This window comes from Excalfactoria chinensis, chromosome 1 (genome assembly GCF_039878825.1).
Source record: "Excalfactoria chinensis isolate bCotChi1 chromosome 1, bCotChi1.hap2, whole genome shotgun sequence".
NCBI classification, from domain to species: domain Eukaryota; kingdom Metazoa; phylum Chordata; class Aves; order Galliformes; family Phasianidae; genus Excalfactoria; species Excalfactoria chinensis.
In genome coordinates, this window is record NC_092825.1 from 33,838,521 (window position 1) to 34,333,633 (window position 495,113).

The 495,113-nt window shown below is 40.0% G+C and overlaps 5 protein-coding genes across 6 annotated transcripts; 2 read left to right on the forward strand and 3 right to left on the reverse strand.

Annotated features, from left to right (window-relative positions):
* The first annotated feature begins 901 nt into the window (after window positions 1-901).
* On the forward strand, window positions 902-88,523 carry CNOT2 (CCR4-NOT transcription complex subunit 2). The gene is made up of 15 exons (XM_072332652.1): window positions 902-1,109; window positions 50,248-50,370; window positions 60,164-60,230; window positions 63,460-63,607; window positions 64,230-64,412; window positions 67,678-67,757; window positions 68,995-69,120; window positions 71,576-71,700; window positions 73,212-73,332; window positions 73,444-73,600; window positions 77,308-77,369; window positions 77,466-77,515; window positions 78,353-78,453; window positions 79,014-79,158; window positions 87,268-88,523. Exons 2-15 carry the CDS (start codon window positions 50,260-50,262, stop codon window positions 87,352-87,354), a joined length of 1,563 nt encoding a protein of 520 aa, XP_072188753.1. The 5' UTR covers window positions 902-1,109; window positions 50,248-50,259; the 3' UTR covers window positions 87,355-88,523.
* Window positions 88,524-94,606: 6,083 nt separating this feature from the next.
* On the forward strand, window positions 94,607-107,018 carry KCNMB4 (potassium calcium-activated channel subfamily M regulatory beta subunit 4). Its single transcript, XM_072356772.1, has 3 exons — window positions 94,607-95,029; window positions 101,361-101,488; window positions 106,468-107,018. The coding sequence occupies exons 1-3, from the start codon at window positions 94,691-94,693 to the stop codon at window positions 106,634-106,636; spliced, it is 636 nt and encodes a 211-aa protein (XP_072212873.1). The 5' UTR covers window positions 94,607-94,690; the 3' UTR covers window positions 106,637-107,018.
* A 7,208-nt stretch (window positions 107,019-114,226) lies between these two features.
* Window positions 114,227-174,953, reverse strand: PTPRB (protein tyrosine phosphatase receptor type B). 2 transcript variants are annotated; one of them, XM_072344512.1, is made up of 34 exons: window positions 174,884-174,953; window positions 173,292-173,684; window positions 166,295-166,536; window positions 161,450-161,726; window positions 151,979-152,257; window positions 151,204-151,461; window positions 149,592-149,855; window positions 147,617-147,886; window positions 145,617-145,877; window positions 143,315-143,581; window positions 141,775-142,038; window positions 140,554-140,817; window positions 139,338-139,601; window positions 138,325-138,588; window positions 137,298-137,567; window positions 136,411-136,674; window positions 135,307-135,570; window positions 134,569-134,850; window positions 133,118-133,396; window positions 132,045-132,194; window positions 130,791-131,034; window positions 130,035-130,141; window positions 129,406-129,505; window positions 128,140-128,223; window positions 128,006-128,023; window positions 127,830-127,911; window positions 127,457-127,547; window positions 126,679-126,755; window positions 125,730-125,864; window positions 123,762-123,884; window positions 123,373-123,536; window positions 122,539-122,674; window positions 120,278-120,398; window positions 114,227-118,936 (listed from the first exon to the last, which is right to left on the reverse strand). In XM_072344512.1, exons 1-34 carry the CDS (start codon window positions 174,936-174,938, stop codon window positions 118,914-118,916), a joined length of 6,636 nt encoding a protein of 2,211 aa, XP_072200613.1. In that variant the 5' UTR covers window positions 174,939-174,953; the 3' UTR covers window positions 114,227-118,913. The 2 variants fall into 2 exon arrangements, with proteins under 2 accessions (XP_072200613.1, XP_072200622.1); XM_072344521.1 differs by lacking the exons at window positions 166,295-166,536; window positions 173,292-173,684; window positions 174,884-174,953 and adding an exon at window positions 161,836-162,019.
* Window positions 174,954-175,647: 694 nt separating this feature from the next.
* On the reverse strand, window positions 175,648-317,846 carry PTPRR (protein tyrosine phosphatase receptor type R). Its single transcript, XM_072358460.1, is given in 15 exon segments — window positions 175,648-176,874; window positions 182,921-183,034; window positions 186,717-186,874; window positions 188,031-188,141; window positions 195,600-195,737; window positions 197,826-197,905; window positions 204,280-204,364; window positions 210,801-210,987; window positions 232,073-232,335; window positions 237,002-237,112; window positions 243,431-243,586; window positions 246,009-246,122; window positions 305,013-305,317; window positions 317,700-317,792; window positions 317,795-317,846. Coding segments are annotated over 15 exon segments (2,061 nt in total). The 3' UTR covers window positions 175,648-176,780.
* A 77,643-nt stretch (window positions 317,847-395,489) lies between these two features.
* TSPAN8 (tetraspanin 8) lies at window positions 395,490-412,675 on the reverse strand. Its single transcript, XM_072327020.1, has 8 exons — window positions 412,616-412,675; window positions 408,742-408,804; window positions 404,991-405,122; window positions 404,318-404,392; window positions 404,125-404,232; window positions 400,259-400,408; window positions 398,106-398,189; window positions 395,490-395,543 (listed from the first exon to the last, which is right to left on the reverse strand). The coding sequence occupies exons 1-8, from the start codon at window positions 412,673-412,675 to the stop codon at window positions 395,490-395,492; spliced, it is 726 nt and encodes a 241-aa protein (XP_072183121.1).
* Between the last annotated feature and the right edge of the window lie 82,438 nt (window positions 412,676-495,113).

The window sequence follows — 495,113 nt, forward strand, 5'->3', positions numbered from 1 at the left end:
ACCACAGGTACCAAGAGGACTTCAGTGAAATCCTAGTGTTATGTAACCAACTGAAGTCCCAAGTCAAACCCAACTGGTAATGAGTGTGTGGAGTTACTGAAAGATGATGACTATTCCTGGCAAAGCGTTACACGTCAGTTTTTTGTTTTCATTTTACAACTTCATCATTATTTCCCAACAAAACTAAAAAAAGAACTACCATTAATGAATGGAGAAGCTGCTGGGCAAATATCACTGGCCTCGATCTGTAAACACTCGTGTACAGGCTCAGTTTTGGTACTGTTCATTGTCTCATTGATTTCAAAGGGATTATTTGCATTATGAGCATTTTGTGCACCTGCATTTGCTGTACTGGACCCATACATGATATCATCACATATTTTCACAGTGATAAACTAAAAACTCCTGTTGTAGCATCTAGGTAACTCATCCATTTTAATCATAATGCGGGCAGAACAGCCCGTGTGTCCACCGTGACCTCGCCAACGCAGGAGATTCAGATTTTCACACACTTGCACTCATCAGGATGGTGGTTGCTGACCCAGACCCCTCTTAGGTCATCCTGCATCTCCATCAGAACCAGGACATGTCCTCTGCACTTGTTACTAGGCCGTACCAACAGGCCGGGCCGCTCCTCTGGGGGAACGTCTGCGTGACCCCCCGGCGGCTCGATCTGGAGAAGGGGCGAAGGCCGCACACCCGCGGGGCCGCCTCCGCCCTCACAAGATGCGCGCCGAGCGCGGCAGCGGCGAAGCTCCGCGTTCCCGCCTGTTGCAGGCCCCGCCGAGCGGCGGGGCAGCCCCGCGGCCTACGTGTCCCGCCGGCCCCAGGCGCAGGGCCGCGTCTCCCGCGGGAGGCGGAGGAAGCGCAGCGGAGCGGGCCGCGTTTCTCCTTCCCCCTTCTCCTCCTCCCGTCCCCGCAAGCCCGCGTCGCTCCGCAGCGCCGGGCGGCGCGGCACTCTCCCCGCCCCTCAGCGCCGCAGCGGGCCGAGCGGCGGCAGCGGCGGGGTCACGGCGGCGGCCGGGTCAGAGGGTAAAGGTTGCTCCCCCAGCATCCTCCGTGCTGGATACTCAGCCATCTTGGATCCGCGGGACAAGAAAATTCATGCGGTGAGTCCGGCCCCGGCCGCCCCCCCTCGACCCCCCGCCGCCGCCCCGATCCCCGCCGCAGCCCTCCCGCGGCCCGATGAGGGGGGGCCCGGCGTCGGCGCGGCCCGCGGCGGGGCTCTGCAGGCCCGGGGCCGTCCCGCCGGGTTTCCGTTTGCTTTTGTCTCCGAGGGGAGCGGGGGGGACGCGCGGCGCCCGAGCCCGGAGCGCAGCCGCAGGCCCGGCCCGGCCCGCCGCCCCCCGCCCTCCTCCGCGCCCGCGGCCGGCGGGGCCCGCCGGGAGCCGCTCCAGGCCCAGCCGAGGCCGAGGCCCGGACGCGCTCGGGCCCCGCATCCCCCGCGGCCGTCGCTCTGCTGCCGCGGCCCGTTTGGGACGGCTCCCGCCCGCCGTCTCTCTCCCCTGCCGGGCCCGTCCGAGGGCCGCGCGGGCTCCGTTTTCCGCCTGCGCCGCCGCCACCTCCCGCCGGGCCTGGCGCAGGGGTGGCCTGGCCTGTGCCGCCTGCCGCCGGGTGCCGCCGGGCCCCGCTGCCGGGCGGCGCCGTGCTGCCGGGGCGGCCTCGCGGCCTACGTCGCCGGGCCTCCAACGAGTCCCCGGGTGAGGAACGGGGTGAGCCGGGGATACCGTCGGCCTGCTTCCTTTTACAAATTATATATATATAGATAGATAGATTTTTTTTTTCCTTTTATTTTTTTTTTTTTTAATATATATATATATATTTTTGCGTGTGTGTGCCTTTTACACTCTCCTCCTGGTGGCGGTTAAGGTGATGTGTAAACAGGTTTTGGTATTCCCTCAGATGTGTTGGTAAAACAAACTTGAAAGGGAGTGATCCCCTGCAAGAATTTGCTTGCGTGCACGGTGTGCTCAGTCCGGCCCGGGGTGTTGGGGGGAGCATGGGGCAGTGGGTCAGGGTGGTATCCTGTAGCGTGAGGTGTAGGGCTGCAGCTGTGTCCCTGACAGAAGCAGGGGTTTGCCTGCACGTACAGCCGGTTGGAATTTCTGTGTCGTTGGTGGTGGTTTCTTTGTTTTTAATTTGTTTTCTTCAATGAAGTTGCAGATAACTTTGTTTTGGTGGTCGTCTTAATGTGAGATAGTGAAAACAAGCTGTTAGGTGTGGATCAGCTATAAGGCTGTTTTATCAGAAAACTTGTTTCCAACTTTGCACAATGTTATCCCTAAAAGATGATCAGAACTGTCTGTGTCTCACTCTTGTTCATGTGTGTGCATATGCATGTGACTCACATGGGTGAAGGCAGTGTTCCTGCTTCCCTGCACATGGGGTATCCCTGTGGTGCTGGGGGCTCTGTCAGAACCCATTGGCCTGGGGAAGGGAGGTTGAGATGCTTAAACTGCTGTCACAGCACTCTGCGGGAATCCTCACCTTTCTGGAAACTTGGATTTGTTTCAGGCTGTTAAAACTTGTAAAGACCTGCAAAAGCGGAGTAATTGTTTAGGTTTGCATTGCAAAGGCATCTCTACTTGGACCTGTATGGGTTGTTAGGTGTGCACTGGGGTGCTTGGAATTCTCTCTAGTGGAATGTGACTTGCAAGGTCCAGTTTCTTAATCTTTAAGGCTGTGTTCAGTACCTTCCTGCTGTTGATGATGACAATTCATCTGGAGTGAAAAACTTGAAGGTGTTAACTGCTTCTAATCTTAGGAAGGGATTTGAATACTTGATACCAGGATCTGACCCACCTGACTTGCAAGTGTTTCTGTTTCACTTTCAGGAAGCTGTCTATAAGAGTTTGTTAGCAGGTAAATCTGCTCTGTGCTTTTCTTCTAGAAAGTTAATATAACTCTCAGAATTATCATTATTACTGTTACCCATCTGTGGATTGATTCTACCAGCAGTGAAAGCAAAAACCCTTGGATAAGAGCTAGGAAGAAAACACCAACCATTGAAATTTATTAAAGATGATTTGAGTCCTCTTTAAAAGAGTCTAACTGTAGAGAATTGGTATTTACTGGGAAGAACAGAATGGTTAATGCGTTGTCCCCTGGCTGCATGATGGCACCTGGAAGCCTTGGTCTTCACGTCAGCCCTAAAAAGCTGGGCATTCCTCTCAGGCAATGGTAGGTTCCATGAACTATTTTTGCTATATTTTCTGTGCTGTATTTCTGGCCAGACAGAAGTTGGAGACTTTATTGCATTTTGAGTCTCCTTTGTGTGGTTTTTGTACTTCTGTGCTGGCACAAGGGCCAGGCTGTGCTGTGACCATTGCAGGATTTGTAACCTCACTGTACTTCTCAGCAAGTCGTGTGCCATAACAAGGAGGTGCAAAATATTTTCTAGCAGAGTTGTTAATGACTCCAGAAGTGAGCATAATTTAAAGTACGCTCTTAGTTAAAATAGGTGTTGTTTGTACCTGCCTTTTTGACATGATCTGGAAACTTAAGGGAACTGCTGACTTCCTTGCTTTGTTATGGGGTGCATAAGAAGTGCACCTTCGCTCCCGGTCTTGGTTCTCAGGTAGGTTCTTGTACTTAACTTCTTTGAGGTTATTTCTTCCTGTGAAGCTATAATGTGGTTGAACACAGATTTCAAAGGCACTTAATATGAAAACAAGCAAACAAAAATCTTGTTCATATATAAATAGAAATATTCTCAATTTCTTGGCAGAATCCTTGCCGTATTTGTTGTATATTTCTGCATGTTAGCTTACTGTTAGCAAACTGGCAGAAAGCTTCTATAGAAGCACAACACCATTACAACACAGTAGTATTTTGGGCTCAAATGTAAAGGATTACCCTCTAAATGTTAGTTTTAAAATTATTTTTATTATGATTGTAAATAATAAAGTTTCTACACAAATGGCAGTGCTTCTTGACAAAGGGCAGGAAACATGAGTTGGATTAACTTTGCCTCATCTGGGTTTATGAGGTGCAAGTAAGTAAATTTAAAAACAACAACAACAAAAAGTAAACATTCTTCTATGTAGCAGATCTTGAAGTTCATCCTGACATCTCAACCTGTTTCACTTGTTCTTTCCCAAAAAGGGTTGAGTGTCTTTATTTTCTTAGTTTGTTTTCTGTTGTGCTTCAGCAGCTACGTTCTGTGTTTGTGTGTTGCATTGGTCTCCTGTCCTGGGTTCCTGTAAAAACATACGAACAACTGAAACTTTGTGGGTAGTCGCATTGACTTAAAAGCACCCACTGGTGTGCTGACAGTTAACCTCTTACATCAGAGCTTTCAGGCTGGGATGTTGACAACTCAATCTACTTTTATGGAACATTGTAACAGCATAGAAAGGGTTGTGTCAAATGAAATTATTGCACAGTGGGGTGTTTGAAGTTTTCCTTATGGAAATTTGTTTTTAGAGGTGTTTGTATTCCAAACGTATGTTTCCATGCTAATCAGTAAGAGATTTCTGTATAGGAATTACAGCCTTTATGCTTTTATTTCAGCAATAACAAAAGATCATAAACTTTTCAGATTGCTTTTAGTTTGTGTTGTATCTTTCATTTATACCGTTATGCTGGAAGTCATATGGTGCTAGTTGGTATTAGCTCAGAGCTGAGCTACTTTGGGCCCCAAATCGAGATGGAGATGACACCCACCCCAGAGGAGGCTGTTGGGCCCCCCTGTGCTTCCCTCCCTCAATTTGTCTTGGTGATCAGCAGCGTTACAGGAACGTGGGCGTTACTCTTTCCTTTTGGCTTGCTCTGGTATCTGACCACTCTTTACAAAGTGTAATATGTTTAAAACTTGATTATAATCAAGAATTTTTTCAGACACATCCTTCTTGTGGTGAGTTATGTTGCAAGAGTTGTACTTATTGATGGATTTCTGATCAATGCCATAGTTTCCTTCTGCTTTCCATCATGGTGGTATTTTTAGCATCATCCTGTACCCCATCTCACAATTCTTTTTGATTGCAGTCCGTAACTTTCAAAGCATATTCGAGGCTCTACCTTCAAATTCTTTGTGCATCTGAAATCAGCGATGGGTGGACATGGAAGTCTGACCTGTAAAAAGCTACAGTTTATTTAAAATGAAAACTACTATAAACACTGCTATGTTTGTGGGAGATGAAACGGAAACTCGCGCTTGGTGTGACTCTGACTGAGCAGACAGAGCGGCGGGGGCTGAGCGGTGGAGGCAGAGAGTGCTGTCTGTCTGCTGGAGTTAGCCCCGAAGTGATGTGTGAGCAGAAAGTAATGGAACCCATTTCTAGCTGAGTTCTGGTTTGGAGCATTGGGATAATGCTTTCCCATGTTTCACTTGGTTGCTTGAAGGATTCTGTGGAGCTAGATACCAGCAGTTGTTAGTGTATGTAGTTAAAGTAATGTTTATAAACACTAAATGGTCCTATACTAAATAGCATAGGTGGCTTTTGTATTCTTTGGCCTTACACATTTCAGAATTTTATGGCAGTGACGCTTTCCATACAATGTAAAGACATGTATAATTGAAAACAAGAGGTTCCCAGGCACCAAAAAGAAGTCATATGACTAATTACATTAAAACAACTGCTACAGTTACAAATTATAAACTCTTATTGTTTAGTTTTGCAGTCAACTTCTTGGCAAACAAGTCTTTCTAAGGCTGTCTTGGTAACACTGGCAATGATAACGTAGTATCATCATACCTTATCTTTGCTTTCTAAGGATTGTCTGAAGATTCCTGTCCTGGAGCAAAATAACTCATGCTTTTGTTGGTGGGCTGTACATTTGTCATCCAGCCTATATGAATCTGTATGAGTTTTTCCTTCAGGTTTCAGTGGAATAGTATTTTTCCATCTTCAGCTTATTAAAACTTTGCTTCGTTTGAGGTGCTGATTATTCTTTGTATCTATTTTTAATTCATTTTCCGTGTTCTAATTTTGAGAACCGTTCTTGTGAAGGAAATGTTGCCCGGGAATGAAAAAGATGGGGGAAAAAAGGGAATGCCAACCTGTCTTCCATTGCCTTGGCACGTAGGGGACTCACTCAGATGGGCCTGGTGTTTTCCACTGTTCGGTAGTGATGTAAGTACTGAGAAAGTACTTGTTGCATATAAATGTTAAAGCAGAAAATGAGCTGTGAAGCAGGTTATCTTATAAATGACCAAGTAGACTAAGTGTCCAGTGTATTCAAGGCTGAAGTGGTAATGGATGATTCTGAATGTTGAATGTGTTTTGTATAATGTTGTGCTAACCTGTAGAATTCTTTGCAGTAAAAAAACCTTAAACATTTCATATGAATAGTTTATTGACTTTCTTGCGATGCCGGTACTGTTGCTGATACTTGGCTGTGTGATGTACCTTTTGCAACATGTCAAAAGCATCGTCAGAAAATACTGTCAGTATTTTGTACTGAAATCTTAATTGTTTGTATGTGGATGCGCACTTCTAGTATGCGAATTCTTCAATATCAAACTTGCTAAGGTCAGCGTTATGCACTAAAATAAGTATCTTGTTTTATTTCATGGTGAGAATTTGAAACAAATTGGGGTTTGTGTGCTGCTGTGATACGGAGCAGACATTTTGGTTTATCTGGGGGGAAATTTTTTGGCACTTTCAGACTGATGTGCTTTGGGCGATAAAGAAGGGAGTTTTATATACTGTGATTCGTGGGAGCTCTGTTATGTAGAACATACACAGTGGGTCGTCAGTGGGGATGTAAGAAGTATTCTGAATTTGTTGGGGGGGTAAGATGTAGTTGGAAGGAATTGGTATTCTTCTGAGCTCTCCTTATCTCAGGTAGGTGCGTACTGTGGCTGTCAGCTGTGTATGCTTTGATGACAAGTAGTATTTTTCATAATGATTTAATTAGGAATTTGCAAAATGTTGATGTTAAGCGTGATCCTAATCTTTTCACTTTCCTTTGAAAGATGTGTAACTCTAAAGGATGCCTCTTATGAATCTTGTTGATGTTTTGTTTTTGTGTTGTTTTTTTTTAGGGTCCTGACTGTAGGCTTGGTTCCTAATACTAAAGTAAATTTGTTTTTATAGCAATCACTTGATAAGTCTCAAACTGGGATGCTCAGGTATGGGCCTGCTTGGCAAACAGGAGTGAGCCGCTGTGAGGAGCCACCTGCAACTGTGCCTCACCATCAGTGTGTGTGCAGTCCTGCCTGCGGCAACGCTGGGCTCACACATGCCAAGGTGTACCTGCATCTGGTTCTTAAAGCGGAACCTTTTTGTGAGGTGTGCTTTAAAGCTCAGTAGATGAAGCATCATCTGCAGGCCCCATGCTATTAATGTCATTAGCAGAGAGCCTGGAGGGGAATAGTGTAGGCTACGAGCAAAGAAACAGCGGTAGTAAAATCTGTTAGTAGGATGTGCTTAATGGATTGTTTCATGACTGCCTGCAAGAAATAAGGGAGGCAATATTCAAGTGGGGTTGTTTTGAAGAACACTGTGATACGTGACCGTGAAGTTAGCTGTAATTTTACTTTATTTTTTAAATAGGTAAAAATGAGAGGACTGTTGATAACGGGAGCTGGTGAGGAAAGAAGAGCAAAGCTGGATGTAGGGAAACGCATGCTGACTTCATTCTGCAGTGTTGTGCTTTTTTAGAAAGCAAACATTGAAGAGGTTTTGATTCAGCTTTTCTCAGGTTACCTCATTTGTGGGATTGCTTCATTTGTCCTGTCCCTCCCACTCAGCAGTGTGTGCATATAAAAGTATACGCACATATGTAAAGTTCATAGTTAAAAGTTAACTCAGAAATTAAGCATTGAACTTACATACATGGAAACTTTCGTCAGAAAGAATTAGACTTCAAAGTCTGGTCCTTCAAGCCTCATAAAATTGTAACTGGGTACAGGAAACGTGTCAAAATTATTGCAGCCTCTCAGAGAAGAGCTGCTCGGAGCTGATGTGGGACTGGTTCTGCAGCCTAGGAGCACAAGCAGGTTTGCAGAGTGTCTGCACCACTGCTCTCTTCCCTGGAGCAGGAAGGAGTGAGAGAGTGACTTGGGAAGAGATGTGGAAAAACGGGAAGGAAGCTGGGGTTCATCGTGGTGTGGGAGAAATATTAAGCAACAGAGTAAGAAAGCTGCAGGAAACCAGTTTTTATGAGTTCCGTCGTTCCTAGAATATGTGTCTCTGCTTATAATCACTAGTGGTGTTTGGTGGATCCAAGCGAACTTGCTTAGTTTCAGCTTGTTGGGTGTTTTGGGGGGACTGGCAGGAGAGAAGTCCAATTGGAATCTCTTCTAATGCCGTGCTTCAGCTGAGCAGTTGTTCTTTGTGTGCGTTGATGTAACTGTCCGTGGCTCGGCAACAGATTCCAGTGCAGTACTTAATTTTGTAATGTGCTTCTAAAAATAAGCACCTAGTCTTATGTAACACCTCTTGTATTGTTAGCACCTAGAGGCTTCATCCCCACCGGCATGAACTGAAATACAATTGCATCCTACCTGATTTTTTTCAGTGTAGGTATTTACATCTGAAATATTTTCCCTGACAATAACTGTGGCTAGACGGTATTTTTGCTTGTGTTTCAGGAATACCAACAACCTGGTTTGCACAGTTGGATGAGTTACTCCCCTCCATTTGCTGTTCTGCAGTATCATTTTGGTATATCTTGAAAGAACTACCAATTTGAAGGAGCTGTACAGTACTTGAGACAGTTCTGCCTATAATTTAAAGAGGCACGGTAGATTCCTGCTCACAGGTGCACGCACTTCACAAGTTGCACTTTCTGAGGCATCTCACATAATCTGTCTCTGCATCGGGACTGCAGTGGTTATGAAAATGTGTGGATGCTACACAAGACGGTAATTATATTAATGCAACTGTGATGGCAAATGTAAAATATGCTCAGGAGTAAACCTCAGGTTTTGCTTTTTCTAAGATATGACATTATTCTGTTAGATACTTGATGCCTCTTGCTGTAGCCTTAGCTATGCTCTCTTTAATGTGACATCTATTGTACTTTTTGTGCCACTATCCCATTTTCAATTATGAATTGAATTCAGGCTACAAATAATGTGTTGTTAAATTAAATGATGGAGCGCATTATATCTTGCTGACCAGGGGGTGGCACCTGTACAGAACAGACTTGTCACATGTAAATAATTTATGGGACAGGAATTGGATGTGTCAAGAATTACAGCTTTAGCACAGCAACTTGATTCTCATTTTTCGCCACTTCTTGAAGTAGGTACTGTGTTTTTGTGTTAAGAGCTCAGCTGAACTACAGAGTGGAGGATCAAAAGTTGAATCTGAAAATATGAGGCCAAACCAGACATTTATTAGTTGTTCTGATATCGTGTTTATTAAATTTCCTATAGCGATGTTTAGGGGCGTCCCAGGTGCTGGGGGCTCTCGAGGTTCAGAGGTGAGTAAATCCAAGAGGATGTGAGGGCTGAAAGAAACTAAACTAAACATACACAGTTCCTTCAGTAGCTCCCAATTTGAAGAATAAATGGAGCTTTGTAGATGCTTTTGGTGGTCATTTCATCTGAGCAATTCAAATAATTTAGTTTCCTAGCAGTGTCTAGATCAGTGATTCAAAGTTTTGGGGCTTGCGAACGGCTGTCAGCTCTCAGGCTTCTTTGTAAACCAGAGATGTCATCTGGAAAGATTAAAAAAAAAATAATTATAATTGTAACGCATGGTATTTATTGCACCAGTGGCCTGTGCTTCGCTCTGAAGGTTACCCTTGGTGAAGTATGGATTAACTTCGTCCTTCCCAAGGCCAAACAGCATGTGTGTATATTTGGATGGATAGACACAGGGCATTTCTGAATGGATAGGCCTTATTTCTACATCAGACTCTGTTCAGCGGGAGGGTGGACAGAGGTAGTATGAGGCAGTGTGCTGCCCAGTTTGTTACCCTGTGCCTTCTCCTCTTGGCAGAGGATCTTTAGAGAACCCTGTCGTCCTCACCTGTGGGTTGGGGAAAAGCCCAGTGAACTCTGCACCCCCCTTTTGTGGAGGCCTGGGGATGCCATCCCCTCAATGCGTGGTGGGGATTCTGGGCTCCTCAAGGAGCCTTGGGGTGCAGGTGAAGGCGTTTGTTCTACACACCTCACACAACTTGCTATTTATCAAAGTTCTAGATAGTTCCACTTCCCTCTCTAAATCAGGTGATACCGTGACACACGTCAGGTTTCTTCAATGGCTGTCCTTTTGAATTACAGCCTGCAGAATGAATGGATGGTCTTCTCACTGAGTAATGTAGAGTAAGAATGAGCTCACATCCCTCTAGCGCTGCCCTTCTGTAGCACTTCATAAAATTGTGTGGGTATGTTTTGATCTTTACAGAGTGTGGATATTTGGGTTGTGAGCATGTTTTCTGTGGAAACTCTCTTAGTCATTAATAATTGTAGTGACACATTAAAATATCTCTTACTGTTCTTACTGCAAAGGGAAATATTGTAAGAGTGACAGATTTCACTTGGATTGTAAGCTTCTGAAATTGATACGCGTTAAGAGCATTTAATCATAATCCAGTTGTCAATGCTAAACGCTAACACTGAAACAGAAAAAGATGAATGGGGGTCTTGCCTATCCAGTTATCCTTATGCTTTGTAGCGTCAAAGCCAGAAAGCACCAAGTTTTGACTTGTTTAACCAGGCAAAAATCCCTCTGGTGTTGTGCTGCTTCTTTCTGAGTGCAGCTTACTGCTGTCCTGCCTGCATGATTCTTATTCGCTTGTCTTCTTCAGAAGAACCACTTGGTGTTTTTCTCTTACAAGTAACAGTCCACTACTGTCAGGGTAACTGTGCTGTCCTGGAATGAGATCGAGGGCTGCTGGTACAATGGGTTCCATGTGGATTCCAAGGCAAGTTGTTGTTTGGCACACGCCATCCATGTCCTGCTTTTGTTAGCAGTCTGACCTTTGTGGTCTCTGTAAAACTTGCAAAATAAAACTGGCAAAAGTCAGTGATACAGAAGACTAAGTGACTAATGTTAATATTTCCCTTGAGACTGGTAGTGATACTTTGTAATTATACCCGTGCTAAGAGGAGCTAAATTGGATTTGGGGTTGTTGTATGACATGTTAGTGTTAAAAGTCTACGTAGTGCTGCTGAAGTGTTCATATATCCGTTATGTATTCATTTTATAATTAATTTTTTTGGTAACTTCAAACATGCTTTGAAACTGCAGCTATTAAAGATTTGCATTTTTTGCACTTAGTGCAAGGAGCTTTAAATTGCTTTACTGAGAGAGGAAGAAGTGTGTTCCTTCAGGCGTGATGAAGGTGCTCCAAGTGCTCCATATATGCGTATGATGCTATGAGCTTAATTTGTATCTGAAGTTGAGTGTTTTAGGTCAACACCGAAGACTTCAGCTGCTCTTTTTTTTTTTTCTATCCTCAGAAGTTGTGTCCTTTTTCTGCCTTCTGGGTGGTTTTGTTGGGAGGTTGTTGTGTTGTTTTTTGTTGTTGTTTTTCTTGTCCCTCTGTGTCTCTTCCCTTTTTATCTGTTCTTTCTTTCTCTTCCATCACTTGTACAATCCTTAACTGCAATTTGAGATCGAAAAGCAATGTTTTGCATTATGCTGTTCTTCCTCATGTGTAGTCTTTGTATTGCGGTGTTGTAAGTTCATAAACTGGGAGGGATGTAGTGTACTGTTGTTTATATGAGCATTATATGAATGTTACAAACAAACCCCTCCCTCCCATTACATAAAGCTCTGCTCAAATGAACGTTAAAGTTGCAGACTCAAGGCTCTCTGATATTAAGAAATGCTGGAGTGAGGGTTTTCTATCCCATCTTGAGTCAGGTTCCATCTGCATAGTGTTACTGCAGTATTCTGACCAAATGCTGTTTTTTCCCAAGGGATTTTGGCCTCATTTGTTGGACAAGATGCACAGTGTTGGCTCACTGGGTAGATAGATTGTCAGGGTTTTAACTTCCATTATTCAGACCAGACCATCCAAAATCATAAGTAAATTCTGGATTAACATTTCCTTCCTGGAAAGGGAACTGAGATATTGGCTTAGTGGGGGTGCTTCTTAATATTGCCTAACAGAAATACCTCACCTTTCATTCACAGTTGTGAAAGGTTAATGCTTCTGCGCAGACTCTTGAAATACTTCAAGCAGAAAGCACTTGTGGAAATCTTTGTGTGGCTCTCCAAATGTTACTTGCAGTAAAAAACAAACACAGGTCTTAAGAGGCAGGCCTAAAATCAATATAGTGTGTGACATTTCAACATCTTAGCCAGACACATTGTTTTCTTTCTGTAGTCCTCTGTCTCATTAATTATAAGATAGAGGCACGTCTTGACAGTGATCCCTGGTCACTTGGCTGTACACCAGGAGGCTGAGGAAATCCAGCAATGGTGGGTACGGCTCCAGACTCTGGAGCTACACATGCTGTAGTGGCTGCATCTCTGGGGCTGCTCGCCAACCACATCTCGCACGTCTGCCTTCTAGCTGCTGTTTCTTTTTCTGTTCCCATTCTGGCTTCTTAATTCCTCTTTTAACTTTACTCCTAGCCTGCACCCTAGCCGTGTCCCTGACGGCACACACAAGGTTCTTAGGAGAATTCACCTCTCTCAGTTCTAGGATGAAGTGTCCTTAGCTGTGCTGGTTAGGTGGTGTCACAGAAGGGAGAAGTTGTGAAATCCTGTACGTCTGTCTGTGTCCTGCGTGGGCAGGGTGGGTCTGCAGCTGGGCCAGCCTTGAACAGTTCTCCCTTGTGATGTACACACCAGGACAAGGAACTGACCTCCTCTGCACTGCTGCATGGCCAGTAACAGCTGTAGTGTCCCAGCGGGTTTTAAACTGTTCTTGGCTGGGTGTGAAAGGGTGAGTGGAATATTATCCTATTTAAAAACATTCAGAAGTGATTGAGCTGTCTCAGCTGCCTTCAAGAAATAAGTTTGAGTTCAGTCTGAGAGGTGGTTAAAGGAAGTATTTGGACACGTAAGGCCCGCGCTTCCTGTAGTTGGGCAAGGTGGGTGAACATTGGGGTCTTACAAGCAGTGGCTTCTCAGTATTACTGCCTGCATGATGTAACTGCTCTTAAAGGTAAAAACCAAATCTGTATGTTGTCATAGCATCTTCTTCTGAAGCAATGCATTCAAAGGCAGTTTAAATAAGGCTCAGGAAAAAAATATGTATATTTCATATGCACGCAAGTACTGAGCAGTTCTCTGAATATGAAATATAGCAAGAGCTGGAGAAAACTTCTAGAAAATCTGTGGTTCAAAAGTGTTGCACTAACATCAAATTATGGAGTTGTTTTCAGAATTCCTAACTTTGAAACATGATACGGTTTTGAAAGCAAGTTATTTGCTCTGAAAGTGTTTCTGCTCTTTCGATGTTTTTCGTTTGCTGAAAAGAATATTCACTTGAGAAGAAAGCTTTTATTTTAGGAGCAACTTGACCTGCAGCTCTGTAGGAAGATTACTGACACTTATGAAAATGGACGGGAAAGTAGAGGGGTGGGGAGCTGTACCATCATAGGTAAGGAATGAGTGCCATTGCTACATCTAAAGAAAGCAAAACCAAATAATCCTTGCAGTCCACCATACTTTGTAGAGGTTTTGTTTTTCCCTGTTTCTGTTGCAAGTGAAGATACTTGAATTGTCAGGGCTGAGGAAGGTTATGTAAGGAGGGATAGGAGTGATGTAATTAAAAAGTGTTAGTTAGAATAGGAATGAATGTTCTCCGGTGAGGTGAATTTTACTTTTATTTGGTGTGTTCACTTGCATTGAAAACATCTTCACTGTTTTCATGATAGATGTTCAAGTAATATATGACTCATTTTCTGTTCTTCTTTGTGTTTTACAAGTGAGGCAGTTAATATCTAGACTTGGCTATAAATCTTCTGGTATCAACTTTAAATCCAGATTTATCCCACATATCTTCCAGCTCTATATTTCTTTGCTTGAGGTGAAATTTCTCTCTTCTTGCTTTAGCTGGCTATAGAAGGCATAGGACCTTCAAGACCAATGAAGGAAGAGCGAGGAAGGACTTCATGCGTATTCTTGAAAACACATGTATGCCAGAAATGAGCATCTACTCTCTGAGTGAATAAGCATAGCTGAGCAGTGTGTTTTACTGTCACGTCTTTCGCACATTATGCAGTCAGCATAACTGGTGCTGAACCCTTTTCCTCTCTTCCAGACTGCACTTGTGGCAATACAAATATAGCAAATTGGTTATGCAAATATACCACAGATAAAGAATAATCAATAATCCTCACTAGGTCGGACTTCACAGCGTTGTTCTGACGTTGTGAATTGCTGGACTGAATTGCTTTTCCTTTTTATGTTTGAGCTGTCAGGTGGAGGGATTTGTTTTCTTCTAATGCAGCCATATTTTCTGCCCATAACCCAGAGTTTTGGTTAAAATCTTCCTATGCAAACTGGTAGTAGCAGTGCTGGACTTATGCTCAGGCATAGCAGCCTGAATACATTTGCAATTGCTATAGCAGTTATGGCATAAGCTATTAACAATTGTGAAGCTTTTGAATCATCTTAAAACAAATAAATAAATGCGGTCCGCCCAACGTGTAGTCACCAGCAGTCTTATGGGATTAGCATTTTTTTGAGCACTTCCTCTGTGACTGTGAGTAGTGTTTGTTGAGATTACAAATTAGATTGTGGTTGGAATATTTTCCTGTAACGGATCAGTTCTGGATTCCTCCTTTCTTCTCCTCACTCTGTCAGGCCTGTGTTGTGGTTGTTGTCCTCCTCAGCGAAGGGCCTGCGTTGAATTAGGCTTTGTTTGCTGCTGTGCCCACCTCAGGCACAGCGCCTCTGGGATCTTTCCTCCTAAGCCTTCCTTGTCTTGGGAAACTATGGGCTGTAGTTTATAAAACTTATTTAGAGTCTTTTGGCTGAGAAGTGTAATGAAATTTTAATGTGTAACTTTATAATGGCGTGTAATGTTAGTGCATAGTTTTGTAAGCTCTGCAGACATTTAATTTGTGCTTCCCCCCTGCAGATGCATACACATATAAATCATTACCGGTTTGGGCTATAAATATTTTCAAGTTACAGTTTTGTGCTTGGGTTTAGAGAATTGAAACAGCATTAATTGGATTAAGTATAAAACGTGCAGAAGAAAAAGTTTGTGAACCATGTGATTTTTGTTCAGTAAACAATTCAGTGTACTCAGATGTGCTTATCTCTGGATTTATTGTGAAAAAGCCATCGCTGGGTCAGGACACTAAGAGCAGTAAGTTAGCCTAAGGTACTAGCCTCGGTTATAAAAATCTCCTTTAAAAATGAGGTTGAGTTCCTACCACTGACTTCAGTGTCTGAGCACAGTTCTACGTCAGGCTACCTGGTCTCTCTTCTTTTTCTTTTTCTTTTAGTTGAAGTTTCATTTGTCCATATCAAGTTCTGTGTAGCATACTCAAGAATCACAGAGCTTGAGAAGCATTTAGATTCCTTTTCATGTTTTTCATGGTGTGCGTGTGTTCTTTAAATGAGCTACTAGAATCATAGAATTGTTTGAGTTGGAAGAGACTCTTTAATAAGATCATCTAGTTCAACTCTCCTGCAATGAAAAAGGGTACCTACAGCTAGATTGGGATGCTCAGAGTGCCCCTCCCAACCCCCCCCAACCCCGACCTGACCTTGAGTGTCTACAAAAATGGGGTGTCTACCACCTCTGAGGGCAATCTGTTCCAGTGCCTCACCACCCTTATTTATAAAAAAACTTCTTCCTCGCGTCCAATCAAAGTATCCCTTCTGTTACTTTGAAACCATTTCCCCTTATCCTATTGCAACAGACCCTGCTAAAGAGACTCTTCCCTTCTTTCATAAAGGCCCTCTTAAGCTATTGACAGGCCGCTCCCAGGTCTCCCCAGAGTCTTCTTTCCTCCAAGCTGAGTAGGCCCAGCTCTCTCAGCCTGTCTTCCTAGAGAAGGTGTTCCATCCCTTGGATCATTTTTGTGGCCCTCCTCTGAACTCACTCTAACAGGTCCACATCACTCCAGTACTGAAGATTCCACATCTGGATGCAGTACTCCAGGTGAGGTTTCAGCAGTGCAGAGTCGAGGGCGGCAGGATCGTCTCCCTCAACCTGCTGACCATGCCCCTTTTGATACTACCCAGGGTATGGTTGGCTTTCTGAGCTGCAACTGGCATTGCTGGATTGCCATTGTCCAGCTTGCCATTCCCCTGTACCTCCAGGTCTGTTTGAGCAGCGTTGTGCTCTGTTGTTACATCCCCCAGCTTAGCAGGAGTTGCCACAACCCACGTACAGGACCTTGTACTTGGGTTTGTTTAACCTCATGAAGTTCTTCTGGGCCCACTGCTTTAGCATGCCTAGATCTCTCTGAGTAGCATCCTGTCCCCCAGACATGTCAACTGTACCACACAGCTTGGTGTCACCTACAAGCTTTCTGAGAATATACTTCATCCTACTGTTGGTATCGTTGATGAAGATAGTAAAGAGCACCAGTTCCAGTACTGACCCCTGAGGAACACCGCTTGTCACTGATCTCCATCCAGAGATTGAGCTGTTGGCCACCGCTCTCTCGGTACAATTTCACAACCAGTTCCTCATCCATTAAACAGTCCAGCTATCAGATGCATATCTTTCCAATTTGGGGAGAAGGATGTTAAGGGGATTGTGCCAGAGTCCAGATGAATGACATCCGTGGCTGTTCCCTTGTTTGCTGGCATAGTTGTGCCATCTTGAAAACCAACAAGGTTGGTCAGTCAAAACCTGCCCTTAAGTGTGGCCATGTTAGCTATCCTGTTTCACCTCCCTATCTCTCATGTGTCTTCTGGGAGGATCTGCTCCATTAGAATTTATGACTGTAGGAACGTGCTTAAGACTGATAGAACCCACTGCAAACTTCTATCGTAAAAACTTTTTAAAATCCAGATCAATAAGAAATATAATGGTAGAAGTCTCATTTACTGAAAAGAGGTAGATATGGAAGTGGTTAAGGGAGTCTGTATTAGTGCAGCAAAAGCATATTGCTCCCATATACTTCATGTTACTGACACATGTTAATCATGATGTACTTCAAAGGAGTAAACTACTGAAACAATTCCATTTGTTTACGCTTTTATCTTGGGATGTTTGATCATAATTTAGGAATGCTTTACTCCAAAAGAGAAGTACGAGTAGTTTAATTGAATTTAATTGAAAACTTTTACTTTAAAAACTTTTTTTTATTTATACACTGCAGCCGTTCTAAATGACATTAAATAGTAATTATGCCAATTTAAAAAGATTATAATCTTTCATGTTTGGTGGAAACTTTGAGCTTAATGTTTCAGCTGTTTTTGAGGGTTTTTGATGGGCCAGTTCTTTTTACAAGCTTGTGTTAAGCATCAGCCTCACTAGATTTCATTTGAGAACTGACGCCTCTAGTTTGTTACAGGTGATACGTTTGAAGATGGTGAGGTTTCAGAGAGAAGTCAGAGTCTTCTGGAGTGCTTCTGGTTTTTAAATTCTGCAGTGATAGTTGCACTCTTGATTTGCAAATGTGAGCAATGCCAAAGACACTCCAGAACTGACGTGACGCCATCAGGTACACATTAGAAAATCAGGCAACCATTTTATGGTATCACTCAAAACAAATGGTATATAACACAAAATTGTGGCTGTACTACAAATCTTATACTACAGTTTGTTTTCATGTTGAATTCAGTAGATAGTCCTCAAATGAATTTCTTTGTTGTATATTTATCTTACAGCAGTTCAAACTCTCCTTTTGAGAAATGTTGAATCATGCTGTAGCAGTTTAATGGTGTAAGGAACAGGCCATGGTATCCCTAGTCATGGTAGGAGGGCGTGATCCTGTCCTCAAGATCAGAGTGGCGTGTGTGGGACACAGAGAATTTAAAAGTATTATATTCTCATAAACCTATCTCTAGATTATGTCCAGACAGGAGACTGACAGGACTGCCTCTCTTTTGTTCCAGGAGGCACGTTTATGGAGCAAACACTTTGTACTATTCAGGTGCTGAAAAGTACGGGAGGCACTTTCTAAGTAATGACATCGTTAACCTTTGATCTGGCATTGTTTAGCTTTCCTTTTTTAGGACCATCCCGTAGGACCTGTCCCCTTATGTTCAGATCCAGAGGGTGTTTCCTGAAATCCTATTGAAGAGGCCTTAGGGTCTTTAAACTGTTCCTTGTTGATGTGATTTCATTTTTTGCAGCTGGTGTCTCAGATCACCATTCCATGGGGTGAGAAATAAACCTCTTAGAGTTATTTTTCCCTGTCTACCCCTCTTGGGAATGCCCATGTTGCCAGTTATAGCCTGTGAAAAGTATTTTGCATAGGAAGTTGAGAACTTTAGGTGGAGAGATTTCTTCAAAAATACCTTAGGAATAGAAGAGAAATGAAGATCTTGGATGATATGGACTGTTTGTGGAAGTGGTGTGTTCTTCTCACTTGGAAGTAAAAGAAAAAGCAGTTACGTGAGGTCCCAGCTTCCTCTAGGAAGATGGTCTACATCCAATGTACTTTACCTCTGTGGTGTTAAACTTCTGAATGAAATGTCGACCTGCAAAGCAATGGCTTTGATGCTGTCATGTTTGAACAGAAAATTTATGATCGTGGCTGCTGTAAAGTGCTTTGCTTTTTCTTCCTCTCCCCACCCCCCCATTCATAAAAGCTTCTTGGCAAGCAGTGGCCAGCCTGCGCAAGTGTATGTACGATGGGGAAATGAGCAAATAAATAAAGAGATCTTGCCAGCCTGTGAACTGGCTGCAGAGTTACTGTGAGAACAAGTGGCAAAGTTGGTTGGCAGATGCTGCTCCAATAAATCTGGGAAGTCGTTTTTTCAGTGTTCATTGCTAGACAACTGGCAAGCTTTGCCTTAGGCTCTAACAATTATCTCTGATTTCCAGCAAGGCAGTTGAAATGAAGAGAACTGCTTCGTCAGGAGGAGACGGGAACTAGTTTCTAAAGAGATCGTTCAGGTAGTTTGCTGGGCTCTTCTCCAGCATAACCTTGTGTAGGAAGCTACTGCTCTTCTAGGTCCTTCTCAGAGAATTTGATTTTTGGAATTCACAGGGCATGTCATAGATGAAGCAAGATTCTGGATCACAAACTCATTTAAAGGCGTTGAAGAGACATGTGCATCTGTTTGCAATGTGAGGAATACCTCACTGAGTGTCTGTTGGGAATTGTCTGAGTCCAGGTGAAGGAAGCCTTGTTCTGAAATTGCACAAACCATGCTTTTGCACAACATCTCCATTTCTGCATGTTTATTCTGCTTTGCTTTAAGGTGAGCACTGTGCCAGGAAAAGCAGATGGGCAGAAACGTCCCGTTGCTTTCTGTGTCACTAGTACTTTTTTAATGAGTGTGTTGATAAGCTACTAACTTAGAATAGAAAAGACGTGTTGGGACTGGTCTGCAAAATGAGCTGAGAGAAACATGAAATCTGTCCTGTCACTTTGCTCTGGACATTATCAATATACATGCCCTGTCCAAGGTTAGCCTTCTGCCTTCTTCCTAGCAGTTAAATCACTTCTCAACATATTCGAGCGAGTCTGTTTCCAGGACCTGGAGCGCGCTTCTTTCTATCAGTGGATCAGAGCTCTGGGTATTTACTGCTACAGGCTGAGCACCTATTAGCATAGGATTGTAGAACTGATGTCTCTGCAATTAACTGTTTTTATATTAAGTTGTTTTTTTTGTCTTACTTCTCAAACTTCATACAGAGAAACAGAAGCTTTGTTTCTTACATTGTATCCATAGGGAGTGAATGTAGGAGGGAAGATGTGCCTTTTGGTACACAGCAGAAACCTGGCTCTGTAGTACTGTCAGCTCTGTTTTCCCTACCTGTTGCTTCTGGTGCTTAGTAGTAGTGATTTTTCAGAAGTGAGTGAAATGAGTGAAAATGAGGATAGGGCTTGTCCACAGAACTCAAAGAGAGCCTGAAAAGCCAACTTTTATTTAGGCATCTTTGTATCTTAGTGTGAGCTTTTCCTTTATGCTTTTATTTTATTAAATAAATTATGAGACTATGTTGAGCTTCTAAAACATCTTCTTTTTCCTGTAAATTGATACCAGAATGTATTCAGAAGTTGAGATACGCACAAGATGCTGGTATAAACTCTAGTCCTTTCCAGTCAGTTTGTATTTCTTTATTTATTGTATATTGCTATAGTAACTTTTTTTTAAAGGATAAGTGCCAACAAATATGTAGCAAGATAAATTTGAATATGAAGCAGCCTGGGGATGATGCTAGTTGGGAAAAGATTTAAAATATGTATAATATTTTTATAGTTTATGAAACTAACATGTTATCCCCAACATTAGCTTGGGAGTGTTATGGGCGCTGTTTTATTGTGCAGGAATCTTTTAATTGTAATTACAAACCATCAGTTAGGATCAGCTCCAGATGCTTGTTCCTAGGAGCTTATAATTCATTCTAAGTGAAATACTGCAGGAGAAGGGAAGAGTGTGCATAGTAACATGTAATGTTGAGATTTTATGTACAGCACCAAGTGTTCTGATGTGTCCTTCCTTAGAGGAATGGCTGTTAATATATTGCAATCCAATTAGTCTTAGTATAGCTCGGTTCATAACAGTGCTTGCATGGTGGCATGGCTTTTTTAATTTAGAAGACCTTTGCTTTCAGGCTTAGAAAGTGAGCTTCTTTCTTTGCCTGCCATCTAAGTATTATCAGTGCCTCTTAAAAACTGCTGAGCAAAATGCTATTTTGATCCATCATCAAAAATAGGTGCGTGGAGTGGTATAGACTGTAAACAATAATCTGACAGCAAGCGTTCTTGCATTATCACCTGTAAAACATTTAAATAAAGGTTTGCCTTAGGAGAAGTAAATGTAGCTGTATTTTCACATGCTAAATGCAGTTAGGTTTTTGTAATCTTAGTGGATAAATATGGGTGCTCTGCAAAGACCGCTGTGTTTGGTGAAGGGTTTTAAATAAGTGTGGAAGCCGAAGAAGATTTAGTGTCCCTGACCAAAGACAGATATGCGGGTGACCATTCAATTATGAAAGAATGTGCTATATTATTTAATGTGAAAACCAGCTTTTCTTGTAATTCTTGTGTGAGAGGAATGTTATTACCAGGGGATTTTAGGCTGTGATGCTGTTCTTGTAGTTATTTTTGTTCTTTTGTTTCCCTCTGGATTTTAATTCCTTGCTATACACTTAAAACAAGAAGAAGAAAAAAAATGAAGGGAAAAGGGCTCTTTTACACTTCCCCAAAGCAACATAATCTTCAGATCTTAATTTTGGAATAGGCTCGGCTGTGCTGACATCAGTAGGATCAGTTTGTCAAAACACCCTCAAGAGATTGGCCCCAGTCCCACGCTGACCAGAGTACCAACTGCACTTATGGCATACTCGTTTGTCATTTGACTTCACAGAGGCTAACTGTGTGTATAGTGTTTTGAGCTGAGGAGTAGGTTGTAGAAAAGTAAAATAGAAAAGTGATTGAAAGGACATTATTGATTGTTTCGTGTTGATGTTTTTTAGTTAGACACTAAGTATTTTACCATGAGGCCGCCTTCTTTATTCGTATCTTTTTTTCTCTTTGCATCTCTGTTGTTGATCTCCACTTTGCTACAAAAGCTCTTTTGCAAAGATACTTTGCTTGTTTGTTCTCCTCCTTATGTCCTCTGCTGTCTGGTGACTCTTTGGGGTCGATTGTTTTTGCTCCTGGTGCTGCTGAGTGCTGCTCTCGCTTGGGGCAATTGTTGTGCCGGAGTAGGACATAGTGTGTGTGTGGGATGTGTGGGACCCGGGCAGCGCCGTTAAGAGTGAAACTAATTATCTGCAAAATGCTTTCAAACCCAATAAACAGAAATATTTAAAACATTTTCAGTAACTTTAGCTGATGATGAAGCATTTGTTTGCAGATGGAACTGGCGAGTGCACAAGTTTTGTGATTTTTTAACAAAGTCCATGACAGCTATTTATTGAAGTCATGTGTTCTTGTCTGTCTGGGGAGTATGTGTATGTGAAGGGTGGAAGCATAGCTTCCTATTCTTGCAATAAGAAGTCCTTCTGAGGTATATTGTTGTTCATCGTGAATTGCACTTCTGTGCTGTTGTTGCATTGCTGTAAAATTGCTATACCAACATCCTACAAATAAGGCCACTTCAAGATTGTCTAATATGTGTTGTGTTCTGTGGATTTAAATAGTACTGAATAAAATGCTTGAAACATTCATGGACTATTGTGCTGTGGTGTTGGTCTAAAAGAAAATGTTGGGGAGGAAGGCTACACCACCATGGGTGGGTTCTGCTAGACAAAAGGCTTGACACAAGCCAGCAGTGAGCACTTGCAGCCCTGAAGACCAACTGTATCCTGGGCTTGCATCAGAAGAGGGGAGGCCAGTAGGGTGGAGGAGGGTTGTACCCCTCCCTCTGCTCTACCTTTATGAGGCCCTGCCTGGAATACCGTGTCGAAGCCTGAGGTCCCCAGCACAAAAAAAAAAGATGCAGAGCTGTTGTGGGTCCACAGGAGGCCATGTGGGTGATGTACCATGAGGCCAGGAGGCTGGAGTACCTCTGGGAACAGGCTGAGGGAGTTGGGCTTATTCAGCCTGGAGAAGAGAGTGCTCTGCAGGGACCTCATTGTGGCCTTCTAGTACCTAAGGGGAGCTTATAAACGGGAGGGAGACTGACTTTTTACTTAGCCTGATAGTGGTAGGATGAGGGAGAACAGTTCTAGACTAGAAGAGGAGATGTATTTGAGGAAGAAATTCCTCACACAGAGGTGAGGCCCTGGCACAGGCTGCCCAGAGAAGCTGTGGTGTTTGGGACCCAGTTGGATGCAGCCCTGGGCAGCCTGAGCTGGTGGGTGATGGCCCTGCCCATGGCAGGGGGTTGGGAATTGATTATCTTTAAGATCCCTTTCAGTCCAAACCGTTTTGTGATTCCATGACCTTAATGATGGTAGCATCTGGCTGTAAAGCAAAATTACTATGCTGGTGTTTGGCTCTGCTCAGCTAGCACAGCTGTGATCTTGTAGCTCCACCTAAGCACAGTGTTTGAAACAAGGAGAAGGAAACTTGGAGCAATCCTGATCTCTTGCAGGAAGCAGAAAGAAGGAAATTTAGTTTTGGTGTAAAATTCGATGTAGTTGCAATGCTGTGTACTGAAATCCTTCAAATGAGAGCCATAAACTGTGCTACAAAGTGCCAGGAGGGGCCAGGGCCAGTGTGTCCCGAACTGCAGCCTGCAGAGCTGTGCTGTCATTTCAAGGTGGTCACGGCTCATTTCCACAGCTGCTGTGGTGCCAACGTGGCCTGTGCTGCTCAGCCTGGTTTAAGAGCGCTGCATCCAGCAGGCTGAGGGATATTTGGTTAACTTGTTCTGTTTCTGTGCAAACTTTGTATTGAATGTAATACTGGTTTAGCAATGCTGAAAAGGGTAAATTGCTTTGGTGGTTTCTTGTAACAATTCTTCTTCCTTTCAGGCACGAGCCTAGAGAGTATACTGATATTCTCATACAACCACAGCTCCTCGAACCAGGCACTACTTCTCTGTGCTTGGTGCTCAGATAGAGTATTCTTGGTGCCATCTGTATTTCAGAGTGTTCCAGCCTCAGGTACTGGTGTGACACTGGCTGTACTTTGTAGGTTATAATGCCCTGTGTATTAAATACAGAAGAAGGAAGGGAGGTGTCCCACAATCTCAAGGATTTTCTGCAGTAGTTGAGATGTTGCCTGCTCCTGTGGCCTTCATGAACACAGCTGTATTTTGCCATATACTTCTGTTGCTTTTGCTGATGAAATGAGAGCTCTGGCTTCCTGGGAGGGATTTTGGTATTGCTTTCATTTATGTCTGCCTTGATACAACAAGGGAAGTTTTGATAGTCTGAGTATAGAGGGATGGCTGTTATAAAATCACTCGTGTGCAAATACATATATGTTTGGCAAGATGCTTGTAGCTGCTGTAGCGGATCAGCCTTTTGGTAAACTCATGCAGTTTGGCCTGAAACTGATGATTGTTCATTCTATCATAGAGTCAGCTTTACAGTTCAATCACTGAACATCTTCTTTTGCCTCTTTCTTGTTGTTTCCTTCCAAGTAATACAATTTCTATGCTGCTCAAAGACTTCAGCTTTGGTTTTTCCTTAATCTCTGTTCGAACTTGCAGAAGAATATTGCCAAACTGAAAGACTTCACAAGCATTACTTTTGGTACCCATGACCCCACGTTTCTCCCTCTGGTGATATCATGTTAATCTTTTCTCTTACCTGGCTACAGTTTCCTCGTTTCACAAAGCCTTTTCTTTGTAACCTTTACCCTGTTCTTGATACATTAGCCAGGTGTCTCAACTATCCTTTTGCTGTCCTATAGGTCACCACAACCTTTCTCTTTCTGCAATCAGATTGTAGATTGTGAAATTAAAGATTGAAAGTTTAATTGCGTTGCAGAGGGAAAAGACATTGCAGAAGGAGAGAATTTTACAGCCTGTTCTGATATCAAAAAGGAGGTAGATGTTGGGGGGTTATCTTTTTCCCTTCCTTTTTCCTGTTGGCGTCGGGACTGGCTGTGCTGTAGACCAGTCAGGAAAGAAATTGATATATCTGTTAATTTCAAGCTACTGGAGTGGAAACAAGGAAGAAAGTAACACAGAGGAAGTATCTGTATTCTGTAGTGATGCAGATCTACTAATAGGTCAATCATTTTTTATTTATATTAATGATACCTGCTTTGTAATAATGAAACAGGTCTTTCAAGGGACTCAGAAAACTGTGTTTCTAAACTGTGTTACTGACTTGAAACATCTTTTTGTCTCTTCAAAACTAAGCCACGTACAAAATGCTCAGAAATCTTGTTCACATCTTGTCAGTTTAATGCAGCTACCTGAGGTGATTGCAGACACATCTGTGAAGGCTTTTATGCTGCGGTGGTTTCAAGACCATTATGTTTTGGCAGTAAAATAGTTGCCTAGTAACTAATCCTTTACATTGGGTGTCCCCTAGGACTGTCTTTGGAACTGGTTACACCTTGCAATTTGAATTGCTCTCATTTAATCTAAGATGGGATGCAAAGGTCTTGCAGTTCAGAGTTTCTCTTTCCAGGGAAGCAGAAATATCTCCTGGAACAGTCATGTAAAGACAGGTGGCTTTGGGTGGTATGGTGGTATGTGTCAATATAATATGGCGACATCAAGGAAGGAAATATTGGGAAGCCACATGCTATTAACCAGGGCCAAATAATATGTCAGGATTCAGCTTATCTTCAGTTTAATGTCTGTGTGTTATGTATACAATAGCAGAAGTCTGTGATTTAATGCATTTGGGTTAGAGTGGGAAACTGGACTGGTGTTTTAGAGGTGGACATCTACGGATAGGCCTTTGTCAGCTCTGATATTCATTCAGAGAAAAGTTCCTGCAAAGTCAGTTTCATTGATCTCGGTGCCGAGATGTTGACAGTGACGTGTGTTGGAATTTGATCTTCTCAGAGCGTGCTGCTGCAGGAGCAGTGTTGTCACCAGGCCAGGGAGAAGGCTGCTTAAGTGCTACTGGTGCTTTGGCCTCTTGTTGGGAACCCAAAAGATACTTCTGGTTTCCTGTTAGCATCAGTATTGCTTCCAAATTTTAATCTTTCTGAATTAGAATTTGGATTTAAGATTACAATTGCCTGCGGTGGATATTTTGAAATCTTGTTAATAGGAGAACCACTGGAAAAACAGCTAGAATATTTTGGGTCCTTGTAATGTCCGCGTAACAGAGCAAATCTGTGAGACCAAAGTTTGCAGCATCAACAAGAAGCTGTCATTTCATTGATATCGTAAATGTGGTCTGAAAAAACTGCCAGCGTTCATTCTTGCAGTCAGTCGCAGTCTCTTCAGAGAGAAGCCAAGTTGGTGTCTTTGGAATACCCATTTCGTGTGCTCTTGTGCTCTTAACCTTTTAAAGCCTGCCTAGAAGTTCTCCGACAATCTGAAATCTGAGTAGAGTACTTCACCATTTATAGTCATCTTTGTTTAAAGCAAATGGTCTTTCCATATGAAATTCCTAGCTCGGATCAAATTCTTAGTGGGTATACCCATCCCAGATACTGAGAAAGGTTTGTGCGCGGGTATGAGAAGTGGATGTCAAAGTCATTATCTGAGGTGCAATATGAGGAGGAATTAAAAGCGGAAGATAAAAAAGGAGTTGCCAGATCGTACAGAGTAGTGCAGAAATCAGAGCAACCTGAAAAGTATTACCAATAGTGAAAACTGTTGGCCAGAAACTGAATATCTGCTCAGGATTTGATAACTTTGAATACTTTCCATTACTCTTTTGTGGTCTTCCCAGAGGTGAGAGATAGAATCAGGAACTTAGTTACAGAAACCGTATTTATAGAGTTAATAAAAAACTTTAAGTGCTAGCTGCTCAAAAACCTTTTGAGATCTGTGGTCAGCAGGGAGGCCTTTTTTATAGAGACAGCATGTGGGCACATATCTGTGTATTGTGTCTGTGACTTTGTATGGGTTGTTGTACCTCCCTTCCCTTAACCTTGGACAAAGCAAAGTTTTCTGCTAAGATTGTTCTGCCGGCTGCTTGATGTCCATGGACAAGATTGCAGTTGTAAGGTGCCAAATAGTGAAGTTTACTTTAGTCAGGTCAGCTGGGCAGAAGGATGTTCAGAAATGTGAATGCTTTCAGATAATTTTCTTATTAATCTCTCAAAGCTATAAATTAAAACTTTCTTGTATTATTTTTCTTCCTGAAAGTCAGTTAATTTTATTTATTTATTTATTGTGCATGAAAAATGTTGCTTTATTTTAGACTATTACATGGAAGTAAAGGCAATCTTTTTAATTCCTGAAGTTGTTAAAGGGGAAGCAGCTGACAGAACAGCCATCAAGTATTTGTTTTCCCTTCTTCACTTTACCTGCATAGTAGGAAGTTCTAGGAGCCTTGCTGGGCTACTTCTGTGTTCCTGTACTCATCGTGCCTGACATTCAGGTCATGTAGGTGAACTTGTACACGAAGGAGTGGTGGTTCTGCTTTGACATCTGTCTTCTGCTGAAGATAATAGCGGCAGTGTCTATGGTGAGATATGATACAAGATGATGATTTCTTTGTGTTTAATGTTTGTTTTCTGCTGCCAAAGTTGTGCGTGTCTGAGCACTTTCTAAATCATTTTTGATTGTTTTAAGTGCAGATTGTTGGTGTCTGTTCTACTTCAGGTTTCAAGTGCTGCATCCTGATTTACTAATGGCAATTTAGAGCTGCCTTAGATGAGAATAATAAGATGCAGTTTGAAGCAGAGTATGTGAATGTGCTGCAGATGAATATAGGAAGAGGCAAATTTGGGTTTAGTTTACTGCACGTGTTTAATTGATCCCTGGTTGGTTCCAATCAGAAGGATCACAAGAAATGGGAAGTAAGCTCAGCTGGATGCAGGGAGTAAATCTGTTTTAGTTTCATTTTGTTACCAGCAAGCTTGGAATCTGGCTCACCACCTGCTTAGGCTGCCTTTGTAGTCAGTGGATAGAGATCACTGTAGAGAACGATCCCTCTCCTGATCCTGTCTGGACTGACTCTAAAACAAGCTTAAGTGTTGCTTTTGAAGGCAGGAGACTTCATGCAGCTGTCTGCTTGTGATCTTTTACATTACTGACAAAGACCTTGCGATACAGATTTGCTTGGTTTGGTGGAGTATACAAAAGCACCTCATTACCTTGAAGAAGCTGCTGTTTTTCTTTCTGTGTTAGTGCAGACTGGTGGAGAGAGATATCCTTGTAAACGATTAGTTCCTGAAAACAATCTGAAGTGGTTGGGATTAGGATGGCAGATCAGCTGGTGATTTTGTGAGTATTTAACGTCAAAGCACCATAGGAGTATCATAATTTGAAGAAAGATGCTGAAATAAGTTAGATTTTCAGTTGTAGCAATAGCAAAACAAACTTGAAAATAATGGAACTGTCAGTCATAACAGACTAATGAGTACAAGTCTGGTGACTAATGAGTATGTGACTACAGCAAAAATGCCTTTCAAAGTAATTCTTCTGTAAGGAAGAGTGCAGGCATCCTTCTCCAGTATTTAGCATGCAAATAGAGCCAGGCTGTATTTTATGAGCTTGGTGGAGAGATGTTATGCAAAATTGCTTCCCCCCCCCCCCCCCCAGGATGAACACTTTTATTAGTTTATATGGAGTTAATTTTGTCCAAGATACGTAGTTATGTTATCTAGAATTACCCAGGCTTGTTCAGCCTGGGGAAAAGAAGACTGAGGGGGGATCTGCTAAATGTTCATACATATCTGAAAGGAGGTGGGAGGCAAATGGATGAGGCCAGGCTCTTCTCGGTGGTGTGTAGCAATAGCACAAGGTGATGTGGCTTAAAACTTGAACATAGAGAGTTCTGTACTAGCATGAGGAAGAACTTCTTTGCAGTAATGGTGATGGAGCACTGGAACAGGCTGCCCAGAGAGGTTGTGGAGTGTCTTTCAGTGGCAATACTCAAGACCTGTCAGGACACCTGTGTTGTAGGGTACCTGCTTTAGCAGGGTGTTAGACTCGGTGTCTCTTGAGGTCCCTTCCAACCACTGTGATTCTGTGATTCAGACTGAGTCAATGCAGATCCTGCACAGTACTTCTGAAAATTAAAGATGGGGGAAAAAAAGGCGAGCTTATGCTTAAGAAAGTTTGAATCTTATGTGGTTCTGTCAGATTTGTTGTTAATACCCCTTTTCTCTTTTTAAACATATGATTAATTTCTCTATGACCTTTATTCTTCTGCATGAAGAATGATGGATCCTAGAGTGTGTAGCATCTGCTTTTTTTTTCCCCAAGCACTTAGCAAATCTTTTCCTCAGTTTCTTTCAGGCTTGTAGTGCTGATTGTGTTGCAGGCACCAAAGTCACTTGGTTAAGAGCTCGGAGAAACTAAAGCTATACTGTAGGCTGAATTTGACTTAGGTATAGTTCTTGAAATTTATTCTGAGGGCAATTTAGTGCAAAACAAAGCCATGTTAAAGGAATCAGGTATCTTGTGATGAAGAAGAAGATCTGAATATGGGAGTAGTAGACATTGTTTGTCTTGAGAAATGCTTTTGGCATGTGCTTGTGTGATCTGCCTGAGATCTGCCTAGGCTAAGAAAGCATGTTCTCAACAAGTTGTTCTGTGCCCAGTGCCAGGATGAGAACCAGTGGGCATAAACTGGAGCACAGGAGGTTCTCTCTGAGCAGCAGGCAGTATTTCTGTGCTGTGCAGGTGAATAAACACTGCTACAGGCCTCCCTGAGAGGTTTTGGGGTCTCCACCCTGGAGATCTGCAGAAGTCACCTGAACATGGCCCTGGGCACCCTGCCCTGGTGGTCTTGCTGGGCAGGGGGTGGAGCGGGTGGACCCAGAGGGCCTGGCCAGCCTCAGTTGCTGAGTGACACTGTGAAAACTGTCATGAGAATACTTCACTGTGAAATTATGGTGATTGCTCCTTGGTAAAGGTTTTGTATTTATGTGAAGTAGAAACGCACTTGCAGTATGTAATAAACCATTTGGATGAGCAGTGTGTTGTTAAGGGCCAGAAGGAAGCAGACATTGTTCCAGGCTGTGTGAGTGCCTGTGTAGAAGTCGTAGTGAAGTCCTAGTAGTGCTGTATTCAGAGATGTTAGGATCTCTTGTGGAGTACCGTACTTATGGAAGTACAGTAAACACTGAAAGGACTGAGGAGGAACGTGAGTTTAAAAATGATAACCCACAAGAACAGAGAGATGAACTCAAACTGTTTTTCTCTGGGAATGAGAATACAGAGGAGAGACTGCTGCAAGAGCAAAGGAAAAGGGAGAGGAAAAGCTACTCTTTTCCCACTGGGAGCAGTTAAGACAGTCGTGATGTTTGTACCAGAGGGCTTAAAGAAGTGCATTCAGCCTGGAGTAGATTCCTCCAGAAGGTTGTGTGAGGTCTCCTGTGGGCCTGGCAGCGGGTGGTTGTTACCTCCTGCACAATGGCTGCCACCTATTGCAGAAGTCAGAGCTCAGCAGGAACCAAAAGCTGCTGTCACATCTAGGAGGTGGTATCAGTTGCTGGCTTCTCTTGAATGTGAAGTATGTCTTTGAATGGGCAGAATTTCCCATTCCATGCAAAACTGGTAATCAAAGAATTAACATCTAATTTGGGGAAGAAGAATATAGCTTGATGCACAGCCCTTGGGCCAGAAGAGTTCTCATTTCGTAAAATACAGAGAACAGAAACCCATGTAATGAGGTGGAATTGCATTGATTTTAATCAGGATAGATTTTGTGTGGATATGAAATAGCTACTATTTGTATTACAAGCTTCATTCTCAATATAACTTTATGTACATATGTAACAAAACAATGAAAGTTGGCATCGTCCCATTCAAAATGTATCAGTTTTCAGTTTGTTTTGACTAGAGTTCTCTCAAGTAATGTGCTGGTACTTGAGTAAGGTCTGGTACCATGGCAGGGTTGATAAGGCTGGAGTGTTGTGGAATTTCACTGGTGCTATTTTAGTCAGCTGGTAAAATTTGTGTTATAATGGCAAGAGACATCTTTCTTCTGATGAGCCCAGAGATGCTTTTGTGTGGTTGGTTGATGCTGCCTGGAAATGAGTGGGAATCCTAAGCATAGCTACTTCTGTGGCACTGCTCAGAGAGGCTTTACAACCCTTCATGCAATGGTGGGGGGAGGAGGATTCCATTTTAAATGATAATTGTGATACTGTTTACTGATAATACCCTAAAAACACAGCTGTTTGTCATGTGACTGTAATATTGACTCAGGAAAGGAATGTAACTCTTCTTCTCTAGTTTGTTGTACATTTCTTATTCTATTTGCATGTTGGCTTTACTACCTACTCCCACCAGTAGTTTTATAGGATGCAAGAACCTTTCCACAAGCTGCAAGTCTGAATTTAACGAAATAAAGGAAACTTAGTACTGTCTGGATGATTATAGCATCAGAAAACAATATTGTCAATTGTACAGATGCTAGAACTTAAAGTGCAGATTGCAAGACAGATAAAGAAGCCAGCATTTCTGATGACAAATTGGGAGCTTAAAACAGAAGGGAGTTTGGAAACTCTGAGGTTTTGTCTAATGGTGTTAGTGCTCCCTAGGGATCTAGTTCCTTGTTAGATGGAAGGGATTTGCCTATCTGTAAGTTTTCAGTGATACGCGCTATATTTTTACTGGACAAAATAGAAGAAGTACCGAACACTCTGGATAGCCAAGAAGTTTCCTTGTTAAGGAAAGGAACTTCCTTTTTTGTCCTGTAGCTGTGATAGGCACAGCTGGTTGTGCTGGGCCTCTTCGGGGCAGTGCTCTCAGCAGTGTCAGTATGCCCTTTGGCTTCTTGGTGAGGTGAGATATAAATCTGTCTCTGTATGGGAGAACTGGTTATTTCACTAGCCCAGGGTCCTTCATGCGTAAGGCTTGGGTGATGTACCTTTTCTCTGTTGTAACTGTTCATTTCCTGGACCACTTGAAGCCAGAACAGGGAGGTTCTGAACATTCTGAAAGGTCAGAGACTCTGCCTGCCTCATTTCTTTCTTTCTTTTTTTCTTCTTCCTTCTCTCCTTCAGTGAACGGCAACTTCTGTCAGGAACTGTTTTGGTTTCCTTCCATCTCCTTCAGATTTAGAAACATGGATTCTGCTGCTTCAGTTTGTTTTTGTTTATTTTGTTTTTCCAGTCATCTCTGAAAACTGTTTGAGGTGTGAATTTGTGCTTGTTCCCATGCTGTCTCAAGGGTGGCTTGGAAGTGTCTCCCTGTTTCTTCTAAGGAGGCAAAGCTGCCTTGAAGTTGGATAATAGAAAGAGTCAGCCAGCATTCAAACATTACTGGGGTTAGCAGAAAGATGCACGCAGTTAAAAAGTAATTTGGGGGACGCTTGTGGTGTCTGATGTGGTTTTCTTATGCGACTAATTCTGTCTTATTTTTGGTATAACTTGATGGAGTCAAGGCATCTGAGCCTTTCTGTTTAGAAGTCTCTTATTTTAACCTTACATTAATTTTGGTGCACTAAGTGTATTGAAAGGGATTTTTTTTTCCCTTCGGTTTGTCAAACAATAAGAATTGTGTGAAGTTTGGAAGGTAACAGTGTCTTGTTACTAGTAATGTTTTATTAATCTAATTCATTTACAGGAAGCATTCATCAGTCAAAATTTGCTTTCCTCAGCAGAGACAAAAAATTAATGGGCAAAAGGGCAGTGTGTAGGTAGGTGGCTATTTTTAGTGCACTTACGGCTCCTTGAGGAGAACCTCATTGGAAGGGAGAGGGGAGCCATCAAAACGATTCTGCTCTTTAAAAAGGTGATGCGGTGCATGAGGAGGTATTGAAGGAAATAGGTTTGAAGTGCTGGTGACGTGTTCAGCACTCGCATAATGAGGTTTTTATTTAAAAGTGCCTGGGAATGATGCATGTTTGTGTCTATGTGCCAAGAAGAAATTGAAACAATTGTTTTTACTTTAATATGTCATTTTTAAAGTGGTGTAAATTAGTTTATTGAAGATTTACAAATGGTGTTCTTCCTGACAGCTTCCCTGTGCTTGAATGTGGCTTCAGTACCGTAAACTGTAAAGGGATTGGCATGGGTTTCTCAACGTTGTTGACTGTCAGTGCTTTGCTGCACTTAATGCATCCAAATACAGCGCAATAATTGCTACATTTCAGTGCATTCTAATACAGTATTTTCTAATCGTAGTAAAAATTATTCAGGGTTCCATGATTGTAACTTTGCAGCAGTAGGGCTGAACAGGGATAGGTGAATTCTGCATTTTGTTACATTGGCAACAATCAGCTACATTTTTCACATTAACATAGTTTGCAAATAAATGCTTACTGGAAAACCTTAGTTGTTTCTTCATTTCAAAGGGCAAAAACAGCAATAAAAAAAAAAAACAACCCTTAATTTCTTTTTTTCCACGAATTGCGTATTAAATTATTCAGGCTAGTTTAGGATGGCATTGCACTTAATTGAGTAAAGTTGTCTTTGAAGGTGGAGTGTTCAGTTTAATAGTTGTTGTTGTATCCTGACATCACAGAGTCAGGGGCTTCAGTTTCTAATGGAAGTCACAAACCTATAATGTGTTCAGGTTTTCTAGTTGCGGCTTAAAAAGCAGGGAGGGGAAAAAGTAAACATTTCTAGGCAGGTATTACACCATTTTAAAGTAAAATTTATTGCTGTGAAATTTCAACAGATTGCAGATTGTGAGCTAATTAGAGCTTACAAATTATTGGGGGAGAAAAACGTGATCTTAAAAGGCACAAAGTTTAAAAACTTTGGAGTTAGCTTCTGGGTTGTGGCAAATAGCAAGTGAGAGGAGCATGGCCGAGTTCCCAGTAACGTGTCATGACATGTTTAAAACTCATTACAGTAAGATGAGCATCGGAGGCAGTCAGCCTGGAGAACAGCTTGCTTTTGTGATTACTCTGTTTTACATTTTGGCGCTTGCACTTTTGAATTTAATGCTATAGTGCGGAAAGTCCCAGAAGTCTTTCTCAGGAGTTTCTTCTTCCCTTTGCCATGTGTTGTTTTGCTCAACCTCCCATTCCGTGGTTTGAAAATGTGTCTGCGTGCTTCCCTCCTTTGCATTCCCAGCTCCTGTCCTGGCGTTGCGGATGGGCTGGGAAAAAGTTCTGCTTAGCCCAGGTTGGTTTCTTGTGCCTGAAAATAATGTGTCCGTGTGCTGTTTTTGCTTCCAAGGCAGTCTCTGGGCTGTTTCAGCCTTCATAGAGCAAAGCCAGGTAAGCAGTTTACCTCCCCATTAGAGAGCATGCCTTCTCACAAGTAGCTTACAAGGCTTGCTTGAAAGAAGCTGAGGTCTGAGTAGCCTGTAGTGTGGGGTTCCAGTTCTGCATCTAGGTGAGGGCTCTATTATGTGAGCCACCAATTAAAGTACACTAGAACGTGCAAACTGCTAACCAGAAGTTTGAAGCTCGTAGTTTCAGGTACCCTTTTGCCAGGAAGACAGGATCCATCTTAACAGCTGTGATTAGGCAGATGGCTGACTTGCATTGTTTTTGAATTTACTTATTCTGAACCAGGCAATAGAATTCCTTCTTGAGACAAATGCAGACATCAGGGCATGGGGATTAAGGACTGGTATAGCTTGTGTGCTCCTACTCATGATTCAGGAGTGGCTGCTCAGCCCTGCTTATTTAAATTTGGGCTAGATCTGATACTTCATAAAGCAGTACCAGACAGACCTGTTTTGAAATACTGGATTCATACATGAAGTCATTCATTTATTGCATATAATCGTCAGCCCTCTTCTTTCTGTAGTGTTAAAATGGCTTTGTCTTGCAAAGGAAACCTATTTTAGGTCTGCAGTCCTCTCTTTCTGTTTTCTTTTTCATTGTCTCTTAACACGATAACAAGGAATTTTACCAAATCCTCTCATGGAAGGCTATACCTTCTGTGTATTTTCTTTCCCTAAAAGTGGGCATTTTAGAGCAGAACAGAGGGATGCTTTTACCAGAATGTTTTCCAGTGTGGGTTTTTTTTTAGTAATCAAAAAGTCTGCTGATTTGGACAAGAATGATACAGTTCTGTTTCAGAAACTGTGATGTAAGCGGTGTAGCAGTCTGTATGAGTACATACTGGAATAGAGCGAGAAACAAACCATAAACTTTCATGTAAAGGGCATGACCAATTAATTAGACAAGTTTGTAGTTCTTATGGAATGCATGTGAAGAATGTAGCAAGCTCAATGAGGAGCTGTGTGCTGTTCTCTACAAGAACAGGGCACGTGTTCGCCTTTTGATGAGAAGAAATTAGCAAGTATGAATACAGAGCAATAGATAAGAACTGCTGGGAGTCACCAGGTTCCCAACGGGGCTCATATTTTTCTTTGTATCATCATGAATTTTTAAGTTAAGCCCCTGCTTTTCTTCTCTTGAAGTTTGTTGGATTGCTTGAAATAACTGAGATGTAAGAAATGTTTTTTTCCTGAAAGTAATCAGAATAGTGGTTAGAAAAAAAACTACAAACCTGTTAGACTGGAAAACAATAACAAAAGGAGGAAAGAAGTGAATAAGGATACGCTTTCTGCTCTGAAAGTGAAAGGCTTAAGCAGCTTCATTTCAGTCTTGTCAATGAGTTGGACTGAGTGTTGCGGAAAATCCAGAAAAAGGGATGATTAAAGGATGCAGGGCGCTCTTCTAAAATTCAAGGTCATAGTATAGTAAAAAGTGTGTTGAAATGTGTTGTCTAGAGTTCATCCTTTTGATAAAGTGAATTTGGACAACTCAGGAAAACAGAGTGCTTTATTCCTTAGTGCTTTGACCTTAGTGTACAGTTTCTTGGCAGTTAAGGTAATGCCATTGTCCTAGCCCATTCCCTATGGTGTGGTGTTCTGCAATCAGTTAACAAGCCCATTCAGTGACACTTTCACTTGGTAGCCAAGAGCAGTACAATGTCAGCAGACTTGCTGTTGTGAAACCTTATGTCTCGTGGAGAATATCCTGCTCAGTGATGCAAGTGATGATTCCTGATGTAGTGAACCCCCTCAGTGTAAGAATCACTCACTGAATGTGTGGAAGACTTCTGCTACCTCAAAATCCAAGTAACTTACTATCATAGTAAGTAACCACAGACTACAGCAGATCACGAATTTGTGTTTCGCCTCACAACAGGCTTGGTATTGCTTAAAAGCTGATTTTAGAACTTCCTGAAGAACATTCCTGTTCTCAGACACCGCTTCTGAGTGAAGTAAAGTGCTTCCTCCAGCCACCAGTTGGGTAGCTGTGTTGCTGCCTTTGCTTCCAAAGCTTTCATCAGAGTCTCACTGTTGTGAGTCATTTGGACTTTCCTTTGCAGTTGTTGAACAAAATCTTGATGCAATGTTTTGTTCCTTCAAGGAATCTCTGAATTTGATAATAAGGGTTTGCCTGTAACGGTGTTTGTTTAAGAAATGTGTAAATCTGTTTTCTAAGAAATTACAAAGCTCCATTTTTTTTTGCAACGTTTCCATTTTAAATGTGGGTTATCTACCATTTTTTTCTTTGTTGATAAGCATTAGTCTTCTGATGTAATGTGCACATGCAGACAACACAAGGATTTTGTTCAGCTGTTTTATTCCAAGCAGTGTACATTGAGGATATTGCTTCTCAGTTAACTTTTTGAAGGTGAACTCCGTGCAGTGGTGAACAGAACTAGAAAAACACTTCATAACTATTAGCTGTTGGAAGCTGTAAATTCTGCACAGCGTTGCTCTATGAGCTGTTAGTGTGCTGCCTCCAGGAACGTTTTTCTTTGTAGGAATAAGCATTTTGATAGCTTCCCTTTCAGAAATGGGGGGAAGGGGTAACAAAAGGATACACAATAAACGACACAGTACAAGAGCTTATGGCACCGGAGAGATTCAGAATCACATTTTCAGAAGCGAGGACAGTGAGGAAGGGAACAAAGCCCAAAGAATGCTTCAAGTACCTGTAAGTGCTTTTGCTGCTTGTAGTTTTTGAGAGCTAGTTGTTGTGTATTCCCAGTCATTGGAAGGAGCTGTATTATGTGGGTGATGTTTTGTTTAATTTGAAAATAGCTACATCACCCATTTATGTAACTCATAACCGCTTCCACTTGTTCAGTATATAGATTTGCGACAAAATGTAGCACCTTTCATATTCTTATTAGCCTGCAGCTCAGGAAAGGCATAGCCATGCCTTTGAAGTATTAATTTGGATTTTAAGTACAAATCTTAACTTCCTTTTTCTGTGCGTTTAATACATAGATAAATTAAATACTTATCTGAAATTCATTTTAATGTCTGAAATGTGGCAAAGAAGTTGTTCTCTCTCCATCCAGTTATCTTTCCTGAACAAGATTTAGTGCTGGAACTGCGTCTCCTTTTAAAAGCAAAACTTACAAGATTCCTGCTTCAGAGCGGTGTGGGGCAGGGGGAAGGATTATGTCATTTAAGAAGCAAGAACTTCTTCCAGGACTTGGCTGACCCTGAGAAGACTTGAAAGAATTTGGCATCAGATTGTAGCATCGTGATTTAAATTCTTACATTTTTCCCATCTGCAGTACTGGGAAAATGGGTCGAAAGCACAAATGGATGGAAGTGTTTTGCTATTGCAACCCTAGGTGAAAGTGTAAGAATATTTTGAATTTTATGAAACCAGCTGTAGGGAAAGAAAAAATGAAAGTTGAGGTCTTGATTCTGCAAACACTTTATTGAAAACAAAACTTCTATTGTGAGCAAGGCTATATATCTTATCTGAAGGCTGAGCGATCCAGTTTTCGATAGAATACTTTATTGGGCGCAGAGTAACAGGCAGGTCTGTATTGTTGCTGGATTTGCCAGGCTGTTGGGGTACTGAAGATTGACATTTTGTCTTGATGCTCTGAATACTTATGACACTGTTTTCTGAGAAACTGGGAGGAAAGTAGGAGATGTAAGGGGATCATCCCATGTCTGGGACTTGGGCCAGGTCTAAGCAGCATTTGCAGCCTGAGCTTAGAGCTACCCCAAATTGGCAGTCAGTTTTATAGCGTTGTGGCATAAAGTCTGTCACTCCAAAAGAGAAATGCTTTAGGATGAAAAATGACATGTTATTATTTCAGTTTGGGGTATTTAAACAGTTTAGTGTACTCATGGAGCCAAAGTTTTACAATATGAGAATCTGACTCAAATCCACCTGCTTAAATGAGAGAGTGTAACAGCTAGTTCATTCATTTTTTGGACAACCTTAATGGTGAACAGAGTGACTGCATAGGTGTAAATTCAACATGTGGAAGATTAATAAATGTATCTATCATGTCTTTCCACTTGACTACTTTCCTAATTCTGCTTGGCACTTGCATTTGTGATGCTGTGTGAGGAACATCGCTCTTCCAGCACGGAACAGGGTCTGACTTGGAAAATTCTTTATAAAAAGCAATTAACACTTAAAAACACACACACACACACACAAAGTTTAAAAATAAATAAAAATTAAAGAATAAAAAAGTCAGTGTACAGTTGCAGTTTGGAGCATTAAGCAAGTCTGCTACTTTTTCATTATCTTTAAAGTAGATTTAGTAATGATTTTAGTTTTTAAGGCTGCATGAGTCCTTGTTCTTTACATATGATGTAAAAACATTAGAGTTGTTTTGTATGGCTGAACCCTGTATGGTTGTAATCACAATACAGCCTGGCTTTGTAGTGAGAAGCATACAAGAAACAGGCTCTGGAATACTTTAAAGAAACGTGCTTGCTAAAGCAACTTAATGTTTTCATTAAAAAGAAAAAAAAAGAAAAAGAAATGTTTCCTATCCTTTGATTAACTTCACGTTTTTGGGTCTGCCCTGAACAGCCACAGCGTCCCTTAAGTATGTTTTAGGAGGACGTGCTAAAAAGCCGTACATGCATTTAACTTTAAAGCCGCTTGTGCTCTTGGGAAACATTTCTGCCTCTGCAGAATGTACCTTCAGTGTGCTTGCAGTGTGTGGAGGAGGAGTCACTGAGAAGCAAGTATGCTGCCAGGAAGTCGTGGCAGCTCGTAAAGAGTTCTTTTGCTTCAAAAATTCAGTGTTAAACATTCTTAATGTTTTAAGTTTTCTAGCTGTATTTAGAGGTAGAGAAGCTTGATGTGTTGTATGTGCGGAGTGAGTTTTTTGGCCGGAATATTCTGAGCTGCTTCTATTTTTTTTATTATCTCTGGGGTGAAAAGAGAAAAAACAACAACAACAAAGGAAACCCAAACTAAAAGAAAACCTTTCTTGAGGTTCAGTATAACATAAAGACAGTAGCATTGCCTCTTTCTTAATGATGCTATAAAGAAATGATCTGCAGCAGCTTACCGTAATAATGTATGTGTGAATGTACTCAGTAATAAAAGAAAAACAAAACCTTACTGTTTCTGCTTATGGTCTTCATCTGACTACATAGTGCTTAACTGCAGGAAATGCTTTTGAAACCTGTGCTTAGTTCAAGTGCAGTGTTTTAGATGAATCAAAGATGAAAGTTTTGGCTGTATCTGGGAAGGAATAGGTAGCAGTAGTGCTGTCTAAAAGACTTTGTTGAATCGATTTTGAGGTTGGGGGGAATAAAAAAAAAACCCACACAACTAAATCCTACACCTGCAGTAGTCTTGAAAAGAGGAGCCTGTTCAGAATCAGCTTGGAAATGTCGTATCCTTGAGTGATGGTTACCCTTCTTGTACTGAAAGCACAGGGGAAAAAATCTGGGCTTGTTAGCAGATGGTAAGATAGCCATTTGGCTCAGATGGAATGCAAGAGACCACATCAGGCTGTAAAAGGAAAGAACATTTTTCCAGTGTCACAGAGAGGGTGCTTGATCTTGCTTGCAGGCATATGGATGCTGTCCAGCTAACTGCTCCAAAGTCTCTTAGCTGTTGTATCATCAACTACCTTCCCTTGATGGTGAGCCCCAGCTGGTTTTGAGACAAGAGGGAATAAGGGGAAAATTCTATGCCACAGTCCTTCGTCCTGTCAGGGCTGTTGCTGCTGGTGCTCTTCACTTTTATGTCCCCTGGATTCCTCTCTCAGACTTCCTGGAGCGTTGTTTTTCTCCCTGCCTACTGCTGCCTTTCTCTTGTAGGAGTTTCTGATTTGGAAAGCACAAGAAATTTAGCAAAGAATTTGAAGCAGTGGGATATATTTTACAATAGAATTAAGGAGTTTTTAATTGCACAAAACTAGTTGCATTTATAGTGTGCCACTTCCTTGTGAAGTTATGTCTTATGTTTTGGAGTCTTAAGTGTATACATTAAATGGGAGAGCATAATGAAGCTGACATTAATTTGTAGAGCAACACATCATTGTCTGTTTCAAGTTACTGAAAAGTACATGCTTTGTTTATAATGAAGTTGACCATCAAATTCGTATTTGTCTTCCACATGAGCACATAACCTTTCTCATTCTCTGTAAGTTGTAGCTTGTAGATGGTTGGCCTGTGAAACAGCCACAGACTCTGTGAAAAGTATTAGCCATTAGCATACTAGTTACAGCAGGCCTAATTCTGAAAGATGGTGACCACCTTGTTTCAATACAAGTTCCTGCTTGTCTGTGTTAGTTTTCTTACAACTTTTCGGGGGACTCACCAATATAATAAGGAGCAAAGCAGAATTGTTTGGATGAAAGCTTTATATAATTTCCCTAGTACTAGGAACAGTTGCCTGTACCTCACAGGCAGAACCCTCGTGCAGGCAGTTGTCAGACTTAGCCTGGGTTAGTAGGTGTTGTGTTTTCTGGGTTACTCTGTGTTGGTCTGTGTCTGAATTATTTGTGTTGTCATTGGAGAAAAGGTGCTGTTTAGCTAGAGTGGTACTCAGCATCAGAGATGGTAAACCGTGTTGGTACTGAAGTTGTAACTTGTTGAGCAGACGTATTTTAGCGTGGTGGGTCTCTTTCTTATGAAGCAGAAGTCCAGCTCGACATCTTACTTAACTTCCTGTTCTGGTCGCTCTTAAGAGCAACAAATGTAAAAAGCTCAGGAAGTAAAACTAAGGTTTATGAATATATCATGACTGCCAGATAGCAGTGAAGAACAAAAGCCTGGTAAAGATTTCTTAACTTAAGGCGTTCTAAACTTTATATCAAGAAACATGCTCATCCTGTTTGGGGATTCCATAAATTAAAATATTAGTTTTTAAATCTGGTGTATTGCCTATCCGATTATAGGATATGTCCTTTTATGTCCTTTGAGGTTCTTTTTGTAAATTATTTTCTATCTTATTTCTCTCCTCACCTGTATGCCCATGCACAGCCCGTGGAGTGTGTGCTAGCTAAGAGGCTGCCTGCTTTCAGTGCATCCCATCAGCGGGGGGGAATGCAGTAACCAGAGTTGGTACTGCTGATACATCAACAGTGGACTGGCATTTCCCTGTTGAAATACCCTGTTTTCAGCTGCTAATGCAATTTGCAACAGCTTTATCAAGCTGAAACTTTTTGTTCCCAGTATCTGCTTTACCTCCTTGTCTTGCAGTTGTCTTTGAGTTTTCAGCTGAAGCTACTAACATAGTTACATAACTAACTCTAAGACATATTTCATTTCGTGAGTCAGCAGCATGCCCTGCCAGCCAAGGGGGCAAGCCACATTTTGGGGTGAATTAAACCCCAAAACCCATCTGACCCAGCGTAGCCAGCTGGTCAGAGGAGGCGATTCTTCCACAGTATCGAGTGTTGCAGTCTTAACTTGAGTGTTGTGTGCAGTTCTGGACTCCATGTTATAAAAAGGACACCAGGATCCTTAGAAGCATCCAGAGAGGGGCAGCAAAGCATGTAACAGGGCTGGAAGGCATTATCTGTGAGGAGAGGCTGAGGGCACTGGGCTGCCCAGCCTGGAGGAGAGGAGGCCGAGAGGTGACCTCACTGCTTTCTGCAGCTTCTGAGGAGGGGAGGCAGAGGGAGGTGTTGGGCTCTGATCCTGGGAACTGATGGCAGAATGGGAACTGCACAGTGCTGCCAGGGGAGGGTCGGGCTGAGCAGTGGGAAACATTTCTATGCCGTGGGAGTGGTCAGACACTGGGAGAGACTTCTTAGTGAGGTGGTAGATGGCTGTCAGTGCAAAAGAGGCATTTGGACACTGCCCTCAGTAATGTGCTTTGAGTTCTGGTCAGCCCTGAAGCAGTAGGCAGTTGGGCCAGGTGATCTTTCTAGATCCCTTGCACCTGAACAGCTCCCTTCTGTTAATGGCTTCTTGGGCACACTGGCCTTTTCTTGCTTCCATGAGAAATGCATAGAATCTGTCACAGTTCCAGGCTTCTGAGGAAAGCAATTTGAAGCTTAGTATGTTGCTTTTTGTTTGTTTGTTTGTTTTTAATAGGTTCATTTTTCTAATTATCTGAATTACGTGTGCTCCACTTAACAATTTCCAACATAGAAAAATATTTTCTGAAAGTTTGCTGTTCGTGGCCACTAAAGTGAAGTCAGCTGAGAATAGAAGAAAGCAGATTAAGGATAGGTAGTGGTTTGGGATGACATAGTTTGGAAGGAAAGCTGTGAGGCAGAATGGGAGAAGCAAATTCCAGGCTGATTCCCTAAGAATAGACTGGAATATAGTGCTTAAGTGATGCTTTGAAAACTCAGTTGGCTACTAGTTTTGGGTACTGCAATTGCTAAAAGGAAAGAAAAATTGAGAATTTCCTGCTTGTTTATCCCTTTAGAGCTGGGTTTAAGCACATGTGGGCCTAAGGAATATATGCCACTGTTTTTCATTCGTGTAGCTGCAGCTGTCCCGTGGATCAATGGAGATTCTGCAGTTAAGGCTCAGAATATGTAGGGACTGTGTAAATGCCTTACTGCTGGCATTTTGCAAATCTTGAGAAAAAATAATAATTGTATTTTGGTTGTGGTTGACAGCAAAATGAATGTGAGCCAGCAGTGTGCCCTGCAGCCAAAGGGGCCAACCATGTCCTTCGGTGCACTGGGCCCAGCACAAGCAGCCTGGCAAAGGAAGAGGTTGTCCATCTGTGCTCTCTGCTGCACAGCCTCACCTTGAGCACTGTGTGCAGCTTGGGTGTCAGAGTATCAGAAGGGCATAAAGCTATTACCAGAAGAGATGTGCAGAAATGAAGAGTCTGGAGGTCAAGACCTGTGAGGAGCAGCTGAGCTCCCTGGGTGTGCTCAGCACAGAGCAGAGGAGCTGAGGGGAGGCCTGATGGCGGCTGCAGCTCCTCACAGCGGAGGGGCAGCGCTGAGCTCTGCTGTGTGACAGCAACAGGGCCTGAGGGAATGGCATGGAGCTGTGCCAGGGGAGGGGCAGCTGGGGGTGTGGGAAAAGGCCTGCACCAGGGGGTAGTGGGCATGGAACGGGCTGCACAGGGTGGTACGCACAGCCCCAAGTGCTGGAGTAGAAGAAGCAATGCTCTCAGACACTAGGTTTGATATTGTGTGGACTTGGACTCAGTGATCCTCGAGCATCCTTTCCAACTAGGGGTATTCTGTGATTAATTATCTTTGGAACCTCTTGTTCTTTAGACGGCTCCCTGTGTAATGCATACACCTTCTTACCACATTGAAACTTTTGTGCACCTTGGCATTATTCCTCAAGTCAGATGCTTCTGAAAAGTATCCTTTTAGGGAAAAACCAAAAACAAACAAACAAAAAACACACACACAAAAAAACAATATTAAAAAAAAACACCACAAAAAAAACACACTTTGGTCTGTGTAGTGACAGTGACTCAGTGACTACTGATGCAGTTTGAATTGTTGACTTTCAAGCAGTAGTGTTTTGGTTTCCTATCTGAAGGTGGGATTGCATCTTAACGTGCTGTAGCAATTGACAAATGAGTAACCTTAAGTCAAAAACTTGCTCCGAAATAGCTAAAAAGACAGGAACTGTGAGTCATCTGAGGAAGGTAAATATTATCCTGTGTTTGCACATTGTGGGTAGTGATTCTTCTACCCACACCTGTCTGAGCTCTTTGGAATTGGAACTGAAGGCTGCAGAGACCGGAAGTCTGAGGTGACTTCTGTTGTGCTGGCAACAGGCACTCACCCGTACAGAGTCTGACACTGCTGCTCTGCCACAGGACTGTCATTCATTTAGGTAGCCTATTATTTCCCTATTCACGGTTTTGTTTTAGTATTTGGATGGGGCCCTGGGCCCTAATATTAAATGTGGAGATTGGTGGTTCTGCCTGTGTTAGGAGGGTTGGAGCTTCATGATCCTTGAAGGCCCTTCCAAGCCGGGCCATTCTGTAATTCTATGATTCAGACAGATTTCACATTGTATTTACGTAGCATGAGTTTGACCATACACAGAATTTGTAGCAGCTGAATTTGCTAAATGTGGGAGCTGTGTTTTTATCTGTTTGCTGAGTATTGCAATGCTTAAGAAAATGCTGTATTCCAATTCCTTTGATGACTTAAGGAAACAATAGCGTTTGGATATTTCTAAAGAACTTAATGCTTATTTCTTCATCTTTTTTTAGTTGGGCTTTACCATTGTATGTGCTCTATTAGGGGACTCTTCAGAGTGCCTGGCTCTAGACTTTCCAAATGAGTAGAGTGTCTTTTCCTGCATTATTTTTTATTTATCCACTTATTTGAAGGCAAGTCTAATCATAAAACTGGAGGTAAAATTCAAATAGAATAGATTAAGTTGCTGAATAAGAGAATATATTTAATCTTCTATGGGAAGGTAGATTTGGACATACAGCAAAACTTGTATCTGCAGAAAAATAATCTCTGATGCAGTCTGACTAATTGAAATGTTCAATTGTGGAATCAGCTTTTAGTCAAAACTGCAAGCAGTTGTCAGCCAGTCCATTTCTGAATTACACAACCGATCGCTTCATGGTACACAATGAGGGATGAAGTTATCATTCGGATGTCTTCCAGGGAGAAGTTTTGCGTATGGCCGAGGCTCAAATTCTAGTGGAGAGGGACTTGCAGAATAAACGTTGAGTGTCTGGGAGAAGTGCCACTGTCGAACTACAGTTGTTATGAGAATATTGGAAGCAGATGTGATGATTATCTGTACAGAATTGAGTTGGGCAACGCTGTGGTTCTGTACTGTTTCGTGACCTCGTTAATTTTTCTTGTAATTTTGATTAGCACGGTTTCTTACTGTTCCTATTAAAATAAGGGATTGTTCTCGGTCTGGGTATGCTGAAAGACCTAGGTGATCTGTAAACTGAAACTGACGTGTAATTTGTGGGTTTTGTTGTTTTGTTTACAAACTTGGCAGCTAAATCTCTTCTTTCTAAGACTCCAACTGTTGTCCTTGAAGACTGATGTTTTGTTAACATGAAAGGGTGTACTGTAATCATTTGCTAGAAATTCAAGTTTGCCTATCTGTTGTTTTAAGTCCTTGTTTGTTAGGTATTATTTTGTTTTCCCTTAACAGTGTAGGTACTTAAGCAGCTTGTTTGTTTTCTGCAGTTAATTTTAATCACATTTGCTTTCTAAGCATGGTTGATTTCTTATTTATTTCTTATTTGATGGAATAGCCCCCCAGTAGTAAAAATCATTATGTGCACGTTGATGTGCAGACACACACTGTACATTGAGCTGATAATTTTCTTGATGGGTCATCAACTGTGAACATGAAGAAAGAAAGTGGGTAAATGTGCCCACATTTTGTATAGCTGGTGGAATGTAGTAGTGTGTTGTTTACTTCTTTTTTTGGTACAATGTAACACTAGCTCTATATTATTAAACAAGTATCCATTGTTCTTGATCAATGAAATCATTAAACCATTTCTTCAGCAGATGAGGGAGCTGCACATTTTGCAGTGTGTGTAGGTACACGTGCTGGTAGTCAGAACTTGGGACTTCAGTAGTATGTCTGCAGAAGGCAGCACGCTCCTGTGTCTCCTTAGGTCGCATCACTGAGGAACATAGGATGGGCCTGGCAGCTTCTTGCTTTCTCTCGATGGCCAGTCCTGATGGAGTGCTAGTTTATTTGCTCTTCTGGTCACTTATCCATGGAAGACACTCACACAGCTTAGGGAGGAACCATGTCCCCAGTCACTGTTGGTTTCTTTCATCTTCTAAATCCCAGACCTGTGATGTGTGGGTGCAGAACCTACAAGACATCTGTCCCAGGATGTGCAAGATGTCAGCCATGTCATGAAACCCATTGGAACTGTGTTTACATTCTAAATGTTCAAGTTTAGCTGTAGTGATCCTGATGAAGATTATTCTATTCTAGCAGGGTTGTTTTTTTTTTTGTTCCTCCTGTATTGTTGTATTTCAGGACAGTTTTTAAATGTTCATTTCATAACAGTTCAGCACAGCTAAAGGTCAAGGTCTTTGTCAGGGGAATTTCTGTGGCTTGTTTGATGTTAGCGACTGTTGCATTCGCACGGTTCATGTGTAGCAGAGATGTATGGTTTTAGTGAAGCTTCTCAAAGTGTTGCTATACTCCAGCAAACCCTTGGAAAACTATAGCTTGTAGGTAGCCATTCTTGAGAATATGAGTGGAGAACAGTCTGAAATAATAATTAAATGTCCTTTATTTCCTTCATGTGCTTGTATTATGTATAAAGGAAATAGAGCGTAATGGTCCTTTTTCCATGTTTATGTACACTTGTTACTACGGAGTTGTTATTTGAAAGATTACCATGCTGTAAACATGGAGGATGCCCTATTAGCATCACCTTGGAGAAACTGAATGGTTGTGATTGTGAAATTAAATGAGGGAAGAGGGGTGTCTCAGCATCAACTTCTGTTTCTCTTCCATCCTGAAAATGATACATGCATTTTTAAAATGTTGTGCTGTTGTACATTCTGTACTTTATTCTGATTTTAAGCAACTCTTCACATATTCCACCAGAGGACGAGGACTTGAGAGATCTTTTTTTGTCAAACAAGACGGTAGTTTATCTTCTATTGTGTATCAGCTCCACTTTGCCAAATTGGAATTATTTTTGACATTGAGAAGAGCGGCCATAACTGTTAGCTTTTCCTATAAATAAGATTTATGCTATCTTGTAAAAGTACCAACTGATGGAATTACCGATTCTGTTTTGACTTAAATTGCAGATTGATTTGGTGGTTACCGGTGTGTGACTTGTGATACTTAATTGAATTGACGCTTGCTTTCCACTGAAAGGCTCATTGAGACATTCTTTTGTAGGCGTTTCAAGTATCTTACCTTATTTGAAAGCGTTGATTTGTAATGGGAAATAAAAATACAGCAAATTGTTGACTTTGCTTGCTAAGAGTTAAACAGACACATCAGAAGCCCTGGGGGGCAGCTTGGCGGAAGATACGTAGCATCAGGCTGAGACTGTAACCTGGAGCTGTGCTCTCACAGTGGCAGTGTGCATGTTGGCAAGCACTGCTGTGGTTTGAGGAACAGGACAGAGGAGATGCTGCCCAAACTCCTAAAGTGGTTTGGTTTTTTTCACTTGTATTATTTCATGTAGTTTTCAGCTCTTACAATGATGAGGAGTTAAGTCAGTTGTAACTCAGTGACTGATTTTTTACTCTTTGCAAAATCAAAAACATTCATTCTCCAGGGAGATGTTACAGTGTCCTTCTAGTTTTGAGTTGCCAGTGTTGAGGTCATGAGTGAGCTGAGCCATCCTTGGGTGCTACCTATAGTATAGTACTGCAAAGCAGCTACAGAATCAGTTTCATATTTTAAAACTAAAGTATTTGCTTCAAGCTGTTCAACTGATGTAGTATGCAATCATAGCATCACTTCATCATAAGGAATTATAAAGATCTTTTTGCAGTTTAAGACAGAGATTTTAGTGATTTCTACCTTATAGGCAAATCTTGTGTCTTGGCATAACCCCTCTGTCATGCTGCAGAATTATGCACAAGGATAGGATCTCTCAGAGGCTTGCCAGCTGCTTTCTGTCACCAACTTCTGCTGGGAAGCAGGTAAACTGGCTGTTGTTGCTCACCTAAGAACTGTCTTAAGCAGTCTCTGGATGGCAGCTGCAGCTCCAGCCTTTAATCCCGCTCACTGGTCTGCAGTGGCTGCCTGGCTTGGGAGGGCTGGGTAGTGGCGGTGTGCCCCAAGAACAACTAGCAGCTCTCTTAGCTCAGGGAAACCCTGCTGAGACCCAGCAGCTGCCGACAGGACCTGCAGTGCCCGAAGCACTTCCCTCAGGCTGCTGTGAAGATGTCAGTGCTCACAGAAAGGCCCTACCCAGCTCTGGAAGGGCTTCAGAACTGCATTGCAGCTGATTACTGGTTGTGGGCAGGGTTCCTTCAGGCCTGCCCTGTCCCACCTGCAGCTGCATCCTGATAACACTTCTCTGCTCCCTGCATTTTGTCAGCCCTGTCATTTTAGTTACCGTGTAGAAATGTGGGTTCCCAATAAAAATATCACTATTTTATCCCTCTAATTATGAAAAGCTTTCTTCACTTCTTTTTAATAACCGTGCAGTTGTAAGGTTCCATATTAGTACCGGTGTGTTTTGTCAGTCCTCTGGGCATAATCTTGATTAGTTTTTGGGCCGCTTTCTCATACAATTATCACCGTAGAAAATAATCTCTTAGGCACTTCTAATTTGGAAGAAAGCGTAAGAATATCTTCCAGCTTTTCAATGCGTGGATTTCATCTTCTGGCATACCAGCATCCTTGTTTGTAGCAGCCTTAAAAGTAGTCCGAGACTCAAAGCTGTGACCTTATCCCACTGCCTCAAAAGCCTTTACTGTGGCTGTGTGTGTATGCAGCCAACCATGTGTAAATGTCTGCAGAAATGAGACCCAAAGGGTCAGAGACAGAATTGTTGTTTCCCACCTATAGTTCCTGTACTGCAGTTCTGAATAACGTATTATGTCCGTATCTTACAGTAGATGCTTTGTTGATTTGCTTTTGGTCACAAGTTTTATATTTTTATGGTATTGTGTCAACCGATGGTAGCTTAAAAAAAAGAAATTAGCCTTCTAATACATCTTTTCATTAGAATGAACGACAAAAAAAGTCATCTCTTATCCCAGGTATTGTTAGGAGTAATGAAAAATCCTTAGGGACTTGTGAGGAACTGTGTTTTTACCTTTTCAAAAGCTGTGGTCGGCTGATAAGCTGAGCTGCTAGGGGATGGCTTCACCCAAACACTTCATTATCATTTTTGCAATGGGGAAAGCCATCTACCCTTTTCTCCACACTTTATTCAGGCAGAGCAAAGGACAAGATAATCCCCTTAGCCTGTTAAATGCTCCATTCCATCTGGTAGGTGATAATTGCATTGTAAGGGGATTAGCACAGTGGGATATGCTTATAGTGTAATGAAAGCTTCACTACAAGTGTGAAAGTCAGCTGGATATGTTCGAGCACTTTGGGGCTCTACATTTGTGTTTTATGGCATTGCACATAAAAAGAGCAAGTTTCATCTGGAGAAGGCATGCGGTACCTTTACATGCCTTTATTTACCTGTAACAGATTGTTAATTTGCGGTAGACCTCGGTGGTCTGTGTAACTGATCTTTTTTTTTTCCTGAGAAAAGCATAAACTTTTGTTCAGCTGAACATTTTGGGCCGTATCTGTGATTGTAGTCGTAGTGTGTGCACCCAAAGTGCCCCGCGTATACTCAGAAGTGCTGTGACTTTGAAATTGTGGAGGTAGGTTGTTCGTAGTATGGGAGCACCTGCGTTACCAAACACTGCTTAGAAATCTTTGTCGGTAAAGGTGAAATGTGAATAAGCCACACTATGAGGAATACCAGCATAAATTTGTGTCAGTGAGGATAAGAGGGTTTTGAGCTGAAAGTAAACTCCTCTTGCAGCCGACCAGAAAAAGTGTTTTGAAATTTGGTCAGTGTCATTTTATGCCCAAGGTAGCATAAAAGGACATTTTGCTTTTCTTTTAAAGTCTGATGCTTAGCTAATGCTGTCAGCAGGGATGACAGTAAGTCTTCAGGCTCAGAGCATTTCATAAGCTAGCTGCAATTTCCCTTCCTTATCTTCAGGATGTTACAGATCCACCTGAAGCTGTGCCACAGCTCAGCTTTGATTGCCCCCTATTCATTGCCCCCTCTCCAGCCTTCTGTTCCATACAAGGAGCTGGGCCCGGAGTGTGCCATTCATCTGGTTTGAATATTAACCTGTTGGTTAGCCTGCTCTGTGCGGGCACACTGTTTTGTAGCCAGACAGACTAGAAATTTGACAGCAGTGTGTGTTTTTACATAAATAAAATAAGTCAGGTGCATGAATATGCACTATGTATGCGGTAGATCCTGTAGTGACATTGTATGACCTTACTGTGGGAGGAAATTTGTTCATGAATTAGGGTTCTGTGAACAGCTGCATGGTTGCACTTTCTTCAGTTTCAAGTTCCTGACTTAATAGCTGTGTGTGTGTGCATGAGTGCCTGGGGGGGAGTTAAGGGCAAAATAAAACCTTGTGTTTTCCTATGGATGCCTGCAATAACTTTGCCAGTCTTGATGTCACAATTGAGCATGGTTAAGCTCAACCTGCTCTTACTTCATCATGGGTCTCAGTGTGCAGGGTCAAGTAGAAAGTTGTTTTGTTTTGGGGGGCAGTTGTTGGTTTTTTCCCCCCCCAACTTGTGCTGTTGAGGCATGGTTTCCTTGTCTCCTTTTTCACTATATGCTTTTTCTTTTTCTTTTCTTTTTTCTTTTTTAAATTTGGTTGCACTCTAAGAAACATTCCCATATTTTCTTTTAATTTAATGTTTCTTCTGAGAAGGGGAAAGCTGAGAAAATTACTTGATGTCTGACATTCTGTAACTCTAAAACCTGAGTGACAGGCACATGGACATATGTTCCTCTGCAAACCAAACCTTCTAATCCTTCCCATCCTAGTGCCTTCTGGAGTAAGTATTTCTGTCTCTGAAAATCCTGGATGGACAAGTCATTACACTGGCAATATCTATACAAGATTTACAGAGGAATTTTCAGCTTTCCGGAATAACTTTTTTAACAGTCCATGCATACGTGTATTTTAAAAGTATAACATTGAAGCGTGTAGCAAGCTCAATCTTACTTATTGTTTCTTTTCTTTAGGTGACAAACAGCATGTTTGGTGCTTCAAGGAAGAAGTTTGTAGAGGGGGTTGATGGTGACTACCATGATGAAAACATGTACTACAGCCAATCATCGATGTTCCCACATCGGTCAGAAAAAGATGTAAGTTGAATAAGTTTGTTTTCCCCCTTTTAATAGTGAGGCATTTTCAAGCACGTTAAATGTATGTAAGGAAAGGCTTCATCAAGCTTTAAGCTGTGTATAACTATTTTCAATGGCAGTTGTTTTAGTTTTAGTGTTTATGCACAAAGAGCTTCAATGTTAGTCTTGACTAGGCTTTATTTTTTCATCTCTGAATGAGATGTAATAGCTGTATTTGTAACTTAAACTAGATCATTGATTATATCTAGTAGTTACTTGTTGTCTGTATTGTTTTGCTGTGTTTTTGCATTTTTCTTCTTCTGTGGTCATTTTTGACAGTGCCTTGCACAGCTTGTTTATCTGCTGTAGTAGTCTAAGTTAGGAAGCACTCCCTTTTGTAATAGAAGAAAGTTACAAAATCAGCTATTCTTAAATATTTTTCCCTTTGTAATGCATATATAACTGTTTAATACCAAAGTGAGCACGGTGTTACATACCTTGACCTGTGTAAACATAGACATTTTCTATAGGCTGTTAGTTAAATTTAATCAAAATTCTCAAGGATAGGTGGAAATAGTTTGTGTCATGGCTTCTCAAGCAAAACCATAAAATGCTTAAACAATATGTTCCACCCCTGTTTAATTAAAGATGTTTTGAAAAGCTTGATGAGGAAGTTCAGGTGAGCTAGCAAGTGATTAGAACATTTTACAATGGAAAAAAACAACATAGACTACTCTTTTCTGTGTATGTCCGTTACATACATGTGTGTACCACAGATGCACACAGGCACAGTAGAATATGTATAACATTGAACATGCTTTCTTGTCTGTGAATACCTAGAGTAGAGGTGCAGGAAAGACTCCCAGATACCACTGCTGTTACTGGTTCTCAGTAAATTCCCTCTACTACATTAGATACATTTAGGGAGAAGTCATTTAGGATGTAGTCAGAAAGGTAAAGCGAGATGCTGTGCTGCACAATCTACAGTGAAAGCTGATGCTTGGTGCGTTGTTGATATAGAGTGTTTTAGTTGCCTACTCTTTCTGTAGGCAATGTTGCAGAAGTGGATCTTAGAATGGGACTTCAAGAGAAGGAAGGTGGGTGTTCCAGTCACTAGGAATGACGAATGAGAAATCCTGAAAGCTTATGGGAGAAGTGGACAAAATGGGGAATAGAAGCTGCTGTAGTTGGCAGAGAAGAGTGATGTCATACCAACAAAAGATGGAAGAGTCATTTTTGCAAAAGCTTCTTAATGTTTTATTTCCAAATAATTGTTAAGAGATCTTTTTTGTTTTTAATGTAGCTTCGCTATTGACCATTACAACTTCCTGAGTTTATGCTTATAAAATCTTAAATTATTACGTGCTTTTGTAAGAACTTTTTACAAAGGTGGCCAAAATAAATATGTAGTGGTGATATCGATATTGTCTGGTGCACCTTTAATCGCTTATGTATAGCTAAGTGTATTGTACATATTACGTGTTGTTTTGTTGTTTCATTTGGCTCACAACAAATGAGAACGTCTGCAAAGATGGTTGTCTTGGTTTTCTTGTTGCTTTCCCACCAATTTTGCAGCTTTGGAAAACGTTTTCCAATAAAAGATAACTGTATTTAAATACTTTTTGAACTGAAATTCTACAAAAGATGTTGTTCTCTTTACGAGGACACAATAAATTTCTTGACTGTGTTTGTGTTTGGATAACACTTAGCACTGACAGACAAAAAGAAGTTTGCTCAGAATTTCCATTGAGTAAGCTAATGAGGAGTCATGTTTCAGGATCTGGATGCTGCGTTATGAACACCTGTGGGGGAAAAACTTCCAGCATTCTTGACCCTGAAATGTTTGTTAGTCTTTCTTACTTGACACTTAGATGGAAATATGGTACGCAAATGTGGAGAAAAATTATGATAGAGGATCTCTGGGGGAAAATGAGGCTACAGTCACTTATATAACTGACAATCGAAAGACTAATGCCTAGTATACACAATCTCTTTGTAACTGCAGTTCTTATTGAGAAAAACAAAATTATATAATTTTTTTTATACAGTTTACTTGTCTATACATCATGTAATTTTATGCAATGTAAATCATTCTGTGTTTTTTCATTTTCAGTTCCTTATGTCTTTACTTCAGAGTAGGTGAAGCTGTGTTTAATGTGTGGTGGGTTTTAGCTACAAGTATTTATAAAAAACAAGTTCTTTTTTTCCACTCCAACATACCATCTATGCATATGAACCTCTGATCAGTCACATGCTTCACTTATCCTTTAAAGTTCTTCAAGTTATTGCAAGCACAATATTTTGCATAGAGTTTGGAGCCTTTGCTTTACTTTTCATAAGCCAGAAACCCTCTTGTGAAGGGGCATTGTCTTCAGGTCAGATACAGTGATGTCACATACACAGTCTTACTGGGTTGAGGGTTTTTACAGGAGTTCTTCATTGTTTAACACCTAAGTTAGAGATGTGATTTTTTATTTATTTATCATATTGTGTTAAGAAATAGTTCTTCATTTGCTGGGGTTGAAAAAGCATCTAAAAGCTATCTGGAAAAGATGGGGGGGAGAGGGGGAGCGGGGAAAGCATTTTATGCCTCTTCATAAACAATTTTTATAGCCCTTACTAATTTGGTATTCTTGTGACTTGTTTCTTTGGCTGATTTTGATTTTTTTTTTTTACCTGAAGGTAAAGTGAACTGAGTAGAGGCTCTTGAAGTGATATCTTAAGACTTGAAGACTTTTGACAAGTGAGAACAAGTAGTAGCAAAGAATTTAGGAGATATTTTTATTTCAGAGCCTCGTTTTAGCCGAAAGCAAAAAAGCTTTCTCATAACTTGCCTCTTTTCACTTGGGGATATATTTCCAGACACTCAGGATTTGGATGCTATTTGAAATGAAGAATTTGCATGTTACTTATTCACACAGTTACTTCTAAACCGATCTGCGTGTTCTAAACCGATCTGCGTGTTGCCTGGGTCTGGTTTTTGGAGGGGGGGGGGAGGTTGCACAAAACAGTCGTTCCTTTGATTTTACTCCAGCAATTTAGTGCTTACTCTTTAAATGGGTGGCTTTGCTGTGAGTCATCACAACCTTGCTGTGATAAGTAGGGAAGTGGAACACAGTATATCCAAGAATACTCTTTCTATGAATTCTGCTGCATTTAGTGTGTGAGAACTAGCTTTGCTGAATTATTTGTATTAGACTGGTTGAAAATATAATGGTTGTTAAAAATAATTCTAGTTTTGGCTTAAAGCAAATGTGTTTCTGTAACTTGAATTGGCAGCAAGGTGCATGCTGTGATCACAAAATAATTGCAGATCTCATTTGTGGCCAGTGTCAGAAACCTAATTGATCTGCCTCTCCACTCAACAAGATCAATTTAAGGATAGGGGTCCATCTATTTTTGCTTCGGTAGAGTGATAGAAATTTGCGAGTCAAGGACTTCATATACTTTTGAAGCTAATTTCTTCAAATGAAGCAAAATAATAGCAATAAACGTCAGATCACTTCAGTTTGAACTTTCTGTAAGAAAAACAAACAAACAAAAAACCAAAACAAATGACATTCTCTTACCTATTAAGACTTGTGGTGGTAGACTTTCCTTCAACTAGTTTGTCCTAGCATCTCTGAAGCCATTTTATCACAAACCTCTTCCTGTGGTAAGGAGCTCCGAAACAGATGTGTTTCTTTTTTAAAGTGTCATCTTTTGCTGTCAGCTGCAGGCATGAATTTGGTTGTACACAGCAGTGCCTTTTAATGAAGACCTGCCCAATTTATGACAGAAGTTTTTTGGCAGAGAATGCTGTTTGCATTTCTTAGCCCAGTACTTGGGGTTTTTTTGGCATACTTGCTCAACAGATGATAAAGGGTTCGAGTGATTTGTGCTTCCAGTGGGTTAGTTTAGTGGGCTTACACCCCCTTCTTAAAAACAAAAAAACTTTAATGTCTTAACTGATTCTGGACATTTTTCATTTGAGACCTGAGGTTCTTACACAGTTCAGTTCTTTCAAAATGTGACTTCTTGTGAAATCAAATTTATTTTAATAACTTGAACAAATAACATCAAACCTGCAGATTAGGTTTGGCTCATTGCAGCTCCTAATCTGGCTACATGACAATACCTTTCCTAAAGAAAGAAGCTCTCAGATTTGGATACTGAGTACAGTGAAATGGGTTATTGATTCTGGGAGGCCACTTTCCAGAGGACTCTTCCCTCCTTATGTGGCAGACGCATGTCCACAGTGGATTAAATTTAGGTGAATTTCTCTCACGAGATAGTTGCGGACTCAGTTGCATAAGGAAAGATGTTGGCATCTCCGTCTTCTAGTGAAAGGATGATATGTTACAAAGGAGTGGTCAAAAGCATTTTATCAAAGCCTTTTCCTGCAAACTTCCATTAAAGTAATTTGTAAAAATAATATAACATATTATTTTTATTTTTATAGTCTTTTTATTTTATATAGTCTTATAAATAGGTGGGAGTTTTACAATAGATAAAAACCCATGAAACAAGATTGAGATTACCATGGAGACTGAGATCTAGAATCTTGCTAGGTTTGGGAAACTAAATGTGGAAGGGAATCACTCTTCTGGAGGCAGCTTTATTTTATGATTGCTGAACACTATTGCATTGTTCCAGCTTGGCTGTGGACTTTCTTACACTGTTCTTTATGGTTCTAAGGAAAACTATGATGTCTTGTTTCCCGAGGCATCTTGCTTGGCATTTGCCTTAGTCACTGAAAGAGAATCTGTTGGTCATAATCTAGCTTCAGATGCTGCACTTAAAGTTGTTGAAATGGAATCCTTTTGTATCAGAAAGAGCAGCAGAAGCACTGGAACTGATGCTTACTGGTCTAATAGAGCTAACATATTAAGATAACTTCCATAATATGAATAGCTTTGATTTGTTAAGGGGAAAAAATGAAAGCTTATTTAGGAGAAAATAATTAAATATCTTTTATTTTAAATGGAAAACAAGTATTATTGTATGCATTAACAGTATGTGTGATCATACTTGAGGATTTGACTGGATAGTGGGGTTGTTTGCTATGCTTGCTTTGTGAAATATATTCCTTGAAGTGTAAGATGCAAAAGAATGGAGTTGTATTTTACCTTCCCAGAAGGTGACTGAACACACTTGGCATCTTCTAGTGAGTGTGTGATATTTTTTTTTAGCTATAAAAATCCCTCACGTTTTCAACAGATAAAAGTTGTAATGGTGTAGTTGGAATGAGATTGGATGAGATTGAGGGGGGGGGCGGGGGGGGTGGAGGACAGTATATATATATGTATTTAAGTTTTAATGCAGAGTTTCATGTCACTGCATATAGCTTGCATTTTCATAACAGATTTACATCAAAGAATAAAGAACCAAAAGTTCAGAAAGCAAAATGCAATCTTCATCTGTTTCACTGTAAGTTAGTATCTATATGGAGTTATCAAATGAAACAACACACACACAAAAAAAAGTTACAAAAACAGGTTTTCATATTCTGTCAGACAGTTTGTGAGAAACATGTATCTGAATTAGTTTAATTATTTCACATCACTTATCACCTAAATTAAATTTGCTGTTGATGATTGTAGTATTTAATTGCAAATGCTGCTCAGTTTGTGTTTGCTTTTTTACAGGAGAAAAGGTTGACTGTGATAAGTGTTTCAGCACTTGGTCTAAAAGCTATATTTAATTGTATCTTCACGTAAATCAGCAATACAGGATGGGTCTTGCATGCCAGCATTAACATTTGAAGTGGTTCTGTGAGTCAGATTAACCCCATGATAAAATCCTCTGCTGCTTGTAGAAGGAAAAAGTTGTTATCTCTTACACAGCAATTCAGTTTACCGAACAGACTGTATTGTAATATTAGTGTTTTACATACTTGGTCTGTGGGTAGTTTTTTGGTTTTGCTTTCTGTATACAAGTGGATATTCGGTTAGAACAAAATATTTGCTTTGCTGTCTTATGTCATATCTTATGACATTTCTTTTCATGGCTTTCAACAAGTTTTTAGTAATTGTGTGGCACACTAATGTGCTGCAACGTCAAATTTTATTCATTGTCCTCCAATTTGGAGGACATATATAAATTTTTGTAGTAATGTGAGTTTTATGAATGCCATATTAAAAACCAGTTTGTAATCTAGAGGAGGACTGTTAATAATACTGCATACTGAACTGTCCAGGGTATAGCAAATCATGTTTATCAGTTAGTTATTCATTGGCTTGGGGTTTTTGTGCACGTTGCTATAACACTTTCTCCTTTTGAGGCTGTAGGTCAGCTGTTTTGTTGTTAAATAGTGCAGCACAGATGGCAGTTACCAGAAATAAAGTAGTGCAAATATGAAATGATGCTGATGCTTGCACCTGTGAGAAAGTCATCATTTATCAAGCCAGATATTACTCACACGCTTATTTGCTTATTCTAACATCTTATGCTTTTAGGAGCTGGATTTCTGGAGTCAGATTGAGGCCTGCTTGCTTTGTGTTAAAGAAAGTGGCTTTAGGCTGTAACTACATGGCATGGTGGCCTTTGCAGGAGAGTTGTTTTTCCCCATGCCAAGGTGCTGCCACATCAGGAGGCTGTGGCCTGGGCTCGCCTGCTGGAAAATGCAGCAACTGTCTTGCAGCTCTGCCAAATTCAAGGAATTTTTTCTCAGGATTGTTCATAATTCTAGATCAACTTGCTGCATCAATACTTAATGAAAGTAGTTATGATAAAATTTGGCTCATCGCAGTGAGTGGTAAATAGTCTGATAGTATATTATTGACTTACTGATTTTTTTTGATGTGGACCGGTTCAAGGAAATTCATTTGTCTGTGGACCAGTGGATGTGATGTGGAAATTCATCTGTCTGCTAGAATAACCAGCTGATTCAAGTTTAGAAGCAGAATCTTACATGGTCAGAATGCACTGTGACCATCTGAAACTTGTGAGCAAAGTGATGTTCACATCTGAGTGCATCACCAGTGCAATTCAGTCATTGTGCCCGTGCTGGGTGTTTGTGCTTCAGAGCACTACTGAAGTAAAACGCAGTCCTGGTATTGCACAAGGGATTGGTTGTTGCATTATCTCATGGCCCTGTGGGAGATGCAAGCCGTAGGCTTCCTCAGTCACCACACAACACGTAGAGGAAAACCACCTGAAATAAGTTGCACAGTTGAATCATGTTATGTTGGAATAGAGAAATGCCATGTTTTAGCACAACTGGGTTTTGTAGCTACTGACCACCAGGAAATTGATTGAACTGAAATACTCCAAGTTGGAGAATGGCATTCTGTATGTGCTTAGCAGACGTGCACACCCTTTTTAAGTATGCTCCTACAGAATTGCTGTGTTTTGTGTATCATGTGGCTGATAGTGCAGACAGGTAAAATAAATGATGCTGGGAGGGCTGTTAATAGCATTTGCTTTGAATCTTTATCTTTGGCAGACGAAGTTCAAGGACACTTAATAGTGGCTCATAGGTTTGGTGTGTAAAAAAGAGGTTTTGGTAGCAGACGTTAAAATTTTGGCTAGTTTAGTCATTCTTTTGTTGCTGTTAACTAATGTGAAAACAATAGAAAAATAGGCATGATTGTAAATGGTTCCTAACTTAACTGAAAAACGTGTTTCATGAGGTTTAGTGATATATTACAATGTCAGAACTATCTTGATGTATGTATTTGACATATTACAAACAAATGAGACAGAATAAGAGAGAAATCCATGCAAGATTCTCCTTTGTGAGATTTGAGAAGTATTCATCTGATCATCCTGGAACAGATCCCCTGAATATCCTTTTTCTTCTGGAGTTTTGATATCCCTGATGTCCGCCTTAAAATGAGTTGTTAGACGTGCAGTTGTTAATACTTGGCCTTTATTCTGGCCTTTCATAAGGGCTTCCCTGTAAGTCCTTCTGAGTTTAACTTTTCCTATAAAAGCAAATAGAACAGTGCATGCAACTTACTTTGAGTTGAAGAGATGCTCCTGGAGCACAGCAAACATGAAGCAAACAGAAACTCACAATGGTGCAGCCAAACCAGAGGGTCAGGTGCTGTAGGCCAGGCTAACTCAAGTCAGAAATGCACACAGTGTGCATGTTAGGCCTTAAGGACCAACGCTTTTTTGTTTATAAATATATGTCTCTTTGGCCATGTCACTTGCTGATGCAGACTGCTGAGCTTGATGCAACTGATTATTTAAAGTGTTCTTTTGTTTACAGCCAGTCCTCCAGAAAGAAGGGAGAACTTGGATCCGGTTTGGAATCCATTTTAGCTATATGTTTTTTTTCTGTAGGAGGTTTTTGTCTTGGTAGTTCAGCTCTCTCATGTATGCAAGTTTGTATGTATATTGATGTTATTGCTTTCTACCAAACATGCAAATAGTGTGAGCATATGCAAGTTTGAGGTAATGTTTCTGATACATTTTCTGATAGTAGTTATTTTCCACTGTGCTTTTCCCTCTCATGCCTTGTGTATGTATTCAAAAAGTCATACATACTTGGTGTAAGTTATAGACGTCAAAACTACTCTTGATATTTAGTGTCTACCCTGCAAGTTTTATTTCTCTTTTCTGCCATCTGCATTTGCCTCCTTCAGAGCAGACAATTAGCTGGACACTTCCTACAGTCTGAGTTTTACATCTGTATCTGTCTAGATTAAGTCAACAGAGCAGTTTGCAGTTTGCCACAGTATCATGTATTTTAATTTTAGTTACTGTCTTTTTAAATTATCATTATTTATTTATTTTATTTAACTCAAACTGAGGGTATGAGTGTACACTTAGGAACCCAGACATCCCTTTCCTTGGAACTGTCCTTCAGTTCAGGCCCTGACTACTACACTGAACACACCAGCGTCTGCCAATGGATTACCAAGTACAATTAGCCTGTTCTGCTGTGAGTGGGATGGGTCAGGTCAGCTAGTTACTCCTTTTTGCTCCAAGGCTAAACCAGCCAGGCCTAATGTTGACAAACATCAGACTGATTCTTTAAAGACATTCAGTGATGGATACTGGCAGAAGGAAGCTGTGTAATCCAGTGCTTAACTGGCCTTAAGATTGCTAAGATTTTTTTTTATTACTGTTATTTTTTTAGTATCTTACTTTTCTCGAGAGCCTCCAGTTAGTCACATTTCACGTGTGGTATCTGGAAGTGGGCATGGGAGGTTTTAATGGAAATATTTGATAATGCGGTATCTCTAAAGTGGGCACGATGAAGCAGGAAATTTTACTTCATCTGATATTTGTACACCCTGGCTGTTCATATGGTGCCTTACAGGCATGACGCTTGCTTTTTAGGGGTTACTGTGTTATAATTTCAGTATTTGAATCTTGCCTGTTGTGTAAATCTGTTTCTGTAACAGCAGCTGCAACCTAAGCACTTATTTCCCACTGTTTGCATTTACAACTGACAATATGAAACTTTGAACTTGCTGTTACTGAATTAAACAGAAGATCTGTGCGTATGATGCTTGTTTTGCAGAGAGAAAAGCCCTTCATCTGATTTAAATAACTGAGTATTCCTCCTTCTGTAAAGATGGCACTGTTAGCTGTAAGAGTAGAACTGAAAGCTTCTGCATCTTCTTCCTCTATGCTATTTTTCTTTTTGTAAGTTAAAGAAAGTCTGGTTTTCTACATGCAGATTGGGATGTGTTGACATGGAATGTACTTTTATTACTGCGCAGATATTTCAGGGAGTTTCTAAAACTTGATGGTGGAAAAAAAGGATGGGGATTTTTAGTCTCTTTTATGGCAGAACAATATATTGCAAACTTTCAGAGCAAGCTACCATCATATCTCTGTGTCTATAATAACCTTCTATTCTTCTTTCAAATTTTAGATGCTGGCATCACCATCAACATCAGGTCAGCTGTCTCAGTTTGGGGCAAGTTTATACGGGCAACAAAGTAAGGATTACTTTTATTGATTCTATTAGATGTTCTAGTTTCATGCTCTTTGGATAGGCAACGTGTTGGGCTTGGTTTTTTTTGGCAATTGTATTAGGAAGACTGTGTCCTGTCAAATGTGTGACTTCATTTATTTTGGAAGATATGTTTTTTGCATTGTCTGTCATCCATTTCAGCAGTGTTTGGTATACAAGGTGTCACATATTGACACCGTATAGCTGTTAAGTATCCAAATACAGTCATCTTATAAAGAATGTCTGGGACTGAATTAATTGAAGAAAAGCTAAGGAAGGTGAGCTTGGTCAAACTGAACCTCCTTCAGAAAAACATCTGAGGGCTAGAAGGAAATTGTACTTTGTGGCTTATAGGAGCAGATTAAATCTTGCCCATATGCTTGGCAACTCACATTTGGCAAAGAAGTATGCCAGGAAGATTGTTTCCTGCTGGTCCACTGTTTGTTTTGTTCTATCTCTTGAAGATTTTTTTTTCCTTGCATCTACCAGTCTTGTGTACACTGTTGCTAATGAAGACATACTGAGAAACAGTAACACTGTGCAATGCTAGACCTGATGTAAGTGCTGGAGTGAAGAGTTGAACCTCCCTGTAGTTAAAAGGGGCACATGTAGATAGTGACTCAGAGCACCTGAGTTACATAGCATTTCACAAGTAAAACAGGTTTGTGAACATCTTTCATTACTCCGTGCTTTTGAGTGTTTGCAGCTTTCTAGCCAAGTCCATCTGACTCAGGCACTAAGGAAAGGTGTCATAAGAATATTTTAGAGTGTGGATGTTTTAATTTGGACACACTAAAAGCTTTGTCCCCCAAGTGCATGGCCTTCATAGCTTATTTAGGCTTTCTTCACGCAGTTTGAAAAGTCTATTGATTTGTTTATTTTTATTTTTTACTATCCCTGTGGCTGTTGATGAGTGACTGTGTCATACCAGTGGGTATTTGATTGCACTGCTGGGACTTTCTGGCCAGTCCAAGAGTCAGGTTTAGATTTTTGGGTCCCTAATCTGACACTGCTGAACCTTTCAGGCTCAGCTGCATAAGATACTGAAGTAGCTGATTATTTTTAGGGGTAAATATTTTTTTCATCAACTTTGTTGTTCAGTCCAGTTGTTTGTCATGTTTCGGACACAGTCTCTTGAGCATACAGACTTGTGCTGCTGAAAATTCAGGAGTAACTATTTTCAGGGTTCCAAATATGGAGAAACTGCTGTATTTGTGTAAATTCGTATGATTAAAACATTCTGGGGGGGACAAAGCTGCTGTCCAGGTACTTTTAGATTGATAGCTGTCAATCATTTAGCAAGATGTCATTTTAAAGAGTTAAGTTAAACTTAATCTGTAGGCATTAAAAAACAACCACTTAATCAGTTGACAGATGTCTTGTCTCAGTGTAAATGAGAAGCATGGAAAAAGGAAGCATAAGAGAAGGTTTCTTTGGATGCTTTTGGTTAGTTTGTTGTTGTTGTTGTTCATTTGGGATTTCTTTGTAATGGCAAATATTTCAACTGCCCTTACTTGCCAGCCGCAGGAATACAGGAGCAGAACTACTCATTAAAAATTCTAATTAAAGAAAAGCAACAACTAGAAGAAACGCTGTTAGTGAAAAACTGACTGCGTTGGAACAAATGCTTGCACAAAATCAACCTGAATACAGTAATCACTTTTATTTCAGTGTACCATCTCTAGAAGAGCACGGGGTTTTTTTTCCTCACCATTTTATTTTTTTAAATTCCACCTAGTTGTTAATTAGTGTGAAATATTATTTATAATATATATTTATGCTCATAGAAATTATTCTGATGCAGCAAATTGCCAAAATATTTACAGCGAACACCTTGATATAATCAGCAATTAATGAAGTCTTAGGAGGCTTCTTATAGTGAGTCACGCTCCTTCTTAATCTCAATTGATAGAGATAAACTGGAGTGTTATCCAAATCGCTCATTGCAGGCTTGCTGGGGGAGCACACTGGGGCAGGCAGAGCTTCTGCAAGAGTGAGAGCTGAGCAACTGGGAGGTTTCTTCAGACCTCGTCCATAGCAGTAACTGGAGCGTATGCTGTGTCCATTCTTTGCGTTCTTAGTATTTCATCATGTCATACGCTGGCATATTCAGCTCTGCTGAAGGGGTGATTTATCATTGGAGAGTGCTGATTCGTCTTAATTTTTCTTCCTTTTGTCTGCAAGATAAGGTTTTAAATTCTCTGAGGCTTCCTCAGCAGCCTCACACCAAAGCGATAGGACTGTTATTTATAGCTATCGCGTTTTAGATGCAAGCGTGTTTCTGTTGATCTGCTGCACTAAATGGCTTTCTCTTGTCTTTGGACATAATTTTAAAACTTCATGAATACAGAAAAGGAATGTGGAAACGATCGGGAACTCCGTACAGTATTCTGATGTTTTATTTTTTGTTCTTCTGAACTGAGATGATTTAATTTTAATGCGTGTTAATAAAGTGCTTTTGTTATTTCACAGCACCCAAATGCTTGCACAGAAAATAATTTTGATCACAATGTTAAAAAAAAACCCAACAACAAAACAAGCAAGCCCCCAAACCAGCCCTGTGTGCTGTTAATTGCTACTTGAGGATGCTTAAATCCTACTTGCGTTCAGTCCTCAAAAAATTAAGTAAGTTTAACCTGACTTTGGACACTGAAATTGCCTTAACAAAAAGAAGCAACTCAGACTTTATAGAGAAGTGTCCTAAAATATTCATTCCGATGCCCTGAAAGCCATGTTATGAAATGTTCCTAGTTTTATTTTTTTTAGTTACAGGTTGGCATATTTTTTGACAAGCTAGATGGATGTTCTAAATATGGCCAAATACGTATCCATCTATTCAATTGCAATAACTTCGTTCTTTGGCGGAGATGTTTATTTTTTCAGAGCACCGACTTTTTAAATATGTGGATTTCCACGTAGATGTCCTTGTCAACAAAACCACAGCTCCCCCTCTTCTGTTCAGAGTACATCTCAAAGGAAACAAAATCTTGTTAGTGACTTTAAAGAGCCTTTCTCGAGTTTGACAAGAATGGGGCTATGTGTGAGGTAACTGGGCTTGTAGTACGCAAGCAAGGACTTCATTTTACGCTGCACTTTCCTACAGTCTTTACACTTTTTGAGGTTGTCAGCATAAATTGTTTCCATCCACACCTGATGGCTAAGACTTTGTTCCGGATCGCTATGTATCTCCACCCCTCTGAATTTTTTTTCAATAGGTGCACTAGGCCTTCCAATGAGGGGAATGAGCAACAATACCCCTCAGTTAAATCGCAGCTTATCACAAGGCACTCAGTTACCGAGCCACGTAACGCCAACAACAGGGGTACCAACAATGTCACTTCACACGCCTCCATCTCCGAGCAGGTATTTATTGATAGCCAATGTTTCTGCAATTGTGTCTTTCGGCAGAGCACTTACTAAATGTTCTGCATATCGTGCCACAGCTACTTTTAGACTGATTAATTAAAAAAGAAAAACAGTAATTTTTATTGACCGCTGCCTGTGTTAGGTAAGTAATACCGTAAAACAGTAGGATAAGACTTAACTTAAGACAGTGTTTGATTTTGTATGTAAGGATGTAAAGTTGTTGGCAAATTCTGCTTCAGAATGTAAGAGTCTGCTTTTCAGTTGTTCTGGTAAACAAATGGTAAATGTTTTTATATGGCTGTGCTACAGTGTGAGAATATTAAGGTAGTAGGTCTGAAGTGCTCTTTAAATAAGAGTTGTAACGCCTCTTCAAAAGCATAATACTTAAGTATTTATCTGAACCTGACCGAGGACTTGATTGGTACGCAATGGGTCATCTGGTGTTTCTGAAGAAATCCAAAACTACGTTAATTATAGAGAGTACTCCAAACATACAGTGTTGAGTCTAAGCACAAATTAAGTTGCAACAACTCTTAAGTGTATCCTACATGAGTAATTTAAATGAGTAACCAAATACTATTGTACAGATTCATCTCTGTGGATGGTTTTTCTCTTTCAGGGGGATATTGCCTATGAATCCTAGGAATATGATGAACCACTCCCAGGTTGGTCAGGGCATTGGAATTCCCAGCAGGACAAACAGCATGAGCAGTTCAGGGTTAGGCAGCCCCAACAGAAGCTCTCCAAGCATAATATGTATGCCAAAGCAGCAACCCTCTCGACAACCTTTTACTGTGAACAGGTAAGGCTGTTTGGTCAGACCATGCCTGTGCAGCCATGGGCATGCTTAAGTAGTGCTCTCAAAGTCTATTTTTTTATCCATTAGAATAAAACTTAAAAGTGTTGCTTTGCATCTTCTGGTCTCTCAGCGCTAACTTTCCAAGCTGCTGTCAGTGCTTGTGCAGGCATTTTTGAAGCCTTTCAGCTAAATTCTGTTTCTGACTACTTAATTTCTACTACTCCTTCTTTAAAGTATGTGATGTTTCTAGTATGTTCCCAAGTTTATTTTTGAAACAGACCTTAGTTTTTTGTGTGTATGCATGTTCTTGAAAACTCTTCATCTATGCGTTTGGGAAGAATTTAGGCAAGAGATAATCCAGAATAACTGTTTCAAATTGTTGTTCTGTAAGAACAGTTAACTGATTTGGACACAATGGAGACCTCATATTTTACTTCTTAAATTCTAGAATAATATGGAAAGCAGTGGTTTGCAACTCATCCAAGGCGCTTGCTTTGATGCCAGAATTTTCTCAGTTACTTCTGCTCTTTTTTCTAACTCTGGGCAAGATTGTGGCATCAGAAATCATTGTGCTTTAACTGTCTTGTTGATATGTTTATGCTTAGTTTATATTAATAACCTTGTAATAAAATGTGTGTCAATTACGATTACATAGCATGTAATCAGCTTCACACAGCTGACTGTTTCCAGGCTTCTTTCCAGATCCTCATGATCCCTGTGTTCCCAGGTCATTCCTCTTTCTCGCTTCATGCCCTAGCCTAGGGGACTGAGCTCAAATACACTCCTGGCAATCAAATGCCACCTCTAACCCAGTGTAGTATTTTTACTAATCAAATGAAGAAAAATGGATGCCAGTTATCAGAAACTTGATCAGTCTTTTTAATTCTGTATCTTTGCATTACAATGTAGGCATTAAATAACCTCTTTCTTCATCACAGCAATAGAGGCTTGGTAATAGTAATTTGTGTTCTTGGGGTGTGAGAAGACTTTGGTCAGAGACCACTCTGAAAGTAATGCCTCCTATTTTATTTCCATGGAAACTACAACAGTTATAGAGAGTATAAAAACACTGTTTGATGGAGCAAATTCTCAGCTACGAAACACCATTTTTCAACATAGTCACTGCTGTTAGCTATGCATATTTGCCCATGCTGAACAAGACCCTGCATGCCGTGCTTGTCAAAATCTACACCAGCTGAGGTGACCCACTCGCTACCTCATTGTGCTCACACCCACTGTTTGGTCTCCATAAACATTCAGCGGGTTCCAATGGAAGCCATTTTTTACCAGATGGAGGAATTCAGTTCCACACCTTTGCTTACCCATGCTTCCATCTCAGGTGCCACTGTGTCAGATTGCCCCTCTGCTGCTTTCTGTCACACAGCAACAGCATGTAACAGAACATTGGTTGGATGGTTCAGCCCCCACTGCCATACCACCAACATCTGTCTCTGATGTTGTGGGATAACACAGTAAAATAGGAGGCATTTCTTAAAGAGCAGCCGTCGTGTCTTGGCCTTTTCTTTCCTGTGATGTACCAGCAAGCAAAGGGGGTGATAATTTTATATTTTAAAATGTTTGTAAAACTTCAGCATGGATCAAAAAATCAGTGAGTAATGATTTTGGAGATTGATGTATAGGAAGTACTTGTTTAAATAACATCCAGCTGTAGGGCAGAGATAATGAAATCCCATTCTGTAGGAGCATTTGAATGAAAACTCTTCTTTTGCTGTTTGCATTGTGTAGCTCATGTTAATGATGGTACAGTTTTTACAAGCTGAGAAGGACATATTACTCGAACAATGCCAAGTTCTTACTTCATGTTTTATTAGCCTACAAAAGTATAGTACATATCCAGTCGGTAATAGACTATATTTAATGAAATGGTGACATGACATTTGAAAAAAAAAAGTTTTTATTTCCTTGAGAGTTGCATGAATTATGTGACTTCCATCAGTTGTTTTGAGAATTGTTCCATTTCTTGGAGCAAAGAATGACTTCAGATCTTTGAACACACAAAATACTTAACTTTTCTTTCTTAGTTACATCAGTAAAACATGTCGAAAGTTGTGGTAACACTGGTTAACAAACAGTTTATAAATAAGTGTAAGGAAATACGCATCTGGTGGCCTAAAACCTTTCTTATCACTGGAATTCTTGATCTAGTTAATTCTAGTTATTTTAAAAACAAATGAACAAGAAAAAATACCTTGCATGAGAAACTTGTCTGTGACCAAGCTAGGTTATATTCCCTCAAGATCAAATTATCTCTAGTCGGTGTTCTCACCAAGTCCAGGATTTGCAGAGGATATCAGAAATGTTTCTCCTAGTTCACGAAATGTCAAAGATTTGGGTGTCTTTCAGATACGCCAACTTGCTGAAGCAAAGCAGAATGGGACCATTCTTGTCCGCTTCCTTTTCTTGTGATGTCTTGGTCAAAAACAAATTATTTAGGGATCAACACTAATTGTAAAAATGTGAAAAAATCATATAAATAAAAATCCTAGTAGGAAAACTTGACATTTCTATGCTCAGAAACTTATAAAAGATCAACTTCTGTCCTCTTACACAGGGAAATAAATGTTGTGGTTTCCCACGGGACAGAAATAACAGAATTTCCCTCAGCTCTGGGCTACTTGGTGACTGCTTAACATCTTCAGTTTGCACAGAATGAAGCAGATCATTTGGGTGCTTGTCAGACCACAGCAGTCCTATCTAATTCTTAGATATCTTCAAGTATGTTTACTTGTCTGTATGATACTTTAACTGGTATCCTTGTGTGGCAGATACCATATGTTGTGATGGTTGCACATAATAACTTTCCAGCTTTTAACTGAGTCACGAAAAACTTGATCCCATCAATGATTCAGCTTCCACCCCCAAATGAATGCTCTCTAGTCTGACTTTTTGCTATTGTCTTTACTGTTATTTCATTTTTATTTATGAAATTACCGAGTAAAACATACATTTATCATAACTTGTTGGCTGACAGATGTCAAAGGAGTTGTGTCTGTTTAAAAAATAATAATAATTAAAAAAAATCAGGTTATTTCAAAGTCATTTCAGTTGTCTTCGTTCAGCAGTGCTTGTTGCTGTCCAGAATTTTCAAAGGTATGAAGGAAAGTAATAAAAAATTGAGTTTAGGCTAAAGTGGATTGCATAAGATGACATAATTTAAGTGCCTTTGGCTTTTTTCCTTGATGCCTTCAGCTGGAAATTATGAAAGTCTCTATTCTCTTTTCTCTGACTTCTTCGATTTTTTTCACAGTATGTCTGGATTTGGGATGAACAGAAATCAGGCGTTTGGAATGAATAACTCCTTATCAAGTAACATTTTTAATGGAACAGGTGAGTTCACTCTTAATTTATACTGATCTTGCAGTTCAACAGAAAGATTTTGGTTTTGATTGGATAAGGTTAGAAATACTTTGAATACAGTTGTTGCACAGAAGTGTTGCCCTTAGAGAGCAACTCCGCACTGTTCTTCAGCAGATTCTGTAAACCTGACATGAATGCAGAAAAAGTACTTTATTCTAGTTTCAAGATTTTGTTGGGAAAGTGTATAAGCTCTTTGTTTGTTTTCCCATAGCATAAAGTAACAAAAACAGTGCTCTGCCATCTGTTGTTATTTCTTCCGAGCAGTGGCTTGTAATACTTCTGAAAGGCCAAGTACAAGTCTGGTGTAGAATAATCACTGTACATCACTTGAATAGAAGTTATGTCTGTGCAGTTAGAAATGCAAAGTAGCTTATGGAATTGGAAAGGAAATGGGAGAAGAAAAGTTTCAAACATTACAGAGGATAAACACAACAGGGCAGTGTTTTTAGAGACCTCAAAGTGATCCTTTTGGTCAGCTGTTTCAGGTGTGATTTTTTTTCCCAGGGAATTGCTCTTCACCTGACTTTAATTGGAGTTAGAGATCAGTGTTCTCATGTAAAGGTGCTGTAGGCTCACGGTGCTTTGGTATTGGCTTGTTGGTGGCTGCCTGCCAAGGGGTGCTGCCGATGTCACAGCACGGAAGCCTCGGCCGAGGGGTTTGGCATCCCCACGGCCTTGTGACATCTTTACAGAGCCGTGTTGCTCTCCTCAACCATGTGGTTTTATCACTGCAAACTGGAAAATCTTCCCATGTTACTTGTACTGTGGTGTGTCTGCAGTGGTTTGGACTTTACCTTGTCTTACCTTATCTAAGCAGGAAAGAATTCCTTGTTGATGATATGGGTGATTATTTTCTTTGAAATCTTTCCTTGATAGCTCCTTACATTTTAAACGGGTTACCTATCCTAGTGCTGTGGTTTTGATAGTCTTCTTCTATTTTGTCTAATTCAAAATGAGCAAATGGTGTTACTAAGTACTGCTGGCTACATTTGTTTGAAGAACGACTCGATGCCCTTGAGGCTAGTGTCACGATACAGATGTTGTATGTATTTGTAGTAGTTATAAATGTAAGAATAAAAAGATCAATTAGAAGCAAGAAAACATATCCAGGGTTTATCTTGTGCATAATGAAATGAAAAAAAGAAAATAAATAAATAAATAAAACCAAACAGGAACAAAAAAATTAAAATATCTGCTTTTGTTGTAGATGGAAGTGAAAATGTGACAGGACTGGACCTCTCAGATTTTCCAGCACTAGCAGACAGAAACAGAAGGGAAGGAAGTGGCAATCCAACTCCATTAATAAACCCTTTAGCTGGAAGGGCTCCCTATGGTAAGGTTATAGTTTTGAAAACTCTTTGAATGAATGACATGTCTTTTTGCTCAGTTTGCCTTTTTCAGTTCTAAAAACAATAGGAAACCTTTTCAAAAATGCCAATATCTTGAGCTGAGTCTTGTTTTTTGAAAATCAGCAGTCAGTGTCTTTATAATTGGAGATTCCCTTCAGATTTCTGTAAGTATTAAGACTTATTTGTTTTAAATTCATTGCCAACAGTGGCTGCTGGGAATTTCAGTCAGTGTGATAAATCTAAAGCTTCTCACTCTCCAGTATTCTTTATAGGCAGTAGGTTGCTCTACTTGCACGTATGCAGCAACTGTCCGGTTCTGAAGAATCAATTATAGAAATAATGCTTGATTATTAGAGATGGTTTTTCTGTAAAAAGTGAACACTTCTAAACATACTGTTTATCTTCAGTGCTTATTGGTAGTACTTACTGTTCACCGTAACTCTTATGAGTCTGTAAGCATTGACTGTCGTCATTCAGATTCCAAATCTGTGTCTTATATAATTCTTGCTGAACAGCTTAAAAATAATAAAAGGAAAAACATAAGGGTGGATACAAATCTTACTATTTGGGTCTGGAAAAGAATTAGGTAAGTTTAGCATGAAGGACAATACTTTTTTCTGTTACTGCTTCAGTAGATTTTGTCATGCATGTTGCATCAGCTGCTCTGAAAAGTTGCATTTATAACTTATTTTTGTGACACTTGTCAAATTTCCCACTAAAAATACCCTATTCTTTTCCAGCTAAAAAAAGCTAGTGTTCTTCAGAGATAGTTCCAATTCTAATTGGAGCGAAATAATAGATATTGCATTATCAGGGGAAAGTAGCCTCATGGATTGGGTGTAACCAAGGCTCTCTGCTTAAGATAGCTGTGAGAAACAGCAAAAGAAATCAAACTGGAGTTCTCACAAATGCAGGCAAAAGTCACTTCCCCTTATAAAGACACTGGAAAGTCACGCTAAGAGTAGAGAGCTAATATGGCTTGTAGTTTACACAAGTTTGTCCATTCCAAAATGAGAAGCCATTACTTGGAAAACTGATGGAAGATGGGAGAAAAGTCCCACTCAGATGTACTTGCAGCGTGAGGCTGGAGTTCAGCACTGAGCTTTGTTTAAAAAAGAAGAAAAAAGGCACCATTTCCCCATTTGTGGTGCTAGCAATACCTGTTCGCGTGATTGTGTGGTGAACTAGGGAAAAAAGGTCTGAAAAGTTATCTTGAGCATCTATTAAATGCAGGTTATCACTGTAGAAAAAATAAAGGAATAGCGATAGCGACGGACTTGCCACTGTGTTGGCAAGTCAAGGTGGAGAACGCTTTTGGTTGTGGTCAAGAAAAAAGGAAGTTTCAAACTGAGCTGAGGCAGGCATGCTTTCTTTATGCTTAGCTTATTTCAGAAAATAAGCCTTCAAGCATGTCTTAGAAAGAAGGAAAATACGCAGTATAGTTAATTCATGTTTGCTATTGTTCTCCCAGTGGAAGAAATCTTAATAACTATGAAAGCAAAGTGATTACAGAGGAAACTGGATTATATATTTTTTTTCTTGATGGAACATTGACCTTTAACATAAGAATACAATACAAAGTCATATATGTTGTGAACTACTCAGCCATTTTAGGTCTTACATTATCTGTTAAGAAACATTGAAAAATAGGCCTTAGACTTGCTTCTGCCATCTCTTACTGTAGTGGTGTAGTTTGCAAACAAGTCACTGTATTACTTCTCTGTGTCTTAGAAAAGAATATTTGCCCTTGGGTGTCTGGGGAGGATTTCTGTTCTGTTTTGAACTGGCATAGAAAAAATGTTGCTTTTCAGTAGTCAGAATCCGTATTCCAGTGTGATTGGCCTACTTCTTTAAAATTAGGGTCAGAGCACTGAGAGTTGCAGGCTGAATGCTTTCAGTTTCCATACTGAAAGTAGGAGTCATTCTTATGTCACAGGCAAGTATTTCATCGGTGATTTGTTCTGTTGCAAATTAGCTGGGCATCTTCTATCTTCTGTCTACCTGCTTCTAAAGTAATTAGAGAATGGAGGAAAAATGTATAATATTAAAAGCAATTTATCCTTGCTTCATCAGTGGATTTCCTTTAGAACTACTTCAATAACACCTGTAAAGATTTTTGTTGTTGTTGTTATTTAGATATGCAAAACAGGTGCTTTTCTTGATAAAAGTTTGGGGCTTCATTCTTAAAGCAGTGGATTTGTCTATAAATTTAACCCAGAGTGTTTCTCAGCTCACACTTAAATAGAGGCTGGAGTCTAATCTGTGTGATGTTTTAAATGAATTTGCATTGTTTTGTTTTACCTGAGTTATTGGTTTTTTTAAATTGTTTCTGCTGTACTATGTGTACATAAGGGAAATGAGCAGTAGGCAAGATCAACAGCAGGAAATTTTTTACTTAGCGGTCATTTAATGTTATTCCTGCTTTCATTTTGATAATAGTTGGGATGGTAACAAAACCAGCAAGTGAGCAGTCCCAAGACTTTTCAATACACAATGAAGATTTTCCAGCATTACCAGGTTCCAGCTACAAAGACCCAACATCAAGTAACGATGATAATAAATCTGTAAGTAAAGCTGCTTTTGTTTCAAGTGTTCGAACTTTTCATGATTGCTGTATTTCAAAATAGGCAGTGGAATATATTTAAAGTATAAGGTTTTCAAAGTTACCCCTTTAAATTAATGAGAAATTAAAGTAGGGTTTCATATGTGACTGTGTAAATGGCATTTCTCAGAATGTTCTTCTGTTCCAATGGACACTGTGACCCTGCTTTCTTAATTTCATAAGAGTTCTGTATATCCTCATATATCTAGAGTGAGAGTGGGTGAGGAAGCACTCACAAGAATGCTTCACTATTATTTTCAAGAATTGACATTCATTTTTAAAGTTCTGCAATTCGTGACTTCTTTTTCTAGCAATTCCAGCTCAGTTTTCACTGTTGGTGCCTCTCATCAGCACTAGTAATTTTCAGATGGTGCCATCTATCTTCAAAGCTGTCAAATCTTTGAAATGTTAGGTGATAAAATACCACTTCAAGGTAAAATTGTTGATGAGCAAATGAAAGCGGAGGGAGCACGGTCTTTTAATAGAGACTGTTACATTTGTGGTTATGTTGCAGACTAGTTGGATCTTAAGTATTGTTCTAATTACTATGTGTTAGGTTGTAAGATTTCTTTTTCTGTTGTTTACTATGAAAGACCTGTAATTTAAAATCACTATTTTATTACAAATTAGAGATAAATAAACAAAAATTTGGATGACAGAGAACAGCATTCTGCAGTGTTGGACAAAATGTTCTAGCTTGATTGTTGTACTACTTATAATTGCAAAAATTTCCTAAAAAGAGGTGCTGGCAGGTAGGTATTAGAAGGGACTACAAACTTGCATGAAAACTGGAAAATGTCGCTTCAAAAAAGGTGGGATCTAGGCCTCCTCCTTGGAAACCATGGGCAGATTATGGTGTGGAGAATGTTCTGATACACTTGGGATTGAGTACAGTAGGGAACAAGGGACAAAACATTATTATATTGTGTTACTGCAGACTTGTTTAAAGGAATATTAAAGAAATAATGTTTATGAAAAGTACCTTTTGTCAGTATGTGGACTCCTGGAGAGCTATTGCAGTTTTCTTGCCAAACACAGCGTTTACATCTCTTTAATGATAGTTGCAAAGGTGCCAACTGCTTGTTGTTTGCACCTGAAATTGGTCTGTGTTATTACCTATTGCTGCATCATGGAATGTTGTGGGCTGCAGGAACAAGGCTACTGGAAAAAACGCAGATACTTCGGTCATTCATTTTGTATTCCGACTCAAGTGCAAAATGTTTTCTTTTCCAAGCAAGCTGTATGCTTACTAATAGCTCTTGTTGCATGGCAAGTGTATTTTATGAAGTGTCGAGTATTACATGAGGTTTGTCAACAGAGTACAGGAACTTCAGCTTTGTTGCATTTTAGTAGCTAATGTATTAGTGTGACTTGAAGTACTGTTCAGAGCTCTTGGCTGAAAGATACGGTCTACCGGTCTTTTCCTTTTTGGATTGTTTCCATCATACCAACTCTACAAATTACTTTTAATAGAATTTGAATACATCAGGCAAAACATCATCCAGCACAGATGGGCCCAAATTTCCTGGAGATAAAAGTTCAACTACGCAAAACAACAACCAGCAGAAAAAAGGGATCCAGGTGTTACCTGATGGTATGTATCATTCCGTTTTGTCTTCTTCAAAGGTTTTGGCAGTTCTTTATATTGTCATGTTGGTTTCTTTACTTCTTGAAAGAACAAAACTAATTTGTTCTTCTTGCCCAGGTCGGGTTACCAACATTCCTCAAGGGATGGTGACGGACCAGTTTGGAATGATTGGCTTGTTAACATTCATCAGGGCAGCAGAGACAGATCCAGGAATGGTACATCTTGCATTAGGAAGTGATTTAACAACACTAGGTCTCAATCTCAACTCTCCTGAGTAAGTTTCTGTCTTTTAGTACTGTCTTCAGTTTGGTTCTTATTATGCTGTCGTTGGTAATAATAGATTAACTTAGTTGACATAAGCATCAAACCCACAAGACATTTTGCCAAATAAAATTTGAAAATGTAATGACGGTAAAATAAAACTTTCATAAACAAGTTAATTGTGCTTCAAGGGATACTGAGATTTGTTTTGCAAGCTTTCAGAAAGTCTTGTGGCTTTGCTTATTCTCCTGCCTTCTTAGGACTTCCTTTAAGGAATTGACAGTGTATTGTTAGTAAGCCTCAGATACACATTGTTTTTCTAATAATAGTATTCCTTGAAGATAATTGCGTATAGATATCAGGAATCTGGGGGATAGATACTAGTGCATCTACAGAGTTTACTCTGCACCAAAGTTGAAAATACAGTGTTAGAATTAACCTCCAGTCATTCGTTTCACCTCAGTTTAGTCATCTAGGCTTCCTTTAGTGGCAGTAGATGGAAAAGTAAATAACAAGTTCTCAACGGTAAGAGAAGTTCTTAAGAATAGTAAGGTGAATCACCAGTCCAGAAAGCCTCTTTTTCTGTACTTGTTACAGAAGGAATCTAGATTTTTCCCCAGTTTGGGGAGAAATGCCTTTCTTCGTGACTACAGTTGTCTGAGATAAATTCAGTTTCTGGTACTTTGGCAGCTAGGAACGTCCCATTCAGTCGTGAAGAATTTTATACCCTTCTCATTGAGGGGGCACTGAGGGGGAACAACAGGCCTCTAGTTTGTTTTAATCTGTAAAATACAGTTGATAGGAAGCATGTGTTGTCCGTATCCTTTGATACAATCTTTCCATGTCCTGAATTTTTGCCTTATGTTATGTAAGTGACTCTTCATCTTTCAGCAAAGAAAAACGCAGAGATTGGCCTTAGTCACTTACCTTACTTCTGTGTCACTTTGTATGTGGGGGAAAAAATGAGATAAAGAGTTTTGATGCTTTTTATCAGAAGAGATTTATGTAATATTAGCCTTATTGGCAGTGTTGTGCATGCATTTAAAATCTTTCATACAAAACGTTAGCCAAACAAAGACCAAACAGACTTAAATAAAGACATTTTGAATAGATTTTATATGGAGCTGCACTCTGAATGTGTGAGTACAGAGTTTTCTGAATGGGAGTATCAAGGTGAAAGGGAAATCGCAGGAAAAAGTAGCTCTTGATTTTTGCATCTTGAAATGATCGGCATTAATGTACATATTTATTTCTCGAGGCGTAACTTTGTAGAAATAATCATTTCTAGAAAATATTTCTCTAATGTTTGCACCAAAACATAGTCAGGTTGTCACATCGTCGGCGCTTTTAGAAATATTTCAAAACCTCTTCCCAGACTCATCCTTCTGGTACAATTGCATGGAGTTATTTGCTGAATATGTTACTTGAACACAGTGTTTTCTTTGCTTGTGTTAGGCACACAGCTCCCTTCCCTACTAGCAGTTCTTCACTCCCATCTCCATCTCCCTCAGCATGCTGACAATACATAGAGAACAGTTAAACCTATCACAGTTTGCTGCTTTTTCTCAGTAGTTTCAGATTTTTTAGCACTCGCTGGGATATCTGCCTGATACTAAAGTTATTTACTTTTCTCAGTACAAATTACTCAAAAGTAATTGGAGGATAATCAGCTTGAAAATAGAATGCCCTTGTACTCTAAATTATGTTATGAACATCTGAATCTGAACTCTTGAGCTTCCTCTGTTACTGTTCTCAACACAGGTGAAATCTGGTTACATCATTTAGTTAAACAGCTGGCATGCAGAAGTAGTAGGATAATACATCTGGTGATTTTATTTGATGCTTTATACAACATTACATGTTAGTTTTGATGCCTAAAATAAAACTTAACCTTTACCCACCTATTGAATAGTCTATAGGGAATTTGGAACTAGGTGATCTTATGGCCCCTTCCAACCACTCCATGATTTCTGCTTTGGGATGACCTATAGCTGTGCTATAAAGCTCTTGAGTGCAACGTCCAGGTTATTACTGTGCGTGCATACATAAACAATATATATACGTGACATACTGCTGCTTTTTTTTGGCAGATATATGTTAAAGAGCAGGATTTTTAAAAGCTTTTAACACATAATTACTGTATACTAGGTATTTATGTGTTGGATGGAGGAGATAGGTTTAGTATTTAATCTATCCTGTGTCATAAAGTTGGTTTTATTTTATACTACAGAGCAGTTTAGTATAAAGCCTGTGCTACCCTTAATGTCTTGCCTTATGTTAAACATCCTTTGCTTGATTTATAAATTGCCATTAGGAAAAAAAAAAAAAAAAAGCATTTTGCATTTGGGAAGCAGATTTCTTTTTCTACCTTTTGAGATGCTTTCATGGAATCGTAGAATCACAGAATGGCCTGAGTTGAAAGGGACCACAATGATCATCGAGTTTCAACCCCCCTGCTATGTGCAGGGTCGCCAGCCACCAGACCAGGCTGCCCAAAGCCACATCCAGCCTAGCCTTGAATACCTCCGGGGATGGGGCATCCACAACCAATACCTCCTTGAAAATGTTAAATGTTAAATTAGTAGCATTTTATTCATGTCATAAAGGAGACACTGTGGAAACCCTTGTTATTCATGCATTTAAGTGATGCAGTTGGAATAGAAATCCTCAGTTCTTCACCTTAGGGCACGAGGTCGCTAGGGCATGCATGATGAGATGGAGTTGCATCAAGCTCCTCTCCTTGGGCAATGACTGTCCAGGCTTTCGGTAGAAAGAATGTTTTAGTTATTTCCATCAGCAGCAGATATTGCTACTGAAATCTTCCTGCAGGCTCTCTAGCGCAGACTTTTGCTGTTACGCTAAGATTAGTTAACCTCAAGTGAGGCTGACACCATTTTGGCAGTGTAGGCTCCGTGGCTCAGCTGGAAGTTAGTTTTATTGGGATAGCTGTGTAGGATTCAGATGCTTAGTAGCAACTATTAAGTCATTGTCAAGAAGGAAACAAGGGTTGAAGAGGGTGTACCCTAATACAAGTAACATTTCCACAAAGTTCTGCATAGCATCTTGACCTGGGTAGTTGTAAGTGCGCTGTGGTGCAGCTACCTGTGAAAGTGTTCTTCAGCTTGCACCTTTTTTCACTGCTTTACCCATTACATTTAAAACTCATTCCTTGGTACATCATCATTGTAGTAGACTTGGAAAATTCATCATTTTCTCTTTATTAAACAAATGATGAAGGTCTTTATTTTTGAGTTGAGAGCATGAAAGAAAAATATTAAATCTTAATGAGCATATTTTCATATTGTGCCGGGATGTAGTTTATTTGCAGTCACTGAAATTTAAAAGAACATCTTTATGAATCTGCCAGTATAAACCTTTTTCTTCCTTCTAAATTGTAGGCTAATGAATCAGAGCCCACCAGGCTCATGGCAGGTATTCCAGGTCTAATAATAATAATCTGTTTAAAATTGGATTCTTGGCACTTAAGTTAAAGGAATGATAGATTAAAAAATGAAATTTTGGCTCTGGAGATTCCCAAGACGGTTTAAATGCGCCTTTACTCTGAGCATTAGAAAGAAAATGAATAAGTGTAACTACTTAAGGAAAATGGGTTGGAAATTTCCCTCTCTCCTTCCTTCTCACCCCATGTGGAGCGATGTTGGGTATGTGGTATGCTTATTGCCACCTTTTTGTAAATTGTGTTGTTTTTTTTCCCCTCAGAAATCTTTATCCCAAATTTGCATCACCTTGGGCATCGTCACCTTGTCGACCTCAAGACATAGGTAAGAAAAAAAAGGCTATTTAATTCAATATTAATATATGAAAATGGTGCTCATTTACAAGTCTTAATAGTTGCATCAATTCCGATTCTTTTTTAGACTTCCATGTTCCATCTGAATACTTAACTAACATTCACATTAGGGATAAGGTGAGTATGTGTGTGTACTTTTTGTTAGTTTATTACCAGTAATTTTCTAAATTTTCTTTCAAACGGATATTTTTTTTTCAAATTCAGTGGATGTTCTCAATCTTTTTAAGAGCAGTGATATGTTAACTGGCTGGTTAGAGCATATCATGCACCCATTCCACCTTAGAAAAGGGTAGGGAAAACAAAAATGAATACAGGCATAGTTAGCTAACAAACATGTTGTGTTTTTACTAGTACGCTCTTCATGCAAAGAGCATGTTTAGTATAATTCAGTGTGCTGTAATATTCAATTGCATTTTAAATTGTTTTTTCTTGAGATTGGCTCAGAATTGTGATTCAAGATACTGCTGTATTTATCTGTTGCTTCCCATGTGTACACGAATAGGAATTCTTGTTAGGTGTATTTTCTTTCAAGTACTGTAGCTCGTTAAGAGGGACTACTGAGAAATACGGCAAGAAATTGTGCTCGTGTTACTTAATAGGGTGTGAAATAAGCAAATACATTCAAGCGTTTAAAGAACTAAAAAGAGTAGATGAGGATACGCGTAGGTGCAGGGATAAAATTCTGTCTTGCTGATTCTTTACTTCTGTTTATTCTCCTACCGTATCTTCCTGTTAGTTGGAAAGGTTAATAAAATGAAGAAAAATGATTGTTGTAATAATTCTTGCTCCGGTTAGATTACAATTTACAATGCATGTAGGATGGAAGTGCATTCTGCATGTAGGGTGGAAACACATTCTGCATGTATCCCTCTGTTATTAAAGTGGGATGTTTTGTCTTAAAGTATTTATATATTGTGATTTTTTTTCATCCTCATTTTCTTCCATCTTTTGCAGCTGGCTGCAATAAAACTCGGCCGATATGGAGAAGATCTCCTGTTTTATCTCTATTACATGAATGGAGGAGATGTATTACAGCTATTAGCGGCAGTAGAGCTGTACGTTCAAACTACTTTGTTGGTCTTACATGATTTAATCTTTTGCAGTAATGAAGTAGTACATGTAATATTAAAAAAGAAAAAACAATACTGGAAAGAGAAGCTTAGTCAATCTAAGGCTGAAAAACTGTTTCAGAATACCTCCTCCAACGCTGGTTCCATTGTGCACTTTTTTCATTCATATAGAAGAAATCAAATGTCTATCTCATAAATTTAGCATTCTTATAAAGCAGTGTGAAAAAGAAGTATGTGAGTGTTAATTAGTTATTAAACGTCTAACTTGAGCATCTTCAACTAAATGAAAAATAACAGATAGTCGTAAAGAAGAGTTTGTTGTTTGAACTTATCAGACTTGCTGAAGTTTTGTGTGTGATGAAGTTAAGGTGTAATAATAAGTGGAAGTGGTATGTGATAACAACTGTAATGATGCCTTAGAAATAGCATTTTGATTTTGAATGTATTGTACAAGTTTTATTTAAAATCTTAAAATTGTAGTCTGTGACATCACATTGAAATAACTAATGCTAAAAATTATTTTTCCTTCCTATTGAAAATGAAAGATTTAACCGGGATTGGAGATACCACAAAGAAGAACGAGTATGGATCACCAGGGCACCCGGAATGGAGCCAACAATGAAAACCAATACGTACGAGAGGGGAACATATTACTTCTTTGACTGTCTTAACTGGAGGAAAGTAGCTAAGGTATATATTTTCCCTTGTGAGGATATTTTAAGTCTATCAGCCATACGTTTTTAGAAAGACAATAACCCAAAGTCCATCCCAGAATCTCAGCTTTTAACCTCATGTCATTCCAGTTCATTATCTTTGTTCCTGATGTGCATGAGAGCAGAGATTGCCTAAAAAACAACTGGCTTGTCTGTGGAAAGGGAGGAGCAGTTTTTCCATTTCCTGTTTTCTTTGGGAATTAAAAAGAGCATCTTGTTTTCATCACAATTTTTCTTAATATTGAAAACTTCTTTCAAGTACAGTATTCTAGAATAAAAATAATTATTTGTTATTTTAAAAATTCTGCATGCAGATATTACTGTTTTGCTTTAGAAAGTTGAGCAGGGAATTACCACATCAAGCTTTAGATTTAGAACAGGTGTTTAGGGTGGGAGGAGTTGGCTTGGGTTGTTTTTTTTTGTTGTTGCTGTTTTCTAGAAATTGTCTGATTGAGCATAATGTAGGAGTTCAGTGCTCTCGTTTGAATGTTCAAGTACTTCAGAATAGATTGCTTCTCTTAGGGAAGGGATGTTTTCATGATTGTTTTCTGTATTCTAGGCCAAGAGGCATTAAAAAATACACAAAAAGAACAGCGGTCTTCTCACTTTCCACTTGTGATAATTTGTTCCCTTCTGTTTTGAATACTGTCAATACTGGTCACCTCTTATTTGCAATTTATGGAATTATGCTTCTTTTTTTCCACCCTCTTGTCAAAGAATTTTCAAAATACTTTCCAGTATTTCAGTATCTCTAGGCTTTAAAACCATTTTGTACAGTGTATTTTCCTTGCTTGATTATGATTTCTTCACTCTGTGAAAGCAAATGCTTTCTAATGCATATAAGTGCAGAAATATTTTAGTGATCAGCAGTGTTATCATTCACTAACCTGAAAAAAAGGGATACGTTCTTCTGACAGTAGCCTATCCTATAAGGGAATGCATTCAGCTCTAGTTTGAGCTGGAAAAGATACATATGCATTATGCACACAACCATCACACCTAGCTAGAGTCTGAGTTGAATAATTTTCCAAAAAATCACAGTCCTCATTTAAGTTCAGTTCATAGAATCATTGAATGGCCTGGGTTGAAAAAGGACCTCAAAGATCACCTTGTTTCAATCCCCCTGCCACAGGCAGGATCGCCAACCACCAGACCAAGCTGCTCAGAGCCACATACAGCCTGGCCTTGAATGCCTCCAGGGATGGGGCATCCACACCCTCTCTGGGCAACCTGTTCCAGTGCATCACCACGCTCTAAGTAAAAAAACGTCCTCCTAATATCTAACCTAAACCTCCTCTGTCTTAGATTAAAACCACTCCCCCTACTCCTATCCACCCATGTATACAATGGTTCCCCCTTCTGTTTATATGTTCCCTTCAAGTACTGGAAGGCCACAGTGAGGTCTCCCTGGAGCCTTCTCTTCTCCAAGCTAGATTAGCCCATTCCCTCAACCTTTCTTTGTAGAAGAGGTTATCCAGCCTTCTGATCATCTTAGTGGCCCTCCTCTGGACCTGTTCCATGAGCTCCATGTCTTCCTTGTGCTGTGGGCCCCAGGCCTAGGTGCAGTACTCCAGATAGGGTCTCACAAGAGCTGAGTAGAGGGGGACAGTCACCTCCCTCTCCCTGCTGGCCGCCCCTTTTTTAATGCAGCCCAGAACACAGTTGGCCTTCCAGGCTGCCAGCACACACTGCTGGCTCATATCCGTCTTCTCGTGTATCACGGCCCCCCAAGTCCTTCTCTGCAGGGCTGCTCTCAAGGAGATCTTTTCCCAGTCTGTATAAACACCTGGGATTTCCCCACCCAAGTACAACCCCTTGCACTTGGCCTTGTTGAATCTCATTAGGTTCACATGGGCCCACTTATCCAGCCTATCCAAGTCCCTCTGGATGGCTTCCCTTCCCTACCATCGATTGACTGCACCGCTCAGCTTGGTGTCATCTGCAAACTTGCTGAGGGTGCACTCAGTTCCTTTGTTTGTGTCATTGATAAAGGTGTTGAAAAGCAGTGGTCCCAAGAACGACCCTTGGGGAACACTACTTGTGACTGACCTCCACCCAGACATAGAACCATTGATCACAACCCTTTGGCTGTGACCAGCCAACCTGCTCTAGTTCCATGGAATTATATAGCAGTGGCATGATTTTCCTTCAAGTTTTAACCAGCGTGACAGATTCATTCATGATAAAGAAACTTAGAACATATACAGTATCTACAGAATGTCTGACCATACTCCTGTGTGTTTGGTTTATTTTCTGGAAAACACATAGCAGATCAGACTAAATCTTGAGATGCTGAACAAGATTCCTGTATGTTGGAACTATTCACGTTCTACCTGTTGAGATGTTTCATTTAATTGGAAAGCCGAAATTCTGAATTGCTTGCACAGAAGGCATTTCATTTCTGTGATCAAGCTGCATCTGCATACTTCTAAGATAACATAAGTATTCCATTGCATAGTTATGTGTTGGTTGATGTGTTTTCAAAATTTAGAAATTAAAGGGATTAGAATTCAGTGTCCTAATTCATCTAAAGATTAACTAGATGGTTTTTTTTTTCTTTTTTACTGAATTAATTTGCTTAGTCTGTGCAAGCCCTTGAGAAATTTACATTTTAGTCATCTCCAATGATATGTGACATTCATCAGTCCTTTTGACTCATTCCTTTTACTGCTTTTCCAATGGACGTAACAAAGCTAAAACTTCCTAATGGAAGATTTTAATAGCAAGCCGTGCTTGTGCGATTAATTATATATATATATAAAATTTATATATACAAGGTGATTCCAAGACCTTTAAGCAAAAAGATTATCTCTCCTCTCAAAGGAGAACCCAAACGAAACCATAAATGTTATTTCTGTGTTTAAATTATTGAGTTGTTGTTTGATATAGCTTGTTAGGTATCCCAAGGCACTGTTTAAGGTTATTTTATTGCTTAAGGTCTTCAGAGAGGAAGTAATTACTTTTTAAAAGGATAGATTTATTCTTTGGAATCAACTTAATGTTTTCTATTTGTTAGTGAATGATTAAAGTCTCATGTAGGTATCTGTATCAGTAGATCAGATTGAAATTTTACTGTATTTGGAAACAAAAAGTTATTTTACTAGAAGGAGGTGATGTCCATTGTATAAGGATAGTAACATCCGTAGTGTCTCCAGTTTTTCTGTAGTGAATGTATCAAGCTTGATACTACATCATGCTTAAGCACTACTTTTGAAGACAGTATTTTATCTACTGGGAGTTGTAAGTACTGTCCTGAAATTCAGCATCCAGTGCTTGAGTTGTTTGTTTGCCCTTTCGTCCTTCCTCTGTTAAAGAGTAGAGCTGGCTTTGTATAGTGGGTATTCATGGCTGTAGGGAGGAAACAGAGATACACAAAATGAGTTCTACAAATGATTTTGCCCAGGATCTATACAGATTTTTTTTGCATTTTGTATTTGTTTTTAGTTTGCTGCAAAGTGAACCAGGCAAGTTAAGTATTGATCACAGGAGGATAGAGAAAGATTTGAGGAAAAATTGGTATGGTGTTACATGGAGAAGGAATCACTTGCTGGAAACCCTCCTGTGAGATTTCCCTCCGTGATCAGTAAATAAGAATTTCTGTACATATGTAAAGTATGGTCTTGGCGCTGTATGGTAATGGTGTTACCTCTGATGATTTCTGGACTGGACTTTTCCCATGAGGATTAAAACAAGAATGGCAGCATGTGTTGACCTCTAAACTGAAGGAAAATATGGCTAAGTAACTTTTCCTAACAATTACAGAAGTATTAATTCAGTATTAGTTCAGGAAATTAAAAATATAAGAATCTGGGGGGGAAAAAGGGTTCTGATAAATAGCAGTCTCTTATTATAACAGCTGCATTACTGGTTGAGTACTGGGAATACAGTTCCTTAGGAGGCCACAGTAGTAATTGCTGCGTAATAGTTTCATTAGTGCTCTTTTGAAGCAGTCAAACAAGAATTATTTCTGGTGAATTATTCTCTTATTTATATATGCAAATTAAATTATTTTTCAAGGTACTCTGTAAACTCGTCTGTTGTTTTAGTGTATATACTCAAATAGATGGCGGCACGTATTTTAATGTGCTGTGCCTTGAGGAAGTTGCGTTATGCAGTTATTAGCTTATGTATTTATTGCACCAGCAAATTAATAACTCAGTTATTAAAAGTTACATTGAATTGCAGTTGATATGGAGGAATGTAACTGTTTCCTCTGAATAACATTATAAAATCTTACAGCTAAGTTTGTAATAACGAAGAACGAGGCTTGTTAGATTGTTTTATAGGGCCCTAGATTAAAGAGTAGGCTGAATTTTCTATTCCTAACACTCTGTTTCCTAAAAGAGGGAAAATAAAATATAAATTAATAAAAAAAAAAAGATGAGTCTCTTAAACAAAATAATAGGTAGATCCTAATCTATTAAGATTGTATTAATTCCGTATTGATAGGGGGGTTAAATATTGAGAGAATGCTAACAACAGTAAATTTCAAATCCACTGTCAGTGCAGGAAAATGCTGACTACAGATCTGTCTCTGTATATGGTTTTTCATTCTAGGGCATTTAGGAAGTACAGTATGGTTAAAGACACTTTGATTTTTCACTGAGGATTTGGCTTTATAGTGTGCTGCTGTTGAGGAGACGTGAAAGAGAGGAAGGGAGACCAAAACTGCCTTCTACAATTGCACGTTTACTGAAATCCTGGTTTAAATTGTCTGAAGTAAACTGTCTGGAATTTCTCCTTTGAAAAGTAAGGAGAATTAATCCCATTTAAGGAGAGGAAAAAAAAATAACCTGTATACTTTGATTTTGTATCTATAAAACGCGGAGTTCTTTCTGAAGAGAGGTTAAATTTCCAGGTGTTTACTTGCTTGTAAGGGTTGCTACCTGTATTAAATGACTTTCTAGTAATTATAGACTTATTAATATTGATCTTAAAATGGTAGAATGTTAAATTTGTTCTTGTAACAGAGATGTGCCGTAGCATTTGACTTCAGGCCCTACCTTAAACTTGGGTCTTTGCACCCATCTTTAAGCCAGCACAAATGCTGCCTTCTTGGTCCCGCTTGGATTTTCTTTGCTGTCATTCAATGGGACTACACAGCCCAGAGTTATCTGTGCTCTGGGCAATTCTTATTCAGCTAACTTTGCTTTGGCTTAGTCTATTAATGCTATGGATCACCTGAAACAATTCTGTCTCCAGTATTTTTTATATATTATTGTTTGTCTGTATGCAGGCTGATGTAATTTTGCCAGCAAAGCAAGTTTTCAGAATGGCACAAGAAGGAACTGATTTAATTGCATAGAAAATTTGTTTAGTGTTGAACGTGTGCCCTAGGTTTCCACACACAGCTAGTACTCATTTTCCTTGGTTATTAAAACATATTTAATTTTCAATAATTATTCTGTATAAGAAGTAAACAGCATAACAAATGTTTGTCAATGGATAAGTGGCATTTATACACTTTATTTGTATCTGTTTATATTCAAAAATATCAGTGATGCTGTTCACACCCTAAACTACAGTGGCCCCTGGAATCAAAAGGAAAGACTTTAAGTGTAAAAACGTGTAATACAAGTATTTTTCTACATACAATAAATAATTGCCTTTTAGTTTTCAACAAATTTTCGTCAATGAGTTCTTTCTTGGTATTGTCAGATATAACTGAAGTATTCTTAAATGCTGCTGGATATTGGGCTTCAGCACTGCTGACATGTAAGTCGAAAAGGCACTCTAAGCCTTTTTATTTTAAGATCAGTAACAGTCTGAAGCATCCATTCGTATGCTCCTAAAGCAGCTTTGGTAGGAAATCGTGTTCCTCCTTCTAAACAAAGGGTTTCCAGTTCGTGGCCCACAAAGCACTGCTCAAGGTGCCAAACCCTTCCTTCAGACAGGACCGGCAGTAGCACGCAGCCACAGTAAGTTTGGAAACCCCATTTATAGGTAATCGATTCCATCGTAATACTTAAAGTGTAATTTCAAGGGTATTTCAGAGCGTGTGAAGGTTCAGGTAACTGATCTAAACTTTTATTATTAACTCTTTTCTTTTGTTTACAATTCTGTTGAAAAAAAGCAGTTCCCCAACAGAATGATAGTAATCTGCAGATCCTTCCATGATTATGTGCAAAATGGAAACTCTGAAAGCCAGGAATGGGAAAGAAGTTTGAGAGGTATTTTCCCTATTAGAAAATGACTTCAGAATTATGAAGATCCAGCCAACCTAGACCAGCTTTTGACACCAAAATACCTGTACACCATGACCTTGCTGATGAAAAAAGGAGAGAGCAGGCATCCCTTCAGTACCAGCACGTATGCGTGGATCTGCACGAGAGGGGAATGTACACCAACTGGCATGCAGAGTTAATCAGGAGTGCCAAAAGCAATTTACTTGTTTGTGCAACTTAAAGGCTACGCACAGAGTGTAGTGGAAAAAGTGAGAGAAACACATCTTGGCTGAAGCAGAGCAGGAATGCAGAAATGAGGCAGACATGCAACACTTCAGTGCAAATGGCTCTATAACCTCACATACAGGCTTTGCGAGGATTTTCCAGGTTTAGCTACAGTATTCTTTGGGGAATAGAGACCTGCTGGCTTCCTAGCATTTGTCCCTCGTTAGTTTTGTTGCCACGCTGAATGTTCTTTCCATGCTAGTTAGACCTTGTTTTGCATTAAAGCAGAGAAATCGGGGAGTTGAGTTTCCCTAGATTTTATTTCTGATGATGAGTTGATTTGTTCTTTAATTGAGTTTGTCTACCTGTAAAAGCTGAAATATTGCACTATTGAAGCACTTCAGGGAGTGTTTTAAAATAATCTGTTCTGCACTCTTAGTGTTTTTATCAGTGTGTAAAAGGAAGGGGATTAAGTTTTCTCCACAGATACAGATGAAGGTCTGCTGAGATTCCCTGTTCAGTTAGGCAAGATAAATGACTGTGTGTGTCCCTTGTGTTGAAAGGAAGTAGCCTTAAAAAACAGTTGTGCAGCTTTCACTTACTGTACTTCTTGAATGAAGATGAAATGGGGAGGAGGCAAAGTTAAGCTGCGGAAAGGATCTGAAAAATGTCAGATTGAAGTAATTTCTTGTAACGGCGTGTATGAAGGAAGGAGCACCAAATGTCAGAGTGTACTAATTGAGGGTTTTTGCAGGGTCACGGAGGGAAAAGCTGCTTTTTCTGTGTAATAATCAGGATGCATTTAGATATCAGGGCTAGCGGCAATCTGATTTGTAGTAGTTGCTATAGTCAGATTAAAAATTCCTGCTGCATCACTGACGTATTTTACAAGTAGGCAAACCAAACCCTCTCGGATGGAAGTCAGGAGGTTGTGCCAGTGAGACAGTGAAGCTGCTTGTTTATGCATCAGTTCCTTGTGTGGCATCTGAGTACATGGGCAAAGATTTTTATTCTGAATGGTTGTTTATAAAACACCAGGGAAATTTCTTGTGAAAGGTGTTTACAAAGAGAGGTGTAATGCAAAGGAGCTCAGGACATACACAAGGATTTGGGTAAACTGGAGTGTGAAATGTGGCAGATTATTTTTCTTCTGTTCTGTCTTAAATAGGTTTCAATAGCGTGTCTCTAGCGTTTTAGGTCACGTTCCCCATTGTTGTGCTAAGGTGAAACCCAGCTAGTTCAACTTAGGACTGGGCCTGGTAGAATGCCACAAAACATCTCAGAACTTCACATCGTACTCAATAAGTCTCTGTCCATCTGAATTGTTGAAAGACAGGAACCTTTATTCATAATGCAATCATGGCACGGGCTGATTTGTGAGCGTGTTGTGTATGCAGCTTGTATAATTGAGATCATAACGAGGGTTCTGAGGGTAAAGTACCATTTAAAAAAAAAGAAGGTTTGGAGGATTCCCACACATTGCAGGTGTAGTGGCTCAGGATATTGACTTTTTGTAATTAAAATATGGAATCCAAGATAGTGAACTGGCTCGTTTTTGCCTCAAGATAGATTAGGACTTGATCTCTTTTGTATTCGTGCTTTTCAAATACGGCTTGTAGAAAACACTTTTCAGCAGTTAAATGACACATAGTTTTATTTGGCTTTGTCTTTTTTGTTTGTTTCTTTTTTGATTGTAGGAGTTCCATCTGGAATATGACAAATTAGAAGAAAGGCCTCATCTGCCATCAACCTTCAACTACAACCCTGCTCAGCAAGCCTTCTAAAGACTTCCCTTTTCTTGGGGTATGGCTGTCTCAGCACAATACTCAACATAACTGCAGAACTGATGTGGCTCAGGCATCCTGGTTTTAATTCCTAGAGGATCTGGCAATTGGCTCATGCGAAGGGTCACCATTTGAGGTCCTGCCTTACTAATTATGTGCTGCCCAACAACTAAATTTGTAATTGTTTTTTCTTTAGTTTGAGCAGGGTCTGAATTTTTGTTTTTGTTTTATTTTTTGCCAGCAGACAAGCTTGGGTCTGTAAAGACAAGCGAGTACACTGACAAAAGTTTACCACTTAGTTTTCCAAAATGTAAAAAGACAAAAAATAAGAAAAAAGACAAAAAATTAGACAACAACAAAATTTGCATTGTTCATTGTAGCACTATTGGTAATAAAAAATGTTTGTGCATTTTTATGTGAAGATCCTTCTCGTATTTCATTTGGAAAGATGAGCAAGGTTTGCTTCCTTCATTTTACTTCCCCTTCTGTTTTTGAAAGGCAGTTTTCGCCAAGCTTAATGCAAGAATATCTGACTGTTTAGAAGAAAGATATTGCCACAGTCTCTGGTTAGTTTCCAGAGTTGTGTATTACTGAGCTTCATCTTTCCAGAATGAGCAAAACACTGTCCAGTCTTTGTTACGATTTTGTAATAAATGTGTACATTTTTTTTAAATTTTTGGACATCACATGAATAAAGGTATGTATGTACGAATGTGTATATATTATATATATGACATCTATTTTGGAAAATGTTTGCCCTGCTGTACCTCATTTTTAGGAGGTGTGCATGGATGCAATATATGAAAACGGGACATTCTGGAACTGCTGGTCAGGGGACTACTTTGTCGCCCTGTGCACTAAAGGGCCAGATTTTCAGCAGCCAAGGACATCCATACCCAAGTGAATGTGATGGGACTTAAGTGAACTGAGACAATTCACTCTGGCTGTTTGAACAGCAGCGTTTCATAGGAAGAGAAAAAAAAAAAAAAAAGATCAATCTTGTATTTTCTGACCACATAAAGGCTTCTTCTCTTTGTAATAAAGTAGAAAAGCTCTCCTCACTGCAGTGTTGACTTTGATTTGAGATTGTGAAATTATTTCTTCAACAATGAATAATGGAAAAAAAAAATTGAAGTATTAAAACTATCGAGCTGTACAGTGGTTAAGGCACTTGAAGAGTCTTTTTGCTGCTGACAAGTAATTTTATAACAGATGTTCCTATTTTCCACGGTAGGCCAAAAATGTTTGGTCAACTTGGTTTGAAATCTTTCTGTTTTGTTTTAAAATTAAAAAAAAACAACAAACGAAACACCGGGGGTTGGGTGACACTTCACACAGTTCACGTGATAAAAAGGTGCTTCGTCAACTCATCTCAGAAGGAAAACTTGTGAGAAGCGTGGCTTAGAGCTGGTCGTAGCTTAGTCCCAAACTGATGCTTACTCACTTTAGATAGATACGCTTTTCATTTGATGGTCATTACTGCTTGAGCAAACACGAGTACACGCTGTTTGTAGAAAAACTACAGCAGCTCTTTAGAGTGGAGGAAGAAGAACCCGAACCATTGGGGTAGTTTCCTTTCTCTCCATGCAACCTCAACTTCACATTGAGCTGCCTCTGGTGATACAAAGCATTTCAGAATACCTGAGATCATCCAAGTGGAAAAACAGTGTCCATCAATCCTTTTTATTTATGGCTTATTTCTTAGCTTTTAACCTGTTTTTCTACACAGTGCAAAATAGCTTCTTGGCATTTATCGAACTAAACTTGGAAATGGGCCGTCTGTGACACTGTTGCTTTTTCTGTATCAGGTTTATAGTGATTTCAGATTCTACGCTTTTACGTGTAATTTAAGATGATGGTCATAAAAACCATAAACCTGCTAATCAACATCTTTTTATTATGACAGCACACTTAAATAAGGGCTGTTTATCATCTGGATGACGACTAACACAGCAGAGACATATAGCGGCTTTTCCATAGAGTGGACGCAGACATGTCTGAGTAGTAGAGCCTGCAGCTTGAAATGCTAACAAGGAACATTTTCCAGAAGCTTACTGCTGTGATAAATGTGAACTTCTTTCTTTCTTTTTTAACTACTGGTCTGCTGTGACCATCGCATTTTTGAAGGCTTCCTGAAACATTATTTACTGCTTCAGGTCATTGGGAGCTTATTTCTTTTGGGGTTGGTTGGTTGGTTTTTGTTTTTCTCTACATTGCCAGTCTTGTGGAAATGAATGCCAGGCGCAGTATGGGGAGCAAGAGGAACTGCACTAAAAGTAGCCTCTCATTACCTAAATACCTATGATAGTTCAAACACAATTGAGCTGAGATTGAAAACGGAGGTTTTCCGGCAGGTTACTGTGATGATCCTGTCACATCCGGCCGTGCTGTGCCTCAGACATGCCAGACACGTGAGTCTAGCAAATTTATCAGCTGCTGCTGAGGAATGGGGAATAACAGGTGTCTTTTCCCTCGTATTTCATGCCATTAAATATGTGTCCGTGGAAACTTTAAAGTCTTTAATTTCCCATTGTGCCCTGGGTGGAAGCAGGAGAGATGGTCTGATACATAAAACAAGGGAGCACGTTGTAGGCTGATCCCACGTTGATTGATCAGAGTGAAAAATCCCTGCTGCTTTTTTTTTCCCATAAGAAAAGCTGAAACTTCATTTATACTTGCGGCAAACTGCTTACTGAATTGGAGATCTTTAAATACCAACAGCGAAGCTCTGAGGCTTTTCTTGCATCTCTTTCACTGTTGCTATAAATAAATGAGAGAGAATAGAAAACTACTTGAAATAATTTTACTTGCGGTGCTTTTCTCTCATAATCACAACGCTGTTGTACAACACGCAAGGTAAGTTCTGAGACACAAACCAGCATTCTTGGAAACAACCAGAAGTACTTTGATATTTGGCCCGTGAAACCAAACGGTCAACTCTCCTCGGTGCACGTTGTTTATAACTATTTCTTCAATCGTTAAATAGCTCCATTTGGTGGTTTGGAAATCCGCTCCCCTGAATTTCCAGGGCTGTGAAAGTGAATGTCACCAACAGGGTTAGCTGTGGTATTGCAGTGATCACCTACCGCTGCTCTTCTATCAGTTGTCTCTCAACCCGCCCTGCCTGTGGGGCCATCTGAGGCGCGGGGCATCCCGGAGGAAGGAGGTAAGCGTGGGCCACCTGCGTGTTTGGAAGTAACCATAAAAGCACTCAAGGCCTAATCTCTGCTTTACTATCCGCTGCCACGTGTGCTTAAGTACCTCCAGGTGCTTGATTAGCCTAATTGAATCCACAAATAATCCAGGGAATCCTGTAGATGCTCACATGGCTAAAACTATTTTGCACGTGACTGTGGCTCCATTAGTGTTAGTTGGAAGCGTGCTGGCATTCACCGCTGACCACACCATTGCTTCATAGGTGTAGCTTGTGTGTGATACAAGAAAGCAGGGTTGTATCGTTCTGCTGTGTGCCACGTTTGAAATCCCCTCTGCCCCAAAGCAGCACTGTTTGTACCTTTCCATTTTAGATTCCATGGAGGAAAGAAAAACAAATGAATCTGTGCAAACTTAAGATATAGCACTTGTGTATTGTGGTCAGACATGACGTTGTTTTGGGGGATGCTTGCAATGTGATGGCAGGCTCTTTCTGTGACCCGTAAGAGACCAGAACCCATCTTTGGTCTGAGCTGAGCAGTGCTGGCAGGTGGAGAGGTCTGCATGGTACTCAACTCAATTCTGTGTACTGTATAGGTGGCAGTAGCTCTCGGAGAAGGTATTTGGCTTCTGAATGGCAGTGCTTTAAAGATATTTACACCCTAAAAAGGAACACTGAAAAAAAAAAAACAACTTATATATTTAAAGTTAATTCCCCAGGGATTGATTGAAAGGCTGGATGTTGAGTGGAGCAAAGGAAGAGAACTTGGTTTCTCTGCCACACTCAGAAGGGCTTCCAAGTACGCAGTTGGGATCTGAAGTGTGTGGCAGTTGCGCAGTGCTGTAAGTCACTCACTGTAACAACTGCTGCTGCTAACATGCGATTTCTGGATGTTTCCATGCTCCGTATTTCTCTATGCTTACTGCTGCCTGAACGGTACACCGGTAGAATCTGGCTTTTGGTGAAGGATGCAGAGCAGGCCGAGCAGCTCAGCTGGACTGACAGCTGATGTTTTTGTTTTCGCGTAGCTCCAGAATGAAAGCGCCGTAGCTGTTGTTTTCTCCCCATCTCCTTCAGTAAACACGTGTGCTCTCATTTCTGTGAATCTGAGAGCTTCTGGTATGTTTAAAAGAGCAGAGGAAACGCAGCCAGACAAGTAATTTTGAAACTGCGGTTTGAATTACCTCAGTAATTTACCGCTTTGAACCATTTCACTTTTTTGAGCTGAGCTTTTATGTTTTGAAAGTAACATTAAAACACGCCGAACGATGGTTTGGGGCCATACTGATTCGAGACAGTGCAGAACTAGCAGCGCTGATTCTTGGATCTTGCTTTCTGAGACTTGGGGTTTTGCAGCTCATGCTGCCACGTCGGTATGAACACAGCAGTATTGTTTGTAGGTGTATGTCACAACTTCCTGCTGAAAGACTTCTCTCAGCAACCTCTGGTTTAACAAACAGGTGGCCCTGCACCGCACTGCAGCACGGCAGCGAGCTGGCTGATCTTCACTGCTGTCTGCACCATCCTGCATCGCCTGTCAAACGTGCCCGATCAGGAGCAAAGGGAAGTCCTGGAAATGCTCTTTCTCATGCAGACCTTACAGAATGTTTTGGAACCAGCTCTGTTTTGGGGCACTTTGTTTTGCTTTGGTGGTGTTTTTTTTCCCTGCTCTGGTTTGTGTTTCTATCAGCCAGCTGTCACCTTCTGCCCTTTGAAGCCCAGTTTACTTCCTGGTGAGTGTTCTAGCACTGGTTTCAAAAAGGCTTTTTTTTTCTTCTTGTGTATGCGCATATGTATATTTAGGTTATTCAAAAAGGCCTTTTGCTACTGCTGAGACTGTGCAAGAGCTCCCTCGTGGCCATCACAGGCTTCTGCAAGGAAATGCGTGTGGCCTCACAGGGCTCGTCCCAGTCCGTCCCCTCTCAGCACATCTTAGACATCAGGGCAACCCTCCCACCAATGTGGCTGTGGAGAGCCAGCCTGTTCCATCAGGCGGACTGTCTGCTGCAAGGGAGGCCTGCAGCGCTCTGCCTGACCCCAGATGGCAGCATCCCTTCTGTGCCATGCAGGCTGCCCTAATGTACGTGATCAGCAGGAGGGCACCACACAGCTGGCGGCAGGTGAAGCCCACGTGTTAGCAGCAGAGCAAGGAAGGGACCTCAGGGCCTGAGTGGGACAGCTGGGTGCCACTGCACAGGTGCTGACCTCCATGCTGACTTTCTGGGCCCAAGCTTTTCTGCTCCAGGTTGTTCCCAATGGCAGCATTCCTGGCTATGACTTCCTTCAGTGACAGCCAGGCTCTGTACCCAGCTTCGCTCTCCTCCAAGCTGGGCATTAGCAGTCATTTCTCCTCTGACTGACCATAGCAGGCTTGTAGTACTGGCTTAGTACTGACAAAAATAGTTGTGCAGGCCTTCAAAACGCATGTGTTTATCTGGTAAACATTAGCCTCCAGTTCCAGGCAAAATACAGGCCCACCATCTGCTCAGGGTTTGGTGCATGAAGGAAGTCCAGCTCTCAAGGTTACAGTGTTGCCCAGTGAGCTGCTAGCCTTCATTTTCATCTGACAGCACTTTATGTGCAGGGCCTGGGCAAGAACAAACCAAGTCACAAGGTCACAGAGCCTGCACGCCGTGGCCTGGGGTGAGCCAGGGGTGCTGGCAAAAGGTGGGAGTAGTTGGGAACTGTGGCTGGAGAATGTGGATCCTATGGCAGGTAATGTGTCTACCTGACTAAAAATGTCCCTTCTGTAATAGGAAGGCTCTATGCAGAAAGCTCAGAGTTAGTGTGCTGTGCCAGAGAAACATGGAGCGCTGGGAGTGGCTGCTGTGGGGCAGCCATCCTGAGGGCCGGCCGGGGACAGCGCTGGCATTCATTTGCATTCATGTCATGGCCGTGCCTAATGGCCCTCCTGCCAACTGCAGCTCAATATCCCGCTTGGAAAACTTATGGATCGGCTTCATGTTTAAAAGTTTGGGAAAGTGAAAGAAAAACGTGGCCAGAAGAAAGCATTATTTCCCGTCTTTGTTTTTCCATTGATTTCTGCACCTTCTCGTCTGCTGTATCATCAGGCCCAGCCATCATCACAGAAACTGTCACACTTTGTTCTGCAGGATAAAAACGTGACAGCTGCTTATTGCACTTTGGCACTGTGTAATGCTGGGTAACGACCAAGTTTATTTGCGAGAGGAGCGCGTTCCCTTGGATCTGAAGGCTACCTTTTAAAGGCCGACACCTTCCTGCTAAAAGCAATTCCCGCCTCACGGCCATCATCTGGCTGGCCTGTGGCCTGCAGGTAACAACAGAGGGCTCTGAGGCTGGTGCTGCACTGGGGTCTCAGACAGAGGCCTGCCCCCCTGCAGGCGTCACACCTTGCAGGGCACTAATCTGCGGCAGCCTCCCTGCAGCAAATCATCCCTGGGCCGATAATCCCAGGCAAGCTGTCCCTTCCGCCCCCGGACAGCCCTGAATTAGGTCAGCCGGGTTGATATCTTCTCATTCGTTTTTAATACGGTTTGTTTCCCCTCCCCCCCCCCGCCCCCCAGCTGATAGTAATGGAATTTATTTTGCTTGGTTTATTTTGCTTATATATATGTATATCTTTATTTTATATTTACTTCTTAGTTTTTATTTTGCCATTCATTTAATACCAGCGTGACTTGTTCTTTATTTTCCTTCTTCTCCTTACTGCCTTTCTTTTCTTCCCTGTTTCTCGGGCTTTTTTGTTCTTCTTTTCCCCCTCTTTTTTTCTTTCCTCTCCCTTTCCTTCATTTTCTTTTCCTCTTTTCTCCTTTCTTCCATTTTTCCTTTTCTTTTTTCATTCTTCCTTTTTCTTCTTTTTTCCCCCTTTTTTATTTCCTGTACTTCTCTTTCTGCCGTTCTTTCTTCCCTCTTTCTCTCACTCGTTTCTCTTTCCTCCTATCTTCTTTCCCTCCTCTTCTCCTACTCGTATCCTATTCAACTCGTGCTCTTCTTATTAATTCCATTTGTTCTTTCCGTACTCCCCTCCTCCCGCTCACTCCCGACTGCACTTTTACTTACCCGTTTCTTTATTTATTTACCCGCCCGCCCCCCGGCCCCGTGGGAGGCGGGGAAGGGGGAGCGGCCGAGAGGGGAGCGGGCGGGGTGCACCGAGCCGCGGCCGATGGCAGCGCCTTCCCGTCGGCGAGCGGCAGGCGGGCGATGGCGCGGGGCCGGGCGGCTTACGAGTACACGGAGGCGGAAGACAAGAGCATGCGGCTGGGCTTCCTGCTCATCGCCGCCGGGCTGCTCTCGCTGCTGGGGTTGGGCTGCTGCTGGCTGCGCCCGGCGCTGCAGGAGCGGGGCGGCGGCGGCGCCGCCAACTGCACGGTGCTGGCGGTGCGGCAGCTGGGCGAGCGCTTCGCCTGCACCTTCTCGTGCGGGGCCGCCTGCCGGGGCACCGCCCGCTACCCCTGCCTGCAGGTGCTGGTGCGCACCTCCCGATCCGCCGCGCCCGCGCTGCTGCACGAGGACGAGCGGCAGCTCCGCACCAACCCCAAGGTGAGCGCGGGGCGGGTCCGCTCGGCGGGTGGGGAAGGGCTGTGCCGAAATGGGAGTTTCCTCGGGGGCGATGAACTTCTGCGGCAGCCCGAGGAAACCGGGGGAAAAGTTGCATCCTCCGGCCGGCCGGGACGACGTCGTGCCTTCCTTCAGGGCGGACGCTCCTTCTGCCTTTTAATGCCGAGCGAGGAGGAGGCGCGTCCCAGAGCAGCCCAGGATCGGGTTGCGGAGCCCCGTCAGGGTGGGCTCAGCGCCGGCAGCCGGACCGCGTCCCCACGGCTGCCGCAGCGGTGCGGCTCCGTCCGTCGGGCTGCGCGCCCGGGCTCCGGGTGTCGCTTTTTGGCCCTCGATGTCTTTGCAGGCACGTAGCAGGATTGGGTGAAAAGTCGGCGGAGCGGGACGGTAAATCTGACGGGGTTTGGATTGAGTGGTTGGCAGCGCGCAGCTGAGGTGAGGCTGCGGGGCTGGGGCGCTACGGGAGCTCTGCGAACTTCTCCCTTCTCGAGGTGCTGCTCCACACGTGCCCACCTTCTGCCCTTCTGGAAGCCTGGTTGGAACTCAGCACCCCGTTTGGCTTCTCTGTGTATGGGCTGCACACCCCGTGGTACTGCTGGCTGATGGCTGTACCTGGCCGAGACCGAGCGGGAAGGATGTCGTTTTGATATGATTGTGTTCTTTGGTTGTAACCGAGTTTAACTGAGTGGAGAAGAACGCAGAAAGAAACGTTGCCCAACTGTTTTTCCTTACTACGATACACCAGTACGAAATGCGAATAAAAGTTGTGTAGGTCCTGCTAGAACTGGTTGAACTGGTTGGATGGCCGGGCCCAGAGAGTTGTGGTCAATGGAGTGGAATCCAGTTGGCGGCCGGTCACAAGTGGCGTCCCCCAGGGCTCGGTGCTTGGGCCGCTTCTGTTTAACATCTTCATTGATGATTTGGATGAGGGGATTGAGTGCACCCTCAGTAAGTTCGCAGACGACACTAAGCTGGGAGGGAGTGTTGATCTGCCTGAGGGGAGAAGGGCACTACAGAGAGACCTGGATAGACTTGATCGATGGGCCAAGGTTAATGGAATGAGTTTCAACAGGGCCAAGTGTCGGGTCCTGCATTTTGGTCATAACAACCCCAGGCAATCCTACAGGCTTGGGGAGGTGTGGCTGGAAAGCTCCCAGACGGAAAGGGACCTTGGTGTGCTGATGGACAGTCGGCTGAATATGAGCCAGCAGTGTGCCCAGGTGGCCAAGAAGGCCAATGGCATCCTGGCTTGTATCAGGAATGGTGTGGTGAGCAGGACTAAGGAAGTCATCCTGCCCCTGTACTCAGCATTGGTGAGGCCTCACCTCGAGTACTGTGTCCAGTTTTGGGCACCTCAGCACAAGAAGGACATGGAGGTACTGGAGCAGGTCCAGAGAAGGGCAACGAGGCTCGTGAAGGGCTTGGAGAATCAGCCCTATGAGGAGAGACTAAGGAAGCTGGGGCTGTTTAGTCTGAGGAAGAGGAGGCTGAGGGGAGACCTTATTGCTGTCTTCCAGTACCTGAAAGGTTCTTACAGTGAGAGTGGGGCAGGTCTATTCTCACTACTGACTTATGACAGGACGAGGGGAAATGGCCTCAAGTTGCGCCAGGGCAAGTTTAGGTTGGATATTAGAAAGAACTTCTTTACAGAAAGGGTGGTTAGGTACTGGAATGGGCTCCCCAAGGAGGTGGTTGAATCGCCATCCCTGGATGTGTTTAAGAGCCGCTTGGATGTGGTACTCAGGGATATGACTTAGAAGAGGTTTGTTGTTGTGGTATTGTTTTGTGGTTGTTTTTTAAGAGATAGGCTACTGGCTAGGCTGCGGTTGGACTTGATGATCTTCAAGGTCTTTTCCAACCTGAGTAATTCTATGATTCTATGATTCTGCTAGGAAAACTCATCCTCTTAAAGGAGATGAAGGATGCGTTTGGTGCTTTGGTTTTGTTCTCCTGGATTCAAGCCTGTCTGGCCAAGCACTTATGGGCTCCTCTTGATTTGTGTCCTAAACTGTCGCCCTCTTTGAGAGCTCTCAGGATTTTGTGCTGGAACAGATTGGGCGTAGCAACAGGCTGGGAAGCTGCTGGGTTTCCTGATTAGGGCCCAGTGTATATTTATGAGCAAGCACCTGCAGAGCCCTTTAACCCTTCCTGTAGCAACCCACGCATGCTAATGGAGTCAGGCACACGGCATGCTGATCAGCTCCCAGATGGGAGGGAAAAAGCCATGAACAGTTCTGTTTAGAGGGTCTCAGTGTTCTCCATTCTGTTTGGCTGCTTCTCCTCCCAGGGTGGCTCTTTTGTTGTTGTTAAAGCAGCAATGTGACAGAAGCGTGTTTTTTGTTGTAGCATAGAACTGTACTGGATGGGCCATTAGCTGCTCTCCACCAGCAACAACCCCCATGCATCAGATGAAGAATATTCTACTGTCTGTAATGAAGTGGACTGGCGTGTAAATGCATCTGTCTGTCCTGGTGAGCTCCAGCTGCAGGAAAAGACTTCCTTTTCTCCTTCTTCCTGGGATGATCGCATTGCTGTATGGCCCAGGATTCATTTTGGCTCTTAAAAGATTATGTAGCTGGGTCAGAGTTAATCCAGAGACGTATATATGAAGCACGGCGCATGATTACATTTGGCTTTGAGAGATTTGTGGATTTCCTTTTTTATTTTTTCTTCTTCTTTTTTTGGTCTCAGAGGAAGAAATCTCAGCAGAGCAGTCGTAGCCTTTCTTCAGCTGCGCTGATAGCAATAATCATCTCTGAGATAAGGCTTAAGGGGGATTAATTGCCAAGTCATTTTGTCGCTGACATCCTGGCCATGGAACAAGATGCCTTCCATGGAGCGTGTGCCAGCGCGCACAGCAGTGCAGGGCTGGGCTGTGGGTTTAGCTGGGCAGTACGATAGCATAGCAAGGCACGCCAGCTGCCTGCGGGATCTGCTGTCCTGCTTTCAGACTTCTCCTTGCAGTCAAGCCCTGTTCTGGAAGAATGCGCTGCTGGTGGGGCAGGCGCAGAGCCTGGGGGGGTAATTGTCAGTGCTTATGCACCTCTGCTCCTTGCCAGCAGGCTGGTCAGGGTAGCCCTTTGTTACTCTCAGGCCATGAAGACAAGCCATAGATGTGAGGGAATGCTTGCACCACCAGTCTGGAGAAGCTCATCAGGAATCAGAAATAGTGGTGCCTTGTACTTTCCCAATGACAGAGCACCAAGAGCATATTTGTACATGCAAAGCTAAACAGGGACTAGTTACCATCAAACTTTTGAGACAGAGTGGTGGAACTGGGAGGACGTGATCTCTGCTTCGTGCCAGTGCAGCAGTTTGGTGGTGGGGTTGGGATTCCTCCAGGGATGCTCCAGTGGTTGTGAGTCATTGGCCCTGCTGGATGGGGTAGATGAGGGGCCTGATGCTGGTACCGCTCCCACCTGGGGACACTGGGTGGGTAAGTAGGGGCTTTGTCTGGCATGTGATCCTGTGGTGGAGTCAAGATGGGTCTCTCTGCCACCCACCTGCTGTTGTCCTTAACCTGAATCCATTTCACCACGAGCTTCCCAAACTGCAGTGCCAGGCTGTCTGCCGTCCTCAGCAAACAGGACGTGCTGCGGTTTGCCATTCACCAGGAAGACCGTCCTTGACTGAGGCTCTTGGAGGCTGAGGCCAGAGGTTTGCTCTTTCTTTTGCTGTTGGTTTGTCTTCAACTTGCTTCTGTTTTGGGCCCTCGCATCTGTTTGTGCTCGAGATTTTCTTGGCCTCCTCATGCAGGCAATGTCTTCTAGGCTTGAGACGACCCTCCTAAGGGATTTCCAGGTCTGACTTCTTTATATGAAAATATTACTGGATTAGGCAAGAACTGATCTTTGAAAGTATGAAATGCAAGCAGGAAGCTAAATCGGAGTTTGTACCTCTGCCCCTCCTCCATGGTACGCTCTTGCAAAGCATTCAAAACAGCCAGGAGTCTTTTCAGGCATCTGCAGAGACACTGGTGGGGGAGCATCATGTAGCAAACACGGCAGACACAAAGCTTACTAGAAGCGTGAAGTCCTGTTAGCTGCTCTCTGACACTTTTACTGAATCGAATCCTGAGTCATCTATCCAAGCAGCAGCTTTGACTGAAGAGTGAATATTATTAGCTTAGTACTGATCTTGAGCTGTGTAATTGAGACTGCATTTAAATTGCATAATGATGTTATTGTTGCTGTGATATAGTGTAGGAGGTGCACCATGTACTGATAGATCGTATGAAAAGCTCCCCACATCATTAGGTTTATTCTGAATGTCTAATCTTAAGTGCTGTTCTCCGACTTCTTTGTAACAGACTTAAGAAAAAACATCAAAGTATTACAGGGTGGGACCCTTCCACTGAAAATGGATGTTGCTTCTTAGGCTGCAATTAAGCGCGAGGCATCCTAGCTTGCTTTCAGACACTTGGCATTTAGTTACGTTTTGATGGTAGGATTTCACGCTGTGTTTTGTGGGGGAGGACTGTGGAATTAACCTTTCAGAAACTGCCTGTTGCCGAAGCTGGAGGTCATCCCAGGTTCACCTACCAGCTCATGGCAGTGGATGTTTCCAGATCATTGTTCCCTTCTATCCTCATGCTGACAGCGCTTTGGAGGGTGATGCAGCTGATCAAGGAAAGTGCCCAAGAAGTTTGCTTGGGAGGCTGAGAAAAGAAAGCTTCACCAGCTACGTGGGTCGGAAGGAGCCAACATGAACACTGGGTTAGTAAGAACTATTGATGGCGTCCTGGGGAAGCAAACGAGCTCCAATGTGTGTACAGCAGGTGATAAATCCAGTTTGGAGTTGGACTTATGGTGTTGCTTGCTGCTCAGGACCCTTACTGGGTTGAGTAGATGTCTCAGGGGGACCCACAGGATTCATGTGGTGACAGTTCTTCCTCAGGTAGGGACCGTGACAGGACCACTCCTTTCTTTTAGGTCGTTGTTTCTCAAGAGGTTCAACCAGTGAGGTTCCAATGATTCATGACAAGATTCCTTGTGTTTCCTTTGTGTTTTTTCCCATGAAGATACAGAGAGAAGAGATGGAAGCAAATCTAGTTTGTTTTCAGATCAGGATAAAAGGGTGGGAACTACTGTAAAAAAAAAAAAAGCCCCAAACAAATAACAGAACAACTGAAGTTCTCTTGATGAGTCTGCCCTTGGAGACTCTAACAGTTAGCTGCTTCTCCATTCTGATAGGCTTCTCTTGGAAGAGATCTCTGCAGCTGTTCTTAAGTTTGAAATTCAGGGTGGGGATAAAGAATATTTCAGCAGATTGTGCAGCTTGTGAGAGATTTTTAAGTTATCTGGTGGACATGGAAGGTCTTTGAAGGATCCAGAGGAAGTTTTACCAGCAAAGTTGGGCTTACTGCCTGTGCCTTATGTTATCTGGGGATAACTTAGCTTGGTTCAACAACTCCTGTAGTGATCTCTTGTATGGACGACTGGTAGTGGCAGGAGAATTGTGCTTGGACACTCTTATTTCAATACTGCCACTATTGGATTCAGTTTGTTTTGTTTTTTTTTTTTTTTTCTTGTGGAATTTCCTGTGGCTGGAAGGAAAGAGTGGTGTACCAAAGGCACACAGCCCTGGGCAGTCTGCTCTGGGTGGCTGTGCTTGAGGGAGGTTGGATCAGATGGCCTTCAGAGGGCCCTGCCAGCCTCAGCCATCCTGTGATTTTGTGAAAGACCAGACTTGAGTGTTGTGAGTGATCCAGAGCTGTATCTCTGAAAGCCCAGTCTGGAGTGTGCTATGGTTGGGGAGACACTGTGCTTGGTCTCCCGGGGCTTTGAAGCAGATAACCAAAGCCAGGAGCTAGCATCTCTATGGCTGACTGCTCTATGGTAGAAGCAGACGCTGAACTGCTCTGCTGCAGTGAGGCTTTGAACTTTCTGTGCTGCTTTTTGCTCATGTAAAAGTGGCAGAAAATGGTTTTTGTGCCAAAGAATATCAGCTAGGTATCAGTTATCTCATTGTCTGAAATTTGCTGGAATACTTTGATTGTTTCCACCTTCATCATGACAACAAAACAAACCGAACACCCATAGGTGTTACACAGCAGGTTGGTTTGATAACAGAACAAAACACGATTAATCTTTGATTTTGTTTTTGAATGTTTCTAAATCCTTTTCCAGAACCTGCAGGGTGTAACTATCAAGTCAAGTGAAGTTCGGCTTACTGATTAGTTGTCTTTCCTTGGAGCCTGTATTAATTTTTCTTTGCCCGTTTCAGTAGTGTTGGCATTCAGAGGAAGATGCAGAGAAAGTGATGCCTGGTGTTCTCAAGCACAGAAGTAACTCTGTTTTGCTGCGTGTGTTGACAGTGTTCCTACATCCCTCCCTGTGCCAGAGATGATCAGGAGAACTCTGAGAATGTCACGTACAAGCAGAAATACTGGAAGGAGAAAGTGGGTTCACAGCCCTTTACGTGCTATTTTAACCAGCACTTGAGGTAAGTAATGTACGTTTGCATAGATGGAAGTGCTTATATATGTGTATAGCAACCATCTCTTGGTTCATTGTGCACAATATGTATGTACATTCATGGAGTGATGAGGCTTAATGCAGGGAATTTAGTGTAAGACAGCTCTATTGCTGAAAAGCTACATGGGAATGGAAAAGCGTTTTTACCACTTGAGGTAAAAAATACAAAGCTCTAAGGAGAGTTCCCTTTAAATCATGCAGTATTATGGCAAAAAGCATCCTTCTAATTTTTTTCAGTGCCTTGATGGCAAATTGCTGGTTTGGGTATTTAATTCAGGGAGAGAGAAACCCTCTTGTTTTCATGAGGGGCTGGAAGAAAAAGAGAGACCAGTAAATAGTGCAGACCAACTCAGAAACTGTGTTCATAGTGGATTAATAGATCAGATGCATTCAATAAGTATTCCCAGAACTGTCGGTTTTCACACATGCCTGGAAAGTAGAAAGTTGTAACTCAAAGTATCATCACTTCTGTTTCATTCTTCCTTTTACTCCCGATGCTGGTGTGACTTGCAGAGAGTCACATCTAGTCTCCTTCCTGCAGTTAACAGGAAGATAGGGAAGCACTCTTGCCTGCCTTATTCTGTTGGTGATGTGAGGGCTGTGATATGACAGTGCCATGGTGGCTGGAACTGGCTGTACCCACAGCGTGGGCACACTTGGAGGAATCTGAGAGAACAGCAGTGATGGGGATGACAGGTCCATGTAGATGAGAGGAAGAAGAAAGAAAATAATTAAGTTCTCCAGGTCAGACAGGGTTTTGTGGGACTTTGCTTCCAGTTCCGAAGGGGTCTGGCATGGAGAGAGAGTCCTGACTCCCCTGGGCAGTCTGCTGGGCACCTCAGGCCTTCAGGTTTCTCTTACTCTGGCTATGGCTGTCGTCCCCTCCCTGCTGAGACTGTAGGCCTGGTTGGCATACCCAGGAGAACAGTCTGTTGTCTCCAGCCAGCTCTTGTTTGGGGGAACCACCAGGTCTTGTAGCAAAATCTGGTTTCTTATGGTAGGGGCTAAGTACTGTCTAAAGCTTGCAGGTTGGGTGTGTGCTAGGAGGTAACTCAGGACGCCCTGTGCAGTGGCATCACACCTGACCTGGCCCTTACTGGGGGTAGTTTTGGTCCACAGGATAAGCCAAAAGGCTGCTCTGCTCTGCTGACCAAGAGCTGAGCAGTGGCTTTGGCTTCACCTGGCATGGGATGCTCAGATCTTCTGCAGGAGACATCGTGAATGGGACTCATCTGAGACAGTGGGTGAGATGCTGTGAAAGTCAGCCGTTAGCGACAGTGGAGAGAAATAGGATCTTTTAGTCTCACCCAGAATAAATGCCTGACATATGCTGGGTGCCCAGAGGTGTTTGTCTATCTCCTGTAATGGAGCCTAGGGCAGTATGCTCAGGTGCAGATACCCAGGTGGTGTGCTGGGGTAGGTGAGCTGGTTCTCATGTCACATCTGCAGCTGGGGCTGAGGCAAAGTTATGAGAGGTTGTGTGCTGCCTAAGGTCTGCTATTTGTTCTATGCCAATTGTGCAGCAAGGCTTTTTCCTTATGTTTGCTGAATCCTATATTGTTAAATGTTATTGCCAAATGTTATGGCTGCCTTGAAGTGCTGCTATTTCTTTGATTGTACAGCAATTTATATGCAGCAGAAGAAAGGCTCGCTGCCAGAGATACTTGAAGATAGTCTAAGCTGAAATGTGTACACCATCTATTTTCTTCTGGAGATAGAAATGAGCTTTGAAAGATAAGTTTTGCTGACTCTAAGGGTGCTTGCTTAGGTGTACTTTTGCAGCTATGATAATTATGGAACTTGCCAAGCAAGAAGAATCATACAAACAGAGGGGAAAAATATGTTCACTTCAGGAGAAAAATGTGCAAGTCTTCTGTCAGCATTTTTTGAACTGTGTGGTGCAGCAACAAACTGCTCCCTGTCTGTCTGTGTGAGACAGAAAGGGTAGAATAAAGTTCTAGAGGAATGAATTGGCGTCATCTCCTCTTTATGAAACTGAGTGTGGTAATGCTGTCAGAATCGTTACTGCGTGTGGAGCTCACTGTTGGGCAGCTCCTGTCGGTTGGTGGGGCATGCTCCAATCAGCTTGTTGGAGAAGAAAGACACGTGGACACGGCGCTAAGGGGCATGGCTTAGTGGTGGAACTTGGTAGGACGTGTTCGTGGTTGGATTCTATGATCTTGATGGTCTTTTCCAACCTACATGATTCTGTGGTTCTGTGACTGATTTCTTCCAGTTATAGCTCTCATTGATACCAACCACAATGACAAGAAGTGATAAACAGAGATCTCTATCAGCTCAGGGCCCTCAATCTCATGATAGACAGAGGAACATATGTCAGTTTAAATGGTATTATTGTTCTTCAGCTCTGGGCTCATCCACTACAGCAAAAACACACTGTGATTGCTTTTCTGTGGTGTCGTTTATACATCTCAATGTTATTGCACAGCACTGCACACAAAGTCACATCAAATTTGAAGAGCAAATAGTAGTGACTAGTGAGTAGTGACCACCTGTATGGTGTTGGGCATACCCTGTAGGCTGTTTACCTGGGAATAATTCTCTGCAGAAGGCAAGGGTGCTGTAACCATAGGGCTTCTCATCCATGTAGGGTGGAATAGAAATCTTGTTCTGCTTTGGTACACGCACAGTTCTCTTAATTAATTCCCTGCGGTCAGAAAATAGTGTTGCTGTTTCCTATCCTTTCTTCCACCATGTCATTCATGGAGCTGTGCTCAGGCCAGAGGGCCAGGAAGGTGCCCCTGCCTGCAGCATGCCAAGGCCTTGCAGCAATGGAAAAAGCACTAACGAGTGCTTGTTGTAATGAAGCTGAAGGCATGTGAACCTTTGTGGGGGATCTGAGTGCACACAGATTGCATATACTTAAAGATACATGCAGACTTCTGTGAATACGAAAAATATATGTAAAGTTTCTCAATCCCACACCCTCACTTCTGTGGCTTCTGCTGTATCACAGAAATTCCACAGTGTAGTAAATAAATGATAACTGAGGCATTTATATGCCTGTAGATTTTTGGTCCTGCATGACTTTCTGGTAACCCCTGGCAAGCAGTTCTTTGTATGATGCATGGTAATTGCTCCATGGGGTCTGGTAGAGACCTGCTTCACCCAGTGCCCATTCGTCCAGGCAGCCCTGCTCAGGGGGGCAGAAAGGCTATGACCCTAAGCAAGAAGTCCTCCTAAAAATACATGCTGTTTTGCCTTTCTACAACGAATACAGATTTCTGCCTTCCTCGTCTAGACAGTGAAAGGGGAAGGTGTGCATTCAGAGTTAAGGTAGAGATGTCTGTAGGTTGTTTAGTTGTGTTGGTGGTGTTGTGCAGTGTCTGCCACTGTAGGAGCGGTACCACATCTTTGCAGTGTGCACTGTCTGCAGAGATGCTGTGAGCAGTTAACAGGGAACACAAAGCTTCTTACTTTATAGACAGTAAGACTTAAGTTGCTGCTGCAACTGATGTTAATAATATACAACTAAAAGCAGCACTAACCCTGAAACTTCACTAACTGCACACCTCTGTTTTCCAAAAGGGAAACCCTTATAAATGGCTGAGTGGCAAGAGCTGCAGTCCCACCTGCAATGAGGGTTGGAATCCATCACTGCTGTCACATCAGATATTTTCCTGAATCTCTTAAGATTCAGTTAGAAGGATATCTTGCTCTCCCCAGCCACACTTTGTTTCTTTAATTGAATCCAATTTTCTAGTTTATTTGCCAGTTTAGAGCTGAGAGAACCGAGTGTTGTTTATTTATGGTCTCCTGGCCAATCAGCACTCTGTTAATCACAGGCCACGATGCAGTGAACAGAAGGTAAGCGGTAATGTGCCTCCCAGGAAATGACTTCTGTTTGGGTGCTGCCGTTAAGGTTGCATAGATGGTGAGTCTGTGCACACTGTGTTGTTTTATTCAAACTGCAGTCTCCACGTGTGCCTGATGATGTGTCTGAAGGATTTCAGCTGAGCAGACTTCACATCTCTGCTGTTGAATACACCTGAGTTTCTTTTGATCAATTTTCATGTAGCTGAGTGTCAGCTTTTATCTAGCCAGGCTGCTCACGATCACTGTTGCTAACAGAGATGCTGGCATCTGCCATTGTGCAGGCATCTCCTTTAGTTTCTTGGTGCAGCAAGAGGGGATTCTCTGTGTTTCCCCTGGCAGGAGGAGGTTCCTCAGGGCTGCATTCTGGGTGGGATGGAGCTATTGTGGGAGAGGTGCTGCAGCCACCGTGGCTGTTCCTGCCCATGGCCATGCTTAGCTCCTGGGGGCAGGAGAGTGAGCCCACTGCTGGTCTGACAAAGCTGGGACCAGCGATGTGTGTTTCCTAACTAGAAAAAGCTCTGCTTCCTTCCTTTGCGGATAGTTTTCCATCAGACAGCCTGTCTGTGGCTGGAGCTGGGAAAGCAGCCCAAAAGTGCAAATGCTGTGAGACTGACTTAATAACTCTGATAAGCTGCATGGAGGAAAAGCAGGCAGAGCTAGGGCTGAAGATAACCTACCTGCACAGACCTACACCGGCTCCCAGGCTCATGGGAAGCAGGTGGGCACTGAGCTGTGAGACACTTGGCCTGGCTGAATTCCCATGCCTCTGGAGATACCTCCTCCTTGCTGCCCTCCTCTGTCATTCTCTCTGTTCCCTGTGGGGATGGATATGTCAACCACGCAGCCATGTTAGCTACCACTGCAGAGCTTTGTGGGGCAGGTCCTGGCCAGTCCCCACAGGGCCCCTCGCGATGTTCTTAGGCCTTGGGCTGCTTCACCTGGAGCACAGCCAGGACTCATAGCTGGGAGAGGAGCTGTAATTGCACCTGGAATTCCTCGTGCACTGTCTGAGGCTGTTTTGGGTAGAAATATGCACATAAGATGACTATTGCTTCTACACCAGATGCTTTCCATTGGTGCGGGGTGGGCTCACGCTCTTTCCCTTTGCAGGCCAGACGACGTCATGCTGAAACGCACCCACGACGAGACCGTCCTCTTGCACTGCTTCCTCTGGCCTCTGGTCACCTTCTTGGTGGGCGTCCTCATCGTGGCGCTGACCGCCTGCGCCCGCAGCTTGGCTGCCAGGGCAGAGGCCATCCAGAGGAAGAAGCACTCATAGCGGGGCTGCAGGGATGGAGACCGCCAGAGAGCCTCGCTTATGTGGGAAGGCTCAGCACACTGTGAGGCTTTGCACCGCGTGTCCCAGCTGGCAGCAGAGCTGCTCCTGCCAGTGGGTTAATCTTGGGAGCCCGCCCTGCCCAGTGCCAGCTAGCTGCTTCCTCTGCTGCGGCAGTAAGTGAGTATCTGCTACCAAAAGCTCCACACTGTACCAACACAGTGTGCTCCGTCCGCCCTCACCAGCAGCTGCCTGGCTCCTAGCGGTGTTGAGAGACAGTTTCTGAATACACTGACGTGGCTCATTTATTCTCCGCAAAGTGATCTTTGCTATTGTTTAATATCAACTATTTAAATTATTTCCTTTATGATATAGACTGTATTTCCAAAGTAATAAAGTTTGGCTGGTTTGTTTTTATACCTTTGTTTTCTCTTTTTTTTTATGACAAAGATACCGCTGTGCTCACTGGGTTATTTGTCACTGAGTAGAAAACCTTCACTTCAAAACTCAAACTTCTATCCAGATGAATTCCATCATCATCACCTGCAAGGAAATGTTAAAACCTCCCAGAAATACTTATGTGAAAAGCAGTCACTTTTCCCCAAATTTATCAGTTGGTAACTTCTCATTGGTACAGGGCAAGGTTGTGGTTTTCTGCCTGGCTGTATTCCCCTGTTTTCCCAGAGGAGGAGGTGCGTGGTGACACAGATTGTCCCCAGACTGCCGAGCCAATAGCGGGGAGCTCATAAATCCAGATTAACAAAATCCTCTCTGTCTCTGCTCCAGAAGCTTTTGTGCCTGGATTGTGTGACCAGTTCTCATGTGGAAGGCAAGAAGTGAACTGAGCTCACGCGTCTTATTCCACCAGGCGTTGTGTCTCCAAGCGTGCTGTGTAGGGGCCTCTGGAAGTAAGTGGTGGTTACAGGGATGACACTGCAGAGAGTTTAACAATCACAAGTTAAACGTTGCAACTGATGCACCTCTGTCATGCTGGGATGTGATACTGAGGAAAAACCACTGACATTCACTCTTCTGCTGCAGCCTGTGCTTTTGTTGGTTCAGACAAGTCCTTCTAATCCCTGTGCTTGGTGGAAGCTGGGGATTTCCTTCCAGAGGATTATTCACTGATTCCCCTTTGGCTTTGTGTGTTTTCAGCTTTTGTGGTGTATTCTCTGAAGTGCCTGCTCAGCCACACGTCTGCTCTCCTCAGAGCCATCCGCAGAGCTGATTTCTGCATGTATTCAATATTTATGCACTCTTGCTTTGAGGAGATAAGTTCTGTCATGCTCTCTGTCTCTCAGCTTTCGCAAGCCTTGCTCTCCCTTCCACATGGAGCAATTAAGCTGGTCTGTTGGCACAGCATCTTTCTCTGATCACTTCTTAGGAGCCAGGGTCCCCATAGTACTGTCTGTCTGTGTGTCTGCTGAGTGCTTTGTCCCAGTGGGACCACTTGGCTCCGCTGACCCTCATGGGTTGTTTCTCTAAGTGCTGGTGTGAGAGGTGAAGGGGAAAACTGGCCTATGCTTACAATCTTTTGCAGGTAAGGTGCTATCCTAGGGAGGGAGGAACATCAAGGACATGTGTAATGCCTGCTGCTTGGAGTTTGAGTCTTACTGGAAGCTGCACAGAGAAGCTGTGGGTGCCCCATCCCAGAGGCATTCAAGGCCGGGTTAGGTGGGATCCTGGGCAGCCTGAGCTGGTGGGTGGCAGCTAACCTACAGCAGGGGGGTTGGAAATGGATGATGTTTAAGGTCCCCCCCAGCCTAGGCCGTTCAATGATTTTATGATTCCACGGATGTAAAATTTTGCTGCAATACACGTTGGCAAAGCAGTAAATTGTGCACAACTCTCACATCTACAGCGCACAATTTCCAAACAGCATGTAGCGCATGCAGCTAATGCTGTGACAAACATAAATTCACACAACAGACTTACCGTAACTTTTTGACTAGCAAAAGGTTTGTTCCTTTATATATTTGCATGCCAACCCCCATTCACAAGAAGTAGTAGGAAAAACCACGTATTAAGCTTTTTGTACAACTGCTTGTTCAGCTGACAGCAGCAGCTGAATTCCAGATAAAACATTCCCAGCACCCCAGGAGCCCAGCATCCAGGTGGCTTGAATGGAGCCTCACTAGAGATAACTCAAGAAAAGATGCAAGTAGGCAGCATTTTGTTCCAACGCCCTCTGGAGAGCCCACTACTATCCCTCTTAAGAGCAGTAGTTGAGGCAATTAAGAAGCTACTGCAAAGCTGCTTTGAGGCCAGGGGGAAGTTTGGAAGGACTCGATATCCACTGGTCACTATGCCCAAATGTCAGGTAGCCTTAGAGTCCCAACGACTTCTTTTTCTTCCTGAAATATTGTGATCTGATGAGAATAATCCGACTTCTGTAAATAAATGGCTGGCTTTCATTGATGGATTTTTGATGTATGCATTTTCAGTCCTTATTGAAGATACTGAGTGTGTGCTATGAACCTAAAAGCATCCAGATGAATGCCATCTCAGGCTGTAAGTGGTTCTGCTTAAAAGCAGGTAGCGTTCTGTGAACTTTGCTACCTTTTTTACAGTCCAATTGGAGACTAATGGAGATATAAGGGAGGCAATACAGCATGGGGAGTGTTTTAAATGATGCATCAAGATTTTATTTAAGGAATTAATTTGTGGCAACAAGCTCAGGGAGATCGAATATGGGCCAAGGAGCTGTCAGTACACAACACTGCATGGGTTGGCAGGCTGGATGAGTTAGGATAAATCTGGTTTAGTGAAGGTGCCCATAACAGGGGGTTGGAACTGCATGATCTTATAGGTCCCTTCCAACCCAAACCATTCTGTGATTCATATTTGTATATTCAACTCTTTGAAAGGGTGGATAACAGCAGGACAAGGGGGAAATGGTTGAAGGAGGGAAGATTGAGGTTGGATGTCAGGGCTTTGTGCTTTACCATGAGAGTGGTGAGGTGCTGGCACAGGCTGCTCAGAGAGGCTGTGGATGCCCCATCCCTGGAGGTGTTCAAGGCCAGGTTGGATGGGCACTGGGCAGCCTGGTCCAGTATTAGATGTGGAGGCTGGCAGCTCTGCCTCTGGTGGGGGGATGGAGATTCATGATCTTTGAGGTCCTTTCTAACCCAGGCCTTTTTGTGTGTGATTCTGTGTGTGATTCTATGGGTTGGGCACTGCTGCTTCCTGCCCTTCTGCTGCTGGGGTGCTGCATGTGCCCCAACTTTGCTCTGCTGCTTCCCTCCCAAGCAGCCGCCTTTCTCCAGGCACACACTCTCACACTTATTGTGCCATAGAGGTTTACTGAGCTCATCGTTATTCTGTGTTCACACACACTGAGCTGTGTCCCTCAGTAATTAGCTTTAAAATGATCTACAACCGTTTGTACCAACTCGCACCCCTCCTTGTTGCGTTGTTCTCTGTCACTCCTGCCTAACACTCCTTAATCTGCACTTTCAAGGTTGCTTTTATTGATAGCCAAGATGAAAATGCAAAACACAAAGCAAAATGCCAAGTTGATTAGTATCATATTTATTTTGCAAAGACAGATTGCAGATCACTTTATTTGATATACATTCTGTGCTCCACTACGTAACCTTGAAGACTGCGTTGCCAAGTCAAGCATTGCTATTAGGATTGCTCATTATGTAGCTCAGAAGCGTTCTGATAATTTGGCCCTCTGATTTAAGTAGTACCCATTGCACCCTGTGAAATGTGCAGAACAGACCCACACAAGAAGTGCTGCAGCCTTCCTGGCAAGGAAGGGTTTGCTTCCCCTTTCAGGAGAGTGCATTTCTGGCAAATGTGCTATATTAAAACCTGCTCTGTCCTTGGGTGAGGAGGAAGAAGGCTGGCAGCACTGTTATTATGAATAGCTTCTCTCCAGTAGAGATTTTAATTGGCCTGTAAAAGTCTCCACGCATCCCAGGAGGTGAGCAGCTCTTTCACAGGCAGCTGAACCCCTGTGTGCAGGGGTTGGGTGCTGTGTGCAGGGCTGTGCCATCAAACAGCAGCCAAGATGGACACAAATGCAGGGATCCCAGTTTCCCAACCCCTACCCCAACAGGTGCAAACATCTGCAGAAAGAGGCATGCTTTGCAGTGGGATGCAGGATTTCTTCACCTCGACTGCTTGTTAGGTGCTCCAGCAGAGCTGTGCCCATAGGCATGTGATGGCAGCTGCCTCCCTGCCACCTCCGGCATTGCCCCGTTCAGCTGAACAGTGCCTTCACATTCCAAACTAACTTTCTTTGAACTCCAGGCACTGTGATACTTGTATTTCTTCCTGCTCTTCCTTCCCTAAACATCTGTCATTATTTAACTGGGTGGCTTAAACTCTTTATGCCTAATTTATGAGTCTCTCTGAACACGTCCTCCAGCTTGGTGTGGAAATACGCTCACTGGGAGGCAGTGGTGGGCTCCCACTGCATGGTGCTGTGCCAGCAGGGCTGTGTACAGCTGCTCCTCACCTCATCAAGTTGTGCAGTGCTCATAAACGTGAAAGCAAGGAGGAAAGCAAGAGAATGGGCTTGGAGCAGGGTGCCTGTCTGGGATGTGCTGTTAGAGTAAAGAGGGGGTCCTCATTTCTCCTGGTTTAAGGCTGTTGCACAAGCAGGCTTTGAAGTTCAGCTGCTTCGAGGCCCATATACCTCCCAAGTCTGCCTGCAGATCTGCTGTGGAAGTTTAAAACACACCACTGTTTCCTACAGCATCTTGAATGCCATCTGTTTTCCAAATCACTTTTCCTTGGCTGCACAGTTTAATTACTAGGAAAAGTACAAGAGAGGGAGGGTGTGGAGATGTACGTAAAGGAAAACTGTTAGTGAAGGCTCTGCATCAGATTCTCCCATTCGCTGTGGGGATATCTGAAGGTGCAGTGGGATTTCGGTAGCAAAGGGGACCTGATCGCATGAACAAAACCCTCTGATTCCATATTTCCACAGAGGACGTTTGCAGAGAGCAGAGTTCCGCCACACTGAGGTCTCATACATTGAGTACAGCACAGCATGAGCCCCAAACCAGCCATCCAGATCTGTTCTCTCCTCTCTCTGTCCTGTCTTCCTTCAGGATAGTTCCATCAGCCGGAACTCGCACCTATGAGAAGGTCAGTGCTAGGCCCCTCATTTTCCAAATCCATCATCCCTGTTCCTCACAGATGCAGTTGGTGAGCTGGGGCTGAGTCTCTCTTCCTGGAGGCATTGGAGGGACAGCCAGGTACCCCCTGTGGGCTGTGGGAGCAGGGAAAGGCCTGAGGAGTCAGAAAGGCAATGTGTGACAGCCCAAACGGGCTGCGGGTACTGGCTGATCAACCACAGCGTGACATCAGTGCTTCCTTTTTGCTTTTATTCCCCTCTATTTTTGCCACTGACATTCTGGGCAATTTAACACAAGATTTCGGCTGCCTGGGAACTCCCTGGGAAGGCCGCGGGAGATGAATGTTCAACAGGATGTTGACAGAAAATGTGCCACAACCCAACCGGATCTAATTGGCATGCTGTGTAAGAAACAGGCTCCTTGGGTATTTTTGGTGCTCCCCAACCTTTCTAACACACATCTGTAGGGCATTCATTAATTCCAGTTGTTTGCCAGTTCAGTTTCACCAGTCTGGACTCTCGCGAATAATTTGGCTCCAGGTGTCTTTTAGATCCAGTGACAAGATAACAGGATGCTGGCATTTATTATGCTTGTTGTCTTGAGCACATCTTTACTGATCTGTTTGATACTTTGGACATTATCTGAGTCTTTATTACATTTTCAAGTACCCATAATTTCTCCTATTGGGTTTCATTACTGCAGCTTCAGTCAGCGACAAGCAAGAGAAATGCCCCCAATTAACACATGCACCTCTCCGTATCTCTTCGTTATTTGCATCACATTTTCCTCCCTAGCCGTGCTGTGTGCAGCATTCAGACTGCCTTCACTTTACTGTCTGCATCTGATTGATTATTTTTACTCTGCCTTTTTACAGTGTAGCTGAGTTCATACCACATCTATTCTGGTGGCTTTACTACCTGCCGTCTGGTCTGTGTTTGCATTCCCAGGAAGTTTGGCCTTTCTTATCCATAATGCCACGGCTCTCCCCTTTAATTTCAGGTTTCTTTATTCTCTGTAGGATGGAAAACAGAACGGAAGGGCCTTTCTTCTGTGTGGGCTGCACTGGAGCCTCAAACCTGCTCTGGGCTAAAGCCAGACATTTGTCCCACGTGTCTAACAGGAGCACGAGAGTGGGATTGCAGTGGCAGCATCCCCAGCACTCCGCTCCTCTATCAGCACAGCTGTAAATTTCTTTCTCAGCAGCTGTGAATTCAGAGCTTCCTTCTGAAATGCTGAGTGGCTCCTGCAAAACAATGAGGGGCTGAAGGCCCTGAGATGGCCCCGGGCCACCTGCATTCAGCAGGGTGAAGTAGCTCAACTCCTCATCCATCCCCAAGTGCAGACTGGATGCAGGGACTGTAGTCAGTTCATTTAAGCCCATGGGATGCATACATACACAGGCACTGCAAAAACCTGCTATATCTGTTTAGTCAATCCAACCACTTCGTCTTTCATGACTTGTGACCTCTTTTGGATATTTGGGATGGGCAATCCTAGGGAAGCCTGGCATGATCACCCCAGACAGACATCTCTGCTCTAGAGATGACTGTGTGTGGTCAGTTTGTGACACCCGGGCTGTTTGCTGTCTCCACAACCAGTGAGATCCTACGGGAAGTTCTGCAGCCCTGCAGGTGCTGTTGGTTCTGCTGCCCCCGTGTGTTGGAGAGGATGGAGGGGACAGGGTTAGGGCACGGCACAGGCAGTGCCCCTCAGGTGTGTGAGCAGCTCCATGCTATCTAGGTGCCTGGAGGATACAAACTGTACATGATTGCTGCTCTCCTGCACCCACGCTGGTTTTAGGACACAGCATGCCTACAAGGTGAGCTTCTATATCACAAAGAGAACATCTAACAACTCCCTTGTAGCCTTCACTGCATAACTCACGGTACAAAATAAAGCCTAACACATCATTCCTCCTTTTAAATAAACAGATTTAAGTTGTCCTGAACGCTTCTGATGACAAATAAGGACTAACAGAGACAGAGAGGGCAGGCAATAAGCGTGCTTCTGCCCAGCACCCTGAACCCACAGGAATGCTAATGGGTTTCGAGTATTGTGGCAAGGAAGAAAGAAATGTATCTGTTATAAAGTGTGGTTTAGATCTGCAGGTAGACGGTGATGTAACTCCAGTGCAGCCTTAATTGGTACAACAGCTCTGTGAGACGATGCCTCTGAAATAACAGGCACTCAAGTTCCTGAGGTGCACTGTTGGCTCAAACGCACATTGGATAATCCAGACCATATTTGTTTGGGGATGGGAGCAAAAAGAACTGAGGAGGCAAAGAGCTTTATCTTTCTGCATGGGCACTCATCCAGCCAGCAGGCAACAGCAGAACCCCTTTTTCCCAATAGGCCAAGGCAACTGATGAATTTAATGTCCTCTGAAGACCATCTCACTTGAAATCAAACTCACTTAAGACCTTTCTCTGAGCAGCAGGACAACGAGATCCATAATGCAGAGGCAGTCACACAGAAGACGGGGATGTGATTTTTTAAAATGAATGTTTTATTCATGAACTACTTATAAAAATGTGTAAAATACACTCCAATATATTTGATCTGTTGACTGTAGCTAAAAATATAAAAATATACTTAACAGATGCATAAATTAAATTGACAAGAGTAGCACAATTCTGTGTTCACCCAGTGTTTGTTAGGAACACAACTCTAAGTAATTATATCGCATATGAGAATGGAATATGTGCTGAAGACATTTTTCAGTCACTTTATTCCAGGCACTGGCAAACAATTTACGGCAAGCCATATTTCAAAACCGGGTTCCTTTTTTTTCTCTGTGAGCCCTGCTAAGGGCAATATCCATTTAGCTACTTGATGTTACTTACAGAATTCCTTTAGCTTTCAAATAAAACAAGAACCAACAAAGTCACGCATTTCAATCTGTGCCCAAATTCCACAGCATTTGCTAAATGCAGGCAGCCCCCAGTCTCCAGTATTTCCCACCAGTCCTAAAAAACACCTCACTCTGAACCAGCTGTTGATCTGTGAGGTCACCGCCAACAGACCCCTTGGCATTGGCCATCCCAACGGGTCAGGAGTTTGACTTTGTCAGCTTGGGAGAGTTAGTCAAGGGCACAGAGCGTAACAGGAGCTGCCCATTCACCTTTCATTCAAAGGCACAGCCTCTTGGGGCTGTGGGTCCCAGAGCTCACAGAGCCCAAACATCTGTGACAGGGCCATGAGGGGAACGACTGCTGTTTTAATTTAGTATTTTATACCCCAAGACTGTATGCCTGATAATACTAAAAGAAATCTGAATAAATGTAAGCACCCAACACACCACTTCCCTTGTATGGAAGCTGTGGCTGCTGCAGGCTGTATCTCTGAATGTCAGATGCACTTCTCTGCTCTGCGACCCTGGGAGGAGGTGCTAACGTAGTGATTAGATGGTTGCTGCTCTCATTCCTTTAGTCCACATACTGACTCCCAGGCTGAGGAGCAGGGTTGTGTGCTCATGTACTCCTATCTGTTCAGTACTTAACTTTCTGCTTTCTAAGTCCAAGCACAGATAACCGTATACAATGCGTAATATAAATGTAAAGCTCACACATTCTTTTTTCCGTTCTACAACTGAAATGAAATTCATAGTATATCACGGCATAAAGTAATATTTCTGGCAATTTCAGGCACGTATATAAGCTGTATAAATAACCATAGCAGCAGAGAAAAACGTATAAAGTTGCACTTTTATGACATCTTCACAGTATGCCTTTCTCTCACTCACTTTTGTGTTCCATTAGTAACAAAAAATATCATTTACCAACTCCAGCTATGCAAAATCTACTTCTTTTCTATGATCGGTAGTGGAACTTGTACTTTTATTGCACAGATTAAAAAGACATTTATTATATATATATTTTTTTCATTATTAAATAACTTTTGATACAAAAAAAGTCGAATCAAACTGAAAGCCCAACCCTACAAGTGCTTCAGAAGTTGCATGGTATTGTTCAGACTAACATTCCAGTTGACTTTCATCAAAGAAGTACTCAGGTAGCTTTGTGGACAATGAGGAGATTCACAGGACTGGGCTCTGAGTGTGCAAATCTTAGCTTATGGATCAGCAATAACACCAGCCTTGCTTTATGACATTATTATCGGGAAACGTCAAGAAAGGAACTTTGAACATCATTCACAGACATTCAAAACAGCAGCATCCTCTTCCTCAGAGAATGCCTTTTTCCTTAAGAGCTGTCTTTGTGCAGTACAAAGGCTCCTTCAAGTCCATTCTTGTTACACTAATGATTTCCCTTTGGTTCTGTTGTTTAGCTTACAGGCACAGTAAATATCATGAATTACACAGATAAGTAGGTGTCTCATATTAAAAAATGCTACATATGTACTTTTTATTTATTCTCAGTTGTTTAACACTGGTTTTCATATGACCAGAATTGGCCAGAAAGCAGAACCAGAGCTGTAAGGTGTACGTACATCTCTTGCATGAGATGTAAAGCTGTTCAAGATCACTGTGTCAGAGTACATCAGGTCAACCACCCTCTTACTAAGAAGTGATGAGGAGGAAGAGGCTTGCGAGCCGTGTCAATTATTTGCTGAGAGAAAGGACAAAAAGAACAGTTTGCTACGACATCGTCATTTTGGGTGCAGAACTGCAAACTCTGTAGGTGCTGGTAACTAAGCATTAAAATAAAGAGCAGAACAATGCATGACCTTCTGAAAACAATTAACAAGACACAAACGCAGTAGTATGCAACCAGACTTCTACCATCCAATCATGTATTACTGAGCCAGTTCCATTTCCCTCAGCATAAAAAAATGACACAGTAATATACAGGGTGAGATAATTTATAGAGTGCATTTGCTATGAACTCAACAGTGTAATTGCGCTGCTGGTGAGTAACACGATCTCCTTTCCTCAGCTACTGCTGCAAAAAGAGGGGACTAATGCAGTGCACGTCACACAAAAGCAATTTTCATGATGCCCAAAGTTCAGCTGTTATTAGTAGAGCCAACAATCAGTCTAAAGCCGCCATGTTTTTGACCTTGCTTGCTAACATAAAGTCTACATAGCAAAAGAAACAGAGAAGGCCTGCAGTAAATTTGCCCCATTCTTTGTGCTTTTGCCTACGCTTCCCTCTGTGAAAGGGGCTTCCACTATAATGTTGTTCCCTTCTTCTTCACATGCCACTGTGGGTGGTGAACACTGAAGTTCATGTGAGGGCCAAGAGGGATTCACAAGAGGAATGAGGAGCATTTTCAGACAGAGCTGCCTAAGAGGTTGAATGAACCTACACGTTCTGAGCAGATGTGAACGATGATAAAAAACAAAGCTGGCTTCCGCAGCACCTGAGGTTATTTGGTCAAGAAATGACGAGACTCCAGCTGCAGTCTAAGAAGCAAGAGGCACTATCAGGCTGTGCCCTTCTCTGCAGGAAAACCTGAGTGACACGAAAGTGCGCAGTCTTGCAGGTTCTGTTTTGGGACCATTTAAGAAAACTCTGTCAGAGAAACCTTGTGGATTCCTTCACCCGCTGTCACGCAGGTGTTCCTACTGCAGGGAGAGTGCGGCTCCATTAAATCATGGCAAAGTCACAGTAGTCTTGTCAAAGAGTCACTGCAGTTTCCAACTGAGGCACTTAGCTTAGATGTATTGCTGGCTCTCTGGAGGCCCTCAGAAATACTGATTTCTTTCCAAAATAGAAGTGGAATCTAAGCACTTGTCTCCAGCAGCAGGCTGTGTTTTCTCTTCTAGGTAGCGAATGGGTAGATAGATGAAAGGAGAACTAACAAGCACTTCCTTCTTGTGAAGAAGAACCGTGTGTTGCCTCTTTTCTATTTATCTGAAGAGCGTTTTATAAAGACAAAGAACAGCTGAACAGTGTTCAGATCAGTTCCTTGAAGAAGCAGCCTCTTTGGCAGAGGAAAGAGGATGTTCCTAAACTGCTTGGCTGGGCAGGACACCTGGTGGGTGCTCCTGGATTACACTTCTTGCTAATCACAGGATGCTCTGAGTGCATCTGATGATTAGCACAGCGAGCTCATCATCCCGTGAGACTGCATTCCCTGGGTTACAAATGAGCCTTTTTCTATACCATCTGCCCTTGTAGTGGTGACATCAGGTAACATCAAAGCAGGGGAGTCCTGTGCAGACATGCTTTCCCTCTGTGAAAGCAAACAGCCCTTGAAGGAGACCTGCACTCGGGCTCATGCAGCTATGTTGCAAGCAGCTTTAGGCTGAACCCAGTTGTGTAAACTGTGGCATATATATCTTTGTAGGTCTTTATCTCAGTAAGTTTGCAATCACTCTCATTGTTAAGCAGTCACAGTACATCACTGTTTCAATCAATTTGAGAGCCTCAACATCCCTACAGATCTCTTAAGATTAATGTACAAGGAATTTTCTTGAACACCATTCTTATTCTAATTGTATGCAAGTAACAATGCACAGACACACACTGTGCTCTGATTCTGCTCTCTCAAACCAGGGTGAAGAAATCAGAAAGTGACCCATTCCCCTCCAAGTATGAGTGTGGGGCAAGTCAGCCAGACTTCACGGCAGCGAGTGTTGTTTGATATTTTTTTGCTATGTCACTGAAACAGTTGCTTCTAGTGAGGCGGACCCTATTTTACTTGGCTGTTGTCAAGTTCTGTAAAAGATATGTCATAGTGGTATGGATTTCACCCATTTCACAAGCAGTAAGATTGAAGTGTAGAGTAGCATTGTAATTCTTAGACAGGACTACTGTTCCGTTTCTTAATAGTAGCTTATTTCACCTCACAAATACTGAGCTAATTAATAAAGAAAATTAATGAGGCTCTTCTTGTAGGATCTTTCTGTGTGTTAAATGTCAAGATGTAACCTGCCCCAAATGCAGCAGCCCTGTTACCAAAAGCAATTTAAAATAGTTTATGTAGAACAGTTTACAAAAACTGCGATAAGAAAAAATAGTATTATCTGAAGCTTAATATTAATATAAACATTATAGAAAAAAATACATATTTACATAATGCCAAAATACAATTATATACATTAATATCTATTACACTTAAATTATATATCTTTAAAAAAAAAACAAAACACCAGACCAATAAATAATACACAGTCTCAACAGAAAGGTCTGGTACCTTTCTAGTGCATGAAATACAAACATAAAAACAAACAAACCCCTACTTAACACACGTGGTCGCAAAAGCAGGTCTCTGTAACATTCTTAGTGCCTTGAATAAACAGCATCTGAAAGAAAGGAATACTGGGATCAGAACATAACAAAAGACCTACTGCTGCCCCAGTAGGTCAGGGCAGGGGTAGGAGACGCTGATGCGATGACTCCAGAGAGATGACTTCCCAATAGTAGCTCTGCTCTGTCCCCAGCCTCTCCTTAGCAGTAACAGCCACCTGAACTCTTCACCACACCTCAGTTTAGGCCAGCAGGACTGTAATGCCCTGAAAGATCCACCTCTTCCTAGGAACATCCAACAACCTGATGTTTAGGACTCTCTTGTGGAACATAACAGACCTCCTTTCACTATTGGCTATAATGGGAAGCATGGGTTGTATGTTTATGACTGGAACATTTCAGGAATATTTATCAACATAGGAACAGGGTATGTGATCTGCTGTCTCCAGGACATGCCAGGGTCTGCAGTAATCATCCTTTCCCTAAAGCCACGAAAGAAATCTAATCTTGCAGTGTGACTCAAAGCTGTTGTGTTCTCCAACTGGTCATTGAGGACCATGGTGCTTCAAGATGTAGCTAAGATGTGACCACAGCTGATTCCTCTGTTTTTCACTGGGAAGTAATACTGAGTTTCTTGGCACTATTTTCTCAAACTTAACAGGGAGCCGAGGCACCCAAATGGCTTGAGGGTTTTCAGGCAGTGAGGTATACATGGGTTCTACAACATTCAAATGCCTTCGTGAGTGTAGCTCTAAATTGTTATTTCCAAGGAACTGGATATAGGGTAGGAAAAAGGAGCCTGAAAGGATGGAGAGTTGTGGGAGTAGAAAGGAGCACAGCCTTGGATACCTATGTAATCCATGAAGACAATTAGAAGTTTCCTCAGAACACCTACATAGTCAGCGGAAAGTGGGGAATATACAGAACAGAAGCTGAACATCAAGGATGACAGAGGAGACCAGGAATTCCAACCAGCCCCGGTATGCTGAAAAGTAGGTGGCATAAACACTGGCAAGGTAAAGCAGAAAGCCAGCATCAGGACAGGGAAAGGATTCAGTTCACTCAACAGCATCAGAATCGTAAAGTGTGAGACTATCCCTGTCTTTCCATGAGGGCAAGTAAGAGCAGCACGAGAAGTTATAAATACTTCACAGAATCATTTAACTTGGAAAAGACCTTCCAGACCACCACGTCCAACCATCGCTACTAATGAAGGAGTTGATGGTTGATAAGCCCCTTATGAGGCTGATGGAATTTTATAAATAACAAGAAAACAATGAAGAAATGAACATCCAAGAGGAGAACAAATATCAGTGGTGAGGAACTGGGAAATCTGGCCCCCTGACAGTGATCTATTAAATCTGAAATATTCTATAATTTGATATATTTCCACTTACCTCTGTGATACTCGGGATTCACATTTTCATATATTGGAAACAAAGGATTTTCTTGTTCACTGCGAAGTTTTCTGGCTCTTAACACATCTCTCACACACTGATGTAGATACACATATTGACACTGCAAAATATAAACGTACATTTTTAAGTCACCCTGGGAAAAGTAATTACAGGTTGACTCCCTCAGACAGAATCAAGAGCAGTGTTAAAGATGAGAATATACTTCTAGAATTCACCTCCTTTTCACTGTGACAATACAGTAGGCTTCTGTCATAATCTGTTTTTAAAAACAGCATCATTAAAATAGAATTCAACATAAACACGTTTTGATTGATCATGACCGAAAGCTTTATCAACTGGAAGGCATAGTTTGACATAATGCTATGCTGGGCAGCTGCTACTCTGAATGCTTTGCATAATTTATGTGCAACTACTAATATGTAAAGGGAAGCACGTGGAAGAAACAAACAGCTGTTTTGTTTTTTTTTTTTTCCCTCTGAAAAGAAGTATTTTCTACACATTATTAAAATATAAAAATATTTCATAGAACTTTGATGAATGCTTTTTTTTTTTCTTTTTTTTTTTTTTTTTCCCCAAGAACAGCATTTTTTGATCCAATATAAGTTATAACGTTGCTAATGAATATGCAGTGAATGACAATCACCCTTCTGCAGAATGCCTTTCACTAGAAGGGAGCTAAGATGACATTCACAACCAATGCAGAGATGGACACCATGATGTTACTATCAAACTACCATTATGAAACAGATTGTTAAATCCCCATGTGCCGCTACTCTTTGTCATTTATGAAATGAGTAATTAATGTTTTGTGATTAGTGTAGAATGGTGCCCAAAAAGTAGGCATACATCTTTATATATCATAGAATGATTTGCATTGCAATGGACCTTCAAATAGTAGTACCTTTAAGTAGTAGATCTTTAAGTAGTTCCAACCCCCTGCTATAGGCAGGGACACCTCTCTCTAGACCAGGTTGCTCACAGCTCCATCCAGCCTGGCCTTAAGTGCTTCCAGGGAGGGGCATCCACAGCCTCACTGGGCAGCCTGTTCAGTGTCTCACCACCCTCACAGTAAAGAATTTCTCCCTGATATCTAGTCTAAATCTGATCTCTTTCAGTTTAAAGCCACTTCCCCTCGCCTTTTTGCTACCCACCCTTCTTACTCTACCTCAAAGACATAATTTCTCAATAAGCATGTGTTTCCTCTCCCACATCTTCAATCTACTTTTTTTCCCCACAAGAAATGTAGCTATCTCTCTGTGCATTTTTCTCGGTGTTTTGGCTCCTGGAAAGTGTGCATCTGCTTTGCTGATTATGGCTGGTGGCAACATAGGGGAAATAGATTCACCTCTGAGGATGCCAAGCTCAGACTGAGAAGCTGTCTCCCTTCAAAGAGAAGGTGTTCTGTCATTTAAACAATTCCAGGAAATCTCTCCTTTACATTCCCAGTGGTGCCTCTATGCTTGTGTGACTTTTGTATCTATCAGGAAGCTCAGCCACTGATATACTTGTTCCCAAATTGCAAGAAAGAGCTCCATTAGTACCGAGCTACAGGCAGACCCATCAAACACATTCTGATTGCTCTATTAACAGTTCAGACAAAACCTAAAGACTGCCTTCACAACTCTCCTTCATTAAGTCAGCTCCTAAGTGGTTAGCTGCTATTAATGTAAAGTGATTCTCTTGCATTTTTAAAAGCACAGAAAGGAATCCCAAACACTTTTCCTGCACTTGTAGAATATATGTACTTCCTTTTGCGCGGTATGTTAGGAGTCTGATCAATTTTTCCAGTACCATTAATGAAAATGGACAAAGCAGCTCAATAAAAAGCACACTTCAAAGCCACAAGGTCACAGTGCCTAGAGTTTTAAAATTATATACACCTAATTTTTCCATTCTGCATTCTTTTTCCCCATTACATCTTCCTATCTTACATTTATCTTCTCACCCCATACCCAAAGGAGTTCTCTCTGTTCAGAGCTCATTTACTGCACACTGTAATAACAACGTGCAGTTAGGTGTCTGCTGCATTACACTGATGGGGTCATACTGGTACAGTGCTAAGGGACTACAGGAAGCATTGCTACCTCTTGCTGGGGCCTGTGCCTACTTTATGAGTCAATGGAAATAACCCTGAACTAGAGATTCTACATGTTTCTAACAAGTACTTCACAATGGAGTAACTGTGAAGTGCTTTAATAATGCAGCTGGTGTTGGTGTATTGTAGGCTATCCAAAACTTACCTCTGTTTGAACCATGTGAACCCGGTGAAGCCTTAGATCGTGTACTGCTGCATAAATGTCAACGGTGTCCTTTGAATCCAGTTGCTGCAGAAGTCGGTCCAGTGCAATGAATGTGCCAGTCCTGCCAACACCAGCACTGAAAAAGAAAGCAACCCAGAAGATTTAAATGGAGATGGATCAACACACGAAGTACTTTCATACAGCTCAGATTTCCAGAATGAGAACCTCCTGGTCAACTGGCATCTCTGGGACTTTAAAGATCATCTAGTTCTACCTTCCCTGCTTTGGGCAGCGACACCTTCCATAGACTGGGCTGCCCTAAGCCCCATCCAACCTGGCCTTGAATGATTCCAGAGATGGAGAATTCACAACTTCTCTGGACAACCTGTTTCAGTGTGTCACCATCCTCATTATGAAGAAATGAGAGGATGAGAGGAAAAGAGGAAGGGAAGGATCTGTCAGTTGTTCTCAACACCTGTATGTAGCCAGACTCGTCCTTGGGTATACTTCCTGCTCAGAACATGTTCTTGTGATCCAGATGTTGGGCCACAACCAGCAGCACACAGACAATTTAAGAATGCATAAAGCTTAAGAGCAATTGCAGCTGCTGAAACTTCAAAGTGCTCTCCAGTGGATCCCAAAATACACAATAGTTTCTGGGGCTTCTCCAGGACAAGATTGTGAGTGATTTTATGTGCCTTGGGAACGCTGTTTAGAGGTACTTGGGAATCTACGCCCATTGATCACCTCTCAGGTTGTGTGACTGAATACTTGGGATCTTCCCAACGGTACGCATAAAGGCTCTGTACTGCTGACTTCTGCAGCTGCACATACCTGCAGTGCACAACAGTTGGTCCCGTGTCTGGGGTCCTGTTGATATAATCCCTTACAGTTCTGACAAACTGGATGAGGGACTGGGTGGTCTCTGGCACTCCGTGATCAGGCCACACAGTGTAGTGGAAGTGACGAATGAGCCTCGTTGAGTCAAGCTGCTCCTCCTGTTGAGGTACAAAGGTGTGGGTCATCAGAACAGTCAAGAGATGAGGACATGCACATACAGCCTCCAAGCAATTTCAGAATGCTACAGCTACTACCAGAGATGAGCTGGACATGATGTGGCTGCGCTACAGTGGAAGAAACCTTCCTAATTTAGCCTTGCATTTTTATTTTTTTAAAGTCAGTTAATAATATAAAAAGGAAAAAAAAGACGAATGGAAACATACACTGCAGATTTTAAACTCTCGTATTGTCCATTCTGGGAGCACCGATTCAGACAGCATCTCAACTATCAGGTCTCCATAGTACAAGGAATCCTGGTCAAGGGGCCAGTAGTGATCGCACTTTACCTGCAGGGACATGGAAGAAAGATTGATTCATTGTCATTGACAGCTGGAAACAAGGCTTTAATACAGCACTGGCAGGAGGAGGCTTCACAGTATCACAGTATCACAGTATCGTGCGAGTTGGAAGGGACCTTAGAGATCATCGAGTCCAACTCCCGGGATTTGAGCCTTCTGTGTAGCAGAGCGGCACTTCTACCACTGCGCCACCGGGGCACACTACTTCAGACCTCCTATGCTTAAGGATGAAGGAAGAATCATCTAGGTTGGAAAAGACCTTGAAAAATCACCAAATCCAAGCATTAACCTGACCTACCAAGTTCCACCATGTCCCTTAATGCCACGTCCACGCGTCTCTAAATTATCCCCAGGAATGGGGACTCCATTACTTCCCTGGCAGCCCATTTCAATACTTGACCATCCTCTCCATGAATAAATGTTTAATAACACTCAATTTAAACCTTCTCTGACACAATTTGAGACATTTTCCATATCTAATAACTTGTCACCTAAAAAGGAGACTGACAGCATCCTTGCTGCAGCCACCCTTCAGGTAGGTGTAGACAGTGGTGAGGTCTCTCTTCAGTCTCCAGACTCCAGTTCCCTCAGCTGCTCCTCATATGACTTGTTTTCTAGCCTCTTCACCAGCTTCACTGTTCTCTGCATATGCTCAGGAAATTCAGTGTCATTCTTGCAGTGAGGAGCCCAAACCCAAACACAGTACTTGAAATGAGGTCTCACCAGTGCCACGTATAAGAAAACAATTACTTCCCAGTCCTGCTGGCCACACAATTACTGATGCAGGCCAGGATGCCATTGGCTGCCTTGGCCACTTGGGTACACTGCTGGCTCATGTTCAGCTGGCTGTTAGGCAGCAGTGTTAAATGCTGTACAATTGGACTTGGTCCTCTGACCCAGCCTATCCTACCCTCCCAGGCAGATCAACAGTGCTGCCTAGCCTGGACTTGTCCATAAACTTACTAAGGATGCACTTGATTCCTTCAATCCAGATCATTAATAAAAAATGTTAAACGAAAACTGGTGCCAGTTCTGAGCCCTAGGTATGATTCCATTAATCAGGTCTCTAAATAGGTCAAAGTCTGCCCTCTGGAAATCCAAAGCAGTAGTTCTGCTAACAGCATTCCTTACTTCTAAAAGGATCAAAAACTCTTATCACTTCATGATCACTGTGCCCAAGGCATCCTCCAACAACCATATAATCCGCAAGCCCTTCCCTGTATGCAAACCCCAGCAGGGCATTTCGCCCAGCTAACTCCCTCACCACCTGTGTCAGGAGGTTATCCTCCACACACTTTAGGAATCTCATAGGATGTTTCATCTTTACTGCATTGTATTTCCAGTAGACATCTGGGAAATGGAAGCTCTCCATGAGTATACAAAAGGCAGCTCTAGCAGCAATGGAATTAAGAGACCAACATTCCCTCCTGCCTTGTCAGCTCAACAGACCGGAACTGGGATGGGAAAGAACTTGGATGAGTCAAAAAGGGGGAGTTCTTGTCACCAGTGTTTGTGATGGGGGAACAGGAAGTGCTTCACTAATGTCTTTTTCTGGATGCCACAGTATTTTCTGAGACAACTCTTCCCAGAGCTCTGCACAGATGAGAACTAGGCCTCCAGCATATGCCTCCCTGCCTCCTTCTGAGATGTGACAGTGGGGTCCCCATTCATCTCTTACTGTGTATACCTTGAGTGGGACCTTTGGCATCAGCGTGATGCAAATAATAAGCATAGACATTTAGTAAATATTAAAGCATTGATAATGACATTATAAACTAAATTTAAAAAAAACAATAATTAAGTCCTTATTGATAAAGAAAAGTCACTGCTCACCCGGCCCTTCTCAACACACTGGGTTACCATGACAATATTGTGCACATTTTGTTCCCATGCCATCTTCCAGAACTCATCTTTAGTGCCAGGCAAAGGGCCCTGAGTTGCTATGTATTCCCTGCGAAAATTATTGCCCTGCAAGAAAAGAAAACTTTATTAGTTTCCATAAAGGCAGAAAAAAAGATCTTCTAGCAACTGAACAAGCCACAGGGTTACAGCCAGGGCTCTGCAGCAATGATGCCCTTGCTGGGACAACAGCTTTGAAGGCTGAATTATTGCCTTGGACTGCAAAGCAGAAGGCTGGTGGGATCAGAGAGAAGGAGGGGACTGCAGAATTGTATGTAGATACTATTCCTTTTGTGACAGTCAAAGCTTTGCATTGCCAAATTGTGTCCAGCACAGTATCAAGCAATTTTTGGAACTAGCAGGAATCTTTGTTTCATTTCTGATGCTTTTAATAAATTAGCTGAGTTCTAGCTCGAAATTTATATTGTTAAGCTACTGCTATTATCAATCAACTCTCTAGTAAATGGCATTATTGTAACCTCGGCCAGTTTCAGCATCTAACAAGGTGCCAGCACTGTCAGGATGAGCTGCAGCTTCACACTGAGGATGCCACCTGCAGTGATAGCTACAGTTGTTGTGGACAGTGTATAAAATCAGTGACCTTTGAAAATGTGTCCTTGGCCAATTAGACCTGCTATCTTACATAACTATAGGAATCTAAGAAAGTGTCCTTGAGTGCTGGCTGAATCACTCAGAGCTAACTTAATGGCAGTCAGACAGAGCCTTTTAGCACACCCACAAAATAAGTTCTCAGACTTCCAGCTAAGATGAATAAATGAAGGGGAAAGGGAGGCCTTAAGCCTCCAGCTGCATATTCAGTTTTAGATGAAGGGCAAATAACCACTAAGGAAGGACTGTAAAATAACATCCTTGAATCACTTACTGGTATATAGCTTGCATTAATGTAGTCTGAGCAAGGGTCATCATCCACATTGGAAAGCTTCACTCTTGATGTATCATCTAGGAAGAAATTGAATACAAGATGCTTACGGCTGGGTTTTGATTTTCAGTCCCTCTCCCATTTAAAGAAGTGCATTTGTGAAAGGACTGGTGAGATTACTACAGGGATTTTATATGGATGGCTAATTTAGAGGAATAACTGTTTATATCTTTACTGCCTCTTTCATCCAGGAGGGCTCCTCCTCCATGCACAGAATCTGTTACCTCCAAAACTGCTCGACAGAATACTAAAGGGGGCAACTTTCAGTAACAGGTCCTGCCCCAAAAGAACATCTCATGTATATGTACCACAATCCAGAACCACACTGGCTCTACACTGCGTAGCAGGTTTGCTGACCTCTGACGAAGAAACAGAGTCAACATGGCTGTCAGCATTGAAAGGATGATATCCCCTATATATACAACTTCAGTGTTATTTCTTCTATCCTTGTTATTAGCAGTTACTGAATGCTTGTAAAAGCTTGAGCTTTTTCTCTCTAGACATAGCACTAGTCACTACATCTCTAGTGCAAAATGGAATTACTAGTGTGTGAAGCCATTTGAGGCCAAATATCATATGCCTCTAAGCACTAAGACCTAAGCTGGCAGAGGGATTTCAACTCTGACAGAAACGAGAGAAAGGATTGGCTGCACTCTCTTTTTCACTAGGCTTGCTGAAAAAAAGTGAAAAGTAGTTGGTGTGATGTAAAACTAAAACTCACAAGGCAATATATTATTGTATCGATTTTTCCCTCTGTTCTCTGGCAGAAGTGCTATGTCACATGTCTGGTTTCGACCCACATCTTTTAAGTCCTGCAAAAAATTAGAAGTAAAATGTCAGTTGAAAATAATTAAAGGATGTGACACAGGGGGACAAGATACTTATCAGCCCCCAGAGGCCATGGATAGGGAAAGGCAGATGCCATGCCAAATGAAGAGCTGGTATTATGACAAGTGGAGTTCAGGCAAAACTCTGAAACTTACTTTGGTTTGTGTGAGACAAACAAAAATACATCTTTCAAATGCACAAACCCATTGATTCAACCAACTTGTGCCTTCATAAAGTAAGGTCCTTTGTCTAGATTTGGTTCCTACCTCATATTCCTTGGACAGGAGGTAGTTGGAGTCTGCTTGGAGTTTGGTGAAGTGTGCTTCAAAATGACCGACTTTGATCGGACTGAAATATTCAACAGGAGGGAGAAAATCAGACGATGAATCACAGTCATAATTTATTCAACTATCTTTTTTAAGTGTTATTTTTTCCTTTTTACCTGGAAGTTTTCCGGTTCCTAGAAATAATATTAAAAGAAAAAGAAACACTTTATCAGTGAGCGACAAAATTGGGCTGCTCATTCATGATGCCATGTTAAAATATTGCTCTCAGAAACAAAACTTCTGATGTTACCCTTTTTGTCCCAAGTTCAGATGGACTGCCAGTGGTTTGTCCCTGCGAATGCTCAGCCTTGCTGTAGGTCTCTCATGGCCATCACTGGAACAAGAAATAAGATATTTTCACTTCTGTTTTACTGTTACAGCGCAGTACTGCTAAGAGCTGCCAACAGTATGACGTAAAGTAGTGAGATGGAAGAAAGGAACTTTTAAGTCTGTTCTGATTTGTGGCTCTAACCATGTGGCATTGCTCTTAGCTCTGGCATGGTTTTCTTAAATTCTAGTGATGTGGGCTGCATGCACAAGCACAGGTTGTAGGACCTGGTTCCTCATCTGAAATGGCCCCAGTACAGACTATCATTAAGGAGAGCATCTGTATGGGAAACTGGTAATCACAGCCTGACCCTCTGATTAATCAGCTGAGGCAAATGTCGGTCCGCCACGGGAGCACAGGTGAGGGCAATTCAGCTGTGCTCCCAGAAGGGGTGGAGCTTGACTCCACCTCTCCTAGACTTCATTTAAGGGCTGACCACCACTAAGGCAGCATCTCTTTGAGACTGCTCCTCTGTGGAGATTGGATAGCCAGCCTCAGCATTTTACGGCCAGACTGAAGGCATCCATGTTGGTGAGTTTTTCCTATAGATAACCTTTTGGATATCTATCACCATCCTTCTTGTATTATTCCACCTTACAGCATTCTATTTCCTACCAGTAATGTTGCATTTGGTCATGCAAAATGGTTTCAACAGATAAAGCATTTTTCAAAGTTGGGTCAATATTTTGCTTTTTAAAAATATATTCAAAATTTGCTATTTAAAATTCATCTCTGAAGTGAAATACACAACTATAATCAACAGGAAGCTGAAAAGCTTGAACTAATGTTATGGACACGGGAGTAGTGTCACACTAAAATTCCATGATGTTTTTGAACTGAAATAACAAAGTCTAAATGAGCAGTTCCAAGAACTTCCCATATTAAATGGTTATGAAAATGATTAGAAACATTTTTTTTACACAAGATACTGAGTTTGCATGTTAAGCCATTTCATTCAGAAACATTCAGACTCCTACTGAAAACAAGAAGTTGCAGGGATCCTTTATGAGATGATTCTTACTAACATCAGTGGATATTTCAATCTCCTATCAAGAATATATTCAGCTCTCAATATTTGAGTCATTTGTTCTATAGTTAGTATGTATAGATATTATTTTACTGCATTTCTTATATTAAAATAGTTTGACTTGATATCATAACAGAGGATGACAAAAGGACTCTACTTACCTAACTTTCTGTCTGCAGACAAACAAAGCAGTAACAGCCACTACCATCACAATGAGAAACAAACCAGCACTCACACCTTCAATAACTCCAAAGAGAGGCTCTAGAAACAAAACAGTGTATTTACACATTTTGAAGAAAAGACATGAAGAATCAAAAAATCACCAATGCCCAGAGACTACTATTACTACTATTAGCTAGAGGAAATGGTTAAATTAAATGAAATTCAAAGTGTCTAAACAACTAAACTAGGCTTTGGTTTTCTGTCCTAATTTTTTCTAAATGTTATGGAAAACTTTTTACTCCCAACCACAGTAAAAGAACATACAGCTCCATCATCTAGGAATTTGGCTTTCTGGTACTTCAAAGCTTTCTTGATGACAGCATTGCTGAGCATTCACCCTTATCTCTGCTGTCAGCAGCTCTGTCAAGCAGACCTTTTAATTTTCAATTCATGGCCTATTCATGGCAAATAAGGGCCATGGATAAGCCATGGCTTCCACCTTATTTCAAAGCAGACTTCAGGACACTGCATGACAAATCCTTGCCAAACAGTTCTGGATACCAGAGTGTTTTGAGTTGCAATGTATAATCACGTTCTACAATGACTGAAAAGCAAGCTTGAAACTAACCTGCCTCTGTAGTGATTGGTAACGAGAAGAAGGTGTCTGCAAAGAGTGGTTGAGGAAGTTCCTTTGGGTCTTCACTGAAGAGCTGGGTAAAAGCCCGTATACTGATCCTAAAAAAAAAACAACAAACCAGTTCAGTTTACACTTACTAGTTAAGTTTATCAGATGTTCAGAGTCAACCATAGAAAAGTAGGAAAAGTAGGGTGATGTAAACCCCAACCCAGCTACTGCAGATGGAAGTACCATGTGAAGTCAGAAACAGGACTTTTGCACACTCTTGGTCTTGGCAGTAGTGCTCTTCTATATCCTACAGCTAACCCAGTCTTAGCTCTGGAGGCTCTGGATTGTGCCATGGATTACAACAACCTGCACAATTTTCTACCTTGTCCCAAAGGACTTGTGTGAGTATGTAGTGACAAATAAACTCTGTGCAGCGTTCTTGCCTTCTCTTGTTATGTAATCTTCTGATTTAGATTACTTAGTGTTTCTAAAGAGGGATTTACTAACTATAGGAAAGGTCTTAACCAAAAGGAAATAAACAAACATACTATACATAAGTAGTGGTCTCATTCCCATGCTAATGAAAGTACGGTTTATATCTATGGAATGGGGCATGGACAGAGCTTCTATAGATTATGTTGTGAAACATAAGGAACATTATATGACACCAGTTATTAATCTCCAGAAGCTCAAGTGTGTCAGACACTCAGCACTGTGCCTAATAATGTGACAGAGCAAAATTACCAACATAAATCTCACCTATAAGCAGTCCGAGGCTTCAAGGGTCCATCGCAGAATTTTTGCTGATCTGGATCACACTTTCCTCCCAGATTTTCCATTTCTCCTCCAAGCTTAATGTCAAAGCTTTTATAGTCACTGTCAGGGTTTTCAGCACATCTACTGGCAAAATAATTTGTCTGGTAGATGCGGATGGAGTCATTGTGTTTGTACTCCAGGTAGGAAGGTAATGGGTGTTGCTCATCGGGTTTTGGTCCTTCACTGCCTAAATCATGTGTAGAGAAAGAGAGAAGGTTTGCATATCACAGTCATTAATGCAAGGCAATATTAGAAATTTAAGGTGTTGATGGACCAAATTCTTATTATCCAACTTTGGAGGCTCTCCTGGAGGGAAGGCAAGTTAAAAAATATCCCACAAATTGACAAGAGTGGTCTACTGTATGCAGAGCAAAAATACATAGGAAATGACAGGAGTCTGCTGAAAGAAAACTTGCAATAGCATGCAGAAGACTTGAGTAGGCCAAAGCCTGGCAATAAGTAGTCAGTCCCTTTCAATGATAGCTCTATAAACTGCTCAAGCATGACCAAGTAGATAGTGGAAATATTTCCTTTTTTTTTTTTTTTTTTTTTTTTTTTAACCCAAGGGCTGATATTATAATCATAGAATGGACAGAGATCTTAAGAAACTTTATCAAGAATCATAAAATACCAGCATACCGATACATGAAGCTGCTTCTAAAGCCTGTATTAACTGTCAAGACATCAATCTGCACTGTCACATATAGGTCAACTACAGAAGAGGAGGTTTACGTACATACTGCAAGGACAATTTCTGCTCTGTTCTGTATGTCAAGTTATATTCTTCAGTAAGCAAACTTGGACTGTGTTACTTTTTCCTTCTCTGCATGTTTTACTGGGGTTTTCCAAGAGCTGTCTTAGTGTTCCTTGCATAGCAAGGCAGATTATTCTATGTCCACTCTCAATGGCATCTGTCATCCAACATAAGTCTTCTGCTGTAGAAACTTTCTCATCTTATATGAGAGCATCTCCTAGAGCACAGAACCTAACTAGCTACCACTTCTGACTAGGCTCTGCAGATGCTACTAGCCTTCTGAGAGGAGGACTGAATGCTTAAAATCCCAGACAAAGGAGCCATGAACTCTCAGTGAAACTCAGCAACTATATAAGAAATTACTTTGCTGTGTAGCGATAGGGGTGTACATCTGAATGTAAATCATACAGGCTATAGAGAGAATGGTACTAAATAATACTTACCATCAGCCTCTCTGACAACCACAGTAAAGTACTTCACAGCTCCATTAGTATCGCTAAACCAGCTGCAGTTAAAAGTAAAGTTAATGGAGGATTTGGTAATCAGCACCTCTTTCTTGTTTACTCGTATGTCTGGAGGTGGCTGGGGGGGACCTGAGAAATGAAACAAAAAGAGTAAAGAAAAAACAAGGAAAAGTGTCATCTATGTATTTGCTGTGAGCTATACCTAGCAAAGGAAATGCAATTCCTAATAAAGTTCAGATGACTGGACCCAAGCTTCCGTTCTATTCTTTTGCAGTCAAGAAAATGTCTTCACCTCCTACAGGGAAACTGCCAAAGGATGAAACAAGCCAATGGTGAGTCAACTGTAATCACAGTGGCAGCTCCTCAGTAGGAATTCCTGCAGAAACCCACTTGAAAATGCATTAAAGTCTTGCTAAATCTATGAAATCAGATTCTGCAGCTGTTGAAGATGACACAAGTTTAAACCAGGTATATGGAAGCCCGTCAGCCCACTCACTACAGGAAGTTACCTATTTTAAGCAACTAAATTTCTGTTTCCCTTTCCAAATGAACAGCATTGAGTCAGACACAGCATTTAACTGCAGAATACCATTTTGCAGACTGATTGCAGAATTTCTTCAGGAAACATTCTTTGTATGATAGAAAACTATACCTTAAATAGTGGCACAGCAGAACTAAACTGCAAAGCAAAGTAGCGGGGATTTTAAAGGTCTACACTGTGGAATCACCTAAAAATCTGTTCCACTGCAATTGGATTGCACGTACAGAAAAAACACTTCAAACACATAAGCAGGTGGCTGAACTTCAAAAGGTTTCAGACAGGAAAAAGAATCAAAAATTCACATGTTTTTATGGTGCTTAGTTAAGCCTCTTAAGCCTATAAAGCCAGGCTGTAATTTTTAGTAAGAGCTGTGTTTCCTTGGGGTAGAGCTAAGAGTTCTAACTAAGAGTTCCATGCACCGGCCATCGTGGAGTTCAACTTCTAACCAACACAAGCAGTGTCTCATTGCTGCTCACTGCCTCCTCTCACAGCAATTCAGCATTCCACTTACGGTCGATCATTGTGATGGTGCTGTCTTCAACTACTTCACTTGTCATGTCTGCAGAATGCACCTTGATGGACACTAGGTAGCGCTTGTGGGGAACAAGGGTCATTATATTGAGCAGAGTTCTGTCTTTTTCTATCCTTTTAGAAAATTCCACTTCCCGAGTGTCCAGTTTTTTGCACTCAACGCTATATCCATCAAAGTCAGAATCAGGAGGAGTCCAGGAACATGCAATGGCAGTAGAAGTCTGGGGCCGACAATGAAGGCTTTGAATCTTATCCGGTTCTACAGAAATGTGGAGAAAATTAAAATCAGTGAGAAAAGGGACAGGTATCAAACACTCACCCCATGGCTTGGATGGCATCCCTAGATTCAACATCAACCACATAATCAGAGCAGGAGCCAGAATTCGTCTCTCCCACAGATGTGCACTTCCTGATTATTAGGGAAGGCAGCCTAACCCATTTCAGCCATGTGAAACTGGAGCTAGTGGCATTGGCCTCAGCAGATTTATGAAGCTCCATTAATTTAAACTTCAACAAGCAATTCTGTTTCTTTTCACTGTTAAGAGAAACACTGCAAAGCAATGGATTTCTAGTACCATGTTGCAATTCACTGGGAGGTTACACCTGACTAAGAGGATCGGTCAGTACTGATTTTATGACTGATGTGGTTGGCTGGATAGGATGCAGTGTATCCTTATTACTAAAGCATACCAGAGAAGTATGCTTTGTCCATGTAATACTGGATTATCATAGAACATAACATGTAGCAAAAATGGGATTTCACCTACAGATGGTGGGCACCTACCCACATTTAAGCAAATACAGGTGAAAACTATGTTGTCATTTTTAATTACTACAGTGAATTTAGTCTAAAGAGCTATTCAGCTTAGTAGAAGTTGGTGTGACATGTAACCTCATATGACATAAAAGCTTCCAAGGCTGCTATTTTTACAATTCTAGGTCACTTCTACAAATGAGTCTACTACTAACAGTGGTTTCTAAAGACAGCTGGAGTTGATGAAGATCCACAAGCACCAACTGCCAGAAATGCAGAACAATGAAACACTCTGCTTCCAGTTTTAAATATAGTACAGCAGGGTTCCATTCATCCTCCCTCTCTGATTGTTCAGAAACTGATGATTTCAATGTTCTGCTACTTCAGAGAAGTTTAGTTATTCAGCCTTATTTTATCCCTGAAACCGATTGATTCAGACTCTGCAACCAAACAGCTCCGCTCTGGATGTGACGTTTGCAAATGCACGCCTGTTTTCAATCTTTAAACACTTGACCTTGCACACAGCAAGGGCTTATTTTAGAGTTCAGCAGAATTCATCGCCAGTCACTCATGAATTTATTAATGGAAATTACTGACTGTGAAAGTAACTAGTAAGATTTAACAGCTTTGCAACTTCTCCAGCTGAGCGTTAGGGTGCAATGGATATAATTACTTACTGGTTCTCACACTCTCAGACTGTGACTGACTGTATGTCTTCCAGCTGTCACCACTGACCGTTCTGACACTGAACTTATAGAGCCTTCCAGGTCGCAGGCCATAGATGATGCGTACTTTTGATTTGCTGCTGCTGTAGGGATTGAATACTGTGAGGGGATCCTTTGGGAGCCACTGCAACTCGAAATCATCATAGTCTGTCCAGTCTGGAGGACCCAGCCATGTGATTGACAGAGAAGTGTTTGCAACATCAGCGAACGACACAGCGTTAGGAGGGCTGGGTGCTAAACAAAAATAAAATAAAGAGTCAGATTCTAACCAAACTTTTACGCAAGACAAAGAGGATGAAACACCTCTTATTATCTTCACGCATCACAAAATGGTTGATGTTATCCTGTGTACACAGCCAGTTGCTGCAACTGTGATGATGTTCTGACCTTCCAGAACCATCACGTTTTCCTAAGACTTTAAAAGAAATAACTGCTCTAGGTGGCAATGCTTGAGCAAGATGGTTGGACCACCAGGAATCCCTTCCAACATAAACCACCTTGTGATTCTGTGAAAAACAGTGCTGAACAAAATCACAGGTTTAGTACCCTCACAGATATCCTTTATCTTTTAGATCTTTAGTAACACTTATAACAAATAATTCCTCTGAAAATGGCTGTTGCGTAGTTGTGAAATGACATGAATCCTGACAGATATGACTAATGAAAATTTTCAGAGCTTTTGGGTCTTACCTGTTCTTCCTTCAGCATTTGCTGTATTGATCAGGTCACCACTGTGAGTCACCACAACCAGAGTGTACTTTCTGCCAGGAACCAGCTCCTGGAATTGCAACTCTTTCAGGTCTTTCCCTTGCAATGACTCTTTTTGTGTCCCATTTGGGTTGTAAAGATTGAACTCATAAAAGTCAACATCTCCTGCTGCTGGACCCCAGGTGAACCACAGACTGTCTGTCATGTTTCTGTTAGATGCCTTGAGACCAACAACCGGAGCTGGTGCTGAAAAAAGGGGATGGATATTACTTTTCAGAGAGCATCCTTGTGGAGGAGAAGCAACAAGGCAAAACAGACCTTATCCTTAGATACAGATACAATGGTTTCACATAATGACAGCCATGTAGCAATCTAGACAGACACCACAGTTGGCCAAAACCCTAGGAAGCATCAGAAGTATATCTCAACAGTTTGCTTTCTTATTTGGATCTTCCATTGTCCCAAAAAAGGGTGGAAATGTTCTTAACAGATGGTTTTGCAGATGTTAAGCAGCTTTCTCCTAGTTAGTATTCATCCGGAAGCATCAGATTCTGAGGCAGCTGAAGAAAGCCTGCTGCTGTTCAGAAGCAGTGGTACACAGATATTACTATACAGTGGCTCAGAGGATAAAGAAAGGTTTCACAGAAGTCAGGTCTACTATAGCTGCTTAGGAAATTGCTTCCCAAGTGTTACTGAGCAAATGTGGAGCTGCAGCCACAACTTCCCATGGGGAACAAGTTTTATTTCTCTGGTAGACTGTCTACTCTACTAATCCTACGTTCTTTGTATTTTTGCCTTTCTCACAGACCAGAGTTGCTTTTTGGGTAGAAGACAGATATTTTCCTTTAAACACACATCACACACTGCAATACCCATCTCCTGACCTCAGAACCCCGTGACTACTGTGCAGATAATACACTTTTCTGCTTCCTTTTGTAAACAAACTGCTTAGAATTTTTCCTCTTATCTGTCTAGTGCTACTCATATGTAAGGAAATATAGGTACTTCTAACAGTTGCAATAATCTAGCATGAGCATCACTCTCATGAGCACCACACTGGAGATGGATTTTCTTAGATGTCCTTACCTGTTCTCCCAAAGACAGATGACTCATTAGTGAGGTCTCCGCTGTGGGTAACAATCACCATTCGATACATCCTGCCTTGCCGCAAGTTCTGGAACGAACACTGCTGAAGGTGCTGCTCTCCTGAAATCCTGTCATGAAGGGACTTGTCTGGGTTGTACAGGAAGATGTCGTATGAGTCAAGCTCCCCTTGTGAGGTGGTCCAGCTGAAGGACAACTGGTCAGTGGTATTCTCTGTGACCTTCAGATTTGTGACAGCTGCTGGAACTGAAAAGAAGGATAAATGCAAGAATAAGCATCAAGGTGTCTATCCACTAAGCTGAACCTTTAATAAAGTAACAGCTCGTGACTGTAATACATTTCAGTTAAGCCACAAGTAGCCAAATAATGTCAACAGCAACTTTCAAAAACAACTAAAGAGCATTTATGAAGTGCAGCTGAGTTTCTCCAAAACAGTGTTTGGATTTCCCACTCTGGCCTGTGCTCACACAGAACTATCCTTTAATTTCTACAAGAAGTTTTACTAGAATAAAGACTGCAAGGCTTGGCTCAAAGTTTAAAGATGCATATTCACATCAAAACCTGTGCTAAGAGCCTTGACACTGAGTGGGAAACCTTATAACAATCAAGAATTCAGGTCATTCCATAACGGACAGACTGAGGGAGGTACTTCACTGTTTGGTACAGTTTTCTTACTATGAAACTATGGCCACCTTATTATGCAAACAAATTTCAGATACACATATGAAGCATATAATAGGAAAAATGGTGCATAAGAAGCTGGAGGTGCTCTTAGCAAAAGATTTTCAGTATCAAGATACACAGCTGATTCGTGTATTCAATAATATCATACTGAGGGAACTATAACTAAACTGCAATATTATTATTACCTGTTCGCCCAACAGTTTCTGCTCGTTTACTGAAGAGTCCACCACTGACTGTCAAAATATGTATCTTGTACTTCTTGCCAGGTAACAAATCTTCAAATTTGTGCTGTTTGGCAGTAGCTGGCTCTGATTTGTTGCTCAGGAGGACTCCTTGCTCATTCAAGAGCAGAATGTCGTATCTTTCAGCTACACCAGGAGCTTTCTGCCAGGTTACTAACAAGGAATGACTGCTGTAAGCATGGTCAGCTAATAATTCCTGGACAGAGGCGGGAACTAGAAGCAACAATTAAAGGTGAACATTACCAAATGAAATATGGACCACACAGTATGCAATTCTGAGTAATTAATAGAGACTATCTTCATAAATTCATATGTTCATTCATGAGAAAAGAGATGGGTGTCTGTGCACATATTTGCGTAAATAAATAATTCCTAGACATAGATACAGCTACAGAACATCACACATATATGAGGTGGGCACAAAGAGAAAAATATACCCTTAAATTATCACGAAAAGAGGGAGATGGAGCATGAACAAAAACTGACTAGCCAAAATGGACAAGAAAGATATATGGAAAAGAACTGAAAAACAAAGAAGTGGTAAATTGGTTCAAAATAGTGGCAGAAAATAAGAAATGTGAACTAGCCACTGTTGCACAAAAGTTAAGGCCATGGCAAACATTTTGGTACATAACAGAGAAGGTGGATTTGAAACAAATTGTTCCACTGCTTTTGTGCCCGGACAAGCAGGCATCACATTGCTTTAGCAACCTTGACCAATGCTGGTACACAGTATTTGCAGTGAGTCTTGCAGATGCATGTACTGGATGGATACAGGCACCAGACCGGGTAGCGATGAAATTTGGTTCTTCCTACAAAGACACACTTCGGGTTATGAATCTGAATCCCACACACATTTACCAGGTAAAGCTACTCATTTAACAGTTCTCTATGGCATTAATGGAGTCACACTCAAGTAGCGTCTGGGAAGATGTAACACTACTTGCTGCTCATCTCAAAAGAAACTTACTTGTTCTCCCAAAAGCTGCTAAGCTGTTGTGTAAGGCACCGCTGTTCGATTGCACCACCACCCGGTACTGCTCCCCAGCTTCCAGATCATGAAACGTGTGCTCAGAGACATCTTTGGAGACACTCCTGGAATCAAGCTGATGGTTTTGCTGAAATACAGTCACTGTGTAGGAATCAACATCTCCACCTCCAGGTGTCCAACTCACTTTCAGACTGTCTGTCATACCATTAGGTGAAACATGAATGTTTCTCACTGCACTTGGAACTGAAAATAAATAAAGAAGAACACAGAGACACCTGCTCACCAAGTTCCTGGTTCATTCGAGTTTTTGAGTCCTATCTTTTTTTATAACCACAATAAACAAACGCTTCAGAGTACAATGAGCATTTACGAGTACAAGTAATTGCACTCATGGGTAAACACAAGTAAAGCTGAAAATATTTGTGTAGGACTGTGATGCTGCAGAACCATGTGTTTATAGCAATCATAAAGAAAACGTAAGTAGGTTAAAAAGAAAAAAAAAATAATGCTTTAATATTCCATTATATGGACAAGCTCCCTCTTTTTACAATGATACTTCACAGACATCCAGGGAAATCACAGCCCTTTATGTACATTTAATTAGTTAGCCATTTTGCAGTTAAAATCTCACCTACGCAATGTAGGCGGGTAAACAGAGTTGTAAAATGGCTTAACTGATTTAACTAGAGATACTAAGCAAACAACTGGCATGCAAGAGAATAGCAGAAACCCTAACACTGATATTTCAATACCCTTACTAAGCAGTAAATCAGATTATCCACCAACAATCAAATACTGCTGACTGTGACACCTGTTTATTAAGGGTAGCACAAGTTAGCTGATGCACTAGTGTGGCTTTCAGTGAGATCTCCCATGTTGATGACGTGTTACAGGAGCTCAAATAAGAGCATGGTTCAGCCTTGATTCCCTGTGCATCATTTTTCTGCTAGAAAAGTCCCAACACAAGTTCTAAACACCGCATTACTTCTTACTTGTCAGGCCTTCTATGAAAGTAGCACGTTGTGCATCTCCACTGATTGTCAAGACAAGAATTTTGTATAGACGTCCTGGAGTCAGAGCTGTGAACCAACACTCCTCGACGGTATTCCCAAGGAAAATGGGTGGGAAGATCTTCATGTCATTGTAGAGGAGCTGAATCTCGTATTTATCAACATCACCCTCAGCCTTTGACCAAGTTACCTGCAGATCTTCTGTGCTTCTGTTACTAAGAGTCAGTTCCTTCACTGACTCTGGCACTGAAGAGGTGAAATGAAAGGAAAACTTATCAGTACTTCTTAACGAATCATAACAAAGTATAGAAAACAGCTCAAGGCCACATTCCTGAGCTACAGCTGTTCATTCAGTTCCTTAGGAAAAGCAATGGATTGCACTTAGTTCAAAGGCTTTTTTGTGGTTTGCACCACATATAGACAGAAAGGTCCTACTTCAGCAAAGGGAGTCCACAATCTATCCTCTTTAAAACAAACTCACGAACAAATAATAATGGAGCTGGCACAGAGTTGGCCAGCAGAATCTGAGAAGCATCTTTATGTACAGCAAACGTGGTGCAAAGAGGCCTGCGCTAGTAGAGATCTAAAGCAAGCTCTTGATACAGCACTATGCTGTGCAGTTCCTGACTCCTGCCAGATGCAGGTCAGTTATTCTTGCCCAGCACTGCATCTGTGTTAATAAACTTGGTGCCTTAGAATGGCTCATCAGCTTACTTGTATCACTAGGTCAAGACAGTCAGGTTGCAACCAGATACCTACAGGCTCACAATCAGCCACCTTACCACTCATGCCCCATGCTATCCAACAACTCCAGTTCATTGGGTAACTTGGGAAGAGTGAGGTGTACCTTTCTCCTCTCATGTTACCATGACAAGAAAAATCCATGTCTTGTACATTTGGACCTAGCTCAAGCATAAGTCCTAAGCTGATGTGGAAATCTGAACAACCCTGCTTTTCAGTTTTCTGAGTTTCAAGATTTAGCTTTCCAAGTACACAGCACAGATCTGTTTTTCTCACATCTCACGTCTCTAACTTAAAAATCAGTCATCAACACTGCTTTCCGTCTTTAGAATGACACAAATTCAGAGAGTCACATTCAAGATTCCTGCTAGGTTAAAATCATACAAAAATTTTAAGAACAAGATATGGTAAATACAATTCTTAAGCATCTCAGGATGCTTCTGGGGTATTTACTTACTCGTTCTGCCAAAGACCCTCTCACTGGTTTCATATTTCCCACTTCTTGTGCTGACTGTGACACTGTACTGCCTCCCTGGGACCAGGTTAGTGAATACACATTCATTTTCATCCTTCGGGACACTTTTTGTTTGGATGAAATCATTGTTGTTCTTGATAATCACTTCATAACTATCGAAAGATCCAGAGGCATGTAGCCAAGACACCTTCAAATAGTCACTTCTGGCTGAATTGCTGACAGTAAGCCCTTGAACACCCGAAGGAACTGAAAAGAAAAAAAATTAAAGATGCAGCAAATAGTCACTTCTTTAAGTAAAAGGAGTTGCTGTAGTGGATTATATCCATGGTGATTACTAGACATTTCTGAGGAAGTCGCACAATGCCCACAACACGGATTAAAACAATCCCCTAACCTTCTAAAATGGTAACTGGACAGTTTCCAGTCTGGTTCCTATTGTATGTCAATGGTCTGCTTTTCCAGTTTTCAGTCCTTGTGAACAACTGTATCAGTTTTGCTTATAGCAATGAGTTCCACACACTGGCATTGAGTTTGCTTCTCCTCATTTACACAGCTGTCCCTTGGATTTTCACTTGTGTCGTGAGAAGACTAAAATATCACTTAGTGCACTAACTTAACAGTCTTTGTGATTTTAACACTTCTTACCACGCTTCCTTTATTCTACTGGCTTACAAGGTGTAAAGTCCCAATCTTAATCTTTGAGGAAGCTTTGAAAAGCTTTCCATCAGCACGGCCACCCTTCTCTGAAATTTCTCTATTCTGAGCATGCATTCTCAAAAACAACATGTAAGTATCATGGAATTTACTCATTTATGTGACACCTCACTAACATTTCAGTAGTTATCTCCTATTCCTTGCTTTCAGCAGCTGCATAACTTATATGGGAGATGCTCTGCAGGATATATTTCAGGAGTCATGTAGAGGGGTTAAGAGCAAGAAAATGCATTTGAGACATAACAGATAAGTGATTTCTGATCATTCACAAGAGCTGACATTCAGCTTCTATTCACACTAAGGTCATTCTGTATGACATAAAGCAGCAATAGGGACATAAGAATAAGACAGTCAGTAAAGTTGTAATTTTATGGTTTGATTCTCCAGCCCCTAATCATGCATCATAGTCTGGACAGATATTCATGTGTTACTAATAACGGCTATCCAATGTTCTTGTGGTAACTGGATTTTCTCAAAGGCTCTATTTACCTGTTCGTTCCTGGCCGAAGGAATGATTTTCATACTTCCCACTCTTTGTGGTTATCATCACGTTATAAAGTGTCCCAGGAGTAAGGCTGCTGAAAGAGCACTCACTGAGAGACTTGGAAATGGTGAGAGTCTGAATAATACGGTCATCGTGAGATAGTGTTACCAAGTAACTGTCTAAATCTCCAGAAGCCGGCAGCCAAGAAACACTGAGGTAGTCACTGCGACCTGAGTTATTTACTGTTACTCCAGTCACACTGGAAGGAACTGTGCAACAAAAAGGACAGAAAAAAAGCCCAGAAGGGCTTTAATTAGTCAATTCTTATTGTTAAGGATGCCTGGAACACAACCCTGCAAAATGAGCCACCTGGGAATCTGAGGACTAGGGAGCTCAGCACTGATTCCCTCTCACAAGCAGTCATTGCTGTTTTGAACACCATCCCAACAATTCTAAAATTCCACAAGATAAAATAACTTCTGAAACTGCCATTCATCACTAGCAGCAATAACCACCGATGCTCGTTTAGAGTATGAACATGTTCCATTTACAATGAGTTCTCTGACGCCTAGTGGCCAAAATATGAAAGCAATTTGTTGTTCAAGCAAGCAAGGTGAGCTCAAAGGCTCCATGCAGAAAAAACTTCCATCAGTTTCAGGTACAAAACTATTGAGAGTTATTACAGAGGCAGGCTAACACCGTATGTAACTGCCCTGTCTTCAGTGGATTTTGATATACTGAACTGACTTACCTCAGTAGAGGAGCTGGCTGTCAGCTATCATAGTTATTAGATTTCACAAAGTATGTATACATATTTTAAAGTCTTTCAGTGTTATTCTTCTCCAATGGTTTTTATTTTTCTTTTTACTTGAAAATAGTTGTCTTCAAGGAGAACACTGGAACAAACTGCAGAACGTTCTGCCTTTGCCAGCTTCACATAAAGGGTAAAACTGCACTGCATTGTCAACTTTTCCCTTCACTCATTATCCAAAGAACTGCTACTACATTTCACAGGTTATTAAGCTTACAGAATTCAATGCAATAGTAAAATCTATTCCATGCAGTGTAAGAGGGGCTCATAAACAGTACGTATCACTGGTGGACATTCTTTAATGTTAGAGGAAAAGATCAGGTCATGAAACTGAGATCCAAATTTCTCCCACCACCTTCAGGCATCTAATTATTCACATGCCACAGTAAGAAGCAATCACCCTATACTGCTACATGGTCAGTACAACAAGAAAGGCCCTTCCAAGGAGCAATTCACCCACCACAGCTGTACACCACAAGCATGGCATATTTTTGCTATGATACAGAATGGTCCTTCTATAGAGAGCTCCTACTGCAGGCGGAGCAGATAGCTCCGCAAAGTAATGTAACCTGAATCTCAATCCACAACATGTCTGAGCTTACACGCAGGAAGCACGCATTGAAACCCATGTATTTCTGAAGTCCCAGCCCAGTGGCTTAGATGCAAGACCATTCTCTTTAATAAATTTGCTTTCTAAGAATTCAGAAAGACTTGCTGGAATATTTCTTTTTTACCTGTCCTCCCCTCTGCAATTGTTTGCCTTGAAGATATCCCCCCACTGACAGTGGTGACAACAACTGAATAGAGTCCTCCAGGCTTCAGGGGATAGAAGTGGTATTCATTGGTTTCACTGGGAACAGTTTCATTCTTAATGACAACATTCTCATGAATCAGTAGTACTTGATATGAGTCTACATCTCCCAGTGCTTTTGTCCAGTTGGTGAACAAACTGTTGGTGGATCCCTGACTTGCAACAGTCAGACTGGTCACTTGGGCTGGCACTGCAAAGAAAAATGTCATTATGTTACTGAAGAGAAACAAAATAAAATAGCCACAGATAACCCAAGTTTAGTCACAATGAGGAAGTACATCAAAAGAGCTTTCCAATCTGGAGCCAGACTCAACAGGACTAAAAATAACCTGTAGACTGTTTCCTGTCTGATGGGATGTGGTCTATGGGAAACTATGGTACAGAAATGTCTCTCAGGCTTCAGCACAGCTTTTCTTGGTCAGACCAAATTGCCTCAAGATCAGATAACTGGAAGAGGCAGAATGTTATAAATGCCAATAAACAAAAGCCATCAATTTAGAAAATCATTTGTTTTTGTGAAGATAATTTCAAAGACAGCCTTTCATTCTCCTCTTGCCCTCCTAGTCTCCATCTCTTATTCCTATTAAATGGCAAACCAGTTTGATGAATGCCCCAAACAATCATCTGTACTTCAAAGAACTCTGTGTCAAGACTCTTGCATTTCAGGGGGTAATGAGATGGAGGGTTTTACTTTTTATGTCAGAAATCTTTAAGATAATAGCTTTAAACAAACAAAACTTTTATTTAAGCATAAGCTAGTGAACTCAGATAGACCAAAAAGGAAAAAGGAAGTCTACAAACAAACATTTAGCAGAAATTCCACTCAAAATACAGTAACTTCTTCCTAACTACTTCTGCTTATATGACCAAGCATAACTGAAACAATCCATTTGCTTTGGAAAATATGATAGTAAGCTTCTTGTTTCATATCAGCCTTTTTGCTGGATTAGCTATCATCAATAAAAGCTAAAAAAATCAGGCATGTAGCTGAAAAAAGGCAAATGCTGACCAATAAACTGGCAACAGAAACCCTACCTTTTTTTCTAACACTGTCACAGCATAATGAGATGCTCCAAAACACAGAAATGACGGATTGTTCCGCTAGAGATACTTCTATCATTATCTCGGGCTTCATTAAAAGCTGACCAACCTATGTAAGACCTACTTCTGTCATATTTAGAGCATTATTTTGAAAGTCGAGTAGCTTGTCCTATTGAGAAGAAGATTCAGAGGCCTGGAATGCTTATTGAGACTTGTATTCAAATTCACTGATGTTCCTCCTTTATTGCTTTGAATGTAATGCTGACACATTACCCCAGCATGATGTGTTTTCAGGCACTGATTCGTATTAGTGAAGCGGTACGCTGTAACCTCTATGCTTAAACAGGCTGTCTAAAGGGGTGTTAGGCAGAAGGAAGTATAATCCCAGCTATTCAATCACATACCAGATAAATTAAAGTTTAAGTCAAACTCTTAAGGAATTGGAAGGAGATGCAACACTTCAGTAAGGACCACTATCAAGTTGTAGGCATGATTAGGTTCATACACCAGCAGCTTACTTTCTCTTGGCTTTGCCAGACCAAAGCAGTATTCTAAGACTTTGTTAGCACTGAAGAATGCACAAGTCAAGCAGAGCAAAGGAACACATATGGTTTAAAACTTGCACACGTGCACAAAATTAGCACCCTGTAGGGGGTGGGAATGGGACTTCACTTGTGTCACAGTCATCATTCTAAGTAACAGATACGGAGTTTGGAATCAGATGAGCAGAGAGAATCAAAATATCTTTTCAAGGTCACATATGTTTTTTGTCTGTCAACCTTGGAATGTTTCCCCTAAATCAACATTTTCCTTTGTGTTTTTTTTCTTCCAGATGATGCATGCTTTCAATCAAGGAAGTGACTTTCCCCAAGATATGTAGTGAAAATTGTTCTTCTTATATGGAATCTTTTGTTAATGTAGATTGATCTGATATGATACAATATTTCAGAGAGAAGTTTTGCCAGAAATTACATATCTATTTTCCCCAAACTTCAAATAAATAGTGCAAGATATCCAGGAGTCACAAATGAGAGACCAGAAATGTGGCTCTTCTGTTGAAAAAGCAAACATAAATTGAAGAGTTTTGATATTTAGACACTGAGTTCATCCAGTTCACTACAAAGCAATCAAAGTAGATGATAGTTAACAGAAGCAAAGATCAAAATAGATTGACAGGACAGTACCTGTTCTTCCTTCCACTGAAGTCCAATTACTTAAAATCCCACTGATGGTGGTTATTGTTGCTGTGTATTTTCTTCCAGGCACCAGCTCGTTGAAAGTAAATTCTTTAGCTTCTTTTCCAAGCCCCTTTTTTATGACAGTGAGATCTCTGTCTCCCAGTGAAACCACATAGCTATCCCATTCTGCAACAGGGGTCACCCACATGACGCTAAGCGAAGACTCATTCGCATGCTTTACACGGAGCTGGAGAACAGGCTCTGGAGCTGCAGAAGTACATAAATATCACAGGAACATGCCTTGTAGTAAACATATGTGCATATTGCAAGCTGCTGTGAAGAATCAAACTAGAAATGTAACAGTAACGGAATTAATGAAGAGGAGATTCTTTACTTTTCTTAGGAAGTCTGTCTTACAAATACAGCATTTGTGCTGTTCTTCCAGCAACGGGTTGTGGCAGCAGATTTCAGCAGTGCATTATGGATGCAATGCTAAGGCTCAAAGGTTTAAACTTATGCCAAGACATATATTATAGTGCGAACAGAAATTCAGTGAAGTCAGTAAGCCTACTCTGGAACCATGGATGTTAGATAGGGCTATAAAACTTTTGTACTGTAAAATACATCTCGTTCAATTTAGCTGTGACAAACAAGGATGTAAACTACAGGGTCAGAGTGACATTGATTCTGTGCTGGTTTATATCTCAGTGAAGTTGGGAGAGATTCCCAATTTACAGTTGTATAAAAGAAGAAACTGACCTTTCTGCAGTGGATTTGTTTATGTGTGCATACATGCATGCACTCACAATCACAGAGCGCTTCTCACCTAATGTAGTCCCTGATCTGATTTTGTCTCATAATGAAATCCAACTCATGTTCCAAGAGCATGGGCTGACTTAAGAGACAACTAAATGACAACAGGGACTAATACCTGCTTCCTAACATGTACATATGTGCTTGAATGTGGATTTGTCACAGTTGCGATACACTCACTACATATACTGTTTATTGGACCATGTTCTCATCTCTGCCAGTCAAAAGTAACACCACAAGCTAAAGTTTTGTGTAATTTATATCAAAGTAAGCAAAATGAAAACCTGTCCTGGTTGATCAAACTGGTGAGAAGTTGGAGAAAATTTTAATTCTGCAGCTTCTACTGGTCTTGCCATTGTGCAAAATCAACCAAATGAAATCCTCATGATAAGTAAGGGCATAGTGGGAAAGGTGGCCACTAGAAAGGATGAGGATGAAGTTGGCTGGTCCCATCTTATTACACATTCTCCCGTGAGGTAAGACTCAGCCTTGACTCCTGCTTGACACTCCTTCTCCAAGTCTTCTCCTCCAAGCTGCACTTTTTTGTATTTACACAGCAGAACAATTAACAGCTATTTCTCAAGTTTGAAGCCATCAAATGTGGCTTCGACCAACACGCTCCAAAAAAATCTATTAATGTCACTGCAGTGTATACAGATTTCTTTTGGAAAAGCCGACTTAACTAACACCATTTTCTTTATGGAGCACAAGAACAAGAATTAGGATATAATGGAACAGCCAGTTTAACGTACACCTTAGCCATCTTTGGTTAACACTGTTGCTACTAATTTTAGTCATCGAGATCTGCAAGGAAACCAGTTTCCCACTGATTATACTGGTGAACAACTCAGTGAATTCTATACTGCTATATTTAAAGAACTACAAAGTGTACCTGTAACAGGTACAAAATGTAACCGAAACGTTGTGCATCTAGTGTTATGTATCTAGTGTTATGTCTCAGTCTCGACAGAATGATCTGCCAAAAGTTTCATTAATGTATTCATTGTAGAAATAACTCCTGAATGTTTTCACAGAAGTGTTAGAATAACAGTTTTGTTGATTCCAAGGAAACTTTAAAATATATATATATATTATTTGTGACATTTATTTGTGGACTCCCAAGCACTACATCTTTCTGACTGCCAGCACAGAAAAGGTTTGTATTTTCATGCCTCCTGGATAAGCACACTGACCTGTTCTCCCTGTACAGCTAGCCTTGCTCTGCAAATCACCACTCTCCACAATGACCTCAACTTCATACTGCCTGCCTGGGATGAGGCCCACATCATGGATGAGGTGCTCGGTCACGTTCTTTCCCAGGGTGGTGTTGAGCACCAGCGCAGAGTGGTTCCAGAGCAGCAGATGGTACCGCTCCCAGTCTCCCGCAGGGGGCAGCCAGTTCACCCGCAGAGTCCTCAGCCAGCCACCTCCACCAGCTTTCAGCTCAGAAACCTTCCGGGGAACTGAAACACAGAGATGGAGTGCGTCATTCTCAAGTGGGGGATTTTGGGCAAGACATAACTGGACACTGGCACGACATGCCTCAAAACACAGCTACTGTAAAGGAACTCAGATCAGTTTAAGCAGCCTGAGGGGTCTTGTAACAAAGGAAGGTGCTCTTTTTGAAGAAATTTGTACTCTTTCCCCTGCACAAATCACTCCCATTTTCATTCTTGGTTTCTGACAAAAGAAATTTGCTTTTTAGCACAGGGAAAATCTCCGCTGTGCACCTCTAAAGTGCATCCTGCAGGTTTCAGTTAGCTTCCTAGCTACTTCCTGGAGTTAATTAAGTTAATTTAGAAACTGTATATCATTTTTTTTGTAAGTTAAGGCCAAATTTCCATCACTACAGGCCAAACTGTAGGCTCAACAACAGAAATGCAAACCCTAACAGCTTCTTCCACAAGTGCCTTGTATGTCCTAGACCTCTCACATGTAAGGCAAAAAGGTTCTAACCTCAGTTTATTACAGCATTCACTCAGTCTGTTCCTTCACTTGAAGGATCCTGAACTTGCTCAGTCATCCTGCCCTTCTGCTGTCAGCCTCACTGGAATAGGGCTCTGGCAGCCCTGACTACTGAAACTTTTCTGATTTTCATGGAATAATTAAATACTAAGTAAACTAAGCAGATACTGTTAGATGCAGATCTTTACCTTAGGATACCTCTGATTTACTGTTAAGACACTCCAAGATGACCACTGGAGCCCTAAAACCATCACTAAATATTAATTGCAAGACTAGAGTTGTGCTCCCATTTATGCACTGGGTTAGTTAATACTTAATTGCTCAGTACCTAGAAACGATTGAACAATTTCTAACAGCACAGAATACTTACCAGTTTCATTTCCCACAAGCATAGCTGGATATCAAACCTAGGGTTGTTTAGTTGCAAATTACAAATATTCTCTAAAATAAATTCTCTCTGTCTCTCATGCAGAATTTATATTCATTGGCTCTGAATTTATTAGCAATTTAGGTATGTTTTCTTCTTCTATTTATGTATTTCTCTCATCTAAATTTTACTTGGGTTGGGCTGGTGTGGAAAAGATTATATGTCTCTTTGGTGGTAGGGCTGTAGAAGTATGCCAGGGCTTTTCTGATTCAGAACTCATAAGAGATGCCTGAGAGAAAATTACACTTCTGAAAGAAGACAAATAAAACAGAATCCAGCTCTACTCAGGCTGCCACATGCCTTCCTTAGTCCATGCTGTTGTCAGCAAAGAAAGCTAAGACCTAATGTCTTCCTTTTTGAAAATTTGTGTCTGGAGCAAGAGATAGTATTAGAACATGTAAAATGACTTAAAAATCCAATAACAATTTGACTACATGCAAACTTTCCTGTAATGTAACTCATTTTACATAGTATACTGAGTTGAACGCAAGGCATGGAATACTGTAGAACAGTTTTGGAATGGATTCACCCAACTGTAAGATCCCAAAATGCACTACTGTTTCCTGGTCCCAAGGTATGCTGTAGCAGCTTTTGGCTGTCACATTAACTGTTGCCAAGGAGTCAGTAAAGAGTACTCTAGGAACAATACTGAACAATACTGAAATACCGCATTTCGTCTGGAATCCAAATCATTTTTGCTCCTGAAATGACTTTCCTCAAGGACAGCACAAGCAAAAATAGCATTGGTTGAAATGTTCTTACTGAAGCAGACTTACATGTCCTGCCAGTTGCCATCTTATCAGTAAACAGTTCGCCACTGATTGTGCGGGCAGTAATCTGATAAAGACGTCCTGGAGTTAGTTTGTCAAAGTGAGTCTCTGTGATCGCTGGCTGTAAAGTTTTGACTTCTTTAACTGATCTAAGATGAGACAGAGTGATGTTATAGAAATCGACGCTTCCTGAAGGTCTCCTCCACTTAACTTTTAAAGTATCGAAGCTGTCATCATTAGTCACTGTCAAATCTACGACTTCAGCTGGGGCTAAAAAAAAAGACAATAAGAAAGAGAATAAAACATTTCAACCAAAGTACTTCTCTGTTAAAAAAACAAACAAACAAACAAACAAACAACTTTCCATTTTCTCAATTTTGAAGTTCTTAACCTGCTTTGCATTTTTTTCCACTGGCTTTTCAAAGTGCAGCTATTTCATAGTCCAGATTTTAAAAAGGCCACGGATAATATTTTCAGCTCAAATTATAAACTCTAAGTATCAGAAAATCACAGAATCACCAAGGCTGGAAAAGACCTTCAAGATCATCTAGATCAACTACCAATATTTCCCCACTAAACCATGTCCCTTAGAACAATATCTACTCATCCAAGGATGGTGACTCAACCACCTTCCTGGGCAGCCTGTTCTAATGCCTGACCACTCTCAAGAAATTTTTCCTAGTATGTGCCCTCTCCTGGCACAACTTGAGGCCATTCTCTCTAATCCTGTCATTAGTTACATGGGAGAACAGGACAACCCCCACTTCACCATAACCTTCTTTCAACAGCTGCAGAGAGCTGTAAGGTCTCCACTGAGCATCCTCTTCTCTAGGCTAAACAATCCCAGTTCCATCAGCCACTGTCTCTGTAAAACCTGTGCTCCAGACCCCTCAGGATCATTGTCACTCTTCCCTGGACGTGCTCCAGGGCCTCAATGTCTTTCTCGTAGTGAGGGGTTCGAAACTGAACACAGTACTCAAGATGTGGCCTCACCAGAGTTGAGTACAGGGAGATGATCGCTTCCTTGGTCTTGCTGGCTACACTATTTCTGATACAAGCCAGGATGCCACTGGCCTTCTTGGCCACCTGAGTACAATGCTGGATTTAAAACAGCATTTAACTCCATTCACTACCACCCTCTGGGTCTGGCCCTTCAGCCAGTTCTTCACCCAGCAAAGAGTGTACCTCTCCTAGTCACGGGCTGTAAATGAGAATCAGGGAGTTAAACATTTTTCAGTGATGCAAAATAACCAGACTACGTACTGTCTCAATTCACTAAGAAAGTTGATACAGAAGTTAAGAACCTATTTCATTTGTGACACCATTCCAGTTGGGCTCAAATTATTGATAACTTCAAATACTTGATGGGGCTGACTATACTAAGCAGAGCAGATAGGTCTACAGAGACAATTTAAAAGCTAATTTAGCAGCTAACTTTGCTGTGATGATCACTTAGGAAGCTAAATTAACTGAAGGAGTCTGTAACTTCCTCTACAGTCTCTGAAGAGAAACACCTGTCAAGGGTAACTCAGCCATTTGTTATTCTTATGTATGTTCTAATATAGTTAAATTATAATCTTAGCTTCTTGTTCTGTTGTGACAAATTCTGAAATCATACCTGTCCTAACTATTTGAAAAGCAGTGCTCTCCAATTCTGCAGCTTGGGTTATCACAGAGAGGTTATACAGATGTCCAGCCGTAAGCCCAGAAAAAGTGTAAGAAGTCAGAGGACTTTCTTGATGACTCTCATGAACAGTGCCACGATTATCAAATAACACCAGCCTGTACAGATCCACGTGCCCAGAGCCAGGAGACCAAGAAGCATGGATACTGTCTGTCTTGACAATAACTTGGATGCTCTCCACAGGGGATGGTACTATTGGAATAAAAAAAACAATACATGCTTAAGGCCTAATGGCCATCTCCACAATTTCAGCAACCCTGAACAGACTTAATTTTGAAATATGTTGAATTTCTTTAGGGATAGTGAAAATCTAACCCCAGACTTATGGCCAATTAGGTAACAAGAGTCCTCCATTTCTAGCAAATGCTTTGTTACATTAGTCAGTCATATTTTCTTCACAGAAGGGACCTCAAGAGATCAACAAGTCTAAACTGCCTGTCAAAGCAGGTACCTTACAATAGATCACACAGGTAGTTGTCCAGACAGGTCTTCAGTATCTCCATAGAAGGAGGCTCCACAACCTCTCTGGACAACCTGTTCCAGCGCTCTCTCACCCTTACTGTAAAGTTCTTCTGCACATTTCTATGGAACTTCCTATGTTCGTGTTGATTTATAATCAGTAGATATACATATATATATTTTGCCAGGTAGAAGAATTATATAAATTCTCTAATTTTTAAGCACAGAACTACAGTGAAGGAAGTCCTACCAGTAGATCCATTTATGCGAAATTCTGGGGTACTTTTATTTCCAGCAACTGCAGTGAGGACAATACTGTATTTATTCCCAGGGACTAGGCCAGTAAAAGTTTCTTCAGTTTTTGAAAATCTTCCTGGTATGGAGGATTCCTGTAGCTTTTTATTACTGTGATCAAATAGTACTATATTATACGAGTCCACCTTTCCTGGAGAAGGATCCCATTGAACCTGTAAACTTGTGAATGTCGTTTTCTCCTTATTAATTTCAAAACGAGGTGGTGGTAAAGGATCTGTAGTTAAAACAAACAAACAAACAAAAATCAATAGCAACACCAACAACAAAAGAAGAAAAACGAAAACATAAACCAGTATTTCTTGCATTGGGACTGTAAGAAGCTCTGTGTGGTACTAAAAAAATAACAACAAACTTCCACAACTCTCTGTTTTCATCATCATCCTGTCAATGCTCTTCAAAAAGTCTTCTCCATTTCTGAACAACAAATTACTGAAACCTGCTTTCAAGAGACTCCTACAGAATTCAGAAATGTTACTCGTGTATATGTGTACATACTCATATACACGTTGCTACAGAAAAGTGCTTGCAGTTAGTTGTGGATGTAAATCATGAGCTTGAAAATCTGAGGATTAGTAAAACAGTAAGTACTGTAATAAGAAACATCAAAACAAACAAAAAAACCCAAACACAGATAATACTCAATGCCTCAATATAACATAGCTTTCACCACTGACTTTCACTTCCAAGCTTCCTAGCACTCACACATAAATACTATCAGTAACTCAGCAAAAGGACCACAATTCTTTGTTTTTCATATTACTTTCAACCATTTACAATAGAATAAATATGCTTTTCTGGTATAGTATTGTTTATAGAAATCTAAGAAGTCCAAGCAGTACCCTGGACAAACCTTTAAGAAGAAAAAATGATAATAATAATTTAATAACTTAATTATAACTATTACTCAGAAAAGCACTATGTGGTCATTATGTTATATTTATATGTTATATATTACACTCTAAAGGGATGTCAACCATTCACCAAAAGACTGGTTGTTTGTTTCCTCCTAGTATATTTCATCTCTCACAAGTCTTCATGCAAATCCAAAGAAATGTACTGTATGTCAGTGTATTAAGGCATTGACATTTCTATCTCCCAATAAGGTTAAACAATTGCATAATAAAAATTCATTAATACAACCCAGTGCAGAAAATAAAGTATTCACAAGCCAGGAAGTAAAAGAATAAAGGTTTCCCAACAACTGAACAATTAAATTTGGCTTCCATGGGAGTGTGCTCTTTGCTGTTCTTGCCTAGCAAACAAGGAGTGGAAAGGACATCCATTTTATGCATTGGAAATGGTATCCGTGACAGGGTTTCAACTATCTGCATCTCCCTCATAAGGAGAGCTTTAAGTTAGGAAGAGAGAAAGGTGGAAGGTTAACAAGCAGACCTGTGAAGGCTGCTAAACAAAGGGTATGGGGTGATGTGATGGGGTGGGACAAGAATACCAACAAAACGGTGACTGAGCAGAGTCACCTGCAGCACTTGCAGGTTATCAAGGGTATGTCTACAATGCACCATTACAGAGAAATATCTCGGACCTTTTCTAGGAACACAATATACTGGGTTAAGCATCCTAAGCTAAAAAGTGTCCAGTATGGGGAACAGACAAGATGAATAAGAGATCAGGATCATGGAGATGTGGCAGGATGGTTCTCATGACTGGAGAGTTGCAGTGGAAGGACACAGGCTCTTTAGTAAGGACGGGCAGAAGAGACAATGAAGGGATATCACCCTTTATGCCAGTGACCAGCTGGAATGCATGGAACTCTTGCTGGGGGATGGATGGAGAGCCAACTGTGATCTTATGGGTTAGGATTAGGGGGAGGACAGGGCCAAGCCACATTATAGTGGGGATGTGCTACAAGCCACAAGACCAAGAAGACCACATGAATGAGGCTCTCTATAGACAGATAGGAGCAATCTTATGTTCACAAGTTCTGGTCCTCATGGGAGACCGCCTGGGTATCTATTGGAGGGAAAACACTTCAGGGCATAAACAATCCAGGAGGTTCTTGGAATGCATTAATGGTAACTTTCTTCTCTATATGATAGAGGGACCAACAAGGAGAGGTGCTGTGCTGGGTCTCGTTCACACTAACAAGGAGGGGCAGGCTGGTGAAGAATGTGAAGGTCAAGAGCAGCCTCAGCTACAGTGATTGTGATTGTGATATAGCAGAGTTGAAGGTCATCACGACAGTGACAAGTACACACAGCAAGCTCAGAACCCTGGATTTCAGGAGAGCAGACTTTGACCTCTTTGGGGATCCACAAAAGCCCTAGAAGGAAGAGAGGCTCAAGAAAGCTGGTTAATATTTAAGGATCAGCTCTTCCAAATTCAAGAATACATCCCAACAGAGAGGAAGTCAGGCAAAAATGCCAGGAGGTCTGTATGGATGAACGAGGAGCTCATGGACAAACTCAAACACAAAAATGAAGTAAGGCTGGAAGAAAAGAGAATTAACCTGGGAGAAATGCAGAGATATTGTGGGATTGAATGCACCCTTAGCCAGTTTGCAGATGGCACCAAGCTGAGTGGAACAGTTGACACACTAGAGGAAAGGGATACTAACCAGAGGGACCTGGATAGGCTTGAGAGGTGGGCTTATGCCAACCTCATTAAATTCAACAAGGCCAAGTGCAAGGTTAGGGCTTTTCAGCCTGGAGAAGAGGAGGCTCTGAGATCACTTAATGGCCTTCCAGTACCTGAAAGGGGCCTACATGAAATCTGGGGAGGAACTTTATATAATAAAGGCATTTAGTGAAAGGACAAGAGGGAATGGTTTTAAAACGGAAGAGGGTAGATTTAAACTAGATATCAGGAATAAATTATTTACTGTGAGGGTGGTGAGACACTAAACAGGCTGCCCAGAGAGGCTGTGAATGCCCCCTTACTGGAAGCATACAAGACCAGGCTGGATGGGGCAACCCAGTCCAGAGGGTGGTGTCCCTGCCTATAGCAGGGAGTTGGAACTTGATGATCTTAAAGGCCTCTTCCAACTCAAACCATTATATGATTCTATGACTGTCAGATCATCCAGGGAAGGCATGAGGAAAGCTAAAGCCCTAACAGAATTTGGCCTGGGATGTTGAGGGCAACAAGAAAGGTTTGTACATGTACATCACTTACAAAAGGAAGACTAGGGAAAACATGAGCCCACTATGAAATGAAACCAGACAGCAGGTTACACAGAACAGTTAGAAGGCCAAGGCACTGAATGCGTTCTTCGCCCCAATCCATACCAGCAAGACAGGCTGTAAGGAGTCTCAAGTCGCAGAGACTAGGGTGAATGGATGAAGCAAGGAAAACTTAAAACTTGGAACAGGATCAGGTTAGGGAATAATTAAGCAAAATGGACATTCTCAAGTTCACGGATCAAGACAGGATGCACCCAGGATTGATGAGGGAGCTGGCAGATGTGATTTCAAGGTTGTGGCTGATCTTAGCAACAGGGATAAATGCCCAAAGACTACAGGAAAGCAAATGTCATTCCTATCTTCACGAAGGGCAGGAAGGAGAACATGAAGAATTACAGGTCAGTCAGCTTCACCTCAATCCCTGGGAAGGTGATGGAACAGGTAATCCTGGAAACCATTTCCAGGCACACAAAGGAGAAGAGAGTCATCAGGAGCAGTCAGCAGGCATTCATCAAGGGGAAGTCACATTTGACCAACCTGATACACTTCTATAATGACATGCCCAGTCTGATGGATGAGGGGAGAGCAGTGGATATTGTTCTCCTGGACTTTAGTGAGACCTTTGACAACATCCTCCATAAGATCCTCATAAAGAAGTATGGGCTGGATGAGCAGATAAGTGAGGCAGATTAAAAAACTGGCTGAATGCCCAGGTCCAGAGGGTGGTGTCCAGTGGCACAAAGACTAGTTAAAGTCCAGTAACGATCACAGTACTCCAGGCATCAGTGCTGGGTCTGTTTAACATCTCCATTAATGATCTGTATGATGGTATACAGTGGACTCTTGGTAAATTTACAGATGATGTGAATGAAACTGGAGGGTGTAGCTGACTCACTGGAGGTTCATGCTGCCAAATTGATAGAAGTCAGCTTTGCAGAACAGCACCCCAGAGTCCTGGTGGCCTTCAAGTCAAATAGGAATCAGCAATGTTCCCTTGCCACTAAGAAGGCTAATGGTATTCTTGGCTGCATTAGGCAAGATATGGTCAAGAGAAGTGATCCTTCTGCTCTACTCAGCATTTGTGTCCATGCCTTGAGTACTGTGTACAGTTCTGGGCTACGGAGTAAAAGAGAGACATGGCCATAATGGAGAGTCCAACACAGGACTACCAAGATGACTGAAGGGCTCAAGCACCTTCAAAAGCTATACAGACATAGTTCTGGGTGATCTGCTCCTGGTGTTCCCATCTGAACATGGCAGTTGGACCTGATGACCTCCAGAGGTGCCTTCCAACCTGAGATCTCTGTATCAGCAGTGCTTTAAACACTGGTGAAGACCATTTTTTTTTTCCAGTGCAGCCATTCCTGCCCCTTTCCCTAACCAAGGCAGATGAAAGAGTATAAGATCACCTCCCATTCTAGGAATACAGTGATGGGAATATCATGGGGATAGGGGCTTTTAAGCTGTTCTTCTCCAGAAGTTTCATTGCTTCTTAGAAAACTGATGAGAATGTATGATACAAGATTTGGATGGTATGCTCTGTCAAACAAAGCATTTCAAAAGAAAAATACAATTACAGTGTCCCCTTGAACCTAGTTCTCTGCTCAAATCCACATTCCTGCTATGGACCACAGGGACACTGTTGATATTCAATCAATCAAATGAATAAAATAAATAAATAAAAATAATAACTATCTTCTTTTCTTGAACCCTTTCTTTAAAAAAAAAGAAGTAAAAATAATTAAACTCAAGTCAAAATCTGAGCACATCAAATTCGGGCCAAATAAAACTTCACCCAGTTACAGCAATTGAAACTGAAGGTTTTAATAAAAAGTGTCAGGAAATCTTAACAATAGGCTAAGAGTACCAGCTCCACCTATACAGTATGCTAAGAGACTAAAGACTATAATGCTGGCAAAAGTGAATAGCAGGGACTTGTTGCTTGAGGGCAATTGCTTTAATCAGAAGAAGTCAAACTTGGGGAATTTGAAGTAAATTCCAGTGCTATGTATGATCAGATACACAGACGGCTGAGAAAGTTTTAATTTGGCCAATAACCAGAAACAGTCATGCTATAATTGTCAAGAAGTTCAACTCTCCCTGACAAAGTTAGGATAAGGTAGACTGGTCACCAGTCCTGCAAAAGTAATCAACACTGTAATCCACATTATTTGTCAAATACTACAAGACACCTCCTACATTTTTAGAAGTGCTTATACTATCCTAATCAATCTGCCTTCCAAGGTGCATCGAGAGAAAATGAGGGAAAAAAAAGAGTTGCGTGCCTAGAAGGTGAAGTTCAGAAATTCAGACTTTATCTAATCTATCTAGTCCAGAAAACAAAACACTCAGTGCTCTGTACATCCGTTAGAACAAAGGAACAATGAGATTGGGAAGTGCCTGGGCTGAAAGAGCCCTGGATGGAAACAAACACTTAAAAGGCCATTTACATTGTTATACAATTCTCTGCTGGCAACAGTACAACAGTGATATATCACAGACATAAAATATTTTCAAAGATATTTTATGTACCATTTAATATTATATGAATTAATGTCTCTTGGTCTACAAAGTCTAGAAGACTTGATGTTGCTTGAATTACATTGCACCTTCATTTTAACTTCTGAGAGGGAGAATCTGCTTTGAGGACATTGCTGCTATAAACATATTTTATAGAAACAACTGATATAGTTTCATCAAGTCCCCATGACGTGACTCCCAAATCCATTCTGTAAGCACAAAATCACCCCTGCAATATGCAGGAGAAAAAAGAAAGAAGTAACTGAGATAAGTGAGTGCTCAGGTCTGAGGATGGGGAATTCCTGACTTCCACTCTCAGCTCTCTTCCTACCAAATCATTTGCTTTTTTCTAGTTATCCCTTTCTAGAAAGCAGTAAATGTTGCCTACTTTCCAAGATTTTTTCTGAAGCAAAAAGGTTTCATTTCACTGTTATTAAGTGCAAATGCCCATTTCTTTTGGCTGACATGCGACATCAAATCTTCAGAACAACCTACATAACTTTTGGGTGTTTTTTGCACTCTGCCTTTTGAGACAATGTTCACCACCACTACGGTTGATTGAGGATTATCGGATTATACAGCCTATAGTTGGAGCCACATCACAGCAGTTGTTCTTACACATAGCTAATAAATCAGATTTATCCCAAATGATTTGAAATTGATGAACACGTGGCCAAGCTCTGCTTCTGGCTTTTACAGCTGGGCACCACAATGGAAAAATACTCTGCTGGTCTGTTTCTTAGATGATAAAAATTTTTAACCTCTTTTCATTCAAATATTTAGCAATTTGTTTGGACAAATATTTATTTACCTGTTAGTTCTTTCAGTACAGATAAGTTGGATTAAACAGAAACAAAATATATCATTGTAATAATTTTGTAAAAAAAAAAAAAAAGTCAAAAATCTTATCTCTAAGCCTATTTTTGAAGATTTATTTGAAAGGAAGGAAATTCTCCAGTTGTTTCTCGTGGCTCTCAAGACCAGCATTTTACTTCTGAATTTCAATTCAGAATCAAAATTCATAAGTTTAACTATAAATTAGAATCTCGTCATACACTGCTGCTTTTAATTGCAGATTAGCTTCAAGAAACCTACAGCCATTTCCTGAAGACACACTAACAACATACATAGCTATGCAATTGCTCAGGCATCTGGAGAATTGAGGATGCAAAATGTATTTTTTTTGAAATCAACAAAGGCATAATACCATCTTTTGTCATACAGTAGCTCTTAGTAACGGAGTTCCACTGAGATCAATAAAGAAAACAAGAATGCACCAGCAGGTGCATACACTGTCCCAATATCAGAATGTCAAACATGCCAACTAGTTACACTGTTTTATATGTTGTTTTATATAAGTACACTAAACCATGCATCAAATGGTAGATATTAATCTTTTATTAACTAAATACTCAGACTCATGTTCGCTCACATCTGTAAATTCAGGTTTTCTGTGGAAAATGTAATTGCAGTGCCCTTTCTTCATTTCCCATTCTATCAAAATAGCACAGCTGCCAACATTACATATGAGTTTGCATGTATGTGCATGCTAGGCTTATACAGTGTGCAAGTGATTGCATTTGCAACCATTTTTTTAAGGATCTATTTTAGTTCTCCTTTAGAGGATTAAGTACTTGCCTCTTAAATAATCTGTAGATAAAATTTTCATTGAGTAAATAGATGTAAAGGACTCTGCCTCAGTGGACTAGTGTGCTTTACTGCATCACTGCTCCTACTTATTGGGTATCAGATATATGCATTCAGATTCAGGTTCCTAATTTAATTTAAGCTCCTTATATGGTCAGTGGAGAAAGCTGGACACCTCCAAAGGGCAGCTTTCTTAGACGTACTGCTCAGGAAGGGAACCTCACCGAGTAGCAAGGTCAGACATCATATTTTTAGATGGCTCATGATAGCTCAGTTCCGCCACCATTCAAGTCAGTGGGAATTTTGTTTACAATATGGTTGAAAATATTGCTCATACTCCCATATCCATCCAATAGTTTCCAGGAACATATACCATAAATGGAAAGTACTGACACCAACTTGGAATGGTACAGGTGAAGAGAGCTTCGAGAAAACTGGCTTTAAATGCTGCCCCTAGTGGAAACACACAGAGGAATACAGAACTGGACCTCATTCTGTACTGAAATGCATAGTATAGACAATACAACATAAGGTTGATGGGGGGTATAACAAACCCTAATCTATCATTTAGATTAAGTTCTGGAGCTACATCCATATTTTAAACACTATCAAGCAACACAAGAGATGCAACTGAATTAAGAGATGTGAGAAACCATGGAGCAAACTGACCAGCTGAATTGGAAGGAAACCACATCTCCTCTATTCTTATTTCATACTTTTGACAAATCTCTGCTATGCAATCCAAACAGAAACCACACTTCAACTACTGTCAGCTAATTTGTAGCATTTCAGCTTGAACCTGTAATCAGTCTTTTCACTCTGACATCAGCTACACGTATTGCTGATACACTATAGCTACAATCAGAAGTTGCATTGGTCACTTTTATCATCTCACAGTCTTGCAAAATGCATTTACTGATAAAAAGGCATAAGTGACATATACAAACTACTGAGTAAACAATTATGCATTAACCAAAATGTGATTTAAAGGGCTATCTTTTCCTCTACCTCATCTCAAGTGTCCCTTCTTAGAGCTCTAGTACCTGGCACTGATGGTGTTTCATACCTGTCACCCTGATAATGGTTGATTTATTCCTTCAATTTTAAATTACAAGTTATCAGTCTTAGAAAAGGTTGAATTGTACATGATCTAGACCTAAACCACTGCTTGCATATAAAGTATTTCTTGTTTTTATCAAGAGACACTACTTGTGCTTAATGTATACCAACCACACCAGAAGACTTGCCACTAGACTTTTTTAAGCTTCAGCTGCCAAGGCAAATGAATGGAAGGTATTTAATGTATTTGTAGAGTTACTGCAGGGAAAAGAGTCTGACAGTAAATGAGGTGAACAAGCAACTGCAAAGTGTTTAAGCAACTGCTAAGTGCTTAGCTGCCATAGGCTTCAACACTAAAGATACTAAGATACCTCTCTGATGCTAAGATTTTAGGACTAAATCAGGAAGGCATTTAATGACGGACCTTATTTAAGACATCTCAGTTTTAAGGCTTGTGTTAGCACCTGTGAGAGGCTGGACTGGCCACCATCATCCTTAAAAAAACACTGATACACACAGAAAGAGTCCCGTTCTGCCACTGCAGTTGGTTGCTCAGCATGGCTCTGCTTCACAGTGCTGCGTTATTCACATGCACACACAGACACACACACACACAAAGGGCTCTGCAGGAGGATTTTCAGCCGGTTGTGGATCCAGCACGGCCATGCTCCTCACACATCAGCCCATCGTAACATCTTAGTGACACTCAGCACAAAGGGACACGCAAGAAATCTCAGCCCTTCTTTCTGACTTCTAGACTTGGATGAGATGGGAGAAAACAGTACGACACAGCATTAGAAAGAATGAAACGGTGAGTTACCCCTGAAGAGCGGTCATGACATCGACTGCACTTTAAACCACAACGACTATTGCTGTCACCTGAGGAACTACGAAGTCAATAGGTTTGGGTGAGCAGAAAGGATGCCACCGGTCACTGCTTCTGAAAGCACTGCTCCAGGGGCTGAGGAGCGGCAGAACGCGCTCATCGCCGCCCAAACCTCCCTTCCAGCCCGCCGGGCCGGCTTTAGGCAGCAGATTACCTGTCTGCAGGGTGACGTTGGCGGGCTCCCCGTCGGCGAGCGGTTCGATGCGGAGGTGGTACCACGTCCCGGCTTCCAAGTCCCGCACGGTGCAGCCGTAGGAACCGTTGCCGGCGCTGGCGGGCCGGCAACCGGCGGGCCGTCCGTCCTCGGAGCGTCCCGTCACGTTGAAGTTGCAGGCGTGAACCGCGGCGCTCCAGCGCAGCCAGGCGCTCCGTGCGGCCACGCGGCGCTCCGTCAGGTTGGCGCTGCATCCCGCAGCCTCCCCGAGCGCGGCCTGCGGAGAGAGCGGGCAGAGCGCTGCGACACCCGCCGGCAGCCGAGCCATCCCACGGCCGGCCCCGCTGCCGCCCTCGGGGCAAACCCACCTGCGCTGCCCTCCTCACCTCGCTGAGCGCCAGCACCGTGCACAGGGCGAGTCCCGCTCCATAACTCAGCATCGCCACCCGCTTTTATCCGCGGAACCCCTCGCGGGGAGGGGGGAGGATGAAGAAGGCGAGCGGCCCGCGGACCCTGGGGGCGCCCCCCGGCCCCGCTCCCCGCCGGGCTGGCTCCCCGCGGCGGCCGCCCAGCCAGCCCTCCGCCGGGCCGCCCGCTTGCTGCATGCGCTTGGGGCTGCCCCGGGCGCCTCGCCGCCTCCCTGCGGCCGGGGGGGGGGGTAGAGGGGGGGGACGGCGGCAGCGGGGGTGCGCGGGAGCTGCCCGGCGGCCGAGGAGGAGCGGGGGGCGGAGGAGGCGGGGGAGGCGGCCGCCGCTTCCCACGCTGCCATTCTGACCCGGGCTGACTCCGCTGGAGCCCTTTCCGCGGACTTCCGCAATCAAAAGGCGATTTCCTCGCTGCTCGATGCGGGGGTGGTGTCCCGGGGCCCATGACAGACGGCGCGGGGGGCGCGGGTCGTCTTCGGCGGTGGGTCCCGGGACGCCGCCCCTGAGCCCTTCCCTCCCCCTGGTCCCCGGCTCCTCTCCCCTCACTTTCCTCTCAGCCCACTCTGCCACCCTACCTCCCTTACTTCCTCGCTGCTTCCTCCCTTGTCCCCTTCCCCACGGGGCTCCCACTCCTTAGGGTCCCTCGCGTGGGTTTTCTGCCATTTTGCACCTCCTGCCCTCCTCACCTCACCTGCCCCTCACCTCACGCCCACCTCTCTACATGCCTGCCTTGTCTCCTTTAGATCTCAGCCATCCCAAAACGTCCCTTCCTGCACGGCTGATCCCCACTATCTGCCCTGAGGACAGCCTCAGGAGCAGGCAGGGTGCATCGTGCACCTCCAAGGCCTCCCTCATCCCTCAACACTATGGCAGGAATCATGAGGCCAGGAGGGCTCCAGCAGAGCCCTCCACCAACCTTCTGCCTTTAGTCCCATATTCAGACAGAGGAGCAGCCCGTGTATCAAGGGCCAAGCTTTTTGTTTTGCTTTGCATCAACGCCTGTCCTTGAAATATTCCCCAGAATAACTCCCAAGCTAAAATTACACACCAGAGAAAGCAAAAAGACACTGTGTTTAAAGAAAGCACAGAACAGGCCACGAGCAACTCTGAATTCAACTATAGCTGCAACACAGCTCTCTGGTTCTGTCACACACACCCATTTCCTTTTATTTAAGTTTTCAGCCTCTTAAAACTCATGTCTGTGCAGATGTGGGGTGGGGTGAGGGAGAAAAATCACTGTTAAAATTGTTCTGGTCTGTCAGATACTCAGATGGGCAATAACCTAGAAGCCACTGGGTAAATCTGTGGTTGCATAAAGGGGGAAGAATTCAACATGTTTTTCAGATGGAAGTGGTGCTTCTGTGCATCTTTCTGTACATGCATACATGGTTTTGACTTCTAAAAGCAGCAGCTCAAGCAAGTTCACCCCTGTTTCGCTTTTGCCCTGGGTTGATATTCAGGGAGAAAAAACATGCTGCCATTTAAAAATGTCAGTCTGCCTTTCACAACAACTGCTGCTGTAGCATTCTGAGGGGCATTCACCTGTCAAACGTGGTGCAGATAGCTGAGTAACCTTAGCTTGCACTGGGAAACCAGAGGTTTTAGCACTGGTGGGTGGTGACCTGTGCTTGTGGAAACCTTCGTTTGTCCCAGTGCAGCTCCATGCATGGTCCTAGGGACCTGGCACAGACAGTGTTGAGCTTCATGCAGCAGACTTATGATGACTAATAACTTTAGAAACAATAATCTTACTTGATAAATATATATTGATCATTATGTAATTGTCAAGCTCACTGCGGAGCTAAATCTCCCTTGGAATAAATGCTTTACATACTACAGATAAAACAGAAATGTCTTGGAAATGTCTGTCTTTTCCAGTTAATGTAAGTTCATGCATGGAGAAAAGTCATGTTGCTGCTTCTCACCATCACACCAAAATTAGAAATTCTTACTTTATTGCTCTTGTCATCGTGAAATCCTTAACCTGTTCTAGTTGAATTAGTAAGAAAATGCAGGTTTCTGGCTTGTGGGACTTCTTTCTATACATCACACAAAGCTGCTTCGGAAGTCATGTCTACCACAGATGTCTATGCCAACACTGGAGTAAAGCAGGAGGGAGCAATCATTCACTGGTGGTAATATAAGCGTATAGAATAGTCGTCCAGAGTGGTACTGAATAAATGGGCTTTTAGCAAATCAGTAGTCATGCAGTCTTTAACACTCACTGATCTGTGTGGTAAGCCAAGAAACTAATTAAAAAGAAAGGAAAAAAAAAGAAAGAACTGGAAGTGACTTTTGGGAGTGGCCGGATGTGTCTCTAATAGCAGGCTCCAAAGGCTCTTTCAGACACTTTCCCAAGGTTTCCTGACTTTTTTTTTTTTTTAATTATTATTATTTTTTTTTACACCAACCTCTGTCTCTCTAATCAAGAGGAAATGGGCTTTGCATAGCTTTTGTTGTGGCTTGAAAGTGCAAGCTGCAGTTTTACTTGAAATTCAAGGCTGCTCTAAGCTAAATATTTTGTTTGATTAAAATGTTGCCATTGTCATCCGCCTCCCCTCCCCCCTCCTTCCAGTAGGCATGATCACAGCCAAATAACATCAAGGCTTTAATTTTACAAACAAGAGGACCCGGCCTGGGGCAGATGCAGTTCATAGAAGGTATTGTCTTCCTGATAGCAATTACTCGGCATGTTTTCAAAGTATCACGTTAACTCCAATTATCTTTTAAATATTTCTGCTTTGCTGGGGCTTTGCTCACTCTTCAATTTGACAAAAATGTTTTAAATGCCACTCTAAGGACGAGAAAGCTGAAAGATGGAGGCCAGAAAAAGTTAAGTTTGGATGTCCAAAATGGAGTATCTAGGTTCAAGTGGCTAGACATGGCTGGACATTTCAAAGGACACATACTCCTCATTTTTTTTATAGTTATCTTCAGGAATCTGGTTTGAAGGCTTTGACCTAAGCATCTTGCTCAATGCAAACCAAGCAAATGAAGGGAGGAGGTGATAGCTTCAATTCAAACACTGCCTTCCCTGTAGCACTGATGGGGCTATTCAGTAGGAGTGTTGGAGGCTGTTTGGGTAATACCTGGTTCCACAGGACATTTCCATTTGGAAGAGGCAAGTATTCTGTGCAGGAGGCTTACATATGAGCAGAGAACATGGGGTAATTAGCTCAGCCTGCCTACACCAACCCCAAATAATCCAAATAATGATATTTTGAAAGAACCATCCATCACCTCTGGACTAGGGTGTGGCGCATCCATCATCAGCTCAGTCCCTTGTGGCCAGCACTAGAATAGTATTGACAGGGTCCATAAACCCTGAAGTCAGTCATTTGTGTCAACATTGTCCTGGGTGATGCTTCTACTTTCTCCCTGTCTGAAACAGTCTGTAGTGATGTTCAAACCAGATTGTACGGGATTTCCTTAAAATAATCAGGCTATGTAGAAGATCCTGTTGTTCTTTCTGTCATCTACAGTAACACTGACACTGAAATTAATAGCTGAAACACATTCATCGACCCCAATAAATAGAGTGCAGTGCACTCTCCTGAACAAAAAGCCAGGGGATTTAGGGATTTTCAGCTCTAATCCCTATGTATTGATAGCAAAATGGTGACCAATCTCCTGAGTGCTTTAGGTCTAACTGTGGACATTTTGCCAACAATGATGCCAGATTTGCTCTCAAATTACTTAATTGTGGCTTGCCCACACAAAAACAGAAGACTGGAGGTACTGAATGCTCATTGTTAGCTTCTTCTGTATATGGGGCTGGCGCCTGCATTCCCCTTCTCTGCCAGAGCTGTTTGTGTTTGGACACTGGAACAGCACATAGATGAGGGAGCAGATGTGTGTCTTCCCTCTATCAGCAAGCAGATAAACTGACCAGGGTCAAGGGCAGGGTTCCTCATAACGCAAGTTAGAACACCGAGTTTTTACTTGCTTTAGCCTATAAACCATGTATGCAATTTTAGAACTCAAATATCCTAAAAGAGCTCATAAAACACACTGTTTCTTAGAACGCAGTTAGAGCAAGACCCTCGCATCATGCAGCAAACCTGTGGCAGAGGCTAAGTTGCTGGGAACGGATACCCCAGCTCCCGTGTCTCCTGCCACATCCACGAGCATTCCATTGCTACTCACGTATCCTGAACATTTTTCCTGTAGCTTAGAGATTTTCCCAAAGCGCTGTGTGCACCACGATTGTGCTGTACGGAAGAGGCAGATTTTTTCTGCAGATGTACTTCTAGCAAAGGGAACTATCAGCATAAACAAAGAATCCCATCAAAATAAAGAACAGAGCTCAGTCCTGCAGTTGGATTTTTTTAGCCTGCGAAACATCCACCTGTAATAGCTCTCAGGCTCCACAGAGTGGAGCAGGCTTAATAAAAATCAATCAATAATCTGTCTGCCTTACCTCCTCCGTAGTGCTGGAGTATTGTGGAGGAGTGGTTGAGACTGTGGGTTTCTCTGTTACTGCAGTTTTCAAGTCAAAGTAGAGGTTTTCAATGAAGTTTTTCGTGAAGTGTTCAGTCACGTTTCTGACGGACATCTGTGTGCTACTACTTGCCGGCAGATTGTCAGGCCTAGAGGTAGTAGTGTTTAAAGGGGAGGATGTAGTTGTAGTACTCCATATAAAAGTGTCTGCATCCTGGAGATCTAAGATAAATAAAGGAAAGTAATTAAAAGGAGCTCTACATTTCTATAATCAGTTCCTTAGATGTCAATAAATATGGCTGTTATGGCTTCTAAGTAGTTGAAGTGCACCTGTCAGTTCTGGAGTTTTTGCTTTCAGTGCAAACATTATTTTGCATCAACATCGAAGTTTGCACAAAACATCCATGAACTTTCATACCATTCATTTTAAATGCAATTCCTCACCGGTTCCAAAGCGCAGAGAAAGGCTGTGTTTTGTCATTAACAACACAGTGTTTTCACTCATAGCTTTGTCACTTACGTGTTTTGTCAAGCTGCATGATTTCGGCTTTATACAGTCAATAAAAAGCCCAGTGTATAAGTAGTGATTCTCATCTGCCTTTTGTTGGTATAAATGCAAATTATAACTCCGTGCGTGGTAATAAAGTTCCCCGTGCCCATGTGGGACATTCCTCTTGTGATTTTAAATATATCCTATGTAGACACCATGCTAACCCCTGACTGCTCTCTTTCCCAGGTTCAGTTAACAATGGTATCATTTAACTAAAGCGTCTGCAAATATAACTCTGGGTTTGCTTTTTTAGTCACGTATCCTTCAGAGAATGCCAAAGTTGCAATTAGAGTGCAGGAAAGATTTTACTACACATTTTTCCTCCACATTTTCATGGCTCTTCCTCCCAATTGGTATGTATTTAATATCCTTTCTTTGTGGCTGTGAGGGCAGGGTTCAATCTGTGGTGGCCTCTACATCTGGTAGCATCACGTTTCAGCTAAGTGATTGAAATTACCCACTGGCCCCTTCTCCTCACAAAAAGCTGCCCTGCCATTGCTGGAGTACAGCTAGTGTGTGTTGGCCCAATGCCCAAGACACTTTGTCTGTCCTTGAACTGGGGTCTACAACATGACAGAACCTTGTTTTGCTGCTGAGCCACTGGGCTGGTTGCCATTCATAATAATTTTAGCTCACAAGCCTTGTTAAAAAAAAAAAAAGACTGAATTAAATTGCAGCAGAAGCTTCCAAATGTAATTACTTGGTGTGCAATTACGATGTCTTCAGAGGCCAACATGTGATTACCTCTTTACCCAAAGGATCAATGGGTGAGCTTCCATTAAGTCAATATTATGTTTTCTTGGGGTTCTTTCACTTTTGATATATGTGTAAATGCATGTCAATATGTTCATTTAGTAAAACTCATGGTACTTTCCTTTGCATCCAGAAATAAAAGTGAGACTATAAACCCTTGCAAGTGACACTTTCACACTGGTGTTTCTTATGCTTGACAGCGTAACATTTTGCTTTCTTTGACATTTTGCTTTCTTTTAGAAAGAAACCCTCAGGTTTGCTCCAACACTGAATGACAACCCTCATGCTGCTGGTGCTGCAGAATCCCCTGCAGACTGCCTGTGGTGCAAAGTCTGCTTTGGTCCTCTATCACGCACCTTCGTGGTACCCATCCAAAGGTCAGGGAAGAGTCTGGCAAGGGCAGCTCTATGCTCAGCTGTTCTCAGCTGCTGAAACAAACCCTTCAGCTGACTCAAGTTCCAACTTAGTCTCAAGTCCATGTCACTCTGTTCCTGGGGATCTCCTGTTAGGGGTCTCCGAAAGCCTGCAGCGGGCAACTAGAAGTGCCAACACTGATGACTTGGATAGGATTAAGCCTGCTGGCTCTTTGCCTCTCAAATATCTCCAACTTTAGCAGGGAGTAGGCTGCTGATAGGAAGATAGCTTTCAAAAATGACGTCTGAGTGGTCAGCAGCCACTTAGAAGAAAAGGCCACTCAGTTGGGTTCCTAAATATAGATTCACACACCCAACTTAAAAGCACATTAAAAAATAATCTCGGTTTTGTTTACAGACAAATAGCAGCTATTCCAACAGGAAGACAACGACATTCCAGTGCCAATTGTGTCTATTCCATAAAAGGTCTGTGGTTCTGCCAAGAGCATATGTGGGACCCAGCACCCCTGAGCAGTACTCCTGTGCAGGAGCTGAGGCGAGAGACCAACACCACTACCAGGAAAATGCTTGGTCCTCCAGCCTGGGGAGGAACTAGGAAGGGACACTCGGTCACTGCCCCACCTGGCTCCTTTCTTCAAGCTTCAGTCTTCAACCAGAGGCTGACAACTTGTGACCCTTAGAAGGAAATAACTTGTGGTGTCTATCAGTAGGCTGTACTGGAACTTGGGGCATGTGTACCAGCACTTTTCATGTATGCAGTGCTGGACTATAAGTGTCCAGCTCTGCCTGCTCTTCAAGCGTATTGTGATCCAGGTTTAAATTCTGTAAGGAAAGATACTAGGGTCTGAGTATAAGGGCCCTCACATATCTTCTCAGTTGCAGGCACTTAGAAAACTCTTGACTATAAGACTCCAACAAACAGATTTCTATATTACTTGAATTCCAAGTTTGTATCCCTTAAAAACCATAAAAGAACTCACCTCCTATCTGGATATCAGCTAAGTACACAGGAATTGCGCCAGTGGGATTTCTCAGAAGTGTTTAACATTGTTCTAGCATTCTCTTTGGAAATCAGTCATAAAACTTTTCATGGGAACAGAACTGCAGAACTGACAGTGACACTGATCAATAGTGGCTGAATGATGTACAGTGTGTGTGAACATACCACTGTAATCATCGGTAGCACACCCAGGAGAAATCATGCCACTATGACTAAGTGCGTATTTCATCCATGGGGTGTACTGCAGACTGCATCCATCTGCACAGCAGCAGGCCACTTACAAGCAAAATAAATCCATCAATTCTTCATGTATGCTGAGCAAAGCACTGTGTGAATACTGCTGGTTCCTTGTCAAGCACCAGGAAACCTACAGCAGTGCCTTCAAGCCTGGGCAAGCCAGCATGGGGCAGCTTGCTGCTGCTGCTTGCGTTGGATCAACATGCTTGCCCCCATAAAACACAGCTTCAGAACACAGAGGCTGCACTGCTAGTGAAACACAAGTGATTCAGTTATCTGTTGTATAAGAAAAAATGCTGTGTGAGGCTGCATCTAACTTGCTGACAGCAAGATTTACACTCAAATGAGTGGTTTTATAATGTCTGTGCATGCAGGAAAATTAATTCTCTTTCTGGTTGCCTACTGAGTACTTGTAAATAAACTGCAAGAAGACTTTAAAAAGAAAAAAAAGATTGCTTGTGAGAACATGACAGAATAACAAAATTACTAAATTGTCTTTTTTCTCCATGCTTCTGAATACTGTAAAATGTTTGCCATTTCAGAAAAATGTCTTATTTACTTGAAATGCTGTAGAGGTTAGAGCAGAGGCTTGTTTTTCATGCCAGAGAGGATGGATATCTCCTGGACTTGCTGGGTTTTGAAATGCTGAAGTAGCCACTTGGAAGCTCTTTCAGCACCAGTGCAAACGGAAGATCCCAGATAACAATGGTGATAATGCCGTAGCTCTATCAGACCTGCTTCTGACACTCCAGATAGCCCCAGCTCACCCTGAAATGGATTTTTGGTCACTGAAAGGCATCCAGGCCTTATTAATTCCATGGGTCTCTACTGAAGAGAGCTTAGAAAGGTAGTTGCTGTGTAGACAATTAGGGCTCGGTTCAGTTGCCTAAATGTCAATACTTACTGCGATCTGAAATGCGCTATGGCACCTGAGACAGCTGCTTAGGGCTCTCATAGCACCAATGGAAGACCTGTGTCTTTCTGGGTAGGCAGAAACAGGTCTGGAGCATTGCAGATGGCATGAAAGCGCTTAAATTGAGGCAACGGTATTAAGCCCTTACTGATATTTGGATATCTAGTAGCTGAAATTCAGTCTGCTCTCTACAAAGAGATCTATACAAAACAGAGAACTTAATTATGAGAATTACCAGTCTAGTTGTCTGGAACTGACATTTTTGTTATCACTTGCAGCTTGGATGAAATAGTAAAGCAGGACAAACCATCCTCTTGGTTGCTCTGGGGAGCTGCTTTTGTCACATTTCCTATGAAAGTAGATTATCTGTTTTTATTCTATATTCACTGAACTAGACATCATTGAGACTTTGAAAAATTACCAAAACAAAACCTGGGCTGTAGTGTAAATTATTTTTCTGTTCCACTTCTTCAAACACCACTCTGTCCCTCAACATGCTGCCTTCTACCCCTGCAACTCCTGTATGTTTCCCTCCTCCTTGTTTCCATCCCTCTTCCCTTTTACTGGAGCCCAGACATAGGAAATTTGACTCCAAGAGCCTGCACATGAAAATAAGGCCTTAGATCTAAAGGGTCTGTGCATCTCCACCCATAATCTCCTCATGAATGTGTTGAGACCTGATGTCCCACCACCTCAAGGGAGATGATACCTTGTGGCCTTTTTTTGTGTCTGCTATTTGAGCCAGTTGCCAGAATCAGCAATCAGCAACTCTTAGATTTAATCTCTGTCTGAACAGATCTGGAATGCATATGTGAACTGATCAGAATTTCTACACATTTTGATCAGGATTGTAGCAAAAACTGTATATCCAACACAGTCAATTTCTGATTTGAAATCCAAATCTGAGCTCAGAATTTCCTTAAGTTCAGAACAAATCATACTTGGTATTTGAATTAGCTTCAGTATAAAAGATAGTTGCAGTTGTTGGGTTTGGAGCATGTTCTTTATCTTAGCTGATATTTGGGATTCAGTTCAGTAAGTTACTCCTTTGTGAAAATATCAATTTTTTTTATGAATACCATGAAAACAAAATTATAATCAAATATGATATTAGTCAGGAGTTGAAAAATATACAGCCATTTCAGCCCCAAAGACCGCTTAGTTTTTACTATCTTATCTAAATATAGATTGAATGTGTTATTTTATGCTGATCCACTGCAGGATTTGCTGAAATTAGACAGATGTGCTTAGAAGAGTAATGTTAAGAATTCAGCATTGAAATTTTTGATATTTATATGACCATCAATATCAGCACTGTGGGCATCGTTAGTTTTTCTTCGTTGTGGTACTTATTAATATCTTCATTTGAAAAAATGCATTTCTTTGCACTGCTTCTACTCTTGAATACTTGGAATTCTTAGTTAGGTATTGTGGATCACAAGGTATAATTTGCTTCTCTTGCAAGAGCTGTCAAAAAGGAGATAACTAATACAGTGAGACTCTTACAGAGAATCTGGCTTCTTTACCGGGAGAATTGTCTTGCTCAGTACTCATTGGTCTTAAATTGTGCCTCCTCTGATGATGAGTAAGAAAAGGGTTCAAGTTTACCTTAAACCTACTAGGCAACACTTAATAATGCTATCAGCAGAAATAACGCTGCCTGGGTACCTCATCTTAACTTCTCACAGTGTATTTGAATAAAGAAGCCACTCTCACTCTACTCACAGGTACACAGAACTTCATATTATTTTGCCTTCTAAATCTTTTAAATACATGGGTAGGCTGGAACTGCATCTCAGCCAACTTTCCATTTCTTGATTATGCAAGTTTTCCATGCAGACTTACACTGAACTGAGTGGTCCTGTTGCTGTGACTAGGTTCCTGCAAATGCAGATGATAGGCTGAAAAAAACTGGTATCCAGCCTTAGAAGGAATGGGAGGATCGGCTATCAACTGTGCCCCAACATTCTCAGGTTAGAAAGGACAAGGAATTTGTTTTAAATGTTCTGAAAACTTGTCCAGTTGAACAGTTCCAGAAGTACTGAATCAGGAAACGTTTTTAAAACCATGTAAACATACGAATAAATGGCGTGCTTCCCTCTAAAAGGCTTAACTATGCAGGTTGCCTTCATTTACCACAAAGAACAACTTCAAAGTGTGTAAGTAGAATACCGAGAGGATTGTTATGAACAAGTGACAATATGGTATCAAGGAAAACATTATTAAGTAAATTAAAACCTTTTCTTTTTGCTGTAGATATGTAATATATGTAATGCAGGTGTACTAATGCATCCAGAAGCATATGCACAGGCCCATGCATATATAAGTGCCATGCCAAGAATTTCTAAGATTATATTCAGGATTTTGAGTGCTCTCATAGAAGTTCCATCCACGGGTAGGGTGAATCTGTGTAAACATATAGATGTGTATCTATATGGCTCTTCTGATCATGCATTTGGGGTAATCAGAGTAATAAATATATTTTGATTTTCAGATACTTTCTTGTTCGTGACATATTGAATCTGGATTGCACGATAAAATGAATGAGGAGAAGGACTTGCACACATCCATATTTTAAAAACTACAAGGAATTATAATCTATATTTCTGTTTAAAAATAAAGACGGAAATGACACAGGAACAGTGAGCTGAGCTTGCACACAAGTACTTCCATCCATGGACTGTGAGTAGAGAAGAGGGGGGACATCCTCATTGAAAAAAAAAGGAATTTTTCAGAAAGAGCACCAATTTCAGCTTTCCTTTTATGGTTCTTTTAACTCTTTTTTTTTTTTTTTTTTTTTTTTTAAACTATGAAAACATGTTTTTATGTTTGAACATAAACACCATAATTCTTAATGTTTGAGTAAGCATAGGAGAAACATTTTTTGTTACCTAAACTTATCGCAGAACTATAGATTCATAGAATGGCTTAGGTTGGAGGAGATCTTAAAGATCATCTTGTTCCAACTGACCTTCCGTGAGTAGAGTTACCACTCAACAGATCAGGCTGCCCAGGGCCCCATCCAACCTGGCTTTGAACACCTCCAGGAATGGGGCATCCACAACCCTTCTGGGCAGCCTGTGCCAGTGCTTTGCTAAACGCCACCAAACTCACCAACTTCCAAGATATCTTTTCAAAGGAATAGCTCACCTTGCTTTGAACACAGATTTACATAGACAGGCTTTCCTGTCTCGCTGGCTTCAAGCTGCATCCATGTATGAAGGTATTTCTTACTCTGCTTGGCCATTACCTTCTGACCTTGCTTGGTAAGAAAGAGTGAACTGTTGGCTACCTTCAGGAGCCCATCTTCCTCGTGGCAAGTCCACCTGACTGCCTGGGAGCAATTGACGATGATGCTGCGAGATGACAGTGCAGAGCGTGTGGAGATGCTCAGGCACTGTCCAGATTTCACGTGGAGGAGCCTGTCATCAGCCATCCATTGCCACTGCTGGTTGGGGCTGCTCATATTGCACCTTTCCATAATGACTCCTCTCCTTTCTGAAAGACACTGCTGTCTCTGGACATGGATGATCAGAAACGCTTCTGGAAGTGGAAAATTCCAGAAAATACAATTGATTATATATGGTTATTTAACAAAAAGTAAATTCTCGATGACTTAAAATACATCAGCAAATAAATCTCCCTTCCCACCTTCTACATGTTCAACTTTCCATGTGTTGAACCTATATGAAAGAACCCAGAAGTACAGCCCACATGATGCAAACACTATTTCACAGTAATGTCAAGACACAAAAAGCAAACTCTTGTGGCAAATGTCGCCTTGACCTTCATTCAATATAAAAATGAAGAAAAATCTAAACTGAATATAAAAGAAATACAAGAATTCATAGCTGAAGATACCCATTCTAAATACCCCACTTTCCCCTCTTGAAAACATACACTTATCTACAAGATCTCTCAGTCTTTTTTTTTAGTTTTGTGGTCCAGTATTTGTGAGGTATGATTGCAAATTGGTTTAGTAAAACTCTTAGTGAAGAAAACACATAAGAAAAATGCCTTTCAGTACCCGTGCCTTTATAGGAATGGAGGCTCTTTATGGATAGGAAGTACGTCTCTTACAGGATTTACTCCAATGCCTCCAGCTGCTAGTTCTGTGACCCCTTTAATTTCTATCAGCTCAGCTCTTTGTTCCGCCACACATAAATATTGAAAGCAAACATTTAAATGAACACAACTACAACTCATTTATCAAAAAGCTCCAAAGTTTGCAGGGCACAAAAAAGTACATGTCATGGTGCACAGATATGGATGTTTCAAATGCAGCCTCTCTGCCCCATCTTAATTATGTTTTTCTCTTTTCCTACCCTCAGTTACTCAAACATTTTATCAGTTATGTTTTAATAGTTATAACATTTTATTAATCGCAGCTAAAACCAATGCGTATTTCGCTATGTTGAGGTTTTTCATTCCTCTGTTTTTACAGATCTGGGTAGTTTCCAACTAAGCATTGCAGAAAACTCCTGTTTCTGTAAGTTATATAAAGCAGAAATAAAAATAGGAGTTTCCCTTTGAAGAGATTACTCCAAAGCTCATCTCCTGTATTGTCAAGCAGGAGATCTTAAATACAAGAAGAGGTATATCTAGCATTGAAAGAGAAACCTAAACAGAACTGGCTGCATTGGCCCTGCCCCCCATTCCTCCTGTATGAGCTCAAGCAAAGAAGTGACTCTGTTCTGTAAGTCCCCGGCTGCCCTGGAGGAGAGGTGGGGAGAGACACTTACCTGAGAACATCAAGGCAAGACAGGTAAAAACCAGGACGTGAATTAAAGACTCCATTTTCCCTCTAGCAACTGCCCATGCTTCTCTTAAAAAAAACCACCTCAGATAAGCGAAGCGAAGGCTAGGAAGGAAATGTGCCTTCACAGGGGGAAAAAGTCAGTGACGAGCACTTCCTTCTATTCAATTGTTTTGGGGACTTTTACACCACTTTGTTGTTTCATATGATTCTTCACAGTTTACTAGCTGCTTTATTTTGGAAAAATGCAAACACACGAGGTACTAAAAGAGATGGTGTTGAACCTCTTTAGGCTAAAAGTCCAAAGAAAAGGGATGGTACTTTTGTGTAATTAATTGCCTATGAAATATTACAAGTCTTCAGGTGATCTGGATGGTGCTGATTAAGTATTATCCAGGGAGTATGTACACGTTTTTGTAAGTATTTGTAATCAAGCAAAACCCTGATATTGATATTTCTAGCTCTACAAGTCCTAAAAAGTCAAGCAGAGATGGGGAGAAGAAGGAGGAGTGAAGGCAGGTTTCTCAGGTATGTACTGGGTCTTATATAAACTCCCCTGAGGATCAGGTGCTGCCGATTGTGCCTTCACCAGGTGATCCACTTTGCTCAACGTCAGTAGGATTTACTCTCCAGTGGTCTGAAGCCATGATGTGTATAACCAAACTGTACCGTACTCTGCCTGTTCTGGGGCGTACAACAGTATGCGCCAAATTACTCTAAGCAAAAAAAAAAACCAGAGACTTCAGTAAATATTTTATATCAAGTGTAATTTATTAGCAGTATGAAGCAAAGTCAACATCACTGCATTAAAAACTCATACCCTGTGAACAGACCTCCCAGTGTTGTAAGTCATAATGCCAACTTTGCTTTTCTCTGAAAAACAAATTCTTACTGAGCAGTAAGGAAACAGTCATAGCAGCACTTTCATTCCTGTATAACCTGTCATGGAACAGTCCATATCACTAAAGGCATCTATCTCTTACTGAAAGAGATAGTGCAGATAAAGAGTGTAAGCAAAAAATTCCATATTAATAAAAGACAAACAAATATTTAAAATCCTTACCATTTAGTATATGCTACAAAGTTTCTTTTAGAACTTGAAAGTAAAATGACTTACACAATTTACAAATACACTGGATTCAGGTCTGTAGCAGAAGCATGTTCTAGGACAGTCAACAGTACAGGGTAAACACATACACACTGAATAACAGACATTGTGCTCTGCAGCTGCTCTGTAAGACCTACAGTAAATACACATTTAATAGTTAATAGTATGAAGAACACATATTTCCATATAAAATATCAACTGCTTTTGAATATTTTCAAAAACAAGACTTAAAATTTTTTATCTCATCTTCTTTTTCTTCTTTTAAATCCATTATCGAACACTTGCAATTTTAGCAGCAAGGATATTATGTGGCCAAGAAACAAGCTCACCACATAATCAGTAATAGCACTTTACAGTACAGTTGACAGTCCATTCACAAGACATTTTGCAAACGTTAAAGCATTTATACACTTGAGAAACATTTCTTCAGTGGAAGTTTCTATGTCCAGTCGACTCCGGCAGTAGCACACACATACATTCCATATGGCAGATACCAGTATTACAGAATTAACCCACCTTTAGATATATATGTGAAAACCATGTGTAGTTTCAGTACAGTACCTTCTTTATAAATCATTTTTGGGAAGCTCACAATACATTCATATACAGTAAAGGTCCAGCAATCTTTGTACTCTTGCCAAACTGTCCACAATCCTTTCAGAAGCTGGCTTCAAAGCCGCTCTACCCACTGCAGTAAACTCCTTGAAGAAGCTGCTGGTAGGTAATGAAACGAATTACCTCAAGAGACAGACATTCGGTTTCGGCCTCCTTGTCTTCACTGGACAGCTTCTGCAGAAAGTCGGCTTTCATACAGACTTAGTGCGTGGTGCACAAATTCATACTGTTCACTGGTCTGAACCATTCCACCTCTGAAAAGAAAAGGCAGAGGAATGAAATTTGATTTGTTACAAATGCAACAACCTCCAGCCCCTGCCAGCTCCATGGCTAGATAAGGTCTCCTCTCAGTTTTTGACCTAGAGCTTACTTGTGCAAGAGGGAGATTTACCTACCCGGTTTCTTTATGACTTATGCCATCCAGCACACATATCGCATGAAATACTGCTGCTGATAATATCAAAGTAAGGACTAGAGAGGGAATCTGATGTTTTCATTGTTAAGACCTGTATTTCAAATACAACACATTCACAGAGAATTTTGCTCGGTCACTTGGGCATGGAGGGACAGATACATGGAATCTGCACTGCCATTGATGGAGCAAGGGAGTATGCAGCATCTGGCCTTTCATTTTTGTCCTTTAGTATAACTGTAACCTTCACTGACCCTCAGACTGCCTGTACAGAGAACAGCTCTTCCTGTCCTCTTTCTAACGCCTACAGTGCATCCTGTCTGAACAGCAGCCACCTAGGAAATTTTACAGCAGTGACTCATTTCAACACCAGCAATACAAAAGAGTTTAACCTGAGCACAAAAAGGGCTGGTTACAGTCAGACTGTATTAGATGCCTCCACTGAATACATTCAACTGCTAACAATTCCTTTTTTAGGTGGAACCATAAGGATCTAGTGTCACATGTCCAGTGCCAACTGCAGTAGGAAGGGGATGATGTCCTACAGAAGGTAGGTGCAATACTTAGTAAGAGCTATATTCAGTTCTGAAATTAAACTGAGCTTCATTCTGAAAGTACTAGGATCTTTCAAATCTCACTTCTCATCAAACAAAGGCTGCCAAGGTATTCAAAGCTACATGATCATCCTTAGGTTACCACAGAGAGGCTGCCTACTTCAGGGGGGATGAATGAGGTAAATGGCCCTAGGGGGAAGGATGACATTAAGGCATGTATTGTATTTGGCATAAGCTAAACCTTCACTAAAGCAATGAAAAGCAGAGAGGGATTCAGCTCCTGAGTGATGCAGAAGCCTGGTACCTTACAGCAGAAGCTCTGACAATCTCCCATGTGATCATTTCAGAGTCAGCAGCAGCAAAGGGGCGTACTGAGATAGAACCAGGTGAAAAATGGTAACAATGCCTTGGTAAATACTTTCCATTAGTATCAGATAAGTTCATCTGCTACCATAAGGTCCTTTTATTTTTCTCAGTGCCACTGGATGGCTAAATGGTTGTAGTAGCAAATACGATTAATTTAATACCTACTTCTATAGGAAAGTGACCAGCTGTCTCTGCTCCTCCAGTGTGCTCAGACAACTGTAAAACCCTTTTTAGTGAGCTGCATGTCTATTACGATATGTTGCTTTTAGGAATTAAATCACAAGTCTCCAAATTGTCCCATCCGCTGCAAAAAGCAGCAGCCTCTTTGCTTTGCCAATAAAGACATCCACAAATCCACAACTCTTGGCTGCCTGCTGTTTGCAGCCGCCCTCTCCTCCACGCTCATCTTCAGCCTGGAGATCCAGAAAAAGTCTAAAGGTGATGGGAGGGCTTTGTTCTGGTCCTCTGCACTGCCTGGCCTCCTTCCTTCCTATTCCTTCTGTGTCCTGCTCAGCCCTCACATCCCCTTCCCAGCCTGCTCTGTCCCTCTGCCAGAGCTCCCCCAGGACATGCTTTCAGGAGCGTGTTTCCCAGCTCCAGTCCACTGTAAGAAGGGGTGAAGGAAGGGAAAATGTCCAGGGACCAGCATGTGGCAGAAAGAGAAGGTTAAAACTGCCTTGGCTATACTAGGCCATTTGTGGAGGTGACCCCTCCGTCTACCTCTGTTGAAATGAAGTAACACTCAAAATCCCCAGGGCATACATAAGCCTGTGTGGGGCTGAGCATTTGCTCCATGCTTGTAAGCAACACTGAGCTGTCATGGTGCTTCCAAACCCTGTGTGGGCATAGCAATGTACATCCTTGCTGGCCAAGCCTTGGAGGTTCAGACAACTTGGTTTTGCCTATCACCTGGTGGACTCTCCCCCTTGTTCCTGTGAAGGGCTCATACTCAACATCAAGAAATTGTCTATCACCCTAAAACATCATTTCGTGCAAAATGCTGCATGAACAAGTTTTGTTTGGGTTGTTTTTTGTTTGTTTGTTTGTTTTTCAGGAGGAGATCTGCTCTAAGATAAAGTTTTCCTCTGCCATATCCCCTGAGCCCAGGAGGGCAAGACTCAAAGCTGCAGCACCTCTAGGCCTGCAGCCCTTGTCCTCTTCCAGACCACACTGTCAGCTCCCCCATGAGTTGCTCTCTGCTTCTCCAGGATGCACTGGGTTGGTGCTTGGAAGAAACAAACCCTGGTGTGCTGAGGACCTGGGGACTGCCATCGTGTTTGCCTTTGCAACCACAGCAGAGGGGAGGCTCTTGTTCACTACCATGTGGCTTGCTGTGAGTGCAGCTGGATGCAGTCTGCTCCAGAACGAATGTGATGTAAAGATTGGAATTTCTTTTCTTTCTTTTTTTTTTTTTTTTAAACCTGAGGTGATTAGTCAAAACACTTAAACAATGAATTGACGCACACTGGAAACTCTTTTCATCCTGTCTGAGGAGCCAAAAGCAAAATTATTGGACGTTATTCCAAGAATGTGCCTTTAAGGTTAAAGAATGTGCAGTTTCTCGATATCACAGAAAGCCTTGAAGATGCCTCACATCAAACATTTCCTGTTTCTGCGGCAAAACATAAAAAAAAATGAACTGGGAAAAAAAAAAAGAAAAGCTGAGCAGAGCTGAGCTAGTCTTCCTATGAAGCCACACGAATCATGGCTGTATCTTTATCCTGGGTCAAGTTTTTGAGTGGATGGAGCACTTCCTCATGTTAGCTCAGCACAGACGGTTGCTGAGAATCATAGAATCATAGAATCACCAAGGTTGGAAAAGACCTAAAAGATCATCCAATCCAACTGTTCACCTATTACTAATAGCTCCCAAGAGAGATCCTTTCACCCCTTATCCACCTTCTAAGTTATAGGAGCAGCTAAGACATACAGTGTTCTCCTATTGCTTGATTCTCTGGGTAGAAATCAGGCCATGGGCTCACATGGCAGAGAGGTCACATGAGTGGACACCACCAAATGTATTCATTCCATCAGCAGGTCTGCATTTGATTGGTGTAGCCCCAAGCATGAATGAACTTGATTGGGAACCTAGTGGAGATGAGGTATCAGAGACTAAATGATTCAGTGCACACATCAGGCAAGTTTCTAGCTGTCACACAGACAGATAAAACCATCATTTTATGTTTAAAGCTCTATTCTCTTTTGTGAGGGCTGTAAAAAAACAAATCTGTACAAAAAACAAATTGCAGCCTGCTGTTGCCCAGCACCATGAGGATGAGGGCCTCAGCTCTGTTCCTGCTCTGCTGCTTTGTGTGTTACAGTGATACTTGGCCGCACAATGAACCTCTCTGGTCTGGTTGGGCTGGGAGTGGCTAGTGTGGTCCGAGGGGTTGCTAAAGCTCTTCCTTAGCAAATCTTACCATAAGCTAACTGCCAGGTGAGTGAGAGCCGTCCTGCAATATGAGCAACTGGAAAAGGGAAAGGACAAAGAGCTTTTGGTGCAACTGAGTTTTGCCCATCACAAACTAAAGCACAAAAAAAATGTACTTTTTGTCTCAGGCAGTGCCTGGGAATATGAAAAAGTGAGAAGCCTTCACCAAGATCTCTGCAGTCAGTTCGTGTTTTCTGAAACTTGAAAAAATATGGAAAAGAACAAATCACTTAACATTTATAACAATCTCTGTGTCACTGAGATTGCTATGCTGAATGCTATTTATATTTGGGTCAGATTTCTATTCTCTTTCCAAGTTTATCATGGCTACTAATACATATAAGAAAGTTCATTGGCAAGATATACTTAACCAAAACATGTTGTTCAGTAATAATGTTGAAAATATGGAATATTATTTCTGTGGTTGAAATAATGACATGAACAATGATGTCACAGAGCAGAATTTGCTTCCATTTCTCTACATTGTAGTGGAAGAGCAATGAAAAAAGGTTATCTTATAACAGAAGTACTAAAATGAGGAAGAGCACTACAAGCCTTTTTAAAATAAGATGAGTAGATAATCAGGATGGAGTTAGAAGTTTGGAGCTGATAATTTAAAACAGAGTAAGCATTTTCTTTCCCCACTCATCTCTTCCATCTTCTCTGTTGCTGTGATTTCTAGGTCAGGAACTCCCCTTGGAGAATTTTACGCTTCGAGTGGTTCATGTTGCCCTGTAAGGATCACATTACAACCTCCACTGTGATGAAGACGTGTGGGAGGGTAAGGGCAGAGGAGGTGATGCATGAACACAGTCAGCTATATGGATTCTCATCCTTGTGCAGATTGTGGCTCAAGTTCAGCATTTCAGAATGCTTCAGAACACAAAAATCCTTAACTGTCCCTTTGACCTGAGCTCTTTTTCAGCATTTGCACTCCTTATGGGTTGCTTCCATTTAAAGAAGAAAAGTATGTCAGAAGCAGGTACAGTCATGCAAGGAGTTTATATGACCTGGTACATATGGCAGTCGTGAGACTTCTCTGTTCTTGGTGCAACCCTATTTGTTTACTTTATACAAAATCCTGTTTCTCTAGGCAGAATAAGAAAGAAAAGTACAACCAAACAAGCTGCTTGCATGGTACACAATACCCACATCCTCCTCTCCAACACAAATCTCTTTGGCCATGGTTTTACAAAACAAAGCATTCTACAACAATGCTGGCTTGCACTGCTCCTGCTCCCAAGCCCTACTCCCATGCTGTGAATTCAATCACAGGCTTGATCTGACTTCAAAAAATTCTGCAACATATGCCTTGCTGTTTTCTCAAACTGACTAACTTTGCCAGCCTAATTCAAAAGGAGTTCCAGCACAACGGAGGGAGCAGCAGCACCAGATTTGGCAGTCTTTGCTGTATGAAGAAGCTACACATTGAGTGAGCCTTGATGTCCTTGTCAGTTCGGGCTCAAAGACAATCTCTAGCCTCCAGACTGCCCTGTGTCTCCTGTGACCTAGTGGGGTGCTGCAGACAGCAGAAAGCTTCAGGAGGGAAAGAGAGGATGGCCAAGAGTCCAGCAACTGCAGTTGCTACCTCAGGAGAATTTCATTCAATAGAGTCTCAGCCAGTTTTACCCTGAAACAATATTCCTTTGTCAGGATCTAAATATGAAAGTTACTTCAAATATTCAGCTAGTGCTGTCACACCAGTTGGCAAAAGTGATGGCAGCCACTCTGTTCATGTAAAGCAGCATTCAGCTGTAAGGTGGCTTTTACAGTCATTACTGAAGAGCAAACCAGGCTCAGCCTGGCTCCTGCTGAATTCAGGACATAAACTGTGAAGAGCAGATGGGTTATAGTTCCTTCCCCCATGCTCTGGTATCTAGATGACATATACCCTTCAATAAGCTCTCTGTCCTTCAGAGAATGTCAGTGGTATAAGAGAAACAGCAGCAGGAACTCAAGTCCTGAAAGAGTTTGAATATAAAGGCAAAGAACTCTGTGTATGCCTAGAAAAAGTAGAAGAGCCTTCACAAAAGCTTGTTGTGTTGGACTAGTTCAGCTGATGGTGGGATGCAGAAGAAAATTGCCTTACAATCAGCAGGAGAAGCAGGTCAGCTGCTGATGTTGGATGTTGTGTTGAGGGACATGGTTTAGTGGAAGCTATTGGTAATAGGTGAACAGTTGGACTGGATGATCTTTTAGGTCTTTTCCAACCTTAGTGATTCTATGATTCTGTGATCCACAAGTCCAGCAGCTATCTGCAATTCTGAAGTTTTCCTCTGCATGTGTCAGACATTTAGTAATGTGAGCATTTAATTTTGGTGCCCATCAGGCTTTTTTGAAGACCTTTACTCTTGTATATCTCTTAACCCCTTGTAACAGGTTTCAGCTGTAGCACTGGCCACAAGACGCTTTCTGCAGAGATGCAGAAGACATCTGCTGTTTGAGCTTAACCTACAAATGCAGGAGAATTGAACTCATCCAGTGTAATTTTAAATAAATGCATGTCATTTGACTGATGTATGGTTCTGTGAACTCACCTGTCCACTCGTAACTGGCAGACAATGCTCAATGCATCTACAACTCCTTCTTCTTTCAACTGCTGACAACCAATGGCAGTGGCGATAAAACACCCAGTTCTTCCTATACCAGCACTGAAAAGAGAGAAGAATTTAATGAGTGAGGGGCGCAAACCGACTGAAGGAATTGATTGGAAAACACTACACAGTCATGAAAACACTAAATATGACATGTTAAATTTCTACAATCAACAGACTCCTAGCAAGGAACCTTGTTTTCATAGATAGAAATGAAAAGGTTGCACTCTTTCAGCTATCAATCTGTTGTGGGTAATTTGTGAAGTTTACACGCTTCCCATTTGCACACAAGTGTGTGGTTAGAAAAGCAGTCTCTGTTTATCATCACCAAGTCCAAATATTCTCTAGTACAGTGCAGGCACTGAGATGGGGAAAAAAAACCACCTTCAAGGTATAAGTCAAAGGAGTTCTACATTTGAACTCCTCAAGAACAGAGGAGTTCTGCTCCTCCTCTAACCGCAAGGGTAAAAGAACCAAGAACTATGCCAATGAAGTTAACATTCTCTCCTGTGATTCTGCAGGAGAGAAAAGGATTTAAAACCATAACTCCAGGTTTTACTGATGCCTGCTTGGAAACAGCCATTACAACCATTACGTTTTACTCCTTGAGCCCCCAGCACTTTTAAGAATTTCTTCCTTGACTATTGGCTTAAGGAACGTGGAAGTTAATGTGGAACTCAGTGCAGCTCTTCCCCTCCATGCTGCATGACAGGAAAATAGTTAAAGCATGGATTTGGGTTCAGGTCTCCATGCCTGGCTTTAGAGGAAGTACTTAGCCAGCTGGTGCTTTGCTTTCTTCATCTCTGCAATAGGTATGAATGGCACCTGACCCAGAAGAGCATTGCAAGCGTTATTTAAATTAAAGCCAGGAAGAATACACTGAGTGTCTTAGATGAAAGCTTGATATATATGAGTGCAAAGTGTTAGCAGACCCACACCCATTTGCTACAGCTGAAACAAATCACATCCTACTCACCACAAAATGAAAGATAGGAGTGCTTTAGGGATTCAAGAGAGAACACATCCCTCTGGAAGTGAGTATTTCCAAGAGGACTTAGCAGTGTTAAATATGTGAGGATATATAAGCCCATCATGAGAGGTTAATGAGAGGTAAATTTGGCAGCGTAAGAAAAGATCAAGTGAGCCAAAGTTCCTGAGCTGACAGCCTGTCTTCTTGGGCACTGGTATCTATGAGATGTACCAAAAACAAGGAGGACCGAGTTTATAAAGGGGGATTTGTAGACATCTGTCTGATGCATAGAGCTAACAAGTTTAAACAATTCAGATGTAAGTGAAATTGACTATAATAAGGAATTATTTCCCTTTTTTTTTTTTTTGGGGGGGGGGGTGGTGGTGGGGAGGATTAAGTGTTCTTGGATGAGTTCTTAGTAACTATTACACAAAAGGATTTTCTAATGCATTTTCCTCCTCAGGTCAGGCGTGCAGGTTCTATCTTGTTATACAGCTGTATTTCAGATAGAGCAAGATAAAAATGACACCATTTTTCACTTGCTCTACATTTCTTTCCTTGCACATCCAGATGATTTGGAGAGCTACTTTCTTTGAAGTATTTTCTGGCAAAAGATGTAGGAGTATGTTTCTATTTTTCCCTTCTTTATTATGAATTAAGGTGTAGTAGCTCATTCAATAATGACTGGTCAGTCAATTGGAAGTGCAGAATATTGGACTGTTAAACTTTTGGGATTAAGACACACAGGCAGTATGCATTTTCTAGAACATATTCATCTACCGAGGAAAGAAAATATAAAGTCTACATTGAAAAGAGTGTCGAATTTCTAAGCATGATGATTTTATTACTTATTTAAGAAACTCATGCAAGTTTTCCAGAATTACATTGTCTTCCTGGATGTAGAAAATTGGATTGCGGGACAAATTCTTGGTGAGGTTGGCTTCACTGAATAAATAGGCCTAAATTAGTTTCTAATTCTATTTCTTCTAATAATTTAGAGAAAAAAATCTTCTCTATCTAAAATATTTCAAAATAGATTTGTTCTCAAACCCCCTTGTTGTCACTGAACTGAAATTTATTTTGATGCGATGCTTATTGCGTGCTTTAAATGAATGACATGAAACAGGAAGCTAATATATCTTTCCAGTGGATGCCACTATGAAGACTGTCAAGGACTTAAAACTTTTTCCCTTTGGAAAATCTTTTATTTTTGGAGAATCAGATCTGCTGATTTCAAGGACCAAAACAAATGTTTACTCTTTTTTCATGTGTTTGCAGACCAGGAACTGCTTTGCTAAGATGATTAAAGTCCTCCTCATATCCCAAGACCTGAATGGACTCATCACTCAATTCTGTAAGACAGCACCCTGTGCTGATAGGCTATAAGAAGACACAGATATTTTTTCACCCATGTCATAATTCCCAGTTTTCAGAGATTATTAAGGCTCTTCTGTTTCAGATTAAGAATTGTGCTTGAGCTCGTCCTGTTATAATATATATTATGATATATGTTATGAAATAACTGAGAATGGTGCATTTGTATCTCAAGTCTGAGAAAGCGTGCACAGGCTCTGTAAGGCCTGGATGACCTCACCAGCAACTCAGAATAAAATGGAAGAAATGAGGTGACAAGAGGACGTGGTATGAGAGGCTTTATCCATTTTGTTGCCCATTGTGTAGTGAGTGCAGAGATAGTTGTGTTGTCACTGAACTATTAATTTTAATCAAGGATATAGATCTTCAATCACAAATAAATTCCTGTTCATAATTATAGGCCTTGCTGTCACATGTCTCACACTGGAAAGACACATTGTTCCTCTAAAGACATGACACCCTCAGTAGGGAAATGGGAACCTCATTGTCCATCCACAGATTTGTGCATTGTTTAGGAAAACTGCAATTCCTGATGAAAACAGCTGGATACAATTTAGGAAAGCTCCTATTCATCACACTCTGGATTTGCAAAATAATGTTCAAATCTGGCTTCCATTTCTCGACTCCAAAATACGGAGTTGAAAAGAAGTGGCTGAAGTTGAAAAGCTCAAGTTTTGATGGACTTGTAGGAATAAATGGTACTACCTCAGATGTAAGAGATGCATCATATCTATGAGACAAAGGAAGTAAGGAATCTCTGAATTCATTTTATTTTCTGTTTTGCTTCACCTATACTTTCCCACCAATATTTAAGCTTAGCCCTGCTTCCTACTACTTACTTTAGAACACAGGGCAATGAATCAACACCAAACAATAAAATGGAATGTCCTCGGTGTGATTACAAGGACACTGCAAGATGAGTTCACTATGGTTTGCGTTAGTAACACTCTTCGTTTGATAACCATCTGCCTTTGTGAAAAGGTTCACAAGTTTTAGTACTGTTGTGTTTTGGCCTGCAAACTTGTACCCAATGTCTGTATCTGTATCTTACATTTCATTCAACCAGTCACGGGGTGTTGCATCTGGCTTACGCTACGTCATAATGTAACAAGATAAAAAAGAAAGCAAACCATGAACATGAAACAGAAGCAAAATCATCTTTCCAGCTGGTCTTTCAAACACAGAATTAATTAGCAGGAATGGAGAATGGTTCAGAAAAGATTTGCTAGCAACAAGGGAATTCAATCCAAAATTCAGATAGGAGCCGAAAAAGTCAATTAGCATGAAGAGGATCTGGGGAATTTTTCTCTTCCTTAAATATGCTCTTTGTTTAGGAGAAGGACTGTTTGATGTGATTTTTCATGGCAGCTCTTGAAGAAAAAGGCTACAGATTACCTGCAGTGCACGACGATGGGCCCTCGGGCAGGTGCTTCCAGCCTGTCCTCCTCTACATCCAGCATCAGCTGCAGCAGTGGCTGGGCGCTGTCGGGGGTTTTGTGGTCAGGCCAGGACGTGTACCAGTAGTGTTTCACACTCCGGGACTGACTCCCTTGCTGGAAATAACATCAAAGTTCTTTATGCGCGCTTGTGGTCAGCAGTTCTTTTTATTTTTCTCAGTGTTATGGTAAAAATGTCAAGAGAGATTTAACAACTTGCTTTTATTGGACTGATGGGATACAACTGAGGGGAACAGACATGCTTCCAGGGACACAATTTTAAGCAAGGCTTGCACACTTGAAATCCTGGCTGTTTTTCCAGGCATGTAAGCCCTGCTGAGCCCATCTGACTATAGACAAGTTGGAGTTGTCAGAGGCCTGCATTGGGTCAGCAGTAAGGCTGATTTGGGCTTCTGATTCTCTCTAAATTATCAGTTTCTGCTACCTGTTAAGGACACTATCATAAAAGCCTGATACCAAAATTACAAGAGTATTCAAGCTAAAGGTGTCAAAGAATTGCCCTTCTATTAAGTCACCCAGTTTGCTCTCTGCTGGAGAGACTGATACTACTTCAACAAGCAAAGAAGGTAAATAAAAGCTATAGTAACTTGCATGCTTCCAACCTGGCAATATGACTTCGATCCACACCTCACAGCTTAAGCTGAGCCAAATCTCCCCCCAAATTTCCCATGTTAAGCAAATCTCCCCAGCTCATCACTTATTTATTATAAAGCTCTATCAGGAGGAGCTGGTGATGGAATCCCATAGCACGTAGGCATAATATAGGCAGTAACTTAGGATCATGGGAGCATCTGCCTTATTTTGCACACTTAATGTTTAGTCAGAGCCATGAAACTATGAAGTTTTCCTTATGAGCTCCTTATAGTTTTCATTTCTCAAATGGGCTATAGACGCACTCTACATATAACATGGACAGCTTACCATTTTTTGACTGATGCTGCACTAGTTCTTTCATTAACTAAGGTCCCTTTACTTCATCTTGGCAACACTAAAAGGGACTCAAAGCAAATTTAATTCAAGAGAGTGAAATCTGCACGTTTTTGAAGCCTTTTTTTCAATTGTCAGAATGATGCAAAGCAGCAATAGGATGTGTTCCACAGCTTTGGTCTCAATTATACCTTGCAGCTGTGCGCTTCACAGCTCAGTTACTTCTCTTGTAAAAATTTATGCTCTTTGAAAAAACAATTGGACTTTATTTGAAATTGAAAACATAAAGCATTAGGAACAATGCTTCTCAGATGCAGATTTTTACCTTTATTGTGAGCTGACGGACAGTATAGTTCTCACATTCTTGCACACTGTTAACAAGGACTTCAACCTTCCCATAGATTCCTCTTTTTTCTGGCCAATAGAGCACGCACTTCTGGAAAGCAAACATTGGTCTCGTCAAGAAACTAGATTCTGGAGACATATTAATTTTTACATAGAATTTCTTTGCCTCAAAATCACAGATGAATTCAACCAAAGCATTACTGATGGTAGAAGCATTCCTAAATAAGACATCGTGAGCTTCTTAATTAATGACTTAGGCCTGTTTTTCAGGATCTGAGTTTTCAAATATGAATCTCTATCGCTGAATGCTTACCACAGCTGGTTTTATTTTTAAAATCTCAGTGAGGTTCAATTGAAGGATCTATTCTATATATTCATAAATACAGGGTGATTTTTTCCCAAAACCTGAAGATATTATTAAGTTTACTGTTTCTAAACTGGATTTTCTCCCTAGTAAGAGGTTTAGAATGTATCCTGTCTTCACAAGGCTCTTTATCCTGTTTATTCTCCTGAACCATGATAAAGCAAAGCGTGCAGATATGCCCTAAGTGCTCACTGAATTCAGCCATACGTGTTAAAGTGTTTCGCCTGAGTTGTCTATCACATTGCTATCATACATGGAACAGTCACAGTTACACAAAATTATACTGAGAATTCTTAATGACTCAGTAGTGTTGTATTATTTCAGCAATGTATCTGACAAGAGTCCCCTGAAAAAATGATGAAATAGCACCTACAGAGGGAACGTTATTTTTTCCCCTGCAATAGTTAATTTACAGATCAATGTAACTGCATATTCATTTCCAATGAAGCATCACTATGCTTGAAAGCAAATATCCCCGTCGTTTAAATACTTCCTTAAAAACAGATGCTCACTAACTCATGGGTATAAGGTGTGTGAGAGCCACATATGTTGAAATAATGCTCATTTGTTAAATTAAAACATGTCATTCTCTTTAATATCCAAACATTCTCTTTAATATCCAAAACAGGCTAATAAAACAACAACAACAACAAAAGCCCCAACACTGAGAGAACAGACAGTCCTACAAGAACAGGAATCCCTAAAATGACTTGTTTGCATTTCCTCAAAAACACCTGCTGAAGGAACAGTAGCTCACACCACACAGCAAAATGGTACAATCTCTTTGGTGTAATCAATTGCCATAAAACACAGCTTCCAGTAAACTCTGCTAAAAATGAGCCAGAAACATGTTCGGTTGTGTTCAAAGTAAATGCCAGGCTTTACCTCCAGGTGTGATCTTTTAGCTGCTGCTGACCCCACCAGCTGATAGAACCAAACGCAAACATCCCTGCTGTATAAATACTTCTCTAAAAATAGATGCCCATTACCTTCAGAGCGCAAGGTGTGTGACAGCCACATTTTCTGAGATAAAGCTGGCCAATCTGGCTGGTTTCGATCAAATCAGAGAGTTTCATTCAAATGGAGAGTTACTCGAACATCTCAAAATCGGTGTCTCCCCAAGGACACCAAGAATGGCAATAAAATACTCAGAAAACTATGAAAAGAAAACGTTCACCAGTTCCACAATCGCCCCATGTGACACACAGCTATTATCATCCGTGAGATCTGCAATTCATGCCCCTCCCTGGGAGTGTAGTTTTCAGTGCTAATATGGGAAAAGGTCTAAACACACAATTGTACCCTGACAATCAACAATAGTTCAGTCAACCCCTGAGACTTCTTGATAAATGAAAGTATGCAATGCGCACTGCAAAGCCTTCAGGCTGCCCTGACGTTTTTCTTGACTCTTTCCCAGAACTGTAATTGGCAACTTGTGCTGGGTGGACAATGAAATGGGACTGTCCATTAAAATAACTTTCATTTAACAGCCCATCTGCATTTACTGAGATACAATGGATTATTTTTAACACAGTCTCCACGCAGTTTATTAAAGTCCTGTTTGTTACTGCTTTAACAAATAGCTTGGAAATAGAGCTGGGACCAGATATGTTAGGCAGCTATGAGGGAAATTAACATTTTTGAAGGTTCATTTTAATAAAGGGATAAAGGTGAAGGTGGGAGGGATGAATATACCAGATAGACAGAAAATAATATAGAAAATCCCAGGAGCATAAGAAAAAAACACACGTTGCCTCAAGCTATTACTTGAACCTAAAAGGAAATTCCACTGGTCCCAGGTCAGTATATTTTAGACCTGGCCAAAAGCCAAACACAGTGGTTAAGAAGGCTGTTCCCTCACCTCGTGTCTACAGTCAGTAAATGCTCATTGCCTAGTACATATACCTGAAAAATGGAAGAATTCACTTGCTCTTATCATCAGGTAGTCCCCACTTTTTATTTGCTTATTTATCTTTTTGCTGGTCCTGTTCCTTGCTGATCGTTCGGGCATCTTAGCATTCCTTTAAGCACGTTCATCCATCACAGCACTTTCTAAATAGGTCACAGATTTTGTGAGCTTGGGGTTGAATTCTCTATGCAGTCAGAAAACACATAAGAGCTATGAGGAAGATATTTTAAAAGAAGCTTAAGCTAGAAAAAAACATCCTCAGCCAGCTCACATGCCAGCAAAAAGCTGGGATTCTTCTTTCTTCTTGTAGAAAATCTCACCTGCCAACCATCTTTCAAATTCTCCCTCAGGACATGATTGCACTGAGTAGCAATCTGCTGGTACTCTCAGCTAATGATGATTTATTTCTGACCTGGTGCCTGACCCTGGCACATTCCCTGGTCAGAACAGGAAGTTCATACAACAAACAGAATCTCACATGACTTTTAATTTATTTTGGTCTTTTTCCTGATCACCGTGATAGGGCTGTAAGTTTTGGTTCTCTTCATCCCCTGCTCTGCCTCCTTGTATCCCAGCCCTGCTGGGTGCTGGGCTTCATGTATCAGCTATGGAGGTGGATCTCTATGACTGAATGGGACCCGACTCTGCCTCAGATCAAGACTGACACCAACTATTTGCTGCTGTCAGCCTGTGATGAGGACCATGGGATTTTAAACTTGTCAGAAAGTGATTCTCTGGCAGTCTGGTTCCCTTAGCTCTGCTGAATGGAGAAAAGATTGCTCAGCTGATGGATTATTTACTTGCTTTACTTTATCTGCATCTGAACTCTGTGAACAAAATTACTTTAACAACTCTCAGACATTTGTGAAGGTGCTTTCCTTCAGCTTCAGTTCTTACCCTGCTTATTTTTCTTTAAAGCTCTGCCAAGAAATGTACACATTAACAACTTCAATCACCAGACAAACACACAACACTAGTGAATAATTAGAGGAAAGCTTCAGTTCCAGAATCCCTTTTTACTCCTGCGCTCTATTTACTTCCAGCAACTCAAGCATGAGAGGTGTACTTTAGGAGGGATTGCAGGATTTGCATTTATATACAAAAATCCTCAATGTTAGGACCTAATCTTCTTAAGTTTTTCCAAAACCTGAGACATCTCAATGGTGCCAATACTCAACTTAAGACTAATCTTTAAAGATGCTTATGTGAACTCTGCAAAAAGTACGATTTTTGTTATGAGTAGATAAGAGTGCCTATAGGCTAAGAGAAAAACATTACAGCAACCGTGGTATGAGCTTTAAATAGTGAGTTAACAAGATTGTCCTAGATAATTACTGACAATAAGATTTCCGTAATATGAGTAGAATAAACATGCATTGTTTAATGCATCTCTCAGTACTAGTCCTTGATTCTTGCAGAATGCTGCAAAGTACCTTTTATTTATGCTTGCCAAAATATGTTTCCTGATTTACAAGTATGCTTTAAAGTAAACAAGATGCATATTATCTGTGAGATACATAGCATGACTGTGGTTCCATTGCTCTGTTGTCTTGAATAAAGAGTCAATAATATCTGAAATTCACATGAGTCTTGTTGATTAAACTTTGTAAGAACATGTCTCAACACGTTATTAGAGGATTAGAGATGACAACCTTTTGTGGGTCATTAACTCAGTCAGAAAGAGGCGGAATTGTCCTCTGGAGGTTTCTACTGCTCTTTCCAGATCTGGTGCCCGCAACACAAGTAGGACATGGAGCTGTTGGAGCTGGTCCAGAGGACAGCCACAAAGATGATCAGAGGGCTGGAGCACCTCCTCTATGAGGATAAGCTGAGAAAGCTAGGGCTCTTCAGCCTGGAGAAGAGAAAGCTCCTAGATCTCTTAGTGGACTTCCAGAACCTGAAAGAGGTCTACATGAAGTCTAGGGAGGATCTTTATATAAGGGCATGTAGCGACAGGACAAGAAGGAACGGTTTTAAACTGGAAGAGGGTAGATTTAAACTAGATATCAGGAATAAATTGTTTACTGGGAGGGTGGCGAGACACTGGAACAGGCTGCCCAGTGAGGCTGTGGATGCCCCCTTACTGGAAGCACTCCAAGGCCAGACTGGATGGGGCTGTGAGCAACCTGATCTAGAGGGAGGTGTCCCTGTCTATAGCAGGGGATTGGAATCAGAGGATCCTAAAGGTCTCTTCCAACTCAAATCATTCTGTGGTTCAGTGAGGTCACCCAGATTAGTTGAGATATATTTTCTTTCATGTTAATCCTAAAACTAGAGTTTGGAATTCCAAGGTTTTTTGATTATTGTTCAAATGGAAGTTCTCCATTATGAAGGCAGGCTTAAAGAGCTGGGGCCTTTTAGCCTGGAGGAGGCTTTGGGAAGACCAGACAGTGGTCTTCCAATATCTAAATAGTTGCTTTGAGAAGGAAGGGGACACATCTTCGCACTATCTCTTGTGATAAGACAAGAGGAAATGGTTTCAGACTAAAAGAGGGGGGTTTCAGATTGGATATAAGGAAGAAGTTTTTTACAGTAAGTGTGGTGAGGCACTGGAACAAGTTGCCCAGAGAAGTGATGGATGCCACATCATTGGAGACACTCAGCATTAAGCTGGACTGAGCTCTGAGTAACTTGGTTTAGCTGTAGATGTCCCTGTTCATTGCAGGGAGTTTGACTAGATGGCCTTTAAGGGTTCTTTCTAAGGCAAAACTATGATTCTTGGGCTGTGAACTCTCCTTGGACAGGCAGATTTCCAGCCTGTTTGGATACTGTGTACACTTGAGTAAAAGTTTCACAGAATCTGTTTAAAAAGCCACAGACATGGTTTATTTAGTATAGTTTTTGCTTACGAATCAATTTCCATTTTTCACAAGAGTTCAAAATGAAAAAGAATGCAACCAATAATTTTGTGCTCCATGTTTCCTAACACAGCTAAAATATAATAAATATTTTGCTTAACGCAAATTTATTCAAATTATATTTTCATCCATTTTACATAAAAATCTTATCGCAGTGAGTCTTAACCACTTTTCATTTCAAAAAGGAACTAACCCCATTGGAATCTGTGTTTATAACCATTTCACACAATTCCCCTTCCTATGGCAGATTCATAACCTTGGTGTATTCAACTAGGGCATTAATGTCCCAAATAATTATATTTATACTAAGGACATGACTTTATTGACAAGCTTACTGTTTTTCATGCGTATTTTGTTTCATTTGAGGGCTCCCTCTTTGTACATTAGTTAGAACATTCTAGTACGTTATAGCTGAAAAGGATGTTGAATGACAGATCAACTGAGGAATGGGTCCTATACCTATGAATCTGATCTGGACCTTTGTACAGGGCAATACGCAGAAAAGCACATGAACATGCTTTCAAGTATGAAGGCATTTGTATGTGTGAATATTACAAATGCAGCTCCCAGAAAATGAGAGGAATACAGCAGACAAAAGTAACAATCAAGTGCTATTATATTAATTAACTTTTGTTCTCGCCCTCTCCATAGGCAGCTAATGCTTTAACAGTTAAATGAATGCGGTTGAGCTTAGCAGTTAGCCAAGCTGTCTTCTTTTCAATAGCAAATCAAGGCCTCAGGATGAACGCACTAATGGTGGGAGAGTTCCTTAAGGTTTCTAGACAGGGCAGGACAGCTTGTGCAAACACAGCTTCTCTGTATAGCCTGGGAACTACTTGAGATTCTACCCCCTCTTTCTATTAGGAGGAAATGACCGCTGGCAGGCCACAACAATGCGGATAAACACCAGAGCTGAGAGACTGCGTAACTCAGGTAAACACAGGGCTTCCTGACACGTTGGAAATCACTGAGCATTTCTTTCAAGTCATTCTTCTTACACAGTGTCAGATGTGACTGTTTAAACAGTCAGCATTTCCTCAGTGAAATACTTATTCTTTTGAGCAGTTTGGTTGGGGTAAGCTTCCTACATTTTCAGAAGTAATCCTTTTAATGTAGGCTTCTGGGGACTGGTATGAAAAGTCTAGTTCAAAACAGCACCTGTTTTGGAAATAAATCTCTGGATGTTTTCCTGTACCAATCTACATTTTATACATAACTTTCTTAAAATCATCTGGATTTAAGTCCACTTCATGTTAGAAGGCCAAAGTCATTGCGACAAAGAGTCAAACAGTGGTCAAATGCAGAAGGAAGGAACAGTACGTCAACCAAGTCCACCTTTAAACTGAGCAGTGACTCTGTGGTATGGAAATGCACATACAATCTTGGTCCCCTGATCACTGAGACTGGGAACTTTGTCTGACAAATATCCGATTCTCTGCCATCACACTCAACTGAATTTAAAGTGCAGGATGGTGAGTAAGGCAGAGGCAACATGACCCTTGTACTTACCTGAAAACATGCTGAAACATGGTAGAGACACCTACCTGGAGTAGGGAAGAGTCATCTATCAGTTTGGACACAAGAAAGAAGGTGAACTCTTTTACACCTGTCTCACTTCTGTCCACAAGCCCTATAAATCACTTCTGTAGCATTCAAACCCTCAAAATAGAGCTTTCTTTTGTCAAGAACTCTCCAAATCACAGGAGAGTGGTATTTGTTCTCCATGTATGGCACTACCAAGTAAAGTCTGGCAAAAATGTACACAAATACTAGATAAAGCTATTAAAGATATAGTTGAGAATCAGTCTGAAAGTCGCTGGATGTATACCAGGCAGCTATATGGCCGTTAGCCATTAAAATGCAATTGTCACTAGCAATTGGTGCTAGGGTAAAGATCCATATATTTCCATTCCAGTTCAATCTCGCCATGGTGTTGGCATTAGGGACACCAAATCATACTTTTGGGACAATCTAGATGATTTGCAGTATGTGGAGCTGATTAAAAAACTGTTATTGTAACAAAGAGTAAACTTCAACCACACCAGGAAACCTCTAATTGTAATACTACCCATTAGTACATCTATTCTTTACATAACAGAAAGCAACTAGCAAGAAGTCCAGAGGTGGCCAACAAGTAAACAAGGTGTTTATTTCCTAATAAATTATGAACCCGACAGCATAGGTTTCAAAAATGTAATTTATGTTTTTTTTTATGTTTGTTTGTTTTTTAATGTCTCTTCTGATGGCTACACAATTGCAACCAGTGGGTCTGAGAACACTGACACTGTTTTTTACGTTGCCCATCACTGGAGTATTTGAGAGCTGGTTATCTGCTGGTTTTCTTTTAAATCTGCTAAGGTTCATTCTACAGCATGCAGCACCATTGGAAAGATTTCTTGGTTCGGCTAGTTGTCATACCTCATTTTTTTCTTTCAGCTTTGTGATCATAACAATGACAGGGCTGTCCTCTTGCCAAACCATCTGCCAGAAGTCATTCACGGTATTAATCATGGGTCCCTGCGTTGCAATGAATGCCTTCTCTTTACCTCCATATCCCTGGTTTAGAAACAGGCACAAAAGCGTTTACTTAAAATTCATGTTTGTCAGTCAAAGTCACAGGTGAATATTCTAAGCAGAAAGAAGAATCTGGAATTAAAAAAAAAAACAACACACCAAAACACCCAAAAAATTATTTGAGCTGAAAGCAATAAGAGTAACAGTAGAGCAGATCAGAAATTTTTCAGTAGAACAGTTTTTCCTCTGGAGCTACCAATTCAATGAACTGAAATGATCCCAAGCATACATCAGTCCCTCTCAAATCTCCCTTCTTTCTTGGCTTCTTCTAGCTTACTCTGTTCTGCAAGGTATTGGAGGTTTCTATCATCCAGTGGTCCCTTCAGTGCACGATTTATACTGCTGCAGTGTTTGCAAGATAGTTTACAGTCAAGATGCCATTTTTAAAAAAGGAGAAAAATAAAACTGTGTTTTTCTGAAGATTCATGACAGGAAAAAAAGATTAAATCCATGACTGTTTGTAGAGGTAAAGACTGTTCACTGCATCTTTGCTAAGGAAGGAGTACATTTATGAAACCTTACATCAGCGCAGGGAGTGCTGAGACACACAAAGAAGGGCTGTGTAAGCAGTGCAGAAGCAGAAGGGAAGGAAAGGCAGAAAGAAATAGGAAAAAAAAAAGAGAGTGGGGTTTTTTTGGGTGAAAAGGAGAACTTGTGAGTTTAGGCAGCAGCAGAATGCCCAACAGCAGTGCAGATTAATGGCAGTCTGAAGGGAATGAATGAATGGAGAACTGCTTGAGGTGGTATGCAGCCCTTCAACCACAGGTATTCCTTTTGGGTGGCTTTCTCCCTGCTCACACTCTTCTGCACTGTTATCCACTGTATGGAACAACGGGATAGATCCTCAACTGGTATCAAGAGTTCTCCCTCTACTGACCAATCTGCCTGAACATAGTTTGTCAAAGATTGGTGTGCCGGGACCACAGCCAGACTCATCATTTCATTTCTGTGCTGGGTGGGCTTTTTTTCTGGAATTGCTCACACTTCTACCTGTGACAGCAGAAGAAATCGTGGCAGTTTGGCTTTCAGGGAGATGTTACAAAGGACAAGGACATCTCAGAGGACTCAACGCACAGCCTGGCTGATGTGCTGTTACCCTTCAGAGACAACTGCACTGCTTACTTACAAGGTGACATCCTTCATACAAAACACTGAAAGCACAGGATGCAAAATGAAGCAGAGTAAGAGGTGTAGTGGATGTGTACAAATATATTCAAATACTGTTATTTAATGAAGCAGCATTATTGTTGAGCTCAGAGGCCATAATTTCAGTTGCAGTAGTGTGTTAATCCAGCTAAGGATCTCCAATCAAAATATTTCATTTTCCATGTAAGGGACTATAGTCCAAAAACTGAAGCGGTTTCTTTGTACTGTCTGCAGCATCCAGTGTGCCACAAGAAAGCTCTGTGTGTGTGTCACTGAGAATTATTGCATAGCTAACACTTAGAAATAATACTTTCCTACAGTGTTTGTGCTGGTAAAGCATTTGCACCATGCAACCATTCAATACAGGTTATAAACAGGTGAATAATGTGCATCTTTTTGCACATAAGGATATTTAATACATCTGCTTATGATTATTTTCACAAACTTTTATAATATTTGTTTAATTATCTCATAATTTCAGGGATATGAATTGCTAGAGCATGAAAAAGCCATGATCACTGAACTTGCTTGTGGATAACATGACTGCAATGTGCAATCATGGAGCTTAGACTGCTGTTGACTGATCTTATCTTTATATTGATATTTCTGTCTTTTAAAAGGTAGCACTCCTTTCCTTCCTGTAAGGCAGTAAGACAACATAAAACAGTAAATATTGAAGTAAACAGGAACAGTAATGCATGTATTTCTTAATATTTTTAAATGTGTTTGATAACTGTTTTCTTATTTGGTAAAAACAGCTCATGAAACTATTTCTGTCACAGCACAGCAATGTAGACAAAAAGATTAGGATTTATCAGTGAAGATGGATAGGAATAAAGTGAGAGATACCTTGGCAAAAACAGCTATTCAGGTGGAAAATCAAATATTGTCCCAAAAGCACAGGAATAGTGTACATTTACTTACCCTAATGTAGTTAGCATTTATGTAGGTACTCAAGGAGTCAGATGGATTTTTTGGTTTCAAATACACTCTGCTTAGAGGATCTAAGGGCACAAGGAAGATGGAAATTGAAAAGAAAACCCATAATTAGAAGATTTCTATAAAGAATCAAAGACTCACTGAAGAAAATAATCTATGGTTATTTGGGGTTGTCAAAAGCGCTAAAGCATTATGTATGATTTTTTTTCCACTGCAAAGACTCATCATGTGAAACTAAGGAATACCTACAGTGCATGATGGTGAGCTGTGTAGAAGTATCTCACCAAGCTGTGGACATCAAAACCATGCTATCCAAGTCCAGACAATGTTCAAGCATGGTCTAATCTGTCTGTGCTGATTATCCAGGTGACCTGCCTAGACTACCTCTGAAACTTGCCATACATCTCTGCAGGACTCTAGATAAATATACCAAGTTCTTTGGATTCAGCTTAGATACCCCTGCAGGAAGCTGTACTGTTTCAATGACTAATAGGATTTAATTTAAGAAGAGTCTTCAGTGTGGAGTAAAATCAGCCATGTGTTTTTACATTAATGTAATATTCACTGAAAGAGACTGGACTGTGTGATCCCTATCCTTCCCTTCAGTCCTGTGTTCTCCTTTGACAGTTTGGGAACGTTTGTGTGTAACAGAGTGGAGAGAAAAAATACAGGAACATTTTCCTTTATCATCTTCTTCCTTTCATTGTCTTGGATGACCTAGAATGAAATGAGGTGAAATTTTGTTATCTACAGAACTGGGGGTTACTAAATTTCACCTGCAAACACATTTTTTGTTTGCCCATTTGTGATGATGTGGTTCTCCATGTACTAACCTTTCACAATTAAGGCCAGTAAATTCACCATCAGAAAGAGAAAAAGAGGGGAGTGAGATGCCTACATTGTAGTACAGGGGCACACTCTGGCTTTCTGGCTTTCTTCACATCTTTTCTGAAAGAATACTCTGCTGTTAATAAAATGATATGGAAACATTTCTCTGTTGAAAAATATTCTTCCAGCAGTTTGCTTAAATAATTAAGTAGAATCATCAGCTTGGTTTGGAGATAGTCTCTGGAAAGCTCCTTTGCAATGCAATTTAGTACTTATGACATTTTCTCCCTAGAGGTGAAAGGAACTTCTTAGGAAAGGAGTGGAGCCATTTCAGAACCCAGGTCTGTGTCATGAATGTATACTTCGTAAAATGGGCAAATGAATGAATGCCTTTTAATTCAGAGTCTGTGCATGGAAGTCTTGTCCTTTGTGTTAAAAGCACAACATGAAGATTTCTTAGCATTTTTTTTCTCCCTTAACAATGTGAAGGCAGGAAATCTCTCATTCCTTTTCAGCACAGAGTGATTATTAGCCACTTCCACAAGTGCCCCGGGCTACATGGCCTTGAAAAAACATTCATTTCCTCTAGTTCACACAGTGCCTCCAACTCTGATGTAGCTTGACCCCTACCTTAAAAAACCTCTTCCAAGCAGACTCAACATCCAGTTTAACCATACCTTGAGATAAATTCCTCCAGTACTGAGAAGCAGCTAAATCAGTTGCAGAATTTATGAGACTCTTCCAATTCCAATCAGATAAGAAAAAGCTATTTTAGAATAGCGATCTTTTAAAATTAACAGTCTTTTTTACTTCTGAAGTAGAATATCGCTGTACACTTAGCTCAGAAATGAGGAACACCTCAGCACTGCTCAAGATCCAGAGCCACTGCGCAGTCACTGCACATAAATGGAAGCAATTAGCTTACTCCCAAATGACAGCTACCTTGGAGGTAGTCAGCTTTTCCTCAAGGATGGCAAAGCCTGAAAGTCTGAAGCTACAGGAGAAAGACACAGATGGTGGCTGCAAGGCTGAATCCATCAATGTTTGTAAAACATCTTGCAAGACTGTTAAACACTTGTAATTGCTAATAAAAAACCTACAGTATTGACTGACGCAAAGTTACTGCTGTTTTCTTCCATGCACCTAGGAAGTCTGGAACAGTTCTCCCATTAATGCATTGGTTAATGCAGAAGTGGCTTCCTTTAACTCCATCTTTAACAAATTAATACTGGTATGAATTTACCAGGCTGAAGGGAGTTAATGATCTGTAGCTTGCCCCCATGAGACTAGCCCATATAGGGATCACATCATAGCACGAGTGGCACTGCCAGACAGCTTCCCCTACGCTGTCAACACTGGAGTTTCATCCACTGCACAAACATTGTTTTGACATGAAGACCTCCAGCTTCATCCTACTTGAGTTTGGGTTTTTCTTCCTTCATTTAGACTGCTACTATGTGCTAAATTCTTTAGAGCACGGGTATGTTTGTTTTTGTAGTGTTTCCAAGGTAAGTCGCTTGTTTGTCTTAGATCAGTCCTAGTTACCTTACTGACAGCAGGACTGAAACAGCCTAAGGGTTGTCCCTATGGCATTTCTCTTTCTTGGACAGGAAAAGAAGCTGAATATGTTTCAGAGGCAGGCTGCTGTCCCACTTGCAGCTCAAAACAGTCATACAGCTTTTAGATATCAAAACATTTTGAAATTCACTTCTGTTTTGCTAGGTTTTGTTTGCCGTCTCTAAATCAAATACGACTACCGGTGTTCTTTGATAAAGACTGTAACACAGGACAGAGAAGAATCCAGACTGTATCCCCAATCTATGCCAGGTATGGAATAGGCTATTAAACTTGCAAATAACTGCCTCAAGAGGCATCATGTACACGGTACCTGTAAACTACATTGCATTTTTTAAGTTTGTCTGAATCATGTCCCAGTACTTCCATTACAGTCCAGGATTTCCCCAAACCAACTGATTTTAATGGTGAGTGCTTCTGCATTTTAAAACTTGCTCCAGCATTACAAAATGATTTCACTGATGCAAAGGGAATTTTTCTTAACGTCTAAAAATAAGGTTTGCCTAATACCCACTTATTTTTTTTAACTACGCAACCTAACATTAATTAATCAATTACAACACTGGTTATTGACAAATACAGAAGTTATGATAGCGGTGTCTACAACTAGAACACAATCTGTCAAATCACATGAAAATACAGAAATGCTTTTATGAATATGCGTTGAATTCGCCTAAGAACAAACTTTTTTCTTTCTGCTGTGCAAATATGATTTTTATCTTCTGTCTCTGAGTCTGTTGGGAATCCTATTGCTTGGCAGCAAATGAGACACCTGGGAGCTCAGAAATTCTCAACATCAAGAGAATGGTTTCCTAGCATCCGTCTATAAGCTTGTGTACGACAGTGCCTTGTTCATATGATTTAGATTTCAGTTTCCCCTTATCTTTAAATGGAGTGTCACAGCCAGTTTTAGCACAAGCAACTCAACAACAGCTTGTGTATTTGTGGATGAATTTGTGGATGAATAATAGGTGAACGGTTGGACTGGATGATCTTTTAGGTGTTTTCCAACCTTGGTGATTCTATGATTCTATGGACCTGACCTACCAGGTGCTTTGCATCCTCATGTTACTGTCAGTCTGCTCTTCTGCAATGACTGCTTTCATGCAGGCTCTTGCTTTGAGTGTTCTTTTTAGGAAAAAGTAAGGAGCGATGTCCAGGTATCTTGGATGTGTGTCACACACAGATACCCACTAGACAGTGTTAAGCCACTTGCCCCTCTGTGAGCAAAAGTCCACACCTGCTCTCAAGCACCACAGTAATTCCAGTTTAAGGTGCAGAAGTGAAGTAGGAAGGGAAAAAAACACAGGTGTTTGAAGCTGGTTGCATAATGTGAAGACAAGTGGCAGGGGCTGCAGGAGACAGCTGGTGAAGGTGTGAAAGATGGTGAAGAGGGAGCACTGGGGCTGGTTTTCTACAAGGGCAATGTAATTGTGATGGAGTCCATGGTAGGATTGGCAACAGAGGAGGGTAGAATGCTTTAAGGGGATGGCAGGGGAACACAGTCGAAGATATGGAGAGGGCTTTCACAGGACCAGTGTGTAGCATCTCAGTCAAGGGGAGGGATAAAAAGTGACCTCAAGGAGCAGACTAGCCACTTGCCCTGTCCCCTCACCGGGTGTATTTGTTATATTATTATAAAATAAATAACACTCAAAGCTTACAGAGGAATACGAGCATTTGTAGATGAATGTTAGTTATGCTACACTGCAAACAAAACACCTTTCATAGAAATGCAATGTTTCCTGCACTTTGGAATTCTTCATATATAACTGATTTCAGCAGGCAGTCATTTTACTCAGGCTCATGCCTGCCTGGGTAGTATCTACTAACACTAACCTGCCCCCATGCTCCCTGTGACAGAATTACCTGCGGTGAAGTTATCTCTTAGAAAATGAGAACATCCTCCCCAGTGCAGAGGGTGGAGCAGGCAGGATGGGGCATTTTTAGAGATAATCCATCAATTCCAACGTCACTTGTTACCACAGGTGATACACCAGTGCTGGGAATGGAAAAGCTGACATGGGTGCACTAAGCAGTAGGTCGATATTATCTGAGCAGGAAACCAGAAGAACTGTTCTATTTAACGATGCTGATGGTTTCCAAGCCCTTTTGGACTGGGTGTGGGTGTGTGAGTATTTATTATGAGTGTGTGCCTCAATCCTCAAAATACCTTCTTTGAACAAGCTTGGTGCTAACACATACCAGACCTTTTGATTTCTGTCAAGGAGGGCTACAAAGTGCCTGTCAAAGGGTAGCTGTGGTGTACATTGGCACTGAGCTTTGACTGAAAATGTGCCTTGGAGTCAGCTGTGCACGCTGACTGGCTGGAAGTGAGAACATGAAGGCTTTCTGACTCTCAAAGCTCATAAGCATCAACAGAGGCCCAGCTGTCATGACCCAATGGAAAACACATGCAGCAGTGAAGGAGGCCTTCCAGCACTCACAAGGTGTTCCCAGAGGTGAACCTGGTGCTAAAGGCACTGTAGGAAGGGAGATATCCTTCTGAAAATGATGCTCATCAGGCAAAAGCAGGCTTGGGTGATATTCTGTCTGTATTGCAGTTGATGGCAAGCTCCTGTTTTTGTCAAAGGGATCAGGATTTCAGCCTATGTGCATACTCTGTTGATGCTGGGCCAAACTGTTGGGGCTACTTAGTTTTCTGATTCTTTGGTAACTGATAACTTGCATTCAATTGCTTTCATCTTTTTAATTCCCTTCAACATTCCTCCGTTTTACTCAGCTGCATATAGCTAGTTGTTGAGATAGATGAACTGACCCTGAAGTCAATGGGAATTTCGCTGGTGGCTGAAAGGAAACAAGGACTCCACACAATGCATTTTTTTTCCCCAACTATGTATTGCATTTCTGAAGTTAATCTAGCAGCTGAAGGCCATCATTTCTTATTCATTTGACTGTAAGGTCTTTGGATGGTACGATTAAATTACAGTGCATTCAGGCTCACGGGGAGAAATCTTGTCATTCAAAGTGTGTGAATTTGCATGACTGACATTAACATAGTCCTACAAGGACATTATGGAAATTATTCGAAAGCAGTTTCCTAGTTGGTAGGACATGCTGTAATTTTAAAGTGTTCTTCATTCCAAATCCAAGCAAAAAGTTCTGTTTATGTTTTGCTGCGGGATGGTTCCCCAACATTTAGAATCATTGAACTTTTCCACTCTGACACTGTCAAAATATCACAAAAAGACAATAATTCATGTCTAAATTTAGTGCAATATTTGAGGGAAACTTCCGCAACCTATTTTGAGACTGAACATAAAACAATTAATAAAAGAATTGGAATATCTCAGCATCCCTCCCCAAAATGGTATAAAAATAGTTCAATTTCAGAGAAATCTGTATTTTGAAGGAAAACTATTCCACTGAAAAGTTTTCAATCACCTCTCATTATAACAAACCAATTGTTACTATGACAGAAATAAATAATTTGGGCTGATGAGAATACAGAAGCAGTATAGCAAAGCAGTAGCAAGTTTACAGCAACAATGAAGAAGCACTGTGTTCTTACTGAGGTAAATGTATTTCCACAAAGCCATGCAGTGCATGGAGAAGAAAAAGAATTAAAACAAAACAAAGTGGACTTATAAAGATGGAAGTCCATTATGAGAAAGGATAGGATGCATTTTCTCCTCCAGTCTGGGCCACTTGATGTTAGACACAATATCTACTGGTTTGACCCAGCTAGAGATAATTCAGTGATGGGCTGCACTCTGCCCAATGGTGTGGGCATTGATACAGGCAACAGCCTTGGTCCTCTCACTCTCCAGATCAGGGGAGCTACTGTGAGGCAGGGCATATCCATCTCAACCCATTTGCTTCAGCTGTCCTAAGGTATCCAGGCAGAGTCCTGCACGGGTCAGTCCCCCAGAACTGGATTTTTGCTTGCTTTCTACATAGACTACAAAAACACTTATGAATAGGTGCACAACAATTAAAAATAAAGACAACTAACTTTTCACCGCAATACATTCTCAAAGCAGACTATGTTTCATAGTAGGGCTAAGTCACTTACTTGGCAAAATTGTCTTATAGCGGTTTTTAGTTCCATGACTCGGGATGTCGATTTCTTTGGGATCCACAAAATTCATTGGTATTTCCTATAAAAAATAAATTAAATCAGATTGGTGTTTCCAAAGAAACATACAGGAAATTATCCCCAGAAGGCCATCTGCTGTTACACAAGTGTCTTTTGACATCAAAGTTATTAAGAAAAAAGTGGTTCCCACCTCAAGCCTGTCAACACCCTTCCTTTAATAAACACAGGAGTTGCATACTGAAGGGGTGACTTCCAAGGAACGCTTCTGATGAATTATTAAAGGCAAGGTTTTTAGAAGATTAGGAGATATGTTAGAAAACACAATAGTACTAGAAAAGTGGAGTTGAAAAGTGCAGTATCATAGCAGGAAAGAGCAACATTTTGCATGAATGGACTGAGAGCTTTTGAGATAATATATGACAATGCATATATTTAATTTTCATGCAAAGCCCTTAACAGTAACAGTTAAAGATCTTACTTGCTTTTTATAGCAATGATTAGTCCTCTGCACGCAGTAACTCAAAAGCGTAAAGAAAACAATCTATTTGCCTTGATTCTCATTTTGAATTTCTAGCCTTGGAGCCACATTATCTCCCTTAAATTTGAAGCTGTGAAAATAACTGATGTGGCAATTTGACTTGAGCAGTTTACAGTAACTGTTTTTCAAATTGTTTTCCAGAATGAAAAGTAAAAATACTCATAATTTTCACCATAGAAAATGCTTCACTTGGTCTAAGGGGGGGGGAATAGGCATTTTGAGGTCTCAAAATACTGTTAGTGTTCTTATAGTTAAGTGAAAAACAAAACAAAACACCCTTTGCCAATGGCATAATGAAACAGTTGTTCCCCCCTTACCCCCAGTGACTGACATTTACCAGCCAAAACATGAACGATATTTTATTTGACTCCAATCTTCATTTTTCCCTGATATATTTTATTTTTTGGCTATTGCTGTTCAAATCCTCTTAGTATAAGATGGAACATGATCTTTGCTAAATTAATGCCTTTACTTAAGAGTAATTTCTGGAGACTTCAGAACTCTGTTATTAGCCTGGGATATTTATCCAAACAGACAGTGGCATATTATATAATTGCCTCTTGCAGACACATAGGAACTTGAGGAGGCATTAAAGGTATGTTCTTACCCTGTACAGTGTGGAATTCTTCTGACTTGCACCACTGGAAAATTTACTCAAGTATTTTCCTCCTGAATCAGTTAGTTCCTAACTCCAGAGACCAAGGCCTCGCCAGGACTTCAGCAAAGATCAAATGCATGGCCACCATCCTTCCACACTTGGCTCATGTGTGCTTATGTGAGACAAGCAGGGACATGGAACTATTTCTTTCTAGATCTTTCTTGCTCCTCAGCTGAGCTCTCAACAGAACAAGAGACTGCCTCACTTTTCAGGCATGAAAGAACTATGCTGTTAAAATACATTTTCCTTGCAGATTCAATTTCCTTTCCCTGCACTGCTGTCCGTGTGATGCCTGTGCTAAGGGTGGGATCTTATCAGTTCTAAGGCTCTACTCCTGCATTAATCTCATCTGTTTCCTTCATCTCTTCTCTATCCTACTTCTGATGCCCTTTCTCCTTTTGTCCATCTCTATCTTTCTCCCCTCCCCAATGGTCACCTCTATGAGGATCTTTCCCTTGAACCTTGGGCTCTGAAGGGTGTTAACTAGTTTGGGTTCTGAGCACTCAGCTAGTGGCTGAGACTCAGAGGAGACTCATCATTAACATCACTGGTGCTCTGTTTCTGAAATGTTTTGTTGCTGAACTGAACAATAAGAGAGAGCGATACGTTAAGCTTTTGTCTAATGGGGTCTGTGCTGGTCATCTGAAGAGTCTGGATGTGAGGAAGGGTTCTCTGCCTGCACAAATGACTGTGGTCAGTAAGGCTTTTCCAGTCACCTAGCTGTCTCCTTGTTGATGCCTATTGAAACGTTAAGATAGTTCATTAGTTGGCCAGTTACTGACAGATGGAGAAATGCTACTGAGCAGAAAACAGGAATGTATTTCATTGGGCCAACAAACTCAATTAATAATATTAATCACTTACATCCTGTAAACACTCTGTAGTCAAGGGGCTCCTCCCAGTATTAAGTACTTGTGAGGCCAAGGGCACAGACAGAACTCTGCCAATATACCATGGATCTCAGCCACAGACAGGTCGCTTATTGTGAGGCTGGCTATGAAATGCAAGAGAGGATTCCAGAACAAAATTCAGGATTTGATGAGGAAACCATAATGTTAGTGAAGGGATAGATAAACCCAGATGACTGCAAAGTGCATGAACATGTGTGAATAAGCAAAGAAATAACTAGACAATACATAAACTGTTTTAAATATATGTATGACATTTTTTAATAAGTAGAAATTTATAAGCTTCAAGTAGTTGCACTCACATAACTATACATGCTTATCACATAGGCTTTTGTTCTTGGGCTGTTTCACCTATCTGGGCAATACTGTTCTTATAACAGGTATTTTGGTTCATGTTTGGCTTTTCAAATGCTACATATACATGTATGGAGATAAGACTTAGGTCTCTGGCAGCATTCCAGAAAACATGGCAAAACTTAGGAAAATGTAGGCAGTCCAGTGCAGGGTTTGTTATATTCATCCCTCCTTTTTGATGAGAACCAACGTTTATAGATTTAACCATCTCATACTTTCCCATAGAGGACTGCACTTTCTGACATTCCAGTGTTTCAAGAACTGAAATTTCTCTGCTCCATCACCAAATTCTGAAGTTCTTTTAAGTAGTAGTAGTTCAAGCTACTAAACAAACACATGCTAGGTAATTGACGTTTCTTCTTTACTGCAAATGAGGTACTTTCAAGTAAAAACATCCAAACTTTCTGCTAACAAACAAACAAACAAGGAAAACAGAAGAAGAAAATAGCAATTTTGTCTTAGTAAATACTGTGGGAAAATATTTTGAACATTTGATACTGACAATTAAAAAAAAGAACTAATACCCCTCTGAGATGCTGATTAAAACAATTCTTTAAACCAAACATAACTCAAAGATCATATTTCAGTTTTCCATTGAAAACGTCAAACATAATTTCTCAATTTTCAGTACAGTGGATGTTTTTCATAGGAAATTGTAATTTTAGTCTCAAAAAGACTTTCTTGTATTTTCTTAGCTAGTTAAAACAAGCTGACTGAGCAGAATGAGCGAAGGTTATATATTGTGTTCTTTATATGCTTAACGATTATGCTTAACATTTCTACTAAAGCTATTATCTGTGGCAAAGAAGACATTAGAAAGTGTACTGCAGCCTCATCTTAAAAGGCATTTTAAATCTGAAACTGAAACAGAAAAATCATGATCTTCAGTATAATTCTCTGAAAACATGGAATGGCCAAAGCTGTATTGCATCCTACTTAGAGGAATAAAATATGAGTGTCTGTTGACCCAAAACCAAGCAGGGATGTTGTGTGAGAAGATCTGGGTACATTAGATTCTATGGACAGGCTCGCTTGTTAGGATACAGTTCATACAGACATGGGAACTTAAAACATGAAGATGTTGTTTCTCCCAGCCTAAGACACAGAATGACAGAAGATGGACAGCAGAAATGGTGGTAAAAGAATGTTGGGAGCTTAGAATTTTTTTCTACGTGCAGTCTAACCAGTTGCTAGTTAAACAACCACGTGATTGATTTTTCCAAAGCAAATGACTTTCACACTAAACCTTGTCTCTTCAAAAGAGAAAGAAAAAGAAACACCAACCAACAGAAACTGGACTGTTTCATAGGCATGCAATTATTCATATTGAAAACTAGTCTTAGAACAAGATGAAACTCATCATCTATCTCACTGACTCAACACATAAATTGCAAAGAAAACAAAACTCCAAGGAAGCACATCCTGAGACTTATTTAATAAGAACTGAAAGGCTTCTATGTCTTTGTTAGACCCGTGTCAATTTTGCCTGTTTGGTTTGCTAACGAGTTACAAAAACTAAAAACTTTAGGCTAAGGTTGAGTAGTTGGGTGTAACACGATGGAAAGTGCAGCAATGACAGCATAGTAGTAAAGTCCCAGGCTGCAGCAAGTAAGGGTTTGCCCAATTGCAACAGCCATGGGCAGAGAAATAAAGCAAAGAAGATGCTTACCTTTGGAAGGCCCCAGATACAGAGATCTCCAGCAGCATACCCTCACCTCCACTGTCAACCCTTAAATGAGGTCTGGGAAGGGGTAGATCCTGGCTCCACCCCTTCCAGTCACTCAGGTGCATTGTCCCTGCATTAGCCCTGCCTTCCTACCAGGTGCTCAGGTCACTGGTTCAAGCTGTGTCTTAGCATTTCCACTACAGTTAGACTTGGCAGATCTTGTACGCCCTGATAGCAAGGTTTCTGAGAGAATGGTATGAGACTCTTTGTTTTGAACTGGCCACCCAGAGTGTTCTTTTAGCAAAAAAACCCAATGAATATTTATGTGTTTACTTTCTCAATATTGATGATTTTATAGGCTTCTATTATCATCTTTCCTAGTCAGGAGTCCTTGACTGAGTCTATTTAATATCCCTCAATACAGAAGCTGCTCTACCCTGTGATGATATTTGCCATACTTGTTCATGTGCTTTGGGATGGAGTAATCAGAACAGCTTGCATTTGTGACCATTACAATTTTTTCACCACTCTAAAGATGTCTTCTATTTTATTTTTTACTTCCCTTATCATGAGTTTAGCCTTGTATTTCAGTACCCACTGAGGTATGGAGAACTATTTCCCTCTGAACACATAATGTCTTATTTATCAACCTTGAATTTCATTTACCTTGCCACATTCACATAACCCTTCTGGAACTTCTTTGAAGTCAATTTATAATTTTACTACCATTCATAATGGAATATCATCATCAAACTTTGTTATCTTACTGTTTAACCCCTTTTTCAGATGGCTTTTGAGCATCTCGGTCAGTTTCAGCTCCAGAGTAAATGTCTCTGAGATTCCAGTGATGATCTTCTTTTACTCTGAGAAGCATCTATATATCCTACAAATCTTTCCTATGCTACAAATTCTGTGTTGGTTCTTCCCCACTGTATTGCATTTTTTCATATATCTCTTGGCATCTTTCTCTATCATAATTCTTTGCTATTTCTCTGACACATACATCAGATTTACAGATCTATGGTTATTTGGAGCATTTCTGGAGCCCTTCTGAAGAAGGACTTGTTACTTTTGGCTTCTGTGTCCTCTGATACTGGGACCCAAGTGCTAAGTTATACCTGCCCTGATTTAATACATCAGCAATTGCATACATGAAATCCTCCAGGACTCCCGGGAGAATACCAGCTTATTCCAGTGATCACCTTTTATTCACTTCATTGATCTGTTCTGTTCCATTAACACTTCAGTATTAGACAGACCCTCTTGTGATCTATTTTAATCTACTTCTACCACACAAGTAGGAAATTCCACGCATTCTTCTATGCTTGACCACAGATGTAAATAACACAAACACTCTTCTCCTATTGCCTCACCTTCTCCAAGTCTCTTTTTTATTCCTTTGATCTTCTATTGATCCTTGTACTCCCCATTTCATTTTGTGCTTTTGATCTATTTAAAAATAAAGCTGTAAGGTTTTCTGTAAATTCAAGACTTTTTTTTTTTTTTTTTTTTTTTTGGCCAGCCTTATTCAGCTTTCACATTTTCAGCCAGCTTCCGTTTACACTCAGTTCTATTTCCTTTGTAAACATTATCTCCTTATATCTGATAAACTTTTTTATCTATCTGTCTCTTTTGCAATTCTGGTCTTTTTCAAATCTCCTTAAAGTAACGTTAATAATGTGTTTTCCATGAGTCAGTTTTCCTGCTGTGATTTGTTTCATCCTGTTCACTGTCTCCGTTGTACATTCCTACCTTTAAAAATATATTAGATACACTTATAAGAGTCTTTTATTTATTTATTTATTTATTTATTTATTTATTTATTTATTTATTGGTCTTGAGTATATTAGGCCCATAGTATGGAGTATTTGTTAAGGACATGTTAGACTGACTCAGGAGCTGCTTCTCTTTTTATGGTGTCTGTGTCTGCTCCAAAAATGTCATTTGCAGTAACTAAAAGTTTAGTCTTTGAATTACAAACATTACTAATGCAGGTGATGTTTTCAGGGGGATGAACAAATTCTCCAATTATTACTGTGTTTTCTGTCATCACATCCTTATGATCTCTCTGAAACTGTCACAGTGTTACTCCTGGATGCTAGTATCACAGCTATCATGCAACTTTCATCCCATCCATGAACCGAACAGGGATCTGTGTTATGTATGGCTATAGACAACAGTTATCTACGAGTTATTTATTTATTGCAGTTGAGTTCAGATTTCTAAACGTAAAACACCACCTTGGAACAATCTAATCCTCCCTTCAAAAATGATCTGCACCTTGATATTAAAATGTTGCCCAAATACTTTTTTCCTACAGTTTCTGTTTTGCCAGTTATCACAAAATCCTCATGTAAAGCTCGTTAAACTCACCATGAATTCTGTTTGAAGCAAATGAGAACATGCAACGGCATCTCGAAGCTGCTGCCTTGTCAGGACGCGACCAGCTGACTGCAGGTATTCCATGGCCACCTTTTCTCGTGGAGTTGGCACAGCAACAAAAGGTTCAACGCTTCCCAAACTACTCATATCCAAAGTTAAAGAGACATTGGATCCTCGCCTGCATTAGAAAATGATTAAAAGTTATTTTTAAATTAAAATGTATTGTAAATCTCACACCCACTCATGTGACGCTGATTGTGTAGTCTGTGTAGTCACTGGGATATTTGGATGTACGAAAAGGTTAGATTCACTGGAACACTGGGTGGCCAGAAAATCAAGATTTTACAGATCATCCTACAACTTGAGTCCAACAACTGACTCTTCAAGAACAGTCTGCTATGGAGAAACTTCAGGTTATTCTTAAAAGTAGAAAGTGCTTCTGGTATGCTACTTAATCTTTCTGTAGGGTAAATATGCAAGTGGTATGTTAGTAAGGAAGAAATGTTTCAGAGAAAGAAAAGGGAATGTACTTGTAGCATATATGTATAACAAGCTGGAAATAAATACATAGATGTCAGCTGTATCTTTAAGTATCTACTCAAATCAAATATAAAATGTGGAGGAGGAAAATGATAAAATCAGAAGAAATAAGTGGAAAGGTGGAGCCAACATCATGGACACCAAGTTAATGGAAAGTGTTATGGGTGGGGTAAGTGAGAATCAAAAACAGCACTGAGCAACGGGAGAAGGAATGGTCACAGACTTAGAGCACTTATTCAGAAAAAATAAAGCCATCTGAAAAAGGGGTTAAACAGTAAGGTGACAAAGTTTGATTCAAGCATATCTTTGTGCTGTGGAAATACAAATAAAGCACATTTCTGTGTTTGGTATGACTGCTAACCTTTTTGTTGCTTTCTCCAAATCACATGTAAAGAAACGTTTTTCCTAGTTTCAACTCATTAATCAAATGATTAATGATCAAATGATGGTGATAAATGATGGTGATAAATGCTCTTTTAACTGCAATGACTAAATGCACATCTTTAGGCCTTAATCAGAGTTTCTGTATTTACTAATCAGAAATTGGTACTGTGAAGGTTAAGAGTTAGCCATCTATCTCTGAACTGGGCTATACATAACCTTCTCAGTGTAAACATGTCTCTAACATCTACCAAGCAGCAACGTGAACACAGAGATCCGACAACACAAGTTTTATCCCCTTGACTGTAATGCATATTGGCTCATATTATTGTAAATACCACACAAGTATAATTAGTGAGGCAACTGTTATCAGTGCTGGGGGAATGCTTTCCCTTAGTGGGCAGCAAAAGTTGTGTTCACAGTTGCCTGTTAATCTCCTCTGGTTATCCACAGGTGGCCTAAAGATATTTGAATGTACACATATTTAAGTGAATTATTTGTCTTTTCTGATGTTGTGACTGAACTTCATGCTGTGTTGCTCTTCTGTTTTCAAATCCTTTTTTCTGTCACCAGAATAAGTATACTCTGAGGGCTTCTTGCTTTCTTCTCTGGTTGTAACCATACTAATAGAACGCTTTGTTTTGTTCTGACACAGCTTTGATGCACTTCCCTCTCTCTTACACATGTCAACAGATCCCTTAGTAACTTTGTTTTAAATTAAACCATTCCTATCATGTCATTCTGCATGAACAGAAATGATTTCAGCCACCCACTTGCCACTTAGCAAAACACAAAACTACAGTTGCAAGGAAAAGAGACCACCTGATGGAACCAGTGAGTCTCAGATAGAGCCATAGTGTCCTTGAGTCTATTTCAGCTTTTATGATGAGTGGGTGACAGCAAGAAATGTGCTGTTGAAGCACACAGATGGTTACAGTGAGTCAGCAACAGAAGCTGTGGTGGGAGAGAGGCAAGATAGAACAGAAGTGGTTGCAGACAGCTGGCTGCCTCCTGGGTCAGACAGGGACAATTTTTGTTGGCAGCGGGAAGATGGAGGGGTAGGATTCTACTAATTGACCTATGTGGAATGCAGGGCTGAAGGAGCGTATTGAGCAGAAATTATGAGCAGCTGTTATATGATGTGTGATCTTACCCTATCACATAGAGGTTCCACGTGGTGGGTGCTCTCTGCAGGCTAGTCCGGGCTCATGTACCTGAGCTTTTTCCTGAGGGACCATTCCTGTCTGCAGGATAGCCAGTCCCTCAGACATTTGTCAAGGAAAACATCCTGTTAGACCACTTTCTCATAAAAACCATCTCACTTAAGCATCTCTTCTGACCATGACTAGCAATTTATTCCACGGGAAAGGGCTGTCCCTCAAACAGGTGGCTGAGGGTTTCTATCACAGAACAGATCTTTTGAAAATAAGCCAGAAAACTACAGAAGAGGTGCAAAATGAACCACTCCCAAACTGTTCAGACTATCTTTAGTTGAGAAATGGGTAGCAATTGAGCTCCAGCCATACTTCTGGAAGAGTCTACTGAGATTTCCCCATATAGAGGAAAAGTATTTTCATTGTTTAGCAACAAAGTACAGTGAAAATGTTAATATTTTCTTTGGCTTTTACATTGTTATAACTGACAGTCTTGGCAAAAAGGCTATTTCCTTTCTAACAACAACAGAAAATATACCTGGTCTAATTATAACTTAGAGTTTGTAGCTTTTACCATTTATGGGGATTATTGACGAATACCAGTGTTGAGAGTCAAATAACTTACTCTGGAAAGAAAAAGTAGTTTTAGCTACATATTTAACACATTGAAATCTATATACAGAATACGTATTGAACAGAGGAAAGAAAGTAACTACCTAAAAAGCAGCCTTTTTAGAAATCCCACTTGAAGGCATGAGATGGATAATAGCTGTGAAGGTAATTCTTCCATAAAAATGGGCAACTCAACACTTTTAAGAAGAATGCCTAGTTTAATAAAAAGCTTCTAAGAATGTTTACACTAGCTAACTATTGCCAAGATTAATATTAATCTGCCAAGATTAATATTAATCATATTGACTACTGAATTCTACACCACACTGAGGGCAGAGCTGAAAGTAGGACATTTCTGCATGATGCTGAGAGACACAGGAGTGCAAGAACCAAATGTATTATTTATGTTCTAGTGTAAGATGCTTGCAGTTTCAGATTCTGCTCCCGTCTCTTGGATTTTCTATGTTCCTCTAATAGTTAAATTGTTCACTTTCAATAGAGAGAAGTAGAAAGCATGTTAAGCAGTGTGCCTTCCTTTTCTTATGCTATTGGAGGCAACGCACAATGGATCAGTGGGATCACTGACACTGCTAGCCAGACAGCTAATTTTTCTTGGGTCCCTCTAAACTCCCTGACTACACTTAGGTATCCTTCCATTGCAAATTACAGTGAAGAAGGTATATGCTTATTTTTCCCCCTTATTTCTGAATATTTTCAATTCTATATCACAATCCTCTACAAACAGCTTTATTTTCTGTGCCTTGTGTTAATAGCCTGGGCCAATCAGAGAAGATCAATTTGTTCCTTTGTGAGCAGCATCCCCAGTCCTGGAAAACCTCAAGGTTCTGTCTTGGTGGCGATGAGCATCATGTAAGGAATCTGTAAACGTTCGTGACAACATCTCATTAAAGTCGTCTCAAGACTAACTCTTCCGACACTTTGTCAGCTGGGACAGCCACATCATTACTGGGTATTTGAATAAGTGCAATCAGGAAACCACTTGTGTCTGTGTATTGTCTAGTACCTCAGAGGGGGGCCTACTACATACTCACGGCCCTTTTTTCAATAGGGCGTTAGAAACAAGTCCATTGATGAGAACCCACTGGAGGATTTCTAATGGTACATTTATTGATGCAGACTTTATTAGAAGTCAAGGTAAAATAAATAAATAAATAAATAAATAATGCAATGTTTGTTTTGTTTGTTTCAAAACTCTCAAAAGGAAGCTCCACCTGTCCACCTCAGGGGGCCGTCAGGTTACTAAAGCCTATTAATCACTAGCAAGGTCATTTCCAGGTCTTCCATGACCCTAAAATTAAGCCACGGTTGGTGATTATGACAACCCAGTTACCCGACACAATTTTTCCCAGTTGATTATTTAAGCTGGACAACTTCTTTAAATACACCTTTTCATGTTTATTCAGCACTCTCGAAAAACACAACGCCCAGATTCCCATTCCCTAGCGGGCCCTGGTGCCTCCCGGTGCTGGGGTGAGTGGCAGGGCTGCAGCCTGTCAGCAGCCATTGCCCTTCGACCCCATCGTTGCAGGCACAGGAGGTGCTTCCGCTCCACATGCCCTCCTCGCCCTGCCTCTACGCCCCTGAAGCTGAAGGCAGGCCTATATCAGCCCTGGGTGGAAGGAAGCCATTAATGAGAGGGAAGAGCAGTGCTGGCGGTGGCTGCTAGGGAGGGAGCTACTTCATGCCTAGAGATCCTCTGTACACAGGGATGCTCAGCAAGGCTTCTCTCCCTGTGTTTTATGGCAGGGAAACCACTACTGTTTTCCCATGAGTTTGATTTTTGTGGTATTCTTCTGGTCTATATATGGGTCTATGGGTCCTGGTGCCCAGATCTTCCCAGGGTACCCAGTGAGCATTCAGGTGGGCTGTAGTTGCACTGAAGAAGCACAGTTAGGCACACGGTTTCCACCACTTACTGCCTTACTGATGCCTTTTCGAGTACTAGAATCGTCTTGCTTATCTCGTTTCACGTTTCAGTAGAATAATTCATAGGAAAGCAAATGTAAATTCACAAAATTAGGCAATTGGAAAATCATAGGACCCAGCTTTCCTGCTGATCTTCAAAAGTGCTAAGAGGAAAGGGTCATGCAGATGAACAAATGGATAAATGGAGCTGTTGTGGGGTGGGGATGTGAAAAGCTCAGCAAATCAGAAAAGTACTGAATAACTCCCATTGACTTCATCAAGAAAAATCAGATCCCATGTTAAAAAAACAAACAAAACAAAACAAAATAAAGCAAAACAAACAAACAAAAAAAAAAACAACAAAAAAAGTAGAAGAGAGGAAATATGTAGGGCTTAAAAAATCTTTGAAAAGGACTGAATATATTGCCGTTTCCTATTAACCTGGGGCAAACAGTAAGACAGACCTTCTAACATAAAACTGAGACATTATATTTCTTCACAAATCCAGATATACAATATCCGTTATAGTCAGTCCTCAGAAGACAAAGTAATGACTCTCATTTGAAGCAAAATGTAACTGGATAAATGCTGAAGTAATATTCGCAGCACTGTTAAATCATTACATCGAATAAGCATAAGAATAGTTTATGCATTTTTCACAAATGTTACTTTCTCTGTACTTAATAATGTGAAATATGCAACACTTTGTACTGGTCACATTACTGGATGCTTAGGGAAAGTAGGGTGAATGAGACTATTGTTACATTAATCGGTTTGTTAAGCTCTAGACTTTTTCTGCTCATCAGTGTATTATTTCAAGCAAGTCTTGTAAGCATGTGGTAAAACTCCCTTACTAACAACCTGAACAGTAAAAGAGAAGGTTCACTTTTTCTAGGTCTATATTTTTTGTGGAATGGCTGAGTTCGAGAGTTTCAGTTTTCTGTTATGATGCAACATATATATTAATGAATATTCTGACAGAAAAAAATCCACCAAATTATGATAATATTGAAATTCCATTAATGTAATCATCCTCTAATTTACTCCTACTTTCACCAAAGGTCAATCAGTATCTTCAGCATAAGTTTGAGAAAATAGCAAATAAAAATGTCATGCAACTATATGAATGTCATCCAAATAACAAACATTGCACATAGAGCATTTAATGCACATTTTATTTTTACACTACTAGGTGCTTTATGAAATATTGCTATACCACTTTTATACATTGTATGTCTATCACAAAAACTCAGTTTCCCTAATGATCTCTCATTTGCCTGCTAATTTTTTGGGGTTCCGTTCAGCTTTCACTTGTATAAGTGCTGCAGCTTTTAGGAAATGACTCAGACCTGGGGTTCTCAGCACTTCTAAAATCAAACCCACATCACACAAACTGAAGTGCTAAACACTCAGAAGCTGCAATCAATGAACTAACGAGGGGAAACAAGAACTAGCGCTAGAAGCAAGACTAAAACTCAAAGTTCCCTAAACCTACATCATTTCTCAATTTATCTTAAATCATTTTGAAATCATTTGTTGCAGCTTTTCTTCTCTAAAGGCAAATTCTCTTCAATTGATTTTAAGATTATCACTGATGTCAATCATGTATTTAAAAACAACAGTAGCACAAGAACACAAACTAATTTTGATAGAAAGTCTGTATGAATATAAAATGACTGATTTATGTTGCATCAAAGGGTAATATGCATCATGGCCAATCAATGCAGCCTGATACCTAATGGTTCCTATTCCACTCTGTTCGTATTTAGACATTTTGCAGCAAATTTACTATCTATAAAAATAAACAGTGAACACAGTTCTTCAGACCATTTCCATCTTCTGCACTTTGGTTTGCAGATGGTCAAAACCTGATCTTCCTCCCAGTCCTGACATCCTGTGTCATTCGTAAAACACCAGAGAGTACCTACAGAACTCCTCTCCTGCCTATGAACTGTGGACTTTTCTTTTTCTAGGGGCTTCTGGCCTCAGTTCCAAATGAAATGAATTTTTCAGTTCTTACATATTAATCTTTATTTGGCTGGATGGATAAGTAGATACTGGTCTGATGTTTCCATAAGCATGCTTAAGTTCATTACTGATGCTTACAACACTTCTACATGCATCTGAGATAAATCCTCCAGCCATTTATGTGGGCAACCCCATGTCACCTACCAGAGTAACTAATAATAAAAAAGAAGTACACTGGATATAACACTGGGGCTAATATCTATCACCAAAAAGCCATAGCTAGAGGACATTTAAGCTCATCACTGTAAGAGATGCAATTGGTTGGGGTACACTGAACCTAGGCATTTTCTGCAAGGAAGATCTGCCATTTCTGCTCATGTTTACTCTTATCACATGGTTCTTTTCATAGTATTCTAGTTATGTTTTGCTATTATTTTTTAAAACTTATTTGCCATTTTAACAGTTGATGCTTATTGCCCCCTACTCTGAGGAAGAGGTTTGGAAGTAACAAGAGCAGACTGTGCATTCTGAAAGAAGAGGATATACATCTACTGGGAAAGAAGGCTTCTGCCTCTCTGCAGTCCCCTAGGCTGAAGAAAACTTATGGCAGCACCTGGCAGCATCCACCAGCCCTCTCTGAGTCCACAGGCACTGATCAGGAACCTCAGCTATATTGTTTCAATAGCTTCTCTGGAAAGTGAAGGCGCTTCACCCTCCAAAGGGTCTGATCTTATTTCCAGAGCCATAAGCAAGAGCAGCCCAACACCTCTAACACTAAATTGGAAACAATTCTCAGGACCTACTCAGAGCTCAGCATGTCAAAATGAACTACGGAAATGGTTTTGACAAGTACTTCTGGACTAAGTTTTAAGCAATCAGTATCTGGTTAGGACAGGAATGGCTCAATATCCTGTGGAGGAAAACAGCTGACATGAGAGTAGTTTCAACTTTCTCTCTTTTAATCATGCTTTCTAATGTACTGCCAATTCACTCCTGTTCTGCCCTCGATAAGGCTATGCCGCTCTGCTACGGGAACTGACTGTTCAAAAATGCAAAGCTTATACAAGCTTCCATCTTTTCCTGTAGATTATTTCAACGATCAAATTGCATTTTGTCACGCAAACTCCTCTCTCCAATAAAATTTGAATGGTAACACAAAGTTATAATTCAGACTCATCCTCACATATACATGTTTCTAGCATGGGTAAAAACTGAGTTAAATGTTCAGAAACAAAAATAAAATGAAGATGCTAATTTGTTGTGCTCATTTGAGTTGTTTATTCTGAGTACTGAATAAATGTTTTCTAATTTATGGTTAATTTGCTTTAGATGGTAGAGCTTTAATTGAATGCAGTCATGTTTATTGCTACTATTAGCTGCTTGCATTGCAGTACTGTTTTGTTTCATACTGGAGACCTCACTGCATAAGCATACAGGCTAACCTGTTTTGTCTCCAATTAATACACATGCTAATTTAAACCAAGCTATGGTGAACATAAACAAAAGTTACTGAAAGAATAGGGAAATAGAAAAGAGAATGGAGAGGAAAAACATTCAATTGTTAAGAATGCAAAGATTAAACAAAAGCTCAGGTTAAAGAGTTCAGATAATGCATAAGGAAAACGATCAAGAAATGTTAAAAAAAACCTCACATATTCTGTCTACTGTATCTTCTCTCTCTCTCTCTTTCTCTTTCTTCCTTTCTTTCTTTCTCTCTTTCTTTCTCTCTTCCTTTCTTTCTTTCTTTCTTTCTTTCTTTCTTTCTTTCTTTCTTTCTTTCTTTCTTTCTTTCTTTCTTTCTTTCTTTCTTTCTTTCTTTCTTTCTTTCTTTCTTTCTTTCTTTCTTTCTTTCTTTCTTTCTCTTTCAACAATTTAAAAATGAACAATTTTCTATCATTTCCAATTTAGTTCTCCTGGGTAGCTGCAGTCCAAGTGCTTCTCACAGCACACACGAGGCTCAATTCTTTGCTAAACACTATATAGTGCCAAGAGGGTGTTTGCCTGCAGTGTTCAAAGAACTGCCTATCAGGCCTACCTAAGAGAAGGGATGTGATAAATGAGAATGAAGAGATGCAACACTATAGCAGATTTGGGCAAGGTATTTTTTTAATACTGCATACCAACTTAGATGATTTTTGTTTTAATAAAACAAAGTAATCTCAATAAGTCTCTTTAGCATCATGTGTTCTATATTAATTAACCTCGCAAGCGCAATTTCTACCTCCAACCTGCTGCTCCTTTAAGGAATAAAATATGCAATCCTTAAATCCAAACAAGCAAGAAAATAACCTATTAACATGTGAATGTACTGCAATATACTTTGGAGAAAACCAGCCATTCTGGAAAAAGAAATGGATAGAAATATTCTTCATATAAATGAGCGGAGAGAGTTCTTTATACTGTATCAGTAGGAGAAAACTATTTTTTTTTTTTGTTACTTGAAAACTAATCAGTACAATGAGTTCTTTCCTGGTGCATTTGCCATTTGGGAAAGACAGGAAGGAACATCTGGGAAAAGAGGCGTTTACTACACCCTGTCAACCTTCAGATAATAAAAAAGCACATTCCTTGTTTATTTGACTTGGTCTTCATTATCTTTAAATTACTGCAAGTGTCACAGAGAAGATTTCTAAGCAGACAAATGAATTGTTAGTACACTTTGAAGAAATCACTGACTGACAGCAGTTCCTGAAGAATATAAAACCTGCAGGCCCACAGCATTCTTCAACAAAGCTGCGCCATCTATGGACAGCGTCCTTCGTTCCCAAAGGCAGCTGATGCAATTGATCCATTCAGTGACACGATGGGCCAAGTATCTCAGGCTGACTGTACAGACATCCTTTTAGCTCATACCCTTTGGAAGGGACACAGTTTCATTTCTATAGTGACTCATGCGCCTAAGCTACTCTGCAAGTTGATGGGATTTAGGCTCTCAAAGACAGGAGTCAGAAATGTACACTCAGGTCTGCTATCTATTTAAGTATGTTAACCTTTCTCCATTCTCGGTATTTTCTTCACGATTCACTTCACATTTCTTCATTAGTTTCCAGCCATGCTTTCTACTGGAATGCTTGCTCAAACAAGTACATTAATGCACCAATTACCTGGATTCCTTTTGAAAATGGGGTTTAGGATATCCGCTTGGCTTTGCAATTTGAAATGGAGAAATGCTTGAATGCTTTCAAAAGACAGCTGTAAGTGTTCAATACCAGGGCTTACTTTACCTTGAACTCCAGGAATTAAATACATCTTTTTAAGTTGCACTGTCAAGCTGTATAGTCCCATTAAGGCCTAAGCAGCAGCTGAGGAGCAGACAGGTAATTGGCTTGGAATTTCTTTCTATAGAGCTAAGCAGGTCCCATAGCTTGTATATGGAGGCCTACATCAGAGATGTTCCTACAGATGAATGTATAGGCTGAGATATAGAGAAGGGAAACATATCTGTACTTGTGCCCAGAGATATAGGCACAGGTCTGAGCAAAGGCTTCCTGGATCTACTCTTCCACATATACTACATCAATGAATTCGTATATTCTGGAAACTTCAGAGGGAAATAATTATAATTCATAGTTCTCTATTAGCAAAGGATTCCTGGCCACAAAAATCCGAGCAGCACTCAATATAAATTTACTTCAATTAATTTGAATAGAGAAGGGAAATATGAGGGGTCTGATAAAAGCAGTGTTACTTCAAACACACAAAGAGTAACGAACTAAAGAGAAGGGAGAAGTTATACTTGAAAGAAAATTGAACTGCTCTCCTTGCCCCAGCCTCCACCCCATCTCCCTCACCCTAAATACTCAACATGTAGGGCTCCATATAACTAATGATGCAGCATTTGTCATATTAAAATATATGGAAGGGAGTGATGTAGGCAAGAAGCTGGTGTACTATGTCAGGTCAAAGGTTAACTTGTATCCTGTTTTCAAATAGCCACAAAGAGGAGGTGTAGGGAAAGGACACCAGCAAAAGTAAGCAGGAATTACCAATTACTTAATTAACACTGATACTTTCTGTCAGTATGCCTTCCAGCTTCTGGCTATCTGTAGCTTAAGAACAACTGGAACAAAGCATTGATTGCACATCTTTGTATCTGGTGGCTTCTTTTCCAAGATTTTCCTTCCAGACAGCAAGCTTTGCTCATTTTATGACCTCTGCAATGTCCCAGGACCACGGTCTTCGTAGCATTAAGAGTTCGAGCTGGGCAATAGCAAATGCTACACATGGAGACCAGAGTGGAATTTAGGCCATCCACACTGGAGAAAATCCTTGTGATAAAGCAGAAAACATTTATTTCCTTCTAATCTTATCAGCAAATTGCAAATGCATTCGCTGTAGCTGAAGGATTACCCTTGGGATTAATTACAATACCGGCTTTCCGATTTTCACAATGCCTTCTTCTTTCACAAACCTACTATGTAGTGTGCTCTGAAGGCTAAATTCTCTTTGCAGATACCCCTACAAATCCACTGAGGCAAAACAAGCTAAGTAGGGTATGAAGTGAAACAACACCATGCAAATTGGATTTACTAGCTATCTAGCACTTTGCTGCAGCCTCAATTGTTTTCCTTTATTTGTTGTAAGACCACACTGTTATGGCCACTATCAAACACAGGGAAAGGAACTGAAAGCCTTTAGACTGTACGAACATCCTCCAGTGGAATTTGCTATAACTCCGGAAGGATTTGAGACATCTCAGAGAAGAGAGATAGAGCTTCCCAAGGGACAGAAGGGCAGGCTCTGCTGCCTCCTGCTTGCACTGGCTCCAACTCTCATTGGCAGTGTGGCTTTGCAGGGAGCTGGTGTTGGCCATCCCGAAGCACTGAGACGGAATTCCCTAGAGAAATACTGTGCTTAACGACATTTTTCTGTGTGGGAATTATATACAGCACTTCCCCTTCTGATGCCTATCACATATTTGAGCAGTCATTTGAAGTTGCTGTGTTCTGTTTTGCTCCTGTTATCAAGATGCAGTATTAACATAACAGAGATAATTATAGCTACCATAAATTAATAACAACAATGTCCACTGTTTGTTATGCATCAAAAGCACATTCTTTGACAGGGCATAAAAGGGAAGTCCCTGTTCCCATAAAGAGATATCGCTGTCATAGCTTCTTACAGATTCAGTTGGCTAGAGGACAGAATGAAGAGTTCAAGAGTTTGGGTATTTTATGAAGATGCAAAACTGGTTTCCATGATTACCTTGGATTAGTCGCTTAACCAATCAATGTCTCATTTACCTGAGCATGAAAACAATAAGAAGACCTTCTGAAATACGTTGGTCATACTTAGCTAAGGGCCAAAGTCAAAACAAATGGATGCATCAGCTCGGATGTGATGGAACCAAGGCAGACAGACAACTCTATCAAGAACTGGGCTGAAATGTCAATGTCATATGGAATCAGCTACCACCTATAGGAAACATTTCCTGTGCTAAGCCATTCTCACAGCGTACTTCTGGCATCCTCATCTATGCTGTAGTAGTACTGCTTCTCTGTTTCCTAAGGCTTGCCTGACTGCCTGTACACATCTTGCCTTATGTTTAGAATTTCAGAGTTTTTTGTTTTTTGTTTTTTCTTTTTTAATAGAGAATCATTTAATCTCTGTGTGTATAAAGAATCTTGTACAAACAGATCCTGATATGTGACCGAGGCGTTCAGGTGCTACATTAATATAAATGCTAAGAGCATTTACAACAAGAGCTAAGGGACAGAAATAGCGTGACCTATAGCAGTGTTATTTGAGGAAAGGTGTGTTTGCAAACAAGTGACATTTCTGCTAGCAAATGCTGTTAAGCTTTCTGTACATAGTGATTCTGACTGTGTAGGAGATCTCTGCTGAATTTCCAGGACTGGCTTTTTCCAAAAATAAGCGATGTTATTATTCAACTGCCATAACTTGCAAGTGTTCTTCTGACAAGGCACAGAAAGAAAATGAATTATGACTGCAGTCAAATAAGAGAGTCATGGCCTGAAATATTAACTGTTGGCTACTATGTAAGCTGGATGCTTAGTAACTATTGTCCAGTACGGGGCTTCCTGCAATTCAGAGACATACTTACTTATTTCATATTTCATTTCTTGGAGACACTTTGATGTTTTTCTTTTCTTTCTTCAGCTGGTGTTCCCTGTCTGTCCCTAATGTTTTAAATTAAAGGCAACTAAGGTAAATTCAACTTTAAGCAATCCTGCAGAGCAGCTGGACAAGAGGAATTGCATGATCAATGAGAAATACAGTGCAAAACAACAGAGAAGGTGAATATTTCTGCCTCAGTTTGAGGCATAATCCTTTTTCAGACATTGCTGGGAACATTCAAGGAGACTTAATAAAAAAGTCACCAAATGTGAAAAATAAACCTTAACTGTAAATATAAAAACTTTGTATATCTGGTCCGGATGCTCCTTTCTGCACTGGTTGCTCATTTTCCTGAAATCAGCACCTGTAGGATCTAGTCAAGGACTCATGAACTGCAATACAGCTCACCCCATGCAATACAGTAGCCTGACTCTTATAATGTATGCTCTCCTCACTCTCTTTGTCTTCAGCACTGTATTTCCAAACTGCCCATAAAAAAACAGGTGGTATATTTGGCTATAAATGCCACTGATGGACACAACCTGCTAAGGGCTGAGCTATTTGGAACAATCAAGTCCAGCTAATTCACATCCTCACTCTTCCAGCTTTCCTGGTCTGCCTACACATTAGCCTCAGTCATCATCCTTTTCTGTGATGGGTGGCTACAGAAGCAAAGCAGAGCCAATGAAGTCAATCACTGAAAAGCAACAGCCTTTGGTTTATCTGTTTGGCCAAACAGTGCTTAAAAACCCAAGCCTGCTGATGGACAAGACAAAGGGATTACTCACACAGCTCAAATTACTGCATGCCCAGGGCAACAGTGACCTGTGTGATCCTAGGCCTCCAGAAGCATTTAAATATTAACATAGATATTTCCCTTCAGTTCCTTGTGCTGTGTGTTACTTTTCAAAAGATCAACTGGACGAATCACTGCAAAGCCACCAAAACTGTCTACCAGATGGCGGCCACTGATTAATTTGTCTTAACTTAAGCCAAAAAGGAAGAAAATGCGATGGGTGGAGCAGTAAAGACAAGCACAATCAACATCCGACCAAAGAGGGTTTCCTGTCACCTTGGGAACAACACTGATTGGCACTGTGGTTTCCTGTGTACAAGCTAAAACCAGTAGCAACTGGAGTAACAAGAATAAACGCAAGATAAGAGACCTGGGAATACAATAAAATTATTATAAAATTCCTGACTAAAGCTTATGGGATGGAAAAGGCAAAACCAAGTGTAGGCATGGGCTGCATTCTGAACGTTGTGTTTCCCTGCATCTGAGAAGACTATTAAGACTATTACCAGAATTTCTGTTCTGAATAATGGTGGGCTAGTTTGCCTGAATCATCCCCCCAGAAATGAATGCTAAGTGCCTTGGAGAATTTTTAGCTCTTTGCAAGAGAAAAATTAAAAGGGAATGTGAGAATTTAGAAGTGACCAAGTGGAGATAGAGCTAGAAGAGGCAATGCACCATCTATCCATGGTAACACAAAGTAATTTGCAGGAGGTGCTAGAGACACAGGGAGATGGACTGTGGGTGTAAAGCTTTGGGGGCTAGCACATAGTTATTTGCATCTATTTATTTAGATCATTAACTCCCAGAGCCTATTGCTTCAAGGAGCTCTAACTTCAACCAAAGCACCTTCTAAATCAGCCAGGAGTCAAACAGTTAAAATATGGTATTTAAAAGGGCTTTGTTAGGCTGTTGCCTGAGTTCACTTCCCCTTCAGAAACAGGACAATTCACATTCCTGCCCTTTTCCTACACTGCAGATAAGCAAAGAGGTCTACAATGAACTTGGCTGAACAGACATTTGTGCAATTCAGGGGTCCAGCGTCTGCAGAAAGTTTTCAAGGAGACCTTGCACTAACAGAAATGTTACACCAGTGCAAGCTGCATGTAAAGCATAGTTCTGTACCTAGTCATGAATTCACACCCTAAATGAGACCTTTTACCTCCAAGTCACGGATCAAAAGATCCTCACACCTGGATCCCATTTCATATTCCCCATCACTCAGACTAGTTTCTCTCAGTGCAGTGCAGAACTCCTGCCCTTACCCATACATGCTGCAGCCTTCAGCTATCTGAGATGGCCTCAGTGGACCCTGGGGAAGAAGGACAGTGCTGGACTGTGGGAGACCCAAGCTGAAAGGAGGGTTGCTAGAAGGATTACTCCTATCATGTGAACTTCCACACCAGATGTACACTTCTTGGTGTGCAAATCACATCAACAAAAAGCAATTAAGCAGTGCCAGGGAACAGTCCCAGGAACTGATACTTGGTAATCAGTATGGTTGAATTTCAAGCCTTGCCCTTGGCTTGCTTTTAGCCTTTGCCAACATGACTGCTCCAAAGCAATTAATTGCCTGGCATTGTTTGGGAATAAGCATGTGCACCAACCATTCCTGCTAGGCAGCCAGCATCCAGGCCCCTCCCTTTGAGAAGTAAAGGGAGCTTGGCAGCATGGACACCAACTAACCTCTTCTACTGGCCTCAGTACTAGTAAATGCTTCTGGATGTATGAATTTGTTAGTCCACCTTACACAGCTGGATAGAATGTAGTTAATAGGTCTGCCGAATTAATAGAGAAATGCTTTTTTTTAGGTCCTTCTGTAATGTTCCCTTTACTCTCTTGAAATATCATGCACCAACAATAGCACATAGTTTCTTCACTGCTCTTCAGATTCAGGGCATCTTCTTGCTGCACCCTTCCAGATGGACATGTGGGCCTGACAGCCTGTACCCAGCACAGGAGGTTTGTGCAGTGTGTCCAAAGCACTCCGGTAAGCTGGTGGCAGAGGGACAGGGCTGGAGTACAAGCATTCTACCTCCCACCTCAAACTCCCTTTACCGGTCCCTGGTGCTTTCCAAATTCCTTCTAATAGCAGATCAGCGTAAAATCATTCTCCAGCTTTTACTTTTGTGTTGGCAGATAGCTGAGCTTTGAACAATTGCACTGACATTTTCCTGAAAACAATCCTAGGATTTAAATTAAGAACGCAGAAAGCATATTCAGCTCCACACAATAGGGTAAATTTATCCTCCAAATCTATGCAAACTTAGTATATTTCAGCCAGGAAATTCAAGGCCCCTTCCTGTAAATATATTAAGTTCCCATGCCTGTGTCATAAAATACAAAAACTGGCATGTTTACAGTCCTCAGACTGCAAGGTGCTACCGTCTGTGTATTGCTTTAAATGATTATTCACAATAGCCGGTTTTATACAAAGATAGCAGATCAGCAATGCCATAATTATATTTGCAGCACTAACAGAGCTCTGTGATTTAAATATCAGAACAGAAACAGAGAGAATTGTTGGAATTTCCTCTAATCTATTAGAGATTTGGTTGTACAGCGATACCCTGAGATGCAGATGCCTATGTAAATGAAATGAAGAATACATCAGGTTTTTTTACCCTGTTTCCTACACATCTTACTAAGTTGATTGAGGGTAACTGTTTTGCATGCAGTGGCATTAATATAACTAATCATTTTAACAGATACTGCTTTTCTAACATCAGGAGAATAAATATCACAGTTAGTACTTGACATCCATGGTATTTATCAGCTGGATGGCAACTGGTAGGGAGCAAAAATTGTATATGATGTGGCCTGAACAATAGTTCAGGTTTTGTGGCTGTGGAGAATAACTACAAAGGTCACTCTGAAAGTAATACCTCATATTTCCATGGAAACTACAGCAGATACAAAGAGCACAATGACACAATTTGATAGAGCAAGTTTCCAGCTACAAAAAAAAACAACCCTATTTTTCAACATAGCCAGCACCAATAGCTATGCATTTTTTGTCTGAAATGAACAAGAGCCTGAATGCCATACTTGTCCAAATCTGCACCAGAAGAGGTGAGCCAAAGCTTCACAACTGCTACGACAACTTCATTGCTAGGAAAATGTTGCCCATGCAGCCCAACTTTCATTGTGCTTACATCCATTCTTTGGTCTCCACAAACATTCAGCAAACGTCAAAGAATGTCAATTGCTGCAATTTTTTCCACATGGAGGAATTCAGTTTTACACCTTTGCATCACACGCACTCTCATGTCAGATGCCATTCCCTCAAACTGCCCCTCTGCTGCTCTCTGTCACACAGCAACAAAATGTAACAGAATATTGGTAGGAAGGTTCAGCCTTTACTGCTATACCACCAAAATACACCCGGCTTTGATGTTGCGGACCAATGTAATAAAATAGGAGGCATTACTTTTGGAGCAGCCTTCATATGAGAACAACTATCAGAATTAACATAGGAATTTAAATCCAAGTCCTTACTGTCCATAATTTCTCTGTAAAGGTTTCAAACAGAAGGTGTTTCTGAGGAAGGATGAGGGAAGGCAGAGAACAACCACTGTTCTTATTACTTCTGTGCATGGACATTTTTGAGTACCTTTTGATAATACATTCCTGATTCAAATATTATCTTTTTGCCTGTTCCGTGGGCTAGTATGGGTTATCTCAGCACACTGTTGGTTTTTTAAGTTATTTAAAACTGTACTGCTTTTTTTTTCTGTCAGAATATGTGTCTTTCTTATATCGTAAGGAAGCAGACAGAGGTGACCATTTATTAGCTTTGCAAGACACACTGTTTTAACCTACCTTTCATTATACATACAAGTAGCTATTCTTATTGTAGTCTATGGAGTATCTGTTTGAACTGGAGAACTGTCAACTCATGGGCATCTTGGGGATGATAAGGGATGTCTCACTGTTTACAGCCTGCACCATAGGTTTTTACTGCTCTGCTTTGTAGGGAAAAGCAGCACCATGTACAGATCTCTCATAATGAAGGCTCAAGCCAAGATTCAGCATTATCTGTTAGGTTTGTGGGATGTCATAATTGACATTAGTTTAGGTGAGTTTTTCTTCTGACTGTTCTCTGTTCTGATGTCTCCTGATTATCACTGGATGTTGCAGGCTAGTCCCGCATGCCTCTAGCATCCAGACACGTAAGTGTGGTGAGCTGTCCCTTTCAGACAGAATCACCTCCTATTGAATTTGTAGCAGATCAAGAAGACGCTGCTCTGATCTTTGCCATTAATTATTTAGATTAAATAGACACAGCTTTAGGTCTTTGTAGCTAGGAAGGGATACAAATGCTTCAGAATACTTTCCAAAGCAGTGTTTGTGTTTTTTAATATGCATATCAGAGCAGATATTTTCCACAGTGTCTCTTTTCTTCCGTGTACTTTTGCACGCTAGATAATAACTAAATTACCTGAACAAACCAGAATGATGTACACCAGTTTGAAGCACAGTTGTCCTAGTCAAAAATAATACCAGAACTAAAAAACAGCAGCAGTGTCTGAGGAAAGAAAGTAAATACATTTGTGAAACATGTGAACACTGTGCTGGTGTGGCAACTTGTTTATATCCCCATCATGCTTCTGTTATAACAACTCACTGCTTGTACTAAGAACTTTCAAAGCCTGACATGTCAGAAATACCACATCTCACATCACCACACTTGGATTTTGGCTGGCATATCAACATGAATTTTGGGCCACCCAGCTGAATAAAATAAAGCCTTACTCTGCTGGAAAAAGAAAGATATGTATATATATATATACATACACATATACACACACACATATGCAGTCAGATCTACAGTCAAAGCTGGACTAAAAAATGCTTGCCAATCCATCACCAGCTATTCAGAATTTACAGAAATTCCCAGTTTCTGAACCTGGGAGGGGGCAACCTGGATATAAGTACAGACTGGGGGATGAGAGGCTGTAGAGCAGTCCCTCAGAAAAGGATAGAATCATAGAATCACAGAATGCCTTAGGTTGGAAGGAACCTTAAAGAGCATCCGGTTCCAATGGTGACAGTGACAGGGCCCAAGGGGATGGCACAGCCCCAAGCTGCCAGAGTTCAAGGAGTGTTTGAATACTGCTCTCAGACATAGGGCTGGGTTTGGGTTGGACTCAGTGACCTTTTGTGGGTCCCTTCCACATTGTGGGTGTATGGATCCCCTGGGGACCCGCAGCGGTGCAGCTCTACAGGGAACGCAAAGCTGTAGGCAGGCAGCACAGCACAGCACAGCACAGCACAGCACAGCACAGCACAGCACAGCACAGCACAGCACAGCACAGCACAGCACAGCACAGCACAGCAGCCTCCCGCCCGCTCTAGATGTCGCTCTTCCCCCGGCCAAGCCCAGCGCCTCACTACAGCCGCTCGCAGCCGGCAGCCTCAGGACAGAACCTCGGTGATGGGCTGTGAAACTGACTGAGAACCAGGTCCAAGCAGCTTGATAGCGTCTGAGAGCAAACCTACGGCACTGTTAGGCCCGTGCCGCTTTCTGGACATACGAAGCTATTGCAAGCCCAGGGAATTATCTGCATTTACAGCTGCATTAATCAAGGCACCAACCCTCAGACACAGCTGCCAGCCTGCTTCTAGCTGGCTGGGCACCACTCCTGACTCACTGTCCTGTGTGGCCAACAGTGCACTGATTCTCTTTGAGGCAAGACGGTTTTCTCAGGTCTGTATAAAACAACACAGAGTTGTTTTATAACCACGAGTCACACTTCAGAAATCATAGTGGGGTCTTAGGTAGTCAGAAACTACTGCTTAGGACCCCTTGTGAAGTCAGTTGGCTAAAGGAATCTCAATGCTGCCTTCATCAAGAAGCCCCCATACCCACATAAGCCTGTTAAGAGCTTCTCATCCTGAGGGCTGCAATCACTACTTAATGAGTGCCCCCAAGCTGTGGCTATGGTTTAGAGGGGATGCCCAGGCTTGATCTCTCTGCTTATTTCAGAGGACAATAATACAACCTATTCCCTGTAGTTTTCTCTCTCACATCCCACACTATGTGCTTTATATCTAGGATCTGGAATCCTACATATAAATGAGAGCTGGAACGAGAGCAAGTATCAAAACTGATTTGCTTGCTTCCCCCATTCCTTATTTTGTGATACGACTACAGTTTTTATGACAGATTTGCCTTTCAGCATCTTTTACTTGTGTAAACTCAGTGTGGTTCATACAGCCATTGAGAAAATCTGTCACTGAAATCCCACTGTTCCAAGTGAATCAGAATTACGGCTCGGCTCTGAGAGTCCTTAAAGGGAATGCTCCCCTTGGTCTGCCTTTCCATTCTGATCTTCCCACCACATTTGTGTGGTGTCTGTTCTTTCATTTATCTCCTGTGCCGGGGCAGAAGAGTTCAGTTGCGTGGCTGCATGCTACATTAGTTATTCAGAGCACTGATGCTTTATGAAAGTGGCCTGCAGCCATGAGGCAAGAAATTATATAGGTTTCTAACAGAGGAGAGACAGATGTCAGTGTGCATCCTCCTGTAGGAAGAATAACTAGTTTTATAAAAAGAAAACTGGCCCAATATTTAAAAGGTAGAATGAGTTTTGTGTGCAATGTCTGGTGCACAAGTATTTCTAAGGAGCTGATCACAAGGGTTGCTTTCATTACTAATCACTTCACAGAATCACAGAATCACAGAATGACCCGGGTTGGAAGGGACCTCAAGGATCATGTAGTTCCAACCCCCCTGCCTAGCAGGGCCACCAAACATACGCCTTTACTAGATCAGGTTGCCCAGAGCCCCGTCCAACCTGGTCTTGAACACCTCCAAGGACGGGGCATCCACAACCTCCCTGGGCAGCCTGTTCCAGGACCTAACCACTCTCCTAGTAAAGAACTTCCCCCTAACATCCAACCTAAATCTTCCCTCTTCTAACTTAAAACCATTTCCCCTAGTCCTGCTATTATCAGCCCTTTCGAAGAGTTTACTCCCCTCCTGGGAGTAAGTTCCCTTCAGGTATTGAAAGGCTGCAATGAGGTCAAACTTCTTTTTCTTTTTTGTAATGCCTGAAGACCTTAGGCTGTATCTCTATCATGAGAGAAAACTGGATTTGAGAAGAAAAATGATGTTAAAGCGATAATAGAAACACTATACAAGACCGGTAAACATATTCAGTTGCAGTATTTCTCCTTCCTATGTTTCCCACATATTAGGAGTTCCCTAACAATGTGGATGTCCTTTGCTGACAAAAGACAAGCATCTGCTCTGCCCTCTGCCAGGATCTCCAAGATCCAAACAGGCAAAGTAAAGGGAAAAAGAAAACAATGATTTGAGGCAATTGTTGGAAAGGGAAAGAAACAAATTAACAAAGGAGTTATAGTACTACAGTTAATCTCAGCTCAAACTTCTGGTTCATTGCACGTGTGAAAAGGAAATGAGGGAATACCCATAAGAGAGACACTAACACACCAAAATCCCACATCTAAGATGTCTGCAAGATGACTCCTCCAGTCCACAGTCAAAGGAGACATAGGCAATCGTAGAATCATAGAATGGCCTGGGTTGAAAAGGACCACAATGATCATCAAGTTTCAGCGCCTTGCTATGTGCAGGGTTGCCAACTGCTAGACCAGGCTGCCCAGAGCCACATCCAGTCTGGCCTTGAATGCCTCCAGGGATGGATGGGGCATCCACAACCTCTCTGGGCAACCTGTTGCAGTGCATCACCACCCTCTGAATGAAAAACAACTTCTTAAAATCAAACAACGGAAATAGTATGACAAAACAGAATAAATTCTAAATGTGCTGGGCACCATCCTACCTTTCTTGGAGCCCCACAGATTTCATTCTGAAAGGAGATGGACTGGCACACGGGGGAGGTTTGAGCTCAGGAACACATTGGCCTTGAGGGTCCACTACCACGTTGACAACCTTTGGAGCATGTTCAGGCTGGACCATGCTGTTGGTGGTCTTATATTCAGATCGAGATGTCTGCAGGGGAAGTGGTGAGAGGTGGATCTCTTGCTTCTTTTCCTTCTCTTGTCTCAGTGACAACTGGATTTTCTCCTTTAATCTATACAGAACCTATTGGAACAGAGAGGAAAGCCCAATCCTGATTTGCTGGTAAACAAGGTAAGGAAGGAACCATAAATACAGTAAGACTGTTAAATGTGGCTTTTATTCCTAGAAAGTAAGCCACAACTTATGCTGCATGGCATTTCTCACAGCAGGATAAATATTTTCATTACATAAACCACAGAGCATACACGTGGGCGGCAGAGATTTTAACAGTTCTTGTTCTGAGCCAGTAATTATTCCTAACACCAGCAGCTAAATTATTACAGGGACAAATAACGCAGAATGGAAAATAGTCACAAAAACCTGTTTGAAGAAGGAAACACAATTAATAAAGTAACTGTAGAAAAATATATAAGGATTTTAGCACAAGAGAGACAGTGGCGCAGAATAAAATAGATGCTTAAAGTTGAGCAGAGTAAATTTACCAGCTCACTTAACACTACCAACAGGGCAGGGCTCTACTGCCCTGAAATCCTCCTCAGTATCCTAGGGATGTTTCTCAAAATCCTCATGGAAACATTACCTGTTCTATAATATATCTGAATAGACACATAGTTTATGAAGCTATTTAGGGATCACTGACCATCCAGAAATGTGTTTTACAATTACCAATACACTGATATCCCTCAGTGTATATGTACAGCAATAGCTTTTCAGAAAGTTGAACTGATCTTCTTCCATTGACCTCCTTGCTGATGTTCTCAAACAAGGGCTTGGCAAGGGCTGGCAGATAGCAAGGGCTCAGTTCTGTTACTTCAAAGGAGCCTGTGTTACACTGGTGTAACAGGCCTCATCTCCTGAGGGGAACATCACAAATATGATCTGAGCTATGGCTGTTCCACTTGCAAAATGCTCCTAAGAGCCATGAAACTTCAGACAATTACCAGTGCATCTTCTGTGACAGTCACACTACTGTTGTGTGTGGAAATAAGTGAAAGGTGCTCACACAGCTCTTTGAAGGTGCTTACACATACCCATATACTTTCTACTCTGCTTGCAAAGCTATAAAAATTGAGCCTCGACCAAATCAATTTTTCTGTTCCATTTTTTGATGCCTATTTCCCGGCTAGCACAGATCTATCATTCCAAAGGAAGACTGGATATATCTGATGAGTTTGTTTTTTCAAGGATTAGCATTAGAGGTTTAGCTGGGAACCGACCTAATGTCATTAGCAGTACACCCATTAAACAAGACTTAGCTGCATAAACCATCTGTTGATTCAAAAGAGTTTAGAATTAAATTGCACAGATAAACTCTCTTGCAACAATTTTGCAGAAAAGCAGCCCTGCTACAAAGCAAGGACAAAGGTATCAGGAAAGATAAAATGGGGATCTGAAATATTTTAACCCTTCACCCCAGTGATCACTTTTGGCCTTATTTGTTTCTGGAAACCACAAACATAAAGATAAGAAATTCACTGTCGTGACAATGTTAACCATACCTTCTTGTATCTGATGTGCTTAAACATAGTTTCTTTCCCCAGAGATCCCAAGAAATTATGGGTCCCAAAACTCTGAATTATTATGAATTATTATTAGTTCCTAAGCTTTTTAATTAGAAGATTTTAGGGGGAAAAAATAAAAAAGAAAAAAAATAGAAAAAAAGTCAGCCAGTACTTGCAGAAGTTGGAAAAAAGCTGAAGAACTACATGTGATCCTCAGTGGTGTGAACCAATTACTTTTTAAATGAATTTCAGATAAAAGTCAGAAGAAAATGACAATGGCCAAAAAGGCAGAGGTCAATCCAGTTACCACACTATGAAAAGTAAACTTGGCTGTGTTATTTCAGGTTACTACAATCATCCCTGTCAGTATGGGTGGAAACAGATATGAAGGCTTTAACTGGGAGAACTGACGTTGTATTGATACCTCCAAAGACTCATTATATAGATAATAAAGAAGCACAGAGCAACAGAACAACATGAAGTACTGTTTTCCAGGACACACACAGAGGGTCAACTTTTCCTTTTTCATGTATTAGATCTAGGGTTCAAAGCCAATTTTGGTGGGAGTTAGCTCTTTTTTTGTGTCCTCTGACTCAGCTTATGTGGAAGAATGATGGGGTGCTGACACCACGATAATAACCCTTCAATTCTGCTCAGTTTTCTATAAAGGAAAGCTGATGTGATAGCTTGGCCAGTACCTCCAAGCTACCCATTCAAACTGCCAGTGGAACTCCATTTTCCATCTTCAGAGAGAAATGGGAAATCACAAAGAGAGAAGTAGGCCTATGGGATGAAGTCCTTGGCAACTGTTATGTGGAACAGCAATATAAAAACCTCATCTGCCTAGAGATATTTAGGGCACCCGGAATTGAACAGTAAAACCTCACCAAAACCAATGAAATTAAGATAGTTCACTCTAATTAAAAGTGTTCTCTAATGAGTACTTATCAACATGCACATGTGGCTGTGTGCACATCTCTGCATGAGCCAGGCTGATGTGTGTATGTATGCGAGAAGAAAGCCAACCAAAAAAATTCCCCTTCAACTACGGGGAAAGGATAAAGAAAAGTGTTATTCATGTTGTATAATGTATTATTACTGCAAGGTCTTTGAGTACCTTGATTTGAATGCACTATAAAAGGTCTTATTGAAACAGAATAAAAGAATTCAGGCAGTCCAGAACTAGTTTACATACAAAAATGCTATTTTTGAGTTGGCTTAGATACTATTGCAGTATGATTAAAGTACGTATCTTTAAACTAGTAAAAATAAATAAATAAATAAAAATGCTGGAGTTGGTGGGTTGATATTAGTCAGATGCAGATATCCTGTATTTTAAATGCTTCCAAAAGGCCTGAAACCAGTTTATGAATCCTGAAACTTCTGACCTTAAAAACAAATGAAAAAAATGTATATTGAAATGTTGGTCTTTTTTGTAATTCAGTATTCTTTTTGAAGGAATTCCAAAATACAATCACCAAGCTGAAAAGTACTCCTAATTTAAGTTACAATCTCCCCAGAGCATCAAATAACCGTTCATAATTTATAAGACACTGGAGCCAGTAATACAAACTTAGACTCCAGCATTTGTTGACAAGACAAAATTCATATCTTTCAATATTTTAAATGAAAAAATAACCCTACTTTCTGATTTTTTTTTTGAAGCGAAAAGAACCACATCATTTAGAAAACCACTTTATAACAACTGAAGTATTTCATAAATTGAAAATGATACTTGCAGACCATTCAAAACAGCTATATATATGAGGTTATATTAATATATATAAATATATGCAAACACATTGGTTTATCAAAACAAGCAAAAGAGTAATAGCAAACAATTTAATCCACTGCCAAACACTGCACTGTTTAGTGATAGCTCAGTTATTTCTCCATGTAAAGAAAAAAGTAGAGTCCTGTTTCACACACAGGAGCACTGAAGTTGTTATTCCTACTTAATGCTTTACTCAGCGTGGTTTACAAATGATACACAATGTGCCTGGCAGAAGCAAGCCAAGCCCTGGTTGTTTCCATTGCTAAAGGCTGCAGGAGCTGGGTGTTGGTCTCCATGTCTAATGCATTCCTTCCTACTCCGTACATTCAAGGATGCTTACAAGTCACCAGCACACATAGCTAAGCTTTCTGCTTTTGGACCCTTCTACCAAAAAACCATCTTGCATTCTGTTTCTCCAAAGTAAAAATCTGGAGTAAAATTAAGTACTTCTAGAGTTACCTTGCTATCTTGGAGTGAGATGGCACAGAGAAATGAAGATGGCTAGGAAGTAGAAGTTATGAAAAAGAATAATTCTTGCAGGAGACTTTGTAAGTTTGAATAATATTTTGTTATAAGTTTGAACATTTAAATCTTCAGATAAAATGTTCCTTCTATCTTAAGGTTATAAGTGGGAAATCTGCCTAGATTAAATTAAACATTGAACATGCTTGCAAGCAAAGTAATTAAGACTCCTTCAGGTACTATGAATTCACAAATGCTGAGAATTTCCACAGGATTCAGTAAACCATATGTTTATGCACCATGAGAGACATGCACTATGTGAGATGTAACACAGGAGAAATGCAGAATGCCATGGGAAAGTGAATGGTAGTCAAGCCCTGTTCCTAGCGTGCATGACCTTCGCACACCTCACATTCAGCACTGTAAATATTTCCAGCAATCAAAAACATGGCCACCGAACTCACAGTGAAACATCTCCGTTGTTCAAGAGCACTATCACTACTTTGTGTATTTATCTGTTACTTCAGTTTAGAATATGAATATTCAATATATGAGCACAGACACACGCTTTCTCTCTTCCTAATAGCTGAACACTGCTAACAGAGTATGATCATGGCATTATTTTTTTTATAATCTATTAACTGGAACAGTAGGCTAACAGCTTCAGTGATCTGGGACCTTAGTAAGAAGGCTGAGGAGTCATCATTTACATCACTCCAGAGTCACCCTGAAGGCTTAGAGACCGTGATTTACTTCTTCAGCTTCCTCCTAGGTACATTCTTCAGCTGGCCTAAAAACACTTCAAGAAATGTATTTCTTCAAACTTTGGCTTCACAGCATGATGACAGCTTAGTTTTTAACAGCTCTGAGAAAACACGTCTCATATAAAGAATGTGATTCTGTCCTCCACACTGAGAAAAGTATGAAGCAAGGAACAGCAAAAAAAATAATTTAAAAAATGGAAAAAAAAAGGTAAGAAAGCAAAACTTACCATTAAACACGTTACTAGAATAACAAAGATGCTGAGAAATATGACAACCGCATAAAATCCTTCTTTGCTCCAGATTTTGTCTGCTTCCCGCTGGCCTTGCAAAACATTTTTCTTTATTAAGAAATAAAAAAGAAAGAGGAAGAGAAGAAAAATATTACGCAGTAGCACAGGCAAATGAAATAGCTCCTGTCAGGCACCAAACCCCATCTCCAGCAGCTGCAACTCATGTTCCTGAGCAGACGGCACTTACTCTGAGCCCCTGCTCCAGCCCAGCACCCTGCCCATGTGTGGCCCTGGTGCCACGTCAGGTGATCTGAGATCTTCTCTGTAACTGCTGCTCCCACACGAGCAAAGCCTTGCTTTGAGGCTTAAGCAAACGAGGCTGGTGCTCTTCCTTGGAAACTACCTGGCCGACCAGGGGAAAGGGCAGAGCTTCAGCGTGGGCTGAGAAAACAACTCATGCTGCCCTTTTCTCCCACCTCTTATCTCCTGCCCCACCGCCCACACGCCAGCCTCCGACCTGTTTGCACTTTACACAGTGACAGCAGGTGACTCGCTGCTCACCCAGGAGCCTGGGCGCCCTGCTGCTGCTGCCTTTATAACAGACACCTGCACGGATGTTACGTGCACAGCAAAACTCCCATTATGCTGGAAGTACTTTCAGAATTCTACTAGCAGTAATTCTGAATGCGCTTCCAGTAATCTCATTATCTCTGGGTTCCTGCTGACCCTACACTTCTATGCACACTCAAATTTGAGGAACTCCTGGGGATGGAGATTATGAAACAATAATTGCACAAGCACGTATTTGTGGCTTTACTGTAGTGGCTTGAGCTATTAAATACTCAGAATTTCACTATGTTTCTAAATATATTTGGTAGCAGAAGCAGGGTATGTACACTCTCAGCCTAGCTGCAATATGTTATTTACAAGAAAGCATGCTCTCTTGCAAGAACTGGAACTTTCTGCTACTTGGATCCTTGACAGAAGATAAGAAGACATTGCTCTCCTCACCTCCATTCATTTTCTTTCCATTTCTTTAACTGCACATTCAGTATATTACTGAGGGAAGAACACACATCTTAAGTTCTGTTTCCACTTGGCACATTCAAGGTCTGCATGTTTCCCCTTCACTGAAATTCATAGAATGACTTGCATTGGAAGGGACCTTAAAGAATATCAAGCTCCAACCCCCTGCTGTGGGCAGGGCTGCCACCCACTAGATTAGGCTGCCCATGGCCCCATTCAACCTGGCCTTGAAATCCCCCAATGGCTTTAATTACAGTTTTTGTTAACTAATGAGCTTCCTTCTCTTGGCATGCTGATCCTCCTTCCTCCCAGGGACACTATGCTGGGGCTGAGAGCTGCCCTGCTTCCACATAGGGAAGAGTTTGTTCAGGGATGATTGGCTGCTTGCTGGACTTACACTACTGCAGGGACCCTTCAGGACTTAGGATAGACAGTTCACTCTTTTGGACATCAACAAATCAAGCAGGATCCATGGGTTCACGAGTTCCCCAAATTCAGCTCTACCCTGATGCAACTGAACTCATCTGGTAAGGCTTGCTGAGAAGGAGGAGAGAGTGTCCTGGGGAAGAGGGAATGCAAACAAATACTGGGCTGAATGCTGCACCCCACTGTAATGTACACATTCTCCTTTCAGTGCAGATTTGTGGCCTGCTTGCTTTAAAAATGGGCAGGATAATGCTAATGCAGATCACACTGCCACAAGATGCAAGTGCAAAGAGAAGTATTGGACAGCATGGTAAATTCACAGAGAATTGCTTGCTAAAAATAAAAATGCATATGTATAAGCAGAACTTGGCAGCTTTCAGCATCATAAGTAGAGAGTTTTCCTTGAAAGTCACAGCACTGGGGATCAGCACAGAAATCCTTTACCTGCTGAAGTACAGAAACACAACTGTAAAGGATAAAAGATTTCAATTAACCAAGATTCATTAGTGTCACTAATCTCCTGGTCTAACTGAGCAGCCTTCAGGAGAGCAGAATCCTTCCCTCAGCTGCTCCCCAGTGACAGAAGAGGCAGTGACCTCCAGCAACTGAGTCATTTCACTTCCATGATAAGAAATTGCTTTCTGAAATGTTAGCACTGCTAAGTCAGAACTTTGCTCTTGGCTCTGAGAGATCTGATAAGAGGGACAGCAGTTGCCACACGCACTGTAAATTGCTAACACCCAGGAAACAAGCTCACAGGACAGCTAAGTGCTGAGGGAAAAGCGAAAGAGAAGATAGGAAGAAAAGCTCAAGCTGAGAAACAAAAAGGCACAACTGGCAAAGGCATGAGGAATACAAGAGAACAGGGGAGCACCAGTGGCATAGGCCCTATCTGGTTCCAGAGCAAGCCTGGCTACAGGGAGGGTGGACACCATGTTCACTATCATGTCCATCATCCTTACTGTCTGACTCCATTCCATAAGCAGTCTCCATAGTCAGGTGAATGATTTAGGCAGAATTAGCCTGGTTCATTTAAATAGTTTTAACTCAACATCATTTAAGGTGTGGAAAAAAAACATTTTGTATTCTACACAGTCCATACCTAGCAGGTTATTTCTACAAACAGTGAAATGGGCAGCCAGCAAGAGAGACACCAGCCTGAAGCAATCATGGTAAAATCAGGAACTGAAAGATCCTGTCAAGATTTCAGGAGCTGCCAAGAAAGTTGATCCTTCTCTGGAAAAAAAGGTGAATGCTTAACTTGGGTCATTTAACCTCAACTACTTCCTTAGGCTGAAACAGTAATGAAAGCATGGCACATCACAGTTCAGACCTCAGAGGAAAGGTTCTGCAAAGCTGGGGATCAAATTTAGGATCATATCGGGTTCACTGAAGTTCATACTGGGTTGCTTTGATTTTTCGGCTATTCTAACTGCGTTAACTAAGGAAGGTTTAGGAAAGACTGCTGAGAAATCACTTCCCTACAGAGAAACTACACAGGAACACCAGTGACCTCTTTGAACTCTTAACATACCCTATGACGAAGCCTCCTCAAACACTCCAGCTGTGCTGTACTAAGCTATTCCCAAGGTCACCTTTCAGTTTCATGATGATTCTCTCCATTTCAGCATTCAGCCCTTACACGTGTGTGCGATGAAGTGTGATTTCATGGAAAAGCTGTCAGCCTGCAGGGATCTCCTCTGTTTGCCAGTCAGCTCACTGACTTATGGCTTCTGTACGCTTTAAGTGCATGACTGCTTCCTTTGATTTCTTCTCGAGCAGCAGTTAATATCACACACTTCAAAAGCAAACAATAGAAGCTTGTGGAAGGCTGCTGTAATTGTACATTTTGGGATTGCATAATTCTGGAATACATTCTTTCATGGAGATTTCTCCTTAGCCTACAACTCCCAGCTAGCAGTTAGTTTATCTCAGAAAACATAGTAAAACTTACTTTACTCACCATAACTTCAGTTACTCCTTCATCCAAAACCACTTCAAAGTTCTATTCTACTCTGAAATTCAATAGTATTTTCTTTCTATTCTCTCAACACAATTTTAAGGCATTGGTATTCTCAGACTGTAATGACACAGTCTGCATAGGTGTTGGGATTTAGTCCCATCAAGAAGCACCAGTTCAGCAGCAACTTGTTTTTAAGGAAGTGTGATCACTGCCCTCTGACACCACGGATCAGAATACAGCTCTAAATTCCACTTCAGACACAAACTTTTAGAGCATAATAAAAGAATAAATGCTACAATAGGCCATTGGAAAAGAAGTGACATTGGCTCTGATCCCTGAAATGGCACTGACACACCTAAATTAAACTTTCATGTTTCCACAGGTACACTTTCCCATTCTACAGCAGACAGAAAAGGACTCCAGTGGTTCCTACAGCAAAAGCATACAGGAAATCTGCTCTTCTTACAACTGCATAAGAAACTATGATGTGAATTTTGAGAAAAGTGATGTAACTGAAAAGAAATCCATCAGTGATTAATGCATCAGTCAATTTGAATTTGCTAATGACTATCAGAACAAATGGAAATACAGTTTCAGGCACCTACATCCACTGAGAAGTTTGGTGTTCATGTTATCACATGGGCTGACACTTTAGGAAAGAGCTTCAGTTCTCCATCCCAGTTTTCCTACCACATCTTAGTAAAGTTTCTTCTTTCTGCCACCACTGGCTCACTGCAAGTAGGAGTCTAGTTCACACTACGCTCTGTTAGAAAGTGACAACCGGGCAAACTCAAGAGAGATACCTCAGAGATGGGCTGAGCTGCCTGCTGAGGGTATCTTTTTCATTCTGATTACTGCAGAGAGAGCTGGTAGCCTTAAAAGTCTTATGCAGCTAATAATGAAAAAGACAACTAGTACTAGAGAAGAATTTCAATCCTAAAACCTTCGAGCCACCATCTAGAAAGAGGAGGATCATGGTTCCTTTCTGCACAAATACATTGCTAATGCACAGGTAATACTGGCTAGGAAGAATTCAGAAATATTGGTGGATGACTACAGTTCATTCACTCATGATTTAGTTAGAGCTGGTAGCGGAGTGAAAAGTAAATAAATGGTTAGTAGTTGAGCTGAGTAGTTGATTAGTTGCTTTTCAGCTGCTCTGTTGAGTCTTACACATGCAAACAGATTATCAAGATTGAAAAGGAATAGTAGGGTAAATAACAGCATAAAACTGCAAGATTTTTGCAGGAACAGGGTTTTCTCTGTACAATCTGCATGCAGCTGGAATATTAAAATAACCTTTTGTTTCTCCAGCAGTATTAGAGAGAGGGAAGTAGAGTCTGCTTCATTTATAGAATGAAGCAGAACTTTCATAGAACTTCAATTCTAATCATCTTTTTCTATAAGATAATATCTGGTTTTCTACACTTAGTTTCAGAGATAAATGGCAAACACCTGAGCCCCACAGACTACTGTCCAACACAGATGGGATTTTGATTTCAGTGCTTTTTTTTTTTTTTTCCTCAGCATCTTTTCATAGTTTGATGACATTTCTCCATTCATCTATTATTCATACATGTTCTTGTCCCACATCTACCTGAGATGTTATTTGTATCTTAAGTACTTGGAACCAATAATTGCGTTTATCACAACTGTCACTCTCATATGTCTCAGTAGCAAAAGATATTGTAACTTAAAGTGAGCCTAGCCTAGGTTGCAAGTGGGCAATAAAAAGGCCTCATTTGACTTTTAAACAACATCACTTGGCTTCATTTTTTATTTTATTTTATTTTTATTTTTTTCCATTAGAACAGCTAAAAGCTGTGAATTGCTTCATTTTCATAGTGGCAGATTGCTATAGATCATGTAAAATTGTGCTGAACTGACACTGCTTTTATGCTGTCTTTTTCATACTGAAAACATCTTCAAGATTCTTAAACAGGCTTAGAACCCCTAAAATGACACAATCGTTTCCGATCAGCAGAAAAACAGGTGAATATAACAGCTAGTACTAGCTCAACACTGGCTCAAGTATTGATTTAGATCTAGAAAAACATGAGCTCACAGAATCACAGGGTTTAGAAGAGACCTCAAGAGATCATCAAGCTCAACTCCCTTGCTAAAGCAGGTACCCTACAATAGGTTAGAAGGAATAGAATAGAAGGAGACTCCACAACTTTTCTTGGCAACCTGTTCCAGTGCTCTGTCACCCTTACCATATAGAAGTTCTTCTTCATGTTAGTCTGGAACTTTCTATTTTCAAGTTTTAGGCCATTACTCCTTGACCTATTGCAAACGCCACTGAGAAGAGCCTGACCTCATCCATTTGTCTCCCACCTCCCTTTAGATATTTATAAATGCTTACCAGATTCCCTCCTCAGTCATGCCCAGGCTGAACAGACCCAGGTTACTCAGCCTTTCCTCACAGGGGAGATGCTCCAGGCCCTTAATAATTTCTGTGGCTTTTCACTGCGACTCAGTAGTCCAAACATAGCCTGACCAGGGCAGAGTAGAGGGGGAGGATCACCTCCTTTGACCTGCTGGCCACACTCTTTTTAATGCTCCCCAGGATACCACTGGTCTTCTTGGCCACAAGGGCACACTGCAGGCTCAGAGCCAACCTATTGTCCAGCAGGACCCCTAGGTCCTTCTCCAGAGACCTCCTTTCCAGCAGGTCATCCCCTAGCCTGTACTGATACATGCAGTTATTTCTCCCCAGAGGGGAGAAGGCAGCTTCTCTGCAACTATAACTCTTAGCTGTAGGGAGAAACAGCTCATCAGAACCTTTCATTTTTCTGCAAGGGGACCAAGATTCTAATGTTTAAAGAGCCTTAAAAAGTAATTTTAAAGTAACTTAGCAGGACAAGCTGTGTAATTCTTGTACAGCAGTAACGCCATCTTAGTTGGTATGTTCCCAGCCTTGTTCATGAGAACCTCAGCCTAAGAACTACTGTGGCTCTAAGATCTACCAAATCTGTAACAAACTACAGGTTAGGAAGGTAATAACCAACCTCAGGGGAGACCTCTGTTATTCCAAACTGTGATAAACTCTGATGCAAAATGTTGATATTAAGTGAACGCAGAACTTCTTCAGATGGGAGTGCATCAGAAATTCCTGGCTTTCTGTTCAAGGGAGACACAAACAGTTCCACGCAGTTCTTTCTGCCCTAGAAAAAATAATAATGATAATAATAATTAGTATAGGTAAAAATACTAAAAAGGAGAATCACAGGAAGGGTCTGAGAATAGATAATCTCTTTTGTCTTCAGATTTTAACTATATCTCCAGAAATGAAAGCATGGAATAGAAAGACTGCAACCCGCTCTTTGAGGAGAGCGCACACATTCCCTGGCTCCTTAAATTCCATCTGACTGTGCAGGAAAATGCAAATTCTATATGCGACCAGATGTGCTTTGTCACATTTACCATTGACTAGGCCTTAGAACCACTGAACAAGACAGGTCAGTGAAACAAGGGAAGGAACCATGGATGGGGACAAGGGCAAAGACCCAGGAAGTATTTTAACTGATGGTTCTGATCTCTGCTGAAGGGCAGCTCTGTTAAGGGTGCTAGGCCTTAAACAAGAATGCTTAGTATAATGCCGTAGCATTCTGGTGTTGTGTTCTAATCCCACATATACATGTTGCGAATACACACTATAACAAACTACAAAGTATTTTCAGTAGACTGCAGTGTAACATTCTAGGAGAACACAGTGAAATGAAAGGATGCTTAAAAAGTAAGCTAAACACACTAGCTTCTCCCCTCCATTAATGCCCACCCTGATTTTGTTGTTGCAGTTCTTGCAGTGCAAGTGGTGCTACATTAGAGATGTCAGGGACAATGACTGCAGTAGAGCATCAAAAGATTGCCAGAGAGGTCCTCTGCTTGGTTGTGATGGTCTGAGACTAATACTGATGTCCACAAAGGGTGTGTGAACCCAACTTGAGTGCTTGCCTTACTTGAGTCATTTAAATCAACCCCAAAGTCAGTGCAGAGAGTCTGCTTCTCCAGTGAATGACTGAATCCATCCTAAAATAACCAGGCATCAGTGTTTCTTAAATCACCTTTCTCCACATTGCCTTTGGAAGAAACCTACATCAGCAGCTCAGATTCAACTGATTGAGATGAATTTTGATGTGCCCAGCTTGCTTGCCAGCACTCTGCATGCAAAGATCTGGCTCATGGTAAAAGAATAGGAAATGAGAATGGTGCCTCCTAAGCTGCGAATTTTTGACTTTCTGCCTGTGATTTTAAGAGCAAATGTGGCAAAAGATTGTGTCCTCCCTACATAAAAAAAAAGACAGTAACTCATAGCAGCATTTCTCAGATGTTGAGAAGACTAATTAATTAATAGTATTTAATATATTCTGAGCTCTGTGCAGATTCAAAATACTATTACCACTTCCCCTATGAGAAAACAAAAAAACTATCAACCAGCAGGAAAATGAATAGCAGTTTTCTATTGCTTGGTTAGATAATTGCCACAGAGCAGAGCAAGAAGGTAACTAAGGGTTTGGGTGTGTTGAAATATGCACCTCAAACTGCAACATTTCTTATGTAGTTTTGGTTTTCTCTGAATATATCTTTCATTCGAGTTAATACAAGGGACAAAGGAGAATCAGCATCACTTGTCAGGAATGAGCATCATTCTGGCAAACATGAAAAGAGCTGCTTTGCATTCCTGTTCATCTTCTCTGCTATACATCTTGTGTGATCCTTTATCCCAGAGACATTATTTGAAAGAGTTTTATAGTCCTTTTTAATGTATACAATCCTATCAAGCTATCAAGGCAGGCAATACTTTTATGTTGAACGTGCCAGCTTTCTTCCCTAATATTTGACTTGCAGGTAGAATTTCTTTTTTTTTTTTCCCCCTCAGTGCAACATGAATTGAATGCTGGCAATACACACACAACACTTGTTTTTCTTTGTTTGCTTCATGGCTTAACTCTCAAAAAATAAATAAAAATACAACAGCATTAAGAACGTATGCTCTCAACCGTTCACAGAAAAACACACAGGGAAAATTGTTTTTTAAAACACTTTCACTGTTGGAAGGAAATTTCTTCTACAAAAATGATATGTCAGCATTAAGTGAGTATGGGCTGCTATTTCTAAGTAGTGAATATTAATACTGTGAGGGGACATTTAATTTACTAATGGACAGTCTGATGGTAAACTGTGAGGATGCCTTCAAACAGCAGAAGCATGTATCTTTTAGGCAAGATTCAACCTCTGTAAAACAAAAGTGGCTTTTGGTGAATGTGATTTAGAATGGCACTGGAATGCAAACTAAGGGATAAGAGAACTTCTTATGAATAAGACACAAAAGTGATTTATCTGACTTCATTTTCTCTAGACTGTAACTGAGAATGGTTTCTTTTCAAAAGAAAATTTAAGTCATTTTGTAATGGAGATCCATTTTTCTGTAGTGCACTCCTGAAAAAAAAAAAATCCATCAGAAAAATAAGTGTCTTTCTGTCTTTATTGAAGTTCCCCATGATGTCGTGATAATAAATAAGAGAATTCTAAATCACCAGGTAAATGTATTGTATATGGTCTTTTGGTACTTACAATGGTACTTACAATGAGTCTGTTGATGTGAACTTGCTGAGGTAACAGTCCCAGTGCTGCAGCCACTCCTTGGCGAAATATCCGAAGCAACGTGATATTCAGCTTGTTTATGTCCATTTGCAGTGTCTGAAAAGCAAAACCAGTTCAAATTAACTCCTTGCTCAACACATTCAGTTCTAAACATACCTGATCACTTGGATGCTCACTACTTGTTTTGTTTATTTTTCTTTTTCCTAGAATGCAAACCAGCGCAATCTACTTGCGTTGCAACAAGGAACAAACCTAAAGGAAAAATGTAAGCATCTTAAAAACTGCTTGTAGAAAAGTACTCCCTTTTCGCAACAAGATTCAGAATAGACTCCAGACTTTTTTGGCTAAATTCCTCAGCCAAGTCACAGTGATCAAGGTAACGCAATTGCTGCACTGACAATGAAGGCATTGAGCAGCAATCTACCCTTAAAGAAAGAGATGTTGGATTTACACAATGAAGAGTAGCTTTGAATATTTTTCTTAAGAGTTCCCCATGCAGGTAAAGAGTGGATCATACTTAGCAAAATTACACACCTTCTATTTTGATTATCAATTTCTGAGATCAAACAAAACAAACAAAACGAAAGCACTCTGGATACATTCCACATGCTTGAATTTCCCAAACTTCATCATCTTAGACAGAGCAGGCTATTAATTCTTAGCTGAGATGAACCAAGGCAATGAAACATTTTCTGTGCCAGAACTACCACAAAATTTAAATATTTCCTCAGGTTCAAATCCTTCCTGTGAAGTCAATGGAATTTTACCCAGGAAATAATTAAGCTTCAGATCTTTTTCCCAGAAGACCCAGATACATCTGTGCAGATGACATATGGTGGCCAACTCTCCTACGTGACACTCTGGGGACCCTTTCTTGGCTTCCATGTCCCACTTGTGGACAATACACAGTGGAGATGAGAGGGGAGGAAATGTATTGGATGGTCTCAGGTGGCCTACACCATTTCTGGCAGGGCATTGGTTCAGGAACTTAGCAGTTTCTGACTGAGCCAGTTTACTTGAGCTTAAAATAAAATGATTTACTTTCAACGTTCCACTTAAAGCTATAGGGCAGTTTACTGCTCTGAGGAACAAAACAAGGATTTCTCTTTCCTAACTAGAGTGGCATAAAAAGAATTAAATACCTATAGGTCAGACACCATATCAAGAGCATGGCTATGAGCAGGAAGAAATATCACTTTACTCAGAAAACAACAACAACAAAAAAAACAACTCCAAACCATGCATTTTGACTGCTGTTATTTGAGTGTTTATAATTTATAACATACAACTGAAAATAATTTGCTTTTCTCTTCCACTATCAATTTGATCTTTGCATTGGTATTGTTTTGTTTTGTTTTTTTGTTTTTTTAATCACACTTAGTTTTTTTCTTACACTAATGGGATCGTCAGGTCTTGATACACCAGCTAAGAATCATAGAATTACTGAGGTTGGAAAAGACCTCAAAGATAATCAGGTCCAACCTCAGCCTAACTATAGTTCCCTAACTCTAACAACTCTGCTAAATCATATCTCTGAGCACCACATCCAAACGGCTCTTACACACATCCAGGGACAGTGACTCAACCACCTCCCTGGGGAGCCTATTCCAGTGCTTAACTACCCTTTCTGTAAAGAAGTGTTTCCTAACATCCAACCTAAACTTACCTTGGTGCATCTTGAGGCTATCTCCCCTCATCCTGTCACCCGTCACCAGTGAGAAGAGACCAGCCCTGCTCTCACTGTAAGCACCTTTTAGATACCAGAAGAGAGCAATAAGGCCTCCCCTCAGCCTCCTTTTCCCCAAACTAAACAGCCCCACTTCCCTCAGCCTCTCCTCGGAGGGCTGATTTTCCAAGGCCTTCACAAGCCTCATTAAGATCTGCTCTCAGCATACTCATGTGCTTTAATTTAACTGAAGAACTATAGCAGTCCTCACTTTCAATGACCCTTTCTACCTTGGCATTTTCAAAACAGTCTCCTTGTTTCTTCCTGAATTGAGTGGCTACAAATCTGCTCCAGCTTTGTCACTGAAACATAGGAATGTGTTGAGAGTGGAGAAAGACCTTCACCAGGTCTGACCATTGCTTCTGCTGATGTGTGCCATGAAGCTATCTCCACATAGAAAGCTGACAGCCAAAGGGGCCTGGGATAAACAAGAAGGGGAACTGATGCTGAGTCAGGGGGGCTGTTGTGTGAATCCCTAGACATCCATCAGGATGGAATAATGAGGGAGAAAACACTTGTCCGAGACAGTGACCCTGAGTTACAAGGGTGATGCCACCTGTTGTTACTGAACAAAACTAGAAAGGGTAAAATCAAATACATTCGCTTAAGTATATATATAGGCATTAGATCCCATTAACTGAGATGCTGTTACACAGCACATCATGCGCTCACTGACAAAGACACAGAAATGAAACATCTAGAAAAATATCCAGTTTCAGATGAAAGATATTAAAGAAGCTGTAAGAAGGTAACGTGCACCTAATAAACTTAACACACTAGGACTGCAGCCCATCTTATCCAGGGACAATGCGGTGAAACTCCATTATCTTCAGGAGAGCCCCATTTCCTTCTACCCAGCCTGAATTTGGTGCACCATGCCCTACAACAAATATAAAAGGCTGCACAGTTTATGTGCCTCTGTATAACCACATCTATATTATCCTTAGTGTTTCAGGGAAGACAGAAGAACACAGCACTTCATTGCTCAGGATTCAGCCTGCTTAGAAAGCCCACCTGGCCCTGCAGCTGGAGATTTCAGGACTTACTCAAGACACTTCTCAGAACATCTTATTTTCTGAGGTTGACTACACTGCAACACAGTGGGATGCCTGAAGGTTTCATGGAGAACAAATGGTTGTCCACACACCAAGTGTAAGTCATTTGGATGGGCATATGTGGGCACTGCCTGGTCAGGCTGCCAGTCACACAGCACAGCCCCATAGCAGCTTGCAGTGTTGGGAAGAAATTTATCCTTAAGTCTCATCTCAGAATACTTCCTATGCAGCAGCAAGATTGTTGAAAATTCATTAAATAAACTAAACAAAAAAACAAAACAAAAAACAATCAACCAAAACCAACATCCAAGAAATAAACTGGTATGGGAAAAAAACTCACAATTTTTTTTTTATAAGAGCCTTGCCTTGCTATTTGTTGAAGGAATTCTCTTCTTAGTTGCTGATGCTGTGAAGCTTAGTTTCTTGGCAATGACAGTGAAAAGTAGGTAAGAGGAACACAGACTGCCCTTTTCCACATCAGGCAGCACAGGGGAGCGCATTTGTCTCTGTTTGTCAGGAAGAAGCCTAACAATCCAGAATATGCTGCTTTGGGAATGGGATTTCTAACAGAACCAGAGAAAAACAGCCTCCAGAAATGCCAGATAAGACCCCGTGAGCTCCTGCTTTACAGCAAGCAGCATATCAGTGCTCTGTGCTCTTAGCAGGAATGGACCAGACTGGAGACACAAGTTCAGCATCCTGTGGCCAACTTCGGATGCTAATGGAAAATGACAAGAACAAGGCAGGAATATACTCTTTTTCAGATTACAAGAGGAAAAAAAAAAAAAAACCAAAACACAACAAAAAACCTCAAGTCTTACCTATTCCCATCAGTTAAACACTTCTAAAACATTTTAATAAGGTTTTGTTTAAGCACAAATTTAGTGCCTAAAAAAACTGGAATAAGGTTATTGTACCGTTCTGATGGCATACCTTGATACCGTGTTAAATACAGACCATAAAGATGGGATTAGGATAGAAAATTGATATTGGATGAATTGCAAAAGTAGAAGTGCCAGCAGAATAGACAAACAGTGCAAACCTTCATTAAGAGAATCACGCCTAGAATGGAAACCTGCCCAATCACCTACAGATTATAAGTGCACAAGCAGAACTGTTATATATTCCAGTACTGCCCTCAATAACATGTGAAATTAACCGCTGTAAAGTAAATGCATAGCAGTAAATAAAATATAATCACAGCTACACAAGGCATGCCTTACTGTGGTACTCCAGTTGCTCCTTTTGCTTTGGAGAAGCAAGGAACATACATCCCAGTCAGACAGCACCAATTCATTTACTCCTGGTCCTCAGCAGTGTTTACTACCTCTTATAGCCCACTCCCCAGGGAGCTCACACTTCTGGGTCCGCTGCCTCTGGTGGCAGGAGTGACTTGCAGAGCTCAAAGGAAGACGCATCAGAGGACTCAGGTCCCCCAGCAATTACAGACCTGGATATTGCAACTGTAGCAACAGTTTCTAGGTGTATCTGATCCAAGCAAACAGGTTGTTGAAAAAGAGACTTCTGCTTGTAGTGGAAAAGAGCCCTGGGGGAGGAGATGGGTGGTTGAAAGGGGCTGGGATAAAAGTGTCAGGGTTAGGTGGGCTAAGGTCAAGGCTGGGGATAGAAAGATTTTCAGAAAAGAAAATACAGCACAGAAAAACACCAAGGATCCACAACCATGATACTAGAGGGACTTTTTGATGCTAGAGGAAAAAAAGAATGACACCATGAAATGTAACTCAGATTCTAAAATAACTTGTCAACTGTTACAATAAAAGTTTAGAGACGCCTCCCTTTCTTATCTTTTCCTTCTCATCAGAGATGTTTCTGCAATGAGCCTTAGAAACACCATCCCTTTCCATATATTGGCTACTCCAGTTTAAAATACTCCTGACTCCTCCACTACAGGTGTTCTCTCAAACCTCCAGCAAACCCGGAACATTTGTGTTAAGGGTAGGGAAGAAAAAGCATTCTCTCCAGTAATGACTGTCCTGCTCCAGTGTCTTGTACATGGAGAAGGGGATGAGTGCTGCAGAGAACGGCTGAGGAAGGGCAGGTAATCATGAGGATTTTAAGACAGAGTAATTGTGCCAAGGGAGGTTCAAGTTGAATATTAGGAAAGAATTCTTCTCAGAGAGAGTGGTGAAGCATTGGCACAGACTGCGCAGGAAAGCGATGGAGTCACAGTCCCTGGAGCTGTTCAAGAAACAGGGAAATGTGGCACCAAGGGACATGGTTTAGAGGCATGATAGTGATGGATTGATGGTCAGACTAGATGATCTTAGCGGTCTTTTCCAACCTTACTAATTTGATGAACTGCTGTGAACTTCTATGCAGGCCAGCATCACACAACCAGAACAAAACACAATGACAACACAAACCTCCAAAGATACTCTGCCCTAAGCCAAACCTGTGGCCAAGGTGGCTTTCCCTTCTCTCCCATTTACCACTCTTCCTGCATCATTCATTATTTTCACCAAGAGTAGAAACCTGCCTATGAAATCCACATTGCATTCTGAATTATGGCTGCAAGGTAAGATAAATTTGTTGAGAAACAGTTTACCTGCTGTTCATATAAATTCTCCCAAGAATAGAATCAATTGTTTTTGGTGATTAAAGGACTTTCATGTTTCTTATGTATTAGCAGCTGCCTGCTGTGATCTACTGAAACATTCATACATCATATATTTCTGCTGCAACACAATGTGAATACAAATATTGAGAAATTTAAATATTTCTAGGGTCACAGAGCAATTGCTGAAATACTGTGTGTGGAGTCTTGACTATTCTACAATAGTGAAAATCACCTCAAATAGTGGAAAAATTGCAGGCACGTGTTTGAGTTTACAAGAACCAGTGCAGAGCATTGACAAATGTTCTACAAGTCTCTCTCTTGCTCTGCCAGGTCTCTGTTCTGACCTGGAATGCACTGTTGGGTAAGTTAGTCAGTTTCTGATGAGGAGACAGCAAGGCTGCAGGATATGCTAATATGCCAAAAACAAAACAAAACAAACCAGATTTCATATGTAGGCTGCAAAAAATTTAAGTGCCCTTGTCCAAAGAGCATCTGGGTGATGAGAAAAAGCATTCTAAATTGGTTCCATATAAATGCAAGTAAAAGTGGTAGGAATGGGATACTTTGACTGCTTCAGTCCTGATTACTTCAGGAAGTTCTGTATATTTGGATGCTGCTTTTTAAGATGTAACAATTTCACTCTTTTTTTTTTTTTTTTTTTTTTTTTTTTTTTAAACTAGGAAAAGCAACAACCCACAGTAAGATTTTATGGAAAAATCTTTCTTAAAAATAAGCATAATACTTCCCAGATTCATATATTTCCTAGACAGCCTCTAAGAACATCTCTGACTCTTGATTAATTTTTCATGAGACCAGATAGATTTAATATTATTATTTTTGGCATATTACAAGCTATCTGAAAGAAATCATAGGCAGAGGTAACACTTATTGGAAATGTGGGGGTAATCTAGCCAGTTAACACAACTATGTGGTCTCCTCGCATGCTGATTTTCAAGTACCTGGGCATTCAAATATGAGCAAATCAGAATGTATTTATTTCATACTGTACAATTAATCCATAGAGCTTTTTACCACAGGAACTTGCTGAGGCCAAAAACTGAACATGAGGCAGAAAAAGGACAGCATCTTTAGATAGATGGAAAAAGTCACCAATATGAAACCAAAAAATACAGACAGTACAAAATTATGATACAGTTGAAACCACACCTTTTAACTAACAGAAACCAGACTGAAACCTAATTAAATGAATCATAATTTAATGGGTAGAGTCATCATCCCTGAAGGTACTCAAGAACTGTCAAGACGTGGCACTGAGGAACATGGTTCAGTGGGCATGGTGGGGATGGGTTGATGGTTAGACCAGACGATCTTAGTGGTCTTTCCAACCTTAACAATACTAAGAAAGGTTGAGCCCTTCAGTCTGTTCACAGAAGGGGCTGACATGAAACCAGAGTGTTCTGCTGGCACCCATGGCTTCAGCTGGCAAAGTAACTTGGGGTGGGCAGGCAATGTGGCAGAGTTGGTTTGTCTCAGCTAGGATGCAGATTTACACTTTTCATAGGAAGAAGAACCAATTTCTCTAAAAAGATCAGTTGATTTGGGGCTGATTTGACCAATTCTGTAGGAAGCACCATGAGCTCAAAGGTCTCCATCTGTGATGACTGACCTCCATCCAGCATTCTCTGTGATTTTACATCCATTGGGCAGTGAGCCAGCTATAGAAAGGTTCCATGACCTTCATGGATGATTAAAGCATATAAGAATGCATCCAGCTGCCTATTAAGGATAAAGTTCATTAACACCTCTCTTCACAAGAAACACTTCAATTCCTAACAGTTCTGTGTTACATATTAACCTCTGGGCTTACAGTCTTCAGCTAGGAGAAAGACTCAGCTATTTCAGTGGGATTTGATGTCATTGTGTCACAAGATAATGTGGATGTACCAATCAGATCTGATATTAAGGCAAAGAATAGTCTTGTATCTATCTTCTGATAGCAACCTCAGAAGGTAAGCTATTCTATTCTCCCTATATCATTATTCTAACACAATTTGATATAGTTAGTGAGATGACAGAGAGTGGGTTAGACTGTTGTAATGCGATGGAAAGTGCAGCACTGAGAGCAGAGTAGTAAAGTCTTAAGCTCATCAGCAGCTAGAGAACTATAGCTTATATGAGATTACCATCTATAGCCCTTATAATAATTTTATTCACAGTACAGTATAAACATATGCATTGCCCAGTAAAGTGAACAGGACGTTTTCTGAGTTAGGGAGTTCTAGAATCCCATATTCTAAATGTTCAGTGAGATGCATATTTGTCATTGCTGGAAGGGTGTAAGAGAGGGTGTAATATCATGGGATACAGTTTTAAAGCAACTCTGGCATTAAAAAGTATCAGTCCCAGAAGCTCCTTGCCTGTGGAAGCCCTCCAGGAGAGGGAAGGAGAGGGGAAGGGAGACTGTCCTAATGCTGTTGAACCCCACTGGTGATTTTCTAGAGCTTCTTTGCAGTAGAGGGAATCTTCTGCTTCACCATGTGGTGAAATGTAAGTATCTAGTGGTGAAAGGAGCCAGTGTTCTCCCATGTGTGAAGATGCATTATTAAAAAAAACAACAAAACACCTACTCACAATAACACTGAATCTACTTTGGAGCATTTGCAATTACTACACTGAATCTACTTTGGAGCATTTGCAATTACTAGCAGGAATGAGAGACCATAACTTTGCTGAGCCTCTATCCTTAGGAAGTTTCCCTCAGTTTACCTGCATTGGTTCCAAGCCTATAAAACAGGGATGATAGAACTTGACTGTTTCATAGGAGCAATACTAAACCAAGTAGTCCATATACTGTAGGGAAAAGATGGGGAACATATATGTAGGACTGAACTTCTCAACTTTTATATTTTACAACATCTCACCAAAAAGATAACTCTGGTCTTTGTTTAGCTGTGTGCTACGTTTCTTCAAGGACTGGGATTTACTTTATCACAAATGATTTCAGCATCCTTAAAGTAACAGCTGAAGTAAATTTCAAAGCCATGACAGTTCTCTTGGCTTTTTCTTTCTTCCATCCACCTCTCCCTGCCCTTCTCCCTTCTATTCCCTGAGATTATGTTAGACAGTAGACAGTGGCCAAGGTGATGGAAAAGCACAAGGCAATGCATAAGGAGGTGGAAACATCAGGAGCTGAAAGAGCTCAGCTGAACACTATACTCAGCTGAGCTATTTCAGCCTCTTTGTTCTTTGAGGGGCATGTATAACGAGCTCCATAAAATTGTCCTATCTGTCCCTTTTGAATATTACCCCCAAAAATAATTCTTTCCATTACAAAAGAAATGCATGGTGCTATTATGTCTGTTAAAACTTTTTATGCACAGCATGATTGTACCAGTCACATCCTATTTCATCATCCCAAGGCCAGCAGTAATCCTCAAAGCTAGCAGACTCTTTGAGCACAGCACTTAATACTTTTGTTTTTTCTGTCCATTTATTAAATGTCTAGATAGATCCTGCCTAAAGCTTGAAATGCCAAAGAATCAGGACCAACTCTCCTTGCTCCTTTTGCAAAACCCTAATTTCAGCCAGTTTTATGTTTCAAATAAGTCTTAGTTACCAAAGTTTAAATTTCTGTCACAACTTTGTAAAGAGGATCTCAATAGATCAAGATCCCTTCCAGGAAAACATTGGTCAAAAACAAACAAACAACAAAACAAAACAGGATCACCCTTCTTTTTATCTTCAGAATTTTAAATGTGCTTTGTAGCGGGCTGATTATTTAACCTTGCATACTAACGAAGAACGAAACTGGAAACCTAAGACAATACAGCAACTTCCAAATTCTTCAGGAACTGATGTGGCCAAAAGACTCCGACTGACTCACTCACCCTCCTTAGTAACCCTTCTCTTTGCTTTGAAAATCAAAGACAGACTTCAGTACTGCTCACATCCTAGCTTTCTCAGGCCTTTAATTTCAGAGGCATTTGTTATTGATAATCTCAGATGAGCAAAATCTGCCTGAACACGCACTATGGGAATGTTACAGAAGAAGGGAATGTTGTAGAAAGAGGCAAGTACTTTCTGTGTTGTTGTTTTTAAACATAATCATAGTTCTCTGCTGTTCCTGGGTATACGAAAACTTGAAATATATCCGAAAAAGTATATATTTTCTGAAGATATATGCTTGACTGGATTTGAGATATTTACACAAAAGACTCTTCCTGTAGGGTTTCTGCATTGTGTGACTGCCAGTGTCCCAACACAATCTGGACCATTTGTCCACCACCACCAAGATTTTCCAAGTATGAAGCAATTCTGTTGCCTACACTCTTGGGAAATCAGGATTTGGGTTTTTTTTAATGGAAACGAATGTCTAGCAGCAAGGCCTCTTTAGTGTGACACAACTCAGCAGTGTGTTTTGGGTCTTTATCTGCTTTCAAGCTTTTAGCTCACTGAAGTCCGTATATAGCTATTACCACCACCATAATCACACATAATTGGAATAAAACATACATAACTGACTGTCCTCTATCTACTATAGCATGATCTAAATGCAGACAGTACATGGCACCCTCATCATTTCTGTCTTTTCATTCCTTTAACTATGAACTTGAAGAGAAACAAAGCAAAACCCTTGATGACATGCCTTTTCTTAGACAAAACTTTCATTACTTTGGGTTTTATTCTACTTTGGTTTTGTGCGCCTGGCTGTATGCTTTTTATCTCAGTTTTGACAAAACTATTAATGATTGTGTGTGATCCTATAAGCTCAGAGACTGGAAAGAAGATGAAAAGACAATCCCATGGCTTTGGCAGCTTACTCAGGATCTTTGAACTCCTGAAGCTGCTGATACCAAATGTATCCAGAGGCTATGATGTACGAATTCCCTTTTTCCTGAGCAGCTGGACAGACAGAGAATTTTTCTCTTCTGTTTAGTACTGAAAAGAGAAGCTATGGATTAAGGGAAAACACTAACTCCAAATCTTCAAAGATCACTAACATCAATATCATATTTTTTATGAGAAGTTCCAGGTTTGGGTTCATAGCTTTGGAAACCTCACAGCTATATAATGTCCCAAATGCTTACGTTGGTAAGCAAGTTTTCTAACTGGACCATTGTAGAAGTTTTAGAAAATGTTTCTTAGTCTCAATTGAAAAACTTTGGTTTAGAGATGACTCCACGTGTGAGATAAAAACAAAGAAGTTGTGATGCTTTTAGCTCTAAAATGACTGGGAGGCAGAGCCCAACTCATGCATCTTCAACTTCTTTCTATTATTATTAGGGTTAGAAGAGCATCCTGCATTAGTTTTTTGTTTTTTGTTTTTTGTTTTTTCTTTAAACAGGCAACACAGCTGTCAAACTGAACAATAAAAAATGTTTAGAATGGGAAAAATGCTGTTTTATATCGATAACTGATAAGATTAAAAAATCTCCATTAAAAAAAATTAAAAATCTCAATTAAAAGAGAATACTGAAAATTATTTACCTGCACTTCTCTCATTCTCCTACATACATGAAAGCATACAAGCTAAATTAAAATACATTTTTTGTATCCCCACTACCAGCTGGCTGTTAGAATAAATAGTATCTGTGAGTCACTGTCATATTACAACAACTCCCTTGCCCTCCCAAGAGAATAAGGAATTTAGCATTTTGAAGAGTGCAGATTTCTTATCTACAGTCATTTCATGGATGCCAGACAGGTCTTCTATGATTTATTTGTTAAAAAAGTGGCAGGCTTTTCATTAAAGAATTCAAACGTGTGAATACAGTTGAAATATCAAAGTCATTTTGCAAACTAATTAACTGTTTGTTTTGTACTTTGCTCAGCTTGCCCTTTAATCTCTTCCCTGCTCTGTGCTATTCCAGGAGTTGTGTGAGTAAAAAAAATGAATGGAAGCTCCCCCAAAGCGTTTATGTGACACTAGGGATTCTGATGGCTTGGCTTCTTAGTCTTGTCCATACTTTTATAATTAAAAAACAATGTTACAGCATTTAAAATTCATTTTTTTTTTTTTCCAGATGTGTTTTCTGTTTTGTTATTCTTCATTTTTTTTTTTGTAGTATTCTGACTTTGGTCGCTGTGTGAATGCTTTACAGCCATTTCCAAAGTCCAGATTTTGGCCTCTTGGTGTCTGACAATCCCACCTCCATTCAGAAAAGCATCTGAGCAGCAAAGCAATTCAGAATGAAGTAGCAGTTGTTTTTTTTTTTTTGGTGAGTAAGAAATTCTTTTCCTTTTTTGATTATTGCTTTTTTTTTTTTTTTTTTTTTTTTTTAACAACATTCAAGCAGCAGCTTTCCCAAAGCGACCACCACCAGTGCCATCTGTGTTTGTGAGAAGAAATACTCAGCTTCTCAGAAGCTGGATGAAGGGCTCAGATCCAAAGAGATTCCTGTGCTACCACACCGCAGCAAAACAGGCTGGGTCGTGATGACAGAAGGGTTTGTAAACTTCATTAAAATCCTCCACATCTACCTTAATTCTGGGAAAGACAGCAATCAGTTAGGAGACACAGCAATAAAAGCTAATAAGAGGCTGTATGCCTTCTATCTGAGCTAGTATGTAGCTAAAGCAGGGCATTGATTTGTCAATGAAGGTATATCTACTTAAGTCCAGAAGCTAAGTTCAGTACAGGCAAGTCGAAACAAAAAGCGACCAAGTTCACTCAAGAAGAGTGAAGGAACATGGTTTGAATCTGTATGTTTACATTTTATACCCTTTTTTTGACAGCATTACACAGAGAAAGACAACAGTTCTATTGGAAATTGGCCACTGGTGCCAGGTATTACTACAAAAGAGCAAGTGGCAGCAACTGGTTCTCAGATTACTTTCAGAACATATCTCAGTGATCTTTCATTTACAAAGTCCTCACCCTTTTAGCTGTGATATATCACAAACCCATTTTGCAAAGGATTCTAGCCTGCAGACACTGCTGGGAAAATGCACTGGCATTATCCTGCCACAATTTGAGCCACAGGCTCCCTGGGCACTCCTGGCCCCAGCACTGTGGCTCAGTACAGCTAAGCCTGCCCAGCTTCTGGCCACAACACAGCAGCAAATTTGTGGGATCCCACCACTGTTGGACCAAATGTGCACCATACAATGATGCATGTTGGAAGAACTTAATTCCCCGCATTACTCTCACTTCCCGCTCCTCTGCAATATTTTCTTTTCCTTTTTTGCAGTGCTGAAAAATCATTATTTTGGACATCTTTCATGGCCCTCCTCTAAAGACAGAGAAGCCATCCATGCACAGTGCAGCAGTCTGAATAATATCCATTCACCCACTCCCTTGGCTGACATGCATGACAAGGCCCATACCATACAACTCAGGATGAGGGTGTAGACCCACATTATCCATAAGCATCACCCATCAGAGGTGCATGGGAAAGGGTTCACCCCCATTCCTGCCATAACACTGATACTGTGGCTTTGCATACAACAGCAATCCCAGCTTCTCCAGACCAAGGTGAATCAGCTGTGCAAGCATGACAGGTCATACAATCACAGAACCATAGAATCATTTGAGTTGGAAGGGACCATTAATGGTCATCTAATCTCCTGTAGTGAACAGGGACACCTACAATTACATTAGGCTGCTCAGAGCCTGGCCCAGCCTGACCTTGAATGTCTCCAGGGATGGGGCATCTACCACGTCCCTGCCCTGGGTGATGGACAGGAGCCATCTCAGAGTACTTTTGGACATCCAGATACCACTTCCAGAACTGGACTAAAGGAGTGGGCTTTGGGTTACTTCTTCACTGCAAAGAAGCCATGTGTCATCTCACTTAAAAGCATGGGAGATGACTGCTAACATAGTAGCCTATTGCCAAGGTCATGAGGGCTGGCAGGGCTCATCTGATATCTGTATACTAATCAATCTCTCCCCTGCCTTTGTTCTGAGTTACAGCTAAACAAGAGAAGCTTGCTTTGCCAGCTTTACCATTAGATTTTGTCTATGGTAGTGGAGCTCATTTGACTAGCTGAAAGCAAGCTGAACAAATATAATAGATGATGAAATGGAACAACCTCATGCTGGCATGAACAAAGAAACAAAAGATTAACTAAATGGCTGTTACAGTTTCCCATTACTATGATCTTTTTTTCCCATTAAACATAACACTCCAAGAAAACCTCCCAAAAATTAAATGATTGGAGGGAAAGGAGGAAAATAAAGCTGATTATCAAGGTGACCATTTTCTAAAGGAAAGCAAGTAAAGCAAACAGCAAGAGGAAGCTAAAAAATCAAATAATCTCTGCTATTGCAGCAAAAGCATTTTCAAAGTGTGATTTTTTTTTTCCCAGTTGATTTTTCCACAAACTGGTACTGAAACAAATGAAAGAAATAAAATCAGTGATGCTGAATGGGATAACTGAGACTTCTTTTTGTCCCCCATTTCTTTATCCACCTCTTCTCACAGGAAGGAAGAATATATGAGGGAGAATTCTTTGTCCAGAACCATAAATATATGCTTTATATTTGCTGTGTTAAATAAAACCTATTCAGTAAAACCCATCTTCTATATATGTGCCATATTTTCCTCTCATCAGTTCCACCTGTCATATTAAACAGACCTATGACTGCCTCTCTATAACTTTCTGGTATTTCTTACTTCTTCCAAGAGCTGATCAGACACTGCTGCTAAGGTCACATTCAATTGCATGACTTTAAGCACCTAATTTTCATCTCCCAGTGATCAGCCTTAATCAGGCACATTTACAAGCCAGGTTATAATAAAGCATGGCAGATCCCATTCACACACAGCCAGACACCAGCAGCTCCAGCTCCTCAGGTGCTCCCCAGCAGAACACTGTGGGCAGGTGGTGGCTCCGCCATGAGGGGTGTAGGAAAGAAATGCTCTTCTGTATCAGTACAGATGTTTGCAAACAGCTTATTTGATTTCTTCTCTTACTGCTGCATACATTATATTTCCTGGGATATAAAGGCATAACACACTCCCTTATAGCATCTTCTCTGCTAAATGAAGAATTGCATTCACTCTTCCTAAACAATTTCAAACACACAGTAAGGGTTTGCATCAAGCTGTGTGGCAGGGAGAGTGAGCATGTAAAGGAGAAAAAACACCTTAGTAATAAATTATTCTCAGCTTATATTTGTAGTTCTTTTCATGCGGGCACACTGTGAGATTTAACAGTGGGGTCTGAAGAAATGGAAATGCATCACAGCGAAGTGATTTCCTTACAAACACAAAGAAGGGGTGGGGTCCCAAAACTATATGCAAGGTGAGGATTTGGACACCAACCCAGAATTCTGGGCCACTTCCTTTGTTTCAGACCCTTCCTTTATATTGACTGCCAGAAGATGTTAGTGCTCTAACTGTAAGAGAGCTTAGCACTGCTATGATTTGCATAAATTTCAAAGCTTGGAAACAGAGGACTGCCCACATATAACTTCTGAAGAGCAGAGAATCTGAGTTTTTTTACATACTTCACCAGGCATGCTCTTTTTGCTTGAAACCTGTGTTGTGTACCATTCAAGGCTTTTCTGTTTCATGAAGAATCAATTTTGCACTCCACTGACATCACCCCAATATGTTACATAACCAGAATCAAAATCCAAGACAGGCACTTAAATTACTTGCATAAACTGAAGAAAAGATGGAATCTTTGTAATGTCAGCTTGATTATGGCCTTTTTTTACCTAATGTAATTAGAAAACATATTTATAACTCATCAGTTTTAAGCTGATTACAGATTCTAAGCTGAAATCTTGCAACTGTGAAGTTCTTAAATTTCACTGTAATTTTGTATTCTGTCTCTTTTTTCCTTTAATTATCTTTTCCCTTTATGATTCATGTACAGAGTAGACAGATCGTTGTGCAGCTCACAAATGAAAAGGTGCATTTGCAAAAATGTTTTGCAAAATACAGTGAATAAATAAATATTTCTTTCCAGTTTCTGTTTGGTTTCCAGTCCAAATAGGTTCAAATTTCTATTTGAACAACCATTCTGCAAATTATCTTCCTCAAAAATCACTGTGATTCAAACGTTTCTACATACAATAATGTTAAGGTGACTTATTGAAAGGAAGAATATAAATCTATACAAGGAAGTTGATATAATTATTTGTTAAAAGCTGTTTGTCTCAAAACTGCTGTGAAGCTGCTGGTTGACAGTCTTCATGTAATCATAGAATCATCAGTGTTGGAAAAGACCTAAAAGATCATCCAGTCCAACCATTCACCTATTACCAATAGCTCCCACTAAACCATGTCCCTCAACACAACATCCAGTCTTTCCTTGAACACCCCCAGGGCTGGTGACTCCACCACCTCCCTGGGTAGTCCATTCCAGTGCCTGACCACCCTTTCTGAGATGTGATGATGGAAGATTTCTTTTTAGACATGAGACTTTTAAGGCCTTATACCTAATATATTTGTGCACTTCCGTGTATTCACATTTCATGTACAAGGGAACACACATAAAGTTTAATTCACTGGTAGAGCACATGGCTGTCTACATTTGACTGAAGCATTATTACATCTGCATTTAGAGAGAAGCGGCAGTGCTGTTCTTGTTTCAGAGCTGTAATAAAGGGAAGGTAGATAATGCTAGTTGGTACTAAGAAGCAGGCTTAGAAACTTGAAAAGCATAAAGGCAACTGGGAATACAGATTTCAAATTATCAGTTCAGTTTGAGTCCTCAGTGGGAATACTACTCATCTGTTTCTCCAACACTCAAATTTCATTACTTAAACTCGAAGAAGGGGATAATTTCACACCATTAGTGATATTTACACTTCTGTAATTCCATTAATTTTCTCTTTCTGGATAAGAATTCTCTTCACAAAATGGCTATAAATCATTTTCCTAAAGAGCCTGATAATGAATATGAGCTCAGGCTTGCGCTACCTATTAAGGTACAGTGCAAAACCAATTGCGAGCTGCTTTGAATTCTGAAAACAGTGATTGTGACAGTGGTAGTGTTCCCCCAGCCTGAGGCACTTATCTCACATTGCCCACAGATCCAAGAAAGATAGTCTGTCCATGACAGTTCCAACTTGTAAATGGTTCTGCTGAGTGTGGCCACAATTTAACAGCCCCGCTAGGAGTGAGAGAGAAATACCTCATGATCTACAAATATGCCCTGGCCCTCTAGGAATGCCTGCTGCACTGCTTTCAAATCCAGAGAGTGCTGACATCTAGACATTCCCTGCTTATGAAAATCGAAAGTGCTTCCTCATGAAGAAAACTGCAAAGCTTGTGAAAAGATGAGTCCTTTGTTTCATTATATTTCTCTGAAGGCAGTTCATTTTCACCCCTTCAGAAAACCATGTAAATACAATAACGGGAAAAAAAAAAAAAAAAAAAAAGAAAGAAAAGGAGAGAAAAAGAAAGTTGATATGAGCTGTTGGCAAAGGCTTGAAGGAAGAAAAGCTATTTATGACTATCGAGAGCCAGTACATTTAAGTAGGACATTTTGCTTTTGTTTAAATATCAGCAGAGATACCACACTGAAATGGTAACATTTTCATAACGTCAGAAGGAAAAAAGAATACACTTCTAGAGACTTCTTGAAGGGTGAGAAATCAATAGATAATAGTAGTGTGATGGATATATTCTATTCCAAAATAGTTCACATTGGATGTTGAAAGAGCAGGTAGAAAAGTAAACGTGTAAATCTGCTGGGACAGATGACCTCTTTCAGGAAACTGCTCCTGGCTCTGTGCCCATCAACATTCTTACTAGAGGTGTTTTGAGACACACAGTCATGTGGGAGCTTGGAGATAACTCAGAAACAGAGAACGTGGGATAAACAGTAAAGTAGGTCAGATGCACGGGGTGATTCAATGTCTGAGCAGTTAAGTTTATCATGTATTTAAAGTCAAGACAACACAGTTCTTGGAAGAGAGTATGTAGTTCACCCGCAAATAAACTTGTTTTTAAAAGAAGTGACTCAGAAGGTGAGTCAAGGCTCATATTTGATAATCAAACAGATACTCCCAGGAGAAATGGAGGCTAAGGGCACATGAATACAACCCTTGCTCAGCCAATCAACTGACTAGAAGCTGTATAACCATGTCACAGAGGTGGTGGCATACAGTTGTTGTATCTCGGTAACCAACGAAGAGAACTGCACGCAGTCTGTCACCTACGTCTTTTCAACTCATTAAAGTCTTGCTGATGTTCATAGTTGGGAGCAGGACCATGACCAGGACCAGGACCATGACCATGACCATGATTACGACCACATACATCCACAAGCAGCTTCTAAGGGACACAGCAATTTTGTAACTCTCCAGCTGCTTCTAGTTCTGTAAACACTTACTTTGTTTCTGCTAATGAGCTGAGGCTTTCCAGGTGACACAAAACACCTGAGGGGCAGCCTGCACAGACTGCAATTAACTCCTGGTTCTTGTTCCTGTTATTTAATTAGCAACATCAATTTTGAACAATGCACAGACTGATCACAGAAAATGCAGACAATTACAAGTAGTAATCAAACTCTAGTTTCTAAATTACATGCCAAGGATAAATGATGTTAAAATAAAAAATAATGTAGGCAAAACTTATTAAGCATATTCAGCAGACACACAGCATAAAGTTTCCTCCCATTTAATGATAATTTCTACTTCCGTCTAGGTTCAGGGTACACATATAACAATCTCATAAACATTCTTCTCCTCTGCATAAGTCTCAGTACATGTTCTCCTATAGAACAACCAAAAATGCAGTGAGAAAGAAACTTTGAGAGCACCATTGACTGTTTTTACTACTCTGTTCAGAGTTACATTGAAGAGTGAAAGGTGCTCAATGGTTATTCAGGACTTAAATGTCCCTGTTTTACTTTGGATACCATTTCACTTGCCTGCAAGCAATAGGTATTGCACAGTCATTGGTCCACAGTGTTAAGGTGTAGTTCACAAATACATAGCCATAAATACTGAGATGAATATGCCAGAAAAAGCTCTCCTTTCTCTTCTTTAATTATAGAAAATAGAAAGGATAGACACTAAATCTAGGCCAGACTTACATCATCTTCCTGGACCAGACCTACACTGCCTTCCATGTCATCAAATTGGGGAAAACTGAACTTCTGAAGTAAGCTGCCAGTCTTACTTTATAGAGCAAGAGACTGCAAATCAACAAATGCTCCAGGTTTCTGTTAGGCCTGAAGTAAGATGGAACTGGGGGAGGAGTGCAGGCACGCTTAGGTACTGCATAGGCAGTGGGAGAGGTTTGATGCAGGCAGTAGCTCTAGGCTTCTTCTGAATTGGAAATTCTGTGATTGTAAATGAAAGGGATTTTTATTTCTGCTGACCTCCAAATACATGGAGCACTGCTGCTCATATGGAGAGCAAAGTCCACACTACTTCGCCTCTGTGAAGACAATGGCTCTAAAGCAATTGCTGGAAGTTGAGAGATCTTGAAGAGGGATTGCTTAGCCTGGAGAAGAGAAGGTTCAGGGGGCAGCTTGGCCATGTATATAAATACCTGATGGCAGGGAGATGGAGTCAAGCTGTTCTCTGTGAGACCCAGGAATAGGGCAGGAGGCAACAGGCCCAAGGTGAAATACAGGAAATTCCACTTTCACAAAAACTGTTTTTACTGTGAGAGTGATCAAACACTGACATAGATCACCCAGAGAGGCTATGGTGTCTTCATTCTAGGATGAAATGGAAAAGGTCCTGAGCAACCTTCTTTAGCTTTAGGCAGGAATCTGGATCAGACAAACAGCAGAGGCTCTCTCCAGCCTGAAGCATGTAGTGGTAAGAAATCAAGCACATACACAGACATTAGTAGTCATCCAGAATCAGTGGTTTTGTTGTGTGCATAGTACCTGTACTGCAGACTTACAGAAACTTCTGCCCTAGAAGAAAAACTGGAAAATAATTCTATGTATGGAAATAATATTGACTTTTTCCAAAGGAAAAAAGTAAAATTAGTAAAGCAAGTTAAATAAAAAGTTTATTTGAATAAGAAACTCTGGCTCACTATTTAAATGCTTGATCCAGATCATTTTTCCAAAGCTACAGGGCTGATGACAATAAAACAATAAGAAACTTACTTTTGTATCTAATATTAAACAGCTGTGTTTATGAGTAAACGCATGGCACAGAACCGCCAAGAACAAGGGTGGCATTTTGCAATCATTTTCCAGAGCAGCTGTTGTGATCACTCAAGGAATGAGTGGTCCTATTAACTTCCACAAAATTATTCATGTATTCAGTGCTATGCTTCAGCGTTTTGTTGCTGTGCTGCTTATTAGCCTTCACATTTTATAGAACACTTACAGTAGGATCATGGACAGTGCATGGTATCCAGCAACATTCCCCAACATTGCTCACAAATCTGTTATTCATGTAATACTCTAAGGAGGAATGCTCCTTTTTAATATCACTTCACAGCGTGACATTTTCTAAGATATGTGTTCTATTTCACGCTTATTTGTGTATAAATGGGCATGAAATCTTAAAATAGCTCTCATGAAATAGAATTAAAACACTACTTATGCTGTGACAGCGATTACATTTGACAACAGAAGCGCACAGCCCTACTGGTTCTGCCCAAATGTCCATCTCTCCCTATTGTATATCTTGTGCACAGCTATAATTAGATGTAAAGAGAAGAGTAAAAACACATGAAATCTCTGACCTGCTTCTAATCCTGTGTCAGACCACTTCTGGCTCTGCTGTTTTCCTAAACAATGCTCATCAACAGATCTCTGTTCAAGGTACTTGTATGGTCTTTCTGTGAGCCTGGGAAAGCTTCCTGCATCCACATAAATCCTAAGGTCTATTGCTCACTGGGTGGAGAGCCACTGTCTTCTCCTGATCTGACCCTACTGCCTTCTGAAATGGAACCACAGAATCACAGAATGGCCTGGGTTGAAAAGGACCACAATCATCATCCAGTTTCAATCCCTATGTGCAGGGTCACCAACCACTAGACCAGGCTGCCCAGAGCTCACTAGTCTCCCTGCAGCCTTCTCTTCTCCAGGCTAAACAAGCCCAGTTCCCTCAACCTTTCCTCATAGGAAAAGTGCTCCAGCCCTCTGATCATCTTAGAGGCCCTCCTCTGGACCTGCTCCAAGAGCTCCATGTCCTTCCTGTACTGGGAGCTCCAGGCATGGAAGAGGTTATGTGTGACAGGAGGTAACGCCACAGCACAGCCATTTTCATGGTGTGAGTACTGAGTACACAGGGACAACTACAGGGTTGGTCTGTGCTGTGACAGCACTACAAAACTCTGATCTCTGCTGGAAAACCTCAGAACATGCTCTGGCTTTATGCATTCCACATGCTCACTTGCATTTCAAGTAAGCTTTCTTCATCTGGTTTAAAGAAAATACTTTTACAATTTACTAGTGCCGCAGTACTTCTCGTGTTCTTTTTCGTGTGTTCACTTCTAGGATTATTTCTCAACAATAAAATATTTTGTCAACTAATTAAATATTGGCATGAACAGATGCAAAATTCTGACTTATCAGAAGAGAGACATTTTGTAATGTAATGTAGAGGTTTTAAATAGCTTGAAGAAAACACAGAATCAAAGAATAACCTGAGCTGGAAGGGACACACAGGGATCACTGAGTCCAACTCCTGGATCCACACAGGACCACCTGAAATACAAACCCTATGTCTGAGATCATTGTCCAAATGTTTCTTGAACTCTAGCAGGCTGGAGCCATGCCCAATGCCCTGGGAAGCCTGTTCCAGAGCTCATTCATTTTAAACCTTAGTCCTTTTCCTCTATAGTTCAAGGAACGTGAGATTAACAGTAGATCCAGAATGCCACAGACAATTGTTTAAGGCAGTATTTGTTCTAATTCAATAATTACATCAGGATTAATTCTACTGTGTTTCAGAAGAACTGCTGTTCTTGCAAGGTAGGACAGTTTTTATTTTTGCCTTCTGGAAATGATACCTTGAGGCACACAGCTCTTTCAGACAAAGGATAAAGAGTATCATAAGACGTGGGTTTAGACAGGAACTCTACATAATGGCATATGATAAAAACTTTTTCTGGTAACTACAGCTTACTCTTCCTCGCCTCCTCACCAGCTGTTATTCTTCTGTATGTAAAATGCATCCAAATCATTGCACATGTGCAAAAAAGAAACCTAAACCAAGTCAAGAATAGAACAGTTCAAACATATGACAACCCGATATTGAGAAAAACAATCACTTTAGTCATTCAGCTGATCTAGTCAAGCACCACATTATTAGAATTTGATTTGCAGCCATTGTAGAAACTGGGAAATACCAGAATTAGATGGAAAACCTCATCCTGGAGAGGACAACAGAGCTGAAGCATACTCTATTGCTTACTCTTCCCTACCACTTCCTCCTGCAGCTAATGAAGAGCAACGCTAGGCTGTGTAACAACTGGGCAGCCAAGGCACACATATTTTCTCCCCACTTTACAGTGCCCTTACTGCAGTTTTAGGGGAATAAGGTCAGCATGTATCACTTCCTCCCCATACATTTCAGCAAATGACAGTCTACACTTTCGTGACCTCTTTTAAACAGATGGGAAATGGAGAAACAGGTTCTTTGTCAATGCAGCCACTATGAGGAAGTCTCTGCACAGCAAAGCTCTCACACTATTGGTGAGATACCAATATCCTCTGCAAAAAGTATCTAACTTTGAGAAAAGACGGATCACATCTTCACCCAGCAACGGACAAACAAAGAGGATGGGTAAACCCAAGCAACTATTTTTGCAGTAGAAACTTACTAGCTTCAGAGTGAACGCAGTAATAACTGCAATGACATTCTATTAAGCATCACTCTGAAACCTTTTACAAAGCAAACAATAAAAGGTAAGGCAAAGCAGGCATGTCAAGAAGAGCTAATCTTGGACACAAATGCTAGAAACTGGCCTTTCCTCTGGAAGTTAATTGAAAGGGAATTGAATATTCCCCTAAAAATAAAAGATCATTACAGTTTCTGATCTAAAAGGAAAAGAATACTGTGATCTCAATGTTTAGAAACAAACTGTCTTCCTAAAATAATCTGGATACCCATTGAAGAAAAACAAAATATAAAAAGTGCACAACAAACAGCAGAAGCTGGCATCAATAAAACCTAATGTTGCTGTTAGCTACTTATTTCGTTTGTATCTTAAAAATTACATGTGGGTTCTTCCTGATCTCTACAGTAGAAATTCTGATTTTGTCAGCAGCTATCATAAACAGGGTAATCTGAAATATAGCCACATAACAAGATGTTTAAAACCAGGGCTCCTCAAAGAAAGAAGTATTTTAGCCAGTGTGGCTTTTATTTTTCCATGCTTACTTGTCTTCAGTGACTAACATTTGAGACAAAATGTCTTTGCAAAGAATTCAGATGCCTCTCTCCAGGCAGAGGGTTACTGAATAGAAGATCTGCAACAAGTTTCGTGCCCTCTAGCTAGATGAAGAAAGAGCAGATGTGACATTCTTGGTATTTCTAATGGAATAACAAAAAGACAGCTCTCAAAATCACATTTCTGGATATTTAGAATAACTTGAAAATCAATAATGCACTGATTTGATTTCACAGAGTTCTTAGGAAAGGATACAAAGATTTAACATACAACTTAATTATTCACATTGTACACATAATTGCCAGTCATTTTAGAGAGAGATGCCAACAACCCCATGTCCGCAATAACAGTGTCTTTGCAGTACCAGGGCCTTCTATAAGTTTTGTCAGTCCTTCTCTACTTAATGAATGAACTTTAAACAATAAAAAGTAAAATACAAAACCATGACATGCCTCCCATTCACCATGGCTGAAGTCTGTGTACTACTTCAAATAGTATGATACATGGAAGCTTTGCAATAGGAATTCATCAGAATAACATTGTTTTGATTTTTGTGCAAAATCACCCTTGTGCTTTAAGCTCAAAGAAAATTATTCCTAACATCTTTGCAAAAACAGTATAAAAAGAGCTGGCTAAAATGTACTTTTCTCATCCCACATAAATGAAAGGAACAATAAAAATCATTGTTTTGATTGTGTACAATAACAGCTCTCTACTCCTAGTATGTATCTCTGTCATGGATTTATTATCACTTAACTCCCACTGATCAGCTGTTTCTGTGTATAAAGTACATAGAACATACACTAACAAAATAATTCCCACAATAAATATGTTTTTTTCTTTTTTGTTTGTTTGTTTTTTCCATCTATCAATATCGTAGTGGGAGGAGATTAAGGCTACAGAGAGACAAGCTTCAGAAACTGATGTCAGAGAGCATTTAATCAACAAATTGTCTGATCTGGGGCAATAGTGACGCTAATATTCATCATTCATAAGCCTCCATCCAGGCAATTGAAAATAAATTTCAATTAAAGTTTTAACAATGTAACCATTCTACTAACCTGCACCAGCTCCAACAGGGTGTCTGTTTCCACCGAAGGTCTGTGGCAGTGACAGATAGTTGACAGCTCTGGAAAACAGGCCCCAAATATGCCACACATCACTGAAGGACTCAGACAAACTGGCCCAAGGAATCAGTGTGGTGGGGTGGTCTAGTTTTGATGTTGTCAGTCCACAGCAGTCTACACTGCTCTCCCTTCTGAAGAGAGATACCTGACACTGGTAGGTGGAAGAGGATGTACAGCCAAGTTACGCAAGGGGCAAAGATGCCCTTCTTGTTCATGAAGGAGAACCACAGAGGAAGGCAATTTTGCAGTAGAATTGTGAACTATCGGTTCAGGCACTGAAACACAGAAACTTGTCCTACTCACTGCTCTCCAGCAGGAAGGTGAAGATCAGGCAGCCACAAAAACATACTAGTTTCAGCATGGAAGTGATCAGTGTCCCCTGGGCAAATTTCACCACTCATCCTTAGTGAATAAATCAAGTAATGACATAAGACAAAACAGAACATCAGGAGAACATATTCAAGACCTGACAACACCTGATGGATTTGGATGTCCTTTAGGAGCAGCCCCATAGTGGTGCCTGCAGCTCATGGCAAAGACTTTACTCAACAGGAAGGCAACAGGAAGATCTAGAAGCTAGTTATGCTTCCCAGAAGTGACATGCAAACACAGTGCAGAATTGTTATATGGAGAAAATTCAGAAATTACATGTAACGATTAACCACATGAATCCAACCAGAACTGTTATGACATTTCTCACCCCAAGCAGGCTTTCGAATATTCATGTTACTTACTGGTGCATGATACATACGATCACCTTTTTGAGTAGCTTACTCTATGTATCAGATATCTGAATTACAAATGAATTTTTTAATAGGCCCAGGTATTATGTTCACAGGTACCCTCATTTTATTTTAACAGTTAGTATCTCGAGCAGTTGATTGAATCATAAAATAGGTATTAGAAAAGGAGAGGACTTGAAATGTTCATTTTTTAGCAGTTGGACAGATCATCCACTCTTAAATTACAATGTATGATAGAGGGTGAGGAAAAAAAAACACAAGGGAAATTATTGAAGAAGAGGTAAAGACTTGGTTTAACGATATCAAACAGAGAGATGGAACTCCTGTGATGCCTCCTCACTTTTACAAAGCCACAAGGAGTAGGATGAAAGCAATTTGTGGCAGAAAGTTTATGCCTTACTGCATCTCCTGACAAGACAGGAACCTGTGATTCACAGAGACAATGGTAAGTACCTTTCATCCAAAAGGATGCTTAAGTACATTACAAACTGACTTATGAAGTATATACAGTATTAATTATACAAAATCCTGCTATCTGGCAAAGAAATTCAGCTATCACTGAGAGAAACAAAACAGATGATGAAGGCAGGAAATACAGAGCATATGCTATGTTGCTCATGTCCCCACAGGCCTATTCTCTGTATGTTTTTCAGTGAATCTTCCTCTTTTTCTAACTGTCATGGTGAATAATGACCTGCGATAAAGACAGGCAATTTAAGATCTGCAAGATGTAGCTCAGCAGGCCGCAGAGCTGCCCTCCTCTCTGAAATGCTAAGTGTAATAAATGGCAAAATGCTTGCCACAGCCCCTACCCCTGCCTGTCAGCCTCGGCGCCTGCTGTGCTGATACCATGAGAACAGCTGCCCTTCCTGTTCAGGTGGAAACAAGTGTGTATTCTGGAGCTCAGCACTTCTGCCCTTGTGGCGTGCAGGGCTGCAGGAATTCTGTATGCTTTCATCTGTCTGGCCAACAATGTGAATGAAGGAAAACTACATTTACATGAGAGCTAAAACAGACGTTTCCTCCTCACTGACATTTTTCATTTGGCATTTCAGTTTTGGGCACTGCTAGAAAACAAAAAAAGAAAATGAAAGGCTAGATTTCGCTCATTGTTTCCACCTCCTGTGAAAGAGGAAAGCAGTCAGCTGGGGAGTGAGATCCACCAGTCTGCTGCTTGTATGGCATGGGGAGCCTGATTCTCACTTGTCAGCCCCCAGGAGTCAGTTAGCACCCCTGGTGCCTTGCTTTGTTCTGAGATGAAGGAAATCATGATTTCTCTTACAGCTATTGCTTAATTTTATACAAAGCACATTCAGTCAGTAAAAGGTAGAGGACATTCTAGTTTGGTGGCCAGAGCACTTCTATGGGAGACATACTTCAACGATTCAGCCACTGTTCTTGTAAATCACTGAGTAGCTCACATTTGGTAAAGAAACAAACAAACAAACAAACAAATCCACATCAAGAGAAGAAAATGAAAGCATCTAATGCAGAAAAGAATTACAGAACCATAGAATCACCGAATGGTGTGTTAGAAGGGATCACAAAGGTCATCTAGTTCCAACCCTTCTGCCACCGGCAGAATTGCCACCCCCCAGAATCAGGCACTAGATCAGGTTGTCCAGAAGATAGTCCAGAAACTAAGCTCAAAATCCCCTGAAGAAAAGGAGGGGTTTCTGTATCCTAGGAAGTATCTAGACTCTCAGCTGTAAGTAGTACAGTAAGTAGTAGTGCAGTACGAGGGTTTCTTGTGTCTTCTTCACCCTTCTCACTAGCCCATTTCTTTTCAGTCAAAGCAACTCACTGGATTAGATGTGAGTAAGAAATCTCTCTGGGATGACTTTTTTTCCTGACAAATTGATTGCTTACCAAAAATAATTCTGCCAGCTTCACTGATTCTGGCTCATTTTGAAGTGGGTTAAAAGCAAATCTGTCCAAAAGAAAATAAATTTCCCAACATTTGCGTTATCTGTAGTGATGCTGATACAGCCCTGAAATTATCTTCTCATTACCAATTTGTCCCATGAGGTGTGAATTCACACAATCATTAAGGTTGGAAAAGACCACTAGGAGTATCTTGTAGAACCATCACCCCATCACCACCATGCCCAGAAATCATGTCACTAAGAGCAACAGCTGGTCAGAAGAAACTGGAATGCACCGATTTTTGTTTCTCCATTGCTTTCTTTCTTGGGCAGAACAGCCTTTCTGAAACCTGCTGGTAGAAGGATGCATTACCTTAAACAAACAGGAATGACGAGAGTATTTAAGTAGTCTATCACACGAATGGACTTACAGTAATGGGATTAAAGTTTCACACACACACAAAAAGAAAGATCTTTTCAGCACTGACTTTTGTGATGAACTTTCTACTTCAGTTCAAGAAATTGGTGCTGCTAACTCGTATTCCCAGCAGGTGAAACCAGATGATCAAACTTTCTGAATAAAACCTGGAGCTGGAATATTTCACGTTATGCACTGTTATTTGGCTTTCATGGTTAATTATTCCAGTTATTATCTCAGCGAGAAATGTTCCTCTATATTTGCATGCAACTCTTATCTTTTATCTTTAATTGCACAGCTCACTTTAATTATTAGCCTGGGAAATTCTGGGGATGTCAAGGAAGAGTCTCTTAAAATAATGACTGTGCTAAGAAATAAGATTTCCTTTGCTGTTTGTGCGTTAAAACCACTTCCTGCACTTATTCCATCACTCATTACTCTGTTATTAAAAATACGTTTTTGGGGCTTGCAAGGTCAGGAATAACACTCCTCACCCATGAATAAAACTCAGCTCACACAGAGCTGCCTTCTGGAGCTTCGCAAACAGGCTGTGCTGTTTCTCTGGGATTAATATGAACAGCCATTCGTGTCTCTGTAGGACAACGGCTGAACATGTCATTGCCGATAGCATAACATACTACAAAATGCTTTTTCTTGCCAGTCTACTGAAGCCAACAAGCCCATGGTCTGACATTTCTTTTAGATACTAAAACCCCTCCTGCTACCTAGATTAGCATTCCAGAAAATTCTCTATGTCTTGAACTTCTCAGTATAAAAATGGGAACCATTTGTCAAATGAAAAGTCAGTGAAAACAATGGAGGTGGTGATGATCATCTCTATTCAACAAAAATGAACCTTACGAAAGCTGAGGGAACAGCTGCGGAGTTCTCTGCTTGCTGCTTCCATGCTTTGATGTAGACCTGGCTTTGCCACACAGTTTCTAACTTAGCTATATTGAACTGGAAAAATGAATTAAAAAAAAAACAAGAAACAAAACCACAAACGAAAAGCAGAAAGAAAATTGATTTCTCCAAGATTAGTTTAGTCTGATAATATCACTTGGCCTGATTTTTGTGTGGTGAAAGTTTTGATTCACTGCTTATCTGCAGTTCCTGGGGATGGACCATCTCAGTGCCCCACCTCGCTTCTCTGCTTCATCTGCACTCCAGTAATAAGCTTTAGGAACGAAGGTGCTTCCTTTCCTTTTGTTCCGGGCATCTTCAGAATTAAATCTATTACTGTTGATTTCATAAAAAGCATAAAAAAGAGATCAAGCAGAGCTCTAAAAGAACAGGTACTGTAAGTTCAAGCATGGGTCCTTGAATTGTTGATTACATGCAAACCTCTCTGACTACTAGACACAAACTACAGATTGCTTTTTTCTAACTAAACTCTGCTAAGGACAAGCATTCAGTTGATGAGAGAAGACAAAGGAGCTGTGATGCTCCTCCAGTAGTAATAAAGAAAAGAGGATGAGCCAAACCAGCCACTACAGGCCACTTAAATACCTGGAACTAAAGCAGCCTGAATTCAGTTACAATCCTGCCTTTTACACTGATGGATTTAGGGCAGGCTTGTACCCAGTAAGCAAATGTGACAGTAGGAAAACTGATACTTCTCCATCAAAGGAAAGACTGAAGCATTTTTTAAAAAAAAATTTCACGTTACATTAGAGCTTCTGTCTGAGCTCCTCACTGTGCGTCTCCTCTCTGGTCTATTTCTAGTAACTCTAGACATCATGCCCTTTTCAGATGCAAGCTGCTGCAGCAAGCTGCCACTTCTGTGGCTGCTTCCTGGGGGAGATATTGTTTTATTGACAGCTGTAATGTTGGGATTTGAGTCAGGGTTGCATAAGGCTACTAAAATCTCTTAGTTCATGAACTTAGAGAATGTCACTGCCTAGCTATGTCTTTCTGGTGGGGGATGTCACGCTAATGTATACTCACAAACCTAACAGGTAGAAATGTATGCAATGGTATGTTATATGTAGCATATATAGCAGATGCTTAACTTCTTAGGGGAATGATGTGGGACTATTCCCAGTCTTTTCTCTAATACTTTTAATAGTGATTGAATATAAACAGTGTCTCTGAGAACAAAAGGACCCTTTATAAGAGAGTAAGCAGAACCTCTGACTATATTCACAGAATCACATATTGCTAGAATGCAGCTTTGACTAAAAACCCACAGACACACACCAGACAGCATAAATTTCTTAAGGAGCTGGAAAACAGATGAACAATTTTTCATCTAGTTCCAAATCCAGTTTTTAAGCTCTAAGAGTGGAAAGGAGCCCTCCATTACACTCTTGTGACACTGAACCATACTGAAATGATAAACAGCTACAAGTAGCAGCACAAAAATAGATGTACCTGTTGTGCCATTGGGCTAGATTAGTTGCTAGTGCAATTTCTTTGAAATCAATAGTGCCATACCAGCCACAAATTTCATTCATCATGTTTTATCATCTACATTTCAATTTTGGGAACAATCAGACATATTGTGCGTGGTGGGCATATGGTGTAGCTGCAAACCAGAACTATCCTGAAACTATTTTTGGTTATTTTCCTCTTTCCTGTCACAAAACCAGAAATCTGTAACAACAAATACTGCAACTTAACAGTTGTGTCTTCTGTTATAGCAACTATGTTGAAGCACCCAAGGATATTAATTCAACACATGACAAAAATTCTGTTCAGCTTTTTTCATGACGCTAGATGGTAACCATAGTGCATGAAAAAATAATTCTCTGCAGTGCTAAAAAGGAAGATATTCAACTGTAAAATGAACATAGGCACTCATCTAGCATCTACTTTCCAGTGGGAATAAGAAGAAAGGTGGCTTCTTAAAACCTCTTTTTAATGAAAAACAGTCAATTATCCATGCTACTTAATTATTTAAAAGACTCAGTAGTGAAACCTTTAAATGAGTCCAACACAAATCTTTCACAAAGTTCATATTTAAGAAGAACTTTAATATATCAACTCTTCCTAAACATGATTTTTAAATAAGTATTTGCTGCTCACTGGCATTTACTGTTTCCTAAGTACCTGGATGTGTCACAGTACCACTCTTTTGCTTAAGACATAGTAATTTTAATTACTGAGATCATTTTATGAAATACAAAACCCTGTCCCTGTCAGGGAGAAATATAACTAGTCCTGCTCCTAATCCTGACCTGTGATGATCCCTACTTTTCTAGATTTATCAAATATTTTAATGACAGCAGGTAGCTTCATTGATCTGCGTATTCCCTCCCAACAGTTTATGGTGTAGCTGTATATTTTCCTGCAAATGGGAGACCTTTGTGCCAATGAGCATTTCAGATCCTTTTCAGCTACTCCACTCACTGTGTGACAATCGGTGCATCATGCTATTCACTTTTCTTAAGATGCCCAGAAAATAAGTTGAACTATTCACGTCCGAATGGTTCTATCATTGCTACAAATGGGTAACTGTAAAAATCTTCTTGCCTTAAAGATGTTTTCTCATGACTCTTGAAAAGTTCTTGGAAAGGCCCCTTTATACTGTCTACATGAATCAGGATTAGAAATTACAGTTATAATAAAGATCAAATTGCTTACTGAAGGAGAGGCAGTTTAAACTCACTCTAAGAGCTGGAAGCTGTTGTGAAGGGTAATCACAACCTCTGGTTTTCACTGACATCTCTTTTTGCTTGCCATCATCTCAGGCATGATGTAATTACAGTTGAGTTTCCTGACGTTTCCTTCTGCATGGATCACCTTTCCCATTGCTGACAGCAACCCAACCAACATCATATGGACACTGGTTCATTTGTATTCTCTTGGTTTTCAAAGCTGTCTGTTCTGGCAGAGACAGAAGGCCACACAAAAGTCAGGAAGTGGGTATTCTCCCTGAAAGGAAAGTTTATCTCTTTCTAATGCTTTCAGGCACAGCTATGTGCCGAAGCAGAAAGGCGAGTGACTTTTTTGTTTCTCCACTTTCCATTCTACACTGTGCAATCATAGATGCTGCTATTTAAAGTCACATATGAGAGACTAGAATAACTGATACTTTCTCCAACAAGCAGAGCTCATTTCATTTACTTTAATCTCCACTAATACCTGCACCCTTCTCATTACTACCCACGTTCTCTCCAGGCTGGTGGGAGGATGGGAGATATTGACCTACATCTTGTCATGAATTCAATTTCTCACCAGAGGTTTGTTTTGCTGTAAGAGAAAAGGGAATTCATTCACTAATGCAGGAACCATTAGCATGTGCAGTTATACCATCTGCTGAGAGTGAACTTCATTAACACAACCAATACAGAACCACAAACCCTTAAAGACCATCTGAGCTCCTTCTTATTTATTTATTTATTTAACTATGAACCATTACCACTGACTTACTTTCTCAGATGTACTCCTTGTTAGAATCTGATGACCAGCTTAAGTGTTTTATTAGGGGAAGAAAAATCTCAGAAGGTTTTATTTCTTTGAGAACCACATTTATTTGTAGAATTTTTCCAGCTTTTTTTCCCTGTCTGTGGTAAGCACAGCACTTGTAATGAAAAATGTTCAATATAATCTCATAAGTAAGATATTATGCAATTAAAAGCTATTAATGGAAGTGAAGATTCAAGAGCTATTTGTTGTTTTGTTTTTTGTTTTTCTTTTTTTTTTCCCCTTCTTTCTTTTTCAATGCTGTCACGCTAAATTTAGCAACAAGTGAGAACAGCTCTGTTCACACTGGGAGGCCAACACAAGTTTCTAAATGTATGCAATACATGTTCTCTTGCTAAAGCAAAAAAGATCAAATAATAACGTTATGAGGCCACTTGGGCTTTCTTTTTTTTCTCAGCAGGTAATATAATTCTTGCTCTTTTCAATAGCTTCATAAAAAATTAAACCATTTTGCAGAAACATATTCCCCAACTCACTGGAGAACTGTGTGGGAAGAAGAAGAGAGAGTGATGAAAAAACACAGAAATTGTTTCAGGATGGTTCTTTATGAGACCTCGTTGACTGCCTGTTTTCCTGTAGTTTTAGGATATACGGGTACTTATGCTGGAACAATGAAACAATTTATCTCATAGATGATTACCAAATAGCTGCCTAAAGATATACAGATAATAAGATGATGGGTGCACAACTTTTGAATAGCATGATACGCAGCATTTGATGGAACAGACAGGCAGTCCAATAATGACATGATTTGGAAGGATACTGAAGCACTTCTTAGTGATTTCCTACAGAATACACAGTAAAAATGGAAAGGGAGTGCATGGCGGTATACCACATGAGAGTACAGTCTGAAAAAGATCCAAAATAAATAATCTGTTTCAGCAGAAATACAGATTAGAATCTTCATAGTCAAACAGCTTTTTTTCACAGAGTTAGATTAGATGGGGGAGATGTTAAGGCTGCATTTCTCTAACAAGGTCTCCTGTGATGTCAGAGAAGGAAAGTAGCACGTTCTTGCCACAAAAGGTCCTCTGGAAAGAAGATACGAATGACCCAGTTAATGACCTTCAGAAAAGAAGACGTGGATGGAGTGGGACCCTCTATTTATCTACTGATCTCTGTCAGCTGTTAATCAGGCAAAGTCTGTGGGCTCTGCACAATGAAAGCAATACTTCATTTTTGCCTGGTGAAGTGGTATAAGAAATTTAGTACTGATCATTACAGAAGCAGGAGAGTTGAGTTATATGAATAATTCTAACAGCAAGAAGAAATACTACTAGAGAGCCACTATTCCCTTTCTCCCTTTCCTGTTTCCAATCTAGGAGATGAAATAAGTTCAAGAGACAGAAAATGTGGCAACATACAAATGAAATGAATAAAATGAGAAGCAGCATGGAAAGGAAATGATTGAAAAGATCCAGAAAGAAGTAGACTTAGTCACCAACATAAAATCCATGAAGTCATACCACCTGATCTCCAACAAAGAAACCAATCAAGAAAACTTACGTTTCTGAATGGATATTTTTGTTGTTGTTTTTTTAAATTCTGTTAATTCCTACTCAACACTGCCACACAGCTTCTTCCCTGCACTAGTGCCCCAACAGCAGCTCTGACCTTATACTGAAGCTCTCCCATGCCAACCTTGTTTCCCAGTCTAGAGAAAACCCAGTGAGGATGCAATCTCCAAATAATGGTTAACTCAACTCCAAATAATTCCCTATTGGTGGGAGAGGAAAGTATCTGCATGCCATTAATATCATCAGGGTACTCATCAGTGAATTCAGGGAGTAATGAAGCAGGTCCTGTAACTGTGAGATTTGCAAACATGCTTCTCTTAAAGAACAGTCTGTCCTTTATCAGGGGGAAGCTACATCTTTGGCAAATTTACAGTAATGAAATTTTTCTAGTGACCTTTTACTCTGTCTCTTTACATTACAGATAAATGCTACATCCTTCTAATTTGGAGCAGTCTAGCCTTCCTAGCCAATATTGTCCTAATTTACTTTAAAGTTTCTGAGATGACAAAAGGTGGGTGGATTTTTATTTTTTTTTTCCTCTGAAATGGACAATTTTTTCAAATAATTATTCATCCTGATTCATCATTTTTCAGCCTTCCAATGAAATAATCAAATGTTGCCCGTAGCTACTTACGTGGACTTATTACAGGTAGGAAGGACAACAATCAGCAATAAGTGAACAAATATTTACAAGCTATGGTTACCAAATAGGAGCTCCTAATCACAGCCAGAAAGACAAATGAACTTTAAACAGATAAAGACATGATAATGGACATTATATATTAACAAAACTAAATTACTGACCTGACTGCCAAGTTCATTCAGAACACACTGGCAATACTCTAAGCATATCTTCCATAACGGTATATGCAAGATATGCACAGAAAAAAATAAAACCAGCAGGCATTGATTGTTTTCCAGAAAATCTTTTCAGTAGAATTTTTGTTTTCTGAAAACTTTCTACAAAGAACAGAAGATGTTTTTGAGGTAGGTCACATTCAAAAGATGTCTGACACATCAGGGAAGATGGAAACTGCTCATCAAACATATTAGCTTCAGACCTAGCCCAGTTACTGATTTAAAGATTTGGCTACAAACTTGCTCTAGTTTTGCTCAAAAATCAAATGGAAAACTTGGTAGAAGCTCTCCAATAAATTATTATAAAAGGATGTTTTGGTAGAACAAATTGCTTCTGTATCTTTTTTCCCCCCAGATTCTCTTTTATAATACTAAGACAGAATGCTCTATTCAGAACTAGTTTTGTGTTTCCAGTAGCTCTAAGGCTGCACTACGGTAATAAATCTATTTTAAAACCTATTTAGACCTCAGTCATCAGTACGTGCATACTATGTACACACAGACAAAAGGAAGTACTGAATGACAAAACTTTTTTTTTTTTTCTAGAAAAATTAAAAAAAAAAAAGTCTACAAAATTTCTTCCTCATACCCAATCATTTGCTTTTTTGCAAAATACAAATGCACAAATATAACTTAACAGCCCTATATCTGGGAGCAAAGCAGCCTTACTGCCTTCCAGCAGGCTAGAAAAAGATCTGCACACTTTTTTGGGGACTCCATATCAGCTCTGCTGCTGCTGCCACCAATTCTGTGGAATCAGCGCAGTGAGGATAATACAGTTCAATAGCCCTAGTTCAAAAGCCTTCATATTTTCAGATTATTTTGTTCCGCTCCACATAATTTAATGCACAGGGGATAACACAGAAGCCTTAGGGGACTATTCCATCTCCTCAGTGCTTGTGTGATACTTACTGTAATGCTAATGAGAGTTATATGTGTGCATCCAGGGAAGAACACATCATGGTTTTTAATATGCTAAACAAAGAGCAGCTAGAAACAACTTGGGTTTTTACTTCAGCACAAATAATGAAATCAATATGACTCGTGAAAACAGTAACAGATTTAAAAAAAAAATCACTGTTCTTTAAGCATAGTGAAGGTAAAAATCTCATAACTGAGGTGTTAGACATCTAACTTGTGATGGGCTTGTTTGGTGAGCATCAATTTTATGACACATATTAGAGACGTATGGCATAACAACTATATTAAATGTGATACATATCATAAACTGTATAAAAATATATACTTTTATATGTATAGATAGATATAAATACAAACATCTATACACACAACTCAGGAGTTCCATAGGACAGAGTAATTAGGCATGCTTTTGGGAGGGAGTCCTTGTGATACCTGAAGAAAAATGTATTGGGAAATCATAGATATGATCTGTTTTGTAGAACAGTTTCAAAGTGGATGCCACTTAAGGACACCATACATACAGACATTTATTTTTCCTCAGTCACAAATACATTTCCACTGCAAACTTTTAATTCAAGAGAAATTGATCTGAATCATTTATGTGCGTCTGCTCTGCACAGCAATTCCTTAGGTGCGTGATCTGCCCGAGCGCATCCTCAGAGGCCACACACTGGTTGTTGATCACCACTGTAGTGCCCCATTATGTGCAAAACCTCAGGCTTACACCAATCTTCTTTGCCCAGGAATTGCCACTGCAAGGAGGAGAGCTTACAAGAACAGGCATTTCTTGTAAAAGATGGAAAACTCCAGGAAGAATTGGGGAACCTGGAACTTCACTGTTTTCTCCATCACAGACTCTGTAAGATAAGCCATAATGTAAATTATGCCATAATATAAATTATATCATAATGTACAGGCTGCCCAGAGAAGCTGTGGATGTCCTATGCCTGGAGGTGTTCAAAGCCAGCTTGAATGGGGCCCTGGGCAGTCTGAGCTGGTGGGTGGCATGGGGGTTGGGAGTGGGTGGGATTTCAGGTCCCTTCCAACCCAAACCATGCTATAAGTCTATGATTCTAATATTTGCAAGTTTAATATATATGATAACATCTTATTCCTGATTTTTCTTCCTAAATTAACTTCATTCACATATAGTGCCATCACATCTTGTAAAGGACAATACAGCAGTACAATGTCTGTCTGATATAGCTGATGAATGGCAGACTTCACTGTTCGTGCCTGCAGCCTCTGTGAACTGCAGCTTGGTATCTAGCAAGCTGGGGCTGTTTCTTGTCTCACTGCAAACAGCTCCTCAGCGTTTCCAAATCATGATCATTATCCACAAGAGTAAAGACCTGTCAGCCCAAGAAGAGCTGGATGGCAGATTTTGTCTGAAAGTTTTCCCATTTAAAAGTAACTTGGACTTTTTTTTTTCTACAGAAAACATTTCAATGTTTTTAATATGAAGTTTACAAGGAGAAAAAGATGGCAAATTTGACCTGATTCCAGTTGGAATTCCTACATTTATTTAGTTATGGAAAACAATACTATGATCCATCTTTTTCCCCTCTCCAATTCTTCATCCCCAACCCAAGTTCTTTGCCATCAACTGCAATGGATGAAATCATTTCCAGCTTTGTGATTTACTTTAGTTTCCTTTCCAGCTTTCCTATTTTTCTCTTTATGCTTTGTATCTCTTTTTTTTTTTTTTACTGTTCTTTTTTTTTTTTCCTAACTTAACCAAATTGCTTCAAGTTTTGAAGAATCACAGAATACAGAACACTGAATAAGATGCAACCCTAAAATAAACAAAGGTACACCAAATTCTACTGAATTACACCACAGCAAAAATGAAATTAAGAAGAAATGAAATTTGGATAGGTTTGAAAACTAAGATAAAGGGAGTTTAAATCTAACAAACATATAGGATTTTCTGTAAAATATATTAAAAAATTGGATGATAGTGCAAGAAAAGAAATTCAGAGGATTTCCTAATTAAAAATAATAACAATAATAAAGGAAATATAGGCTGGAGTTCAAAAGTCTGCCCATTTTCCTTTACAATTAATTCTTCTGTGAGAGAATTTTTACAATTTATAATCTCTATTGCTTGCAGATTTTTCTGGTTCTGGATGATTATCTGATGTATTAACCACCAGCCTCTGCAAAAAACTGAAAGACATAAAACAAAGTGAATGGAGTCTTAATGATCACCTCTTCCTCATAGCCTTCTCTTTTTCAAGAAGACATTTTGGAGATGATTTTTTGAACTCAAGATGCTAAAGACAAAGAAACTTCCTGCCTTGGTAGGATGGCAAGCAGTAAGCCTTGACCTCCCAGGTCTGCCTTGTTAGCTGTAGCAGCGTTCAGTGCTGTACAGTCTGTCACTCTGGCAGCTTCAAACCGAGCACCATGCATTAATCATGAACTGTAAATTTTGACTGGCAGAACTGGAAAATTAATTTGTTAAAAGCAGATGGCAGCCTGTAATTTCATGCCTCGCTTTTGCCTTACCCACAACATCTGCATTCAGCACCTCCCCTGCAAATTAAGCCTTTCACTCAAAATAAACACATTCGTAGTCTGATTTACAGGTCTACCAGTAGTTCAACTAAACTTAATCTTTCCTTAAATTGTAATAGAAGGAAATGTAGATTTGTTGCTACAGGAGGCATATCTCTCCATGTCAGATATCTTAGGGTTATATCAGTTTTTTTGTAAGAGAGAGGCTCATAACAAATGATCCATCTTTGTAAGGCAAAGCCAGATCCATCTTACAGAAGGAGCTACCCGTGATAACATACTGACAAGCCGTCACTTAACTGCTGCGACAAGGAAGGCTTGAACAGTGTGAAGGAGCTTTGTATATACGTTACTTTCAGTGGGAACTGTGATTTTCATTTAAAGAGTTACAGCTTCAGTAGGATATTCTGCATGTAGAATTTCCATACCTCAGGTAATCTACAGGATCTAGCATTAAATAAATGAGTTTCCAAGAACTCTGATTTTAAGGCAAACTTGGTGTGATGTTGCTCAAGTCTAAACACATTGAATTAATTTCTGAAAGTCTGCAGTGAAAAGCAGCCTATGCTTTTATCTGTGGAATAAGAATTACCTGATTTCAGACAATTCAGAGCTAGAAAACACCTACCATATTCTTAGATCAAATTTCTAGCTATTGAACCCAATCATGTCACATAAACCCAATGTAAACTGAAAATTTAAGAACACAGAAAGATGGGGCATATCTGTAATACTGTAACTGAACAGAGGTGAAACTGAGGCATAAGCAGATAGATCATTTAGAAAATAATAGCCAGACACAGGCAAAACGTACACATTTGAAATAAAATGACCTCTCCTCTTGAATAGCTTATTGGACTTCATGCTCAAGCTCCTGAACAGTTCCATTCCATCTTAAACATTTTCATGCTAATACATTTCAGAGAATTAAAAATGAATTTTCCTCAAAACCATGATTATTATTAAACCTGTGCTATTTAGAATACATACATCATGCAACAAATTCTATATTCTTCCTAAACAGAGGCCTTACTCCATTATTTTCCAACTCAGAGGAGATTCAATAGCACTCTCGTGCAGAAGAATCACATGAAATTTATGGCTTTGTGGTTGGGTGGGTGTTTGGACTTGACGATCAAATGAGTCTCTTCCAACTTAAATGATTCAGTGGTCCCTTCTGTACATTGAATGTCTGCATATTTCACCTTGTGTGTGATACATATGGATACAATGCTCCCAGTACCTGAGATGGCTTATTGACATCTACCTCTGCCATAAGCACTGTAAACGTGTCCTGGATTTAATAGGGATAATGCTCAAACCAGCAAGTAGAAACTCAGAAGAAAGATATTTTAGAAGCTGGAAATACAAATGTGTTTGTCTAAAAAGTCAAAGAGCACTCAAGCATAAATGCACCATAACAGATTTATGGTTGAAGTAAGAAGAAATATGCATTAGGAAGCTGATCTTCTCCAAAGGCAGCAGGCTCCTGGGCAGAGATCTGGACCTTTCAGAAGAACGTTCTTCTCTCAACCTCCTCCCCATAACCTGAATCAAACAAGTTGCCTGGTGTGGCTGTGGTTATGCAAGTAAACTGCTGTTCTCTCACCTACTATCTCTTCAATATCACTTCTACTCCAGGTTTTTCACCTCTATTTTTGTAGCAGAAAGGAACATAGCCAAAAGGAAGAAACTGAAATTGAAGTATGTGGGAGTTCAGCTTGAATGACTGCTACAAGATTAGACAGATGCATTTTTGTTTTATTTCATGTTATTATGTGATATGGAAAGTCATACAAAGAAAAGCAATTAAAGAACCAGGAACATTTTGTTCATTTCAACTGCTCTGCTGAAGGAAAGGTGTTTTTTTTTTTTTTCCTGGATCTTTGCCTTTATGAATATGTTACATCTATTTTGGACTGCAATCCAAGTGTTATGAGAAGTAACTAATATGTTAAGCCAGGAGTGTTGCCTTTTTCTTTGCATAAACACTCTTCAAGAACTGTTTTACAAAACTTGCCACAAGTCCTCTAAATTACCAGGATGCTATTTAATAGATTTAATGTTGTTTGTTGCTGATGGAGCAAAGCCAAATGTAAATGGTTTAGCTCAGTGAAAATCAAGTCTAAATGAAAGTCCTCGAAAAAGGATATCATGAATGCTATTAGCCCATGTTGGAAGAAAGGAGAAGATGAGAAATGAATGACAGCTTCAGTGGTCCAAAGAGTCTGGCAGAAAGCTCTCAAGACAAGTTTGGTGTCACACAAACTGACAGTTAACAGAACAGTGTTGTGGCATCACAGATATAATCTCAGCAGCTATTCAAAACAAAAGCATACAGCTGTCCATGCTCACTGAAATCTCAGAGCTTTGAGATGACATATCCATGGTTACGTCCATAAGATGCAAAATGCAACTTACAAGCAGACAGTGCTCATGAAGACCATTCTACATTCATCGTTCACCTGCTGTGCTGCCACGTTTCACTTGCTGTTGGCCTGTAGCTTTGATTTCCAAATGTACATCATACTAAGATCTGTCAAGGCAGAAATTGCAACTAAACTCGAGCCATTTCTTTTATTGTTACCCAGTACTATTTTCTCTGTAGCTGTTTATCCAAAGCACCACCAGTCTGAGAAAGTGTCTACAGGATGGGACTTTTGGCTCTATTCCCTCAATAAGACACAGGCAAATTGATGCCCCAGTGCTTGTTTTACCCTGGAGTCACTGTATTGGTTATTAATATACAGATGGTAGCAAATGTACAGAAGGTATAAGTAAAGGAAAACTCACCAGTAGTGGTGCCTTGGCTGAAGAAGCTGGGGCAGTCCTCACTGGTGAGCAGTCTCCAAGAGATACTGCTTCAGTGGGAGTCAGCCCTTAAATGAGGTCTCAGAGGGGATGGAGTTGAACTCCACCTCTTCCGGGAGCACAGCTACATCACTCTCACCTGTGCTCCCACAGCTGACCCATACTTGCCCCAGCTGATTAATCAGAGGTTCAGGCTGTGATTACCAATCTCCCATACAAGTCACAAACCAGATGTGGATAACTTTTGGGACAGAAACTCCTACAAAGCATGCCTAAAAAGCATACATGGCTTTTTTCACACGGCTATGTGTTGTAGTCCACAGAATAGCAGAATATTGGTATTGGTCTCTGTGATATAGAGACACATTAAGCATGAAATAAGAGACTGTTAGAAATAACAAGAAATACATTATCCAAGACTTCCCCCCCCCCCCCCCCCCCATTGTACAGGAGTTATAATACTTAGAGTAGCTGAAGAGCTCTACATTTTTTCCAGCTTCATTTTGACCTCACAGTATCAGAGAGACCACTTTTAACTAAAAGTACATTGTTAATAGTTATTTAAAGCAACTCCTCTACTGCGTATGTATTCTGCTCACTTTAAAAATCCATAGTCCATCTTCTGTCACTGTACCATACTCAAACCAAGTGTTACACCCCATGTTGGTAAATGCAGTTCTAGTAAGTCACAGTAAGTTTAACTCCTCTACAAAGAATGTTATAGAAGAAAATTTTATTAAAAAAGTCTAACCAAAACTTGTCCTTGTTTATAATATATACTCTCCAGAGGTGAGCACAACTATTACAGTATAACTATCATCACTGTAGAGATATCAGTGCTTAGACTAGCCTGTAAACTAAAATGTTCCTCATCAGAAACACAAGACACCATGAGCACTCTGAGGTAACAGTAGAAAAGAGCCGTCTATATATCTCTTTGTGGTAACTGCCTAACTCATATATCTATAAAATACATTCCCCCTCATTGCAGCATTAGCAACATACTGCTAAAACAGAGCTAAGCCTCAGCTTGGTTATTATTCCTTTGCATATTTACATAATTCTTTCTAGATTTAAACATAAAATCTACTTAAAAATTACAAGTACTTACGTAATCAGAATTCATTACTGACTTTACAGTAGGTGGTATTTATTCCTATGTTCAAATTAAGAAAGCTGTGTAAGAAATTTTGTTGTCTCTATGTCTTTTGCAGCCAGTGTCTTTCCCCAACACATGCAAGCAGATTAAGAAAGATGGCACTTTATGAGATTAACGAGCTAGAGACAATCCCGGAAACTGCAAATAAAATAACAAGATTAAGTTATATAGTTAGCTCACTAGACTAAACCAAATTTAGTTCACACTGTCGAGCTAAAGTGAATAGAAAACATTTTACTTCCACTAAGCCTTCTTCCTGAAAGCTTCTTTAAGTAAATATAATGGTATGCCATGAATTGCAAAAATATATGGATATTTATGACATGTATATGACATTTATGACACATATATATGACAAAAAACTTCTAAAAATGAAATTAGGTTTGCACTGGTTATGGATTTGAAAATCTAGGTAGCATTTTCTACTCAGACTTGGAATAAACTTTCATTTCTTGTTTACTGGGCTATGGAAGTAAACATTTGGGGTTATTTTGTTTGATAGATACTCTTCAGAGGCAACAGTGCCTTGTGGAAACAGAAATTTTTCAAACAAAAACCAAAATAAAGCACTCAACTCGCCATGCAATATGTCATCTTGAAGTACATACATACAAATACATATATAAATACAAGATATATTCTCATGTAATGAACATAAACTGTCCATTGATATCTTAATTTAGGAAATGTAAACCCTTAGCACACCCACCAGGATGAGGATGTCTGCTTTTCTCAAAGTGTTGTTTTTTTTCCCTCTGATTTGGTTAAGAAATTTGTTCTTTCTAACTCCCTTCCTGCCTCCCTTGGCTCCCACTGATTTCCCCTTACTTAATCAAGCTTACAGTGCTTAGACACCAGAAGGCAGTAATTAAGACAGGATTCCTACTGATAAATCAATCTATATATGTAGTATGAGACTTACATAACTCCTAGTCAATCAGGAATGTCACATGCATATAGTAAAAGGCAGAATATCAAACACACTGAAAAACAACAGAATCTGTAGAATTTTCTCTATTATAATTATCAGAAGGCACTAAATATCTACTTTGTTTTAATAAGAAAATCTGAGGCACCGCTTAATTTTGTATAAGGCAGAAGATATCAGAAATACCCATGAAAAAAATATATACCAAGCCAAAACAGAACTTTTCAAGGCTCTCCATAATGTAAAACTTTGTACCTATGGCTAAAAAGTAGCAGATTGGTTATTAAGCCATTGTTTGAACAAAACATTCAAATCAAGTAACATTTACATTGCCAAGCAGAGCTGCTGTAGCTCTGGAGTCACGAGTACACTTCTAAAAAGTTCACTTCTGTCCACACTTTTGAATTATCGGGAATAAATATAAGATGCACTCTTGCAAACATATTCAGCAGCAGAATAACTCCATAAAATGGGGCTGCTCTTGAGAATAAATGAATGGTTCCCATTCAGTAAATGATTTGCACATGTGTGTGTTGTTTAGAGGAAACACAGGATATGGCTCTGTATACCTGTAGGTTGTCTGTACTTGTTTGGCTTCTTGCAAGAATACCTCAGGCAGACTCCATGTGAGAGCTCCCAAGACACTCTAGATCAGCTAGCATATGTCAACACTTTGATCGCTTGGGTCTGTTGAGTGTCAATCTCAGGTCCTACTGCCACTGTTGACCCACCAGCACCACAGATGCCTTGTGCTGCTCCTTCAGGGTCCTACTCAAGAAGCTTTACTTGATTCTGTCATCTAGCAGATTCTTTTACCATAAAATATCAATGGCAGCTGATAACAGCCTTTCCATTCCTCCCCACTCTCTATGCATACAATAAATGCTTTGTACCCTAAAGGAGACCTGCCCATAGGTGTCTGTATTTAAGCATACCTGCTGTTGGCAGAGCTAGTCCTTGCTCAGAAAGGTGCTAGGATGCTGTGGATAGCCAGAGAAAGACATTTCAAATGAGTCATCAGGGATCAGCTGCTCTTGTGACAGCTTGGTCATCCCAGGGAAAACAAGGATTGGGTGTTAATGCCTGTGCGGAGGCATCACTGAAGAGCTAGGTGATGTCCTAAAACTGGCCATGATACTTAAGGGAGCCACTGACAGATCTGCTCAGCTCCCACTGAGAGTATGGTCAGGTATAAGGTTGCCTACAAATCTGAGGGCAGTAGCCCAAGTGCTCAGCCTAGAAAAGATGCTTTACAGTCCTGCTGTAGCTCCTGGATATGCAATGAAGGCTGACAACCAAGCATGGAGCATGTTGTACTGCAAGATAAGATGGCAGCTGATAGAAAGGATACACATAGTATGAATACAAGTACCATGACTGTAGTGTCTGCTTCACTATCTACCAAAGTTAAAAGAAATCTCCACAGAAGCCAAATTCTTTTAACTCACTAGTTCTGTCAGTTCTAGAAAGCTGGAATTTTTTGTAGATAGGAAAATAAGAGTATAGTGATTGATAATATTTATGACTAACTATATTTACATATATAAATTTATTATAAGTTACAAACATAAGAGATCAATGTTTATCACTAGCATGCAACGTATGGCAGACCATTTGCCAAGAGAAGGAAGCCCAGAGAAAACCGAGATGACAAAGAGAAACTTTCCAGTGAATTCCCGTGATTTGTTTTCATAACTACAGTCCTCAAATACTGTTAATGTAATTGCTATTTGTTCATGATCTTATTATGCAGTGGTTAACAGAGACTTGGGAAATACATACACTGCGTGTAAATTGCCTTTAATAGCAGCAATTAAGAGAGTTGAATGAATATTGTCCATTACCACCTGTGAGTACAGGGACATCTGGTGGACAATACTATTATGTGATAATTTTTTTAGGTATCTTCAATGGATTTATTTTCCTCCTCAGCTCCACAGGGTACAAATTTAATCTGCTCAATGGCCCACGCTTAAAAACTAATGGTTTTTGTTGCTGTTGTTGTTTTTGTATTTGTATGCAAAGAAATATAAGTATTTTTTATTATTAAGTGTCTTTTACACACACACTTTACACTCAGCTAATTTTAAATGAATATCCATTTTAACTGAGATAACTTTTCATCAGACTTCAGCAGACTTTGATTTAGTTTCTTTTAGTCAGAATTCTGTGGTAAATATGACCCTTTTTAAAGTGAAAGTTTATTTTCTCCCATAATACTTCAATAAAACCAGCAAAATATAATCTGGGACTTAGCAGTATATTTTGGCCCCAAGTTTAAATGAGATTTTCAAAAATTACTTGTACCTTGTATTTAATTCCAGGCCTGTAAGTTCATGAGCATACATACTTCACAATAATCCCTGAAGTACATGGAAATCAGAAGTCCACATTAAAGCAAAGCAACCCTGAACCAGAGGAAGAAGTCTTCTCTTTGCCCAAGTTAACAAAAGCAAACAGGTTTAGAAATACTCACAGTGAACTACAACACTTATTTGTCATGAATAAAATAAAATAAAACAAACAACAACAAAAAATAAACCAAAATATCAGACTAAAAACAGTTAAGGGCACCTGCTCTCATGTCACAATATATGCTAAGAAGATGCACATTACTGTTAAAGGACTACATTTTCACTATATTGTCTATATTGGTAACAGAAAAGGGCCCAGGGGAAAGAAGGGCATGTGTACAGTGGAAGGAAAGACTATCAGGGGAAGTAAACAGAAGCATGGAGTAAGAAATATTTAAAAATGGAGAGGAAAAATAAATAAGTAACGTAGTTTGAGGCTACAGGTCTAAAGGAGAGGAGCCAAAGATAAAGAAGAGCAGAAAGAAATGATCTGGGGGAAAGCATAAAATTAAAGAAAAGGAGAGTGGAAAAGCAGAGCAGGAGAATGAGAAAGCACAAGAAAGGGCAGAGACAGTTATGTGCTAAAGAGCAAAGTGGCGCTCCAAGGAGAAAAACAGATCTTCACTTTCAGCAGCTGTATGGAGGCATTATTAAGGAAGTTCAACCTGCTACTTAAAATACTTTTCCAAGTCTGAATTTATTATGAAAGATTTGGGGTAAAATTAGATATTTGCTCTGGCATAGCCTGAAACCCAAACACATGTCAAAAAAAGGAAAAGACAAGGGATGTATGAGATACGATTAAAGGATTTATATAACTTGCACACAGGAGAGTCAGAGAGGGGACAGATGAAAGAACAAAATCATCAGGGACTGCCTGAATGGACAGTGGTACAAATGTATTAAGCAGCACAGACTAGATATGGGGGAAGTAAGAACTCCAGTATATTCATTACAAAAATGAAAGGATAAAAATGGGGAACAGAATGATTAGACTTCAGCAATGTTCTTTTCAAGCAGTGCTTCTGCGTATGTTATACACCTGATTAAATGGAAAGAAATACAAGCTTTACATGGAGCATATCAAGCTCATTGGATTTTCCTAAGTTTTAAATTAATTCACATCAGTAGGAGCATTGGTCCCAGTAAAAATTACAATTCAGGAGAGAACAAACTATGCAGAAGCAATTTGGTGCAAGTTTGGCTGCAACTCTTGTCTAGTGGGTGTTATGATTTTAACTAAATAGATCTTGGCCATTCATGGAGAATTTTAAACAGGCTTCTTTGGATAATAGTGTTTCCAAAGAGAGGACATTAGGGTATGCAAAAATGACCATAGTGAAATTTTATTCATTCCTTTCTGTTTACGTAACCTGTTTGGTACTGATTCTGAACACCAATTTCTGCCCCTCCATTTTACCAGATAATGCACGCTACTTAGTTTTTACTTCTGTTTTTTTTCTTTATAGAGGATGCAGAACTTCACTTCTAATGCGGTTGTGTGAAGAACACAGCGCACCCTTACCAGCATAATCTGTGTCATATATTGATGACGCTCTCACAAATGGCCAATCTTAAGGAGATCTATTTATTTGAGAAAAAGCAATAGATCTGTGCTAAGAGCTTTATACTGGTTACAGGATACTTCTGCTCAAGTCCTTGATCTGTATATGCCTCAGAATAAAGAATTAACCGTTTCACCTTCTTATGCCACATGATTAACTGAACTAGACTTCCAGACAAACCTTTTTCCCTCAAACACCACAAACTCCACTCAGCAAATAATTAAATAAAAACTGATCTGGAAAGGAGAGCAAAGTATTTCAGTGTCTTGAAGAGACTTGCCATTCTGGAATTCTCATATATCAAGGGCAAGACCAATCGCAAGTGCACTGAAAAGACTCCTTCCTGATCCTGTCTCAGTCCACCCAAAAACTGAAATGAAGCTACAAAGTGAACTGATTTGGGTGGTTTAATTAATTTCCTCCTTGTGAATCTTGGGTCTGGCCAGGATGTGGCAGATGAAGTGCTTGAACCTGACTTGCCACTGTAGCTCTATGCCTTGACCTCTGGGATCTTGGCCATTCTTTGATGCCACCCCATTTCCTCCTCACTTCCCAATTAAATTATTTGTTTTTACAACATCTGAAATCAGTGAAAGGGAATATTATTTTCAGACAACTCTATCTTGTGGTTTTGATCTCAAAGACTTAATTTCAGTGAGTCTTGATCTACCTTCTGAATAACTCAATTGCATTATTGCTATCTTCTCCATAACTAATAAGCTGTTAGAGAACGGTTTGGCAGCTGATGTGATATCAAAGTGAAGGTATTTTTGTTTTGCACTAGCCTCAAAGCAATTTTGAAAGAATTCAACAATTAGAGACAAGAGAAGGAAAAGAAAGCCAAAGATAAAGCCAGAGTAAGCCAGCTTCTAGGCAGAATAAAACTTAAGGAAGCAAAGATGTACCCTATATGTTAAAACAGAAGAGCCAAGAAAAGAAATTACTGAGCACTGAAGCCAAAGATCATAGTAAATGTCTTTCTATTAGAAATGAAGAAACTATAATAGTAGTAGCATAGCCAAAAGGGTAAAGATCAATAGCGGTAAAGCAGCGGGTGGAGGGAGTTATGACAGCATTAAGACAACAAAGGAAAGCTATCAGCCTTTGCCAAAATTTATACAACGTTATTTGGCATAGGCAGGGATCACTGGAACTGGGAACACAGAAGACATTAATGAGGCCACAGTGATTGGACAGACTTTTCAAACAGCAGATACGTGTTTCTGAAGTATTTAATTTATTCAGTTATTGATAAAAAGAGCTGAACATTCAGAATGCCAAAAGCACTGAATTCTTCATTTAAAGTCTCTTACCTTTAATGAAAAGAATTTATAAAGTTGTGCTCATGACAGATGAGAACTGGTCAACTGGCAACCCATGAGTCAAAAAGGGCATGCGAAGAAATTTTGGCTAGCCTCTAGGAAAGCCTACAGCTGCAAGATTTTAAGACCCAAGACAATTTGTTCCAAGACTTTCTCCAGTACGAAGTCAGGCTGAAGGGCCTGTAGTTCCCTGGATCCTCCTTATACCCTTCTTGTAGATGGGAGTCACATCGGCAAGCATCCAATCTTCTGTGAACTCTCCAGTTAACCAGGAGTGCTAGTAGATGGTGGAGACCAGTCCAGCAATCACTCCCACCAGCTCCCTCAGCACCCGAGGGTGGAGCCTGTCTGGTTCCATGGACTTGTGACAGTCCAGGTGGAGGAGGAGCTCTTTAACTGTCTCCACCTGAATCAATGGGGGTGTATTCTGCGTTCCACCCCAGACATTCAGATCAGGGCATAAAGTGCCCTGACAATAACTGGTCTGCCCATTAAAGGCAGATGTAAAGAAGGCATTGAGGACCTCAGCCTTCTCCTTCTCCTTAGTGGTCACATTCCCCACTGCATCAAGTAAGGTTGACATTTCCCTTGGTTCTCCTCTGACTACTGATATATTTGTAAAAGTACTTTTTATTCTCTCTTTTACTGCTGTGGCCAATCTAAATTCAAGTCGGCTTTTTGCCTTCCTAACTTCCTCTCTGCATACCTTAGCAACTTCCTTGTAATTTCCCCAAGTAACCTGTCCCTGCTTCCAGAGGGCAAACAAATACCTGACTAAAAAATTCATTTTTTCTAATACCCAGATACCCTGGCTTTCAATTAAGACTCAAAAAGCCAAGAAGTGATGAGAAAGAACATCATAAATGATTTATGGTTGCCCTACTTTTGTGTATGGTACATTTATTATTCTACTTAATGTATCCATACGGTTTTCTAATTCATCCATTACTGAAAGCCTCACACGACAGTTATTTCATTAAAGGTTATATCCATTTTCAGTCAGTTTCTTCAGGAAGCACATTTAAAAATTAAGACTACAATTGAATTTTTGATTTAGTGTACGGAATTCAAAGTATCTATCTATTTAATTACTGTCCCATTACCCATTTCTAGACAGATCAATTGTTTGTTGTTGTCTTTTTTTTCCCCAGATAAACCGTCAATTGCTTTCTTGCTATTTCATGATCTGAGTGGTCCTTTAAAATCATAGTTAACATTTCCTTATTATTCCAATTCCAGTCAAGAATCTCTGGTTCCAACCACTAAACTACAAGGACTGCTCAAAAAGCAATGCCTCCTACTTTATTATACTGGCCCTTAACATCAGAGGTAGATGGTGGTGGTACGGCAGTAGAGGTTGAACTTTCCCATCAATATTCCATTACATTTTGTTGCCATGTGACAGATGGCAGAAGAAGGGCAGTCTGAGAGAATTGCATCTGACATAGAAGGGTGGATGAAGAAAAGACGTGGCATTGAATTCCTCCATGTAGAAAAAATTGCACTCACTGACATTCACAGACACTTGCTGAACATTTATGGAGACCAAATAATGGATGTGAGCACAGTAGGGGTGTGGGTGGTGCATTTCAGCAGTGACAACAATGACATGAAAGACAAGACACATTCTGGATGGCCACACAGGTTTTATGAGGATGGCATGCAGACTCTTGTTCATTGCTGGTGAAAATGCACTGTATATGGTGGTGACTATGTTGAAAAAGAAGTAGTGTTTTGTAGCGGATAATTTGCTCAATCATATAGTATTATTGTGCTCTTTGTATCTATTGTAGTTTCCATGTAAATTAATAGGAGGCATTACTTTCAGAGTGATCTATGTATGTATACAATATGTAAAAACTGTGTTCCCATAGCTAGTAATCACCTTCCATTCTCCCAGACCAGCCATCCTCTAAGGGAGCTCTTCTGCCAGAGCTGATATAGAAATACTTCAAACAGGTTTTGTCTTAGTAGGCTATGGACAAAGAGGACAAAGGAAAGAGGCCTTTAACTACTGTAGCTAGTTTAAACACAATCAAAGAAAAGGAGTATTTTTTTTAATTTTCAGGTTAATTTCTATTTCCTATATATGCTTCCAATGGGGCTAATTAGGCAGAGACACAGCATCCTACAGCACCAGTCCAGAGAATGGCTATTTGGGATATGGCATTTATGGGATCTTTGTTTCATGCATAGTTTTCAGCATCACCTTAAGACAACAAAGATCATTTTGATAGTGTGAACTTTATTTTGCCTACAGAACAAAAGTACCTTAAAAGAAGAGAAAGGTATTTATTGTTATTCTTCCTAGCCCCAAACATCTGCATTTTAATACTCTACTATTATAAAACTGCATCGTACGGTACCAGAAATGAAACTGTTGTCATTTTTTTATAAGAAATTGAAATATTGTACCTGTTTGAAAGTATTACCCTCCAGAATAAGAAATTGAAATATTGTACCTGTTTGAAAGTATTACCCTCCAGAACTTTGTTCTTAATTAGACAATACATTATATGATGCTTGAAGAAAGCATATCAACAGTTTGGTTAATAATGCAGAAAGATATAATTGTTGCCAGTATATCACATGATTATAGCTGAAGTGATCTTTATCTATTTATGTTTTCAAAAAATCCCCAATGTTACTAGTATAGTTATTATCAGAAAAAATATAGCCTCTTATTCTAAAGCCATCTATTGGAAAAGGGCCAGTTCCCCACCCCCCCCCCCCCCCCAAATTAGCCTTAATCAATGACACAGTGTAAATCAAGTCCTTAGCATATAATAAGTGCAAAAATCCTGACTAGATTACCATTGATTTCTATACTGCAGTTCATGACACAATGACAATTCCCAAAGAGAATGCATATCCTCAGCCAAATCCGTACAAAGCAGACATTCCATTTTTATTCTACAACAACTAATACTGGCTGAAATGTAAGTCTGTTTCAATTCATGTTTAAATAAGCATAGATATAACAGAAGCTGTCAACCACTTTCCTACGCTATTCATCATGATTATATTAGTAGTCTTGATGTATACCCACAACACTTTTCGTAACACTTCTGTCATAGACTCAATTCAAAGCACCTTGTCCACTCAATGTATTTTCATAGAATCACAGAATCATTCAGGTTGGAAAAGACCTTGAAGACCACCAAGTCCAACCACATCCCAACCATACTACCCTAACAACCCTCTGTTAAATCATGTCCCTGAGCACCACATCCAAATGGTTTTTAAACACATCCAGGGATGGTGACTCAACAGCCTCTTTAGGGAGCCTATTCCAGTGCTTAACTATCCTTTCTGTAAAGAAGTTTTTCCTGATATCCAACCTAAACTTACCCTCGTAGGGCATATTTTCCAAGCCCTTCACAAGCCTTGTTGTCCTTTGGACCTGCTCCAGCACCTCAATGTCTTTTTTGTATGAGGTGCCCAAAACTGAACACAGTACTCAAGGTGAGGCATCACAGTGCTGAGTAAAGGGGTAGGATTACTCTCTTAGTCCTGCCCACCACACCATTCCTGATACAAGCCAGGATGCCATTGGCCTTCTTGGCTACCTGGGCATGCTGCTGTCTCATATTCAGCTGACTGCCTATCAGTAAACCAAGATTCCACTAGTTAATTGTGCTGTAGAGCCAAATAAGAATTAGCTTTATTACAGAATGTCAGTCATGACTGACCTTCAAAGGCAGGACAGCAAAACATTACTTAAAATGCTTTTAGCAACAACAAAGACATACAAAGACTTTGTACCACTCTACTTACCTCCCTTGGTAATCCCCCTTTCCACAGCAGTTTCGATACTGTAGGGACTGAAAAACCATCATTCAGCTGACAGTTATCTGATAATTTTCAAATTCCAATATCCTCCTAGTCTGTGCACTTCATTTCAGAATTCAATATTTCTTCGTCAAAGAGATGCTGAAGGACAGTAATATCTGATCTGTGAGGCCTTTTTAGGAGCATGTTCAAAAGAAGATCTTCAGCTCCTAAAACTGTTTCTCTGATTCAATACGTCACCATGTTTTAATCATATAATATATTCACGTAGTGATGATAAAAATGCATGTATTTTTAGAGAGCTGTTTTTGAAAGGCTTAACATTTAAGAGGTTACATGCAAAACCACATTATGAAGAATCTATTGAGGAACTTTTGAGAAGCTGTCACTTTCCTTAACAACATCAGAAATGAAGAACCAAAAGGATCACTCCAGAGGCTGAATTGCCAGATCCAACAAAGCATTGACTGAGAAGGAAACACATGCTTCTTGCTGTCTTTTTATCTGAGTGCCCTTTATCTGCGTTTTAAATGTTATTGTAGGGAAATTTGGCTTTTCACAAAGATATTTCTCTGAGGGTTCTAACAGAAGCTATAAATAAATAAATAAATAAATGCAAAAAAAGTGTGCTTCTTCAGCCTTTAGTCCTAAGCACATCAACACAGTATATAGATTTACTGCAGTGAGTTGTCAAAATATTTATTTGTTAATGGATGGGTCTCATGATCACAGCAAAGTCATTTGGTTCATGTCTAAATTTGCATATCAGGCCCCTGTGAATCCAGTGATGGCAGCTGGAATTGTGTGTGCCAGGAAACTCTTCCTTTCTTTAGTCATATTTAGGCAGTCACAGTATTCAGCTCATCATAAAAGGGAAACAGAACATAGATCTCAGTGCAGAAATCTCCCAGACTGCTGACATGCAAGCCTGTCTGTACTGCTCGGCAAAACGGAGTCAGGATATTTCCAGTTACAAAGGGATGCATGACCAGCTCAGAAGCCAACACCCAAAGTACCGCCAGCGTATTGTCATAAAGGAGGCAAACATTGGGCAGGGATGGAAAATCCACTGCAGCCTAAACCTTTGTGTTTTTTCTCCTGGAAGTCAGTACAACATGGTACAGAAATTGCTCAGAAGAATATTTTGAACAGAGAAATAAATGGGACCATGTAATAAGGAGGCAGCAGGGGACTGTTTGCTTTTATTTCTTCCCTCTATTTCAAGGACTAAATCAAAACACATTAAAAAAAATTGTACTGGATCAGTCTATGATCAATACAACTTTGAATATTCAGTTAGCTTTTTTTCTTCCTTTTAAGTCAAAGAAATGTGATTGTGAAACAAAGTCTACTCTGTGCCCCTTTGTACAGTGACTACATCATGCGAAATGGGAATGACTCAGGTTCAGTTCTCCCTTTATGCTCTTTACATCAAGGCTTTGAGCCAGGCCTTTCACACCTGAGCATGCGGACTTTTTCTCATATCTAAGTTCCCCCACATTTTGAAGACATTTTGGAAATGCTTAAACAAAAGCGAGAATCTTCAATTTGGCTGCAACTGCTGCTGAATTCAATCCAATTTCATGGAAAATCTCTGTTTTGCCAAAAAGGATTTTATCAATTTATAAGTTTTCCTGCAGGAAATAAATAAATAAATAAATTAAAACAAAAACAACAAAATAAACAAACAAAAACATAGGCACAATCTACTTTATAGCTGAGACTGGCTGATTACAGTAACATGCAGCTGAAAGAAGAACCAACAGTTGTCACTTGTCTTTTTCCTACAGATGAACTATGCAGTATTAACTGCTGAGGAAGGTCTAACCTTGAGTTTAAAAGCATAAAACATGTCTGCTTCTAAAATCCAGCTTTCATTTAACTGAGCAGCTCATGAAGAAACTGAAATGACTTCAAGAAACATCTTCCCTTTATTGAAAAATGACTGGAAAGGAAAACTTTGTGATCAAAGAGGATCTGAGCGATATAAGAAAGACATGACTAGCTTTTGTTCAAGTTTAGCATCTCACTGTATGATAGAGAAAATAACTCTGAAGTTGCCAGCAGTAAGTTAATCAATTAAAGCACTGAGTTGCTGAATATTCCACTAACATTCTATTAACATTTTGCCAGCTGGATGACAAAAAAATGCCTTAAGGAAGCTTTAGTGCAAGTTACAACATAATGCAATCTTTCCTGTTTTCCACAAAGATGACAGCAAACACAATACCATGATAATGGAACAGCATGCAATTATCCCTGCTGAAGTGCACAGAAGGAAGCAGAAAGCAAATGAGGCCAACTAATGCAAACTCTCTAGACTTCTTTGTGCAAACAAAATCCAGAATGACAGAGCTGCAGGCTACTAGGTCTATTTGAAAGGGTTGCTGCAGATATGTTGGGCCTAGTTCAATTACTTAAGAAAGGACTAAGATAGCAGTGTCCATCCATCTTTAATTGGAAGGTGGACTTGAGTTCATAAGCCAGATACTGTGAAGATCTGGTCATGACATAAAGGGACACAACAGCAATTATAACTAAGGATACTGACTGACATTGCTCACTGTTGCAACGTGTGACTAATTTTTAGAGGTTGTTAGCAATTCAGCACTGTAATTATAATAAGATCTTAAAACTTCACTGTTGATCAGCACAGAATTTGTATTCTGTTGTTTCAAGTATTAGACAAATATATGACCAGGAAACACAGAGGGACCATTTGATATTTTGTTGGATTTGGAGATCTTACTCTGCAGAGAGCTCCTCTGAGAAGTTACTGCAGATACACAATCTTTTACTCATGTTTCCTCTGCCTGACCCAATGCCAATCTCCATCTTGGGCTGGCTATGAGGCCTCAGTGGCAAAAAGTGCAGAGAGAACTATAACGCACACATCCACATCTATCCCAGTGAAAATAAGGACACTGCCATACTGTGTGTAATAGGAAGATAAAATTAACATTTTGAATAGCTTCCTAACTAACTGTACTTAGTTGGTCACTCAGCATAGCGTGTCACACAACACATGATGGAAGTCAGACAGGTCACGAGCAACAGTAACACAACACTTGTTTTTAGAAACTGTTCAATAGTAAGGACATCCCCAGCCATCACTCACTTCTCTATCCTCTCGTGCCCCAGGCTCCCCAGATTAAGATGTACTTCTGGTTTCTAATGTCCTAAAAAATATAATCTACAGGGTAGATAGTTTGGGGCTAAAAATGACTGGAAGGACTGAATGAGCCCGTTTATTTATTTATTTGTTTGTCTGTTTATTTTATCAAGTTCTCCTACAGTTCTTCTTGTGGCATTCCAATAAAACCAGTGATAAGAAAAAAGCACATTTTATGGTCTGGCTCCCTTTGACCAATCTTCAAAGTAGCAAGGCTTGTATCAATAGTAAGTCTTGAAGGAGGATAGAGCACGACATTCCATTTGTTACTAGAGAAACGAGGATGGGACAGGCAATGTTGAAGCCATAAATTGACAAAAGTACCAATAATTAGAAAAAATAGATAATTCTGGAAGGAAAAGATGTGGGGACTAATGAAATAAAATATAAGAACAAACAAGGTAGCTGAGTTCCTGGTCTTTGACATCAGTAGTTAAACCATGTGCATAAGGAAACAGGGAACTGATGGAGGAATAAACATATACATGTAAAGCTGTGTCAGTAAGGAAGCAAAAGCTTATTTGGGTTAGAATTGTGCTAGACAGATTAACAGGCTACCAATAGGCTTGCTCATATCTGGATTTACAGATACTGACATTCATGTGCTCTATTCTTCTTCTCAATCCCATCTCAGCACCTGAAACACTTTCATGTTTTCAGCTTGTTTGAAGGTAGAAGGCTCAAACATTGAGGACAAAATAGATCTAATTGTATGGCAGAGCTGCAGAGATGAGAAGTTCAGCTTTACACAGAAGGCCATGGAAATGGAAAGAGAAGCAGTGCATGGCTGTCTGTGCATCTTATGTCCCACTGACATTGGCTGAGAGAAAAATCTAATTAAATCAACTCAATTCAGTAACACTCATGTAAACCAAATGAAAGTGAAGGGATGCACTGAATTTTAACCTATCACACAACACTATCACATCTATAAGCAACAAACAGAGAGATACAGATTTCCATATTTAGATATGAAGGTGCATAGTAGTACTGAAGGATGAACGGAAAAAATGATATAGTGAGCAATTTTATTGGCTTTACATTTCTGAAATATTCTACAGTGTACAAGTGAAGAATGCATCTGAGAAGCTTAGTCCAGTATTAGCACACCTCTATTATGAAGTTCTTCTACTTTTCTCTCAAGTTCACCCCTTTTTGGAGCATTCCTCATTTTAATGTTGCGGAAAGCAGCAACATTTTTAATAATAAGTGTTTATATACATATTTATGATCTCTGTGTACTGCCTTGACCTTTGTGGTGCTCATATTCAGTACTGGAAAGACTTGAAATAAACACAAACCCTCTTGGAGAATTTGTTCATTTTACTACTAACTCTCTAACATGCACCATTTCCGAGATCCAAACAAAACCCACAGAAATATTAAGTCTTAAGTTTAATCAAGCAGTTAAGTAATGTCTTATATTAACCATGTAAATTTTAGATGAGTGGTCTCATGTACTCCTGAAAGACAGCTAAACAGAATGTGTGGCTACACACAGACATGCTTCCATGGGATCTCAGTTGTCCTCGCTTTCCTCAACAGAACATGAGCATGAAAGGGAAAAAATAAGAATGTGGTATTGGGTAATGTGACAGAAAGCTCCCAGCTGTAGAAAACTTACTCCCAGAAAATAAATCCCTCTTCTTCCTCCCTCCAGCAAACAAGCACTACAGTTTTCCCAGATTCAGAGATATTAGTTCTTAACACGCGTTCTTTACTGGTACAGTCACAAAACATCAATTTTCAACACAACACCTGCAGAATTCTTGGCTGCACAGCGCTCTTCTGTGCATTGGCAACATTTTGCTTGTCAGATGGCCTACTCCTTGGCACAAAATGTAACCTTGCAATTGTTGTGCATTAGTCATCCATTCACTCTACCTTTCCAGCTCCATCATGGAGAAAATGGACCTCAGGTCGCTGAAATTAGATTGAATTCCTTTTCCGCCCCTCTGCAGAGCTGCAACAGCACTGATTTATTTAAAAAAATAATTCTCCTTGCAGGCTTTCATACTAAATCACAGTGTGCACCAGTCATGTAACTGAATTACAGGAAGCATTAACACCAGCAATTGCCCTTTCAAGTTGAGCAACCAACAACATTGCTACAGGCTGGAACAAGAACGGTCAGCCAGGGCAAAACAACAAATGCTGCCACTTGCCCTACATAACAAAAACCAAAAAGCAGCAACAAGCAGCAAGTGCTCATTCAAAACATGCGTGCATTCAAAACAAAACAGACTCCCTTGGCAACAGAATTAAGATTACAATCTACTTAATGTGAAATTTGTCAGGGAGAAGCCAAACATCCAAGTGCGGAGACCTGGAAGAAGCAGGGCTGTGCTTGGATGATGGCAACCACCCTGCTGTGGGACAGCTGCCCTATCTGGGGAAGACACCTTCAACATTTTTTATTGTGCGATTACTGAGCTGCCCAGGTTGCTCTGTGCTTTAAAAGATATGCTCCCCAAAAGCCTTTTTCTTAAAGGATGGCATTTAAACCCAAATAAAAACACTGTCCTTGAACACACCTAGAGTTAGTTCAAGATCTGTTTTCATTTTACAGTCATCTCATGTTGTTGCTTTCCCCCTTAAAGCACATATGGTTCTCAGCCAGACCAGAAGGCTTCAGAGCAGGAGCTCCATCCTACAAATGCAGTAGCAAAGCTTGAGATTGAGGTTGCTTAATGAGAACTTAATGTAGATTTAATAGATTTTTTTTCTCTCTCTTTTTTTTTTTTTTTTGTTTTTTGTTTTTTTGTTTTTTGTTTTTTTCAAATGTGTTGCCAATTGAGAATCTGCCTCATTTAGGTTCTGATGCAGGCACAGAGCAAGTCAGATAGAACCAGGGCAGCCCCAGAATATTTTGTAAGATTTTTGTATCTGAAGTTGAGGACTGTGAGTCTCCAAAAGCATGCAAAGCTCTGCTAAATCAACTAATAATGTAACAGTGTCATTTAATGAAATAAAAAAAAAATAAAAAAAAAAAAAAAAGAGAGAGAAAAAAAAAGAAAAAAAAAGAGAAGAAAAAGAAAAAAAAAAAAGAAAGAAAAAGAAAAAAAAAAAAAAGAGGTTATGTATATTCCAAACTCTTTGCCCTTTTCGGGTTCTATCTTCAAAGGAGGTGAAACAATGCTTGGTATAGGAAAAGAGGGCAAGAACCTTCACTTTGGAGCTGGCCTTGCTGGCTGTGACAAGCTTGTTTGGCATGTCTTCCAGATCAGTACCATTCAGCTTTGCTATGGACAGCTGACATGACCCCACTGAAGCAAATCTGTCAGTGCCTCGTTTTGCTCTGAAATGGACTGCAGTAGCATACTTGCATACAGCTGAGTCTATTCCTGATTATGATAGCCACTTACCTCAAATTAGGAGACCTTGATCGTGGAGGATGCAAAGAAGCCCAGAACATAGCTTCCTGAGGACAGGTCAAGCTGTGAAGTAAGTATTCAAAGCAGAGCCAGGCTCTCCTCATTGTTGCTCAGTGCCAAGACAAGAGACACTGGGCATAAGTAGTATGGTAGATTCCCTCTGAACACAAGGCAGCATTTCTGGGCTGTGCAGTGGCAGCACTGGCACAAGCTGTCTAGAGCCTGCAGAGTCTCCTCCCTGGCAATAACAAGCCACCTGGATGTGGCCCTGGGCACTCCACTCTGGTGGCCCTGATGGGCAGGGGTTGAGCAGATGGACTAAGAGGGCCCTGCCAACCTAAGCCACTCTGTGATACTGTGAAAAGAAATAGTATTCTTTGACTATTAGCTAGCACTTACTGCACTCCAATAACCTCAGCATGTTATACAGAAAGCTACTCGATGTGTTCATGAGGGCAGATCTGCGGAAGTACCAACAACAGATGGAACTCTGTCAATTCTGAAACACTGCCTGCGCTAACATCTCCCAGTGCTGCACAGCCGGTCTTCTTTCCTTGTTTGCAAAGGCCATTCTTTTTTAATCTAGCATCTTTTGAGAAGAGCAATTTTCAGAATTAAGAAAATAGCTGCTGACTGTAATTAGTCACATTGTTTCAGTTTAATATTTATTAGTTAACTGTAATGAACGAGTGAGCCATTATGAATGGTATCTATTCCCTCAGAAGGAGGATAAGCCCAAGCCCGATGCTCTTCAGTGCAATCAGACAGGACTAACCATGCACCAGGATGAGGCAGAGCAGTGCCTGTGCAGAATGTATCCAGAATGTGCTACACTCTCCACAGAGGACAGTTCCACTGATATTGTCCTGCTCCTGGCATGAAGAATGAAGATGCAGCCATGTGGCATCAGTGCATGGTTCCACTGGCATGCCCTCCAATACAAGAAGGACTGCTGCCATCACCTTTCTAAAAACGGGCAAGATCACACAGGTAACTGAACAAGGAGGGTCTCAGACCCCAGAAGGAACATATGTGCCTTACATCAACAAAAACATTCTTAATTTTTGCAATACAAAGACTTCATCTCAATCGGCTTGTATGCATAATGGTGGATATGCTAGAAAAACAGAAGTGAATGAAACCTTTTTGTCAGCCATTTAGAATCTCCCTGCCTCTGTAGAACTCTTCCCAAAAGCATTTTCTTGTGACCTACACAGAATAAATATAAAAACCACTCAGTAAAAGCAGGGAAAATACAAATTGAGAGGATTAAAGGAGTCTGAGGGAAAGGTAAATTCAGACAGGCTATATTCTGCATTGATTCATCAGATTTCTTGTTGGTCACAGTGAGGTCATACAAATACAAGTTCTACTAAAATGAAGAATGTCAAGATGTATGGTAATTAGTTATGAAGAATATGAACTTTGGATGCACAGCTCTAAAATCTGTATCTATATCTGTCTATAAGCACAATTATTCACAAAACAACTCCAGAAACATATAAAAGGCACTTACCACAACAATCACATTCGTCGCAGGAATGGGAAGATTTTCCACTTCCAAGTCTTGACCTGTCATAGCTAACAGATTGAGGGACGGGTCGTAGGCAGGTCTAGGAAAGGTTGACTTAACAACTATTGCAGGGTGCAGCTTGTTTATTCTGGTATGGGAAGAAGAATGGAAATGTTGTTTGGAATTCTTATAACTATCTGTATCCAGACTTTTTTCCAGACTCTGCACATGGTGATAAATGAACACAGGTTTCCCACTCTTTCGCTGATGAATTGTCAAGAAGTGGTCACTGTCTCCAGAAAAGCAGCCTGAAAAAAAGAAAAAAGTAGGTTTAGAAGGTCTCTCTTAGGTAGTCTGTAGGTGATTCAGGAAATCTGATGAGATCTTTGGGTTCTACGAGATTTGGAAAGATTACTTGATAAATACAAGGATTTCTTTGAATGCAATTTTTACAGGAGTAGCTTAATAATATCACAGAGAGTCTACTAAGTATGTTAAATGCATTACATCCTTACATTTATTTTTACAGAGTTTTTTCAAATGTTGTTCTTCTGGTCAAGACTTCATTTCACAAACGATGTACAGGAGAACACCTGCTGTGCCAAGTCCAGCTTCTGTGCTGTTGAATACTTCAGTATTGAAACACATGTGGTCCACTTCCTAATACATTTAATCATCTAGAAATAACAAATTGCTTTTGCAATCATCTTTCATACATGGGAACTGAGGAAAAAAAAAATGTCAAAAACTAGATACAAAAATCAGACTTAAACATGTAAGAAAGAGAGGAAAAGTACAGATAAGATACCTGAGTCCAGAAACACAATTCTGCATTACCTGGTCAGCTGCCATTAATTGTAGAACTTCCTGAGCTCCATGAGAATCTCAGCTACAGCTGACTTTGCAGTCTCCATGGCAGGAGGTATTTACCACTTTATCACTAGGCAACAGCATGCAGAGCATATATTCATCTCCGTTACATCTCCATTTGTGTAAAGGAAGGAGGCTGTTACTCACCAAACCTTCCATGCTGTTGCCATCAGATACCCCAGTAACCATAATAGGAAGCTGCTATGGAACACAGGGAATACTCACCACCCTGACCCTTGAGGCTGCTCCACTGCTCAGAACAAAATAAAGCAATGAAGATTCAGTAGGCCAGAGGAAGACCAAGGGAATAACCATGGGTCTTTTCACACTCAGCTGAGACATAAAAGGAGAGTGCTAGGAATCTTATGCCACAGGTGTGTTGTTTCTTCATTTTGTAGTAAGTAGTCAGAGGGGAAACTACATGAAGAGTACTTGAAGCAGGGATCTGTGCTCCTCTTACCACAGATACTGGTCAGACTAGGGGGCCTTACTGTCCCTTGTGCAAACTCTTGCCGTGACACATTCCATAGCCAATCATTGCCTGGCCAGCCAACAGAGCCAACAGCTGGCTCTCTGCATAGGATATAGAGGTACATGTATTTAGTCTCATCTTGCATACAAAAAAATCCTTCAGATTACATGCTTTAAATTGACTATGCATTAATAAAACAAAAAGTTTTATTTTGATAGTTTAAGTATTTCCTAATGATGCCCTTTTAAAAAAGGAACCAGAACTAAAATATTATTTTATTTTTTATTTTTTGTGGGTGAAGCCTGATGAATCTTTAGTTCCCTTATGAAGAACCGAATAGTTACAGGAGCCCAGTTGAGGTGCTAGTCCAGAAGACAAGCTGTCTCACTGAGCAGAAAAATAAGCAAGGATCAGCTTCTTTAGAGATAGAAAGTAACTGAAGAAGAATTAGTCACCTCCTGGATGAGTGCTTTAAGAAACACACTGCAGTGCAAAAGGGACTTTCTGTTCTAAGAGAAGTGAACCCAGCTCTGCTCATCTTGGAATTTCCTACTCAGAAGCTGTTGGAGTTAATAGGAATGTTGAACTGATGCTCTGTTATTTAGTTAAAATAAATAAATAAATCAACATTGCTTTAATTCCCTTAATGAGCTGTGAAGAACAGCTCCAAACCAACTACATGTTTCAATTCAGGTTGAACAAGAAATCATTTTGTTCTATTCAGACCGATTTTTGCCTCTGATTTTTTTTGCTTCTGTAAGCAAATCAAAATAATCAGCCATTTGCACAGCTCTACCCGCTGCCCTTAGGAGATTTCAGTGTAGGTAATTACATTCTGTTGACCTAATTTCCTCACGAAATTTGAGTTAGGAAAATAAAGGACAATTTCTTATCTATGCTATAGTATTGCTGTGCATCATTGGGGACTGTATTCTCTGCCAAAGTGTGTCCATGTCAGTAGGCAGCAAGGCAATTCATAACATACATGAGCAGAAAATCAATAGGAAGAAGACAGAACACAGAATCACACATTCTGCAGCACTTCCCAAAATAAGGCAGAATGCTAAACCCAAGGCTATTGTTTTAAATGGTAAATACAAACACTGGCAATTTCTAGATGACCACTGAGGCCACATATGTACAGCTGTTGTCAAGTTGTGTTGGGAAGATGACTGAGAGTAGGAAAAAAAAAAGAAAGAAATTGCAGAGTATGGTCTTAAAGATAGCTGAATTTCAGAGCTTGCTAAGCTTGCTGGGTTCTCATTCAGCTTCTTAAAGCTTGGCTTCATTGATAACATTCTGAGGGCTGGTCTTAACTCAGCAATTACAGAGTTGTATGAAAAGCAAAGTGAAAATGAGGGAATATCAGTGCTTCTCATAGTCACCTCTTTACTAGATTTTTTAATTCATGTCTCTATCACAGGCAATCAATATTCCAAAACTAAGCAAATGTAACATACAGCAATGCAACTACAAACACATTTTGTGTCTGTGGTTCTCCTTAGTTTCTTCCATTGCTGCTATTCATTTGTTGCTGAGGGAATGAAAATCCATTTCTCCAGGAATTCTTCATTTTACATATCTTCCTCACTTTCACATGCCAAACTCCCCTTTTATTTCATTTATTTTTATTGAAAGAAGCAGAAAACACAATTACTGACAAAAATTCTTCTCTGAATAATATTAAAATAAATCTCAAGCATGATACTGATTGAATTCAGAAAAAAACCTGAATGGTTATCTTATTTTTGATATATCACTAGTTTAAGGAGTCCTCCAAGAAGCTCACCTGCTCACAGACATCAGTACTTTTTATAGCAGCATCACAATTTGTCCCCAGATCCCATCACTCTTCCATTACAAAGTTAGCACCACGGCAGCACCACAAAGCACTGCAGCAGATTCAATACATAATCCATTGCATCAGTTTTTCAAGATGGAATGCAAAATATATTTGGTAGTGGCTTATCCCGCAGAAATGAGAAATGAACTAGTCTAATTACACAACATACTCTCTGCGCTCACACGAAATCTATTTTTACCAGCTGACAGCACAAGTTCAAACATGTTCCAAGAAAATTACTGGGCTGAATCTGATTTTCTGAGAAGGCAACTTAGCCCTAATAATTTAAGCAGGTTACATGCATTCATAGCGCCCAGTGTGAAAACTTCATTGATCTCAGTAGACTGTGGATGATACCCCAAACAAGATCAGACTTTCCTCACAGACTGCTATCCGTGCCTCAAATGACCTTGGCAGCAGGCCACCATTGATCCTCTGGCAGAACTTCTGGCTTCTTCTTAATCTGATGAATATTCTTCCTTGACACCCCTAAATTTCAGTTCTGAGAACAAACATTGTGCACTAATGACCCATTCAGAGACATAAGTCATGAGAAACACCAGCACTCCTGCTACACATTGCCTGCAAATTTTGCTAGTTTCCATCTTTTAAGAAGAAGATAGGGATTCTCTTCTCCTTCCCATATCTAGTTCTGTATCCACACATCAAAAACAAGTTCATCTTTATTGCCCCCAGGGAAAACATCAGAAACCATGAAGAACCAAAGTAGCACAATATGATAGCAAAAAGTGATTTTGGTATCTTTTAAGCTTCAGTTATAACAGTGTAAACAGGGATTCAGAAAATAAGACTTAAGACAAAGCTCAAAAAACAGAATTCCTGTAAGAGTCTCTTCCATAAGCTTAGCAAATTTGATTCTAATGTGAATTTTTATATTCTAGTCACATTACCCTGTTTGAACTCTATTTCAGAGAATTATTTTTCATGACGGATTTGTATCCAGTACTTATATCACTCTCTAAATAGAATAATTTTATTCCTTCTCCTAAAAATCCTCCCCATTCTGGAAGTCTTGTCCTGGAAGTGGGGGGAGAAGCACAAAAATTAACTCATGAAAATAGATGGGCAAATCAAAAGAATACTAGATAGATAGCTCATGCTACTGTACCTATCTTACACTACGAATGTGTATTATGTAGGCAGAAATGAAAGCCATGTGACAAATACATAAAAAATAGTAAATTTAATCCAAAAGATGTAGTGGGTGCTTTTGACTATTCCAGTTGGTCTCTGCTTAACAGAGAAATCCCAGGACTGACCTGACTCCCTGAATAGCCTCAGAGAACCAACATTTTATTTGAAACCAATCTGCCAGAAAATTGTTACAGACTCTCAGCTCCCAAACACCTTCACCTTCTCTAAAATGGACAGATAAAAAAATTGAAGATAGTCAAGACCCATTAAGAGGCTAGTAACACAGAAGTAAGGCTTTCTTGTTTTAAGACATAATAATATCATAGCTCTACAGATATTTAACTCTTGAGTCCAAAACCAGAATTTTATTCAGTCAGGAAAGGAGAGTCCCAGTGGGACATAAAATTTATTGCATTCTTGATGGGGCTAAGATAATGGTGTTTAAAGTCTTCGTGTCTGTCTGGAAAAAACAATTTGTGGTCATTACTGTATGTCTTATTATCTGCTTTAATCCAAATAACTTAGATTCATAATAAAGTAGGTTCTTCAACATTCTCTAATTCTTTATGTTATGTAATAAGATGTATATAGTATATTCACCATTTGTAAGTAGTGTAGTCACCCCAAACTTACCAATAGCACTTCTGTGCTCTACAAAATTAGTAAGCGAAGTACCCAAGTGAATATAGACACACAGCGCATCAGTCTTAGAACTCACACTTAAAACTGTAACTAGTAGTATGTAATATTGAAGTCTCTTCATAATTCTAGATATCTTGGTGTATTCCAAGACTGAAATTTTTAAAAAGCTGTAAATTGGAGGGAAGAAAAGGGCAGAAAATGTGTAGTCATTCCTTTAGGGAAAACTGCGCTGAAAATTGAATGATTGGTTTCAAAGATAAATTTAACTCAAATGCAGTTTGAGTTACAGTACTTAATGCTATTGCCAAATAACTTCTCATTTTCAGTAAAAAGACTTACTGATCTTAGATAATTAAATTCTGTACCCTGATCTCCACATTCCTTTTTTTTTCCCCTCTCTGTAGCTCACTGTTCTGAAAGATGTACTTTGTCCCATACAACCTTCCTTCACACCCTATAGACTAGCCTCAGGCTTTGGACAAGCTCCATGCTTATTGACCTTTTGCACAATGGCTCATTTCTTCTGCAACAGCTGACCAGAATCACTACAAGATGCAGGACAACGTACTTATGCAGATCATTGATCAATCTTCTTCAATAATGCCAATACTCCTACAACTGGGAGATTTTACTGCCTGCTTCTCCTTAGTCCATTGAGATGGAGTTCTCTCTGGTCTATATGTAACAGCCAAATAGAAACTGGCTTAGAGGAAGGTAAAAAATATACATATCCCTCTTACAGTATGTGATAAATTACTTAATATCATGCTTTTATGATAAGCCATTTATGAGCATGGATCTAACACTTAGGGGTCCAGACAACAAACATGCTTAGGAAAATGCTAACTACAAGTAATTTCTAGACATAGATAAATACTACCATAGCTTTAAAGGATTTCTGGATTTTTTTGTTTTTGTTTTTTTTGGGTTTGTTTTGTTTTGTTTTGTTGAATATTATTTTGGCTGTAACTTCAGAAGATAGAGAAGTATATTTCTTCATGCCTGTCTCATCTATCTTACTTAAAAAAAAAAAAAAAAGAAAAAGAAAAAGAAAAAGAAAAAGAAAAAGAAAAAGAAAAAGAAAAAGAAAAAGAAAAAGAAAAAGAAAAAGAAAAAGAAAAGGAAAAAGAAAAAGATTTAGCGTATCAAGAGAAGTCAACATATCTGATGGGAAATAAAAATGTTTTAAATGATGCTGAAGCACAGAGGAAAACAAAATCTGGCTGAAAGCAATACGCCTTGCATTTGTACTGTCTAGTTAACAGTATGTCTTACTGTCAGCAAAGTAGTACATCAATCAAACCTAAATTTCATTAGTACAGGCTATAAAGCATTAGCCAAAAGCAAACTACTCTTTAGCAAAGTTGGCCAAGAACTATTAGAAGATTCTATGATATGACTTCACCATTATTCAGACAAACCGAACATGCTTTCAAAAGTTTTTGCATGAGGACAAACAGGCAAACCTGAAAAAGAGAAAATATGGTTTTGTAGTAAATATTGGAAGTTTGGGAACTCATCCACAAAAATACCTTCCAAAGTATTGTAGCTCTTGTACTAGAGGGACTTGTATGCTGTAAAACTGTTTCCATGGTTCAGAGAAAAATAACAAAACACAAACCCTGATCAGATCCTTCCTTCATGCCACAGCTTTTTCTTAAGACAAACTGTTAAAGCAACACCAGTGAAGCTATCCCCTACACAAGGCAGGCTGTTAGATCTAATAATTGCATGGCTTCTCATTGGCTAAAAGAAGCTTCCCCAGCACCTTTACATTCAAAGTCTTGTTTATGGGCAAAGAGGAGGCACACCTCATACATGTAAATAATGTCAAGAGCTGACTGATAGCAAAAAATATAAAGGTCTAGTTCAAGAAGCATCAGATCCATTTAGATTGAATGCTTATACACAGAAAAAGTCATAGTAATGGCAATAATAGAATAACATTTGTAGCACACACATATTTCCTAGCTTTTCCTTGTTTTATGCTCATCCCTCTACTGTTTCTTTGGATCCTAATGTTGGTGTTTTCACACTGGCATTGGCAATGGGGGACGTGTTTGGGACAATTGTCAGCAACTAAGTCCTTCACCAGGAGGAACGTGATCTTCATGCTAATGGTTTCTTCCTCCTCTCTTGTTCCTTCCTCTTAGGTTCATATATATACAAATACTTGTTCACTAGCATGCACTCACACCCTCTTTTTCTTCAAATGGCCTGCAGTCACATGAAGGTTGCATCTACAACAGGGAAGCTGCACTGCAATTTATGATCTGGTGTCATGTTAGTATTTCTTTGTTCTCTTTCTCAGTCCCTAAAACCAACTATGTTAAGCCTCTGGTCCGCCCTTTTAACTGACTATGACAGAGTTGTTGATTGCATAGCCCATGCTACAGCACCATCCTCACTCCACAGGCTTCTGTCCTTTTACCAGGCTCATTTTACTTGTCTCTACAAAACCTGTTTATGTTAGAGTCATAAATATCTCATTCTAAATACAACAGCTGCTTGTTACTGCTATCTATATATGCTTATAATTGTATCACAGAAGGACAAACATGAGGGAAGCAGATAAAGAGACTTGGTCAATTAAAGAAATTACTGTTACAGCTAATCTAGGTCAAAAAAAGTTCAGGCAGAGCAGGTCTGACAAGCCTCAATCATGAAGCCTTGCAAACCAGGTACAAAGCATTTAGCTTTGCTTCTAGTAATGGCAATACCATATTACAGAGTGTCCAGGTTACAGTCCTATACAGGTAGGGTTCTGTACTTTCCTAGCAAGATCCAACAATCAAAAGGCCTGGCCTTTTGCATGGAAGGAATAGTACCCATCGCATGTCCAAATTTTAGAGCTGAGCTAACACAGAACAGTACAATTGTAAAAACTGAAATAATGTTTTGATTTGCCTTTGAACAAAATATTCCGAACTTCTGATCAAAACAAAAAGTTCAGACAAAATCAACATTGATGAAATCTCTGTGTATGTATGGGTGTGCACACGCACATGCACACAGATACATACATTTTCTTTTCTCTACATGTGTGAGAGCAAGAAAGAGAGGGAGTATGTCAGAAAGAACTGCAAGGAGTTCTTTCTGCTTCTTTCTGCTTTCTTTCCTTTTCTAATAAGTAGTCTGCGGAGAATAGAAACAACTGCAAATTATTCTTGTTCTTTTTTTTTTTTTTTTTTTTTCTTTCCTGAATCTGTCCTTCCCATTAGGAAAAAAACGAAAAACAAACAAAAAAACAACAATGAAAGAAACAAACAAACAAAAAGGCTCTGACCCAAAATATCTAGAGCTATAGTGTGTTAGAATTAAGCACAAGCCATATCTTTTTCAAAAAGGCACTTTACATCTCACTTTATGGGCTTGTTGCCTGATATGTCAATATTGAAACTGGATACTACAGACAGTTGCTTTCAGTAGGTCTACTCATGTGAATTAAGAGATGAGCCATTGGTCCCAAAGGCACTTAAGTATTCTGCCATACTCATATGTCCTGGCATTGATGCACTATATAGTGTCACATTAGACTATTTCTTTCCAGAATGTGTGAGATGGTGCTGCAGCAATTTCCATTTTTTTGTGATTACTGGCATTTTCCAAGCATAGGTGGTGGATGAATTTTATTCTGCATAATGTGAACATAAATATATAGCATATCCAATGGAAATCAGTAGCTGGTATGAAGGAAAGTCAAACTTGGTTTTAAGGTTTTGACGTGTTTTTGGGGGGTTTATTTGTTTGTTTGTTTTTGCTGTAATTTTGCTCTAGATCACACTAAGGATTGCTGAGCAGATTTTATTAAGCTTCTCCTAGCTCTTATTCCAAAGTCAAGCTGAAAATCCTGCTGGACAATGACAGTGCTTCATGGAATCAGAGCTGTGCCCCTCCTCCTCGCCCTACTAGCAGGCCCCAGGACCACGGAAAGGACCACAACCACAGAGACAGACTAGAGAGACAATTCCCCACGAGCCCAATTCATGGCTTTTAAGCAAGGCTTCTGCATTACTCTCTGGAGAAGTTGGAACCAGCCTTTGCTGTCAGAGACATTGCAGTCTTCTCATAATACAATAAATGAAATTATGGTGACATTCCAAGATCACAAACCTCAATAATTTCCTAATGGATGTACTGAACATAATCCTCTCATCAACGATGCCTTTCAAAATTATGAACAGCAAGAATTTCCACATGTAGAATACATGTCTAAAATCTCCTCTCCAACTATCTCTTCAAAAATAATTTGAATCTACATACTGAATTATAAAACTGCTTTTCCCCAGCTGAACTTTTAAAAAGACAGATGACTACCCTCTGATTATCCATGAGTCTACTAATAAAAGGCGCAAACGTCTATTCTAGTAAAAACACCCACTCATGCCCAGCAGTACGTTTTCTACCAAAGGCAATTATAAGTATCAGCCATGCTTAGATTATGTTAGTGTAATGAAGCAGAATTCAAATACATTTTCAAAATCAATAGCTTCTTCACATTCACTCAGAACGTATTTAGAAGCTAGCACTATTCACACACTAGTATGACACTAACAAAAGGGATCTGATTGTGAATGCATTTTGTGCATATCTCATCTCATCTCTAGAATTACATTCCCCAGATTTTTTAGAAAATAACATACCTCGTCCCAGCCTCCCCCCCTCCCCACCCTCCCCCAGTTCTACAGCTAGTGAATTCTTCCCGAAGGAGTGTTAGCTTGTGGTCAAAGAAATTTCAGTTTTGATACAAGCAATCCTCATCTTAATAAAACATTGCCCCAAGAAGATAAAATACCACGGTTTCCTACTTGGATTTTACTTGATTCAACTGATAGGCTTCAAGAAGGAATCTACTGAGAGACTAAGACCAGAACCTATGTGCTTCCTCCCTGCAAGGGCTGGTAAAGAAGCACTGCTCCATGCTTAAGGATGTCAGTGCATCTCTTCACTGATTAAGAGAATAACAAACAATTTAACTGAAGTCCCTACAACCTACTGTAGGGCCTTTGCTCATTAAACCATGTCTTAGATGACCTGATCAAATCTCCTGTTGTTGAGATTTTGCTATTCCAGCAGCAGAATTTGTTTCTCTCAATACAAATACTTTAAGAATGCTCTGATAAGATCTTAAGATAAGAGAGGTGGTGGGTTCATATTATAACCATTAAATGAGAAAGTATTTTTCACATCTAGATTATTTTCCTGAGTTGTTTACTATGACTGAATTCTTTATCTATCATGTTTTAACTCCTTTCATAAAATGTGCTAAAAAAAAAAAAAAAAAAAAAAAAAAAAGAAGCAAAATGAAATAGTTAATTAGCTGAGTAATCTCAGTGATGCAAATAGCTCAAATTGCAAACTAGTCTAATGCCTCATTTTGTGTTTTTGCTACCACCTGCCATTCTTTTACAAGGAAATAATGCTCTCTAGTAATCTTGGGAAACATTCATTTTTCAGTGCAAGAACATGCATTAGATCATAGCTGCTAAAAAAATTATAACCTGCCTTGCACTCTCTCATGTGATACATAATACAAATCAAAGATTCATACTGACCTGTAATCAGTTACTACAAATTTAGGTCTTCCTCAGGAGCAAGCTCTATACATGTTGTTTACTTCACCTGCTGCATTCAGCAGAAAGGTCTAATTCTGCTTCCAGATATGCACACAAGTGTCCATAATTTCAGAAAGACATATACCAGTATACCAACAGCACTACTTAAACATTTTAGAGAGTGAATTTTTTTTGCAGTAGTATCAGAGCATGTAAATGTGGGCTTCTGTTTTCTCTAAAGCCTGTTATCACTGATTGATATTAAGGGAGTTTTTGTTAATGTCTGCTGACAGTTTCCTCTCCGTTCCCTTCCACAGAAGTGTGCCTCATGTATAGTCTGCCTCAGAACAAAATGAAACATGCAAAGCCAAACAGCTCTCATCACACTACCAAAAACTGGTATTTGGAATATAATCTATGACCCAGCGCAAGTAGCAAGTGGAATGCATTTTATGATATCACACAAACCAAAGCTGCAAGAGCATTGTCAATAATTTATAAGTTTGGGCTATTCATAAAAGATGTCTATAATGGTACTCCATGAAAGATCACATTTTCTACTTGCATCAAATGAAACAGAGAAATCAGAGCAGTTTAAGCTTGCTGTGCTATTTTATTGTTGTGACATCTTCAATGACTTTCAACAGGAACAAGTTGCACTCAGCCCTGCCTGGAGGAAGCACAGCTCTTGCACTCAATGGGAGCCATGCCCAGTATGCAAAGGCTGAATGCATCTCCTGTCTATTTTTTCAGTTGGCTTCTCTGAAAGACTTACTCTCCAAGATTGCCTGGGGAACAAAGTAACACCACATGAACTTTTGTAGGTTATTTTTCCTCTATTTTTCTCATTATTAGAGATACTTTCATAATAAAGGTCAAGCTTTGTAAGTATTCTCAGTGACTTAATAAAGCAAGTTAAACTTAGTAAGGAACATAAATGGCTTTCTGGCAGGATATTAGTAGGATAGAAAAATGAAGCATATCTAAACTAATGTGAAGTCCACTATTAGTAGAGGATGAACTGAGATTAGAAAGCATGTTCTGTGAAACAGAGGCTGTGCACTAATTTTGTACACATGATCACTTTAATACGTGTTGTAAAAGAACAATCTAATAGCAGCTTAAGTCTGTTATTAAAATGGATTGCAGGATGTGCTCTGCCTTTCAGTCAATAGTCTCTCTCACACACGTATATAAGGCATAACAGCATGAGCTTCCTAACCAGAAAGGAAAAAGGATCCTGAGGTTTTATGAAGTGCAGCCTGCTTTTCCAGGGCGATCAAACACCAATAACCACTGCATGGCACTTCTCCAGCTCACAGCAAACAAAAGGATGCAGTGCCCACTCACAGCTGCACCCAGACACACAGCTGTTTTCATACACAGATCGGCTGTGCATGGGATCTGTGTACGCACACTGCTTCCACACTGAAAGATACATGAAGCTCAATTATTACTTTTAATGATTCTGCAATAAGGCAATGCAAATGACACACATCTTAAAAATCTCTCATAAAAGCATCGTGTTATGGGAGCGAAAGGGTGCATAGCATCTGGGGATGCGTTCAATTCTTTCTCTTAATTGAACTTCAGTGAAGTTAAACGTGGGATGCAACAGCCATTTTCTACCTGAGAAGTAGCAATGGTGCCATAGAGAAGGAAACACTTCTACTTTCCTAGCTGAGAACTTACTTAATTCTACCCTTACCGCAGATTCTGTTTCCATCCTGGGGATAATGAGGCGTAGCTCTGCGCAAAGGACAGGGAGGCTCCGAGCGCGGAGCGGTGCTCGGGATTCAGAGCAGCCCGGAGCGGAGCCGCACAACTTCGCGCACGTAGCGGCCGCCGACTCGGAGCGACGGCCGCCGCGGCAGAAATTGCCCTTTCTCATAACCCTGCTTCTGCGAGCGAAGGCGAATCGCAACGCCCCCCGCCCCCGAAGAAGAGGAAAGCGGAGAAAAGGGGATAAGAGGAGATGGACGCATCCGTCTCCTCTCGTACGCTCGCAGACCCCGCTCCGCCGCGGCCGGGGCCGGGAGAGCGCTGACCGCGGTGCTGAAACGGCGCCCGCCAGCCCGCCCGCCGCCAGCCGCGTCCCCGCCACAACAGGTGCGCGGCCGCCCCACGCCCGGCCCGCGGCCAACCCCGCTCACCTGCGGCGCGGAGCTGGAGCAGGAGGCACAGCGCCCGGAGGCACGCGGCCGCCCGCCGCATGGTGCGAGCCGAGCCGAGCCGAGTCCAGCCGAGCAGAGGCGAGCAGCGCCGCGCCACCGCGTCCCGCTCCCCCCGGCAGTGAGCATGCCTGCGCGTGCGCAGCGCCGCGCGGACGGGAGGGCGGTGGGGCGGGTGCTGCCCCCGGCGTGGGGTGAGGCGGTGGGTGAGCCGTGAGGGGCTGCCAGCCGAGCGTCCGGAAGCGGGGGAGGCAGTGGGGCAGGCGGGGGGGCTTCTCGCTCAGGCTTCAACCGCAGCCGGGGCTGATGCAGTGAAGCGGCTGCGTTGCGTCTTCCAAATATTAAAGGGCGTATGTATGAGGTTCGACACGGAGGTTTCGGTGCGACTGCGAGGAAGTAGGCGACGTGTGTTTTTGTGCTTGCAGGGGAAGCAGTCCTGTCCTTCAGTTTGTTGTCAGACACGCTGTGTTGTAAATAAACGGTTAGCAGAAACTGTGTTGGGAATCATGGCTGAAAGGAGAGTAAAGTAGCATTGGCTTTGGGGCTGCTGAGCCGCCACTGGAGTGGGCTGATGCAACACCCACCCAGCAGGCAACCACAAAGCCTGGTAACAGGAATATCAGAGTCCCGAATACCGAGGCCAGGCATGGCAAAATTAACACTTTCTCTAACACCATCGTTTGCTAAAGCTGTGTTTAATTGAACAAGAGTCACCGGAGGCCAGCCTTGACAGCAAGGAACACATGCACCACCCAACAAGTGCAGGACTGGGGCTGCACGTGGCTGATGGTCCATCCTGCAGGAGATACAGTTTGTCTGGAGTGAAGTAGGAAATAACAGGGATTAACAGAGCTTGCTTGCTTGCAGTTGCCTTCAGACAAACCTGTGTGTAGACATTTCCTTAATGTCATGATGCAGAGGGCTGCACAGGAGCAGATTTATAGACGTGGTTGCATGTGTGACTGTACGTATGCAAACGAACTTCCTCTGCCAGCCCCCGCACGGCTGTTGGCGTGCCGATAGGCTGCTTGACAGCAATAGAAGCGAAAAAACTCCTGGGTTGGAAAACAGCACAGTCTTGAGCTCTGCCCGAAATGGGGGAATTAAAAGGATTGAGGGGATATTTGAGCACAGTAGCATTTGAGCCATGTCATCTCAGTGATATCTTTGTAGGTATTGTGCCTCACATGCCCTGCTAACTCACAGGAGCTATGCTGCTTTTTGGTGGTAATTTGATGTGGGCATGTACTACTTGCAGCACACCATGATCCAGCTTAATCCTCCTCATTCTGAATAGGTAAAATCAGAACTAAAAAAAGTGAAGAATAGAAGTCTGTCTATCTGTGTAGTGCACCCCTCTTAAGGCCCCACAACTGCAGTTCCTGTGTACCCAGGCCTCAGAGTTGTATATTCGAGAGCAATAGGTAGGCAGCTACACTTACTACCCTGAGTAAATTCTGCCATGCGAGTTACCAGGTAGCCACTTTCCAGGGAAAGACAAAATAAAAACTTACTTATGATCCTATGATGTCTTGTTATTCTCCACAAGTCATCACCCCTGTGTGTTCTAGGCAACCATTTAGGGTCAAATATGTCAACAAGATAACTCAACTGAAGCTAATGGTATTGATCCTTCCCCGTGTGGTTACAAATGAGGCAGCTGTGGTTTTATATGACTGAGCACTGCAGCAACATCTACTCAACTCACTTGTAGAGCCCAAAGACAAGATGACTCACCAAGAGAATTGTTTTTCACTGGGGAAATGCCTTAAAATACAGTTTTGAGCCCACATCCAAGAAAACATTTAGGGTTCCAACTCAAGATGAATACAATGGAAAGCTAAGACTCTAACTCATTTGCTGAATTTTATAGCAATGCATCATTTTTAAAAGGCACTGTCATCAATGCAAAATGGAAGCATGACTGTGGAGTGGGAAGCTGTTACAGAGAAAGTGAGGTAAGGCTGCATCAACTTGAATACTCTTGCTTCAGGGTTGTTTTTGTTTTGTTTTTAATTTCCCAAGTATAGAACATTATAATAGCAGAGTGGACATTGCTAATGTATTCCTTACTCTGAGTGATTATATTAAGTTTAGAGAGGCACGAAGTATTCAGCTGAGAGCCACCTTTACCAATATTTATAAATGAGGTAAATGATACATTACTAATTCTTTTCAATTTCATAGAATCACGGAATCATGAAGTATCTTGAGTTGGAAGGGACTCAAAAGGATCAGCAAGTACAATTACTGACTCCACGCAGGACCACCCAAAGTTCAAACTCTATGTGTGAGAGTGTTTTCCAGACTCTGCTTGAACTCCAGCAAACTCAGAGCCATGACCACATCCTGTGGAGCCTGTTCCAGAGCCCCACTACCCTCTCAGTGAAGGATAGTTTCCTGACATCCAACCTGAACCTGCCATCACAGGTTCATGCTTTTCCCTCAGGTTCTGTCGTTGGTCACCAGGGAGCAGAAATGAATGCCTGCTAAGAAGTCATATTCAGTGTTGGTTATAATTAAGAGTGTCTAGTCCAAGGGTAGAGCTCTTTTTGTGTTTCTCAACAGTCATGCTGGTCAGATCATTTAGCACTAGACTTCATTGACTTTAACAGGAAGCTAGAACAATGTAACCCAAGTTCAGTAGACAGAGCCCATACATGGGATATATCTGTTTCTTATCCATCTTGACAAAGAGTTCCAACTCTTGGAAAGGGTAGATAATAGTAGGGCAAGGGGAAATGGTTTTAAGTTGGAGGAGGGAAGATTTAAGTTGGATATCAGGGAGAAGTTCTTTACCATAAGAGTGGTGAGATGCTGGCACAGACTGCCCAGAGAGGTTGTGGATATCCTGTCCCTGAAGGTGTTCAAGGCCAGGTTGGATGGGGCACTGGTCAGCCTGGTCTAGTACTAGATATGGAGGCTGGTGGCCCTGCCTGCAGCAGGGGAGTTGGATCTTCATGTTCCTTGAGGTCCATTCCAACCCAAGCCATTATATCTATGATTCTAAAACAGTCTTTAGTTTAAGAGGGCAGCAATACATTCTTTATCAAGCAGAAAATGTGTCTGAAGAAGAGGGAACCACATTTTTGTCTGAGATAAATAATACAGATGCTTATATCTGTTCTCCCTTGACAAGCTTCAGCAGAAAACAAGTGCTGCGTAGTAATAAATGAAAGCAGGTTGGAGGAGGAGGAGGGGTGAAGAGGAGGTTATGTGCATAGATCAAAGGATTCTTCAGAGAGATGAATGCAAATCAGAAAAATAACTACGTTTCAATGTGTGCACGTGCATATACTGCAGTCTCAGCAGAAGAGAGCTCATGACTTGTAAAGTTAGACTAGCACTAAATCATATTGCTAAGATGGACAGAGTGATTATAGTACAGTGCAGAAACATAAATGCTGCAGGAAAAGTGTCAGGGAATAACTTGTGTCCTGAGAGAGTGCCTGTGGACAACAGAATTGTTGTGCCAAGGCAAACGCTTCATATTCCTAAATGAGTATTGTCGTTTTAGGACTACTGCACTTCTAAAGTGGTCTTAAACTCTACAATGTACCTTTGGCACAACCTAGTATACATGGGGAAAACTGAGGGTGACTTTATCTGGGAGACAATAAAAACATCAACAGCGAAAAAAAGAGAGGATTCAATGGTATTTTATTCTCTCAGCTAACTCATTTGTCACTGTGTGCCAATGGGAAACTTCAAGGCTATGTCTTAATTTTTACATTTTCTAAAGAAATTATTTAGTTACCTGTAGCTTAAATGGTTTAAAGAAAAAAAAAAAAAAAAAAAAAAAAAAAAAAAAAAAAAAAAAGTCCTGTTTCATGGGGTAATTCTGAAATAAAGAAATAATCAAATGAATTATGGAATTATGGACTGTTTGTTTAAGCTACAATGCAAACAACTATTAATCCCATACTTAAATACTGAATGAGACCTGTGAGGGGCTGGGGCAGCCCCCGCTGGTGGCTGAGGACAAGGCAAGAGTACTTGCAAATGCATTTAGGCATGCTGATTACTTCCCTTCTGGCAGCATGTTTCATTCATGCATTTAGATTGCTAGCAAATACACATTGTTTTCTTTTCATATGAAGTTACATAGTTCTGGGTCACTTGCTTTGTAGCACAGAGAGGGCAAGTGTAGCTGGCCATTTGGATGCTTGTTGTGGTTCTTTCAGTATTTTCCATGTGATAAAAGAATGAATGCAATGGGGAGCTGCTTATTCCTACTAGGTTTATGAAAGCTTGTCTTGTATTTAATGGTAAAATACTTTCAAATGGGTTTGAAATAATAAGGATGGCTATTTATCTTGCTCATAGCAAGGTCTTTTAGAACTGTTTCCATCTGAAACCTGATTGTGCAAATGTAATGGAAAAGTCAGTTTTGCTTTCTGCTGTGCTGTGTTAACCGTACCATTGTTTTGCCTGAAAGTGGGACATGTATGCACAGGTCAAAACATTCCAAATATAGATGTGGAATTCACTTCACCTGACTTAACAGATCTGCAAGGTATTTTCCTTTGAGCTACTCATGATGAGTTCCATTTGTCATCAGGAGAGACAAATAGGAAGTCCTACTGCATATCTAATCTGATCTATTTTAGATGTTTACCTTGGGATGAATCATACCCTGCAATCCCAATTTTTCTCCGTTGAATATAATGAGAGATAATTAGCTTGAAAATAGATGCTAATATTTGCTCAGGTGATTCTTACACAGTCTTGCAGTTGTTCACTCTGGGCATTTTTCTGGGTTTCTCACTGGAGATATTTATGACAATCAGCACTCCACAAGGACATTACCATCAATTCCATGTTTCACCATTTCCTTTTTCTTCCAACTCTTTTCTCTTTTATGATATTCATACCAGAGGATAGTAAAAGTATCTTCCTCCAGTGTTCTATCACCGGCATCTTCTTTAGAGGTGCCTTTTCCATCTTGATTTCTTCTCAAAAGAATCAGTTGATATGTCCTGGGATTGTTCTATAATTGTTTTCTTTCCAAAAGACACCTGAACTATCAACAGGAGAGCTCAGTTTCACTGACTTTGTCACAGTCTACTCTAAGAATAATTCAATAGATCCTCCCCTTCTTTCTTTTTTTCCTTATTTTTTCTTCTTCTTTTCTTCATGTTCTTTAGTTTTACAGTTACAGCTGAGTTAAGAGGCATAAAGACATCGTTAGCTCACTCAATAATGCCCATTAAGTAGGTGACTACTTATGTTACGCTATAGAACTCTTATTCATGGGGGAAGTTATGAGTCCCATAGGAACTGACATTTTGCTTCAATACAAAACAGTGCTGTTTTATGCACCTTATCAAATAGACATTATTTGTGAAGAATTAAATGTCCTCAGAGGTGGCATTGATACTCGGTCACCTCAAAGCATCTCACGTTCGAATCTCTGTTAGGATCTGAACAGCATGATCTCATCATCGTAACCGCAAGGAACTTACAGTACAATCCCAAGACTTTAAAGAAGAAACATGCTTTATTAGACATATTATTATTGTTAGAAATACTAGCTTATGAGAGTTTTGTTTGCTTCTTTTACAAACATAAACTAGAAAACAACAGTGTATAACATACTCAATTTAAATAATGCATATAATACTGTGCAAATATATAAAACATAAAGTTTTCAGTATGTTTAAAATTTAATCTACTTTTAAAGAGGGTGATTAAGGAATTAACCAAAGAGATGAAAAGTCCAGCATACGCATCTTAAATTTTTTTATAGATAAGCATTAGGCAATGTCTAGTGAGCAGGCCTGGCAGTATTGTTGTTAATTATGAGAACTGCATGATAATTGAATAGCAAGACCAGACTCTCAGGTATACTCTTTTTATTTTGATTTTATTTTGATTCACAAGTGAAACACCATTTATTCTTTAGGAGAGAGCCAGAGAAACTTAAATAAAAAAATAAAAGGTTTCCTTGCGTCCTCCGATAGAAGTTGTTCCCCATTTTCAGTCGCTTCTAGACCATGTGGAAACATTACATGTCTTGGAGAGTTTACTTGATTTTATTGCAATAAGTCTGACTCTACCTGTTTGTGGTGAGTTGGGACAATCAGGTACTCTGTGAGTGCACAGGGAACTCCTTATGCCTGGATTGTAGCCCAGTCCGAAAGGAACCAGAATGGTACAATCCGGCAAGTACTGAAATTTTATGGTTGGTGGAAAGCTCCAGAACTACCTCACCTGAAATGTAGCCAGAATGGAAAAATACTGACTAAAGTCAATGATATTGCAGCCCTACAAATAGCAGTCCTAAGCAAAGAGCACCTTGAGATCTTCAGAATCACAGTGAACTGTGACCTAGTTTCTCCCCCTTGAGCAGACTCCCTCTTAGGGCAGACTCTTCAAAATGCTGATGGAAGGAAAGAGTGAGGAATACATTTGGAAAGGCAAAAGACTTAAGGCAATTTAGAAAATCTCTATACCCTGCAGTAAGTCTCATGTGAACCTTGCCACTCTCAAACCTTAGTAACTAAGTCATGGTTTCTATACTAGCAAACTGCATCATATCACTTTTTAAAAATGATTAATAATGAAGACCTACTGAATACCACATGCTCTCATCTTATGATTTACCATGAAGGTATAAATAAACCCAAATTGCTGTTAAATCAAAACCAGTGTAAAAATCTATTTGCAACAAATTAGCATAGTCATCAGGATAGCAAGTAGGGTCATTGACTACTTATAAAAGCACAGTATTAATCTGAACTCCATCTTCTCAGGAAAATGGGGCCAGGATCCTTGGTGTGATTGGGAAGCTGTAGGGAAAGAATTGGATGCTGTGAGAGTTTCAACTAAGGATGAAAAAGATAAAGGTGTAATTTGTAAAATGATAGAAACAGGTCTGTGAGTTGCATCAAGAAGATATGCAATTAGAGAGGTGCAAGACCTAAACACAGAAGTAGAAGATAAGAAAATAATGAAGTAATTACTGTCTTTTAAATTTGAACAGCTACAGGAGCAGTTACAAAACAAAAAATTCTTACAGTGAGAGTGGGACAGGTCTCTTTTCACTAGTGACGTGACAGGATGAGGGGAAATGGCCTCAAGTTGCGCCAGGGCAAGTTTAGGTCGGATATTAGGAAGAACTTCTTTACAGAAAGGGTAGTTAGGTACTAGAATAGGCTCCCCAGGGAGGTGGTTGAATCGCCATCCCTGGATGTGTTTAAGAGCCGTTTGGATGTGGTACTCAGGGATATGATTTAGCAGAGGGTTTTTAGAGATAGGGTACTGGTTAGGCTGCGGTTGGACTTGATGATCTTCAAGGTCTTTTCCAACCTGGGTAATTCTATGATTCTATGAAAAGGGAGGAACTGTATGGTCTGAAGTAAGAATAAGTGGTGCCTGGAAGGCAATAGTCCTGTTTGTTCAAGCAAAGTCAAATCAGTTAATAATAGCCTCTGGACCAGTATTACTTATATACATACGTATAAATATACATACATATATATATATATATAAACTTACTACATAAAATAATATATATTACTTATGTAGAGATATATATTCAAAAGTTCCAATTAATTTTTAAGGACAACTGGCAAGTCTGTGTGAAATCTAGTCAGCAAAGGGTTAAAATTATTGGTGTGAATGGAGTGAGTCTTAATTGCCAAACTGCCAAGGCCAATTTATGGCTCCTGGCAAGAAGCACATGTTGACAATTTGCTTGCAATTATCAATCATCATGAAAAATATATCTGGTTTCAGTGTTTTACACAGACAATTTTGGTGCCTGGTTCTTTGGTTCAAACATTGATCCCTGGCCCTGGTAAAAATAGGGAGGCTACAGTGCATATACTTTGCACAGCCCTTGTACACTCAGAAGCATTCAGAAGCATTAGTGTACTACAACATTCGATTTCTGTTGCAGCACGAAATGGAATTTTTAAAATCATAGTGAACTTGGAAAAAATCCCAACAAATGATCTCTTTTGCCCACAGCCATTCATACTGTACATGCTGAATTTTAAACAGCCTCACTCCCTCAAGATATGAAATTAAACCAACATAAAATAACACTCTAATTAGAAGAACTTCCCTGAAAAGATTGAGGAAAAAAGCAGCAGCACTTGTAACTTCATAGAATTATTGAATGGCCTGGGTTGCAAAGAACCGCAATGATCATCTTGTTTCAACCCCCCTGCTATGTGCAGGGTCCCCAGCCACCAGTCCAGGCTGCCCAGAGCCACATCCAGCCTGGCCTTGAATGCCTCCAGGGATGGGGCATCCTCAACCTCCTTGGACCACCTGTTCCAGCGTGTCACCACTCTCTGTGTGAAAAACTTCCTCCCCTATCTTTGTTTAAGAGAGTTTAGTTTTCTCAGTGAAACAAGACTTTATTTTCTTAGGCAGCTCTCCACGTGATGACAAATATAACGTTGTTCCTAACCCTACTAATGCCACTTTTCATAACTTGTGGTTAAACAATGCTAGAGCAGCCATGATCCCATTCTCATATTGAGCATAATGGCAATATGGGAGAGAAGTCTAAAACAAACTTTTTACCAAGAGGTAGCCACTAGAAAGGTATAATCTCTAGCATTGACAAACTTATGATCAAAGCTAAAAGCCATTCTGATGGGAGGATATTGCTATTGTTGTTATCGCAAAAAAAATTGTTCTGTCTTCTTCAAAGCTGTAAGTACATACAACACACACACTTGAGGGCTTCTGGAATGGGTGGCTGCTGGTTGTTTTCAGCTGGAGGCTAGATTCTCTTGAAGTACGATGTGCCCTGCGTATACTGCAGTTCTGGTTGGCTGAAAGTCTGTATTTCACTGCAAAGGTGAGCAGACTTTTGTAACTGCTCTTAGCAGCAAAGAGTCACAAGCAGCAGAATGGAAAGTAGAGAACTTTTTCTATACCTGCTCCTAGCACTGAAGCACTGGAACGGAGAAGCTCCAATGGAAACGTCAAAATAGATATGAGTATAGAGGCAGGTATTAGCAGTGTGATATGTTGATGCAGTTTGGCTGCAAAAGGATAAACTGGAATACAGTGGTTGCGGGGGGAAAAACACAAGAAGAGAGACAAACTGTGTTGATGGAAACAGGAGGAGATGGCAATAGAAGCTTGAGGGTCTCTGGACATCAAAGTAAGCACTATGGTTTAGATAAAAATGCCAGACTCTATGTGGGTTAAAAAAAACATGTTTCAATTTGTTGAGCAGCAAGTAATTTCATCCAAACAAAGAAATAAACAGAGCTCCCCTCTGCAGTTGATAGAGGTCAGCATTTAGTGATTGTTTTTCTTAATGCCATTTTATGGAGTCCAGTCCTGCTTTTCTATCTTCATGGACTGCCCTGCCAACTCCTAGGAGACACAGTGATTAAAGAAAGAAAATAATTGTACTTATTAACCATGACTTTTTAAGTGAACAAAAAAGAAAGAAAAACTAAAAGCAGCGTAAACAAAAGTAATGGCTATTCCATTTTCATTGTACTCATTTATCCTTTCTTTGTGTGTGTGAGTGTGTGTGGGTGTGGGTGTGTAAAAGCTTTAAGAAAGGCTACATCACTGAGTGTGGTCTACCCATATGGACTCCAGAATATTTGCTTCCTCCAAGTAGCAGCATAGGTAATGAAAGTAGCTTATTAAGAGGATCATCTATTCCATCTGGGGACTGATCAGACCTACATAATATATGACATATAACTTAACCTGTAGAATTATAGATGATCAATGGGTAGAAATTTCAAGTCTTTGAATATCTGGAAAGTCATTTCATAAAAATAAATCATCTGGGTAGCTGTCAAAAATAAGAATCATATAAATGTGTATTAGTTGTCTTATAAAATAAGTCTTTCTACTGTTCTATTTTCCCCACAGTATTTTAATTGAAATAGTAAATCAATATTCTGGTAGAATCTTTAAAGTAGATATATCAATCAGATGTCTTGGCGGTGCTTTACCATTTTGTCTTTGTCAGAGAAGTCTTGTCATCACATTACAGAAACATTCATGGAAAGAAAATCACTATTCCCAAGTGGTGTGTTGTAGTTTCTTTGCTTTGCCAGTCTCTTCCATGTACCTAGTTATTATTTAGTTGTGGAAGACCATGGACCAACTGTTAATATTAGAATAAACTTGAGAATAGGGACAAATATTTTCTTCTGCTGCTTGTTTTTAAACTCTTTCTTCTTCAGAAATGGGCAAACGTATAATTATCAGACCAAGAAATGTTGGCTTCTTACTGCATTTAGACTCACTACCTATGTCCACCCCCTAATGCACTCATGAAATATTTCGATCATGTGATGGTAGCACAAAGCTATGTCCACCTTTTCTACTCATACATCACTCTTTTCTTCTTTTCTTTCTAAAGAGATTGGACTTTTCTTCTTTTAAAGTCTTGAGTTTTTCTAACGCTAAACTGTGACGTATGAATTATTTTCTTCAAATAAGGATCCTGCCATTATCTAACAGGAATCTTCTGAGACAGATCTTGCTCTTTCCAGTGGCATGCATTGGTGGCTTAATCTTTTCTCAGTTGTGTTTTCACATTACAGCTACTTGTACACCGGTACGTAAACTGCTTCCAAAACATAATTAAATATTCATGGCAAAATACTGTACACAAAGCACAAAGCCTTTTACATGCTTTCCACCTTGTAGCAGAATGGGAAAGAACATGATTGTAAATTTGTGTTTTGGGTCTTTAAATAGAAGTTTAGTGTTTTGTGGATAATGTATTTTATCTTCTAACACTTGAAAATGGCCCTCAGCTAAGAAAGGGCACAGGACTTACAGCATTTCCCAGTTTAAAATAAATCCTCCAAACCTAACCCCAAAATACTTGTTTTTGCATCACTCATCATCACTGGTATAAAAATCATCAAATACTTTTTTTTTCTTTTTTTTTTTCTTTTTTTTTTTTTTTTCCAAATTGAGAAAAATTCTAACAAGATAGGAAGGATTTAACGCTGTAATTTTACTAATAACCATCTCTGAATCAATACTGTTGTTTTTCACTACACTTTACTACCAGAAAATAGCTATTAAGCTAAAGGCAAAATGCATCACTCATCCTCCAGCAGCTGGTACTCTGAGAAGGAAAATGGCCCATAATGCTCAAAGTGGTTCAGGTCAGAGAAGATGTTGTCAGTGTAACGATTTCAACTTGTTGGTGACTCCTGGGAATCTATTTTATTCCAAGTTATTTATAGAATCCAAACTGAAGAGAAAAATAATCTGATATAGAAGGTTTCAATTGAAACATCATGTTTACAGTAACACAGCCAAGCCAAATACCTCATTGTTTATAGTCCATTACAAAGTTCTACATACTTTAAAACCAGCTGAGAATGGCAAAGTGCAGCCGTACTATTCTGGTTTTGTCCGATTTTGATAAAATCCTAGGCCAGACCTCTCATCTGACTTTGAAACCCTCTCTTGGATGTTTAGCATTAACATTAGAAATTGAGTGCTTTATGTACTCTCCGAGAAGCAAAAATACAAGTCTCAGGAAAGAGGAAGGAAAGAGCAAAGCACAATTCTGCCTATTGACAAGATTTCTTAACTGCTGTAGCTTTATTCTTAATATACTCACCTGATGTGATGTAAAGGGGGAAATTGGTTTTTATCACATTGCTGTGGCTGCTCCCAGTAACAAAGCTGCCACATAATCATTTTTCCACTCACATGTCATAGCTTTTTCCCTCATTGCATTTAACTCTTCAGTAGATCTCTGCAGGAAAGCCAAGAGGGGTCAAACAGTACTTGAGAGACAGTGCCTGCCTTGGTGGTAGCAGGGTTAGGACAGTCAGCAGTGCTCTTCTAAGAAGTTAAGCCTATACCTGGGCTCAACAGCTGTCTTCTGCAAAATTCAGTTTATCTGCCTGGTAGAGATTAAGAAAGATTACAGAGGTATGTTTGACTGTCATGGTGTTACAGAGATGTTACAGCAGAAAAGTCAAAGATACAAAAGTTGAGAAACATCAATATTACATTTGTCAGAAAACTTTGATTCTGTTGTGCCCACCTGTTATGATGCAGCATCTGTGTACCACACACTACACTTCTGCCTGGGATAAAACAAGAAGAGCCATGGTACAGTGGAGTAGCCTTCAGTACCTATTACTGACACTCGTGGTATTTGCAAAACGTTTCCTCATATGCATGCACACTGTCAGCATTTGCAGTGAGGAAAAGGAAAAAAAGAAAGAAAAAAAATGCCATGTAAATGCCACAATACAGGAAACAATCAAAACTTACATTACAGTGGGGATTTCATCCATTCAAGTACTTTATGCTAAGGCAATTGTGCAATAATTTTCTCATCCTATAGTTTTAGAATCTACATAGTGTATAATATAAAAATTTAATCACCTTTGGTTTTCAAGCAGTTCAGACTTTCCTGATATTACTGCTGAGTTACTGCAGACGCTGGCAGAGAAAAGTAGTCTCTTGATAATCTAGGTGTAAGAGGATTCTGCCTTTTAAACTGGTATAGATGTAGAAAAACTATTTCCTTATGCTGGAACTACTTAAAAAAAACACAGTTGAATCTGGTCCAGTACCTTTCATAATAATAATAAAACATGTTTTTTTATATATAATAAAACACATGGCTACAGCCTGGAAAGATAGAACTGTATATAATGGTTATTTACGACACAGCTGGAAGATCACCTCTCCAGCTTTTAAAGATCAAGTGCTAATGAAGTGCCCAGCTGTGGATGCTGATGGCGTGATTTTACTTACTGTGCTTTACTTTAGCCTCCACTTCAAAGTTGCCCCACTCCCTTACCATCCTGGGTCACAGCTACTTTGTTCAGTAGATATTAGACCTTGTCAGAGAATGGGAGCACATGCAGTTGAGATTTGAGGAACTGCAATGTACAAACAGCAGAAAAGCAAACTAAACCCAAATAGTAGGCTCAGTCTTAAAAGAGGACCCCAGGGAATGCTTAGTGCTGGTCAGGATGCTCACTAGATGTCACTGTTCTCCATAAATAAGTATGTGAAACGTTTTTTGTGGCTGTAAATATAGTGGACCTTTGACAAAATATTGCAGTAACTCACATTTTCAGAAACTGAGTTCATCTACAAAATTTCTGTAGTTCAGCAAAAGTTTCTCCAGATGCTTGCTTCATTTCTATCATCTGATTTTCCTCTCATCTCAATGTAAACCAAGAACAACTTTACTCAAACTGAATAATGGTGCTGGTTTGTGGCCAGAAAGGGATGCAGCTATTTCTCAATCTTTTACTTATCTACGTTGTATGAGATGTATGCTTTGGAGATGGAATGATCTTGAACAATACAGAAGTTTATCCCACCCGGCTGTATGTGTGCACAATCCTTTTTCATACTGCAGATAAAGAAAAATGATGTTACTTTTGTCCAAGTGCTTAATTTATATGTCTGTTTTATAATTTAGTTTCTGTAGTATCTCTGTGTGATCACTAGAGAGCAACTGAGTCTTCCTCAGTGATTTGGATGGGAAGCACAACTCACATGCTGCTGGAAGAGTTTATTTTTCCAGCAAGTACATCAGCAGACTGGGAAGAGGTTACTTTCCTTACTCAGGCACAGTTACATGATTGAAACTGAGATGTGTGAGTTTTCCCAGTGTGACTGGACTCAGCTGTATTTTAACACAGAAGTGTTGCTGCTGTTAAGAAAGCAGAGTGGAAGAAGAGGATGAGACATTACTGGTGAGGTAACCATGTGCAAAGAGGCTGAGTGAAATCAAACTGTGTTGAAATGGGCTCTTCTGAAAATGCTTCAGAACATTAAGTGTTTGCAAGCAGGCCAGAGCATGGGCTCACTAATAACTGCCAGATTTGGAACTCCTTTCCTTATGTTTGCTAAATCAATAAACACTGGGGAAAAGCTCCAAACCACCAGTCACCCAAGTGTGTCTAGAGCATCATTAGTGCATAACAGCATATTTCTACATGGGAGGTCACACTGCTGACTGGAGGCAGTTAACCTAGGTGCTCCCACTCACCTCACACAAAGCCTACTGCTCTCTGGTGACTCTTTTACTTTTATATAGAGAAACTAGGCTGCAAATGACCCTCAGGAGTGCAGTTCAACAGCATTTTAAGCTGATCGAAGTCTGTGGTGTGGCAAGTTCCACCTCCACCTCCAGCTGTACATTCCTGTTCTTTTTCCCTCATGTTCGGAAGGTGGTGAGTCAGTGAAGCCAAAAACCAACCCAGGGGGAAAAAATCTGTTTAGTTTTCTGTTTTGAATAAGCTTCCTGAAAAGTCTTGATGTCTGCCCACAGCACCAGGGAGAACAAGGGAGTGGGCCACCAGGATGAAGGCAGGCAAGGCCTTGGCCACCATGACAGGAGTTTGCTTATGCTGCCACTCCTTTGAGAAGCTACCTAATGTAGCTCAGAATGGGCAGCATGAGCTTTCCTCTCATGCTTTTATCTGCAGCCTCTGGTCCCATTCCGTAAACACACCTGTTGAAGCATAAAACTCACAGGGAAGATTCTGACTCTTGGCATTCACGGTGTAACAAGATTTTATCCAGCAAGGCATGAGAAGGGTATCTGTCAGTGAAATGAGAATGTTGCACTGAGTGGAGAGGACAGTCGTGTTCCTTTGTAAAAGAGCAATGACGCATATTCCTGAGTTGCTATAATTTTCTGAGGCTCTCATGGCTCTCAATTAGGTTACAGATGAGGAGGATGGAAAATGGATGGAGAAATCTTTCTTCAGCCCTGATGCTAACCCAAGTACAGCTTGCACAGATCAACAGAGCCCTCTACGTATTTCAAATTATGCAAAGCAATCAGTCTTCATTAAAAGCGTGCCTAATTTAATTTCAAAGGATGAATCTGTTTCCCTATTAGATGATGGAGGTAAAAAAATAATTTTGAAAGCAAAACTTCAAACCTATATTTGACATTATATCTTACCTCAGCTCATCATCTGCTCTCAACTTGTCCCAAAACTTCCTATCACTCTTGATACCCTATCAGAACATTTTATGCATAGTCTTTTGCATTACGAAGTGCCAAATATCATGTGAGATTATTTTGTTAGAAGCAACTAGGAGAATGACAAAATCAAAGTCCTTTAACTAGCCTATAGCATCAAGAATCTTACACGAATTGAAGTTCCTGTCATGTGAAATTTCTCAAAGAAATTCAAAGGTTTCATTGAACATTCTTAGAATGAAGCTAGTAGTATTTTATATGTAATAAGCTAATAATATGTTTATATGTAATGTGTTTAATATGTAATAAATGAAGCTTTAAATATTTAACCAGATATTTGTTACATTTAGACTAACAGTTGCCTTGGCCAACAACTGCAAGGCTTTTTCTGCAAGGTATTTGTTTTGCAAATATTGCAGCTGATTGGCAGCTAAAAGGTTCCTGCTTGTTTCCAGCTCATCATCTTAGAAGTTGTTCAGAAAGTTGAGACACTGATACTGACAGTATTTTGACCAAAGTATTGTCTAAGACATCTTGTAAAATAGATTTCAGGGGGAAAAAAAAGGATGGAAACATTGAATTTTCAATGACTGTAGACATGGAATAGCCTTCAGAAGTGGGAAATGTGTTGTTTCCATACTTCTGATTTTGGTTGCCTGTGAGGTCGATGAAGAACTTTCAAAACCATGGGGAGAGCTAATGTGTGGATTGTGTGTATTAGTCAGTCATCTTTCCTACCTGACTTCATCAAATGTCAGACATTTATAGGAGTTCTTCAATAACTGCCTGTGGGGATCCCAGGGCCATGGGCAGGGTATCATTGTCCTGCATTTAGAAGAGGTCATGCATGAGAGGAGTTTTGTCTTTCAGTAGTTCTTATGAAGGTGCCATGAAACACAAAGAAGAAAGCAGTGAACAACTATTCTGAAGGAGAGCATAACTGAATGGGGAAAAAAGTCATTTTTGGGGCAACATGATAAATCAAATGTCAAATGGGAAATTTACTTTGGGTGTGAATGCATAAAAACAGATATTGTCAAAGGGCCCTTCAGATCACAGCTGGACTACGTTAACTGCTGAAGAAGATTCTTATTCCCCTGCTCTGACCAGAGAGGAAGCCCAAAAATGACACATTTCTCTCTCCTGAAGAACTGTTAGTTTGTTTCTGTCAGTCAAAGAATCACAGAATCACAGAATTGTAGGGGTTGGAAGGGACCTCTAGAGATCATCGAGTCCAACCCCCTGCCAAAGCAGGTTCCCTACACCACATCTCACAGGTAGGCGTCCAGGCAGGTCTTGAATATCTCCAGAGAAGGAGACTCCACCACCTCCCTGGGCAGCCTGTTCCAGTGCTCCGTCACCCTCACCGTAAAGAAGTTCTTGCACATCTGTCCCCTAATACTTGCCTCGTAAAGCAACAAGTTCAAAGAGAGCATTTTTTTCTCAGTAAATTCTGAGGCAAGGAGAGATTAGATAACTTGCCAGGGTTACCCAAGGATTCTATGACAGAGCCAGAAATTTAGCCAGTTCATATTCCAGTGCTTTAAAGACAATGCAAGATTACTGTTTCCCTGTAAAGCTTTCAAGATATGTTCTATTTTAGTTTCAGATCATGTAAATAGAAGATTTTGAAAGTAGACCAGTTTATTAGAACTTATTTGAAAAGAGCAAGTTTGACAGACTAAATTAGTCCCTGAAAATCACTTATGTGTTTGCCATCTTAAAATTTTACCACTTCACAATAGAACAAAGATTTCCATTTTTCCAGTAAATCAATGCAGATGAATATGTTCCATCGGCAGGAACAAAAATTTAATGATTTTTTTTGTTATTATTTATTATGAAAATATTCACCCTTTGGTCTTGGGGGAAGGGAAGTTTCTGACTGAGAGATAATTGGTTTGGCAAACCAACAAACTTGCCATACTGCAGTTTTTCTTTCCTCAATCCCACATGCTCTGGGGAGTTTATTGTACTGCCATTTACACATATGAAGAGGCATATCTTCCCCACTGTTTCCTTGTGTTCCTTGTCCAATGATCTGTGTACCCTTGTTCTCGATTCCAAACTCTAGGCTTCCTCTGACAGTGATTGATGGCCACCCTCTTACAGGAAGAGTGACTAACTCTAACCTGTGAGTATTGGAGGTGCTACAGAATATATTTGCTGCACTATTTATTTTGGGAAGTGGACACATGCCCACATTTTTATTCTTGGAATAAACATTCTGACATTTTCTGGCAGGTGTGAATGCTGTAGAACGCTAACAGGCAGAAGGAAAAAAGAAAAAAAAGACAGCCTCTAACCTCTGTAATGGAAAGAAACTGAATATTACTGACATGAAAATTGTAAACTCTCACCAGTTTCCATATGATCTCTATCACTTGAAAAGCCAGATTTTGATCTTATGGATCTCCTGGCCAGACCAGAATGAAAATCTTTTTTTTTTTTTTTTTTTTAAATTCAGTGGTGCCTACTTGCTCTTCTCAACCAAATCCAAACCAGAAGACAACTATATAATTAATTATGTAAATTTTAAACCTCAGCCTGATTACAGCCAACTCATTTTGCCAATAGTCTGAAAAGATTAGCCCTGATGTCAAAGGGACAGCACGCAGAACTCTTCTCAGATCTTTCAGCTGTCATTTCATCAAAAGTGCACTGAAGTAGCAGGTCTGACGTGAAGGGGTAATTACAGCTCTTATTCAGTTTAAGGTCAGTAACATGTAGCTTAATTTTACACTGCATTATTCCATCACTTGCCTAGAAACATATAAAGCTTTTAAAACAAATATTTACAAAAACTTATTATAATGACAGATCCTTAGACATTTTTTGGCTGTAGTGTCTTAGAAGTTAATAATATTTACAAAGAGAAAATATTTAAAGTTATGTAGCATATCGTTTTTAGCTTGATTCCACATATGGATAATTGTAGGCTATAATTGCTAACAATTTTAATTGTGACTGGTCCATAGGGACAGTTACTAACAAGTTCTGTAAAGTTTGCTATCATAGAAGAAAATAGTATGGAGTAGTATGGAAGAAACAGAAGTCAGAAGATACAGAAGAAAAAACAGAGAAACTATAATAAATGTTAATCAGTAGGCCAGAAGAGTTTTGTATATATTTCAAGAAGGCCTTTAATAAAATCTTTTTTCCTTTAGCATATGCACTATAATAACAGCTATTTCCATTCCTCTACTACTTAAAGGACATTTCAGTTGTGAAAAATCACAACTTAGAAATTAATCTGCCCCATATGAGTCTAGCAGCATAAGTCAACAGTTACTCTTTTTGGACAAGTACAAGGAAAAGGTCATGAAAGCATTCAGTGCATTAACAATGCCAGAGGAACAGAGAATCCTTGGAATTCAAGGCTGAGGTAGATACAGGAAGATACAGGAGTCCATCACTAACCTACTACAGTGTCAGGTGAGTCACTTCCCTTCCCTTGTTTTTCCGTTGCTGTAACCATTGCGCCTTTTCTTCAAGTTCTGGGGCAGCAAAAGTTGTTACAGTTTTTATCACAATAAGTATTTGAGATTTAGTCTGAGGGCTGGTCAAGTCTGTTTATATAGCATTTCTGAAACAATACAAGTTTCCAAAATGTGTTGATACTCATAAGTGACTGAATAACAAATAATAATGGATAATGAAGAACAAATGGGCTCATCTGTGCACAGATGCCTCATTCATATGCAAATTTTTCATGGGCACAAATGTCTGAGAACGCAGCTGAACTGAAAAATATTCAGGATTTCAATGAAAGCAGGACTGCCAAACCACGGTATCAGGCCACCAACATTCATGGCACTGGTATAAAATCCAAATATTAAGAAATACTAAATTTTATTGGTTTTCTGTTTTTTGAGTCTTCCACGATCATTTTTTCCAGCTTTCCTAAAAAACATGAGCTAGTTACAAAATGGAATTTCTGTCTTCAACTGACAGAACCATTAAATCATTAAAAAATGTTGTGGAACATAATGTCTCAAAAAATATTAGGTATGAAAACAGACCTATTTCACTCTGATGCTGTTGAAATGTCATTAATGCAAAGTCCAAATGAACTTTTTCAGTTTTATCAGCATGGGAAGATTCAAATGACTTTCTTGGATTAAAAGTCACTTATGTTTGATGATGCTATATTTTCCAGGTGTGAAATATATTGGAAAATACCTTTGCATCCACACACATGAGACTGAGAAGTTGATTTTTAAAAATAAAACTGACATTTTTGCTTTTGGGATAGTATTCTTTATCTGAAATATTTAAAAACAAAACAAGCTAAATTGAAACATATCTATATACTGAAGAAGTCTACACTGCTTCATGTGCTCTATCGCTGCATTTCAGCATTTCACTGAAAGAAATATTAGCAGAAAGATAGATCAGAAGCCGATAGACAATGGAGAAGAGGGATACATCATCCTATTCCCTTTCCTACCTATTGCTAGTGTAAATAGTGGAATTTACACTAGCAACATGTTCCTGTCTCCCACATCACAGCACATGCCCAAAAGCTTAGGTTTGGGTTGCTTCTTTTTGTGACAACTCTACAGCCAAACCTAGGAGATCATAGGAGAGCTTTCTATTAGGTCACAAACTTGTCTGCATGATAGTGGGCAACTTACTACATTGTCTCTACAACAGCTGACCATCTTAATCAGTACAGGTCATCCTTTAGTTGTTACCACTACCATGATGACATCTTCTTTCAGGATAGCAGCAGTACTTTCAAGCAGTACTTGAAAGTATAATCTCACCAAGGTCATCAATTGGTGTTTCCTATGTAGCTAATGAAGAGTAATCCCAACATCTAAATTGGATAGGCTGAACTATAGTTAACTATAGGAAAAAAAGAAACTGCAGGAACCAATTTTATCTTACTGTGTACATTCTCTCTTATATCTCTCCCTTCTGCTTCCAGATCTAGATAGAACACTCTGGAGAGTAGAAAGTCTGAATTAGTCATTGCCCCATCTAATGTAAACACTATGTTACTGAAGTCCATAAATCAGGCATGCAGGCCATCTGCATGCAGCTTGCTGAGCCTCTGTTCTCTCTCTCTCAAAACAAAACAAAACAAAACAAAACAAAACAAAACAAAACAAAACAAAACAAAACAAAAAAACAACAGAGATTCTCCTTTCCTTTAGAGTGAATGCGCACCAGTACAACTATTCTGTGTTCTGCATGCATTGGAGTGGTACCCCACTACTAATCAGGGCATGTATACACAAAAGTCAAAGGAAGACAATGAGTCTGAAGAACAGAAAGCATTGTGAGGTTTGTGGCTAACACAGAAAGCAGAACTCAGACAGTTTTCCCTAGGAACAAGTTATGCCCCTAGCACTTCTTATTGAATATTGTAAAGCAAACATTTATACTGGCTTTTCTTCTGTGTCTACATGGGCTGTGAATTCTCCATGTGCACTGCAGCCAGCTAATTTGAATGGAACAAAAACATTTGTTTTTCTTCACATTTCTTTATATACCAAGTTCTTCCAAATAAATATTCAACTGAAATCTCTTGTACTATTAGGAAAACAAATAAATCAAATGAATGAATTCATTTGAATGCCAGAAAGATCTATCATTTCTGTGTTCTAAGAATATCCCACAAACAATTAAATGTTCACGTAACAGAGGCAAGCCTGATAAAATGATGAGTCTCCCTGGCGCCAGCATAAGGCCTGGCTAAAAGCCAGCAGCAGGCTAGCATTTAAAAACCCTACAGGAAACATTACTGACCCCAGCATGGGTAAACTGGGGAAGAGCTTCCCTTTGAACACCCTGAGCGATTCACCATGCTGAACGTTCCTTTAGTCTTTGGCTTCACTGTCTGGCTCAGACTTGCAGATAAATTTCCAGTCTTTACTCAAAACGCAGCAAAAAATGGGCAAACATTTGAGGCTTGTTTCTGGCTTTGGAGTCAGTCTTCCTTGCACTGATAAATAGTGATAAGGTGAGGGAAAGCTTGCAATTTCTCAGCATATGAGTGGACATGAAACCACATACCTCAAAACTGATTTGCTTATATCCATACTGTCTATAGCTGCTATTCCTTTGGATCCCAGAAATGGGTCATTCCTAAGTAAAGCAGAAGACAGGCAGGAATGAGCTTCTGCATTCACAGTCTGTTTCAGGTTGTGCTGTGACTTGGCCTTTAGTCTTGGGATTAAGAACAAGGAGGAGTTTCCAGGGCAGCCTAGCAAACAAAACATCTAACTTTTGGGATAACCCCCCACCCCAAACAAACTTCATACACTTTAAAGTAATTTTACAAGCTTAAAGTGTCCAGTAATCTAAATTACAGTAAGTATTGGGAGTACAGGAATTTTCTTTGTTTGAATATCTGAAAATTTTTAATCGTCCTTTGCTGGTAATGGTACTACAATTAATGACTTCCAAAACAAAGCAAGGTTATTACCCACCTGCAAGGGAGAAAGATAATAAACAAAAGAGGCTGAGGATAGCTGCCATCACTGATCTTCACTGTGCATTAAAATTCATCCTTACTGAACAGATGTGTCTATTAAATATCTGCTTTCCAAAATCTTGATTCTAGAGGATAATAAATAAGTAAATCTTATAAATAAAACAATGCTTTAAACATGCAAAATATGCAATTAGTCTTCATTACACACTTGCCAGTTTTAATTCGGGAAGAAAAAGCTGTGCTCCAGTTACTGAACTGAAGCCTTAATCTCATTTGAAATGCTTTAGGCTTAGAGATGAAACTCTCACTTCTTCCTCTTGACTGACTTCTCACTTTCTTAATCCTAATGGAACCCTTCCCCTCTCCCTCTTTCTCTCCATTTTCTTTGGCGGTGAGCAAGGAAACCCTCATTCTCATGGAGAGGCATGTATCCATGTGGGCTGCAAGTATCAGTGAAGCCCTAGAGAGATGTCAGATGTCACTGTAATTTTGATGAGGAAAAGGGAGCACGCTAACTTTTAAGGTAACTGGGGTAGCTGTTCCAAAAGCCATTTTGGTTATGGACAGTCACTGTTGGATTTAAGCAGGAGGAGGCGCAAGTTTCCACCAGACTGCTGTTTGTATGTGCCCAGTCCCTTGGGTTAAGTAAAGACAGTCCTGTAGATACCACCTGAGTGGCTCATACAAAAGCTTGCAGAGCATGAAGCCCTGTTTTCATGATAAAATACTGCCCAGAGAAACCACTCTGGATCTGTCCTGTCTCCTTTCAAATGTATCCAGCTAGTTAACTTGCTGCTGCTTGAGATATGTTTCTTAACAGGATCTCACAATACAGATCACCTATGGGATGTACTTCTTCATTGGGAGGGATGATATTCCTCCATTCTGTCCCTTCAAAATCAAATCATTCCCTATATATATATATTTGTTTTCTGTTCTCACTGCAAATGAAGAATTCATTACAATCAGCACCTTTCTACTTGGGGCCTCTTGGCTTTTATGTTACAACGGAGATGCTTTGGACCTTTGGAGTTGAGCCCCAGTGCTGAATCATCACTGTAAAACTGGAATAAATGTTACAATTTCATCAATTTCTTTTGTCAGATCGTCACTGTGATTTACTGAGAAAAGCAGTCTGTTGGACTGTTGTTTTTTTTTTGCTTATAGATGTGCTCTTGTTGGCTGATTCCTGTGTGATTTGCTATCTTAACACACAGTCAGGAAGCTAAAACACTTGTAAAGTTTAGCAACTGTAAATTGCTGCAGCCTGAGCACTAAATTCCTCACAAGCCAAAACGAGAACGTCTAGATGATTTCTCACAAGGCTGTTGGCTTTAGAAGTGTGCAATACATCCTACGTGCTGCAGCTTGCAGGACTGCCCTCCTAAGGCTCAGAGGCAATATCTACTTGTAAATACTAGCAATAATTTGTAGAATCACATAGTATTAGTGTAAATGATAAAACACTGTGGAAGCTGTTTAATACTTTCTCTTTTTTTTGTTGGGAGGGGGGGGGTAACTTCTGTCTGAAATACATGAATGATATTTGCTTCTGCTAACGTTAAAGACAAGAATCTATTTAAGCTCCTGACTCAGAATACTGGTTAGTGAGACTTATTGTAATATCTGAAAATATAAAGAGTTTTAAAGCTGGCACTTCTGAAAGAGTGTATGAAACTTCCAGCACAGCAAAGAATGAACTATTTCTGTAGACAAGGCATGATATTTTGATATGAAATAATACCGTAAATGTACACACATAGCACTTCCATTTATCAGCAATTTGCTGCTGTTATGCTGTGTGTGTTTTTACTTGCAGATTACGAAGTGCAGATATTTTTCATGCAGCATTTAACGAGTAGTAATGTTTTCACGAGAGTGTGGTATTTTCTATAGAAAAAAAATGTTGTAATGCTGTGTACCTCCAATTTAAAATAATCTGAAACATAATACGGCCTAACAATTGTTCGCTCTTTTTTTTTTTTTCCTTTTTCTTTCTTTTTCTTTCTTTTTCTTTTAATTAAGAGGAAAACATTGTTTGCAGTTACAACAGTTCTTCAAGGTTATTTGAGCGTTTGAGTGTTCTGCTTATTGTACTGATTCTGACTTGCTATGCCAAGCCTAACAAATTTTATGTCACTGCTTTGATAGTCTACCATTCCTTCTGTTCAACATGTGGTTTCTCGAGCATATGGATGTGATATTTCATATTCCACTTAACAGCTCTTGTTAAAGCTCCAGTTTTCCTGCAAGTCTGAGTTATTTTGCCTTCTATGTATCCTACTATCTCCAATCTGGCCCTCCTATAACACGTCCAAGGCCATCATAATAACTTCAAATCTTCTACTGTCCTTTTTTTCAGATCTGGTTGGAATGGCTACACTTTTAAGAACTTAGCTGTGTGTGTGTGTATTTTCTTCAGGGGCAGCGTAAATAAAGAAACAAATAATTTTTTTTAAAAAAATACATTATCTGGAGCTTTTCTATATAAATCTAACAGGTACCATTGATATCAAATGTGATACCTTCCAGATGCTTTGAAACTTCTTTCAATTGTTATGCCAGTTCTAATGACACTCTGAATGACAAAATCCAGAAAGTGAGATTCTGAATACTTTCTTGTGGCAATAGTTAAGGCCCTGATTCTGCAACATATTGAACATGCCATGAAAGTTCATAAATGCCTTTAAATCCCACTGAACTCAGAAGTTAAGAATGAAACTTAGAATCTGTATGAGATCTTTGAGTTTTCACAGTATAAACTCTGGAGCATTGGTGACTGAGAATACTCTGCATTTGGAGACATATGTTACGTATAGTCACAATGGTTGAGGAAATCAGCATATTTAGAACAGGAAATCCTTTTAATACACGTGTCAATTAGATCAGAAGTCTCTTTGAGGAAAAACATAGCTAGTTTAAGAAACATATTGATTTCCAATAGTCTTGATTTTTGAGGAAAAACATCTGCTAACAATGCTAATCGTAATAGAAAGAACATCATAATTAAAAATACATTTGACATCCAAAGGTTAAGATACAAGGTAAGGATCTCAGAATTTTTTTTAATCACTTGGAAGAATGAGGGGTTTTATCTCTTCAGTGGTGTTTTGAGTCAGAACTGAAAGCCCTGATGATTCTTTACTTTGAACTGGACGCGCTCTTCTTTTGTCCCAATAGAAACAGAAACATACACCTAATAAATTACACAAAAATCATTGCTCATTTTTGTCAGTATGTCTTTCACAAACAAGGTATAGTTTTTATACCTGTGATGTATTCTATATATATATTTTTTGTATTTCTGTAACACTCATTTCTAGTCTTCTGTTCTTCTCAGAGAATGAATTTTTCAGGTGATCCAAAAGAAACATGCTTTCCACTCTCTGGTCTCCTAGATATCCTATGCCAAGTTTAGCTTTAACTGATGATTCATCCTAGAGTATTTAGGGAGCATTTCTGAAGAGAATGGCAGATTTTCACCCTTCAACCACTGGTGACTTTGATTCATCTCCATGACATCTCTCACGTAAGTGAAGACTGTCAGATGAATCCCCCATTTTCACCACTGAATTTTTGTTTTACAATGTGCATTCTGAATATTTCAGTATTTCCTTAACCGTTGGCTGACGCTCAGCAATCTGAGCTTATTCATTATTGCTCTGTGTTACTCCATTGGTACTCCCTATGGTCTTCAGCCATGTACCAGGTAGCTCACAGAGCAAAAATTACAGTTGTAGCTACTTTTTAGTGACATCCCAATTTCCTTGCATGTATTTTACACAGTGTCTCTCTTTTCTCAAGTACTTTTAGAATTGAGAAGATTTCAGTATTGACTGCTTAGTTTATTATACGAGCCCTTCAGGGTCCCTTCAAATATTATTACATATTATGATTAAATGCCATATTATTCAATTCTCTAAACATTTGGTTGAAGTAGAATCCAGTAATGCCATTTTACTAGAATATGATATTCACAAGGGTGTAAGTCATAAGGACTTACTCCAGCAATTTCCATCATGGAAATTTGCAAAGCTCAATATATTTATTGTTTCCAAATCTTCCAATAGAAAAGGGTAGATCCTTTCAATTTGACAAAGACTTCCACATTTCTGAAGAGCTTTAGACTGTACTTTCTTGAAATTACTATTATTTGTGAAACTATAGATTTCATTCTTGAATTTCTTTCTGTATGGCATTCAGACATGAAGACCTGTTTATTTCTCTCCTGGCTGCATACTGGCAAACTGGAAAATGGAAAAGCAGTTTAGGTCATTTCTGTCACTCAAATTATTTATAGCTCATGAAATTAAAAAACATTCCTAGAAATAAAACATTATAACGTTGTACTTTCAGATCTTTTCAATATCTGATTTTAAAGCCTAACATATCAGTATAACATGTGGTTACTTTTGACATTAGCATTGGACTGAATGTCCACAAAAATGCAGGAAGTAAAGATGCATGGCTAAATTTTACCAGAACAAAAATTAATGCCTGAAGCATTCAAGATGATCATGTATTATATTACTCTGATAGAATGACCTTGTACTACTGACAGAAAAGGAGGAGCTCCCTCATAACATCAAATTGTGGCAAAATTAACAAAAGCCATAACAAGATGAAAAGTCTATCTCCTAAAAAAGCAAAACCTCAAATCACAGATATCCTGATCATCCCTCCAATGGGAACAGAGCTCATCTACCATGTTGGTAACAGATGTGAGAAACATGATCTGCTTCCTACTAGAGAAAGCACTGTACAGGATTTCTTCATCTGTTTTCATTTCTTTTGAGGATATGGGAGGGCTTCTCTGCCAACTCAATGAGAAATGGAGAGTTCTATGTTTTTTCTGAGTTAAATTATTGCTGCCTCCCTTTGGTTTGCAATTTTTATATGTAAAGTGCTGCATTTATTCAAGTACTTGCTAGCACGTCAAAAATAGTATAAACTTGGAAACAAATACAGTTTTCTCTGAAATTAAAAGCAATCCATTTTTGCATTTGCTGAGAGTTAGTTACAGCATCCTTTGGAGCTACACAATCCCTTTTAGCCTTAATATTCCTTTTTCAGTGACACATTCTCATCTCAGAAAAAGTGAGCCACAGGTTCTTTGATAAATAGTGGTTATGTTTACAAATCAGTATGACCTCCAGAAAGTTTAAGGAGCATATGGTAGGAGAGATTAATGTACTTTCCAGAAGTTAAGAAGCAAAAAAGGAAATAAAGGTCAGAGTTGTAATTAATAAGTGCCCAGCACCCAATACTGAAAACTCTGGTATTCCTTTTTGTAAGACAGAAGTTTTTTGCTAGAGCCAAAATGAAGATAACACATGCAACAACATCCTTGACATCCTTCCCTGTAATTCAGATCTTTGGCTACTCTTTGCCCACAGCACTCACTAGAAATGGTCAGTCTACAGAACTGCTACAAGAAACAGGTGAAGATGCCTTCCCTCTTTCCATCTTTTTTCTAAGAGATCTGTCATGTAATATTTTAGAAATAAGCTGAGAACAAAGACTCAACTTTGTCCTTTCTGGACTTACTATTAGGTGGGTTACAGCTGAAAAATTCTACAAAAGCTTAAAGTTTTCTTCTGTGACAAGGAATAATTTCTCTTCATTCCTGACACTTTATGCTAGATCTACCCATATCTCCATGAGCAGATTACTTCTTGTTTTCTTGAATAGTGTTTCTCCCCAAAACCAGCTGAAGAGACAGCATTAGCTTTGCTCAAATTTTCCAGCCTTGTCCAAATTTTCCAGTTTGTCCACATTGTTCACTAATTATGGTATGGTAAATTAACACTAGGACTTCTCCAAGCATAGTAAACATGATGTGGTTTCCAGCCCTATGCAGGAATCACTGGGTTACCTTCTATGACCACTACTTGCATGAGGTCTAGTCCAGCAACTCAAATATAGATTCAGCAAAAAAAGCATCACACCATCCACACTGCCGTAGCACAGTCACATGCAGTTCTCAGTATCTGTAGAAGACACATACTCACTTGCAGGCAGAGATTTAACCGGCACTAGACATCTTTAGGCAACTAAAGATATAACTAAAGATATAACTAAAGATATCCTTTGAATATCTGCTATCTCCCCTTCTGTGAAGCTTTCAGTGACAAAAATGGAAAGTACTGAAAATGTTAAATATCCAGATTCTATTTATGAAATGAAATATAACATTATTTCATATATCAGAAAAGATGTACATAACTCTATTCAAAGACTTTGAACTGGGTTTTAAGTTCTTGCAAACCTACAAAAGAATGAATCTCTCTTACTATATGTGAATAGATTGTGTAGTTTGGCTAGAAAGGTATGTAGGCTGTGGGATATACCATGTCCTTATGGAAAGACACTTCTGAACTGATTCCACAGAAGGCTACCTTTGCCTGACAAGGTTTTGGCAGTTGAGGAATATGGCTGAATGTTGAGCCTGTTTCAGTGATTCGTTCCCCAAGGAGACTTGGCATCTCTGAGAAGCAAGCCACCTCTGCTCATATTTCCAACTCAGGTATAGCACTGGCTTTACTGACCCCATCTCGGTTGCCACTTTTGTGCCTCTGCTCTCTCTAGGAAGAAAACTTCAGTAACCTCAGCACGGCAATGACCAGATCACTTCAGCTCTCAAAAATTTCATCTTCATATGGTTCGATACCTGAAGCAATAACAGATACATGAGGAGAATAGTGAAGAGATGCTTAAGCTGATTCTGTACTAACTAGTTCAGTTCTGGAAGCTTAAGAGCTTATGGCCATACTGCCTAGATTTCTGTGTGCTGGTATTGTAATACCCAGATCATCCTCTGTAAAAGACAGCTGATGTCAGTAACACCACATTGACTTAAACTAGCTGGGGATCTAGTTCTTCATGTGTGACTGTAGAAAGAAAACATGGAACTTTCAGAGGAGATTAAATGAATACAGAGTCTGACCACAGTTCGGAAACTTTGCCAGCCCCTTTTATTCGATAGAGTACATTTTATCATAACCAGAACATTCTCATTCTTTCCCCTAAAGAACATCTCATGGCAAACAGAGCTTTACAGATTTGAAAAGGGAGATGAGCCAGAACCTCTATAATGTCTACGAAGGAGTACACTGCGGCCTTCTAACTTATATGGAATGTGTTCAGATAGTATAGTGGCCAGCAGCACAAGTCCCTAAAATGAGATTTAAGCTGTCTGTGCAGGAAAGGAGTTGGAGTGAAACATAACGGAACAGCTAACCCCGAATAAAAACAAATAAATAAGCACTTTTTCAGAAAAAAATCCATGTACTGGAACTGTTAAACGGATCAAGTCTTTGAAAAACACATATGTCTGCTAGATCGTTAATGTGTAATGCTCCAAAAATAGTAACAACATTGCTTGCAGTAATCCAAAGCAGTCTTCCCTGTCACTGATACTACACTCCTCTGCTGCTCAGGGCTTAGTGCCATTCTATTGCTTAAAAATTTGTTGTCTCTCTCCTGTTCTAGTTGCTTTCATTATCCATGGGTACACCCCATACCCTCACTCCTATTCAGCAGGATCACATGCAGTCTTTTAATTGCAGTAAAAAATAAATAATTTAGAGAGCAATACTTAATTTGCCTGAAATGTTCTCTACGCAAACTTAAATAATGTTATTTAGTATGAAAAACATACAAACAAAACAATGAATGAAATAATTATATGGTGTAAGGTCTAAAAATATAATGAAAAATTTAAAAAGACTGATTGTAAATCCATCTCTTTATTTTTAATTTAATTTAATTTAATTTAATTTTTGGTAATAAAAAGAACAGATAAAATTGTTCTTCTTAATAAGGATCCTTTTTAATCTTTCAAGCAGCTATATCTGCCATACAATGTTCAGTTCCCAAGTAATATCAGAAAGCAAGAAAAGGAGGTGGAAAATTCTGCAGGAAAAAGGTTGAATTCCAACCCACCAAGACAGCAATAAATAACTCACTTTTAGCTATTTACATGTTAGATATCTAGTTTAAGCTACCTATCCAAACTTCTGCCACAGTTATCAAAACAAGTGAATATCCACTTTGAAGAATTCATATCATACAAACTAAATGCCTTTCTTGGATTGACCTAAATTCATCCAACTGGAGATACCTTTCTGTATTTTGGTATCAATACAACCATGGGTCAGTATTTATTGCTACTGAAAACTCTGCATTACCATAAACCCTCAGAAACACTTCTCTGTCATCAAAATAGAACAAACTGCATACAGAAGCAGCCTAAGAGCAGAGCTGGCATTCATCTATCCTAATCACCAGTGTCTATGCCAGAGCTAATTATCTGGACTTGCTTTGTCATCAGTATGGAAAAAAAAAAACAACACAAAACACCACAGAAATGTAGGCTGAAAGGAATCCGTGGGGGCCCATCTAGTCCAGGGCTGTGAACAGCACTAGCTCAGGCCAGTGTTGACTTTATCTTGAAAATAACCAAAGATGGAAATTTTCAGGTCTTGCTGGGCGGCTTGCACTGAGCATCCCAGAAAGAATCATCAGGACAGAAGTGTAGAATTGGTTAGCCTCTCTAATCTGTTTTACTTGGCAGCTGCAGAACGATGCCAGCTTTGGCAGTGACCTTGTCACATGTGGATGGTTGGCACTGAAGGTCTTGCAGGAAAAAGCTTGCTCCAGTTAGCCAAGCAGCGTGCTGTCTGTGACTGAGGCTTAGATCTCCTAATTTTAGATATTGAAAAGTTTGAGTGTTGAGTATTAAGATCATCCCACAGGCTCCTTCCTCAGCCAGTGGAGAGGGATTTTCAAGGAGTAATTCATCCCATCCTAATACAGATATATCTGAGAGTTAGAATGTGTTGCCCTCATGACACTGTTATGCATAGGCTGCATAGCAAAAAGTATCCAGTAGGCAATGAAACATAAATATTGCATGCTGAGACTTGAAGTTATGTCTAGAATAAAATGCAGTTCAGCTTTTAACATTTAATAGCCCAGTAAGATGAAGGCATTTCTTTTCAAGAAGCTTTGGTCACTCAGCTGGGAATGAACTAATTATTTTAAGTATATTTAATACAACTAGGGAAGGTTTTTCAAAAGGGTCACCAAGCTAAAAGGCAATTTATGGCACTTTTTTAGTTTGCATGAACAAGATACCCTTTTATTTACTTGCCTGGCCCTGTGACTGAAAGTTCTTGCTGCTATTGTAGCCTCTGTGTTGTTTAGTATAAGCAAAGTCAATATTATCTTTCAGTTTAAATGGAAGAGAACCAGTTCATGGAATCGAGGGGAAAAGAGAAGAAAAGAGAGATAATGTGTGTGAGAGAATGTAAATTGTAATGCCTTGCAAACAAGTGCTGGTAAATCAAGAGACAGCAGCCCCTCTTTTACAGTCTAGATGCACTGCAATGTCAAACTGGTATTTCTGTTTCAAGGAGGAAGCCGACAAATGTTGCATTTTTTTGTGACTGCAGTCCTGTTTGCACTTCTTTTCCCTTCATGCTGGAAGTTTGCTCATATAATATGAAAATTTCTAGGTCAAGAAACTTTAAAAGCCTTGAAATTCTTCTTAAATTCTGCTAAATGTGCATTAATTTTTCCATCTAATATAGCTGAAAATTTCTATCATGCACTATAATGATCTGTTGCTCAATAAAACTAGAAATAGAGTAAAACATTATTTCATGCAGTTTTTTATTTCTTAAATTGATAGGGTTTGGGATGCTTATTTGTGGTGAGCAGTTTCCTATATGCTGTGTGACAGGCTCAGACAGTGACCACAGAAAGATCTGCAGAATAAGCAAAACTCTTTTGGAGACAGATGTCAACTGCCTTGAGTCTCTCATAGGTGTCTGAGCACACAATGGTTTTATCCAGGTTACTGGGTTTGTCAGGTTGATTTTGAGCTCTTGCTTCTCGTAAGTCTTCAGTGAACTCATCACCTCTGTTTTAGGCCTCTTCAGATGATTTGGCGTCTATAGCAGTATAAAAGATTTGGTGGTGCTAACCACGCACTTATGTACAAAAACCCCAAATTACACCCCTTTATTTTCATTTTTAACTAAATAGGCATTTTTTGTTTTCCTAGTCTGTTTAAGTATGTTTTTTTCTCTATTTTGCTTGGTCAGAATAAGCACTGTAACTGCAGTCTGTTTCTTCTAGATCAGAGCAAGACATTGGAACAAGGAAAGCATGACTATCTCTGCAGCTTCTTTTTATCTTCTCCTCATTGGACCTTCCTGTGAACTTACCAGAAATCTATCAAATGGTATCACAATATCTACCTTTCAATTCGGTAAAAGCGAGAGTCACATTAGGACTGGCTGAAAGGCAGGAATTCCAGCTTATGAAATATACCGAGGTTTCAGAGCCTGTTCCAAAACAAAACCAATATCATCTGTAATACATGTATGAAGAAAGCAAACATATTCCAGGAGATCAATTGGAATTTTATCTGTAACCTACCGATTAGTAACTCACCTTAGGGAAAAAGAAAGCCAAACGCAGCTCTCCACAGAGAACCAGGCAGTGAAAGAGTTGAATCTGAGCTTTGCTCCTTCCAGGTAAGTGCCTTTCTCTTTCTGATACGCTCTTGAACCTGAGGATCTCACTAATCGCATTTTCAGAGAAACTGCTATGTTCTGCAAAATACTTTGGTTTTAGCAAAATAGTTGTCATGGAAGAAAAGAGCTAATCCAAACTTTGAAGTGACTATAGCTACAGAGAGCAAAATAAGCCGCTCTTCAGATGTTTGGCCTCCTGCTCTGCACGCTGCTGTCAAAAAGCAGCTGTATAAGGTTGCTGTTTCCACTCACACATGCATCAACATTTCAGGGTGCATACAACAGAACACTTGGAGGTTTTATAAGCCTAAATATTCTGAGATGCCTGTTCAACCCGGTGCCTTTCTTTACTTCAGATTTATGATTAGCACAGCTAGCCAGTAGTAACAAATGAAAGCTCTTTCAGACAGGCAAGCATTCACACCTGACGGCTCAGCACTAAAACACGGCTTTACTTCCAGAGTTTAACTCATTCTAAAGCTCAGCCTCACAGAACTTCCCAGCACTGAAAATCATTGGCACTTTTGACAAAGGCAGACTTGGTATTTTAATATTGCATATATCCCTTTTTTTCCTTATAAAAACTTCCAGAAAAACTGGAACGACAGTTAAATATTTTGCATGGTGAAATAAATTATAAGGACATGAGAACTAAACTACTCCACTAAAAATCCTTATAAATCATTCTAATCTACATATAAATTTTACCTAATCCTTTGATAAGGATATGGAACCATTTTAGCCCAGTTTTGTAGGGAAGAAAGGCTTCCATGATTGGTTGGTGTTCTTTGTTTCCTTATCCACAGTGTTTAGTCCAATTTTTTTCCTAACCTGATACTAAAATAAAGGTTTCAAAAGATATCAGGAGAGTACGCAGTCAGACATAGGAAAAAACATTCACATGACTGTTGAAAGTCAGTGAGGATTCCCCAGTGTACAATAAAGTAGAAGCTTTCATGTTCATGTAACTCATTAAAAAAAAATATTAAATCATAAGAACAGAGTTATTGGAAACTAGATTCTCATAGTTATGGTTCTTGCAGAACAATATAGCTTTTTTTGTAGATAGAAATTCGATAAAGAAGGCAGACAAGTAAGTTTCTGCTCTGAAAATGTATGGACAGGCTGTACAGGTGTCTTTGCTTAAATATATGCTCTTTAGCAATAACACTCAATACTATCAAAGCATTCACAAGAGCTGCAAATCCTGCCAAGAGCTTTTTATTTGAGCTAATTGCCCAATTTACAAGACTACATTCTAAAAGCAGTAAAAGCTACGAGTTGCAATATCTCACCAATAGATGCCCAAGACACAACAAATGTGTTTTCAAAATGCTTGGTTGAAGTGTAGAAAATTATGCCAGCTTGTTGGTTCTCTAGTTGATGAGAAGCTAAGCTAGTCCACTTATTAGTTGTTTTGTGTTGTTTTGTTTTCATCTCCACAGATTACTTGAACAGACGTGTGATTTAACCTCCTATACGAGACTGCATTTCCCAGGATGGAGGATGGTCCTGCTGTATCTTGAACATCCTCGTGGCTGCAGTGCAGAGCAAGAAGATAGCTCAGCTGGTAAAGCCAGCTGTTAGGAGGAGAAATAGTGGATATTCACACAACTTCATTCCTAATCCTCTGTCTTAACTTATTTTAACTAAAGTGTTCTGGTTTTGTTCAGCACTCCACAAATTGCTCAATTTGGACATAGTTTATCAGGGAAAAAAACATTTGCTTATATTTGCTATAGGAAGAATATTACTTTAAATAAAAGTGCAGCGTTTCATGTAAAATAATTCAAGCAGCAAACCTATAGGTTTTCAGGGTGAGGATCCTTAGCTTATTTGCTGAAATGAAGAAAAAAAAAATATGTTTCAGGAGTTTCAAGAATAATTTTTTGAAATGCAGATGTCTATAGTACATAACTATGACAACACATAAAGCCAGTACAGGAAATAGAAAAGTCTTCTTTTGAAAACACCATTTCATTTCTCTGTGGTTTTAAGCAACAGTATTTGTCAGCAAAAATCTGTCATGAATAGGTTCAGTTAACACTATACTTCATCTGTTGAATACCATTTGCTTTTGCAAGTAAGGGTAAGAAATACTTTTTAACCTCTTAAAAAGGTCACAATGCTTTGGACATCGCATAGTAGCAGAGACTGAAAAGGATACTTTCATTTTTAAGTTTTTTATTCAGCCTTTACTTTTCCTCACCTTGAATTTATACCACTTTTAACAGAATTTCAAGAGCATATCCACAAGCAATATTATTGCAGAATTTTCACAAAATGATTTTAATAACTCAGTTTCTTCTTGGTCATCTTAGTAAACACAAAGAAGTAGCTGCTCTGCAGGACCAAATGTTTTTTTGCTTCAACAATTCTAATTTTGTTGTATCCATACTTTATGTATAAACCATATCTTGATGTCACAGAATCACAGAATTGTAGGAGTTGGATGGGCTTCTGGGGATCACCTGGTGCAATCCCCCACTAAAGCAAATTCCCTGCAGTAGGGTGCACAGGAGAGTGTCCAGGTGGGTTTTGAATATCTCCAGAGTAGGAAACTTTCTGGGCAATCTGTTCCTGTGCAGTCACCTTCATAGTAAAGATCCTCCTCAGATTCGTATGGAACCTTCTGTGTTCCAGTTTGTGCTCATTACCCCTCATTGGGCATCACCAAACAGAGTCTGGCTCCATCCCCTTGCTGTTCTCACTTTAGATATAAGGAGCCTAGATATGCTCTAGGCCCCTTATAATCTTTCTGGCTGTCTGCTGGTCTCTCTCTAGAAGTTCCCTGTCTTTCTTGAACTGAGAGGCCTGGAACTGAAAGCATTAATCCAGATGTGGACTCATCAAGGCAGAGAAGAGGAGGAGGATCACCTCCCTTGACCAGCTGGCCACTTGTAGAAAGAACTTGTGTTTTTCTTGGTTTGCAAGCCTAGCATACACCTGTGCATCCACAGTGAGAGCAGCTGTGATGGCCTCCAGCCATCAGTCTCCTTGATCACAAGAGAAGGTTTATGAACTCTCTCAAATTCATACCCATCCAAACCAAAACATGAATCCAGTCTCAGCAAAGTCAGTGGTACTTCAATGCATAAAGAAAGTCAAGTGCAGGTTTGGAAAATAAAAATGATTTCAGGAAGAAAGCTGCATGGTTTCCTACCACCTTCTGCTTTGGTTCCCAGCCACCAACCAGATGGGTCCAACAATAGCCCAGGATCTTCTGGCCAACTTTCTATTCTTTCTCTTGAACAACTTTTCGTTTCCAAATCAGAATAAGATCTATTTTGAAATGGCAAATTACTACATAAAATGGAATTTACTTCTGTCCAGTTCTAGTAATGACTTAGAGTTGCAGTATAAATAAAACTAACTGCCATGTGTTAGCAACACTAAGGGGTCAAACTAGAATTGATGTTGCTTTGTGATGCTCAAATGGGTATTAAAATGCAATTATTTCCTTCTCAAAATGCCATGATGACTTTTTTCCTCTCATTTATACAGTGTCCTATTACATTCTCCTTAAATGTGCAGAGGAGAGGCATTCCAGGGAAAAATCCCTGCCATGAGATCCCATGAAAACTCACAGTTATCTGCAATATAAATATTTCTCTCTCTTCTTGCTCAAAACTTGGTTGATCAGCTCTTTTTTCTGAAAAGCCCACAGATTTTCTTTCCCACTTAAACTGAACTTAGGAAATATATTTAAGCAGAGCTATGAAATACTCAAGATTCAAGGTCACATACCCCAGAAACTAGGGAAACTAGTGCATTAACTGATGCTATAAAACAGTCATACTTCCCTCATACCCATGCTGTCATTATTTAGCTCTGGATGCCCATGGCATCACTACGATAAGCAGATATGCACGCTCTGAATGGAAAGTGAGCAAATATTTTGTTCTCAGGGGGAACAAAATTTCTCCACACAGTTCACTGCTCAGTGCTCACGGTATTTCCAGACCAGGCTCTTCAAGTGAAGGTGGCATTAAGGTGAGAGACATCCTGTAAAGAGAAGGCAGCGTGATTACTTCTGGAATTGTGTTACCAGCTTCTTGTGGTACTATGACCTTTCCAACTGATTAAGGAAAAACATTTATGAATGCAGGCAGTAGGATAATAGAACTTCATTTCCTTTCTCAGCTAACTGATCATGTAAATGGATTTCAAGACAGATTAGAGGAAATGAATATGCATACACTGCTATCAGGCTGCTCTCTATCAGAAAATAATGCATTAGTAGGTTAAAAATACCAGCTCCTGTTCCTCTTGTTTCATATAGTTCACAATAAGGCAGAGCTAGCTTTGAATTGCTGCTTAACCCAACATCTAGGTTGTGTACAAAGAGCCTTTAATTAAGAAAAAGACTGTGAAGACTGCAGCGGTATTTTGGTATGAACTCCTACGTTAGGAGGGAGAGAGAAGGAAGAAGGGTGATGATAGGGCCCCGGCTGTCTGCTAGTCAGGCCTTGCCCATAACCTTGTTTCCCTTCCTCATGCACTTGGGGTCTCACTGCTGGGAGCCACTTTAACCCACAGAATTGGACTGCAGTAACATTGTGGGTCAGCACAAACCAGCTCTTACTGAAGCTGATGAGAGACTTGCTAACATCTTCAGAGAAAACAAAACAAACTAGAAACAGCTTGGCTTTTGGGGATTCAGTTAGTCTTATTTTGTATCCTTTTTGTATGTATGAGGCAAGCCATTCAGTTCCATCATGTTTCTGATCATACTTTCAGAAGGGAATTTCTTCTTTGCAGTTCTGCCTTCTCATTCCCTATCCCAACCTCCATAAGTAGTTATTCCTTTCTGATAACTTTCTCCACAAATGACTTTCTCAAGCCATGTGTATTAAATTGTATTAACTTGCCTCACTTGTTCACACACTGCTATCCTTTTAATAAATTCTTTGCATTCAGTAATTCATTCCATTGTAACCATGGAAGAGAGTGCAAAAGATGGAGTATCTCATTTGCTGGCCATATCTACTTCAGTGTGAACCGCCTTGTCAGCTGAGGGTTTGCTTTACAAGGGCCGTATGCAGCCAGCACATCATGAAAGCTAGTGGTCAATTTCCAGATAGAATAATTTTTTGCTCAGAAAAAGCTGACTCACTGAACATAAAACTTTTGTTGTGTGTGCCAGCTTCAGTGAAATACTGATTGGTAAAGGGTTCTCTGCAGGAGTATGGGATTTCTTCTTTAAACTGCAGACAGAGGACCAGAGGAACAGACAAAAACACGGGTCTCATAATGACACCTAAGATGAGAGAGGCCTGGGGCTCTGTTCCTTGCTTCATGCAGATTCTGCTCTCGAAGCACAGAAACTCACAAATGCAATAGATGGAAAAAGATGAAATGACTTCTGGAATCCAAATCTTTCATTTTCAATGGCTTATCAGATTCAGAACTTTGTACTCAATAGAGTCCAATAACAATTCTCACTGGATAAGGTATGTGGAATGTAATTTTTCAGTGCTACACAAACACGTTTTATTGCTACTTTGGTAGTTTATGCATTAGAATCATATATGCATGCCTGACTGGCTCTGTAATATATTGTTAAAGTCAAGAATATTTCTAAATGACTGACATAAATTCAACAGCATTAGGCCCCTCTAGTACTGTTCTGCTTACTTACTGTGGGGTATTTATAGAGATGCAAAGCACAACTTGATAGAAAATAAAATCTGAAACCTCTCTCTTCCTCTAATGTACTTTTGATACGTGCTTCTGACATGTCAAATGAAGCAATTTCTGCTAAGTGTCTTATCCACTGCTCCTGTGGCCTCACAGTAGTTTATCAAATCATCTCTACAGGACATTTATGTACGATTATGGCACATCATAACAAAGCATAACAAAACTCTCCTGGTGAGTCATCCCATCTACAGCCCTGTAGTCCTGCAGTAGGAATTGTATGGCAATGGGACTAGAAGGAAGAGACTGGTAATTCTTGACCTGAGTCTCAAAGGGTATCCTGCAAAGATATTTTGTTGCAACAAAGATTTTTATTCCTTTTGTTGTTATATTCACTGAATTCACATAATTGAGTCATAATTTTCTCACCTAGCTAACAACCTCATGCACTGAAGAGATGTACTGTATCATTTCTGTTAACTTGCATTAGGTAGCAGGAGTATAGTCATGATATAGGTTGAACTGCCTCTCTTAAATTCAGGCAGAATCCAAAGTTTGGTTGGAATGGGGCTGTCTAAATATCTAAGTCTTGATATCAGCAAGGCTTTTGGCACTGTCATTTGTAACATCCTAGTAGGTAAGCTTAGTAAGTATGGGATAGATGAGTGGGCAGTGAGGTGGACTGAGAACTGGCTGAGCTCAAAGTGTTCTGATCAGCTTCACAGAGTCTTGTTGGAGGCCTGTATCTAGTGGTGATTGCCAGGAGTCAGTTCTGAGTTCAGTCTTGTTCAACATTTCACCAGCGTCCTGGATGAAGTGACAGAGTGCATCCTTGGCATGTTTGCTGATTATAGCTGGATGGAGTGGCTGATACAGCAAAAAGCTGTGCTACCATTCAGTGAGACCTGGACAGGCAGGAGAGCTGGGCAGATAGGAACCTAATGAGATTCAACCAGGACAAGTGAAGTGTATAACACTTTCAGAGGAACAACCACACACATCAGTACAGGGTAGGGGCTGACTCTGCAGAAAAGAGCCTGGATGTTCTGGTATAACAACAGCTTGGCCATGAGCTAGCAATGTGCTCTTGTGGCCAAGAAGGCTGGTGGTATCCTAGGGTGCATTAAAAAAAGCGTGGACGTCAGGTTGAGGGAGGTGATCCTCCACCTCTCAGCCTGGTGAGGCTGCATCTGGAGCAGCGTCCATTTCTGGGCTCCTCAGTTCAAGAACAACAGGGACCTTCTAGAGGGAGTTCAGTGGAGAATGACAAAGATGACTGGGGCCTGATCCATCTCCCTTATGAGGAAAGGCTGAGAGAGCTGGGCCTGCTCAGCCTGGAGAAGAGAAGGTTGAGGGGAAATCTTACCAATGCTTATAAATATCTAAAGTGTGTTGAGTGGACATGGCCATGCTTTTTAGTGGCACAAACTGGAATGTGGGAAGTTCCATATGAACAAGAGGAAGCACTGCTTTACTGTGAGGACGACAGTACTGTCACAGGCTGTCCAGAAAGGTTGTGGGGTTTCCTACTCTGGAAAAATTCAAAATCCACTTGAATACTTTCCTGTGCTACTTATTGTAGGGAATCAGCTTTAGCAGGGGGTTGCATTATGTGATCCCCAGAGGTCCCTTTCAATCCCTACAATTCTGTGATTTTCTGGAAAAAAAAAAAGAAAAAAGAAAAAAAAAAAAAAAAAAAAAAAAAAAAAAGGTAAAATGTATTGCAGTCATAGCGCTGATGGAGCTTAGACATGTAATCCTCACTGTATAACACTGGTGACCTTCTGTTTATACTGCACCTTTTATCCAGATGGATTCCAAAGAAATAAACAAAACTGTGTTTGTGTATACAAGACTTCACCCAGTGCGAGCCTGTAGGTCCCTCAAGGATGGGGCTCTGCAGCTGTTTAAACAGCATACAGACATACCCAGCAGATCTGAGGGCCTCCAGGCTGAGGCTGGAGCAGCAGCTTAGGCCCAAGTCCATTAATTCTCCTGAGTATTTGGCTACAGAGATACAGGAAAGTGCCAGCTTCACAAAGGTTCTTGGCTGCTGACACATTGACATCTTTCTTTACCTTTTCGTGTCCTAGTTCTGAATTCAGAGGAGTAGCAATTTCCCTAAAGATGACATAGAGTTAGGATCCTCAGAGCAAATTTCACTGCTGTCTACTTTTAATCTAGGAAATATACAAAAAAGCCTGTTAATCTGTAGTTTGTAGATGTTAAGTACATTTGGATTTAGAGGTCATGCATGTCTTCCCTATGCTGAGGTCAATGCCCAGCTTTATTCAGTGTTTTTTATCAGTCAGCTGTTTGTAATGCAGCAGAGTCAGACATTACCTTGGTGCCTGTTCTGGTCTGGTAGTTCCAAGAGCTTAAGCAGAACTATAGTTCTAGATTTAGACTTCTTAAGCTTGTCTGCGTTTCTCTTTGAATTCTTGAGGGAGCTAGAGATCTAATTCTAGAAGAGATTTCACAATGAACTAAACAAATCTGGCCCTCCATGTTGCATAAAGAAAACTCATACATTTGAAAAACAAGAAGAAACTAGAAGCCTGAGCCAGAAACAGTACTGAGAACAATGCTGTTCTCCTAACCCAAATCCATCTGGGAATTCTCAGCAGGACCTTCCCCATGGAAGGGAAGGTTCATGTTTCCTAGCAACTACCTGCCTACTTGTGAAGATATCAAATTATAACAGGCACTTCCGGGGCTTCATTCTTCTGATCAAGCTTAGATATTAGATTACATTTTGAAGAAAAAAAAAAAAAGTATTGAAAGTAGTCACATTCAACTCAATCACTGCTGGAGACCAGAGATCAATTTAGTTCACATTCACAACTACCCATGGTGGGCTGAAGTGCCTCCTCATCTCCTTTCAAAACAAAGACCATTTCCACTGACCACACCAGTCACTTAGCAACCTGGCTTACATTCAGATACGTCCTGGACTCAGACATCAATCTGGACCCGAATCCTACCCCTACTTGAAGGCTGACATGAATCATGGGCTGTTTCTCCTCAGTCCTTACAAAGGAATCACTGACAGCTGAGGGGAGCTTGGAGGTGATCTGGTAATCCTATCATATCAGGGTCTGTACCAGCACTCTACTACTTCTCACATTATTAAAATCACTTCTTGCTGTATTGAGAGGTTCTTCTGACAAGCTCTGACTTGCAAAGGCTCTACCTGTCCTTGCTCCCAAACACCTAGCTGCAACAGACAAGGAGACACAAGAGGTTAAGGAGATTGTTAATGAAATGATCCTGTAAGTCAATCTTGTAATCATACAAACAGAGCTACTGAACTCACCAGAGTCACCAAAGGAAGGAAGGGAGATCAGCCCCTAGAGCGCGCTGAAATTAAGGTTCCAATTCTGACTGCGTGTTTCCTGGTATTAACAGCATTTTGTGTGGGCTCACATTAGCAAATGGGGACACAGTTGCACACTTTTGATTAAACCTAAACAGAATTCGACAGTGCAACCTTTTCCTTATGTTAGAAGTCTACAGCTGTGTGCCAAATATGCAAGATAAAAGAATATAACAGAACTGAAATAGTATAAAGATATGTTACAGAAAGCATACATTTTTATAGCTACATATTTTTTCCAGTTGATTCCACCCAGTCCAGCTCTCTTCAAATAATTGTCATTAATCAAATACAAATATAGGTCCCTTGGGTCTAACTCAGACTTGAAGCTAAGCACATGTGTAAGTGTTTGTTGGTCTGGAGTCATAGTTGTTACAACATTATTGAAAAACATTCTAGAATATACTTTTTTTCCTCCATCTCCCCTCCTCCCAGCCAACAAATCAAATTACAGAAGGTTTGATCATTTTGAAAAACGCTTTCATATATCAAATATAGTCTTACCCTTTTCACCCTCCCCCCACCCTCCCAAGAAATAGAAAGACAGAACAAATCTGCTTTTTCCATTGTCAACAGCAGATACAGACAAGAGTTTTGCTTTAAATCTTGCATATGGACAGCAACTTCAGAGCCATGCAGTGCAACAGGTACGAAGGAATCAAATAAGCTCATAAAGTGTTGGCTCACACAAGTCAGGGGAAGCAGGAGCTAAGGTCCAGGTAGTCTGCTGTTCCCTGAGACAGTTCCTCCAAAGAAACAAGAGATGCAGCAGCCTTCCAACAAACAACAAGCACCTGGATTTGGCCTCAGAACAGGCACCTCAGATTTGGCCAGCCTGTACACTCAGCTGTTAAAACAGCATCAAAATGCCACATATCATATCACTGGACAAAATCTACTCAATTTTGGTATGACTTTTTAAGGTCACAAAGATAAACATTTTGCTCTGCCTTTCTACTATTCACTATCTAAAAAGTTATATTCCCAAAGAAGCTTTTGTATATATATATATGTGCAGATCTAAACATATGCACATTTATTGTGTGTATGCATACATAACATATCCACATTTTTCTCTAACCCACAGCTAAAAAAGGAAAAAAGCCCAAAGCCCAGGAACCTGTGGTACCCTGACAAATTCAAAGAAGCCAAGAAGGTAGAAAGAAACATAAAAGCAGAATGTGGCCTTCCTCATTCATTGCAAAGAACTTAGAATATGACCTTTGCATGGTCCCAGGCTGCAATAGCAACCTCAGCCATGAATTTTTGTGGATGCCTCCTTTCTGCAACACTCCAACAGTTTGCATTCCTCCTCTCCATGAAGGAATCTTGGGATATACAAAGTCAACTAGCCCTGAACACATACATTTTTTTCCATCTCTAACGTACCATGACACATAGCTGTATTTCCAGCTCTCCCATGACTTGTCGTAGCAGAAGGACCTTCCATTACCTTGTTTTTCTGTGATAAACTTCCCAGGGAAATCTGTATTTTGGAATTTGTTTGTTCAGAAATAGAATGTAACATCTGCTAGAAAACAAGGTACGTTTATGCTTCAGTCTTGCTCTTGAAGAAGTGCTTGTGCTGAAAATATTACAGCGGAGTAAACCTCCCACCTTCCCTTTAGAAACACAACATTAGCTTGAAAGAGAGGATGCAGTTTCTAGAAAAACAGCAAATGTGCTTGCAGATTTACATGGTATCTTTTCGACACACCTTCTGCAAACCTCAAACGTTAACGGAATGACAGATGAATTACTCAGGTTCTTTGAGATCAAGGAGCAAGGCCCTCTGTGAGGAAAAAAATGCACAGAGGCCAAGGGTCGAGGTGTGCCCCAAAAGTTCTCAGTTATCTATTTCATCATGAACCAAACGCAAGAACAAAAAGAAGCTTCTTGATTCCACCCTTCTTCTTCCCTCTTCTTGTAGTAGGGGAATTTGCTTAATTCTTTACAGCTGACCCAGGCCTTCTACCCTGACAATCTCTGTGCTAAGTTTACGGCATGCAGCTGTGGTCCTTCTGCTCAGGGCAAGAATGTTAACCCTTCCCCTGACAATCCTTGAACTGGTTATTATATGCAGTCCATCAGATGAATCTGATTTGAGAAACCACCAGATGGTTGTTATTTAGGTGAAAGCAGACCCAAATAGAATAATAGTCCAAAATACTACTGGGTCAGTTACTGAACTACTAATTTGTGATCAGAAGTTGGAAAAAAGAAATATGTTGGCATGAAGAAGGGGCATGGAGAAGAACTGTGAGTCTGTCAGTCCCTTTACATTCCTCCTCTTGAAGAGCTTTCAAATCTAAGCAGAAAGCTTTTTCTGCCATCAACTATCTTGTTGGGAGGCTTGGGTCAGGTTTTTTAAAATGAGCTGTTCTGAAACACAAACTTTCTTAAGGAAAGGTTGAACATAATTTACAGCAGAGCCAGAAAACAAAAGCCAACCTTCCACTGGCACTTCTGCATCTGAAAGGGGAAGAAAATTGACACCTGGAAATGCTGACATTTTGGGAAACAAATCTTAGCCGTTTTGAGCACGAGTAGGATGCTGGCAAACAGCATGACATTGAAGTAGGAGGAATGTAGAAGTACTTACAAAACAAAACGGAGAGGACTATTAAGGAACAAATACATACGAGCATTCAGCAATGCCATGGCTAATTAATTTGTATGACTGCCTTTCAAATCATGGACAGAACCTGGCAGATGATACTCAACATTCTCTCATAACAGCTGCACAGATATTAACATTAATGCCTGAAGTAGTCCATTGAAATTGTTGGCTTTATGCAGTCTACCTCAAATCAAGATGACTGTTTCCTTTAGGACTGTAGAGATAGTCGATATTTCAGTTGGGAGGCCAAGTTATACACCAATTTGATTCAGACAGAGCTGAGTTCAGATTTCCTTTGTATTTGCTTTCCTCACCAAAGTGAGAAACTAAAAAAGCTCTGCTTTACAGAAAGTAAAGCAGGCAAATAAGATGAAGGACTGGAATCTGATGATGTAGAAGAAACCTCTGTTATTCCATCCACCAAAACACTACCAAACCAAACTTCTTCTACAGCACAAATAAAAATATCAGCTTCTGTTCCATTCTCTGTCAGAGGCTCCTTTCCTATCTGAATCATGATAAAGCAACAATCATGATCAACCTATGAGACATGACAGCATGCTGTGTTACCAGCTTCCCCAGCAGCCCCAGAACCAAACCCTCCCTCACTTCAGGTGAGTGATACAGCCACCTGGCCAGTGTGTCTCAACTGAAGGTAGCCCTAGGGAGGTATGGGGAGGATATCTCCATCCCACAGGACATGCAGTGCAGGTTTTAGTTGTCTCCTTGCACAACCTCTTCCCTGTAAACCCACTGGAAAGAGGGAAATGTCAGTTGTGATGATGAGGATGTCTGCCTATACAGAGGAGCACTGGATGCACCAGCCGAAACAGCCTGGGTTAACAACCAGTACAGTTTTAAAAAAGCTTTTCCTGCAAACTAGACAACATTTTCAACCTGATGTTCTTGAGTCAGTTGTTTGTTTCCTGGATTAAATGCACAGACTCCTTCTAGCACTGGGCACCAAGCTAGCTCACCTGGTCCCCATGCCCCTCTCTCCACTTGCAGCATGACCATGGTCATCATCAGCTAATTTACCTCTAGGGTGGGTGAACACAGCCTAAACATTTCCACAACCAAGGAGTCCCTTTTATGCTGACCTGTTCTCCAGTGGTCTCCACATTCTCTTTTATACCCTGTCATTCGGATGCCTTCTTCATTCAATCTAGATGACAAACTGCTTAGGAAATGATTTCTGAACAATCATATGCTCTACAGATCAGTGTTTTATAGCAATTCAGAGAACAAGAAGATATATTATAACAACATTTGGATTGCAAAAGCAAATAAAGCCCAGACATTATAAGGTTTACATTTACTTAATCCAAGCAGAGGACAATTGGAATTAATTTAATTCTTGCACTTTAATATATCATACATGTATACAAAAGGAATGCTTGCAAATCAAAAGCAATTTGCAAGCCAAAAAGAAGAAGAGGAAGAAGAAGAAACCAAAACTAGGTACAAATCTGCAGCACTCAGCTTGCTCATATGGCGGCTGTATTTTTGTCTCATAATGCTAGTCCTGTTTTTTTGGCTTTTTGTTTTGTTTTGTTTTCATTCTGCACTATTGTACCCAATCTGTTCTTTTAAATAAAAAACTTGTACAAGTTTGGGTTGTAGGAAGCTTTCCTATACAAGAAAACAGCAGAACCATCATCACAGCTCAACTGAAACAGTTGGCATGCATGTTATTTTCAGAGACAGTGTTTTTCATATGTAGACCCATATAACCAAGGTTTACAGAGCTGGAGGTTCTGTGGGCCACAGCACAGAAACAATCTCCCTCCTGAACCTGCTTTTTTGCTATCAAGTTGTTGGATTTTCATCTTGTTATTTATGAATAAAGTAACTGCAGTCCTCCAAGCCTGTCACTGGAGACTACTTTCCCAACTCAGCTGAAAGGTAGTCATATCTGCGGGCCTGAAATCACTGCAAGGGTGGAAGGCTTTGGTTTGTTTCTTGAAAGATGGAATTATAACGGAAAATAGCGTTAGGTTAAAGAAATAACACTGGCGGTGTAATTTGGCAGAAAAATAAAGGACGTCCAAACAAAAGGGTTTGAATTTCTGGAAAAATAATTTTAGTTTTGTGCCAACACTGTCTGGACTAGGAAAAAAAAAAAAAAAAAAAAAAAAAAAAAGATTTACACCTTTTTTGAAACTTGAACCCATTGCCAGAAGTATGTAAGAAAAGTCAGAATCCTAAGGAGTAAATTTCTTGGGCTGCCGTTTCCAATGAGTAAGTTTGATAAATAAAGCTTAATTTTTACATCTGCCATGGATTCTGGACTATGATTAATAGCTCGAGCATTGTGGCCAGTAGCCAATGTATGTATGTGATTACAGCAATCTTAAATATAGTACATTTTGAATAAATATGCCACATAACAGTATAAAAAACACCCCATGCATGCCTGGAAAAAAAACTTTGTCCCAGTGTGCAGTATTAAATCCTTATGAGAGTTAAACAACACAGGCATCATCAGGCAGGCTCACAAGAACACGGGGTGCTGATGGCATCAGCTCAACTTTGGGAGCTCAATCATTGAAACACCATTTCTGTTTCATTTCATTTCAGCTGATTTGCTGCATTGTGGTAGTTTGGGGGAAGAAAAGGATGTTTGTTTAAAAATTAGACTTGCATAACTCAGGTTTCATGATCTGAACAATTTTTCTCTCCTCTTCAATGGGCAGGGCATGCTCTCACCTGTGCTGACAGCAGCAGGAGGATAACAGAGAATCACCAAACTATTGCATGTCCACCACAGAATTACTCATTTCATGGAAGTCCTGCAAGGAAAAATTTACTGGGATTTCAGAGGAAACACAGGATATCTTCCAAATCCCTGTATCTGTAGGACAGGAAAATTCTTCTCCTCCTCTCACCTTTTGTGCTTTTACCCCTTCAGCAGCCTTCAGCATCTCCACTGTTTCTGTTCTCCGCCGAAGAAGACTGACTGGTGTGAGCAATATACACACAACGCAATCAGTTTTATTGTAGCAGCAGCAGAAGTGGAAGCTCTGGGTGTTCAGAGCTTAAATAAGGTTTGTTCAAGCCAATCAGTAATTTTAGCTTTTGTACTGTTCATAAGGGTCCTAACAACTTTTTTAATGAAAACTTACTGTGTGTGTCTGTCTTTCGTGCAACAGGTTTTAAGCTCCTGAGCTCCATTAGTCAGCTCCCTCGCTGTATGAAATGGAAGATAGCCTTGTGGTGGTTTTAGGGTGTCTTAATTCTAGAGCACCACATCTATCTTTGGTAGAAATCTCAGTCACCAGCTCCTTAGTTCCAAAGATATGTTCAGGGCAGAGATTTTTTCAGATAGATACTCAACATCAGCTCCAAAACAGAAACTCAACAGTAATCCTGTTTTCTTTAGGAAGGGAGAATGAAGCTATTAACAGCTGTCTGCCTGTCTCCAAATGGGCCAGGTTGCACCTGCTGTCATTACATCCCTTGCCTAATTACATTCTTAATCACCTCTGAAAGCAGGGCTCGCTCTGCTCTAAGCAGAGAACTCCAAGCCAACATTAAGCAGTATTGACATCCAGTGGAGAGTTAGAATAATTACAGGCATACAGATAACCAAGTGCAAGAATCCTGTTTATATCCTAAGTTCAGCTCAGAGAGAGCAGTCTATTTACCTTAACCTAAAGATATGATGTTCCTAGAAGATATAACTGAACCTTATCATCTTCTCTTTTTAGGAAAAACTGGAATATCATCATATACAGATTCCACCGTTTCTTTCTTAAGGGACCTCTTTTGTGTGTAGCTGCCTTTCCTTCCACATTTCTGTTATAGCTGTTAAAAATGATGTCTGGGCTGGAGACACTTCTTGTTTTCTTTCAGAAAGAAGATCTCAAAGCACATTTCTGATTGTTTTCCAGGACATTTAAAAACAAATTTGCCTTAAAAACAGTATTATAAGTCAATTTAGAGATACAGAGTCTCAGACTTGATTGTGTCTAGAGATTAGAGAAGGTGGAAACATATGAGTCACTGAAGTATTTTCTCACTGCTGTGGATACAGCATGCAAATTGCAACAAGGGAAGAATCAGTATGAGATTAGATTTTGGTCATAATCTCATCAACAGTAGTCTTGGAATTTAGTGACCCCCTCTGATTCTCATAGACTCATGTTCTTATCAAGTAAAGCTTGCTTAAAATATTCACTTTCTCCTGCAAAAGCAGTTGAATACTCATGGTAAAACTAGCAAGTTGTGAGCTCGCAGCAATCAAAAGCTGGATAACTTTGTATAAAAGTGGTGAAAATGAGGTAAAAATCAGAAGACAGAAAGGAAAAACAAAACCCAAACTGTAACAAACTTCTGTCTTTACTGCTGTCTTCTCTTTCTGTTCACCCTGGGGACACTGTAGAATACCAGTTATCAGTGGTAGAAAACAGAGACTGCAGAATGGTCCTACAAAGCTGCAGAGGGCAGGGTGTCCAGGTGTGCAGATCTGTGGAAGTGTGGTAAACCCCTCTTCCAGTGTTTCCTTGGGAGAGATGAAAAGGGAAGAAAACTGATCTAAAAAAGTGTGCTTTTTTAAAGGTATCTGTCAGTATCTACATGCCCTTAGGCTTAGTCCCCTGAAGAGTTAACAATAGAAGCACCCTACTGGGTTCCTGGAGGGGAAAACCTCTGGTTCAGAGATGCAATACCTCCCTCCATCCAGGTGACCCACCATTAGCAGCTCTCCACAATAGTGACCTGAATGCAACCTTGTTCACATGAGCCCAAGGCATTCGGTGAGATTCATTTTCAAAACCTTGGTCACGCACTGCTGAAGAATGCATTTACTTTGCTGAAGATGCCAAAAAAGAAAGCACTGCCACCAGGAGCACCTGCCTCATGAAAGATCCTCAGGTCAGGACCTCCTTGAGGTAACACTGCATGCAATGAAGAGTGGAGAGCTCCCTGCAGCCATAAAACATGGGTGTATGATGGACCCCAGAGATGCTTGAGGAAGGCTGCTTATAGCAAACATCCAGCTCCTGGGTGGTGCAGCAAACAGTATAGGTAGCATGTTTCAAATAGACAAAGGCAGCACTCAAATGAGTGTTTTACTGTATGGTGTCTGCCTGTGTATGTATAAAACACCACTCTTTTTGTGAGATCAAGGTAACAGCAGACATTTTTGCTGGTAACTGTGCACATGCTGCCACTAATTCTCATGCTGTAGCCATCCCGTAGGTTAAGTTAAGGTATCCAGTTAATCATTCTCTCTTGCTACCTCCCAGGCTGATTCACCTGCATAATTTAATTGCTCCACCTGCCCTTTAACTGAGGGTTTCTCCTTGTCACACGGAAGGACACTAATTAGTCCCTACTCTCAATAATGTCTACTCTTTCTGCAAAAGAAAATAATTCTGTTTAATGTATTCCTTAATTCGTCCACAGTCCATAATTACTGTTGATTTTCCCAGTTTGTCTTGTTTCTATTCTGATTGCTCTTGACTTTTCTCAATTAGCTGATTACCCTGGGATCTTTCTCAGTATGAATGACAGGAAATGCACTACAAAGACCTGTACTTAATAGATTTTCAGGTCTCTGATTAATTTGTTATGTTTCCAAGGAAAGCATTGCAGGAAGCCACAAATTACAGGGTTTATAAAACAAGTAAATAAAAGTCTGTGCATGAGGCTATTTTTAAAAAAATAAATAAATATACAGAGATATTCGAGAAAGACCAGCAAGTTGCAAAGAATGTTCCGTTTCTAAATACAAATCTAGCTGTACTACACCAGCTATTTTTCATGACAGGCACACCAACTGACTAGCAGGAACATCCTGGTGTTTGACAACCAAAGAGGACTGGATCACTTCTGACAGAGCCATTCCCGAATGCTGTCCCTCCAAACTAACTCGCAAACTGTCATCATCCAACTGAGCATCCATGATTCTCTCCTTGTTTAGTTTTCTCTCTTCCTTCTTTGCTGGTGATATACTCCAGCTTTCTGCTGACGTTAGGTAGGAAGGAGCTGCTTGCAGCTCCCAGGTCAGGATGCAGCTCAGCGCCATGTGCACATCATGGGTAGAGGAAGCAGCACAAGAGCCAGCCTAGTACACAGTGCCTGCGGGCTGCCAGGGAATCTCACAGTGTTTCTTATGCATTCTTGAGCATTTCTTAAACCAGTCACTGTTTGTGTTATAAGAAAACTTTATCACCACCGGCATTTGTACTGATACTCTGGCATCAAGACCAAGGGATAAGAGGTACTGACAGCTTCCTTACTGTGCAAATGTAAGGGGCTATATACAGCTCTTTACCTCACACCACTCAATAAACACATGGTATTTTTGTTTGTATGTTTGCTTACATTTTAATGGCACATCTGAATCCCATTGCCTTCAAAGTAAAATGTATAACCAGGACCAAATCCTTCTGCCTGAGTCTACATACTGATTTTTTTTTTTCAGAGCGTGCAAATGCCCACCAGAGCTTACTGACATCCATTATTCTTTGCCTTAAAACTTGTGCTTGCATAGTCACTGGGTCTGCACTGTTAGAAATGGGTGGTAGTCTCATTCTGCAGTCAATCCTTTTATAAAGTTCCAAATCCACTTTAGTTGTCACAGATTTGGTTTGTCGTGTTTTGTTTTGTTTTTTACATCAGTATCTAATGTAAGTAAACCTAGAAACTCACCCATTTGTCCTTGTCATTGAAAATCATCCTTATTTTTAACAGATTATTGCTCTGAGTCAAATGCAAGAGTTGTATGAAGTCACAAGACTCCACATCCTGGAGATTTAAGATAAAGACTAACAATCATGAAATAACTTCCCAATTCAGTGTACATAAGCTTCAGAGTGGATCCATATGGTTAGCAGGAGATGTCATTCACAAAAGCTAACTTCTAAACCATCCCAGTAACCTTTGGAAATTCACTTTAGTTTTGGACACTGGAAGTGATTTATGGGTTCTGTTTTTAGTCCCTCTCTTGTGACCATCCATCACCTTTTCATTTCTTGTGAGACCACATTAATTCCCCAGTACCATTCTCCACAGATTTCCCAGAGCTGCAGTTCTAGTTCCTTAATGATGTTGCAGATGAGGTTTTGTTCGTTGCAGTTTCTTATCCTCTCAAAACCAAGAACTGCAGACTTGCTTTAGACCTTAACATTTTAAATTTTCATCAAAAAGAAAGAATTGAAGACAGTATTCCTGACCCCTCCTGTTCTTATCATAAATCCTCATGTCTGATAAATGCTTAGCCTCCTTTTTCTTTCATGTGCCATACATCTAAGATGCCAGAAGTAAATGATTGTTCCATTCCACCCCTGTCTTCCCAGACTGTTGCAAGCTTTCAGAGCATTTAAAAGTGTATAAAAGCTGCCATCTCTACACCTAAGGGAGGATTCAGGACACTGCCAGATACTCTGTCTGCTGTAGCTGAAATAATCAAATGTCATTTAATCAGGATTCATTTAGAGACCATACAAGCAGTGCAACTTCCCCTTTGTGGATCTTTTGTAAAGAATATTTGAAGTTATGCTCAACTAAGTGGGATGCCCTCTCAGCCTCAGAAACATGTTCTGCTAAAGCACACTATGTCCCATTTGAGTCTCAGGTCTTTTGCTGTTTAAAAAAGAGTGTTTCCCGTTTTAAGAAGGTTTTGTAGGATGTAACCTCTTGCCTATGCCTGCACCAGTAAATAGGAAACAAGCAATGCAGGCTCGCACTCTGGTTCAGCACAACAGCTCTGAAGCATACAGTGCAGTGACTACTGGTGCTCTCATACCCGTGCCCCAGGTCTGCTCCCACTCACATCTCTGCTTTGAGAGGGCCTTCAGCTGGGGGCTGCAGACATCATTGGTGCCACTCCAGCTGGCCCTTAAAGCAAAGAATGTGCCCTGGCCTGTTCCAGTTAGTGGTGTGGGCACTGCCTTTCAGACAGCATCAAAATATTTATTAAAAGTTATATCAGATTTATGGTTTTAAACAACTTGTTTATCTGTATTGTGTCCAAAACCTAATAGCTGGAAAGATGAGAATGCATTATGTGCTCCAGATGAGTCCACAGCTTGAATTAGTGGAACCTTGCAGTACCAGCCCCACCTATGTTTGTTGTAACAGAAAGCATAAAAGGTTGTTTTCAGCTGATTTGGTTAGAGTAATTTAATTGGCTTATCCTAACCTCCTGTGTTTGGATGAGGTGACTCACTCTCTAGCTGTACCAATTTCTCTTCATGCACAGGGGAAGAACATAGCTGTTAAACATAGACACTGCTTAAAGTTTAGACAACTCACTAAAGACTGCTAGAAAAGCACTGGAATAGGTTTCCCAGGGAACGTTTTGATGTGGTGCTCAGGGACATGATTTAGTGGAGGGTTGTTTGAGTTCGGGTACTATGGTCAGGGTGCAGTTGGACTTGATGATCTTGAAGGTCTTTTCCAACCTCAGCAATTCTATATGATTCTATGAAAAGGAGTTTGGGGGTTTGTGTCCATAAAGTAAGGAAGGATACCTGCTGCTGCTGTTATGGTGGGATACATTTTCAGCAGCAATTTAGCAATGGCCCTACTGCTCCCTCAGCGAGCCCAGGCTCAATACTCAGTGGTACTTGTGATCTTGTTCCGCTTACTTGCTCAAAGCAACTTGCTAATTTATCAGAATGAGCAGAGTGAGCAAAAGTCTCCTTCACACCCTGTTAGAGGTTGTTCAGAACAAAGAGGCTTCTGTACTTCTCATATGTGAGGCACCTTGTTAAAATTCTCCTCAAGAGCTGCAGCTATTACTAATTAAACTTCCTTACCATCAAAGTAGCCACATAAATCAGCCACACAATAATAGTTCTATGAAAAATGCTTTATCAAGCCTTCTGAACACACTTTAATGCAGTGCCACTGAAAAATAACAGGAGATCAACAACTTTATTTCCTCTTGTCAAATGCTAAACCAACCACTTAGGTGAAAAGCAACTTTGTTTTGATGCCTACAGCTCTGATTCAACCAATAACCTTGAGAACAGCGTGTTGAATTCAGCTTCTGCCAAAGACATAAGTATATGCAAGTGAACTCAAAGATTATCTTCTTATTCAGGAAGACCCATGTCTTGCTCTCAAATACCAGTCCCAGAGGTGTGGCAGTACATGCTGAAATGAACATGCAAGTGATATGTTTGATCATATATCTTGCTAATGCTACTTTTAATTGTGTTCATTGGTTGTTACAGCCTCCTTTCTGCCATTCTCATGTTGTTTGTTGTTGTTTTCAATTCACTGTTCCTAAAGACCAAACCTATACCATTTTTCTGTAATACCCAGTTCTGAAGAGTTTCTGATTCATAGCTCCTTGGAACCAGTGTAGTATTGAAATTTACATTTAATTTTACCCTGACTTTTCTGTGGGCTGACCACTTCATATCTTAGTTCTGAACATCGTTATTTTCCTATTGCAGATTCCTACTACATGTATTTCTTCTCCCTGTCCTGACCTGTTGCATATTGTTGATGTCTTCGAGTTCACTCTCAAGAAATTGGGATATAAATTAAGTAATGAAAAACCAGAACAGTTTAAATATGCCCAGAAGTGTTTTACCTACCTCTTCTTAAGAGCCAAGTAGAAGAATGAGAAATTGAAGATGACTGAGATTGCTTTTTCTTTCATCTTGATTAATGTCTTTTGCCATTTAACAGAGATCAAGGCAGCCGGCCCAAATTCTTGGCTGCAAGACACATAAAGTGTCTTAATTTCCTCTGTTACCTATTTTTCATATGATGACAGTGTCTGCATCTTCTGGGACTTTACAAAGACGACACATATGCAAAATCATCCAGTGGAAAGAGTAAAACTGTCTTGATTTAAGGATATGGCATCTAGACAAGAGTCATCTAAATTAACAGGGAAGCATCTATTCCTAGCCTGGCTCTGTGTAAGAAAGTAGAAGTTGAGAAATACTCTAGTGAGAAAATTCTTTAAAGATCTACACTGTGGTATAATATTACTGAATGAAAGCTTAGCCTGTGTGAAGCAATGTCAACATTGCTGCTGATTTCCATCAGCCCAGGGCTGCTTCCACGATCTTCAACAGAACAAAGAATTTATGGCATGGGAGATTTTTTTTTTAATAAGAAAAATGGATATTTGGAGGCTACTTTTGCATAGAGTCATACTAGCAGGTGAGGAAGAGGTCAGAGCTACTCAGTGAATGGAAAAATTATGCGCAGAAAAGAAGAGGCTGTTCCACAACTTTCAGTGATACACTAGAACTTTACTGATGTGCACACAAGCTATAGAGAAGTAACCTTCTTCCTGCATGTGGAAAAAGCAGGCGTGCTTTGGAGTGAGAAGCACTGAATAGCACAATCTTCTCCCCGTTAGAACTGCTGAAATCAGCACCAATCATTTCTGGAAAGCAAACAGGCTTGTGAGATGGCAGATACAACGGGGATCACAATGATACTGATCTGAGCTCCACCCATCCTGCTCGTGTAACTATGAAATAAACCAAAGGAGAAAATCAAAACAATTTGTTTGTAAGAGTGATGGGATTTCTTCTTTTGACTAATGCCAGCTAGCAGACCCCCTCAAGAAAGCAAAAAAATAAAAATAAAAAAATTGTTTACAGACCTTAAAACTTTCCATTTTTTTATGTTACTCATATATGAATTTCCTACAAGAAAAAAAAAAAAAAGAGAGGGGGGGATAAATTATGCAGGCTAAACTAAAAGCAAAAGAGAGCAAAAGCTCCATCTATGGTTCTATGGTGAGAAGAAAGTAGAAACAGATTGTCGTCTGAGAGTGCTCTGCTGCAACAATTTCTGTAATAAGTCCACAGCCTCATCCACAGGACTTTCACAGACCAGCTGTGCTCTGCAGCCCTTGGAATGAACCTGAAAACACCTCAGAGTGGTGGAGTAGTTTCTGTATCCCACCTTTTTCCCAGATGCAGTTTAATAATCCAGTCCCATTAGCCAGTGCCCTTCTACCTGCAGTTTAAGGAAGCAATTCTTCAGCAATGCCCAGATATTCCAGATGATCTGAGACACTAAAGAGTCAGACCTGATGTAGAGATGCCTTAAAACTAGCAACATTTGGGAGGAGTGGCTGGAAAGCTGTCTGATGGAAAGGGACCTTGGCATGCTGATGGACAGTCGACTGAATGTGAGCCAGCAGTGTGCCCAGGTGGCCAAGAAGGCCAGTGGCATCCTGGCTGGTATCAGGAATGGTGCAGTAAGTAGGACTAGGGAAGTCATCCTGCCCCTGTACTCGGCATTGGTGAGGCCTCACCTTGAGTACTGTGTTCAGTTTTGGGCACCTCAGTACAGAAAGGTCCAAAGAAGGACAACAAGGTTTGTGAAGGGCTTGGAGAATATGCCCTATGAGGAGAAACTGAAGGAACTGGGGCTGTTTAGTCTGGTGAAGATATGGCTGAGGAGAGACCTTATTGCTCTCTTCCAATATCTGAAAGGTGGTTACAGTGAGAGTGGGGCAGCTCTCTTCTCACTGGTGACAGATGACAGGATGAGGGGAGATTGCCTCAAGATGCACTGGGGTAAGTTTAGGTTGGATATTGACAAAACCTTTACAGAAAGGGTTGTTAAACACTGGAATAGGCTCCCCAGGGAGGTGGTTGAGTCACCATCCCTGGATGTGTTTAAAAACAATTGGATGTGGTGCTCAGGGACATGGTTTAGTGGAGGGTTGTCAGAGTTAGGATAGTATGGTTGGGTTGTGGTTGGACTTGATTTGAAGGTCTTTTCCAACTTGAGCAATTCTATGATTCTATGAATATTTCATGGCATGAGCGCAGGGTCTTGGTGCTGTCTGCTTACTTCTGGCTGAATTTGGATCAGCCTATTCCCACCTGGAAGTCTACTCACAAAGCATAAATATCCAGTTTAGCCTTGAGGAGTGGCGTAACATCACTGATTGCAAATGGGCTTATCCATTGCTGCCTTCAAAGTCCCCATATCTTCCACAAGGAATTCCATCAGTTCTGCCATACAGTTGACTGGAAATGTATCAGAATCATAGAATCATTAAGGTTGGAAAAGACCACTAAGATCATCTAGACCAACAACCATCACCATCATGCCCATGAACCATATCCCTCAATGCCACATCTACATGGTTCCTGAACAACTCCAGGGGCAGTGAATCCACCACCTCCCTGGGCAGTTTGTGCCAATACCTCACCACTCCTTCTGAAAAGAAATTAGATTAAAAGAGAATCTGAGCCTCCTTCTGACTGTGTGTGAGGATCACTTGACTTCTGCACCAGTGAAAGAGTTCTACATCTAGTTTTCACACACTTGGATTGATCATAGATCTCTGTCTCTCTCTCTTTGGTGAACTTTCCAGTATATATACGATCTGTCTAGCACTGAAATAAACCAATTAGTTCAACAGATAGGGAACAATATTCAACAAGAAAGCTTAACAATCTTCAAGAAACTCAGTTGAAAATGTTTCCTTTTTACTGCACTGAGAAATAAAATGTCCTAAGAAGAGCTTGCGTTCTCAGTGCCACCCCCTGCTCACCTGTCTTATCAGCATGCTGCAGAGCACAGCTCAAAGCCTGCCTGTGTAGCATGCAAGAAGTTGTCCATCCTGCTGCACATCACATGCCAAGCCTGGCACAAAGTGAGACCTGCAGCCACTGCTGCTGCCCACACCCAGCTTCTAAAAAGCTCTTGCAGCGTCTCAGATTTCTCTTCAATAGCTCTGATTTTGCCACTCTGCACAACAGAGGATGATCAAGGGAACAACATCTCTTTGAAAAGAGATGTGATTAGTCCCTGAGAGAGGAAAAAACTCTCTCAGTAGGACTTATGCTGTGTGGAAGATGAGGCTGGGCTGCATGCCAGAGTGCTGTTAATTCTACCTGGAAACAGATTAAATTCTGGGTCACCACTCAAGACATGGAAGCCTTTTGCTCCATCCACATTTTTAGCAGGGCTCTGGAGTTTTTGGCAGTGTTTTGTGTATTGTGCTCTATAAAGCAGTGTTAAATACTGCACAGTTATAGTCAGGAAACACCTCTAAGTCCCCTAATGTCAATTAGCTACTTCCTCTGCAAAGTTGTAAGCAGATGCAGGAGAGCCGCTCTCCAGGAATATATTTGCTAACAGGTGCATTATTAGGAAGGAAAGAAGTTGTTTACATTAACAGAAAGCTCCTTTCAAAATCGCTCATCCAGTGCTTTCTGCCTGCTGCTGGCCCTGCTGCTGCCTCTCACTTTTCACCCACACATGTTGGATAATTAGGGGTTCAAACGATGCATGAAGGGGCTCTACTTCCAGTGACTCATATCTTCAGGGATTATCCAAGATTACCAGAATGCTTATGATTCCCTCTAGCCCAGAGGAGAAGCTGTCTGTAACACATTGGCCTTCACAGACACCATAAGATTAAAATTACAAGAACTGCTGACAGTAATGATGAATTACAGCAAGCCAGACCTTCAGCTGGTATAAACAGGGGCAGCTTCACTGAAGGCAGCAGAGCTTAGCTACATTACACCAAATCGATGAACTGGCCTGCTGCAAACAGCTGCTGCACAATGGCCTTTTTTTCCTTTCCAGTATAGCCCAGTTTCTTTCTCACCGTGCATTCTCTCTAGGTGCAAAGGGCCAAGAGCACTTTTTTTTTTCGGCCTAGGTTGAGTTCTCCAAACATATGGATTTACATAAACACAAATCAGAATCCCATGCTATGCTGACCTGGACCTGATTTTCAGTGAACTCTCTTGTAGCATGGGACTTACAACCACACATTTGTTTTCAACCTTTGCATTATAATAACCCTCATGCTCAAGCTGTACACCAAATACATCCAGATCCTGGATGACATTCTCATGCTAAGAAACTATCCCTATTTCTAGCTCCACAGTCAATGGGTAATAAAGCACTCAGACTGGAAGAGGTTAGCTGTACACACTATGTTAGAAAACAGGAACTCTGATGAAAAATTGGTATTTGAAAGAACGTGTGTTACAGAACTTGGAGTAAATTGGTGTGAAATAAAGCAGCTTGACACAAGAAATGCACTATGCTGTACTCTTCTATGGTGGAAAGGGACATTATGTCTTGATCTGTTTTCACAAAAGCAGTGGATTAAGACAAACTAAACACTTGTACTGGCCTCATATTACAAGCTGGAGATCCCAACATGTGCATGCAAGCAATTGGGAGATAATTTTAGAATTTGAGGATGTCTTAATTTTCTGGCTCAATTGGACCAAACGCCTTTCAGAGGTAGCAATGGGTAAAAAGAACAAGGGCACAGATGCATCTGTTACCAATTCTGTGCTACATTTAACGTCCTTCCAACCAACATGGATATGATTCTGTCGGATAAATTAACCCTTTCCCACTAGGGACAGCCAACACATGGATATATCTTGCCCCATTTGAAGTATCCTAGCTCACTGTAGGCTCAGTGAAAAGAGTCATGGTGTGTTGGATCCATACCATATCTATATCTACATATATTTCTATATCTGTACCTGTATTTATTCCTCTGGGGAAAGCATCTGGCCCTCATGTTTTCCTTGGACATTTTGGAAATCTCAGTGTAACTGGAAAGCCTGCATTCCATTTAAAATGACTCACATCAGAACTATGCCATACAGGAACATCTCAGTGCAGAGATGACAAAGCTCACACTACAGCACAGAAAGGTGTGTGATCTCAAGCACTGAGGTCAGGTCATCAAGGTGCAGCCAAGCTGAACTCAGCTCTGAGCTGGGGTGCAGTGTGAACAGGATGCCCTGATCCCATCATTGCTGAGACTGCATGGCACTTACCAAGCCAGTTGTCCCCTCATCCTCCTCAGTGGCCTAGCACAAGTGCTATCCTTAGGATTCTGCATTTCAGGGAAAGGATCTAGTCATGTTAGTGCTTTGGCAAATGTTGCTCTTAACCAGGCACACTTTCTTACTGCCTCAGTAACAGATACAGGGACTGAGTAAAGGAAAGATTATGGAATTTGGCTCAGAGCCCTTTTAAATGCACTTCTATGGGTAATTTAATAGCAGCATTATAAAATGTTAATGCTGGTATAAAAATCTGGGGAATTTCAAGCCCAAACCAGGTTAACTTTTTCCTTTTACCCCCTTTCCTCTTGAGAAGCTTGTTTTCTTTTTATTGCATTCCAATAACGAGAGACCATTTCACACAGGTACATCTGCAATATGTTACAGGCAGCACGGAATATTAAAACAACCTGTGCTACTGCTAGTGAAACTAATAAGGGAGGTAAAACTTTTCTCAGGCCAAAAGCAAAAAGGTGGGTCTAGTAGGAGCTCCATTACCAAACTCCATTTCTGAAGGTACTGCACCGAGCACTGCAGTCTTTCCCAGCTCGTGGTCTTGTTTCAAACTACTTTTACCATCTGAAGAGGGGAGCTAGGCAAAGAAGTGGTGGTGGCATTGGTGACGGTAGTGGGCAGGCAGTTCACATGAGGTTATGCTTAGATACGGATCAGGGTTTTAAAACAAAACAGTAAGTTAAGATAATAAAAATGAGCAGAATGTAAAGCAGAGGGAGAGGAAGTTTATACATTAATCTTACTGTACAGAAAGGGGCAAAGCTGTCTATCCTAATCCTCCGTCCTCTGAATCAACGTGAGTGTGAAAGTTCACCTCCAGTATTATGGAGTTCGTGCTCGGCGAAGGATCAGCTGTGAAATAGATTGCAAAGCCATGAGTGAGAAAACAATTCAGCTGAGAAATGAAGAGGTGAAAGGGGGAAAATGAGCAGAAGGAACAAAAAGAGGGAGCGGGAAGGTTAGCTGAGCAAGAGAAGCCAGAGGAACAGAGAGAAAGAGCCAAATGGAAAAACAAACAAATAGTTTCTTTTTTGGTTAAGGCTGCAGGAATTCCTCCTCCATAGAAAACTGACCATTTCCAGATTTATTTATTTTTTATTTCAATTTGGAAGGAAAAGTCAGAAAGACAAAAAAAGAAAAAAAAAATGGAATTTTGTTAAAAAAAAACAACAACCAACAACCCTGCTTTTTGTGGTTCTGGCCACCCACCTGCTTACGAGACTGGCTCCCAGCACAATTTCTGACAGAATCATCACATTCCACCAAAATGTCACTGTCCAGTGGAAAGCGACTCTCTGGAAATACTCTGTCCAGCTGTATATCCTGTCACCGCTGCTTTCAGCTATATAGGTACCCAAGGGGAGCTTGGCTTCAAGAATAAGAGCACAGTATGATCTGCTTGTGTACATAACTCTTCAGCTTAGATTTCAAAAGGGAAGTTACTAATGTGTAGTCCAGCTTTCCAAAAGCAAAGAAGCAAATCTATTTTATTGCTGCACCTATACCAGTGGAGGAAGAGGGGGAAAATACAGGAGGAAGAGGACAAGACAGACACGTGTTCATTTAAATAATGTACCTCTGTGTGTGAGAGGAAATTCACAGAACTGAATTTGTTTTGCAGCCCCTGAAGGACTCATAGCTCCACATTTGGTTCTCTCTACTCCAAGTGTCCCAGTCTATTATTCTCATTGTAATTTTGTTGAACAATGACTTGACTCTTGCTAGTGGGTTGATCAAGACTCAAGAACTAAACAGCCTTCTAATTGATTCCTACTTTGTACTCTTCCTCCATGAAACAGATGCCTTCATACTGGGAGAACTACAGTGTGGTATCTTCCCAGTCTGCAGTCCCAGGTGAAGCTTTCTCTCTTACTCAGGCTTTGCCCATTTGCAGTGCAGCTCTAGAAGGCTTTTCACAGCTGCAGTCTCCACTCATATTCTTAAAACCTCACAGTTTCTCCAGGGTCAATCAAGGCAGGGAGCTGACATAGCTGGGATGGGAGAGCAGGAATGGATGTGCAGATAGAAAGATCCTGGGGTGATGGATGGGGTGGCAGTAGTAGCATCATGAAAACAGGCAGAGCTTCAGCTGGAAGACAGGTCCATGGACAGTAGATGATGGCACAAGGAAGTCTGGCAGTATAGACTGTGGTGTTTAGAGAAGTCAGTGATGGAGAGGTTGGAGCAAGAAGCAGCTTGGAGACCTGCATATAAAAAGTGCTGGAAGATTTCATTTGAGAGGCAAACAGAAAAGCACTGAGTGAGAAGGAGATGTTGGATAGAGAGTTTACATGGCACAGTTTACCACTGCCCACCAACTCATCACATGAGGCTCTTCATTCCTTTTACTGTGCTTAATTTTCTTGTATTTGAACACAAAATGATTGGACCCAATATGGTCTAGAGCAGGGGAGGAGTTGTGGCCCAGCACTGAAACCGAGACCTTATATTCAGAGTACACTCTGAGGCTGGCATCATGTCCCCACCATGTTCTTGTCAACGCAGATGTGCATCATCACATAACTCCATGCAGCTGTGGCTGGTCCTTGGGAAATGCGTACTAGTGTATATATAACTAGAAAAAAAAACTATCCAGCTATGAAGAGTCACATTACTCTGACTTGAGAGCTTAGATGTCTATATTCCTACCTCTGAAAGCAATCCAGACTTGCATGTATAGATATTTGGCAGATGGATCATAGAAAAATATTTGACTCCACTATACATCATTGATAAGTTAGTTTATCTGAGGTAAGGGACATAACTCTGGCCAAGACCTTTTTTCTGCTGTATCAGTTCTTTGAAACTGATTTGGAAGCAGATCAGGTTTTCATTCAGATTCAGTGTTCATTTCCAATAAATTTATTTTGAGTACTCCTTATATTTATGCTTTTTTCAGCCTGTTTTCCTTCCATTTGGCAATCAGTATGTGCAACTCTAGCTGCTAGCTTTTGGACCTCATTGCTGCAATGGGAAATGGCTGAAGTCTTAAATTATGTTTGAGAGCTTGATCCCACTTGAATAAAATCAAAGAGAGCTTTCCAGTAACTAATATGAACAGCAAAGAAATTAGAAATGAGGAATATTTTACTGCTTCAAAATATCCTGGAAGTTCCACGGCCTTGAACTTCAGTAAATGTATACTACCAATACAAAAAGATGGCATATAAGGCTGATTTATCACAATTCAGGTTTTACATTTAAATTAGCAGGCATACTTGCCATGAGAAGGGTTAACTGTACTCTTACACACATACACCTCCATACTCATTGCCCTGTATACTCCTGTACTTACTGTGCATTAAGTATGAACTCAAATTGTAGTTTCTTGTGTGTCTTCTAATAATCTGATTTATCATAGCACCAGAACTTCTCAGGTTGCACCTCTGGAAGAAGTGCTTTCATGCAGGTGATGCAGGCACTCTAGGAAAATAGGCAGTTTGTACTAACATGTCTGGGACATCATAAGAGACAGGGTATCACAATGCTGTTGGTAGCACACCACTGACTTGCACACAAAAAAGACTTTGTTGATTGCCTTGGGGTTTTGACCTTAAGCTGTGAACTCCCTGGAGGCAGAGACCATCTCCTTTTAATTGTATGGAAACTCCTTAGACCCAGAGGCATGCTAACAGGAGCAAAGGACAATCCTGAAATGTTGTGAAGTGTTAGGTGGTGGGTCTTCTTCCTGTACTGATGTGTACTTTGTCATACAAAATGTCCCCTCAAAATCTGTCTGGACTTCCACTAAGAATAAATGCTTACCATTGCAAATAAAAGCTGGGACTGAGACCTTAAAGCTTTACTCTTAGCCAGCCAGACAATAATTTGTTTGTATTTGATTTTCCATTAACTCCTTTTTTGCCAGTTAAGGGAATCTTCCCAGAGCTTTTTCTCGTATTAACCTTAAGATCTTTATCTTGCATGTGCTTTTCTTCTATATGAAGGGAAAAAATGAAACCACATGAAGCCGGGCAATGCACCAGAAAACATTTATGAAATTTCTGGTGAAGTGTTTTGGCATAACTACATAACAATAACATACTATTTTCATTAACTTGAACAAACAAACCCAATAGATTATTAAAAAACAAATCGAAGAAGAAAGTACAGATGCAGTGTAACTTTACACTTTGACGATGCAGAGGACAGATTTACCAGCTTGTTTACTGCTTCTCTTGATGAAGGAGAACAGGCTAACCCAACAGCCATAGGCAGAAACTATAGCAAAGAATGTGGGGGGAAATCCCATTCCATCTTTGCACTGGTGCCAGTAATTCAGCAAGATCCATGGCACTGCTAAGGATACAGCATTTGCTATGCTTTAACAATGGATGCTCAGCAGAGAACCTGACATCACTTCTGAAGTGGCAGGAATGCGCTGTTCATTTACCCTCCTGAAAGAATGGTTTAATAATTCATCTAGAATTATAAGAAGCATTTTCCCTCAGAAAATAATTCACTGGTGAATAATGAGAGAATGGTTTCAGTGTTATACAAGAGCATGTGCTCTGTGCAGTTGTTAGAGGGAGAAAATCACTTGAGCGAGGGCGCAGCCCAAGCATTGTACACCATTATGTTTGATGGTGCCACTCAAAGCTGTGCCATACAGTCTGTCTTGACCACAAGCAATAAGAAGCTATAAGGCCCCATTCACTTGGCAGGCAAGGGAGATTATTGTAAATCTGAGGATAATTTCTTTTTTCTGGAAATACTGAAGGCTGATTTATTTCACGAAGATCTCTCTGTGCTGTGTTGCCTCTGCTTGTTTGCATGCAGCTTGCTCATGTCATGTGCAGGACCAAATTGGGGACACAGATAAATCCTAAAGGCACATATAAGAATAGTCCCTTCCAGGAAGGAAAGAAGGACAATGGGAGGTGTGAGAAAGAAGCTCCACATTGCTTTGGTCCAAAGTCACAAAAGGAGAGGAACCAAAAAGAAGGGAAAGAACCAGGATCTCAAAACTATTCAGTCAAAGGTTGATATGCTAAGTAAACAAAAATTAAAGAGTTCAGAGATGAATTCTGAAAGGTTGTGTATAGGGGAGGACAGAGCAGCTCAGGGTCACAGCTTCTCTGCTGTTACATAAGTGGGAATGTACCTCCCAGTAAATCCATCGCAGAGCTTTTAAAGGCTTTTATTTATGCTTGGACGGAATACTGGGTCTCATGAGACAATTAAAAAAGACTGATGGTGCATTTATAAAAGTCCAACAGCTATTTCAAATATGAAAGAACAAAGAGCAGGCTGGAAGTCAGGGATCTCACAGTAAGAAAGCATTTGCTGAGAAGGAAGCGCGAGTCGGCTGTGTATCCTACATTAAAGCGGATTCATTGTGAAAGAGTGATGGGTTTTGTGCATTTTTTTCCTTCTCATGTCAGCTTGTACATCTGTTAGACATTTGTGTACAAGTTTGTAACTAGTGGAGCTATTTAAGCTGGTAAGGCATGCAAATACCCCAAAGACAACAAGTATGTTAACGTGTACAGCTGTTATGAAACTGGCATTTTCTGTGCTAGGCCAAAGATTTATCATCATTGTGGTGTTTCCATTAATTTAGAATGAATATAAATGTTGAAAATATTATTTGATTTCTCAGAAAAATGAAGATCAGATCTGTAAAGTTTCTTCCCCCTCCCCCCCCCCCCCTTTTAAATAGAGGTGTTAAGCTTTCCACTGTGCTTTGTTCCAGCCATGCTTCCTGAGCCGAGTCTCACATCTTGTGGAATACCCTGATCTGATCTAACTGCAAGGAACAGTTTCCCACTTTTATACATGGAGGTATTTTGGAAGAGGTTTTGTTTTTGTTTTAAATGCAACCCTGCTGTTCCAGTTTGCATTGTTTTGAAAAGAAACACAACTGGAAAATGGATAAGAACTGTGTTGTTCCAAACCCTACTTTCTGCCATTTCAGTTAATTACTGTATTGCAGAAGTTGGTGACACTATTCAAGAAACTGAAGTGAGCTGACCATTGTGAAGGACGAGAGGCTGACAGCAGAAATGAGAGGCAAAGGGATAATGCCTGAGAGGCAGAAAAACGCCATGAGCAAATTGAGTTACCACAGCCCATCCCAGTGAGTCTTCTGCCCTCTTGTCTACCTCACTTCGCTCATTTACCCTAAAGTCTTGTAGTACTGTAAAAGAGTAAAATCTATCCCTTATAACAGACAACCTGAGTTAGACTCATGAGGACAGCCTTTGGGCCTTGAATTCCAGCTATGTAGGCAGGACCTCCATGAGGGAGCAAGGTGGATGCGGTACCCACCCTGCCTGCAGGACATGGGCTGCAGCCATCTATGCCCTTATGGCCCTATCTTGGCTTTATGAATTCCTCTCCACCTCATCCTCTAGCTTGGCAATGCTAAGCATCACGATGCTAAGCCCATTGGAATACTTGTCTTGAATCGCATGGAAACATTAAGCCTCTTCTCACAGGTGAAATTCAGAGGAAAGTTTTGATTTCGGCTCATCAGTGAAGAAACATGCCACTGAGTAATTGCTGCCCTGGCTTTATTTGCAGTTGTTGTCCTTCCTTTTAGACATTAATGAGAATGCAGCCTCATGAGTCAGAAGCAGCTGATGGAAGAGAACTTAACCATGCTTATCTTTATTTCTTGTTCTTGTAACTCAGATGAGATACCATGACCTCTTTCTCTTCTGTCTGCTTAGACCATCTCCCATCTCCAGCTGTGGACTAGCAGATACCTAGAAATGGGTTGATGCTCATCTTAACCAAAACAGAGATGTCAGGGAAAGAAAGAAAAAGAAAAAAAGTATTGGTGATGAGGAGGTTTGCTTTTTAAAAGATACTTGTGCTTGTCACAGTGGAATTAAGAAATCTTATTCCCTTTGTTTGATATATGGCACGTTCCCTCTCCCGTACAGCTGTCTGGATACGTACAAAAGTAGAACACTTTCAAAGTGTCCTAGAGAGTGGATCATCTTTTGTGCATGAGTTACAGGATGATAAAGTCTCTGTAATAATCATTTATTGTTTCCAATTTCCATCTGTATCCGGGTGTAATGTTCACAGATTCAAAAAGTTGGAACAGGCAGGTATGGGCTAAGTAGCCCACCTGGCTCCACTTATCCCCCTTTCAAATTAGAGGCAATGTAACCCAAAACCTCTATCTTCTGCTTTTTAACATTTCACACAAACTCATTTGGGAAATTTATTGTGGCTTTAAAAAGATCTGACTTTTTTATTTGGTGCGTCACACTGCAAGAACAGTACAGTACCTGTTAGCCAGATGGTACAGGAATAACAAGCCAAAAGGTACCAGATTTCTTATTTAGAGTCTGCTGTGAAACATACATATCAGATTCAGGTGATATTAATGAAAATATAATGCTGGAAAAGTTACAAGCCATTATTCCATGCAGAAATGGCATTTTTCCCCTTTTACAAGCACTCTCCAGTTAAATAAGCTTTGAACTTTCAGCTCTTTCTGTTGGTGGGGGTTTGCTTATAACAGTCATGTAGCCAATATGACGACAAGTTTGGAAGAGGCCCAGGTATTTTTAATCAGTGAGACCATGAGGCAAAGTATGAAACAGATTGAAACTGCTTTTGCCTTTACGTGACCAAAATTTTCTCTATCAATATAAAATCCGTGTACAACAGAACAAATTCCAGCAAAATTTACTGCTCCTTAGCAGGTTAGGCTGCATGGCAGTCTTAATTGTCAGCCCTAATAAGATCTTGTGAGGGTTTTATGAAAGTCAGTTTAGTTTTAGAGATCGTAAATGGTGTGGCGGCTTGGTCAGTGTGAGTCCTATCAAACAGCTGTACTGTCATATCAAAATTAATATCCAGCTTTCTTTCTTATTGCTATTAAGCCAGACCAGATGTTTGCTTTGACTCTGTAAACTCTTCATAACAAGGACAAACAGGATGAAAGTCACCAGGGAAAACCAGCCCAGTGTCAGCACTCAGAGCCAGCCGGTCCCACCCTACTCTGCCCTGCTGCACACAGAGCAGACACCCCTCCCACGGGTGCTCCAGTCCTCCATCTCTCCTTTGTTTGTTTGGAGGGAGTGAGGTAAGAGTAGCTCAACCTCACATGAAAAGCACATACTAATCAAGTAGGTCCTGTTCTGGAAATTATGCATCAGAGTGTCTTGGTTGTTTTGAAAGCCATATCTGTACCGAAGTTCGGCCGCTGGAGTTGTGCTTCAATTAGGAGTTTCCAGACTGGACTCAGTCTGTCTAGTGGAGGCCTAGCACAGCAGGATGTGCTATGAAATAGCTTCCTTTGGTCACTTTATGTATGTGTCTCTTCTGGGGAATGCTAATAGCCTTTCTCCTCACAGAAACCTCCAGTTCTTCCAGATATGCAGTTCCATTCTTTTCAGGTCAGCCAGCACCACAGCTCATTGTGCCCTTACCTGCTGGGACTTATCCTGCCTTCACATCCACAGTGCCCATCTCAGCAGAGGCGATGGGACACACAGGGACAGGTTTTCTGATCACAGGGTAATGCTGAATCTGAGCTACAAGAAGGTTATGTTATATGAGTGGTAGCTGTGGTCCCATCTCACTGTGGGAAGTATTGGGAAGGGAGAGGGAGAGGGAGAGGGAGAGAGAGTAGGGAGGGGAGGGGAGGGGAGGGGAGGAGAGGAGAGGAGAGGAGAGGAGAGGAGAGGAGAGGAGAGGAGAGGAGAGGAGAGGAGAGGAGAGGAGAGGAGAGGAGAGGAGAGGAGAGGAGAGGAGAGGAGAGGAGAGGAGAGGAGAGGAGAGGAGAGGAGAGGAGAGGAGAGGAGAGGAGAGGAGAGGAGAGGAGAGGATGCTACAGAGAAATTTGAAGGTAAGAGGAAACTTAGGGTAGACCTGCTCAAAGATATTTGATCCTCCCTCAGGATCCCCCCCTCTCAAATAAGCCAGCACACCACTCCATGAGCTGTTGGTAAACTACAGACACGATTTCTTATTAATTCTTTCCTTGGAAGGCCTGTGGTTTTCAGACACTGACCCAGTTCATTATTAGCAGTAAGGACTAGAGACCTGACTCAACCCCTAAAAAGCTTTTCTTGTGGCTCCCTTCAGTCCCTTTTCAGGTAGGCACACCTCAACATAGATCCTTTTAGACCCTTTCTTTCTCCAAGGGTTTATAATAAGCTCCATGAATTTCTTGCTTCTTGGTTTTAAAACTCACCACCTAGGGAGCAGCCACTTGCAAGAGACCCACACACTTGAAACGCTGCAAGATTTTTAGGTCTACTGAACAAAAAACGCAAGGGATATAGAAAATCTATGTAATATTTCATTTAATAAAAAATTAATGTTAGTAGTAGGCAAAGGTATGCAAAAATAACTTCAAAACCTACCTAAGTATATCTTGAAGAAGTATAGAAAATTATTTTTCTCAGCTACTAGTAACATCTGCATAGATTGCGCAACATGGAAAATTGTAGTTCCTATAATTTTCCTGCATTGTATGAGCATTGTGGTTTACTGTATTGTTATGTATTGGCTACATGACTTACTATCACCTGAAAAATGGGGCTTTCCATGGTCTCCATCTTTTGATGAAAATTAGACAGATTCCATTAAACTCATGAATGTGCGAAGTCATGTGAAGCAGACTAATGTTCTTAGAATGAAGTAATATCAGAAACTGCTAGTCTCAGTAGGGACAGAATTGTATCTCTAACTGAACTTATAAGGTTTTCTAAATTTATGATAGGCCACTTTAAGCATAACTGTTACAAGGAGATAGAAAAGGTGAAAAATCTGAACCTTTCTAACCTAAAATTATATCGACATAACTTTCTTGGATTTTCAGTGCTATTTTGAAATGACCTTCAAAGTAGAGGTGTGTAAAATGTATTCAGTAAAATCATTCAGACATTACCTTTCTTCACGTTTCTTTCTGAATTAAATAAAAAAGAGGGAGAGAGACAGAAAGCATTTCTGCAACATAAATTTAATCCTAAATGCATTATCATTTTTTAAACAAAAAGGGAAATTGGAATAAACCAATGAGCACTTTTTGGTCTTCCATGGTTTGATGAAAATTGGTGTATTCACTCATATGGTGAATGTGCAAAATCATGTGAAACAGAAAGGAAAAACATATCTGACCAGGCTTTAACAACAGGATTTAAACTGCACAAGGCTGTAGTCAGAAGACTTGGACAGCGGCTTAATTTCTTTGAGCTGAGACAGAAGGCCAAAGCCCTCAGCAGAAGTAAATTGGTATTGCTCCACTGAACACACTGGAGCTGTGCTAATGGCAAAGGAATCACACTGATTGACATCATATGAGGGTTTGGCCCCATTTTGTCTCCTGGGTGAGTGAGATTTTCTGTGTTAAAGAGAACATCATTATTCCACAAATGGCAGAGAACTGTTGCACTTTTTTTACTGTTGATTTAAATGATACTTTAATCTAAATCAAAAGTTTTCCATTTTCCCAGGCCAGGATGTGGCGCTATTTGTTGCTGCTCTGAGCTTGCATGGATTCACTGCATCTGTTGAACAGACTCCTGCTGTGAATGTTGGCTGATACAATTCCATTTTGGTTAGAAAAATCGATATATCTCTGAGAAACTGACAACTACAGTTTTAGAGGTCGGAATTGTTACGGTGAACAGTACCATCCTCTGCACATCCTCTGCATCTTCAGAAAAGAAGAACAGAATTGTTCAAAAATCTGCCAAATGGTGTTGCTATCTTACATATTTTACTTTTGTTTTGCAAATCTGTTTTGCCTGCTGCCACCTCACCCACCAGCAGAGTCCTGAACTCTTAGTTATGCTCTCTAACATTTGCCAAAATATGCAGAAAAGTCTAAATAGCAAATCATAAGTTGACTGTGGGTGCATTTTTACCAAGTACAGTTACATAATCCAGCAAGGTGGACATTTCTTGCCCACCATTTTTTCATTAAGAAAAAGACCTCTGAGATCATCTAGTCTAACCATCTACCTACCACCAATGTCACCCAGTAAACTATGTTCCTTAGTGCCACATCTGTATGATTCTTGAACACCTCCAGAAATGGTGACTGCACCACTTCCCTGGGCAGCTCATATCAGTGCCTGACTGCTCTTTCTGAGAAGAATTTTTCTGAATATCCAACGTGAACCTCTCCTGGTCCAACTTGAGGCCATTCCATCTCATCCTGTCTCTGTTACCTGGGAGAAGAGGCCAAACTCTACCTCACAACAATTTCCTTTTAGGTAGCTGTAGAGGGAAATAACATTTCCCCCGAGCTTCCTCTTCTCCAGAGTAAATTTGTGCTCAGCAGCATGCTGCTGGCATGGAGGCCACCAGAGATACATAACACATATCTCTGGTGACAACTTGAACGTTTTTTGGTGTATTGAGCTGCAGGTTTTGCATGTTCTTGCTACAGTTTTTCACGCTGTAGACTACAGATGATCTCCTGAGGTCTGCAAAGTGTGTAGCAACACTACTGCATTTATAAGAGTGATGAGGTATAGCATGTACAAAATATATGCAAGACTTACTGTCTGGAGAGCCAATGGAAAGTGAAAATCTGGGGTCTCAATTTTTCTGTGGGTCTCCTGGCTCTAATGCTAGAGAGTGCTGTCCTGGACATATGGACAAGGCTTAGGATAACCCATGAACATAAACTTAGACACCCTGTACTGCCTTGCTTTCTTCAGTGACCCAGGTTTCAGATTGCCTGTTATTTCTAATACCAACATAATTTTGCTTCCAGATGCATGACAGTGTCCCAGAATAGAAAATGTGGTTAACTACGCACTGCAGCCTTAAAATATTTTAGCTATTCTTTTCCTCACAGTGTTCTGTCACTTCCTGCTTCTTACAAAATAAAGTTAGTTGCAATGCCTGTGGTTCTGCTGATACCTCTGCATGTCTTCATGTGAGGAAGCCACTGTACAAATGCTCTACAAGAACATCTATGTCTGTTTATCAGTCTCACAACTGGGTCAGCTGTTACAGAATATAGACCACATACTGAGTTCTGATTTTCATTATAGTGTGAAAATGCTGTAACCCTATAAGAATTTCTAACAGTACATTGTGTGTATATCTTGCTCATTGCAGAGTTTTGTCACAATTATTCTGTTGCTGGCATAAACTATCTTTATTATTATTATTATTTAATTATTCTGAGCAGCCCATTGCAATAACATGGGTAACTGGAGAAGACAAACCTAAACTCTTGTTCTAGGGACCAAGGGAGTGAATCACAGGCATAGCATAGAAGTAAGTTGTCTCATTTTAACTCTGCTAAGGTGAGGAAGAAACCTGTGCAGGACATGCATAGGTCTCCAGTGGGTAAATGATCTCCCAGGGCAGCAGCAGGAGTCCAGGAAGAGCACCTTGGTGGCGTAAAAGATACTAAATGATACATTAGGTGACTGAATCCCACTTAATTTATCCAGTCATAATTTGATAAATAGGTGCACTAAAATCCAGAACAAACCAGAGAATCTCTAGATTTTCTGTATTCGAGATACATATGTGTATATGTTAGTTACGCTTACACATATGTGTTGAGATATTCACAATATGCAGTATTGCATAAAATGTGAAATATTCTCTATTCAGGCTTGTGGCTTACATTTCTTGAATAAGTGTCAATAGTCATTTCTAGTTTCATATCTTTGTACGTATTTTTGGTATCTGACTATATGGTTCCAGTCTCTCTAATAAATTTCTGCTCCAGTATAACTTAGAGTGACAGCCATCTGACAATGTGCATAAATTCAAGCCGTGGATCTGCAGGCACAGAAAATTTATACCACCTATTCCACCTGTAGTTGCAAACCTTAGAAAGGGCTGCCATATGATGAGAAATAAGTCAGGCGTCCCTTTTGGATGATATAAAACCCACTCCACCTGCTCACAAAATTCTCCACACCAGCGTGAAATCCATGGCAGTTGTCCCTTTTGCATAACATCATCAGAGTTAGAACCACACATTATTAAAATCAAATGACATTATTAACCTGAACTTACAGTTGCTGCCATTCAGAAAAATATTCTTTTGAGAGTATTTGAAGCAGAGGCAGTTTCAGCTCTGAAAAACTGCACATGAAGCCTTTTGTCCACAACTTTCTGCATTTGTAGCACATGTCTTTTTTTTTTTTTTCTTCCTATTCTCAGATGGTTCATGTGTTTCATTGTCTACATATTATAAAAATTAGGTTTGAACAACTTGGATGTTCTATGTTCTGGAATGGTCTCTTTGTTTTATTAATTCAAAACATTTTTCCACTGACTGGAAGACTGAGAAAGAGTAATGCAATGAAAAGTAGTATTGGAAAGTCCTTCAGGTATCCATAAGAGTCCATGCATACAAAGAGAGCAGAATCTTAAATCATGGGGAAAAGGTAATTCATTGTAATTGTTCATGCCAAGGTATTAAGCATGTCAGAGATAACACATCTGGATCCTTTGTACCATGTTCACAGTACCCAGAACCATACCTGACAGACAATTTCCTGTACTTAATGTGACAAACTGTTTCAGGATCTGGAATGTCTCTTAGAGCTGAGGACATTTTTGAAATCCAACAACTATAAAAAATGCCCGTTTCCTTCCCCATTCAGCACCCTCTATTGTAATCGGTAATCTGTAATTTCTCACTTGTACTGACAAACAGTCCGGTCTTGATTAGTTTGCCAGAGGCTCCAGGGATCCATCACACTTTCCATCAGGTTGGGTTGTAAACATCTGTCCTGTTGCTCTGATTGCCCCCCAGTTTCTCAAACTCTTATTCTGACTCCCTACATTCCTCTCCCAATTGCAACTGGTTATATCATTCTCTTTTCTTAAATTTTATTCCTTTTTCCCGATATTCTGACCCTTGTTACCACACCCCATATGTCTGCTTGTCTACAGACATACAATCCAAACATATTGGAACTGCAATGGTCTCAGTTTCAATATCGGCTGCTCCCAACTTGTTGTAATTCACTTTCTGTGCTGAAGCAGATTGCCAGTATATTTCTTTGGTATATTCATTTCTATCCTTATTCACATAATTACTATATTCATTCTTTTAATTAATCAAGTTCCTCTGCCATTGTTTTTCTTAGTTTTATGCCAGAGAACATTGGTAGTTTTGACAGCAGTAGACATTTCTGCAGGCAGGGCTGAGAAATAAATAATGGATGTCCTGATGAGCAGCCAGTATTCATTGTGATGAGTCCACTTCCTTGTATTTGTTACCCTTAATTTGCTACTAATAATAATGCAGATACTAAGTCTTAGTCAAAGACTTTTTTTGACTAAAAACCAAAACGTTCTAAAAGTTGTCTTGTTCTTTTTTCTTTTAATTGAGACAATGGCATGTTTGTTTGATCCCTTTCTCATTCCAAGTAGAATCAAATCTCCAGAAGACCTTTCCCAGTCTGAATTAACTGCATTAATCAAGAAATTAAGTAATTATACATTCAGTGATTCAGAATGTGGCTGCCTCTATATTTCACAAACATAATGGAATGGAGTTTAAGAAACATTTGTGTTTCAGTGAATACATTCAGCTGAATCTTTATCAAGATTCACAATATAGTAACAAAATAGTCATTATTCATGTATCAACTTGGAGTTGGCTGATCTGACAAATCTTTTAGGTATCAGGTACCACAAAAGCACAGTTTGAAACAGCTTAGAGACACGTTACATTCATTTAATACCAGATGTGAAGCTGTTGACACTTTGGGCCTTTTAACACAGTCCCTGGAACACACTCCACTAATTAATCCCCTTATGTTAGGGGACTTTCAGTATTAAAAGCGGGTGTGCTGAATGGCCATGAGACTGCTTTAGGAAGCTGTCTGAGAGACCACTGGAGTCTGTCCATATTCAGTGCCTGATTTTCTTATCAGTTTCATCCATTCGCACAGCATAGTTCAGTTTTCTTGAAAAAAAAAATATAAAAAAAAATTAAAAAAATAGGCCTAACAGTCTCTTCCAGTACTGCACAGGTTAATGTAGATGAAGAAATAGGAGACTCTCTTATGAATTATTCTAGCTGAATTTGAGCTCCTTACAGTTTGGGAAGGAAGAGTATCGTACATCTATTACACCTCTTGCTGCCCAAGGACCTTTTGTGCCTTTTATTCCTTCATGCCTTTTTCACTTTCTTAGTTCCTTTTTCTTAAAGAATACTTGACTACTCAAGTAAATTTCATAACATCTAATTGTAAGGAGATATTGCTGCAGAGACTTGTTATTCTCTACAAGGAAAAATAATTTTTAAGTGGATTTGAGAAAGATTGAGGTATGATTTTCCCATTCCTCTTCAGTGTTCGAGTTCAGATAGATAAAGAATTCAGTCCTATCCATTGGTGAATGACATCGCCTTTCTCACTCCACGAGGATCCCAAGCAGACTCAGCATTTTGCAAAATACACTAAGGGTCAGCTTTCAGTTCAAAAAAGAAAGACTTGGAAAGAACTAAAAGCAGTTTAATCCAAACCATTGCACAAAAAGAGAGTCCTTCAGTGAAAAGATGAGATACTGCTATTGACAGGGACAGGGAGAAAACCTGCCTGCTCTCCTGAGATATAATGATCAAGAATAATCAAGTTGCCATGAATAAAGACAGAAAAGCTCCAAGCTCCAAGCTGGTCTTAATGTAACACTGCCCCAGGTCAGCCCTGCTCTGTTCCCTCCTGGAGGAGAAGTGCTCAGGTGGCTTCCGCAGCCTGAATGTTTGAAGGAGTAGATATTGATTCTGGCCCTGGAGAAAGATTAAAGATTTGTTTTATAACTGGCAGACCAAACAGCCCAAAGTAAAATGTCTCCTAAGCTGGGAAAGGTTGAATCCAGACTAAATCAGCTTAGATGGCCTGTCTTCTCCTATGCTGAAGAACCTTTGTCTGAGTAGTTAGAGCAGGTCTTACAGCAGGAGCAAGGAATTAGCTTTTTATTTTATGATTTCAGTCCTATTTCAGAATTTAAACTGACAGCTTTTCTGACTAAATTTATTTATTTATTTATTTATTTTAAATTGGTGCCTCATTTAATTATGTCTTTAAACAATTTGAGGCCAGATTTCCAGTGCCCTGGTGTTTTTTTCCAGAGGGGAAGATGTTGGTTCCTGCTCCTTGGGCTAATTCTCCAGGTATCCCTAGTGGACAGGCAGCTGGAAAAGCTGTCTCTCGCATCACCCTTTGGCTATCCGATCTGCTCTGGTGACAGCAGCTTCCTAGGGGCCATGACAATCAGCCAAATTTGGAGAAGATTTAACATTGTGTGAAGAAGAGGCTGAACTGTCTTTCAACATGATGGTCAGGACACAAAGGTGGATCAGGACCAAATTCCCCTGACACTGAGCTAAGCACAATGGATCATGATAAGCACAATTTCTTTCTTCTTCCTTCTTTCAAACAAATTTGCCTTGTGTTCCTTCATTCTTTCATTTTTCAAAATCAGATTTCTTTTTATTTATTTGCCTGTCATTTTCTTCATTGTTTAATATTTCCAACAGTGGACTTAATAACACTCCCTTCATTGTTCATGTAATTCCTGACATTGCTTTACTGACTCATTTTTTAGTATAAACGATATTTTTTTCTTTTTTTTTTCTTTTTTTCTACTAATGCAGTCCTTCATTTTCCTCCAAGTGAATTTCCTTCTGAGAACAACATGTTCCCCTGAAATCCCTTAAATGATGTAACAAATTATTATTTGGAGATAGTTTGACGCAGGTGTGATGTCTTATCTGTTGCCATTAAATAGTTGTTTGCCCTTTACATGTTGAGTCACCATTTTGTGTTAAATAGACATGGTTTTAATTTGGGATTTAGCTCCCTTAGCAAAAACAGAGTTGCATCGTCTTTCTGCCTGCCATTCTTTTCTCATACTATTGAAGATTATAATGCATTTTTTTTTACCCTTTACTATTCTGAAGTGCTAAGATCTTCAGCATGTTTCTTTCCTCTGTGTGCTGGATTTTATTGGGTAACACTGAGAGGAACAAAACCTTGGATAAGTTTGTTGTGAAAAAGAAAAAAGAAAAAAGAAGAAAGAAAAGAAATAACGTTCCCTAACCTTCCCCAACACCCCACAAATGAAAAACCTCATGGCTTTATTGTTCCATTGAGGATTTATTGTCACATTCCATTTTAGTGATTCCAGACGTCATGATTAAAAAGTGGACATGGGCATCCCATTTTACTTTTAGTCAGCTGCTAACACAAAAATCCTCTGATAGGAAAATCAATACAACTCCATGAATGAGTGCTGCTGGGATCTCTGAATGGAACATTACGACACTGCAGATGAAACTCATCCTACTAGCTCAAAGAGTAAGCGTGGCTCATTTCCTAAAGGTTGGAGTAGAGACTGTGACTGAGCAAAATGGTCAGTGAATCAGTGAATAGTCCTTGCATCTTCATGGAATATTATACTGATGGTCTTTCCTGACTGACCATTGATTCTACAGATTTTAACAAATCAATCTTGTAGGATGGAATTCATTCACTTCAACACTACATATCTGCAAAGCAAAGGACTCATCTAACCTCTTTGGACATCTATTTGAGAATGAGATGCCTCAAATCCTGGATCTGTGATTAAAAGGGGAGTTTGAACATATTGTTCAAACACAGATTTCTACTCTGTTATGTTTTGCATATGCCCGGACGAATCTTATTCTGAAAGATTTCTCTTTGTTTAACATTTTATGTTTTCCTATTTCCAGTGAAAAATGGAAGAGGAAACTTCAGAACAATACAGAAGTACAAGTAAAGAAGTTTTGTAACGTCAAAGATAAGGGACATATTTGTAGAAGAAAACCTGCTTCATTGGCAAGTTGGTAATATTCCGAATGACTTCACTTATTCAGTCCCATTTATACAGCCGTGGTAGCATATAATCATGGCACTTGGAGTATTAGGAAATAAAGCCAAATTGGCTAAATGTACAGGGCGGCTATTAACTTTAGCTCTAGATGAAACTCTTGTATCAAAGTTCCCGACTGAAGACAAATAACTTTTTGATGCTGATTTTAATGGCACTATAGTTTCAGCCAAAAAGATTCTAATGTATCATACATCATTAATTTGATGTAAGAGAACAACATTTTAGGAACCATATCCTAAGAGGACTGTAGAAAACAAAACCTTAACAACTTACTTATATATGTGTCTTCCCCAGAGTAATATGCGGGATAAGACTGTTGTTCAAGCCAGCACATGTTGTGCCAACCATCAGTTGATGTCTATCACAAATACCTAGCAGTGATGTTCAGTTTATAGAAGACTGGAGATTGTTACTTCTGGGAGCATGTATGAGCTTTAATTTTCCCTTCATGTCCATCTATGGATGAGTTATGGTCACATGCATTTTCTCTGGTACAACAAATTTCAGATTCTTCTGGCACAGTTTCCAAGGTTCTTCAGAGGGATCTAGAGTTGTCTGGTAGGTAATTGGCTTCCTGGGGAACACAAAGGTCTGAAAGCAGCTCCCACAGTTTGGCTTGAGTGCTAGAGAGAGTGTGAGTGTGACAAGACAGAAACTTTTCCCCTGGGCATCATTTAAAAGAGCATTATACCCAAATCTATTTCTGCCAGTTTGAAACAATGGTAAAGGTCTCCACTCAAGGAAATCCTTCAAAATATTTATAAGGAATATCAGAATGGTTCTGTCAAGATAAGAACTTTGGAGACCTAGTAGTGGCCACTTCAGAAGTCTGAAGTCAAAGAGCCTGGTACACATTCTTCTCATGACCAGCTGCTTGAACATGTTTAAAGCTACTCCTGAAGATGAATATGGGGCTTCCTGGAACTGATGAAAACAGCCAGTGCCTCAGATTCTGAGATTTGGTGTACTTTAGAAACCTGCAGCATGTCTCCATTCTATGATTCTATGATCTTCATAACCTTAAAGCAGTCTACTCCCTGCTGTTTACTTTCTGTCATGGTGCCTCCTGGGCCAGCAGTTCCCTGGGAGTCAGGACCGTGGGGCATCCCCACTTGGGACAGCCAGAAATGTCCTGGCAGCCCGGTGCCTGTCACAGCCGCAGCCAAAAGCAAGGTAGCTGGTGCACTGAGAAAGACCCATTGCTGAGCACCAAGTACTTCCCTTGAGGTTTGGGCCTGTGATTGAGCCCAGATTTGTGTTTGTGATGATTCTGCTATGAGTGGTGTGATAGCTATGTGGACATACCACGTGGCAAGCTCAAATCTCAACATGACTTAAATGTTATCTTCAGACAAATAAACTCATCAGAAACACAAACAAAGACATTTACTGCAAATAAAAATTCACATTCACATCATTAAATCTTACAAAGTGTAAGGAGGTCATTTTGCAAACTGTGATGTATCTGTGTGTACAGTGGGTGCCATTTTCATCAGAACAGCTGCCTGGGACATGCATATATTTATCAGAAGGTGCCAAGACAAATATCTCTGTATCTACAAAGGTTTGAATTGGCTGATGACATTGTTCTGACACTTCCACATTTTCATTTTCTCTGGATCTGGCAGTAGAGGCACATAGAAAACACCAAACCAAGAACCTGGAAAAGAAAAACATTTCTGGTATTACTTGGCAGCCCTAAAAATCCCAAGATACAACTGATACACAGAGGGAACATTTTGTTTGCAAATGTCTTGGATTCACATGCAGGCTAAATCTGCTATGCAGAAGATCTTTTCCAACGTAATTCTTTAAGAATGTGAATGTAGCATATTGCCATTTAAGTGAAATTGTTATGTACCACAGGTAAGACTGCAGATAAAATGGTAAATGTTCATTTCTTTGAAAAATGGATTGACTGTGTGAATGGGGAGCGCTCTAACTCTGGAATTTTAAAATGTTCAAGAAACTCAGAAAAATATTAAATCTTTCATTTTCTAAGAAATTCAGAGGAATTTTGTGATTCCATTGAGAATTCTAAGGGTAATTTCCCTTTGAAATTTCTCTGTTTGTCTGCCACTCTCTTATCTTTAATCTCTACGTATGTACAAGTGTACAGTATGCGTACAATGTCTATAAGTGTGTACATACACAGGCATACATCTGTACACATGTACCTAGCCCATCTTTATTGACTGGCAAATGATTATGCAACAATTATTTTATATTCTTCAGTAATAGAATTGGGGTGGAAACCCCTTGTTCACCAAAGAAGGTAAAAAACTATTGTTAGTATCACATCCTGTGGTGGGAATTACTGAGTGAAATTCCACAACCTGTGAGAGACAACTGGCAAGATGAAATAAAAAACCTTCCTTCTGTGATTTAAAATCAAACAACCTGAACCAGTGTTATTCAGAATAGAAAGGCATTCAAATGATATTTATGAAGCAGTGAATCCCAGGGTGCTTCATTTATTCAAGGAGAAGACAGTGTAGAGTACACAGAATGTGTGGGTCCAAGCAAGACAAGGGTTTGCGCTTACGGCTGGAAGAAGCCAATGTGGCTTCTGTGGGATACGGTTTTGCTCTTGTACCCAAGTGAAACTGGGCCATTTTTTCTCAAAATTATTTTCTCTAACAGAATGACCTGAAACTATCAGCAGTCCACAAGGGGTATGGTGGAGCAGGCAGAGAGGGAAAACTAGGGAAGAGCACTTTCCCTTGTCCATTTCTTCTTATTTGATGTTTTCAAGAGGGCAGAGATGGCTAAGCACACGGCCTTTTGTTTGCTGTTACTTGAGATGTATAATTTAATATCTTTGGAAAGGCTAAATCTTCAGCGAGTGTGAATTGCCAGCTGACAATTTGTGCCAGTGGACAATTTGTGCCAGCTGAGGCTGTTCTCATATTGTTTACTCTTTCTATTTTCTAATCTTTTTATGATTGAGTGAGGCAATCACCACAGCAAAATGATAACTAGAGGAAAGGGAAGAATTACAGTCAATGAACCAAAGTTTCTAACAAATATGACTGCAGTAACTAGAGCAAAGTGACTTATGACTTTCTGGATGGATATAAAATTTTATACTTAGATTGCATTTTTAAAGACCTTCCTTTAATTGTTGTTATATTTATTTCATCTATTTCCCCTCAAACTCTACATATCGGCAGGAGACCTGATCCCTCGCATATAGCAACTCAAATAACGTGAAGTCTGTGCAGTCTTCTGTCCTCCTGTCATCTCATAGTGCTGCAGCTGTGTTACTGTTCCCTACTTATAATTATTTTCCTGGAAGTGTATATCAGAGCTGGAGCTCTAGCCCACTCTCATAACATGAGTAACAGCTCTCTGCCAATGATGTTAAGAAGTTTTCACTCAGAATAACAAACTGAACTCTGCACAGCAATCTTCGTCATTCTGCTTTTCCCTCAAACATCCATCTGCAGAAGGGGGGCAGGGGAGAAGGGAAACCACACAGGAATAGTGAAAAGAATGAAAATGACCGAAGAAAGCAACATGATGAAATCCCCTGCTTCTTTGCCATTTTATCCTAATCAAAGCTTATCATTCATCAAGTAGCTGATTGTATCACCTCATTGTTTTTCCTCCTCTTTCGGGAGGAAATTTTGCATGTTAGTCTCCAATGAATGATAAAGAAATCCAAGTGCTCACGTTCCACATTTTTTTACACACTTGGATATATGGAGCAGTGCAGGTGTGCACTCAGGCACATTCACACATCATCTTGACGGTTAAATTATGCCCTCAGAATAATAATTTCATACCGTAATTCTCCATAATGAGAGTTTGTATATTACAGACTGCAAAGTTTTTGTACAAGGTGTCTTTTTCCTCCAGTGAAGAAGGGAAAGAGAAGAACAGCTACTTTGCCTCTTGCGCATCTGAGACTGGGACTCTGCACATCCCTCTGTCCACTGGTCTTGCTGTCAAGCCACAGCCTGGCTCCAGGCCTGTCTGATCTTTGCAGAAAACGTGTGGTGACATATGATTATGTAGTCTGGTCCTACTCCAGTTTCTCAGCTCAGCAGCCATATGCAGTTTATAGGAAATAACAGTAAGATCGTAGGTAAGATTAGAAATGGTTGTCCCTTGTCTATTAGTTGAGCAAACCAAGTGCTCTAATTCAACTGCTGGTGCATTTCTAAGTAGAACATATTGCTTGCCAACCACTAAATATTTTAATAGTATATACTGGTACCTCAATAACTGCCATTCCAAATGCAATTCCCATAATTATGTCCATATTTTTCTTAAGGAAATCAACAAGCACTGTTTTACAAGACTGAAAAACAAAATAAAACAGTTAATTGTAGGTAAACAAGATTATCCTGAGGTTATTAGGAACATATCCTCTAAAATATCTTCTTTCTTCTCTCTGTGTGGAAGAAAAACAATTTGAATTTAATTTGTTGTTAACAATAATGCAGCTGTATGTACCATGTGTTATGAGACAGATATCTAGCTCTCACCTTCCCAAATATAAAGATGAATTTGACATTATTTTCCCACCAATCTGGTCTTTTAGTTTGAGACCTCAAAGCCAGTTAGTAAGATCAGCCTCAACTAACTATAGTTGAGTTTGGATATGAACCCAAGCTTAAATATCATTTTTGACAAATGATTGATGGTTTTGGACTGACTGAAGAGAATGATCATACCTGAAGTATATATATGTATATATATATGTGTGTATGTGTATATATATATATTTATTAACATATTATTAATAATAATTGCATGCTTCTGTTCTTATAAGGCCTACATGCCCTTCAGATGTTGACAATACTCCTTTTGCAAACTGTGAAACCAAGTGCAGCATAAATCCATCCGGAGTGTGCCTCCGGTGGTGCTCCGGTGGTGCAGCGGTAGAATTCCCGTCTGCAACACCAGGGGGCCCGGGTTCGAATCCCCCCCTGTGGAGCAGGGGGTAGAAGTGCCGCTCTGCTACACAGAGGGCTCGAATCCCGGGAGTTGGACTCGATGATCTCTAAGGTCCCTTCCAACTCGCACAATACTATGATACTATGATGATGATACAACTACAGTACTGTTCCAATACTACATATACTACCACAAAATATAATGCAGTTATATGCCTTCGCCATATTTCCTCCACAATAAACACGTAGGTACTTTCCTTCCAGTCCTTCTAAAAACCTCTTATTTAGGCTGACTCAGAACTACACTTTCTTCCTGGATGACAAGAGTTGAATGTCATTACTAGAATCCAACACCACTGTGAAATCTGCATGTTCAAGTGAGCAATATCTTGCACCTGCAATAATTTCACTGATGGTTTCTTATGTGTTCTTTGAGGGTTTTCCTGAGGCCAGAAAGACATAAAAATGTGGCCCAAACACCCTTTTCATACATTATTTCCAGATTGGGTTTTGGCATTCTCTACTTAACCAGAGTTTTCCCATGCTTTAAAATAGTATTTGCTTATGTGAGACTACATGGTGAAGAAATCCATGTTCAGGCAATACTTTTAAAATAGAATACAATTAGCTTTGGACATTTGCTAAAATTTGCTTTGCATTAGATGCAAGTCAGTGAACTTCATGTCACCGGCATTTTAAAATTGCAGCTATCTGGCCTAGTCTTCAACTGTTTTTTTCCTGCTTTTCTTCGCATACACAGAGTTACATTTCCATGTAGAGCGACAGATAAATTGTGAATGAAAATGAGATTTCTGCTGCCTACCCACCAATTTTTGAGTATACTTTTTTTGTTACACATCACCAGGCATTTTTTCCTTATTATTATATTAATTGCCACAAGCCTTTCAGAAGACCATAGTTGTTGCAGATTACACTTTGAGTGCGCTTCCAGGAAGCCTACAACATATAAAGTGTCCTTCCAGTCAATTCTGAAAAATGAGCATGTTTTTTAGTAAAGGGCTAAAAAACCCCAAGGTCCTGCATTTAATGTGCTTGCTTTTCAATATCCCTTAACCTCTGAGTCAACACGTCTAGCACCAATATGAGCTCTGGTGGGAGAATCACCTTCCAACTGAGAAGTGAGATCCAAAGAGTAGCTGACACATTGCTCTGATCCAGAAGTATACGCTGACCCTGAAGCCATAGTAGCAGTTTTCACCCATATAACCACACAGAATTCTGGTGTCCTATAGGTAGTGGAGTGCACAGCTGAAACAGAGACATTTCAAGAAGAGGAAGAAGCCATGTGTTTCAGATATGCAATGTAATTAAACGAAGTTGGTGCGGAGGTAATCCTGTCTGAAAAAGAGAAGTCTTTTGGGGAAGAAACAGAACATCTGTCTACGCCAGTCACAACTCTCTTAAAAAGCTTCTTTCTGGAAGGAAAAGTGGGAGGTTGTACTTTACTTACCTGTTTAAAAATATATCTGTCTTGAAAATAGTAGCAGAGGTCTTCATCTTGGTACTTTTGTTCACATTCACAGATTTTTTTGTCATCAATAACAAGATTACTATTACTTCCCCAGTCTTTAATCCCATCGACCAAACCGCAGCATTGACCCTGTAAGAATAGAGGAAATGGGAAGGAAAAACATGGCAGATTGCTGTGAAGGGAGGGGAAGAAGGGGAGCTGAAAGGAACAACAGTTTCCTTTCATCTTTTCCCATAGGGACATTTTCCAGATTGATATCTGTGTCAAACATCCCTTACATTTCCAAACTGGTTGTGAGAGATGTGGAAGTATGAGTTCAAATAAATAAATAAATAAATAACAAGAAGAAGAAAGGATAAAAATGAGTGAAAACACCAGGTTGTCAATATTGTCCTGGAGCACCACCCTTATGAGGTAAGCCTGAGTAACCTGGGTCTTTTCAGCATGGGGAAAAGAAGACTGAGGAGGGCCTGATAAATGTTTATAAATATCCAAATGGAGGTGGGAGGTAAATGGATGAGGCTAGGCACTTCTTGGTAGTGTGTAGTGACAGGATAAGGAGTAATGGCTTTTAAGTTGAACATAGTAAGTTCCGTACAAACATTTGGAAGAACTTCCTTATGGTAGGGATGGAGGAGCACTGGAACAGGCTGCCCAGGGAGGTTGTGGAGCCTTCTTCTATGGAGATATTCAAGACCTTGCTGGATACCTACCTATGTGACCTATTGTAGGGTACCTGCTTTAGCAGGAGGACTGGACTTGATGATCTCGAGATCTCTTCCAACCTCCACAGTTCTGTGATTCTATGTGTAATGTGCAGTGATCAGCAAACAGTAAGATAATGTAAAGTCAGTATTTACCAATGCTAGAGTACAGCATGGATCAACTCTGGGTATTTTCTGTTTTCAGAATCAAGCCTCCTCTCCCAGCATGTGGTAAGTAACATCTACAGTAAAACACATCTGGAAAAGCCAGGCTGAAAAAAGTAATATTCAGATACAAAAACACCCTGCGAAATCTAGAAAAACAACCATTTTTAATGATGATTAGCCCTTTAAATTAGAAATCGACTGAGGAGACCAGGGCTCTGTGTGGGGTTTGTGAAACTTAAACCAGGTGCAGTTTCACTTCATGTTTTGCTTTATTTAAGCCACTGAAGCTCAGGGGTGCAGACTTGCATTTGTGTTTGCCCTCTTTTAAAAACCTCCTGGAAATGCTCATGTTATTTTGTATTAAAACAAAGGCTGTTGGGCATAATAAAGGCAACCTATTCTATTTAAACATTAATAGAGTAATTATGAGATTTTTCATCTTGTTCACCTTTCAGCCATCCCTCTAGGAAGGTGATTATTATATCAGGAGAAATAAATTGTCTCCAAAGCAGAGAAAAGAGCTGGAGATGAAATGGAAAAGAAGCAAATGTAATATAAGCTACCTAAATATTGCTTCCCAGTTCCTTCCCTTTCACACCAGCAGCCTTTAAAAATGCAGGAATCTTTTAAGCCTACAAATAGAATTTATCTCTCATTAGGGAGTAAGAAAAAAGCAACAGACATTTTTCAGTGTATAGAAATAGGTGACAGTAAGAGCATGGTGGGGACATACACCAGAAATGATAATTGTGAAATTATCATTTATTCTCTGTGTGATGCCCAGCACCAGGGTGGTACAAAGCGGTCACCTTCTGGCATCATGCAGGTGGGAGAAATCCAAATATATATAAACACAGGGAAAATAAATAAGTCAAAACAAAACCTGCACTGCTGGAGTTTTACTTGCCTAATTTTCTTGCCTAACGAGTATTGGATAGTTCTTAGCTGGGGTACACTGAAGGAACAGCTTCCCTTCAAAAGGGAGATCTCTAACCAAGGAGAAAGAAGCCTTCTCATCTAGAAGCTTATCTAACTGTCAGTCCATTTCCTGGGGACAAATGAAAAGGGAAAGCAGGGCTTTCAGCACCGCAGAGATGAGACAGGCTCCATGTGTGTCCCAGCTGCAGAGATGGCCTTGCCCTGGCGGAGAATAAAACCCTCCCCTGGAGCAGGAGCCATCCAGCTCTGAGGTAACACCTCAGTGAGCGCCTATGGAGGGTTGATTTCAGGCTAGGAGAGAGAGTGATGCTGGGGATTAGCAGAGTTTGCTAAAATCTTATCACCATTGGCTTAGAAATGTCGTCATTAAAGGCTCTATAAAAAAGAAGGCTAATTTCTTTAGGTACTAAGTGACTTAATCTTCCGTATCCCACTGAAAGGAAACAGAAACATGGTAGCTTGAGTAGGAAAGGAAGGAGGTCAAGAAATGCTGCTAAGATCATTCAGACATTAGAACAGTCCATCACCTGTCCAAAACAAAGCAAATGCCATTTTATTGGAGCTAAAATGATCTCTGGAGACTGAAAAATTTCTGCAGTACTTCCAAGAAGAAACAAGTGGTGTACATTTTTTTTCTCAATGTGAACAGAAATCTTTAACTCTTAAATCTTTAACTGAACTAACTTTATTTAAGTAATAAATACTTCTTAAATAAATTAATCTTCTTAAATAAATCAATCTGGTTGAAGCTCTCGTAGCTCCTCATCCAGACGCCTTTTGAACACAGCCAGGGACAGTGACTCTACCACCTCCCTGGGTAGCCATTCCAGTGCCTGACCACTCTCTGAGAGAGTCCAGGTACAGTCTGGAATAAGAGAATAAAACCAGCACTCCAACCTACCCTTACAACAGCACCTTGCTTCAAATAGATGATTCAGATTGTACCTTGTAGGTAACCATGACTAGAACAGAATCTGCACTTTATAAAATGCATAACTTTCACTGTCCTAGTCAAAAGTGTGGAAGAAGGACAATGCTAGCATCAAACAATAGTCTCACATCTGTAGATTTGTGACCAAGATGCAAATCTGATTACTTGGATCTTAATTGTTATTTGAATCTATAGATTTGACCTATCCCACTCCACAGAGAATTACAATTCTTTAAACTATGCTTCCTCTAACATACACACAAAATTTATCTAGTGAACCACATTCAGTCTGCTAAAATGACAAAATATGCAAAAAAAAAAAAAAAAACAAAACAAAAAAACAAAACAAAACAAAAACAAAACAAACAAAAAAAAAACAAAACAAAAAACAAAAAAAAAACCACCAAAAAAAAACCAAAAAACAAACAAACAAAAAAACACCTACACACCACAAAGAGCAAACGAAAAGACATGCCAAGTTTTAAACTTCCATTATTGATTATGGGGCTCTTGGATCCAGTAGGCATACTCTACACACCCTCTGAGTGCTGCAGTATAACCACCAGTGTAATGAGCACCTGACTTTAAGAAGGAACTGATACCTCTTATAGTCATGTTAGAGAATAAAGGGACATTTTATTGGCTGTATTGATTCATGTAAGCAATCTGTAGTTTCTGTGAGCACAGCGACAGGTTTATAATCACCAGTTTGAATTTATGAGGTTTAAGACTTAGAAATATTTAGCTACCAATTTATTTCCCCAAGACTTCCAGAAAATTCCAATTAGAGTCACAGAGAATGTCTTCCTCTGTGAGTAATAGAGAAATGGGCTTTTAAAATCCTCCTCAGCAGATCTGCCTTTGTGTTCTATGTCCTGGCTCCAACACTCTTATAAACATTTTTGCCCAAAATCATCATGGAAAGCCTGTGCCACACTGACAGAAAAGAAACCCCTTGTGCGATGCTTTAATTTTTGAGTCAGAATCTCTCCTATCCCCACAGAATGAAATTCAAATTTATGGCAGAATAGCCATAAGATGAAGCTTAGAGACAGAACAGATGATAGCAACAAACCCCACTTTACTTACTACATTTTACTTACCTGTAGCTGAAACTTCTGCCATGACTGTTGAACTTGTTTTGCATTTTCGGAATTACCTTTCAGTAAATTAACAGCCTCCGTAAGTGTCAGGTTAAGGCCATCCTCAAGCTGCAAGTCCAAATAACTTGTTAGTTTTCTATGGAGAAACAAAACTTTGGGAAGACTTCAGTGAAAATGCAGAATAATACTGTACCTGAGGTTTGTACACTGCTCCTAAAACACCCCCTGCGACCTGAAGGATCAGGATCAGCAGCAGTCCAATAAAAAACTAGGAAGGAAACAAAAGGGAGACAGAACTATAATAATTTTGACTGAGTTTCTCTCATTTCTTTTAGGTGAAAAGTAATCTTTCATGTGTCTCAACAAACATTTTGGTAGAAGGAATGGAAATTTCAGTCAGTTCCTTATTTGGATATGAGAAAAGGAGATTCTTGAGACAAGGTGTGTGGCTCACCATCAGGTGGTCATCAAAACAAAGCACACTGTGGAGCAGTGGCATGATGATCAGCATGTAGCTGGGAGATGTTGAGTAGGACAAGGAAAATGTTCTAGGACAAGTAGTGGCAGATTAACTGAGAAGAAATGCAATAGATATTGAGGGTGACTGGTGGAGGGAAAAAAAACTAATGATGTGATCAGACCTCTCTGGACTCGTCTTTTATTTCATGAGAATACCCACTGTTTCTTCTTCACTTGAAATCATAAAGGGCTCAAGCACAGGGTATGCAATGAAAACACATGTGCGTAAGTAAGTAAGCATTTGATTAAATAAAAATGACCCCATTCTCATTTGGTACTACCAGTGACCTTAATTATCAAGTGTACCTGTGGCCTGGTTAAGATAGATAAATGTTTTCCTTCCCTACCAAGAGAAGCATGCACCGGCTTTCCTTTATTGCACCACAGCACCCAAGAAATCCTAGGATCATAATGATGGAGCCCACAGCTATCAGCACATCAACCCCAACGAACATGTTGCTGCTGCTTATGTTCAGAGCCTGAAAAGAGAGGGAAAAAATCTTTCATTGGCAAGAAATTCCTCTTAAAAATGTCTGTTTCACCCAGAACACGACAAGAAATAAAAAAATTCATTTTAAAAGTATCTGTTAGTTTTATTTCTGTTGATGAATCTTTGCTTTTTTTCTGCAAGTGGAAAAGTCTGATTATCATGAAATCTCCTACATTAGCCAGCAGTTAAATAAACAAAATCTCTGTTTGTCATTAGAAGTACACTCCATGACTTTTCCTGAGAGAACATTTATAAGAGTAATGCTAGATATACCAGGGAAAGAGTTAGATAGATATATTTTCCAAAGCAGTTTTCTCCCTTTCTTTTCTTTTTTTCTTTTCTTTTCTTTTCTTTTCTTTTCTTTTCTTTTCTTTTCTTTTCTTTTCTTTTCTTTTCTTTTCTTTTCTTTTCTTTTCTTTTCTTTTCTTTTCTTTTCTTTTCTTTTCTTTTCTTTTCTTTTCTTTTCTTTTCTTTTCTTTTCTTTTCTTTTCTTTTCTCTTCTTTTCTTTTCTTTTCTTTTCTTTTCTTTTCTTTTCTCTTCTTTTCTTTTCTTTTCTTTTCTTTTCTTTTCTTTTCTTTTCTTTTCTTTTCTTTTCTTTTCTTTTCTTTTCTTTTCTTTTCTTTTCTTTTCTTTTCTTTTCTCTTCTCTTCTCTTCTCTTCTCTTCTCTTCTCTTCTCTTCTCTTCTCTTCTTTTCTCTTCTTTTCTCTTCTTTTCTCTTCTTTTCTTTTCTTTTCTTTTCTTTTCTTTTCTTTTCTTTTCTTTTCTTTTCTTTTCTTTTCTTTTCTTTTCTTTTCTTTTCTTTTCTTTTCTTTTCTTTTCTTTTCTTTTCTTTTCTTTTCTTTTCTTTTCTTTTCTTTTCTTTTCTTTTCTTTTCTTTTCTTTTCTTTTCTTTTCTCTTCTCTTCTCTTCTCTTCTCTTCTCTTCTCTTCTCTTCTCTTCTCTTCTCTTCTCTTCTCTTCTCTTCTCTTCTCTTCTCTTCTCTTCTCTTCTCTTCTCTTCTCTTCTCTTCTCTTCTCTTCTTTTCTTTTCTTTTCTTTTCTTTTCTTTTCTTTTCTTTTCTTTTCTTTTCTTTTCTTTTCTTTTCTTTTCTTTTCTTTTCTCTTCTCTTCTCTTCTCTTCTCTTCTCTTCTCTTCTCTTCTCTTCTCTTCTCTTCTTTTCTTTTCTTTTCTTTTCTTTTCTTTTCTTTTCTTTTCTTTTCTTTTCTTTTCTTTTCTTTTCTTTTCTTTTCTTTTCTTTTCTTTTCTTTTCTTTTCTTTTCTTTTCTTTTCTTTTCTTTTCTTTTCTTTTCTTTTCTTTTCTTTTCTCTTCTCTTCTCTTCTCTTCTCTTTTCCTTTTTCTTTCTTTTCTTATTTTATTTCCCTTTCTTTTATTTTCCTTTCTTTCTCTTCTCTTCTTTTTTCTTTCCTTTCTCTTTATTTTCCTTTCCTTATTTTTTTCTTTCTCTTTCTTTCTCTCTCTCTCTTTTTTTTTCTTTTTTTTTTTTTTTTTAGTTATGATCTTTAATAATAGACTCATAAATGAGGCCTATTTTGATGTCTGCGACATTCAACCAAACAATTCATATACCTCCATAATATTAAATATCAAACTATTGAGTTCCCACAGGACTAACTAAGTCCAAAGGCCAAAACAGAGAGAAATGTTCAAAGAATATTTTCCAGTGTGGCTGGTGCCAAGATTAGAAAAAATATCTGGAAGTTTTCACATACATCTTCTCATAGAAATTGCAAACATATATAGACAAGTATAATCCTCCTCCAAGTTGGACAGTACCTCCTGTTATTTATTCCTAGAAAGCTCTGCTCATCTACAGCCAAATCCTTATGGTCTCTTCAATTATTATTCAGGCAAAATGTAACACTAGTTTTGAATGGGATCTTTGCCTGCATAGAGGCATAATGCAAGAAAATACTTTAAATTTTAGTGCCTATTCTTATTGCAGTTTTTGTAAAGTAACTATTGTTATTTCAGGAAGACATCTTAGGACACACTTCAGAAAACTTTTCTGAATAGGAAATTTCTTCAAAAATAAAATTATCTATATGGTTATGGTTCTCAAGCTCCATGGCATCATATTAGAGATGGTCATTTAGTAAGCATGGGAACTTTACTTTCTGTAAAATGTGGACTAGGGAGGGAAATCTGTCATTCTGCAGAAAAAGGTGGTTAATTTAGGTACCTAATTTACCTAAAATCACAACACTGTTGTGAATCAAGTCCTATTATATCCACCCTCTGAGAGACATGAGGCATCTTGGATAGGCTGAAATCAATACTGTCATCAGTCAAATGGAAGAAATATATAAAGCTTTCTTCTCATCCCCAACATCTTTTGATTTCCAGATAAACTGAAACAAAAATTACTGTTCATAACAGATGTGCTGTGGTAGAGCAGCACAGGAGTGACTTGCTTACTATATCTTAAAGGCTCAAGATGAAATCTGGAAAAAAATATGTTGTATAACACCTGATAATTTTTCTCATTACTACACAGAGGGGATAGAAAACTTTCTAGCAATTAAGATACCAGTGCCAATGAATGCATATTTGGCAAAAGGCTGGCAGGGCCCGCAAGACTAAAGAGGAGCCCTTGCACCAACTGAAGCAGCTCCCAGTGCATTTCTTCAAGATTAAGGGGCTCCTCAAGGCTGCATATCTACAGCTTTGCAGGGAAGGAAAGTCATAACATCTGAGTCAATTTAATGCCCAAAATAAAATCCAAGAAGGGACACCAGGACTTTTTTCTCCCCTTTGGGAGACCTATTGGTACATTTAAATCCTATGTTATTTTGAAATATTTCCATGTAAATATGAGTGAAAAGGGTAAAATATTTTTTAGTGAGCCACTGAAAACAAAAGAGAAAAATCCTTGCTCCCTTTCAAAATTACATTTACTGGAGAAATAAGTATTATGTTATTGAAGATAGTGATAAAGGCAAAAATATTCCCTAAAAACACATAAATGCAACCTTAGAAATAGATGGCCATTCATTTCTAATGGAGAAGGACACTGAAAGGTGTAGGATTAAGTTTTTCTCTCAGAGGGTGGTGACGCACTGGCACAGGTTGCCCAAGGAGGTTGTGGATGCCCCATCCCTGGAGGCATTCAAGGTCAGGCTGGATGTGGCTCTGGGCAGCCTGGTCTGGTGGCTGGCGACCCTGCACCTAGCAAGGAGTTAGAACTCAATGATCATGGTGGCCCTTTTCAACCCGGGCCATTCTATGTTTCTGTGATTCTATGATACGCTCATGACATCTCATTCTTTTCTCTAATGCTGAAGTCAGTAACAAAACCGTCATTATTTGTCATTTGAAGAAACAGAGATCCACATTTTCCTACAGAAATCAGTGTGAAACTGCAAGAAATTAGATTAGTAACATTAGAAAGCCCTTTTTTTGTCATTATGTCTGTGCTTACATCAACCACTTTTCTGAGTACCTGCATAATCTTTTTTTCTTAAATTTTAAAAAATGAATTTATCTTTACCCTCACAAATCATCTCAATGAAAGCACCACACATTTGTGGAAATGCAATTGGGTAATTAGGGCCTAAATAGTAGCTTCCGTGTTTTTACACAGGTCAGGCATGATTGCGTATGTTTACCTCTTGAGCATCTTTGCTAACGCGTATCCATATAGAGACTCCCAAAATAATGCAACCACACACCTGTGGGAGAAAATAAACAATATTTAGAAAGATCAACAGTTTTTGATTCAATTCCAGCATCCAAATTGCACCAGGAACTGGCCAAAATTCTGAAATAATTTCTTCAACAAGGTGAAAGAAACATGAATTGCTAGAGCTTAGAAAACTGATTCATATCCAAGAAACTTCATAAGGATAGTTAAAACTTCAGTTATGCACCAAATCCCTGATGTTTCCACCCCAGAGGAACCATCATTTCCTTGATGATTTATGCATGTGGTTGGGAAGCACACAGAAATTCTGTTAGATGAGAGAAGGCTATAAATTGCTATAGTATGTATATAACATGACTGTAAAGAACATTGTTTCTTGTATAATGAAAACAAGAGATTTGATAAGGAATGCTGGTACAACTGCTATTGCTAGAGTTATTCAGGACATATATCTTTAGATGTATGCTCTATGGTAAAACTATCAGGAGCAATTGTAACAGTCTCTCTGCTTTCTATATTGCAAAAATATCTGGCCATCTTTAACTCTTAGACTATTGCTCACATAAATTGCACAGCGTGGTGGCTATTATTTTCATTTTTAAATAGAAAATAACCTTACTCTATCTCATACCTGTGAAAGTTAGATATCTAAGTATAAACTTTCTTTCTTGTCATGGGCACATATCCTCTAATGAGCAGAATCACTCATTGGTGCTACCAATTTCTTTCCTCTGGCTATAAAAGAAGGCTGGACTGAATTGCTTTAAGATGTTGAAATCAAGGCAGATGAATCCCAGATCCAGACATATTCCCTAAACATCAGTTGTTCTCCAATTCTGCTGATCTTTGAGGTACTGTTCTACCTCGTGCCAGCCACAACATTGCTTGCTCTGTCTGTGGTAATTTTCACAAAGGATTTCTCTTTATTAGCAAGAGTTGGAGAAGTGTAATTAAAGATCTAATTGTATATGAAGACTGTACCACTTGAGAGGATAAGTAGGAAAGATAAAGTATGGGGGATCAGAGTCTAGCAAGATTCAGAACCTGTATGGATTTGATGCTTGAGTGAGAAATGGCTCTGAAATGTGGTTACAAGCTTCCCATGAAAACCGGGACTATTTCTAACCTTTTAAAATTAAAAAAGCTATTTTAAAATGTTTAAGACAATTTTTCTTAGAAAATGTTTTCCCTCAAAAAGACTCATATAATATTCAGCATCAAAAAACCATAATGACTTTAGCAGATTATTTAATATGGAACACTGCCAGCCCTCAGACATGAGTATCACACATTTTCTTGCTCAAAGTAAAGCTCCTACAAGTATGTTTTAAACATGAAAAAGAAAGTAGTACAATTGATGACAGCTATATCATGTTATCAGATTTAACTAGAACTCCCCACTGAAATCATCTGAATCCCGCTGAATCTGCCTAGAAACTGATGGTATCACGTAACTCTGTATTTGGGTCTTGTTCAGCAGCATTATGTGAACCATGTAGCCATGCATCAAACAATGTGCTCCTGCTAAGGTGAAAAATTTCCACTGAAGCATCTATTACTGCAAATCCAAACAAAATTTGTCCCATTGCCTTATTTATTATACAGGACCTCCCATAAAAATGCAGCACAGCAGTAGAAGTAAATAAAGCTAAATGTACACTTTGCATTTGTTGCAATAGTCCCTCCTAATTATTAGGTTTTTCTTAAAATAAATCTTCAACTAAAGAATCTTTCAGTTTTAGTGATCCAGTAGTTTTGTCCAGAATAGAAAGATTCTCATTTTCCCAATGGGGAAGGGATGAATCAGGCCACTGATTTGGTATTTTTTCTGAGGTAAGATATGGAGAAAGAGTCACTTTGGCTGCAGCACAATCTCAAGTGATCAAAAGTTGCTCAGCTGTCAATCAGGTTGCCTCAAACTAGGGATTTCATTTTGCACACTTGGTGCCAAAAATGGAAATTCAACACTTGTGCATGGTGTGGAGAAGCAAAGGCTTTACAGAAAAGGGTGGCAGGTGAGACTGTACAGCCTGCAAATGCTGAAGAAAAGAGAGAGGAAAAATCTGACCTAATGGTCAGGTTTAATGCACTAAACTGCCAGGACTAGGCCAGGTTCAAGGCTAAGCTGGATGGAGCCCCAGGCAGCCTGATCTGATGGATGGATGGCAACCAACCCACAGCAAGGGGCTAGGACTTGTGTTTTTTAAGGTCCCATCCAACCTAAGCCATTCTATGATTCATTCTACAATTACGTGACTATTAAAAACTTCAGATATGCACTGAACTTCAAAACACAAATCTCCAGAACACACAGTCCGATTCCTTTCCCTGTGATGGGAAAGATGCAAAACTCCTATCTGCAGGGGCACACAGTGCACAATGCATGGCGCCAAGGAGAGCTAGACCAAAGCCACTTTGCACCTTTGATATAACCATTTCCAGGGCTTTTACACTCCAGAGTACATTGTAAGAACTGCTGCAGAAAAAGGCACAGAAAGGCTGGGAAGCCCGTTCCTGAGCTCCCAGGGTGGGGACACTCCCAGAGAGATCACACAAGGTTTAAAACAAAAGGACACCAGATAAACGTGTGACCGTTGCTGTTATCTAGTTAAAGCTAAAGTCACCTTCATTTCTCCCTATCAGTTTAATTTTCCACCTGCCCAACTTCCTTGTACACCTGGGAGAGCAGCTGTGAGAGCAGTGGAAATTGCTGTTCCCTGTGCTCCACCACAGCAATTTAATGATTTCCAGGGATTAGAGACGGGAGTGTAATTCAAAGAATTCAGTTTCATTGTACTCTAACCGCATTCCTGTTTGCCTATTCCCCTCTCTCCTGGTAGTGCTAACCCCTCCTTTTAAAGTTAAAGTTAGCTGCATTTGGTGTCCTCTTTGCCCCCATTCAGGCTGCCCAGGCACAGAAAATTCTCCCCACCGTGTCTCACTCTTTTTAATTGTATCGCCTTTTCACACAGGAAATGTTCCTCAGGGCAGCAGACAGACTTTGGCTGATAGTTTCACTTCTGATTTTGGTGAGCCTCAGGTGAACTTGACAAACTGGTGGGAAAGCTAACAATGAAGTGGAACCATGACAGAAATGATCTTTTACTCAAAACTTCTCAGAATGCCAGGAGCAGAAACTCCTGCAAACTGGCTGAGATGTGGCAAATAGGCAAATGTGATTTAATCTACCCTATGAAAGATGCCTGCCATCCTGTGTCAGGCACAGGGAGAAACTCCCTTTCCTCGTATGCTGGAGGAAGCCAATCATTTCAGTATGGCTCCCATCCATACTGCCAGCCCATACCATTTCCCAGAAATTTATTGCCCACCATCAGAAACTAATTATGACACTAAGCATAAAGCAAAGAACCACAAAGAAGGATATGAAAACCATTTATCAATTAGGAGGCTAAAAATATAAGTGCATTTTCCTATATTCTGTTGCAACTATGCTTTCAGGATCATGTACTTTGTTTGCATAGAGCAGACAAACAAAAAAACAAATAGCAAGCAAGCAAACAAGCACAAGAGAATGATGTGTGTTAAGATAATGGAGAGTCTGTTATCTTCTGACTCAAGTGAGTGATGTCCCTTGAGATGAGGGGCACATTTCAGATAGGGAGACAGAATTCTGGCTGTTCTTTTCAATGCAGGGGGAAGGCATTTTTTGTAGGAAAAAGAGAAAGGAAGGGAAAAAAATTAAACATTCTCCCCTCTCTTCTTTAGAATCATGCTCTGGTTTCACTTATGCTCTATTTATAATTTTTTTCAACTTCAGACTTCGTATAATACTGAATGCGTTTAATGTGTCACTAATAACAATTTAAATGCCGACTTACCCAAAATAAGAAGTTGAAGATGAACATGGAGTACTTCAAGCATCTGCTTACACCCGCCATTTTCAAGAAGCTGAGACAAAATTGAGAAGTGCTGAAGAAACTTTCCTAGCAATTTGACTTCTATAGAAAGGCTGCTCCTTTTTCTTCAGAAAACCTCTCAGACCACATCAAATGCACTGTGCTCTGCTTCTAAAGGCAAAAATTGTGACCAAGGCTTCTACAGTTATTTAAACAGTTTTCCACAGCTAAACATTAACCAGAATGCTGGGGAAGCACTACCAGGTGTTATCACTAAACCTAAGACTCTCAATGTGTCATTGTGTGTTGTACTTTTTAATGGTTCTGCTAGTCTTGTCCTACACCCTGAAAGCAAATAGATGGTGCAGCAAAAGGAGAAGTTGCGAGAGAAAGGAAATGTGACTTAGACCTGGATATTTAGGATCTACAGAGAGGAATATAATAAGAAATATTTCCTCTGTCTGCTTTTTAACATAGTTTTTAATGAAGGTGTGATGCTGAAATCCCTTCAGTAGCTTTCTCTAATTACATGACCATATTCCCTTCTAAGATGGCTCTCTACCACCCTTCAGCTTGCTGGGCCCTTTCTGGAGTAATATGCTTTAGTGTAACCCTAGGTGACTGACTCTCTGACTAGTTTCTTTCGCAATAACCACATCCACTCTGAATTTAAGAATGTTCCTAAAAATAATTGCACTCATGAAATACAGATTTTGTAAGGATTAGGAGAAACAACTGCGTGGTATGGTTTAGATCTAAAGCAGTCAACAAATAAGTAAGTTGAGAAATGCGGGTGTCTTTATGGAGAGATGCCATAGCCACAGATGAATCATGAGAGAATATTAAAGGGGCATATAAAATTGTATACAAAGAGCCATGAAGGGTAATAAGAGAATCACAGATGATGCAGGACGTGGGCAGATAATCTGCAGTCAGACCATGCAATTGTAAAAAACCAGCATTTCTACAAGAGTTCAGAATGAGCATTTGTACCCCAAACTACACAGCTATAAATCATCACACACAGTAGATGTCCTTTAAGGCAGGCTTGAGCTGTAGCACTTTTTTCTGTGAAATGTTCAGCCCAGGCATTCAGTAAGGCATCTTGGAGCTAAATCATCCAAGATTTTCAGTGCTATAGGAAGTATGCATAAACATGCATAGACCAGACCTTCACGAAATGTCAGTGTTCTGGTAAGATCCTAGTTCCTCTGAAACCATGAAGAATGTATCTACATTATTCACATTTAGTTGTCTCTTTGGAAAAGGCAAAAATAGACCTTCTTAGTACCTGCCTATTAATCCTATATAAGATGGAAAATAAGAAATAATGTCAAAGTTGACTATATTTCTTAGTGGGTTCCCAGTGTGGCTGCTGAAAAAGAATCCTGTATCTGAAGTTACTACAGATTCTACACGTTTCATATTTATATTTTATGGTATTTTAAGTAAAAATGTGTCATCTAAGATTAAAAGCAAACATTCCATTTAGTGACAACTGTTCAAGGTGAATGTTCCGTACAAGTGACTACTTTTTTTTTCCTGTCTGCAAGGTGATTTTCTGTATGTCTTGGAGAAGTGAAGAAGGAGGCAAACAACAGTTTCATCAAGGGAAGAAGTGTTGCCTGTAAACCTTAACCACTACTTAAGCAAAGTGGTTCCTGCTGCCTCTCCACCGCTGGGACAATCAGATATGCCCTGTCAGCAACAAACCCTGTGTGACAATTTGTTCAATGGCAAAGAGTTTGTGCACTCCCAGTGACTTATCTTCCCACCCCAGAGCTGGGCACAACCTGGGTGCAGTTTGGGTGGGAACTTCTGACGCAGCACTGGCACTCCTTGTCACCACCTGGGAGTTGTGATGACACATGGACTTTGCCTTGTGTGTCATACTAGAAACCAGATAGGGACAGGAATATTTGGAAGGGAAAAAAAGAAAAAAAAAAAAAGCAAGGAAAAAAAAAAAAAAAAAGCACAGTATTGCTGTCATTGACTTAGAGAAAAATATCTCCTTTTTGATGCTTACCAACAAGCTACAGCTGGTTTTATGTTTTCATCTTCCTTCTTATCCAAGCTTTTAGCCACTTTGAGCCATGTTTCCTAGGCCTGGCAATCCAAGAGCAGGTTCTCTAGACCTCACACACCTCCAGGCTCTCTTCTACACAATTATTTTCCTGTGATACCATCCTTACAACTATTCAAAAATTCCCATTTTCTTCTCAAAAATATTTTGCATATGTAAGCATCCCATTGTCCCATATGTTTTTCCTCCTTCTCTCCAGCCTTAAATACAATATTCTGCCTTTTACTTCTTTTTTTTTTTTTTTTTTTTTTTCTTACAGCCTCCATCCCCTTGTGAAGCATTCCTCCACAGTCAGGAGCTAGGTGACCAAAGTCCCTATCAGCTGATTCACTGTGTAGTCAGTTATCCCTTGAGGTCCAGACATGAAATAACAGTTTGTACTCAGTATCAGTGAGCTTTTCAAACAGTGGGTTCACAGTTTGTTTGCTGCTGGAATTCCTCTTCATCTTATTGATAGGTCAGAACAGAGAGCTTTACTTGGCACAGAGCTTGAAGCCTGAAATAGATCAGTTGAACTCTAGTTCTACTGTGCAGACAGAGCTTGCACTATTGCAGCATTCCTTTTTTGGCAGAAGGGAAAGCTTATCTCTAACAACCTCACCTGCTGCCCTGAGATGTACACTTCCTTTCTGTTCCTTCACAGTAAGTTGTTCACCCATAACAACAGAAACAGTGGATATCATGAGCCTTGACAGTCTTTCTAATTGGGGAGCACAGGATAAAGAAGACTTCTTCGGTCCAAAAGGTAGGGAAAACACCTTTAAAACAATGGAAATGGAAGCTTCTATTTTGGTCATGGGATGCATTTACAGTAGTGGGTCTGGTTGAGACTGCAGTCGGTCTACAGCATCTCATGCCTTGAGTTTAGATATAACAAATATGATATCTTATTGCGATAGCATAACATCCAGTAATATCTCAGTTATAAAACTGAATTACAGTCCCATGTCTGACTCTTTGTGAAATACTACAGCACCGTAACAGACCATATTTATGGTGAATTACTTTATGTTGGAATATATGTGGGACTGACTGAGTCAGTGAATTTATACACAGCTTCCAGAATCACAGAGTTAGAAGATTCCTGGACCTCATTTTAAAGCAGCCCTGAGATGAAAGGCAAGGGTGGATTGTTTGACATAAATACACCTGAAAACTTGAATGACTGAATAAAAATTAGAAGAAACAGGATAGTAGTATTGTGTTTAATTGCATGAATCATACGTTAGTCTCACAATTTTGGGTAGACTAAGACAGGGAAAACCATAAGCAGATGAATTTTTTGCAAATTTCTTCATCTCTGATGGGCCAAATAACTTGACTGAGTTCCAGGCTGATCCTTCAGCTGACCACATGATAAAGGGAAATGTGTGAGAATATTTTCAACCAGTGCTAGGCACACACATGGCTGACTAAGTCAGTTGTATAGAGTGCCTTCTCAGCTTCTAAAGAGTGATGCAGCTTAACTGAAAATAGGCACGAAAATAAGCCAGCTAAACTATGCTCTTAAACTATTTGAACTATTTCTTTCTTCAGTGATCAAAAACTTTTACCCAGAAAACTCTGCTGAGCTCAGAAAACAGCAGCTCCATTATATGGATCCCACCCAAGAGCCTCCTCAGAGGGAGAGCATCTCTGCTGCCTGGAAGACCCTTTCTGCTGTTAGAACACTCTAGAGGAAGAATTTTCCTTTTAGAACCTCTTTACTGTCTCTGAGTGATGTAAAAATTCTCTCAGACCTGAGATCTCTTGTAGCTCAGTAATGCATAAACCTCAACTACCTGAGCTCCAGTTCAGAACAATTTAGCATCCACTTAGAAAGCGACCTCTGCTGTCCTTCGGTGCTAAATATTGCTACTGCATTCTCCCAGAACTTCTCCCATTACTGCACCCTAAACTACTATGAGGAGGAACAGAATTGTTGTTCATAGCAGGATCTGAGGCTTCTCATTTTCCAAGAGTCTGTATGAGTGAACTGGGCTCCTGTTAGTGGCATAGTGGGATCTGGTTTCTTGATGTTACTCTTTTTCCTTTTAAGTAAATAGTGTTCAGAGTCAGTAACAATGTAACCCCTAATTTCACCACTTCTGTGCTCCTCTGCACCCCAGTCACTGCAGAGGAGTTGGGCTAGGTAACCTTCAGAGATCCTTCCCAACTCAAACAATTCTATGAGTTTATGATCCTTTAAAAATGTGAACTGTTTATGTAAAGATACAGCCAAGTACATGAGTTGGTGAGAAACACAGCTCAGAAGAGTCAATGACTTTAAAGCAAACCCAGATGTCCAATCAATATCTGCATATGCAGGAGCAAATCTTGCTGTGATCCCAGCTCTGAGCTGGAAAATGAATAACTGAGTTAACCTGATGCTCTCCCTTCTGTGTATGACCTGGTGAACAGCTGTGTGGAGATAAAATATCCCTCAACCATGAAAGGCTCTCCATACCAGTACTCCTGCGACCCAAGTGAGTGTGTTGGCCATTGCAGTGTTCATCAAGGGTGCATTGCTCTCTTCTTGTGACCAGATTTCTCTTATTAGCATTGGAAATGTTGTTCCCAGCAGGGAGAGAAAATTAATTTAAATGGGGATATGTCTCCACAAACGTGTCTTGTTTTATTCCGACAAAACAGTTTCATGAGAAAATCTCCAGCCAGCTCAGTACTGGTCTCCTGTGCAGGCACTCTGCAGCCTGGTGCCAACATCATTCACATATTTCTGCTTCAGAAGGCTCTGGTATCTTGAATGTTCTCACTTCCCTTAAAGTAGCAACTCACTGACTAGGAAACAAACCTCATGCAGCATGTCTGTCTCTTATTGACTCTCCTCCCATAGGATGCAGCCTCCTCTTCTCTTATGCTGCCAGTTTTCTTCTAAGCCCTTCATGTGAAAACTCCCTGCAATACATGTTTTTAAGTTTTCATTGATATTTGTCTCATATTAAAATAAGATAAAGACCATAAATATGAAAAAACTCACAGGCCTAACCCACACATTTCTCTTTTTGTGTTCTCCCCTACCCAGATCTTTTCATTCACTGCTAGCTTTCTTGGCTGTTAGACATCCTTTTTGCTCATTTACATTCCTCATGAACTAAGCCGTTCTTTTATGTAAGGCTCATGTCAGGGATTTCCTATTTCCCAGGGCCTGGTCAGAATTAGCTTAAGCTAAACACCACTGGGTTTTAAGCATTTTGTTGCTTTCAAAATGAGTTTGTCATGAATTAACATTCTAATCAGTGTCAGTAAGGGTTTCACTATCTATCCTGTAAGTATACTATTAGATCTAACTTTGTTAAGGATTTTTTTTTCTAAGGAATCTATAATGAATACAATTTTTAAGATTTGTATTATATAGGCAGTGCCCAACATATGAGAGCTGTCACAAATATAAGAAGTGATATCTTCTATCCTTAACACTTTCAATATATCTTGAAATTGTCTGTGTCATCAAGTACTGATGGCTGGAAAAAAAGATGCCTTAAAAATAGAGAGAACAGACTTTGTCAAAGGTTAAAATGTTTCAAATACATCTTTAGAGCATCACCTTATTTTTCAAGAGGGATGAAGGAGCTTTTCCTGAGCATTTATCCTGGAAAAAGACATATATATTTTGTATTCAGGTCTAAACACCAGGAACTTGATCCTGATTTTATTTACACTCATGTAAATCACAAGTTGTTTATAAGGCAAATCACTGCCAGCACAGATTAGAACTCTTATATCCAACTTTTCTCCATGCCCTTATCTTTATTAGGGAAAAGGAATAAAACTACCAGAAAAATGTGACTCTTCCTCTCTGAATTTTTCCTGCTGCATTCCAGCCATGGATGGAAAGAGTCTCAGACCCAAATAATATGAGGCCCAGACAGGTACGCCACTATTTTATGATTCAAAAGCCAGATACTTATATGTTTGAGAATGAGAACTAGTTTATTCTCTTGTTGACTTATAGTCATCAGTTATATAATGCAGTGATACAATACATATGCTATAATGATTCTGTACTTTTGTTCTTCTAATGACCTTTGTCCTGCCAGTACTATAACTGTAAAGATACTTAAGATCATCATGAAGTTTCTCAACATCTTAGATGAAAAACCTACATGGGCAAGCAGACCATGTGGTCACCAGTTATGTTTAGAATTAGTACATGGGAAGTACACTAACATCTGTCATGAAATTTTGCTCTAAAATCGAAAATTTGATATTTTATTTTGACAAGTATATTTCTTCTAACCCAGGATAATGTGACACTCAATCCCCACTCTCACTGAGGCATACCTCTGTTTGGCAAAGTAAGTAAACACATACAAAAATTAAAAAAACAAATGTAAGTAAGCAAGTTTTAGCTTTCAACATTATTTATCCCTTAAGTCTCGTTTGGAATAAAACATCCATGCTGTGAAGGTTGAATGGGAGCTTCTTTATTTTTCTATGGTAGACAGAGCAGTGCTATCAAAATAATGCTACACAACAAGTGAGCTGCAGGCTTCACATCCCACTAAAACTCAGAGATCCTCTGGGACTGCTCTAACAGATGTGTATAGTCTTTTTACAGTGGAGAGAGGCATTTCCATCAAACCTCATCTGCTCACTGACCTTCACGATCCTGCTGACATTAAACTCTGCTGGTCTGCAGTGCTCTGTGGACACTGAAGTCTCTACTGATTCAGATAGCTGCATTGCTTTTTTAGTTTAATCATCTGATACACAAACCTTTCATTTCTGCCCTTGAGTACTGTTTTTTTACAAAGCATGAGTATGAAAATTCTATCATTTGCAGACTATAAGCATTTGCAGAAAAACCCATATTTTCATTCCCACTCATCTTTGTCCCACAAGTGCTATTCATTTATCCCCTATATACATAAAAAGACTCTTTTCATTCTTTTTCTTGTTTCTTTTTCTTTTTTTCCTGTAGCTGAAAAGACAGGAAAAGAACTGAAGGGTATTACTGAAACCTTTATGGTAACTACCAAATAGCAGAGTTAGTGACTATACCTACTGGCAGTGATCCAGATGTAACTTGCACATGTGCAATTCACATTCGTACTAAAAGCTAATTTCCTACCAAAGCCATTGAAGAAAGATGTTGCAAAGCATGAGAAGCCCATGCTGAGAGACTGTTGGCCTCTCAAGACTGCAACCATGTCTGAGTGCTGAGCTACTTTCAGAATTTTGGTACCACACAGCACTAAGATCCAAATGTAAGCCACTACCATAAAAATAGTTCCTTTTTCTTTAGATGGGACTACCTGCTTCTGAACAGATGAGCACATGCAGATAGAATGTCACAGCAGCAGATAACTCTTGGCTGTTGAATAAAAATGATTCACTTCTTTAGTGCTACAAGAAGTGTCCAGTGTACTCCTTTACTGAGATAGAAAGAAGAAAGATGCACACTGGGAGAAACAGTGTGCTTTTGTACCTGTAGAAGTTCTGAGACACCAGCTCAGGCTTTCTGAGACTCTGACGTACTTCCTCACTTGCTCACTGATCCCCTTGACTCATTCTGTGTCAAGCAGCGCAATACCAGAAGGGCTGAGCTTCTGCAGGCAGTCTCTGATTGCCACTACCCCTAAAGATCTGTGCACAGTTGTTCTTGGAGCTGACTCTGAAACTTCTCTACAGGGGTGGGGAAGAGAGCCTTTTGGAACAACCCTACCTCAGAGCAACCGTCCTGCATGTACAACTAGAATGGCAAAGAAGGTCCCTGTTAGCTTTCTGGTTAAAAACTTGTGCAGAATTCCAGAGCAATTAAGTTAGAAAGTGTATTCTGTTATCAGAATTGTTATGAGAAATACAAATACCTGAGAAAGTATTTGGTTAAGCCAAAACCAAATCTTGAGCAACCACGTTTATAACCAAGGCATCAACTGCAGTATCTTACAGGAAATATGAATCAAAATTAACACACACTCCATAATTTCAAATAGTCTACGTGATAGGAAACATCTAAATCAGAGTTAGGAATACCAAGAGGAATAATAGTGAAAATTTCACAGCTAAAAGTGGAATGGGATCATTTTCAGATCGTTCCTCCTTTGATCAAAATTGCTGTAGTTCTTAGCTGTTAAGATTACAAAAAAAAGACAAAAGCTGAAGTCTTCATCAGCATGTGGTTAGGCTTTCTGTCTTCTCTTTGCTAAACCATCTACCATCTCAAAATGACATATTTCTTCCTTTGTCATGTCTATAGATGAGATTAGCAAGCACACAGACATTATACACTTCATTAATCCTTGTGATGATTCATGCGCATGAGGATCATACTCTAATCCAAGTCAGACCACTAAAAATACTTGACCTCCAGATGGCTGTGCCTGTACTGATTGCTGAAGCTAAGAGTAGTTTGGTCACACCATCTTTCTTTTCATATCAGTGTAGTACAAATTAAACATACTCAGGTTACTTTTATGAAGAGTGTATCTGACAGTATGCTTCCTATGCATAAAAAGAGTCCATTAGGCAAGGATACTGACTAGTTGGAGACTGAGTTCAAAGTCTAGCACCATCGAAATTTGCTCTTAAAAGAGTCTTTGGACACTAGAAAGAAGGCACAACCACACAGTGGCAAGCAGTAAACTTGTCAGAAGATGCTAAATATAGTGAGAGCATCCTCCTGGATAAACACCGTAGATTGCATGGGACCGTGCTTCAAGCATACCTGAGATCCTCTGGAAAGTGTGCCAGTGAAGTACTACAACCAAATACAAATGTTGCAAGAGAAGATTAACCATGAATATAATGACTAGCTATGTGTTTGAGTTCATCTTCATACTAGATTTTCATAGTCCAGAGCTCGTCATAAGAAGTCAAAGTCATACCCAGGTCTGAATGGCTTCCTTTAATGCTCTTTTCCCTGCCACACAGAAGTCAGACCTATGTTTGCATGAGTACTGCAATTTAATTTTATCTGGACTTATCACTACACTGCTCCAAATTTGTTCCATGAGAGCCACATAAAATTCTCTATAAAGAGGGTATTTCTTTTCCAGAACTGACATACAGGATTTCAGCCACCTAAAAAGTAGGTCTGTAATTTTAATGTATTTTCATAAGCGGAAGGAGAGCCATCCCAAGTATATGAAACAGGTGAGGTGGCTTATCACTGGCAAGTTTTTCCCTCTTTTCTGACTACTGAGGGAACTTAAAGGATGAGCTCACATTCTGTGCCAGATTTAGGAAGCGAATGCTAAAGGAAGTACATACTATCCTAAGAGTATACCATAAGACAAAGTCTGACGGTTTTACCCAGAGGTAAGATATATAGCTGTTTTCCAGCCTGTTGGATTACTTAGAAATTATTTATTCATCCCAGAAAGTCTCTTAATCATATGCATAAAGGATCGGATTCCCACCTGGTGAAAACTGAAGTAACTTCACTGGTTTCAAAGTTGGGCTCAGCAGCAGAAAAAACGTACCACAGGCCACTAACTCCTCCTGAGGCTATTGAAAAGGAATTCATCAGATCAGAATAAATGTAGGAAGTTTAATATCTTCCACTATGATCTGTCTGATGTATTTCCTCATAAAGCCTGTCAACGATGGCAAAAAAAATATCAAAATCTCAAAGGTCAAAAGCCATTCTCTGAAACCGCATCTGCACTGCAGTTTCAATAGATGTGCTGTTCAGTGCAGTGGATTCTACTTCACTTCAAGCTTTTAAATTAAATCTGGATACCTTTCTGAAATGATATGCTATAGATCAAAGAAAAGCTTGGGCCTGAAGCAAAAATGAGTGAGTGGGTTTCCATGGGCTGCATTACATTAGAGTTCAGAATGGATGATCTTAATGCTCTCTCCTCACCTAAACATGTGAATCCAGTCTCACTTAGACAGACAGTAATTCACTGCCATAGATATGCTGATTATGTTGAACTATAAAAATACATCTAATTGAAGAGACTCGCCCTTGAGTCCAGCAAGTCCTCCTGAGTTGTGGAAACCAGTCCCTATTTATTGCAGACATCATATTATATCCTTTTTTATCAAAACATGTTTAGTAGCTTGAGTTTTGACTTCCTCTGCTTCCATTGCCATATTGGTTAGGTTATTTGAATATAAGTTTTTTGAATTTTCAGTCCGAAATAGCACATGGGTAGTTTACACTTACACAATTTATTTCTGTCTTTTCTGACAACCCTGTCTTTTAGCTTAAATAGTTGTGTTTTTTTCTGTAACATCTCTGTCAAACAAAAGACTGTTTTGCTAAGAAGATAACACATTCTTCTAGTTTTTCCTCACAAGATTCATCTGTTTCACTGCTCAGCTTCACCATGTTTCTCTGCTCCTGTTTGAGTTCAGCTTTCCTGAACAATAAACCCCTAGTACTGGCTGTATCACACTGGCTGTACATGCTTATGCTGGTAAATAATATGCTGAGTTCATAACCTCAGTTTATCTTAACTGCTTAATTTCTGGTTTGTATCAGAAGTGTTTTTTCTATCCTCATTCAAGCTAAATGCACAGTATTTTGTTTTGCAGAAATCTTTCCTGCTCCAGTTCTCTACTTTCTATACTTTGGTTATTCATATCTCAACGATCTCTCAAACCTTCATGTCACCAGTGCTGTCCAGATAGTTACCCTTAATTTTCACAGTGCATGTGAAAATACTAACAATCACGATCCCAGCTCTGCTCCTTTGGTACTCCTGCTTTCCTCCTCTGCTTGATAACATTTCTATTTTAAGTATCTCCTTGCCCATCACGGACCACTTCCATCTATCTCCACTGGTTTAAGTGATAACAACTTATGAGGCATCCTGAGCTATCAGTTTCCATTGTCTACAAAAGTAGTTGTCTTATCATGCAGATTTCACTTTCTTCAGAATAAGAACAGTGATTTTCTACATTTTAGATTAAGTACTTATCGGAGAAGCATAAGTCTTAGCATCAAAGAAAGTCTCAGTCTTGAATTGGGGGAAGAATCCCCACTAACAGGAGATGAGTTTGGTCTACAGGCAGAGTGTGCAAGCATAATCCAGTCCTCCCCTAGAAATCAGGTCCCTGTAGAGATAAGAAAGAAGGATTCAGGTGACTAAGAAAATAAAGCTAGGTCTGTGTGAGTTTACTCTCTAGGACAATAAACAAACCATGGATTACTTGTGGGATTCAACTGTCCTCAGTGTTTGTGCACACTGCTTTAAACTGGTGCTTTAAATTATTTTACAGAAACAGATGATCCCTGAATTTCTACTATTAAGTATTCAGTTTTGTCTAGCAAACTGACTTCCAATCTGTTCCAGTAATGATCTTGCTCTGTAGATGTGAGTAGTTACCTGAATCCCACCAAGACTCTCTGACCTGCCCAAGTCCTTCACTCACATTTCCTTTGCAGACAGAAAGCAAACATTTAGCTATTATAGACCTACTCAAGTCTTAAACAGAAGTCCCGAATACAAAGACTGGTCTCTTCCAGATGCTGGATTTGAACTTCTCTCCTTATGCTGCATATTATCCTGCCTACTCTTTTTCTTCATAGTCCTCTGTATTCTTTTTTCTCTTTTTCCCAAGACAGTGGTTGTCAGATGACTCTATTCTTCTTCCTGTTTTTTTGGAATCTGACTGTTCTATTCCAAATTCCTCTCTCCCACCTTGTCTCCCTTCCTGTTTTTCATGTCACAGCACAGAAAACTCATGCCTCAGTTACTTCTGTGTCATTCAGTTGGCAGTCTGTTCCTTTACATTTATTTCTTATATATCCCTGAGTCAACTTATCTAGAACAGCACTGACATTTTCATGTCCAGTAGATAGTTGCAACTTGTTTTCTGTGAAGCCTGTTCTTTTACACCCACCTGTACTCCTGCATCAGCTGATTCTACAGTCTGCTTATCTCCTTATCTTGAAGTTCTGGAAGGTCATACTTTATGCACATACTATTCTGATCAGAGGTGCTCTGAATGCAATATATGTAGTTCTTCCCCAACTAGTACTGAATCTACAGTTACCTGGATTTCTTCTTCTCCAGCTATATTTGACATCCTTCTCCTGTCCTAGTAGTCTCTGCTTTTGAAAACAAAAATAAATTAAGGTTTTTTAGACAAAGAAACAAGAGCTATATAAAGTTAACTTTTCACTACTTTCTATTTTTTCTTGCAGTAACTTAATTTTGATTACTGGAATGAAACATCTGCCTGAGATCTCTCAGCATCTAACCAGACTTTTGTATCCAACTATTGTGTTCCCAGGCAATGTGTCTCCCAAATTATGACAACATACCAATACAGACATAAAATGTGTTTATGAGTCTTCAACTGCTGTGGAGGATGTGAGATCATTGGGCTGAATACTTAACCACATTAGGCTTGTTTGGGCTCTATTGCAGCTTTCAAGAGAAAACTTAAAGGTAGTTAAACTGCAAACCGTGTGTCCTCTGGGCACAGAGGAATCCTGTCCTTTCACCAAACTGGCACAACTACTCTGGCATCAGCTCTGCTTATAGAAAGCCTTTGGGAGCATGGCCAAGCAAGAGCAAGTGGACTGCTGAAACACTGCAGCACTTCATGCTGATGTTTGCAGCCCTGACATTGCTCCAAGCCAGATGCTCTACTCCAGCATCCGGAATGGGGAGGAGAACAGGAAAACAGAAACAAGGCAGAGAATCAATGACTGAGAAACAACCAGGAACACCAGGGGAAAGATGGATAATGCGGGCTACTTAGGGTAAGAGAAATTAGGGAGGACAGGGGCTAAACATGGGCAATTCTATGGCACTTACTTTTGAAACCCTCAGTCAATGAGTCATGGAACAGGAGTTCAGCAGTGGAAATCCTGCTCTGAAACTGCACCCAGCTGTTCCCCTCCCCTCTTCTGTTAAAAAGTAATTTTGCTCGATAACAATTACTATGTGGAACTGTATAATGCTGGAGTTTTCACTCATGTTTACATTAAACATTATCTACAAACACACCTGGGGAGTTGATAAGAACATGTATGCAATGCTGTGTGTCTTATGGTGACTGGTACTGATTAAGCAAAACATAGGGCCTGTACTGTAACGCACACCTTTGTGGGAGAATCAGGAAGGAAAATGAATACGGCGACAAATAAAATACTCTCCAACAAAATTCTCCTTTTTTTCAGCTTGTGCCCTGCTCTTTATTAGGGTGCAACTGATACACGACATTTAAGCAAGTTTTAGTAAGATAATATTGTACCAGCGACTGTATACTAAACAGGTTTATCGCAGTGCTTGCCGCCTTCAAAGGCTTTTAACTCAGTTCTTGGAGGCTTTCCGTCTGTGGGTTATCCAGATCTCTGTGCTTCTTACTCTTGAAAAACACAAATAACGTCTCCCTGCTGCTGGCGGCAGTATCTGCATTGCTTCGGACTTTAGACTCTGGAAACATCCTGCATTTGTGCAGCTCCGGAGCCCAGCTGAGCCCCATTGAGAAGCTCTGTGCCCTTGTTCTGCTTGGGAAGGCTCCTTGTCCCTGGGCTGCCTCTGCAGCTCCACACCTTAACTCCTGCTTCTCACTCAGGGCTGCACAGAGACCCCTCCAACCCCACAAACCCCACAGATAATTGATGTAGTAAATGTTTATGTTCAGGAGTGAGGAAAGAAACCTTACAGGTTAAAAGCATCCAAAAAGGTTTGGTCGAGTATGTTGTTTTCTGTTAAAATGAATTACTGCACAACCACCAGAAAAAGCCTTCTCCATGTTTTGAGAACTTACTGCAAGGATTACTTAGTTGGTATTTTCTCCACTTTTATGTCAAAATTATTGCGTCAATTGTAATTAGATGTGCTTAATGACACATAAAAGTAATCCCGAGCAGAACCGGGGAAAAAAAAAAAAAAAAAAAAAAACAACGTCAATTTCTTCCTTAACCAAACAACTGTGGTAAGAGGAACTTTATTGAAAACCTCAGCACAGCAGAGAGAGGCAGTGCTCTACAAAAGGCACAATCATTCATAAAATGTAACACAGAAGGCTGTGGGAAGCAGCTAAGAGAAAGGCCTCTCTATTCCAAAACAAATTTACAATGTCAGAAATGAAATAAAGATGAGTGGAAGGTAAGAGCAAGCAGAACAGAAAGCATTAATTATGTTGTGCAGGGACAAAAATGTAACAAAAGAAGGGAAATGAGAAGCAGCATTTTGCCAGCAAAGCTATCATATGAGCTTTTAGATCCAGTTGTTAATAGAAATTGGCAAGAAAAGGAATTCTGTGCCCATATGTCCAACATAGAGGTGGATGGGGTGACCACTATTTTAGCCTCATACAACATTTGTAAATAGAGACAAGAGATTCACATCCAGGGCCAAAATGAGATGAAGAAAAACATATGAGAAACCATAAACTAACTTCTTATGAAAAGTGGAAAATAGCTGAACTCCTTCCACCTTCTCATGTAGTGCTGTAGCTTAGACTCAAATAGCAGGAACAAAAATTGGTAGCTGTCACTGTTTTTGTTGTTCAAATGCCAGCAGCAAATACCTTGCAGAATATGTATGTGTATATGCAACTTGGAGGTGAAATTTTCTCAAAAGCTGAAAATGTTATTTACAAACACGAAAATAAACACAACCAAACGCCAGTACAAATCCAGGGCTCTCTGAGATGGCTGGCAATGTAATGGATGCATGCAGCTTGATAGAAATAATGCCACACTTACCTTTTCAAAGCTTTTTTCAAATATCCATATCCAACTTGAAACTGCAGGGACTGATGTGCAGTGTCATGGGGCAGGCATCCAGAAGGCTGCCTAGTTGAGGGTGTTGGGGTAGCAGCAATAGAAGCAGCAGGGACCCTTCAGAAGGCCCTCAGTACTCCTATCATACAGAGCTCTGTCCTTAGGAGGAGTCCGGCTGACATCTCTTGAGAGAGGGCTACCATTCACTCTGGAGGCTTGAAATAAAGAGGGGCAAAGGAAGGTCCTTCACAGTCCTGCATCCCAGCTGATCAGGGTTGTTAACTGTTACTGTGTGCAGTTCTCCTACAGTCCAAATCTAAAATGCAGGCATAAGGCAATTTTCAGTGTCACTGTTAACTGGTCAGAGCAAATTAACATTACGAGTGAAACCAGGTTTGTCAGGCTACCAAAACTGTCTTGAGACATAGAACCATTAATGTTGTAAAAGACCTCTAAAAGCAAGTCCAGCTGTCAACTCATTACAACTAACCATATCCATCAGTGCCACATCTACTTGGTTTCTGAACACCTTCAGGGACAGTGACTTCACCACCTCCCTGAGCAGCCTGTTCCAATGCCTCATCATTCCTTCTGAGAAGAAGTTCTTCTTAATACCCAACCTGAACCTCCCACTGGTGGAGGTTCCACCATTCCTTCTTGTCCTATCACTGTTACCCAGGAGAGAAGGCTGACCCCCACCTTGCTACATCCCCCTTTCAGTTTGTTGTAGAGAGCAATGAGGGCCTGCATGGTAAAAAGTTAACTGGTAGATGAGTACATTTTGTTTGTAAGTAGCAAAGCTCCTCAGCATCTGTGGGAATGATCATCTACCCAGTCTGACTGAGAAGTAGTTATTTTCTCGCTTCCTTCTCTGTCTGCTTTCTCACTTGTCTCAAAGGATGTGCAGCGCAGAGCTTTGGGCAGGGCTGCTGGGTCTGCTGGCTGCCTTGTGCCTGACTGGTAGGCAAAGCTCTTGAAGAGCCTCAGCAGGAGGGGTGTACAGACAGAAAGACAAGATCAAGGCAGGAAGCCCTCAGGGAGAAAATGGTCTCTGACTTTTGTCAGCTGTTCTCTGTCTTCATGTGTGTGCACTGAGAGCAGATGTTTGGACAGGCTTGCCTGTGTAAGCACTTTAATGCGTAATTTAAATAAATATTAATTACTATTGTAAACAATTATTTTCAGTTATTCCCCAGTGAATGACTCGGATCAGGTCTGCTGCTGGGCGAAAGCCAAGGTCCTGCAGAGACCAAAGAGCTGAGTGGAGGCTGGGGCCTTGCTGCCAGGCAGCAGTGATGCAGGTACTAGAGGTGCCAGAAGGAAGCCCTGCAATGGCACCATCGCACCCGCAGAAGCAGGGGCCCTGCAGAAGCTCCTTTGCAAGGAGGAGGAAGTCTCTGCACCTCAGTGTGAGGCTGTCTTTTCAACTGGGCATTTTACAGTGCCTGCTTGCCCCTGGTGCATTATATTTCTCAGACCAGTGTAGAACTGGAGAATAGCTAAGCACTGTCTGAAAACACTAAACGTTTAATCCAATAATGGACTGGGTGTGAATTTCTCTTTTCACCCTCTTAGTTCATACTGCTTTTGTTGCCATGGCTATTGCTGAGTTTGGATTCTGGTCTTCTGTGGCAACCTTTAAAGAGTCGCTTTCCAAAAGGATAGAAATCCTGTGAACTCTCAAAACAGATGAAACACCAGGTCTTTTATATGATCAGGCTTTTGTATGACTTATTTTGTATGCTTTATCCTGGTGCTTTCCTTAATATGACCTTTCTTTGCTTTCTGCTTGCCAGAGTTCATTTGCAAGTTGGTTCCGCAGCATCAGGGAGAGGAAACAACAGCACAGTGCCAGTGGTAGTCCCACTCACTTCCATTCAGTGTAAGTCAGGCTTCCAAAGGCTCCTTCCTTTGGAGTGAAACTGATGAAGTTACAAAATCCTTTCATCCACATGATACTTTAGAGAGGAGCTGTTTGATTTTGACAATGCCTGAGAGGCTGAAGACAGAAGAAGGATCTGATCCTTGAACATCTATTGCTTTCCCTCTGTCCTCCTTGCTTGATCAGGTCTTTAAAAACAAGACTAAAAACTAATCTGTTCTGCAACAGGTCCTAAAGGCAGTTGTTGAGGGAGCAGATAATACAGTTAAATCTCCTGAGGCAGCTGAAGCCCCCGCAGCAAAACTACTGCATGGTGGATTGAATATGAACCTCCTTCCCAGCTCTATCTTTATTTTCTCCCCAGTTCAGTCTACATGAGAAGCTTGGTTCTCAGAACAGCTCTCCAGCATCACTATTTTTCTGGTAAGCTTCTCTTTGCATCCTTCTTTCCCCTACGTAGTAGGGAGCAGGTTATTTCCCTGCATGTCTTCAGCACCCAGCAGAGTTCCTCATTGTGCTCTACACCACTGCAAGCAGACCTGTGCTCACAACCGCAGTCCTGGGTGACCACAAACAGGAGCTGGGTTGCTTTGGTGTTCCCCCAAGGCCCAGTCTGAGCTTCCACACCATGCCACCCTGTAAGCTGTCTGTTGATGCACTCACCCTTGCTAGTGTGGGTCTGGTAATGCACAATACAAATGGAAGTTGTTTGGGCTGTTAATTAAGACCAGCTTTGTTAATTTTATCTCCACTCAAAATAAAGCAAAGCAAACATGCAGAGAAAGTGTTTGACAAGGGGAAAGAGAAGAAGGAAATCAATAGGGAAATAAATAATGTTTTTAAAGCTTCTAAGAAGGGTACTAAAATAATGCAGATTAAAGAGCAAACAAAAGCTCTGAACCAAGCTGGTGGTGTCCTTTTAAATGAACATGTGTACATTTATACATTCACATATGCCCTACAGGTGCACTTGCCATCTATCCAACCAGACTTTATAAAGAACACGCGTGATTTTCTCTCCTTTCTCTCCACCCCACCAGATGTTTTTGCTATAAAAGAACCTAAACAAATTTGGCCTCTTCCTAATAAAAACTGTTAATAATTATTTCAAGTATACAAAGACTTGCTGCTTTTCTTTTTCTCAGTAAGATATTCTGTCTCTTACTCTCGTTGCTACAGCCAGACCCCCTGACTTTTGGATATTGGCATAGTATATTCAGTAGGAAAATAGAATTACTAATATATCTTCAAATAATTTCCTTGGCTTTTAGACTCTGCTTCTCAGCACAAATCAGTGAGAATGGTGTTGATATTGCTTGACAGACATAAAACCTGTTGGGAGATGAGTCTTGGAGCAAATCTGAAGTCCAGCTCATCTTGATGTCTCACCACAGAGGACAAATATTTCACCCTTGGAGTGAGAGTGAGAAGCTGATCAGAAGTGCTTACTGACCCTCCCTTCTCCAGGGAGGGTGTCATGACCATCAACCTGATTTGACCGGAGGTGGGCTGGGAACTTCAGAAGAGTTGAACAATGGCCTGCTGATGGGATTTAAGCCAACCTGGCTAGAAAGTCTCTGGTTTTGATAAGAATTATGTGTCTATCTTTCTGACCAAAGCACAGGATTACATCACTGTGAGCATTATGGAAGCCACAAAAAGCTGCTTTAAGAATACCCAGAACTTTGTCATGTGTTCATAGTACTTTGATGTCAGACCCACAGACAACTGTTCTCACTGTGCATCATCGTATTTTGGCATGAAACTCTCATCAACATTCAAAACTCACATGTTCCATTATGTCTGGTATTGATAGTACCCCCCATCAGTATCCTGGGCTTCTGGAGCCACTGCCATTGGATCTGCACTCTTGCAGAAGCATGAAAAACTTTAAATGAAGAAAATAAATCTTTTAGAAAGCAAAGCAAGGAAGAACTGGTACAGATGGTGCCTATGTCTTTTTCACCTACACGGACATCAAGAGGAGAGGTGCAAAGGGGCAGAAAAAGTTATTTAAAGATCTTCCAGCTCTCTTCCATCTGTAGGTGCCCTCCTAAAAACGAGTCTTTGAAAATGCTCCCAAATTTCTCTTTCTACCTTCTTCACCATGTAATTCTTATTTTACCATTTCACTTCTACATCTCTGATAATTTTTCTGTCCACTTCCCCTGTTTTTTCCACTGCACTTTACCTCACACTTCCTCCAGTTCATGATTAGGAAAGATTTTAGACCTGACTCCCTCTTTCAATCACTGCACGATCCAAGTCTAGCTGTTTCCTCCTACATAATAGCTCACAGATCCAACCTTTCCCCCAGCAGCCTGCTAAGGCTTATAGCAGGATCCTATCATTTTGTGCTTTGTCTGTAATAATCCGGTCTCCATATTCCAGCCCTACTGATGCCTTTACTTCCCTTCAAAGCATAGATCAGAACCACATTCCTGGCCCATTGCTTTGGCTGCATCACTACACTCCTTCTGTCCTTCCAGTGGCTTCACATTTCCAAACACAAGCATCTTTTCCTTTGTCAGGTCCACTCCATGATCTGGCAAAGATGACAGCCTTGCTCAGCACATTTGCTTCTTTCTCAGAAGAAAAGAAAGCTACCTCTATGCTTTCATCTGCCCATTCCCCATGCATAGGGAAAACTACTATGGAAAATTTTTAATTTAACATCTCCCAATTCATCTGCAGGCTTCTCTGTCTGTGGACAGACAAATTCTATAATTGCTTTCCTGCACTGGCCAAGCAAATGCAAAGCTGAGATTTTAACACAACTGCTAAGCCGCATTCACTTGATACTTCCTCATCTTTTCATCTGACTCCCACTGTGCACACCCACCATGACTGACAGATAGGAATTGTATCCTCTGCTCATAGAAATGGTATTAGTGACTGCAAGGAGTCTTCCTCTGGAACTGTTACTAGAGACTCCCAAATCACTTTATTTTTATAGGAGTAGGAAGCCTGGTCCAAAAAAGTGCCTAACTTTTATTTAGATGCCTAATCTCTTCCTAGCAAAGGAAGCCCAGTTAATGGTAAGTGTTATATTAATCCCAGATTGTCTTGTCTTACCTCTTTAACTACTTTCTCTGCCTCACTCCAAGTGATCCATTTTCTCTCCTCATTTCTTCTGACATCCCGTGAATAGTACTCCTGGATAGTAGCATCCCATAGCTACTAGGGTATAGCTATGTTATTCCTGCTTACACAAGCAAAATGGTGGCCAATTCTAACTCAGCTTGTACCTCACAAATTCTTGCTCCTTTGACCCAGTTACAAGTTATAAAATCTGCTTCATTCCCTACACATAGAGGCTTTCCCATTATGGTTGCTCAGCTGTCAAAACCAAGACCTGCCTTTAAGGTAATGACCTGGTCACAGACTTTAGAATGGCAATGATTGATTTTACTGAACAAAGGTGTTTATTCCCAGCTATCATTATTATTCTGCCTGCCTAGGTCTTGGGAACCTCTTTAGGTTGTTGGCTTGTTGCACTCTGGGAGGGGTTATGATGCTGGATTGCTCAGGACTTTGAGGCAGGTAATGGTTATTAATGACAAGACTCATTGTTATATAATTGCAGAATATGGGAAGGCTGTTATACTCAAATAGCTTTGGCCAGCTCTCCTTCTTTCATAGCAGCCAAATTCTTGTACCTGAATTGTTTTGCTTAATAAACCTGTGGTCTTTCTGACCATTCCTCATCTGTCTTCTACTACTATGAATTCTTGGCAATGAAACATAGTGTAACAAGAATTGTGATATGGATTTAAATGACAGAGTATGGCAGAGGTTTTAACTTTATTAACTCTTAGCCACCAAAGTGGAATGGTATTATATTTGAATTTTTTTTTATTCTTTTGATGTTTCTAGAAATCCTGCTGAAACACTGCTGTCTAAAGTTCAGTCACTCATAAAGCTTAATAGATCATTAAAAGTTCTGTTTATTCCAGCTCTGATGGAGATGTAGGTTACACTGTTTTACACGTTACTAACTTTTAATCCTTAAGGACCAACAAAACTCAGACTTGAACTAAATCCCAGGAGTTTAGTTTAGAGGTTAGTTTTTCCAGTGAACAGCCTAGAAAATTAAATTTTACCCCAAAGAAATCACAACCACTTATGTTTAATTTTATTTCCTGTGTGTAGAAGATGGACCAAAAGTGAGATAGAACTGAATCCTTGTGGCTTTTTAAAGTTTTTTCCCCATCTCTTATAGGAGGTGAGAGTGTTATAAACACTTGCAGTTACAGTGTCAATTTAGCATTACACATTTCACTGAGCCTTGTACTCTGACATCTCACATTTATTCCTGCCCCATTCAGGATGAACAAAGTCCCTGAAATATAAAACCTCATAAAACCTTTGAAATTTCAGACTTGCAAGTATTACATAAATAAATGTGTAAATTACTTTGTAATTTTGTGACTAAAAACCCACAAAAACCTCTTGTGCTCTGCGGGTGCCTTAGACAACCTGACAAAGCTTGTCCACAAGGAGGCAAATCTGCTTTAGACAAAGGGATCCATCATAAGACAGCAAACGTAATTATAATGACTTCTCTTCCACTATACTGTCGCTATTTGCTTTTTCACTCCGCATCCATAGTCATAAAAACTGCTTGTTTTTTTTCCCATTCTCCAGTACTGCTCCTGTGTACTGGCTTCCATAGCCACACAGACCTGCCCTAGGGCAGCATTTAAGTACAATCTTCAGCATGTGAACAGCTTCAGGAAACTTTAGCTTGTGCTTAACTCTAATGAGCTTTTATGATCAGTGTATTTAAATACTGAAATGCTGGCAGTTCTTCAGATAGTAGCACCAGACAATTTTCTTTGGACTCCCTGTATCTCAGCAGAAGTTTTGCATGGTTGCTATTTTCAGGTGGTCTCTGTGTATAAGAGTAAAAGCTGTCACTGATTTCCCAAGCTAAACTATCTGCATCATTGGTGCGCTTCTTTGCTGCTTCAGGTTTCAGCAGTGACTAAAATCACAGAGAAATCTTCAGCTGTTCTGAGGTCCAAAAGATCATCACTGGAATCAGTCTGACATTCTGCATGCCCTGCTGATGCTGCTGTTCTCCATAGAAACTTATTTTAAAAGCCTCATGCTGTAAATTCATGATTCACTCGCAATCTATAACTCACCAATTTCAAAGGATCTGCTTTCTGTCCAAGAGCTGCATAAATACACTGTGGGTTTATATATATATATATATTTTGAAAGGATTACTTTAGAACAAACACTTTGTGTTATGACTGGTAATTAAATCAATAAATCTCTGAAACAATTCACAGCTTTCTGACTTATTAGAGTGGTCAGTGCAACATTTTGTGTTCACATTGTGCTCTTTGAAAATTATATATGGCTATGTTGACAAGTTAATTTTTTCCATGCCATCTCTTTGTCACTTCCTAATGAGCCTGAAGACTGCATCTAGCTCAAATATTTTTCATAATGTACTTTCTGGAGTACTTAGCACTTACATTATGTATCAGATTATATTCCCAGCAATTAATCAGCACTTCAGACCAGAAAGTCCTCTGACACTTGTACACATATTTTCCCAAGATTCACAAGTAATGCATGCAAATAAGCCTACAATATACACGTGTTCATCAAGGAGAGGAAGAGGGGAATATCAACACATTTGGATCTTCAGTTAAGGCAAGCATGCAAAGAGTTGGATGTTTATTCAAAGTCTATCCAAACGTATCTGAATCTCTTGGCTCTGGAAAACAATCGGAAATCTTGCAAGGTCAAACTTTCTCATGAGATTACCTCTAATACCTCCTCAGCTTCAGTCAGGCCAGTAAAAATACCACAAACTACTCTCCTGTCCACTTCTTCTTCCCAACTGAAAATGGAAAAGATGAGGAATGTGAAAATTAAACAATTAATCAAATTTTTTCCGACCCTCAGGAAAAGGCTTGGTTCAGTCCAAGTTTTTGTCAGAAGGTTTCAGGTTTGCTCTTGTTTTATGCAAACTTGTTCTCTTAGCTCAAATCTGTACGTGAATTGCACTCATTCTCATGATCAGAACTATCTCAGTTAGCTTTAATGGTCTTAATAACAGGCCCATAGACTTTCAGTCTCTGAGTACGATGTTTACTAGGGGTTCCTATCCTTACATGCAACCACATTCCAACTTTATTCCCACTTCCTGCTATTATGGGGTCCTTTTTCCAACAACTCTCCTGACAAGTAAAGAAAACATTGCTGTATAAATCTACTTTAGCTGTGCACAAGCCCACTCAAGCCTATGCCTTACACAAATTATACTGGATGAAGTGGGATTTAGTATGATGCAGAGATATTTTGCAGGAATTTTGAGTATCAATGTATCATGCACAGCTTTTTCCCCATAGATGATTCCTTGAAACATTATATTCTATATAGAAGGGACTCTAGCAACAATTTTGCCCTGAACTCTATTTTGTAAAGATGCTCTTCAGAACAAGTGACCTTCTGACCTTCTGATTTCCCAGAGCCTAATTCTCATGCAGTTTAGAAGCAGTTTTAGATTATTTATCAAACCATAGTTTTAAAAATCAATGCAAAACGTTACCTCAGCCATGCATGAAAGCAAACCACTTCCTTTGCAGTAAATAAAATAAAACAATATAAAACAAATTCTGTATTAGTACGCAAATGCTGTTCACTGCCTGTATCTAAAGGAGGCTTTGAATAGCTTCTGATAGCAACAGGATACACTGTAACTCCAAATGGAAAGATTCAGAATGGAAATTCTCCTTTATCTTTCTTCATTCTCCTTTGCACTGCTAAGTCAAATGTCAAGAAAATTATTCCAAAATTAAGATTTTTCCAAAATGCTCTGTAACCAAAATAGAATAAACATAGCATTTTAGAAGAAAGGAAATTAGAGCCATGAAATTGCACAGATTATATTATTGGGTTGTTTTTCTCTGTAGAGAAGCTCATAAAAAAGGTCTGAAATAAAGGACAAGATAATACAGATGCAAGTACAGATCTGAAGTTTGCTCCAACAGATTTGAGAATGCCAAGTTTTCATTTCCAAAGGTGTTTATATAGCAATTAGCAAAACAGAAGCACTTCTTTCTGATTTTAATGCCGTCTCTGTATATTTGCTCACTTTGAACAGGAATTTTAAAGTCTTATGTATTTGTCAGTCACCGCACTTTGTTCAGAACACTATATTTATTTTGTCTGGAGTTGGATAATTCTGTTCTTTATAGTCCTCTATGTTTGATTGGGAAAAAATAAAAAAATAAAAAAATAAAAAACCCACACCTACATACACTCTAGCAAGAAAAGAAATGAAAATGACTTATATCAACAACAAGCCTTCACTTTTCTAAGAGGTCAGTAAAACAAAAGGTGTTTTGGACACTTATGATGAAATTGAAATGACTCATTGTACTGAAGTCATTGGTTGGCATGAGGCAACTAGACTGGGACTAGTCCCAGTTGCATTTTATTTCAGCTCCCAGACTTCAGTTGCCCTGAATTATTCATGGTCAGACAACAGAATAAAGTTGTGGAAAAGAAAATGGAGGGATAAAGTTATTTCAGCAATGAACAGAGATGTCCGTCATTAATTTAGCAAGTTATATAGCAATGTTTATTTAACATTTTGAAAGACCTTAACATTTTGCTTAAAGGTATGCTTACTTTTTATTCAGTATTTTCTCTCTGCTCCCAAATTACCATTAAATGAGAATATTCTTTTCATTCTCCGAAGCAGACAATATTCAGTGAGATTTCAATTTAAGTTAGAAAGACCACTGAGAAATCATTGCACGCTCTCGTGTTTCCCATGCAAAACAATTTAAGCTCACTCCTTGGTGTTCTAAGCTCAAGAGGGTTGATTTTAGATATTTTATACAATGTTTACACTTGTAAAATGTTTGCAGTCAGACAGCATGGATGATTTCCCAGAATCATCTGTTAAATAAAATTATTAGAACTAATACAACTAATATTCTAACAGATAATGCTAAGGCGTGGCACACTCAGCACAACTCAGGGTCTTTTCCCATGAAAAACATATACAAGGCTGTTCTGTTGGGTGGAGTAAGCGCATTTAGTAATCACATGCTGTGCCATGGCACTTATCCTGGAGGCTGAGATTTGTTCCATGCTCTTTACTGTAGAGATCAGCTGTACATATACAGGGCAGGGAGTCAGATGTGACTGTTGGGGATGCGGTGGTCAACACAGCTAAAGACTGAACAGGAGTGAGTTGCCATGAATGGTACCTGATCTTGAACAACTGCGTTTTTTACTGCCAAGGACCAAGATATATGTGTTGGACATGCTGGAAAGGTAATGCCAAGGTTTCTGCGTGTCAATTGTTTGAAAAGCAAGCTACCTATCTTTCTTCGTGTACAAAAAAACAAATTCAGTCATGGTAGATGAATCTTAAACAGTGGAAACAAGATGCCTTGCAGATGAAAAATAAATCTGATAAGGGTTTTATGTTTAGTATCATCCTCATAGATGGCAATGCAATTACATGAGACAGCAAATAATATGCTGAATTCCTCATGAGACTGGAATTACCTCTCTGTTATGTTGTTTTAAGCAGTTCTAAAATTCTTCTTCCAATAGTTTGTGTATTACTGAGCCACAACAAAATAATTTTTCTTTTCTTTTCTTTTCTTTTCTTTTCTTTTCTTTTCTTTTCTTTTCTTTTCTTTTCTTTTCTTTTCTTTTCTTTTCTTTTCTTTTCTTTTCTTTTCTTTTCTTTTCTTTTCTTTTCTTTTCTTTTCTTTTCTTTTCTTTTCTTTTCTTTTCTTTTCTTTTCTTTTCTTTTCTCTTCTCTTCTCTTCTCTTCCCTTCCCTTCCCTTCCCTTCCCTTCCCTTCCCTTCCCTTCCCTTCCCTTCCCTTCCCTTCCCTTCCCTTCCCTTCCCTTCCCTTCCCTTCCCTTCCCTTCCCTTCCCTTCCCTTCCCTTCCCTTCCCTTCCCTTCCCTTCCCTTCCCTTCCCTTCCCTTCCCTTCCCTTCCCTTCCCTTCCCTTCCCTTCCCTTCCCTTCCCTTCCCTTCCCTTCCCTTCCCTTCCCTTCCCTTTCCCTTCATGTCCCTACATGTCCCTACATGTCCCTACATGTCCCTACACGTCCCTACACGTCCCTACACGTCTCTTCATTTCCCTCCCCTTTTCCTCCCTTCCTTTAGTTACAATGATTGGCATTGGTCCTAGTGAAGGATGCTACCAGACAGCATCCTGTCTTTTTTCCCTGGAACTTTGCTTCTTTTCTGTTCCAACAAATCTGTATCATAAAAGTGGGAGGCAACTCTATTAAATATTAATTATTTTAGTCACAAATAATTTTAGCATTTATCAGCTACCAAGAATTTAAACATTTGCCAAAATAGATTGACCACAATTCTGTATTTCACACTCTTCTTTCCTCAAACCCAGCCTCAGAAGGTCAGGCTTCCTGGGTCAGGAAAGAGGGTCAGAGTTGGAGACTTAGAACAAAACTTCAGAGCTAGGACTTTTATCTCTGCACCTGTGGTACAGCATGCCTGGTAAACTGGATCCTATATTGGCAGCTTCGTGGAGTTGCATCAGGAGAACTGAAGTTTCTGTGATGGGAACAAAGTACACAAATAGGAACTGGACTGAAACCGACTACATATTTCACTGAGTAATGTCAATGATAAATTACTAAATTTGGTAACTAGATTTTAGAGAAGTATGAATCTTGTATGTGCTGAGAAGATTTAAAGTGAAATGAGATACAATGTGGTAGGAAAGAATTTCACATGGCTGCCACTAGTAAAAATATAGTTTGATTCTGTTGTCTAAGAACAAACACGAAGTTTTCCAGGGTATAAATAGAGTCAGTGGAATACTATGTTTATAAAAGGGGGAAAAAAAGAAAAAAAGAAAAAAAAAGTTCTAAGGTTAGTTAATATAAAGTCCATAAGTTCACTGTCAATCAAATCAGCTTCTTCTGACTGTGTATCAAATGTATGCAGACTGCTCCAGTTTCAGGCTTATTGGTTTGGGATTTTCCAGTGCTCTGTGCTGCTTGATCAGGAACACATGAGACCATAGAAGTGTCAAAGGATATCATTGGCAATAACCCAGTAGCAAATCTTTCCTCTTTTCTTGCACGGTCCATTTAATTGAACACTCATATCAGTGGCAGATTCATTGCAAAACACATTTTTCATTTTTATGTCCTTTTTATGAAAGCTGTAAAGTTATATGCTTAAATGACTTTGGCTAAAAAAATCATGTGAAAACAAACAACGTTTACTTTTCCTAAGCATGGGGTGAAGTAGGCGATTAGCATTGTGGATATTCCTGAATCTGATGCATTTTTATTAACAGTTCTATTTACAAGCTATTACCAGATGTCTGATACAAAATGCATTTCTGAAAGATTAAATTCAAAATACCTGCTATGTTTATGAAACTGGGAGAGTCCAACTATTCTTATAGGACACACTGGAGAATACTGAAGAAAAAGCTGGCTGGTGAATTGTTTTTCCTAGTTTTTCTCTTTTTATGCCAACCTGAGTATTTTGTAAGTACAATACAGAACCGGGAGCTTTCTGTCCACTAATAGGTTCTTAGAACACCAGAACTATTTGAAGTGGTCCAAGCTGATAAAAAAATCAGGGCCAAACCTGAGTCCCCATTTTTTATGGGAGAAAAACTCCCAGTGACGTCAATGAGAGTTTTGCCTGACAACAAAATAAAGGAATTGGCCCCAGATAATATCTCCAAAGGGTGCTTCACTCGCAGCACACAGCTGGCTCTCATGAGCCAGATCTCCAGAATTACATTATTCTTCCCCCACCCCATGGACTTACTGAGAGAGCCAAATCAAGAATAATACCTTTGCTCCAGGAAGTGGGGTTAAAATGTGTGCCACACGTTCTGAACGTGTGTGTACAGATTACAATCATGTCATTGTTCTCAGAAGAAAAGGCCACCATGCTCGCTACAGTAAAAATAAGGAAATTCACAACAGGGTTGTCAAAGGAATATAGAGGCATAAAATCAGCAATGAAAGGACCTATTCGTAGATACAAAAAGACTTAGGCCCCTTGTTCAGTTCAGTTCCAATTATCCAGCAACTTCTTCATACAATGTACAGGAACAGTTCTCAGAATGTAAAGGACAAGGGTTCAGGAAATTGCCCGCATCAACCTCTTTCTCTCTGTCCTAGTGGGTCCCTTTTGGCTCTCTTTTTTGCATTTCCTGGGACAAAATGGAATCAGATCACTTCTCCTTGCTCTCCCACAGCTAAGGATTAAGGCATTCTAGTGAGAGATCTGAATCTGCCCAAATGTAGGTTCTTCACATGTACAGTCTGCAGGAGAATCCAGTTAACTTATTTTATGGAAGAAGATGGGGAGAGCATCTGTGCTCTAAATTCATAATAATGAATAATAATGAATTTAGGCCAACACAGAGGAGTGTTGTGAAGAATTCCTTTGTCAGTACATTTTGAGCAGGTCCCAATCTCTAGATTAGTCTGTTCGGTGAGGAGTTGTCAAAGTACTGTACCCTAGCTGAGTTTACGCGCAGCATTTGCCCTAGGCCACAGAATTCACAGAGGTGTCCTCATTCATCAGAAAAGTTGTGAAAACTCATTTTTTTCTCCCTTCTATACACTAGCATGTTGGTTGGGAAGAAAACAAGGTGAATGAACCCATACACATCATCTCTTCATAATAAGACCCCCTCCCCAAATGGAAAGTGCTGAGCCACTTGAGCCACTTGTTTTTTGTTAATGCTAAGTCCTACAATTTTACTTTTTTTATCATTTATGCTTTCTCCTAGAGTTTCTTTAACTTGGATGGGTTTTCATCAGGTCTTCACTGAGCTATTACTGCAGTGTGACTTTTTTTCCCAACATGCAAACACAAATCTTAGGACGAAATATGGGCTTGGGTCTATGCAATCTTCACAGCGGTGTTTCAGGAAGCGAAATGCAGTGTTCGTTGTGCAGAATGCAGCCTTCTTTGATTAATGAGACTGCTGAGTAATTACGTATTTTTCTCTCTGATCTTCTTCTGACACCAGCTAGAATATTATTAGAGCATCTGTGGAAGAGTATAGGTCAAACTATGGAAGGAAAGGATAAGTGAGAACTCTTTTTAAAGGTCACTGAGAACCCACCTTGAAATTTGGATGACTTAAATTTCAGAATGTGCATCAGAAATAGCTTATCACTGTGAGTCAGAAATGTTGCTAGGAACAGAACCTTAGTGATTCAGCCATGTACCAATGAGCTACATGGGAGCTACTGCTTTTAGGACCCCTTAGTCTTCTTCTTAGTGCTCAGACTGTGTCACTGTGGATTAAAGCAAAACACTGCATTTATTTCAGCAATTGAATGGACGGCTATCACAGTAACACTAGTATCTTCCAGGTCAGGAAGAGGGTCATATAGGCAGTCCAAAGAATAAACACAACACATCCCACACAGCTGTGTTCAGCATCACTGTGAGGCCATTCTTGTAGAGAAGTCCACAAAGCTTCTCTGGTGTATGAGTCCTTCCTCCCAATTTTGTGTCTCCCTTCCTCAAAATGGATGAGGGTGTGATCTGCCCTATCATCCAGATCATTAATGAAGAGGCTAAAGTCTTCTTTCCACATAGTTTTTTGAGAGATGCAACTCTTATCTCCATAACCCTAGAAATGCTTGCTGTTTTCTAAACTACAACGCGATTCTCAGGATCTACTGATGAATTCTCAACAAGTGGGAAGGTTTAAAATTAGTTCCTACTTAAGATTATCTGCCAGGGAGAAAAAATACAGTATATAGAGTTATTTTTGAAAACAAATGCAGAATTTTCCCTGACATCGAAATGGTTGTCAGAAGAGCTGACATATTGGTCTCCTAAAGCTGAAGCAATAGAACATGATTCAGTTTTGCCAGGCTTCCTTCAGAGTGTACTCCTTGCAGGAAAAAAACTCTTGTCAGCCTTCTGGAGCTGGTGAGCCTATACTGCTGTACAGTTGGGTGACAGCCAGAAAATGATTGTATTCAGAGGATTGTGGGTAATGCCTTGCTAATTAACTATAATGGTAACCTGGTAATGGTTAATAGTGGGTTCGGCATTGCTCTCCCATCTGTCAGATGTTATCCTTTCAAGGAGAAAAATATTTGTAAGGTGATTTCACTTATGGTTTCAACATATTCTAAATGAACAATCTGTGTTCTCCCACAAATGGTACTGTGTTGGATAGCACAATTGACAAGGTTTCATAAATCCTTTTCCAAGTTCAGTTTAATTGTCGTTCAATATTCTTCTTCTGTTTCTATTAACCCAGGTAAATAAAAAGAATGAACAGGCAATTTTGAACTGTGATCTATGGCATGGTCCCTTATATACTGGCACACATGGAATTCTTGCAGATCACAAATCTGTGAGAAACATCTCTGTGTCTTCCAACAAAATGTCATCAAACCTCTGAAGGAATCCGTATTTATACTTTCCATGGTGCACTATGGCTTCACATTAGAAGCAGGCAGAATCTAAAGCAGCAGCCTCAGAACAGAGGGAGTGGGAAGAGGAAGACTCAGAGGGTCCTCCTCTTTCCAAGTACAAGCATCGCAATATATTTAAACTAATATATTGTATGATGAAAGTGATTCTCTTCCCCCCACCTCCCTCCCCTAAATCATTCTCTTTTCCATGGAAGCACTATATTTGTTATTTATTATAAAATGAACTTCCATTCTTCTGGTTTACTACCTAATACCCCATAACCCTGCTAATGAAATGCATACTTCACAATTCACTTACTCCCCCTGTGATGTTTTTCTTGAGATTCTCAAAGAAGCATTAAAAAAATATATATATAAATTAAAAAAAAAAAAAATCAAAGCTGTTATATGATAGAAAGAGTCTATGAGGTCACTTTTAGAAAGTTATCTACGTTGTCCTGTGCTGGGCTGTGCTCTGATCTGTCCATTCAACATGTTTATAGAGGAGCTGGATGAGCAAGAAGGCAGCAATGCTTTCAGATCATACAAAATCAGACACAGTAACCATAACAAAGATGAATGCAAAGAATTACAGAAGAATTTCAGATTATCCAAGGGCTAAGAGAGGAAATATATTTTGAAGTTTAGTACTGACAAGTGTAAAACAATTCACATAGGAGAAAGCACCTTATTATTCATTCATTGATCAGTTCTCAGCGTTAAATAAATCAGTTCTGGAGTGACAACGAGTAGCTACCTACAAAAGCAGGGTAATGCTCGGTAATGGTCAGAAAGACAGTTATGCTAGAATGCTAGAGAAATTTTTTAAGAATGAAATATATCAATATGTGTTCGATGCAACATGTGGTTCTGGTTCCTGGCATGTATCATAAGAAATAAAGAAATTAGAGAGAAAAGTATAGGAATGGTTAGATAGCAACAGTTTCCATGCATGGGCAGATCAGGAACAGTAGGGCATTCTTAATCCACAACAGAATCCCAAAGTTTCAGAGGAAAGTATTGTGGGGAGGTTTAGTGGAGTACAATGAGTTACTGGTCCAGAGAAAAGCACATCACTAATAGCGACAATAAGCAATGATCCACAAAGAGACCTCTTTCTCATGGTGACTGTAATCTACTGAATGTCAGAGACTGGGAGAGTATAATGGGGATAGATAACAATACTTGCCTTGTTCTTGCATTTTTCTTTAAGTATGTTCTCAGGCATCAGTCGTTGGTGATGGTCCGGACTAATGTGGTAGTTTATCTACTCTCAGGATCTCCTAAGAAGAAAATCTATTCATCTCCCTTTGGATGAGGGTTTCTACAGTGCAGTAGACTATCTCTGAAGTTGTCACCAGTGGCTCTCATTATGTAGAGAATTAGGCATTTTTAGAATCACCCAAACTAGTTTAGACACCTACTTTGGAATGAGGTGAGTCACACTCCACAAACATTTGTTTCTTTCCATTGACTACAAAGGGCATCAAGAGTGATTATTTTTATTGTAGATGTTTTTATTTAGTCAGAGGAATTTCATCTACTATATTCATTATTATTCTCTACTACGAGTGAGATAAAAATGGTTGGGAATACAGTACAGCAGCAAGGCCAAATAGCACTGCAGAAGTACATTCACAATGAGTACCCAAAATATATTTTGTAGTATGATTTCCAGGGATTCGGAAGTGAAGCAGATGGGTTCCTGTGGCAGATCAAATCTAAATATGGAAAAATTCCAAAAGATAATCTGTTACTACTGCCTCTACTATGCAATGGAGAATTTTTTTGCTGCCCTCCTGGTCAGAATATCTGTGGTACAATGAAACAGTTCTCAGCTATCATGAAAAGCATGAGAGCAATTCATTTTGACGGAGGTCACCGGATAGCACCTGTTACAAGATTTTCGGGGTTTTATTCACATGTGAAATGTAAAATGCAGTGATGATGGAAGAGTGTCTTGCTATCAGTATATGCAGTAGATCTCCCAGGATCTTTTTTTCCCGCAGTAACTAGAGATAACGTTACCTTCAAGTATATTGCCCACAGATAGGCTGTAGCTAAATTTTACAATACAAACAAGCAAAGCATCCCGAATGGAAGCCTAACTTCTGTTTTAACCAAAACTTTCAACTTAAAATCACTGGGGCTCTGCTTAAAACTGTGACAATAAGGTCAGGTTCACAGAATTTCCACTTTCATTGGAGGTTCACATTTCTCTCATGCCTGAGTTAAAGACAACAGGGCATCACTCTCATTTAGTTTAAAAGAGAGTAGGTTTAGATTAGATGCTGTAAAGAAATTCTTTACTATGAAGGTTGTAAGGCACTTGAACAGGCTGCCTAGAGAAGATGTGAATGCCCCATCTCTGGATGTGTTTGAGGCTGGGCTGGATGGGGTTCTGATAGTCTGGTCTAGAGGGAGGTGCCCTTACTGATCGCAAGGCAATGGAATTAGATTATCATTCAGATCCCTTCCAACTCAAGACATTCTATAATCACATGTTCTATTTCTTCTGGACTGTCTTAAAAAGTTGAAAACTAAGTACTTTTGATATGCTCTTGCAAGGTTTTTTGCCTTCTGGAATCACACTCTGGAATTCTCCACCCTTTTGTTTGGGTGGGAGACCCAAGTGGAACTAGCTACCACAACCTTTGGCATCCCTGAAGCTTTGGCAATCTGTTTGAGCTAAATAGATCAACAGGGTGGAGATTGCCCCTAAAGCTTCAGATTGTTCTTCAAAGTTAAAATACCACCAGATATTTCTATCAACACATATCAACAAATTCTGGCCTGCCAACGTCCAGAGAGATCAGTGACACTAAAATGGAGAGGTGGGGAAAGATTTTGTCTGTTGCTGCCAAAAAACAAACCTTCAAAGGAGGAACTAGTAATGATAAGGAGAGTGTTCTGGACTATTGTGTTGGCTGCTCCACCAGTGGCAGGGAGTCTGAGGCAAATGCAGAAGAGATGTGGCCGGGCCTTGTAGACATGTATGATGTGACTCCAATGTTTATGGAAAGAGTACCACAGCCAGACATTTGGAATTTGGTGAGCATACTCAGCTGCAAATAGTAGTTCTTTCAACTGGAAAATAGGTTTCATACTAGACATTCTGGGCTTTAACTTTCTCCCTAAGTTTCTCTGTGCTCTGTCTTTCTAATTCAGACTCTTCTTCCACTACTTAAACTTTGTAAAACACATGCCTCAAATGCTTTCAAGATATGAAAACTAAGAAATTGCCGAATGCAGTAGGAAGCACACCAGATAACTTATTTCATTCTCCACCTATAATATGTTTCTTAAGTTAATGTTATTAGATAAACATATTTTTATGCAAATTACAATTCCAGTACTTACATAATACAAGGTAATGATGACTCACTTGGGGATAAATTGCATCAGAGTATTGGTGGTCATTCATTCCAAATTCCTTCTCATTTCTTTTATAGCTTTAATGAATAGAATGAGGACTGTAAGGTCCTTCTCCAAGTTTATTCTAATCTAGTCATGTCATATCAGAGATATCACAAAAATTCTTTGCACAGAAGCCCACAATTTTTGTTCAGCAAGCATCATATGTGGCTACATGGTGTTTAATTTTCATTTAGTTATTTAAAAACTACAACATTCATGTATTCAAGTAGCAAATATCTTTTATTTACAAGGCAGACACATCACAGATGCCTGTCTAAATATAAAGTATTTGTTTGGGAACAAACTCACAGTTAAAAGGAAGTCTTATGGAAGAGGTGGTTTGTTTAAAAACGTGACAAGGTGGGATATTAATAGGGATTATGGAAAGACCACAGTGAGTATGGAAAAGAGAAACTGACATTCCTGCTACTTTTATATACTTTCAAGGTCATCCAACATAACCATTTCCTTTTTTATTTTAAAGTCTCTGGTGCTTTCTGTCTAGAATCCTGCTGAGCTTATAGAATATGAGACTAACTTTGTTCATCCAACCTGGTTCATTCATGATTTCAGCACTGAAACATAAAATAAAAATTTTAAAAATAAATTGTAGTGGCTGCACGTGTTTATATAAATGGATTTACATTTTAAACCTAGCAGTATGAGCTTGCATGCCCCTAAATTATGTCAGAATTTCTGTCACATAAACAGCTGTCTGAGTATCTTCATCTGAAAGACCCAATTCAGTGTGCAGATTGGTTAACCTACCAATGTACAGGAGCATACCAATTTTGTGTACCGGTTACACTTGCACTAAAAGTTAGATTTTCCATTCTAACTGGTCTGTATTTTAGATAGTGGAGAGAAAGGCTGAAAATAAAACCCTAACACACCAACAAAGCTGAACAATCAAACCATTGATTTCACCTCCTTAATCCCAGGAAAGCTGTATTTAGAAACAGATCTTTTTATTTTCCAACTGAATGAAGAGGCTCAGTGTCACTGTCCACATGCGGCAAATGAGTTCAGTTTATTTCATGGATGGAAATGTGACCAATGCACAAGACACTTCCATACCTTCATGATCTTTCAGGAGGCATGCAGGTAATAAACTTGTTGCGAGAAAATCTGATGGTCATTTTAAATTCACTGGTTATTTACATTCACAGATTATTACTAATTATAGATGTAAGTATTTTAAATTTATTTTATGTCATATACCAGTCAGAAAGATGTAACTTAAACCAGTTCTAGGTAAGACATGCCACACATTTGAAGTTGCCCTGGATATATATTGCAATACAAAGACCTCTCCTTTCTTACAATTGTATTCAATCTTATAAAAGTGCTAGCATATCTCTATTGTAATTCTGCATTTAAGGGCTTGGTCAGCAGTTCTATGTATAAATGCTAGTTTTCAGAGGTTTAAAGATCAACCAGAAGAACTCTCCCCTCCAAGTATGGCACTTATCTGGCATAACTGAATGTTAGGAAGAGAATACTTTTTATTAACTTCCAAGCTAATAATATTTGCAAGTAACTAAACCATAACAGGATTTTTAAAATGGAAGGTGTACCAACTCAGACTTGATACAGTCTAAAAGGATTACATCTTGGAAACAAAATATAGCAGTTGGTTAATCCAAATGCGTACTACAATAATAGGCCACAACTCTTAAAAATGTCAGTTGGATATCTGCCTCACTGATGGCTGAAAGAACATTTTGAAAAGCAGAGCAAAGTCAGGTTGGAAGATATGAGGAGAGACAGAGACATGCTCAAGTGGCATAGACCATTCCAAAAGCTATGCTCATTAAAATTACCAGCTGATCTCAGATTTTGTCTATTAAAAAATTCATAAGCATAATCTAGTCCATCTTTGCACAGTTTCTTGTTATTAAATTTTTTTTAATAGTACAGTTCAGGGGATGTGCCTGGCATCAGCAGTCATGAACAGACACAGCTCTTGCTTTTAACCACATACAAGGCAGAGATGATATGTCACGCTGCTCAGCAGGAGAGATGCGTGCTGCCAGCCACGGGATCTGACGTAGGGTATCAGATAGTGTGTCTGTTTCGCAGTCTTCCACAACAACACTGGAAAAGAATTAATTTCCAGAGTGGAAGAGAAAGAGAAAAACATTGCCTTGGTGAAAATGCAAGACAAATAAGCATTCAAAAGATCTGCAAACAAATAGAGTCTAAGTTGTTCAATCAGGAGCATCCAGACCAGTTTGGATATTAGAGCAACGACCAATTGCTCTGAAGTTCTTAAAAGAAGTTTACAGTTGTTTACCCGGTGAAACTATTATTAATCTTCCATTCTAGTTATTATCATCGAAAATGAGTATATGTTAAACATGGTGTTACTGACAGCTTATGTATCATTTAACATACTTGGCATAGACCTCAATTACTGAGGTCCTTAAGAAAGACCATGAAGTCACTGAGGAAATTACAGACAGACAGTGCATTACAGACAACAAAATACTTAGCAAATATCATTTTCATTAGGATATCAATACCCGTATCAATACTATCATGGGTTCTTTAACAGTTCTAGCATTACACATTAATTATGTTTTTTCCTTGCTATAGGAAGATGCACCTAAAAATAGGAAGAGAATGACTGGGGAGTAGCCAGAGTGGGACTGCCCACTTTGGAACACACCAGGAGTCACAGGCAGTCCCTGTTCAAGCCAAGCAGTGGCTTTCTGGCAGGCACTGACACATGCACTGTCAGTGACAGTGCTATCAACCCCCTAGCCATCTCTTGGTGATAGTAAGGGAAGGCAGTAGGGTTTGTCCAGGCAGACCCATTGAACCCAGTGAGAATGGGCTGACAGTGACATGGTCATCATGAGGCCTTAGGTACAATCTGAGCATGCCCTGTGCTCCTGGGCATGCAGGTAGGATGACATCCTGGCCAAGCTGCTTGGGGCACACACCGCTATTCGATCTGAACACATGGTGATCTGAACTAGGACATTTCCTTTCAGTCTTCTCCTAGATAATTTATTTTAAAATCTCTCACAATTTTGTCTCTGATCCTGCATGAAACAAACTATTCTCTGTATCAATGCAACATAAATATCCAAGTACAGGTGAATGTGACTGTCCAGTGAGCACCAAGGACGTCCTCCCTGTCCCAGAAATAGTAGCTCACCTGACCCATCATATCAGCACTTGCATCTTCTTAAACTTCTGCATTATCATAGAATCATAGAATTATAGAATGGTTTGGGTTGGAAGGAACCCTTAAGATCAGTTATTTCCACCTCACCCCTGCTATAGGCAGGGACATCTCCCCCTAGACAAGGTGGCTCTGTGTCCTTCTTGTACTGGGTGCTCCAGAACTGAACAAAATACTCCAGGTGGGGTCCTAAAGAGCAGAGAAAAGGCACAGAATCACCTCCCTCGACCTGCTGCTCACACTGCTCTTGGTGAAAACTAGGATACAGTTGGCCTTATTATTATATGGTGGTCCTGTGATCAGGCAGTCTTTCTGCATCTGCTCAGCCGTAGCTTGGTACATATGCATCTTTCAATGACTCTGTTGTCTCCAGCTACTGAATTCCCAGTTTATAAAATTCATCCATTTTCATCTAGCAGAATAAGTCCAAAGTAATCCTATACATGCTGTACAGTATTGCGATCCTGGCGGTTATTGGCAATACCTTTCAACTATATGGCATCATGAAACTCCATAACCAACTTCCAGATCTTTGTACAAATTTCAAGTACTAAATAAAATCTGTCCCCAAGCACTGTTCTCAGCATTATGTGCTGATGGGGGCTGCCTAGCACATTTATAAATACCTTAGAAATATCAACATTTGCTCTGTGAATGCATCAGGGCATGTCTGGTAAAATTATTTCAACATAAGTGTTGAGGGATCACACTCAATATATAAATCCGATCTTCAAAATCCTTTCACAGAATAATGTCTCTAATTTCTTCCCCAGCTTGAATAATTTTACTTTAATCTTTCTTCTAGTCATACTACTTTTTCGTATTGTTTTACAGCATTTAGAATCTAAACATGCATTTATCTTTCTTTCCCCTTCAACATACATTTCTCAGTGCATTTGACTTCGCTATTCCTCTTTTATTCCCCATAATAAATAAAATTGTGCAATGCACCATTTTTTCACATTCCTTCACTTTCTTTTTGAGGCTCTTTACCTGACATATTTCAATTTTCACCCATTTTGTTTCTTCCTGACTTCATTCAGTTCCCTAGCAAGATTATGTGTAATCCTTCTAACTTTTTAACTGCATCACCCACTTGACTGTGAGTCTTTTCAATATGAATACTTTCTCTTTTTAAAAATATTCTTTTGTTTTGCAATAACTTTCTACACCTCAACTGCAGTTTTGCAACTCTTTACCAAATTTCACTGTTGCTGTGGAACTAAAACCAAAATCAGAGATCATGAGTGTCTCTCAATCTTCTCTCCGCAAATATTTGTTTAAAAGTCTGTTTGTGAATTTACAATTTAGTTCCATATTCTGGAACCTATAGAACTTCAGAGAAGCTCAATACTTCATGTTATATAAACTCTCCTTATTTCACTAGAAAAGACAGAAGTTCTACTGATGTCCTCCTCTTTGTTTCTGTAAGCTAAGGTAGAAGTATAGCTGGGATAGTGGCAACATAGCAGTGCTGTTTTTGTTTTTCTCACCATCAACACTTTTTGCCAATTTATCTCTACTTCTTTCTGCCTCAGAGTTTAAGAAACAGCACATCTTCTAGACCTCTGGGCCTGTCCTGGTGACAAGTCTATTGATTCTTCTAAGTGAAGAATGCCAGTCACTTAAAACAGTTTATTTTCCATGAAGGTTGTTCTTCATATTTTTTTTAAACTTTTTAAACTCCTCCATGTTTCTTTTTCAAGTCATGACTATTCTCTGTTGTCTACTTCTGGCTCTAAAGTACATCTATTCTTCATACCCACACCATATTTTCTTATACCAGCATTGTCTTCCTCTCTTCTTTTTCCTTCTGTTTTCTCTCAAGTGGCATCCCTCCTACTTCTCTTCTGCATCTTCTTTAACTCTTTTTATATATTGATCTATCCTATTAATTAGCAGAGAGAGGACCAAGACTGGTCTGCATAAGTGTATAAATAATGGTTTTCAAAAACTGTTTTCCATTTTTTTCTTCTCCTAGTGAAGTAAAAGTTATAATGACTTGGGGAGAAATCATAACTGTGATTTGTTAGTTTTTGTTGGCGTCACACTCACGCAGCGCAACATTTTTTTCTCACCTGCTCTGTAGAATAGCTAGCATCACAGAACCACAGAATTATAGAGTTGGAAGGGACCTCTGGTTATCCCTCGATCCAACTCCCTGCTAAAGCAGGTTCCCTACAGTAGGTTACACAGGAATGTGTCCACTTGGGTTTTGAATACCTCCAGAGAAGAATACTCTGCAGCCTCTCTGGGCAGCCTTCCCCAGTGCTCTGTCATGTTAAAAGAAGCTTTTCCTCGTATTCATATGGAAATTTCTGTGTTACAGCTGGTGTACATTGCCCCTTTGTTCTGTCATCAGGCACCATTGAAAAGAGCCGGGCCCCACCCACTTGACTGTTGACTTTTATATATTTGCAAGAATTGATAAGATGTTCCCTCAGTTTTCCTTTCTCAAGGCCGAGCAGTCCCAGGTTTCTCACCCTTTCCTCATAAGAGAGATGCTCCAGGGCCCTAACCATATTTGTCACCCTCCAGTGAACCCTGTCTAGAAGTTTCCTGTCATTCTTGAACTGAGGAGCCCCAAACTGGACACTGCTCCAGATGTGGCCTCACCAGCACAGAGTAGAGGAGGAGGATCATCTCCCTTGACCTGCTGGCCACGCTCTTTTTAATACATTCCAGGATACCACAGGCCTTCTTGGCCACAAGGGCACATTGCTGTTATGTACCAAGACACTTAGGTCTTTCTTAGTGGTCTGCTAATTAATAATAATCTGCTAAGAAATAGGTACTCGGACAATACTTAGAGAAGTCTGGGACACTCTACTGCTAATACTGAGAGATGAGTACCTATGCAGAACCAAGAGAAATCAAGAAAGGTCTACATAAATAAGTGTGAGAATCATTCATCTTTGTCTTTTTCTCATCCTCAGCTCATAGGAGATATTGACTCCTGACTTCTACTGTGAGCAGAAACTCCAATCTAAAGTTATATTCTAGTAGAATGAGTCACAGATACTTAAAATAATTTAAAAAAAAAAATTAAAAAATAGTATAGTTTATTCATCTTTTTGCTTTCTAGCCTTTATGCCTTTTTCTCTTAAGACACCCAGAATCTCCTCTTTTCAAATTTTGAGAAATTAGTAAACAATGCTACTTAACAAAGAAGGCATGAAGATTTTTTCTTCTCTCAAAAGGAGCTGGTTTTGAATATAGTACAATAATATTCATGTGTCCATCAGCCTGCTGCGTGACTAAAATAACTGCATCCTTATAACTCCTGTCATAGGAACTGACATAGGAATTGAGACGATAGCTTTCTAAAAAGAGTGAAAGAATGAAACTTCCTTGTTCATTAGTGAAATTGGTGCTATTTAAATCCTTGTATTGAACATTTACTGAAAAACTGCTTATAACAGTAATGATCACGCAAAATGAATTCATTGCAAAATTGAATGTGAAGGTCTCCTATTGAAAATAAGTGACATTAATCATAACAAGGGGTTTGTGTAAATCAGGAACTGGTTGCTCACATATTAAAACAGTCTTACTGCGTAAATATGCAAACAGCTACATTGATTAGCAGGAGGTAGGGACCCAGACCCAGAATTTAAATAGAGAGACTGTGGGAGGTTGTGTGTAATCTGAAATGATTTAATATTTTCTGTCATTTAATGAATTCGGATAATTATGGAATTGGGGAAAGTATCGGTCTATTTTGTATGAAAAGACAATTGCATCAAGAAGACAAACTTGGAGCCCCATGCTGAGTAATAAACCACCCATACAGTTTCCATTTTTGACTGCTTGCTTTTGGGGGATGTGTGAAATAAGCTGCAGATGACAGCGAACTGCACAGACTTTGGTAGCTTCTTTCCAATGAATACATTTTCCTGGACACTCACTGCTCTGAATTCTTACAGTGTGAAAATAAAAAGAAACAGTTGTGCAGTTTCACTGAGGTTTCGTTTGAAAGAACTGCATGATGGATTCATTACTGAGATGGCAAGTACAGCTCAATTTAGTCAATATGGAATTTTCTTTTTCCATTCTCGAGATACAACAGGATACAACAGGCAGAGAAATAGGCACTTAGTCACTGGTTTTTTACAAATCTTTTTAATTCTCTTATTGCCCAATCTTGCAGTTGTGAACATGCCAAAATTTCTGTTGCCATAATTCCTGTAAGAGCAGGCATGTGAAATATAATGAAACATGGAACTTGTGAAATATAATGAAAATGACCTTTAGCTGCCTTCCATGGGGTTGCCATCCATGAAACTAGAAATCAAGAAAAACAGTAACAAAAATAATGTGAAATTTGTTTAAAGACACTATCTAGTGTCTCCATGTGTTAGTGATTGGTCTGATTCACAGCACCATTGCATCATTTTATTTTCCAAAACAGTTACCACAGCACAGAAATTGCCACTAGCAGAATAGGCTTTCCTATATACAACACTTGCTTTAAGGAACTAAATTCTGAGTACTTTTCTGAATGGTCCTCAGTATTTAAGTCTAAGCTCCCCACAAAACACAGAATGTTTAGAAGCAAGAGGCTTCCCTCTGGATTCAGAGCCTTGGAGTTATCTTTTTAATGACTGAAAATTTCCTCTATACAGTCTGGTCCATGCACCTGTGCCCTAGATGTGGATAACCACCTCATCTTTCCCCTGCTGTGAAGGAATCCCATATTTTTCCCCGTGGATTTTTTTCTTTATATTGCTCTATGAGATGTTTACGGACGTTCAGAATGTCCTCAAACCTTATACCTTCCCCAGGAGAATTTCCCTACCTTTATATTCCAGGATCATGGTCTTTCATTCACATCTCTCTTCAGTGCTAAGACTACACACGTTATGTCTTGCAATAGCCTTATTTATGTGAACATATATTTGGATGAACTCCAAGTACTCTTATGCAATAAGACACACTGGTGATGAATAACAGGATGAAAGAGAAGTACTAGAACTTACAAAAAGGATGTAAAATGAATATTGAGAATCTTTCTATTGGTCATCCTGCACCCTTTTCAAATACAGCAGAAACAGAACCAAAACCAACTGTATAAAAAAATAAAGCTACTTTTTCCAAGTAAAACCAGCAGAATTTGACTGGTAACATTGAAAACTTGAGCATTATCAATGCTATTGTAAAAAATCAATCAAATCTTCAACCTTCCAGAAAAACCCAGCCATTTCTTGAAGTCTTTCAGAAATACAACTGGTTGATCCACAATGAAATATAATCATAAAAGCATCAGGCAGTATACTTTTATCAGTGATGTCAGCAGTGTAAAGTATCTTCAGATTCCAACTTCCTAATTAAACTTGTGTTTAAAAATAATTCAGTATTGTACCTTACCAAAGCTTTTTGATCATTTGACTTTTAAAACCCCACAACTCCCTAAAAATGACTGATCTAATCATAGAATAGCTAAGGTTGCAAAAGACCACTAAGATCATCAGGTCCAATAGTCAACCAGAAGCCACGATGCCCACTGCATCATGTCTCTCAGTGCCACATCTCCTGAACATCTCCAGGGATGATGACTCCACCACCTCCCTGTGCAGCCCATTCCAGTGCCTCACCACTCTCTTGGAGAGAGCCTGAAACTCCTCTGGCACAACTTGAGGCCTTTCCCTCTAGTCCTACTGCTATTTATATGGAAGAAGAGATTAACTCCCAACTCACCACAACCTCCTTTCAGGTAGTTGTTGAGAGCAATAAGGTTTCCCCTGATCCTCCTCTTCTCCAGACTAAACAAACCCAGTTCCCTTCACTTCTCCCTGTAAGATCTGTGTTCCAGATCCCTCACCAGCCCTTCCCTGGACACACTCCAGAGCCTCAGTGTCTTTCTTGCAGTGAGGGGATCCAAAATCAAACACAGTACTTGAGGTGCAGCCTCACCAGAGCTGAATGCAGAGAGATTATCACCTCTCTGCTCCTACTGTCTACACTATTTCTGATACAAGCCAGAATGCCATTGGCCTTCTTGGCCATCTTGGCACACTGCTGGCTTATGTTCAGCCAGCTGCCGACTTGCACCCCCAGATCATTTTTGCCATGCAATTTTCCAACCACTCTGCCCCAGGTCTGTAGCATTGGATGGGGCTGTTAAGACCAAAGTTCAGTACACAGCACATGGTCTGGTTGAACACTGTAAAACTGGCCTTATCCTATTCCTCAAGAAATAGGGTAAAGAAGACTCACACACAAAAAACAGCTTTTCTGTGGTTCTCCTTGATGGCCCCCTGTCTTTGCTGTCCTGGGAATTGTCCTTCTTGTGGACTATCTTTATGTTAGTACACTTCGTAGACAATTAAAATCTGCACATTAAAAATTGTATAAACAGCATTTTTAATATTTATGATAATGACCACTAAACCTTGAAAGACTTGCAAGGCTTTTATCGGGCTTACAGAAGTATTGATCCATTCTCTAAATCAAAGGCTCTCTTCATCTTCTCCTATACTTTTCAGAGCATTCTTTTTCCTGAGAGTAAGTTGTTCTATGTTTGATTTTAAAGACCCATAACCAATGCAAGTGTTCAGATACGTTTTGCACACTCCAAATACATTCTGAAAAAACTTGGCTGCAGCTTTTTCTTCTCAATCTCTTTCCTTCATACATTTTTTATTAGTGTTGTAATCTAAATATAAAATGAGTATACCATTCACCTAGGCTAATCAGATCTGACTACATCTAAATGATATTTGGGACTTTGCCCTGCATGAGGACACTGACTGCCTCCCTGAGGATATAATTTTACTGTTGAGGTTTATGATCAGGAAGACTAATCAGTCTTGTGATGCATTCTTCAGTATTTCATTTTTACAAGATTAATTTATTTTTTTTTTCTAGCTGATGAAAGAAACTGGAAGTACAGCTCAGTGTTTTATAAACGTGTGATGGATAATTTCAAGTATTTTCTTTTCCTCATTTTACTTCAGGGACTAAAATTGTGTCCTAAGCAAAGACAGTAGAAAAACATAAGTTATTTTATGAAGTGAATAAGCTGTTTTATTGATTGTGTGACACCAGTGAGGGGAGTGCACAAATCCACAGTAATTCATGATGGTAGCATGGAAAAAATCACAATACGTAAAGTGTTGTGGTCACTTGCCTCACTCCTTCCTCAGGTGACCTATGTTGAGAAATATCTGAGGAATCAAATTCCTTTCAAGATCCTTGAAGTACACACACTTCTGAAACAGTAAGAAAACTGTCCATAGTTTGTTTTCATGTTCTGTAGACTCTAAAAAAAGAAAAGAGAATTATACTGTGAGTTGATCTTATTTTTCTTTGTTACCCAAAAGTCAGTGTTGTCATCATCCATCTTGCCCAATGAAAAATATACCTATGCAGAATCTATTGCACAAGATCCTGTGAGTAAAGGGCCTGAATTAACAGCACACTTTCACATCCTAGGATTTTTATATATTTTAAGAGCAGAAAGAGTTCAGGGCAGATAATCCTTTAGTTCGCCCTTAATTTTAACTGAAAATCTGTTATCACTGCTTAGCACAGTACATAACTATGCTCTGAAGCCTCGTATTGGACTGGTTCCTAACAGTGATATGGTTTAAATGTTTGAAGTTGAGCCTGTTTACGCACTTCGCAGAATCACAGTTCCTTATCTTTTGGGAAAATAAAATATTACTTCAGTACACCACCTGAAGCATCACTGGCAAAGAAAAATAAGAAATATAGCTTATGTGAAAAGAGCAGTACGTGCTGAGGGAACAATGTGTGCAGAAGGGATGAAAGATTATTATTAATTCACTCACATTTCCTTTGCAAGTCAGTCTTCACCACTGGAGCATGGCTGCGGACTGCAGAGCGGAAAGACAGTCTCTCATCCAAAAAACTTATTCCAAAAGAATGATAAAAAGTTAGAGATGACAAAAATACAGACAGTGTTTCAGAGCTGATAAAAGTGAAACCTATGTCTGCTCAGCATTTTTGGTTTCAGCACATGAGCATCATGTCCACTTCTTACAAACATCAGCAAGTGCAAGCTGTGAAGAAAGATGTGAAAGATAAAAAATAGACTGCTTTTTCAAGTTTTCAAGGGATCCCTTCCTAGTTGTATGGGGCAACTTCTCCTGACAAACATTCATTAAAAGACATTAACAACTGTAAAATCACATTGCAGTCAAATTATGTTGGATGACCACCAAAGACTGCAGCTCCCTTCCTTGGTTAACATAAAATGTTGATAGGTAGCGCTACACAAGACTTTAATAAATTCTTTGCAGTCATTTGGGAAACCATCGCAGAGGAAGATATAATTTAGAATATTCACTTACTGAATAGTTTTTCTTCTTCTCTGGTATATTTCAATAACTTCCTTAATATTTTCATCATTTGATCATCTTTCTGTAAGTTTCTTTTGCTCTGTTGTCTCAAGTGAAAAATCCAAGATTCTGCTTTACTGGTAATCACATAAGTGTAGCAGCATCACTTTTGTTTTCAGTATTTGTAGGTGTAAGTCAGGATCAGGTTTCTTGTATAAGAATTTACATATACATACACATACATACACATACAATACAACATAAGTTGTATGTAAAACCTGTGCTCTTCACTACTCATATAATTTAGCTGGAAAATGTTTTTGTTGCTGGGCCTGCTCATACAGTTTGAAGTCAGGGGTGGAAAGCAAACAGATAGAGTTGATTTCAGGTTTTCAAATGAAATATTTGCAGTAAAAAAAGAATTGCACATTGTTAGTTCCAGGAATAATAAGAACTGCTTTTTTTTTTTTTTTTTTTTTTTTTTTTTTTTTTTTTTTTTCAGACACGTTTGACAAACTGGAATCTTACTATTAAAAAACTCCATCTGTTTAAAAACTGCAGACACACTACTTTGAATTACGTCTGTAGTCATATTATTGACAGCTTGACAGTTATTCTTTGATACATGTAATTTACAAACAGTGCCCACCAGCTCAGTGTTCCATGTTGTTGTTTTCATTTTATTTCCTCGCTTTACAGTCTGTACTTTAAAAGTTGTGCCAGTAGGAGTGACTTTTGCCAAAGGAATTAACCCTCTCATGTCTTAGTGTAAAAGTCACACGAAGACAAAACTGCTCCACAGTTCTTTTAGCATCCCCCCCCTCACCTTTTTTGTAAAGGCATTGAATAAGCACAAATTCTAATGAGGTGTTGACAGAAATGCAGTCCATCATGTCTCCAGGTCTGACCCTCAGTAAGACGCGAGAAGCTCGTGGTTTTTTGTCCAGCTGCTCTATTTGATACACCATGATTTGTGTGTATTTAAACATGAAGTTTGAAACTGCCACAGCTTATTCTGAAATGTTCAGTTGGATTTGGCTCCAATTGGAAAGACGGAGAAAAAAATCAGGAATATCAAGAGCTGGCACAAGAAGAAATGCATATACAAAATTACATGTGTAATTTAAAAGACAGATTTAAGCTCTTTAGAGCAGCAAAGCAGTTTAATCTGTTAGTCTTGATCACATAATGGCAACTAACTCAAAATACTCTCTCACTCCTAAGGATTATAATAGAGGAAGTGATTCCTGGCTCAGGGATCTTAGGGTGGGTGAGATTTTATCACCATTAGTGCACATTATCCTCAGTAAGAACAGCAGAATTTAGCCAAATACAAAGAATCTGTCCAGAAGAATCTATCCAGTGTTTTTTTTAGCAAAATGTGGTATTTCTTAAAGAAGAAAATAAATAAACAAAAGGAAAGTTCTACATACCCAGGCAGGTTTGGTGATACTGATCCCCATTCTAACCTCAACTTTTAAAGTGTATGGAAAGATGGAACACAGAAGCTGACAGAAAAAAACTCACAAGCTCAAACAGGAAGCTGAGAGAAGCAAGAAAAGCAAGGCTATTTCTATTGACTGATCACCATAGTCTTATTAAAGCAACAGCATTGTGTCCACCTTCCTCACCTTGAAGCCACTGAGCCATGATGACATAAAAGAAATCATCAAGAAAGTAGGAAAGGAATGTACAGTGGAAAGTTCCATTAAGTTTTCTCAGTGCAGATAGATTTTTTACAGGGATGTTCAGTAGTGAACATTTCACATGTATTTTGCCATAAGTACATCCCTCAGGAGATTTACATTAGACTCAAGGATGTCTGTGTTGAATGATTGACAGTAAAAAACTGCTTAGCAATTTTATGCTTAATCACAGTAAATACTTTCCTAAGTACTTTTTGGGCACCAATGTACATTTTGTAGTGCCTGACTAATGTCTAACCCTCATAATGTATAATGTCAGCAAACCTGTTGTTGTGGAGTAAAGTCTTTGTTGTGTCCTACTTTAATCGCTCAGAAAGCTTGTATTGTTTTTCCACAGTCAATTGCTTGGAATCAGAAACTTTCCAGAGGAGGGCCACAAAAATAACCTAAGGTATAGAACACTTCCCCTGTGAGGTGAGGCCAAGAGAGCTGGGAATCTTCAGCCTGGAGAAGAGAAGGTTCCAGGGAAACCTCATGGTTGTGGATATAGGGAAGGAGATCCTCCTCTTTATCAGGATCTGTTGTGATAGGAAAAGGTGAAATAGCTTCAAACCAACAGAGGAGAGATTTAGATTGGATATAAGGAAGAAGTTTTCTACAGTAAGGTTGGTAGGGCACTAGAACAGGTTACCCAGGGAGACAGATGGTGGGTGATCTGTCCCAAGAGACACCCAAGGCCAGACTGGATCAGATTCTGAGCAACTTGACAGCAGTAGATGTCCCTGTTCATTACAGACGAGTTGGACTAGATGACCTTTAGAAGCCCCTTCCAAATCAGATGATTCTATGACTTGACTGAGTCCCTCAATAATGCATCACATTCCTACAGGTAAAGAGACTAACTCATGCCTTAGAGCCCTAGCTTGGTGTCCATAGGATACCATATTTTATTTATCTAACCATTTCACTGTTTTTCCATGGCGATAGGAAGCAATGTATTGATGCTAAACCACAAAGACAATACAGTGGCACTTGACTGGCAGTAAGCTGATAGATTAGTAACTCCTCCTTGTCCAGTGTGAAATGTAAGCCCTCCCTGATTTCTAATTGACAGTTTTCTTCAGATGACCTTGGTTATTTTCCCTCTTTTTGTGTAAATCATGACAATATTTTTCTTTTTTCAGTTAATGCTACTTATCTAGAAAAAGCATTGGTTTTAGGCACAGATAAAGCAGACTGCCATTTTCCATCACTTGCAGGGAGTGGTAGAATAGCCCCAACTTCATTTTTTATGTTCTCTTTATAAGGAGCTGGGGTAGTGGCAAACATCTGAGCAGTGAAAATCTCTTTGTCTCTTCAGTCAGCAAGGACACCCTTACACTCTCCATTACTGCAGCTCATCATACATAGTAGTAGGCATCTACTAGCAAGATCAAATTCACTTATTCTTCATTCATTATTACAGGATAACTATATGAAGATACACACATTCAATACCAATTTTTTAATAATGTATGCATAAAATTTATGAAGGCGTGTCCATATATGTTCCATATAGAAAGTGAGGCACACACATACAAAAGACATTCATAAATATAGATAAACAAAAAAGAAAATCCACACAGCGAGCTCCATAAAGAGGAATCATCACTTCATTACTTATAAGGTTGTTTTCTAACAAACCCAAAAAAATTTCTCCTTCATTTAAGGTGGTATTTTATTTATCATATCTACTGTCAGGTAACTTTTTTACTAATTAAGGGAATAACATTTGGCAGAAAGTTCAAGTCTACCTATACAGGTTGATTGCTACTGCTTGGTAAATAATCAAGATTTTTAATATAACCAAACATGAAGATAGAGATACTTAGAAATCATAGAATAATAGAATGGTTTGGGTTGTAAGGGGCATTTAAGATCCTCTAGTTCCTTCTGTTGGCTATAGGCCAACCTCTCTCTAGGCCAGGTTGCTCACAGCCACATCCAGATTGACCTTGAGAGCTTCCAGTGAGGGGTCTTCCACTGCCTCACTGGACAACCTGTTCATTGTCTCACCACCCTGACAGTCAAGAATTTCTTCCTAATATCTAGTCTAAGTCTACCCTCTTCCAGTTTAAAGCCACTTCCCCTTGTCCTGTCCCTACAAGCCCTTCTAAAAAGTCCCTCCCCCTCTTTCCTTCAGGTACTGAAAGGCTCCTATAAGATTTCCCCAGAGTCTTCTCTTCTCTAGGCTGAAGATCTCTCAGTCTGTCAAGACCATAAGCCAAATTTAGAAGAGGAATAGTATTCTACAACACAATGTAACTGGAAAGTTTTTTAAATCATAATTATTAACTAACATCTGTTTCCAATATGGTACTAGCAGGAGAACATAATCCTTGAATAGAGGGATGTGCAACAATGTCAGAAGTGGTAATTACTTAGTAATATGGTATTAATGAGATCATTGCTGAAACTCTCTGCTGTCCGCACTTTTAAAGGGATGTGGATAGCAGGAACTCAGAAAGAAGCTACAAAAATAGCTATTGTTCTGGAAATAATTATTTTGCAGTGAAAGAGAGTGACGAATTCTATTCATTTCATTAATAAATATAGTGAATGGATCATATTCTACCAGTAGCCATGTGGGAAAAAAGATATTTTTGATAACAAATTCATATTTAGCATAGCAGAGGAAGACATGATAAGACCCAAAAGACATATTTAAAACAGTGAATTGAGATTCCTGGTTCTCCTGTGTATTGGTAGGCAGAAATCTGACCTTTTATAATCTCTATTTCCAACAAATGAGTTCTCAATTCATGACAAGAATTAACATTTCTCTATTACACCTTACTGTAATACTTTGCAGTTCATGCTGCTGAATCCCATGTCTAATTCCCCAGCCCTTGAAGTGATGCAACCCTTTTAATTTGATATCCTGAATCTTCTCCATTTTGTTTCACAATGCTATCAACAAGTTTGAATCTAATTTCCTCTATGTCTTCCTGTGAAAAGATTTCTCCGAATACATCTACTTAAAAATTGGCCTCGAGTACCTCCACCCAGCCTAATCATTTCTTTTTCAATATTGCCCTAAATTCGTTACCTTGGTCACCTTACATTTGCACTCTTAAACTCCACTTTCTCCAAGCAAGTGATTTTCTTTTCAGCAGCATAATGACTGCATTGTAGAAAGACAGACAGAATATATCCCCCTCATTTCCTTTCTCTAGAACATGAAGTCATGCTATTTAAAGGGGAAAAGAAAAAGTCAGAATCAAGTTAGTTTGGCACATCCTGCTTTGGTAAACCAATATTTTACCTCCCTTTTATCTGCAGCTGTAGTAGCCTTTCCCTTCAAAACCTGTTTTAAAGCTACATGTACTATTGAGCCAGATTTAAAATCCGCAGTTGCCTGCACTGATTTTCCCTCCTAACATAAATACATGCAATGTGCTTGTGTTCAAATCTAGTACAATCACTAATGTGGTGGGTTTGATTTGAAATGGTTGCTTTTGGACCTATATTTTAGTGCTGGCTCTAAAAGAGATTGGTCAATGTTGAGTCTGTTGCACCTTGGCAGAAACAACTCAGATTTTCTTTTCACTTCTCTTGTAGTTATTTCCCATTACCTCATTCAAATTTAACCTTCAGTTTTCTCCTAAGTATTCAACTTACCGAAAAGCACAGCAAACAATTTTATTTTATTTTGTGCTAATAGTTATGGTTTGTTTAACTTCTCTACCGTACATCATTTTATCTTCTTCAGCCTCTGTCTTCATTCCTAGGTATCCCTTGTGTTTATCGCATCAATACAGTGATGAATTGCTGCAGAGCAATCATTATCTTAACCGGTTGTTTGTCAGCTGTTACACTGTGGCTGCCTGCGCTCATTCTGTGGTTCAAGGCAAGGCAGCTGACTGCTTTCAGGGAGATACCAGCTAATGTGTTTTTTGATAATTCCTGCGCCTCACCTTCTAGGTGGACACTTGTAAAGCTGTTACTATTTATCAAATTGCAAGTATCTACACTCCTAAACTGGTTATATCCAGCATTCTGAAAGCCAAAATCCAGTTAGAGACCTATGTCTGTACATCCTTCCACTTAATTCTAACTGATCTTCCAATTGCCAAAGCCAAGACAAGTTTCTCTATCTTCCTTAAATGCAGTCTGCCCTAAATTTGTCAAATTCTATTGTGCTTAGTATTTGTCTCAGAAGTTTTTGGTGAAGAAATGAGTGACATAATTCTATATTCAGAATAGCATTGCCCGAAATAATTATGCAAAACAAGAATATCATAATGACACATTTAGATCAGTATTTCATTCTCTCAAAAAAGCAATGGAGCAAATGACTTCAATAAGCAATTAAATTTTATTTTCTGTAAAAGTGGGGAAAAAATTCCTTTCACTTTTATTTAAAACTGTGGGAAATATGAAAATAATCCTGGCTGTTGGGGAGTTGGTTGACTTTCCTTCAACTGTTAAAGCTTTCTGATTCCAGTGGTGTCCAGGAAATATCACATTGCATGAAATAAAGAGGTATATGTCTAACCCATGCCCCAGATTAGAAACTTCCTCCTGTCAGCAATTAGAGTCTTCAGCTGCCTTTGCATGCCTGTATGTGAGGCCTGTGGAACCTAAAACTTAAAGATTTTGGACAAAGATTCTGGTTTACAATGTGATCTATCTTTTCCTTTCATTTAATAGAGGCAATTTCAGCCTAAGAGCTGATTTTACCTTCTCCACTTCTGTTCGAGTGTGGAAGGTGAAATATGTTTGAGGCCATAATGACTAAGCACAACCTTGATGCTGATTTGTGGGCTTTTTTCATAGCTAAAAGGGCTTTCCAAAAAAATAACAATAATTTTTTAACACTCGACTCTCAGTTATTAACTAATATTCTCCATAGGATTATGGTTTGTTTGTACTTCGACAGAACTACCTACCGGAGTGAAACTATGGCCCTTTGGACATCAAAAGCATGACTCAGTTCCATAAGTGGATTTTACTCTCTGGCTTATGTTTTCAAGGTATGCATTTCAACAGTATATAATGTCCTCTAAACCCCCTGTCAACATCACCAGTACCACAGGATAGGACATTTTTTATTGGCATGAAAATCCTGGTACCTCTCTTCCTGTGGTTTTGCTTTTTGGTACATAGGCATTTAACTTTAAGTTTGGGGAGAAAAAGATATTTATACATCTACCTGTATAACATCTACATCACTACTGTTGCAATACAAATAATGTTGTTTATAAATAACAATAAGATTATCCCTGTTTTCTGATTATTAATCTTCTCTTTATGTTAATTCTAACTGGCTCAGTATTGATTTTATCTTTCATAAATTATTTTCTATTTGAAGTCCTTAGTAATGTAGGACATCATTACAGCAAAGTAGTTTCTGATCCTCTTCATAATAGGCACATTGTCAGTATCAGCAACCTTTCTGGCACTCTCATTTAAGTACTTATGTTGCATTTAACATAGAGTGGTGAGTTTTACACATTTAGAATGAAAAGATCACCAGAATATGTATGTTATATTAACAGAATATTTGTTTTGGCCATGATACCATTTCTATAATGTGAATTTTTCTTGGGGTTAAGCTATTTTTTTACACCATTGATAAAAGTGTTCCTTTTAATCAGAATCTGTTCTTGATTTGCTAGAAAAGAGACTCATAGTTACAAAAAATCCCCACTGGCTTAGCTTACCAAGATGATGGAATATAAAAACATTCCTTGACGCATTAAAGAGGTAGTAAGACAAAGAATTTTCAAAGTGATAGTCAAATGTAATTGAGAAGGGAAAAAAATACGTGGCTTAGCACAAAATTGCAGTTCTCTTTCTCTGGTCTTTTTTTCTTTTTTCTTTTTCTTTTTTATTTTTAATAGAATCCTCAATTTAGTAACAGCTATTCGTATTTTATGAAATAATACATTTTTATTCTATCAGAATGGCTACATTTTTATACACATAAGCTGAGTCACAGGAAACCGCCTCTTTAAGGAAATAATTATTTGAATTTTTTCTAAAATACCCTAATCCCTCTCTAAAGTGGAGAAACCGCAATGGATAAAGTATTGGGTGGATAGTCGTATTTAAGAAGTTGAGATCAGTGGCTCAATAACCGTTGCTGAGTGGTCTTCCTTTGGAGTCAGCATAGGAACCAGCACCATTTAATATCTTTATTGGTGACACAGACAGTGGGACTGAGCATACCCTCTGTAAATCTGCAGATGACACCAAGCTCCACGGTGTGGTTGACACACCGGAGGGAAGGGATGCCATTCAGAGGGACCTTGACAGTCTTGAGAGGAGGGCCCATGAAAATTTCATGCAGTTCAACAAGGCCAAGTGCAAGGTCCTGCACCTTGGTGGTGTCAGTTGACTAAAGAAAACTCAGCATGACCCAGCAATGTGCACTTGAATCTCAGAAAGTCAGCCATATCCTGGACTTTCTCAAAAGATGTGTGGCTGGCAAGGTAAGGAAGGGGATTCTCACCCTCTGCTCTCAAGCGACTCTACCTGCAGAACTGGGTTCAGTTCTGGGACACCCAACAAAAGAAGGACATAGTCCTGTTGGATTGAGACTAGAGAATGGCCATGAGGATGCTCAGAGGGCTGAAGCACCTCTCCTGGGAAGATAGGCTGAGAGAGTTTGAATTGTTCAACCTGGAAAAGTGAAAGCTCTGGGAACACCTTCCAGTACCTAAAGCAGTCCTATAGGAAAGCTGAAGAGGGACATTTTAGCAGGGAGTGGGGGGACAGGAGAAAGAGTAATGGCTTTATGCTGAAAGAGATAGATTTAGATCAGACATAAAGAAGAAATTCTTCACTATTTGCTCTGTGAGGCACTGGAAATTGTCCAGAGAAGCTGTCCTTTCTTGATAATTTGCTTAAACTTTATTTCTGTATGCCCAACAGAATCATTACTAAAAAGCAGTTATGACTAGATTTATTCATATTTGTGCAAAACTGCTGAGTTGAATGCTAATTCTAATTAAAATTATTTTTCAACCCTACTGAAGAAAACACAATTGCATTGAAATCACCAAGAGCACGGTTTACCCTCCACAAACTTACAACTGGTGGGAAAATGTAGTTGCAGTTTCATTATTTGCTCTCAGGAGCAAATACAGTACGGCAGTTCCCACAAGTATTTCCCCTAAAAATTGAGCTCTTTCATACTTTTCGATTGTTGAGGCTGGGGTGAACCTTGTGATATCAGATTTATTCCCTTGTCAGATGAAAATTAAGCTTTAACTATTCTTGAAAATCCCCTCCCAATCCTGTGGTTCGTGAAGCACAAACCACTCCGCCATGCAAGCTGCTCCTTCATGTACACCTGACCTACTACAGTTTCCTGCCCTGTCTTCACAGCTCAAAGAGAATGACAAAAGATAAGTTCTGATACAGTCGAGTGGCTACAGAATACTGAAAGCTACATTAAATAAATGAACTATTGTTAGCTATCAGTCTGACTCTCTGCCAAGCAGCTAAATGAATCGCTTTGAAAAATTAAACAAAAAGAGTTTAATTTGACATGACTGTTGTTTGACTTTCCACTTTTTTGTTTTAGTGCAGACCCAATGCTGATTCTATGCAATGCCAGCCAGAGAATAAAGCACCACATATCTGTCCATTGCCAACCCATAACCAATGCATTAAACCCTTTTATTTTTCATTTGCACTGTTTGCTATTAGAAATGCATGATGCAGACTCAGAGATCTACAATAAAGCCCCTGATATTTCACAGATAAAACCTCTCTGTTCTCTTAAAATGTGTAGCTATTTGCCTTTGCTCTTTATGTAGTAAATAAGCCTGGAAGGATACTGAACACAAGTAGCTAAACAGTTTCAGTTCATTTAGCAGTTCATATGTGCCCTTCAATCTGTTGGAAAAGGCGAAGGGCCAGGTAGGCAGGGCCATTGCAATAAAGTGTTTTATACAGTGAATTTGGCTTGGCTGAATAAAGCATTAATACAGGAGTAAAACATCAGTTTGGCAAGTTAGCAGGAGTCCTGTTGCCTGTCCATTTACAGTTTTGTGCTTCTCCTCCTCAACAGGTTTCTTTTCTTTATAATGCTGCTAATAAACGCTCTGCGCCAATATTTCCACCCTGTTACAGCATGTAACATTGTCACTAATTTGGTAACACTGGTGTAACCAAGCAAAAGAATTTGCCCTTCATATTTATAGACCACCTTTCATCCAAGGAAAACAAAGAACAAGTCTGACCAAAATCAAGGTCCAAGGTCTAGAAGATCCCAAACTTTGGGAAAGTATAGAACCAGCCTTTGCAGACAGATATATTTTTGATCCATGTTTAAGGCACTTTTGTCTTGAATCAAGAGATGATCTGATCGCAACAGCAGAAAACCTCCTTTGTTTCTTAAGTCAGTCAATCAGTTTAGTCAATGTGATATATATTCTGCAGCATTCATAAGATGAAAATAAGAGAATGTTCATTACTACAGAAATGAGGAAAAATTCATTGTTTAAAAAAAGCTTGTGGTATTGGCCACCTGTTTTGAGGCCAAGTGGCTTCCATTACAAGTCTCTTCAAAACATGCCTTTACCTGCTTATGGACTCCAGCTCTGCCAGATACCCTAGCTAGGCAGAGACCCTGTGGTGATGCCATAGCCTGGTTCAGCTTGTGGTGATGGAAATAACAGGTTCTACTCTTCTAATCTCCTCATAGAGAAAGCAGTGATGCTTCTTGTGACCTTGTTCATGAGCAGACGTGAAAAACACACATCTTCAAGTTACTAAGTATTTGTTCTTAAAAAAAAAAAAACCAAAAAACAAAAAACCACAGGCTTGGGACTGGCTTGGTAGAAGTGAATCTAGAACTGAATTAATTGTCTTTAATTTTACTTTTCAATTTCTCATGGTGAGGAGGGGGGAAAAGGATGATTAAATAGCAAATACACAGTAGGGAAATTAAAATACCCCAGCCTTGGCATCAAACATCACCCCCCTCTTCCCTCTCCCAGTCCCCCCCCACACCTCAACAGACATACACAGCTCAGCTGTGGGGCAGATTTCTTTCCTGAAAGCTCTAAGTCTGCTAATGTTGTCCTAAAATATGACCAGAATGCTAATGGGACAGAGTCAGACTCTTGTTTCATGGACCTCCCACTGAGTTCATGCTTCACCCGCTGCACAAAAAGAAATGTTTTGCATGTTAGGCTAAAATTAACTCTTCCTGTTCTTTCCTCCAAATGAAGAAATGGGGCACTCTGCATGATATTGCTGTGTGCCTTGGAGTCCAGTTCCCTCAGCTGCTGCCAACACCAGTGGTCAGGCTGTGGGGAGCAGCACTGCATACCAGCAGCTGCTCTGCTATCAGCATTGCCAGCTGGACTGTCAGCCACAGAGGTTCCTTCTCTGTAGACTGCCATCCACAAGCTGTTAGAAAGCTGCATCAGAGCTGGCTTCTCTGGCACCCGGTTTTATGGATTTCCATCTGAGGGTCTGAGGGATCCTTTTGAGAGGCTGACCTCCATCCTCAAGTGAATTTTAATTTAATGATAGAAATGAATGGATGGTGAACAGTGTAAACATCTGGCACACTCAACTCAAACCCCTAAAAACAAGACACAGTCTCTTCTCTGACTTGGAGAGCTATTGCCTTATTACTTCTATTTTACAGGTTGAAATTATTCATTGAAAATTTACCAATTACTACATCAATTTTATTTTTTTATTTATTTTTATTTTTTTTTTTTTTTTTTGCTTTCTGTGGCCAAGCATTTTAGAAAATGTATATGAGCTGTAAGCTCTTAAACTCAAAATTGGCTCCTTTCATGTTTTCTAAAGTGTTCAGCAATTGAGAGCAACCAAAGAAGATCAATCATAGACCTTTTAATGCTTTAATGCACTTGACAGACTTACTGTATGTTCTCTGGTTTGAAAGAAGGGAGAGATTTATGAGATGTTTTAAAAGCAAGAATAGTATTTGCAAGCTACTGAATATATTTCTTTTCATTTTAAAATATACGCATGTAATTTTCAGTAGTGGTAATATGATTGTTATTTGAAACTTTCCCAGAGAAAATATAGAACTATTGTATTCACCTTTTAGAACATTTCTTCTAACAAAAGAAATATGTGTACTCAGCTTCTAGGTCAACATCATTCAGAAGAAAGTCTCTGTGTATTTTTATAACAACTGCCCTTTCTTTCCCTTGCATTCCCGCTTCCCCAAATCTTAGATTAGCATGTGCTAAGAAGTGGGCATTTTGTGGTGTTTGAGATTAGATTAATTAGCTTTACAAAATCTAGTTAACAAGCACAGTCAGACGTTACAAGCTAACTTCTACTTTACCTCACAAAAGCAGTAACAAGACCTCAACAAAATAACTCCGAAGAAACTGAAAACCTGCAAACCCTTGGTAGTCTCTGAGCTATAAGAGCAGAGAAAAAAAAGGTCACATTTAAGATCTTAGTAGACCACAATGAACCTATGCTGTTTGCTAAATGTATACCCAACACGCACCTAAACATACCCTAACACACCACCTTTTCAAAGACCTCAGTTCATTAGTCCTCAGAAAAACAGATGGCTGTCACACAGTCAGCAAATGTGGTATAAGGGCAATACAGTGAGCTCTGGCCTCTGCTTTCGAAAACTGGGGGATGCCCAATTAAGAAGTTTCTAGATCAGATATCCCAAGTAGAAGGACATATATTTTGAAGCTGTAAGTTGGATTCACTACCTCAGCAGGCAGCTGATGATCCCACCATCACCCTCTGGCCATCTCCAGGATGTTGCCTGTACAGGCTGCAAGCAGATGGTTTTGTTCACTGTCTCTCCCAGTGCTCAGCACAGGTAACACTAGCACTTAGCTAGGGACATGGGATCTAGCCTAGGTGCATGGTACCTAATTTAAAATGGTTTAGTGGGGTTCTGAGCTGAATGCATTTTCCAACACTTACAAATTTACAAGGGTTTTGTAACTTGCTGTGTTCAAAGACAGACTCTTTAAATAACAGTCTGGGAATAAATTCTATGTTCTTCTCTTCTAGGATCAAACCTGGTAGTTTCTACAGTATTTTGTGGGGCTCATTCCATATAACCTTGAATCAACTTGCAAGAAGGCCAACCTGTGTTGCTTATTGCCATTTTGGCTATGAGTATAGTACAAACTGTTCCTTTAAATACTCTTATTTCTCCAGATTTTTATTCCACTTGAACAATGTGCATGCCCATGTTTGGTGCAATACTTGTATTTCACCAATCAGAATTTCTCATGGTATCAGCAGCAGACCTACCAGGAGATCCAGCATCAGTACATCCTTTACAATAAGCTCTAAGAAAAGATGTCTCCATTTATTGCTCTCCCTAAGAAAATCTTTCCACTTAAAGCCAGTTCATGCTAGAGAATAGGAACAAAGTTGACTATTTCTTATATCTTCTAAATAACAAAGTGTTAGGTTGCAATATAAGAAGGGATGTAAACTAAGGTAGATTTGGCAAAAGCTGCATGACCTCTGCTATGTGTCACCAGTTATTTGTGCTTCCATGAGCTGAAATCCAGTTTTTAAGAAAGATGAATATTTAGGAATGAAAAGTTTGGTGGTTTTCTAACGAAAATATAACTCATTTTTCATATTTGGAATTGGGAGACTTTCATGAAACCTCTTCTCTGCTCTTGGATGATTCTGAGGTATTTTCGTTGGGCCTCAAGCCCTATAAACTAGCCACCACTAACATCTTGTTTCTGTGAAAGTGTGTTTCAAACTACAGCAGAACAAAAAGGTTAAATCCAAAATAAATCATACTTGTGAAAATAAATAGATAAATAGCTCCCCTGTAATCACATAATTAGCGGTACAATGCGTTAACCACTTTTGTAAAAGCAGTTTAAATGCTAACCATTCACATTGTCAAAAACATCACTGACCCAGTTACTTAAAAACAATTGCTGAAATGATTGATGGTCTTTGTCATAGTATTAATGCTGGGGCAGATTTTTCTATGTGCAGGCTGAACCAGACCCTTCATCGATGCACATCCCCTGACATGATTTTTTGCTCTCCCAAGAAAATGAAATTGGGGCAGGATGGCAAGGATCCATATCTAGCCTAATCACTTTTTCACTAGCCAAACTTCCCACATTCATTCTGAGCATTGGTAGCCATTAAGGAAAATCGTATCTCAATGAACTCAAAACACGTGGCCCCCAAAGTGTTATTAACGCAATCATACTTTGCAGAACAGAAATGCCCACCATTGAGTGATTCACTCCCTTTCACATCAGAGAACAACTGCAGAAATTATGGGGTTAGATTCTTGTGTTTGCAAACCAAATAATATCCAGGGTAACAAAAGGGATTTTTAGGAAATTTTCCACCCTTCATTGGAAAACAGAGATCAAGACGATTAGATCTAAGGATGATTAGGTCTAATTTGATGTGGGAATTCAAACAATGGAAGAACATACTTTCATTTCAATTTAATCCAAGATCATCACCATTACTGCAAATTTTCTACAGCTTGCAAAATATTTTGTCTTCATAAAAGATCTAGCCCTTATGTATGACAGGAGTTTTCCACTTGCTTGCTGCTGAGCTGTTAATTATAGAATAACATTTCTCAGTATATAGGACATTCCTTGGGATATATAAAGGAAGGAATATGGGCTAATTTCAGTGGGTCACTCTCTTACAGAAGCTGAGCTTTTGTTACCAAAAATTGAAACTATTAAGCTTGTGAAAGGTGTTTGCAAAAAAATGGAGTAATTGGTTCAGAAGTGTCTATCTGCAGCTATAAACCTGAGGTGTGCACCATATTTACTGGTAACAAGAGACACTAATGTCTGTACTGCTCACTTTTTCGCTGATGCATGTATAAAAGAAAAAGTACTTTAGTAGGAATCTTTACCACAGTGTTTTTGAGAGTAAGCAGTAAAAAAGGCATGTAATAAGGATAAAGTAGCTGTTTGACCTTAAAAGCTAACAGAAATACAATGGGGTTGATTGATTTCATTTTGAGAGTGAGTTCAGCTTTTAAAAGACTGGCAAGTAACATTACAGGAAACTGTAATGATTTTACAATAACAGCAGATAACAGACAGCAACAAACAACTGTACCCAAAATACCTGACCTGCTAGTAAATAGCTCTGCAGCCCATGTCTACTGTTCTGCATTTTCCTTTTCAGTTCCTTGTCTCTTGAGTTTAAAACAATGTTTTTTTAAGTCAGTTGATGGCAGAACTCAGAGAAAAATTAACAGAACTTTCAGAAATAAATGTCTACTTAATTATATACATTTCATTCTGCATTTTCAATAAAAACACAGAGCACTTTCATAATCATTCACATAGATACAGTTTCAGGCAAGAAATAAACTAATCAAGACATTTTCTCTACAACCTGGACAAAGAAAAAGAGAAAAACAAGAGCAGCTTTTATTTTTACAGTTATTTCTATTTTAAAATACTTAGAAAGAACTTAGAGACCTCAGTGATGGGCTGGTTCCTATGTGGACTGTACAAGTAATTGTGCAGAGAATCACAGCCAGGGCAATGGCATCAGGGTTTGATGTCCACATAAAGCAGTCTGGCACATATAGCTCCTGTGATAGACTTGGAAGCAAGCAAACCTATTTTCCAGGAAAAAACAAGGAAGAGTCATTAAATAATAGACACAGCATTGAAGCCAGTCATTTGGTCTCCAGTGGTTCAAATGTTCTGCCATACTGACAGGGCTTGGAACACATCCAAGTCATACCAAAGCATGCCATTTAGAATCAGTGGTGAAAAATATGAAAATTTAGACTGGAGCTGTAAGGGCAAGTGGAAGAATGTGGTGTAGGATCAGGATTGCCGTGTGCCATCCTTTTGTGGAAAATAACCTATAGGGTGAGTCTGTCTATAAAGTGGACAACATTCATACTTTTACCAAAAAGACATCGCAGATTAAAAGAGATTTAGATCAGCAATAACCACCAAGAAGTCTGGAATTTGGATTCAAGGAATTCGGGTCTTAGATGATTTTCGCTCTACAATTGTTTTTTGTTCAAAATGACCCCCTTCCTACAAGTCCACACTATTAAAAAAATCATTTCAAGGGACCAGGACCTGCTGTGTGTGAGTTTCCCCCAAGGAGCCTCTAGTGCAAGCACAGGAGTTTATTTGCAGCCTAGAGAAATGCAGCTTAGCACAGATCTAGTAATAAACACTAAAGGCAATTTCTTGTTATGCAAAGCAGATAATATTTCTGCTCATTTGCTTTCCATTCTTTTTCTCACCTTAAGTGTTCACCTCCTTTTAGAAAAGTAGAATCAGAATCTACTCAGTGTTCATACTTTTAATTACTTCAAACAAACAAACAAACAAACCCCAAAAGTTAAGTCCTTTCATGACACTACCACGTAGAACAGAGTGCTTCAATGTGTTGGGGGAGGCACAGGGACAAGGGGAGGCAACAGACTCATTGTCTTGTTCCGGACAGGCAGGAAGAAAGATAAGATGCAAGGGATGTGGTTTATTTTAGCTGCAGCTTTATTAACTCAACTCCCCTGGGAACTACTATCAATAACTTGTTCAGTGCAGGTCGTCATTCTTTTCATAATTATTCCCACCTGCTGGAGAGCCGCAGTTGGCCTCCTTTCTCCCATCACTCCTCTCCTCCCCACACACACCTCCACAGCTGGTCACCAGCCTGCTACTGACCAGCAGACCCCATCAAAAAGGGTAACGAGGCTGGAAGAGAGAGTTATCTCCTTGCTGTTACAGCAGTTCCTACTCCCTCTCAGTTTCCCTCTCAGCTTTCTCTAAGTCCTCCTGCAGTTCCAGTTTATCAAACATTTGTGTATTCAGGGAAGAAATACCTGTGCTGTGCATCTGCTGCTGGGAGAAGACAGCAATTATCTCAGCTGAGTTTCTCCACCCTCCTCCCTGTTCCCCAGAGTAAACCATTCACATTTACAGTTATGCATAAAGCTCCATGTGTACAGACTCAGTAAAGTGCCTCAACTAGAAATAAATGTCATTTAGCCAAAATGCTGATTATCATGACATTTAAGATTGCTGTAACTTTTACTTAGATCAATATTTGAAATTACTATTTTAAAATAGTAAAGGAAGTGTTTCTTTATATTAGTCAGAGAAAGTAAGAAGCAAAGAACATTCCAGTTCCCATAGATGTTATATATACATAAGATGATCTGTTGACCTCACATTCTTGACTTTGTTCTTTAGCAGCTCTAGGAATGAGCATGGTACCAGCAGGAAGAGAGAATCGAGAGCTTGGAGTAAGAGGAATGGTGTGTTTCACAAGATCCTGAAAGGAGGTTGTGGTGAGGTGCAGGTCTGCCTCTTCTGCATAACTAGTTATAGGACCAGAGGGAATGACGTCAAGTTGTGCCAGGAGAAGTTCAGGCTGGTTATCAGGAAAAAAAATCTCCTCCAAAAGAACAGTCAGAAGATGGAACAGGCTACCTAGGGAGGTGGTTGAATCACCATCCCTGAAGGTGCTGGAGAGACGTTTAGAAGTTGCACTGAGGGGCATGGTTTATTGGGGAAATATTTGTGCTAAGTGGATGGTTGGACGAGATGATCTTGGAGGTCTTTTCCAACCCTGGTGATTGTATGATTCTATGATTGCATCACACATATGAGAATCAGATGCACCCACTTTCTGCATGCAAGTCAGCCCCTTGGGTTACTTAAACATAAAGTTTATATGAGATGCACGTGTGCATGTGTGATATATAAGTGCATGCATGTACTACTTGAGCCCTTGAGAATGACTTTGGGGTCCTGGTAGACAAGAAGCTGGACATGAGCCAGCAGTGTGCACTTGCAGTCTGGAAGGCCAACTGTGTTCTGGGCTGCATTAAAAGAGGAGGGAGGTGATTGTCCCCCCCTACTCAGCTTTTGTGAGGCCCCATCTGGAGTACTGCATCCAGGACTGGGGCCTCCAGCACAAGAAACATACGGAATTCTCAGAACAGGTCCAGAGGAGGACCACTAGGATGATCAGGGGGCTAGATAACCTCTCCTATGAAGAAAGGTTGAGGAAACTGGATTTGTTTAGCTTGGAGAAGAGAAGGCTCCAAGGAGACCTCATTGTAGCCTTCCAGTACTTGAAGGGAGCATATAAACAAGAGGGGGAACAGCTGATTATGAAGGTGGATAATGATAGGACAAAGGGGAATGGTTTCAAACTAAGACACGGGAGATTTAGGTTAGATATTAGGAGGAAATTTTTCACACAAAGGGTGGTGATGCACTGGCACACGTTGTCCAAGAGGGTTGTGGATGCCCCATCCCTGAAGGCACTCAAGACCAGGCTGGATGTGGCTCTGGACAACCTGATCTAGTGGTTGTAGACCCTACCCATGACAGAGGGGTTGAAACTAGATGATCATTGTGGTCCTTTTCAACCCAGGCCATTCGATGATTCTATGATTCTATGTATTCACTGGCAAGAACATGAATCTGTGTGTGTAGACCATGTTGGAAGGGACGAAGGATGGGCAATGGGAAAAGATAAGAAAAATGCAGTTAAATTATACTCCCAATACAAGTCCATTTTTAAGAAAATAAACTATATAGTCAAAAACATGCACATAAAAGCCATTTATCTGCTAAAATGCACAAAATTATCTATGGAAAATTCCATTTAATAATCAAAATATTATGGTTATTGCATCTTAAAAAATAAACTGTCTATTGTTATGCATCTGATCTGCTAAGAATTTTTATTTATTTTGGCAATATGTTCACATGTTCTATGAATTATCAGTGAATGTAGGAAAGGCTTTCTAGGATCCTCAGTGCAACAGATTTGATTGAAAATACATGTATATTTTAAAGCCACTAAATGGTTGTATGCAGTAGTTCTGCTATCACTTCTATGTCATTTTAGATAAGTATATCCCTTCTGCACACAAGTAACTGTTAATGCCAACCATCCCTTCTTCCAAACTGCCTCTTTTTTTTTTCCCTCTCCTAGTGTGGCAGTAACTGAATTAAAATAATTAAAAATTATACTGGTTTTAGATTCAGTATGAGACCAGAAATGAATCTGTTCACTTTGACTTCAGAGAAAATGGCCAGTGATTCTGGCTCCAGGAATACATAAGTAAAAGGATTTTGCATTTCTTTTTGGTATTTATTTATTTCTTCACACCCAATTAATACATGAAATCAGTTGCATAAAGAAAAAAAAAAAAAAAAGAAAAAAAAAAAGAAAAAGAAAAGCATAAATCAAAATAGAACACATTTTCATCTGTTTTTTATATTTTCTGAAATTATTCCCTTAAAAATGAAGCATCAAAATGCAAATCATATATTTATTGCTTGTAAAAATATGTCATGGGCAAGATGTTGAATGCTGAACTGCTTAGAGAAATGTACTCATTCCCATTCTTCACAAGAATTTCCACTATGGATTTTTTCTGGAACTGAAGACATTTGCCTCTGTTCTTGAATGCAAAAGAATGGAAATATGGTATTCTATCATTTTTCTGTACTCAGTCCAGGTCCATTTGATTTTTTTCCTAATGTTTGGAAATATACAGACATGAAAACCAATGTCTGGCCCAGTAGGAGATAGTAAAATACTTCACAAACACCAGATGGGATTTTAACAATGCTTGTAAAAACATAAAATGCTCAAAGCCTTCTCTGCAAACCTAAACCCAAACATGTTCCATCTCATTATAAGCCTTCTTTTTTTCACCTAGTGAATTCCTTTCAGTTTTTTGTTTGAAGACTGATGGTGCAATAGATGTCTGCTAAACAGAAAAGAAACCTCAAAATCAACCTCTTTAGAAACCAGCGTTGATACATTTGATGAAATTCTTGTGTGATGTCACCAGAGTAAATTCTATGTAATCATAATAGCATGATTGCATGGTCTCAAAAAACAACAAAAAGAAAATGCATAATGGTCTTTTTTGTTCCATTATTCTGTTAGATAACTGAGGCATAATATGCGTTATTATATTTATGTTTTAACAATCAGATAATATTTTAAATGCAAAAAAGCAGACTACTTATCCATCATCACATCAAAAGAAATAATGAGTCCCTACTCCTCCAGGATTAGGAATGCAGCAGAATGGAAAAATTTAAGAAATCTACTATTTCCACAAGGTATACAATGATTTAAACTGAAACTGTCTGGAGGGTGTTGAGTCAGTTCAACCAAATTTCTCCCTTAGAAAAAAAGTATTGACAAGAGTTATTTAGATGACTTTCCAGTTTGATTTCTGTTTGGTGCATTTTACTTTCAAAGCTTTAATCTCATAATGTAAGGCAGTTATAGTTGAAATAATACACATTAGAATGGAATGATATATTTAGAAATGATCAAAAAAGAGCCATTCATGTCAAAACAATAGGTAAGCTCACAGTCATCTCAAATGTCAACATACTGCTTTGACAAAGGATGAACAGAATCATCAAAATCTTGTAAGTTTTCCCTGGAAGGAAAAGTAAATCGTATGAAACAATGCAGTTAATTTAAGTGTAACATAATATATCTCTTTAAAAGTATTTTATTTTTCTATCAGATCTTTCTTTTTTATAGAGTGGCTTCACCTTCCTGAGCAACAGATGCACAACTCTCATACAAGCTCATATTTTTCTTCCTTCATGAGACAAAGAAGTTCTTTCAAGGCAAAATTTGTAGCCAGCATCAATAGGCATAAGTATGTGTTTTGCTAATCCAGGAGCTGAAGATTCCTTTATTCTGTAAGTGGCAAAGCCAAACTTTCTGCTTTCCCTTTGACAGCAGACCCTTACGATCACAGTTTAGCACTCTTCTCATTGTGGTCTGCACTGGGAGCTAACTCAACACCAGGAGAAGGGAAAAAACAGTGCCTGAAGATAGCTGGGAGCATAAGCTTCATGGTCAGCCAGGGTCATGCCCAAGGACTAGAAGAATATATTCTGGCAATAACAGAAGAAAATAATGTTGGGAATTAGCTTTTCTGGAATCTTCCTTAGGAATCAGATACCTTATTTCAATGCAGATTCACCAGTCATCAACTGTTTAGACATTCTGGGGAAGGAAAGGAGAGCTAAACGTTAATAATGCACAATAGATGAAATTAGTAAGAAAGTAGTAGAAGTAGTTCCAGAAATGCCGGTTTCCATTTGAAGGTACTTAATGGAGTGTGCCATTGTAGGTGTTTTTGCAACAGGTTCAGCAGATTTTCTTATTTGCAATTTATGTTCATTATTTCATTGTAAAGAGGTGACAGAACACGCACTTTCTAATTCATCTTAGATGAATTTGTTTTCAAAAGTACAGGGTGACAATTGAAGTAAAGCCACAAAAGAGTTATCTTTAAATAAGGAAACTGTTGAGTGTCTTGGAGTTTCCCTCTCCCTTTGCACTATAGGCCAGCATTTCACAAGTTGAAGCCTGATATCTGTGTGTTCTATGAGCCTAAATTTTGCAGCAACAAACATCACAATCGCATCTTCAAACATAGATTTAGCTTGAGAAAACAGATGGATATTTGGGTGATTGAAAGCTCAGTGAAGATTAATTGAATCCAGTGTGAACATTTCCACCAGTTTAATTGGTATTTATGTTCACAGCAGGACTACATTTTTATTATGAAAGTAAAGATTTCTGTAGGCAGGTACATAAAACAAGCAGTAAAATCATGGAGTCAGAAACATCACGACCTCTGGTTTGGTGTGTGAGAATCCCACACTGAAGGCTGCCAAATGAAGGATGATTTCAGCAAGGTCAGCACTGAAACAATCTTTTTTGTTACATATTTTTGTAAAGTTTCTTGTTCTCTGACTTTAGTAACTGAGATCAGCTACAGATACTGAAATACTGTGCATTATTTATTGATGGCATTTATTCTCTTCTCCAGTGGTGTATTATTGTAGTTCCTGAGAGTTTGATGTGAAATGTAGTTTCTGGGTTTTTTGGTTAAGTGTTTTTAAAGCCCTAATGCTATCAAGGTAAAGAAAAGGAAAAGCCATAATAGATTCTACTCATGAAAATTTTATATTGGTTAAGTAATGTATGTGCATCAACTGCACATTTGGCTGCATCCACTTGCACACAAAATCTGCCTTCGTGGAAATTTATGTGCAAAAACTAGAGACAAACTTTAAAAGTCAGAGCACTTTAGTGGAGATCTTTTTACAAGGGTCCTACAATTCAAGTTTATCAGTTCCATTCATGGCACCTCCTGGAAACCCAACCTAATTTTGAGTATACGGTCGCAAAAGAACCAGGCACTATATACATCACTTAGTGAGAAAGATAGATATAAGCAGCCATTGTCCTCAGGGAATTCACAGAATACAACCTATTTCACTATTTAGCTGTGTACTAAAACATATCTTTGTAAAATTGTGGTCTTGTCAGTATTTTTATTTCTCTGTGGTCCCATGTAATTTCTATCTTAACTTTAAAGTTAAGGCACGCACAAGGTTCCTTTTGTAAACATCAGCCTTCCACACTATGCCTGAAATGTACAAGTCGAAGTAGGTTTTCTCAAGTTTGTCCTCATTGGCATCTCCACTAAAGGAAGCTCTGCAGCTGGGCCTCTATTAGCAATGCTATTGTGCAAGACTGATAATAAACCAAATCATTCTCATTGTATTTTTCTGGCTCTTGAGCAAGAGAAAAGCAACTAAAACATACTGGCGAGAGCAACACCACCTTTGGAAGATCTGTGAGCACCACATGTTCCAGTTTTTGTCTGCCTGCTGCCCACACATAACTGCTGAAGGACAGGCTGCAGGCTGCCTGGTGGTGCATCACATTGGATGTGGGCCTGTGCTGCCTTCCCTTTGCTTGATTTTATGCTTTGGATTTCTTTAGCCTGTACTTGGGAGACTTTGTCCTGAAGGAGCTGGTAGCTCTGCAGGCCACGAGTTCTGTGATTCTCTGAATTACGAGAGATTTATCATCAGACTATACTCATCCTTAGAGTCAGCTGAGTGAGCCAGCAGGACTCAACACACGGTGAGAGCTGCGAGAAAAAAACTGTACTATCTTTATTGCGCACCTTTGCTTTATTTACAGTAATTGCCTTCAGAGTTGCATGCTGAGGGATGGCCTCTGAACTTCATTATCTCCCTCTTTCAAATATGGCTATCTTTATGTTACTTAGGCTGCCACAAGAATAAAACAAAAAACAAAAAACAAGTCATATTGAGAGAATATTTTTCCACTTCTTTTTGGCTATGGAACACAACTGTCAGTTATTTGCACTGGTGTGTCTATGTGTCCAGATGCTGCTTTTCAAGTAACACATCCTACCCAAGCTCCACATAACGGCTCCATCCACATCTACAGCCTTCAACTGCCCTGGGTTTCCACTCCTACCTCCTCTTTCTCATCCAAGAGCAAGTCTATGAGGCTGAATGAGTTCTGAGTTATAATCCTTTTAATGGACCCAAATAGTAACTGCCCTTTGTGTGCTTGAAAATTTACATCTGGAAACAATAATAAAGCCACTTTGCCTGTAAGTAACTTTATCCATTTTACTTACAATTTACAGAGCATTTTCTTTGTATTTCTATTTCAACAATTTGGCGAAGAGATCTCTTAGATCCTGGCTAATTCTCCTTGTCTTGGCTAAAGGGCGCAGTGCACCCTTTCAACCTCTGAATGTGATCTTTCAGGCTCTTCTGAAAAGAAAGTTTTTCTTTGAAGTGCTGAGGCAAGCCAACGATGATGGTTTACCCTCCTGCTTCCAGAAAACATTCATAAATTGGAACACCTACTTGACTGTAAAGGACCAAGCTATGGGCTTCAATATAGCATATTTCAGCAACGTTAGCCCTTGTTATTTCAGTAGAAAATCATAAAATGGAATAAATTATTAAAAAAGAATTTATTCTTGTATAAAAGAAGATATATTGAATATAAAAAGAGGTTAGGAAAAATAAAACAGATTTCGTAGAATATACGCTTTATTTTAATGAACAGTGCATGCTTCTCCTAGGATTTTTATGCAGCATATGGAAGATTTTATTTTTTTCCCATTTATAATAGAATCAAACAGGCTAAAACCCAGATGTCAATGAGGGTAGTACAATCATGGTCATATTTTTTAATTAAATGGCATTGATACTAATTACATAATTGGTTCTCCGTACTTTGGAAATGTGCTAGAAAAATCAAAAAAGCATGCATATATCTAGCACCTAAAGCCATGCCCCTTATTTTTGTTTTAGAAAGCAGTTACTGGTCAGCAGTGGCCTCGATTCTTCAAGCATATCTGTATTGTGCAGCATCATCTAATGCAGCCCCTCAGTCATTCATGTGAATTGAGCTAGCTCTGCTACCTGAGGCATTTGGCCTGAAAGACTTGTCAGTTCTGTCAAAGCAAATTTAGGTATATTGATATACAAATACACAGGCAGGTAAACAGCCATGCACTGTGACATAATATATCCCATCTGACTCAAAATTACCACTAAATTTAATTAAAAAAAAAATAGCAAAATAATGTGTGAGCTGAAAGATTGATCCCTGCAGCTGAGGAGTCAAGATAACTGTGGAAGGGAATGGGTCTCTGAAAATACACTGTGCTCAATGTGAGCTGATCGCTCTACCTTTACTATCTACATCCTAGCTCAGTTAACTGAAATATTTTGGTCACAGAAAAACCAAGTCTTGAACATCATCACTCAAATCCAAGTGTGTGGCAACAAGGCATTAAATCAGATGTGAACAGCACTAATTGTTTATTATAGGTTCTCACATCAGTTATATACATTCACAAGTTTTCCTTTTTAGGCTTCCCTTGCAACTTTCCCATCCACCTTTACATGTCAACTAAGTATCCCACAAACACTCTTTACCCGTGCATACAGGTGCTTATACAATTAGAGCCATGGGACATTTCTTTTGCTTTTCTCTTCTTCTAGATATGTCCTTGTTTCTCAGCCTTGCTTTCTAATGGTGTTCATCTTGCTTCACAGCTCATACTCTGAATAGACTTTCTTATATTCCCACACAAGTATCCAGACAGAGACAAGTTTCCAATTTGAGGATGCTTTCAAAGCAAGCTGTTTTCCTAAAGCTCCAGAAGTAATACCTCCTGTTTACTTCACAGAATCACAGAATTGTAGGGGTTGGAAGACACTTCTTGAGATCATCTAGTCCAACCCTCTGCAAGGCAGGCCTCCTACAGCAGGCTTCGCAGGTAGGAGTCCAGGAGGGTTCCCATTTCCACAGAAACCACAACAGATACGAAGAGTACAATAACAGTTTGATAGAACAAATTCTCAGCCACAATAGACTTTTTCAACATAGCTAACACCGTTAGCTGTGTATTTCTGTCAGCAATGAGCTACAGCCTGCATGCCACACTTGTCAAAACCTACACCAGAGTAGGTGACCCACAGTTTCACAGCTGCTATGACTGAGTCATTGCTGGGAAAATGTTGCCCACTCAGTCCACCTCTTACCAGTCTGAACAGATGAAAATCTGAAAGGCATCAAATCCAGACTCAGCGGTGGTTGTGGTAGGACAGTCCAACCAAGACTGGCAATATGCTCCCCAGTTTTTATAACTGATGTGGGCCCAAGAGTTATTGTGTTGCACCAGAAAAGTTGTCATCTTCTCTGATCCGACTTTGAAAGTTCAAGCCTTCAACACAGCATCACGATGTAGCTGTCAGAGTTGATGGTTTGTCCAAGTTCCAGAAGGAGCACTTCTTTGCTATCCCAAAATACAGTGCACACCACTTTACCCTCTGAGGGCTGTGTCTTGAACTTCTTTTTCCTCGATGGGGAATTCAAATGTCACCACTCCATGGAGTGCCATTTTGGCTCCAGCTCATAGTGGTGACACTACATCTTGGCACCAGTAATGATGCAATTCAGGAAGCTGTAACCTTCAGCCTTGTATCTGTTCAGTAGGTTCTAACAAACTTGCATATGGGGTTCACAGTATCACACAGTATCGTGCGAGCTGGAAGGGACCTTAGAGATCATCAAGTCCAACACCCGGGATTCGAGCCTTTCTTTCTGTTCCTGTGTGAATATTCATAGGATTCACCTGGCACAAACTCAGTGATATTCAAATGATACCACTGCCATTTCCAACACATTTAAGCCAACATTCAGCTCTGTGCACAGTTCCCTGGTTGCAATCTACTGATTCATGTGGATGAGCTGATCAAGACTTTCTTATTTTGTTGATGTGCATGACCATCTGGAACATGGCTTGTCTTTCACGTCACTGTCACCACTGCTGAAACACACCACCCACCACCTCATTGTGCTCCCATCGTCTGTTTGGTCTCCATAAACATTCAGTAAGCATCAAGGAATGTCAATGGGTACCATTTTTTCCACATGAAGGAATTTGGTGACACATCTTTGCTTCATACGTATTTCCCCGTAAGACACTGTTTTGTCAGACTGCCCCTTTGCTACCAGCTGTTACACAGCAATAAAATATAACAGGACCTTGGTTCAGATCCTTCAGAGGAAGGTTCAACCTCTACTACCATGCTACCAACATCTGCTTCTTTTGTCATGGACCAACAGAATGAAATAGAAGGCATTACTTTCAGAGCAATCTTCATAATTTAGAGCTGCAAATGGTGTCTCCTGGCAGCATCTTCACGGGCTGAATGCAAGTGAGTTGTGCAGATCTATCTAATATGTGCTGTTGATACAGGGCACCTCTGAAGTAGTCACATTATTACAGCATGTTCTAAAAATATCCAGTTTATTAGTCTATATGTCATACAAAGCCTTAACAATAAATGTATTCAGTTGCCTTTCACATACCTGAAGGAATATTGCTGTTTCTATGCACTTTTATCATGCCTATGTATGTATCAAAAGGATTTAAAAAGTTACAGTTGTGTTAATATGGATAAAAATATTTTAAATGTATGTACATTATGCTACAAAGTAAAATGAAGAAGGATTGAGTCTTCTCTGTAGATAACATCTGGTAGGTGTTACAACGGAATAGACTCAATTAGGGGCACATGCCAGTACTATCATTAATCCCTTGGACTGCATTGTAGGTTCAACATTTCAGCAAGTATCACTGATACAAAACAACCTGTAAAACATAAAGCAACTTCAAAGCCAGTTTTGTCCATGACATATTCAATACCAATTCCTTCTGGTAAAACAGACCAGCAACATACTAAGGATCACATGAGGCTTTTCTGGCTTATCTTTGTACCTTCCCATTATGATATTTTTCTATTTCCTTAAAATTTGTCTAGTGAATCGAATACTTTGACCAGTGAAAACTAGCTAGTCCTGAGGACTATTGCCATAAAACTGCCAGGATGTTTTATATCCCCTTCATCATCCTGTTACTTACATTATAGCTGGGTTCATCACTGCTAGCAGGGGATTGAATTGGTCACCCTGTTTCTTAAAGATTTCAAACGGTTCCATTAGAACTGACCTTCGTGGATTAGGCGTTAGTCATTCAAAACAAAAACAAGCAAACAAAAACAGACAAACAGACAAAAAACAACAGCAACAACAAAAAAAACAACTTTGAAACACATTTCATAATAATTCTGATAGCATATTTATGAAGACGGCTTTCCTGAAGAGTAGAAAAAACACGATCCTTCTTTTGAGGGTTAGCTTTAGCTGAAATCACAACATGGGCTCAAACAAACTTTTCATCTGATACATTAATGGCAGGATGATACAGACTCTGTTGCGGTAAGCTGATCTCATTATTTTTCATATCTAATTCGAGCTCATCAGATAAGAACCGCAATCCATTTCCATCCATGGCCTGAAGAAGCAAGAAAATCACATTGGACTCCTGAGTAAAAGAAGGGAAAGAAGTATTCACAAAAGCTAAATTTAGCCTTCAAAGAGCAGACTTGCTAGACTACCTTTAGTGTTGACAGAAAAAAACTATACTAAAGGGAAAAAAATCAAGAACACCTAGAGCACAGATTTTGCTCCGAATCATCTTCTAAAGAAGCCTCTCTCTCGTGTGAATACTGTATGTGTTTCCTTCCTTCCTTATGGTAATGTAAACTTTCATATAAACTGTGTACTGTTGTTCAGTACTTTGAGGATGGATGGTGAGCTCACATTCATATATTCTCTCTCCTGTGCAGTGAATGGTTGTAGAAAGCAGCTCTGTGGTAACAGCTGGTCACAACACAGGGTGTTAATAGTATTCTTTTGCTTTCGTACAGACTTTGTATCTTTCTCTCATTGCACAGACATGTTGGAGACCATCAGATGAACCCTCAGTCCAAAACCCAGAGTCTGGGATTCTTTTCCAAATAAGCCATATGTGATTTTCCACAGATTTATTAATAGTTATCAGTTGGTGCAGGAGACAGGAAAGCATTTTCACTAATGACTGAGGAACTCGCTAATCTGCAGCCTTGTACTCTGCACCTGTATTATACCTCTCCTCTCTCCTTGCTAAGGCCTGCTGTAAAGCAAAGAGGTTAAGTGCAAAAAGTGGATCCAGGACCCTCTCTTTACACAGACAGAATGACATTTTCTACCTTGGAAAATAAAAGACCATTCAAGATGAACAATGTGTTAAAGGCTGTATTATACAAATCCTTTTTCATAACTTTAACGTTCCTTTCATATGCTACACGTGTTTAGTATTGAAATACGCAACACTGTATGTCAGAGAGAGGAGACGTTCACAGAAGATATCTGGTTCAATCTTCAGCTCATGGCAGGACCAATTTCAGCTCAGGTTGCTTACGGGTTTATCCAGCTGAGATCTGAAAAGAAATCAAAAGATCCTGATGTAAATTATGCTTGAGAGCATGGAAATGGCTAAAAATAAGTTACAGATGAGATATTCATTTTCTGCCTAGTTTTACACACGTTAGGGTTGTTATACTGCATCCTCTCTTCTCCGCTGTTCCCATCTCTCAGAATTTAACCTTTTTAAACAAATTACAAGTCATTTATTTTCAATTGCAACGTTTGAAGCTGTGTTCTGGAGAAAGGCTCAGAACACCACCAGCAGCCAGCAGAGGGGGCCCACGTTTTTAACTTGGTCTGGTGTCATTGAAATCCTGAAAATAAAGAGCAAACAGCTTCTGCTCAAAAACGCGAATGTTGGTTAGAGGTGGTAGCCAAGTTACTTCTAATTTGAGCAGAAATCTCTCTCTTGCGTGTGTGTGCTTTTGGCAAAACAACAAATAAAATTCCCACCTTCCTGTAATCAGTAGTAAGAAATTATTTGCTATGAATATATAATTGTATGGGAATCTATTCAACTTCTTCAAAGATCAACTTATAGATACGGTTGGAATCTTTTAATTAACCCGGAGGTTAATTAAAAAGGCCTCGTGTGCCTTTTTGTCTGTCACTACTTTTGAAAAAGTCAAAATAGCATCTTCATCTTCTTCACTTTGCTTACCGCATTAGGCTCCAGCCTTCCAAACATGCAGTGACTTTGTCCACACAAGCAGTCCCAAAGAAGTTTTGTAGCATACAAAAAAAGTATTTATAATATTTAAATGTAACTTTTCCAGAGAGTTGTTTGTCATTTCACTGTCTTTCTTTAATACTTTTTTCTTAATAGCTCTATCACAGGTCTTGTTAATTACCCTCGGTGTGCAAGTTTTAATAAGACATACTATATTTTCCATGTTAGGTAATTTTTTTGCAGGTTTTTCTCTGCAATTCACCTGAAGGTAATTCTAAGCTTCAGATTTTACTCTGGTGATGTGCTGAGATACATAGAAATGGAATGGTCTTGTGTAATAAATCTAAGGGAACTGCCACAAAAACATCTATTATTTGGATTTGGACAGGCCACAGAAAATAAGAAGCTGCATTTGTGAAATATCTCTGCACCTGATAAGACATTTTCTTGTATCTATCAACTCACATAAATATTAAGAGTCAAAATAGCTTACTGCAAATTTTTACACCTCAGAATAAATTAGTGTTGAAATGAACCGAATGCTTTCTTCCAGATCTAAAATTCCCAAGAAACAGAAGGGATTCTTACTGTTTGGAAAGAAAAAAAAAAAAAGAAAGAAAGAAAAAACCTCTTAAAAATGCATTGGGAAAAACTTTGCTGATAGACTGTTGGACACCAGCAAAATTGAAGAAAATTCTAACTACTACAAGTCTGAATTAAAATGTACCATAGGTGATCTTTTTCTCATTACCACAGTTAGTCTAACATCTCACATTGTTTTGAAGTTGTTCTCAGTTAATAACTCAGTCCTGGAAGGTGAAAACAGCAAAAAATACTAGAGCCTCAAAAATGAGCAGTTGCATTTTGATAATATAAGTACACAGAAATACTTCATTCTGAAAATTTTGGGGTACAAAGAAGCATTACTAAAGAGTAGTAGTAACTCAAATTGATCTGTGAATGATATGCTCATGACCTAAAAAAAATAATTGAATATCACGTTGAAGTATACATGCATATTCATAACATAATATATAATCTGACAATTTATCCTAAAGCTCTAACACTGTATGGAAGATGTAGATTTTGCTCTCCACTACAAAGGAATGGGTTGGGCTGCAAGTTGTTGAGAATATATAAAATCTGAAGCAAAAGCGGGTGTCTGAATTCAGTATGGCCACCCACAAACAATACAGCAGCCTTTATGAAGCCTTCTTCCCTTCCCAAGTCATTGAAATTGTGTTAAATTTCCATGTTCAAGGAAACAGTCCCTAAAATCATCAGCCAACAGACCTGGTACTTATGATTTCTTTCCATAATAACATTTGCTAAAATTCAACATTAAACATTATTGTTCTTAATATAAAATACATTAAGCACATATTTGTTCTACAGATGAAGATGTGTTCCCTGAAAGGAAAATGTATCATGGAAATGAAAAAGTAGAAATGAAATGCTTTTGACTTGGTGCTTTTGAAACACATTCCAAGTGGTCAAACTTAAAGTAATTATTTTTCAGTACAATGCATTTCTTTCTTCTTTTGTCATTTTCTTCCACTTAGTATATTTTAGATTCCATCTGTTTTTACCATAGTTCACAGAAATATTTCAGAGAAAAATTAAACTTGACCAAAGGCTGCTTCCTATTCCACTGCTCCTTCTGACAGATTCCAAGTTGCATTAGACCAAAATTATTAGTACTGATTTGCTTTCAACCTTCAGTTTCACCTATCTCAGGGGCCTGTGCTTTGAGCCAAATGTAGACAAAAAAAATGTATGTAATCAGAATACTAAGCCTGAGTTTTTTATATTGGCCTTTATTTCTCAAAGTTTCCTCTCTCCTGAGTATAACATCGCAGAGCTCTGCTCTACTGTAACATTAACTCTAATCACAATCAATGCAAGCTTGCTTTTTCTTGGCAACCTTGGTTTAACTATCCACAAATACATAAAATAATTAATATAAGTGCTTTGAACTACATTCTGGAAGAATCTATAGCTCTTAATCAGCTTCAGAGAGATGCCTAGGAGATTAAATTTGGGTGGTATGAACACTCTCTCCTCATCTACTATCTCCATTAATTACTAAAGAAAAGTAGCCAAATGCTTAGAGGCCTGATTTATTAACAGAAATAAATGCATTGGCTTCCCTGAAACCATGCTAACACTGTATTGCTCTGAATCTTGCCCTTTCAGCTCTACTACGAAATGAACTCAGGATTTACAAAAGCTTAACTGAGGTCTGAACCAAGTCCATAGACTATAAATTTGAACTTCTTTCAAATACTTCTTTTTTTAAAAGTCCTGCAACAGCCACGCATTTGGAAATTTCAGTGCCAGTGATGGTAGTCTGAGTAATTTACAGCACTGAAAATCTTGTTAGCCTTTTAAGAGGCTCTAAGGTTTCCTGCACAGTCAGTGAACGTTGATAGAGTTTTCTCAGCTTAAAGACAGAGCTGGCAAGTGCCACTCAGGAACGCCTTTGACTTCAAAAGTGACAAAGGAAGTTCAGTGATACTGCATCCTGGTCCATGCTTTTGTAGAGTCGTTGCATGTCATGGCTCCATGCTGATACTCCATTAAGAAGGGTTTATAAATAGAAAAGTAGTTCAAATAATCTGATTGCCACAACTCAAAACAGCCCTGCCAAGGAGCAATAGAGAAGCAACCTAAGGCGTGTTAAAAACATATTAATATTATATAAAGCTCTGATCCTAACGTTCAAACCAGAAATGTATCTCCATCTTTCAAAAACTTTTAATGCAAATATATAGCAGTTAACAGACTATTACACTATTGGGGGCAGAGTTTGTAGAAGAAAGGCCACAAAAATAAATAAATAAATAAATAAATAAATAAAATTAAAAATAAATAAATAAATAAATAAAAATGATAGATGTGTACTTAATAATGAGTGCAGGTTCCAAGCCTCTTTACCTCTTTCCCTTGTAAGTCCTTTGTGAGCCACCTTCCTAGTTCTTCTCCATAATGACTTTCCTGTGATTCTCATCCCAAATTTCCTCTTATTTCTGAATGTCCCAGCATTCTTCTTTCAAACTCAAGGCTCCTCTAATGCATCCACTCTCCTCTTCCTATAAATACCTGTGTTGTAATCACCCTCCTTCCCTTTACTCTATGTTTCTCTCCATAAGGCTCCTTAAGTCTTCAGCTCTGCAGCAGCTGCAGGAACACAACTCCAATTTTCTTCCTGCTGAATGCATTGCTGCAGTTCAGGGCCAGTCCCTTTCCTCCAGCTGCAGCAGGGGCATTGCACAAGTGTCAGCCATAAATAAGCTACTTTTCTTGCACATCTAAGTACAACACTCAATTTTTCCTGCACTGCTGGTAGGCTTTGGTAGAATCTTTGTGTATCTGTTAGGGGAATAGACCTATGCTTTAACCTTCCCACTCCTTGCGTCATTCTGCATTACTGTGTATGGGACTACATTAACGCGGAAGAGTTAAGGGGTAGGTAATGTATCCTTTCTGTTTGTCATAATGGTGTTAAACTTACTGAAGTGAAGATGAAGCATAGGAGCCACAGAAAGATGGATTGTGCTCTGATTAACTATGTACCATAAAGCTTTGTTGCTTACTTTTGCACTGGACAATATGCCAGCAGTTCTCCAAAACTTCTTAAAAATAAAACCCTATAGAGTAGCTCCTGTTTGATTGTTCTGAAGACCAGTTCAAGAATGGGGAAAGCACTGCTATCATTGTGATATAGCATGTCTGAAATATTTTGGTCTTATTTGTGACCAAAAAATAGTTGGCATCTCTTTCTGCAAAGAAATCCTCTGTGCTTACAGCTCAGAAGCCAAATATTCAGGCAAAAATGAAAAATACGCAACTCATCCTTTTAGAGAGGGATTTATAGGAACACAAAGTATTAGACAACATCTAAAGTTAATTTGTCACCATTAGGTGCTTCTTAGACATATTTCTTCCTTTGGTACAACTGCTGATCCCCAAATACTAAAACTATTACAACTACCAATGAAAAGTGTATGTGTGTGGGGGGGGGGGGGGGGGGAGGGGGGAGGGGGGATGGAGGAGGAGGGATGTGAAGAAAAGAAAAAAAAGAGAGGAGGAAAAAAAATGGAAATAGAAGGAAAAAAAGAAGAAAAAATCCATTACTGCAAACTCCTTCAAACAACTGCAAAACAATGTATTCGCTCTTTACACAGTATCATGCAAATACACTTCAAAAACCACAGGAACCCCAGGGTGTTTGCCACACAGACACAGTGAAAGAAGGAAGGATGAAAAGAATTGGACTGAATTTCTGTATGAGTTGCTAAATTAAGAAATGACTCTATGCATGCACATGGTATATATCAACTCTCATCTTTACCCAAAGAAGAATGCAGATCTCCACAGCACGTACAGGACACAGAAATACATCATACATCTCCACACACCCACATATTCAAGGGTTTTATGTTTAAAAAATGTTAGGAGAAAAAAAAAACAAGAAACTCTGCAACTCTTTATGAACTGGAGTTAACTTCCTCACAGATGTGGATGTATTGACTTTCCATTGAAATATGGAACTTTTGTTGCATCAATTAAGCAATACTTTGTAGACTTCCTCCAAGTCCCACTAACAAACACTACTAGATATGGCACTTTCTGGACTCACTATTGTGCTATAATGCAAATCATGTAGTGTTTGACTTCAGTGTTTGCTGTTAAACTGTATGACTGGATACTGATTATTCTGGTGTAGTAGTAAAGAGTCTAGAAACTGTGCAATTGAGAAAACAGTCACAGTGATTCATCCATCACAACATATCTTTCCAGTGTCACGTTTTTGGGTTTTTTTTTTCACATTTTTTCAGTCTTTTTCGAGCAAGATTTGATACCATTTGTTATTTGGGGTTGAAATCTATCATATGCTTTCCTGCACATGTAAAAACAGACAAATGCATGTGAAAGCATGACAGACCATCTCACTCATAGACCTGAGCAATGACTTACCTACTATCAGAAGCATGGTTGAGAAAACCATATAAATTTGGTTAGAAAAAGGACACAGGAAATTTGACTTGCCTTGGTGCTGCACTGCTCATGTCTCGTGGTTCTTAAAAAGCTTTGTCATGTCTGATGATGATTCTCTAGGGCTAGTGTAAGGCAAATTTTGAATAAACATTTAGATACAGCTTGAGAAAAAAAAAGACTGATGAGCAAAAAAGAGCTGATGTTTTCAAATATTAGTTGTGCTAGTAAGAGATATTATTCCTTCTGTATTGTCTTACCATTCTTCATGTACATTTACACACAGCATACATGTTCTCCTCTTGTGGCCTTATATGATATACAAACATACGAAGATACAGTAGCAGACCAGTTACTGCTAGAGTTTAAAAGCATCATTAAAAGTGTTAATGAAAAAAAAAAAAAACATCTTTCCAGTTTTGGTGAAATATCCACTTAATGCTTCTGCAGGCTGACTTTAATTCCCTAAATGATGTCACATCTACCTCAACTCAAAGTAACAGTTTTTCTTTATATAGCTTATTTCCACGTCTTCACTCTAACACATGGATTTTATTTCCTATACAGAGTATTACTGCAATGATCAGCTTTCGTTCTCCCCAAACAAATATTCAGTAAATCTGCCTTCTATGTATTAACATTTCTTCCTCATTTATTTTCCCAAATCACTACCTGTTAAAATGTGCCTGGAAAAACATTACTTTTTCACTATCCTTGTGTGCTTTGCAATCAATTCTTTCTCAGAGTGAAAATAATGTCAGCGCATCACAATTTACTTCAAAATTATACCGAGTCAACTGTCACAGTAGAAATTGTAATAATAATTCTGTTCTTCTATTTTTGTCCCTTCTTCCCATCAGCAGTTTCCCTACTGAAGAATATTTCAGGTGAATCCAAGTAAGCTTCACTTGTCAAATGTGCCATCTTGCTTCTAACGTAACTTCAGAACTGTTGAGCAAAGACTGCAGCTAGATGGCAGTGTGCCAAACAAAAGAATCAACATAAAAAGATGGTTTCTAAAGACTCATGACTGAGCATGACCTAAATAGCATGAAAATCTGAACAAAAACAAGTTAATGGCACATAATCCATAACATCATTGCAACTGACATGTTGTGGCCATGTGGTAAATAGGGCGGTGGTAATTACAGTTTTGTATTTCTTCTAGGTTCTAGGAGCAACTCTGTCCTAACCATTCTCCATTTATTATGTAAAACAAAAATGGTGCCATCTGCCTTGGTCTGAAGAGCACTTTAAATATACATTTTAGCTTAAGATTCTGACTGAAACAAGAAAGGCACATGACGCAAGTGTGAATGTTTACTGCAGGTAAATATGAAACTGAACATAGTATACAGCCTTCTGTTGTACATATAAAAACAGCACATAGCGATGGCTAATGTCATACTCAATCCCTTCAGGCTGGCCAGAACAAAAGGATAAGTCAGGTGTCCTGCAAAGGGAAAGAATCTTTCTGCACAGATAACTGTATCTCCAGCACTGCTCTGCGGTAGCACAGCCTAAGGGCTAGTGGAGCTTCGCACTTGCTTAATGAACCGTTTCAGTCTAAGGACTACAGCATGCCCAATGACGAATTTGCTCCCCCAGTGGTCAGAAAAAGAAATCCCTCTGTACAACAGCTTTGTTCTTTCCATGGCCTAACTACATGGTTGAACTTCTGTGTCCTTACTATGGACAAAGGAAGAAACACAGTATGTTCAACTGTAAACTACCCTGACCTTCCCAACTGTATTGTTTTTACTTTGGCTCTGTAGTGGACTTGCCTTAATACCGAAGCACTGGCTGCTACCTTTGCTAGTACAGGATCTGTTACCATTTCTGCTTTAAACTCCATTTTGGCTGGGAAAACCAATCATTGCAGAATGAAGTATAACTTTCCATTGTTAAATGCTTTAGCCACACTACTTTTTTTTTTTTTTTCTTCTTCTTCTTTTTTTCCTTTCTCTTTTTTTAATCAGTTCATCCAGTTTAAGCTTCCAAAGCAGAAATAGCAGTTAGTTTTATATGCCTGTACTTTAAGACCAACTTTCACAAGAAATCTAACGTCTGTCCTGCTGTAATCAATGATCTGCCCAAAAGACACATGTTAAATGCATCTATCTACTGTATGAATTGGTGTGCTTTTAGTGTGCGTGTAATACATAATGTGTTTTGTTTCTTAGTATACAAGCAATCCAGGAACATACCTGTTCTGTTGAGAAGCCTTAAACTGGAGGGTCATCACATTATCACAATCAGAAGACAGATTCTTTGCTTGAGTATCAGGAAGACGGGAAGAGATTCAGGACAATGTTTTGCTGAGAACACTTTGGGTTTTGTTTACTACCTTGATAAAATTCAAAGATGGCTGCAGAATAAGTGACTAGGACAGTATGCCAAGATGTGAGAACCCACAGGAAATCTTGGGGTCCCAACAGCCATTTGGAACAACAGCGCCTCCCTAAAACATTGCCAAACTGACAGATGTTTTTCCTTTTCTCTTTGTGGAGAATCAGAGACCTGTAAGAAACATAAAAAGAAAATAGCTGTGAAGTCTAATTTAAAAGCGTAAAAGTGAGAACTATCCATATCCAATCCTATCACATCCTTCTTCTAGTCCTCCAGCCACTCTTCTTCCAAAAAGCACATTTTATGTTTCAAAAAAAGTAAGTAACTAGCAGAACAAATGTATTCATGAAAAATAAACAACCCTCAAAGGAGGATTTTTAAAGTTAAACTCTCACTACAAACTAATCCGTCTGTCCACTTTCAGATATCTTGTGCAACTGGATCAAATCCTCAACAGAAAAGGAGCAAACAGCATATGCCTTGCTTTCTAGAACAAACAAAACATTTGTGTAATGGCCTCAGGTTATATTAACAATATTTCCCTACACTTATGAGAAATATTTACTTCTTTGTTAACTAAAACTATTCTGATACCTTTGACAGAGAATGTTTGTGACTCTAACGTCATGAAGTACAGATGTCTAAAAAAGACTACTTTGATCCCAGAATAAAGTAAAATATTCAGAATATCAAGGCATTAGCATGTATCCATTCAGCACAACACAGGATCATAAGAATGATTTGGGTTGGAAGGGACCTTCCATCCCAAGAAGATGATCAAGATCATCCATTTCTAACCCATTGTCAGGGGCAGAGATACCATGCAGTTCTGAAACAGTACTACTACTTTGCAGAGAAGAGGGAAGTCTGCAATTTGGGGTGGAAAAGGTCACCCCACTGCACACTGATTCTTGCATAATTTTTCTACTTGGCCATTTCTTCCTGTAAATCTGTGCTTTCAATGACTGCTCTCATTAGCTGAGAATAAGGTGATGCTCAGGTAAAGCTTCCCACCAGCCCATAGGCCTAGACTGACAAAGCACTCAGTCTAATAAGCAAGACAGTATATTCCTTCTTTATTAACTTAAATAGATCACTTGAGCTCCAGTGCAAGGTCCTTCTGCAGTTCAGGTTACATCCAGTGATGGTCTAGAGGTGGGAATAGGGA

Excerpts from the sequence above, each read along its gene's own strand:
- CNOT2 (XM_072332652.1), top strand. The coding sequence starts at position 50,260 with ATGTTTGGTGCTTCAAGGAAGAAGTTTGTAGAGGGGGTTGATGGTGAC. Across the intron at positions 73,333-73,443 it reads GATCCAGGTGTTACCTGATG|GTCGGGTTACCAACATTCCT; the intron begins GTATGTATCATT and ends CTTCTTGCCCAG. Across the intron at positions 77,370-77,465 it reads TTGTCGACCTCAAGACATAG|ACTTCCATGTTCCATCTGAA; the intron begins GTAAGAAAAAAA and ends ATTCTTTTTTAG.
- KCNMB4 (XM_072356772.1), top strand. The coding sequence starts at position 94,691 with ATGGCGCGGGGCCGGGCGGCTTACGAGTACACGGAGGCGGAAGACAAG. Across the intron at positions 95,030-101,360 it reads AGCTCCGCACCAACCCCAAG|TGTTCCTACATCCCTCCCTG; the intron begins GTGAGCGCGGGG and ends GTGTGTTGACAG. Across the intron at positions 101,489-106,467 it reads TATTTTAACCAGCACTTGAG|GCCAGACGACGTCATGCTGA; the intron begins GTAAGTAATGTA and ends TTCCCTTTGCAG.
- PTPRB (XM_072344512.1), bottom strand. The coding sequence starts at position 174,938 with ATGGAGTCTTTAATTCACGTCCTGGTTTTTACCTGTCTTGCCTTGATG. Across the intron at positions 173,685-174,883 it reads TCTTGCCTTGATGTTCTCAG|AAGCGTTTCTGATCATCCAT; the intron begins GTAAGTGTCTCT and ends TTCCACTTCCAG. Across the intron at positions 134,851-135,306 it reads AAATGCTGAAGGAAGAACAG|CACCCAGCCCTCCTAACGCT; the intron begins GTAAGACCCAAA and ends ATTTTTGTTTAG.
- TSPAN8 (XM_072327020.1), bottom strand. The coding sequence starts at position 412,675 with ATGGCGGGTGTAAGCAGATGCTTGAAGTACTCCATGTTCATCTTCAAC. Across the intron at positions 400,409-404,124 it reads GGCAGAAGTTTCAGCTACAG|GGTCAATGCTGCGGTTTGGT; the intron begins GTAAGTAAAATG and ends CTATTCTTACAG. Across the intron at positions 395,544-398,105 it reads TTGGAATGGCAGTTATTGAG|GTTCTTGGTTTGGTGTTTTC; the intron begins GTACCAGTATAT and ends TTTCTTTTCCAG.